The sequence below is a fragment of the Rhinolophus sinicus genome, chromosome 1, assembly GCF_057876585.1.
Source record: "Rhinolophus sinicus isolate RSI-liver-muscle chromosome 1, RSI-T2T, whole genome shotgun sequence".
NCBI lineage: Eukaryota > Metazoa > Chordata > Mammalia > Chiroptera > Rhinolophidae > Rhinolophus > Rhinolophus sinicus.
The window spans coordinates 156,197,735-156,764,159 of NC_142501.1; the positions used below are offsets into that span (position 1 = coordinate 156,197,735).

The 566,425-nt window shown below is 37.5% G+C and overlaps 2 protein-coding genes, 1 long non-coding RNA gene and 1 other non-coding gene across 14 annotated transcripts; 3 read left to right on the forward strand and 1 right to left on the reverse strand.

Moving 5' to 3' along the window:
• The first annotated feature begins 1,936 nt into the window (after positions 1-1,936).
• On the forward strand, positions 1,937-29,209 carry DCK (deoxycytidine kinase). 2 transcript variants are annotated; one of them, XM_019757073.3, is made up of 7 exons: positions 1,937-2,345; positions 15,131-15,246; positions 22,109-22,302; positions 23,321-23,468; positions 24,926-25,041; positions 25,618-25,708; positions 27,377-29,209. In XM_019757073.3, the coding sequence occupies exons 1-7, from the start codon at positions 2,255-2,257 to the stop codon at positions 27,401-27,403; spliced, it is 783 nt and encodes a 260-aa protein (XP_019612632.1). In that variant the 5' UTR covers positions 1,937-2,254; the 3' UTR covers positions 27,404-29,209. The 2 variants fall into 2 exon arrangements, with proteins under 2 accessions (XP_019612632.1, XP_074180579.1); XM_074324478.2 differs by having other exon boundaries at positions 2,112-2,345; positions 23,309-23,468.
• A 15,456-nt stretch (positions 29,210-44,665) lies between these two features.
• LOC109461125 (uncharacterized) lies at positions 44,666-124,239 on the forward strand. Of its 3 annotated transcripts, none has more exons than XR_012493699.2 (5): positions 44,666-45,039; positions 64,705-64,767; positions 116,005-116,080; positions 121,788-121,855; positions 122,604-124,239. It is a non-coding gene; the product is annotated as an uncharacterized LOC109461125 (long non-coding RNA). The 3 variants fall into 3 exon arrangements; XR_002139630.3 differs by lacking the exon at positions 44,666-45,039 and adding an exon at positions 60,725-60,962; XR_016018679.1 differs by lacking the exon at positions 44,666-45,039 and adding an exon at positions 64,470-64,622.
• Positions 124,240-126,476: 2,237 nt separating this feature from the next.
• SLC4A4 (solute carrier family 4 member 4) lies at positions 126,477-470,359 on the forward strand. Of its 8 annotated transcripts, none has more exons than XM_019757100.3 (26): positions 126,477-127,132; positions 174,852-174,925; positions 192,885-193,064; positions 268,879-269,014; positions 277,678-277,838; positions 284,913-285,092; positions 303,279-303,374; positions 327,043-327,119; positions 354,187-354,344; positions 360,650-360,737; positions 361,772-361,926; positions 362,554-362,670; positions 364,722-364,896; positions 381,210-381,343; positions 387,474-387,745; positions 399,208-399,278; positions 412,569-412,760; positions 424,905-425,018; positions 426,799-426,960; positions 444,084-444,262; positions 445,377-445,449; positions 453,222-453,290; positions 456,696-456,869; positions 459,260-459,421; positions 465,221-465,300; positions 466,057-470,359. In XM_019757100.3, the coding sequence occupies exons 2-26, from the start codon at positions 174,853-174,855 to the stop codon at positions 466,160-466,162; spliced, it is 3,384 nt and encodes a 1,127-aa protein (XP_019612659.2). In that variant the 5' UTR covers positions 126,477-127,132; position 174,852; the 3' UTR covers positions 466,163-470,359. The 8 variants fall into 8 exon arrangements, with proteins under 8 accessions (XP_019612659.2, XP_088647472.1, XP_074180576.2 ...); XM_074324475.2 differs by lacking the exon at positions 126,477-127,132 and adding an exon at positions 462,790-462,886 and having other exon boundaries at positions 174,700-174,925; XM_088791346.1 differs by lacking the exon at positions 126,477-127,132 and having other exon boundaries at positions 174,698-174,925.
• On the reverse strand, positions 196,845-196,918 carry TRNAI-GAU (transfer RNA isoleucine (anticodon GAU)). The gene has a single exon. It is a non-coding gene; the product is annotated as a tRNA-Ile (tRNA).
• Positions 470,360-566,425: the final 96,066 nt, after the last annotated feature.

The window sequence follows — 566,425 nt, forward strand, 5'->3', positions numbered from 1 at the left end:
AGACCTAGTCTTACAGTAAAATAAAACCGGGTCTTATATAATAATATAGTATAATATAACAATATAATATAATACAATATTGGGTCATATTAATTTTTGCTCCAAAAGACGCATTAGAGCGGATTGTCCAGCTAGGTTTTATTTTTGGGGAAACACGGTAGCTGCCAATACCTTTACCATTTCATGGGTTTTCCCCAAGCTTGGGTGTGGAATAAAACACCTAGCAGCTTCTCCAGCTTCCTTGCCATCCGTCATGACTAGCATTCAAGGCCTATGGGGATCAACAAAAATAGTATACATAAAATAATATTAGGTTGGTGCAAAAGTAATTGCAGTTTAAAAGGTTAAAAATAATTGCAAAAACCGCAATTACTTTTGCACCAACCTAATATAAGGAATTTACAAAGAAAAATTTTTGCTGTTTTTATTCTGGATTTCCCCATGGAATCACATTTTGATTTCTGCCCTTTGTTTCTGAGAACAATTCACCATTTACCCACCTTCTTTTGACTCTGCCTTTAGATGCATTTTAGATGTGATGATAATTGCAAAGTAAAAAAGAATAACAGGGCCTTTGGTTCCTGTAGACAATTCGAACTCAGGAACTTCTAGACTCGGTAGTGTATCATTTCCTAGATTTTTACTATGATTAAAAATGAGTTCCTCTGGGCATTTCTACACTGTATTTGTCCCCAGCTAAGGGAGTGTTGTAGCAGAGTACATGGTACATAAGTAGACATTCAAAAATTCAACATACATTTGTTAACTATGTGCCAGGTGTAGGGCATACAAAGTTAATTAAGCTGTAGTAGTTACCCTGTACAGAAACCTGTCCAGCAACTTATGGAAACTTCTACATAGTATTGTAGATAGGGATGGGAAAATTTTCCCTTCTTTCTTCTTAGGTCCTTTGGCAGGTCTAAAAATTAAATTGACAGATTTACAGGAGAAAAACTAACTTTGTGCGAGAGCTCCATAAAAACCTGAGCCCCAAGTGAGCAAAGCAGAAAGCATTTATACAAATTTGTGAAGAATTAACAAGGCAAAAAGTTTCGGCTTGGGGTAGTAAATTGGTGAAGAAGTAACAAGGTTTGTTTACACAGTTTGCTCTGCCCTTAATTTTCTATCTCTAGTGATAACACTGCCTTTTACCCTCCTGGTACAGGGAGGGTACCTTTCACGTAAGAGATTTATCTTCTTTCAGGGAGGACAAAGGTTCAGAGTCCTTCTTGCAGTGGCTTTTTCTCAAAAACCTATGACTCAAAATCCTCAATATGCCAAAGTGCATATTGTGAATTGGCATATTTTGTTCCCCGTCAGCATAAACGGGCATACAAATCCAATGAAGAGGGATATGAGACATTAGAAAAGGCTATCTATCTGTGGCGTGGCATCTGACTCCCTAAATTCCCACCCCAGTTCCACTTCCTGATTTTGAACAACAGCCTCTCAGTTTCTGCTTCATCACTGACAAATGGGACTGTGACTCCAGCACTGGATCGCTAGTTAATTCATGAAAAGAGCGAGAAACAGTGCCTGGCTGGGCTGCCCAGCAGCACTTAGCCTGATGGTAGTCCTCCAGGTTGAGGACAGAGGGTAATCCGTTTGATTTTTCCATTACACATTGCTTCTCCCCTAACAAGTTCAGTTTCATGTCCAGCCAAGTCTGCTGAGAGGCTCTGTTTATCTCCACAAGCCCCACTGGATTGACGAGTGCTCCTGAGCCAACCCTGCCCACTCCAGGTGACGAGAGCAAGCGACACCTTTTGACCTCGGGCGCCCGCCGACCTCAGGCGCCCGCCGACCTGGAGGCATCCGCCTTTGGTTGCCACAACACAGAGGCACCAGCCCCAGCCACGCCCCCAGCTCCGCCCCTGCGTCCCGGGAGAGGCGCGCGGTGGCCAGCGCGGCCCCGCCCTCTGCTCCCGCGTGACCCGACGTGCCGGGCGCGCACTCCGCGGCCCCTGCCACGGCTGGATAAAGCCGAGGGCTCAAGGAGGCGACGTTTCGGGCTGCGTAGAGGGTGGGGCGTGACTCTCCAGCTGAGCGGGCGGCTCCTCCACAGGCCCGCCCCTGTCGGCCGTTGCCTCGGCGCGCCAAAATCAAATCGGGAGAACAGCCGGTGGGAGAACCTCCATCGGGCCGGAGTCCAGCCTGCAGATCAGGGTACGCTCGGCGACAGCGGCGGTCCGGACGCCTGTGGCCACCCCAGCCCTCCCTCAGCAACGCACTCGGGGCCACCACGAGACCAGGAATGGCCACCCCACCCAAGAGGAGCTGCCCATCTCCCGCGACCAGCTCTGAGGGCACCCGCATCAAGAAAATTTCTATCGAAGGGAACATCGGTAAGAAGCCCCGGGAAATGTTGGTTCTGTAGCAAGGGGTGTCACGGCGGCGGCTGAAGCGCCCATTTGCTGCTTCTCAGACAGGCTTTTCCTCCCGCGCGGAGGTTTGCGGATCGGCTAAGCGGGCTTTGGGTCTGGTTAATCCTCTTTGTTGGGATCCCACGAAGGAAAGGGGTTTTTGCTTTGTTTTGTTTTTTGGAGGTGTGTGTGTGTCAGTTCCCGGAGTGTAATTTACACACATTGAATTACCCTTCTTTTAGATACACTCTTCTATTAGCTCAACATACATGTAATGTCATTTTACTACGACCACGATCAAGATTTAGAATATTTCCATCACCTCAAAAAGTTCCCTGGTGCTCCCTTGTAGTCAGCCCCCTCTCTCTTCCTATTCTCTCGCAACCTCTGATCTGACTTCTATCCAGGTAAGTTTTGCCTTTTTCAGAATGTCCTATGAACGGATGGAGCCTTTTGGTGTCTTGCATCTTTAATCTGGCATAATGCTATTAGATTCATTGATGTTGCTTGTTTTGGTAGTTCTTTTTTATTGCTGAGTAGTATGCCATTGAATGGTTATACCACAGTTTATCTGTTACCCAGTTGTGGACATTTGATTGTTTCCAATTTTTAGTGATTGTGAATAAAACTAAACATTCAAGTGCAAGGAAAGAGTTTTTTTTAAAGATCCTAACAGCATGAAGTTCGTCACTCCCTACACTACATAAAGTAAACACTTGGTTATGATTCAAAGACCACTGCTGTTTCTGTTCTCTCCTGAATGGGGACAGACTACACCATGCAGGTCACTTTACAAGATGCACCTGAACTTCTGATTCTTATATATAGTTTCTACCACGGGAAACCTATGCCTGACACTTCCTGTTTTGATAGAATTTTTATTGTCTCCAAGTGAGGTACTAGCCATTCATGCATACAGCAAATGTTTTTTTTTTTTTTTTTTTTTTTTTTTATTGGGGAATGTTGGGGAACAGTGTGTTTTTCCAGGACCCCCATTAGCTCCATGTCAAGTCGTTGTTTTCAATCTAGATGTGGAGGGCACAGTTCACTGGCCCATGTGGGAATCGAACCGGTGACCTTGGTATTATGAGCATTGAACTGTAACCACTGAGTAAACGTGCTGCCCAGCAAATGTTTTTTAATTCTTAAATTCAAAGCACTTTTACTTTTAAAAAGCAAGGCAAGCAGATGCTTTAGCAGCATTCCAAGGAATAGAAAAAAAGCTAAACACACTCTCAAAGGGGACATCTTGTTTCATTGCTCCAGTATTAAGGCACCAGTGGAAAAGATCCATATACACTTGACCCTTGTACCACAAAGATTTGAACTGTGCTGGCCCACTTATACAGGAATATTTTTTTTCTTTAATAAAGGTACTGTTTTCCATCTGTGGTTAGAAGTCTGTGGATGCAGAGGGCTGACTATATGCATTGATATATGCTATTTTATATACCAGACTTCAGCTTCCATGGATTTTGATATCCACAGGGGTCCTGGAACTAATACCTCATAGATACCTGTCGCGTCCTGCACGACAAGAGCTGTGGGAAGCCAGAAGGGCGGCGCAGGGTTAAGAAAGACAGTAGCCGAGAATAGAGTGCAAGCAGGGCCAAGGGACTCAAGCCTCAAGGACTGAGCCCCGAATCGGGCCAACACATAGCTTTTATTGGTTAACAAATGAGGAAGTAAAACTTGTTAATCTCAAGATCGTGAATTTCATACATTATACTAGGAAACTGATTCAAACCAATCACCCTTGCCTGCAGGCAGCCGGAACCGATAGTCCTAGGATGTCTTAGTAATTGTTGTATGTACCTCCCCAAGGAACAAAACCTTTATGCTGAAACTTACTGATGGGAAAAGACGGAGAACTGATGTTATCACATCATTGAGTCTCTTCCCAAGCAGGTTGTGGGAAGGAATATAGCCACAGAGGCAGAAGCTCTCCTTAGCCAGGGGAAGGTGGGGGTCTATGCCCACCTCTATCAACCCCGTGAGTTCTCCAGATGGCCCCTATGCAACTGTGCCTGGCTTAGGTTGTTCCTCCTTTGAGGAATCTTACCCGTCATTGACTAACCAGCCATCCTTTGGGGCCAAACAGGGAGACATATGGTGTAAGCACAAAGGTGAAGCAAAGTCCCTGAAAGGATCCGTCTCACAGACTCTCCTTTCTTTAGGGGTAGGTACGAGGGGCAGATGGGTAGGCTGCTGCGTGACAACATCTCCCCCTCTTTGTTTTTGAAACATGAGAAACACAGACCTCGTAGATTTTTCATTCATTTATGTCCCGTCGGAGGGCTTGTTGCCCACACCTGAGGACTAAACACAATAGAATAAGAATAATTAACCGAAGTGCAATTGCACCCACAAATCCTCCACCTAGGGTTTTCACCCAAGTGAGTGGATTCAAATGAGATAGTTCTTCTGCAGTCGCGGAAAGTGTCTCCTCTCCTGGGAGGAGTGAGAGCGTGGCATGAGACATATGATCTATTTCTTGTTGTAATTGTGGAATATCCACAATAAGGTTGGGAGCATATCCCCGGAGGTGAGCTCATACCTCCGACCACGGGGTCCTAGTTTGGTTGTAAGAAAAAGGAGTCACACAGTAAGTAGAAACATTCCAATCACATTTGAAAGTAATTAAGGTATAGAGATTTTTAAATTGATCTCTAAGAAAAACTGCAGTTGTCTCTAAATCATCTAATCTAACACTAATTTTCTGATCATTTCCAAGTTTTACTAGCATTTTCATGCCATTTCTGTACAAATTGGGTTGTCTGTACAGTCTGATGTAATGCTACTCTAGAGACTGCAGCCATGGTGGCTATTGCTATAATTCCCATAATTGCTGCAATCAAAATGTTAATAAATCTTTTAGTCCTATGTAAAATCTTATGAAGAAGTTATAAAACAGCATGAACAGTTGGGGAGCCTTTCCACGTCCTAAGGGCGCAGATGGGTATCCATAAACGTCTTCTCTTCCGTGGGCTGTCGCTCATGGTATGGCTTGACACACCAACCAGATATCCACAAAGGTCGTTCTTCAGGACCTGGAGAAATACAAGCAAAGCCTTGTCCCCATTTTAATAAAGTTCCTAGATACCATTGATTAGTTTAAATGTCCTTCCACCAATAAGGCACATTTTCCAAAGGTTTTGAACTTGAGACTATTGAAATGTCTCTCAGCTGCAGTGCGTCCAAGGTGAGCCTTGGTATCTGAGCCAGATGAATTCAAACAATTTAAAGTAAACATAGCTCTTGCTAATTATATCTGTGGGGGTCCCCTATTTCTCCCCCTTTTTGTTTTTGTAATTGTTTTTTTAATGTGGCATTACATTAGCATGTTCAACAATGGCTTGACCCTGTGGGTTGTAAGGAATACCAGTGGTGTGAGTAATGTGCCATTCAGGACAAAATTTTGCAAACTTGGCACTGGTGTATGTAGGGCCATTGTCTGTTTTGCTCGCTAGAGGAAGCCCCATAATTGAAAAAACAGACAAACAAGTGGCATATTGCATGGGCAGTAGTCTCAGCACTTTGAGCAGGAACAACTAGAAAACCAGACGCTGTGTCAATGGTGACATGCACAAAGGACAAACATCCAAAAGAGGGAATATGAGTTACATCTATTTGCCAAAGAGCATTGAGTATAAGACCTCTAGGATTTACTCCTTCAGGGTATTTCTGTGGAGCATTAAGAATCTGACAAGTCGGGCAGGTTTGAACAATCTGTCGAGCTTGTTTGTTAGTGATAGGAAACAGAGAGCAAAGACCACCAGCATTGGTATGAGTCAGAGAATGAAAATGCATTGTCTCGGTAACAAGGGCACTTCCTACTAATGAGTCTGCAATAGCATTACCTTGACTCATAGGACCAGGTAATGTACTGTGAGCCTGAATGTGGGTGATAAAGAAAGGGTGTTGATGGTTTCTCACAATCTGTTGGAGTTGGGTAAACAAAAGCTAAAGAGATTGATTAGGATTATTGGAGAGAGATGCTGTTTCAATACTTTTTACTGTATGAACAATGTAAGCAGAATCAGAAACAATGTTTAAAGGGTCAGAGAAAGTTTGTAACACGGTTAAAACTGCTACCAATTTGGCCTTTTGTGTTGAAATACAATTAGTGTGAATAAGTTGATGACCTTTTTTTGCTGACAGTTACTGCTTTACCATTATTAGATCCATCTGTAAAAACTGTAAAGCTTAGAGGAATAGGGGCCTGTCTGAATTTTTTAGGTAAAATCCAATTAGTTTTCAGGATAAACTGAAATAACTTATTTTTTGGATAATGATTGTCAAGTATTAAAAAAAAATCACTAGTAGCAATTTGCCAAGATTCAGAATGAATGTTTAAATATGTTATCTGTTGTTTTTTAAAGGGAACCACTATTTTACTTTGTTCCTGTCCATTTAAATGAAGCACCTGGTGCGAGCTCGTGATACAAGTTCTGAGATTAAGTCTACGTAGCTCGGAAGTGACTTAGTAAAGTTGTTAGGCAGAAAAAGCCACTCCACCAGGTCATTTTGTTGAACAATTACTGCTGTAGGCGAATGTGGAGTAAGGAAAATTAACATTTGGAAAGGCAAAGAAGGATCAATACGTTGATCTTGAGAATCCTGAATTTTCTTTTTAACTAATTCTAACTCTTCGTTGGCCTGAGGAGTTAGGGTGCGGGGGTGCTATCCAGTTGAGCACCCCCCCCCCCCCCCCCGCAAAAGACCAAATAAATTACTGAGAGCTGATTATGGAAACATCTGTTCCTGTATCTAAAAGACCTATAAATCTTTTACCCTGTATCTCAATTTGACAAACTGGGCGAATTCCTGATTTCTTTTAGAAAAATTCCTGTCTGGTGTTTTTAAAACACCTCCAGTTCTCCTTTTTTGCGTTCCCTTTTTTCCTGGGAGAATATATGGGAGCAAAGTAATTTTGCCGTCTGCTCTCCCTTTTTAGCTGTCCAGGGAACAGATGAGGACATTAGAATTAGAATTTCTCCTATATAGTCAGACTCAACAACACCAGTATGAACTGTAACTCACTTGGATGTTAAACTAGAACGACCGAGGAGAAGCCCAACAGTACCTGGGGTAATCGGTCCAAAAAGTCCAGTGGGCACATATAAAGGAGATTCTCCAGGAAGTAACAAAATATTTTGTGCTGCACAGAGGTCTATAGCGGCACTCCCTTCCGAAGCAGGACTTCATTGCTGTACTGAAAGTGGGGGGAGGTACTGCCTGATAATTCTGAACAGCAGCCTGATTCACATATGCCCCAGTTTTTGTCATTGGGGGGCCTGGGGCTGGCCCCACCTCACGTTTCCCTGAATAGGGGTCCCATTCTTATGAAAAACTGATTTGCATTCAGAAGCCCAATGATTTCCTTTTTGGCATTTAGGGCACAATCCAGGTGGTTTAGATCCCGTAACAGTATTAGCATTAGGCAAATGGGAACTGGTTTTATTTTTCTTTCTGCATTCTTTTCTGATATGGCCTGGCTCCCCACAATTATAGTGAGTACCAGGAAATTTATTTTGACCTATTTTGAATCCAGTCATGGCTTGAGCTAACATAGTAGCTTTAAATTGTTCAGTTCCTACTCCTTGACACAAACAGATATATCCCGTAGTGTCTGTTTTCCCTTTCATGGTCCCTATAGCCTTTTTGCAGTCATCATTAGCATTATCATATGCCATGATTTGTAAACTATCTCAGCTGCCTGTAAATTGGCCACCTGTTTGCTGATACCATCCTGTAGCCTGGCAACAAATTCAGAGTATGGTTCTCGAGGCCCTTGTAAGACTTTTTGAAATGACATCGGGGCTTTACCCTCGGTTTCTATTTTTTCCCATACCATTAGGCAAATTCTTTGTAGTTGGTCAGCAGCCTGTTCATCCTAATTGATTTTGGGTGTTTTCCCAATGGCCACTCCCTGGCAATTGATCTTTGACAATAGCTATATTGTGAGCCTGATTATGTCTATCTTGGGTTTCTGCACCATCAATCCACCAAGTTTTAAATTGCAAACACTGGGATGAGGAAAGACAAGTCTTGGCCATGGTATTCCAATCTGTGGGAATTAATCGATTGCCATGAGCTATACCCTGTATAAGACCCATGGTGTAAGGAGAAGTAGGGCCGTATTGAGTTACCGCCTGTTTGAGCTCCTTTAAAAGTTTAAATGAAAATGGCTCATGTTATAATTCCTGAACAATGTTAGGGTGGTTTGGATCTGTGTCAGGAGTAACGCGTTCATGAATGACAACAAGAAAGGCAAATGCTGCAATGTCCCCTTCCAATCTAGCCTGTCTTATACCCTTCTCCACGGCAGAGAGCTGCGGGAGAGCCTCCTGAAAGAGAGAGAGGTGTGCGTGCAGTGGCAGAAAGAAAAGAATTAACGTTTTTATTTTCCTGCTGCGCTGGTGAATCCCATTCACACGCTGTAAAAGCTGGTGGTAGCGGCAGATCAGAAGGAGCTGAGGGCTCCAACTGGGGATATAACGACTTGGGAATTATGCTGGGAGCTTCCAGAGCTCCTTTTTCTCAGATTCCTGTACTCTTTGTTCTCTTTTATCTTTCTCATCAGTTTGTAAAGGTTCTAAAACTGGCTGGATTAATTTCCACGTATCCCTGATGGTTACTGGGAGAGAAACTCTTTTATGATATAATCCCTGGAGTTCTGTACCAATTTTTCCTCATATTTTTAAATCTAACGTCCCTAAATCTGGGAACCAAGGACAATAAGTTTCAATTACATTGAGAAGCTCCTCTAATTTCTGATCTGACACTCGAGCTCCTCCAGCCTCAAGAAGGTGTTTAAGCAAACAAATATAAGACCTATATTGGCTATTAACATTTCCCATTATGTATAGAGAAAAGGATAGAGAGGAAGACTTTCACTCAGGATGGATTCAGATGCCCGTCTGGCCGCGTCCTTCGCAGGACTTTAAGGTCTGTCTTGGCTGTGGTTCACCCGTATAAACCCCAGGCTTGGTTAATGCTGTCAGGCGTTAAGTCACCATTTTGCCTTATGACTTAGACCATGGAACCGCAGATTAGGACTCTAGCTAGCTCCGTTGCCATACCCGTGGAACTATAATCACATACTCACACATTCATACCCCTGCACATAGAAAGAGGAAATTCCCCTTTTACCTTGGTTAAATTCCGGGAGTTACCCTACTTTCTTCCAGTAGTTATCGCGACCTCTCCCGGGTCCCCACGCCGTGAAGCCTCTTTGAAACCTCTTTGAATTCCGACTCGAAGCCGACCTTCGTTCTCAAGCCCCACAAGTGAGTCCCAAAATTGGGCCCCACGTTGGGCGCCAAATGTCGCGTCCTGCACAACAAGAGCTGTGGGAAGCGAGAAGGGTGGCACAGGGTTAAGAAAGACAGTAGCCAAGAATAGAGTGCAAGCGGGGCCAAGGGACTCAAGCCTCAAGGACTGAGCCCTGAATCGGGCCAACACATAGCTTTTATTGGTTAACAAATGAGGAAGTAAAGCTTGTTAATCTCAAGATCTGTGAATTTCATACATTATACTAGGAAACTGATTCAAACCAATCACCCTTGCCTGCAGGCAGCCGGAACCGATAGTCCCAGGATGTCTTAGTAATTGTTGTATGTACCTCCCCAAGGGACAAAACCTTTATGCTGAAACTTACTGATGGGAAAAGACGGAGAACTGATGTTATCACATCATTGAGTCTCTTCCCAAGCAGGTTGTGGGAAGGAATATAGCCACAGAGGCAGAAGCTCTCCTTAGTCAGGGGAAGGTGGGGGTCTATGCCCACCTCTATCAACCCCGTGAGTTCTCCAGGTGGCCCCTATGCAACTGTGCCTGGCTTAGGTTGTTCCTCCTTTGAGGAATCTTACCCGTCATTGACTAACTAGCCATCCTTTGGGGCCAAACAAGGAGGCATAAGGTGTAAGCTCAAAGGTGAAGCAAAGTCCCTGAAAGGATCCGTCTCACAGACTCTCCTTTCTTTAGAGGTAGGTACGAGGGGCAGACGGGTAGGCTGCTGCATGACAACAGATGCCAAGGGATAATTTAAATTTTTGCAGAGTCAAAAATTATACGCAGATTTTCTGCTGGGCAGTGGTCGATGCCTGTAACTGCTGCATTGTTTAAAGATCAACTGTAGCAGACTCATTTCCTCTCAGCAGGATAAGTTCTTTGAAGATGAGTGTTTACTAGTACATATGATTCCTCACAGCTACTTTTCGATAAAGAAGGCCATATATAAAGACAGAAAGTAGTTGAACAAAGGCATTTTATAAGTAAATTTGGATGAACAGCCTCTCCTCAATATCACAATGAATTAATCCTCTTTCTTAAATCCTCTTAGGCAACATCTCATATCTAGAAATTTACTTCCTCTCAAAGTCTTTCATTTTCCGAGCATCTGAATGAAGTAATTTTCTAGTAGGCCACCCTATCTCCAGTTTCTCTTAACACTTCCCAGAATAAGTATGGTAGTCTCCTCCTAATCCGCACTTTCACTTTTTGTGGTTTCAGTTACCTGCAGCCAAGCAGTCTGAAAATATTAAATGAAAAAATTGCAGAATAAACAATAACTTTCAAATTGTGCACCATACAGAGTAGCATAATGAAATCTTGTGCTGTCCCTCTCCAAACCCCCTAGGACGCGAATCGTCCCTTTGTCTAGCATATTAGCACTGCATATGCGAGCTGCCCATTCAGGCACTTAGTAGCCATCTTGATTTTCAGGTCAACTGCCGTGGCATTGCAGTGCTTGTGTTCATGTGCCCTTATTTTACTTAATAATAGTCCCAAAGCACCAGAGCAGTGATGCTGGCAATTTTGACATGCCAAAGAAAAGCTGTGAAGTGTATATATGTATAGGAAAAGACATAGTACAGTTGACCCTTGAACAATTCAAACAGTATTTTCAATCCACAGTTGGGGATCCACAGATGTGGAGGGCCAAATGTGTGCATTATTCTGTGCCATTTTATATAAGGGACTTGAGTATTTTGGTATTTGTGGGGGTCCTGGAATAATTAAGTTTTTTAAAAAGGGAGTCAAAAGTTATACACAGATTTTCCTCTGCGGGGGTGGGAGGGGTTGGCACCCTTAACCCTCATGTTGATCAAGGGTCAACAATACGTATAGGATTTGGTATTATCCGCAATTTCAGGCATCCACTGGGAGTCTTGGAAAGTATTCCCTGTGGATAAAGGGAGACTACTATAATTGTGTTATCATCTGCTTAAAATTCTGTGACTTCCCCCTTACCTACACTTCAAAGGAATTGCAAACTGGTGGCCTGCATTTGCACAAAATTGGCTTCCACAAATTTGAAAAAAAATTTTTAATTAGTTGCTAGCATTAAAAAATTTTGAGATTCCTGTAAACTCTAAATTTTTGTCTTCTCGAAAAATCTGAAGGAAGATCTGGTAACACTGGGCCTGCGTTTCTTCTGTAAGACAACATTTTGCTATTTTGATGGTGTATATTCCTAACCACTTGTTGTCTTTCTAACATTGAAGCTTTGCCAGTTGCTGTTTATTATTGCTCTTGCACTGTTGTTCATGTGTTCCCTTCATGGTACTTGTCAGATCCAAATAAGCTATAAACGTACAAATTGCTAATCTGTGTGTATAAGACTATTTTGTGATTGTTCTATTCTTCCCAGAATTTGAAACTTAACGGGTTGTATTAGTTTTATACTTAGATAATCCATCTGATCATGTTCTCTGTTACTGAAATACTTCCTTATGTTAGATTTATGGAGGCTTACCTGGTCCTTCTCATCTTAATAGTCTGTACAGGATAACTTTTGGCATCATAATGCCTGCTTGGCATAAGTAATTCTCTTAGGTCCTGTGACCTTTTAAAACATTAACACCGGTGTCCTTGGTTCTTGTTTTCCTTTGCTGTCATAGAATATTAATTTATTAATTAGCTTATTTTCTAACTTGCCATTTACCCCAACAAAGTTCAAGAACTGGATTTTAGTCCAATTGGGAACTCTAGGTAGCTATTGTGACTCTGCTTAATTTAAATATAACTCTTATTGCTCTTAAAATTTCGGAGTATGACCACATAAACTTTTCCTGTTTGTAGGCAGTGTCAGAAGAAAGTAGAATGCTCTAGCCTTCAGTGCTTTCAGATTCTAGTGGATGCCTGATTTTTTTAATGTGTTCCTTGCGTGTTTTATCTAAACATCATGTTTTCCTTTCCTCTTCATCTAGCTCAGTGAATGTCGTGATCATTTTATATGCTTCCACTTATTATTCTTGTAAGTGCCTAACAGTCCCTATGCTTACCCTTTCCACACAAAATCCAGGGTCATCAATGTTTTTCCCGTGATTAGATCTAATAGTCATCTAATTTATCCTTAAAATTTTTTCTCCTATCCTGTGGTGATAATAGGACTTTTGTGTTTTGCTTCTCAACTGTTCTGTGTTACTTTCTTATTGACCCCTCCTCTTTATTTTCTCTTCTGTGTGATCTTTTAAAATTCTTCTTTAAAGTGTATAAGTCTAAAACTTATATATATAAGTATATAAGGTTATATACGTGTAAAACTAATACGACCAGTTAAGTTTCAAATTCTAGTTTTTTCTTTTTTCTTCTGTTGCCCTATTTAATGTCCTAGGTTTGAATATATCATGTTTCCCCACAAATAAGACCGAATCTTATATTAATTTTTGCTCCAAAAGACACATTAGGGCTTATGTTCAGGGATGTCATCCTGAAAAATCATGCTCGGGCTTATTTTCTGGTTAGATCTTATTTTCGGGGAAACACGATAGTTCTGCAAGTCAAAGGTAAGTTCTTTGTGCTCTCTTTGGATCCAGTTTATAAGGAAGAGAAGGCTTTGCTTATAAACATAGTGAAGGTGCTGTGTGTGTGTGTGTGTGTGTGTGTGTGTGTGTGTGTGTAGAGAGAGAGAGAGAGAGAGGATGAATTGCGCTGATTAGCGATGTCTAATATAACTACATTTGGTGACTTCAGATAGGAAGGGTGTGGTGGCCATTAGGAGTACTGCTACACCCTGTTAAATTCTAGGTCAAGACTTTTCCTATTATTAAATAGAATATAATATGTTCTGATTATACCAGAACTATCCCCCATTCCCCATATCTCAGAAACTAGTGAATGATCAGAGAGAAGTAAAGTACATACGACTTTTTTTAAAGGGTTGGATAGAATGCACACTGCACAGAATCATGAAAGTGAAGCAGAGAAACATGGCTATTGCTTGTAGGAAGTGCTTTGCAAAAATGTTTTAATAATTTGTTAGCCATAGTGCCATATGATAATTAGCGTCATATAATAATACTGTTTCCCATTCTAAAATTCTAGGCATTGGATGCATCTTTATATTGATTTTATGGTTTCTTTGGCTGTTTCTAAATTAGTTTTAGATAGGAAAGACCTATCTAAACTGTAAACTGTGAGAATGGAAACAATAGAGAGGAAAAATTTTAAAATGTGAGAGCCTAGAATACTATCACTGTAGTTGCTTATCATAGCAGTTTCCATGAGAAGAGTATTATTATTATCTCCATTGTATTATGAGGAAACAAGCTCCGAGAGATTCAGTGACTTACCAAAATCACATAACTAATTCAGTAGAAGAAAGCTATAACCACTTCCAACAAAGTTATCTTTCATTATTTTGCTAAGGAAAGTGAGTCTAGGACAAGGATTCTTTCCTGCCATAACCTCTTGCCTAGAGTCCCACCATGTTTTTAACTCTCATGGTTTGAGTAAACTAAAACCAATAAATAACAAATATGCTTAATATAAAGTGGACAGGGACCATTTTAGTTTTCATTAAAAAATTTAAAGAGAAAGGTAAGGGAATTCAATGTTTTTGTTTTGTATTGTTTGCTATTACAGTCATGTGGTGCTCAACAATGAGAGTATGTCCTGAGAAATGTGTAGTTAGGCAATTTCGTCATTGTGAGACCATCATAGAGTGCACAAACCTAGATGGTAGAGCCTACTACACACAGAGGCTATGTAGTATAGCCTAGTGCTCCTAGGCTACAAGTCTGTACAGTGTGTTACTATACAAAACAACACGAGATTAAATCAAGTACAAGAGAAAATCATGCACTTAAAAGACACCTTAGGGCGCCCAGATGGCTCAGTTGGTTGGAGTGCAAGCTCTGAACAACAGGGTGGCCGGTTCGATACCCACATGGGCCTGTGAGCTGCGCCCTCCACAACAAAATTGAAGACACTGACTTGACTCGGAACTGATGGGTCCTGGAAAAACACATTGTTCCGCCAATATTCCCCAATTAAAAAAAAAAAAAGACGCATTAAACACAAGATGTATTAGGCTGCTTCTAGCATAACACAGCACACTGTTTTTCAGCAAACTTTTTTTATAAGTAAAATGTATCCATAACCAATAAAAAATATATATAGTAAATATATAAACCAGTAACATAGTTGTTTATTATCATCAAGTATTATATACTATACATAATTGAATGGTTATGCTTTTATACGACTGGCAGCTCAGTGGGTTTGTTTACACCAGCATGACCACAGACATGTGAGTAATGCATTGTGCTAAGACATTAGGATAGCTACGTGTCACTTAGGCGATAGGAATTTTTCAACTCCATTATAGTCTTTAAGGAACCACTGTAATATATGCAGTGCATTATTGACTGAAACGTTCTTATGCTCTGCATGACTATAAATTTTGAAAATCTGATGACTAGGATTTTTTTTCTGGTAAGTTTCCTTCCTCATTTTTACTTTTCCTCTCACAAAAGCTGCAGGGAAGTCAACATTTGTGAATATCCTTAAGCAAGTCTGCGAGGATTGGGAAGTGGTTCCTGAACCTGTTGTTCAATGGTGCAATGTTCAAAGTACTCAAGATGAATTTCAGGTATGAAAATAAAATTTAACTAAATAAAATAAAAACCTTTTGTTTTAGAGAAGCAGTAGCATTTAATCTCTTAGGTTTTTTGTTGGCTTGTTTTTTTCTTTTCCAGTAAAACTTTAAAATCTAGCATTAAGTCTATATCTTCATCTGGGCACTACTTACATGCATGTATATCTATGTAAACATTGACTATGCACTTAAGATTTATACACTTTATTGTATATAAGTACAATTTTAAAAGTTTTCAAAAATTAATTAAAAAGTTTACAAAAAATCTAATTGTAGTTAAATTCCTTGAATGGCATTTTACATTTTATTTAAAAGCAAGCAAAGAAAACAAAAACAAAACACCTACTCAAGAACTGAATTTTATTAGTTTATCTTTCAAGCTTTTTGTCTCAGAACCATTAATCTCCCATTTCTTTGTACTGTCATTCTTGCTAGACTTTCACCCTGGACAGAAGTTTCAATTTCCCAGCCGTTTCCATCCTACATTGCAAAAGTGAAAGAGGAAGTAACAGTTAAATTTTATTGTTTTATAGCAAAATTTTTTATTGTATGTATATGAAAGAGAGATATCTGATAGCTCAGGTTTTCATTTTTGGAGAATTGAAATTGAAAGCAGCATAGCAGAAACATTCAACATGGAAATCTGTGCTAGAAACTTAATATGTTAGAGCTGAGGAGGCTGGGATTGGAAAAAAATGTCCAATTTTTAGAGTTTAGCTGTTGGTATGAAGGATCAGAGAATAATAGTTATTTAAAATGTAAATTAAATATACAAGGAGGAATCACTAATTAGCAAGATATTCTGTCGACCTTGAGGATATATGGTTTTGGATAACCAAAAATATTTTCTTACATACCTATTTGTTTTAAAGTGGGTAAATTTGTTTATTTGCTTCTTTCTTTCAACATTTCTTATTGACATGATACAATCATAGAAAAGTACAGTGGTAACTCAGTTTTCGAACGTAATCCATTCTGGAAGAACATTCGAGTTCTGAAACGTTCGAAAACTGAGGCACAGTTTCCCCATAGAAAGTAATGCAAAATGGATTAATCCGTTCCAGACCTTTGAAATCAACCCCTAAAACTGCATATTTAGCATGAATTTTACTATCTAATGATACCATAGATCCATAAAATTTCCGGCGTTCATAAACCGAAATGTTCATTAATGAAGACGTTCAAAAACCGAGGCACCATTGTATATGGAACCTTGTACAGTTTGAAGAATAATTTTAAGGTTAACATCTTTGTATCCGTCATCCAGGTCAAGAAAGAACATTACTATCATTCCAGAAGTCCCAGATAGTCCTTCTCAGGTCACAATATCTCATTTACTGGGGTAATGACTCCACTAGGGTAATCACTCATGAAATAACTCCTGTGATAATAATTTTCCTTTCTTCTAAAAATAATTGACCATACATGAACATGTCTCTTAAGAAATATAACTTAGTTTTGTCTGTTTTTGAATGTTATATAATGAAAGAAACTTTGTGTTCTTTTTCCTGTTGTATCTTTTGCCTAATAAGTTTATGAAAATTGTCCTTATTGCTACATGCAGGTATAGCTTGTTCATTTTCATTACCATAGAGTATTCAGTTGTACTCATATATCACCATTTGCCCATTCTATACCTGTGATCGTTTTTTTGAGTGGTTTCTAGTGTAGTTGCTGTAAAAGCAGCTCTGCTGTGAACATGGATCCTGATATACATACACATGCAAGTTTCTCTAGGAATAAGAAGTAAAATTGCTGGATGGTGGGATATGTGTACAATGCCTGTTTTCCAAAGTAGTTTTAACAGTCTGATCCCCACAGTATCCTCAAGCTGTCACTAGTCCATGTCTTCGCCAATATTTAGTATTGTCCAACTTCCTAGTTTTTGTCATTCTGTTGTGACTATTTAATAACATGGTTTTAATTTTATTTTCCTGATTGCTGATGAGATTTTGCTCCTTTATTTAATTAATTAATGTGCCATTTCTTTTTTGGGATGTCTTTTATAAAGTCCCTGTTTAGGTCCTTTTGCCCATTTTACTTTTCTTCTGTCTCCCCCGTCACCCTGCATTTTTACCTCCCAAAGTATATCTCATGGCCTCTTTCACTGAAGTGCCGTATTCAAGTTTGCGTACTATTAGAAATGAGAAACTTGTGTTCTAAAAACACCTCTTTCGCCCCCCATTTCTGGGAACAACTGTCAGTGTAGTTATTCTCAGGTGGTAAGTAGAAAGTAGCCAAATTAAACAAATGTCAAAAAGTACAGAAGGGATTCCAGTGTTAGACTAGATTGAATTAGGTGAACTCTATTTAAGGTCTATTCTAGTTTTAGTATTATAAGCTTCTAACTCAAATATGTGTAACTTTTTTTTTGGCACATTAAATGTCTCTGCCTCTCAGTATACCTCACATTAACCAAGGTTACAGAAACTGACATATAAAAACCAAATGTTAAAAATATTATTTGCAGAGAGAAATATAATTATCAGATTCACTGAATTAGGTCAATCTACTATCTATGTAGGCCCATAATTCTCAACCAGTAGAAGGAACTCTTAAGAATTTCAAGGATTTGGGGTGCTTTTTAAAATAACAAACAATTCCTTAGGAATTCAAATATGTGAATGCCTCTTGGTTAAAAATGACTGCCCTAGTGAATCACTGTTAGTGTTGTGAGTATACTGAACCCTTCAGTTATGTTGAAGATGAAAGATTGAAAACACTCCATCAATATACATGGGAAGACAATTTATAATACGAAGGTCAGCTGTTATGCTTAGAATCAAAGCCCAGGAAGTTAGTTATATTATTTTAATGATGTCATCAGACTGTGACACATTGATGCATCTGTCTCCATTTTGAGGCTGTATTGGCTTCATGGATCTGATATGCATGTTTATGGACTGGGGCATTTTTATTCCCATATACTAGAGTCAAAATTCCAAATTAACCTTTCTTTAAAACTACCATGCAGATGCTCTTGTTATTATCTATTCATGTCTCCACGATGTTACAATTTGATAACCTTTATTGGATTTTGGTGCACATTGTCTGATAGCTTTATTTTTGTGTGTGTGTCGAGGGCTACTATATTGTTAGTCCTCTGTACTTCTAGGTGGAATTTCAGACAGTGTGAGGGTAGTATTTGTGGGTATTAAAATTGTGGAGTGTGAGGATGGTGGTGGGCAGATGGGTTCCCTGTATCTTTGGATATTTTCTTTTTTTCTGGACCTCTACTAAACTGAAAAACTGGGATTTTTTTTTTCAAAGGCAAATCATTCTTTTTAAAAAAATTTTATTGGGGAATGTTGGGGGACAGTGTGTTTCTCCAGGGCCCATCAGCTTCAAGTCGCTGTCCTTCATTCTAGTTGTGGAGGGTGTGGCTCAGCTCCAAGTTCAGTCGCCATTTTCAATCTTGGTTGCAGGGCGTGCAGCCCACCATCCCATGTGGGAATTGAACCAGCAACCTTGTTGTTAAGATTTCATGCTCTAACCATCTGAGCCGTCCGGCCGCCCCTCCAGTAGCTCAGTGGCAGCTCATTGTCTTCAATCTAGTTGTGGAGGGCGCAGCTCAATGGCCCATGTGGGAATCGAACCAGCAACCCCGTTGTTCAGAGCTCACGTTCTAACCAACTGAACCATAAGGCCACCCCCAAAAATGGGATTTTCTCCGTTCTTCAGACCCATCCCTGGTGCAGTCCTTGGAGTTATAGTGTGAACCCATTGTCCAAATCTCGGCTTAGAATACTGTCAGTAGTGAGAAGTAGACTGTCTTCAGACCCGGCGCTTGCAAGGCTATGTCCTACTTTGGATGTTCTCCATTTAATCACACTTCTTGGCAGTTGCTGTAGAATGGGAAGAGTTGGGCTTTTGGTACCTTTGATCTATTACCCTAGTCAGTAATTAAATTTGCACGTGCATGATTATCTTGGGTTGTTTTGTTTTTGGCTGTTTTTAACTTGCCACCTAGTGGCTGAAATATTGCTATACTATTGATAAGCTGCCACCAATTTTAACAAAATACCTAAAAAGATGTAATCTCCCCTCTCTTCCCATTCCATGGTAAGATTATCTTTAAAATATACCATGCAGGTGATTATCAGTCTTTATATTGAAGGTTTATTTTAAATAATAATTTGCTTTATTTGTTGATTTATGTTATTATTTAGGCCCAAAGCTTTGGTTTGATTGCTTCTTTTTAGCTTATTTTTGAGACACAGACTGTTAGGGAGATATCCCTGCTCTGTTCTGTTTTCTAATTGAACTGAATTGTTTTGGGGCGCTTTGTTATTAATTGTGAATAATAACAAAACACTTCTTACCACTAAGAAGCCACGGAACAATTAGTAACTGAGAGAAAGAAGTGATAAAATATACTTGTTAATGTAGCAACAGCATATTTTTTGATAAGTCATTCTTGGAAATTAATTAGGAATACTTAATAAAGTACTTTTACTAGTACCTTCTCAAATCATCTGATAACTTGCGTTGGCTATTTTGTGATTATCTTGTTTGATGGACTCTGATTCTTTTTGAACTTAATTCAGCTCTTTTGCAATGTTTGCAAAGGTTAGACTCAAATGAAAAGAAAGATAAGTGATTTTGTATCTTTACTTGATATTTCTGGTTTTCTCCTAAGTTGTCAATAATATGTGTTTTCTGTAAAGTGTATTCTGTCATGAAGTGAATTATAGATAAGAATTTCAGAAACAAAATAAAAATTATCCATAATCCTACCACACTGTGTTTAGACAAGAGAGATTACATTTATCGGGAAATCCAAATACTGGGAGATTTATGATCTTTGTGTGATTAACTTTTTTTATTGTGGTAAAAAGCACATATTATAAATTTTATCATCTTAACCATTTTTAAGTGTACAGTTTAGTAGTGTTAAGTATATTTACAATGTTGTAAAACAGATCTCTGGAACCTTTTCATCTTGTAGAACTGAAAGTATGCATTAAACAACTCTCTGCTCCCTTCCCCTAGCCCCTGGTAACCACCATTCTATTTTCTGTATCTATGAATCTAACTACTTTAGATACTTCATATAACTGGAATCATACAGTATTTGTCCTTTTGTGACTGGCTTATTCTACCTAGCATATTGTCCTCAAGGTTCTTCAGAAAAACTTTCAAACTTTTCACTCTTTCTAATAAAGAAGCCCATTTAATTTTACGTATTTAACTTATTTTGTTATCTCAGTATTCACAGAGCATAGTTAATTGATCACAAGTGTTTTTCAAATGAACCAAATTCACTTGATTGATTTTATTAAATGTTATCAGGTAGATTTAAAGTAACACTTGCTGCTTTAGTAAACTCTAAAATCTCTGTGGTTCAAAATAATAAACTTTTATTTCTCAACAAACAGTACAATATAGTATTTGGTGGATGGCATACCATGCTGTGACTCAGGGAACCAGGTCCCTTCAAACTTGTAGCTCATCCAACCTAGGACAGTGCTTCAAACTTGACTGTCTTTAGAGTGACTTGCTGCTTGTGTGTCCGGGAAGAAAAAGAACTCTGGTTTTAGAGAACACATAGCATTGTCTGCCACACATCTCTAAATAGAAGTAATTTAAATTTATTTTTAAATGTAATTTAAACTCAGAAGTACCATGTTTAATTAATTTATGTAGAAGTTGTTGAAGTTTATTTTAAAGTTAATGGTTGCATTGCTGACAGGTATTTGTGCAGCAAAGACAACTATCATTTATGTAGCAAAGCCCAGATGATGATAAAGACAAAAAATTGTTTTTCATTATTAGTTTTATTTTAAAAAATAACTCAGATGTAGATGTATTTTTGCTAGTGAATTTGTTTTTATATCCTTAGTGAATTCTCTATTGTATGTATAGTTATGTAAAATTATCCATGTCTAAGGTAAAATTACTAAACTGCAGAGTACCAGCACCAAATTAATCATCCACATAGTAGCCAAATATCTCCTTTCAATAAATCAAATGTAAGTATTGTTTACTTTATAGTTATAACTTCAGCATTTAATGGCAGGAAAAATTTTGGAAAGAATATGGCTTTAAAATCAGTCCTAGGGATGAATCCTAGCTTTGCTGCTTACCAAGTATATTGATATTCACAAGTTATACAACCTCTTTGAGCCATTTTTTTTCATCTGAAAAGCAGGGTCAGTGATGACTATTTCATGTGGTTGAGATAATTTATGTAAAGCTTTTCAGTTCCTGGCATAAAACAGACAATAAATGGTAAGTATAATTATAATTATCATTAAAATTGGAGTGCATTCTCTATGCAGACCTATTGTGAACTGTTAGCCTCTTGCTACATTATACTGTTTTTTTTTTTTCAATTGTGGAAAGAAGATTCAACTTAATTATGTGGTTTGTGGTATGTAATTTAAATTCTGCCTCAAAGTGCCATGTGTTTGTGTGGTTTTTAATTCTGAACTGAAACTTTGAGGTCAATTGCAATATTTACACTTCAGGATTTTTTTTTTTTCTCTAGAAGAAAATCACCTACTTTCACCATGAACAGCAGGAAGCATTCAAGGGTATTTATTGGACTACATAGGGTTTTTGGAAGTCCTATTTGGGCCAAACAAATAATTTCTGCCATAGGCTGTTAGTTTATGACTTTTTGTGTAAAAGATCTAAATCAGTCGTGAAGCTAGCTTTTCAAATTCTTCTAGACCTCAGGCAACCTGAAAAATACAGTGGGAAAAAGCCAGGAAGAAGAGCACTTACTCATTTTGGCTTTGATAATCATGATGCATTTATTTGTACAACTTCTCTTTTTGAGATTTTAAAAAATTAAAATAGTTCTATTGGTCATTATTCTGCTTTTTGTTTTCTTTTTTCAAATTCAAAATAGGAACTGACACCATCTCAGAAAAGTGGTGGGAATGTTCTTCAGATGATGTATGAGAAACCTGAACGATGGTCTTTTACCTTCCAGTCATATGCTTGCCTCAGTCGCATACGAGCTCAGCTTGCCTCTCTCAATGGCAAGCTCAAAGATGCAGAGAAACCTGTATTATTTTTTGAGCGATCTGTGTATAGTGACAGGTATGTAGAAATGACTTGTACTTACCAGTTTGGAACCTTGGCTTAAAATTAGACTTTTTTTTGTTTGTTTCCTCAGAATCAAAATAATAAGAGGCCGAATGGGGATTTGAGATAGAAAATGACATTTAATACCTTCAGCCCTTTGGTACTAACAGCATCAGGGAGTTCTAGCATTTATAACCCCTAGTTTCCAAGGAAACCATAGGGAATATGGCGGCCATCTCATTCAAATTTGCAGAGAAATTTTTTTGTTCCTTTAACCCTGTTAAAATCCTCATCTGCTCTGGTTAAATCTGAATGTATATTCTAGACTCACATGGAACAAGGAGATCAAAAATGTGTCAGGGAATTGCCGTGGTTATGCAAGGATTCTTTTAACCTGTAGCGTTAGCTTAAAACAGGGGTTCTCAAACTTTTGGTATCATGACTCCTTTCCAGTCTTAATGATTATTGAGGAGCCCAAAGAACTTTGTGTCTTACTGATATTTATGTTACTAGAAATTAAGATTGAGAATGGAAAAAACATTTATTTATTTAAAATTAGTAATGATAAACCTATTACATACTAACATAAATAACATACTGGTGAAAATTATATTTTTCAAAACAAAAATTTGTGAGAAGTGAAGCATTATTTTATATTTTTTGCAAATCTTTACTGTCTGACTTAATAGAAGACAGCTGGATTCTCACTTATGCTTTTATGTTTAATCTCTTGTAATATATTCTTTTCGTTGAAGTAGAATATATAAATAAAGTAATCTGGGCTCTCACAGAGCCCTTGAAAGGGTCTTGGGGACTACCAGGGTCCTCAGACCACATTTTTTAGAACTACTGGCCAAGAACATATTTCCTGTAGTTGGAGATACTCTATTGCTTTTTTTCCTGCTGTCAAAGGCATTATCTCTCATGGATTTTAGGAGAATGTTCCATGTCCATTTAACAGATCCATTCTCTCTTTTCTATTTCTTTTTGCTTTTTGGAAAGGATTTATGTGTTGATGTAGACTGTCTTTCAGGTATATTTTTGCATCTAATTTGTATGAATCTGACTGCATGAATGAAACAGAGTGGACAATTTATCAAGACTGGCATGACTGGATGAACAACCAGTTTGGCCAAAGCCTTGAACTGGATGGAATCATTTATCTTCGAGCCACTCCAGAGGTGAGACTCAATAAATATTTGTTTATTCCATTGAAAATTTAAATTTAAATTAGAAATCCTTTCAGTGGTATGCAGTGAAGGCAGTTTAGTTTAACTCTACTCCTCTAGCTCACGTCCAAATTAGAAACTCATAACTGTGTAAGTAGAAGCATTCTATTTTCTCAGCAGACTAGAAGCCCAGATTTGTCAAGTTGCTCTATTAGGCTCTTCTCTATTCTTTCTCAGTTCTATTCATTATTTCTTCTTAACTTTTGCAGGGTCTCTTATCTATTACAGCTAGATTAAGAAACTTGCTCAGGTAACTCCTAGAATATATATTCTAGACTCATTCATGAGGTGAGACTTTGGGTATTTTAATTGCTGTTGAATTTCTAGTGCCTAGAACAAGGCCTGGGTATGTAGTAGGAGCTCAGTAAATATTTGCTGAGTGAATGGCAAAGTTGATGGAGGTCCATTTCAAGAAATCTTTTATGGTTTTGACTTGGAATGGGTGAGCAGTAGCAGCTACAGTTGAGAAGAGACTTAGCAGACACTTGCCTTTTTCAGTTGAGGGAGCTTATTTGAAATTGTGCCTTTCATGACAGATTGTAACATAGCTATTCTTGTTTACTTATGAAATTATGTAATGACCCCAGGAAGACCAAATGGATGCCTTTTATAAAATTAACATAAATGAGAGCTTACATTTATTAACACATTTCTGGTTTTGGTGCTTGCATTCCCATTTTGCTCTGTTTTTTATTTCTATTTCTTCCCTGAGTCATTAAGTAGGCTCTGATGAATGTAAATGTTAGGACATCTAGCCTGAAAAAAACTGTGTTGTATTGAAGCTGAATTTTCAAAGAAACTAGTAGGTTTCTGATTCCAAGTGATGATTTTGTTTATCTAGTATCAAGTAAGCCAGAATTTAATAATAATTTTGAAATTTACTTTTATTTTTGAAAGAATTTTTTGTTTTTAATTACAAAATAGTAAATACAAACATAGATGAAAGAATATAAGGAATGCTAATAATTTTATTCTGTTAGAAATATTCATAGTCAACATCTTAAAGTCTAACAAAACACTCTTTTATTTCATTAATAGTCGTGATATCTTTGATTAGAGGATCATTTAACTATCTGAAAAGAGGATTTATAAAGACTTAGAAGCACAGTTTTATGCTGAACTCTTTTTTCCTTTTTACAAAACTTATTTCAGACAGAATATTTCAAGTATGCATGCCAAAAATTAATGCTTCCTTTTGAAAGTACTACTTGGTTTAGAGCCACCAAATGGCTGAAAAGTACAGGGAGGGAAAAATGAACTATTTCAACTTTCTAGAAGTAATAAATGGAGATTTTGGCTAACATAACTAAAGAGACACTAGGGAAGAAAATTTTAATGGCAGCAGACAAGAATAATTGTTCCTCCTCCTCTCCCTTTGCCCCTTTCCCCTTCTTATTGCTTGATTTTAGAAATGCTTGAGTAGAATATATTTACGGGGAAGAGATGAAGAACAAGGCATTCCTCTTGAATATTTAGAGAAGCTTCACTATAAGCATGAAAGCTGGCTCCTGAATAGAACACTGAGGTAAGACTTCCTTATTCTTACTTACTACTCATTTTTAATACTTTTATCAAGTTTTAATTTAAAATGTGCAGCATGTATAATTTTTCATTTTCAGCAATTTTTTTTATTAATGTTGTAAGATCTCCCAGAATGGGGGGGATTCTAGGTGTAGATTTTCATTCTTTTTATTGTAATAAGATCCATTTCCTTAAAATATTTATAGCTCATCTCCCCCAGTGGTATTGACAGAGTAGTATATGGAATTTCATATTAAATGTTAAAGTAGGAAGTCTGTGTACATTATTTAGTTACTCTCAGAGAGTATTTTAAGATATTTCAGTTTTGTTTCTTAGGTCAGGACTTATAAGATAATTGATAAGAGTTTACTTAGTCTTTGTCACCGGTCAGATTCTGGTTCAAATCCAGTGTCACTTGTTAATTAATGTGTGACCTTGGACAACCTCTGAGCCTCAGGGTGACCTTGAACAAATGATTAACAACATTGCGATTTTTCAATGATGATATAAAGCAAGTTTTTAGTGTTTTTCTTTTATTTATTGCTTTTTCTATTTATTTTGTTTATCTTTCTTTAAACAGAACCAACTTTAATTATCTACAAGAAGTGCCTATATTAACACTGGATGTAAATGAAGACTTTAAAGACAAACACCACAGTCTGGTTGAAAGGGTAAATTTATACAAAGACTATAAACTAACATTTGTTTTGTCTAAAAAAGTGTTCTAACTTGTGAGAAAACAATTTTCTAACAAAAGATTAAATAAAGTTACATTAAGGGAAGTTAAGAGCTTTCGAAGGATTTAGACTGTTTAGATTTTAATCCTAACTTCAAATTCTAATTTTGTGACCTTAGCTAAAATAAGGAGCTTCTTTATCCTTTATTTCCTTTATCTGTAATATAGAGATAATCACATTAAAGTTTTGGCTCACATGGCTCTCTGCTTTTTCCCCTTCCCCTCTTCCCTATACAACCAGTCTTTAGATACTTGGGAAATTAATTTTGTATTTTTCAATTAAATTCAGTATGGAGGATATTTGAAGTTGTAAGATATGGATTTAATTCATTTTTATATTAGTTGAGGTCTTGAGATTTAAAGGATTTTTAATTTGAGTTTTATATGGGACCTTGTCAATGATGAATTGTCATTGCCTAATCATTCATTGAGCCATTGCCTTAATCAGTTAATCTATCCCCCAGATAATTGGGAGTTGCCTATATGCTGTTAAGTCAGTAGTACACATACTGATAAAGGGACTGGGAGAGAACCTATTGAAGAACACTTGAGAGAGAATAGTGTTGGGAATTACCCCTATATCCATACTAGTTAACTTAGTGATCTAAGATCTAAAAAAGAAGCCACATTTTTTCTTGTTTGTTTTGGTTTTGAGAGAAATTTTCTTTTTCTTTTCTCTTGTCACAAAATGTCTATGTACGATAATAGGTACTTGACATTCATAAGGGCTATATCTTAAGAATTTTGAAAGTCTCAACATTTATAGGTAACTACTATACCATATATTTTCCATGATATAAAATAAAGCATAGCTGGACAATTTAAACGACCTCTTCATACTATAAATGATGTTAAAAAAATATATAGGATAGAATTCACTCATTATACTATTAAAATAATTAAGTCAGCCACTGCAGTACTAACAGCCAACCATCATTTTACGTGAATAAATCTATAAAACTACTTTTTAAAATTGTATCTAACATTTCTGTGTTTTGACGAAGAATTATCATTTTGTATTATTTTTATTTTCATCAATAATGTTAGCTATTGGGTTTCTTTTTTAGGTACTTTTACGAGGCAAAAATCTTTGTCTCCTCAGGAGAATTACTGTGTAGTCTAGAATATGTAGAGAACAGAATCTTGTTGCTATGATGTTGCTTAGTTTGCTAGATTCATTCACTGTTTATGTGACCCTTCCTCATACATTAACGTTACAAAGTGGATACGTGATTCAAATTTGTGCTTCAGGAAAATTCTAGATCTGTTATATGTCTGGACCTTCAGAGTTGTTTAAACCAGTCTATGGTATTATAAAGATAATACAAAATTAAAGATTGTGAAATTAGAGGTTATGGCTGTTATAGAACTGTATCAATCTTAGACATAAATTTAGTAACTCCTGTAATGACATTTTAGTTCATTCACCTTTTACTCCTGAAGTATTAATATATCATTTGAAAGTAAATACTATGGCTCTTTGTGATAGAATTACATATTCAGTTGGGGGTCTTCACCTGTCTTATACTTTTAAATGAAGATGAATATTAGCTATCTCAAATTAGTCAAATAATTATATTAATATATTTTTCCCTCTCCTCAGGTCAAAGAATTTCTGAGCACTTTGTGATTTTGCTGAAGACTGCAGGCAGTGAAATGATTCCAGCTTTGTATATATTTGAAGCTCTATACTCATAAAAATATCTTTAGAAAGCCTAAGTTTTTAACCATTTTTGTTCCAAGAAAAAAATATTTTTTGATCAATCCTATACAAAAGTTGTGACCAGTTTCTTTTCTTTCTTTTTGTTTCTTTGTTTTGTTTGTTTAAACAAAGACAATTAATTATCTCTCATGATAAAAAAATGTGGAGGTAGATGGCTCCACAATCAGTATGGTGGCTAACCCGTTATCAAAGATCCACCCTCCTGTCTTTCCCCTCTGTTATCCTCAGCAGACTGCCTGTTTTTCCTGGTGCTTCTTATCTTACTGGTGACCAGTATCTTAACTGGAAACTTTAATGTTACATAGTAAATGATAATGTGTCCTGTGTAAATAAGTGCAGAAAGTTGAGAGTGGAATTTAAGGATTCTCTAGAAAAGGGATTAAGAAGATTTAGGTACTTTTGCTCAAGTGCCTTCCCTTCCACCTTAATTTATATAGCAAATAACACCAGGTTTAGTATTTAATCACTTCACTGATAACTAGTGTGTCTGTGACACATTATATAGGAGAAGGTTAGACTGTTCCCAGTTTGTAATGGCATAACATACCTTAAGTCATTTAATCCTTTTCCTGCCTTTGTTTTTACACCTGTGCTATGAGTGAGACTTCATCTTTTTGCATGGGATTTTGGATATTTAAAGAGGAAGTGTTTCTGTACTTAAAAGATAACTGAAAGTTACGTGAATAAAAGATTTAATTTATATGGAGCTTAAAATAGCTACCTTCTTTCTTCCTTCTCAGACTATTTATTTAGAATGGAATATTATTGTTATGGTTAAAAGATTGGTTTAAAGTATGATCATCTTTAAATAATTTGAGGGGGAAGTATAGTTTTTCCTACATTTCTTCTCATTTTTATAGGTAAAACATTAGTGGAACATAGTAAGGGATACGTTTTTCCGTTCTATTTATTGACTCAGTACTGGGAATGAGTAGTCTCTTATTACCTTTATACTTCCTTAAAAGTCAAAAGAGAAACTGAAGACAAGGTAGATTATTTTCCTTACATGTTAGTTCCTTTAATCCCAGCTGTTATTTCCTGCTTCAGCCTGCTTTGCCCACTGTCCGGACTAATTAGGCAACCTGCAGTTTTAAAGTCACATATTTCTACTTTGAGAACATCCTGATTATTCTTGCTTCATAGTTTGCTTTGCTTCTCTGTAGTTATACCATAAGTTTTTGCCCCCCCTCCTTTAAGAGAAATTACTGAAAACTGATCTTACTTTATATGTTATATGTCTTGAACACATTATCATTTTTTAATATATATTAGGAAATATATTAATGAAGAAAAAAGCATAAAGTAGTTGTAATTTTAAAAGATCTGCATGGATTCATTTTAGTTCTGTATATAAAGATTTCAAGTTTGTTTAGTTAAGGTGTGGAGTGTTTTGTCTTACGTATTTAGCCTTTCTGCTTGACATTTTAGAAAAATTTTGTTTTTGAAGTAAGAAGTAGTTTTTACTTTGAAGCTATCATTTTCCTTTTTAAAATGTCATCTTTTGTTTTGGATTTCCTGATATTCAAAGATAATTTAATTGGTTAAATAATCTAGATGCGTTAACATTTGAAACGGAAACTACATTTCAAATGTATAATCACTATGAATATTTAACCTTTCTCATGATGTTGTATGGGTTTCTTGTTTTGGTTTGATGTACATCAATTTGTTTACTAAATTGCATATTTGCTTAATAAATAAGTATAAATCTCATGAACTATAATTGTACGTTGAAATGCTTATCCTTTTAGAATTAAAATTCATTCTAATTTTGAAGAAAAAATATGAATATAAAAAGATGACAATGGTTTATGTAAGTTTCATTGATTCTGTTTTACATGAAGACAATTCAGAGATTTTCATTTACCTTTAAAAGTGTTTAATGACTTTTTAAGCCTGTAGAATTGAAAAGAAGCTTAAAAATTTTATTACTTGTCATGATGCAAAAGCTGTACCATTGGGTAGGCGTGGAGCATTGAGCCTAGTGGTCTGCATTATCTCTTGGATTCTATTTCCCATATGAGATCATCTTTCATCAGAGTATATGTTCTACTTTTTATAGGTTGCTCTTCTAAGAAGTTAATTAATTGTATAAGACTTATTCCCTCATTCAGAATTTCTTATCTTCTATGTCTGAAAATTAGAGAAGTGTATACTGAGCCACCTAGAAATTAGGTCTAATCATATTTTATGGGATAAGGAGTCCCAAACTGTTTTTTACATAGAGATGGAAATCTCATACACCTCCAGAAAAATACTAGATACGTTGCTTAAAGTGCTTACAGATCCTGATAAGTAATAGCCTTCCACATTTGACAAGTCTTACCTCTTTCCTTCTTAAAAAATTTTTAAATTTTGAAATAATTTTTGTCTCTCAAAAAGTTGCAAAAATTAGACTTCCTGCATACCCATCATCCAGTTTCTCCCAATGATAACAGTTTACTTAACCATAGTATGTTATCAAGACTAGGAAATTGACTTTGCTACACTACTACTAACTAAATTACAGGCCTTATTTGGATTTTACAGTCTTATCTCTGTTTTTCTTAAAGCATAGACTTAATTTTTAGAGTAGTTTTAGGTGCACAGCAAAACTGAGTGGAAAGTACAGACTTTGCATATAGTCTCTGCCCCTGCACTTGCACAGCCTTCCTGACACTCAGTGTCCCCACCAGAGTGGTCCATTGGTTACAGTCAATGAACGTACACTGACACATCACTCAAAGTCCATAATTTACTTTAGGTTTTACTCTGTATTGTATATTCTATCGGTTTTGACAGATGAATAATGACATGTATCTACCATTTTGCTCTATACGAAACAGTTTCCCTGCCCTGAAAAAAATCTGTGTTTTGTTCATCCTGTCACCCCAGCGTCTGGCAACCACTAATCTTTTTATTGTCTCCATAGTGTTGCCTTTTCTAGAATGTAATATAATTGGAATTATACAGTATGTAACCTTTACAGATTGGCTTTTTTCACTTATGGCTTGATAGTTCATATTTTTTAAAAATAAATTGTTTATTGGGGAGTATTGGGGAACAGTGTGTTTTTCCAGGACCCATCAGCTCCAAGTCAAGTCATGGTCTTTCAATCCAGTTGTGGAGGATGCAGCTCAGCTCCAAGCCCAGTCACCGTTTGCGGGGGGCACAGCCCACCATCCCATGTGGGAATTGAGCTGGCAACCTTGTTAGGAGCTCGCACTCTAACCCACTGAGCCATTCGGCCGCCCCTCCGGCAGATCAGCTGCAGCTCGTCTTCAGTCTAGTTGTGGAGGGCACAGCTCACTGGCCCATGTAGGAATCAAACTGGCAACCCTGTTGTTCAGAGTTCGCACTCTAACCAACTAAGCTATCTGGCCGCCCCATGATAGTTCATTTCTTTTTGGTGCTGAATAATATTCCATTGTCTGGATGTACCATGTTTATTTACTCACCGACTAAAGGACATTTTGGTTGCTTCTAAGTTCTGACAATTATGAATAAAACCACTGTATATGAGTACATCTTTGTGCAAGTTTTTTGTGTGAACATAAGTTTTTTATTCATTTAGGTAAATACTGAGGGGCGCAATTGCTGGATCATATGGGAAGAGTATGTTTAGGTTTCTAAGAAACTGCCAAACTGTCTCCCAAAATGGTTGTACAGTTTTGCCTTCCTGTCAGCAATAAAGACGAGTTCTGCTCCACATCCTTGCCAGCATTTAGTGCTGTCAGTGGTTTCAATTTGTATCATTCAAATAGATATGTGTTGGTATCTCATTTTAATTTGCAGTTCCTTCATAACAATGTTAACCATCTTTTCATATGCTCATCATCTGTATATCTTCTTTGGTGAGATGTCAAGGTCTTTTGCCCATTTTTTAATCGGATTAATTTTTTTACTGCATTTTATGAGTTCTTTATTTTAGATAACAGTCCTTTATCAAATGTGCCTTTTGCAAATATTTCTCCCAGTCTGTTTTTCACAGAGCAGAAGTTGTCAATTCTAATGAAGTCCAGCTTATCAATTACTTCTTTTGTGGATCGTACCTTGTATCTAAAAGTCGTCATACCAAGGTCATCTAGATTTTCTCCTGTTATCCTCTAAGAATTTTGTAATTATACATTTTACGTTTAGACTTATGACCATTCTGAGTTAATTTTTGTGAAGGATGTAAGATCTGTCTAGATTCATTGTTTCGCATGTGAATGTCCAGTTGGTCCAGCTCCATTTGCTAAAAAGATTATTTTTGCTTCATTATGTTGCCTTTGCTCCTTTGTTGAACATCAGTTGACTATATTTATGTGGGTCTATCTCCAGGTTGTCTATTCTGTTCCATTGATCTATTTGTCTATTCTTTTGTCAATATGGTACCTACTACCTTGGTTGCTGTAGGTTTATATAAAGTTTTCAAGTTGGGTAATTTTTGTTTCCTAGAGGCATGAGCTACTTAAATTTAATAATACATGTGGACACTCTGAAGCTATCCTAATAAGGTTTTGTTTTTTTTTCTTTCAGATAATTTATTTTTAAAATGAAATTGGTTTTTTCCTCATCTTCAATTACATAGTTGAATATTGAAAAATGGAAGAAAGTTTGATATAATTCATTGTTTCCTTATTCTGTGTAGTGCCTTGGAATGTTGTCCTTAATTATAAAATTAATGTATTGGTACTGGGCCGGCCCGGTGAATCAGGCGGTTGGAGCTCCGTGCTCCTAACACCGAAGGCTGCCGGTTCGATTCCCACATGGGCCAGTGGGCTCTCAACCACAAGATTGCCGGTTCGACTCCTCAACTCCCTCAAGGGATGGTGGGTTGTGCCCCCTGCAACTAACAATCGCAACTGGACCTGGAGCTGAACTGCGCCCTCCACAACTAGGAATGAAAGGACAACAACTTGACTTGAAAAAAATCCTGGAAGTTCCCCAATTAAGTCCTGTTCCCTTTCTCCAATAAAATCTTTTTAAAAAAATTATATAAATGTATTAGTACAGAGATAAAAAATGTATTAGTACTGAGATTAAAAATGCCAAAAATATTTAAATACTATCCCCGTAAAAACTGTGTGGTTAATAACTTTGCCATAATCTTGAAAAGGTATATCACTTTTCAATCATCTTTTTTCCCCCTTAGTTATACTTTTCTTATTGTAAAATACACTAACAATATTTAAACGTTACCATCTCACACAAAAGCATTCATTTACTTGATACTTTTCTACACAGAGATTATAATTTTGAACACATTTGAATTGTGCATCAGGTTATTTTGTTTGCATAAGTGTGTCAGATGAGAGGAATGAAGATGTTGCGTCTTCTAAGACTTCAGTCTGTCATGTGCAGATGCCATGTCCATGTGCTTTGAAGTTCCCTAAAGGTGGATTTTCTTAATGTGTTATAACTTTATTCTAAGTGCAGTTTGAATATAAGATAACCACTAGTACCCAAAAGGTTGGAAAATTTGTGGGAGGAAAAGTGATATAAAAGCAGAATTTACCTTCCAATGAATGATTCCTTTCTTCCTCGCAATCAAATTACCACCCACTATCAAGTTTTCCTCCTTGGCAGTACAGTAAACTTTTACAATACATTTTATGTGCAATCTGTAGCATTTATTGCCTGTAAACTTGTTCTTATTCAATTAAAACTTTTGGGGATCTTGGGATATAATATACCCTATTAATTAATGGAAAAGATTTTCATTTAAAGCTTGTGTTTCAGGAATAAATTATAGACATTAAGTGAGAGATAGGTGTGTAATTTGACTGGCTTAGTTTTACCTACTCCCTTTCCCCCACTTTTTTTTATTTTTATTGTTGTTGCTGCAGCTCTGTAATTATATATTTAATCAATTATAAATCTTAATTTGATATTGATGCTCTCAGATATATTTTCTGTCAATGAGAATTTGTATTTGGTTTGGGATTTCACAGAAAGTTAACACCAAGTTCTGTTTTGGAATGTTTCAAATTGATAAATATTGAAGTTTTTTTATTTTGTTTTACTTTTTTTTTTTTTAAGAATGAACACTAAAAGAAGTTTATTAGCAATATGGCTACTCTTTGAATTCATTTAACTTTAGTTATATGCCTAGAAGAAACTAAGTACTGTACCAATCAATGTCCATTGTACTAGAATAAAAGGTGACAATTAGAAGTCAAACTAGGTAACAGTACTTTAGTTTTGGGTTTTTATGATGAGCTTAAAAATGTTTTCATTATAGAGTAGTAAATACCATAAATAGGATAAACGTGTCATATAAATACAGAGGGTGCCAAAAAAATGTATACACATTTCAAGAAAGGAAAAAACTATTAAAATTGTAATAATATATACCAATAACAAAAGATGAATACAAGTCATGTGTATACATTTTTTTGGCACCCCCGGTATGTGATAAAATACTTTCACATAACCATCTTTTAGCTTTAAAAGCCTGTGGTAGACAAAATTTGTCATGTGAGAGGCTAAGGAATTTCTCGAGATTTCACAAAAATGAACAAAGCTGAAACAAGAACCCAGATATTTTGACTCAAGCATGGTGGATCCTTTTCTTTTAGTGAGAAACGACTCTATTTTTACCTCTGCTCTTTATATCTGAGGTCATTTTTCTTTTCTTCCTTAACTCTAGGCAGTATTTAATGCCCATTTAAAATAGCAAATTGAAAATAAAAATTCGATAATGAAAGTAGTTTTAAGCCTATGATAATTTTATAGTTATACCCGTAGTTATAGCCCTTTGCCACATGGGGTCATTATAGTCTTGATTCTTTGCTCTGGCTATAATTCAAGTATTATTTTGATGGTGAGTGTTTGGGAAAAAGTAGCTGATGAGAAGTCTTGCATTGCCAGAGCAAAAACATTAATCAATTAATAAATACTTTGAGATTTTAAGTGTAAGGATATAGGGGGGAAAGAAAAGGAGCTATTGGATTAAATATAGGCAATCAAAAAGGCAGTGCTTTTAGAATTATTTTACTATAAGAAAGTTGGCTACATAATTCCCAGCTGCTTCTCTAGCTATTAGATAATGTCAATTAAATATAACCAATTTTTTTATGTGATAGTACTTGTTTAGATAATTATGCTTAACAGGTTGTCAGGAAATTTGATTTTCTAATATTCACTCATTAGACTATATTAAGTCCTGTCTTGCAAGACTGTCATTTACTTAGCAATTATGTATACAAAGAAGCTTACAGTTATTTTTACTGTTCTGTGGAACTACATGGAGTTCAGGCAGACGATTATTTTTCCAAGAAGAAAGGTTCGCTCAACAAAACCCTGATCTAGAAAGTGATTCAGTAACAGAGGTAGGTGAAACCTGATCTTCCATTGACCCATCTTCTGAATCTTTTAATGTTATTTGGCGTCACTTCAAAATGATGATGCTGTGCTTTGGTAATATTGAATATATGTGTATATGCACTTTTTTACTGTTATTCCTTGTTTAGGAAGATTTAGTCAAAGGTAAAGCATCTCCTAAATCTGCCATTTTGTCCCTGCTGTTACTATCAGAGTGGAATTAATCACTATGTTAAAGAGTAAATTAGGAAATTGGCTAATGTTGTAAAACAGTTTATGCTCCCCTAGCTCAACGACACTATTTTGATATGTTATGCAGTGCTTAGAATACTAGCTATCAGATCACTGGTTTGGGAATAGAGTAGTCAATATAGACATAAGTTGATGCTTGACATGAACTGGATGCTGGATTAGTAAATGAGATGCATAAGGATCTTTGTACCCTTTCCTAGAAGATAGGTTGCAACAAAGAATTCTCTGTCTGTAAATTATCTTTAAAGTCTGTTTGTTTAGAAATTGCCCTCACTCTTTCTATTTTTGTGAAAGAGAGAAGCCTATTATTACCCTTCTGTTATCTGAGTAAAATATGATTAGTGTTAGGAGTCCAGTATTTCTGCTCTGGGTAAGTGATATAAAGGGCAGAGTGCTCTATTCCCCACCCACTCAAGCATTTACCCAGATGTTCCTGCAGGAGGATGGTTGTAGGTGGCAAGTAAAAATCTTGCATTGGCTTCATACCTGGTTGGGACCTAAGGACTGTGCAGACAGTTAAAAAATTCTCTCTTTTGTGGAGCAGTGCAGGTAATACCTCGGTAATATTTGATATTATTTAATAGATAAGAAAAGGAAAGTGAATGAAACCCTGGACTGATCTCTATCTCTTCGTGTCCTGCAATTTCTATTGTATTGCAAACAAAGTAAAGTAAAGGCGAGAAGGAAGTCATTCCTAATTTCATAGATCCTGGAGCAATATTTAATACAGGAAATTAATCTCAAAAATTATTTTTAAAAAGGTATAGTCTGGAAATCCCACCACATCCTTGCACTTGACTGTGTATACATCCTTGTGTGTGTGCACATAGCATACGAGTATACAAAGACCTAGTTTCCACGTTTGTTTATATTTGTCATCTTTAGGGTATTTTGTTTACATTCAGAAACCAGAATCCTGAATTCTATATTGAAAATGTAATAATACAGCGTTTTTTAAACTGAGGTTTGAGTATCAGCAAAATTTTTGCCCCTTTTATGTTTAGTGAGAGATGTCTAGACCTAACTTAATGGACAGAAAGTTGAAAGTTTTATAAATTAGAATTTGGGGATATTAATATTTTTCCATTAATTTACTACATGAGATTTTTAAAATTAAATTTATTGGAATGACATTGGTTAGTAAAATCATATAGGATTCAAGTATACAATTCTGTAATACATCATCTATGTAATTCATTGTGTATTCACTACCCAGAGACAGTTCTCCTTCCATCACCATATGTTTGGCCCCCTGTACCTTCTATACTCCCACTCCTTTTCCCTCTGGTAACCACTAAACTATTGTCTGTGTCTATGAGTTTTTGTTTCTTTTTTAGTCTTGTTCGTTTGTTGCTTTCAGTTTTATATCCCGCATGTGAGTGAAATCATATGGTTCTAGACTTTTTCTGTCTGAGTTATTTTGCTTAGCATAATCTCAAGATCCATCGATGTTGTCACAAATGATAGTATTTCATCTTTTCATGGCTGAGTGATATTCCATCGTGTATATGTACCACATCTTCTTTATCCATTCATCTATCTAAGAGCACTTCAGTTGTTTCCATGTCTCGGCCACTGTGAATAGTACTACAATGATCATAGGAGTACATATATCTTTATGGGTAAATGTTTTTAGATTTTTTTGGGTAGGTACCCAGATGAGGGATTGTTGGGTCACGTGGTAATTCTTTTCTTAATTTTTTGAGGAATCTTCATACTGTTTTTTTTATAGTGGCTGTACCAATTTACATTTCCACCAGCACTGTATGAAGGTTCCTTTTTCTCCACCACCTCTCCAACACGTGTTATTACTTGCCTTGTTGATAATAGCCATTCTAACAGGTGTGAGGTGGTATCTCATTGTGGTTTTGATTTGCATTTCCCTAACAGCTAGTGAAGCTGTGCATTTTTTCATATATCTGTTGGCCATTTGTATCTCTTCTTGGAAGAAGCATCTGTGCAGGTTCTCTGCCCATTTTTTAATTGGGTTGTTTGTCTTTTTGTTGTTAAGTTGAATCATATATATATATATATAATATATATACACACACACATATATATACATACATACATACATATATATATAAATTAAATTAGAGTGCTCAGATTTTTTTTTTCAACGTTTATTTATTTAAGTGTGTTTTTCCAGGACCCATCAGCTCCAAGTCAAGTAGTTGTTTCAATGTACTTGTGGAGGGCACAGCTCAGAGTGTCCCATGTGGGGATGGAACTGGCAACCTTGTTAAGAGCACTGGGCTCTAACCAACTGAGCTATCCAGCTGCCCCACCTCATATATTTTGGATACTAACCTCTTATCAAAGGTGTTTTTTGCAAATACATTCTCCCATTCATTTGGTTGCCTCTTTGATTTGTTCATGGTTTCTTTTGCTGTGCAGAAGCTTTTTAGTTTGATATAGTCCCATTCATTTATTTTTGCTTTTGCTTCCCTTACCTTTGAGGCTCCTTTGTAGAAAATCATCTGCCCATATATATGTGGGTTTATTTCTGGGTTCTCAATTCTATTCCATTGGTCTCTGTGTTCTGCCAATATCATGCTGTTTTGATTATTGTTGCTTTGTAGTATAAATTGAAGTCAGGGAGTGTGCTACCTTTGGCCTTCTTTTTTCTCAGGATTGTTTTGGCTGTTTGCAGGTATTTTGTGATTCCACGCAAATATGATGATTTTTTTTTGTTCTAGTTCTTTAATAAATGCCATTGGAACTTTGATGGGGATTGCATTAAATCTGTATATTACTTTGGGTAATATGGCCATTTTAACTATGTTGATTCTTCCAATCCATGAACACAAAATGTCTTTCCATTTCTTTGTGTCTTCTTTAATTTATTTTCATAATGTGTTATAGTTTTCAGTGTACAGGTCGTACACATCCTTTGTTAAGTTTATTCCTAGGTATTTTATTCTTTTTGTTGCGATTGCAAAAGGAGTTGTTGTTTTTTTCCATTTCTTTTTCTGAAATTTTACTGTTAGTACATAGAAATGCAATGGATTTTTGTACATTAACTTTTGTGTCCTGCAACTTTACTGTATTTGTTTATTGTTTCGAAGAGTTTGTTGGTGGAGTCTTTAGGGTTTTCTATATAAGGAATCATGTCGTCTGCAAAAAATGACAATTTAACTTCTTCATTCCCAATTTGGATGCCTTTTATTCCTTTCTCTAGCCTGATTCTCTGGCTAGGACTTCCAATACTGTGTTGAAAAGCAGAGGTGAGAGGGGGCATCCCTGGTCTTATTCCTGATTGCAGAAGGAGAGCTTTCAGTTTTTCACAATTAAGTTTGATATTAGCTAAGGGTTTGTTGTATATGACCTTATTATGTTGAGATACTTTCCTTTTATACCTGTTTTATTAAGTGTTTTAATCATAAATGGATGTTGTATCTTGTCAAATGCTTTTTCTGTATCTATTGATAATATATGATTCTTATCCTTTATTTTGTTTATGTGGTTTGTCACATTGATCCATTTGCATATTTGTTAAACCACCCTTCCACCCCTGGAATGAACCCCACTTGATCATGATGTATAATCTTTTCAATGCATTGTTGTATTTGATTTGTATTTTGTTTAGGGTTTTTGTTTAGGATTTTTACATCTGTATTCATCAGAGATATTGATCTGTAGTTTTCTTTTTTTATGTTCTCCTTGCCAGTTATTGGTACCAGGATAATGTTGGCCTCATAAAATGAGTAAGTATGGCCTCCTCTCCAATTTTTTGGATGAGTTGGAGAAAGACAGGTATTAAATCATCTGTGAATGTTTGCTGGAATTCATTAGTGAAGCCATCAGGTCTAGGACTTTTCCTTTGGGGAGGTTTTTGATGATTGTTTCAATTTCTTTGCTGTTGATTGGTCTATTTAGATTTTCCAGTTCTTCGTGATTCAGTGTAGGGAGGTTATATATTTCTAAGAACTTGTCCATTTATTCTAGGTTATTGAATTTGGTAGCATATAGTCCTTCATAGTATTCTAGTTTGGTCCTTTGTATTTGTGAGGTATCCATTGTAACTTCTCTTCTTTCATTTCTGATTTTGTTTGTGTCTTTTCTCTTTTTTCCTTACTGAGTCAAACTAGGGGTTTGTCAATTTAATCTTTTCAAAAAACCAGCTCTTAATTTTTTCTATTATCGCCTTGTTCTCTATTTAAGTCAGCTCTAATATTTATTATTTCCTTTCATTTGCTGACTTTGGTTTTCGTTAGTTCTTTAAGATTTGGTTGGGGGCTGGCCCAGTGGCTCCGGCGGTTGGAGCTCCGTGCTCCTAACTCCAAAGGCTGCCGGTTCGATTGCCACATGGGCCAGTGGGCTCTCAACCACAAGGTTGCCAGTTCAATTCCTCGACTCCCTCAAGGGATGGTGGACTCCGCCCCCTGCAACTAAGATTGAACACGGCACCTTGAGCTGAACTGCCCCTGAGCTCCCAAATGGCTCAGTTGGTTGGAACGGGTCCTCTCAACCACAAGGTTGCCAGTTCGACTCCCGCAAGGGATGGTGGGCTGCATCCCCTGCAGCTAGTAATGGCAACTGGACCTGAAGCTGAGCTGTGCCCTCCACAGCTAAGACTGAAAGGACAACAACTTGAAGCTGAACAGCACCCTCCACAACTAAGACTGAAAGGACAAACAACTTGACTTGGAAAAAAGTCCTGGAAGTACACACTGTTCCCCAATAAAGTCCTGTTCCCCTTTCCCAATAAAATCTTTAAAAAATAAAAAAATGAAAAATAAAAGATTAGGTTGGTTGTCTGGATTTTTGTTTATTTGTTTCTCGAGATAGGCCTGTAATGAGTTAAGTGTCCCTCTTATTTCTGCTTTCGCAGCATCTCAATAATTTTGATATGTTGTACTTCCTTTTTCCCCCCCTTTCTTCTGCCTTCCCCCTTCCACCTCCACTCTGGTTCAATCCATTGCTTCTCAGTCTAGTTGTGTAAGACACAGCTCCCTGGCCCATACTGGTATTATGAGCCTTGCGCTCCCCCCAGCTGAGGCAGTCCATCTCCAGACTTCGGTCGGCCACTCGCAGCAGCTCACCACAGCTCTTGCCAGCTGCCAGCCACTCACGCTGGCTGCTGGCCACTCACGCTGGCCACCGGCCGCTCATGGCAGCATGGTAGCCCATGGCTGCACACAGCAGCCCACGGCAGCTCACGTCCACCTCCGGCTGCTCATGGCCGCCCAACTCTAGGGAGAGCTGTGGTTCACAATCTCAGCTGTAGAGGGCGCAGCTCACTGATCCATGTGGGAATCAAACCAGCGATCTCCGCACAGCACTCCAACCACCCGAGCCACGCGGCCAGCCCCAATATGTTGTATTTTCATTCTCATTTATTTCTCTGTATCTTTTTATCTCTCCTATTTCTTCTTTGACCTAGTCATTCTTTAGTAGCATGTTGTTTAATCTCCACATACTTGTGGTTTTTCCCACTTTCTTTTTGCAGCTAATCTCCAATTTTGGAGTATTGTGGTCAGAAAATATGCTTGGTATGATTTCAATCTTCTTAAGTTTGCCAAGACTAGTTTTGTGTCCCAACATATGGTCTATCCTTGAGGATGTTCCATGTGCATTAGAAAAGAATGTATAATCTGGTATTCTGGGATGAAGGGCTCTATAAATGTCAAAGATGTCTATTTGGTCTAATATGCCATTTAAGGATATTTTCTTATTGAGTCTATGTTTGGATGACCTATCCATAGTTGTCCATGCGGTATTTAGGTCCCTAACTATAATTCTGTTTTTGTCAGTTTCTCCCTTTACTTCTGTTAGTAGTTGCTTTATATGTTTTGGTGCTCCCTGATTGGGAGCATATATGTTGATATGTTATATCTTCTTGTATTGTCCCCTTTATCATTATAAAATGCCTATTTTTGTCTCTTGTTACCGTTTTTTATCCTGAAGTCTGTTTTGTCAGATATAAGTATGAATACACCCCTTTTCTCTGGATGCCATTTGTTTAGAGTATCATTTTCCACCCTTTCACTTTGAGTCTATATTTGTCCTTGAAGCTGAGATGTGACTCTTGAAGGCAGCATATGGTTGGGTTTTGTTTTTGGATCCAGTTTGCTACTCTGTGCCTTTTTATAGGTGAGTTCAGTCCATTTACATTTAGGGCGATAACTGACATATGAGGATTTCCTATAGCCATTTTATCTTTTGTTTTCTGGTAGGTTGGCATCTCCGTTGGTTTTTTGCCTTTGTGTTTCTGTCTATTATTTTTGTTTGGTGGTATTCTATGATTTTTTTCCTTCTGTTTCCTCTTTTGTTATATGTCTTAGTTTTGGATTTTTTTTTTTTTTTTTTTTTTTTTTTAGTGGTTACCATTAAGTTTATGTAAAAGAAAATTTCGTATATACAGTAGTCCTTTTTCTTTGGCATGCTTTTAATCTCCATTCGCCTTTGCAAATTCAGACCTATTTATGCTGGGAATTCATTTCTGAGTTGCAATAGCAAATTGTCTTCTTTTTTTTATGTTTTTATTTCCTTTATGTTACATTTAAGTATAGTGCCCTATTCTATATAGCGGTTGCCTTTTACTGCTTCTGTCTGTTAGTCATCTTTCTCATACTTTTGTATCTTTTTGTTTCAGGTAGAATAACCCCCTTCAACATTGCTTGTAATTGAGGCTTTGTGGTGGAAAATTCCCTCAGCTTCTGTATATCTGCAAAGGTCTTTATTATTCCTTCATATCTAAAGGATAACTTTTCTAGGTATATTATTCTTGGCTGGCAATTTCTCTCTTTCAGTAGTTTAAAAATTTGATTCCACTCCTTCGTAGTTTGTAGAGTTTCTGCTGAAAAATCTGATGATAATCTAATGGACTTTCCTTTGTAGATTACTGTCTTCTTTTCCCTGCCTGCCTTGAGAATTCTTTCTTTGTCATTAATTTTTGACAGCATCAATATAATTTGCCTTGGAGAAGACCTTTTAGGATTGAGATAATAAGGTGTTCTGTTTGCTTCGTGGATTTGAGGATATAATTCTTTCCATAGGCTTGGGAAGTTCTCATCAACTGTTTGAACAGGCTCTCTGTGCTCTTCTCCCTTTCTTCTCCTTCTGGTATACCTATTCATATATTGTTCTTTCTGATGGAGTCAGATAGTTCTTGTAGAATTCTTTCATTTATTTTAACTCTCAAGTCTCCTCCTCCATCTGCATCATTTCCAGGTTTCTGTCTTCGATATCATTAATTCTTTCCTCTATCTGGTCAGCTCTATTTCCTAAGCTCACTGTTTCATTCTTCATCTCTTTTACTGAGTTCTTCAGCTCCCGAATTTCTTTAAAATTTCAGTCTCTTTCATGAAGTATTCATTTTGTTTGTTGATTTTTTTTTTCTGAGTTTGTTAAGCTGCCTCTCTGAGTTTTCTTGCATCATGTTGAGTTTTTTTCAGAACGACAATCTTGAATTCTGTCATTTAATTCACATATTTCCATGTCTTTAGGTTCATTTTCTGGAGCGTTTTCATTTTCTTCCTAAGCTGCCATGTTGCCTTGGTTTTTCATGATAATTGATGGATAATTTTTCTTCCCAGACAACTATAGGAATGAATTCTGAGGTAGGTTGATTCGAAGAGGTCTTTCTTTTGTTTTTCAGTAGGTAGCTCTGGTAGCTTTCAGTAGGTAGCTCATTTTATTTTCTCTTGCCCTGTTCCGGCTTCTTGTGGTTGAAGATTCCCGGATAAGGGTGGATATCTCCTCTGTGATCAGGTTCCTTCAGTCTCAGGGCATTACCCCCGTAGGGGAATGTGGTGGGCAATAGGGTTCTGAACTCGTGAAATCCCAGTGCTGCCCCTACAGCCAGATGTAGAGCTGCGCTGCCTGAGCAGTCTTGGTGCCTCCGCTGACATCAGCTGCAAAAGGTGGGGGTGGCGTGGGCTGGGAGAGGCGGCTGCTGTGTTTGTGGCTTTATTCTCCTCAGAGTAATGTCGGACCACAGCTCTCTCATCCATATATCTCCACCCTTGTCCCTCGGATTAGCTGCAGTGTGTCTGCCACTCAGGAACTGTCTCTCCATTTCTCAGGGCTGTAGATATTCTGCTCTTTAACCCACTCACTGCCACAGTTTTTTCTGGGGCCTGCTGCTAGTTCTGGAAGGGTTCAAAGAGGTGAGTTCTTCGGACAGTGCTGAGAGGTAGCCAGGCTCTATGACTTTGTTTTCTGCCTGGCAATGAGGGCAGCTAGACCACAGCTGTTGCACTTCTGTATTCAAGTTGCACTCTGCCCCAAGGTCTCTGTTCCCATCTCTTGGTTCACTTGTGTTATGTGTTGATCACTCAGGCAGGAATGCTTGGGGCCATAGAGAGGGCTTTTGCAGCCTGATTCCTCCCCGTTCCCAGACCGGAGTGAGCTCTGGGCTGCATCTGCGGCCCCTGTCTCTGCTCTTCTCCCTTTCTCCCCTGTCTGCCCTGATTCACCCACCACACAGATGTTTCAATGTGCAGATCTCTCAGATGTGTTTGTGTGTTGCACAGGGAATCCTTTGTGGAATTATAGCTGTTCAGCTTGCTGTAACTTCAAGTGGAGAGATCAAGGAGGACCCCTCACCCTGCCATGTGTCCTACGTCACCAAGATGATATTTTTTACTTCCACTTGATCTCCAGTTGGCAGTGATAATAAACCTAAACATTTTTTTTTCTTTACAAAAGGACAATATGCTCATTAAAACAATTTGGAGGTTGCAGGAATGTTCTGGATCCTATCATGCAGAGGTAACACAATCTTAGCAGACTATTGTCTTCCAGTTTTATCTACTTGCATCTACAAAGAAACATTTTTCTTTTTTACCAAATTGAGATCACACTATAGATTCAACTTTGTGTCCTCCTGTTTGTTCTTAAAGTATATTATGAAGCATTTTTTATGTCTAAATTATTTTTGAAAATGCAATTAAGCTCATAATTTCTTGATTCTGTAAAGTTTGAAATGCACAAAAAATATAAGCAGAAAAAAGTGTCATCCTACTACTGAGAGATAACCACTTACAGATTAGTATTTCTCTCCAAGCTGTGAGTTTTTTGGCTCCTACATTCAAACAAAACTAAATGACCATGGTAACTCCTTCTTTAATTTTGTTAGGTGAATAATATTTTGAAAAGTGAATTTCTTTAAAGAAATGTGTCATTATATAATTAATATAATCAGTAAATTCACATTTTTACACTTTGTGGAACTTTTGAATTTATAAAGGATCTCTAATCCAATAAAATTTATTGTAACGTTTCCCCCATAAAATATATTTGTATGTGTGTGGAAATTTAAAAGTTAAATCCTTAAATACCATTTAAGTTGAAATCTTTAAGGAGTGTGTGTTTGTGTGTGTGTGTGTGTGTGTGTGTGTGTGTGTGTGTGGCAAATGTGGAGTCTGAAGACAGATCTGTCTCCTTTTTTTGTCTGGATGGCCTTGGGCAAACTTCAACTCTGTGAACCTAGTTTTCTCATTTTTCAAATTGTAATGCTAGCTCTTTCCTAATAGTTATTATTCAAGGAGCTTCAGGAAAAAAAAAAAAAAAAGGCAAAGGCAGTTCCTGATTCCAGCGTGTTATGGCCAGATTTCCTTTTAGAAAAAATGGAAATTGGGTATGGGAACCTTCCTGTAAGAAACGCAGAATATAGCTTTGCTTTGACTTTCACATCTTGCTCAGTAAAATGTACAAATTTTCCTAACTGACCATATGTCTAGATCTTAGGCAAGCAAGAATATAGTGGTTTTTTTGTACTGTTTTAATTTTGAGCAAGCCCTGTTTATGGTACTTAGCTCTTAGAAAAAAAGAAAAAGAGCAAGGAGAAATGGTATATCTGCCCACCACCACCTGCTATTTTTAGATTGGCTAGGAAGCCCTATTTGGCTGCCTTTGCCCATCTCATTTGGCAACTCTTGAGCCTGCATCATTCAGAAGATATAAACTTAGACGGTGGAAAACTGAATTTCTTTGATTTTTCCAGACGTCATTGCTGAAAAAACATACCACCACAAGCAATTTGAAGGACATTGGCTGTAAGTAAAAGAATAAGTGTTTTCATTTAGTAAGGTGGGCCCATGTAACACAAGAGACATGATGTATTTCTACCTTTATGCTTTAATAGAGGGTGAGGAAGGGATGAACCTTCTGTCCTGATTTGATTTTTATTCATTATCAAGGGAAATATTTAGAAAAAGATGCAGATATTGTGCACACACAGATATAAATACATATGTGCTCATACATTTTTATGGCCTTTAAAAATCCTTGGAAAAGAAAGAGAAACAATACAAATGCCAAGGAAAGAAGCACAGAAACAATCCTGGAAATGACAGATTTTAAAATTAATGTACTGAGATGAATATGAAAACTAAAGCACTAGAAGGTAAATAAAGAAATCCTATTTTTCATTTATTTGGAAAATGGGACATAATATTATATCCATGGATCAGTTTTAAATGAGCGTACATATGGGCATTTTACAGGTAATGAAATTTAACCTATTTTATCTGTAGTTTGTATAAAGTGTTCTGAAACATTTCTGTTATTAGGTATAGTAATTTACCAAATTTTATTAAAAATCAGTTCATCTATGCTACGTAGTTTTTATTTTGCCTATATTATTTTATTAGCTTACTACACTAACTTTCCTTTAACTGTTAAATTTTCCTTTAATTGTTAAATTATCATCTATAATTGAAGAATTTTATTCACTGAGTTAACAAATATTAAGTGCTCAATAAATACTTTCTACTATAATTGTATTAGTATTTTAATATGTGCACAAATTCAAATAAAGTTATATTAGAAAATTAATTTAAAGCCAGTCTTATTGCAAGCCATATTAATTGTTATATATAACTGCACATTCAAGATGAAATGGACTTTCTCGTAGCTGTTCCAAAGTTGGTATTTTCCTCCATCTTCAAACGAATTTGAGAAAAACATATTGTAAGCTTGGTCTTCTGTCTAATAGTAATGAAAAATAATTTTGCCTACTAGAAAGAGCTGTGGATATATTGCTTTATTTAAGTTTGTGGTTGTGAAATCAGTAATATATAAAAGAGATTCCATTTACAGTGACTTAAGTTCAAAAATAAAATTTTTTTACAGGTCTAACTTACTCATAAAGAAAGTTCAGGGAGCATTTGTAAAGTGTTTTATTGTTTTCAAAGGACCTTTACATACTTTATTATTTAATCCTCACAATAACCATGAGATAAATAATAGTATTCCTTTTTAAAAATGAGAAAGCTAAGGCTCACAGAGATCACAACTTGTGTGTGACAAAACCAGGTTTTCAACAAAAGACAAGATCACCGGTTAGGATTCCATAAAAATGGTGGCTACATGGGAAGGGATCGTGTGAAAAATCCTAGGGGGTCCTTTCAAATCCACATTCCTGTGATTTCTATAGTTTTAGATGGGAAGCAGTATGTTGTAGTAAGAAACACACAGGAAGACCTGGCTGTACTGTACCTCGCCTTGAGCAAGTAATTCGCCTCTCTGAACCACACTTCCTCATCTGTAAAACTGTTAACTGAAAAGACAAAATCAGATAACGTAGAGAAGGGCTAGGCGCATAACTGCTCGATGGTAGAGCTGTTATTAGTATGTATGAAATCCAAATACAGTAACCCTCCTAAAATATACAGTTGCCACATAGCCCATTAGAACCATACCTTTGGAGGGGAGCGTAGTGCTACTAACCAGTAACTGGTTTTTGTGAATGAGGAAAATGAATGGAGAATTTGTTGAAGATGTTAAGAGCAGAGAAGGGAATTGCATAGAATGAAACCCATGGATATATTTTTAAGTGGAAACCAAAATCACAAGTAAAAACAATGCAGATGGAAGGAGGAACACTACAGGAGCAAGAAATAGCGTACGAGCTAGCTTGGTAGAGGAAAGTGTGAGAATCACTTGGCTAAATTCTGGGCACACCATTTCAGTACCAACTATCAGAGAAGCCACCAGCAACCTCTGTGATTCAGGGACATGGAAAGTTTCAGTAGTGGAGTGGAATGGCTCACATTGCACGTAAGCTTTATTATCTGATAGACCTAATTTAAAATTTTGGCTGTGACAGTTGCTAGCTGTTTGACCTTAGACAAGTTATTTGCTGTCCCGTGTCTCTTCTGTAAAAGGAGGATGATAAATTCTACCTCGGGGAGGTGTTTAAAAAATTAAATACAATATATGGGTAAAGTGCTTACTTTTGTTACCTCTTCCTCTGCCAAAAAAATATATAAAATCTGTATGGGCAGGACATTTGTTTTGTCCCTGTACTTGTTGTATACATATAACAGTAGACAAATATTTGTTGAATGACTGAACAAATGAACTTGTCAAAGTGTGTGTGTGTGTGTGTGTGTGTGTGTGTGTGTGTGTATCCATATGCCTCACTGAATGATGTGAGGAAAATTCTCCCAAGCTGTAGTGGTATTTATAATAAGATTTTTATCATGATCCATCCCTGTCTGAATTTCTATTACATTTATTGTCCAGCTATTCAAGTAATAGTTACTCACATTCTGTTTTATGTCATAATCTATATTTTATTTTCTTAATTAGATTGTTAAGCTCATGGAGAGTAGAGTGCATATTTATCTATTATCATCCAGTCCAATGCTATGCTTGTAGTAGCACTAGACTGGAATAAGAATATATGTTGTGAATTATGGGGCCACGTAATCGGGAATTTATACTTGATAATGGTGATTGGTCATGGTACGATTTTGGCTGAAGATAAAAATATGTTTTCTTCAATTGTCTTCCATGGATCTTTGTCCAGTGAAAGTCTGAAAGACATGATGCCAGTGGACAAGAAAAGGACAAAGATTTATATGAGAGTGTTTATGTTCTAATCCCAGAACACAGGGTATGCGTTGGTGGATGTTTTTAGGTATTCTTTGACAAACATGACCTCTCTTGCTTCTGGCCCTTTACACATGTTCTTTGCCTTGAGATTTTCCCTTATTTCCTATCCTTCATTTGTTAATTCCTGTTCATCTTTCAGTTTTCAGCTCAATATCACTTTCTCCGAGAAGCCTCTGTAGTACTATCCTAAATTGGAACTCATCTGAGTTCCCATAGCACCCTTTGCTTTTCTTATTATAATACATACAAAATTATATTGTAATTTTCTATTTGTCTGTTTCTGTCCCCTACTAGATGATAACTCCATGAAGATAGGGGTTCTATATGTCTTACTAACTATTATACCCTAGCACAGTGCCTATTACTCAATAAATACTTATTGACTAGATGAATGAAAAATGACTAACTAAAGGAAAGGAAAAAAATCTTCAAATTAGTAGCTGTTTTATTGGATGTCTGTTAAGTGACTGGGCCTTTATATAAGTTAATATTTAATTCCTGCCAACAATCCAAATGGGGCAATTGAGTTCAGAGAACTTGGTCAAAGTGATACTCCTGAGATTTCAACCAGTATCTCCAGATTTAAAGCCATTTGGTAATACTGCGTCTCTCATACCTTACATTTATATACGTTGTTATAAGCTACAGAACATTTTTTTAGTCCTGTAAACTTTTTTTGACAACCTTGTGAAGCTATGCATTATCTCCCAGTTTATATCGAGTAAGTGGCAAAGGCATGATTTTCAAATTAGACATTCTGGATCTAGGGTCATTCCCTTTCCATAATAACACAGCTGTCTAATTCTGGAGGATTCAAAGGTGTGAGGACCTAACAAAAATGGTGAGAAGATAAAAGTTTAAAAAGTGACAAGGAGTTTTTGATCATAAATAATGTGAATAATACCAGGTAGATATATTTAGGAGGGCTGGAGTAAATTCTGTGTTTCCAAGAAGATAAAAATTAATAAAGTTGGGAATAATTGTTCTCCGTACTATCAAGTTCTTTCTTTTTGATGTCTGATTATTTCTTGGCCTTATATTTCTATAAGCTCAGAATTCATGGAATCCCTACAGAAGAGATTTTTACTAATGGGACAAAATTGTGCTGTTAGGTGAATTTGATCCAGTTCCATCCTATGATTAGCTCTCCTTGTAGCAGTTTGTTTTGCAGTTACTTTGCTTTTTCCACTCCCCTCAAATTGTGGCTTCTGGTAGGAGGGAGCTTGGGTTTGCCCAAGGTCGTTGACTTTGGCCACCCTTGCCCTGTGACTTCTTTGTTCTTTACCCTCCTACCAAAAATTACTTCTGCTGAGAAGTAAGGGGAATGGGGAAGGAGTAGTAGGGAGTGTTATATTTTTGACTGAAACAAGCAGAGGCACAGAACGAAGGGAAGCAGATCTCCACACCTTCCCAAAAGTGGAGGTTTCCCATTCGTGCAGAGAAAAGAAAATGTAATGTGAAAAGGAATCAAATTTATTTTTTTAGTCCTGCCAGCTAGAGTGCTTAACAGCTGCTTTGATACATATAGGTCACTGGACTGTAGGATGATGGAAATGGAAAAATCTCAAAAAGAGTATTTTTTTTTTAATTTCAAAAAGTGTGTTTTAAAGTATTAAGAAATTATAGTTTTTTTAAAACTGCAATTAGACAAAATTTTATTATAATCTTTTAACAAAATGTGATATTTAAATGAAAGACTTTGAAACCATTGCAAATTTGAAAGTAAATTGCTCTAAAACAAATAATCCCAACATATATCTTGATTATCGGCTACTTTGTTCTGCCCTGTACTGTTCTGTAAATGTTTGATGAAGCCACAGTTCGTTATTTACTTTTCTTTGATCTCTTTGCCAGCTAAATATATTTGTGTTTCTGTTTTCCTTGTGACTTTGCATTTGTACTATCTGGCATTGGAATTTTGCTGAATAGGTGACTTTGACTCTTTATGGGGAGAAAGAAAGGAATGTGGATAACCTGGTCCCAAGTAGGTTGTAGTTGAATAGAAGGAAATCACAGGCTAGTTTTTTGAATTGAGGTATAGTTTATATAAACTCTGTAAATTTAATACAAACATTTTAAAGTGTGTATATGTATGCATTAACTACCACCCATCAAAATACAGAACATTTTCAGTACCACAAAAGACTCTCAGGTGTGCCCTCCCTGACATTATTACTCCCAAGGATAACCCTTATTCTCATTTCCATCACCATAAGATAATTTGTCTGGACAGCCATTTTTAACAGTGCTTTTCACAGAAGACATCATGAATAGGAATGATTGATACAAAGTTTGGGAATTGAGAGTAAGTTCAAATTCCTTGGGATGATATATATGACAGTTGTGTCTATTGCTTCCTAAAGACAGAAATTCCCAACTGGTTCCATTCAGTTCCACATTGGTCAGGGCGCTGGGTTTTCCCTCAGGTATCTGTCTCCACATAGGATGTCCAAGTACCCCACATTAAATCCCACTCTCTTCAAGGGACATCTCAAGAGTGTCCAGGTTGGTTAGACAGCTAATGACCACAGGCAAAGTATCAGTGTGGGGTCCACACAAAGAAGAATTCATCACTGAGTCCTTTTCTCTGTGTTCCTGGACCTAAAAAGTTCCCACTCCCACTTTGAAAGGGCCCCCACTCCTGGACCCTATCTAAGTCTGTTCTCCATTTCTACTTGTCCTTAGCTCCAGGCATATTTACTCTTTGGGAACAAAAAAAACTGGTTGGGTGCATCTATAGTTTTCCTGTCTCACACTTAATCCAATGGATTTTTGGGTTTCTATTTCTGTTTCGGGCTAGGGGAAGATAACAGTGATCTTGGAAATAATTTCATATCAGTACATACGAATATGGTTTGCCTTATTCTTACTTAGAAGGTTGCATATGATTCCATTATATAGATGAATCCCAATTGTTCCAATATTTTGATATTTTAAATAATGCATAAATATCTTTGTACATGTCTTTTTTCACATGTATTAATAAATATATGGGATACATTTCTGGAAGGAATTTTTGAGTCAAAGATATATTCACTTAAAATTTAATTTTAGGGCCGGCCCAGTGGCTCAGGCAGTTGGAGCTCCATGCTCCTCACTCTGAAGGGTGCCAGTTTGATTCCCACATGGGCCAGTGGGCTCTCAACTACAAGGTTGCCAGTTCGATTCCTCGAGTCCCGCAAGGGATGGTGGGCTGCGCCCCCTGCAACTATCAATGGCAACTGGACCTGGAGCTGAGCTGCGCCCTCCACAACTAAGACTGAAAGGACAACAACTTGACTTGGAAAAAAGTCCTGGAAGTACACACTGTTCCCCAATAAAGTCCTGTTTCCCATCCCCAATAAAATCTTTTTAAAAAAATAATTTTAATAGTCAAATTGCTTTCGATAGAGCTGGTACCAATTTATACTTCCACCAGCAACATATAGAAGTTACTATTTAAACATGTTGAAACTTAGTTCATTTTTTTGTTTTAATTTTGCATATAGTATTTTTGCCATGTGGACATTTTTAAATTTTTATGTATTTGAATTTGTCAATTTTTAATGATTTCTTGGTTTTGTGTTAGTAAGGTCCTCCCTACTCTGAGTCTATTAAATTTTTTTTTCTTGTTTCTAGTGCATTATGTTTTTATGTTTAAAATTTTTATGTATCAAAAGTTATTTTGGTATAAAGGATATGACATAAATTTTTTTATACATGGCTAACCTAGTTGTTCCAAAACCATTTACTTATCTATCTTTTCTCCCACTGATGTACAATACAATCTTTATACTAAATTCCCTAATAGTTATGTCTATTTCTAGATCTTCTATTCTTTTTCATTCATCTGTCACTCATTCAATGGCACCACACTATTTTAATTGGTGAAGCTTCAAAATAAAAATAATATAGCAGGCTTATTTCTCTCTTATTATTAATTTTATATTTTTAGAGTTTCCCAGCTATTTGGCTTTTTTCTTTTTCCATATGCACTTTAAATACACTTCACTATCTTTCCAACAAAAATTCCGATGGTATTTTTATTGGGATTGTAATAAATTTATAGATTTGTGTTAGGGAGAATTGCTATCTTCATGATGTTGAATCTTCCTAATCGTGAACTTGATATTCATTTTCATGTGTTCAAGATTATTTTTGTATTCCTTAGTAGTGTTTCAAAATTTTCTTCATATTTCTTGCACATTTCTTGGCAAGCTCATTCCTAAGTATTTTGTTATGTTTTGTTATTATTGTAAATGGGGTTTTATCTTCCTTTGTGTTTTTAAACTGGTTGTTGTTTGTATTAATACGAGTACATATAAAGGCAATCAATGTTTATATATTAATTTTGTAACCATTCACATTGCTGAATTCTCTTTTAGTAGTAATTGTTTATTTCCTCTTTTATGTTGAAGCAATTGATAGGTGATCTACAAATGATAATGTTTACCTCCTCCTTTGCTGTTTTTATACCTAATTTCTTCTATTGACCAATTTCACTGGTTACTGTCTCCTCTAAAACAACGTTAGATAATAATGGTGAGAGTGGTCATCTTTGAGCTAACATATTTAAATGTGTGTAAAGTGATCAAAAAGGCTATAAAATATGCTTCCTTAAAACCCCCACAGAGAATATATTTTTATGAAGGAAATGACATGAAGTCAAAATACTTCCTGAAAGGGTATCCTATATGTTTGAATCTTTCTGGTATTTGTTCAAATGAATCTTTTCAGTGATACTTTTCCTGACCACCTACTTAAAAGTTCACCTTCCCTCCCACCTAGTCCTTCCTATCCTCCTTCTCTGGCTTATTTTTCTCCATAGCATTTGTCGCAATTTCCCACGCTATGCACTTTGCTCATTTAATTTTATAATGTATGTTTTCCTCCACTGGAAATAATAGCAAGGATTTTTAAAAATCTTTTTGTTTGTTTGTTTATTACTATATCTCTAGCACCTAGGACAATATCTGGCGCATAATAAATGCTCAATAAATATTTGGGTGGATGAAACTTGCTAAGAGAACCAGGAAGGGTTCTATAAGAGATTTGTTTGCTTCCAGTTAGATGTCAGCATAGAATAGGAATTATTTACCTGAAGAATTAGGTGGGATTTAAAATCTTTTGTGATATCACATTTTCAATTTCTGTTACATTGTCTTTTTCTCTACAGCGACAAACAATAAGTAAGAGTCTTGAAATCCCAGTGGGTCCGGGAAGATAAGCACCGGGAGGTAGTAGCTGTAAGGAGGAGAATAGGCTGAAACTTGAGGCAGCAGGAATCCACATATAACTCCCTGGTTGGCACGTGTTTTGAAGAACAAAATATTTTTCATCTGTTTTGCAGCAATGACCACAAATTATTTCACTAGAAAGAGAAGTCACCAGGAAGACTTGAGCGCCACAGTACAATCTTAGTATTGCTCAAAACAGATGTTCTTTTCTTTGTAACTAATTTACCATACAAATTAAACATAGTAAAGGTCTTTCACTAAGGCAGTGAGAGACTTCATCTCTAGAGGAGATGACTTAGGCCCCAGATATAATTAAGAAGGAGAAGGGAGGGAGAAGAAGGGAGAAAAAAAGAAAGGAAGGAAGGAAGGGAGGGAGAGAAGGAGGGGAAAAGGGAGGGAAAGAGAAAGGTTATGGGATTCAAACAAATTAGCTGGTGAAATTTTGTGCAATTTCTGTTGGAAAATTGTTCCAGTCCCTTCAGTGTGGAACAATGAGTGTGGCTCAGCAGTGACCTCTAAAAATACAGGCACTAGAAAGAAGTGGTTACTGCATGCTGGCACATTCTCATGGCCAGTGCTTTGTAGTTGTTTCCTCTGAGTTCTAGCTCTGCTATAGTGTAGATGCCTCTCCTTAACGGTTGCTCACCACAGGACGGGAATTAACTTGAACCTGGAGGACATGCAACAAGGTTTAATTCAGAAGCAAAAATTGGGCATCCCTAGCTCAGAGGTGCTCTTCACATTTGTGCTATTATTAGCACCCTGATTAGGCTGAATTTAGACTAGCATTCCTATTTCACCTGATGGGGAAATAGGAGGTTACTGCATTTAGACTGAAGGAAATCATGAATGTCAGCCTGCTATTGCTGTTTTCAGATACAAATTTCAAGAGTCACATCTTAGGATCTTGAAGTGAATTGCAAAGCTGTCTGTGGTCCGTCAGGACTAGTCTCTTCCCTCCTGGGTATTGTGATTCCTCTTAATATGTTCTTTTCCTTCCTTCTCCTCAATCCAGACAGAAATAAAGGACTGACTCTCCAGTGGGGTAAAGGAAATGTAATCCCATCTTTTGTCTCTCATTTCAGTCAGAGACAAGACCCCCGTGTCGTGTATCGAAAGGTACTTCATCATCTCCAGCTTCACTGACTTCCTTCCTTGCTCACCCTTTCTGCCTTCACTATAGTGTAAACCCTGCCAGGGCAGGGACTTCCTTTATTCGTGTTCTCAGGGCCTAGAACGGTATCTGGAAAATGAAGCAGATGCTTGATAAATATTGGTTGAATGAATAAAAGAATCTTCTTCAATCCTTGGCACTTTAATGTATAGGTTTGTTTGTTTTTATTTTCTGTAATACACTTAATTCTGTGGCACATGGGAATGCATTTGTCATTTAGCAATAGTAGTCATTTAATTTTGCAAAATATTTTATAAGTATGAACTTTTTTGGGGGGATGAGGCTTAAGTTTTTTTCTAATTAAAATTTATTGAGGTGACAACAGTCTAATACACCATCTATATATTGCATTATGTATTCACCAAAGTATAAACTTTTAAAAAATTAAATATAATAGGATATGTGTGAAGGTTGGGTACAAAGTTAGTTAATAAAAATTGGTCCTGGACTTCTCAGAGTATATACTTTTTTTAAAATTAAAGTTTATTGGTATATACTTTTAATTTTGTTTTTTTAAATCTTTTTCTGCCCATCACATTCTGTTATGTAGACAAAGGTAAAGCAAAAATAAGATATATACTCAACTCTTCATTGCCCATGCTGCTGAACAAGCTACTTACTGCAACTATTTTGCTTGTGTTTGTTTTTATGCTTTTTATGAGTTAAAGAGGATCAATGTTTTGGTTGAGAAAGTTTGCTTATAGAATATATAGGGGGAAAAAATAAGTAAGAAAAAATGAGCAATGTAGCAGATGGTTTTGTTATTTATTCTGCATAATGATGCCTAAGAATTTGAAAGCAAGATTTGCTGTGGATCATGCTCCCCTTATTTTTGTCTCCTATTGCACTCCCTTAGTTTCTGCCAACAAAAATAGATAACTCAGTTTTTTATGCATTAACAGATAAAAGAATTACTACCCTGCAAATATACCTAGTGACTAAATATACATTAGTCACATTTAGAAAAATCAGTGCAAATATATTTATGTTAATCAAGTGTCTCAGGAAAATGCATATTCAGATAAAATGTGTCTTGTTTTTACCCCATTTACTTGGAAAACCTTGATAAGAAGAGATGAGATTCTAGAAACTATAAGAAAAAAAGGATATATATTCTATGTAAAAAAGATAGCATGAGAAAAGATTTGGATGTGAGTACTATGTTCCCATGAAGGGGTTCTGGAAGTTAATCACCACATTGTGGGGCCCTTAAAATGCATCAAACTACCTTTGAATGTACAACTAGTATACACTGATTCACTTATTCTTTATTTAATTATCAGACATTACCCAGATATCAACTATGGGCCGGATTTTTAGTTAGTTTGTTTTGTATTTAAGATTACAAAGTTAAATAAATAACAGGGCTCTACCATCAAGTTACTCACAGCCTACTTAGGGAGAGAGAAATATATTAATTTGTAAGTGAAATGAGTTGCTTAGCAATCTAGACAAGATATGGGGGAAGTGGTAGAGTTGGCCCCAGAAGGGAATTATCAATTCAAGCTTGGCAGAGTCTGTGTGAGATTAGCACGGGGTAGTGGAAGCTAGGAAAGGTATAAGGAGGATACCTTGCATGTCAGGTAAAAATTGGAATGATGTTTAAAAAGTTAACTGATTCAACATAACAAAAAATAGATATATTGGGCATTATCAAAATTAAAAACTTGGGCTTCAAAGGACACCATCAAGAAAGTGGAAAGACCCACAGAATGGGAGAAAATTTTTGCAAATCGTATGTTTGATAAGGGGCTTGTATCAAGAATACCTAAAAGACTCTTACAATTCCACAATAAAAAGATAAACAATCCAGTTTTAAAAATGGGTAAAGCATCTGAATAGACATTTCTCCAAATAAAATATATAAATACCAGCAAGCACAGAAAAAGATGCGTAATATCATTTAGTCATCAAGAAAATGCAAACCAAAACCACACTGATATAATACTTTGCACCTACTAAATTGGCTATAATCAGAAAGACAGATAATAACAAGTGTTGGTAAGGAGTGGAGAAATTGGCATTATATTCACAAGTTCTACTCACACTCAAGGGGAGGGAATTATTCAGTAAGTCCTCACATAATGTCTTGTATAAATTCTGCGACTTTAAGTGAAACGAGGTACAACGAAACCAGATTTTACCATTGGCTAATTGATATAAATAAGAGTGAAGTTGCTACAGCATCTCATCAACGTTATAATGAAACTACAGGGCCTTCCTAGGACCTGCTGTGCAGGGCCTGTGCACCAGGGGTGGGAACCTTGGGGACCATCTTAGACTCTGCCCACCACACAGAGTTTTCCTCTGCCCAATTCACTCTTTATCCGTTTGTTCTACTTACTGGGAGATTTCGTCAACTTTATCTTCCAAATCTTGGATTGAGTGTTTTCAAAATTTTGGCAATCATATTTGACTTCTAAGAGTACGTTCATGTTTTATAAAAATTTTTTTATCTAAGATAGCTTGTTTGTAATAACCTCTCTTATCTCTCTGAGTTTAATTTACAGTTCAATTTGTTTTTTATTCTGTACCCTGCACTATTTCCTCAGAATTTGTTTTTTCTCCTGTTTATATGTTTTAGCCTCTGACTTGCACTTTGGCGATGGTCCTTAAATGGTGATTCTTGACTGTCTACTCATATTTAAAAGTTAGTTACAGAGAAGATGATTGGAAGCTCCTCAGGCTTTTATGCTGGTTGGTTTTACTGTACAGTGATTGGACAGGAACACAGCTATTGTTTTAGGGCACTCTGAAATGCCAACTCTCGCAACTGTTCCAGAGAAGAATTCTCCAACATCTTGTAGGGGTAGCTGTCAGTATTCTGAGAGCTGAATGGAGGGAGGGAGCCTTGGTTCCACAATTCAGTGTGCAGGTTTGTATTTAATCTCCTTGCTTTTTGTATCGACCCTCATAGCTGAGACACAGCTGTTTTAAGGTCTTAGGTGAGTAAATCTGTCTTCAGTCAAGGAGTTTCCTGCTTGTGTGGGTTGAGGGAGGGCATTTGAGCTCTAACTTTCTAATGAAGACTGTCAAGGGATCTTTCACCCACATAGAGGGACAAATAGAAGATTAGTGGGGCATAAGCTTAGATAATTTAGGGGTTCCCCTTCAAGAAAAAGAATACAAAATTAGTTACTGGGCTCTGGTAGAGCCTGTGTAAAGGAGTAAAACTTGATTGATGTCACTTCTCACTTTTGCTTTCATAGGGACAAGTGCCTTTAATTTCACAGTGTTCTGGGTGGCGAATTCAATGATTTCTGTGCAGCTACTTCAGTCTCTACTCAGCCACGTCAGTTTCACTTGTCCATCCACTTTCTACATTCAGTTATTTTGTTAACATACCTTTATTTTCTATTATTTTTCTGTTGTTTTAATTTCTTGTGAGTTTTTAAGAGGGAGCAAGGAACAAGGGTGCTTAATTTGTCCAGTTTAACCAGGGCTTCCATAAACTCATTTTAGAGTTGGAAGAAATCATCTAGTTCCGGAATACTTAACTTGGATTTTAAGAGGTCTGTGAACTTTCTCCTCTCCAGAGTATATGCAAAATTTTGTAATAGAAGTGTTTGTGACTATTTTTCTGGGGGGAAGATCTATAACTCTTATCAGCTTCTCAAAAGTTAATACCCCTTGATATTCACCATTGAGGACAGTGCAGTTAAGAGAGATGACGCTCAGACTTCTCCTTGATTCTATGTGTCTGACAATAGAAAAGCCTTGATTCTTAGTGGAGAGGTCACCTAAGGGAAGAATTACTTCAGCTGTGAGCGTTCTGACTCTGGCTTTCCTCAGCATACTCTAGTCCTCTGTTGGGTGTATAAATATGGGCATGTGTTCTGCTTTTGCCTAACTGAAGGCCTTCTTTCTTGTTGAATGATAGTTTTGTCTTCTATTGTGGGGAAGAGACATTTTCCTTGAAAGAATGCTGTCCATGTTTATAAATACAGTAGGGAGATCTCAACTTGCACCTTGCCTGTGTTTATCCCAGGTTTGGCCATCCTGGGACATCTGTGTCTTGGGCTCCCCTAAATTTGCAAGGTCTCCAGGAGTCTATCTATATAGCAGCCTCAGCGTCCTGCTGAGCGATAACGCTTTCTAACGGAATAGAGGCAGCCTGGGATTGGCAGGGAGGAGTGATTTGGGGGCGCGTTGAAGCAGTTTTCATTCAGCTCTTACTCTGCCCAGTTCCCACAGATCCCCGTCTACATGCTAGGAAAGACCTAGTGAGTAAAATCTCAAAGAGATGTTTGTATGAAAATCTCTGGAACATTGGAAGAATACAGCATTGTTGTTTGGGGATCCACATAACAACTTAAGACTGAACTCATGAAAAGTTATTCCCTACTTTGGTGGTATTGTGACACACTATTGGGTTTTTTTTGTTTGTTTGTTTGTTTTGACAGCTTCAGAGTGCTTTTATGGCAAAGGTGAGAGTCTCAGAGGACTTGGCACTCATCTTAGGGAGTCAGGAAACCAGGAAAATAGTGTTTGTTGTTTGGTACCTGGAAGAACTGTAATCATTGCTTGTGAGACACCTCCTAGAGAGGGGAGGAGGCATTTCAGGTCTTGAAATTGCTAGGCATTCCTATTGCAAGCCTCTTATTTGGTTGAGCAGGGGAAACATGGGATACATATAGAATGTGTAAAGGCTCCTATGGCTAGAGATGAGGCATGTCCTTTTACGTTTTGAATTCAGGTATGCTATCTCATTAAACACTCAGTAGTGAGAATGATCTTCAAGTATCATTGACTCTCAAGTCCTTTGATGATAGGATTTGAATTTCACCAAAAGGAAGAGCTGTGATTTGCTTATGGATCATTTCCCACAGAGCCAGGTTGCCAACAGAATCATCATATGTCACTATCTGGAGATAGACCCCTCTGTGGGTCTGTCTAAGTCTTCACTAAAATCAGTAAGAAGGTGTGAAGTGTAAGGGGTGTGGGGCTGTGTACCCCACAACTTAGAAACCCCGAGGAGCAGTTCTGCCTTTGTGCTGCCAGCAACAGCCCTCCCGGGGGGAGGGGGGGTTAACAAATTGCTTGGCTCTTTGGAAGGGGCAGTAACCTCCCCAGTGGGAGAAATCTGCTAATCCCTTAGTTTCTCTGATGGCAGGTCTGGAAAGAATCTGTTGAGAAGATAGTTGTTACCTTGACAGCAGGAGTGCAGCATGCGTGTGTCTCTCCTGGTCCCCATGTGATCTTTGCTGTGACGTTTGTACCTGCACGAGATTCAGGAAGGCGGAGACAGCCCGAGTGGATCCCTTATGCCCCCCAGGAGGCTGAGCTGGGCCCCCGGGGGGCAGTGTGCACTCTCCCTTTGCCACACTCAGAAGTCAACTGATGGGACCAGAGTGGGAACTCAGGGAAGACAGAATGATTCCTGATATGGGCGAAGTACTGGGTAAGTAAGGGTGCCCGCACTTTCAACAAACCAATCATCTAAAATGCTTCTCAACATTGGGCAAATGTAAGAGGATGACTATCTCCCTTTTCCAAGTAGCCGTGTGTGTTGCCGGACAGTTCTCAACATCGCATCTGAATCATCTCAGGTGTTTTCACCGTCCTTGCCTTTCTCACTTTCATTATTTGTTCTTTCTCCTTGTATTCAAACATTTCGTAAATTGAGGATTGTTTCAGCTTATAAGTATTCAGGGATGAGTTGGGGACATTTCTAGATTTGAGGCCGATTCTGTGGTCACCATTGCTCAGCTCCTCATTTCACCTGGATTTATACACTTAGTCATCCTGCTGCAGGCATGTCGCCACCTCTCCTTTTATACCATCAGGTTTCAGAGTAGAATTCTAGCTATTATACAAAGTTCCATATAAAACAAGCTGCAGTGTTCTATGTTTCTCATCGTTTATAATTGAAGAAGTTGTCTTCATGATATATTCATAAGTGGATATATTTGATCATTTGCAGTTTCTTCCTCCCTTCTGTCCCTCTTCCTGTTCCTTCTTTTCTTAACCAAAAATCCTCTTAGAAAATTCCTTATCTTAGAGGGATGTGAAAACATTGAGAAGAATGATCTAATTCAAACTTGTGTTTTATTTTATTATGTTTTTTTTTCTCCCTCTGAAGCACAAATCTTTCCTAAGCATGCTCTCTTTCACAGCAGCAAGCTATGGCGACCTGAACATCTCAGCCTTTCCCACCCTGGGAGCACAAAAGCGTTCACCTCTCAGTTGCTGTGCAGCCCACCTACCCATTACGGTCCCTGTGGAGTTCCCCTCCTCCATGGAGTTGTGGAAATTCCCCCACAAGATGCTTTTAATTTATCCATGCAGAACTGGGGCTAGAGCTCACTCCTGGGGCTTCCTAGACTCTATTGCCACAGCTGCCAAAACTGGAATTCTGCTGTTGCTACTGCAGTCTAGCTGCAGATCCCCGTGAAAGGCTGAGCGCCGCTGCTCCACTGGTGCCGGCATGCCACAGAGCTGTCACCGCTGCCTTGGTGTGGTTCTCATCTCAGGCACCTCCGCCAGTGGCACTTTTGCAAAGCGAGAGAAAGAATGCTCCCTTGTTCCACATTAATGTGAAGACAAAAGGTTCTAGGACAGTCTTAGTTATCCTGAAAGCACAATGAGTTAGACACACACAGTGCTTTCTTCTAGTGCAACTGCATTGCTTCTGCTGCAGCCAGAACTTCCACCAGGAACTCTGCTGTTGCAGGTGCCTTCGAGCCTGGTAAGCTGGGATTTGGCTGCCACCAACACCTTCTCATTTGGGATTCCTGCTAATATCTTGGTCAATTCTGTTTTGAGAATGAAAAGCAGAATGTTTTGGGAATGGTGGGAAGGCCTGGGCCCCCAAATTTCGAAGTTGTGAGACAGTTGTTAATTCATATGCACAGGGCTCAAACATGCTCCTGGAATGCCCGGGTCCCCTTGGGTTCTGTTATCAGTTGCTAAATTCAACTGCCCTCCAACTCTTAGGTCCTTTTGCTGAATTACTGCATCAGATACCTTGCTCCCTTTGGTAAATTTTCTATTGTCGCTGATTTTATTTGAGGTTCCCCCAATTAATCAGACATAGTTGTATGTGTGTGGAACCTAACTGGGGTCAGGATTTAATTATTTTCCCAAGACGGTCCACAATCTCAAGTAATCCAGTTTATTTTAAGAGAGTCTCTGTCTGTAAGAGGGTTGAAGGGTGGTGGGGTCCTCGTTCTCCCTGACTTGCATGCCTCTGAGTCTCAGCTCCAGCCCAACCAAAGCTCTGCATTTTCAGCCAGTTATAGTTCAGGTTTCAAACATTTTATTTACCTGTAGCTCCCCCATCCACAGGACACTAGCTTTTGCTCTCCCTCTCTCCTCCCAGGCCTTATCTAACCAGTACTGGTCATCTTCGCATCCCTAGCATGCCTGCTCAGACCAGGCCCCGAACTTCTCTCTGTTCTTCGCATTGGTCAATCTCTTTTCCATGGCCTTCTTTCTTTTTCCTCAGAAAGAGAGTATAAATTACATATAAATACATTCCTCATGTCACAGTACATAATTATCTATTTTTCATAACTTTTTCCACCTCAGTTGTTCAGTTCAAATGATAAACTATTTCAAATATTCAGGAATCTATAGAAACTAATATAAGAAATACCACGTAGCCAGTGCCTACATTTAACAAATGTGAACATTTGGCCATCTTAGCTTCAGATATTTTGAAATAAATACAACATTACAGATATAAAAGTCCTGTACTTAACTTCTCCCTAGCCCATAACTCCCCAAGTCCCCCAGAAGTAACCATTCCTGAAGTACATTTCTTTCCTTCCCATCAATGTTTTATGCATTTTGTTTACGTGTATGTATCCATATCTAGACATAATATTTTATGGGTTTAAAGATTAAATGTATGACATTATTCAGTACATAACATATTCCAACTTGATTTCTTCATTCAAACTTAAGTTTTTCATATTTTCTTACATGTTGATACATTAGATGTTATTCTTTGTTTTAACTACTATAGAGCTCACATTTGAGAATATATCCATTTCTCAATTGATAGGCTAGATAGCTACTTTGAAAAATAAGCTCCCTTCTTTCTCACTCTTCCAACTTTTGCCATACTACCCCTGAACAATTTTATTATTACTTCCTGATTCTGATTATTGGTTCAATTCTAGAAGCCTTCTTACCTTTTTTGGCTTTAATGTTGAAGGAAGTCGATGGATACTTGAACTAAAAAACAGGGTAGCTCAAGGATGAGAAAGGAGTATGAAGTTATAAGCTCTGAAATGATGACATGAAGATGATCAAAGGGATTATATAAGATTGGCAAAGATGCTATAACTGAGACAGCGAAAGCATGGGGGCTCTTGGGGAAGACAGCCCACGTTGGTATTCCAGCTTCACTCCTTCCTAGCCATGTGAGCTTGGTAATTCTCTCTAAACGTCTAAAAACTCTCTAAATCTCAAATCATGGATAGCTTATGAATTGCTTTGAGCATGAAATAAAATAATTCATGTAAGGCTTGTAGTGCAGTGTCTGTCACAGGGTAAGTATTCTGTTCATCTTGGCTAAGAGAAATAGTCATTGCTTACTTGAATGCAGATACCTCTATTTTGATAGTGGGGTCTATGTGGGGATCTAGCTCTGCTTCTTGGATGGAGGGGTGTGTGTGTGTGTGTGTGTGTGTGTGTGTGTGTGTGTGTGTGTGTTCAGGGAGGGATGGAGAGGGGATTACTGTAGAATTTATAATCTCAGGCATATATAGAAGATCTCCCCACTCCTGCTTCATAGGTGAGATAGACCTTTAGATGTGTTGAGGATTCTATATTAATTCAAGGAAATTGTTCAATATTCTAACATCTTCTAAGACCACTATCAATAATGAAATATAAAGATTGTGTTGAAATATGTTCTGTAAAAATAAGTTCAATCATCCCACTACATTAAATATAGTTTAAGATGGACTTTTCATATGTATGTTTTAACTTATCTGAGGACTCCAAGAATCTATTCAATTCTGTTAAACCCATCTCTGAATGAAACTTTTTATTAGAAAATAAATATGTATGTAAGCAGATAAAGGTAGTGATAGACCATCAGGTTCAGGGGGGAAACTGTGGCTTGAGAGATTTTAGTGACTCCGTTTTCAGTCTCATGAAATCTGACTTGTATTATTGCTCCTTGAAGGCATTATTCAGCCAAATACACACAGATGCTATTGAAAGAGACAAGGATTGTTCTTGGCTGGGGAAAATGCTAAGTAAGGCGAAAGGTGGAATGGGAACCTCTTCAGAGTAGCTATTTCTTCCCAAGTCTCAAATTAATAAGTGTTATTCAGAGATTGGTTATTTCAAATGACTCTACTAAGACAAAACAGAGATTGTGATGCATGTAGCCAGAGACACAGAAGGAAATGGTGCCAAATAGGGGTGTTGAACACAAGAAACATTTAAACAGATGGTCGTTCATTGTGGAAATATTTTAAACAGTGATGCACTAATCCTGAGGATGAACTGAGGAGGTATGTCGGTTAAGCGCCAAACTCTCGTGTAGCCAGCAATACTCAGTTCTTATTCTCTTTAACCTATGGGCATTCTGAAATTTTCATTTCTTTCACGAGGATAGAAAATAAAGAGATAGGAGCTTTCGGAAATACTGCTTATCTCTCTTAGGACCTGGCTCCTAACACTAATTTTATAGCTGTTTTCCAAAACTTCATGCATTATGCAAAGACTTTCCTCTCCCAAATACAATGATGTTTGTAATACCAACTAAGATACATGAAATTTTTTGCTGCATTTGTACCATAGATATTAAATCCCTGAGGACTGCATATGGACTGTGTATATAAACTACTCAGTAAGACAATATAAAGATGATTTTCATTAAAGGATACGTGATAATGTACACATGTAAATGGGAACCAGCAGTCTGCTAAATAAGGATAATCTGGACATAATTTCTATATAAAGATCCATTTTTGGTATGAGTTTTTCTTAGAGAATTCAGATCCTTATGTTTGATGGATTTCAATAAATTTACATTTTTCTATATTTCAATAGGAATCTATTTTTCCAACATTTTGTTACAGGCACTCTTTCATTTGACAAGCACTTTACAATGAATATTTGTATTTATATATTTCATATCCCAGTAAGAGATTAGGAGTAGATAGCTTTACAGAAGTTCTTACAGAGATTTGCTGAGACAAATTTCTTATATTTTTTTCTAGGAAGAAATCTTTGATTTTTATTTTTCTTCCAGTTAATGGAAATGTGTACATCATATTACCTCAGCAATAAGAATGCAGAACTGTAAAAAAAGAATGTGACGAATAGAACATGAGAGAGGGTCAAGAAGCGAAGAAATGAAAAACAGATTTTTATATGGATTTAGGTATCATGAGGTATCATACTCTCAATAAAAATTTTTATATTGTTTGAGATTCATCAGGTAATTGTTATTTTTCTTCTTACAGATACCCATACCTGTTTCATAACCTCCCCTGGCTGGAAACCTGAGCACTGATGCTTGACCTATTGTAAGTCAGAAAGTCATGTATGGAAAAGAACAGCTTTTCGTTTTAAACTCTTTCCTTTCTTTACTGAGAGAGAGAGAGAGAGAGAGAGAGAGAGAGAGAGAGAGAGAGAGAGAGAGAGAGTTTTAAATCATAAATGGTTAGAAACAAAAGAGCCTTTTTGTTTCTGTGAGCAAATGTCTGACCTTGTTCTGAATTGATAAACTGCATAGGTCTAACTTTACTAATTTAAACTCCCAGAGTTCCTCTTGTGATATTGGTGAGTACTCAATAAATCATTGCTATTGTTGTTGATGAATATAGGTAACAAAAGAATGTGGAGATGCATTTTTCCCTTTTGTGGCTTGATAATAAAAAAGTTTCCTTTTCAAACCGTTGTAGGGACACATCTATTTGTAGGTCTTATAACTGTCGGTCTTTTATGCCTCCTATTATAATTTGGTCTAGACACAATAGTTTTTAATCTTCACATGGAAACACATTGGAGAAAAGTAATGAGACACCATTTGGAATTGTTGGCAACATTAAATGTTTAAAAAAATGAAGTCACAAAAGCAGGAGAACAAAAGACCTCATCCTGGCTGATGAGATGATTTAACCAGCAGCTGGTGTTGGCACCAAAATATCAGCCAGACTGTTAAAAAAAATCTCAGGGGCTGGTAACTCTGCCCTCTGTGGGGAAAAGATATAAAATGTATCCCTCATTATACTTTTGGTACACAGATTTACCTTATGGATGTGTAATTGGAAGAAAAATATGAGGATATGGCATTGCACGAAAAGCCAAGAGTGGGACACACAGTATTAAGTGGCGTGGTCTTTCTACAACAGATTTTTATTCTTTGCAGTTTGGGAGGCAGTCAGTGTCAAGTCTTATATTATCACAGTGCCTCCTCCTGCCTACATCTAAGCTCCCTTGGCTCACATATTGATGTTCAGAGGGAAAGAGCCCAGGGAAAACGGATTGGAAAAGTACTCATAGTTATTGTAAAGTGCCTCTGCAGTGTGGAGTGGCACGTACAATATCTTTCTCCAAACACCAAGCAGTGTGTGTCTATTTTTGGCATCACATTTATAAATGGGGCTCATGCTTATTGTGATACAGAAAAAAAAAATGCTTTCAAGATTTACATTCAGCTGTACAGTTTTATAATATTTTAGGCTGCAGTATTTTTATAGATGATGCTAATTTGGTAGTGAGGTTTATTAGCTATGTGAGTCTAAGCCCTTAGTACATGTAAGGATATATGGTCAGCGGAAGCTCTGAGAGTATTTTGTGACAAATCCCCATATGCTAATAAGGAGTATTAACCACACACAGTGAGGTTAATGAAGTTCTCTATTCTCTGTACTTTTTAATTAATTTTTTGCACTTTTTGGATTATAAGAAGCTGGGTATTTTGTGCACATGTCCAGCTCGTGTGACAGTCTTCATTCTCCCAGGACAAGAAAGATTTCTTTCTATTTTTGCAGTCTTTAATGAAGTCCCCCAAAGCCAAATTCTCCATTTTCCAGCTTGAGTTGGTTGACTTTTGTTTTATATATACCCATCAGTTTCAATGGACAGGTTAAAGTTAGAGAATGAAATTTTTTTTAACCTATGGAATCAGACTTGTTTCAAATTGTTGACCAGTAAAACAATTTGTGTTCATATCAAACACTTTATATAATAAGAGATTCCTGTTTGATCAGCATAATTTTTGTTTTTTTAAAGATTTTTATTGGGGAAGGGGAACAGGACTTTATTGGGGAACAGTGTATACTTCCAGGACTTTTTTCCAACTCAAGTTGTTGTCCTTTCAATCTTAGTTGTGGAGGGTGCCGTTCAGCTTCAAGTTGTTGTCCTTTCAGTCTTAGTTGTGGAGGGCGCAGCTCAGCTCCAGGTTCAGGTCCAGTTGCCATTGTTAGTTGTAGGGGGCGCAGCCCACCATACCTTGAGGGAGTCGAACTGGCAGCCTTGTGGTTGAGATGATGCGCTCCAACGAACTGAGCCATCCGGGAGCTCAGCGGCAGCTCAGCTCAAGGTGCCGTGTTCAATCTTAGTTGCAGGGGGCAGAGCCCACCATCCCTTGTGGGACTCGAGGAGTTGAACCGGCAACCTTGTGGTTGAGAGCCCACTGGCCCATGTGGGAATTGAACCGGCAGCGTTGGGAGTTAGGAGCACCGACCTCCAATCGCCTGAGCCACCGGGCCAGCCCAACATAATCTTCTTTGAAGAGTGTTGTGAACTTAACTATATTAAGTAGGGGTTCTTAACATCACCCTGAGCTTTTGGGATCTGGCAAATTTGAATCCCTACTGCTGTGTGAAACCTTTATGTACTACGCTTTATGTGATGCAATAGCCAGTGAACAGCAAATAAAACCCTACATCCTGAAAAAGATCAATGGGCAGAGCATTTGATCACAAAAGAGCAGAAATGAATTTCAGGAGGGATGCTAAAGGCAAGATGGCCCTGCAGAGCTCTGCCAAGATTTCAGTGACCCTAGGACAACCAAGGCAATGAAGGGACTGTGCTCTATTACACAGACAGCACAAGGGCAAGGAGTCTTGGTTATTTAGCAAAAAAAAAAAAAAAAAAAAAAAAAAAGGTAGGTTTTTTTATTTAGCTGCTTCCTAATAGTGGCTGGACTTTGTGATCTTTGCATTTGCCGTCTTTTGCTCGTTTGCTCAATTGCTCATCGATTGCACAGGTTTTGTTTGGAAGATGTTTGAGTCTCACTGACTGCCCTCATCTTCCATCATTACTTATCCAGCGGCTGATACATCCTGAGCACTATGTTAGGGCTGGATATATAATTGTGAACAAGATGGACATGGCTTTTGCCTTCAGGGAGCTTGTGTTTTAGTGGGGAAGATAAAAAAATCCGACAACTAGTTATAATAATGCATAATGAGGTATGTGAAAAAGAAGGTACAGAGTTCAATAGGTGCACTTAAAGGAGAACCCAGTGTAATCTAGAGGTCAGACCAGGTCTCCTGGGAAGGCATATGTAGGCAGAGACCTGAAGGATAAGTAGGAATCTGCTAGTAAAAGTAAGGGAAAATGCCATATAGAAAGGACAGTGTGTATGAAGTGGTGAAATTGAGAGATATTTTGGCATAGTTGAGCAACTTGAGCATAGAAGGAAGACTAAAATGGAAGGTCTAGAGGGTTTCTGTTTCTTTCTCTCCCTTCCCATACCCTACAGTATGAGGTGGGTATGAGGGAGGTGGCGAGAAGGTTTCGATGGGAACAATGATTTAAATTTTGGCAGGAGGAAAAACTTCATTGGAAGTGGGAAGTAGGTCTCCAGAAATGCATCGTGGGAATAGGAATTGACTCACAAGGCAGAGAATTAGGTTTGATTAGGGTTAAGTTATCCATATAATGTGGCTGCTAATGTTGCTGGAGAGTAAAGTGAAGAAGAAACAGCTGAGAATCAATAGAATGTAGAAACAACTGAGATCACTTGGATAGTATGTGTAGAGAATGAAGACTTAAAAAGAAACTTGAAGGACATTGACATTTAGTTGACAGAGGAAAAGCTGCAAAGATTGGGAAGGAGAGGCCAGAAAGAGAGCAGAAAAACTAGTAAACTGTGGTTTGTCACAGAAGTAACGGTAAGAGTCCTTTTAGGGTTGGGACTCACCTCAGGATTCAAAATTTAAGGGGGTACCAAAAAACCCAGTAATTAAGATCAACAATATTTTAATATTATATATATATATATATATATATATATATATATATATATATATATATATATATATATATATATATAAAACCTAAGTCAATGCAAAAGATCCATATGAGCAAAACATCAAACTTTTAAATAGAGACAAAATCAGAATTACTGAATTTTCCTTTTGCCTCAGGCATCAGAAAGGCTCAGGACACTATGACACTATTAGATTTAGAAATCTTTTATATTTAGAAGTTTGATATTTTGTTCATATAAGAAAGAAGGGAGTGATAAACTTTGTCATATGTGGCTGAGAAGTCGGTCAAGAAACGGGTTGATATCAGTCCATTGGATTTAGGGACAAGCTATTGTTATTGGATCTTCTCTCTACCTTGTTTTAATAAACCACAATGGAGGTTATCTTACTGTCTCTACAAACGTAATCACTACCTCCTAAAAAGCCAAATCCCTTTCTGAATTAGGAGATTGTATAAACACAAATGTATTTTTTTCTTTAAAAGTTGTTTTGTTTTTATTCTGGTAAAATACATGTAGCATAAAAATTACCATCTTAACTGTTTTTAAGTGTACAGTTCAACAATATTAAGTATTTCATGTTGTTGTGCAAACATCACCATCATCCATATCCAGAACTGTTTTTGTCTTGCAAAACTGAAACTCTATACCCATTAAAAAACTTTTTTGATTTAAACTCTCTTTTGTTTGATATTAGTATAGCATCTCCTGCTCTCTTTTGGTTACCATTTGCGTGGACTATCTTTTTCCTATCCTTTCACTTTCAGCCTATTAGTGTCTTTGGACCTAAAGTGAGTCCTTGTAGACAGCATATAGTCGGATCATTTTCCCCCATTTTGCCATTCTCTTGTCTTTTATTGGACAATTTAATCCATTTACATTTAAAGTAATAACTGTTAAGGAGGGACTTCTTTCTTTTTTGCTATTTATTTTCTATATACCTTATAGTTTTCTTTTTGTCTCTCATTTTCCACGCTGAGAGCTGAAATTGACTAAAATTAACCACAAATTGCATACAAGCCTTCCCTTGGAAGTTGCAAGCCTTCAGTAGACTCCAGAGTTTCAAAATAGTCACATCAGACAGATTCTGCCAGTGTAATTGTTATCTGGGTGGGGAGACAGATTCTTGGTGCTTCCTATTCCAACCTTTTTTCCAGGATCCTTTCTAAGTATACGTTTTTAACTTCATGGTATCTTTCATGTTGACTTTAAAGTGAAATGAAATAATTCCTCAGTTTTATGAATTCTTCTTTTTTTTTTCCATGCTCATTTTAATTTTTAGAGATTTAATTAATTAATTAATTTATTTATTTATTTATTTCTCCCCTTTCTTCTGTCTCCCCACCCCAATCTTGTTTAAGCCGTTGTTTCTCAGTCTAGTTGTGTAGGACACAGCTCCCTGTGTAAGACACAGCTCCCTGGCCCATGCTGGTATTATGAGCCTTGTGCACCCCCTTGGCTGAGGCAGTTGGTCATCTGTTAGCCGCTCACAGCAGCTTACCACAGCTCTCACCGGCTGCCAGCCCCTCAGGATGGTTACCAGCCACTCATGCTGGCCACCGGCAGCTCATGGCAGCACATGGTAGCCCACGGCAGCATACAGCAGCCCATGGCCGCTCACGTCCACCTCTGGCTGCTCATGGCAGCCCAGCTCCAGGGAGAGCTATTGTTCACAATCTTAGCTGCAGAGGGAGCAGCTCACTGGCCCATTGGGAATCGAACCAATGACCTTGGTGTTAGGAGCCCGGTGTTTCAACCACCTGAGCCACCAGGCTGGCCCAAGAGATTTTTATTAAAAATATAATTAGCATACAATATTTTATTAAGTTCAGGTATACACAATAGTTGTTCAACATTTATATGCCTGAAGAAGTGATCACCATGATTAAGTCCAGCCACCATCTGAAACCATACTACACTATCACAATATTATTGACTGTATTCCCCATGCTGTACATTACATCCCTGTAACTTATTTGTTTTACACCTGGAAATTTGGACCACTTATTGCCCTTCCACTTTCCCCCCTTTTAATATTTTATTTACAGTTGACATTCAATATTATTTTATATTAATTTCAGGTATATAGCTTAGTGGTTACACATTTATATAATTTGAGAAGTGATCCCCCTGGACTAGTCTAGTACCCACCAGTCACTATACATAGTTATTACCATATTATTGACTATATTCGCTATGCTTTGCTTTACATCCCCATGACTATTTTGTAACTACCAATTTGTACTTTAATGCCTTCCCCTTTTTCACCCTGCTCCCCAACCCTTCTCCCATCTATCACCCTGATAAATCTAGTACCCATTTGACACCATACATAGTTAATTACAATATTATTGACAATATTCCTTATGCTATACCCTACATCTCTATGACTACTGTGTAACAACCAATTTGTACTTCTTAATCCCTTCCTCTTTTTCACTCATTCCCTTAACACCCCTCCCATCTGGCAACCATGAAAATGTTCTATCTAAGAGTCTGTTTCTGTTTTGTTTGTTTATTTTGTTCTTTAGGTTCCACACATAAGCGAAATCACATTGCATCTGTCTTTACTGTCTCACATACTCCACTCAGCACAATACCCTCCAGGTCCATCCATGCTGTTGCAGATGGCAAGAACCCATTCCCTTCCATCACGGAGCCATATTCCACTGTATATATGTACCATCCCCTCTTTATCCATTCTTCTATCAATGGACATCCAGGCTGCCTCCACATCTTGGCCATTGTAAACAATGCTGCTATGGACATATGGATGCACACATCCCCTCAAAGTAGCATTTTGGGTTTCTTTGTATAAGTACCAGGAAGTGGGATTACTGGATCCTTCTTTGTCTCTTGTTATAGCCTTTGTTTTAAAGTCTATTTTGTCTCGTAAAACCTACTCCAGATTTTTTGTCTGTTTATTTCCATTTTCATGAAATAACTTTTTCCATCCCTTTACTTTAAGTCTCTGTGTGTCTTTCAATCTAAAGTGAGTCTCTTGTAGGCAGCATATGTAAGGGTTTTGTTTTCTTATCCAATCAGCCACCCTCTGCTTTTGATTGGAGCATTTAATCACTTACATTGATAGATAAGTAGTTATTGCCATATTGCTTATCTTTTTCTTTTTGTTTTTCATCTTAAAGAAATCCCTATAACATTCCTTGTAATACTGGTTTGGTGGTGATAAACTTTAATTTTTTCTCGTCTGGGAAGCTCTTTATCTGTCCTTTGATTTTAAATGATAGGCTTGCTGGGTAGAGTATCCTTATTTGTAGGTACTTGTTTTTCATCACTTTGAATATTTCATGCCTATCGTTTCTGTCCTGAAAAATTTCTGTTTAGAAATCAGCTGACAGTCTTGTGGGAGCTCCTTTAAAGGTAACTAACTGCTTTTCTTTTGCTGCTTTTTAAGATTCTCTCTGTCTTTAACCTTTGCCATTTTAACTATAATGTGTCTTGGTGTGGGCCTGTTTGGGTTCATTTTGTTTGCGATTCTCTGCGTTTCCTTGTCTTGTATGGCTATTTCCTTCACCAGGTTGGGAAAGTTTTCATTCCTTATTTCTTCAAATAGATTCTCAATTTCTTGTTTTCTCTCTTCTCCTTCTTGTACATCTATGATGCAAATGTTGTTACACTTCGTGTTGTCCCAGAGGTCTTTTAAACTATCCTCATTTTTTGGGATTCTTTTTTCTTTTTGCTATTCCAATTGGATGTTTTCTGCTACCTTGTCTTCCAAATCTCTCAGTGTTTGTTTCTATGTATTAGATAGGGCTGTTATGTATTCCAGTCTTGCTGGGTGGCCTTATGTAGGAGGGGTCCTGTGGGGCCCAGTGGCACAGCCTCCCTGGTCACCTGAGCCAGGTGCTCCAGGAGTACTCCTTGTGTGTGTTGTGTGTGCCCTACTGTTATAGTTGAGCTTTGATTGCTGTTGGCATGTGTGGGTGGTATTGACCATCAGGTTGACTGGCTATCGGGTTTGGCTATGTCCACAGCTTATGGGCTACTGTGAGGGGGGCTTACCCCATGGAGCAGGATTCGCCCCAGTGGGCTCCAGTGTCTGCTAAGACTGACCTTTGTGTGTGCTGCTTGTGGGCCTAATTAAGTGGTGCTCTGCTGTGGTCTGAAGCCAACCTCCAAGTATATTGGTTCTGGAGCCTCTTGGGAAGGGTTCTGGTTCATGCTCAAGTCAGCCACGGCCTGTGACTAGCCAGGGAGTACCTGGTAGGAGCTACAAGGTGATCTATTGTTGGTCACTGCCTGTGCTGTACCTAGAGGCATATGGGAGAGGCCACACTGTGAGCTGAGGACAGCTGCTGGGTCAGGGGTATGCCCACAAAACCCCAGGACACTCAAAGTTGTGCTGCCACTTGCCAGCTCCTGTAAGGTTCAGCCACTGATAAAGCCTCCTGTGGTTTGCAAGTTGGTGAGGAAGTGTCTCAGTGAGTCAGCAGGATGGGGCAGCGGAGCTCACCAGGCCAATCAAATTCAGATTTGTCCTGTGGGGGCGGGTTCAACACAGGAAAGATGGTGCCTGCCTGCTGGCTGCACAAGAGGAGGAATCCACACAGGGAAAGTGAGGACTGTTCCTCCAGTCTTTGCCCCAAAGTGCCACAATTCAGTCTCTCCCTGTGGGTACAGAGTCCCAGAGAGCAATTTCCAGGTTCTCGGCTCACATGGAAAGGTGCTGGCTTGGTTATTAGATGGCTATCAGTTGTAATCAGATGGCCATCCACTGTGCCTGGGTGGCCATCAGCTGTTGCCGGTTAGCCATTAGCCGCTAATATAACTGCCGTGGCTATGCTGGCAAAGGGGTTGGCAGAGAAACGGATTGTGCATCGTGTGGAGCCTGCTTCCTGTGTCTCCAACCCAGCCGCCGGCAAGACTATAGTGGTATGAACCCCCTAGCCATGGCTCCGTTAGTGTTCCTTTTTGGCTTCACCATATCCTGTGTTCTTGTGTGGGGAGTGGGACCAGAGACCACGCGTGTGACACTCCCCATATGTCTCCAATGCCCCAGAGTTGCCCTCCCTCTGTGGAGCCCAGGGTGAGTGCCTGCGTGGGCCGTTTAAGAGGATGTCTGGGTTTCCCTCAGCCTTCTGTCCCACCTGGATGGTCAGAATCCCAACTGTTTTTCACAGCCAGAAGGTGTGGGGGCTCCTCTTCCCGGCACCAGCACTGTGAGCTGAAAAGCCTGGTGTTGGGCGTTGGGGTCCCTCACTCCTACATGGGGAACCTCTGTGGTTGAGATATCTCTCCTAATTTTCAAACGCCACATGTGGGTGTGGGACCAGCCTGTTTTGCATCTCCACTCCTATAAATCTCAACATGGTTTCTTTTTTATATCCTTAGTTATAAAACTTCCATTCAGTTAGGCTTCAGATGGTTCTCCAGGCTGATTGCTCTATAATTCAGTTGTAATTTTGATGTGTTCAGGGGATGAGGCAAGCACAGTGTTTATCTACTATGAATTCATCTTTATAAGTTCTCTGGAAGGATCCATGTTCTTGCCTAAATCCATGGAGCAGGCATATCTAGTGTCAGAAATATCTGGGGAACCAGATAAATAGCTACATTTGCTAAGCACATCAATGCTTACCTCTGAGAGAAGTCAACTGCTATTTTGTTTTTGAAGTTTTGAAAGTATTTGGGAGGCACTAGATTTTAACAAAATAATTTGCTTCCTAATGTGCTCTTTAGTTTAAAGTGCTGTGTGTAAATCTGTGCTGTTTACAATACAATACAGATCCCTTTCTAATAAAGATGTTTATCTACATTCCTTCTCAAGTGCTCTGTTGATTTTTATTTAGATTGTACCTTAGGTCCTTTCACTCTCAGGTGATATTTTTTGCTCCAGTCATAGTTGGGATACCAGAGATAATTAGAAGTCACTTGTCATATCCCAGTCACCTGTCCAAAATTTGAAGAGTTCCAGCTTCACCATTCAGTGTGTCAAAAGCTTAATTATATCTACAGAGTAAAAAAATTTCAGTTATAGCTCATGAACCTCTGGCTTTAGGATGACCAACCGTCATGGTTTGGCTATAACTGTCCAGCTTTTTGCACTGAAAATCCAGTGTCCTGGTAAACCCTTTAGTACTGAGTAAATCCAGACAATTGATCACCCTACCTGCCTAGTAATATTTCCTGAATTTCTTTATTAAAGTCACCTAACTCTTTCGTCCACGTCTAAGAGTAACAGGTGACTCTGCTAATTTTACATGTTCATTTTCTTGCTAAATTTCTGAGGATTTGTTCAAGGATTGTGATTATTCATGGACTGCTGGCAGCTTAGAGTGAGAAGGGAGTTAAGAGATCCTGCAGTACAATCATCTCATTTTACAAATGAATAAAATCTCAATTACATCGGAAAGTTTTGACCATCTTCATTCCACTCTTGCTGTTATGGTACCAGATTTCTGCAATGTCTTCAAACATCTCCCTTCCCCCTAATTAAAAACAGATGATTATGTTGGAACATCAGCTACAGTAACAGGAAAAAGTAGCATTTGGTTAGCTTTAAGTTGTCCAATAATCTTTTTCTAATGTCTCTATTTGCGTCATAAGCATTTTAACTTCCCTGTGTCTAAAGTTCAGTCTCTCATGAATTACTCATATTATCTGAGTGTGAAAATAAGTATGGTCAAGTTAATTAGCATCAATTTTAATAAGATCCCAAAGTAATTTTACACAATGCTTCCTGGGAAGAAAGAAATTAAGCTTGATAACTGAGATGATAAGATCTAAACTAGAAGCACTGCAAGGGGCATGAAAGAAAGAAAACAAGCACACAAAAAAAAGGAGAAAGAAATTGTGTGTACTGTGTGTGATATATGGACAAGGTTTTCTTTTCAAAATCACACAATGGGTCTTTGTTATTTTGCCTCTCAAAGGAAATCAGACCCCAGTGATTTTTCAAAAAGCAGACTGACCTTATGGGCTTGTTGAAAATTCAAATACCTGGCTCCCATCCTTGGTCACTGTGATTCAGTAGCTCTGGAGTGGAACCTGGGAATCTCTATTTTTAATAAAGATCAAAAGTGATTCAAATGCAATTGGTCAATGGAGTAATATTTGGGGACCACTCAGCTAGGCTATTTGAAGAAGTTTTCCTATTTTTCACTTTGGGTAAAATATTAATGATGATTCCTCAAATTTTTTTGAAATGGCAGTTATTATTATATCATTATGCTTCCTTCAAAGAGAGGGAAATTGAGGAAGTTTGAGTCACATTTTAATGTAAGAATATGAGAAAATGAGGATTTCCACGCACACACCCGCCCCCAGTGTCATCCTGAAGAGTATATGAAGGTCCTGAAATAGGACCTGCTATAAAGAGCGAGGGTGAATTCCTCCATAGGTCATGTGGGACTGTGCAAGGCAATTTGTACATTCTACACTTGCCCATGATGAAGAGATGGAGTAAGGGTGGCCCCTAGAAACTGACCAGGAGTCTAGCACTTTTCAACTCTAGTCTGATTTGTGCTGTCCAACCTTAATTGAGTGAAGAAGAAACGACTCAAGTCTCTCTTGTTCACTATCCATGGTAGAAGTATCTCTTATTACATTGTGTTTATGTGGTCATGTACAAATACCCACAAACCCTAAAAAGTCCTCTGGGAAATTAACACAAGGCCCAAGTTTTTAATTAGCAGAGTAGATTCCCCAGCCCTGTCACTTAATGGCAAAGCAAAAGATGTTGTTGGCAATTAATTGGATGATCTGTAAAACTAGAATCCTGACCACTTGTGGTCGTTAAAGATCCCAGAGCACTTTCCTTATGGCAGACGGAGTCGTGGAATAATTCCCTGATAATTAAATTAGATTCTGCCCAGCTTCCCTTCATACTTTCAACTGGACTCTGTTCCCTTTCTATCCTTAACTGAAGTGAACTTGTACATTAATAGAGAGCCACTGGATTCCATAGTTATCTAAAGTATAGTAATAATGTCTCCTAAATTATGGAGTGAGATTCACTGGGGTAGTGGTCAACAGGCATACTTTGTACAAAAGGGAAATTGTTGAACTGGTATCTGAAGACACATGGTACCACTTCTGAAAAATTAAGCCTGTTAAACATTTCAGTATATAATTAAAAGTGCATGTCCAATTAGCTTTTAGAAGTCTTTTTTTTTCTTTTTCCTTTTATGGATGATATCTTTGTATAAACAAAGTAATTGATAGGCATACTTTATTATTAGCACACTGAATCTATGTGTTTAATTAAAAACCACCAAAATATAAAAAGGCTGATCTCAGTCGCTAGGATAGAGGTAGAGATAAGAATAGTGAGACATACTGGGAACCAATCTGCTGACTTGAAATTTGTTGATGCAGAATTTTACTTCGTGTTTCTCCATTATAAGCAATTAGTCTGCTTCTTCTAATCTTCTACTACATTTTTCCAAAATGGAAGGATTGTAGGGCAGTAAGCTTTCTCTTAATAGTTATATTTTTTAATTACCACAAATTGTTTTATTAATACAAATGTTTTTTTCAAGCAAATGAAAATTCAATGAATTGTATACTTACTGAAAATAGAGTGCTGTTATTATTTAGCAGGTTGTCTGTTTCTGGGAATTAAAATTCTCTCTGAAATATTTCTAAAGATATGAATGAGATATTAATTTTTAATTGTGTATAGTAACTTTCTATTTGAAAGGTATTTAACTTTGTTAATAGACCAAAAAGCCTTTTATTTGGTATGCAGATTAACTTATACATATTCAGGAAAATAAAATATTCTCCCCAGTTTGTTAACTTTTGAGACTAAGTTAGAGATTGTTTTTGTCTACTTTTGTTATTATTGTTAATAATTTTCTGTTTCAAATAATATACCCAGTTCATAATTTCTTACCTTTAACACAAAATGGGTCAGAACGCACACACACACACACACACACACACACACACAGTTTAAAACTTGAGAATTTTGTAACCATTTTCTATGGATCTCTTCTCTAACCCACCATAAATATTGCTTTATTTCAATTGGATAAAAAAGAAAAACAAAACACAGAAATCAGAAGGTAGACTACCCACTCATCTTTATTGTGAGAAAGAGGGTTTTATTACTTGCATAAATGTGAGAAAGAACTTTTTGAAAGGCATTAAGGGTGTTTATAAAATTTTTTAAGTATAAATATATTTCTGTAATGAAAATGTAAGTCACTTCAACAACACAGATAATTGGAAAATGTAGTAACATAATTAGGAAGTGTAAGTTTTAGTGTTTGTTAGCTTTGTGTTTAACATAATTTATTTAACTATAAGTTTGTGTAATTTAGTTTTAATAATGGCTATATTTAATAATTGGCTCACAAAAGTCCTAAAACAATTGGCTTTTGCAATCTGGCACAAGTAGGTTCCAACATACCACCAGATATAGTGCTATTGGGGAAGTTTTCCAAAACAGATATCAATTTATCTATTCATAAAATAGATCAATCATCATTTCTCATAGCATAAAGCAAAAATACAATGACTAAAGTTATTAAGTGAAAAAAAATCATTTTTCTAAAGAATTCTATATAATCACTAAATTATATATAATTATAGGGAGAAGGATTGGGAGGCTAAGTGATTGTAGGTAGGACAGGACATAGCTTTTATTAGAAGCCTTTCAGTTAATATTTAACCCTGAGTATGTATGAATTTGAAAACAAATTAACAAAAATAAAATAACTAAATGTGAAAAAACAGTACAGCACAGGGAATATAGTTAATAATGTGGCAACAACTATGTATAGTGCCAGGTGGGTACTGGACTAATGGGGGGAATCACTGCATAAATTATATAAATGTCTAACTGCTATGCTGTACACCTCAAAGTAATATAAAATAATATTGAATGTCAACTGTAGCTGAAAATAAGTAAAGAAATAGTTTTTAAAAATGCGAAAAAAATGTTTAATAATACAGACATTTTGAAGTAGTGTAAGATTGTATTCTTCCTCATCTGTCCTGTCTTATTCACGCTCTGGTCTATCAACAAGAAAAATGGTCTAGTTCACTGTTCCAGGCTCTTTTGCATCAAATCATTCTAAGGATCTAAAATTTGATATAACCTTTCTATATTTCTCACTGAACTTGTTTTTGGTGGTGTTTAAAATTTTGCTAATTTTTGATTGGTAGTGTTAATTGGGACAAATATGAGTCGTCTCCCCTTGGATTGTCTAATTTGCTGCTTTCTTCTGGCAGTCATTACACTCTTACAGTTTTAGGCCATTGTTGGCTCACTAGGATTTTAATTAGGCAGCTGAATCCCATATGTTTATGTGCACTGCTTTAATTTCTCTAGTATGTTTATCTGTGTGGTGGCAGCACTTTAATACTCTGCTTTCCCAGAGGACATATGAACAGTCTGGTATTTGATATATGATGTAACCATAGGGCGCTTACCAGTTAATCAAATACCCTAATCCTACCCACACCTTCAAAACCTGTCTGGTAAATGAGTGTACTATAAATTCTGCTCATTCTTCTTTGATCAGGTCGGTTGATTTTGTTTTTGCTTTCTCATTGTCATTTCCACACTACTAATTTTCATTTATATCATCTTATGTTTGGATTATTGCATTGATCTCCTAACTCATCCTTTTACTTCCAAATTCTGTGTTCCATCCATCTTGAATAGCATTGGTAAACTCACTTTCCAACAATACTGGTTTAATGTTTCTCCTGTGCTCAAAAATCTTCAGGTTTTTTTTTTTCTAAGATAAATTCAAACCCATTAATTAGGCCAGTAATCTCCAAAGTGAAGTGGGTATATCCAGGAGATGTGAAATAAAATCCATTGGGATATGGAAGAATGTAGCAGAATTATAACATTCTTATTTATACACTACGTATACAATTATACATATTTTTAAGTAAAAAAGAAGAGATTAAACTTTGCTAATGTCTCATATACAGATTGATACAGGAACTGACTTTCAGACTGTATGTCAATGATGCTGTTACTCATGGTATCTGAGTGATAGTTGATGTTTCAAGTACTTAAAAGAAGCCAGTGGTGCCCCCGTTTTCTGGGTTAGCTTCCACCATATTGTGATGTTTTTCTATTTAGATTCATCTAGTTATAGATTTATTGATTTTTGGTTTCATGAATGGTTTTCCTTAAAAAGATTTCAGGGAAAAAAATCACAGATTGAAGAGATAATAACTGCAAGTATAGGAGAACACCAACAAAAAAGGCCAAGCTTCTATTCTTAGTGTAACCACTTTGTAAGCCACATTATGCAGTATTAATATTGCAACTAATCAGCTCTGACAAGAATTTGGTCAAAATGATTTAAAATTACTGAAATGACCATTGGAAATAGGAATTCATGTCTTTATATTTAATATTATATCTCAAGTGTATATTGTGCTTTAGATTTTAGTTAGTGATAGCATGAAACCATTAAATTAGCAAGATACTGTAAACTGAACACCTAGAAAGGACATATCCAGATTTTGTGGATTTGAACCTGAGTTAGTTTTGGAGGCCTATTTAAAAGAAAAAATATAAAATTGCAAATGCAAAATCAAGTATGAAACTGAACATTTATTTAGAATGAGAAAATAAATCACAACAGATAATTCATTTTAAAAAGCAGGGAATACCACAAACAACACAGGATCCAGAAAAATAACATAATGACTTTATAAATGAAATACATGCCTCTATAATACATTTTCCTATATAATTTTAACTGCATCTTCTTTGAGCACCCCTTCCTATAACAATTGCTTTGTACTATTTTCTTTTTTTTTCTTTTTCTTTTTTTAATTTTATTTTATTAAATTTATTGGGGTGACAATTGTTAGTAAAATTACATAGATTTCAGGTGTACAATTCTGTATTACATCATCTATAAATCCCATTGTGTGTTCATCACCCAGAGTCAGTTCTTCCATCACCATATATTTGATCCCCCTTACCCGCATCTCCCACCCCCCACCTCCCACCCCCCTTACCCTCTGGCAACCACCAAACCATTGTCTGTGTCTATGAGTTTCTGTTTCTCATTTGTTTGTCTTGTTCTTTTGTTGTTTTTGGTTTATATACCACATATCAGTGAAATCACACGGTTCTCTGCTTTTTCCAACAGACAGAAAAAGCTTTGTACTATTTTCTATAGACAAAATAGAAAGATAATTCATACTTTTTTTTAATATGACTGATCAAAATTTTTATTATTGAGAATAATTTGCTATTAAAAATGTTACATAGATTTTTAGGATTGTAGTGAAATTTAGGGAAACCTCTATAATATTTATATTTGAATTGTAAGATTTTTGGGAGGTTCATATTTTATCATGCAAGACTTTAAATGCTCTTTGAAATAACAATACTAATTAATCAGAGCAAATTCAACTGCATTTAAAAATGCTCTTATGTTGTAGTAAGCTATATAATCGTATAATCAAATTATTTTTATGCTATATATTTTGCCTTATTGATAAACATGTGTAGAAGTTCTGTCATAAGAACACTTGTTCTTTATTTATTTTGCTATGTTGGTGGCAATTTTGTATGCCACTTTATCTGGAACTGTCAGATATCGTCAGGACAAGATATGTGAGCCATGGCAAGATGTGCTCTGTTAGCTGGGATACATAAAATATGTGACTTCACACACAGACATACTCATTGATTGTAGTATTGCTATAGGTTTTTGCCTTACAAACACAGGAATTACGATAAATTCTGTTTCATGTGAATATGATAAAAAAATAAAACTAAAAAAAAATCTATGATTTGTTTAAAATTGAATGACAGGAGAGAAATTCCATTGAGAACCAAATCCCTTGTTTGTAACCTGACATATGTGATTACTGGAAGAATTTTCCACAGACTGGCTTCTCATTCCATAATTTCAAACCTTATTTCTTTTCCACTTCCACATATTTTTGACCCTGCACACCACAGAACCCACTCGTATTGCACCTTCATGTCACAACCACACATGAGTCAGTAGAATAGGCAGGAATATTCCCGGAAGGCATCTTCTACTGGGATGGCTAGTGATAACCTAAGTCCACATGGAAGAACCTAGGAACCATACAAATATATTCTACTATACTTATTAAACTAAACCTAAACTACTCCCAAGTTGACTTCTTCTTTGGATCCCAAAAATGCTTGCAGGCATTTATGCTCCCTCTAACATAAAGGAAGTATAACAGAAGGAAGTCACAGTGGAAAGAAACAGCGGTCTTAATTATGGTCACAATGCCTTATCTTTAGCTCACCTCTGCAACTTTTACAGAAACATACGACAGTGTGGGTATATTGCAAGGGAGATGCTCACTCAGGGGAAGGGTCCTGAACCTAAGGTTCATTAGCTTCATGGTAAATTTGTCTTTATCTTCAGAAAACCAAAATATTTTAATGGTGTTTAAAGGCATTTGACACAATAAAATACAGGATGTTGTTGAACTTGTTGAAAAATTATTCTGAGATTCCTTCCTCATTTAAGTTAAAAAAACCTCATACATTTTGCTACCTATGTCAGCCACTAAAATCCACTATCAAAATGAAATAAATGTAGAGCCAGACTTTTGAATTGCTATGTCACCAAGTGTTATTCCAAGATTAACAAAAGTATACTAATTAAGTCATATTGCTGTCATTTAAAATATTGATGTTTTTCAGAGATGACAAAAAGGATTTTTGTACCATAAATACAAAAATATTTTAATATTATTTATTTCAGCCTTTAAAATACGTTATATGAAGTACATAATCACATATTATTTGTGATATATATATATATATATATATATATATATATATATATATATATATATATAAATAAATAAATGTTGGAAAGTGTGCTCAAAAATCTTTACTAATAAAATGCATGATCCAAAATATTTGGGTATCATTGAATTAGGCATTAAGGAGCCTCAAAATTTGACCCCAAGGGACCTTATCTCTTTAGCTAGCCAGAATTATTCCTGCTCCCTAAAACAAGTCTTTATATTCCTATCTTAGTGTCATTATCCAAGTATATCTGATCCCATTTTCCAACTTGGAATATCCGCCTTTCTTCTGGCAAACTCAAATCTTATCTATTGTGAAGGACGCGTTCTTCCAACACTCCCTTGGCCTCTTCAGTTTTCAGAATTCTCTCATTTTGTTAAATGAATAGTACTTACTATTTTAAACAGGCCCTTAGCACCAAGGGTTAGCATACTTTAAGGCACCTCTTTTATTGTATAATTTGTTTTAATGCGTAGATACCTTATTTTGCAGCTTCTCAAAGGCAAAACCTCTCACACTTTTGTATCCCCACAGTACCTCACATAAGTCTATGCAACTAATCTTCTGCGAAGATTTGTGTAATCAATACTTTTTTTGGAAAAAAAATTCACGGGAGATATCTTCGGAGTTCATAAAGTTCTGTGTCAGGGGAGGGTGTGTGTGAAGGCAGTCATAATGGCAAACTTTTCCTTGCCAATGACACAGTGGTAGAAGGTTTTCCCGTACACGTCACTCCCATGCTGAAAATACAGTCCTCATGGTGAATAAGTAAGTAAGTGGCATACACTAGAACCTCAAACTATGACACTAAAGGGAAAGAATGGCTTTATTTAGAGTCACAACGTGATTAATATATTCTCTTTCTCAAAGGAGAGAATTTTATCTTCTCAACAACTTATTTTTCTGCCTTATTTTTTTAAATTAAAGTTTATTGGGGTGACAATTGTTAGTAGAGTTACATAAATTTCAGGTATACAATTCTGTATTACATCATCTATAAATCCCATTGTGTGTTCACCACCCAGAGTCAGTTCTCCTTCCTTCACCATATGTTTGATCCCCTTTACCCTCATCTACCACCCCCGCCTCCCCTTACCCTCTGGTAACCACTAAACTATTGTCTGTGTCTATACCTTATTTATCATAAGATCATGTTCATTAACAATGGCAGATGGCAGGGTGGGGGTGTGTCTGTCCATCTCTTGCTAGTTTGGAATCTCTGTAGAAAGAAAACAAATTGATAAAAAAGAAATCTTGTTTCTTTTTTGAGTATACTTGTGGCGGCTCATTTCGTTTTCGCCCTTCTGGAAGTACACTTTCACTGTCTCTCTAAAGATGTCTATTCTTTTTTAACAGCAGAGGTCCTCCTTGCTCAGCAGCCCTTCAGGACCAAGTAACTGCTCATCCTAAAAGTGTGAGATAGTTGGGAACTGCATGACTTAAACAGATTGTTAAAAGCCATGGTCTGTGCTGTAACCAGGTTTATGATGTCTTTTCATCTTGACACATGCCGACATCTCAAGGTTCTAATTAGCTGCCAATCAGGGTAAAAAGATCATAATAAGCAGCACTGTGCCTGGAATTACTATGTGGATGTATATGCAAATTACCTGTGTTACAGATAAGAAAGAATCTGTAGTTTAGAGAATAAAAAACTATATTAATCTAGAATTATCAAACACTGATAAATGTATTATTGACCTTGTCATGATGCCAGACAAAGTAATAGTGTGATCTAGAGCCCAGATTTCCTGCACACTGGTAAAACATGCTGGCTCTGGTCCGGTTACTTCCATTTGAATCACAGGGAATGGAAAGAACCAAGCCAACACTAATCTGAGCATGTCTGGGGTCCCAAGACCATGAGATCGGGACAAATTCTACCCTGCGCCACCCACCTTTTCCCATCTGTATCTATCTCCTACTGTGTTATCAGACGCTCCAGATGGAGCTTCCTGTGCAAATGTTAATTATTATTATTATTTTTATCTCTTCATCCATAATGTCTCTAAACCCCCTGGCACTGAAACTGTTGTCTTTGTTGGAAAGAGATGATAGCCTTCTGAGATGGTGATGGTGGCATTTCTTTGTGAGCTCTCAGTAGCAGTGTGGATACTATTTAAGTTTTAAAAAATAATAATTATGTCCTGACACTTTAAAAAAGTGAATTTCTTTGTAATTAGTTCTAGTGTGTAGGATTGCTTTGAAATTCACTAGGGTTTTTCTTTTAAACAAGCAGAAAAAATTTAGCTTGTTTCCCTTATTTGGGATCCTTTGGGATGAAAAATACTATAGCAATGTAAGCTATTATTAATCCACCCCTTCTCCAGACACTTGTCGACAGGGACTCTAAAATGTACATTAGCTGATGGTGTTTCTTGTCTCAAAGGAAGCTGCAAAATTATTTATAAGCATGTACTTTGAATTTGCCCAAATCCTGTCTATTTTCATGGAAATAAAAGTGACATCCTGTGGCTGAGGCTCCTGTTGGTTTTAGTAGTTACAAGCAGGCTAAGCTGGGTGGATGCTACCTCCTGGATAATACCTAATGCTTTTCTCTAAGTGGTTTGCATAGCAAGGGTGGGGAATAGGTTTGGTTCTGCCTGAATGCAAAGGAATAGATCTAGCAAATTTCCTCCAAAGATTTGCATTCCATAACAGCACCTCGATAACCATTATCTCGTTTGCAATTGTCTTAAAGGTATTGCATAGTTATGAGGAAGAGAAAGTCATCATGTTTTGCCCCCTGTAGCTTTACGAGCTGTGTGCTTAGAAGTTTGGAGTCGTACTTCCTTTTCCAATGTTGCTTCACAGCTAGTATTGACTGACCCCAAACAATCTAGAAATCATGATCTCCGCTACCAGTGCCCTCTGTGGGATATCAAGTATGTACCTCCATGTGTGTCTCACTGTGTTGGGCACTGCACAGGCAAGACAGGGAGACAGCTCAAGACAACCCCAAAGCAGATGGACGTGTGGAGAATGTGGAGGGAACCAGCAAGCTCTGAACACCATGGGAACAGACAAGACTACACATTTACGTAGCTTATCAGTTAATGTAAGTGTATTTGGTAAATTTCCATGTTTACCAGGGTGACATGTGTGGAATTGGGGATATTTTCATTATAATTTGGAAATGAGCGAAAGCACGGGAGCCCTTTTTTTGTTCCCTGTCCCTAAACTCCTTGGGGAATTTCAGGAGCCTTAGCTTAGTGACGTGGGAAGCATCAAGACACCTTCTCAAGGTCTCACTTGGACTCTAGGTCCTAAACAGGTCTGTGAGGCTAAATCTTCACCATGTGTTTCACTCATTTATTCGCTACACAGCCCAGTGGTTTAAACAATAATCATTCATTTGCTTGCAATTCTTTAGTCTTTGTTCTCTTTGCTTTTCAGTTTTCCAGGATTCTATTGATTAGTTTCTACCCCAGAAATCCTTTCCTCGGCCATGTTCAGTCTACTGATAAGCCCATCCACGGCAGTCTTCACTTCTGTTACATTGTTTTGATCTCTAGCATTTCCTTTGGTTCTTAGGATTTCCATCTCTCTTCTTACATTGCTCATCTGTTCTTGTATGCTACTTTATCCACTAGATCCCTGAGCATATTACTCAGAGTTGTATTAAATTTCTGGTCTAATAATGCCAAGATCCCTGCCATGTCCAGTTCTGATGACTGCTCTGTGTCTTCAAATTGTGTTTGCTTTTTTGATATGCCTTGTAATGTTGTCTTGATAGCTAGAAGTACCGGGTAAAAGAAACTTCTATAAATAGGCTTTTAGTAATGTGGTGGTGAGGTGTGGGGGAGGGGAAGTGTTCCACAGTCTATGATTAGGTCTCAGTTTTTTAGTGAGCCTATGACTCTGAACTGTGAACTTCACAAGTGTTTCTCTGTTTTTTTTACCCCTCTCAGGTGGGGCAAGATGGCTAGAATAGGCTGGGGTGGGTATTTCTTTTATCCTGGTTAACTCATTTAGGCTCTGGTTAACTAGTTTCTCCTGAGGACAGGCCTTATTAATTAGAATAGGGTAGAAAAGACATATGCGCCCCATGTTTATTGCAGCATTATTTACAATAGCAAAGATATGGAAACAAGTGTTCATTGACAGATTAATGAATAAAGAAAATGTGGTGTATATGTACAGTGGAGTATTATTCAGCCATAAAAAACAATGAAATCTTGTCATTTGTGACAACATGGATGAAGCTTGAAGGCATTATGCTAAGAGAAATAAGTCGGAGAAAGACAAATACCATATGATCTCATTTATATGTGGAATAAAAAACCGAACCAAACCAAACCACCAAACTCGTAGATACAGAGAACAGATTGGTGGTTGCCAGAGGTAGGGGGTACACAGTTGGCAAAATGGGTGAATGTGGTCAAAAGATATAAACTTCCACTCATAAAATAAAAGTCATGGGGATGTAATATACATCATGGTAAACAGACTATAGTTAATAATACTGTATTGCATATTTGAAAGTTGCTAAGAGTAAATCTTAAAAGTTCTCATCACAAGAAAAAATCCTGTAACTATCTGTGCTGATGGATTTTAACTACACTTATTGTGGTAGTCATTTTGCAATATATACAAATATTGAATCATTATGTTGTACACATAAAACTAATATAATGTTGAATATCAATTATCCCTCAACTTAAAAAAATAGAAGAACAACAGATTGGTCTGGCTAATTCAAAATGGTTCCTTTTTCTCTCACATGCTGGAAGCACAAGAATATTTTTCTTGATATTTGCTATGGGAACCTGGTTGAGCTCCTGGAGGTAAATCTCACAATATTGTAGGAGCCCCAGTGACTGGGTCCCCCTGGAATCTTACCTCTCAGTGTTGTCTGCAAAGAACCTCTAGCTCAATCACAGTTCAGGTTTTCCTACCCTGGCACTGGTTCTCAGCAGTTTCCTTGGTGTCTCTGCTCCGGTAAATTGTTATTTTCTGTATTCTCCCATTGGCCTCTCCAGTCTTGGGGGCAGCCATTTGCCTTGAGTCTTCCCCTTTCCTATGGAGTCAAGAAGAGTTGTTGATTTTTTCAATCTATTCTGCTTTTCAGTTGTTGTTAAGATGAAGCAGCGGCTTCCAAGCCCCTTATATGCAGAACCGGAAAACCTGCTTATGGGTCCTTAATTTGACTATGACTCTGCAGGGCCAGTACGATACTGCCCCATATGGTGTTGTCTTTTAAATTGGGTCACTCACATGGCAAGCAAACTGGTACTGAGCTGGGGCAGCCAGCCCAGGACACCTTGGTCAGCAGGATCCTTTCCATGTGGTCTCTCCAGGGGGCCAGTCTAGGCTTCTGCACAGCAAAGTGCCTCAGGGTAGTCAGGTTTCTTATATTTTGGCTAGCTTTCCCTAGAATGCAAAAGCAGAAGCTGCCAGACCTTTTTAAGGCTCAGTCCTAGATCTAGTACAGCATCACTTCTGCCAGGTCACAGGACAGCTCGGATTCAAGGGAAGAGGCTACACAAGGATGTGAACACCCACCAGGAAATTTGAATCACTGATAGAATGGTCTTCCATTTCATTCCCTGGTTCTAGTGGCTGTCCCTGTCTTGGTACCCCTATTCTTAATTTGGCACCCCCTATTCCTCAAAGTTTTAGGATCCTGCCTTCTTCTTGCCAGAACTTCTAAGGACTGAAGTCTTTCTTTCCAAACTTTATCCTCATGGCGGCTACCAAATGCCTTGCTCTGTTTGTTGGCACAACCATTGATTTCCCCCATGAAGGTTTCTGGAGGCTGCCTACCAGATCACCTGGGCCTTTACTACGTTCCTGACAATCAAACAGAGGCCTGAATACACGTAGGTGTATGGAACTATGTGCCAAGGAGTGTGGGCAATTTGAGAGAAAAGCATGAATCATTTTCCCTGAAAGTAGATTTTACTCAAAAATACAGATTGAAAAAATTCTCATTTCAATCATTATTTTTTCATATAAAGCTTTTATGTAAAAGCAAATGTGAATATGTTGTGGAATAAATGTGACTCTATTGAATTTTTTTTGTCTTGTTTCTTAAGACTTTTATTACAATATAACTAACATACAATATTATATTAGTTTCAGGAGTACATCATAGTTATGCAACAGTACCCACCTGGCACTATACATAGTTATTACCATATTATTGACTGTTTCCTGTGCTAAAAAAGTGATCACTATGATAAGTCCAGCAACCATCTGACACCATACCACACTATCACAATATTATTGACTGTATTTCCTATGCTGTACATTACATCCCCAAGACTTATTTGTTTTATTACCTGGAACTCTGAATTCCCCTTTATCTTCCCCTCCCTTTTTAGTTTTTCAATTACAATTGACATTCAATATTATTTTATATTAATTACAGGTATACAGCATAGTGGTTAGACATTTATATAATTTACAAAGTGATCCCCCTGACTAGTGCCCCCCTGGCATTATATATATTTATTACCATATTATTGATTATATTCCCTATATTTTAGTTTATATCCCCATGACTATTTTGTAACTACCAATTTGTATTTCTTAATCCCTTCACCTTTTTCACCCTGTCCCCCAACACCCCTCCCATCTATCACCCTGGTAGATCTAGTACCTGTCTGACACCTAACATACTTATTAAAATATTACTGACTATATTCCTTATGCTATACCGTACATCCCCATGATTACTGGGTAACAACCAATTTGTATTTCTTAGTCCCTTCCCCCTTTTCACCCACCTCTACCTCTCCTCTCATCTGGCAACCATCAAAATGTTCTGTGTACCTATGAGTTTGTTTCTGTTTCATTTGTTTATTTATTTTGTTCTTTAGATTCCACTTATAAGTGAAATCATATGACATTTGTCTTTCACTGTCTGACTTACTACACTCAGCACAATACCCTCTAGGTCTATCCATGTTGTTTCTGATGGCAAGATTTCATTTGTTTTTATGGATGAGTAATATTCCATTGTATATATGTACCACTTGTTCTTTATCCATTCATCCATTCAGGGACACCCAGGTTGCCTTAGTATTTTGGCTATTGTATGAGTAAATAATGCTGCAATGAAAATATGGATGAGCACATCTGTTTGAAGTAGAATTTTTGGTTTCTTCGGATAAATAACCAGAAGTGGGATTATTAGGTCCTTCCTTGTCTCTTGTTATAGTCTTTGTTTCAAAGTCTATTTTGTCTGGTATAAGTATTGCTACCCCAAGGTGTTTTTTTTTTTACAGGACTTTATTGGGGAACAGTGTGTACTTTCAGGATTTTTTTCCCAAGTCAAGTTGTTGTCCTTTAAATCTTAGTTGTGGAGGGCGCAGCTCACCTCCAGGTCTAGTTGCCGTTACTAGTTGCAGGGGGCACAGCCCACCATCCCTTGCGGGAGTCGAACTGGCATCCTTGTGGTTGAGAGGACGCGCTCCAACCAGCTGAGCCATCCGGGAGCTCAGCGGAAGCTCAGCTCAAGGTGCCGTGTTCAATCTTAGTTGCAGGGGGCACTGCCCACCATGCCTTGAGGGACTCAAGGAATTGAACTGGCAACCTTGTGGTTGAGAGCCCACTGGCTCATGTGGGAATCAAACTGGCAGCGTTTGGAGTTAGGAGCGTGGAGCTCTAACCGCCTGAACCACCGGGCCAGCCCCTACCCCAAGGTTTTTGTTGTTGTTTGTCTGTTTCCATTTTCATGAAATATCTTTTCCCATGTATTTACTTTGAGTCTCTGTGTGTCTTTTGGTCTGAAGCGAGTCTCTCATAGGCAGCATATGTAAGGATCTTGTTTTCTTATCCATTCAGGCCTCCTATCTTTTGAATGGAGCATTTAATTCATTTACATTTAAAGTAATTTTTGATAGGTATGTAATTGTTGCCATTTTATTCATATTTTTTTGTTTTAAAGAAGTCCCTCGAAAATCCCTTGTAATACTGGTTTGGAGGTGATGAACTCCTTTAACTTTTTCTTGTCTGGGAAGCTCTGTATTTGTCCTTTGATTCAAAATGATAGCTTTGCTGTGTAGAGTAATCTTGGTTGTAGGTCTGTACTTTTCATTGCTTTGAGTATTTTCTACCAATCTCTTCTGGCTTGAAAAGTTTCTGTTGAGAAATCGGCTGACAGTCTTTCTGGAACTCCCTTGTAGCTAACTAACTGCTTTTCTCTTGCTGCTTTTAAGATTCTCTCTTTGTCTTTAACCTTTGGCATTTTAATTATGATGCATCTTGGTGTTGGCCTCTTTGGGTTCATCTTGCTTGGGACTCTCTATGCTTCCTAAACTTGTATATATTTCCTTCGCAGGTTAGGAAAGTTTTCAGTCATTATTTCTTCAAATAGGTTTTCAATTCCTTGCTCTCTATCATCTCCTTCTGGTACCCCTGTAGTCTGAATGTTGTTATGCTTGGTGTTGTCCCTGAGGCCCCTTAAACTCTCCTCATTTTTTTGAATTCTTTTTTCTTTTTGCTGTTCTGATTGGATGTTTTCTGCTACCTTAACTTCTAAATCACTGATTTGATCTTCATCTAATCTACTATTGATTCCCTCTAATGTATTATTCATTTAAGTTATTGTATTCTTTATTTCTGACTGGTTCTTTTTTATGTTTTCTATCTCCTTTTTTATGTTTCCTATCTCTTTGTTGAAGTTCTCCCTGAGATCCTTGAGCATCCTTATAACCAGTGTTTGGAACTCTGCATCTGGTAGATTGCTTGTCTCCATTTTATTTAGTTCTTTTTTTCTGGAGCTTTGTTCTGTTCTCTTATTTGGGACATGTTTCTTTGTCTCCCCATTTTGGCTGCCTCTCTATGTTTGTTTCCATGTGTTAGGTAAGGCTGCTATGTCTCCCAATCTTAGTAGAGTGGACTTGTGTAGTAGGTATGCTGTGGGGCTCAGTGATGTAGTCTCCCTGGTCACTAGAGCCATGCATACAAGTGTGTCCCTTGTGTGGGTTGTGTGTGCCCTCCTGTTGTAGTTAAGCCCTGGCTGCTGTTTGCACATCAATGGAAGGGATTGACCCTCAGTCTCTTTGGTTGTGAGGACTGGCTGTTACTACAATGGAGGAGTTGAGGTTCAGGGGCTGACCCTACAGAGCAGGATCTGCTTCATCAGGGCTCTCGTGCCTGCCCACTGTGCCCTTAGGGTGTATCATCCTTGGTGGTGATTGGGTGATGCTCCAGCTCATTTCAAAGCTGGTCACTAGGTGCACCAGCCCAAAGGCCACCTGGGAGGGGACCTTCTGCAGGTCAGGTTCAGCCACAGCCCGTGCTCCACCTGGACCATCCAGCAGGAGCCACAAAGCAATCTGTAATGGCCACCACCTGCGCTGTGCTTGGAAGTGCCTCGAGAGGCCAAGTCACAAACCAAGTGCTAGGTTTAGGGCTGTTCATCCAGAGGTACCAGACATGCTCAAACCAGATGCTGCTTGTCTGGGTTCCATGAACCTTTGAGAGACCTTAGAAAAGCCTGCAGCATGAGCCAAAGCAGGTGGTTTGTACAAAACAGCCATTGGAAGTGGCTTGGGTGTGCCCAAAATTTGGGCAGTGTCTGAGAATCACCAGGGTGTGGCAATCGAATAGTGTTAGCCAGCTTGATGGAAACTCAAATATGGTGTCTAACTGAATGTGCATGCTGGGAAGGGGGAGGGCTCAACAAAGAAACAATGGCTTCCACCAACTTTTACGTCTGGGAGAATGCTGCCCCTCAAGTCCTCATCCTGAAGCCAGACATATCAGTTTCCTCCTGTATGTTCCTGTCGCCTCTCCAGCTGCTGCCCCAGTGCTGGAGCTCAGAGCCAGGGGTTCCATTGGTGGGTAAATCCATGCACAGTCCCTTTAAGAGGAGCACTAGGGACTCCAGCCATCCACTATCTCACTCAGCCACAGTCTCTGCTGGTTTTCACAAAGAGAAAAGTTATGAGAGAAGCTATGGGGACATAGCTATGGGGACATCTCTCCCTGGCACTGGAACCGTGGGCTGGGGAGGCTGGTGTGGCGCTGGGACCCCTTGCTCCTTTGGGGAGGACCTCTGCAGCCGAGCTATCCCTCCCAATTTTTAATGGTCCCATGTGGGTGTGGGACCAGCCCAGTTCTGCATCTCTACCCCTTTTACCAGTCTTGAGGTGGCTTCTTCTATGTGTCCTTAATTGTAGGGCTTCAGTTCAGCTAGACTTCAGGCAATTCTCAATGATAATTGTTTTGTAATTTAGTTTTAATTTTGATGTGGTTGTGAGAGAGGGTAAGCATAATGTTTACCTATTCTGCCACCTTGACCAGAACTCCTCTGTTGAACTTTTAAGATAGAATACAAGGGTTCAAGGACATTTAAATCTTAGTGTGGCTGCTTCAAACTATACCCCCAATTCGAGGAGCATGGCTGTATTCTGTCATGTCGCTGTCATTCTCTCTGTTCACTTTTTGTTCCTAGAGACTTTCCTTCTCAATTTGCTTATCCTGCCATCCATCCAGGTATGGATCAGATTCCATTATGTCCTGGGCCCTGACCTTGGTATGTTTGATGCTTGTTGTCTATGAAAGCTTCCTTTAAAGGGAAAAGACTGTCCTGTAATGGTGAAGGAAAAGTACATTGTTTCTGTATGCTTTTTCTGGGGCCCAAATCCTGTTGTAAATTTTGTTCCATTAAAACCAGACCCTGCTGTTTGCTTAGTGTGCTACCCCCACCGCTTGCTTTCCCAGCCTCTCAATATTACTGATTAAGAATACTCAAACAATACAATACTGGATTGTATTACTTTGAATGGATGCCCCTGAGGTGAGAGATTTTCTCCTGTGTTCTGTGCTTAACACGGCTGAGCGCCTCCAGTAGAGCTGTTGGGAACTTCAGCAATTCTTCATTTCTGATTCCTGATATTTGGCAAAGTCTTTGAGTATTGCACTGCACTCATGGGCTCAGTCAGTTACTGTGGACCCCAGTCCTATTTCCCCATTGGAGAAAGTGTGGTACCTAGTGAGCTTAGTGGTGAATTTTAGGCAGGGCTCAGGAATGTCAGGAAGCTTTGTCTCCTGTGTGTGCAGGAGCCTCTAGCTCTAAGAGAATGAGGATGAAAGAGGTGATGTGAGGCAGTAGATCATGGTCAGTACTTGCTGGGGATTACGGTTGCTGGGAGTCCATTGCAGAGGTCCAATAAGTCTTTAAGTAACTACAGAAGAATAAGGTTGCTCTTTGACATGGCTCACATCTTAGCCTAACTAAGTCCCATGGTATTTAAATCCTGTCCCATCTTCACTACATCCCAGAGGAAAATATTTATCTTCTTTTAGTTGTTGAGTTGTTAAAGCCCAGCCCAGCCCAGCCCAGCCGGTCTCCTGAAAGAACTTAGTATTTTGGACTCAACTGAGACCCTCAGCATTTTTATGTTGTTCTGATTACATTTTCAAACCCTCAGAGCTTCCCTCCTAGAGATCCATAGCGCTGCAGAGACAGGCATTGGGGAAACCATAAGATCCTGAGCCTCCCTTTCTTACCTATATTTTTGTCCCTTTGGATAGATAGCTTTAGAGCCTAGTGCAGCCAAGCTACCTGTGAGCACAGGCTCAGATGTTCATTGCAAACTCGGTTTTAATGCTTCTGGATTCATGGTTAATGTCATTTCATTTCTGGGTGCTCTAGAGCTGGGGAGCTCAATACTAAGTGTGTCCTTGATGACCCAGAAGCCAGCAGAACTGAATTCAAGCCGATGTAGTTAGAGAAGAACCCTCATGCATAGCTGAATGCTTTTCTCACTAATCTTACATGGAAATGTATGTTTTGAGTTCTCGAGTAAGAACCAAAAGTGCACCTGTCACTTGGAACAGATTAGAGCAGAGCGAATTATTGCCCTTTAGTAACTACTGAAGAGTCAGTGTTAGGGTGGGGTTGCCTATAAACTCCATATGTGATGTACACTATCCTCTGAGGAGCCCTCTAGGAGGGGCCATCTGAGATTCTAAAGTGGACTCAAGACTCAATTATGGTTTTTCAAGTATCAGTATATTGTAAGAGCAAAGGTTCTGCTCTTAGACAGACTGGTTTGAAACACCAGTTTCTCCATATACTAATTGTGTAACCGTGGACAAGTTACATAAGCTCTTGGGGGTCTCACTTTTCTCATTCCTAATTATGTGGTAACAGTAGTACCTACCCCGAGGGTGTTGGGTGGGCTAAATGAGATAACGTGTCTGGCATGTAGTAAACCCTCTGTAATCCTTGAAATAATAACAACAACAAAAACAGTAGCATTTTTTTGTGCAACTTACTATGAGTCTAGCACAGTATTAAGCATATTACCTGCTTTGCATACAAATAGCCTATGTTACTATTATCAGACAACTGTTAGCTAATAGATAAAGAAGCTGAAACTTTTGCTTGAATTCAAAGCCTATGTTCTTACTCTTGGCCATTCTTTGTGTCCTGGTAGCTCTTTCCCAAAAAAACTACAGGAATCCTAGAGAGGAAGATAGTGTAATTACCAGTCTGGCTCCCTTACCAGTTCATCCACCAATTTCCTGAGTTGGAGGACATCTCTGACTTAACCTTAGATCTGGCCCAGACTCCACTCTAATCAAGGAGACTATTAGCTCTAGACCAAGAGGCAGCTTACTGCTGACTGCTCTGACTATCCCATAGTTATAATAGAAGCCTCCATCTTGGCCCCAAGTTCTGATAATTGGATCTCTGTCATATTTTTTTCTGTCCCCACCTTATACTCCAACCTGCACTTTAGTTCCTCGTCATCCTCCACTGATTGCCAATCCATGAAACTTTTGATCCTGATCACTTATCTATCTAAATATCAGTCTGTTCTCTGACCAGGATACCTGATTATTCTGCTCAGCATTCTTCCTATGGCATAGCGATTGATGCTTCCTGGATTAGCTTCTGGCCTGAATGGACCTATTCATTCATTCATTCATTCATTCATTCATTCATTCAATAATATTTAGGGAACATGACTACAAGAATCCTGATCTCAAGATACAAAGTCCTTTAACCACTCTCCCTTTTCGAGCCTTCTCATATCTTGAACAAACCCTCATTTCTCCTGAGGAATAGCTCCTGGTTCTGAGACTTTATTCTTAGTTGCTTTCTGCATATTTCTTGGACATTCAGTAATCTTAGGATAGAAAATTCTCAAGTGGTTGCTACCTGTCCTCCTTGGAAACTTGAACTTGGAGGGTAACACTAACCACTGGTTCCATCTGAATAAAGAAGTAGAGATAAATAAAGGTGCTGCAGTCATTCCCCTGTTTCTGGATTGTTCTGCTCACAAGCTTAAAGGCAAAGATCACTTAATCGGATGTTTCATCTGCAAAGCAATTTCATGAACTAGGCCCCAATACTTTGGCTGGCAAGGATGGCTTCTAGCATACGGAGAAAATGCCCTGGGGATTTGGTCTTTTGCTGATATTGGGCTCTAATAAAACGATCATTTTAGTTTTTTTAATATAAGAATGCTCCATGGATATATTTGTCAAGTTCATTTCTATATTTAACAGTGTCATAGCAGAGTTCCAAAAGATAGATTTCATGCATTATGTCAGTGTGGCCTTGGAATGACAAACCAGGTAGTTAAGTTGATTAATGGAGGGCATGTTTAGTCACCATTTCAAATAAAACAGAGGAAGTCAATAAGTGAACTTTTTCTGGAGCCCAGCGTTATCACCCCTATTAAAATATTAACGCTATCTATTCCCTGGCAGCCTCACTAATCAATTCTTTTTTCATATTAATTTAGTTTTTAGGCCAGGCTTTTTCCCAAAGCTTGCCCAGGCAAACAAGATAAATCACAGGTAGTAATCACATCAAATGATGGCCACGGTTAACGTCAACTCTCTTGCAAAACTCTGAGTAGGGTCTATGAGAAAGAACTTCCTTAGTAGGAAAAGTGTAACCAAGGGCACATCAAAACCTTCCATCTTTCTAGTTTGAGAAATCAAAGCATTATTAAATCTCATTTAATTCATATTATCTCCAAGGATCTATATAGTCAGTGAGCAAAGTTCTCTTGAACAAGCATATCTCAAGGTTCACAGATTATCCAAACACTATTCTCTCTGTACTGATTGTATTCTTCCACCTTTGTCACAGTGATTCACACTTTCCTACCAGTGTAACTGGATTTTCTATTTTGTAGAGAGGGAAGTTGCTGGTGGGGCATGTTGGGGGCCAGAGGAATGGGTCCAGGTTAAAAAAATATATATATCAATGAGTCAATGATTGATCCATCTTTCTCTGTTTAACTACAAGGGACCATCCAGTTGGGAGGGAAGTGGTGGTTAATATAATTCATCAAGCTAAACTGTTTCTTTTTTGGGATAGTTGAGGTGCTTGATTTTCTGTTTCCCTTTTCTTGAGTTTTCTAGTCAAACTATTTTAAAATGGGTTGTTTATGAACACATCATAGCAATTAATGGGAATAAATAAAATCTCTGTTAAAGACTTCCAAATTTGTGTTTCCCAAAAAATAAGACCTAGCCGACCGTTAGCTCTACTGAGTCTTTTGGAGCCAAAATTAATATAAGACCTGGTATTATATTATATTATATTATATTATATTATATTATATTATATTATATTATATTATATTATATTATATTATATTATATTATATTGACCCTGTCTGATATTATATTAAAATGAGACTGGGTCTTATATTAGTTTTTGCTCCAAAAGATGCATTAGAGGTGATGGTCTGGCTAGGTCTTATTTTCGGGGAAACACGGTGTATCTCCAAGTTTGACTTCTTTTTGATGTCCAGACTCCTATATTTAATTGCCTTAGATTTCCACTTGGATTTGTAATATACATCAAAAACGCTTTGTTTTGATTTCCCCTTCAAAGCTGCTTCTCCTTTTTCCTAACTGCCTCATCTCATTAAATGGCATCATTTACATTTCTCTAAGTTGCTCAGGCCCCAAACCTAGAACTCGTTCTTGTTTCCTCTCTTTCTCACTTCCCCACAACATGGCAATTCTTTGATTTATTTTCAAAATGTGCATCAGATATGACCACCTCTCATCACCTCCACTGCTGTCATGGTCGTTCAAGACACCATCAATCTTCTCTCACTTGGATGATTGCACAGACTCCTAAACTCCCACTCTTGCCCCCTTTAGTAGAATCTATAGCCAAAGTGATCATACAACTTCCTTGCTCAAAACCCTTGAATGAGCTCTTGTTACATTTAGAATAAAATCTAAATCTCTTACCATCTCTGCAAGGCCTTATGATCTTTTAATGCTCATCTTCTGCTGTTCTTTCTCTCATTCATGCTGCTTCAGCCACTCAGCCTCAAACATTTCAAGGTCTTCCCATCGCAGAGCTTGTGTTCTTGTTCTCTTGTCCTCTGGGACTGTTCTTCCCTCTCGTGCTCACCTGGCTTGCTCTCTCACTTCTTTTGGGTCTCAGCTCAAATGTCTTCACCACTTCAGAAATGTCTTCTTAACTACCTTGCAATAAATAAGTCTTAAAACTTTATTTATATTTTGTGTTCCCCACTGGGAATTAGATCCAAGAAGTCAGGGATCTTGTCTGCTTTCCTCAGCAGTACCCTCAGCACCTAGAATAGTGCCTGAAACATAGTAATGTTTACTAAATATTGAGTAAAAGGATGCATCCATATATACACATACTGTACTGGGAACTCAACTGGAAAGAATTAGGTGCATTAAAGATCAGCAATGCTCTCAAGCCAGGGTTCAACATTTGGAGAACAATAGGAGAGTGAATAAAGAAGACAGTACTGGTTGCTTAGTTAGCTACATTCTAACCTTTTCCATCTTGTAATCAAAAGGCTTAAACTAAAATAAAACATTTATTGATCATGTATTCTGTCCAAAGAATGGGAGCAGGGAATAGACAAAAATACTTATATGGTGTGTGTGTGTTTGTCTATGTGTGTCTGTGAGAGGGACAGATCTTAATGAAAAAGGAGTAAGGAAACTTTCCCCACAAACTGCAGGTAGTCAGACCTAAAGCATGGAAAGTGGTTCGAGTACAGCTCGAGGGCAGCTTCCCAGTGACTGCCAGTGACAAGTGTGAGTCATGAGCAGCCTCCTCCCTTTGCTAAAATCTAAACAAACATATTAAAACTAAAACTAAAGAGTCTGCATAAAAAAGAGTGGGAAGCATTTAAGCACATGCATATGTAACACAGAGGAAAAATTGATGTGTTTTGGAATCTGCTAAGGCAACCTTTCTGGGACCTTGTGGGGCCTTTTCTGGGCACCTATGGCATTCAAACTCAACCATGGTTCTTGCTGCCCCTCTGTTTCATGAGGAAAAAGTGCCTCAGAATTGTTACCAGTGTCAGGTATCCACCCATGACACAGCAGAGGCTGTATCCTGCTATAAGGAATTCACCAACCTGAGTCTTGGCCTCTTTGCAGCACCTTCCAGTGTTTTCCTTGGAGATGGTATCTAGCAGTTAGAAATCCAGGTAAACTCAATTCTTTCCGGCTATTCCAAAGGAGTGACCAAATATATATATATATGTATATACAATATACAATATATAATATATATGTGTATATATATATATATATATATAGTTTTTTTAGAGAAAGAGAAAATTATGTGGGGGTTTGGGGAGGGTTTTGTCGCTAACAAGAAGCCTTTCTTTTTCCATTCAAATTTCTCCTCTTTAAGTTCTTTATTCTTCCTCCTTCTCCTTTATGGTTTTCTCTTTCTCTTCTCCCTCTGCTCTTGCTGTCCTCTTTTCATCCTCTTCACCTCTGTCTGCTGTTTCCTCAACATGCCCCAAAGTTGGTGGTTGATGACAATCAGTGAGTAATAAGCAGTCAGAGAGGTGAATTCCAAAGTCAACTGCGGGAAACCAAACCACACACCACAGTGATGCTTTTCCTTCCTTTCTCCTTGTGCTTCTCCCCTGCATGAACCAAGGACTTGGGTTTTCCTGCCAGTGCTATATGATGGAGTGGAGCAAGAGAAAGAGGAAATAGGAAACAAATGGCGCTTGACTTAATCACACCAGGAGCTCATTTATCAGAATACCAAGTTAATTTATAGCATCAGGACATGGAACGTCATATTTCAGTACACAGAATTAAATCAAGTAGGGTATCATGGTTTTTTAGATAGGGTCTTTCTTGAGCAGTGGGCCTGCGGAGACGTTGCAGCCATCTGTCTGCATTATAGCCAGAAAAATAGCTGTTTTCCACATTACTAAGGCAGGGTTTGTGTTGGCTGGAGTCCGTGTGCCTGGTAAAGTACAGGTCTGCTCTGGTTGTTCTGAAGGAGGTCAGAGCACTTCCAGTAAGTGGTGACTCTAGAGGGAACTAGGCTGGTTTCAAGAAAGCCCTGGGCCTGACCAATGAGATATTCAGTTATTTCTTCCCCATTCTTTCTTGCCTTCTGCAGTTCAGGTAAGCAACTAGATTAAGAACCTTATTTCAGAATCCTGAGAGGAGACTCATGGATCACAGAACCTTAGAACTAGAAAGGACTTTAGAGGCCATCGACGTCACCATTGGCTAATGTTCCTTCCTTCCTTTCTTCTTCTGCCTTTCTATCTGAACAGTAACAGAAACTTTCCACATCCTGAGATAGCACATCCAATATTTCTAATTTCATAGAAGCTCTAATGATTAGAGAGCTCTTTTTCCTATTGACTCAGCATCTCTCTTCTGTTTAAAGTTTCCCCATTGGCCCCTCTCAGTGTTCTTCGGGGACCCTGTGAAACAAGTCTTGGATTAGTCTAGAAGGCAACTGGACCCGCTAATGGAATGAATCTCCTACGGTCTTCAGTAGAAATAGCCTTAACCCTTGAAGCTGGGATGAAAGGAAGTGGTTGAAGCAAGATGTGCCATGAACTCAGTGAGCTTAATCAGAATGATATAATTCTCTTTCTGGAATGTTCTCACTATTAATTCTTTAGAGACAGCATGGAGGCACTCTTTACCATTATTATTATTAATTTAATACCAAAGGCCTAAAAAATAGATTCAACACGGATAAAAAAATGTTATATGCAGATTTTCTCCCCCAAATGATAGAGTCTTTTTCTGGGGTCTTTTCTGATATGATTTAGGGACATTGGTTCTGAAAGGGCACAGAAATAAGACACAGCTTTTCTTCAGCAGGGAACAGGAAGTCCTAAATTTTGTGTTAGAAGCATGGAGTGTAAGCGCATTTAATTCTTTCAGTTGCTAGAGAAGAGACCTACCTCTAAACTTCATTAGGTGAGAGTCTGAAATCTTATGACTACCCATAGGTATGGTGGTACTTTTCTACTCTGTTTCTCATTATTTAATAAATAGTTCAACAATGTTTGTTAAGCACCAATCACATGTTAGGCGCTGTGCTCCAGATGCATGGGAAGGAGAAGGGTGATGTGCGTTTCACTTTCTGAGGCTTAACTTACAACTAGTTTTGTCCATTCTGTTGATAGGTTTGGATGAGATTTGCTGTTCACTAATGGCTTTTCTCTTCCTATCACATGAAAATGTAGGTGGGGCCAGAGTTTACTGGCCTGCTTTCAAAGATGGCATTATTTTTTGATTGATTAAATGGAGCCCCTAAATCCAATTAGCCATCTGGCTTAAATTAATCGTTCATAAATTTAAGTGTCAATTTTAGTATCTATTAATATTAACCCACTTATAAATACTTATCTATAACATATGTTCATTAAACCATTTTGATACTTTTATACCCTTTATTTTGTGGCTGAAAAGAAAGTACATTGTTAGTCTTGAGTATTGTTATAAAAATAAATGTTGCACTCTGACAATCCTGAATGTTCAAGCAGTAAGTTTCTGTACACAGTGATGTTGCCCAGGGATACAGACAGTATCTGGGAACAGAGAAACCAAACTGGGGTTTGGCTGAGGGTTGAGGGGGGAGGTTGCCACCAGGTTCTGGAGAGAACCAAGAGCCAATGTGGTGAGATGTGGCTGGGAAAACAGATGCCCTTCTTATAAATTGAGATAGTCTGCAAATTGCTTTCCTCTGGTAACCAAGGTTTAGGTTCAGCCAGAAATAGTGGTATGTAAACACCCTGATCCCCTCATGTGCAGGCAGAGAACTGAGCCAGTAAACATAAACCATTTTTTTATTCTGCAGAAGGCGAATGAAAGCTCCATTAAGTGTGTTACCTAAATGGAAAGATAATTTCAATTTGCAAAATGCTGTCAAGGTCCTGTCATTCAGCAGGACTAACAGAAAAAAATAATTTAAAAATGAAATCCTTTGCCTTATCCCATCAGCTGCTTCCAACGAGCAACTCTACCAATAAATGCACAGAGATGGGAATAGGCGAAGTGCAGGCGGGGCGCTTTGGGGCTTACAACCTGAATTCCCCTTTTGGCAGCTTGCTTTGTCCTTTAGGTTGCTAAGTGTTCGGGAACTACCCTTTCTTTGGCTTTAGTTGACCATGACTTTTCCACCTTGCGGTTTTTCTTCTATCTTCTCATAAGTCTAAAGGAATCTGGGGATGATGGTAGAAGAGTTATTGAGTGATTGGGTTTGGTGGAAGGGAAATATCTTGCTGCTTGAAAAGCCATGCCGCAGATTGTTCTTGTATGACTTAATTTCATTCCAAATTGTGGGGAGATGAGGATATCCTGCCCTGTCCAATGCAGTAGGTTCTAGCCACATGAAGCCATCCATGTGGCAATCTAACACTTGCAATGTGATTAATGGGACTAAACAACTGAAATTTTAACTTAATGATACATTTTAGAGGAATGAGGAGAGAAGATGTTTGTACAGAGAGGGTATAGTAAAGAATTATCACAGGCACACCTGGTCCTCCTGTGTACAATCAACAAAGAATCTGGGCAAGTTAATTAAAAATTAGGGTTAATAGGATTGGAAAATCATTTTGAAAGTGTCTATTGGACTTGGTTACAAGAAAAATAGAAAGAGAATAATAAATATTGTAAGTGCTAACACCCTGAAGTAAAATAGAAATGCTGTAATACATTAGTGACAAAGTCAGGAAGACAAAGGTCATAATGCTACATATTATAGACTAAGAAGAAACTAGAAAAATGGTTTTAAATCATATATTATTTATTATTTCTTATATTTGTGAAGGAAAATGTGATGACCCACGCTATGGAAAAGATTGATATATAAGTCTGTTTTTATATCATTTTTAAAATGAAAAAAAATTGTATATCATCTATAATTCATTTCATCCTTACAAATTGCCAATGACTGGAGTATGGCCTACATTTTTAAACTGCGGATTAAAACCCGCTAGTGGGTTACAAAATCAATTTAGTGGGTCACAATGAGCACTTGAATATAGAATAGAAATTATCAGAGTGCATTTTATAACATAAGGAAAATTACTGTTTTGTGACATTTGTTTTTATTAGTGTGTGTGTGTGTGTGTGTGTGTGTGTGTGTGTGTGTGTGTGTGTAAGTGTGTGTGTGTACAGTGGGTCTGCGGTTGAAAATGTTTGAAAGCCACCAACCCAGATAACTTTTCATGAATCTTAATTCTGGTATATAACAATTCTGTATGTTAAAAAAAGTTGACTTCTGTAGGTAGAAATCATTTTTGTAGGATTTTAGGGAGTGCTTCCATCTGGGCATAGCACTAGTTTCTGCTGAATGGAATTTGACTTAAGGTGTCTCCACTTTGGACTGCAAAAAAAGAGTGTTTAAATATTAAAGCACCAGCAGTCTCATCTTTAAGGCAGTCCAAAATTATGGAGCTGGTAGATATAATTAAGGGAAACCTCCATTATATGAAAATATTTCTTCTATATATCTGCTGTATTTCTCTGTATGAGTTTATCAGAATTATCCAATTAATTGGGGGCTTCTAAATGTATGAACTAGAATAAATGTCTATGATTTTTTTAAAAATCCTGTTTGGTATTACAGGTATTGGAAACATTTCTTTGCCTTTCTTGGTAACATACGTATGCATAAACTTTGCACGTCATGATTCTTTAAAGAGCAGTCAGTGCAGAATTTACAAGAATACACATGATCTCTGGCTTTTCACACAGTAATTTAATAGAAAGAAGCTCAGTCCATCCTTCCTTATTATGTTTCTTTGCTATTATATTATCTGTAAAAGCCCAGTTTTGAATTTGTGGGAATGATGATGCACTGTCTAAACAGGCCAATTCTGTGGCATATAATTCCACAGAGTGCTGCCCAAGAACCGTGGTGGTGGTGGGAAGAGAGTTAGATTTCCTAATAGCCTATGCTGCACATGTACTGATCGGCCATTCTGATAAACCTCATAAAGGATTCTTGACAACTGAGCACAATCGGGCGAGGTGAATGTTGTTTTGTGATCTGTAGCCTTAATAAAAATTCCATTACTATGGTGTATTTTCACTCTGTGCACAGCTATGTGCACACCTCATGTACGCATGACATATTTTTGGTATGTTCTCATGGTCTTTGGCCATATTATGCTCACAAAATTTTACAAGTGAGAAATACAGGGCTTTCACCAGAACTGACTTTGATATAATCAAATGTATTGGTATAAAGACAGTAAAATTATACCTGGTGAGAAGTTGGCATATGTTCAAATAAGCACACACGGTGATTCCGTAGGCAACTGATATAAAAATGTCGTATCAAAAGAGAAATAAAATAACAGCCCTTGAAACAATGTGAATCTTATTTTATAGTGAAGCTATCTTTGCTACCACTAGTATTCTCCTATGGATTTCTTGCATTTTATCAGCAGGAGTTTTTGGCCTAGTTTTAGCAATGCTGAGGCAACGTTTCCTTTTGGCTCCAATCCCTTAACAGCTTTAATTAATAGTACTTATTCAGCTCATGCTTAGCAGTTTTATTTTTGCAAGATGATTTATAATCATTTTTATTAGTTATTCTAAATTGAGATTTAGAATGGCATGGCATAAAGAAAATGCTTCATGTTTGAAAAAAGGACACTAGTGCTACCCAGCATTTGTCTAAATAGCATAATTATGGCTACATTACTCATGGATTGTTAATTATTTATTCTTTAATCTGTACATAGATGTAAATACACCACTTCAACCTACAATTATGGAAGGTCTGTAATCTTCCATAGCAGTTCAACTGATATCTGTATGAATTCTTACAACAAAGTTGAGTGTGTGTCTGCGGTAAAACACTATTAAAGAAAAAGGAAGTTGCAGTAACAATATAAATTATTAGATACTTATGACAACCCAAATTTGGTAGTGTACTTAATAATGCCATACCATTAGAAATCAAGAGTATCAGCATAATATCACTTATTTATATAAAAGTAGTACATTTTTAAATTTAATTTTATATTAGTCTCAGGTGTACAGCACAGTAGTTAGACATTTATATAATCTATGAAGTCCAGTGCGATAAGTCCAGTGCCCATCTGACACCCTACATAGTCTTTACAACATAATTGATTATATTTCCCATACTGTATTTCATATTCCTGTGATTACCAATTTGTACTTCTTAATCCCTTCACCTTTCTCAACCATCCCCCCGTCCCCTCCCATCTAGCAACCATCAGTTTGTTCTCTGTTATCTGTGAGTCTATTTGTTTTGTTTGCTAGTTTATTCTGTTCTTTAGATTCCACATGTAACTGAGATCACATGGTATTTATCTTTCTCAGTTTAACTTATTTCACTTAGCATAATATTCTCTAGGTCCATCCATGTTGTTGCAAATGGTCAGATTTTTCTTTTTTAAGACAGAGTAAAACTCCATTGTATAAATGTACCATAATTTCCTTATCCAATTGTCTATTGATGGGCATTTCAGTTGTTTCCATATCTTACCTATTGTATATAGCGCTGCAGTGAACATAGAGGTGCATTTATTTTTTTGAGTTAGTGTTTTAGATTTCTTTGGATAAGTACCCAGGAATGGAATTGCTAGGTCATAAGGTAGTTCTATTTATAATTTTTTGAAGAACCTCCATATTGTTTTCCATAGAGGCTGCATGAATTTGCAATCCCACCAACAGTGCACGAGGGTTCCCTTTTCTCCACATCCTCAGGAACGCTTATTTGTTGATTTATTGATGATGGCCATTCTGACAGGAGTGACGTGATATCTCACTGTGGTTTTAATTTGCATTTGTCTGATGATTAGTGATGTTGAGCATCTATTCATATGTCTATTGGCCATCTCCTCTTTGGAGAAATGTTTATTCAGTTCCTCTGCCCATTTTTTAATTGGATTGTTTGCTTTTTTGGTGCTGAGCTGTATGAGTTCTTTTCAAATTTTGCATATTAACCCCTTATCAGATGTATGATTGACAAATATCTTCTCCCATTCAGGATGTACTTTTGTTTTGTCGATGGTTTCCTTTGCTATAAAAAATCTTTGCAGTTTGATGTAGTCCCATTTTGTTGTTTAAAAGTAGGACATATTAATAGAACATGTATTAATGTGTTTGTAACAAGATCAACCTGGTAATTGGAAAATACCTTTTCACACAATATGAATCAAGGTTGTCATTAAAATGTTGATTTTTTAATTGATTTTTTTAGATTTTGTATATACCAAAAGGACAAAAACATTAGCATAAGCAATAATTTAATGACTTTATATAGTACTTTTGCATACATTATAGAATATAATATATAAATTCAAAGCTTTGAGACTAGGAAATTTGAAATGAAATGTAATGTTCTAATTACATTAACTCAATACACAAGTTTCAACTGATTTTTTATTTTTCAAAGACCTTCTAATCTTGGATTATGTGTACCTCAGTTGGCCTTTTGCATCTGCATTTTGGATATTATGCTACACATGTAAGAATCTTTATCAGAGTAGGCCGCCGGAAGGGAGAAATGGTGAAACAGTGACCAGCTTCCTTGCTTGCTGGGGAAGGCAGTGGTGGGAAAAGGAAAACAACACCAGCTAAGAAACCCTCTATACCAGGGAAACTGGCACCCACCTGATTTAAAGCCATATTTTCAGAGTTAAATCCAGTGTTCAGACTATCAAATGATGAAAACAGATTTCATGGAAAGTTTTTTTCCCCCTGGTTACCATGGGGTTTATGAGAGAAAAGAACTATGAACAACAACTTAGGTTTATGGGAAAAAAACCCAATTAAAAAATCAGAATGTCAGGCAAACACATCCTTGACTCAGTGTGTCTATTTTTTTTTTTTTTTTTTATGGTTTGTACTTTTGGGGTTTTCTTTTCCTTTTTTTTTAAATTAAAGTTTATTGGGGTGACAATTGTTAGTAAAGTTACATAGATTTCAGGTGTGCAATTCTGTATTACATCACCTATAAATCCCATTGTGTGTTCACCACCCAGAGTCAGTTCTCCTTCCATCACCATATATTTGATCCCCTCTACCCTAATCTACCACCTCCCTCCCCCCTTACCCTCTGGTAACCACTAAACTATTGTCTGTGTCTATGAGTTTTTGTTTCTCATTTGTTTGTCTTGTTCTTTTGTTGTTTTGGTTCCTATACCACATATCAGTGAAATCATATGGTTCTCTGCTTTTTTGTCTGACTTATTTTGATTAGCATTATAATCTCAAGATCCATCCATGTTGTCACAAATGGTCCTATTTCATCTTTTCTTACCGCCGAATAGTATTCCATTGTGTATATATACACCACAGCTTCTTTATCCATTCATCTATCGAAGGACATTTTGGTTGTTTCCATGTCTTGGCCACCGTAAATAAAGCTGCAATGAACATTGGAGCACACATGTCTTTATGGATAAATGTTTTCAGATTTTTTGGGTAGATACCCAGGAGAGGGATTGCTGGGTCACACGGTAATTCTATTCGTAATTTTTTGAGGAACCTCCAGTCTATTTTTTTAAGGAACGAGTAATATAAACATGTAGCCACACAGTATCTGCATAGATATTAAATATGATAAAAAATTTACGAGTGTACAACTGTGACTTGAATGAAAGGGCATGTCTAAACACAATGAGTCCAATTCTCTGCTTACACTGGCAAAGAAACCAACTACTGTGCCTAAAAAAACAGTTTAGTTTTATTAGCTAAATAAACAGACTAATCAACACCACTGCTGTCCTGCTCCCACTTACCCAAAGCTTTTTCAAAACCTGGGATGTTTCTCAAAGGCAAGTTACAGATTTTAAATGGTGAATTGAGGTTTTAAATACACTGAAATTCAAGTGATAGTTTCCATGTTTGGAAAACCACTTCCTTCAGCCACTTTCTTGGAATGGCAAAGTACCTCCCCTTTTAACACCAAATCCCTAAGTCCCTTAAACCTTGCAACAATGTGCAGAAAAAGGAGTGGCTGGCTTGGAGAAGGGTACTTGGTGTTGGCAGGCACTTCTGTCAGTATAGATTCTGATTCCTCATCAGACCAGATTCTAGCCATTCTGCGAGAGCTCCATCTCTTTTTGCCACCCATGGTATTCTGGGTCAGGGCAGAAGGAAAGTGGGTAAAGTGTGGGTGGGCCAGCAAGAGATGAGTTAGCTTGTGTGTGCTTTCCACGTTGCAAGTATCCAAGTGGGAATCTGATGTGAATTGGAGAACAGAGGCCTGAAGTAACATGTTTCATTTCACCTGGCAGATCTTAAAAGTCCAGTCTTTTTACCCAGAAAATACCTGGGTAGATTTCATAGTACCTCTTATGTGGCTTATTAAAAAATATGTATGTAGTAAAATACCAACAAAATGAAAAGATACAATTTTAATTATAAAATAAAAATGTAGATACAAAGTACGTGTATTGTTATGCGTCTATGTCTGTACAATGAAAATTGACCAAGGTCATGTAGTTAGTAGATGAATGATCTAGGATTTAAACCCATGTAGTTTGATTCTAGAGTTGACAGTCTTAACCACTACCCAATACTTCCTCTTCCTTGATCTCTATTTGGAAGGAATTAAACACATTTCCTGTTGTTTTATCTTACACACATGTCTAGGTAAATGTTAACTCTAGGCCTTTTTATTTTCCCCAAGAACAAAGGAGCAGCTATTATAAATGTCAAATTTTGTTTGATGCCATTTTTTGGATGCTTGATAAAATTGTAATTCTTCTACTATATATTGAACTTTTTTCATGTGGAGTCCCATTTTATTTCTATAGCAATTTAACAAGAAGCAAAGGAACATTCACTTTAAAGATTCAGAAACCAGCTTAAATAATGAGAGGAAATCAGAAATGGGGAGAGGTATATGGGCAGAGGGAAGAGGAATGTAATATCACGGAGTTGGTGGGGTATCATGACGAGGAAGAGAGTATAGATGAAAGATGAGGTCAATAAAAGGTAGGAAATTAGAAAAAAGGAGGGAGCTTTGAAAAACAACAACAACGTTGGTCTAAAGAAAGTATATCAATGAAGACGATTTGACAAAACTATCCACAGACTAGCAACAGTGTTTGTGTCTTTTTACCATATTTAAAGTAAAAAAATTAAAAAAAAAACCTAATAATTTTTCAAAAATGGGCTTTGTACTCATTTCTCCTTACCGGTACATAGTCTTTTCTTATACTAGCTAGATGTTAAAAATGAGGCTTTGATGAACTCTGAAGGAAGATCTACCTTTTAGAGAAGTAGGGCACCTTCGATAATAAATATTTATCCTCCAAATAAATATAAAACCTTAAGAATGCATAAAATTGCAAAGAAACCATATTTCCTCAGTACTGGTTAGGATTCTATGCCTGAGGAGGGAACGTGTCTATCAACGGGCAGAAGGAGGAGACTTTCAATGTTTCCAACTTGATTTTCTTTCCCTTGCAAAGATAAAATCATGAGGGAGCCATAGGGTTTTGATAGAGACATCAATCACCCTGAGCTCTTCTCTACGAAGCAAATAAGCTTCTCAGTGTGCATTAAATAAACAACTTGTGTGATTGTCCTAAAGGCAAGTACAGTGTTATAGAGTAAGAAAAGATATCACATGGCAATATGATTATTTCATTAACTTACTCTCCCAGACATTTATTGCCCCACCCACGCATCATCATTCATGTCCCATTGTTGGGTGTCACTGAGGGGATGATGTCAGTGGCAGGGAATGTGAAGATAGGAAAGTCATCTCCAGTTACCATCCCATCAGGTATAGGGGTGATGGCTCACCAGACTTCCATACAGCAGATCTCCATCTGTTCTCTTTCACTTATGACTATTGTCTAATCCTATTTATAATTCACAAATTGCTTACGTGTATATTTATTTAATGTTTATCTTCTATAGGAACTCTATAGCAAGCTCCATGAGGACAGGGACGATCATGTCTTGTTAACTGTTGTTTGTTCCCACTACTGAGCATAGTGTTTGACACAATAAATTCTATAAATTGTTGAATAAATGAAAACTGCAAAACAGAGTAGGAGCATGGCAGGTGATAAAAGATAATTATAGGCTCTAGGTCTAGCCTGTGTTCTAGGATAACTGTTAAGACTTTTTAAGAGATGAAGGAAAGATAACATGATACAATAGGAAAGGATAATGTCTACTCTCATGGATTATTTAATTCTGTTCTCAGAGTTTAAGAAGGGAATAAAAAGGTATAGATATGAATCTTTTCTCTTCGTCTATAATTCTGTCCATATTCCCACTCCAATTTGCTAATTGGGCATAGGGTTACCATGAGGTTTGCAGTTCCATAGGAAATAAAGAGATGAATTTAAAAATGAAGACTATTCCAATGCTTATTTCTATGCCAAGCTATTACCTTAATTCAATCAACATCATTTGGAAGAGATAATATTCTTGCTCACCCAATTGAAGATAGAATATAGATTGAGGCATTCAATACGTTTGATGGACTGAGAGCATTATTTAAAATTATTTTAGTATTATAATTGTGTCTTTTCTTTGCATGGTTATTGAACAACTGTTAATACCCTCACCTCTACCACCAGCAGCACTGACATCCCACCATCACCATAACAATGGAGGTTACCCAAAAGATCAACTGTAAAACCAAACTCCAACCCCAGAGTGATCTGATTCCAAAGCTCATGCTTTTTTCTGTCCTGTCACTCTTGTTACAAAGTGCAGTCTCCATAGGCAGGTCCTCTTACAAGGAACTAGGACCGTTGCATCCCATTTGATGCCACAATCTTTGGCAGAGACTAGGGGATCAGGGAGCTAGATATTATAATTACAGAGAAAAAAAAGGGTGTCAACTTTTTAGAAAGTGATTGGAAACACAAACTGGGAAGAAAATAAAAATTTCAGGCCAGGTTGATCACATCAGATGCATCATTTGGCCATAGGAGTAGGAGGCTATTAAATACTTTATAAAGTTAACTTTTTAATCTACTATTTTCCTTCACTTTTACTTAATAATGAGAATGGTTAGGGCACGGGCTTTATTTGTGTCATGCCATGTTTATGAGGTTGTTTAATTTAAGTGAAACGGAAATGTCCATTGTGTGTTATATCAGTGCCTCTCAGGAGTGCCCACCCTGTCAGCCACTTCAGCTATCAGTTGTAATTTAGGTATATCAGAATGCTTTGGTAACAGAATGCTTTGCTAAATATTCTGAAATTGTATTTTCACCCCTCCCTCCAACTCTGAAATACTAGATACAGTCTTTTGGTCTGTTTCTTTCTGTAGTGGTGTCCCAGAGTAGTTTTGTAGCATTCCAATCACTGCTGTAATATAATTGACTTATCTCAGTCTGATGCAATAGAGGAGGCTGGGGAAATGTGAGAAGGCACAGTATGGTCTGCAATAAAACAAAACAAGAGGTATAAAGGTGTGCTAAGGAGACATAAAAGGTAATTTTTTTCCATAAATAAACATTATTACATTCTATTATATTTTATTAATGTAGTCTGCTTTAGTTTCAACCAGGGGTTGGCAAAGTGTGGCCCTCTGTGAATGGATCTGGCCACACCCATTCATTTGCATAATGCCTACAGCTGCTTTCTCACAACAATGGCAAAGTTGAGTAGTTGAGACAGAATGTTTGGCTGGCAAAGCCAACAACATTCTGACTGACTTTTAGCCAACTGATAGCCAACAACTATCTGACTTTTTACAGAAAAAGTTTGGAAACTCATGGTTTAAATTAATTTCTTATCTTATTTTTTATTGAGTATACATTCATGAAATATAACCAGTCCCTAAATTCAAACTCTTCAGAAAACAAAAAAATATATATTTGTTTTGAAATTGTTATAGTACACCATTTAAAAAATAACGTGTCCCTATAAGTACAAAATAAAAGTTTTCATATGACAGCCCAAACATTCTAGGGCTCTAAATCTCTAAATACTGAGTGTGTTAGTTTATTTCTTTGGAAAGAAATAAAAAAAAAAAACTTAAAAAAAAAAATATTTTATTGGGGGAGGGGAACAGGACTTTATTGGGGAACAGTGTGTACTTCCAGGATTTTTTCCAAATCAAGTTGTTGTCCTTTCAATCATAGTTGTGGAGGGCACAGTTCAGCTCCAGGTCCAGTTGCCGTTGTTAGTTGCAGGGGCAGAGCCCACCATCCCTTGTGGGAGTTGAGGAGTCGAATTGGCAATTTTGTGGTTGAGAGCCCACTGGTCCATGTGGGAATCAAACCGGCAGCCTTCTGTGTTAGAAGCTCTAACTGCCTGAGCCACCGGGCAGGCCCCGAAAAAAATTTTTTAAGCACCCGTAGTTACTGTTTTTAGTGGCGTCCAGAATTTTAACACTCCAAATAGAGCACCAATATTAGTATTATCTATATGCATAATAGTGAACGCAGAAGTAGAGTCTAGAGCCTTGAGTTCAGTTTATTTTATCCATAAAAGTCTACAAATTTTATATTTATTATGGATCTGCAAGGGTAATCAAAACATATTGGCTCACTGCAGAGTAAAACACGATAAAAAACCAGTATTGTCAGAGCCAGGAGGCAGTGGCTAAAATAACTGCTGTCTCTCGGAATGTAATTTATTGTTAGCACTTGCTGAAGTCACTCATATGAAGGAGTGATTAATCACTAAATATTTCTCATTGTTGTAGAGGCAAAACAAATGGACTTTATTTACTCATAGGATAGCAGGTACTAATTCCTAGGAAAATAATTGCCTTTCAAAATTTAGCACTTGTGTTAACATAGTTTTCAAATCAAATTATTATTTTTAGAGAAATATCCTAATATCCAAGGCCAAATTCTTGTAATTCACATTTCTTGAAAGAAAATATTTAGTGGTAAGACAAGATAAAATATAGAAGATTGTTTCTGAAAACAAAACAACTTTGTCTTCCAATTTCCTAACCACCTGTCATGCCTAGGAATTTTATTCATAAGTGATCTATTTGTAGCTCCACTCATGTGGACTTAGAAATATTTGCAGGAAAAGTGCTTATGGAATGTGAGGGAAATCACAAGATTTGAAATGTGCATCAGGACTTTAAAATGTGGCTTCGGTTGCTAGCTTTTGTTAAACTTGAATATATTTTACTATCAAATGTAATTTTACCAAGAAGAATTAAGTGCCAAATTTATGTCTAAACTTCAGATTCCTTGTCTGTCCCACAGTAATATGATTAGTCAACTTTCACTTGAGTAAGTAAAATGGTGTTTAGTTGAAGAATCTTGTTTGGTTGTTGCATGCTCCTCTAGAATGTAGCATTGAACTGTACAGAAAGCATATTGGTACCATCATAGCTTAAATGTATGTATTTCCAGGATGTTTGATTAACTAGCTGATCTGGTTACAATTGCTGCTTAACGAACTACCTCAACATTTAGTAGCTTACAATAATCATTTTATTATGCTCATGGATTCTGTGGGTCAGGACAGGGCACAGCAAGATGGCTTGTCTCTGCTACACTGTGTCTAGGATCTCAACTGAGAAGATTTGATGGCTGGGGTGACTTGATGGCTGGGATTGAAGTCATCTGGGGGTCCCTTCACTCATATGTCTGGTGGCTGAGTTGGGAAGAACTGTAGAGTAGAACTTTCAAATGGACTGCCTACAGGTGGCTTTTCCATGTGGCTCTTCCAAGTGGCTTGTCTTGGAGCCAAGCATGGCAGCCTTAGGACAACTGGATTTCTTACATGCCAGCTCAAGGCTCCAAGCATGACTGTTCCAGCAAACAAACTGATAGCTACATCATCCTTTATGATTCAGCCTTGGAAGCCTCACAGTCTCACTTCCATTGTGTTCTACTGGTCAAAGCAATCCTAAGCCCTTTCAGATTCAAGGAGAGGAGAATTAGACTTTATCTCTTAATAGGGACGAGTGGCAAAGTCACACTGAACAATAGGATGTAGGAATGGGAGATGTCAATGACACTCTCCCTCTTCGGGAAATATAATCTACACTGGCCAAAGAAAAAGTGAGTACACAGTTGATAAAGTGTAATGTTAACATTTTTGGGATGTTGGTTATTAGAATTGGATGCTAAAAGATGTCTCAAATTTACTGTGTTCAGAACAGTGTTGTATGTCTTCCCCCAAAATCGAAATAATGAATTTGTCTTCAAAGTTGGTCCTTGGCAGGTGTCACCATCTTAGAAAATGGTACTATTTTGTAGCCAAAAACTTAGGAGTCAGTCTTGATTTGTCGTGTTCTTTCAACTCTTACATCTAATATGTTAAGTCCACTTAGTTCTGCCATCTAAAATGTCTCTCAAATTCATTCACTTCTCCATCTTCAGTTCCTTCCCCCTACTGCAAGCCATCAATTCCACTTCAATCCATTTTTCCATTTAGTAGCAAGAATGAACTTCCAAAACCATAAATTTGATTATGTGGCACCTTTGTTTGCAACTATTGAGTAACTTTGGAATAATGATCTTAGAATAATGATCTTAATTCCTTCCTGAACCTAAAAAACACTGCAAGATTTGCCTCCTGCCTTCTCCACACCTCATCTCATACCACTCTCACCTTTGCTCATTGTCCTCCACTCTCACCAAATCTTTTGTTCCTCAACTCCCAAGAGTCTTTGAACCTACTGTTTTCACCAGGAGTGCTTTCTGCACAGCTATCTGCAAGGCTTGCTCATTTAAAATCTCTGTTACCTCCTCAAGCCTTCCCTGACCAGCCAATCTAAAGTATTCCATCTCAATGGTCTCTCTTTTATGATCATATTAATTTCTGTAATAAAACTTAAGATTCTATTTATTTCTTTACTTGATTGCCTCTCTTTCCAACTAGAATTTAAGCTCCCTGAAGATAATGGCATTGTCTGTCTTGCTCACCTGTTTCTTCAGTACTTTGCTGAATCCTGTGCATAATAGATATTCCATAAATATTTTTTGAATGAATAATTGACAGATTGTTTAAAATAAGGAGAAAATTGTATGTTTAAGTTTAATTTCTCATGAATACATCCATATTGTATTCAAGCCTATGACTGAACATAAAAGATGATTTTTACAATAATAGCCACAGAGAAGTAAAAAGTTACAAGTGTGTTTTTGAGTTCAGTCTCTTTTTTCAAAGAGGCTCTTACTATATTTGAAGTTGTTATTGTCACTGACTAAACCTCAGTTTCATTTATTCATCCTTTCATTTATTTATTCAGTTTTTTTAGTGAGAGTCTACTCTATGCATGGGACTGTACTAGAGTAGAAGTAGAATGTAAAAATGTGTAAGATACATTTCCTACTCTCACAGAGCCTACAATTTTATGGGCAAATGAGAAACATATCCCAAAACCCTCATTACAGTCACATGGTTTCAGTGACACGTAAGTGGCAGAACTTAAATGCTATCAGTATGGAGGACATATTTTGTGCCAAACTAATCAGAGAAGATAAAATGGATTAGGTAGTATTTGAATTGGATGTTTAAAAATAAAAAGGCTTTTAATAGGTGGAAATGGAGATGTAGGAAAGAAAAGCAATCCTAGTAAAATAAGTGTCGCAAGCAAGTAACCAGGACCAAGAAAGCAAAATGCATGTTTAGGAAACGGTGAGAGTCCAGGTTGTGTGGAATTTCAAGCCATGTATGGGATCAATTGCCAATATAGCTGACTGAAGCTAAGTCTTGAAAACCATAACTCCAAGCTAAATAATTTTGACTTCAATCAATAGTTGATAAAGAACACTGAAAGTGTTTTATTTATTTTTGTATTTTTTAGGGAGGGCAGGTGCTTCATCAAACAGTGCTTTAGGAAGATTAACCTGCTTTGTTTGCACTATTAGACTGAAAATGAGGTGTAAGGAGTAAGGACTGTGGAGGTGAGGGGCCCATGCTTTATCCATCAAGGACCAAGTAATGTCAACTTTCTCCATGATTGTCCTAGAGGTAAATTGAGGAAGCATGGCGTAATGGAAAGAGCAGGGGCTTAGGCCTGTTTTTAGAGCCCTGGTTTCACAGCTTTGGTACATGTATGATCTGAGGTCAATCACATGACTTTTCTGAGCCTCTGTTTCCTTAATTGTAAAATCGGGATAATTTTTATCCTATCGTTCAAGATTTCCATTAGGATTAGGAAGTACTTGACAAATGGTAGCTATTATTAATTTTTGAAGGCAGCATTGAATTTGTTCACTTAAAATCTTTTAGCATTTATACTGGACTACTTCCATCTGCCTTGATTGGTGGTCTTGCTAAAGCAAGATTATGAAAGCAGTTTGTTAGGATAGAAGCACTACACCTAGTATGTAATATTTTCTTCTGCATTCTCTGAAAAATCACCTCCATCTATTTGATTACTCTGCTCTTTATTCCAAATAGTAACTGCAGCATCAGCAGAAGCTTTTGCATAGTTGTTCTTCTAAATGGAGTGTCTTTTACTCTTGCCAGGATAGACAAAGTGTTAAATAAGTACTCAATACTTACTGTAATTTAATCAAAGAAGCAGTAATAGAATTTGAGGGCTACTGGCTGGAGCAGAGAGAGAGCTCTCTAACACTCTTTCTTATACTTTGTTCCATTTGCCTATTATTCTTTGTTCCTCTTTAGGGTTTATTTTAATACCTTCCTTGGACTAGGATGCCAGGCTATTGGTTCCAAGACATCACTAAGCCTATGAAGAAATGTGAGTACCTAGAAGTAATTTGGGGTTACTTTGCCTAGATCAAAGTTACCAAAGTACTCAAGTGGAAACTTGAGAGGAAACGAATTTACCTTTCACTAATTGGAAGGTTACTTCCCTCTTTCAGTTTCTGACTTACCATTACGTATGCTAGCACAGATATTTTCTGACAAAGTGTGCTAAATTCTAACCTTCAAGTTTAAGTAAGAATTGATAAAGGAAATTTATTACCAATTTCTGTGTAATCCTGGATAGAATGTTAGTTTTTGGTAAACAGAGATAAAAGTATCAAAATTAAACGTAGGGATGAAGATCATGAAGATCGCTGGTAGCAGGCCCAGGGCATAAATACCAAAGCAACAGTAACAATACCAGAACACAAAGAAAAAGATTTCCTTCCCCCACTTATTTTAATATGAAAAAGCAAAAAGTCAAAGAGGAACAGTACAAGCAAATACCATAGTGTTACCTATTCATGGGAAGTTATTAATTAATGGTCTTCAAACCATATATGTTGTGTGTCTATTGTGAGCCCGATAGGGATGATTGTGGATACAAAGCACATACATGTCATTGAAATTAAAAGAAAAGGCCACTGAATATCTCATTTTGAATATCCATGGTAAAACATTAGCTATATTAACAAAAAGGAAAATAAAACCAAAGTATATTGCCTTCAAGTTCCAAAAATTCTGGGGGTTTTTTTTTGTGTGTGTTTTTTTTGGATAGCTGAGTTCTCGAAAGTATTTGCAGTTGTTGATATTAGTGTATATGTGCTTTGTCAAGTTCAGTTGAAATTGCAGCAGCAGATGTAATTCAGGTGTTATATTGTGTGGCTTTCCCCAACAATTCTCCAAACTCTTCTGGATCAGATGTATAAGTTCATAGAGAAAGATGAGCTCTCAACTCCAAACTTCCTCAGATTTTAAGGAAATCTGAAATAATTGACATGTTTGAAAATGTATGGAGTTTTGATGAAGATTAATGGGTTTTGATGAAGATTAAATGAATTATATACAGATTTAATGCAATCCCCATCAAAATCCCAATACATTTTTTAAAGAAATAGAACAAAAAATCATCAAATTTGTGTAGAATCACAAAATACCCCAAATCCAAAGCAATCCTGAGAAAAAAGAACAAAGCCAGAGATATCACATTCCCTGACATCAAATTATACTTCAAAGCAACAATAATCAAACAGCATGGTTATTGACAGGAAAACTGACACACAGACCAAGGGAACAGAATTAAGAACCCAGAAATAAACCCACATACATATGTCAAATAATTTTGACAAAGGAACCAAAAATATACAATGGAGAAAAGAAAGCCTCTTCAATAAATGGTGAGAAAATTGGAGAGCCACATACAAAATAATGAAACTAGACTGATATTTGTCACCACACATAAAAATTTACTCAAAGTGGATCAAAGACCTAAATATAAGACCTGAAACAATAAAATATGTAGAAGAAAACATAGGTACCAAACTTATGGACCTTGGATTCAGAGACAATTTTATGAATTTGACTTCAAAAGCAATGGAAGTGAAAGCAAAAATAAATGAATGGGACGATACCAATCTAAAAAGCTGCATAACAAAAGAAACTATCAACAAAGCAAAAAGGCAACCAACTAAATGGGAGAATGTATTTGCAAACAACACCTCCTATAAGGGGTTGATATCCAAAATATATAAAGAACTCATACAACTCAACAACAAAAAAACCTAAACAATCCTATTAAAAATGAGCAGAGGACCTGAACAGACCCTTCTCCCAAGAAGATATACAAATGGCCAACAGGCATATGAAAAGATGCTCAACTTCACTACCATGTTTCCCCCAAAATTAGCCCTAGCCGAGCAATCAGCTCTAAAATCAGCTTTTTTGGAGCAAAAAATAATATAAGATCTGGTCTTATTTTACTATAATATAAGACTGGGTATAATATAATATAACATAATACCGGGTCTTATATTAATTTTTGCTCCAAAGACACATTAGAGCTGGTTGTCTGGCTAGGTTTTATTTTTGGGGAAACATGGTATAAGGGAAATGCAAATCAAAACCACAATGAGATACCACCTTACACTGTTAGAATGGTTATTATCAACAAGACAAGTAATAATAAGTGTTGGAGAGACTGTGAAGAAAAGGAACGCTTAAATGAGGTGTGATCAAAAAATACAGTGAATGTTCAAATTTTAAAAAATTACAGTAAAAGACACATTGCCATTAATCCCCCTTCAAATGATCCCCCTTTGCTTTGAACACACTTATCCCATTGTTCTTGCCACTTTCTGAGTAGTTCTGGAAGTCTTCTTTTGTGAATGTCTTTAGTTGTGCTATCGTGGCTGCCTCGATGTCCTGAATCGATTCAAAACATTTACTTTTCATGGTCATTTTGACTTTGGGGAAGAGCCAGAAGTTGCATGATGCCAGATTTGGTGGATAAGGACACACCATAATGTTTTTATTTGACAGAAATTTGACTAGAAGTGATATATGACACAGAGCCTTTCTGTTGTGATCAAGAAATATGGTGAATGCTGCTGCTGAGTGCCATCCAACAGAAAGACAGGGATCTTCAATATGGGAAGCAACACAGCGAACCTTAGTAACAGTGTGTGACAAGTTTTAACTTGTTTGGTGCACTCAGGTGTGAACTATGGTTGAGAGAAGGTATGTTTTAAAGTGAGCCATAAATCATTCTCCATCATGACAACGCTCCATGTCATGCATTGCTTCTAGTATGGCAATTTCTGTCAAATAAAAACATTATGGTGTGTCCTCATCCACCTTATTCACATGATGGCACTATGCAACTTCTGGCTCTTCCCCCAAATCAAAATGATTCAGGATATCGGACAGCCACAACAGCACAACTGAAGACACTAATGAAAGAGGACTTCCAGAACTGCTTCAGAAAGTGGCAAGAATGATGGGATAAGTGTGTTCAAAGCAAAGGGTAGTATTTTGAGGGGGATTGACAGCAATGTGTCTTTTACTGTAATAATTTTTTTAAAAAATTTAAACATTCACTGTATTGTTTGATCACACCTCATACACTGCCTGTGAGAATGTAAATTGGTACCACCACTATGGAAAACAATATGAAGCTTCGTCAAACAATTAAGAATAGAATTACCATATCACCCAGCAATTCCTCTTCTGGGTATCTATCTGAAAAATTTGAAAACATGTATTTGTAAAGAGATGCCGTGTTTCCCCGAAAATAAGACCTAGCCAGACAATCAGCTCTAATGTGTCTTTCAGAGCAAAAATTAATGTAATCTTATAGTAAAATAAGACCGGGTCTTATATAATATAAGACCGGGTCTTACATTAATTATATTTTACTATAAGTCCAGGTCTTGTATTAATTTTTGCTCCAAAAGACGCATTAGAGCTGATTGTCTGGCTAGGTCTTATTTTTGGGGAAACAGTGTTTGTACCCCTATATTCATTGTAGCACTATTCAAGGTGGCCAAGATGTGGAAACAACTGAAGTGTCCTCTGAAAGATGATTGGATAAAGAAGATGTGGTACATACATACAATGGAATATTACTCAGTCATAAGAAAAGATGAAATACTGCCATCTGCGACATGGATGGACCTTGAGAATATCATGCTAAGTGAAATAAGTCAGATGGATAAAGTCAAGAACCATATGATTTCACTCATATGTGAGATATAAAACTGAAAGCAACAAATGAATAAAACAAACACACAAAAACTCATAGACACAGATAACAGTATGGTGGTTACCAGAGGGAAAGGAGGATGGGGGGAGGTAGAAAAGGGTAAAAGGGGTCAAATTTATGGTGACGGAAGGAGATTTGACTTTGGGTGGTGAACACACGATGCAATATATGGATGATAGAATTGTACACTTGAAACCTATATAATCTTATTAACCAATGTCACCCCCAATAAATTTAATTTAAAAAAAAGTAATTCTTGACGAAAAAAGATTGAATTAATTTATGTTAAATAATTAGAACAGTCCCTGGAACATGGTAATTACTATGTAGGTGTTGGCTATTGTCATTGTTAGTGAGGCTGTCAATATTTTCATTGCCAGATAACAGAAACTATCCACAGAGAGCCTATTCCATAGGAATTTTTGTTAAAGGCAATTCTGGAATTGTGCTGAGATAAGAGTACAACAGCTATCAACTTGGTTTAGAAAGATGGTACCAAATTTAGATCCCCCTTTTTTTTCTAGCCATATCTCTTAAAACTTGTTTTTTATGCCAAAAGAGATTGTCCTCACTCAAAATTAGCCTCAAAGACCATACATTAAAAAAACACACAATATGATCAATCAACTCTAGCCACAAATTTAAAATATGCAAAGAAGAAAATATGCCAGAACACTAGTAGTCTTCTTTGAAAGAAGGTATTTCTCACTGCCATTTCATCTATTTTTCTCTATTGTACAACTTTTTTACAATGAAACTACATTACTTTTATAATGGAAAAAAGCAGATTCTCACTTTTGAAAACCTAACACCTGTAATCAAAGGTACAGCAAAATGCCCAATAAAACGTTATTTTAAAATTTTTGTACTGTGTATATTTGTCCAGGTGCCAAGAAAAGCAGCAACATCCTTTTGAATCTCTCTTTGTCCCATGACACTAATTTGAACGAAGCCCAGGCGGGCAGTGAGCAAACACTGTCAGCACTAAACAGCATCCACTAAGAAGGAGAGGGCACAGGTGCTCTAGCACTGTCACTGGTGTCACAGTAGCCACTGTTTCATAGTTCATCAGGATATTAATCTCCCTGTCCATCATAAGGGTTTCTGTTAATTATATGTTATAATAATATATATAATGATAAATTATTTATATGAAAAAACATCTCTAGACATGGAACTGTTTTGTATATATAGGTATTTATTTATATATAAATATATATTAGTTATTTATTTTAATTAAAATTTAAGTTAAAAAACAAGCAATATATCCACATGGCTCAAATTTTAAAAATGTACAAAGGATGCAGTGAAATGTCCTTCTCCCTATGCCTATCCCACTATCATCTAGTTCTTCTCCCTGGAGGCAAATAATGCTTTTAGTTGCTCGTATACGTTTATCCTTCCAGAGATTGCTTTATTTATATGCAAATAAATACACAGATGTAGTGTAGAAGTTGTTGTTTAAGAAGAATGATGTCTTCAGGAATTTGTGGAGCCCGAATCTGTCTTAACAGAAATATATTCTGGTTGAGTAACACCCTTCATTTTTTTAATGTTCCAAAAAGAGTGGATGCATCAATCATTCTACTTACATTCTAATTACTGAGCTCCTACTATGTGTAAGGCACCATGCCAGATGGTGTTTATCCAGTCAACTTGCCTTTAAAATTCTTCCTATTTTTGCTTCTTGGCATTAGGTCTGTGTGCTCAGACAACAGCACGTCAGAGGCCTTTCCTAACACCCACTTGAAAAAAGCTCTCCCGTGCCCTGTCACTGAGTGTTATCTCTTCTAGAGCTAGGGCGATTCTATCGTTTCTCACCAGTTTCTCTTCTGAAAGTAAAAGGGAGAGCTGTTATCATTACACAGGGATAACAGGGGTAAACTGCAACTGTTAACTGGGATGCTTGGCCACCCTATTCATAGCATTTACTGCTTCATAGAAATTTGCATTCCAAGGAAATGGAAATTATCTTCTCCATTTATTTGTTTACTTAAAGCTCCATGAAGCGGGAACTTTGTCTACTTGTTCCAGGAACCCATCTCCTAGAAGAATCCTTGACATATAGTAAGTAGGTTCTTAATAAATATTTGTGGACTGAATGGATGACCCCATCATGTTTCACGTTCTGTGCTGAACTGAGCATCCTTTGGTTAGTATTGGGAAATTGAAAAGCCTCAAAGGGCAAATTTACTCAGAATGTTCCCTTCCCTCAAGATAGAGGAAGAAAGGAACCAACTTTTAATATTCAGATTTCAATCTTGCAGCATTCTCATAAAAAAAATCAGTCTGGCAGATATGTACTTAAAGTGTCAACTGATTTACTACTTAGAAGGAGATCGAGGTGCTGTGGTCTACAGGGTAAGCCTGGTAGGGGGAACAGACAAGTGGATGAGAGTAGTCATAGCCCAGTTTGATCCAGTCATCCCTTACTCTGTAGAAAACCTGTCTCCATGCGATGGAATAGCTGTGTCCATGTGACTCAGTCCACAGGAGAAAAGGAAGAGCAACTTTAGAGCAGCCTGCGATCTGGGCTTATTCATCCCCTAATGAGGCAGGTAGGCCAGCGGGACACAAAGGAACAAGCACCTTTCTGTGTGTGATGTGTGTACACACACACACACACACACACACACACACACACACACACACACAGATTAGCAGAGTCCAAAGACCCTGGAAGTCAATTCTGGCAGAGAAGTCTGATGTATTTCTCTACTATCTTACCTAAAACCAGATCAATCTTTTAAATCAGGGAGTGTAGGTTTTAGTGGTTTAGTAGCTCAATTTAATTTTTCCTTTTCCTTTCAAACAGAGATGTCTGTGTCCTGTGTTATGCTGATCCATGGGAGAATTCCTGTAGGAGGAAGAGGCTGAAACTCTGGCCTACGGTTATTAAACAGAGCATTCATAATAAATGTGCCAATACCATGTCTGAAAGATTTGCATGTTTCTCTATCACAAACATAGTGTTCACATTTTATTAGAGAAAAACATTCTGGTATCCTATCAGAATTACTGTTTTTTTTTTGTGCTTTTTTTTTGGTAATTATCTTAAGCTCCTTGATTTTATTATGGGAACTGAGTCTCAGAAAGGTCCAATAATTTCCTTGAAATGAACAGAGATAGGCTTCTGTTTTTAGAAGTTAGAAACTTCCGTAAGATTTGACTTTAGGTATGTTTTTAAAAGACACATGGATATAGTTGAGAGCTTACCATAGTAGATTAAGCTGTAAAGCAATTTATGACACGTTTAACCAAATGAAATTATTTTCTCTAGCTCATGCCATGCTTACAACTGTAAAAACTGTGTTCACCTTTCTTCTCTCCTCATGAAAAATTAGCTACAGTTATTTTTAAGCCTGGGATTTGAAGGAGAGAATATAAATTATAAGTCTAGTTGGCTGAATTTATTCAGGAATTTGTCAGATTGAATATGAACTTTCTGGAGTGTAAGTGAAACAAAAATGAGGTCTTTAAGTGATCTCTCTCTCTTTCTCTCTCTCTCTTTCATCTATATCTGTCTTCAGTTTTATCCCAGGCTGGTCCCAGAATGAGAAAAAGTGATCTTCTCTTTCCTTACTCTTACATCATGAAGTTTTTGACTAAATTGATTACAGAGTGGCAACTTTAATGATTATTCTTTTGCAAGACTGTTTAATAACAAAACAACTGCAAGTCAAAACAAATATTAGCACAAAGAAAATCTCTATTCTGTATAGCAAAATGTTTGTCAAACTTCCACCAATGAGCCACATATTTAAAAAGGAGCTGATACTGAGAAACATTTCAGATCATTCTTTGAAGTTTGTAGTAATAGGAGATAACATATCTACTACCACCTTTTTGTTTAGGCCCCCAAATGAGATGTGTATGGATGTTATAATTTTGTATACTCCAGGATAAACATTCAATCATATTGTTCACTTTTCCCCTGTTCTAATAGAATAATGGGAAAAAATCCGCAAATACAATAGTTATAATTATTGGTTCTGCTATTTGTTGAACAAATGTTTTATAGATAATATCTAGTGACAAGCCCTCCTTATTTTATGTAATGAGGAAACTTAAATACAGAGGTCTTTATACAGAGAAGTGATTATACAAAGTCAACAAAAATTGAGAAAACGCTATGGCAATAATCCCATCTGCAGGTCAGATCTGTACCCTACTTACTTTGAATAACCAACACAGGGCCTACTAGTAGCATTATTTTACTATATACAACGTTCTTGTTTTAGAATCAAAGAGTGCCATGCTTAGACAGGACCAGGAATGCCTGGACTGCCTATTCAAAAGCTTTTATCTTTATTCTTGTCAGAGACATTATGCTGTCAGGAGATTTCATCACCTGCTGCCACTAGATGGTGCTTGTCATTGAAATAAAGTTTCTTCCTCCCATCTTTCTGTTTTCTTTAGGTGTCTATTAGGACCTTGGATGATATGAAAGAACTTTGATTGATAAGCTAAGTAGTGGGTGGGTATTCTAGAAGGTCATTTATCACAGAGAATTATTGATTAAAAAGATAAATCATTATCAGTAAAGATTACTTATACTGTTGTTCTAATTCCATTAATTTTTCCATTCATTCATCCTGTCACCAAGCTGTGTGAACCCCCAGATAAAAAGAACAAATAAATCTTTCTTTGGGCTCATGAGAATCAAGAGACATAATTCAAATTTTAGGATACGTGAAAAATAGATTTCAGGATTCATTGTCCTCACCTGGAATAGCATTAGCAAAGGTGACCACATGCAGAGTTAACAAGAAAAGTTAATCAATGACCTTTCAAAGGAAAAACACCGCATCTCAATTACTGGACAATAATCAATAGGCAAAGAAATGGAACATGTTCTTTTAATTGGGGACTAGCAAACACCAAGTACTGAGACTGATAACAGTGGTTGTTGGCTCTTTGCCAAAGACAACTCTTTTTTCTCATTAATTTAAGGCACATACAAAACTTCACCCCATAGTGCTCTAATTCCCTCCCTGCCTCCCACCCCACACACCAACTTTATACCCTTTTCAGGATAAAATTTTGCCAATCTTGATAGTGAAATGCCACCAGGAATTTTATCTGTTTGGTTTGTGTGAAAGACAGTTTGATATATTTTGCAGCAGAGTACTGGAAAACATACATTTCTTGAACTTTTTCTTTCCCAAACATTCTCCAATGCTGGCCATTCATGGCTGGTTCACTATAATAATAAGAAATTGCCAGCTATGTTGAAATACATAATCCACAGTGTGAAAAACTGCTGAACACACTCGGTAGCACACTCTTAATACAAAAGTGGCTTTCCTTTGTCTGAGAGCTTTGGGGTTGCTGAATCTTGCTGTGTGCTCAGGGACTGAAAGTTAATTTTATCATCAGTCTAAAAACATTTTGCCTAAAACTATGTAGGCAAAAACTTTAAAACTATTTTTTAAAAATCTTTTGTTTTGAATTTCCCATGTCACTGCAGTGGGTCATGTAAAATGTGTGAACATACTTGTCACCCAGATGTGACAACAGCCAGACACACGACATTAGATTTTAATCTAAGACATTAGACAGCTTCCGGTGGTTCCTAAGTGCCTTCTGAGCATTAACCAAGGATTTTAAACATACCAACTTTTAAAAAAGACACAAGCTTATAACTGCTTCCTAAGGACTTGGTGAGATACAATGGATCTCTTCCAGTTTTGAAAACTAGAAAGAAAAACCTCTGTCCACAAATTATTTTCCTCCAGATTTTTTCCCCTAGAGGTCTTACTAGTTATAGCTTAGTACTGTGGCAAGATTTGGAACCTGGAGCAGGTAGTCAGTATATGAAATTAGTTCTCTTGGGCTTTATGTGTTTTGGTGGGTTCTGTTGAAAACGCAGTTTGGTTATTGACTTCCACACATTTCTTATATGCGATGTGTATTAATAGGAAATGCATCATATGCCATGCGGCTCAAATCCATTAAGTGGCTACTCTAGCAGTAATCAGAACATTAGATGGTGCCCGTGCCGACAGTCTGTACCTACGGTTTACTTTACTGATCTTAATGGGGCTGGGTCACTGACACATTTTAGCATTATTTGCTTGGCAAAGGGTACTTAAACCTCTTTAATTAGCCTTATGGATAAGAGTAAATACAAATAGTCACTTTGTATACTTAAGAAACTCCCTTGGACGGCTAAAGATGTTTCTCAAACTGCTCGAGGAAGACATAAGCCATCAGTGACCTAAGTGAAAGACAAGTGTTCTTCCCAGACATTCTTCGCTAACGGGTGAACGATGACTTAGTGCTGTGTGCTGGCAACCCTCCCTCTACCTACACTCAGTTTTACAAAGGAGCGTCAAAAGTGATCTGGAGCTGGGAAAGCGAGCAACTTCAGTTCTGCATGAGGGCACAAGCTCTTTCCAGCGGGGAACTCTCGTGAGCAGGACAAAAAGCTGGACCTAGGAGCCTGCCCAGGGCGTGAGAGAGAAGGAGCCCACGAAGGCGAGGGCAGCGGGTCGGGAGCTGGGTCCCCAGCCAGCTCCAGGCGGGTGCAGCGCGCAGAGCCGGAGCCCCCGGCGGAGGCGGTGCGGCCCGAGGCCCCTCCCAGTCGCCGCGGAGGCCCGAGCGGCTGACGCCGAGCAGCAGCCCGGAACGGCGGGGGCCGGGCGGGCGCGAGCGAGGGCAGGGCTGGGGGCTGGCCGAAGACACTCGGGGCTTTAAATATGGATCGCTGGCTCGCTCTCGTGGCACAGCCTCCTGCACGGCCACCTTCCCCAATTCTCCGTCCCCTGGCTGGCTCCCGAGGGGAGCCGGGGCCGGGCACCACTGCTGCAGTGTTAGCTACTCGTAGAAAAAGCGGAGAGCCCCATAATATGCAGGAGCTGCAGAAGGCAAAGTAGAGTAGACGCCCCCACTCTCACACGCTCACCCGCCGCGCGCGCCACGCGGGCGGTGTAGACATCTCTCCCCCGCGCCACTTTCCCCCGGTTCTCGCGGGCCGTTTAGGTTCCAGTCCTGCCGGCTCCGAAGACGCTCCCGCCCCAGCGTCCTCGCCCGGCTCTCGCCTCACTCCGCCCCTGAGCGCGCACCCACCCAGGCGGCAAAGTTGTGACTACTTGGGCGCGGGTGGCTCGCTCCCCGCTCGCACAGCGCCTCGCGCCGACAACTTCCCGCGGCGCGGCCCCGCCGCGCCCCGGTCCCGCGCCTCCGGGGATCCCGTGGGCCCCCAGCTTCCAGCCCCGGCGGCGCGCCGGGCAGCGCTTCGGTGGCGGCTGCGGTGGCAGTGAAGGCGGTGGCGGCAGCAGCCGCTGCAGCCCCACATTCCGTCGCCAAACTGGAGGAACGACGGAAGCCGGACCCCAGGAGGTGAGCGCCCGGCTGGGGGCGGCAGCGGGCGCAGAGGTGGCGGGCGGGGGGCCGGTCTGGGAGGGCGCGCTCGGGAGAGGCAGAGAGAGGTCAGTTGCGGGCCGGGCATCCCCTGGGCTGGGCGCTGGCGGGCTGTGGACGCTGCTTCCGCGGAAAAGTACTTTTTCAGCCCTTGGTAGTGTTTAGAGTAGGAGTTTGGGTGGTCCTGGTTCTCCCCCACTGTAAAGCCCCCTTCGCGTACCGGGCATTGTTGCCCAGACTGTGGGGCCAGTGCCCGCGGCGGGCTGGGCTCCGGCTCAGTGACACGTGTGTTCCTGTGAGCTTGGGTGGTCCCAGTGTGGCGGGGCACCTGCTTGAGGGGGAAACGGCCCCAAGCCCACTATGGGGGGAGACTCACGTTGCTCCGAGACCGCGACCCCCACTTCACTACCGGCTCCGAGACGGAGCCTGGCACGCCGAAAGCGGGGGGTGAGTCAGGCAGATTCTCTGCTAGTGGCACACACACAATTATTTGCAATGGATTTGGAAGGGGGAGGCAGAGGTTAAATTGGGATTTCTCTTGGCCAGCGACAGCGGAGCTCTTCCTCAGGTACTGGGCAGTGTGTACGTTTTGGCAAGGGCAGGTGATTTCTTTTTTTCTTAAGTGCATTTTACCCAGCCTTTGCCAGTCCGTTAATAAGAGTCACCAGTGGAAGGCAGGAGTGGGGAACTACATCAGCAAACTGCAGCAAGCACCACAAGGAAAAAGTTATTAAAGAACAAAAGAAAAAAAAACCCCGACAACAACCCTGAATTTGACGTGAAAGATGAAGGAAACCATTATACTTCTCTTCTACCATCGTAAAGCATTTTTTTAGCTCCTTGTAAACCCTCTGTTTTTTCCACCCCTCATTCTGTCTCAAGGCCTTACCTTCTCAGCATAATTGCCTGCAGCAAGCCCTCCATTCTTGACTTTCATTAAAGAGCAGTTAACTTTGGTTTACCCGCCCTAATTCTTTTCCCATTTCACTTTAGTGCAGGAGAAAGTTGCTCTTAATGGGAAATTAGGAACACTGGGCTGTACTAAACATAAATTGTCTTAAATTCTGGAACAGTTCCTTCCCTAAGAGAGACTGTATTGTAGTATACCATAGTTCCCTTTTATCTTGTATCTGGAACTTGTAGAATATTACCTGAATTAAAGTGTACCTTGCATTAAAAAAAAGCGTACCTTGCACATTAGGATTTATTTTTTCCATTCTGATTTGAATAGAGCCTTCCATGCAGTCAACGCAGTATTCACTAATTTCTTATAGACAATGTAATGTCTCTTGACAAGGTTTCTGGCTGAGGATTCTCCCTGTATCTGTCACATTAGCATTTAAATAATTTCCATGGTCATTATAGCACTTACATTGAGGTTATACATAGAACTTCAATCGAAGGAACCATGTCTGCTTATTTTTTTATAGCTTTAACAACTGAGAAAAAACTTTTACTTTCATTTTAAAGTTAAATGTAGTGATAGGATTCTGTTTTCTTTAAATGAATAGTTTCAACTCGATCCCAGAGTCTCTAGTAAGACAACACAACAATTCCCACGTGCATGGATAGGGAGAGGAAAGTCATAGTCTTATGAGCTGTTGAGGCATAGGACATTTATAAGAGGTGGTGTGGGAGGGATAAGATGGGATATTTTGATAGTTACAAGCATGTCTACCTTTGAGAAAATAGAAAACCAGGAAGCCCCCCCCCCCCCAACATTTTGTATGAGAATATTTTCAAAGTGAGGTTTTTGGTATCATTTAATGTTTGGGGATCATTCTGGAGACTAACATATATAAGGTACCCCAGCCAATGAGATTGCCAGAATGTACCCTCAAGTTTATAATGATGTATCTCTTTTAGTACATTTTGTGAACATAAAATCACTTTAAATGTTTGAATGTTCGTGTTTTTATTTTAGTCATTTAAACGGTTACATACATTTTGGATTTACAACAATGTGTGAAAGGAACATAGGGAATCATATTTAAAGAAAAAATGTGATACCAATCAAATAACCTTTGGGACAACTCTGGTGGTAATTTTTGTTTTTTATTGATCTCTGGCACATACAGTTTTCAGGTTTTGATCCCTTGTTCTGATAATAAGACAGATCATCTAGCCATACGTTGCATCTTAAAGAAAAGCACAAGGAAAGGAAATACAGGTTAGCTGTGAATCATGTAGGTAATCAGATTTCTTGGCACGCCTCTGAGCGCCCTGCAGTTTAGGACTATTGCTAGGGGAGAGAGTCCTGAGACAATTCACTGCTACTTAAGTGTGGGGATAATACACATCATCTCTTCGTGTTTTGGAGTTTCTTTGTGTTCATTTTTAATAACATGAATGCAATCTAAGACTAGAGTTGATAGTTATTAAGATTGGGAGTGGAAAGAACAAACTGAGAAGAGACAAATCTAACGGCGATGAAAGTTGCTAAGTAGTTTCTTCTTGATTGCTAAGATGGAAGAAATCAGGGGACATGATTTGATGGGAAGCTGTAAGCACAACATATATCTTATTTCTCACTGTTGATGCCATTTCTGAAGCCAACATATGATTTATGACATTTATGTATTTGGGGGCGTCGTTTAACAAAATGGATAGTTTAGGAACATCCAGGATGTTGGTAAAACTTGACAAAACAGGATCTTGCTACTTTCAGGATTGTTTTTTGCTTAATGAAGGAATTTTTAGGGAAGAGTAATGTTTCTTTCATATAAGGTCAGTGCTAAGTTGTATTCCCAAATACATTTTGCCTTTTTCCCAATATCTAAACATTTGATATGTTTATGTCACAAAATAGAAAGTATGCTGCTGTCCTAACATGAAAGACATATATATTCCCTTTAGTGCACATCGTTAGTGATTTTTCAAGCAATGGAGATGGAGTCTCCTAATCTAGTCTTTTACTCAGTTCTTTTCTCTGATACACATTTACACACACAACACATAACTCATTTGTAGAGGTGGCCGATTTTCTTTTCTCTAAAGTCATATTTGATTAAAGTCTAAATGATTTTGTGGCATTGACTTTTATTGCATTTCTCTGGTCTCAGCAGTGCAATGGTATTTTAAAGAAAGCATTGAAAGGACAGCCAGCTATGAATGGTAATAGATTTATTTACCTGCTGTGGCAAAGAAGAGATAAAACTTTTACTTTCCATCTTCATGAAGTTTATAATTTTATTCCTTAGTGATAAGGTCTTACTAGCTTCTGAATTAAACTATGTGTTCAAAAAAGATGGTGATAGAAACAGTAATGCTGAAACCATATACATCTGTAATTGTTTTCATATAAGCCCAAACCTCATTATGTTCTTTTTCCCTGCAAATTAAGTAGATGTAAGGGATTATCATGTTCGTTGAAGAGATGAGGAGGAAACTATGACACAGAACTTTGTATGCTTTTCTTGAATGAAACGAAAATTGTTGAAGGTCAGAGCGAACATTTTAGCTTTGAACTAGCGATACCTATTTAAACTAGAGAATGACTGTCATCCAATGAATGAATTTGGTTTTAGTCACAGCTGAAGACGCTAAAGCAGATAAAAGTTTAGCCTGGTTTAAAGTGATGATTGGCCTTCCCTGTTGGTAATTCTGCTCATCGGCAGCACCTACTTGCCTCAACCTTATTTTAGATCCTGCAATGCCAGGGGCTGTTTTCACTAGTGAAGAATTTTCAGTGTGTGGACCAGTTTTAGCTCCAGTCTTGAGAACTAACTTTTGTTTTTCATGGAGAATGAATACAGAAAGAAGTTACCTGAAAGGAAGATGTTAAAGGAAGTAAGTAACCATCAACTGATACTTCTCTTTTTTTAATTTTGTGGGTTATTTTGTAGAAGGGTACCCTCAGTGTAACTTGAGTTTCTGTATTAGAAACCTTAAATAAAACTCATAACATACTTTTTTGGGGACTAACAATCAAAAATAATAAAAATACAAAACGAGGGAGGAATATATTATCTTAAAACTGATATAATGTTCTATGAGTGACACAATTAGAAAACTTGTTCATAATATCTTGGATAAGAAGTTAGCAGTTTCTTTTCTATAAATATATTCACTAATTGACATTCTCCTTTATACTATTTGCAAATAAGAAAACTTGTGGGATCTGGAATTTTATGTTAGTTAATTCTAGCTTTGGCCTGGAGATCTAGTATTCGCCGATTGGGCCCAGTAACAATTTCATCTATTGGATAGATGAAATACTCCTGTATTTGGCATATTCTCCAGCAAAAAGCATCCGAGCAGACAGAATAGAGGTGGGGGAAAAGACATATATTAAAGAGGATTCACTTTACTTATAGGCAATCCCTCAGGGTTTGTTTACTCTTTATTCATGTACAGTTATAACGTGACTGATTATAAGATTTCTAATCCCATAGCAAACATAAAACTGCTCAGAATGCCCTGATATTGGCAGCTACATGGATAATACTGAAAAGCGCCAGAGGACAGCTTGTAGAAGAGGTAGCCTAAGTACTAAAAGCAGATGTAAGAATTAGCACAAGCACAGCACTTAAGTGTTTAGGTGTACCCTGAGAGCATCCCTTCCTGCACTGCTTTTCCCCTCCCTTCCCTTTTTCCTTTCGTTTTTCTCTCCTTCCTGTTTATCTAAATTTTTATTGAAATCTAATGTGTATAGAAAAGTATGCATGTTCTTAAATCATACGTTAACAGCTTGGGGTGATTTACCTAAGTGACCACATCCTCATAACCAGCACCAAGGCCAAGATGTAGACCATTGTCAGCAGCCAAAACCCCCTCTTCCCTACCCCCCCGGCCCCCATTACGTCCCTCCCAAAGGTAATTTTTCTCTTGACTTCTGAGACTATTGGTTACTTTGATCTATTATTGAACTTTCTACCAGAATACGTGATAAATGTCCTTGTGTCTGACTTCTTTTGCTCAACATTATTTTGTGACGTTCTTTCATGTTTTGTGTGTAGCAACAGTTTGTTTATTCTCATTGCTCTATAGTGTTCCACTTTAGGAGAAGGCCACAATTTACTTATCCATTTCCCTCTTGATGGTCCTTTGGGTTGTTTCCAGTTTGGGGCTATTATGGATAGTGCTGCTAAGAACAGTCTTACATGTGTCTTTTGGTAAACATGTGGGAATTTCGGTTGTGTGTGTTGTGAGTTGAACTGCCGAGCCAGTGTTAGTAGATAATGCCTTCCTTCAAAAGGGGTACTAATTCACTTTCCGACCAGCACCTTGTGAGAGTATTTTCTATTTCACATCCTTACAAACAGCTGGTATTATCTGCCTTTTTACAGAGCAGAGTATCTTGTAACGTGGTATTGCCTAGTGACTGATGGGAATAGGGGTTTGGAAGATCAGGGCTGGAGACTCAGTTCTCTCACTTGCTGGTTTTTGATTTGGGGAGTTTAAAAAATAATATATGTCTCTCTTTTTTCATTATTAAAATGATTGTAAAACCTAATCACAGAGGTGTTATTTATGAAACCTTGTTCAGAACTGTAAATGGCCATACATACATTAGTTATTGTCATTGAACTTTATAATACAACATTTCTTATTCTTGAGTTGAATTGTGCCAGCACTGAGAACAGTTCCTGACATGTTAATAAATGTTTGTTGGCTGAACGAATGCACAACACATTTAAGCATCTTTCTTGCTTTGTTACCCTGAGTGATTCAAACTGCGTTTTTTACACTTTTGTCTCTAGGACTATTACTTTTTATCACTACAACTGTGATGAGGACAGTTTATTAAACCTCAGCTTGAAAAATTGAGGCTTAAATAGCCAGCAGTTTGAGATCACGCATTTCACTATATAGCTCATATCAAATTTATGCCCCCTAGTAACACAAACAGACCTGGAGAACCCTTGAAAATGATTACAATGCTCTTCACCTCATGGGTGATCCCCAAAAGCTTACACGTTGACTATATTTAGCTTCTATAATTAGAATGCTGGTCAGCAAATTTCCAGATTTAAAATATTGTAGTGGGTTCTCCAGGGCTGATACCTTGGAAACCATATTTCATGCAAAATTGGATGTTTAAGGATGTATAATAGCTGGAAACTGGAGCGTGTAGAGAGCCTTTTCAGCTTAGTATGGATAGCGTGGTTCTTAGATATGTTGATTATAATATCAACAGCAAATTTGCAGCATATACCTTATAAACGGTTGTGTAAAACAATTCTTAATCCTTTGAAAGGTCTCATTGTTAACTATTGGTTTGACTTGGGGACCCTCAACTGTTTTCATCTGAAAAGACATTAGTGCCATATATTTATTTTAAAATTAGATACAATGGTTTTTATTTTGGAGAGCTGCATGATGAACAGCAATAGGTATTCCTCTGCAAAATCAGGCTTGCAGCAGAAGGAACTTAGATTTTGATGTGGAAATCTAATTAGATTTTGTTACCCAAAGACTGATTTTCTTTGCCTTTTTACTTGTATTTGAGCTTTTTTATTTTCTTTCTTTTGAGAGCTAGTGGTAGTCTTGGTTAGTTGGCTTTCATCGTTGAACTGTTTTTGGTACCCAGAGTATTGAGTATGTAACATATTACTTCAGAGTAACTAACCTAAGTCAGTCTACATTTTATGAGGGCATTTACATTTTAGGTAGCATCCTTCAAATCTGCTTGACCCAAATGTGGCTGCTTTATGGTGATTTTGTGGAAAATGAAATAATCTGGTATAGCAGACAGTTTTGTTTTCTGTTACACATATAATATAGAAAATTGAAATAAAAAAAGGATAATTATGGTAAACCTTGTTAAACTACTATTTTAAAATTAGTGAATTTTAGGGAATCTCATCTTCTGTTTTGGGTGATTTCATTCCTGTGAGAAGTTAAACAGGGTTGATTGAAAACAAAAGCATGCAGGCATGACTGGTTATTGCTGCGTTAAATGCTGGGAGCAAGGTTCCTCACTTTAGTGACCACCTAGCGCATGAAAGTTTGTTTTTTTTTTAAATTGGTGTTATGGATTAGGGAAGGACAACTCTTTAAAGACTAGGATCATGACAATGATAATATCTAAACCAATATCTCAAGGGAATGGGATTAGCTTTCCCATTTCTTGTGTTCTTCAGCGTGGAAATCGGCTGTCTCTATGGCAAGATGGGACTATTCCTAACATCTTTTATACAAATCAGGTTTTTGTATCTTCTACCCCAGAATGATCATGCTTGAAATCCTGAAACAGTTATTTGGTGCAACATGTTTGTTCTCAGTGAAGACTCAGTGAGACCGTCACTCAGACTGAAAGTTTGACTGGACTTGAGTGTTGATGGCTGCACCCCTGAAACCCTCCCGTCCTTAATGCATGTTGACTGTGGTGAGACTTTGGTGGAACTGCCTCAAAAATTCCTTCTTTCCTTTGACCTTTGACCTCTGGAGACTATGTCCTTAGGAATGTGAGATGAACACTCATGATGTTAGCAGAGAATAGGGCCTCCTCGTAGGAGATTGCTGAAGTACTGATTACAATCGCCTTTAGAAAATTGCTGAGTGTTAACAGATTGAGCAGAAACACAGATCACACGTTTGCACTTTACAAGTTGAGCAACTTGGCCTGGGAAAACAGAGAAGACGAATAGAAAATGTCTCAAAAGATTTAGATGAATGAGATAAGATAATTTCCCTTAAAAATAGATTAAGAAATAAAACAAAAATACCCATTCAAAAACATCAGAAGAAAATATAGTTCAAGCACTCACACGTGTCAAGCACTGACACGTTTTTACTGTCAAAACTTTACACAGTGAATTCTATACTTGAATCAATCACTTTATTACTGCTTATTGCTCTTCACTGACCTTTAATTGTTTCCTTTTACATTTTCTCAGTGTAGGAACTGTATCACAATATCTTTTGTGGTCCTCAAGTGGCTAGCATATTTTATAGTGAAAATACTTACTTAATGGAATGATACTTAAAAAATCTAGACAAACTAATCAGATGCCCAGTCATTATACCCAACTTTATCTAAACGCTATTTCTTATAGAGCTATCCATACAGTGTTCAAGCTTTGATCATTGCTGTTGGGTCTTTCAAATATTTCTGTGAAATTTATTGTCATGAAGTTTGGAAACCAGTAACTTTTGGGATGAAACTTTGTGATTAGGCTTTCTGATGTGTTATGTAGTTTCTCGGAAAAATTACCTAATCTTTCTGTTTAGATACAACTTTATTTTATCTGTTCTCTGAATTAGACACAGTTCTATTTACTATTTTTTTTAAAAGTAAGTCTGAATTGTTAGCACTTAAAATTTTTTTTATTTATTTAAAATAGTTGTAGGTTCACAGGAAGTTGCAAAAATATAGTATAGTTTTATATAGCCTTCACCCAGCTTCCCCAATGAGCACCACCTTTAAGATTTCTAAAAAGGAATTTACCTAAAAAAATTTATAGCTTTTATTCCTTCTCTGAATTACATATATATAGATATATACACACATATGTGTGTATATATCTATATCTATATCTATATATATAAAATGAGGTATAGAAAATACGGAATAAGGCATATGTAGTATTTTCTGGGTTTCACCTGGGCAAGGAGCTCCTGTCGTAGGCAAGGGGAAAGCACCATTCATTCACTTATTTATTCACATCTGTGAATTTGGTGTTCATCTCATTCAAATCATTTCTTAATTGATCATATTGAACTAGGAGTTTTAAGCCCAGATGTTGTTCACATAAAATCTTTGGCAGATATAACACAAATATAAGTGAGGGAAAGTAGATTTCCTTTATCATACTGGTATTAGGCACGGTGATAATACCGGATTTTATATAAAGGTGAGAGAATATCATTGTACTATATATATCTATGTGTTAAGTGTATATTATTTGTCTTGAAACATATGTGCCTTATAATATATGTGAATATATTGAGACATTTTGGAATACATGTTTTATTTATATTATATACATAATATTTCTAGTGAAATCTCATTATGCTTCACTATTCTTTAGTATATTGATAAATATTACATTTGAACAGACATTTGAATTCAGTTATCACCTCTTAATAGGGGTCTTTTAATACCGTACGTCTGCATTATCCTTGTGGCTGAACCTTATGCATTCTTATGTAGCATGCTCCATTGAAGATTTGGACTTCAAGATAGACTGAAATGGGAAAGGTCTAGAGAAATGCACTGCGTATCATGAGAATAAAGGAATGTCTTTAAGAGAACAGACAGAAATCTACTTGAACGCTATAGTCTTGAACAGTGAAGTCTGAAAGGAGTTCTTACCTAAGCCTATAATATTGTGAACACTTTCCCCCAAATCTAAGAACTTCAGAACTAGGAAGACCACTTACAACTGAAAGAAATAGGCTTAACATAAAAAAAAATTTATGCAGTGGGTATTTATGTGAGCAGCTTGTCACCGCAAGAGGAGACACTGGCTTCTCCCAAGAGGAGAAAGTCCAGAACGAATCTTTGGGTAAAGTATTCATACAATTTAAAAGAGAATATGGGCATGTTTGGTCGGTGTTGTTTTTACCTAGGGCTCTCTCAGCACCTTATTCAAGTCGCTTATCATTTTGTAGAATGATTTCTTTGTTCTTTGGTATCACTGTCAGATGTCACTGAACGTTGGTCTAAACTCTAAAGGATTGTGTGTCTGACCTCACATGACATTTGCTCTCAAATTTACCTTCCTCTGCACGCCCTGTCTCAGCTCTTGACCTTGACTAGAGGCACTAATGTAAGTGCAGATAAGTGGATAAGCGCATTTTTACGCGTGAGTTTATAAAATGATCAGATTATTTAGACCTTATAAAATTTCTCTGAATCAAGTCCACACTGTGCTACTCATAAAATGAATTTGGGTGTTCCTGTTGACACCTTTGGTTCTGGGTTCATTTGGGATACTTCCACTAATCTAAAATAGTTTGCTTTCCCAACTAAAGGGAGTATATTTCATTTTGTGCAGGTTTAAAAATCATTGTGTTAGATAACTTTCTTAGATGTAGTATTATGTTCACAAATTAAATAGAGAGCTTGGAAAGTCCAGTGCCATATATCCCTGTTTGACCCACAGCTTTTAGCTTCTGTGATGGAAGGACTTGAGTGTATGGCCTTGAATAACAGTGCACTTTATATTAAAACCAGAGCAGCAGAAAAAGACAGGCTAGAGCATGTGGCCCAGGCTTCAAGCACATTGCTGCTTGAGTCATGCATGAGCTAGTGGAATAACTTCTTTGTCCTGTAGAGACAGTGAGGGATTCAATTCTAAGGTGGGTGTCCAAGGATATAGGATCTAAAGGAGACTTGCTGACTTGGGGAGCAGTGATAGGACAGTGTGAGTGCCTGAAGCTTGGGCAGTAGGTGCCATGAGTTGCAGAGTCTGTGGAATCAAGAAAGGGGAAATCATATCTTGAGGAGCCTGTTTCTGGGAAATTGTGTATCTGTCTGCTTACGTAGCAGGAGTGGTCTATTTTCTACTGTCATTAGATTATGAAGTATTCACTGTAATTGAATTGTCTGATAACTGAAGCTTAGTTAATCAAGGGTCCAAACTAAAATTGTCTTAAAATAAGTTTTGATGTACATCATTCCCAAATAAATTGCACACACTTACCTCCTTTCTTAACAACATACTGAAAACAATTTCCCCTTTTGTTCCTGTCTCATGGGTACCTCAGCGATCCTCTTAGGGCTGGAGATGTGTGGAGCTATTGCTCCCACGCCACATGTCCCCATGTTGTGCTTTGTGCTTTACACATTATTCTGCTTATCTTTTACGTTGTAAAGAGGGTATCTTAGCTGTATGTGAACAAGGACAAAGGGTCTGGCTATTTGCTTACCTCATGGGCAGTGATCCCTGATGTATGAGGAAATGTAGTTTTGAGTAGAGGCTGGGGTGAGAGGTGGGAAAGAGGGGGAATGGGGGACACTGTGCTGTCTCTGCCTTACTGTGCCCTAGGGAGAATGCCGTAGCCACACTGAGAGAGAGACTGTAGGACAAAGCTGAAGGGCCCATTTTCAGGAGGTAGTCGCAGAGTGGTGGGCTCTGAGCGGGCTTCTTCAGGATCCAGCTGGCAGAGTGTATTTCAGGGGTAATGTAGCCTGAGGCACAGGATGGGTGCTTCAGTGACTTAAAGGTTTAGAGTATTACGTAGGAGACCCAGGAGAAAGCATCCTGAGCAGGCAAGTAGCATTCTCAAGGAGTCATTGGCCATCAATGAAGAAGCCCAAGTAGAAGGACACGAAAAGACAGGCAGTGAGCGTGGCTGACAGACCCCAGAAATAAGAGGTGGTTGCTGAGATCCAGCAATCATGGGGCTAATTTCAGTTGTTATCAAGACATTTTTCTACATACAGCCTGTTGAGGCCGGGGGAAACTCCCACCGAAGTTCTTTTCTGAATCCGCATTGACAGTCACGATTTCACTGTGCTGGTTACAAGCATGGACTCTGGAGCGAGAGTGCCTGGGCTTGAATCCTGCCTCCACCCCTGTCTTGGGTGGGGTTTCCTGGAAAACAGTTTCTGATTGTGCAGGCAGTTTATTGGGGCTGGCGCTGAGGGGTAAAACCTGTGAGGGAGTGAGGTGAGTTGGATTGGGCAGAGGGAGAAGTTGAAGTGTGAAGTGCAATTCAGTAGCAACAAAGATATGCACTGGGTGATGCCACCAGGAGCTCTGGAGCTGAGGAGACTGCACAGCTGCCCCACCTTGAGGTAAGGGAGCTGGCCCTTTTACCCATCACCAGTCGTGATGTGGGCTGCCCTTGGACAGGGCTGTGACTTTGGCTCAGGTGGCTCTTTGACTAAGACAATTTCCCGAGCAAGACTGAACTGTGAGCATCATCAGTCCCCAACACTCGCACTGGCCAGGGAAGCACCCCATTTTGAAGGGAGATTGGGGCAGTGGAGCATAGCACCCAAATACTTAGAGCCTTATGACTTGGGCGTCTCTGCGCTTCCAGTTTTTCATCCCAACCTACTTGATGTAATTCCTAGGGCTTAAGTAAGTTAATACATGCAAAATGCTTAGAAAAGTGTGTAGCTTATAGTAAGTATGATTTAGGTGTTAGTTATTATGATCAGACCTGACTTCATCAGCCCTGCCTTTCCCGTATAATATAGTTCTTTTAATACTCTATGAGTTTGAAGGCTAATGCTCTCATTATAAGTTTCTTTTTCTAAATTTATTTGCAAGGGGAAAACATTTAACAGTATCTTAGTAGTAAGAAATAATTTAATGTACTATGTATTTTAGTACTATTTGCGTTTTAAATTTTACCAGAAGATGCAAAAGAAATAATTCCTGATGATGAAATTTGAAGGATTTGGACATATGGTGAATGAAAATTTTAGGTATTTGTTAGTTCTTAGCCTCCCTTAAAGTAACTTAGATAAGAAGCTTCTAAGTTAAGGGCAGACCCATCCCTGCTTTTGAGTTGAGAAGTGGTTGCATGATAGCCATTCAGGACCAGGTGAGAGTGTCCCGCTGTGACCGTCCTCAGAATCTCGGTTTTTGTCCCTTCTGTCATTCTGGTTCTAGATCTAGCATTACAACATACAATCAACAAATATAACATTGCCACTTAATTAAATTGTTTCATTTCTTCAATATTTCAGAATCATTCTTTTCAATATTTCAGTATTTAAATTCCATAAATATAGTCGATCACCTGGAGTGTTTTAGAAATTTGGTTTTGATTCAAAGTAATGTTCTCATGGAGGCTCGGCCCCTGCCAATTCATTTCTCATTTATTTGGGGACATGGCTAATTCCTTTGGACAGTTTTTATCTCCTTCATATTCGTATGGATGGAAAACATTTCATTCGAAATGATGTACTTGTTCCCCCCTCCCCTCAGAATGGCAACTATATCATATTAAGTTGTTTATTTTTAAGGAACTCTATGATTGCCCTTTTAATATTAAAAAAAGCAGAGATAGCTAACAATGTATAGCATAAACACTTCTTTAAAACATAAAGTGTGCCTGTTTCTTTTGTTTGTACAACAGCCCATTGTTGGCACACCCTAATAAAGCCAGAAGAGCAGAGGAAGAAATACTATCACCCCTCTTTTGAAATAATTTTTTTTAAAGAAACCTTCTTTGAATCCATTTTCCTCCCAGTTTTAAGTTGCTTATAGCTATTCTCACTGTCTTTTAAAGAAATGAAAATGTTAGGAATGAACCATGAAAAGCTATTTACATGTTTATTATACAATGATTTATAGAAGATGAAGATTATGTGGAATACATAGTAAGCATCAAGCTGAGTCAATAAGAAATTTTGTCTTAGCTGTTTGGCATTAATTTTATTTTTGAGTTAAGGTGTCTGTTGTGGGGTCCACGCAGAATTCCGTAGTGACTTTTGTTACAGGAGCCAGCACCCTCACGGAGCTCACCTCACCAACCAGCACTCGCTTTTTTCCCCTGCTGAGATTAGGAATGTTGAACACATTTCACTTCCACATTTTTTGGGGGGAGATGTTTGGGAAGGGTGAATATGGATAAAAGATTTTAAGGTTGGCTAATAGATGTGTAAAAGGTATTAATGTTTAAAGTGGTAAAAACTCATCTTGTAACAAGCCCTTTCTAAAAGCAAAGATGACTTTTAAAGCTGTGCATTTTGGGGATTTAAATACATAAACCCTCTTTTTAGAGAAATGTTGAGCTTGAGCTAATAGGAAAGAAGTCCCATTTCCAAGAAGATTATGTCAGTACAGCTTTTAATTCTCAAAAACATGAAATTATGACCTTTGTATATATGATCTTTCAGTGTATGGGTGATATGAAGTAAAAAGTAATATTTTGGACAAAGTTATTTATTGTTTCCAAAATGGATATAGGTGTGAATGATTTCTACTCCTGTATATTTAATCCCAAACCAACCACAATTACTGTGTGCCGGCTTTGCCCCGCATAGCCTCCTAATGCCTCTTCATTTAAATACCACTTAATGCCTTCCTCCTTTTTATTTTTTTGCATGAATGCAGGTGGGTTTTTATGAGGGTTTTAGTTAAACTTTAGTGAAGAAAATTTTTTTTTCAGTCTTGGCTCATTGTTTTGCATTTTAAAAGCAATACATTCTAACCACAATACATTGCAGATAAGAAGGAAAATTTGTTTAACAAAAACACTTTTAATTTAAGAAGAATAGCTTTTTACTTTAATTGAAATTATTAATCAAGGTTAATCAATGCTTAGATTGTTCATCTAAATTTATACATGTAATGGAGTCATGGATACTTAAATACATATGCTTGCTTAAATGATAACTAATAGAGTAGAAGTACATTAAACAAGATTTTAATTACTCTTAAAGTTTTACAAATGAAATTTTTAGTAAATTTACTGTTTATTATAATACTTAAATAAAAAGCAGAAGAGGAAGAATACCTAACAAACATATTACTGTAAGTTCCAGTGAAAATTCATTCTTAGAGTTTACATTTTCTCTGAAAATTAAAGACGAGGTTTTTTACTCATAGGACACTGAAAAGTTGACCTGAAGGAAAGAAGGTTCCATATGGGTGTTGGCTGTTTGGTCTAATGGTCTAAATGAAATGGGAAAAGAAAACATGGACTTACACTAATGGTTCAGTTTCCAACAAAAAACCTGGTGAGTTCACTTTAAGTGCGGTTTGCTGAAAATTGATGATGATTTTTAGCACTCAGCTTCTTGTCTCAAAAGCACTTTCCAAACGTTGAATAATTAATTGCCACAACCCCCAGTTGGAGGTAGAATATCAAGCATATCTTTCTGTTTACCAGGAAACCATTATGGCAGAGTCTGGAAGTGTTGATTTTTATTTTTAAAAGTTTCTGTGCTTTCCAAGGTGACCACCTTTTAAAATGTTGTCCTGGTTTTTAATTACAGGGTCACGGGAAAAGTAACCAAGGATGTTGAATACTTAAAAATTTTTCTTCTCATTGTTCCCATACAGATTTCACTTTTCATTTCATTTCTGTCTGCTCATCATTTTGCAATACACTTGCTTAAAAATGGAATATTAAATATCAGTAAGCTTTGTCTCTGCAGTTAATATAGTCTCTTCTTACCTGATAAATTCAGAATTTAGGAAACCTGGTAGAACTGTGAGAAATCTCAGTGACAAAAAAGTCACATTCTGAAAAAAGTTAATAAATTAAAGAACTGTGTCTTTCAAACAATAGCTTTTGTAACTTAATCGTGGAGTCTGAGGAATAATGAATATTATATATATAATATATATTATACATCTACACATGCACACACACATATATGCTTAATAGTGCATTATAAACTGTTGAGCTATGTGACATCTATAAAGGACAAACATTTTACAAAATTAGAGAACCAGAGAGAATATGAGAGAGGCTAATTTACTATAGAATTGATAATTGAACACTGGCGTTAATAAATCCGAAAAGATTTTGAGAAAGAGGTCTTGAGTGAAGGTGCGAACTGACAAGAGCCTTGAGTGAGGTGGGTGGCAGAACTTATGTGATGGTTCTGGTGGTGACTGTGGCTGGCATACCAGATAATACCTACATTAGTCAGACTAATTCCTGGCTTGTTTGTGTTGCCAATGGCAGGGTGTCTACTGATTAACTCTCTGGAGAGATGCAGGATGAAGTCACCATGGCAGACACAGAAGGCTATGCATCCCTTAGGTTCTCAACCTTTGAAATAGAAAAGAGCCAGGACCTTTCTTTGAGAGAACAGTTAATACCTTTATGTTTTGAAAAACTCACCAGATAACAAAGACTATGTGTGGTGATTGTTTCTGATGAATACTAACTTTCTTTGCATAAGGTTAATTCATTTAAAGGGGGAGCAGAATTAGATTTGTTTCAAGATGAAGTCTTAGAAATCACATTAATAGATGTGTCGGCTCACCCTTGTCTACTGAGTATGGGGATAGGTTCTTAATGTTGAGGTCTGGAGTCCATGGTTGTGCTTTCGGGGGCTCCTGAAACCCCTAGATATCGTATGTAGAATTTGTTTGTATATATGTTTTTAGAGGAGTGCATCCAAAGTATCGATGATGTTGCTAAAACTGTGACATGTACAAAAACATTTCATCTTTAATGTGGTCTAACGTCCCTTAAGAATGTTTACTTAGTCCCCTCCAAATAACAAAATAAAATATTCGTTTCCAGCTTTTTACTCCCCAAAATCTGGATGGAAAAGGAAGGAGAGCCTATCAACTTCAGGACATCACTTCTAAAAATCTGATGTTTTTATGTTATCCGGAGCATCAGGAAGTGCAATGATGCAATCACAACCAGTGAACGTGGTTATTTAACGACAGTACATTAAATTTGGGAAGGTAGTGATCAAGTCCATCTTATCTACAATCAGTCTTGGGGCTTTCTTGCTATCAAATCTGAAGGAGGTGTGCCCATAAGGATAAGGCAGTTTCAATTATGCATTTGTGATTTAGCTTACTTTCAGACATGAGGTGTTTTGATAGCATTTTTGTGGGAAACTGCTCACTGATTATGTGATAGAACTCATGCAGGAAGTAGGGGAATTCATTGCTTCTATGTGGTTCCTTCTGTAAGCAATGTAGCTGTTTTCCTGAATATTTGTAGATTAATTTAATTTTTGTAACTGAGGTCATGCTTATGTGAAGTTTTGCAAATAAGATCTTGATTACAACTCAGGGGAAGTTTGATATTTAAAGGAATACTGCAATATAAGAGAATATGTAAATACTAGTACAAAATAAGGCCCCCAATTCCCTAATGTTTCTTGGTTGACCTTTGGGAAATGGGGGTTCAATAACCTCATGAAATAGCAACATTTTAATTATATACTTATATTTCCATTTTATTTTGAGTTTAGAATCTACAGCTTTCATCAGATTTTCAAATGATCCATGGCCCAAAAAGAGGTTAAGAATCATTAGTTTATAATGTCAGAATCTTATACAAGGTTGAACAATTAAGTTCGCGAACTCATCCTAGAAAAAGTGCTGCGTACCTCATTGCTGAATATCACTCCGGTCACCTTAGAAGTACTCCCCTTGGGAAGCTAGGTACCAATGCCAGCGCTTAGTCCACCCGTCAAAGCAATTTTGAAACTCCTTCTGGAATGGCCATCAGAGCTGTCGTCACATTACCCTTGATGTCCTGAATGTCATCAAAATGTCTTCCTTTCAATATTTCCTTTATGTTCAGATAAAGACAGAAGTCACTGGGGGCCAGATCAGGTGAGTAGGGAGGGTGTTCCAATTCAGTTATTTGTTTACTGGCTAAAAACTCCCTCACAGACAGTGCCATGTGAGCTGGTGCATTGTCGTGATGCAAGAGCCATGAATTGTTGGCCAAAATTCAGGTTGTCTAACTTTTTCATGTAGCCTTTTCAGCACTTTCAAATAGTAAATTTGGTTAACTGTTTGTCTAGTTGGTACAAATTCGTAATGAATAATCCCTCTGATATCCAAAAAGGTTAACAACATTGTTGCAACAAGTTCGCAAACTTAATTGTCAGACCTCATGCATGCTTATCTAAAAAGAAGGCTTCTGTGATTTTTAAAACTTTGCTCAACTTCAGAAATTTAAAGACAGGTCATTCATTGGTAAGGAGTAAAATGGTACTACAAAATAGAGTTTAGAATTGTTTAGGTCTGCCATGGTCTGAAAGTGTATTACTCCCTTCCCCATTCATATGTTGAAAACTTAATACTTATTATAGGTGATGATATTAGTAGGTAGTAGGTGATTGCAGGGGCGGGGAGATGGGTGATTAGGTCTTGAGGTTGGAGCCCTCATGAATGGGATAAGAAAGAAGTCAGCATTTTGGCAGAGTGAGATGAATGGAATTAGGGCTTTCATAAGAGATAGCACAGAGCTAGATCCCTAGCCCTTTTTGCTGTTTGAGGAGGTTACAATGAGAAGTCTGTGACCTGGAAGAGGGCCCTTACCTGACCATGCTGGCACCCTGAATTTGGACTTCCAGACTCCAGAATTATGAGCAATAAATTTCTGTTTTCTGTAAGCTCCTTGTCTGTGATATTTTGTTACAGCTGCTGAAAGGGACTAAGACAAGGGCTAAAAGTTCTGGAGACCTGTTGTATAATAATGTAAATATATTTAAGTAACCAAACCATACAGTTAAAAAAAGGTTAAGATGGTAAATTTTATGCTACGTGTTTTTCTCCACCATAATTTAAAAAAGTGTGTAGGGATGAGTACAGTGCTTGATAAATATGCATCAGATTTGATAAATGTATAAGAAGAAAAACAGGAAAGATAAAACTGGTAACTCAATTTGAGGGTCTGGGATTGAATATATGTGTTAAAATCTATAGATAATCCATGGATCTCATTATGACCAGTAATTGGAACCATTTCACTCATGAAATGCACATTCATTTTGATTATTAAAACAAAAAGGAGAGGGTGGTTTCTTACCCTAGTGACTGGTTTGGGTTTTATTTCCTCTACTGTAGTTATCTTCTGAAGGCAAATCACACGTTTAAGTATTCAGGCTCTGGCATCAGATCAGATGGTCATATTGCTTTGCCATTTATGGCTGTGATCTTGGGCAAGTCACTTGACAAATCCGTGCCCCTCATTTGTAAAATAAGCATAACAATAGTACTGATCTCATAGGGTAGTTGTGAAAAATCTAATGCTCTAATATACTGGGGGTGCCAAAAAAATGTATACAAGAGGACACTTTGGTCACCATTGCTCAAGCAGTAGTTCGCCATAATCAGAAGTGTCTGGATGCTGATGGTAACCACTTTGAGCACCTCTTGTAATTGCAGAAGTCAAATGTGACTTGTAGCCATCTTTCGTTATTGGTATATACTGAGTATTACAATTTTAATACAGTTTTCCTTTCTTAAAATGTGTATACATTTTTTTTTTTCATCTTCTGTAAATTCACAACAATGCCTGTCTCATGGTAAGGACTTAATAATTGTTAGTTTATTACTACTTTTGGAATGATGCCTGCCAATAAGATAGATAAGATACTGTAAGCTGAAAGGACAGCAAGAAGTAAGGTTGTTGGCTGTATTCCAAACACTGTAATCATCCCTTGAATAAATGAGAATTACAGTTTATGTCATTGACACCAATCTGAATTCTCATGTAGATGTTTCATTTGATTTAAAATGTCTAGACACTTGGGTTTTCCAAATAGAACGTTTCTAAGCTTATTAATTCAGAATTATAAAGATTGAAAAAATCTGTATCCACGTGTGAGGAAAAATTTACAGGATGTGCTTCCACATCCTTAAAGCAAAGTATGCCTGTTGGTATAAATCACTGTTGATTTTAAAGTTAAATAATGACTTGTCATCATTTGGTGGTTATTGAACTTTCTTCTTTCGTACACACACAAACATGCACACATACAAACTAAACAAAGGTCACCGACTATCAAATGCACTTTAAAATGTTAAAATCAGATCATTTAGTGCGTAAGCTTACTTTTCAGCTTTCCGTAGTGGTAAAGGAAACTGGAAGAGGGAAAGTGAGGCAAAATTTGCTACTTCAAATTCTCCATGAATCACTTCATGGTCTTCCAGACAACTTTGTGTTTCTAAGAACTGCATGAAAGCTTTTTTTCCTTTTTGTAGAAAAAAATTAGTGCTTGAGTATTTTTTTTTCTTTTCATTTATTTTGGAGTTTAAGCCATTTTTAGAAGGCTTCCTTCTTTTGAGAAATTAAAATAATATATAACAAGGTTATTATTACAGATATCTTGATATATTATTGGTTAGTCATATCATCAGAATTTAAAAAAAAGATTATTGGAAATAAAATCTGACATTACACAGTTTATCATATTACATTAAAAGGGCTGTATTATAGTGTGTGGAAGCAAACCTGGGTTTTTTTTTGTTTGTACTAAAATCTTGTCATCTTGTTTAATGGTAACTCAACTATGGTTCTCTTTCCTATTGTGGTCTTTGCTTTCAATATTATCATCTGGACTCTTCTATTTGAAACCACCTTTCTGTTTATGACTGTGTGAAAAGCAATTAAGTTGGGTTCTAGGATGTCTGGATCAGTTTTCCGGTCATTTGTACCATCTCTTGAGGATCCTAGATGGTACTCAGCTAGCCCTAACTTGGATCTAGAGTAATTGTTGAGACATGACCCAAAAAAGTTTGACTTGAGATTCTAAAACTATTCAGAAAGTTTGTGCCAAACATTTCTTGTCCTTGAAGTTTATCCTGCATGATCAGAATAAGTATGGCATAAATGACTTTATATGACCTGGGCATATATTTATATTTCAATGCTCAACATAGTATGCAAATCAAAAGGACCCCTTACACTATTTGTGCTACTGGACACAATGTATTGTAGTTTTACTTTTGAAATTAACAGTGGCGTTTTTATTTAATAGTCACCTATTGTTTTGAGCACTATAATAGGATTTTGGGAGAAAGCAGAAGTGTGGCCCATGTCCACTTTAATGTCTAACAGCCTATTTGGCAGGCAGGAGGAGGGGACAGGGTGATTCAGACACATTTAGAAAATAGACTACTACAGGGATGCTGTAAGATCAGGTTCAAGAGTGTGGAGGGTAAATGAGGTTTACAGGTGCTGAGGCAGTAGTTGAAACCTTTCTTTTTAACTTTTTTTTCTTTCTTTTGTATATAATACTTAGATTATATAGCTTCAGATAATAAAGATGTATCATAAAATATGGATACCAGTAAGCTCTATGTGAGCATTTTGGATGTTTTCATTTTATTATGTGTTTCTTGAGAATATTACAAGTGTTTCTGCCTGTTAGAAAGTATTAATACTTCTCTGCAGTTACCTGTGATATGAAACCCAGCTTACTCATTCTTTGATTTTCAGATGTACTTCTTTTTATGAAGTATTTAGGAACCCTATCTTTAAAGATAGCTGATTCTTCTATCATGGTTTATGGGGCCAAATGAAAACTGTCTTAGGCAATGACAAAAACAAACGAACGAAAAAGCAGTAAACAACGGTGGCTGCCAGAAAATGGGAAAAATAAATTGTGATTTGTTCTTAGATTAATCGTCTACAACCTTCAGGATATGCCAGAGTTTTATTTCATTATTATTACTTTTATTATTATTATTTTGTTATATGTTTTTTGGAGGGGCTGTCCCAATGCTTTCTGTCATCTATGTCCAGTTTCCTAGGATATTTGGCTATGAAAGCTTCTGAGAATTAAACATTTATACTTTTTTTTTTGGGGGGTGGTGGAATATGTGACTCTAATTATTTCTTTATTTCCTTTTGCTTCTTACCTTGCTTTCTTTGGGGAACAGATGCTACAAAGCTGGAACCCATAATTTTCTAGATAGTAAGCAAGCATATGTTAGCATTCTTTTTTTTTGGCTATTGAATAACCATTATATAATTTAAGGAAAAATCATGGCATTTATATAGTCACTGTCAAAAGAGTTAATGACTTAAATGTACTCAAAGTGACCATTGTCAGAAATGATGAAGAAATTAAGTGTTGTCTTTGAGAAGATGTTGAGTTTGTGGTCAATATAGTATGTGTTAAAATGACTAAACATTGGTAATTTTTCAGTAAAAAATTTTCTTATGAGTTGTTTCTCACAAGAGAATGTATTATTTGTAATCTCTCTTTCTACCCCCCTCCTTCCACTCTCCACCCCCACCCCAAGTATGAGCCTAGAGAAAGTAACCTAACTAAGGAGAATGCTTTCTGCTTGATACTGGGAGTGCTCTGTTTGTAGACAAAAAGGACGTAAGAAACATCTCTGTTAATCTTTAACAAATTAAAAATTTGTTTTTAATTTTTCAATTACAGTTGACATACAATATTATATTAGTTTTAGGTGTACGAGGTGTGATAAAAAATACGGTGAATTTTTAAATTAAAAAAATGATTACAATAAAAGACACATTGCCATGAATCCCTGTCAAAATACTCCCCCTCTCTATGAACACACTTATCCCATCATTCTTGCCACTTTCTGAAGCAGTTCTGGAAGTCCTCTTTCATGAATGTCTTCAGTTGTGCTGTCGTGGCTGCCTTGGTGTCTTGAATCGATTCAAAGTGTTTACTTTCATGGTCATTGTGACTTTGGGGAAGAGCCAGAAGTTGCACAGTGCCAGATCCAGTGAATAGGTGGATGAGGACACACTGTAATGTTTTTATTTGACAGAAATTGTTGTACCAGAAGTGATGTGTGACACGAAGTGATCAAAAAATATGGTGAATGTTGCTGCCAAGTGCCATCCAAGAGAAAGGCAGGGATCTTCAATATGGGAAGCGACGTGTCGAACCTTAGTAACAGTGTGACAAGTTACAACTTGTTCGGTGTAGCCAGTCGGGTGTGAGCTACGGTTGAGAGAAGGTGTGTTTTAAAGTGTGCTGTAAATCATCCTCCATTATGACAAAGCTCTGTGTCGCACATCACAGAGGGCAATTTCTGTCAAATAAAAACATTATGGTGTGTCCTCATCCACCTTATTCACTGGATGGCACCGTGTGACTTCTGGCTCTTCCCCAAAATCAAAATGATTCAGGACATCGGGCAACCACAACAGTGCAACTAAAGACACTCATGAAAGAGGACTTCCAGAACTGCTTCAGAAAGTGGCAGGAACAATGGGATAAGGGTGTTCTAAGTAAGGGGGAGTATTTTGAGGGGAATTAATGACAATGTGTCCTTTACTGTAATAACTTTTTAAAAATTTAGACATTCACCATATTGTTTGATCACACCTCATACAACATACTGATTAGACATTTATATAACTTAAAACGTGATCGCCCCAATAAATCTAGTGCCCATCTGACACCATACATGTTATTACAATATTATGGACTATATTTCCTATGCTGTACTTTACATCCCCATGACTACTTTGTAACTACTAATTTGTACTTCTTAATCCCTTCTCCCTTTTCACACACATTCCAAGCCCCCCTCCCATCTGCAACCATCAAAATTTTCTCTGTATCTATGAGTTTATTTCTGTTTTGTTTATATTTTAACTTGTTCTTTAGATTCCACATATAACTAAAATCATATGATATTTGTCTTTGTCTGTCTGACTTACTACGCTCAGCACAATGCCCTCTAGGTCCATCCATGTTGTTGCAGGTGGCAAGATTTCATTCCTTTTCATGGCTGAGTAAATATTCCATTGTATATATGTACCACTTCTTTATCCATTCATCCACTGATGGACATGCATGTTAACTCCATATCTCAGCCATTGTAAACAATGCTGCAATGAATATATGAATACACACTTCCCCTCGAAGTAGTGCTTTGTGTTTCTTCTGATAAACACCCAGAGGTAGAATTACTGGATTTTTCTTTGTCTCTTGTTATAGCCATTGTTTTACAGTCTGTTTTGTCTGGTATTAGTGTTCTACCCTAGGTTTGTTTTTTTGTTTTTTTGTTTTCATTTTCATGAAATATCTTTTCCCATCCCTTTACTTTCAGTCTATGTGTCTTTCAATCTGAAGTGAGTCTCTTGTAGGCAGCATATGTGAAGGTTTTGTTTTCTTATCCATTAAGCCCCCCCATCTTTTAATTGGAGTTTTTAACTCATTTACATTGAAAGTAATTATTGATAGGTATGTAGTTATTGCCATTTTATTATGCATATTTTTAATTTTTTTTCCTTCTTCTTCTTAAAGAAGTCCCTGTAATATTTCTTGTAGAAGTGGTTTGGTGGTGATGAAAGTTTTAACTTTTTCTTGTCTGGGAAGCTCTTTATCTGTCTTTTGATTCTAAATGATAGCTTGCTGAGTAGCATAATCTTGGTTGTAGGTCCTTCTTTTCATCACTTTTAATATTTTGTGCCAATCTCTTCTGGCCTGCAAAGTTTTTTTGTTTTTTTAGTTAACCAACAAAAGTCATATTTAAATGAGATAGTATTATTTGCCTATTACATTAGCACAGTTACAAAATATACTAATACATAGTGCTTTCAAGGATGGAGCCAGATGACCAGTGTTAGACAACATTGGTGTGGGTGCAAATAGATACAGCCAGTCGAAAAAGTCATTTAAATCAAGCCTTCACAATGTTTATGCCCTTTATTCCACTACTAGGAATTTATCCTAAGGAAATAGATATTTTTTTTCTGAATGCAGACATTTTGACACTTTACTAGTAAATACTTCAGCACATTATTTTGTAAGAACAAGAACATTATTCTACATGTCCACAATATCATTATCAGACATGGGATTTTTGACATGAATGCAATGCTATTTTTAATTTGTACTCCATTTTTCAGATTTGCCCAACTATTTCAATATGTTATTTTTTTATTAGTATCAGGTACACAAACCAATGTAATAGTTACACATTTATTATTTATATCCATCACATAGTGACAACCCCCCATCCCCATCCATTATCCCTCCGACACCGCACACTGGCCTGCAAAGTTTTTGTTGAGAAATCAGCTGACATTCTTATGGGAGCTCCCATGTAGGTAACTAACTTCTTTTCTCTTGCTGCTTTTAAGATTCTCTCTTGTCTCTAACCTTTGGCAGTTTAGTATGATGTATTTTGGTGTGGTACCCTTTGGTTCATCTTGTTTGGGACTCTCCGAGATTCCTGGGCTCGTATATCTATTTCCTTTACCAGGTTAGGAAGTTTTCCATCATTATTTCTTCAAATAGGTTTTCAATTCCTTGCTCCCTCTCTTCTCCTTCTGGTACCCTATGATATGAATGTTGGTATGCTTGATGTTGTCCCAGAGGCACCTTAAACTATCCTCATTTTTTAGATTCATTTTTCTTTTTGCTGCTGTGATTAGGTGTTTTATGCTATCTTCTAAATCACTGATTCGATCCTCTGCTTCATCTCATCTACTTTTGGTTCCCTCTTATGTATTCTTCATTTCTGACTGGTTCTTTTTTATGTTTCCTTTCTCCATTTTTTCCTCTTAGTTTCCTATCTCTTTGTTGAAGGTCACTCTGAGATCATTCAGCAGCCTTATAACTAGTGCTTTGAATTCTGCATCTGGTAGATTGCTTGTGTCCCTTTTCTTTAGTTCTTTTTCTGGAGCTTTGTTCTGTTTTTTCATTTGGGACATGTCTCTTTGTCTTTTCATTTTGTCTGCCTCCCTGTGTTTGTTTCTATGTATTATGTAGAGCTGCTGTGTCTCTCAATCTTAGTAGAGTGGCCTTAGGTAGTAGGTGTCCTGTGGGGCCCAGTGGTGCAGTCTCCTTGGTCACCTGAACTGGATGTTCCAGGTGTGTTCCTTGTGTGGGTTGTGTGTGCCCTCCTGTTGTAGTTGAGTTTTAGTTGCTGTTTGCATGTCAGTGGGAGGGATTGACCCTCAGGCTCATTGGTTGTGAGGACTGGCTGTGACTACAGTGGAGGAGATGTTTTGCAGGGGCTGACCGTATGGAACAGGATTCACTATAGCAGCATCGCTTTAGTGGGGCTCTGGTGCTGTCCGAATCTGCCCTTTTGATATGTCATTTGTGGATGTGGGTGGGTGGAGCTCTGATGTGGTTTGAAGCTGGCCACTGGGTGTGTTAGTTCTGGTTCTCTTGTGAGGGACTGTAGTGTAGGCCAATGCCAGCCGCTGCCTGTGCCCTGCCTGGAGACACTTAGTATGAGCTACAAAGTGATCTGTAGATGGTTGCCACTTGTGTTTGGCTTGGAGGTGCCTGGGAGAGGCTAAGATGCAAACCAAGGCCAGCTGCCTCTATTGCTGGGCTGGGGCTGCTCAGCAAGAGGTATGGGACATTCTGAGGCCAGATGCTGGTTGTTTTGGGGTTTGTGAACCTTTGAGAGATTTTAGGCAAGTCTGTAGCGTCAGCTACGACAGGTCATTTGTACGGAAAAGCCACTGGGAGTATCTTGGATTGCCCTTCAAGTTGGGTGGGGTGGGGTCTCAGAGAATCACCAGAGTGGACTGAATGATGTTAGCTAAGTTGATGGAGAGTCAGATGTGGTGGCCTCCTGACACTGCACGCTGGGTGGTGGGAGGGCGCAACAAAGGAACAATGGCTTCTGCCAACAATTCTATCTGGGAGAAAGTTGCCCCTTCTTTCCTCGCTCTAAAGCCAGATGATTCAGTTTCTCCCCATATGTCCCTGGAGCCTTTTGAGCTGCTGCCCCAGTGTTAGAGTAGAGAGTGAGTAAGACAATCAGCGAGTAAGTCCATGTGTGGACCCTTTAAGAGGAGCGCCTGGGACTCCAGACGCCTCCCTCTGAATCAGGAACAAACTCTGCTGGTTTTCACAGCAAGAAGTTATGGGATCTTTTATTCCTGGCACTGGAACCTTCAGCTGAGGAACCTGGCGTGGGATTGGGACTTCTCACTCCTCAGGAGGGACCTCTGCAGCCGAGCAGTCCTTCCCAAATATTAACCACCATACGTGGGTGTGGGACCAGCCCATTCTGTATCCCCACCCCTCTCTGTTAATGTTGAACAAGTATATTTCTCAGAGTTTGAAGCTATGCAAAGTTATCTTATCAACGTGTCTTTCTACCTCAGCAGTCTAATCTCCTCAGTGAAGTGGCTCTATCTTACTCATTTTTTATGTCACCAGTTTCTGGCATGGAATGCCATAGAGTAGGTTCTTCAATAAAAAGATGTTCAAGTGAACTGACCTGGAAGTGTACAATTGCAATGATGAAAACGGAAAGTGATAAAAGAACAGTTTATGTAATCAACATTCCAAAGAATTATTTGAAAACTCTGAACAGACTTCAAATATACTACAAATAAAACACATTCAGAATGTTTTTCTTTATCATTTATCTTGGGAACATTTATTCATTTGCACATCCATGTGGTTTTTAGACTGCTTTCAAATACTATCTTTATATGCCAGGCTGATTGCGTCATATACTTTTATTACAAAACACCTTCACAAAACAGTTTATCTTTTCATAATTACCTTCTCTCTTTTCCTTTGTTTATACCTACAGATTTTGGGGTTTGGTCAGTGATTTAAAAATAATTTATAGTTTATTTGCTTTTAACAATATGAAGACATAGTGATTCTCCTATTATTCAACACCATGGTAAATTTAGATGTCATTACTATGCTTTATTTAAAATACAGAAGTTTTTACATACTGCCACTGAAACCCCAAATGATTTACAAAATTAAAATGCCAAAATGGTATATGATAGATTACATAATTCATGAGGTTCTTTTGTCAGGGAGCTAGAAAGACATTTTGGGTCTATAACAGAAAATACAACAAATTTCTGTCCATATTATTCAGACTATACCAGCAAAATCTAGCGGTGACCTTAATGCTGCTGCATTCTGAAGCTTTAAAACACGTGGTTACGTTTTACACAGCTTCCTGATAAATGTGAGCTTGAATCTGAAGAGATGGAACTTTGCTGAAATCAAGCAGACTAACTTTTACAAATCTATTGCTAACAAGGTGAACATTTGTCAACTTAGAGTCATGTACCCCGTAAGTTGGAAGTAAACACACATTAGTAATAGCATCTCTTGAATTTATCTGATAATTATTTGTGTGTGTGTGTGTGTGTGTGTGTGTGTGTGTGTGTAGAGTTTATAGGGCTTCATGAATCGTATCAGAACCATGTAGTGTTCTCAGATCTGAGGTTATGCCAAAGTGAGCTTTGTCTCTTGTAGTTGAGGAAAGAAATGCAAAGAAAGAAGAGATGTGCTGGGAGTTACCTAAGTCAGGGGTTGTAAAATTTGCAACCAACTTCATGGATGTGATGACTGTAGTGCTACATCACCAAGAAAATCAGCCAACTGTCAGGATGTCACTTACTGAGACAACTTAGATGCCATCTAAAAAAAAGATCTAACTTTCCAACCTTTGCTTGTACAAGTGTGTCTACCCTTAAAGAATCTGTCTACTATCTGAATTAATAAAGTCAGGCTTCATTTCAAAATTATCTGATTCCACTCTGAAATTCTGAGCTTTATAGCTTTAATGTCCTCTGTTCTGAGCTTTGGTTTCTCACTTAGATTCAAGCCTAGTTTTAATATATTCACCATTCTGTGTTTTATCCTCAGGATCAGGAATGGATGTAGGCAAAATTGTATTTGGCTGGGAAAGCAGCAAGGAAGAGGCCCAATCCTCTGGGGCCAGGCAAAGAAGGGGGAAGTCACTCTTGCTTGGAGCAGAGAGTGAATACAGTGCTGACCTGAACTGGTCAGAAGGGCTTACCAGAAATGAGAGAAAAGTGAAGAGGTCACTAAGACCAGATTGCTTCCACCGAGCAGAGCCACATAGTGGTAGGTAATAATGTGAAAGTGTGAGGCAGAGTTTGCGACTAGGAGGATGAGGAGGTGATGAGCTATATTCCAAAATGGTAACGATACTGCCTCTGTGTGTGTGTGTGCATGTGTGCAGGCATGTGAATAGAATACTCGGGGCAATTTTGGGCAGACCAGGTCATATTAAGGAGACTGGGATGGGACAGATACTAGGGAGCTAAGCAGAGAGATTTTCATGAGGTCAAAACTCCTCTAGTGCTAGGGAAAGGTATAGTCAGCCCTCTGTATCTTGGGTTCTACATTTGCGAATTCAACCAACAGTAGATTGAAAATTTTCAAAGAAAGGTTATACTGTTGCTGCCACACACTATGTAGTTAGGCTTACTATGGTTGCGTCTATACTAAACATGGTGCAGACTTTTTTCTTGTCATTCCCTAAACAATACAGTAGGACAACTGTTTACCTCGCATTTACATTGTATTAGGTATTGTAAGTAATCTAGAGATGGTTTAAAATATGCTGGTTTAAAGTATGCAGAAGGATGTATGTAGGTTATATGCAAATACTATGCCAGTTTCTGTAAGGGACTTGAGCATCCTGGGATTTCTTTTTTTTTTTTTTTTTTTTTTTTAATTTTATTGGGGAATGTTGGGAAACAGTGTGTTTCTCCAGGGCCCATCAGCTCCAAGTCGTTGTCCTTCAATCTAGTTTTGCAGGGTGCAGCTCCCCTCCAAGTTCAGTTGCCATTTTTAATCTTTAGTTGCATGGAGCACAGCCCACCATCCCATGTGGGGATTGAACCGGCAACCTTGTTGTTGAGAGCTCGCTCTCTAACCAACTGAGCCATCCAGTCACCCCTCTGAAAGCTCAGCGGCAGCTTGTTGTCGTAAGTTTAGTTGTGGAGGGCGCAGCTCACTGGCCATGTGGGAATTGAACCGGCAACCCTTTGTTCAGAGCTCACGCTCTAACCAACTGAGCCATCTGGCTGCCAGAGCATCCTGGGATTTTGGTATGTGAGGGTGGTGGGGTCCTGGAAAAATCCCTCATGGGTACTGAGGGACAACTGTATCTAAACAGGAGAGAACTAGATATAAGACCTGACAACATCTCGGAATCCTGTGTTATCCTACATGCACTGTGTTACTGTCTTGCATGTAATGTACACCTTCCTGTATTCTCATTACTAGTAATAATTTTGAATTTTGTCTCATAAAGTGTTGGCCTGTGAGTGCAGCTCTTGATGTGTTACAAGGAGCTCATAAAGTAGAAGTAGGGGAGTCTGTGTTCTTGTTTTGGCTTTGGAGACACAAGAGAGCTCTGCTTCCAGCCTGGCGGGTTTGAAGGCAGGGGTGTCTTTTGCCACCACACAGGCCCTTGGGCCCTAGTTCCTGTGGAGTACTGAGTTCTGCACACCAGTTGCTTTTTATAAAGTCATTTCTGTGGTTGCCCTTATGCTTGTGCACTTTACTGTGTATTGAAGATACAGTGAAAGCTGAAATGGTGAGAAGGAAATCTCCTTCACTGCTCCCCATGCAGGCGGTTCCTACAATATCTTTGTGATTGTTCAGTTGGCACTAATACCTTAATCGTTTTTTTTGACATGGCCCCAGGCACCCTTACGTACCCCAGGACATTTTGTGATAGGCCTGTGTGGAGACCTGAGCCATGCGTGGCTCCCTCTTCGGCACCCGCTGATCCTGTCCTGAGGGATGTCGAAGTGCCTTCATCTGTGGCCTCCTAACTTGGTTTACACAGACTTGTATACAGTAGTTTGGAAAGTGTGTCATCTTCAGCCTGGGATGACGCTGGCCAACAGCTGTTAGAAAAATAATGGCCCCATGGGGAAGGAAAAGGATTGAGAAGGAATGGTTTTTGAAGCCACTCCAGGTACCTTGTGGATTTTCTAAGCTATTAGCATTTCCTGATCAAAAAGTTGGTGAAATGATGAATTTGTTTACTAAAGCTTCTGAATCTTTTTCACGTTTCAGAATGTTTAGTAAGTAATAATATTTGTAGGGCACACTGGATAAACATTCCAGACATCTGTGGCTGGAGATAATTGACCTGAGGCTCTGGCTGTGTGCTTGGCCCTTCCTGGTAGCCCCCAGGAAGGCGGGAGGGACATCTCAGACCATCTGGAAATTATTCCCAGCTCACTGGCTGGGAACCATCAGGATTCATAGGTGACACAGTGGCAACTTTATCTGGTGAAATAAATTCTATTCTTAGGGAGTAGGACTACGATTTTGCTTCTGCTGTGATTTCTTTATGTGCTAAGAACCTCCTTTTATCTGTATTGTCATATCTCTAACCTAGACTAAATATAATACCTATCTTCTTATTAGCTATTAGGCGTGTTGAGGAAATAGTATGAAACTCTTGGAGCACCTTGAAGGTATTACCCTATCTGATTACAATGGTATAAAACTTTGAAAGTCATTTTGTCTGTCCTCCTGTCTTCAGTCTTATTGATTGTATAGAGTAGATTAAAACATTACATATGGGCTTATTTATTTATTTATTTATTGAATTCATTAATTTTCTTTTGACTGCTTTTATTGGTTTACTGAGAACTTTGTATTCTAGTCCTGTCCAAGGTGCAGATGGTTATGCTTTCAGAACATCGTATTGTTATAATAGTGCCCATTTAAAATAATCAATGCACTTCTCTTCATTTCATCATTTTCAGTACCATTGGTTTGGTCCCTGAGAAGAAGGTGATGCTTTTCCACTGATAGTCGGGTTTTGAGCCTCCATCCACCTGGTACCTTTCCCAGGTTGCTAAGGAGGGACATGTCAAATGAACCCCGTGTTGGGTACTTTCCTGGCCAGGAAGAGAGCATTTGAGAGGTTTTAGAATCAGATAGATCTGGGTGTGAATTTCCATTCTTCCCCTCTGTGCCTGAGAGCCATTTTCCTTATGGCGCTGAGACTGGGTTTCTCCCTATTTGTAAAATGGAGCTAGTAGCAACTCTAGCACTTGTGTGCTGTGAAATCACAAGTGACCCATCTACACGGACCAGCAGATAATTGGTGCACAACCAAGTACACATACTCGTACAATTGTCATTATTGATCATTCTTAGCGTCATGCAGAGTCAGTAGTTTTACTACACAAAATAAACTATTATTGCTCCTCAACCATTTCTATTTTATGAAATCACTAGTTTCAGAAAATTAATTCTTACCAGAGCTGTGTTAGTGAAGATGCTGGGGTACAGTTTGTCTTTCTTTTCTTGCCTCTGTCCCTCAGTCACTTCTATTTTTATTTTATTCTGATTTTTAGAAATTGGCATTTGCGTCATTTTTAAGTTTTTTTCCGGTCACAAAAATTACACAAGCAGGTCTGTGTTTCACAGGGTGACCACCTTTCAGAAATATGCTGCTGACTTGTTTCCAGTCCTCACCACGTTCCCAGTGAGTCCTCTGAGTATTAGCCACACATTGAGAAATTTGACCTCTGGTATATAAAGAGGTACAAGTTTGATAATTTCTTTCCTGGATGCCCCTGTACTTTACGTAAAGTTTAGAAGAGGGAAGCTTCTCTCATCCTTTGTTCCTGGATCCCACCCTGGGGCTCATAAACTCAGAAAAGACTTCGGAAGAACTAGCTGGTGGGTCTTCCTATTTCAAGCCCAGGAGGCAGAGCTGCGTGTGAATTCCCTCTCTGCCAGTTGCTAGCAGTGTGACCTTCATGAAGCCTTGTGTCTGAGAAAGTTCAGGACTTTGCTGCTTAATAATACCAGCTACCTCTGTAGTCTGCAGTTCTTTTCCAACCACCTGCCATCTAGAGTGCTTTTGTGGATATATACCATAGCTTCCCTACATTTGAACAATTGTAGATTTTACTAAGCCCATTTCTCAGATGAGGAGATTGAGACTGTTAACTTGAATTATATTCATTTCATAAAAATTTTTTTACTAATTTTTTTAGAGAAATTGTGTGAGTGGGATAAGGTCAAGAGAATCAGAATTGGGCAATAAATACCACTTTAGATTTGCTCAAACATCAAAGTATCTTTTTTTAAGTAGACTAATCCTTACTGAGACTGACTAATAAGTTGTTTCTACTAATGAATGGGCCATCAGTGCTAATGAGAAAAGAGTGCAAATCAGTAGTTTAATGAAGCAATAAATGATTTGGCTGCTAACAAAATAACACTTGTAGAGCATAGCGTGGGTAATTTTTATCAGTAGGTGCTTATTATATGCTCACATTTCAAAACCAATTGTAAATAAAATGATTCTGTGAATGTAACAGAATGGGCAACGCTCAGCTGGTCATTGCTTCCATGTGGTATAAGAGTGTCATCATTTGTAGTTAGCTGGCCTTTTTTGGTCTTGACTGTTGGTTTTACAGAACTGTAATCATAGGCAGGTCGACTTACAAAACAGACTTGGAGGTTTCTGTCAAGGCTGGAACATGGAAGTGATTTGGGCTCTTTTCATCTTGGCTGCAACTAGTAAACTGGGGGGATTGAAAGTTAAAACGAATGGAGATTGGAGAGCAAGTAATCCTAATTTCTTCTAAGACCCTTCTTAGCAAAGGGGATTTTCTACTGATATTTAAATGGAGACATCATTCTTCCTTTTAGCCAGTGGCTTGTGAAATTGATTCTAGTTGGTAATAGTTCACAAGCCAGTCCCAAATCTCCAGAGAGCGAATGTTAGCGCACTGAACAGATCTTTAAGAAATGATTGATGTTTTCTTTTGGTCTTTAGCTGTCATGGGTTTATCCAGATAATTGATTTTTGAGATGAGAAAAGCAAATGTAAAAAGTTGCTTTCGACAATATGTGGGATCTTAGAAGAACAAAAAGTATCCCAAACCAGTATAGTAGTCCCTTTTATTGGTAGACATTGGTAGGATACAAGGGAAAGCAGAAGAGGGATGCTCCTGGTGACACCAGATACTCCTTTTGCCAAACACAGGACATCTATTTTTCCCAAAGAAATAATATTAATTTGTTGGGTAGGTTCCAAAGCCAACTCACAAAGATCTATTCACTGCAAATGTGAACAAATTATAGTAATAATAATAAAAGCTAATGTAATAAGTGCTTTATGTGAATTATTGAAACTTATTACCAGTCCATGAAATAAGTGCTATTAATATCCTTATTTTACAGATAATGAAATTGAAACTTAAAGATGTAAGTGAGTTGTCAAGGTCGTACAGCATTGGAACCCACATAGGTTACCAGCTAGTAGTATTAAAACTACTAATAATAGTAAAATGCTGAAAGTATTGTTTTGGGTACATAATGGGTAAAATAGACAAGTGTGGGCTCAAATGGAATCCTAATAATTATCATTCTAATATTGTTTTCTATGGAGAAATACGAGTACATTTTGAGTTTCAAACAAGCATATATAATGATGGCATTCCAAAAATAAGAAGCATGCATTTGGTTAGAAAGGTCATCAGAAAAATAACTGAAATTAGGAGATAATTATCAGGTGTTATCTCTAATAGATAATCACAAATAAAATTGACCACAATCAGATGAGACAAACCTACTCCAAGAAAAAATTACATACGCGTATTCCATTCTTAGGCAAGGGATGACAAGCTGGTGGCATTTTCCTTCAAAATACAATAGATGTAGCTATGGAATTTGCAATCTTCCTGTGTCTTTCCTATTCTCATAAAATTAATACAGAAAACTTAGAGTTAGAAACAACTTTAAACATATTCCTTTATTATTGAAAACATAGATTTAAATCATGGGTGTTAAAAGGCCACCAACAAATCCATTCCATGCTGTTCTTCTGATATCTACATATTAATCATCTGTTGTGGCATCTTCTAGCACTAAGTGCTAAGTGTTGCCATCCCTGGGGCAAATTTAGGTAGGCCAGGATTCAGGTGGCAACTACTTGAGTCATGAGCTTTGAGGCTAGCTTGGCAGAAGGTAATAAAGATTACATGAGTAAGTTAATGCAGATTGGCCTCAGTTCTGAGCACTGACTGACACATTGCTCAGCACCTTCGTGAGGCAGAAGTCAATATGCAGACACTGAACACTGGGGATAAAGTCATCTAAGGTGTGTCGGTCCAGTCTTTGATCTGCAGACACAGGACTGGGTCAGGTTCTAGCATGGCTGCTGCAGGATGCTGACCCAGCAGACCCTGCCTGGAACTTCTAAGCTGTGGCCCCTGGAAGACTTTCTGAGTAGAAGTAGGTTCCAGGAAGGATCTTAATGGAAATGTTTATATAATGACAGATTCAAGAAGTAAAGAAGACTGTTGTAAGCTTGAGGAAATATCACTGCTGCTCAGAACCTGCAGTGCTTTCTGCTCGTTGCTCAGAGTAAACAGCGGAGTCCTGAGTGGCCACCCAGGCCACGCAGCCTGCCCCTCCTTTGGTTTTACCTCTCTGACCTGAGCCCCTACTTTCCATGCTTACTCTGCTCTGGCCACTGCTAAGTTCCAAGAATCTGCCACGCTCTGTCCTGCCTCACAGCCTTTTTATTTGCTGTTCTTCCTGCATTCTCACTTCTTAACTTCCTTCCTTAGTCACTTCCTTACTTCTGCACCCCCTTCAGGTAGGTCTTTGTTCAGTTACGCTTACTGAGGGCTTCCCTAACTACCTATGTAAAACTGCCCTCCCTGCCTCTGCCTGTCTCACCAGCACTCCCTGAATCTCTTGCTCGCTTGGATTTTCCCGTAGCATTGTCACTTTCTAACATATACAATTTACTTTTTAATTTTGTTTATTGTCTGTCTCCTGCCATGGATTTATCCTTAGTCCCTAGAATAATGGCTGGCCATAGGTAGTAGACATTTACTAAATTGTTTAAATGAGGGAATAGATGAGTCAAATTCTGGAAAATTTGATTATAATAATACACGGAGAGATTCCTTGGGGGAAAATGAAGGATGAACTTTGAACAGCATTGTGGAAAGACGTACTATAGTCAGGGACGTGGAGAAGTGTCATCACTGTTCATGTAACAGTGAATGTGCTCATAAAGTTTGAGATAAAGGTGTTTTTCTGCTTAGTAGTGTCGCCCATATGATGCGTGATATAGTCTCTGCCTTTTGATATAGTAGATCTTTGGCATGTGTACATCTAACAATTGTGATTTCAGCTCTTCGCTGGCAGCCCTGAAGGGTCCCCCTACCCAGTTGTTTATGCTTTGTAGAGACACATGTGGTGAACCCTGTGCCAGAAGTGAGCCCGGGCTGAGCCTGGGGTGCCCACATCTGTCCGCAGCTCATCCTGCTAGCCTTCTTTTCCTTGAGAATTCAGAAACTCTATATAGTTACACTTGACCACATGCTCTATCAGAAATTATATGTCTCAGGGTTATTTGTAAATTTGGGCATTTGCAAACCAGGACGGGGGGAGTAGATGTTTCATGAATGTCAAGGGGCTGATAATCTGTAGGTATTCTGGTGAGTCTGCTCTTTTACCAAAGGTCTGCTTAATATTTGTGATCCCAGGTTCCTAAAGAATTTGGAACAGATCAATCAAATCAGCTCAAGAGAGGCAGCGTGACATGTACTGGTTAAGAGCACAGACTTGTGGAGCTGGACTGCGTGGGGTTGAATCCTGACCTTGACAGTTATTAGCTGCGTGACTTTGGGCAAGTCACTTAATCTCTCTGTGCCTCAGAAATGATGATGAAAAAAATGGTACATACCTCATTGGATTGTTGTGAGAATTAAATGAGTTAATAATATTTATGAAACAGGTATAACGGTGGCTGGCATGTAATAACATCAACCTAAGTGTTTGCTAAATAAAAATAAAGACATTTATCTGGGAGTCCTCCTAGAGGATGTTTCAACCTTTTGCCAGTAGGCACACCAAGACAGGGAAAGAGGTGAATGTAAGTGATATAATTTGAAGTTATAAGAAGGCATATTGAAGTTTAACAACATTAAAAAAATTATTGAAGGTAATCCTTAATGAGCATGAGTTAGTTAATTATGAAGCAGTATAGTAGAGTGGTTAAAATTGTGGACTGCTGAGGTAGACTCCCTGCCTAGTCTTCTGGTGACCCTTACTGTGTGATTTTGGATAAACCACTTAACTTCAAATTACAACTCTAAAACGGGTATGTGAAAAGTACTTACCTCACGGGGTTGTCGTGAGGATGAATCAGATAATTATTGTAAAGTGCTTAGCACAGTAGGTGGCATGTAGTAAATGTTTAAAAATGGAACTTAAAAAAAAAAGATGATGAGAGTCCCTAATCTGTGTCCCTACATTGTTTTACGTATTGACATCCTTTAGCTAGAACCTTCAGTCCTGTCCTATTACTGAGCCAGTTGAACAAAATACGACAACATTAAAAATGAAATAATGCATGCGTGATGCTTAGCACCGTACCTAGCATGTAGCAAGAACTCAATAAAATCCTTGACAGCAGGCGTGCTGGTTCAAGATGGAAGATGTGAACAGTATGGCTGCCATCTTGGGAATATGCGAGAAGGAAAGACACCCGTCCGCAGTCACCACTCTGGTGTCAGAGTTGGGTAGGTCAGGATCTATGCCTGATCAGATACCATCCAGCTGACTCCCCGTACTATGTCCTGGAACAAACTCCTACTCTGGCGTCCCTATCTCCCTGACAACCTGGATCTGACCTGAGGTCAGTGTAGAAGCCACAATAAATGTGTGCAAAATCACAGACTAAAATGAAACGTATGAATTGACTGTGGATTTTAGTTATCTGTGCTTTTCCTGTACTAATTATTACAAATGATTGACATTTATTGTATACATTTAAAGTTAGACTACAATTTCTAGAGCTCAAGTTAAAGGTTTTTATTGACATTTCAAATTCTAACTTCCTTGTGGAGGAAGGTGCCATCCAATTTCTTCCTTGGCTTACCTAAACACATTACAGAGTTTTATTTGTCCTTTTGCAGGCCTGAGGCACAAAATTGAACTTTCTCATAACTTCTCATGCTTCTATTGGATTTTAATAGCAATTTAAGCTGTGATCTATTTTAAGTTCATTCATTTATATAGTTATGGAACTAATATTTACTTAGAGCCTACTATGTGGCAGGTCCAGGAATCTCTTAACTTTTTTTTTTTTTTTTTGAAGCAGACAAGGAGAGATCCTCATTTGAATTTAATTCTGCCACTACATATTTTAGCGTAGTCACAGTCTATGTGAAGGGTTAAGTTCCAAAGTTAGCCAATAAGGCATATAGTAAGGAGAACATTAGATAGTTAAATATATATATATATATATATATTTAGTTAAAATTATTTTTTAAAGACTCCCTTAGTTCACCACAGACATAACATCTTTAAGGGAATGCAACATAGCCATTACCTCGCTCTAGGTTTGGAACAAATCACTTTTTTGTTTCTTCAGTTAAATACTAGACAAGTAATTAGAAGTTTGCTTCTGTAGGGGATTCATGTTGTTTGAAAAATACATTCGGAGCCTTTAAACTTAGAGATGTACTTGGTACCAAACATGTATGTACTCTCACTCTACCTACCCCTCATTGGGTGATTCATTCATTCATTCAGTCAACATTTAATGAGTATTTACTATGTGTAGTGACTATGCTTGACACTGGAGGTAGAACGACCATAGAAAGAAGATACCTGCTCTCTAGCTCATAATGTAGTGGGGTCGACTGCCATGACATGTCCACGTACAGTGTGTGAGGTTAAATGATGGTGACACTGCAGTGTCGTACATGCTGTATGAGAATGCTTTATATGCTATATACACGTTCGAAGAGCCGATGGAGAACCCAGGATCATAGCTCTTCTTGGGGAAGGGTGTGTCTGCGAACGCAGAGAGGGCTCTAGAGAGGTTTGAGGTGGGTCTTGAATGTGTTAACTAGGACGACATGTTAATTAGAGGAAATAGTATGTGTAATAGAGCATGGTGGCCTGCTCAGGGAATGGAATGGTGTGGGGGATGGCAAGAGCTAAGCATGGACAGCCCATGACAAGCCTCAAATTCCGTGTTGAGCAGTTTGGACTTCTTCAATATAATAAAGAACCATAGAATGGTCTTTAAAAGGAGAATGGTACCAAATTACTTTATAAATGGATGGAATGGTGTGGGGGGGACTGAGTTCAGAGCTAGAGAGTCCAGTTAGAAACCATAGGTGGGAGGGCAGATTGCAAGCCAGCCGTGACATACTCACTTCTAAGCCAGGACATAGTTGGAGCATCCCTAAATTCACAGCTGCCTTGCAGGATGAGTTTCCGGCTACAGATAGTCATTTTCCCCACTGTTACCCTGTGGGTTGTCTCCCCTTCTTCCCTTTGCTCTGCCTTCTTTCTCTGCTGCTGGTTCCGTCAGGCTTTGGCTGAAGACCTGGCTGTGTGAGAAGGAAAGGAGATGGGACAGACGTGCCCGTGACGCCCTCCTGGCTTCTCACATGGAGCATCCCAGGCTTTTCACTTCTTGCCTGAACCCTCTCTTAGAATCTTTCTGATTTTCACACCAGGGCCCTTGAAGGACGATTGAAAGTAGAAAGTGTTTAGAAGAGAGCCTCCTTTTTCTGTCCCTAACAGTAAAAACTCTGAGAATACTTTCAGTGCGCAGAGTGCTGAATCTCTGACACACGAATGAGACTGCTGTATTCTTCAGTGGAGCTCTGGTCAGGGCGGCATGTGGTGGTGGTCGTGGAAGCACATGGTCAGCCCATTAAAAAAATGGAAGAGTATGTGACTGTGGGTATAGGCTGTCAGGGGAATGTTCTGAGGGGGTCACGCAAGCCATTCTTTTTTGAGCATTTATCCCCCTCTCCAGCAATTACTCCCTTCACCTGCCACCTCCCCTGAGCCTCCATGCCCTTCTTCACCCCACAATCTCTGTCTCCATCTTGTACCCGTTCTTTTCTTGTCCTTTATTGCTGAGCCTACTCCAGCCTTTCAGAGCTCAGCTAGGAATCTGAGGGCAGAATATAGGAGACCTTGCCCCAACATGGAAAAGATTTGGGGGGGAGGAGTTGGATCCTGTGGCCTTGAGGGGCAATTTATTGTGGTGTCCCCAGTTAACACTCCCATGCATTTGCTCATGGAGGCAGAAGTATGGCCCTCGGGTCTGTAGGACTGTTAATACTCTATGGTACTTCCTAGGGACCTTAGATTTAGATTCAACTAAAGTTAATTGAATTTATTTCCTTCAGGAACTTATCTAATACCACAAGTCACTTAGGAAGTGTTTTAGGCTTATTTGAAAGGAAACTGAAGTGAGAGGTTAACTTTCCCGAGGTTACACAGTTCTTAAGGGCACACCTGAGACTGGCACCTGAGTCTGTGTATGTGTAGAGGGGCCAGCTTCCATACCTGACCATCACGTAAAATAATGAATCCAGGGGAAATTAAAAAGCCAAATTTGCAAATGAACTTTTTTTAATTGAAATTTTGATTAAGATAATATTAGATTCCTGTGCATAGTTGAGAAATAATACACAGAGTCCGTTTGTATACTTCCAGTTTTCCTCACTGTTAACATTTTATAAAACTTTAGTATAATATCACAACCAGGATATCGGCACTGATATATCCACTGAATTTATTCAGATTTCCTCAGTTTTACTTGTACTCATTTCTCTGTGTGCGTATTTTAATTTTGTACAATTTTGTCACCTGTGTGGATTCATGTATCCATCACTACAGGTAAGAGCCAACTCTATAAAGATCTCTCATGTGGTCCTTTTATAACAACAAACACCCCCCTGCCCCCCAACTTCTACCCTCTGGGCACCACTAATCTGTCTTTCATATCAAAAATATTGTCATTTAAAAAATGATACATAAATGGAATCATATAGTATATAACCTCTTGGAGTTAGCATTTTTCACTCAGCATAATCCCCTGGAGAGTCATTCAATTTGCTTTGTGTATCAATAGTTTGTTCCTTTATATTGCCAAGCAGTATTCCATGGTATGGATATACCATAGTCTGTTTAACCATTCACTTGCGGAAAGACATCTGGGCGAATTCTACTTTGTGGCCATTGCAAGTAAAGCTGCTGTGAACGTTCATGTACACATTTTCTGTGAATATAAATTTTCACTTCTCTGGGCTAAGTGCCCACGGGTACAAATGAACTTTTAATGCAGTTCATAAATCCAGAATTATGTTTGGCATGATCCTGCTCTGGATTGTATTTTCACCTTTTATCTGGTCGGCAGTCAGATTTCATGTGCGGCTGTCACCCAGTTCTCCCTGGCCCTGGGCCTGTGTAAATTTCCAGACTGATTAGGGCACTCCTGAGCTCTGCGTAGGGGATTTGCTTTGCTTTGTTGCTGGCTAATCTCTGGGAGTCGCCTCTGCCATTCGTCATGCTTGTCAGGCCACACTGATGTCTCTTTTCCCCACCATGGATGTCCAGAGCTCCAGCAGCATCTACAGTGACAATAAAACTGTGTTCTTTTCCCTTCTTTGCTGTGGGAATGACGGTCTCTCTCAGGCTGGCGAAGTTAGGACGGGCATAGTTGTAGCTTTTCCTCTGTCTCCACCCTCAGCTTCCGTGTAGTGAACACATGTTGCCAAAAGATGGCAGTGCTCTTTGCAGCCACTGAGATTGCTCTCCCTGTCTCTGTTGTTTGGAGCATGGATAGTGTTCTGGAGGTAAATGTTGAAAATGTGGACAGCAGATTTTCCAAAACAATGAAGGCACCAGTAAAAAGCTGTGTGGTTTAAAACGTTTGAAAGAAAACATCATGTTTGCAAATGATTTGTAATGAAGTTATTTGAATAGGGAATAGATTTCAGAGAGGTGTGTATGAGTGCATAATTTTAAATGTCAGTATGATTGTCTCATTCTGTGTACTTCCGGAAAGAGGCCTGTGAAAAGGCGGATTTTTGCCTCCTGTCTGATCTAGGACCAGTCAAGTAGCCAGGACAGTCTGCATTTGAGCTGTGAGACCTGAGATGAACACTGCTCAGTCCTCAAGTAAAGGCTCTTATGCACACTGTAAATACAATTTTCAGGGCAGCAAAGACTAATGGTAATCATAAAACTCTTCACTTCCTAGTATTTGTGCACTCCCCTGCGTGCGTCATTTCACTGTGTGTGGGCATGTGTGTAAAGACCTGTTTAAACATTTGCTATGCATGGGAAAGCTGTTGTAAAACGAGGGAATATGGGGTTCACTGGATGTCATAAACAGATCAAGCTAGTGAGGATAAAGTGGGATGAGTTTAAATATGAGGTTAATTAATAAATTTTAATTAAGCTGTATCCGTGGAAAGAACCAGCGGTATCAAATTCAGGAAGGGACATGTTAAAAAACTGGAGCTATTCTGCTCCCTAGGGTGTCATCCTCTAGTGCTTTTTTTGACGTAGTCAGAAAGCCCCACTATTCACGTGGTCCATGTGCAGCCTGGTTAAGTGGATTACAGGGTGTGGAAGAGAGTGGGCTGGCTATGGGATTGGGGCTGCAAGCCCCAGAGTGGGTCCTCTACGTATGGGCTAGTATTGTGGCAGTTGGAGGGTCTGGTGTCTGCTTCCCCCATTTGAGTGCTGCCTCTGCTGTGACCCTGCAGCTCACAACATAGCCACAGTCCTGGGGTGACAAGAGAACAGGTGGCTGTACCTTACGCAGCAGCCTTTTCGCTATTGTAGCCTTTGGCAAAAAAGCTTTAGGCTAGGAGGAAAATTGCTCTGTGTAAAGTTACAACCCTGAAACCAGATGCTGTTACTATAGAGAGAGTGAAATGCTGCTGTGGGAGGCATAACAGAGGAGGGGTAGGAGAAGGGCGATGGGAGGGCAAGTGAGGCGAGTTAGAGGCTAGCACACCCAAAGACCTTCAACCTTTAGCAGCCCTATGACAGGGCAGGCTTGCATTCTGAAACTTCTGTGCTGGAGGCCTGCCACTTGCTGACTGGCTGAGTGGCAGCTGCTAGCACTGTGCGGACTAGCTGGTGAGCACGTTGGCAGTTGGCGAGGCCTCTGGGGGGTGGGACCTCAGATGGGTGGAATGTAGATGGGCGCCCAAGGCCCAATGGCTGACAGTTTTGCACAAATGTTTCTCGTGCTGGGCTTAAGTCACCCTTACAAGCCTGTTCAGTGATTAAGACTGGCTGGTGAAAGCCGGTCTGTTTGGCAGCAGATTTGACAATGTGTCACAGTTACATCATTTAGTGTCCCAGAATAATGGGGAATAAGAGAACCCTCTCGTTGGGTGTGGACTTCTGAGGAATGGTCTCCCTTCTCCCATCAGAGGCAGTATTGGCCCTGTGTGGATTTTATACTGACCGGTCTGACCCTTAGCCCCGTGATGCTGGTGAGAAGCTTCCAAATCTATTCTGAACTTTGCCTCATGCTGGCGATGTGAGCCGCCCGGGAACGGTTTAGAAGCAAGTTCCTTCCCTTCTCTGTTTTCAGCAAATGCAGTTCATGTGAAAGGAACAGTTTAAGAATGGATTTGGGGGCCTGATTAGGGACTTGATGAGTTAATTTCTTTCTACGGATAGAGGGGAAAACTGGTTGGGTCACACAGTCATTTCAAAATGATAGCTCTGTCTTGCTAATAATAGCAAGCAACTGTTGAGGGGATTTTAGGAGGGGAACACAAACCTAAATAATTGACATGTAGTGATGTAAAGATGGAAAAAAGCTGTAAATTCCTTGTACTTTGTACAAAAGCCCAGATGCTCCAGGCTGGACTTGCTCTGGAGGGAGGGCTACTTTGGGGAAAGGCCCCTATGGGCCTGTAGGTTTTATATTTTCACTTCCTCCTTGGAAGACGCTGCTTGCAGACCCTCTCTGCATTGTCCCTCAGAAAGAGCTAGGTTTCTAATGACTTGCTATATATAGTCTTGGAGGGAATGTGAAATATGTATCAATAAGCCAAGGAATGCACGGATCATTATTCTCCAACTCGTGGAGCAGGGGGTTGGTGGGGCCAGTGCTTCAGTTAGGCTGGGTGGGTTTCTCCACCTAAGAAGAGAGCTCTGGGTATTCAAGTTTCTACAGTTGTTACAGTTGTTACAATGTCTCACTTGTTACTGCTTTCCTTCCTTTATTTCTACTCTGCTTATTTGTTGCATGCACTTTTGGGAAGGGCTTGGGTGGAAAGGCTAAACATTTTATTGAGGGAACGTTTAAAAAGTCAATGAAAGACTTTAGGGCCAGCTTGATTAATGGTGGGGTGTACAAATGATGTTCCATAGGAAATTGTGTTGGATTCTATAGGTTGATAGGGCGGGAAAGGGTTAATTCTGAGAAGAAATGTGGTTTAATCTCTTCTTTGTTTTCCAAAAGGGAGACAGTCCTATTAAGGGATATGTAGTAGTACACAGTGCCAGGGTTTTGTTGTACTTCCAGGTCTTTTAAGGAAACTTGCCCATCAAGTTGTCATCCTGATCGATGTCTTTAAGGGCTGTCTTACTAGTGGGTTCTTGCCCCCTGGATGGACTCGCCTACATTGCTAAGGGAGTCTTCGAGTAGCAGATGTGAATACACTAGAGCAACATCAATCATTGTATCTCTAGTGCCTAGAAGTGCGCCTGGCACCTAGTAGGTACTCAGTGAATATATACTGAATGAATGAATGGAGGAGGACAGGAAAGAGAAAAGGGAATGATTGAATGCTCTCTGGCACTATGCATGGTGTGTTTTAAGGGCTTTGGTCATCACCATCAACATTAATAACCACCATATTGACAGATGCTTTCTTCTCTGCCTCTCAGTAGCAGTACTCTCTTTTCTCAGCTTTCTGACATCACTCTTCCTGTTTTGTTCTCTTCATTGACTGCTTTTGTTCCTCTATTCTGTTTGTAAATGTTGGTGTAAGGGGGGTGGGGGATGGGAGATGAGGGTAAGGGGGATCAAATATATGGTGATGGAAGGAGAACTGATTGGGTGGTGAACACACAATGGGATTTATAGATGATGTAATACAGAATTGTACACCTGAAATCTATGTAATTTTACTAACAATTGTCACCCCAATAAATTAAAAAAAAAATAAAAAAATGTTGGTGTGCCCAGGATTTGGTCGTAGGTTTATACCTCTATTTCTACCTTTTCTTCTCGGATGATCTCATCTAGGGATAGTTTCAGTGACCACCTTTATTCATTGATTTGCCAATTTTTATCTCCAGCCCCAGGCTCCTGAGAGCCAGACTGAGACATCTAATTATATATTGGACAGTTCCTTTTTTATGTATAATAAACATCTTAACCATAAAGTGGCCAGAAAAGAGATTTTGATTCCTTCCCAAAAACCTGTTTCTCTCAGTCTTCCCTGGGCTCCTGAGATAATTTCCTAGTTTCTTTGGTCTCCTGATTGTCTATTTTTCACATAGCAGACAGAGTGATCCTTTAAAAAAGTAAAACAGCTGAAGTTACTTTCCGTCTTAAAACTGTTAACTGTAGTTAATAATACTGTATTGCATATTGGAAAGTTGCTAGAACAGTAGATCTTAAAAGTTCTCATCAAGAAAAACACATTTTGTAACTATGTATGTGATGGGTATTAACTAGACTTACTGTGGTCATCATTTCACAATACAGTTGTCCAGCTGTGAAATCAGGGCTTTCACTTTTAGTTACCTGTAGTCATTTGGGGTCCACAAATATCAAATGGAAAATTCCAGAAATATGTAATTGATAAGTTTTAAATTGTGCGCTGTTCTGAGTATTGTGATGAAATCTCGCGCTTTCGTGCTATGTCCCGCCTGGGATGTGAGTCTTCCCTTTGTCTGGTGTGTCCACGTTGTACACACTCCCTACCTGTTAGTTACTTAGTAGACATCTTGGTTATCCGCTCCACTGTCGCAGTACCACAGGTACCCTTATTTACTTAATAATGGTCCCAAAGTGCAAGAGTCGTGATACTGGCAATTTGGATATGCCAAAGGGAAGCTGTAAAGTGCTTCCTTTAAGTAAAAAGGTAAAAGTTCATGACTTAATAAAGAAAGAAAAAACTATCGTATGCTGAGGTTGCTAAAATCTACAGTAAGAATGAATCTCCTATCTGTAACCTTTATCATAGGTATGTATGTATAGGAAAAAACATTGTGTGTATGTATATATATATATATATATATATATATATATATATATATATATATACACACATACACATATATAAGGTTCAGTACTATCGGCAGTTTCAGGTATCCACTGGGGGTCTTGGACCATATGCCTTATAGATAAGGGGGAACTACTGTATATACAAATATTAACTCATCGCGCTGTACACCTGAAACTAATATAATGTCATACGTCAAATGTTCTTCAATACAATAGAACAGAACGAAACTCTTCAATGGCTCCTAGACCACCTAAAATTCTGACTGCTTGCCATGGCTTGCATGGCCCTGACACCCAATTAGTGCTATTAACTACTCTTGACTCTCTGTCTCTCTGTCTAACCTCCCTGACCCTGGAACACGCTAAACTTGTTCGCACCTTAGGACCTTTGCACTTATTGCTGCCTTTGCTTGAAACACTTTGCCCCCAGACTTCCAAATATCTGGTTCATTTGTATGATTTTTGTTCTCTGCTCAAGTCTCACCTCCTCAGAAGCCTCACCTGAACCACCTTATGCCAAGTAGCCAGCCCCCTGCCTCATTTTACTTCCTGCAAAGCACACAATGTCTAAAATTAGCTTGTTTATTTATTATTAGTTTCTTAGGAATTATCTGTCTTATTCACAGATGTATTCTCCTCTCTCTGTGGAGTGCCAGAAATGTAACAGACACTAAATACATACGTATTTGCTGAATCACTGAATCAGTGATTCAATATATCATTTAATCTTCATGGGAACCTGAGGCTCAGAGAGGGCTAGTGAATGACTTGACTTCTCAAGTCTTCAAGGCATTTTTTTCTACTACAATCCTGATGGCTGATCCATATCCTCTTTGCATTTAGTTTTTTGTTTTTATTTTGAATACAGAGAAGGAAAAAGATATGTCAGGATGTATTACTGCATACAAGTCTCCTATCCCTGAAAGAAGATATTCTGCAAGTATCTAAAGGTCATGATTTTCTTAATGACATTGTCCACCAGTAAAGATCAGGGTTAAAAAGGAAGAAGGAAAGAAAGGAAGGAAACTTAACCTTTATTAAACACTACTAGGTGCTAGGCACAAAACTCAGTGCTTTCACATATGTTTCCTAATTTGAATCTCAAAGCAGTCCTGCAAAGTTGATATTACTGCTCTCAATTTTAAAGATGGAAACAATGAGGCTCAAAAAAGTTAAATACTTTGTTCCAGGTGATACAAATCCTAAGTAGTGGGACTAGATTTTTGAAACCCAGGTCTACCTGACACCAGACTTCTGACTTTTTATGCTAAGATGGTTGTTTTGCGTGATGGGTACACTCCTAAAATAGAAAGGAGGAAAATGTGAATTCGGTGCATATCCACATATAGTATAACAAATATTCGAAGCACAAGGGTAAGTCATACAGACAATATGGAAAACAGACCTAGAGCATTCAATGCCCGAGCGTATAATTGGATGAATAGACTACAGAGTGAACATTTGGTTCTCTGGCAGAGCTCACGTACTACGGTATGACATCGAGCAGCTGTCTCCAGAGAAAATTCTTTGTTTCTAGACCGGCACGATACAAGTAGCATTTGAGCAATTCGGGATTTCTTTCTGCTTTCACTATAAATAGAGTTCATGGAATTCTGTATGTCAAAGTAAATGCGATGAAAAGGAATCGCAGAATGTGGAGATAAACCTTAACTCAATACCCTAGAAACATGTTTGGCATTGGGAGGCTGTAAAAAGCGCTGTCATTACTTGGATGGATTCTGAGGTCTTATTTAGCATATGAAATTGCAGAGTAGATCTATTATGTAAGGAAGCGGGGTGGGGGGGGCAGCATAATGTAGCTACAAAATGAAGAACTTTGTGCCCTTCAGAGAAGAGTTAACAGGACAGATGTGCATAGAGAGAGACGTGTGCTAAGAATGTGGAAAATGAATGGGTGGTATATATATATGTGACTGTTGCCGAAACCGGGTTGCTGGATAATCCTCAGATGTCCGTAAGGCCAACATGTGACTCAAAGCTTGCCACGCAACAAAATAGTGGGCTGTGCTGGTATTAAGAGGCTGGCTGGAAGCTAGGCTCCCACTGTGCACTAGCCTAACTCCCTGTCGCTTTCTGTGTGTGGGTGGGTGTGCATGTGTGTGCGCGAGGGCATACATTTTTATGCAGTGGGTGTTTAAAGAGCTAAGCACTGAAGCTGGGTTTCCACAAACGATCCTCACGAGCACTTCAGACACACCACATTTTCTCTCTTGGTATTTTTTTTTCTTTCATCTTTATTACTATTATTATTTTTTTTTGCACATCCCAAAGGGGAGAAACCTTCAACATCCAGCTGATTCTCTCTCACCTGTCCATGTGGGTGCCCTCTCAAGGTTAGAGCCGAAGCTATGTGGGACCAGCATATTCTCCAGCACCAGAGGAGAGGAGCTGCGTGAAGGAGTCGCAGACACCAAGGAAGAGAGACTCTGACCTGTTATCATGAACAACAGCTTGCAGGTTAACCTGCCCAGAAGCTGGGCTGCTGCAAGTGGCTCACTCCAGGAGAAGTCTGAGCATTCTTTTTTTCTTTTTTATTACTATAGGATGGAGGATGAAGCTGTCCTGGACAGAGGGGCTTCCTTCCTTAAGCATGTGTGTGATGAAGAAGAAGTAGAAGGTGAGATTTATGGGTCTGGGCAAGTGTATGTTCACGCACATGTATCTTTGTAGATAAGTTACATACAGTTCATGTAACTTTTATTTTTGAAGTTAAAAACCAAAGCTTTTCTATGGAGTTTGATTAATCTCCACATTTTGCTTCAACACACAGAGTAATTTTAAGAACTTGATTGTGCCATCAGAATCTCAGTCAGTGTAGTACTGCATGGTTTAAAAATAAAGGGGAGGGGGCTTCCTTTGAAGCAGGTACCTATGTTAGTGATGCCTCTTCGTGAAAAATAAATATTTTGCCAGATAATATGAACCACCTTTCAATGACTAATTCAAGGAAGGTGTTAGTTAGATTTATAGAAATGTATTTGGTTGAATCGTCTAATCTTTTCCCTTACAGCTTGCAGGGTAGAGAAACAGGTGTTGCAGAGAATGACACCATTGTTGCCAGCAAAATGGGGCTAAGCTGAGGATATGTGAATGGTAATCATGGATGAGTCTCAGTTAGGAAAAGATGGACAAGCACGTTGTACTTAAAAAACCTTCAGGACGTCTTTTGCTGATGTTCCCCAGTGCCCGTTAAACACCAAATGAGAGTTAAATTTTAGCTCACACTGTGATATTCTCATTGTGCCTTGTCTTTTCTCTTGACTTATCAATAATGCGGGAATAATACTGTTTATTTGGCAGTGAGAAGACAGGGCTTAATTTATATTTATTAAAGTAGTTATGTGAAGGCATCACAAATACATAGGTATTTATTAATACTTATAATGAGATTTAAAAAGACAATCAGTACGCATAAAGTTAAATGAAACTTAGGTGAACCATGTCATAAATTGTGCCATTAAAAATCACCTGAGAGACAATTCATTACTGTTTTGGAAACTGTAGTCTGATTGATGCCATTTGGTAAACATTTAAGGCCTACCAAAACTTGGACCAAAGTGGCGGTGCAGTCAGGAAAGAGGGGTAGGTATTGTGTGTTCTGGAGTGATTCCTCAACCAACTGGTCCCAGGCAAGTGACGCTCCGGTGCCACCTGGAATAGTTTGAACAGTGTGACAGTGCGTTTTCTCTCACGTTTCCTTAGTAAGTTTCTTCTGACCATGTAATGTTGAAGGGTTGGTTCCCCCCCCCCCACCTCCCTACTTCCCGCATTTATGCTCTTGCAAGTAATAAGAATTTGATACCTAAGCTTCTTAGGAAAAAGGAAACTACAATATTTTCTTTCATATTGTTTTATGGGTTCCTTGCACTTTTACAACATGACTGTGGGAAAATGTCAAGTTAAGGAAAGCAAAATAGTAAAACTTTTGTTTTAGGATTCTTGTAACCCATGATGTAAATTCTCCATTGTGGTGACTTTGTCACTGTCCCAGTGTCAAAGAGGAGATAAGAATCTTAAAGTTGTATAGCATGTGGATGTAAGAAACATTGTAGATTGAGTGAATACTCCACAGTTTCAGGACAATTATAGTAGAAAAATCAGTGAGGCAGCTTGAGAATGAGATGGCGTGTGTGTGTGTGTGTGTGTGTGTGTGTGTGTGTGTGTGTGTGTTCCTTGAGAAGAATGTTCTAGCTAAGTTCCCAGGAGATGTAAATCACTTCTTGAGTTTATAAGGTCTTAGGATTGACAGCATCTTACTGCAGTTTGATATTGTACATGGGTTTCTTAAGGCTTTGATTAAGTTTATTTCCTGAAGTATTTCCCTTGATTTTCAGGCACAGAAATTAAGACAACAATGTAATGAATAGCACACAAATTTGTAGCCAGTTTTATTTAAAAGAGAAACAAAAAAGACAACAAAAGTTGGTAGAAATATCTGTAAAATTGCTTGGCTTTGTGGTGATTAAACTTGCCATATGGATTCTGTGTATTTTCCTGTTCAGATAAGACTTTTATTTTAATGAGCATCTTCCATGTTGGTTGGAGCCTGAGTTAATTACATTTCTTCCAAGGCATCTTTAAATAGTTGCTTGTTGTTGAATTCTGAGGCCCTGAAGGATGGCTGTTTATGGTGTCATTATTTGGTGGAGAACATCCAACAGCACAGGCTCCTCTATAGTACAAGTCTTGAAACTACAATTCAGAACTATTAGTTTCTAATTCAGTGCCCACCCTGTTGACTCTCCCATTTTCTCACCTGGCTTCATCTGGTGGGGGTGGAAGCACTAACATTGTATAGTAACTCTCAGTGAAAGTATAAAGAAGTTGAAATGGACATGGGTTTGATGGCTTATCCATGGTCTCAGTGGTTGGGGATGAAGAAACAGATGACTCAACTGTCAACACCTCTAATAAGGATTTGTATTGTGAGTGGTAATGTATTCCTCAAGGACATAGTCTATGCCCTACTTTAAATTGCATTGAGAAGGGTGTATTTGAAGGAAAGCAAACTGTTATCTCTATTTGGAAGTAACTGAGTTCTGGTACATTTATGGTAGAAGTAAGTGCTCCCGTTTTAAAAATCAGAAATTCAAAGGGCAAGGAGCTGGAACACCTTACATTTCTTTTATCAAACATATTTCTTTTTATCCAAGTATCTTTTTTATCTTTCTCTTGCTTCTGGGGTAAACATAACTGAAGCATATTACAGCACACTTGGCAAAAGTAAACCTAAAATAAAAATGAGATTTTTGAAATAATTGGCACAAATAAGATGCACTCCCATTAAGTGATTACTAGGGTGAGTAAGGTCCAGAAGCCCTAGTTACTTTGAAACGTTCATGCTTTTAAAGTTCTTCTTAGGGTTCCCCAAATTTGTGGGGGATTGCCTTCAGCTCAGCCTGAAGATGAGAAGAACCAGAGGCTCTCTCATAGTTCCTTCTAATGTGGTAGTTCTGAGAAGGGGAGAGAGACTGAGACTTCCAACCACACCCTCAGTTCACCTGGTTCAACTTTACTCTCAGTGGGTGGCATGTGACACTTAATCCACGTTCTGAAAGCTCAATAGAAACCATCAACTGCAAAACTCACTAAGCATAGTGAGTCAGAAGAGGAGTCATCTGCTGTTTAAATAATACATTTACCTATGTGGGATATATTTAAAGAACTAAATCTTGTTTTCACATAATTTGCCTTATACATTTGTGTTAGTGGTGTAAAGAGATACTCTTCAAAAAGAAAACCAAGTGTCAATTTTTAATCCTTAAAATAAAGAGAAGCTTTAATATCTGTTCTTTCACTAGTTATAGTCGGTTTTGTAAAGTTAACATTTTAGGCACAAAGTGGTTACTGTGGGTAAACTCATTTAAATATTTTAACATTTCTGATATATTTGTTTCTGTACCAAAAGGCTCCATCTCTAGCCTAGACACTTTCATATAATTGGTCTGTAGATGACAAATTGATGTGACCAGAATGACCCAGAAATGCCAACTGTGAGAACAACACTCGGTTTTCATTTCAAACACATGTATAGACAGGGAAAACTGACAAATTTTTGTGGGGTGAACCAAGGTTGAGGTAGGTAGAAAGAGTACCAGGTAGCTTTTTCTTATGGATGTTTTATCCTTAAAAAAGTCAACCAGGATTTTGGATCTGTATGATGTAAACAGATTACTTAATAGTCTCATATTTCGCAATAGGGGAAAAGAGCAAACTCCACCTTATCCTCTGAGATAAGGCCTTGGCTCTGCAGGGCTAGGTAACTCCCCAGCAAGGCAAGCGTTGGCAATTTGGACGTTATGGGGAGGGGCCTTTTCTTAACATCAAGTCTAACAAGCAACTCAGGAAGCATAAAGTACAGCAAGACAATATTGGCTGAAATGTGTCTCCGTTTCTGAAGTCTGATCAGTGCTCTCATAGCTACTATGATGTATTGTGGTGGCTTTCCTCTTCCATTCAAAACCAACGCCAAAAGGAAGTGAGCTGCCAACTGTCCAAATGGAACAATAATTTTGCAGATTCCCATGTCTACTGATGGGCATTAGGAGAGTTTTGTTAAAAATGCATGGAATTTGCAGGAGGATTATTTTTAGGGAAATAAAAGTAAAAAAGTAGGACACCCCGGAGCAGAGTAAATATTTACCAAATATTTGTTAAAAGGAAGAGTGAATAAATACATAATAGAAACTAAATGAAGAATATGTAGAATTACTTTATATAATTCTTTGTTTAAATTTTTAGTTAGAAATGTCATTCTCAGTACTTGTAATCAAATGAGATGATACAGTCTCTAGTGTTCCTGTCCTTGCTGTTAACTCCTGTTTGATTTTGCAAAGATCATTGACATATCATTTATACATTTATATTTATAAGAAGAAGAAGCCTCCAAAGCACCTCTGCCTTACTCTTTTCCCTCCTTTTCCTCTCTACCTTTTGAGGAGAGAGACTAAAATGATGAAATGGTAGCGTTTGTCTTTTTGGAGGTCAGGATCTCAACATTTTACAGACATGAAATCATAATGACTTAAACCTATTTTTCACTAGAGAATATGATGATGATGTATTTATGTGTATTGGAGGAGGTATTATTCTAAAGAAAAATTGGGGCCTGGTACACATTTGTTAATAATTACAGTGGTAAAAAACTGAATTGCTGAGAAGGAGTGAATGAAAACCTATTGGATGGGAAGGGAGGGGCCGAGTTGGGGCTGGGGCTATTCTGAGCGCTGGGTATAAGTGTCCGGTTGCATTTTGCTGACCTCTTCTCTGCTGTTCACTCTAATTTCTCAGAAACAGTGTGTACAGAGGAAACACTTGAGCAAATATTGCTGAAGGAAAAGCCTTCTCAGAAGAAACAATGTACCCACACATTGGAGAGCTTTAAAGAAATGTGGTGAGGTGTTTAAAGGTTGATATATAAATAGTAACTTGGGTTTTCTAGAGCAGGTTGAGCTCACTATAGCCCTTTCCCAAGGCCCTGCTTCTTTCTCCTCATGGCCTTAGCTGAAAGCCTGTGAGAGGCCCTCAAGTAGGCAGCACTTAGCTGGGGAGCTGTCTGACACCTCCTGCTGTGTCAGTGAGGTTAAATACTATTTGTATACAGATTTCTTCAGCGTCAAGGAAATCTGATGATAATGCCATGGTTTTTTGAAACTGAAATCAGACATCCCTTCCCAGAGTTTTTCCAATTGTAGAGAATTCCCTGGTATTAGTATGGGCTAAGGCCCTTTTGAAGCCACTTTCTGTCCTAGATGTCTACATTCTTTTTTGGCAGTAAGCTATAAAAAATTGAATTTGGTACTTGGGTTGTGTTTTGCAAGGATCCAGAAATTCTGAAGTGATACATTTTCAGCAATTTTGTCAATAGATTAAATTTATTTTTAGAAGCTTTGTATCTGGTCATATTTTGGAGATACATTGTTTGGTATTTTTTGGGGGTAGTCTCTATCATTTGTTTTATTCATGTGTTGTTAAAGCAGAGTGGCTAAGCATCAGTTTGGGATTGAAAGTTTAAAAGTTACTCTATTGCCGAATCATTACATAAGTCAAGGATGAAATATACAATTTGGAGTTTGGATTTCTTGCTCTGTCAAATGGAAATAATAGAACATGCCATTCACCGTAGAACTGTTTGGGTAGTTAGCAGGAACAATATTTTGTTGTACGTGGCATTAGGAATAGGTGTGCTTTATACTCTACCACTCTCTTCTTTTTGTTTCTGATTGATAATAGTCTCCCCAATAATTTTCATTTTCACCAATAATTAATATCATTCCAGAAATTGTAACTGGCCTAAATTATTTTTATTTGCTTAATTTATTTTTACTAATAGCTAACCTTTGCCTTCATAACCACACTTACCTACTGCTTCTTGTATTGGAAAAGACAAGTTAGACTGGTCAAGGGAAGGTTCCCAAGCCCTGCTGTCTGTTTCCCTTTGGACTCATTCTGATTCCTTGAAGCTCTGGATGTTAGATCTGATTTTCATGGTTACACTGGTCCAATGCACATTGCCCCGAATTTGGTAAATTACCTTCTTTTCCAAGAAGAGGTATATTAACCCTAATTGTATACAGAGTAAAATACATGCCCATTGCCTAATAAAGCATGCAAATTTTCTCCTTTTGGAAAGCAGATTTAAGTGTATAGTATTTTTCCACCAATGAAGAGGATTCACTGTCTATTAGATGTATATGTAACATATAGCAACATATTTTATATGGTACACAAACAGGCTATTATGTAATTTAGGTGTCAATTAAATGAGAGTATGCAATATTATAGACATAATACCATATATTCAAACCTGAGCTAAATATTTCCCCATTTTTACCCTCACAAGATTCAGAATCACTGGGAGAATTGAGAATTTTGACTGCTGAGGGAGAATAGAGTAAGGTGAGAATAAAGCTGCCTAAGGCCCACCCGAGTCGCTTTAGTTACTGTGGTGAGCTTGCTGGTGGGATTTTGTTGTTATGTTTTATTTTTATTTTTTGGCTGACGGCGTCTAGGGGAGTGAGGTGAGTGCCTGTCATGACAGGAGTTAACAGAAGGTTACAAACATTGTACCCCGAAGCTGCTGATTGCTGGGTGGGATGAAGGTGAAGGTAGGGAGGGTGGTGAGTGACATCCACTGAATCAACAGTACATAAATGTGACTGAAATAACTCCCTTCTCTGAATAGCTGCAAGAGCTTTTTCAATCTGGTTATTGTTTTTACCTTTCCATAGTGTTAGAATTAGAAGGCAGCTATCTTCAGTGCTTTATCCAATGTGTTCACCTTTCTTTGTATTCTGTTGACTTGGAAAGGAGAACAGACTCTACTTAAACATCTTGAGACATTATTTTATTGACTCTTTTCATGGTGGAATGCTCAATAACTTTTACTAGGCCCAAACTTTTGGAAATAAAAATAGATTCTGAAAAAAAAAAAAATAGATTCTGCATTTTCATAGCATCAGCCAATATATAGGCTTTAGAGGGCCAGAATCACACATGTATAATTGGTTAAATCACCACCCCAGCCCGATTAAGTTTTCAACAAGTGATTCTATCCCTAGTGAAAAATAAAGAAAATGTCTTGGATGTACAATGAAAACTCATAACTGAATACAGTTGATACACGTACTTAACAAACTAACCCAGAATCTGATTGTTCAGGTGCTTTTATTCAGGCAGTGTCGTGGGTTAGAGAACATAGTGGAGAACCAGAAACTGCAGGATCTGTTTCTGTTCCTGACTTTGCCCTACCTATTTGGATGGCACGGGGACAATCGTGGTTGTGTAGTTACATTTCCATCATGCCTACGGCAGTTAACCTGTCTCCTCACCCACCTACCAGAGATACTCTAAGGATTCTTGGCAAATACCTAAGAAATACTTTGATATTTGCTCTAAACCACTGACAAATTACTTAATTTCTGAATCTTGTGGGGTTTTTTTGTGTTTTTTTTTTTGCATAAAGAAATAGCATTTGCACCTCCTTGTTTCCTAGTTGAAACTAATTTGAAATTCCCGAGAATAAACCCTATGAATTTAAGATATCATCTCCTTTGGATATAGTCCTATAGGTAATTTGTCTTTATGCACACTTCCTCACTAGTGGTTGCTGTGATTGCGCTGAATGCTTTCAGATGAAAGCTAATACTGACATCCGGTAATCAACACATTATTTGGTTCATGTTATGTTAACTGTTCTAATGAACTTTAACTGACCAATAGTGCTTTTTTTTCCTTTAAGCTTGTGAAAATGGCAAGAAAAGTTGCAAATATAAGCTCTAACATGTTGCCTTTCTAGGCTCACGTGTATCACTGAATATGATAATATAATTCCAGTTATGTTATATGCCACAGTTAATGTTTAGACAAATCAACCAGTCATTATTTAAGGACACAAGGTTAGTTGACATGATAATTTAGAGAGCGTATCATGTACGTGGGTGAATTTACGTGGGAGACCAGAGTATAATAAGAGTATATGTCTCCCATAGAGGGACATTACGTTGAGACCTAAAAGATGAAGAGGAATTTAGGGAAGCATCAGGAACGAGGGAAGCATCACAGGCAAGCATGTGTAACGGCACAGAGGTGAGAAAGAGGTAGGCCTATTTGAGAAGTGGAACTAAGGCCTGCATGGCTGGACTATGTGAATAGGGAGAGTGGCCTGAGTTGTGTGGAAGCTAAAAAAAAGTTTTTTCCTCCCACCTTCTAAGTTCTTTTAGCTGGCCTAATATTCAGATTTTCAGAGAGATTAACAGAAGGAAATGTCCAACGTTTATTATACAAAGGCACATTCAGGGGGGCCATAAGAATGAGACCTGAAATGCATCGGGCAGTTGAAGCTTATATGTACGTTATGGACAAAAGAGAAAAAGAGGCAGAGGTCTGGGATTTCCAAGGGGAAATAGGCACTTGCAGGTAGTTAACAGAGCTGAACACCTGGTAAACAAATTCCTGGTAAGCAACCCAGAAATAATGGGACTCAAGGGGGTAATCTAGCTAAAAGGCCCCTGCTTGGATCCTTCCTATCTAACAGTAGGGGGGATATGCTAAGATTCCCTTCCTGGAGCAGCTTTTCCATCTTAATCTCTTAGGTAGGAAAGGGGGAGGGTCAAGGTTCTTTCTGAGTCTTCTGTTTCTTGATAACCTGCTTAAAATCAATATTCCAAAAGGCACATTTGGGGAGGCAAAACTTTGGTCCTCTTCAGGAGGCTGGGACACACATAAGCCATGGCCTTTTATGATATGCTAAAGATAGAGGGTTTTATTGAGTGTGCACTGGGTAGCCATTGCCGAGGGTTTTAAGCAGGGAAGTGTCAAGACAAAATTTGCATTTAAAAAGAGACCTCTGGCTAATGGAAGAGTGAGAAAAGGACAGGACTGCGCTCTGTAAGTGCTAACATTTGGAGACTGAGAGGAGCAGTCATAGAAGCTGGAGGAAAACCAGGAAGAGTGTGCCTTTGAGGCCAAGAGAAGAGCACTTTCAATAAGAAGCAAGTGATTGACAGTGTTGAGTACTGCTTGGAGTCAGGTAGATGAGGATAGAAAAGTAGCCAGTGGATTTGGCAGAAGGAAGGCAATTGGCGGCTTTTGTTAGCAATTTGGGTGGCATTGTAAGGAAAGAGTCAAATTAGAGTAGATTGAAGAGTGTCTGAAGAGAAAGCTGTCAGAAGTTGGGAAGAGACTGAGAAATGGTAGAAAACGTTTGGCCTTTCCCTCCATGTGCTCCATTACACTTAACCAATTAAAATACTTCGAATTGTTATAGAATTTTTAGAGCTAGAAAGCATCTTAGAGAAAATTTAGCTCAACGTTCTCACCTTACAGGTGAATAGGTGAGCCCCGGGGAGGTTAAAGTGATTTGCTTGCAGTAACACTATACTGTGTTTCCCCGAAAATAAGACCAGGTCTTACATCAATTTTTGCTCCAAAAGATGCATTAGGGCTTATGTTCAGGGGATGTCATCTGAAAAATCATGCTAGGGCTTGTTTTCTGGTTAGGTTTTCTTTTTGGGGAAACACAACGGTAACTGGAAAAACAAGGATAAAGACCAGGCCTTCTGACTTGCCCAGGGCGGTGCTAATTCCAAAAAAGTGTGCTTGAGGTCTCTTACCTCTGGAAGGGGAAAGGAATTTAGAAAGAAAGATGGATGAGCACTAGAAGCAGCACCTGGAAGAGTAGAAGGGGGAAGAACTGAAAGGAGAAGACTAAGTTGTTGGAAAGTGGCTTATGAAAAGGTGAGACAGAAAGAAGACGCGAGCCTGGCTGGCCTCATGGTTGAATGACTGCAGGTCGTCACTGGGCAGATGTCACAGCCAGAACATCCTTATATTCTGGGGCAGCTTACGGCTCTAAGGGTTGTGGCCTTAAACTTGTCCTTCTGTGATTATAAGAGGGAAACATTTTCAGAGAATTCCCGAGCCCTTTTTTCTTCTATGTAACTAGGTAATTACTAAGTTGAAAAGACTTTTTTTTTTTTTTTTAAATTTTGGCTGTGTGTTGCAGACAGTGCAAGATGGGAGGTGTGGTGGGGGCTGGTACCACGGTAGTGGGAAGGTGGGAAAGGAAATCTATACACCCAGGACGGCCAAGAGTCCCAGTCTTTATGTCATCAACTGACTATTGGGCTTTAGTTGGTTCACTGGTAAATTAAGAGGTTGAACCAGGTGATGTTTAAGGTCATTTAAACTCTGAAAGTATAATTATGTGCCGTTCTGTTTGTGAATGCCATTCTCTTTTGTGGGTGCTTATGGAAAACCGTAGTCATGAAGCTTCTGGGATTGGGTTTAACTAGGTTAACTTCAGTCTCTTATAACTTTCCCTAGTTCTTGGTCATTTTCCATGTCTCACCAATATTGCAGGGGTGTGAATGGAGGTAATTATATGAACTAATATTAAATATTTGATACATGATCAGCCATTGATGCATTAACTAGGTGGTGGATTATCTGTCCATGGCAACTAAAGACTGTTCTTCCTATTGCCCAGCCAGGGCTTAGGTCAATACTAAAAGGGAAACCATGATAGAGTCAGGGATGGACAGTGTGGTTAGGATGAGAGTGTGAATGTCTGCATTTATGTGTCTCTCTAAGCTGCTTTGCTGGCTGCAATTGCACATGCAGTTATCAGTGACCATTATTAGGTTAGCCATTGTTTTCTCTCTTCCAACTCCCCATTCAGTTGTGCAAATGGTGATAAGAGGAAAAATGAAAATGGTCAGTTTTCTGGTGTCTGGCTCACAGGTGGATTTTTTCTGACTGCATGTGTACTGCACATTAAAATCCGCCTGCTCTCTTGGGGTTCTGGGGTGTCAGGATGAGTGGTGGTTCCTCTCTTTCTGTCGGGTGGTTCCTCTTCGCCCTTAGCTCTTCTCTGCCTGGCACTGGCCTTCCCAGGCTTTTTGGCTCTTCTCTACTCTGTTCAGTCGAGTAAAAGGACCAACAAACCCAGTTCCTGGGGGTCAGCACTCACTTTGTGAAAACTCAAGGGGACAATCTACCCAGGGCAGGGTGGGGCTGGCCGGCACTTGCTTCTGGGCAAAGTGAGGGGAGATTGAGGTTATGAAAGGTTTCTGTTGAACAAACTGTATGAGTGAAGCAGCTGACCAGGGGACCAGTTAGACTTGGCCTACAGTTGGTTATTTTGTCCTGCTCAGGGTGAATATCCTGGAGTGCTTTTGCTAGAGAACAGAGCGGGTTCAAAAGTTATTATCAGGGCTCCAGGCAGGTGGAAATGAGAAATGGTGCTTTGTTTTTTCTCCTTTGGAAAGGGAAAGGGAGAAATAGGATCAATGCTTATGGGGCACCTTTGTGTACCAGACACAGTGGGAGACACGTGATCAACATTACCTGATTTGCATTGTCTTTAAAAATCTCTGTCGCTGTATCTCTCCCTCTATAAAGAAATGGTACAGATTTTTTGTATAGAGAGATATAGTTATAAATACAGAGGTACAAATATAGGTTATATTTTATATCTGTAGATATGAATGTAAAAGAGATTTTGCAAGAGCAAGGTTAAAATTACTTTGGAGAATCAATTTTTTAGAGATGGTGAAGCACTTCAAGAACTGCTGTTTATAAAAGATAAGGTGACTTTTAGTTCTGTTTATTCATTAAGGTAGGTTCCCATAGTACCTTTTAAGTGGTTATCCTAGCCTACATATTTTCAAGTAATTTATGATCACTGAACATAGTCAAGTTGTATTTCTTTATAAACATCCACTGATTTTGACTTTTTATAGTGCTGGTCACTGTTTGCCTCTCTTATCAGCTATAAGTAATGGAAACTGTAATGGAAACTTAACTTCAGTGTATGGTGTCAGGGTCCTTAGCTGAAGAATTTAGAAGTGTTTTGCTAAATACGAGCACTGAAAAGGCAGGTGTAGAAGCTTCCTGAGTTAAAGGACAGGAGTTGACTCCCTTTCAAGACCTTTTCCCTGTAGCTGTTGTTTTCCTAGAGATTGTTATCATCGTGATCATCAAATATTAAATATTAAAAGTACTGTGCTCAACAAACACCAGGTAAACAAGTTGAGATTTCTTATCAGTTTTGCTTGGGGAACCTCAGGTCACCTGAAGGATTTCTGAGAGGCTATCAGTGAACAAAATTCCCATGCAGTTCAGTGGGAAGAAAACTATTTCCCTGTTTTTTCATTGTGTTTAGTATTTATTTCCTTGCATGCCTGATCCTAAGTGTAATCAGTAGCATTAATTACAATAATTTACTCATCAGCATCCAAAATGATCTATAAATAAATTACACATGTAGTATGTAATTATCTACTAATAAATGTATGCATTATTTTTTTCTATGTGAAAAGTTGCCCCTATTCAAAATAAAAAAATAGAAACCATTCCTTGTCCCGAGCAGTATGTATGTTTGAAATGTGGATCCTCATGAAAACATTTCACAAGGGCTGACATGCTCCCAGTTAACTGAAATTACACCATGCCTTTCGAAGGGTGTTTTCTTTTCATGAGCTGGTATTTATGCCCAAGTAACTTAGCGATGTTACTTTCATTATAGCTTATTAGAGCTGCTTGTGGACACTCTTACGGGTTTGTGAGTAATAAGCTAACAAATTATTTGTATTTCACTTATTAAAGTGTTTAGGATTATATATGCTGACCCATTTCTCATTATATAAAGTGCCACACACGCAATCTCTGCAGCATCTGGATTTAATACTATGGTTCTATTTAAGGATTCTTCTAAAAAATTGTGGAGATTATTATTATTTTTGGCTCAAGAAGTTAAGTTCTTATAGCATCTTTGTATAATCTATCACTCATCCAGGGTCTTTGCCTCTTCTACATTTTTCACTTTATAATTAAAAAGAAATAACAAATATCTCTTAATTTTGCTTCCCTTCGTACATCTCTCTTGGCAATAGCCACAACATGGCATCTTGCCAGTAGAACAGGTTACTTTAGATAAGCCAGGGAAGGCAGTATTTAAGTTATATTTTGGGGATATTGCTAATTAGTTCTAAAAGAATGATATAAGTGCCAAGTGTTGTGGAATCTTTGCTTTAAACTAGAGAGAAAAGAAATTCAGTTGATTATAGGAAGAGCAATCCTGTGGATAAAAATCAAATTCAGAACATCCCTCCGTGTTTAATTATGTACTCGTAGGAGGATGTATGGAGGAGGCTGAGGGTAGAGGATGGGGATGGCTGGGGGTGGCCGTGGGGGAATGTCGATTTCTGGGCAAAGATTTAGACCTATAGATTTAGATCTAGCTAAAGGATCACCAGAAGACAGGTGAAATTTTTGCCCAAAAATCTGCCTCCCTCACAGCTACCTCCAGATATCTCCATCCTCTACCCACAATATTGACATCTTGGTTTAAAGACAATATTTATATATTACCTTATTCCAAAACGGTTAGTGTGAAGGGAAAATAGCAGTTGAAAATTTGGAAGAGTGAGGTTAGTATATAAAATTCATGTCACGAAACTGTCTGCCCACTAGAGATTGGCCTGAGATTTGTCTCTTCTATTTCTAGTAGTCAGCATGAGGAAGGAAACAATCAGTTGTAAGACTGATAGTATAAATATTGTATATATTACAACAAAACACCAAAGCAGTGAAGAAGTGCTCATTAGTCTTAATACTGACATCTGAGAGAGAGTTCTCCTGTGGGATTTTATGAGCTAACTGGTGACAGTATCCTTGACTTCCCTGAACCTTGGTTTCTTTGCTTTTACAGTGGGGATAATAACAGTATTTAATTTGTGCAGTTGTGAGGATTGCATGAGGAAATAGATATAAGAGACCCAGCCAGAACCTGGCACATTTGTAAGTACTCATAAATAGTTTCTGTCATCTGTGTGTACTGTAAACACAGCAATGTGTATCCGAAAGAAGCTAATAGATCTACTTTGCATGTAGAGACGTATGTTAACCACCCAGTCCTCTAGAGAATGTTTGGCTGGCTGGTGCAAAACCCTTTTCTGGTTTGATGAGTTTAATTCTACAAAGTCTTAAATCATCCCTGGTAGGAAAGTGGGTCTCTGTGAAGGCCTGTTTAACTTGAATGACTATAGAGTTACTAAGTAAAAGCATTGTCTGTTGGCCTGAAAACGTAGTAATAGCAACTATCAGTGCGGTTAGTTTAGAAATAGCGTATGAAGTGGGAGAACTGGACATCATAGCGTCACAGTACTTCTGCTTCCAAATGAGGTGGAGCAGGTGAGGATGGGAAGAAACAAGGATCATCTGGTGATAATTTCTGACATTCAGAGATAACCCGGAAAGCCATGTTTTCTGTCCAGTCGTACCAGCTGTGGGATGGGTTGTGAGATATTCCCAAGACATTGAGAGTTTGTGGGGAATTTGCACCATCTGTCAGAGGAAGGCATGCAGGGTATTTATTTGAACACATGATACTGAGGCCACTGCCAGATCAAGGACTGAATGCCCTTTGACTCACACTTAAATGAATACCATCAAATATAAATTCTAGTAGTTTTAACCTACAAAATTTTGAGTATCAAGAATGTAACCTTTATTTTAATAACATTTTAACCCATCACCTTTTCCTTATGAATTATTGTTATTTAAAAAACATTTTTGCTCCTTGTTATACTACCTTTGAAGCAGTTTTATTGACATTTCCAGCAGATAATTTTTTTATTTTTTTTTTAAGCCTAAACTTCCCTTGTAAGTTAAGCAGATCACTGTCCCTGATTTTTTGAGTGTCTTCCTGTTTTGTAGACTCTTGCTGGATTGGAAAGCTTGTCTGTCAACTTTCTCATTTTCATTTTACATGTAAAATAAAACTACACCCTCAATCTTTATGGCTTTCCTAAGAGCTTGCTGTCATTTTGTGAGTTGTGATTTAAAAAATGGCCATCAAGCTTCATGACATATCTCTGAGACAGGTAAAGATATTTTAATGAAAACAAATGTTGAGATCCACCTACAAGAGTCTTATCAACAATAGCCTAGCTATCAGTTATGCTGATTTTATTGATCCTAAAGACCGGTGTTCTGTGGGCGTGGTAAGAATGCTGCCATTCTAACTCATTTTACTTTTGGTATTTTTGTTACTTAGCACATACAGCTTATGAAATATTTGGTCATCACCTTGAGAAAACATGCCTAAGCCCCACTCACTAAAGCAAGGCTGTCCGCATGGACAAAGCAACTGATTTGGAGAGAGGTCGAGAAGTAATTGATGAAACACAGGCCCTGTCCCTGAGTTCCTGAAGGTTTGTTTAACCTCAGGACCGCGTTCCTTTTCCTCTATCTGAACACATGATAGAAAAGGAAACTTTAGATACCAGGAATGTGTGAGAGGAGCAGGAAGATGCTTTGAGTTTTGGATTGCTCAGCTCACTGCCGTGATTTCCTCTGGCAGCTCTTGGAAGGCGGTATCTTCCTCACTCAGGGAATATTGTATTTTACTGTGCTGTAAGGACCTCTATGAAAAGTTCATAGCCATGTGGGTACCAGAGAATTGTAGTTTTCCACAGGCCGTCACTGACAGTATCAGAAATGGCAAAGAGCAGTTGTATGGGGAGGGAGTGGAAACAGACCTAGCCAGAACCTGGCACTTTTTCTAAGCACTCAAATGGGCACGGCGTGTGTGTGTGTGTGTGTGTGTGTGTGTGTGTGTGTGTGTGTGTGTCTTTTTTAATTATGGAAATGTTCTAAAATTGGATTATGGTGATGATTGCACAATTCTGTAAATATCCTAAAAATCATTGAACTCTACTCTTAAAATGTGTGAATTTTGTGGCATGTAAATCATATCTCAGTAAAGCTGATAAAAAATGCCTGAAATTTGTGCTGGCTTGAAAGGAACCCCATTTCGTAGCCCGGCATCATATCTGAAAGCTTCCGCACCTGTCTGAAAGTGTGTGACAAAGTGAGTGGGGGAAGGCATCTAAGGCAGGAGCCAGAGGAAATGAGGATAAGCCAACTCTTACTCACAAGGCAGGGAGGAGGGCTGTGATCACAATGGGAGTAAAATGGCTCTGCTTTGTGGTGAGGACAACTCAAATTAGATTCCAAAAGGTAAGGTACGTTCCTCTCCATGGGCTTCGAAAGCTCACTTTCTGAATCGCCCAAACTCTTGCATTTGGTGGACAACACTTTATAGCACGAAATCTTACCCTAAAATCGTACCAGCCCATACAGAGTGTCCTTTAACTGATTTATCAGTTGTACTATACAGATTTGGGTAAATAATAATACAAAAATCTATCCATATAACATCACTGTAACTAATGTAGCTTAACTGCCAGTTTTTTCTTAGTTGCCATTATTTAATAAAATGTAGAAAATATTTAATGTGACAAGTTTTAAAACATTTCCAATTTCTTATTGTTGTTTCATGATGTTTTCCTAATTACTGAATGAAGGCAACCAAGCTTTCAGTGTTTGCTTTACTAAAGAAATTGGTTGGCTTTGCTTACATATATTGTGTGACTTGAGATAAAGCTGCAGGACGCCCTCAGTAACTGGAGCACAGGAAACAATTGACACTGTTACTTAATTCACATTGTTTCTGAGACATTTCCTACTTCCTAGTGTAATATAACTTTCCCATGAGAACAATTTGCTTGCAAATGGTTAGACATGATAAATTTCTCATTGGTACTCATTCTGTGAGGAGAATTTGATGGTACTTTGTAGTAGTTGAATTGGTGTGTGTGGGGGGTGGGGGTGGGGAGGTTCATGCATTATGTAGATGTCTCCAACTTCATTTCAAGCATCAGATGTTTTCTTTTGAATGTTAACCCATTCACTTAGGGTTCTGCATTCCTTCCTTGGAGCCTCTTTCTTGAAGGAGGATATAATTGTTTTAATCCTTGCAGTTTAAGGGAAGACCCCTGTGAATTAATGGTATTTTTAGATATGGCTAATGAGTTACTGTGGAAAGTAATTCACAGCAATTTATATCAGACATACTCCATGTTCAAGTATTCCATGTAAGTGTGTGATATTATCTGTGGCACTGTAAATGGTCATTAAGGAATAATTCCAGAATGGGAGAGGAAACCGATAGATGAGATAATCTAACCTGTAGTTAAAAAAATAAAAAGAAGTTTCATATTACTCCTCAAATGGTGGTTCCCACATTCAGAAGTTATGCTGTGCATAAAGTGAAAGTAAAAGTTTACCAATTAAGAAAAAAAAAAGATGTTGGAACTTTGAGTTCTTTTTTTTCTATCTTATCAGATTTTGTAAAACTAATATCACTTGTCAGTTTTGCAGCTCCTTCCATCGAGAGAACTAAAAGCATTTCACAATGTTTTTTCCTCATGCCCTTCTCTTCAAGGCAATTTTTGCTGGGCTAGGTTTATTTTTATCATTGCAGCAACCAGTTTTTAGAAACTTTTGGAAACAAAAAAAGAAAAAATGAGAGTGGCACTGTAGCTGACATTCATTTTAGCTGCTTCCTAGTGTGAACATTTGAGTATTTCTAAAACCTTCTAAGTATGTCTTATTTTTTCTCAGTTTGTCCCAGTTCTAAATCTCTATTCTGCTGATTGGGTGAAAAAAAAAAATAAAAAAAAAAGAAAGAAAGAAAAAAAGTTTTAGTGTAAAACCTTATCCCCAGAAGAATGACTTCATGAACTTTGAGTTAGATCTTTATTTTTTGCTGCTTCATGACCTTCTTTTTCAGCACCCTTTTGAGTATAAACACAGAGGTTAGAATGGGAAGGGCCTCTGAGAGTTACCCAATTTAAGTCTCTCATTATACATGATAAATGATTAAGGGACATGGTCAAGGTCATATAGCTCATTGATGGCAGAGGTCTGACTAAAATCAGGAATTTCTGATTTCCGGTTTGGTATTTTTTGGTTTTCCTAAACAAAAGTCATCTATCTGGATGCAACTAAAGGACGTCCTCACAGAATCCTAGTGCCAACCAACAGGTTGAATTATACGCTAGCTAATTGAAAATTGGGAGGGGTTCTATTTTTCCAGTTTGAATTTATTTGTCAAATACAGAATGGTAAGGTTGAATGCAAGACATTTTTTTTTCTGACCTGTGGATCTTGTGCAATTTATATGCAGCAGATTTGAAATGACTGGTGATTTGTGTACCTTCCTTTAGGCCACCACACCATCTATATTGGGGTCCATGTGCCGAAGAGCTACAGGAGAAGGAGACGTCACAAGAGAAAGACAGGGCACAAAGAAAAGAAGGAAAAGGAGAGAATCTCTGAGAATTACTCTGACAAGTCAGATGTGGAAAACGCCGATGAGTCCAGCAGCAGCATCCTCAAGCCGCTCAGTGAGTGCCCTCTGGGTGCTGGGGCCTCTCTCGGCCTCACTCCCACACCCTTGGGAAGGACACTTTTTAGTATCTTGTTGCCAATGGGGAGGGACCCAGTAATGCGGGGAGGGTCTCCTCTAAAGGATAATGTCTACAGAGATGCTTTTGTTGTCCTAACGAGTTGGTCTAGGAGGAGATTTGGTAAAAATTCTGAGTTGGTCAGAAAAGATCTAACAATATTTAGGCATGGTTGTGTGTTCTGTATTTTGATTAGGGAAACAGGGCAGAATATTATAGATGGTATTTAACTACAGTAATCAACAGCAACTGGAAGATTCTTCAATAAGATTTTGGATTATTTCTGCTTAGAAATAGGCTCTATTGAGATAGTAGGTCAAGGTGAGCATTTGATATATATATAATTACGTTTAGATGTACATAGATATAGATATAGATGATACTTACTGGGTTATAGGTGACATTTAACCAGATTGTGGGCCAGTCAATGATTTAAAAAGGAATAATGGAAAAGCATCCCTAAGGCAGAGAAGAATGTAGAATGACACAGCTTTCGAAATGTTGGACATATTAGATATCATACTTTGGATAGAAGTGGTACTGAGAACAGAGTAGTGGAAAGTCAGAGAACACCCTTGGATTCAAGTAGTTGGGTGGGCTGTGTGTTTAGGTACATGCGTACATTGTTTTTGATGTGGAGAATATTTGGCTCTCTGAGTAACTGTGTCTGAAGTGAGAATGAGTATGTGCAGTAGAAGGGAGAAGCAGTAGAAACACGTGCCGACTTTGGGAGATTCCCCAACACCCGTTACATAGTGACAGCTTTTCATGTTGGCAGAGCTCTGTACATTCTTCATCTTTTTGCTACAGTTGCAGAAATACGGAACCTGCCATAGAATGCATTGGGGTAGCCCAGATGAAGATCCAGTTCAGTCATTGCAGGTGATGAGAGACCAAATTAGAATTAACAGCTCAGGAGTGTTGAAAAGTGAATTCACAGAGTTAAAGAAGGTGCAAAATGTAGTGATGTGAATCTGTGAATCTTTTATAGTCTCACCATTGGAATTGAGCAGGTGGTTTTGAAACTAGAGAGGTACTATGCTGCGAAGGGCACTACAGATGGACCTCCAAATTAAAGATAAACGATTTGAGGAGAGTTTGGACATGGACCACTAACTTGAAATTTAAAGGTGTTGGAATAAATGTAAGACTTAGAAAGAACCAGAGGGCAGGAGGCAAGGGTTATGTACTTTGCATTGGAATGTTAAGGTAGAGCCTTTCTGAAAGGAATCTTTCACATATTGACTAAAAAAAAAGGGGGTGGAGGGGTCTGTTTCAAGTAAAGTCCTTGAAATGCAGATAAAAAAGGTCACAGTTAATAGTCTGGAAGTACAAAAGATAACATCCCTTTCCAGATAAATTACTACTGTCTATCTTGATTTGCTATCTTTTCCGGCAAGGCTTGAGCCAGAACCAGAGGTGCTCTCCTCAGACTGTATGTATGATCTCTCTGTCTCTCTCATAGTCATCTCTCATCTGCAATTTAAGAACAAGAGTGCATCATCACTATAAATACTAAAAAGGGAGAGACGCTCACCTAGACAATGGGCCAAGGGATTTGAGATGATAATTATGTACCAGCTTTGTAGGAAAGGCAATGGAAACTACTATGGCCTTGATACCAAGTCAGTAATAGGTAATGAATGGATCAGAAAGGTAGTGAGATCGAATGTGTGTCTACCATGGGACTACTGTTGCTTCCTGTGGCATTTGGGGAACAGTTTGAGTACAGCATGTACAATAAACATTCTCTTTTCCCTCAGAGGTCTTCTCCCTGGGGAATACTGCACTGTGGTGTTGTATACTTGCTTCTGGAAGTGATTGTATTGAGAGACCATTGTTAAGGACCAAATTGTTCAGTGATCATAAGGAAATTATTTATAAATTTGCATTTTATAGTTAGTTATTTTCCTGCTAGTCAATAAGGTATGCTGTAATATGCCTTGGACGTATTTGACATGAGTCATCCAATTTGACATGAAGGTTCTCAGAAATTACTGTATATTTTCTCCAGTGGTTATCTTGGAGATTAGATGGATTGGTAGCTGGTTTATCTGATGCAGTTCTACTTAAAATGTTACATTTGTTACATTCAGATACAGGACATTTAACTATGATTTTGGGGAAGCTACAGGGCCCTGGCACCAACATGACAAAATTCTTACGGGAAAACTCACTGAAATATCTACTTAGTATGTCGTTATTGTTTCTCAAGAACAGCCACACACAGTTTCTGTTACTCTTGGATCTAGGGTTTTGGAGTTAACTTGTGTCTGTAGACATACCATGACCTGTAGAGCAGATTCTAGTATGGGCCTGACATTGTATCAGGTGACGCTTCTTCTGAAAAAGCCCCACATGTAAATGGAGTAACTTAATGAGAATCATCTCTGATTCTTTCCTCGCTATCACCCCCATATGCAATCTATCAGTGACTTTTGTTGAAATACGTCTGAATCTGTCTACTACTGAAAAGTTTGGCCTCCACATTCTGGTTCAGAGAATTGTCATCTCTTGTACAGACAAGTGCAATAGGCTCCACTAGTCAAGTCTTTTTCCAAAAAGACGCAACAGTGATCATCATAAAGTGTAAATTGGGTCATGAAATTCCTCTGCTGAAAAGTTCCTATTGTCCTTAGATTAAAATCTTGATTGGGAATCATGGCCCACAGTGTCTCAACAGTCATGCCCTGTCATTCTCTCCTTGCTAACTTTACTTCAGCCACACTGATTTTTCAGCTCTTTGGTGCCCAAACCTTTTCTGCCTCAGGGCCTTTCCACATGTAACTCTGTCTTTGTGGAATAGTCACCCCATTTTTGTCCCGGTTAGCATTTCTGTTCCTCTATGTTCCAGCTTTAAAATTTTGTCTCTTCTGAGCTGATTTCCTTACTACTCTATCTAATGTGTGTTCTCCAGTGTTATTCTTTCGCAGCTCCATATTTGTTTCCTTCATAATACATGTACCAACTTGTGATTTTGTGAGCCTACAGTTTTGTCTTGTGCTCATGCTAGATTGTAAGCTCCACGAGTGCAGGGATTAGATTTGTTAACTATGTTATGTCTGGCACAGTATTTGGTGCATAGTATATGTTTAATAAATGCTCACTGAAGAGTAGTTGAATGGATTGATTACTACAGAGAAAGACATAAGCATTGCTTTTATTTGTCTAAATATTTCCTACATTACAGATAAAGGTTCAGCTGATTTTCTTGTTTTTAATCCTTGCAAATCATCTTTATACCTCCCTACTCTGCTTTCCTCCCTTGCCATGTAAATCTGATTCTAACTTTTAATTATTTTGCTTTGGAAAATGCCTCATTATTTTAACCATTGCTGCAGTGGTGTTTTGGCCTGGGTAGATGGCTCCCAGGTGTGTTGAACTGCTTGTCATGCACAAGTGATGGAAGAAATTGATCCACTGGGCGCATGGATTCATCATGTACACTTAAAAATGCTCACGACTCCACACAAAACTCGGCCACCTGAGCTTCAGAAGCCTTATTAAAGAGGCATGGAATTGAATACTGAAGGGCATTTGTAAGAAAAAATAAGCCAAATGTCTTCCAGTATTTAGGCACATGAGGAAGATGATATGATTAATGGGTTCGTTTAGCTTATGACACAGATTCATTTTCTTTTCTCCATGGTTTTGGTGTCAAGACAGGGCTTCTAGAGGCTCTTTTTTTTTCTTTTTTTTTAAGTAGGGTGCAGCTCACAGTGGCCCATGCAGGGATCGAACCGGCAACCTTGGTGTTATCAGCACCATGCTCTAACCAACTGAGCTAACCGGCCACCCTAAGACAGGGCTTCTAAAAAGTGAACGCATGTTTTGGTTCTCACACTTTTGATGCTTTGAGGAAGGAAGCTAGCTAGCTTTATTTTCCCCTCTGAGCTCAGCAGTAACTCCACGTGCTTGCAAAGCTGCTCTTCTTCCCAATGTAGTATTGAGCTGGTGTCCCAACTTGGGACACAGAGAAGGAAACGTGTGACAAGTGTGGTTGGTATATGAGCAGTGGGGAGAGAGGCTGGGGAAGAAAAGTAAAATGGAAGAGCGAGTAGGAGGAAAGACAAGGGAATGAGGAGGTGGTGTGGAGTGGGTGGTGGAGAGAAAAGTTAGATTGTGCTCTTTCTTAAAAATAATCCTTTTGCCTCCTCCACGGTGCACTTTTTTCCCCCCTAAGGTAGCAGCTGCCATCCTCTGAGAGTTGCCCAGATAGTGGGTGGGAAGGTGGTCCTTGATGAGATAGGCTCTGGAAACACAGCTTCCCACTAGAGATGGTTTTGGCCTCTATCCTTCTCATTTTGTTAGTGTCCTGGATATTTATGGGGGATTCACAGGCCGCTTTGTGACTGCAGAGACTCTGAAGATGTGTAAATTGTTAGGGAACAGAGCTACAGATGGAACACCCTGTTCAGCATATTGGTCTGAGGTGCGATATATTTCTTGACAAGCTTGAATGTGCATCAGTGCCTGGGGTGCTAACTGCCTTGCTCACGTATGCCTTGCCTGTGGAAGAAGCATCTTGCTAGGTATATGCACACAGACACTCATTCGGTCTGTGGAATCCTTTTTTAGCTCTTTGGCTGTGTATGAGAGCTGATGGATCTATGCTGGTGAGCATTGTTCTGTCAGCCTGGAACAATGGATGCCCGTGGGTGAGCCTATTACATGCAGGAAACTGAAACAGAGAAATGGTTGTAGCTCTTGTTTAGTGCTTCCAGGTAAATGGCCAGAAGAGCTTTTCACAAGAGCCAAGTTTATCTGGACTTTTGTCATTTGACTTACCCTTTTCCCAGTGCATACCCCTGTGCCCTCCCCACCGCCTGACCTTACTCTTCTCGGTGCATTTCTGCTTTTTCTTGATTTTTAAATGTTTTCGGTGAAGACCCCTAGTTCCCCTAATTCTGATATTATGAAGTAAGATTTCTTTCGTTTTCTTCTTCTTCTTTTTTTCTTTAAATTTTCTGTTATGACATTTGCATATCCCCCAAATAAATCTGTATGCAGGAGAGAAGGGAATCTTTGTAATGTGTGTGAAATGAGGTGGATTCTTTCCCTGTTATGAAACAAAACCAAACACAACACAAAAGAGCTATGTACTGTCTCCTCCATCTTCTTCTCTGTTCTTCGTCTTATATAAGTAGGAGGAAGTACTTTATCTTTAGGTCTGAAACAAAGGCTTTTTATATTGAACAACTGAAAACTTAAAATGTGCCTTTTCAGAAGGGACGCTGCGGTGTCATCTTACTGGAAAGGTAGCATATTATAGTAGGTAGAAGCACATATGCGAGCCATATCGAGTTTGAATTCCAGCTCACACCAGCAGTGTAACCCTGGCAAGATACTCAACATCTCTGTGCTCTAGTTTCCTCATCTATAAACAAGGGACAATGACTAGGACTTAATTCACAGTGTTCTGAGTAGTAAATGAGCGATGCATCTGGTTAGCAGTAATGGTTAGTAATTATTGTTTTGAGTTCCTGCGAACACATTCTTCAAGCTCATCTTTCCCCATACTTTGTACACAGGTAAGGTCAAAAGCTTCAGACTAAAACTGTAGAGATTAATTCCCTGTGAACGCTAATCACTACTCTTTAAGCTCTTCTGGCCTTTTCTACTACAAATTCCCACTAGCGATTCCTTTGCTTTACTGTCAGGTTGGCTCCTTCCTCCCAACGGCATCTTTGGGAGAAGTAACCCAAATAATAGTGTCTTAACTTGCGGTGGGTATCAGCCTGGCTGCTGGTTGACAGGTGAAAAGCCCAAGGAAATAAGTCTTTCAGGGGGCAGAGGTGATACCTATTGTTGCTGCACTTTTGTGTAGAATACTGCCACTAGCAAGGGATTGTTTACCAAATGTGCCCTTGAATTTAGTCAACAGTTGGAATTCCCAGTTCTGGGCTCCTGTAAGCAAATGGACCGTTTGCTCTTTCATGAGAAAGACCTCTTTCTGGCTCTTTCGTTGTGTTTCTCAGTGAAATTAATCTGGTTAAGAAGGGCTGTTGGGTGGGACAAGTCAGCAAGTAGAAGGCAGTGCTGTGCAGAAAGAATACATGTTTGGCGTACTTGTGCTTTTCGTGGCACCGGGTTAGCTCAACAATGTTGTATTTTGTGTAGTACAAATAATTCCTCTGTGATGCTGATGAATCCGGGAGGGCTGTGCCGTGGTGCTTCTGTCTTCTTTAGTCGGTTAATGCTATAACTCTCTTCGGGAGCCTTGGATTTCTGAAATGAAGCCCTCTTGTAGTCACCTAGAGGTGCCCTCCAAGGGGCAGTTCTTAGACCATGGAAGGGTGTCACGTCTTGTTGTCTCTGACTGTTCTGTTACAATAGTGATTTCGTATTATCATACCCTGAGAAGTTATGAATAGTGTGTTTACGTGTGTCATGGGAGAGTTGATGTTGCTGCTATTTATAGTGACTCATTAGTTCAGGAAACCTCAGAGTGTTCCACTGTGCTCCAGGGGCCGGGGTACTCAAGGCTAAAAAGAGATTGTGATTGGGGGAGAAAATGGGGGGAATCAGAGCAGCGTGTAGAATTTAAGATGTGAAATATACTTTACAGAAGTGAATGGGGTGCAAATAACTGTCTGCCACGGGCATTGCCACCTAAGCAGAAGGCAGGACGTGTCCTGTAGTTTGGGGTCAAGTTTATAAGACAAGAATTGTGAGCAGTGAGTGTATTTGTGAATATGTGTGTGATTGTAATGCACTGAAAGAATAAGATATATTGGTAGGGATCTTCTTGAAATGGTATTCTATTTAGGAAATTTCTCTTCGAAGGAAATTATTTTTAAAGGATTATGTGGGTTCTTAATACTGGGGATTTAGACTCAGGGCTTTGCGAGTTCGAACTCGCAAAGCCCTGAGTCTAATGTAGAAGTAGTTAGGATGAGGGACCATCGGGAACCATGGGTATACTCAGTAAATAAATTCCCTGGAATTCTTTCATAAAGTAGGAATGCTGGATTCTTTTAATAACTTTCCTATGGATGGAGAGTGTTACTTGACTTTTCATCACATTTTGATAGCTGTATTGTGAACATGGAGTCCCCATTATCCTGGTTACTTGCATAATAACAATCTCAATCATCCTTGATTATTCCCTATTCTTTTTCTTCCATAGGCAGCCACTCACTGAGTCTTATTGGTTTTTTTTTCTTCAAACTGTCTCTTATGTCTGCCCTTTTCTTGAAATCCTAAGGCAATAGCTTATTTGGGTTTTCAGCCTTTAGGTTCTTCCTTGAAACAGAAGGGAGATATTGCAGACAAGGCTCCCAGACATCTAAAATATCACTTCCTCCAGTCTTTGTTTAATTAAACAAATAAACAATAAAAAATAAATAAATAAGAAACTTCTAATGCTATTTATTACTTAAAGCAGTTTCCTAACCTGGGGTCCTTAGACATTTAAGAGTGAATTGATGATGTAATGGAGTTTCCTCTATGATTTTCAATATTTTAAGTAGTTTAATGAAAATTATAGGTTTATTGTGTTTTAGCAAGGCCTAAAGGTACATTCATAATGACTTTTCAAGTTTTTGAACTCCTGTGGCAAGTATGATCTACATTGTATATTCTGGTACTGAGACCTGTAATGCTTCAAGTATTGACTTACCTCTCTCATTCAGGTGTGTGTCATCTCTGCAGCAGTACTGTTAGAGCCTCAAGGGCGGGAATAATATCTCATACTTATTTTGAATCATGTTCTGATATTTATACATCCCTTGAATGGATGCATAAATGAAATGTCCAGAAATTACCAATTAGGTTAAAATATTCTGGTCTGTCCATGAAAATAAAAACTGAAAAGAAAAGGTAATGTAATTATTCAGTATTAACAATTACCTTAGTTAAAAAGAAAAAGCTAACCCCCCCCAAACCAAATCTTATTTAAATGTGATTAAAATATAGTAGAAATCACCCAAGTCGTGCAATAGGGTGAGTTGAATAACGGTGAAATGAAAAGAGAGAAGGCCAGGAAAAGCAATTTTTTCCTCATGCTATATAGTTCTGCAACTTTGTTTTTCAATAATTAGCGCATAAATAAAATAGAAATTGTCCGCGTTTTCATAACAGAAATAAAGGTGCTACTCTGCATATACTTTTTCTCATGGGAAAATATTAAAATGTGTGAAAATATACAGGTCAATGTAAGAGTGCAAAATATTGTTCAAGATGCATTTCTCTAAAGAACCATATAGCATGCTTTAGTTGGAATAATCCTGCCTTTGCTTATCACTTTTTATTTAGGATTAATATTCCAGTGGGGTGAGTGAGGATTATATCAGATAGGCTACTCATGACAGTGAGATTCTTAATTACTGAGTGTGTCACCTATGCTGTTTGTGGAGTGTCTCACATAGAGACTTTGAGAATTGTTTACGCTCAGCCATTAAAAAAAGGAAAGAAAAGAAAAGAAAGGAAAAGAAATCTCAACATTTGCAACAACATGGATGGACCTAGAGGGTTTTACCCTAAGTGAAACAATTCAAACAGAGAAAGACAAATACCGTATGATCTCACTTGTATGTGGAAGCTAAAGAAAAACAACAACAAAAACAAAGCAGAAACAGACTCATAGATACAGAGAACAAACTCATAGTTACCAGATAGGAGGGGGTTTGGAGAGGAGGGTGGAAAAGATGAAGGGATTAAGAAGTATAAATTGGCAGTTACAGAATAGTCATGGGGATGTAAAGTATAGCATGGGAAATAGAGTCAATAATATTGTAATAACTATGTATGGTGCCAGGTGGGTACTAGATTTACCAGGGAGATCACTTTTCTACATTATATAAATGTCTAACCACTATGCTATACACCTGACACTAATATAACATCGAATGTCAACTAATTGAAAAAAAATGTTATTTCCAAAAAAAGAATTGTTTATATATGTGTTTTATGGATAAATAGATTAATCCATGTTGCTGCTGGGATGAACGTTTGTATTAGGTTGGTGCAAAAGTAACTGTGGTTTAAAAGGTTAAAAGTAATTGCAAAAACTGTAATTTCTTTTGCACCAACCTAAAAATACATCCTTCTCAGAATTAGGATTTAATGATTTTGAAACAAAAACGTTCTTGAATTTTTCAATTCTTTTGCTCTTTGCCAATTAAGCAGAATTCCATTTTTTTTTTCAAAAGCAGGATGCACTCTATAGCCTTAGAAGCCACTTCTGGTAGTGGTGTTATTGTGATCCAGCAATTTGTATTAAAATTATCTTTTGTTAGTTACTCACATTTTATCACAAAGGCCACAAGAGAAAGCAATTCTATTTAATTGATTCTGCTTCATTTATGAGGCTTTGGGAAGGAATAACTTAGGTGTAATGGAAAATGTGACTTCTGAATGCAAATTTACAATAAACATGTGGACCATATAGCTGGCTGTGTTGGTTCAAAACCAATGTTGTTTTGAGCAGAAAATAGAGGGTGATTTCTGTACCCAAGGCATGGGAATAGCAATTTCTATAACTAGAAATTCACTGCAGATTCACCCAATGTTCAGAACACTTGCTTGAACAACTATAAAATTCTGCTATGTCAATTCTTGGTCTAACTCTACTTTGTTACTTTTTGTGAAAATGCTGAACTCCCAAAGAGAAACCAAAAAGCAAACAAGCAAAAAATTTCAGAAAGATTTTTGGATTATTTTTAATTGATGTCCACACCCAGAAACAGCTAATACTCTCCTTTGTTCCTCCAATTTTTAAATACAGATTTTGAGCTAAAGATAATCTGGTTAAGAAAGACTGAAGGCAGATAACTCGTATTCCACTGGCTATTTCATTTCTATTAAGTGTTAATCAAAGTTTTTGAAAAGTATGTGTGATAAGTTTGGCTTGAGGAAACTTCTGAGTTATTATTTGCATTCTCAGAACAGATTTGGAAGGTTTATAGATCTTTTTCTCCCAATGAAACTGACTGGAAATCTGCATGCTTCATTCTTTAAGCTCCATTTATTTGATTATTTATAATTCTTTCTGACATTTGTGTAAACATCTAACTGGTGAATATAATGGGACAAGTTTGAAGATCTTCTTTGCATACTTTTGTATACAGGCGGAAGTGGCAGAAATGCTTTTCTTGTCTGACAGGTTGGGAAGGATGTACTCTCTTTAAGAGTGGGAGTGGGGAACTTTTATTTTAATAGAAGGCTCATCTTAGTTTAGATGAAAATGAAACCAGTCAAGGGCAATGTATAAGAAAAACCAACCTAGAGAATGTGTTTATTTTTTAATAACAATTGAGTTTAAAAAAATGTCATTGGTTCTGTGTTTTGGCCAGTCCTGGCGATAGAGGGAGAAAGTGCATGAATGACACTGAAGGGAAGAGAGGAGATGACAAATTCTGAGAAAGAGGACGTGGAGGAACCCTGACTGTCAAGAAAAACGATAAAACCAAAGAAGAACAGAACAGTTACTGGGAGAGTGACAAAGGCTAAGACATCTCCCCTCAAAATAGAGCCCCATTACTTAGCAGGACCAAGTCTCTTTATGTGCTCTCCTCAAACCATTACCTGCCTTACTGTAATTCCCTAGGAATAGCTTTTTTTTTGCACCATGATTATGAAATGATTAGCTTCCTTTCATTCTTATATTTATCTTTTTGTATTGGTTTTAGAATCATCTCTATAAGATGTTCTTCCTTAAGGAACTTGGGCTTTGCCTTATAGCTATACTAGTCCTTCTCTTAATACTTGCTAGTTCTTGTTTGCTTGTTTTGTTTTGTTTTTTGTGGGTTTTTTTTGACGCCAGAACACCATAATATAAATAACCTTAGCATTCTAAAAAGTAATTTTAAATAGTCTCTAGTCTTCTAGCAGGTCATTAAATATAATTCAGCAATTCAATATATACTCCTTATATGAGAATGCTCCCCAGGATTTGTTCAGCCATCAGACAAAGCTGGAGGAAGGTACTTATTTTCTGCAGAGGATACCCTGAGTGTCCACACCAAATCCAAGACTGGCTCCTTAGAAGTCTGCCTGATGACAGTGGAAATTCAGAGTGATTCAATGGGATTTTTTTTGGAAGACAGCTGGACTAGGGGAATTTTTGTAAGCAATGAACCATTCTTTAATTGAAACCATTGGATGTGGTTAGTAGTTGATTTTAAAAAACACCATGTGTTAGTTAATTCCTATATACTGTGACAATCATAGTTTAATCAAAAGCTGCTTGTGACATTTCTGTTTAGAGTTCATAGAAGAGTGGCTTGCTTCCTTGAAATCCTGAACTCTGTGCCAAATGCCAGCACATTCACAGTTATAGTTTGGATTTTAGGCGATTGTGCAACTTTTTGAGTACTTTCACTAATTTTGTCACTTTCACTAATTTGTCATATTCGGAAATTGAATAATATTTTCCCAGCCCTTTGTTTGGTAACAGTGACTTTTACTCCTTTCTCCATAGTTCCCCTGAGAGGAAATACGTTAATATGACTGTTTTTTTATTCTCCCTTTTTTTGTCCAGAAAGCCAAGCTAATGCATGATCTCACTGAGACATGATCTGTTTGTATGACCCGTAAGCTTGTCAGCTTGTCATCATCCTTGATGGTACTGGGGCAGGCACCCTTGATGGTACTGGGCCAGGACAACTGGGTAGGACAAGAGGTGTGGCCAGATCCTTGAGTTTTCAATGCAGTGCAGTGCAAGTCAATTCAGTTCTTTTCAGTTCCATTTGATCCAATCCAAGAAATAGTTATGGAGTACTTTTTCTTTTCAGGCACAGTCCTAGGCACTGGGCCTACAGAGATGAAAATTGCATGAAAAAACTGACAGTTTAGTGGCGAAAAATGGCACATATCAGATGTATTTCAGAGAACATGGTAGTTGCTCTAGTGGAGTTAGACGCCAGGTGGTATGAGCACATAAAGGGAACTACCTGAGCTTGGTCGGGGATGGAGGAGAGGGCCTCATACAGGAAGTAGCACTTGAATTGGGCCTCAGAGTAGCAGGTGGATGTCAGGAGGTTGAGGAGGGAGGGCAAAGAACTGGTAGGTGTCACTGTCTCTTTACCCAGGAATGGGCCAACACAGGTGGTGAGCAAGCTGAGGTACGTCTACCAAAACATCCCTTCCCGTTTAAGAAGGAACGAATATGGTTGTTTTCTTTCTGTGCTGAAACGACCATGAGAGTCCATTTTAGGAGACTGCCTCATATCCATTCCTTTCTTCTTTATACTCAGAATCCCAGGTTTGTTCATGGAAGCAATGTAGCAGCTAAAAATTTCGATTTCCCGGGTTCCCATGTGGCCATGTGACTTAGTCCTGACCAGTAAGATGTAAGCTTACGTGTACTGGGTGGTTCTTGGGAGAAATGTATTGTTTCCTAATGGAAAGGGATAGGTGCTGACACACATTTTAATGGGTATTAGTAAATGAATAGTTTAGTTTCATTATTTGCTCCGTAAAGTTAAAAATTGTCATGTGTTTTTACTTCCAGGAAGTAAGACCTGACACCTCTTAACTTTGTCATTAGTGTTGGTGAGTCTGAGCAGTCCCTTACAGTTTCTAGGTTGGTCTGTTACATGTCTGTCTTTTCTCGCTCTGCTTACAAAGGAGTGTTATGAGAAGTAGTAAGAATGAATCTGTGTATGAGATAACTTGAATTTCATTGATAAAATGTTGCTGATAATAATAGTAATAATAATAATAAATATTTATTGCACACTACTCTAGACTAGGCACTCTGCATGTACCTAAAAAATATAATCTTAGTTTTCCTCATCCAAGGTTTTAGAGGTTACTAGCCTCTTTTTTGGGGTTGAGGACATTGAAACTCACAGAGGTGAGTGACTCACTTGACATGACGTGGTTGGCAGGTGGCATTGCTGGGACACTGGGGTCTCTCTGACTCCAAGCAAAGGCTCTTAACCATTGCACTGAGTGATTATGAAAAAGGTTGGATCAGGCTTTTCACAGCTTCATGCTAGAGTGAATGAAATTTGGCATCCAAATTCAATTTGTATTATCGATATTGATTATTTACACCACACTGCACAGTGATAAAGAACTTAAGCAAAATGAGTGAAGAAGCCTTTCCTCTTCTCCCTTGAAATTCTACATGTGTAATAGAAATCTTAGCTTAGAGTCACAAGTCATATTGTGAATCCTTGTATTGCTGATTTTTAAAGTAATCACATTTACTATTTGAGAAGGTACATAAAACAAAATTTAATTAAAGTAGCTAAAACTGACAAGCTGAAATGGGTAGCGTGGGTAGGTTTTGCTAAGCACTGATAGTTTTCCTTTTTGGGTGAAATATCAATAACCTGTTATTTGTCGACTGATACATTTATTTTTTTAATTTTAAAGTTTTGAAGTTTGGTCAGTTATCTTGTTTGCATATTTTGAAAATATTTTGGTTTCTAGTGAGTTTACTATAAAATGTTACGCAGCTTCCCTGCTCTAGGAAGTCCTTAGTCCTCCAATCTGTTCCTTTGGAACAAATGATGTCATGGAAAAGTTATCCAGTACTGAGAACTCTAGGAAGAATCTCTCAGTAAACCCCAGGATCACATGAGTATCAGGAAGGATGAAATACCTCATTCATTCATTCATTCATTCATTCATTCATCCAGAATATTTATTGAAGTTCTACTGTGTACCAAGGATGGTGCTAGATGCTTGGGATATGACATGGGAGCAAAATTAAAGGCACTTTATAGGTTACTGGGAGAGGCACTTACTAATCAAATACCCATAATAAATACCCAAATAAATGTTAAATCGCACCTATGTTAAGTGCTGTGATGGAGTATGGCCCGTGGTGCTATGAAATCTGGTAATAGAGAGACTTGACCAGATTAGGGAGGTTAGGAGATGACTTCTGAGAAAGTCATACTTGAGTTGAGATCTGAAGTAAGAGAAAGAAAAAATTTGGTGGAGGTTGAGGAGAAGAACACTGCAGGTAAAAAGAAGAGCACAGAACAAGGAAGGTTCTGTGCCAGGAAGAAGCATGGTGAGCATAAGCACTCATGTTTAAGACACGCCGTTAACACTGGTTGATTATGGAGAGGCCTCATTAAGGAAAATTGTATCTAAAAAAATAACTGTTTCCTTGGACTAATATTTGAGAAAATGAAAGTACCAATTTCAGGTTAATAGTCATATAGAATGGTAAATGCACATAGTAAGTTAAAGCATCAATTTTTAAAAATCTGAGTTTAAATAGGACTTTTTGTTTCCCGACTTTGTATTTTTCCCCCCCAGTGCTGTTTTATCTACTGAATTACCTCCAACTTCTGCTTACGTATCATTACCTTTGTTTCTGCAACCATTGTTCTTACTCTATCAGTATTTCAAACCAAGGGTTTGTTTTTCAGCCCTTAATGAGTCTCGGCAAATGCTTCTTGTGTTGGCAGGAGAGATGCATTCCTCCCTTCTCCAGTGGCTCCATGACTGTCTATTTTGATGCAACATTTTAGTGGCCATGAAGATCATCCCCGGAGGATACCAGTTCTACAATTTAGAGTACAGAAGGGAGGAGGGGCAAACCATTCTGCGTGGATGTTTTAGTAGCATTGACTTGAAATCCTGCACATGCCTTTTCTGTCTGTGACTCACATGGTGTAAGGAAGAGGAGGATCGCATGACAGGATCAAGGGCATACAAAACCTCAGCCCTGCTCTGCTTACTCAAAGATTTCCTTCCAGATGACTTTACGTGTATCCCCAGAGTGTGGAATGATATCTTCCCATGACGATTCGTGGTTTTGGTTTGTTATCTTATTCTGTCATAGCTAGGGCAAGAAGAGAAGTTTCTGATGCAAAGGGAGATTTTATTGAGCCAGAAGAATTTTGAAACCTTTGTAGTACGTACATCAGTGTATTTTTTGTTCACTGTCCTTTTGAAGTCTGTGACGAGGAAATACGTGTTTTCTCTAAAAAGAAATCAGAAGAAATCTGAGGAGGGCCTCATTAATTGTAGTGAAATATGTTTTTTATAGTACTTGTCATGTTTTCACACATTGCTTTTCCCTCCTTTGCTCCAAGTTGCGTTTCTCCATCAAACTTTTTTGGATGGCATTGAAAGTTTCCCTGGGCACTTTGTGCACAGTTCAAAGGGCATTCAGAAAGTTGAGTAAGTTGAGTTGACTATATTTTACAAAACATTTTTGTGTTGTGCTGTATAATTTATAGAGGCTTTTATACACAGTATCCAATTGTTCCATAACCCTTGACACAATTAGAGCAAGCATTAGTACCGTTTTAGAAATACAAATCAGAGGTTCCCAAAGGCTAACAACTTCCTGAAGTCACACATCCTGTATTGGAGGAGTCAGGCTTAGGACAAGGTCTTTGGACTCCTGGGCTGGCTCTCTTTATACTGTATCATGAAGCTGTATCACTGGTGTGGCTAGGGATGAAAGTGAGGAGCATTTGATGGGGTGCAATCAAGTTCTGGAGGATTCCATGATTCATTTCTCCAAAGCTTGGTGTATTCAAAATTAGAAAATTACAGCTATGAGTAGTTGTTTTCCACTTGATTGGTCTAAAGTCAACTGAATCCTATAGAAAACTCGTTTAAAAGTGGGTTGCCTTGGAAATGGATGAGCACAGCAGTATAATAGCTTTTACTGTATTTGAGATTCCAGCAGTGTAGGTGACAGTTGGGTCTTTCTGAAGGGTGTGGGCACATTCTGAACGGGCTTTTCCCATTGCTCATCAGCTCAGTCGTCACTGCTCTTATTAGAGCAGTCACTCACTTTCACAGACGTCTTTTGAAAATCTTGGTGGTTGTTTATTTTCTGAGTTCAGAACATGTAGAAGTAACTTCCTTTTGGCATATTGCATCCGTTGTCCTTGCCTAGCAGGTAGTGGTGTTAGGAAACGCATGCTGACTTGAGTAGGAACATGTCACATTTGTGACTTTACTTTAGACTTAATGAAGGCCTGCCACCTCCATGATTATATTTGATCTCACAACAACCTTGTGAGAAATTTAATGTCTGTTTTAGTGTTCCCTTATTTTACAGATGAAAAAAGCAGGATTTACCAAAATGACACAGTGGTTAAAACCACAGGCTTGAAATCATCGTTTTAGTTCAGCTCTCGGAATGCCTCACTTACCAGCTGTTGATGGTGGGCATGCCTCATGACTGTTCTAAATCTCAGTTCTTATAATCTGTAAAATAATGTGAGAAAGGTATCCATCTTTGGGTTCCTGTGAGGGTTCAATGAGTTCTGAGGCCTTCACACAGCACTGGCAAATAATAAGGATCAGTGTCTATTCATTATTGTTAAGTGACGTGATCACATTCACACGTTAGCAAGGAGTGCGGTTGGGACTTGAACCTCCACCTTCTACCTCATCATCTTTTCAGCATACCGTCCCGCAGCAATTTCCTTTTTTCTCTCTTCCATGAACAGGCAGCTGCTGCATTAACTTATTAATGAGGGGGATGGGTTTTTGGAATAAAAGATTTAGAGATGCTGAGAGAACATTTGAACTCCTGGAATAAAGCCAGCAAATTATTCTAAAAATGGAGAAACACCTACCCTCCCTATTATTAAGAGCTGTTTGGTTCTAGCTCAAATTTAGCTTTTAAAAAATTCCCCCTCGCTGAATTACATTAGCAGTCTATGAGTACTTTGGATGTACCAGTTGATGTGATGTATCTACTGTCATTGGTAGCGCATTAAGGGGAGATGTTGCCTCCCCATATTATAAGCCTCTTTATGAACCACAACCTGTTCCTGGGATGGGGCTGGGATGAGGGGTGCAGCTCACAGGTTCATGAGGAACAAAGCATAGTTTCATTTGCAATGTTCTTCTCTAAGCAAATCAGTTTAGATTGGTGGCCAAACAAAAAATTGCCTTGAGATGTTTACTGAATTGGGATTGTCCCTTGAAGTGTTTACATTCATTTCCATTATGCTGCTGCTGTTTTTTCTCAGGGAGTCCTGCTGGAACTTTCTGTGGGGCCTAGCATGGTGGCTGCTTTGGGCCCCCATCACGACACATCTTTCCCATTTGCCTGCAGGGGTCCTCGGTGCTGCACCATAGTCTGCGTCTGTGTGCACACTTTCACTTGGGTGACATTCACCTCTTCTCTGATGTAAAAATCATAATACCTGACCTTATATAGCACTTGACAGGTTACAAAGCAGACTCGTATACATAAATGATTCTGAGAGGTGCTCAGAGATTATTATTCCTACTTGACATGAGAAACCTAAGGTCTGAAAGTTCACATGAATTGCCCAGGAAGAGGGGATTATTATGAGAAATACTTAGGCCTTGAGCATCCCAAGTCTGGTACTTTTTTCATAATACTTAAATCAGTATTTTCCCCTTGACGGAATGAATTAGTTGATTAGTTAATAGTGTCTCACAGTCTATGAAACATTTGGGTGTCTTGTAATAATTAAATATGAGTGAAAATAGATGTCAGGACCAGGGAGAACATACAATATGCAGAACTACTAGGACCAATATTGTTACTAGAGGTGAATTTAATTTGTCTTTGAGCTTCCTGGCAGTCAAGATAAAAAGAGAGACAACTGGTTACATGTTTCTTATCAGGAAAGGAAGAGCATGCTAAAGAGAAGTAAAGCTTTTACTAGAATTGTATTCTAAAAGGAATGTTTCACGTGAGGCTTTAGATAAGGGGCAGTAAGAATAATTGAAGATAATGCTCTCAATTAAATTGTGTAGCTATGTAATACAGTAGTCCTCCCTTTTTTGTGGGACATATGTTCCAAGACCTCCAATGGATGCTTGAAATTGGAGTGTACCAAATCCTATATATACTATGTTTTTTTCTATACATACATACATACATACATACATACATACATACATACATACCTATGCTAAAGTTTAATTTATAAATTAGTCGTAGTAAAATAACTACAATAACTAATAGTAAAACAAAACAAGTGTAACATTATACGCTAATAGAAGTTATGTGAATGTGCGCTCTCGTGCTCTTTCTCTCTCTCAAAATATTTTATAGCACTGCTCACCCTTCTTGTGATGATGAGATGCAGTGAAGTGAATAGTGTGGGCATTGAAATGTAGCATTAGGCTATTATAAGGGTTATTTGAACACAAGCACTGCCGGACTACAACAGTTAATCTAATAACTGAGATGACTATCAGGCATGGAACATATACAGTGTGGACACACTGGACAAAGGGATGGTTGATGTCCTGGGCAGGGCAGAGCAGGGCAACATGAGATTTCACCACACTACTCAGAACGGCACACAATTTAAAATGTATGAATTGTTTATTTCTGGAATTTTCCATTTAATATTTCTGGACCGCTGTTGACCGTGGGTAACTGAAACCATGAAAAGTGAAACTACAGATAAGGGAGAGGGATTATTGTATCATAAAAATACATTGCAAGGGGGCTAACATTTGTTGGGTGCTATTATGTGGCAGGCACTGTACTTATTTTATTTAATCCCCATAGGCATTTAATTATTACAACTACTTTATAAAGTTATCATTATACCCACTTGATGACAAGGAATGTCAGTCTCAAAGAATTTATATAACTTGCTCTAGATCACATACCTAATAAGGGGTAAACTTGTAACTGGGACCCAGACTTTGATTGTAGAGCCCATGCTGTCTCCACTCCATCATGCTGTTATAATGCTTTGAGGAGGGAAGTTAACAGAAAGCAAGTATATCATTATCTCGTGCTTCTGCATTTTCCGGGGATGTGTTTTCAGAGGACTGTTTTCTATAAACATCACTTCTCTCATCGAGGCTTTGGTAGGAGGTGGGTGGTAGAAAACCTCTTGTTCTGTTGCTGCTTGAGAGTATTTCCTTAAACTAAGGATAATAGTTATTTGTTGTTGTTGAATATCACTCACTTTATATACATGACCTTCTTTAGTCTTCCCAGCAACCCAATGAGGAAGGTACCGTTATTATTCCCATTTTGCAGAGGAGGAAAGTGTGGCTTACTGAGGTTAGAAGACTCACAAAGGGTCATACAACCGCTCATTGGCAAGCTTCAAATACAGATCTCTCTGGTTTTAAAGCATATGCTTCACTATTGTGTTAGTGGGCCTCTAGAAGTGGTAAAGTTGTTCATCTTTGGGAGGTGCATGGTGGGGGGTGGGATGAGATCTTAATCTAGATTCTTGTCTGGAAGGATGATTATCTCATCTCAGCACTGTGATAGACTGCGGGGGTACCTACAGGCAAGTCCGTTTTCGTTGAAAGGTAGTTGGGTCAGCTTCAGCATATGTTCAAGCTTTAGTGTGCAGACTTTCACGTCATATATCATGAATAATAGGACATTGACAAGCAAAATTTTCAAAGGAGATGTTCTTGATGACTTTCACAACCACAGGGAAACCTTAAAATGTTTCTCAGTGGATTTTATTTGATGAGGTCTGTGAGGAAACCCCCAGGGTGAATTAACTACTAGATTCAGGCATGTCAGGAATCGATATGGACCAATTTAATTTTGGAGAATGCAACCAAATGTAATGATTTTACTTTAGAATATTTAATGCAGAACTGTTCTTTTTGACAGTCCTTCAATATCACGATCAATTATGCAAGTGAAGTCACTCCCGTGTTGTGATTATTCTAATATAATAACCACTCGTACCATCACCACAGTAAGACTAGGTAATGTTGACTAAGTATTTTTCTGAGTGCTTGACAAGTAGTAGCTCATTTAATCCTCATAACAAGGCCTATGAGGGAGGTATAATTATTAACTCTGTTTTATAAATGAGGAAATGTAGGCAGGTGAGTAATCTCACCCAAGGCACACAGCTGATAAATGGTTTGCTCACTCTACTAGTCTGCTTTTTATACATGGTGGATCAAATAAAAATAATTCTATCTTCTTCATTGCTGGTTGCAATACAACCAGTCCATATGCAAGTGATTTGAAATCCTTAAAAAAACAAATTAAAAATAATGAGGGCAGGGATGGAGAAAACAACTGATGACTGCTAACTTCCTTAGGAGGGAGACCACACCGGCTCAGCCTAATTTTTACAGTGAGGAAAGTACCAAATGACTAGGAGTGTCTACTGAGTGCATGTAGTTTGGTTCATAACTGGTTTCAGTCCACAGAGTCAAAAGCTGGTTTAAAGTCTAGAAAAATTCAGTCTTATGACATTGTTCTTGACACGTTTCCTCACAAGGTAATGCACAGTTTCATTTATTGATAGTAGCATACTTTTGCTTAAAGTCTACTTGCACCTTAAGCTGAATGTTGGATTGAGAATTCTAGATCTATATACTGATAAAGAACAGATTGGCGTAAAATTTTGAAAGAACAGCTAAGTGATTAAGCAGTCTGTGGCTCGGGGAAGCGTATTGGTTAAGGCTTGGATGCTGAAACCAGATTGACCTGGATTAGATGTGTGGCCTTGGTCCCATTTACGCATTCTAAATTTCAATTTCCTCATCTGAAAAAATGGGGATAATACTACTTAACCAACAAAGTTGTGATGATAAAATGAAAGTCAATAAAAAGTGCTTAGCCTCGTCACTGGCATATTATAAGCTATATAAATATGCTTTATAAGGTTACCCGTTAAAAATGGGACAAACAATGTTCGGAGTCCATTCGGATAGAATTATACATGAAGAATTACAGCAAACAGTTTGGTAAGGACTGGGGGTGGGAGGCTGTCACCAAATAAATGTTCCTGAGTAATTTAGATATCAGAATTTAAATTTCCACATGCAGTTTGTGTCTTTGGTGGAGCTTGGGCTCTGATGATCAAACTCGGTAGAATTTTTTTCCACCTGAAAGGGAGGAGGGCTGTCCTGTGCCAGCGCAGAGAGAGCAGGAGCTGCTTCTCAAGAGGTGGAGTTCTAGGCCAGTTGTACCTTTTACCAGCTCGTTGACATTGTGCACTTCATTGTTTTTTGGCTTCAATTTACTGAGCCACGGAATGAAAGTTGGTGTAGGCAATCTCTAATTTTTCTTCCAGTTCTCATATTTTACCATAAATTAGTTTAAGCTATATAAAACTAGATAAACTAATCAGTTAAAAAATAAGTTGCAAGAAAGAGCTTTTCTTCAGATAGTCACAAATAAAACAGAGAGGAAATAACTGAAAATAAAACAAAACTCTGAAGTAGGTTGCTGGAGATTCTGTTTGTTTTTAATTCCAAAATGTCCCTTAGGGCCAAATGACCCTTTACTGTCTTTCATTGATTTCTTTGGAGAAATGTCCTCAGCTCATTCACAGGCCTAGGATCCTTTGCTTCCTTCCTTGATTGAAAAAAAATTCTTTTCAGTTCTTTTCACTGCAACAGCAGGAGTCGCCCCAAAGGATGCCGGCACAGGAAATGTTTTTAATTGTTGCCAGTGGCAGTACAACTCTTCTCTGAGTTGCCCTGAGCTGTCACCAGAATGAATATGTGAATGAATCAAATGAATAGGGAAGATAGTTCAAATAGCAGACCACAGTTTTTTTCTCCCAAAGAACAATTTTGACTTGAGCTATGGGTCATTTGAACTGGAGATATAGTTGGCACAGTGCCTTGGAAAGGCTTGTCACTTTCTTTCTACAATACTTTCTGAAAAGTTTCCCTTTTATTTGAGACTTGTTCAAAGTGGCTGTCATAATTTTCCTTAAAATAATAGTGACAGGGAGTGATGACTAAATGTAGAGTACATTCTAGAACTGGTCTCTGCCTTTCAAAGTTTCAAGGTAATAAGATTTGTTCTCAGAAATTTAGCTCTTTTTTCTCTGCTACTGCTTTGAGAGCAGTAGTAATATATAGCAGGCCAACAACATCACAAATTGCTTAGTTAAACCAATACATTTAATATATGAGACAACTGAGGAAAAGTGACGTGGCCAAGGTCACCCAAACAGTTAACTTAGGCCCCTAGCACTCAAGCAACTGTTTCCCTACCATGCTACATTTCCTTCCTATATTGGGCTGGGGCTTCCTACTTTGTACATAATAACTAGAATTTGCCACAGCAATAATCATCTTTCACCAACATTAGAACTTTAGAAGAATGGAAATATTTTCCTTCTTTCTGAAGCCATGCTTCTAAATGAGGTTGAGCATCAAATTAATGAGGATGTGGTTGCCAAACTCTCCTGAAACTAAGAGACACTAGAAGAGCAAAGTGGAAGCATATGTGATGGAACTAGAGCTTCCAAGGCAATTGGTGAGTAACAGAGCTCTAAGTTTGTATCAGAGACTTTTTGGAGGGCTGAGAATGTGGCAATCAGTCTGGAATAATCCTGTGGCACTGCCAACTGGAATATTATAGTATTTTTTCGAAAAACATTTTGTTTTGGAAAAAAATTATAGATTTATAGGAAGTTGCAAAAGATAGTACAGAGAAGTCCTACCATGTTTCCCTGAAAATAAGACCTAGCTGGACAATCAGCTCTAATGCGTCTTTTGGAGCAAACATTAATAAATTATTATATTATATTACATTATATTGGACTGGATATTATATTATATTATACCAGATCTTATGTTATATAAGACCCGGTCTTATGTTATATAAGACCCGGTCTTATGTTATAATAAGACCAGGTCTTACATTAATTTTTGCTCCAAAATACGCATTAGAGCTAATTGTCTTGCTAGGTCTTATTTTCTGGGAAACACGGTATGTACCCTTCACCCCATTTCCCCCAAATGGTTACATATTATTAATAATAGTATAATATCAAAACCAGGGAATTGACACTGGTACAATGTGTGCATATAGTTCCGTGTCATTTTATCATCTCTGTATAGATTTGTGCAACCACAAGATACAGAATAATTCCATTACTACAAAACCTTCCTAGGGCTATTCTTTATAGTTACACCCTCTCCTTTCACACCATCCCTACCCTTGGCAACTCCTAATCTGTTTTCCATGTCTGTAATTTTGTCAATTAATTGATCTTATATAAATGAATCATATAGTATGTAAACTTTTTAGATTGGCTTTTTTTTTTTCCAATCAGAGTAATATCCTTTAGATTCATTCAAGTTGTTGCAAAGAGTTTCATTTTTTATTGTTGTGTAAAAATCTGTGGTGTGGGTATACCAGTTTGTTTAACTGTTTGCCTATTAAGAGACATTTTGGTTGTTTCCAGTTTCAGGTTATTACAGATAAAGTTTCTGTGAACAATTGTATACAGGCTTTTGAAGGGACATTACTTCGTTTCTCTGAGATAAGTGCTGAGGAGTGCAATTGCTGGGGTGTATGGTAAATGTCTGTATAGTTTTTTAAAGAAATTGCCAAACTATTTTTCAGAGTGGTTTTACCATTTTATTTTTCCACCAGCAGTGTATGAGTTATCCAGTTTCTCTGTATTCTCACCAGCATTTGGTGGTGTCACTAGTTTTTGTTTTAGTTCTTAGAATAAGTATGTAGTGATACTTCTGTTCTGGTCCTAACTTGCATTTTTCTGATGGCTAGTGGTGTTGAACATATTTTCATGTACTTATTAGCCATCTGTTTATCCTCTTTGGTGAAATATCTGTATGTTTTGCCCATTTTCTAGTGGGATTGTTTATTTTATTTTTTACTGTTGAGTTTTCAGAGTTCTGTACATAGTCTAGATATGAGTCCTTTGTCAGATACGTGATTTGTAAATATTTTCTTCTAGCCTATCACTGGTCTCTTCATTCTCTTATCAGGGTCTTTCACAGAGCAAAACTTTTAAGTTGTGATGAAGTCCAGTTTATTGGATGTTTTTTTCTTTTATGGATTATATTTTACACGTCATGTCTATAAACTATTCATTAAGTCCTAGTGCTGAAGATTTCCCCCCTTGTTATCACCTGAAGTTTTAAAAAAAAATTACATATAAATCTATAATCTATTTTGAGTTCATTTTTGTGCAAGGTGTGAGGTTTAGGTCGTTTTATTTTTAAAATTTATTTTTTCCTCTAAATAAAGATATATTATCTATATGAAAATGCACATGTGGTAAGTTCATGTACAGTTATTATGTTACCCACTTTTTATATTTAGACAGTGTCTCCTTTAGAAGTGGTCCCTGCAAATAAATAAAAAGGAAAAAAATTAACGTAAACTTGCTACTTTTGGGCGGCTACTGAATATTTAAATAAATGAGAGGTAGTAGATTTCAGGCCAAGTAGGACTCCAGAGGAGTGTATCTCCACCCCGGATTTTATTTCCCGATTGCCACTTGAATGCACTATACTTGGTTTGAGTTAGACAGTAGATGCTAACTACAGAGCAGACTCCGGAGCTTGTGTTTGTCATTGATGATTCTGCAGTGGGCCTGGAGTCGAGTTCAAGGCTCTACTTAAGAAGTGCAAAGTGGAATCTGAGTCCATTTTCGTATTTAATACAGTGCTGAAGGAAGAGTGCACTAGACTTTGGTTTTGAGGGGCAATATAATGTAGAAGAAAGAATGCTAGGGTAGGAGTCTGGAGGCCTGGATTTTAGGGCCAGGCCTGCAGTAAGGAGTTTTATGACTTGCTGCAACCAATTTTAACTCAGCCCCAATTTTCTCCTTTGTGAAACAAGGGGCTTGGACCCTAGATGATCTCTGAAGTCTCTTCCAGATTTATATTTCATAGTTCTGTGAATTTTTTTTTAAATAAAATGGACTGTGATATGATCTTTGTTTTCTCTTGATTAGAATTGAAACCTTGATATAGGAAATGATAATTAAATTCAATGTGTTGTGGAAATGCCCCCATTAACTCTGTGTGTGTGTGTGTGTGTGTGTGTGTGTGTGTGTATAGTTTACATGTATCTAATGCAACAGGGTTAATTGATTGACAGGTTCTCTTTCAAAAATATTTGAGCGATTTTAATGCCCTGTTAAATATTGTCTGTTCTCTTGAAATTGACAATCCATTAGCAATATCTAAGTATTGCCCATAAAATGCAAACTGTTGATTTGTCTTGAACAATACACAGCATCAATGACTGATGGCAAAAGGCATTCAAATTTTCTCTTTTTTTGTTTCTCTTTAATTTTTTAAGTGAGATGACTGCATGATGTATTTTATTTCATTCTTGTATTGCTTATTTACATGATCTCAGTTCTTGCTCACTGGTACAAGCTCTGAAAAAGAGTGACTTTTTAATGAACCTTGTTAAAAAAACCTTATAAAGTTTGGCTTGGGATTTGAACAGTAAAGGAATGGAAAAATGATCTGAGTTCTTAGGCAAGAAAAAGCATCCATGGCTTGATAAAGTTACAAGTGGGCTCTGTGGAAAGCCAGAAAATAACCTGTTTGGCCAGTGTATTATAGTGTATGGCAAGCAGACAGGTAGCTGCATTAAGAAAAAGGGCATCCGTAACACTGATTTTAACTGGATCAGAAGCATGTCAATCATTATTAATGAGTGGAACACCCGTGACTTTTTTTTCAAATATTCAAAGAAACAGGGACCATTACATTTAAAGCCAAGGCGTGACCATGCCAAATAGACTTGGTTTTTAAATCTGATGAGCGAAATCTGTTGTGAAAATACCTACCAAGTGTCCTGTCATGCATTTTGGGAAAGGTATGTCACTCTTTGCCTTTTATGATAAACTAAAACTGTCTAGCTGCCTGTGTACAGCAACAACGACCATGGCTCTGGTGATTTGTTTTATATTTAACATCATTATAATCACTATTCCATCTCACCTATCCCCTGATCCTCATTTGTCTTTTGTTGTCTTAGGAAAGCTTTGAATGAAAACCCCGTCTCCATCTTTGATCTTTGTGTGCTCTTTTATGGCGATGTCTCTTGGAACAAGAGGATGAGTGGGGCACAGAGTGTCTGCAGTAGCTGAAATGTGTGCAGTCTTGACATTTGACTCACAGAAGGAGCTTCTCTTGTCATCAGAGTCACACAAGGCCAAACTGTTCTGCCTCAGTTGTGTTGACTGTCTTGCCTTTGTGGGTGGGAAACCAGCCGAATCTTGGCAGAATCAGGAGTAAAAGCTGCTCTTGGCTCATATGTGCAAGTCCATAGCCTCATTACCCTAATTTCCAGGGAAGGAAATGTAAGGCTGTCAAGGAGTGGCTTTTGAGTCAACATTATTGCTATGGGATCCCCCACTTTCTTTCTTTAAGATTCACGGCTGTAACATCACTTCAGATTGTACCCATTAAGAATTGATTGCTGTTTATCTGATTGGGTATGAAACTTTGATTACTTTTTTCTACAAAATTTCCACTGGTTTTGCATGCGTTCCAGGTCACAGGGAACTTTCATGCAGAGTTCAGTGTAAGCTGATCCCAGGCTCGTCTACAGTGTCATCCTTTCAGACCCAAGGAGCTTTTTATAGTCCTCTTGCGGCAGATCCCTTCTCCTTTGCCTCTTTATGCTAAATGAGGAGAGTGAATGATCATCTTAGAATTTTCTCAGAGTCAGCTTTCAGGAAGAGAGTCATTTTTTTCTTTGTCTTGTCAAGTCTATAAACTTGTGTTGGAAACGTAACCTACAGTGATAAGGGTAATAGGAGTAATGCTAGTAGTAGTATGATGTCATAGGTAAAAATAAGTACCAGTTATATTTCCCAGAATGGCAATAAAGGGCTTGTAATTTAGACTGGGATCATTTAGATATTATACTCTTTGCCAGATTCATTATTCCTCCTTTAATGGTAGAAAAACTTGGTTTATACTCTAAGTATTTTTAATAGAATTTGAGCACAAAGAGAATTTAAGGGCTAGCTATTCTCTCTCTCACTAAAATAAAAATCCTTGCTACAATTTTACTGACTGATCATAATTCACACTCCTCGGGCTTGGGAGCTCATTGCTTGCAACGTGATCTGTTCCATATGTGGACAGTTTTAATTGCCTAAATGCCTTTCATTACGTTGGATCAAAATCAGTCTTTCTGCGCTTTTGACCCTTTGCTCTTACTTGTGCCCTTGACAATACAATTAATCCTTTTTCCTTTTTCTACATAACAGTCCTTGAAAATAAAAGGAGTTGTAACACCTCTCAGCTTTGTGTGACTTGATGTTTTTGTTATTTTTAAAGGTATATTCCATTTATCTGTCTTCTTTGAAGTCATTGCTAACAATGTCAAATAGAACAGTGCATTGCTCTTCCAAGCTGATCTTGGTTTATTAGTCAACTCTCTTTGTGCTTATGTCTTTCTGAACTTTGCATCGAAACTAGCAGGATGACCCACTTGTACTTCTGGTCTTTGAACCCCTTTGCTCCCACTGGTGCTTTTGCTTCCCATTCTTTTCTTGTGTCTTTCTGTATTTTTGCACTTTGAGTTTTGTTTCTTGTTTCCAGTTTTACGTTGTCCCCTAGTCACATCTGGTTTTCTGGGGTTTCCTGCTTTAGTCACATTGGGTAACTACCTGCCAACCTACTTCTCTCACTGATAGCTACCAGACTGGTGCACTCAATGGGAAGACTGATCAGGCCATTGTTGAGTCACAGAGTAATATTCCTCAGAGTGTGCTTCCCAACAAACAGTGTCCTGCAGTAGTGGATTACAGATGTGCTGAGAAATTGATCTCTGTAGCTCTTGGATAGCTGGCCACGGCCTCAGTGGACCCAGGTGTCATAGTATCCTCTATCTACTTTAGTGTGACTTACAAATGTCATTCTCTGTGTGTTCCATGATGGGCCACAGCCTTAAGCACTGCCTCAAGGAATCATACAGTACCACTAAATTAGTTATGGAATAGGGTTAGTAATTTTGTCTAACTTAAGTGATAGAGTCATTAAATCAGAAAAGGAAATGAGGCTTTTATTTGGCATAGCACAGTCTTTGTGAACCCATCCTGGCTCCTGGTAACCCTTTGGATGAAAGAACTGTTGTGAATGTGGCTGGGTACTGTTGGTGGTGTTCCTGTGGGGATACCCCCCACAGGCTCACCTGGATAGTGTGAAGATTGCTTGTGTTGGTTACAATCCTCTTATTAGATGTCTCTAACCTCAAAAAATGGATGGTAGTATTTCAGGCATGTTCAAGTGAAGGCTGGGGTTTGATGAAGCATTGGAACTTGGAAATATGCTGATTTTCAACTCCTGTTTTTTATGGCTGGCACAGGCAAATGACCAAGTGTTAAGGGAAGTGAATCAATTTCTGGAGCACTAGAGCAACCTGACTGCTCAACAATGACCAGTTGTAAAACAATTCTTTTATTATTCTATGAGATGATACTGAAAAGATGTATTATAGAAATGACGGGGTGAAGTGAGCCTCTTGAAAGCTTCCCTGGAATTTACAACAAATTGAACAACCATAACTCCACAAAGGACTCCCTGCACAGCAGACAGGCATGACTAAGAGGCGCGCAACTGAAATCATCTAAAGGTGGGCAAATTGCGTGAGCAGGGGAGGAGGGAAGGGAGAAGTGCGGAGACGGAGCCATGTGGGCGCAGGACGCAGACCTAGCTCAGTGCTCTGAGCTCCCTGCATCCCGGAACTACTGCAACTGCAGGAGAGGGAAGAACTTGGACTGCTAGGGCTCCACTTATGGCCCACAGGGCTGAGGGACAGCATATAATACGGCTGAATCCAACGCTCAACAGCAGAGACCTCGGAGCAAAGAATGAGGGAAGAAGGGTGAGAACTGGTGGTGTAAGCCCTCATTGCCGCAGAGAACAGAAGCCTTAGGCACTGAGACTAGCTGCCTCCTCCCTACCCTCCCAGAACTCGTCCCACCCCCACCCTCCCAGCACTAGAAGCGGAAAGGTAGCAGTATCAGATCAAAAGAACAGAATATTTGCAGTTCTGAGAACTGCCACCTGCAGCCACGGATTTGCAGCCCAAATAGTTCTGGCAAAGGGGAGGGAGCCTTGGATGCAGGACCGGCTGTGCTAGTGGTCGCTGCCATTGCTCTGGGCCACCTCTCACAACCCACCTGCCCCTGTCCCCACCTATTTGGGCGGATCCCTGCAGGAGTAAACAGAGCCACTGAAACACACGGGCTCTGAATCTGGTGCAGGAAGAGCTTTGGATCTTCAGAAGTTCTCCACATCCCCCCACAGAGGTGGCATCCTATGACCCAGGCGAACTGTTCACAGAGGAGAAACCCACCTTCCAGGGAATCCCCACATTGTGTGAGAAGCCAGTATTGTGCAGAGAAAATATAACACTGCGGTGTGAGAGAGAATAAAAGGCTGCAGTCAGAGAGAAAATAAAACATTCTACCAACACCTACTGGGCAAAAAAAGAAAGACCTCTTCCTGTCAACCTGTTGCAGAATACACTCCTGTCGATGCCTAGGAAGATAAATAATAATTCATTAATTGACATGAATAACCAAGGTAACAAGACAGCTCAGAAAGAAAATGAAAAGTCTCCAGAAAATGAACTTAAAGACATGGAAATATGTGACTGGAATGACAGAGACTTCAAGATTGCAGTTCTTAAAAAACTCAGTGAGATGCAAGAAAACACAGACAGATAGTTTAATGAACTCAGAAACATAATCAAAGAGCAACATGAACACTTTACCAAAGAGATTGAAATTTTAGAAAAGAACCAAATAGAATTTCTGGAGATTAAGAATTCAATAAAAGAAATGAAGAATGAAATAGCCAGCTTAGGTAATAGAGTTGACCAGATGGAGGAAAGAATCAGGGACTTTGAAGAGAGAAATCCGGAAATGACACAGGCAATGAAATGACAGGAAGAAGAGAGAGACTTGAGAATTGAAAGAAATGAAAGAACTCTACAAGAACTTTTTGACTCCGTCAGAAAGAGCAATGTAAGAATAATGGGCATACCAGAAGGAGAAGAAAGGGAGAAGGGAGCAGAGAGTATATTCAAACAAGTAATGATGAGAACTTTCCAAACTTGTGGAAAGAACTGGATCCTCGAATCCAAGAAGCAAATAGAACACCTAATTACCTCAATTCCAACAGGTCTTCTCCAAAGCACATTGTATTGAAGCTGTCTAAAATCAATGACAAAGAAGGAATCCTCAAGGCAGCCGGTAAAAAGAAGATGGTAACCTACAAAGGAAAGCCCATTAGATTATCATCAGATTTTTCAGCAGAAACTCTACGAGCCAGGAGGGAGTGGAACCAAATATTCAAACTATTGAAAGAAATTATGAGCCAAGAATAATATACCCAGAAAAGATATCCTTTAGATATGAAGGAGGAATAAAGACCTTTCCAGACATACAGAACCTGAGGGAATTTTCTAATACACGACCTAATGCACTACAAGAAATACTGAAGGAGGCTATTCGACCTGAAACAAAAAAGCAAAAGAATACAAAACCACGAGTAGTATTACGAACAGACAGAAGCGGGAAATGGCAACCCCTACACCAAGGAGGACACTGTACACTTAAACATAACATACAGGCTAAAGAAGAAAAAAACCCAAAACACTTAGAAAAAGAGGAAAAAGACAACTTGCTACTGCAGCACAGAAATCAACTCCCAGCATAAATAGGGATAATTATTTTTTTTAGTTAGTTTCAGGTGCACAAGACAAAGTAATACTTAGACATTTATCTTTTATATCTCTCACACTGTGTGAACCCCCCCTCCCCCTATCCACTATCCCTCTGACATCGCACACAGCCATTACATTCCCACTGTCTCTATTCCTAATGCTGTACTCTGCTTCTTGTAAGTACATATATATATACACACACACATATATATATACACACACATACATATACATACAAACTTGTAGTTGACATTCATTTTTGTTCAGCTTCAGCTTCAGGTGTACAGTGCAGTGATCAGGCATCTACGTCATCCCTGAAGTGGTCTCCCTAATGAGACGTCCATTGGATACCCTACAAAATCTTTACAACATTATTGATTACATTCCCCAAATTAATTTTCAGAACCCCGTGGCCATCTTGTGGTTACTGTTTTCTAATCCCCTCACCTTCCCCCTATCCCCACCCCTCTCCCATCTAGCAACCCTCAGTTTTTCCTCTGTCTCCAAAACTGTTTCTGATTAGTTCATTCACTTATTCCTTTCTTAGATTCCACATATAAGTGAGATCATATGGTATTTGTCTTTCTCTGTCTGACTTATTTCACTTAACATAATGTACTCTAGGTCCATCCATGTTGTTGCAAATGGTAAGATTTCTTTCTTCTTGGTGTGAACCTGTTTGGGTTTATCCTGGTTGAAACTCTCTTCACTTCCTGGGCTTGTATGTTGGTTTCCTTCATCAGGTTAGGGAAGTTTTTGGACATTATTACTTCAAATATGTTCTCAATCCCTTGCTTCCTCTCTTCACCTTCTGGTATTCCTATGATGTGCATGTTGTTGCGCTTGATGTTATCCCAGAGGTCTCTTAAACCATCTTCATTGTTTCTTATTCTTTTTTCTTTCTGTTGTTCTGTTTGGGTGATCTCTGCTAACTTGTCTTCTAAGTCGCTGATTCGATCCTCTGCTTTATCTAACCTGCTGTTAATTCCTTCAAGTGAGCTCTTTATTTCAGTAATTGTGTTCTTTAGTTCTAACTGGTTGTTCATTATGATTTCTCATCCTTCTTTATGTCTTCTCTAAGCTCCTTAAACATTCTTATCATCAGTGTTCTGTACTCTGTCTCTGATAGGTTGGTTACCTCTGTTTCATTTGGTTCCATTTCTGGAGGTTTCTTCTGTTCTTTTATTTTGGACATGTTTCTTTGTTTCCCCATTTTGGCTGACTCTGTGTTTGCTTTGATGTATTAGGTAGATCCCCAAGAGTTCTTAGTTCTTGGTGGGTTATCTTATGTAGTATGTGTCCTTTATATTTGACTTGCACTACTTCATTCTTCTCCTCTGCATGTGCTCCAAAGGTGACTCTTGCGTTGTATATATTGTCCTGTTAAAGAAGATCTTTAATTGCTTTTCACTTGTGAGTAGGTGGGGTTTAACTCCCAGGCTGACTAGTTGTGAGAATTGGCTCTGCCCACCACAGGGTGTTCTGCTGCATGAGGGGTGACCACTTAAATGTCGTTTGGCCTCTATGGGCTCTTTTGCCTGTAGAGAATTCCCTCTGGGTGTGTCACTTGTAGGTCAAACCTGGTAGTACTCTGGTTTGGTCTGGAATTGGCCTCTGGGTGTGTTGAATCTTGTGCCTCTTAAGCTGGGCCGTGGTAGGGCAATTTCAGAACAAAGCAAATCACCAAGCACAACAACAACAACAACAAAGAAAAAATCAAATACATTCACATGTAAAAACAACCGACAACCCACACTCAACACAGGCAAAGATATCAAAGATATAAAGACAAAACAAAAAACAAATAACAAAAAACAAAAAACAAAACAAAACAAAAAGCAGCGCCAGTCTTGGCTTAAGCCCACCAAGTAATCTCCAGGTTGTCCTCTGCTGTACCAAAGAGTCCTTTGTGTGTTGTGCAGGCAGAGCCGGTCACCTGGTGCCCAGAGTGACGTTGGGACTGCAGATTTAGATGCATGGGGCTGAGGAATCTGGGTGATAGTTTCTACAAAGTCAGTGCAGTTTCTGCCCTTGCCTGCACATATGTGCACTGAGAGTAGCAGCACCAGCCCTGTGTCCAGTTCTCCTGAGTCTTAGGGCACTTCTTCCGTGTGTGTGTGTGTGTGTGTGTGTGTGTGTGTGTGTGTGTGACGGGTGGGAGATTTCTGAGCTGCTGAAAGCTCAGAGCTGTGTCTGCTGCTTACTGCTGATCCCTGGGAGTGCCTCCGCAGTTGTAATTGCCCTGCCCTAGGCAGGCCAGAAAGGGTGGGGGCTGGGGATGTTGGGGTCATCTCTCTCCCAGCCCAGCCATGTTACACTCCTCCCGCAGGCCAGAAAAGGTTGTGGCTAGGGGTGGAGGAATCTCTTCTCTCCTAGCCCAGCAAAAATCACACTCTTCCCAGCCTCTTCCCTGGGTCAGAGCTGCACGCTGGTCTTCCCAGAGCCTGAGCACGAAGGCTCCTCTGTAATATGACACAACTCCTCAGTTCAGGGGCCAGTTTAAATCCCTGGAAGGGCGGAGGTATGATTGGAAGAGCAGGGGAGGGGCCCAGGTATGGAGTTTGTGTCCTTTGTCCGACCTAGGGCCCAACTGGCTGCCCCCTCGGCGGGAGAGATCAGTTGTGGGATGCAGGGAAAGAGCCCACCTCCTGGCTTTTGTGTTCTGTGTTCCGTCCTGGGATCCCCTGCGTCTCTGCAGCTGCAGATGCCAATGGTATTTCCACTGCTGCAGATGCGGTCCTCGTTTCCACTACGCTCCTTTCCCTTTTCCCCTGCTCACCCAATTTGCCCACCTTCAAGTAATCCTTGCATGAGTCTCTTAGCTGTTCTGTGTGATGAGCAGAGAGTCCTTTGATGGGTTATAGATGTCCCGTTTGTGATAAGATCCAGAGAACTCAAAAAGTGTGCCCCACTGCCGCCGTTCCTATGACGTCACTCCTTCTCAATAGGGATAATTTTTTTTAACAGAAACATGAAAGGGGAGAGAGTAAATATCTGAACTGGTACAAGGGAATGGAGAAAGAAGCATAATGAAGAAAATGGAGTACTCTAAAGATGAAACTTTCTTTTACATAAACTTAATGGTAACCACTCAAAAAAATTCGGAACGGAAATATATAACATAAAAAAAGAAAATAGAGGGAAAAAAACCATAGAATACCACCACACTGAAATAAGACAGCAACAAAATGGCTAAGAAACAAGGGAGACACCATCCTACCAGAAAACCAGAGATAGAATGTTAGGAAATTCTCATATATCAATAATCAACCTAAATGTAAATGGACTGAACTCACCAACAAAAAGGCACAGAGTAGCAGATTGGATCAAAAAACTAAACCCAACCATATGCTGCCTCCAAGAGACACATCTCAGATACAATGACAAATACAGACTCAAAGTAAAAGGTGGAAACTGACACTCCAAACAAATGGTCTTCAGACAAAAGCAGGTGTAACTATACTGATATCAGATGAAACAGACTTCAGGATAAAAAAAGGAAACAAGAGACAAAGATGGACATTTCATAATAATAAAGGGGTCTAGACAACAAGAACACTTAATCAATATTTATGCCCCCAATCAGGGAGCACCGAAATATACCAAGCAACTACTAATAAAACTAAAGAGAGAAATTGACCAAAACACAATTATAGTAGGTGACCTAAGTATGTCATTGGCAGCTATGGATAGATCATTCAAACAGAAAATAAATAACAAAATAGCAGCCCTAAATGACACATTAGATGAAATGGATATAATTGAAATTTATAGAACACTTCATCCTAAAACATCAGACTATACATTCTTTTCTAGTGTACACGGAACATTCTCAAGGATAGACCATATATTGGGACATAAAACTAGCCTCAGCAAATTTAAGAAGACTGAAATCATACCAAGCATATTCTCTGATCACAGGGCTTTGAAATTGGATATCAACTGCAAATAGAAAGCAGGAAAAACCATGAAAACCACAAACATTTGGAGATTAAACAGCGTACCTCAAAGAATGACTGGGTCAAAGAAGAAATAAGAGGAGAGATCAAAAGATACATAGAAACAAATAACAATGAAAATACATGCTACCAAAATTTTTGGGCTGCAGCGAAAGCAGTTTTAAGAGGGAAATTTATATTATTACAGGCCTATCTGAAGAAAGAAGAAAAATCTCAGATAAGTAACCTCACATTACACCTTAAAGAACTAGAAATAGAAGAACAAATGAAACCCAAAGGTAGCAGAAGGAAGGAAATAATAAAAATCAGAGCAGAACTAAATGAAGTACAGAACAGACACTAGAAAAAATTAATGCGACAAAGAGCTGATTCTTTGAAAAGATTAATAAAATTGACAAACCCTTGGCTAGGCTCACTAAGATAAAAAGAGAAAAGACAGGGCGGCCGGACAGCTCAGCTGGTTAGAGTGTGAGCTCTGAACAGCAGGGCTGCTGGTTCGATTCCCGCATAGGCCAGTGAGCTGCGCCCTCCACAACTAGATTAAAGGACAATGATTTGGAGCTGATGGGCCCTGGAGAAACACACTGTTCCCCAATATTCCCCAATAAAATTTGTTAAAAAAAAGAGAAAAGACACTAATACACAAAATCAGAAATGAAAGAGGGGAAGTTACCAGAGATGTCACAGAAATACAAAGAATCATCCAAGAATACTATGAAGGATTATATGCCACCAAACTCAATAACCTAGAAGATGTTTCTAACATGTTCTTAGAAACATATAGCCTTCCTGGGGTGAAACATGAAGACTTGGAAAATCTAAATAGGCCGATCAGTGCTAAGGAAATTGAGTCAGTCATCTGAAACCTTCAGAAAAGCAAAAGTGCGGAACCAGATGGCTTCAGTACTGAATTCTACCAAACATTCAAAGAGGATCTAATACCTGTCCTACTCAAACTCTTCCAAAAAATTGAAGACGAGACAATACTCTCTAACTCATTTTATGAAGCCAACATTATCCTGATTCCAAAATCTGGTAAGGGTAACACAAAAAAAGAAAACTACAGACCAATATCTCTGATGAATACCGATGCAAAAATCCTAAACAAAATTCTAGCAAATCGAATGCAACAATACATTAAAAAGATTATTCATCAAGACTAAGTAGGGTTCATCCCAGGGGCACAAGGATGGTTCAACATATGCAAATCCATCAATGTGATACACCACATAAACAAAATAAAGGACAAAAATCATACGATTATATCAATAGATGCAGAAAAAGCATTTGACAAGATACAGCATCCATTTATGATTAAAACACTTAATAAAATGGGTATAGAAGGAAAATGTCTCAACATATCAAAGGCCATATATCACAAACCCTTAGCTACTATCATAATTAACAGTGAAAAACTGAAGCCCTCTGCTCTACGTTCAGGGTTGTCCCCTATCACTTCTGCTTTTCAACATAGTATTGGAAAGTCCTAGCCAGAGAAATCAGGCAAGAGAAAGACATAAAAGGCATCCAAACTGGGAATGAAGAAGTTAAATTGTCACTTTTTGCAGATGCCGTGATGCTATACATAGAAAACCCTAAAGACTCCACCAAAAAGCTATTAGAAACAATAAGCAAGTACAGTAAAGTTGCCAGCTACAAAATCAATTTACAAAACTCCATTGCATTCCACTATACCGTGTTTCCCCAATGTACCTTATTTCCCTGATACAAGAAAACCGGGTCTTATATTAATATTTTGCTCCAAAAGATGCATTCAGGCTTATGTAACGGAATTTTATCCTGAAAAAACATGCTAGGGCTTATTTTGGGGGAAACATGGTACTAACAATGAAATCTCAGGAAAGAAATGAAAAAAACAATTCCTTTTGCAATTACAACATAAAAGAATAAAATACCTAGGAATAAACTTAACCAAGGATGTGAAAGACTTATATACTGAATACTATAAGACATTTTAAAAAGAAATTGAAGAAGATGCAAAGAAATGGAAAGACAGTCCATGTCCATGGATTAGAAGAATAAACATAGTTAAAATGGCTATATTACCCAAAGCAATATACAGATTTAATGCAATCCTCATCAAAATCCCAATGGCATGTTTTAAGGAAATAGAACAAAAAATCATCAGATTTGTATGGAACCACAAAAGACCCCTAACAGAAAAAGCAATCCTAAGAAAAATGCACAATGGTGGAGGTATCACAGTCCCTGATTTCAGCTTGTACTATAAGACAACATTAATCAAAACAGCATGGTATTGGCAGAAAAAAAGACACATAGACCAATGGAATAGAATTGAGAACCCAGAAATAAACTTACATAAATATGGACAGATAATTTTTGACAAAGAAACCAAAAACATACAATGGAGAAAAGACAGCTTCTTCAATAAATGGTGCTGGGAGAATTGGAAAGCCACGTGCAAAAGAATGAAACTAGACTGCTATCTGTCACCATGTACCAAAATTAACTCAAAATGGATCAAAGACCGAAATATAAGACCTGCCACAATAAACTGCATAGAAGGAAGCATAGGTACTAAACTTATGGACCTTGGGTTCAAAGAGCATTTTATGAATTTGACTCCAAAGGCAAGGGTAGTGAAAGCTGAAATAAATGAATGGGACTATATCAAACTCAAAAGGTTCTGCGCAGCAAAAGAAACCATCGCCAAAATAAAGAGGCAACCAACCGAATGGAAGAAGATTTTTTCAAACAACACCTCCGAGAAGGGGCTGATATGCAAAAGATATAATAAGTAACTCATACACCGCAACAACAGAAAAACGAACAATCCAATTAAAAAATGGACAGAGGACCTGAAGAGACATTTTCTCCAAAGAAGACATATAAATGGCCAATATACATATGAAAAAATGCTCAACATCACTAATCATCGGAGAAATGCAAATAAAAACCACAATGAGACATCACCTCACCCCAGTCAGAATGGCTATCATCAACAAGACAAATAGTAACAAGTGTTGGAGAGGCTGTGGAGAAAAAGGAACCTTCATACACTCTTGTTGGGAATGCAGATCAGTGCAGCTGCAGTGGAAGGCAGTGTGGAGGTTTCTCAAAGAATTACGAATAGAATTGCCATATGATCCAGCAATCCCTCTCCTGGGTATCTACCCAAAAAATCTGAAAACATTTAGAGATAAAGACACGTGTGCTCCAATGTTCATTGCAGCTTTGTTTACGGTGGCCAAGACATGGAAACAACCAAAATGTCCTTCGATAGATGAATGGATGAAGAAGTTGTGGTATATATACACAATGGAATACTATTCGGCGGTAAGAAAAGATGATATAGGAACATTTGTGACAACATGGATGGATCTTGAGAGTGTAATGCTGAGCGAAATAAGTCAGACAGAAAAAGCAGAGACCCATGTGATTTCACTGATATGTGGTATATAAACCAAAAGCAACAAAAGAACAAGACAAACAAATGAGAAACAGAAACTCATAGACACAGACAACGGTTTGGTGGTTGCCAGAGGGTAAGGGGGGTGGGGGGTGGGGGGTGGTAGATGAGGGTAAGGGGGATCGAATATATGGTGATGGAAGGAGAACTGACTCTGGGTGATGAACACACAATAGGATTCATAGATGATGTAATACAGAATTGTACACCTGACATCTATGTAATTTTACTAACAATTGTCACCCCAATAAATTTAATAAAATAAAATTTAAAAAAAAGAAAAAAAGAATAGAATTACCATATGACCCAACAATCCCTGTCCTGGGTATCTACCCAAAAAATCTGAAAACTTTTTTCCGTATAGATATATGTGTTCCAATGTTCACTGCAGTTTTATTTAAATTAAGGGGGCCAAGACATGGAAACAACCAAAGTGTCCTTCAATAGATGATTGGATAGAGAAGTTGTGGTATGTATACCCCATGTGGAATACTATTCTGCCATAAGAAAAGATGAAATGGTACCATTTACAACAACATGGATGGATCTTGAGATTATAATGCTAAGAGAAATAAGTCAGACAAAAAGTCAAGAACCATATGATTTCACTGCTATGTGGTAATGAAACTGAAAACAACAAAAGAAGACAAACAAATGAAGAAACAATAGTTTAGTGGTTACCAGAGGGTAAGGGGTGGAGGTGGTGGTAGATGAGGGTAAAGGGGATCCAGTATATGAGGATGGAAAGAGAACTGGCTCTAGGTGGTGACCAGACAATGCCATATATAGATGATGTGTTACAGAATTGAACATCTGAAATCTATGTAACTTTACTAACAATTGTCACCCCAATCAACTTTAATTAAAAAAAAGATGTATTCAAAGGATAAGTTAAATCTTGATCTCTTTTTTGAACTTTATCTACTGTATCCATTTCAAAATTTGTACTTAGATTAAAATTTTGTGGTAAGATCCTCTTCCTCCTTGTTTTGGGTAGACAATATTTCATAGTGAAAAGTGCTAGCTGTGTTTATGATTTTTCACAACAAAACTTTGAAGCAGCAGTTCTCAAACTTGAACATTAGAACCACTTGAAGGTCTTATTAAAAATTTAGATTTTTGGCTTTACTCCCAGAGATTTTGAGTAAGTCAGTCAGGGTGTTGCTAAGGAGTAGTTTATAAAAGCATGGCATGTGGATTCTCTTGCAAGTGGTCAGAAGACCAGACATCGAAAAGCATTGTATATAAAGGATGATGCTTTCCTACTTACCAGCTGGTGGATGCTTTTTATTGTATTGTCAAAGGATCCTTTTTTTTTCTTTTTTTTTGTAGACTTGTATTTCCCTGGCACGTGTCTCTTCTTGTGTTGTATTGAAATACAGAAACATCCAACCAAATAGGTTTCTTCACCAGCAGTTTCTATAACTTTGTGCATAGTCAGGTCAATCATTATATGTTGTTTTTGGTTATGACATTCAGAAAACACTCAACTATTAAGATGGACAAAATAATATCACCGTAACATTTGTGTATATTTATACCATTAAGCAGTATTTTTCACTGACATTGTCTCAATTGATCTTTGTAACTGTCTTTTGCAGTTAGTATTGTTATTTTCATTTTATGAAGTAGGAAGTTTTAAGGTTGTGAGTAAATGATAGATGTGTAATTCCAACCCATATTATTTATACTTCAAAATTAGGAAGGGTTTCATATGTGCCAGGGACTATGATGTACGTGTGGTTCACTCTCTCTTAGAATCTTCATAAGGACACTGTGAGGTAAGTATTATTATCTTTATTATTATCATGACTTTTTTTCTTTAAAGTTGGCTCTTGATGAGGTTACGTAACAGTAACTTCTCAAGGTCATGCCTTTAGGAAATGTCAGAGCCAAGATTTGAGCTAGGTTTGTCTGACACCAAAGTTCATGCTCTTACCGTGAGTAGTGTGAAGGCAGATTGCCTGGATTGATTACAGTGCTCTAATTAGATGTCTCTGTTCTCTGAAGGATGGGTGGTAGTATTTCCAGGCAATTTACCAGTATACATTACAGCAAGTTGCCAGTATACGTTATACAAAGCCATGCTACAACTCTCTCTAGAAACAAGAGAAAGTAACAAAGGTCTAACAGAAAGGACAGTATACATTCATAAAATGAAAGTTAAAACCAAATGAAAGGAAATAAAATTGTACATTTTTGGAAAAACTTGATAAAAATACCATTTACATTTTTCAATCACCAGAAGCACAATGGGTAGAAAACATACTAAGTTGTGGTGTACATACATTCTGATAATGTTAGCCATTGTTCTCGAAGAAGCAGTAGAGTTGCTTTGTGTTTTGTAGACTTTTGAGTGTTGTTCAGTCTTCCATTTATGGAATCATATTTCCATTACTAATACCAACTGGCATTTGACCTTTCATGCTTATGCCCTTGGCAATGATTGTCTTTATATCTTCAATGTACAGTATGGCCTTTGTGTTTTAAATCAGAATTTGCTTTTATCAGCTACTGCTTGTGTTGTGCTAGTGTTTTTACCTCCATTGATAGAAAAGTCTCATTGATGCAGTATTTATCCTGGATTTCTTTATGAAAGTTTGAAATTGAAAATTTTGGTTTTGGTAGTTGTAAAATACAATGATGACTTTTAGCACAGAAGAAATAAACAAAATATTATTTTTTGCCCTGAATCTTATTCTGAATTATGGATCAAAACAAGTATTTTCTATTTACTAATTTTCACCAAGATTCGGGGTGAATAAGTGATTTATTTAAATCATCGTTTTTGTCTGAAGTCTAGCTTCATCATAACCTCGTATCATTTATTAGTGATGGTGATGAAAATCCTCAGGATCTAATATGTTGTGCTGATATCTTTCAATTCCCTATCTATCATTGTATATTTAGCAACTGTCCATATCTATGTGACTTTTAATACTTACCAACTGCATATTAACATCCTTTGGCTCTGACAGTCTAGGGGACTGTGCCAGAAAGGAGCAGCATTCAGGATGATGTCCTATTTGAATTGGTTCTGTCTTGCGTGGTGCCCTACTTGAAAGCCATGAGTGGAAGATCTGGGATACATCAGTTCAGAACTATGTTTTGTAAATGCTTTTCCTTCAGGGAGAATGGCTAAAAATGTCAGAGGCCCTACTTTCTGACAGAGACAGTGAGTTCATGCAGATCTTGATGGTTTGGCTTGATAATAAGGAGTCAGAGAGCAAATGCAGGGTAGGGCCTCTAGAGGAGCTCTCAAGGTCATCTGGAGCCATCGGGTCAGTGTCCTCACCATAGACATCTTGTACAGTTCAGTTATTTATCCAATTTAAAAACTCCATGGAAATGCTATGCAGACTACCCTGCTTTTTTTCTTACTCCATCCTGTGAGTAAGGGAAAGCATTTTCCCCTTCTCTTTTTTTCTTCTTTGTATAAATGGCATCAAAATACTTGTATGTATGTATGACTTTTGTATCTTTCAGTCAAATGCAGGCTGACATTTACAGTAGTTGGTGGAGTTATATTCAGGTTCTCAGACTTGAGGAACTTAAGCAGAGTAGGCCTAGGCTGACCTTGGGAATACGCTTTTTTATGTCTTTGAGAGTAGCACTGAGCAAGGCAGGTGGGGGAGCCAGGATTCCAATACAGGGAGGAATAGGGAATTAGGTTAGGCAAGGAATTATTCCTTTTCCTTCGAGCAGGTGGACAAGCTAAAGAGGCAAACATAAGAAAGGAGATAAAGTTCATTTGAAGAGTGAAATTGTCTATAATAGAATATTTTAAAACTTTTTATTGGAGGAAATTCTCTCTCTTTTGACTATTTGAAATGTACATTGGATTTGTAGTGTTTCTTACAGTTACAGGATTTGTGTATAGGATTATGACATTGGCCAGCCATGACGACTACTTTATTAATGAACAAATAGTGAATACCTCCTGGAACTGGAGTACCAAAATGTTCAAAATATTTTTATATAACAACTAAAATGTTATTATAAATAATAGAGATTCCCTGCTTCCAAGGCATTTTATAATCTAGCAACTATAAAGATAACGTGTATATGACACTAGTTAAGAACACTTGCCAAGTAAAATATTAATAAGTGAAAAAGTATAGTGTAAATTACACATCTAAGTATTGAGTGATTAAGGGTGTGGTGTTAAAGATATGGGGCTAACTGAGGATGGAGCTGAATTTTGAACTGGATAATGAAGGAAGAGAGAAACGAATTGGCAGACAGGAGTAAGGATGGCATTTTGAGTGAGAAGAAAGGTATATGAGAGGACAGGTTTGGAAATGACAATAAGCAAGTCATGTGTGGTGGTTCCCAAGTACACTGGCTTGATCTAGATGGGACTTCCATAGCCATGGGTAATTTGTGATGAATTCGATTATTGATTTGATGTGATAGTAAGAGTGTGCCATAGGTTCTTAAATGCAGCAGGTCCTTGAATAATGTCATTCCATTAAATGTCATTTCATTATAACATTGATGAGATGCCAAAGGAACTTAGCTCTTGTTTATATCAGTTAGTCTATGGTAAAATTGATTTAATTATACTTTACTTCAATTAAAGTTGCAGAACCTATTGATGATGTTAAGTGAGGATTTAGTACACATGCAATATGCTGAAAATGATAGATATGATAATTGTTGAGGCAGCAATATCTGTGATGAATTGGAGTGGTATAGCTGAAGGTGGAGACAGTGTTAGAGAGGTGTTTTTTAATTCAGATGTAAAATAATGAGGGTTTAATGTGGGGTGTTGAAAAAGTCTGCTGGGCTGGAAAAAAAATGAGCTCAGTTTCTGAGATATCATAGCCTGAGATGACTAGTCAATAACTGGACATGGGATCACAATTTGGAGGTCAAGGTTTAATTGTTGATTTTTGAGGCATATGTGCAAGGTGATAGCTCAGTACCGCACGTGGTGTGTGCTTTATGGTGGTGAATACTGACGGAGAAATGCAGAAAGCCAAGTTTGGAACCTTAGGAGCAGTTGCCAGCCAAGGGGGTGGAGGCAGACAAAAGGAACAGTCAGCAAATGAGACACAGAGGTAGCAGAAGAACACAGAGAACGTCCAGGGAAACCATGCGAGGAGAGAATTTCAACAGTGCTAAATGAAGCATAGAGGTCAAGGGGATTGAAAACTTGAGAAAGGCCTATCGGATTTGTTAAGGGAAATGTCTTTGGAGACTTAGAAAAATGTGTTTCTAGTGAAGTTTCAGTGCAAAAGTACATCAGGGAATTTCCTAGGTACTCTGCATGACAGGGGATTAATGTTTAATAAATGCGTTCTGTAATTGCTTTAGCACATGTGACTGGGTAGCTGGGTCTTCAGTATTTCAAGGGAAATCGTGAGGTCACCTCAGGAAGGAATTGAGGTTCAATTTCTCGTATTATGCAAACCAATCAGGTGATTTGGTGTTTTATGTGAGAGAGAAACTCTCAGAACTGAATTGTTGGGCTGACTTGGATTCCCAAGATCATGTTGGCTCTGGGGAAAATCTTTGGGAAAATGTAAAACCCAAGCAATGTTTGAAAGGCTCTTCATAGGTACTATTCTTAGGTGTATGCTAATGGATGAGCCTGAAGTATTTGTCACAAATGTTGAATTGTGGAAAAGAATAAGAATTAGATTTAAATTTATGAAAATAATTAACATTAATTTACATGGAAGCGGAGGTACTAAAGAAATTTTGATCAAGATTGAATCAGAGCTCTAAATTTAATGACCTGTTATTAATGTGATGCCAAAAGAACATAACATCAGTCAGTTGAAGAAATGGAGGTGATCGTCAGGTTTGATATGGTGAAGAACTCAAACTTTAAAAGTCAGCAGATACTTTTTTACGACTTAAAGTGAGAAATTTATAGAAAGAAAACAAACTTTTCAATTTATCTCCCATTCAACTAATCAGTGGTAGCTTCATTAATTATAAAACTTGAAACTATAGCTATTGCATGATCTAAATTAGATGTAATTGATTTTGTTATACTTCATTTTACTTACATAACTAGATGAAAATGTAGTGCTTTTCTGGTGAGTTAAATATGTGATTTTGGATTTATAATCACACCACAACAAACTAGTTGAGAAGGGATGAAGGTAAAAATTGAATTAAAATTTTCTTTTTTGCCTTTAGCTCGTTTTTCTTTAATATTCAGGTGGTAGTTGTCCAGAACTCACTAGGGCCTAAATACAGTTATGCTATAATTGAGGATACGAGTTTAATATTTTTACAGATTTTCATGTCTCTACAGCAAAACATGAACTGTTTGTGCTGTATCTCTATATAAAATAGAGAGTTTTCCAGTGCTCTATAAAATGTAACCAAATGTAATTCGAACTATGCTTAAACTTAGATTGCATGAGAAACTGAAATTTGCCTGGTTATCTGTTCAAGCTGAACTTGACTATGATAGTATGTTTCTTTTTGATTTCCCAGAAACTCCTATACAGTATAGGATGTATATTGACTTCTTTTCAAATTTACTGATTTAATCTCCACCTTATTACTGAAAACAGATCCAAGGTGACATATCATTATTCCATAAACTAAAAGAATACAAAATAAGTTCTAAATAAGTTGGAAAATGACAGGGAAAAAAAGATAGAGACTAAAATGGAATCAAGAAAGAACAAATGTAAAACATGAAGTAGTCATGGACCTCATTTTTGTTTTTAAGTTTTCTACCAGCCAGGGAAAAATATGAAACTTGATTACTTAATATATAGAGACAGTGAATTAAAAACAAATCACTTGCTTAGGAGAAGCACAAGTAATCACACAGAACCCAGAAAGAAATAAAGAGGACTTTGTATAATGCTATGAACGATGCCCTTAACAACATCTTGACTGGAGACCAGTCAAGCTCCCTGTGTTGCAATGAGCTGGCTCTCTGAGTCCATAGATGGTTTGTGTCACGTGAACTTCTTGCTTATATTACATTGAGTTCCGCAAAGTCAATGCAATGGGGGGTATTCAGGGTCAGTTATAATTCTCTTAGTACTTATATTTGGGGTACTAGCCTTCTTTCTACCTCATGTGTTTTGAACTTTCAGGGCATCCATTACAATTCAGAACATACCCATGCCACTCGTAAGGTCGGAGCACTTGTGTTGAAAGCATTCTCTGTGTGAGTTCTCCTTACGGGAGAAGCAGGAAGGGTGAGCTTCCATAATATCAGTGAAGAGTGACGTGATTATTACATAATTGGTTTTGGAATACATGATAAAGAAATGCCAAGGAAACAGTTAGGGTCTTCAGTTCCCCAGTGGATAGAATGGAGAACTAACCCTGACAAAAATTTCCAGAAACAGTTTTCGTGTTCCCTCCAAAACCAGGAGGATATTAGTAAGTAACTACCGCAAATTCTTTGTGGAACGAGGTGGAACATTCAGAAAAATAAAATAAATGCAATAGCGGTAAGATTTCTGTGAGTTGAAGGGAGAAACTAATTCTCTAGTTAGGAAAGGTTGCCTCTCTGTGGCTGTCTTGTGCTGCCTTGGAACAGATTCCCTGAGAGGTACGAGCCGCATCTTCACTTTCAGTGGTCTCTTCTTTGTATTTCCCTTGGCATGTGATTCAGGCTGTTGGAGACCTTGGTAAACTCATCAAATTAGATCATGGGTTGATGTAAGTTCATGTTTGGATGTTTTAAAAATTGGTTGGGATCTGGCTAGGGGAAGAATGTATGTCTACAACTGCCCTGAAAGAGATTAAACAAGTTTGAAATGTTTTTTATGGCAGCGAAGTGGGTAGTAGTAGTTCTTTTGCAATGAGCTAGCAAGTATGCCTGTTAGGAGAGCATTCCTGAACACGTGGTGAATCAGAGACTGATTAGCTATCCTTTAGATAAGGCATCTGGAAACTGCTTGTGAGGGGGTTTTGCTGTTAATTATAGAAGATACACATGCCACCAATTTAAGGACTAAAGATTGGGATTGGCTCTTACCCAAACTGATTTCTGTCCCATTGTATGTTCTCTTTACATTTAAACTTGAGGACTTGCTGCCTTAAAAGTAGTTGATTTTCTTCAGCCAGTGATATGTAAAGAATGAAGGGTTTCCATAATTGTTACAAATATTATATTTAGAGTTATATTTAATTAAAACACCACAAGTCAGTAGTAAAAAAAGCACAGTTTAGTTTTTTTCTCTGCCAAAAATTCAATCTTGTTCCATACAACAGATTCTTTACAACGCATTGCTTTTTCAAGACTATTTACCTTTCTATAATTTCGAGCCGTTAGGTACTCTAAAGTTGTAAAGCATGCTTACACAGACCTTAAGTTTTTAGGTGTGTATCGCTGGGGGAAATACCAATTTCAGTGGTAGAAGTGGGGAACAGAGCTCATTTCTCTAGGGAGTGATAATTGGAGACAAAGGACTAAAGCTTAGGAGCATCATGGTTGTAGATGTTGATTCAGGAGTCATCTATTGTACTTCAAAAATATTTTTTTATTGCAAAAGTAATATATATTTAGTAAGGAAAATATTATTAACACTGATAAACACAAAGAAGAAAATAACAATCACCTAGGATCTGTAGGTAGCCATTCATAGGTATATCCTCCTATGTTTGTGTATGAAACATGTTTTTTGACAAAAAAATGGCATCATACAATAAGTACTATATAATTTGCTGTTTTCTCCTAACAGTAGCTCATGAACATCTTCCTTGGTTGTTATATATGTTTATAACCCAGTATCATTTTTAATGGCTATTGCACAGGTATATATCATGGTTTATTTAACTATTCCTCTGTTTTGGGATATTACATTCTTCCTCATTTTGGTTACTCTAAGTAGTACTTTAACAAACATCCCTGCAGTTAAATCCTTAAGCCCATCTATGGTTATTTCCTCAGAATAAATTTCAAACAGTGGAATTACTGGATCAAAGCATACATGGAACTAAAAGCTTCTGCCTCACAGTGTCACAAGTGTCCTCTACAGAGTCTGTATTAATTTACCATATGATCAGTGGTATATAAGAGGCCGTATTCAAGCAACCCTCCTGTTCAGAGGTAATAGCTGAAGTTTTGCCATCATCATGTAACTTGACTGATTGATAATTTGGCTTAGCCCCTGGGACCTCTTTCTTGGGATTTGGAGCTTTCTTCAGCTCCTACACTATTGTGTTTGGTAATATTTTATTTTTATTTTTTAAGCGTTTATTTTATTTTAAGTGTGTTTTCCCAGGACCCATCAGCTCCAAGTCAAGTAGTTGTTTCAATCTAGTTGTGGAGGGTGCAGCTCACACTGGCCCATGTGGGGATTGAAATGGTAACCCTGGTGTTAACGAACATCGCGCTCTAACCAACTGAGCTAACTGGCTGCCCCAGGGTCTGGTAATATTTTAGACTGACTCTATCCTGAGCCAGACTCCTCCCCCTTACAATTTAAAACCACCTTCTTGGATCGGTTGTGCACTCTGGCCAAGGGAAAAGCTCTTCTTTTCCTCCCCACACCTGTCTTTCTTTGACTTAGAGCTATCCACAGATATTCTTGCCCTGCTTTGAGTTTCAGTCATTTTGCATCAGAGTCTAGTACACTGAAACTGGGGACTGTTGCTTTACCCCTGTACTTAGAGACGAAGAGGAATTGTAGTAGGACAGGTTAGACCCTGGAGCTGCAAACCCTAGGCAATTATGTAGCAACTCTGGACTGGTTTACCTTTGGTGTGGAATAACACAAATCCTTTTTAATACTCATGGAAGAGATTAACAGGGGCTTTACCTTGATTTTCCTGAGAGGAGGCAATCAGAGAACTGAATCCCTTTTCATAATTCTTCAACATTGATTGGAGAAGAAAATATTTGTAGGCCCCCCTGCCTTTTCACTTTTAGAAAGCCTTAATAGTGTCATTTATTGTGAATCAAAGTGTGCTCTTCCATGGCAGCAGCTGCCCACCCCTCTACTTCTAAAGCATTGTATTATTCAGAGGTTGTTTCCAGGTGTTTTTTTTTTTTTTTTTTTTTGTGGTCCTGCCTTAAACCAAATCTTCTAATTTTTTTTCACTTTTTCTTTCTTTATCTCATACAAATAAAATTTGAATGTGTTTTTTTCCTTGTTCAAACAATTGGAGTAAAAAGCAATAAAATACAGAATAAATAATGGAGCAGAAAATCAAAGCCTTTCTTCATCTTTTTGATCTTATGCGCTCTCCAGGGTTGTCTTTCTACTCCTTTCTCTTTGGATTTATAGCATGTAAATGTACATGTAGAAAAATATTGACTTGTGTTTTGCAATAGATAGAATTAAAAACTTACCTGTCTGACGTAATGATCGATGAACTGTGAGCCTAAAAATCCAATTTGTACCTTTTAGGAGCATGCAGCATTTCTATGTTATAAGAAGTGTCTGGATAAATGGCAAAGCTCTAGGCTTCTCAAGTTTATTTTTGTTTAGAGTTGGATGTATTTTCTATTTCAGGGCCATTAGTTGCTTTTAGACATAATAGACTAAATCATAATGTTTTAAACATTAAAAGTGGATTTGGGGAGATTAAAATATGACTTGATAATTTCTACTGAGTTATATATACTGTCTCCTTAATATTTTCCTAATTTAAAAAAGTGGCCTACTTATGTGTTTGGTATACCTTGGAGTTGATCAACTCAATTCTCCACTTATTACACATACCTGAAAATCATTTTTCTCAGGTTAAAAGGGAGAAGTATTCTGTCCTTCTAGATACGTCATTTCACAGACATGCCAGTTTGCCTTATTGACTAGGTAATAGGAAATAAAGGGCAGAAAATAAGAAATTATCCTCCATTGGATATTGCCTTGTTTTCTCATATTATCTGGATTTAAAAGTATTATTGGAAAAAAATATGCCCTAATCTTTTATTAAAGATAAAAGACAAGCTCTTACAAAGTATAGGTTGTTTGCAGGAGTGAGAAATATTGGAAATATGTCTTGGCTCAACCAGCTGGCCACTCTCGAGAGCCAGTAACACTAAGTGGCTCAGCTTAGTTGCACTCAGTGGCAAGAGATGTTCTGAGGTTTCCCATGTGTTGGGAGGGGGCCCAAGACAAAGAAGTCCTTGTAAGACTCAGCTAGAGGCCTGGCCGTGGGACAGAGTCCTTGACAAATCTACATTAACTGTGCCCTGCCCAGTGGCATGCTGCTACAGCCCCTGTGCTGGGAACCATCAGCATCATGGAATGAGTTGGCAATTCCAGGTAGATACTCTGAGCTGCTTCAGCTACTGACCTCATTATTACCCCTGAACTCTGGAGCTGCCTTTTAGCATCAGATGCCTTTGCTGCAAAATCACATCACACGTTCATTGTTAAAAACTGCTTACTCTTTATTTTCTCATGTGTGGTTGCTTCTGTAGAGGATAATTACTTATCCTTCCACATTTCTGGTTTGTTCTCTGTGTGTGTGTGTGTGTGTATTTATGAATATATATATATATATATATATATATATATATATATATATATATATGAATAACGATTTAAAATTCACCAACGCATTTTTGCCACAGAATAAAGAGCATAGTATGTGAAACCAGAAGATCTGGGTTCAAGTTCTGTTTCTGCCACTTAATTGCATTATGACCTGAGGCTGTTTCTATTTCCCTTTCTCATCTCATTTGGGGCTTATGAGCCTCAAATGAGGTAACATATTTAAAATCATGTGAATTGTAAACTGCCACACAAATTTTAATTATTGTTATTATTTTAAGTTTACTTTCTCTCAAGTAAAATCAAACATTAGTAATGAATGCCTCAGGAGTCATCTTAATCCCAGAGAAGACATGTAAATTGATGTGCCCTACTTTGGTGGTCAAAAGGCATATTCATATAAAGCTACTGGTAAGGAGTGAAAATCACAGGTGTGCTAATATCATACTGGGTTCTACAAGCAGCCTGGGGTGGAGAAAGGAGGAAGCAGAGGACAGAGATCCGTAAGGGTTTACTTTATACACAGACTGGTGAAAGATTGCATTTTGAAGGATTGAGTTCAGTTGTTAAGGTTGATAATGTTTTCACACTTCACATTAATACTTAAAATTGTAGCATTTATCAACTTTTAAAACAATAATTTTGTGAATCACCAAATACACATGTATGGTCAAATATGCATTATGCTTTTCAGAGAAATTAGCTTTTTGGGTAGTCCTTTGATTACATAGTAAACAGCATAGGAGAGAAGGTTTAGTATTTCCTAAGGTGAGTTTCACATCCTGGAAAATGTGTTTCCTCAGTTGGATGCTGGGGCCATCTTCAGGTTAGAAAGTGTCAACAGGAAATAGTTCAGGTTCAGGTATGGGACAGGTTCCTGGTTCCCAGTTTGTAAAAGGGTGTCTGATTATCAGTTGTGACGCTGTTTGCATCTACCCAGCCTCGTAGATGAGTGGCCAGTTTCATTTATTTCTTTGGCTTCATCTTCAATTTATTTGCTTGTTCATTCCATTGGGAACTCTTAATTTTTCTGATGAGAATGTTCTCTGGGGTTCAACTTTAGTGAAACCTTAGCAAATTTTATTTATTATTCTAGCTTATTATAACATCTATTTTGAAGCAGGACGGCTCACACATCTAGACGTTCATAATATGAACATAATTTATATTTCCAAAAAAAAGTTTTATTCTGGGTTTGAGTGAACTGCTGAATTAGCTGGGTGAAGAGATTCATTTTTGCCTTCCGTGAGGCAGAAAAGTAGCGGAAGGATATGTGACTTCAGCCAGCTGGCCGTGGCCCAGCCTCCCTGTTGTCTAGGCCGTAGGAAATAGGGCATTTGGAGACAGGTGCTGAGGAAATGAATAACAGTGAGAAAAGTCTGACACATTCCCAGTTTTGTTCTCTATATTTGGTGTTTGATGCTTTTGTTGTATTGCAAAAGATGGTAGAGCTTAGTAAGACATTATTTTATTTCATTTTCGAGGTAGGAATGACATTTCTACATGGGTGCTGTCGACCTGCAGAGAAGGCACATGGTGTCAGTTTGGACCTCTTACTCTGTTTCCCCGAAAATAAGACCTAGCCAGACAATCAGCTCTAATGCGTCTTTTGGAGCAAAAATTAATATAAGAGCAGGTCTTATATTATATAAGACCTGATCTTATAGTAGAATAAGACCAGGGCTTATATTATATTTTATTTTATTATATTATACCTGGTCTTATAGTAAAATAAGACCGGGTCTTATAATAATTTTTGCTCCAAAAGACGCATTAGAGCTGATAGTCCAGTTAGGTCTTATTTTCGGGGAAACATGGTATTTAGTCTTGTGGGCTTGGAAGTAGTGGTGTTTTGTGTTTTTTTTTTCCAGTCTTAGTAAAGGAAATATTTAAAATCTTTCGAAACAACCAGGTAATCGGTAAGACATGTTGTAGTGGTTGAAAGAGCAATGTGCTGAGAATAATAAATAAAAAATATATCTTGACTCTGCTAATAGCTTGCTGACCATGGACATTTCTAATAATGTCTCAGAACCTCTGTTTACTTGTTTATAAAATGATATTTCTATGTAATTTCCCCTTCTACATCTAAAACTCTGTGACTCTGATTTTTCTCTATGATTACAATATTTGTGTGATCCCCTGCACAGAGTTTGAAGGTAATAGGTATTCGTTATCAATGAAAATTACCTTTAAAGACATAAGGTGGCAAATTTTGTTGCAAAGAGCATGTGTGGAAATGGTTCTGTGGGTCTTGAAACTAACTGGGTTGCCTGTAGCTCATTCTCTATGAAGTGTATTACCTGCACTGTGGATTCCTGGCTGGCTGTTTCTCCACCTCTAGGTATGCTGAGATTCTGGAAGGTAGGCACTTAGTCTTGAATGTGTAGTTTTTGGCAACCTTTTTCTAGATAGGACATGTGTATTTCAATGGTGACCTCCAGTGGTGACAATGCCCCATCTTTCATTGTAGGACCCTTAGGTAACACTAAGATTGGGACTTTTCAACCCTATGGGAAAGGAGGATGGTGCTATGTTATGACTGAATAGGGTGTTTTGGAGATACAAAATGTCACATAGTCCACCAAGCATAGATTTTGGTAAATGGCTCTTAGAGTGTTTTTGTAGTAATGACTACGTATTGTAGTAATCATTTTTCTGTTGTTTACAATACATTGTATTATCAATGAGGTTTACCATCTGCTAAAAAGAAAAGAGTAAAAATCAGGCTGTGCCCATCTTTTACTCTCTCTAAAGTTATTTCCATCAGATGTCATTTTCTTCTTTAATCTGTCCTGTAAATACGGTAGTGATCTTGAGTCATGTACCTGACAGATATGAATCTGCGGAGGGATGGAGAAATAAATGCTAAGGTGGAATGGGGGGCGTAGATTGATTATTCAAGTAACACTTCTTGGGAGTAAAGAAAAGCAGTTCGGTTGTTTATGATAAAGTTTAGCGCAAATGGCATTTGCGCAATCATAAGTTTTATTTCACAGCAATGCTGTATGCCTATTAGCGTTTCATACATGTCTCTGTCGCTCTGTCAGAATATTTGCAGATGACTTTGTTGCTCATACTTATAGGCACTGTTTGTCTCCTGGCGTCTTTCCCATGGACTATGGCTTGATAATTCTTCTACTTGAAACATATCTGTTTATGACCCATCCCATTTTAGTTTTTGATTTTTTTGGATTAAGAATCACAATTTCTGTTTCTGTTACTATTAGCAGAAAGAATAAAACGGGAGGCCAAATTTTAACATTCTAATCCAGGATCAAAATCACAACCCTATGAACCCAAGACTGTGAACTCTTAATAGAATTGCAGCTAAAACATCCTCGATTGGTGTTTTTATCTCATTTTCTTTCCTTCCCTCTCCCTTCTTCTTCCACTTCCCTTTACCTCTGCCTTTTTCCCTCCCTCCTCTCTCATTGTATTTAAGTACTTGCAAGAAAAGGGGCACCAACACTTTGCTTTGCTGCATCTCACGATCTCCAGATTCTGCTCATCAATATCTGTCACGTGCCTATTGTATTGTTGGCTCCATGCTAGGCCCATTCCTGTGCTTTGTCTCAGCTAAATCCTGGAGCAGTCTTGTGAGAAAGCTGTTTCATTCCCATTCTATTGATGAGGAAACTTTGGCCTGATTCACAGAGCTGGTATGTGGCAGAGCCTGAATTTGAAATTAGGTCTTCTGAATCCTTCCTCTACTAGATAGAAACTCTGTGTTTCAATTTGGAAGTGCTTTCTGAGAAAGAGACACACCTTAGTATGGGAGCAAGGCAGGTGCGATTAAATGAGAAAAAATGAGAAACTAGATTCTGGTTTCAGATTCCCCAATTACTGAGTTGGTCTTGGACAAGTTTTTTACTTTTGTTCATTAGAGTCCCTACTTACTAAATAGGGATAGTGAAAAGGTGTTCTAGAAGAACGTTAATCTATAGATGTCTCATTCACTGTAGAATATTACTTTCTTTTATATGTTTAATTTTGTGGAACACTTGGAACTTCTTAGTTGGGACAAAAATCCCAACCTAGTTGTTTTTATAGCACAACATTTAATAAAAGTTTTATTATCTAAATTGATTGTTAACAAATGTGCTGAATTGCTGAGCAGAATCTGATTATTCAGTGGGTCAATTCATACATATTAATTGAATACCTACTATGTGACTAACACCTACATTTATTACATTTAATCTTTATATCATTCCTTGAGTTCTCAGTCGCTAACCTAGCAAATGATAAAAAATGAGGCTCATGAACATATAGAAATAGAGAGTAGAATCAGGGAAAATAGAGAGATGTTTGTGAAAGGGTATAGACTTTCAGTTTCAGTTATAAGATGAATAAATTCTGGAGATCTAATATACAGGATGGTGACTATAGTTAACACTGTGTTATATACTTGAAAGTCGCTAAGAGAGTAAATGTTAAATGTTCTCACCGCACACACATAGCTATATGAGGTGACAGGGGTGTTAACTCACCTTATTGTAATCATTTTGCAATATGTATTTGTATCAAATCATGTTTTATTCCTTGATCTTACACAATTTTATATATCAGTTATATCTCCATAAAGCTGGAAAAAAATGAGGCTCAGAGAAGTTAAATGCTTTTCTTGCGGTCACATAACTAGTAGAAGGTGGAGCTGGGATTTGGATCTTTGTGAACACAGAAATAGTACTAGTGTGGGATTTAAGTCCCAGTTGTGTCTCTTACTACTAGCTGTGTAACCTTGGGCAAGTGACTTGACCTCTCTAAATCTTTATTTTTGCAATGAGCTACTTCAGAGGGTTCTTCTGAAAATTAAGTCTCAAGTATGTATGCCTTTAGTATGGTCTGACATAGTAAGTAAGATATGACATGGCCCTTGTCTACAAGGGTTTACTATGTTAAATGAGAGATAAAGCATAAAGGTGAAATGTGAACAACATTTTGTATGTCTCATAATGTATGATAAAATGTTAACTCATGAAGTTTCAGGAAAAGAGAAGACTAGTCTGGTGTATGTAGTAAATCAGACAGAACGTTGAATTATGGCTAGGATATACAAACTCTTTTCTCATCTTTTCCAAGCATACTGTAACTATTAGAGCAAGTTATTTTACTTCAGCGTCCCTCTTTTTGTGTTTCATTTTTTCATTCATTAATCAGGTATCCGTTGACAGATAGCAGTGTGTCCAGGCACACTGGACTGGGAATCGAGGTACTGGAGAACGGCCTAAGACATAGTCCCTGTTCCCAAATGGGCCATGGAACTTGCAACCTAATAATGGGAGGAGAGGAGACATAAGAAGACTTAATAATAATGCAGTGTGAAAGTGATATAATAGTGCTTGAGAGAGGGAGACACACGTAGTACTTTGTACACCTACAGAAGACACTTGATTATTTCTGTCTGGAGTCAGGGAAGGCTTTATGAAAGACTTGACAATTGAATTAAGCAGGGAAGATGAGAAAGGACTATGTCTTATTCATCTGTGTATTAATATTTACCAAAGCACTGAGTGCAGTGCCTAAAACATAATAGACCCCCAGTGGTGGATTAGATACTGATTTGCAAGCCTGATTTGTTTTGAAGATATGTTTCTTCTTATGTGTCTTGTATTAGCTTGTCTACCTCTGTCGAACACAGTTCAAGCCCATAATATACTCAGTGTCAGTATACCAGGGTGGTTAAAAGCAGAGGCTCTGTAGTCAGACTTCCTGGTTTCAGTTTCTCTCTCTACCACTTATTGGCTGTTTGACCTTGGACAGGTTACTTAACATGTCCTTGCCTCAATTTCCTCATCTGTAAAAGAGCAATAATAATGGTACCTGGTGTTACTAAATGGAAAAAAAATATCTGCAGAGAACTTAGAATGGGGGCTAAGTATTAAGAATAATAATCACTTAATAGTTATTAGCAATTTTCATTTTCATTTACATATATCTTTGCCATAATTTCGTTTATCTAATGCTGCCTCATAAATGCTCATTGTTACCTGCAAAAATAGTATTTTCCTGTGTGTTTTCTGATTGACGGGACAAAAAGAGAAGGTGACTTATTTTTAGGAAGCAAGTTACTAATTCATGGCCTGCTCTTGCTTTAAAGCACTGATCATAAGGTTCTGGTTTATGCTACAAGCAACTCACATGGATTTTGCTAATTGCAAATCATGCTTCTTGGGGGCCCCTTTCACTGTGAAAATGACCTCCAGATTCTGATTTTCCTTCACTCTTTATTAATAGTTAACAAACTGTTTCATGCGTAGCAGGAAAGCCAAGTAAGCCTGAAGCATTTAGAAAATGGTATGTGAATTAGTTGTAAACTGTTTCAGTAAACATTAAATGGGTGGCAATTACTTAAAATGATTGTCTAAGTTTCATTAAAGTATTTAAGAGAAAACTATGTGCTTAATGCTGCTTTAATTTTAGGGAACTAATTAGAGTTTCTTCAATCTAGAGTTTACCAAATCAGTGTAATTTGTAACCTCTCCTAGGGCATCTCTTAGTAATACAGATTCCTGACTTGCCCCTCTCCTGTCAGACCTACTGAGAAGGAGGAACCTGGTAATCTGTGTTTTTAATTACCTCAGGTGAATCTGAGAAGCAGGTTTGAAAACACTACTTAGTTATTATTTAGCTAAAAGTCCACTTTATATTTTGCTCTCAACAATCAGAGAAAGTACTTAAAGATACTTTAGTATCACTGGTTACCAAGGTTTAATACTGGTGAATGTAGAATGAGAGTAGCTGAGAAAATGGAAGTCTAGCATTTGTGGATTGCCTTCCTAAGCCATCAGTATTAGCAGCAACATCATTTATTGGGCTATGGCAGGAAATGCTACAGCTCGATTTGCCCACAACTTAGTTTTATTAGATAGGTGAAGAGTATGGATGAAAATAAGGTTAATCTTATCACATGTCTGATACCGTGTTTCCCCAAAAATAAGACCTAGCTGGACCATCAGCTCTAATACATCTTTTGGAGCAAAAATTAATATAAAACCCGGTCTTATGTTACTAAAATATAAGACCGGGTCTTTAATATATAATATAATATAATATAATATAATATAATATAATATAATATAATATAATGCCGGGTCTTATATTAATTTTTGCTCCAAAAGATGCATTAGAGGTGATGGTCTGGCTAGGTTTTATTTTTGGGGAAAGACGTATGTGGAATTGATACATTTGTGAAGAGAGTTGCAAAAGAAGTGCTGAGTATACTTTTGAATCAAGATAGCCTAACCACTGATTATTGGAAATAATCAGAAGCAGGCAACTACATTATCAAGGTGTGTGCAGCAAGAAAATAGAGATGCTGAGATGCAAAGAGCAGTCAGTTGAATAGGTGTCCACAACTATTAATCACAACTTTACAGCTATATTTACTCATTGTGGTAAGAGCTGTGAATGCCCTGCTTCCTTCACCCCCACCAGCTATGGCACTGCCCTAAACGGTTTTCTAAAACACACACCAGGTTTTGCCACTTCCTGCTTGAGACCCTCAGTACTTCCCTATTGGTACTATAGGATAAAGTCTAAATGCCTTATCAAAGTATACAGGGCCATTCACGATTATCTCATATCTGTTTTTATGGTCTCTTTCTCACCACATTTTCATGCTGTGTGCTTCAGCCACATGGAACTGTAGGCTTCCAAAGTGCTTTAACGAAAACACACTATTCTGTTATAGCCCCTAGCATGTTGCCTAGTAGGGGTCAAATACACAGTATGTGCTTAGTAAGTGTTTATTGGATGAATGAATAAATCAACAGTACTTAACACAATTATCTGTTTACATGTGGGTTTTTCTGTTTTGGCATGTGAGCCAACCCAGAGCTCTAATGTGTGTGCAGTTTCCGGCACATCATAGATATTCATTAAAATTTTTTGAATGATTCAATAGTCTGATTGGATCACAGACTACAGGGACTTTGCATATTTATGGTCAACCTTAGTTATCCATGCTGTTGAAGGGAGATTGGATAAGCAAAACATATTAAATAATATGTTTGATTTTCTTGGAATTTATAAAATTATCAAGCCAAACATGACTATCTGAATCTTGACAGACTAGAAATTTGGCTGACTTTTTAGGTTCCTCCCTTTCCCATGGTATTTTTTGCTTTTCTCTATTCTATGTCCAATCGCATCAAAACTAAGACTCATGCACATACCACAGATTTAAGCAGAGTTGACCTGTCCAAAATCACTTTCTCAATAGTTCACACCTCACCAAGGTTGGGAAGGCAAGTAAGTGTTTTGAATTGTATAAGGAATTTAGCTTGAGTTGGATTTCCTGGGAAAACAAAAACAGACAAGAGATATTGAGTAATCATTATATTACTTTATCCTAGTCAGTTCAGTTGTGATGAAAAACTAAAAGGAATGGATGAGAGTTGGTCATAGTCACCTGGATGCATGTTGAGCTGTGCAAAGCAGTGGTGAAGATGTTGATTTAGACCTTCTTCAACAGAGGCTAAGAAGACTTCCTTCTCACACTGGGCTCTAGATGCTCCCAGGGTTGGTATGAAGTACAGAATAAACATATAATATTAACCTGAAGCATCATTTTTATTTGGATATTTGGAAAGAAATATTTTTATAATAAAATAAACGTATAACTACTAATTCAAAATGCAAAAATCCATGAGTCTTTAAAGTTTAAGGACAAAACATGGATGTCTCAATTTTCCACTCTGATTAAAGTTAGACTAAAGGACTGGTTTGTAATGTGGAAACCATACCAATTTAACTTTTATTTATTTTTAAGTGTGTTTTTCCAGGACCCATCAGCTCCAAGTCAAGTAGTTGTTTCAATCTAGTTGTGGAGGGCGCAGCTCACAGTGGCCCATGTGGGGATTGAACTGGCAACCTTATTGTTAAGACCACCGCACTCTAACCAACTGAGCTAACCAGCTGTCCCCAACATTTTCAATTTAAAGTACACATTTAAAGGACAAAACCATTCAAAGTAGTTTTTGACTTCGTGTCTGAGGACTCCAAAGTTCCCTCTCAACACTTCTTGGGCATACAGGACAGTGGTACAATTGTTAGCTTCATTTTATTGCATGAGAAACCAGTCAGGACCCAAAGCTTCAGAAAGAGAGAGATGGCTTCCTGCTTTTGAGAACAAGTTACGTCAGGAACTGCTTTATTTGGAGCCAGTTGGAGGTAGCATACTGCTGGCAATCCCAAATCATTTGAAAAACAAAAGTTATGGTTATTAATTTTTGAAGCCACAGAAGCATGAATCAACATTATAGCAGTGTCAGTATCTCAGTAGGAACTGGTTTCAACTGAACTGTGGCAGCAAAATAAATGTTTGCAAATTGTTTTGACAGAATGTCATCCACTGGGCTTCAGTTTATTCGCCGGGAGCCTTACTTTTGAAACAGAGTTGCTGCACTTGAAGTAGAGAAGAAAATCCTCCCTCTGAACATTTCTGGATCTCAGCAAATAACTCTATTTGCAAACATTTGTGAGGTAGATCTGCAAATGTTTTCAGTAGGAGCTAAATATGTTGCTAAGAGATGTGCCTCTAAACATCTGTTTGACATATTTCACCATGGTGCAGATTAGGGAAATGGATTCATAAAGCCAAGTGGTCAGCTGGTCACCGTGGTGGTACAGGCCATTTTAAAACACAGGTCACATGGGTTCTTAAAGCTCTCTAGACAAGTAAAATGGAGAGATACTTTTCAACTAATGTACTGTGAGCATTATTGTGAGCATTTATCAGTCCTTGACAGTTAGTTAGATAGTCTTAAAAATTATAATGCTTCTTGGCTGATTTTTATGGGATACTTTTTTTTTTTAACTTCTAAGATTTTATGGCAGTGTGTGTATGCACCGTTAGTTGATTTTATTCTTATTTTCTAATGTACACCCATCACTGAAGCTTAGGTACATGCAAACCTAGGAGGTTAGTTTATTCCCTGGAATGAATGTCTTTTTTTTTTCTTTTTTTTTTTTTTTCTGTTTTGAAAGTTGTTTCATGAGTTTGAAAAAAATCGTTTTCCAAAGCAATCACATCCATTTTATACAAAACTCTGCTTGTTTGTGTTTGTATGCATTTCATCCGACTCTTAAACATATCTGTAGCTTCCAAAGTTAAAACTGACAAGTTTATAGACTAAGTTATTTGAGCTCTGGAATGAATTTAGGCCGCTCTTAAAGTCATTTATAATCAGAGGAAAGTAAATGAAAGTACTAGAATGGACGGCTTGTTGAAAAGTAAAGGAATAATGGCTCAATCCTGAGCTTAGTGTAGAAAAAGTTCAGCTCTCATTGGAAGGCACTTAGTAATATGTAATGTTTGGTTACTTTAAAGGAAAAGTAAATGTTGCTATTATCAAGATTTTTAATGTGCCTTACTTTCAAAGAGTTCAGTCAATGGCCAGATGTGTTTTTGAGATATGGAGTGTAGGCTCTTGTAGGGTGCCCTTACTCAGAAGTACAGTAGAAATAAAATGAAGGGGGGGTACACTATAATAAAAAGAGTGTGGACATTATGGTCAGTCAAATCTGTATAACAATGCGTTCTAAGTCTAGAGCTCCTCAGTACTAGATTTGTCATCTGTAATGTATATGACCTCCTTGAACATGTTTCACTTATGAATATAGAGATAATAAATACTGCGGTTATAGGAGTGTTCTTAAAAGAGATATTGTATGTTCCTAGTAAATGATGGATTTTTATTAAGTAATATTTCCAATCAAGTGCCCTAACTAACACAAATATTACAGTTTAAACTGCTTGGGCAGAAAAAAAATAGGAAGCAAGCCGAACCCTCTCTTCAATAAACTCCTTATTAGTAATCATCTCTTGAAGAGGCATGAGTGTGGTGATCAGTTGACTGCAGAAAAATGAAATCTTGTGATAGTGGGAAATAGATTATTAATTTTGGAAGAAAATACTGCCGTGAGTGTGTAGCTCGGTTTGCTTATATGTGATTATATCCCCAAAGAGATTGCAAGCCAAGTTATTGTACTCAAAGCCTTTGATCATTTTAAATAGTAATAGTTCAGGATAAAAGGGAAATTTACTTCTGAAGTGAGTTTGATTTCAACATGTGAAATGATACGGTTTTTTTGACTGAGCTCAGAACACACTAATTTCATACACAAATTAACCGGTTGTCATTCATAGCAGGGCATACCATACAAGCATTTCAGAAAAATTTTAATTGCACTTGCTGTTTCTGAAGTGAATTCTTGGACATAACCATCTATATAACTTGAGTGGTTACAACATCTTGGACATAACATCTATATAACTGTAGGAGAAAATTTAGTATTAACTGATTTAATGTCCAAATAATAAAATTTAATTATTTAGGCATATTTTATATTAATAGCCAAAAAAGTATTAGAAATTGACTTTCAGAATTTTGTTTAGATGATTTATTTAGCTGAGATCATAACGAACTATTAGGTGGCATTTTTGTTTTTTTTTAAAGTAGGATTAGATGACTATAACATTATAAGAGCTGGGCATTGGCTAGTTTTTCTTTGAGTATACAAGGCAGAAGTTCAGAGTTTATTTAATAACTATAATTTATTTTTGTATAAACCAGTGACGGAATTTGTAAAAATATTTGGGCTCTTGTTTTGAAAATGTAAGACTTTTTTAAGGAACAAGGTTAAGAACTGATTTACATGTTTTATTTTAACATGAATTTTGTTCTACTGTAGTAGACAATCATACTTCCTAAAACCTCTACTTGGCAAAAGTGGAGATCTTAGGGTATAACAATCTTAATGTGTGTATTTTTGGGTAGAGCTCAGAGATAACCAGTGTTATTTAATAGTCATTGAGTATCTCTTGCGTTGGTGACTGTGTATTTGTTTTTTAGATAGACGCTACTTGAGAAAAAGTAGATGTTTGTCAGTAAAACTTGTGAAACAAAACTTGTGTTCCACAGAAAATTTCCATATTCATAAAATTTTCATATTCATAGTCACCATTGAGCACAGCTTAGTTCTTTAACCACATATTCTTTTTATCTGTGAACCATGTATACCTGTCCCTTTCTGTCTTTGCAAATCCTTATCCTTACTCACATGCTTTAGTTTTCCAGTGAAATCTCAGCTTTCTAATCATCTTAAATGGTTAGTGCTTAGTTAGTCCTCTGGAGTTGGTTACGTGCCTTTACCTACCTCTTAAGATCACTTTTCACTTAAGTTTATTTTTGTTGCCAAAATTGATACATTTATTGAAAAAGGAAGAGTTGCAGTCATTATGCCACTTCTTGATGTAGCTGGTGTCTAAATACTCCTACTTAGTGCTCACTATACCTCTTTAACTAAATAAAAGTGTCAATAAAGGAGGAGACTCTTGCTAAGGATTAGTTTTCCCTCCAGGAATGCCAGGTTCAGTTTTTGTCAATCTTTCCATTTGAAAATTTGTTGGTATTGCTTCTCAAAGGAAAGAGTACAAAAGTGACAAAGTGAATAGTAAATTAGTTTATCATTTAATATAATAGCACTGTCTTGTATTTCTGAGTAGATTTTTGTAAGCTTAACGTAATCCCACTATCCATAGATGTGCCTTGTAATCTTTTTACTCTTCTTGTTATTTGTCAACCAGATAGGGAAGCTGAGTCAGGGGTAAAGGGGGATTTGCTCACTCAGCAGAGTTGGAGTTGAGCATGGGATCTAGGCCTTACAATTCTGATTCCATCACTCCATCCATGATTACTGTTTACTCATGGTCGTGTTGTGTCTTGAGAAGTAAATTCCCTGTGCTGCGGCCAGCCCGGTGTCTAAGGTGGTTAGAGCTCCATGCTCCTAACTCTGAAGGCTGCTGGTCGATTCCCACATGGGCCAGTGGGCTGTCAACCACAAGGTTGCTGGTTCAAGTCTCAAGTCCCGCAAGTGGTGGTGGGCAGCGCCCCCTGCAACTAAGATTGAACACAGCACCTTGAGCTGAGCTGCTGCTGAGCTCCCGGATGGCTCAGCTGGTTGGAGCACATCCTCTCAACCGCAAGGTTGCTGGTTCGACTCCTGCAAGGGATGGTGGGCTGCGCCCCCTGCAACTAGCCATGGCAACTGGACCTGGACCTGAGCTGCGCCCTCCACAACTAAGACTGAAATGTCAACAACTTGACTGGAAAAAAGTCCTGGAAGTACACCAATAAAGTCCTATAAAAAAAACAAATTCCCTGTGCTGTCACTAGACAGGAGAGCATGTGCAGAACCCCATAGGAACCAGAATGCTCCTTAAGCTGTAAAGATCTATTTTCCCTGAGGATGTGAGAACCAGCTATGGCAAACACATCATTGATCCCTTGGGGGAATTTTACAACATGTCATCCAGGTTGGGAGGGTGTTTGGTATCTCATATGAATCTTTAAAAAAAATTTTGGAGAACCCCTCCCCCCAGCCCTCCAATCATACCCTCAAACAACGGTACTTCTTTAGTTCATTTTCACATTATTAGACAACTTGAGTATTTATATTTGTCTTGACCTTTAAGTCCTATTGACTTACCTACATATCAACATTGGGTTGCCTTTATCTCAATTTACCCGTAACTTCTCACTCTTAACTTAGTAACCTGACCTTGATAGTTCCTTCTGGTCCCTTTAGGTTTGCTATTTATATTTTCTGGCTTTGGCATTTGTACCTTGGCTTCCTCCTATGGATTTTGGCTTATCTCAATTTTCAGAGCACCTTCCATTGCCTTTCTAGGAGTCCCCTGTCTCATTCTTTATATCCTTCTATATTTAATCCCACCATCCCACATAAGGAAGGTGGTAGAGGGATTTGGACAATTTTCAAGTGAAGGCCTAATCTCTGCCTTATAAGGTTACTGTAAATCATTTTATGAACACAGTTCTAGGAAAGACAGAATTGAGCTTACATAGTTCTTAAAAAGTGTAATAAAGAGACAAATGTATTTCTAAATTAGCTTAAACTGATACATGATGGATCTAAAGAAGGGGTTGTCTGAGAAGGCAAAGGAACTCTAAGTTTTATGATTGACATTTAATTAATTGGAAATTCTGCATCCAATTAAGGACTAGCCATGCCTTCCACATATCATGAGCCTTAGAAGTGACTAAATACTTTCTTGCCTGTTCTTTGTGAACAGGAAGCTATTAATAAAGAATCTCTTTTGAAGTGGCCCTCATTTACGTCCTCCCTGATGAACTGAGGTTATCTCCAGATGACCTGAGCTGTTATACATAGGTTTTTATATAAGGGATTAAGAAATAATTGGCTAGAAAGATTATAGTGAAACATACTGTGTTGAAAAGGTGACTTCTTTACTTTTGTTGATATTGCTCTGTAAAATACATGGATTGTTCATAGCATACTTTAACAGGAAGTCAAAATCCCTAATTAGTGCACATATACTCTCTGATCTTTGATTTCCATCAGTTTTTTTGTGGTTTAGCTATATGGATAATTTAGAAGGAAGTTTCTATCACAAATTACTATGTTTCCCGGAAAATAAGACGTACCCCGAAAATAAGCCCCAGTTAAGAACGTCAGCCAGACGGATGCATTTAGTACGTTATGACAATGTTCCAGAGGATGACGTAACTGTATTTGAATAAATGTAGAATGTTGTACATGAAAAAATAAGGCATCCTCTGAATATACGCCCTCATGTGTCTTCTGGAGCAAAAATTAATATAAGATCCAGTCTTACTTTCGGGGAAACACGGTATGCGCCTCTACTCTTAAATATGGTTCTAAAAACTTAGCTGATCCCATTTTATTGTTTATTGAAAATAGATTTAGCAAATCTCTATTGATAATTTGGGAAGGTACTTAATGAAATGGTATCAAAACTTTACTTGTTTACTTGTAATTAGACTCTTGTTACTCATATGCCATTTCTCAAGTAGTTGAAGTCAGGTTTTACAAGTCTTCTTTTAGATTCTGGCCTGGTTTTGTGGTCTTTGCTGGCCAGTGGACATGTATGTGTTGCTGGTTGGCTTCCCTAAGGCGGTCTTGTGGGGAAGCAAAACACGGCAAGTGAAGCAGTATGCTGAGAACGGTGAAACTATACATGTCAAGTCGGTAGTGTTGGAGCACCTGTTACATATTCTTTTCTTTGCTGGGAATGTAGTTTAGCTTCAGAGAGGTTGGGGATCAGTGGAACTAATTTTAGACCCTTAACTCAGAACAGACTTAAATAGGGCAGAAAAGAATAAAAGCTTATTGTAGAATATTGTTGATATTTCTGTATTATGTTCAGAGTTATATCAAAATCTGTAGAGCAGTGATATATCTGTGAGGAATGTGACATTTTTTTTTTTTTAAGAAAAAGTCAGCTCCTATGTAACTGTGTAATGTTTCCTTGATGCCTCCAGTCCCCACTCTCCCCTTTTAATGGGATTATATTTGAATCATGTTTTTGAATATTGCTATACAGGAAAAATGGGTAGAATTTTTTGGCAATGCGGGGATGGACTCCTAAAGATTCTTTAAGGTCTGCTGCCTTTATATTCTCATGCATTTGACAAGAGAGTCTACAGGAAGAAGGATATCTTTTTTATTTTTTTGTATGTAGAGGCATCTAATGGCAACATTAGCATGGTGGCTGTGACACTAATATTGGAGCAATAAATTTAGCTACTTTGTATAGAAAGTAGTTGCACTTGAGCAAAGTCTATAGAGTTTATTTTGGGAATCTTGAAGATTTCCTAATGTTGATGAAAATTGAGTCTGACTTTAGAAACCTCAGGGGATAAATTGTGCTGATGATTGTTCTGAGTTGAACCTGAAGAAAATGCTGATGTGTTCACTCTTAAGCAAAGTGATTCATCATATAAACCTTATCATGGACAGGTCTGGCAGAGCAAAGAGAAATGAAGTAGGGAGTAAAAATTAAAGGAAAATGGAAATGAGAGCTATGACATACACTAGGACATTTTAGGTCTTTTAGGAAGAGGTTGCTGAGTGGCAATATTCTTTACCATCTTAATTAATGGGTAGGTTCCCATTTACAGAAAGGTAAGCTTTCTATGCCACATGCATGGAGCCCCTCACCCCTGACTCCACTGTGCTGTGCCCATGGGATTATTTTTGGACCTGTGTGGCTACCCAGTCTGCTAGCTTTCAGAACCATGGCCAGCCCTGTTACATGGTACTGTAACAGGGTACTGACATTGCTGTGCTGGGCCCTCGTGATAGTGTCTATAATATGGTACCCTTTCCAGGTGATTTTACAGACACAGGCCTCAACAATGGAATGGAACCAAAAGGCTTAATATGTGTGAAACATCCACTGGGGACCGAACAAATACCTGTGAGGTAGAGTTATCCGGGGGTGGGGAGATGCAGTCTTGTTATATGCAACTGGGGCAAGAGTCAGTGAAATTCAGTAATTACTGTTTCTGTGAGCCCATTTTTCTCCCAATGGCTTGTGAATACCATACAAACCTAGATTATGTAGGGGAAATAATATTGTGGAAGGTAAAGTCTAGAAAAAGAGTCAAAAGTTTAGTTTCTCCATTAGTTAATTTAGTTACTGTGTTAGTCAGTATTGGCTGCCATAACAAAATACCAGAGACTAGGTGGCTTAAACAACTGGAATTTATTTCTCACAGTTCTGGAGGCTGAGAAGTCCAAGATTAAGTTGCCAGGTGATTTGGTTCCCTGGTGAGAGCTCACTTCTTGGCTTGCAGACGGCAGTGTTCTCACCATGTCCTCACATAGTGGAGAGAAAGAGGAAGCAAATTTTCTGATGTCTGTTCTTAGAAAGGCACTAATCCCATCATGAGCACCCCACTCCCATGACCTCATCTACACCGAGTTACCTCCCAAGAGCCCCATCTCCAAATACCGTCACATTGAGGGGTAGGGTTTTTACCTATGAATTTTGGGGGGACAGAGTTCAGTCCATAATTGTTACGTATTTTAGGTCATCATTGAGGTTGCTAAAACCCAAAATGACTGATGTGAATTTTATGTCTCTCTGATAGAGATTCTTGAGATATTGAAATAATACTAATAATTTAAGTAATATAATTGGGATTGGTAACAAAAGAATCAGTAGACCAAAAAAGGCTTTGAGCCAATGTTTTCTCATATGGCTTGCCCAGGAATTTTGTAGACAAAATTTATTTGATAGCTAGACCGTTGCTGAGACTGCTTCTTTGTGAATGACTTAGCAGCATTTACAAAACATATATTAACATTACTGACAGCCTAGTTTTAATTTCTCCAACCTACTCTGTTGGCAGAGATCATGAAGAAGGAATACAGAATTAGTTGGGGCATATAGGAGCTACCACCTTTTTATTCTAAAGAATTCTGGGTAGCTTATATATATGATTCAAGTCCTGATAACTTTTTTTGTAATGTAAACCACTGGTAAATTATTTTCTTTCAATATTTTGAAGATGAAAGGCTAAGATACATATATTTCCCAAAAATGTCTCAGCAAATTCCAGGGTTTATTACCTCTTGCTAGCTGAAATTGATCTAATTCTGCTCCTAAGTAAGATAGTTTGGTAGTATTCTGAAATCCAGGGTCTTAGTGCTGCTGACTCTTTATAGCTGAATAATGTCGTGGCATATTAAGGATAATTGTGATAATTGACAGCTTTTCATGTGTAGGAGTTTATTAATACATGGATACTTAACTATTTTAAAAATTATCTATCTTAATGAATGCTATTTGGCTGTTTCAATTTCTTAGCTAATTTGATACCGAAAAAGTAACCATCTAATTTATCTGTCTAGAGTCTGACAGCATGTAAATCAATAGTCATTTTCTGGATTTGTTGAGGCAGAGGTAGGTTAACGCATGGAGAAAGTCTAGATCACTTGTATAGATCACTCCAAGAAAACTCAGATTCTATAAAAACAGATTCTTCAATGCAATTAATTTGAAGATGCTAATAAATGGATGGCCAATACAAGTTTTCTCTACTCTGACCCATTAAAATGGAGGCATAGACGTGTAATCAGGGTTCTTTTGGTTGCAAGTGACAAAAAAAAAAAAAAAAAAAAAAATCAGTTCAATTTACTTTAAGCTAAAAGGGAAGGGGATCATCACATATGATTGAAAAGTAACTGACATGGCATGGCTGGATCTAGGTGCTTAAATGATGGCATCAGGAACCTGTCTACCTCTGTTCTAAGTACTTCCATGTTTACTTTCTTCTCAGGCAGGTTTTTCCCTTAGGGTTGCAAGATGGCCATCTGCACTCAAAACTTTTATTACCATCTTAGCACCTTAGCATAAAGTGAAAATGTGTTTCCCAGAAGTTCCAACAAAAGGCTGACACTTAGTTACTGTTTGGCCTGGATTAGGTAAAGTGTCTGCTCAAAAATTAATTGCTGTGGCTAAGAGCTGTGGTTTTCTCATTGTACAGACCTTTATTGCAGGGGGTGGATTCAGCCTCAATGGACTTGCAAATATGAAGGTGATTCTCCAAAGGGAAATGAGTTGTTATCAGAAAAAGAAGCTAGGTTGCTGAGTCGGTGGGAGTAACAGATAGCCACTACAATGCAATGTGTGTGTGTGTGTGTGTGTGTGTGTGTGTGTGTGTGTGTGTTTTAAAGATTTATATGTATATGAAACTTTGTTTACTCAGTTATTTTCATTTCTTATAGTTATAAATGTGAAAATGAAGTTTGAAGATTTTATATATACATTTAAGTGTATTTATAGAATACTACAGCGGTCTAATCATTAGGTAAATTGTGGAAGTTGTAACAACTTTGGTGTCGACCCACAATCTTGTATCTAAGAATGAAGGAGGGAAATGAATACTTAAAATGATACACCAGTTGGTGATAGACATTAATAACTTTAAGAAATAAATACTTATTTCTTTTTGTACTTTGATTTGAGAGTTAAGACTTCACCAGATGGTGGACTTTGCCAGGAGACAATACAAAATCCAGAAGTCCTTATTTAACCCACAGAAGGGAATTTGCATATAAACTTATTGTGCTCAGTATGAATTGTTCATTATGATAACTATTTCTATTAAAAAAATTTTTATTTGGTAGCCTGCAGGGTGGCCACAGTGGGCTGCTTCCCAGACCAAAAATAAAAGGGCACAGTCAAAAATTGACTGTTGGTGTAATGAAGCAAATGTTCAATTAATTTACTTTAGGACAATTTCATATGCCATTATAATTTCTGCCTCTTCTAAAATCCAGTAAATTTATGTCTGTACTGTTCATGTGGCAATCTGACTTTTTTTTTTTAAAATAAAAGAGATTTTTTATTAGATGTGGTGGCTAAGAAATGGGCTTGAAAATAATACAACTGGGTATGAGGTCATATCACTTACTAGTTTTGTGGTCTTCGGGAAGTCCCTTAGCCTCTTTATACTCAGTTTCCCCATCTGTAATATAAGAGTAAATGAGAGAAGAACAACAGTAGATATTTCATAGGCTTCAGTGAAATAAGTAATGTAATAAATGGAACGTACTTAACACAATACCTGGTACAGCGTAACCATTCCGAAATGTTAGTTATTGCATATTACATGTTTACTATTGTTATATGTTATCCCATTTATAAGCTCCTCGAGGATATGGAAGTTATCTTAAAAATATTTTGTGTTCCTTCAACAAATACTATAGTGTATTGCAGCTACTAAAAATTAGCAAGTATTAAGTTGCCAAATGAAAGAGTATAGAACTATACTTCAATTATTGCTAAGCCTCAGGGTTTCCGTTTTGTCACACCATGTCTTTTTCCTATTTGCACTTAAAAAAGAGGCAGAGGAAAGAAGTAGAGAAAAAAATTATCATGAGAAATTGTGGCAGAATATATATTATTCATTTTTTAACTCATTGTTTTACTTATTCTTTCCCCCATCCTTTCTTGTGTAACTTCACTGTGTACTAGGCAGGTGCCAAGAATAGTTGAAATAAGGGATGAACCAGATGGTTGGCTTAGTAAAGGTGCAAAGACAAAGGACAGCAATGAATACCACACAAAGCAGTGGATAGTGAATGTCTTAATAGAAGTTCAAATTAAGTATGTGGTCCCTCGGGTAGGAGGGATTGCATCTAGCAGAGGAAAATAGCTTACCTGAAGTGTTTATTCTTTTATTTGTGGCTTACTCAACATTGAATGGTGACTGTATTTTGGTCACTGTGCAGCAAATGCAAAGATGGATGAGGGGAAGGGTAGAATAAGGGCAGTTTTCAAAACTTAAGACATTTTCCATTTCAGAATTCTTAATGTAAGCTTCCCTTTGCAAAGGGTTATGTTTTTATGTACTTGAAAATGTCCAAGGTTTATGAAGCCAGATCTAATTCATTACTGTTCAAAGTGACTATTAGGTGCAGGGTACTATGTCTTTGAGGAAGGTACGTAAAACATAGACACTGTCTTCCCGGATCTTGGTGATCTAGTTGGAGAGAAAAGTCACATCTACCACAGTTAGGTGATCATGAGAAAGCTGTACATTTGTTGGTACTAAATGAGTAAGTAGTTCAGACACAGTGCTTTTATAGTTTGAATAAAGGAGAGACTCACATTTCTGTGAATTGTTAGTATAGGTTAATGGAAAAGGTAGTTTTTTCAACTGGGCCTTAACAATTGAGTCAGAGTTAGAGAGGAGAGAAAAGAATATGAGGTTTGACAATTAAGTTCGTGAACTCATCCTAGCAAAAGTGCTACATACCTCATTGCTGAATATCACTAGGGTCACATTCGAAGTACTCCCCTTGGGAAGCTATGCACTGATGCCAGCACATAGTCCACCCTTCAAAGAAATTTTGGAACTCTTTTTCTGGAATGGTCATCAGAGCTGTCGTATTACCCTTGATGTCCTGAGTGTCATCAAAATGTCTACCTTTCAATATTTCCTTTATCTTCAGGTAAAGAAAGAAATCATTGGGGGCCAGATAGGGTGAGTAGGGAGGGTGTTCCAATACAGTTATTTGTTAACTGGCTAAAAACTGCCTCACAGACAGTGCTGTGTGAGCTGGTGCATTGTCGTGATGCAAGAGCCATGAATTGGTGAAAAGTTCAGGTTGTCTAAGTTTTTCATGTAGCCTTTTCAGCACTTCTAAACAATAAACTTGGTTAACTGTCCAGTTGGTACAAATTCATAATGAATAATCCCTTTGATCTCCAAAAAGGTTAGCAACATCGGTACAACAAGTTCGCAAACTTAATTGTCAGACCTCGTAATCTATTCTGGAAAAGTGAAAAAAGATCTGAAAATGAGCAGTATGTTCCATCATAAGAACAACTTCTGAGTTGCTGTGGGAGAAAATGTCCAACACACAAATTAGGGCCAGAATGATATCAAAGGCAAACTGAAAGGAGACTGCCCTCTGGTCAGGCATGGTGGAGAGGATTCATCTCACACATCATCTCTGACTGATGAGAGCGGCTGCTCTGAGAGCAACCAAGTTCAGGCTCCGCAGGAGTGAATGTGATGATGTGTAAGTGATGTCTGCCCTGGGTGCTGGTCGTGGGAATGGTGTGGACAGCATTCCTGCCACATACCTGCCTTTCCTTTTGTTGGCAACGGGGATTGTGGTGCCCTGGGTCTTTCCGAGCCCTGCACAGCATCACGTTGTTATCCTGGAGGTAGACGCTGGTCAAAGATAACCACATTGATGTAGGACCCTCCAGAAAATTCTATAGCTACTCAAAAAACCCAAAACTCCTTCTAACCAGAGAACAGAATAAAAAAAGAAGCAAGTCAAGGCAGATGAGAGGTATTAACTTGACTTTGATCTACAGGTTTTCTGTTCTGACAAATGTGATTAGTTAAATTTGGCAGTTTCTCTCTAGCCTTCATTCCCTTCCTCCCTGTCACCATCTCTCATTTTCTCCAGGTTCTCTTTTATGACGAAACTAGGTTAGTTATTACTTAGAATCATAATCTATTCATCTGTAATACAAGTTGATTTTCTGATGCCCTGCCCCTGTATTAAAGTGAGGCTAAAAGGGCTTCATTATTTTCCTCTTGTTCTTTTATTGGCTGTTTCCTAGAATGTAGGTAATCTTTGTGTCTCATTACTGAAGGTACCTAATTAACCAAAGTAACATAGGCAGAACTGCTGGATTTTTTTCTTTCCTACCTTGTATATTTTCAACATATAGGGACTATTAAGGCCAATATCCATGAGAGCGTTCTTTATTAGAAGCTATGCAGGTTTTGCAATTAAGAACCAGCAATTTTTAAAATAATGTAAACCTTGTATTTTAGCTACTATAATGGTCATCATCATCCTGCTTTTTAGGTGAGGAATTTGAGACACAGAGCAATTAATTAACTTGTCTTAGGTCACACCACAAGTAAGTAGCCCAGTTTGGATTCAAACCCTGGTAGTTTGGCTCCAGAGTCTATACTTTTAATCTCAGTGCAATGCTGTGTCTTGTGTTTAGCTCATTTAACCATTTGATCAAGTTATGGGGAAAAAAATGAATTCTTGACATGATTTATTAGGGAGACTCTCACTCTGCATATCTTTATGTTAAGAATGATGTTAGAAATTGGGAAGGGTATTTGCTGGCCACAGGGGATGCCCCCTCCCACAGGTCAATATTTACAAAATTGCTATGGCTTCCTACTTCTAATTCCTGGAGAAGCTTAGGAGAGCAACTGAGAAAAGAAACTGAAAAGAGTAGCAAGCTAGCTAATGACACACGATTCTGGAATTTTATCCCAAAGGGATTGTTATACTGGTTGCTCAGAGGCTGTATTTAATAAATAAGACAACTTAGGAAAGGTGCTTAAACATGGTGCCTAGAGAGGAAGACCCGGAGGTAACGTTACATCCTTCTTCCATTCCATTTTGCAGAAGTCACAGCTGAGTTGCTGTCTGATAAGAAGTGAGTCGTGTTTTTCTAATTTCAGAATGCCAGACTAGAGTAATGCTCTGTGGCTTAGAGCCGAGCCAAGATGTGTGCTGTCTGTGCAGGGGATTCAGTTATTTCAGCTTGAGAAACATTTATTCTCCTTAGAATAGAGGTGGGGATATACCCATATCATATGTTTTAGAAATGGACAAAATGTTGATTCTCTAAATGTAGACTCTTCACTTCAAAAAGCTAGTTCTAATTCCGGGATCTTTGATGTTGAATGTTGATGAACATCAATCAAATTTGTTACTGTCAGTTTCAGAACCACTATGATCAATAACTAACTATATTTTTAGTAGTGTGAACACTATACTCCTTAGAAGTGTTATCCAGATTCCAAATTTTGCCTATGGTTTCTAACCCTCCCATCATTTTTTTTCATGCCTTTCCTGATCCTCTAAAATAATTACACATCCTATTTCTTGACTGGAAAGGCCTTGTAAATGTTTTTACACAAAGTCCTGGAACTTTAGAATTTTTTCCTCCCAGTTATATTAAGAAATTTCAAATCCATTTTTTTCTAATTACAGAAGTAAAACATTGTATCCTGAATTAATATGTGTTCAGTTACTTTATTTTAATATTTTGCAAGCACAATATTATTTTGCAAGCACAACATAAACCAACAAACAAAAGTATCTATGAACAAAAGTTCATAGATACTTTTGTTTGTTGGTTTATGTACTAGTTCATTTTTTCACTTTACTAATTAATTGATTAATTAATTACTTAATGTTTGTTTCCCTTTCTAGCATGTCAACTTGATAGCAACAGGGCTCTTTTTGTCAAGTTTTTTGCTTTATCTTCAGAGCCTGAAACAAAGCCTATTTAGAGCATAGACAGTACTCAAATATTTGCTGAATGAATATATGAATGAATTGTGCACACTTCAGAATTGATAGAAAAATGAAAGGAAGAAAATAGAAGCCCTAGAAATAAACATTTAAAAGATAAGCAGTCTTTACTTTGCATAGTAGTGCAGGACCATAAAAATAACTATGCAAGCTGAAATTATGCAAAACAATCCTAATAATCAGTAGGAATAGTTACTATTATTCTTTGACTTTTAAAAAATTTTGCCAAGTCATTAAAATTGTTCTTGCTGTTGGCTATAAAGTCATTGGGAAATGAAAACATAGTAAAACTGATATTTATTTATTTACTCTAATTTAAAACATTAGAGACATTAAGATTAAAGAGACTGATTTTTCTTTTTAAATCTCATCAGAAGTAGTTTGAATACGTAGTACTTGTTTTCTTGCTGAAGTACAACTAATGAAATGGAGCAAGCATCTTTTCTATGCCCAAATTGTCATACTTCTCTATAAGTTTGGATCAGCTTCCAACATTTTATCCTTTGTGCTTTCCATGTCAAGAAATGTCTCTGAGAGTTCCTTTAATGTGTAGGTTGGTTTTTTTTCCCCAAGTGTCATTTCTTCTGGAATTTTGCTGTCATTTTCGTACAACCACTTTCCTTATTTACATTAATGAATGCCTTCACTAAGTTCCTCCACTATGCATTTAGTCTGTCAAATGGCCAATGGCAGCGTTTTCTATGTTGCCATGATCAGTTAGGGCTTCCAGAACTCCATTTACATTTGACTACAGATTTCACTTCCAGTGTCATCACTTTTTGTTTCTGTAGTGTAATCTTTGTTGGCTGCAACTCCCTCTTGTGATTATCAATGTTGTATGAGTTTATCATGGGGAGATAAGAAAGCAACACAACTACACACCTTGCTGTCTGTACAGGAAGAACTGGATAACAACTGTGTAGTGATCAATTACCGACAGACTTTGAAAGACTCATTGTGATTGGTCACTGATCATGAGGTACATGTTATTTACATAGTAATTGTGGACTAAAGAGGTAGCAGTGAAGTCTGTGCTTTATGCAATTTCTCATAGTTAATATACCATGCTAACTAAAATTTGTACTGTGTTGTTAGGGGACTAGTGCTATTTAACTAAACTGGTAACTGAAGTTCACACATATTGGAACCCTGCAAAGTGAGGGCTCCCTCGATTCCAGACTAGTGTGTGTGTGTGTGTGTGTGTGTGTGTGTGTGTGTGTGTGTTTCTTTACTGGAGTGGAATCACTTTATGCTTTATGCATATGACTTTGCAATTTTATTTATTTAATATTATATGGTATACATCAAAAAACCAATAATCTTGACTTCATGTTTTATGACTATATGGTATTTTATTGAATAGTTATACTGTAGTTTTTTAACCAGTCGTCCTTTTTGGACATTTAGGCTTTTTCTATTTTTTTCAGTAATAAACAATGCTGCAGTGGTCACCTTTTCTTGTAGCTGAGTCTTTGAGATAATGACTATTATTTATTTGAAATGAATGTCCTGTGATAGAATTACTGGCTCACAGGATACGTATACTTTTAAAACATTTCTGTATTTTTCAAAATTTCAGAGAATTGTTCCCATTTATGATCCAACCAGTGACCATAAATTTCCTAAACCCTTGCTAATATTGGACATTATCGTTCTTTTTAATTTTGCAATTTTAGTAGATAAAATATGTATCTTATTTTAATAGTTTTGATTACTAGTTAGGTTGAATATTTTTCATGGGTTTATTTGTAGTAAATATATTTTTATCTATGTAATTTTATTCTTGTCCTGTATTATAGTAGTTTTCAGCTAGTAAGAATTTTCTTGTTATTTATTTATTTTTTTGGTTGAGTACATGTATTCCTACATATTTATGTGCATATGTACACATACATATTTACATATATATGTGTGTGTGTATATACATACACACATACATATGCATATATATGTATGTATGTATATATACACACACATGTATATATCTGTGTATCTGGATTGCATTTATATGTATATAACATTCTTAGTTTTACTTAGGGATTATAAAGAGTATCTGTGGACCTTAGTTTTGTAACATGACTATCAGTTTCCAAATGCTATCCTTTTTTTTTTAAAGAAAAAAAGAATGGGAAAATAACCCATGAACTGGAGAAGATGCTAGTTAATTTTTCATTACATTATTTTCAGGAGATGGGGTCAAAAGGAGCTAGTAGGGCATTCAATTATGTGCTTCAGTGTGGTGCAAAATTTTTTTTTCCCTCAGGTGTACAATATTTTACTTGGACTTGTTTTTCAAATGCACTGAAGTGTGACTAAACATTTTTGGGTACTGCCATTATGTAAAGAAGAGGCCCCATCTTGTTAAATATTATTTCATCAACTTTGTAGTTAGCCAGTTATGGGCAGCGAGGAGCCTGTGAGGGCATGGGCGTTGGACAGAGGGAGGGTGTGTAGGAGGTGGACAGCTGGGGGAAACTCAGGATTGGGGTGCTCTGTTGCCCCCTCCCACTGTTGTAGGAAAACTGATTGGCTCAAGCTGGTTTCTGTCTAATAATTTTGGATGGGTCATAAGTGGAGAAGGAGGGAAAGTCATGTGGTTGGACCACAGCTCATCTGAGGGCTAAAGGTTCTTTGTCATATACCACACAGAACTAGAGTGTTGTCCTTTTTGAAAGTGGTGGGGCGCTGAGATACAGTTTAAAACCAAAGGAACGGAGAAGCGCTTTGATTTTTCATCTTTAGGTTGGGGACAAGGGAGGCTCAGCAAGGAAGATGTCCACTGAAAATGTGGATGGGAAGCCCAACAGCACTGGGGACAGAGGAAGAGCTTGGAGCTACAGTTTCCTCAAGGTTGTGCAGCCAGTGTTTAATCACAGTATTTTCACTTCTGCAGTCTCTCCCGCCGCAGAGCGCATCCGATTCATCTTGGGCGAGGAGGATGACAGCCCAGCACCCCCTCAGCTCTTCACCGAGCTGGATGAGCTGCTGTCCGTGGATGGGCAGGAGATGGAGTGGAAGGAGACTGCAAGGTGAGCCATGGCCGACTGTGTGCAGTACTTACCTGTGGAAACAAGTGTGGGGCAAGAGAGTTGAGTCTGTGAGTGAGCACCTTTCTCTAGCCTTAGCATTTTGCAAAACTGGTGAGCATGATGTTGGCTGGGTTAAGGAGTCAAACAATTGTTTTTCTTCTCTTTTACATTGACATGGATGCAGGAGACCCTTTATTTCACTATTCGAGCATTGTTTCATGGATCCATATTGTTATAATTTTAGCCTTAATAAGGAATTAGTAGTAAATCTCCATTCGTATGCTATTTAATAGTGAAATATTTTAGAAATAAACTCAAGTACCCAAACGAGATAGCCTAGAGATGTGTGTCCATAGTCTCCACGTGCCAAGGTATCTTGTGAGATCATGTCCGATTTATTCCCCATTCCATTAGAAGGAGGTTGCAAAGACAGTGACTGGTACCCACAAACTTGCTATTATTCCAAGTAAAAACCTGCCATCTTTTAAATATCCAGTGAAAGTAAGTAGAAGGTTTACCTGAATTTGGAATTTAGAGACCTGCATTCAATTTCAGACTGACACCTGTTAGCTACATAACCCTCAGTTTCTCAGAACTTTGTTTTCATCAATGGAATATATAATAATGCCTACTACATATAATGTATATGCACGCTGTATAGGATATGTAATATATGTAAATATAATGTACAATATGTGTCTAATTATGTCACATATACACATGTGTGTATATATGGAAATTCTTTGTAAATTGTTAAGCACTATACAAATATCTAAGGTTTTGTTAATCTCACAATAACAGAGCCTTTCTTTCCTTCCTTCTTTCTACATATATAATTAGTTATATATTCCATACTAAGTCTGCTATGACATGTAACAATTATATAATATAAAGACTTTGATATAATGCAGTTATTGGCATCTCATTTTCATCATTACATGAAGACATGAAGATTCAATGTATTTCACTTTCACAAATAGAATATTATTAAGATATGCCTTTTATCTTTTATAGGCTGTAATGTAATTCAAATCAATTAAATTGAACCAGTGTTTTTTTGAATGCATAGAATATGTTGCATACTGTTTTTAGGTACTGGGAATACACAAGTGAATATTTTCATTCTTTACTCTTTTAGGGCCTCTTTTCATGATATGGTAATAGTCTCTTATTCCATTTCTCAGCACCAATAACCTGGATATTAAAAGTCTTCCATAAAATACAGTTTTAGTTCATAAAACGTCTTCCAAAAGAAGGATTTTGAAACAAAAACTTTTACTGGTATCTTGATTTCATTCTTTCTTTTCCTTCTAACGGGAAAAAAAAATGGAGTGGGAATTGTTGACTCATACTGGTGCAGCCTGAATTAAGTGTTGGGGAGATTTTGGCCTAGTCTTTGCTTTGTTGCTAACTAGCTATTTATCTTTGGGCAAGTCATGTAATCATGCAGTCTCCCTGAGTTTGAGTTTTCTATTCTATAAAATGAGGATCATATTGGGTTGCATCCTCTCTAACATCATGCATATCTTACAGCTTTTAAAATCCCATCCCTGTGTGTATACTGTTGTAGTCAGCAGTGACTAGAAGAGCTACTTTGATTCTTATTTTTATCTAAAAATTCTGTGTGAGTACCTACATAGAGTAGAATTCAGATACGACATTCTGTTTTTCTTTTATTCAAATAAAGACTACACTTTATTTTATATGACCCCTGGTCCCAGAAATGTGGACAGATCAGTTTACTCTATAGGTAATTCAACATTGAAAGAGATGGACACAGTGTTTTCCTTTAAGTTTCTTAAAGGAGTAAGATGGTCTTGAATACTTTACCATCCTTAAAGGCTTTATTTCCTTGTGAATGTGTGTGTCATTTGGGTGATGTCATTAGTCCCTGAGAGACTATACTGTTGGAGAAGAAGTGTGTTGAGAGTACACCATGTGTTGGGGGTGGGGGGGCTGTCCAGGAAGAAACATATGTATAGTCTACACTCTATAACTTCTCCTATATAGGACTTGTCACAATTATTATTAATTAAGCATACATGTGGTATTATTGTTTCTGTTTTATCTCCCTGATTACACTAATTCCTCTGAAGGCAGGGACCACCATGTCTGTTTTTAACTATTGTATTACCAGGGCCTTGCTGTGCATGGATACGTGATAAGTGCTGAATAAAATTTTTTGTAGGTGATTAGTTGAAAACTGATTGCCTTAGAAACAGCATACACATAATACTTTCTTAGAAATATTACTTGATCAAATTTGGAGTTCTGTAATAATCCACCTGTTTCTGATTGATGGACAGCTGAATGACAGACCCAAGGTGCCCAGTACATCATTGATAATGATGTTTCAAACTAATTCATCAATATGCTATGCCATCTGCATTTAGTTTTCTAGCCCAGACTTCTTGCTTTATTTGGTAGGAAACAAATAATTGAATGGCTAATAGGCATCTCAAAACAACATGTGTAGAACTGAACTTCTGATTTACCCACCTCAGATAATACTCCTACACACTTCCCTCCCCACCACAATGGATAACTCCATTTTTCTAGTTGCTCAAGTCAGAAACATTGGAGTCTTCTTTGACTCCTGTCTTTCTCTACACCCCTTATATGATCCACTGGTGAATCCTATCTATTTTACCCTCAAAGATATATTCAGAATCTCACCATATCTCACATTCAGTACCACCACCACCCTGGTCCAAGCCACCATTATCTCTCACCTAGATTACTGCAAAAGCTTCTTAATTAGTCCACCTCTCTGCACCTGCCCTTGCCTCCCTCATGAACTGTCCACCGGGATCTCTTTGACCTTGTGTAGTTCTCTACCTCTTGTTCGCTCTGCTTCAGCCTCCCTCGCCAGTCATGCTCCTGTGCCAGGGACTTGGCCCTTCTGTCTGAAATGCTCTCCCTGCCACATCCCCACAGTTACCTACATGGCTCGTGTTTTTTTACCCCCTTCAGGTCTTTATTCAAATACGACCTTCTCAGTGACTGCCCTTTCTACAATGGAAATCTTCTCCCAACACTCTCTGTCCCCTCTCCTCCATCATTTATGTCCTTAGTACTTCGCAGCGTTGAGCATATCGTACCTCTAATCCTTTCTTCCCAATAAAATCAAAACTCCATTCATGAAGGCAGGAATTTTTGGTTGTTTTGTTCACAACTGTAGTCCTAGTACCTACAAGTACCTGGCACACAATCCATAATCAAGAAATATGTTTCAATAGAATGAATGGAGAAATTGAACCTTGATTCTTAGTTTGTTGCTCCACTTAAATCCTGCAGGGAGGTTTGGAGGTGATTGTACCTCAGGAAATGATTCAGATTTTCAGTGAATTTTACTTCCTGCAACATACTCTGCTTCAGAATGTTTTTGCAGTAATTTTTGACTGCCATTTATGATGTCCCATTTCCAGACATGATAGGGAATCCTCCCCCGCCACCGTGGAAAGCTCTGAAACCTACCAGACTAATAAAAAAGTGTAGTGCTTAGAAGATATTTGCTTTATATATGAAAAATGTGGCATAAATATTTTTCTGGCTAACTTATAAAATTGAGAATTTTTTTTGATTTGTGTGTGTGTGTGTGTGTGTGTGTGTGTGTGTGTGTGTGTGAAAACCTTAATTAACAGACTATTTTGTTCCATAGAGAACTAACCCGCCGGACTTCTCCTGTTTAATGTAGTTTGTACTATAAGCCCATATCCCCACAGAACACAATCCTACCCCTTTTAAACTCTCCCTTTTAATGTTTAGTACCTTTGGTTGAATGCTTTGATTTCACCAAGAATATCCTATATTGAATCTTAGCATTGCTGTAGTTTCAGTCCTACTTCAGGAGTTCAGGTTTGCTCTGTGTCTCAAAAAATAAAGAGAATGATTTCAGTAGTAGAAAAAATATCCCCATTTAGGTCTTGGAAAGCACAGTAGTCAGGTAAAACTATGAACAAGGGAAGCCTTTATTTACGTGAATTTTGAAGTACAGCTATCTCTACCACTCTCTTTTTTTCACTTCTTTTTCCTGCTCTTCCCTTTCTTAAAAATTAGAACTTTGAATTTTCACTGGCTCTTCCAACATAGAGCACAAGTCGAAGACTGTGCAAAGGGTAGAATGATCAGACCTGAGAAGTGTATATGGTCAGTGGAATACAGAGAACACTGTTTTAAGGAGTAGTCCTAAGTGTTAAGTCATTAGAATATTGACATTTAGTAAGGTAGCAGTAATTATCATAGACTATTTGGTATCAGGGAAGAAGCTTATGTTCCTCATTAACAATTTCTGGATAGCTAGGCATTAGTTAATGGATTCATGAAGCAAACTGGTAAACGAATAAGTCATGGTCCAGCTTTGATGATGGCCCAAAGCCAGGAAGAAGGGCTACCACTACCCCCTGCCACCCCCCAAACTCTTTATTTCAGTTGGTGATGTCTATGCAGAAATCATTATTGGCTTTCACTTTCCCTTCAGCAACTGTTCAGATGGGCAATGTTATAAGACTATATGTTAAAGATTACTCCCCCAATGTGATTCACATTTCACTGCCAAATAAGGAACACCATCACAAGTTTCAACAAACAAAGCAAGCCAAAAAAGGAAAAGGGTATTGATGTTTCACTTTTAATGGAACAGCACAAAGGAACAGCCATTTGTCTTTCTGCTCTGCACACTGACCTGACATACCCCTGGACAACCTGGTTCCAGGGCCTGGCCACCAAACACAGACACGTGCACTTACCCTGGGGGTTTGGAGAGGGACCACTGTCTTCGCAATCTCCACTGACCTCTATCTTTCCTCTACTGGATTACTTTGGAAAATTCCATTCAGACCATGTTTATTTTTTCGGTAAGAAAAAGTCTGAAGGAAAATAAGTTTAATCACTTGTGTAATTATATGTAGTTACAAAATACATATAACTTTTACAACAACATACACAGAACTTTATGTAACTTTTATATAACTTTTATAAGTATGTATACATATAACTTTATAACCTTTATACATACACATAACTTTTATATAACATTTATAACAACATACATATAACTTTTGCAATAACTTTCACAGTTGATCTAAAAATTTAAGAATTCTCCTTAAAAACATCTCTTATGCCAGATACACACTAGCACTGGCTGCTTTTTTATGTGTGATGAGGCACTTATTAGTTAGCAAGAAATTTTATCATCATTTTGATAGTTTTATGAAGTTGGAGTATAATCTAGGGTGAAGGTCATGTCTATTTTCCACAGTAAAACTGGCATGTTTTTAAGTTAGAGGTCTTGTCTTTTCTTAATTATATTTAATCATATGATTGGAAAATTGCAAAATTCAGTGATTCCCAGTGGGCCTTCTGTTTCTTCAACAAGCGAGTTGAAATACTGTTTGGTTGGCAGTCACTCAAAGTGTGTTAAACTTCAGTGTACTTTATCATTATTCTTCTAAGACTTTGGAATAAATAAACTTCACCTAATAAACTACTCTTCCAAGGTTACAACAGTTTTATAATTGCAAGCATTTGAAAAGCCAACTTCTGAAATTAATTTTCCTGTAACATGTCAAGTACCAAGCAGAAGGAAAAGTAGGAAACTTACCGCTAATATATGGTTATTCCTAGTTATTATGAAGAGAGAGAGTGGCTTTTAGTACATTTTACAGTAAGAATGTCTGGTGTGTTTTTTTTTAAAGAAAAATAATTGCATGGTTCTGAAGCACCTTTACAAATTCATTGGCACTCAGATAGCTGAACTTTGGTACCTTGGCCTTAGCCTTTTCTTTAATGGGTTCTGGTTTGAGTTGAGTAGTTTTCAGTTTTTTGTTTTCAAATTTGTCCTTGATATGTGAGGATAGACATAGCATGTACAGTTTCTGAAATAAAACTACCTGCAAATAATCTGTTTAAATGGTCAAACCATTGCTTTATGCCTGAATGCAAGTGTTGGAAGTATAATCAGTTCCTTAAACAATTACATCAATATATTTTAAAGGAATTGTATAGTCACTATGCCAGAGCTTCCTTTATGCCCTTAGCTTTGCTGATACGACATGATCACAGCATTCAGTATTTACTGAACTCAAAGTGAAATAGATGCTAAATGGAACTATGAGATAATACTGATCACTTAGGAATGTGGATTCTAAGAACCTGGTAGTTTGGGACTACATTTCCATTCTTTTATTGTTAAATCTTGACCTAAAGAGCTGGTGTATTCCAGGAGGGTGAGTAATGAATGCTATCCCATAAATCCAAACTAGTTAAGATTTATGATTTCTAAATGTGCTTTTAAGACTTGTTCAAAGTCATATTGAAGTCCAGTCAGGTTGCCTAAAATATAAACTATGGAGAGGATGAAATATAAGATCCATCACAAAAAAAATGCAATGGTTTTGCTCCTTTAAAAAAACATTAAACTTACATTTTTTGGACATTTGAGGATAATGGTAGAAAAGAGCCCTTGTGCCATACTGTATGTAAGTGAGCCTTAGTTTTATTTTAAGAAATGGATTTGGCAAAACTGATTTATGGCAACTGATAGAAAGGGGGTTCATTTAGTAAAGATAAGCAGGAAGTGAAGGCTGTATAAAACACTCCCCTTTGCTGAGTTTCTAGTTGGCCCTTGTCATTCATCTTGGGCTTAAATTTTATGACCAAAGATTCTATCCCTCACCTAATAAGATTACTCTTAGGACTAAAAACAAGGAGTCACTATTCACAGATGCCATAATTATATGTAACCCTGTCTTTGTTTCATATACTATGGAATCTTCTGTCTTCCAAAACCTTATCTTGAGCAATAAATTATAATATCAAAGGTAAATAAGATTCATACATGAGTTACCCACAAATATGGTTAGCGATTCTGTGAGCAAGTGTGAAAAAAAGATATACCTAAAGTTAACCAATGAAATATATGCTCCATAAAATGATTACTGTCAAAATAAACCCCAATTACCTTTTATCATTTTGGAAAATCCATAGAATTCTATGAGTGTGATGTAAAATTGACATTTCCCCTCCACGTCTATTTCTGTGGTTCTAATACCACGCAAAGAGAAGAACTAATTTACACACACACACACACACACACACACACACACACACACACACAGAATATTAAGGGTCTTCCATTCTTTTTGGAATGTTTTGCAACCACTTTGTAGAAATGAACAAGGTCCAGCTCTGAAGTTTTAAAACTTTAGTGGTGATGTTGGCTTTTTAGCTTGTGAGGAAAACGTAAAAACCTCCACTGCCTACATTTTTTGGAATACACGGGAAAGGAAGAGGGTCTTAGAATTGCGGGTGGGGTTGGGAATAAGGTTGCCATTGACATGTGGGTGTTTCCTGCCAGGGCGAGACTTCCTGAGAGGGTAATGGAGGGAGACTCTTTGAATATGGCCAAAATACTTCTGAATCACATGAGTGTTGGGCTTGATTAAAATTCTAAATTTTCTTTGACACTGTGACTGATCTCTTGATCTATTTTTACTACCGGTTCTGCTAATGTGTTTTTTCTTCCCTCCTCTGGGGGTGGTGAGTGGTCTATAAATAATACCTCATGTAGAACTTCCTCTGATCTCTGCCCTTTGTTCTCATCTTTAGTGAGCTAGGTGAGTGTTTACCTTTTCTAGGAAAACATTTTTCAATCATTAAACCTTTGGGTGAAGAATGTAGAAAAACAATTTTTTTTAACCCCACTGTTGATCTTTTCAGAAGGTTTGAAGTGAGGGAAACATTTTTCTTTGGGTCGTAATGAATAGCAAAATGATGATGCTTTCCTTTTTTTTTTTTTTTTTTTTTAACCAGTATAAGATGAGTCTATATGTGTAATATGTGGGACATAAAAATTGTCAAATGTGTTTTGCCTTTATTTCCATTAAACTTTTAAAAATTGATATATATTGCTAAGCTATCAAAATGTCTAGGAGTCTTAGAAAGAAGAAGCTATGAAAGAAGGCTGTTTGCTCCAATACTAAGGATGCTAGGAGATCTGTTATTTCAGAATAGATGTGTTGTTCATTGAGCTTGCATATTTTTAAACACATGTGGAACCAGACTTTAAGGGGGAACATGTGTCAGCTGAGGGATATGTATTAAAGTAAGACATAGCAACATGTGCTGACCCTCTTTAGGCATTAAAGGGAAATTATATATTCATTTGACCACTTCATAGACTGTGCTTTTCAAATATTTAAGATAAATATTGGTTCATAACTGATATTTCATCTTATATAAATTTGCCTTGTGGAGACACAACAGAATTCTCACAATGGTGGCTATTACACATTGTAAGCTCTACCTACAAGGAGAATTTTGTAATGCATATTTTTTCGACCTTATTTAAAAGATTTAGTTAAATAATTGTTCTTAAGGTTTTTCATGGTTACATATAGATAGATATAAAACCAAGAGTGCTTTGGTTCCTTTTGGTTTGTTTTCTTTCTCTCTAATATTAGGGAAAGGAACAGTCTAGTTCTTCTATTTAGTGTGTTTATAACTATAGGTAACACAATTAATGATATAAATAAGCTTTTAAGACTCCACAAAAGGAGATGTTTTGGAAGTACTGGTGGGGGTGGAAATGGAGGGGTTGATGTTGCTATTTCCAGGAAGGTTAAAACACTTCTAATTTCTATTCACTAATTTCATGTTTCTAGGTGGATTAAGTTTGAAGAAAAGGTGGAACAGGGTGGGGAGAGATGGAGCAAGCCCCATGTGGCCACATTATCCCTTCACAGTTTATTTGAGCTGAGGACGTGTATGGAGAAAGGATCCATTATGCTTGACAGGGAAGCTTCTTCTCTCCCACAGTTGGTGGGTAAGTATGTTGTTTTAAGTTCTTACCATTTTTACAGCTTTTCCTGCCTATCCATGAGTCTCCATCAAAGCAAATGACTTCTAGTATAAGCAGAGTCAAATATTCTAGAACATTTATTCTTTTTCTCTTCTTGTGTTATAAAACTAGTAGGATTTATTGCAGAAAATTTGGAAAATACAGACAAATATTGAGAAGAAAACTTAAAAAGTCATCCATTATATCTCTCTCCGGTCAGTCGTTATTGACATTTTGGCATTATTTCCATTCAGTTTTGTTTCTCAATCTTCTTTCTTGTGCTTTTTATTTTCTATGTTATTTTTTAAAAATTAAAATTTGAGTCGTATTGTATGTGTACATATTTGTATTCATTTTTTCACTGATTAGCATAAAATTAATATTTTGAATAAAGGTGCCCCTTACCCCCACTCATCCTTGGCGATATTGGACTGGAAGTCTGGACACTAGATTACTCTTTGATCTTAGACATTGCACTGAACTCTGGGCCTCAGTTTTGTCATCTATAAAATAGGGTTTAAATCCTCTACACAAAGGAAAATAGTCCAGTTCCTGGGTTAGGGCTGATTTTGTAGATGGAAGTCAAGCTCCCTTAACTGTTGGTAGAGAAAAGTTATGCGGGGGCAAGCAGTCAGCAGAGCATGGGTTAGTGGCAGAGTCAGGTCACTTTGGTGCTGAGTATCATTTGTGCAACTACCTGCAAGTCACTGACCCTCATGGTGCAGGGTGGCTTTGGCATCTTTTGCAACAATTAGTGTTGTGTAGTGCATGTTAACTCACCATGTCGAACAGCTTGGGCACACACCACTACATTCCAAACAATAGTAATTGTTTTCATCTTCTGCCAGGGCCTGGTCTAAGTTGCCTTATTACTGTACAGATCTAGGTGCATTGACCAACAGCACAGATGGGGTGTTCATTGAGCACACCCTGAGAAACAGGGGCAGTCACTCTGATTGTTACTCCTAGGAAAATTCCATAACCTGGTTATTCCATAACCAGGTGACCACTGGACCTGCTTGGATGGATGACTGCCCTTTCCCAAGGGGTCTGTAGGGTGCCTACCTTGGGATTGTGGAGAATTGGATATGGATCATGGCTCTGCAGAAAATGACCAGTGTAAAGTTCCTGTGTAATTTCAGACTTACTGCAAAATTTCTTTGACTGTCTGTAGACAGAAGACTTGTCTATGGTATCTGTATGTTTATAGAAAATGGAGAGGCTATAGCATTTGTGTTGAAAACAAAGATTAGTAGTCAAAGGAGGCATATATCTAGCTGATGTACATGTATTCAGTTCTTCAGAGAACTTGTTAGATTTGTGAAGAAGCCCCACACTTGTCATGCATCTGAGGTACTTAAGGTGCAAATGGGGAAGAGAGAAAGACTAAGGTAATGATGCTAGGTGGACAGAATTAATTCTTGCGTTTATTCAGCAGTGGAGTGTAAGCTTCTACAATGTGCCAGACACTGTTCCAGGCCCTGGAATTAGGTTTGCAAATCTACCACTTTGTAAATGGGTAAGTTATAAATCCATATCCGCATAGGTAGTTAGAAAGTAATGTAGGAAATACTATGTAGAATTTTTTATATTTGACAAGGCAGGTAAGGCCGAAATGGACAGTTGATAGATCATGAGAGATCTTGGATTATTGTACCAAGGGAAGGTGGAATCCATCTGCAAAGACAGAAGCAAATGGAAGGAATGGTTTTCTGGGTGGTTTGTTCCACTGAGTTTGTTTCGTTTGGTAAAGGCTGCAAGAGAGATTTTTATCTAAAAAAATATCATCGTTAGCAAATATCAGTCCAGTTTTTGAGTGAGAATTACATTTACTGTCTACTTGGACATTAAGAACTAATCTGGAGCAAAGACATCTTAAATCAGACAAGTTGAGAAAAATATTATCAGATGCATAAATGCAAGGTAAAATGGAAATTAACCTTGTGACCTGGCAATGTGCAGGCAATTGAGGAGGAGAATATGTGTTGTGGTTTAAAGGTCACCAGAAAAGTTCCTATTAAAAAAAAAAGTCTCTCTATTGGCCACAGGCCATTGTTACTGCCTGAAATTCTACCATGTGGAGATTTCATTTCACTGAGCCCAGGGTTTGTCCCCTATTAAAATATACATTCTGCCCGACAGAGGTCATATATGAATTCCATGAGATGCAGAGTGGTGTCATAGAAAGAATGGGGGATTTAAATTTGGAGGGGGTTTAATTACTGTCTACCCCTACTAGCATGTGTGACTGTGGAATGCACAAAGCAATTACTTTTTAACAGTCTCAGGTTACTCATCTGTAAAAGTAGGATGAGGGTGAACCTTTCATGGTGGTTGTGAGAATTAAATGAGGAGGACATTAGGTGTTTTTGTTACATACTTCCATGACTATCCCAGTATAAATGAGTTTATGCACATCTTTCTACACGGCACCTAGCAGAGGGCTGAGTGTAGACTCAGTCAGGTACAGAGATGCTTAGGTACTTGATGAGCAGGAGAAAAGTTTCCGAAAGGTGTAATAGATGGAGCTGGAAACAATTTAACAGCTTCTTTGCTGTGCCTGGAGCTGTTCCAACAAGGGTGACAAAAGTTAAAGTTGAATATATACTTGGACTTTTCTGTAAAACTGTCTTTGGGTTCTTCATCACCAGAAAGAGCCATCTTTTGGAACTTCGGGTCGTTAGCAAATAGCTGACCCTTTATATGCAGTAGAAGACAGAACCCCCCATTATATTGGAGACTCGTTAGTCAATGGCCAACGAGAGAGGTTCTGCTATTTATTATATTTAAGAAAGGTTCTCCAAGCATTCTGTGTTCTCACTTTAATTTTCCATTACTTGTTATTATTAGCTGTGAACTTTTTCTGTAACCTCATGCATTTACTTTAAAAATTGTCATTGAATTTTAAAATTAGACACCACTAGGTCACGGAGGTATCATTGCCCAGTAATATGTTTGTTCTACAGTCCCCGCGGCAAACAGGAGCGAGCCAGTGCTGTCATTCTGGAGTTGATAATACAGAAAAACAATTTAGAGGCAAATAAAGAGGCCAAAAAGAAAAAAAAATTCACAAGCAAAAGAAAGAAAAAAAAAGGGACCAGATTTGCAGGAGTGCGAGGAAAAGAACATGATTGAGAGAGTGTGACTGGCTGAAAAGAAATACTTAAAAGTCCTCTGAAAGAATCTAAACCTTGAAGTGGGTTAAAAACCACGAAGGAAAAGAAAAGCCCTTATTTCATTTTAAATGACAGAAACGGCATGGTAACTTGGAGTTATTGTCATTATTTGGTTATCAAAACAATTCTTTTTTAGGAGAGGATGAAGTGGAGTTGTTTTGTCTTGACTCGTGCTGGTAATTCAGAGTTGAGAATTACGTATAGCTGTCTTAAGACGTATCTCTCAACTCCAGTGTTATCTCAACAGACCAGAAGAAACAGTAGTAATAACGAGTGTGATTATGTCAAACAAACAATAGCAAGATTTTTATCCATTTTTGCTACTCCTTCTTAGTGTCCTGCCTCTGAGAGGCATCCCCTGGCTACAGGTGCAAAGGTCCTCTGTCATGAGCAGTGGGTGACTGTTTAAGCAGGTGTTACTTCTCACACTTGCAGAAAAAAATTCAGCCTAAGTCTGATTTCTTCTCAGGAGCTCTCCTTGTTTTCTTCATGAAGAACACCTTCTTAATACTAATAGAAAAATTTGTCTTTAAAGTATTTAAAGGACAAATCATCATTTTCATGGATTATTTTAGTAGCTTTATTATTACTCTCATCATTATAATTATATATTTAAAGAGTGTCATTCACAAGTGAAGCCGACTACATCGGAATTTACCTCCCCATCTAAGTTAAAAAAAAAATTATAAGCCATTTTAGGTATTTTATAATGATGGGAAATAGATTAGGAAAATGTAGCTCTATTTTTGGAGTTCTTATTTTTATATTTAAAGGCGTTCCTGAGCTGTGGCTGTTGGCAGATGTGTTAGTCAAGGCATTTCTTGCCTTTTGCATCTTTTGTATTTTCAAAATGGTAATGTATTTGGTTTTTTTTTTTATCACAAATCTATGTTCATTTTTAAACAATCCCGGAAAATATACAAAAATCAGAATACCATAAATCTGTTCTTTTAGGATTATCCTCCCAGCAGTTTCTCTGTACATCTGTTGACACATATGAAATTTATTTTGCAAAATGGTTTTATCCTGTGGCACTTTAATCGGCCTTTTAAAACTTAAAGACATAAAATGAATTATCTTTCCATGGCATTAAATATAAATATAAAATATTTAATAATCTATTACTGGGCATTTAAGTTGCCTTCAGTTTTTACGGTAAAGAAAAGTGAGCATTTTTATGATGCTTCTGTGAAACTGCTGATTTCCTTAATATGGATTTCTAATGGTGAAATATGCAAAGGACTTGAACGTAATGAAGGGTTTTGTTATGTGGTTGCCAAGTGGCCTTCAGGAAAGGTTGTGCTCGTTCTGCTGTTCTCAGCAGTACGTGGATTGCCTGTTGCACACAGCCTTCACATCACTGGGGATTAGTCTTTTAATTTTTGCCACTTTGTAGAGTAACAGATATCTCATAATTGGTTATATTTGCATAATTTGTTTAAATTGTCTGTTAGTCTTGAAGTTGACTATATCTTGGGTCTTTGTATTCCTCTTAAGAATGTTTGTCATCTTTGGCCTTTTTTCTGTTGCATGGCCATCTTTCTGTTGGTTTGCATAAATTCTGCATATAGCAATTTTTTTTTTTGGTCTCGAGCTTCCTTTTTAAATAAAGAAAAATACTGTGTGGTACGGAAAAAGATCTACATGAAGAATCAGAAAACCTGCTTTTATTTGGAAGGTTTTGCCTCTAATTAGGCTATGTTTGTGAGCAAGTCTCCTCTCTTGCCCTCTGTTTCCTCATCTGTATAACAAGACCTTGAACTTGATGTCTCCTGGAGATTCCTTTTAGCTCTGCTATCATCTACAGTTGGTACATTCCCCAAGTGGTAGTGTCTGTGGGATTTTGAACACTGAAGGCTTAATTTCAGTGTAGCTGTGAAATGTTACAGCCCCCTGACTTTCCTTGAAAGGATTTGTAGTTTATGTGTAAAGAGATCCCTGCACTGTGGGCCATTTTTATGGAAACATCAGCCACACAGATGTTTTAACCTGTTCTAACTGGTGATTTCCAGGCATTAGTAATAGAGGGCCGGCTGTGCATATATATGGATCAGTTTGAGATTACAGGGGAGAGAAAGAACAGAGGGAGGCTCTGCCAGGAAGGGTAGATAAGAAACACTTTAATCCACAACTTTGGAATTAGAGTAGGAGTTTGGTAACACAGCAGATATGCTGGGACTGTTTGTTTATTTTTGTGGTTCTTCTGTAAAATGAAGTTTCCACATTGAACAATACTTAAAGGGAATGTGATGGGGTTGTGTCAGTAGCACCTATTTATTTTACTGTGGAACAGAGAGTTAATTGTATTACAGGATCAGTTAAGAATACTCAGAGCTAATGGCCACTGTCAAACCAAAACATTCCTATGGAAGAAACTCTTCCTGCCATGCCCAGGCTCCCTACTAAGTGTCCAGCATTAAGGGATATTTATGACATCTGTGTAAGGCATGTGGTAGAAAATTCTGGATTCAGTCTCTGCTTGGTTCCCAAATAGTTGATGGCACACTGTGTAAATCGTCAGTTTCTAGCTGTGCCTCATGAGGCCAGTTCTGAGTGCCTGCTTTATCAGGATGAACTTCTGAGAGGTTCCGCCATGCCCAAGCAAAACCTCTTGCGTATTTGTAAATTCTCTTTACAAAAGGATGGGAATGCTTGAGAGATGCTCTTATCCTACCAGCACCTATCAGTTTTCTTGTCAGACTTTTATAAAAGGAGAGCTTTTGTTTTCTTCTCCACTTTTGGACACTGAGAAATTTGCCCAAGAGGAAATTATTGATGTGCTAGATGCACCCATGCTCTTGAACAGGTAGGCATGGGATACACTGTTCGGGTTCTGTGAAGGGGACAAAAGCTCTAACTGCATACAGTGAGGTAGCATCCTGCCATTGCCTATCTTGCACAGATTTCATGATATTTTGTCCTGAACCCTGTTTTGGGCAGAGGAAATGTCGACCTGTGATGTGACAGTAAGGTAGGGTGCACCAGGTTACATTTATGCTATACTGTTGCGTACATTGTATGCTGACTTGTGAGAAAATGGATTTCTTATTTTCTATTAGAGTATAACTTTTCCTTCAGCAAAGCCACCCATGGAGCAATTTCTATGAAACACAGTCATCTTTTCTAGTTAAAATCATTCTTTAAAAAAGAGCTAATAGAAATTTTAATATTTTTAATAGTAAGACTAAGATATTAAAATTTCATAGAAAATTCAGGTCAACTTATACTTTAAAATGACTAATGGTTTATATTAGAAAGGCTTTAGTTGGATCTAAACGAAGAATAACCCTCCCTTCTTAGACTAAGGCATAATTTTATAGTTTAATCTTTCTTTCATTGGATTAATTGGTGTTCAAATAACCCGATATAGGGAAAGGCACTGTTTTCCTTTACTTGGTCCTATTATAAAGAAAAAACAACATTACAGAAGAATTTGAGGAAATAGATTAAAAAAATCAGTAATGTCACTACTTTAAATTTTATATATTCTCAAGTTTTTTTCATATCATTTATATTTCTGGCACACTTGATATAGCATACATGAAATTTTCTAATCTTTTTTCTCGTAATTGAAAAATGTAAATTACTAACTTATTGTGCTACTCATAAAAGAATGTGATTTATGTGAATTCAGTATGAACTGGACTTGGAAAAAATGAACAAGACAATTTTTCTCTAAAACTATAATTACTGTAATATTTATAATTCTCTAATTAATGCCAGTGTCCCTGTTTCTTTACCCTTCACGTAAAGTGGGAAGGTGGAAATTTGGAAAATAGTATATTGATATTAAATCTGAGGATGACATCTATAAACTTAGAGTAAAAAATTAACTTCGTGGTCTTCTGACTGAGTTTTTGTTTTTGTTTTGTTTTTGTATCAGAGATGATTGTTGATCATCAGATTGAGACAGGCCTTTTGAAACCTGACCTTAAGGATAAGGTGACCTATACTTTGCTCCGGAAGCACCGGCATCAAACCAAGAAATCTAACCTTCGATCCCTGGCTGACATTGGGAAGACAGTCTCCAGTGCAAGTAGGATGTTTGCGAACCCTGATAATGGTAATGCAGGGGCCAACTGGCTGCTGCTGTCTGTACCAGTCTCACTCACTTTTATCCATCTCTTGTCATCTCTTTTTTTTTTAACCTCTCTCCATATTTCTTCTTTTCTCAAGTTCATATGCCACAGCCATTTCATAATAACACTTTTTATCCAGCTGGGCAGGTTTGCAGTCCTGTTGGAAAGATTTCAGCAGTTATTGTAGGCTGCAAATGCCAAGATGCCTCGCTTGCTTCATGTATCTCTGCTTTGATTGACTGAAGTTTGGTAATAATGCTATGATGAAGCAACTGAATATTTGAGATGAATCAGCAAACTTGTAGATTATTGAGTACATCAAGGAATATACTTTCAATATGGTGGTTTGTCAGAATTAGGAGGACAGACTAAGCTATGATGCTCTGAAATCTTTTATCGTGAAGTATTTGCTTGATTTGATATGTGAGCTGCTATCCAGCTTATAAATGATCATTCATCAAAATAAGGCTCACTATTATTTTTCTACTTAAAAAAAAATCTCTTTTGTTGTATGATAATGATAGCTAGATGTGAGAATAATGATTCAAGGTGGGATAGTAACCCCATTTACATACCGCATTTCCTTGAAAATAAGCCCTGGCTGGGCCATCAGCTCTAATGCGTCTTTTGGAGCAAAAATTAATATAAGAGCTGGTCTTATTTTACTGTAATATAAGACTGGGTCTTATATTTTATAATATTGTAAAATAATATAATTAATATAATATAATAAATATATATTAACAATATATGAATATAATAATGTATATTAATAAAATAATGTAATGTAATATAATATATATTTTATGTTTTATATAATACTAATATAATTATATAATAATATAAATATATAATAATATAATATAATAATATATATTATATTAATAATATAAAAGACCAGGTCTAATATAATACAATATAATGTAATACCAGGTCTTATATTAATTTTTGCTCCAAAAGACGCATTAGAGCTGATGGTCTGGCTAGGTCTTATTTTTGGGGAAACAGGGTAGCAATAGGAAAGGCACTATATCTTACTTATTCTCTGTTTTGCATTTACCAGAGTTTTCTGTAAAGTGTCTATCTTCTGTATCATTGCCTTTGTTTCAAATAAATTTCATGATTGGATGCAATCTGAGAAGGGAGAAGTTAATTTCCATGAAGTATGAAACATGAAGGCACAGTGGAAAGAGTTGCTAAGCATTGAGCTGGTAGAAGTAGGTCTCTCCCATTCCACCCCCAGTCCTTTTTAGAATTAAGAGAAATGAGCAGATAAGGGGGCTTCTATTTCCTGGCCATCAGCTGCACTTGCAGAATAACAGAAACCATACTGTCATGGAAAAGGTGGGCTAAGTGAATTGTATGAACTGAATTCTAACTCAGTTGTTTCATTTCTGGAAAATTGGGTTTTCTGATTAAATATTAAAATTAATGGTAGTCTGGAAAAAAGCTTACCATTAGCAAACTTTCTCTGGTATATTTTCGAACCATTCCATCATTGTATTTTCTATAAGAGTGTTTAGTCCTTAAGTAGCACCAAATGAGAAGTTCAGTCTTATTGAGTGGCTTATATATTGATTTTTTAAGAAGCAAAATTGATTATAAATAAATACTTAAAATAGAAATGCTATTTATAAAAAGCATTCACAAAAGAAATCATCTAATTTAGAACATTCCTACTACAATTTGATGGTTCTGCCATTACCTGGAATATTGATGCTGATGGGAAATGTTTTTATTTTTTTTAATTTTTATTTTTTTAATTGTATTTTTGAAGAGAGGTTTTGTTTAATGGCTGCAAAGGTTATGGGGTAAACAGTTTATTATAACTGATGTCATAAATATTTCATTTTAAAAGCAACCCATGTTTTTAGAATTATGGCAATTAAAGTAAAAGTCTGTCTTTTATGTCTTATTTATTATCCTCGCTCTCACATGAAATTAAATTCTATGATTTGGAGATTTTTTTTTTTTTTTTAGTCACGAAGCTGGTGGTAGTATAAAGAAACAAGAAAGTGCATTATTTTCAAATATTGATATATTTGCAAAGAGAAAAGGAACGGATATAGTAGGTTGAGGGTGCCTTCTACCAGGGTGGTGTGAGCTTCATTTTCAGGGAAGTGCAGGCAGAGTAGAAATTAGGAACAGATGGGTCTTGGGAGGCCAGTATCTTGTACTTTAGGAGAAAGCATTTGGATGTGGAATACAACTAATTAGTTGATATCACTCATCACTCAGTCTTTTATCCTATCAGTAGATCTTTGTACTTCAGAGGAAAGTTGAAATTGCTTTTGTCATTCACCTTTTCTCTCTGAAATCTTATATATGCTAGGCAGAATGCAAATGGGAAGGCCAGGCAGTGCTTTTCCTTTCCAGCTCTTCAGCTGATCAGCTTACACCCTGAAGCATGGAATATGATTAGGCCTTTTGAAACATGTTACTCTTGGCCTTTGTGTTACCTAACTCCTTTTAAATTTCCAGAGGTAAGGTTTGGCTTTGAGAGATTTTATAGGAATGAATTTCATGTGCCTTTCATGAAACATTATTATTAATGATCAAATGGCAAATTTTTGGTTTTCTAGAAGCACTTATTCTTATAAGTTTATACACTTACCTTTGTATGTTAGCATTTAATTAATATTTTAAACATTATGAAATGTTCTTAGAATAAATTTCTGAAATAAAGAGTTATAGAACTGTTACTACTATTTTAACAAAACAGAAACTTCTATCTGTTATAATTAGAGCTAGATTCTAATATGCCCATGTGAAACCTAGGTAAATTGAAGTTACTTAGTTTTCTATCATAGGCTACAAAATAGACCGAATGACACTGTCAACTTTAGTTATGAGAGCAAATTTATGAAGATACTTCAGAACTGGAAATGCTTTCATTTTGCACTGGTTTGCTGGAGCCACCTCTTACCAATTATCAGGAATTTTGTGAGCTGGTTGTTAAACATAGATACTATGAAAAATTAAGTTATATAAATAGACAAATAATTATATTAAAACTAACGGTGATAAACACTCAAAATCCCTCACTTCCTACTTATTTTAGTGCATTTTACTATAGTCTACGCTGTTGAGGTTATTTACGTCTTTTGTGTCTATATGGTAGAAATACTGTAAGATGATGTGCTACTGTGCATCTCTTCCCAATTCTTCATTCAGTGACTTCATATTGGTAATTTGAAGTCAGCCACGATGGTAGTATTTACACCATAGAAATCAGCAGAGGCTATAAATCAGAGCTTGATTTTTGTTAATTGTCTCTAGACTTTATAAAATTATGGAGAAAATGATAATCATGCAGATTCAACTTAAAAGTACATAATATCTATAGCTGTTGTCTTAGTCAGCTTGGCTACTATAACAAATTACCATAGATTGGGTGGTTTAGACAACATTTATTTCTCATAGTTCTGGAGGCTGGGAAGTCCAAGATCAAGGTGCTGCAGATTTGGTTCCTGGTGATGGCCTTCTTCTTGACTTGTAGATGGCTGCCTTCTCACTGTATTTTCAAATGGCAGAAAGAGATTATCTTGTTCTCCTGTCTTTTTTTATAAGGGCACTAATTCCATTCCAGAAGGCTCTGCCCAATTACCTTCCAAAGACCCCATCTCCTAATATCATCCCTTGGGGGTTAGGATTTCAACATACGAATTTCCAGAGGATACAAACATTCAGTTCATACCAACTGTTAAAGTGTGAATAGCACGAAGAATTGAGAAAATATTATTCTGGTATTTAAAAATGATTATCCAGTGTAGCAAAGGAGTCACTGACATCATTGACAAGGAGTGAAGTCTGACATACGTCTTCATTGTTTTGCTTTTGTCTTACCTGTTAGCATATATGATAATGGATGTTTAACATGGATGTTTGAACTGTGCTTGTTTGCCAATTGCCACTATAAATTGGCTACTGATAAAAGAGTTCATTAAAAATCAACAAAAGCACTCTATGTGCAATTTGCAAAGTATATTTTATTATTATTTATATGTGTGCTGCACATCCTTTACATCAGCAAAAGTTACTACACACACACACACATACACACACACACACACACACGCACGCGCGCATTGTTTTCACCTGGAGAGCTGGTTTTCAAACATTTACCAGTCCAGTCGCTGTCTATCCATAGCTGAAGATCCACTCTCATCATGCTTAGGGTCCTCCTGTAGCTTGAGGTTCAAGATGATTTAGTGTTTCTAAAAAGAAATGAAAACCATTTTTATTTGTAATAAATTAGGAAAAAATCCGGCTAGCTTCCAAGATGTTAATTATTGTGAAATTGCCACTTGTCTGAGGCATCTGTGAATTCGGATGGCCATGTCTACCAGGTACGAAATTTTAGGCAAGTGCTATAATTTCTCAATATATTAATTGAGGCATTTCTGCAGAGGTAGTGTTGTATGAAGAAAGTAATGAGGTTATCATTTCCTCTGGTGTTGAATTTCCTTTACTACTTCTATGTCTCACTATTGTTTTAGATTGAACCACATGAAATTGCCCTTTTTGTGGGTAAGATAACGTTGACTAATTGGTAATTTTATATAGTTCTGTTTAATAATTTGATATGAGATACTTAGGTAATAGTTCTGTATCATTGTGGTTTACTATGAAAGAATGATGTTTCAGCCCAGGAATGTTCCTTGGTAATATTTAAAAGTCAAGTAAGATGTATTCAGTTTGTTTTTTATTAGAAAGTGAAGTTAATGTTTATACTTAATTTGTATTCATTCAATAAAAATTTTGTAAGATGTTTATGACAAGATTACCTGATAACTATGTTTTAAAAAGTGTATAGTAGGATGATCTGATTTTAAAAAATATCACTTCCCATTTAATATGCATGGTCTAAGCTTACAGAAGATGAATGGGACCTGACTTTAGGATCAAGATCAGCTGGGAACCTTGATTTGAGTATTCAGCTTCACTACCTTTGTGGACATTTGGGCAAAGCCATCATCAGTTTGTCCCTGTTCTTTTCTTGGCGTCTTCATTTTTTTCCTCACTAAATTACATAAAAATCAGTTACTTGCCTTCCATGGTCTGAGAGTACAGATGTCCTTCATTGGAAAATCACTTTGGTTATCCAATCAGACCTAGACTTTGAATTTCATTTTTCCCTAATACAATTTTGTAACCCCATTTTTCATTAGTATTTTTTTTCAATAAAATATTTGAAAGGTAATGTAACTCTTGTTTTGATGTCTGTAAAACAGAGATAATGGAAATTAAATGAGATAATGTATGTAGAATGTTTGGACTGGTAACTGGCATATAGTAGTCACTCAACAAATGATATCAAATCACATATAATATGTTTAAATACAATTAAGAAAGAAAATCTTGTATTTAGTAAGAGTTGTTTCTGCAATGATATTTGCTCTGTACCTTACTGTTTTGGAAGAAACTCATGGATATAGAGCTGATTTATTTCTTCTGCCTTTTGGTGATTGACACCAATATCGTTCCATCACCAGTGGGAGAGGATGGAGCCCTTTCTCTTTATAGCCCTCTTATAGAACATCTGTCCACATCATTGATTTTACTTTTTGCTAACTAGCTATCAGGGAAACCCTAAACCACACTGAGAATCCGAGACTTAAATGAGGACTTGGAAAATGTGGCAGCTCCGTGCCAGGCAGCCAGTTCTAGGCCTCGCACTGCTTCCTCCATGCTTTTTCCTGGTGCGAGATGATGTCTTCTGTATTTACTAGGATATACGCTACTCCTGATTGAACCTCTGGATTTTGTCTTCAATTCACCTTTTTTTTTTTTCTTTTCTATTAAGTATGAGAAATGCGATCTGTTTACTCCCACCACTTGTTGGCACCACTTACCTTCTTTCTGGATTCCTCTTTTCAAAGTTATGCACCAGGCAGAAGGCTGCTTCCCAGCCTCTCTCTCACACTGCTGTTTTTGACATAAGCACACAACAACTTTAGGTATTTTTAACAGTGTAACCTATTGCTGTTACCTACAGTAAGATAGTGGGTAACAACATAGAATGAACAATGGAAAGAAATCTTTTCTTTTGTTCATCGTAATTCCAGGCCCCATTGAAATGTCAGTGGGATTAGCGAGGCTCTTGTTGCTTTAGATCTGATTTAAGATTAGGTATATTCAAGCTATTTATTGTGGATATTAGATTAAGCTGACTAGATGCTGGCATGTGGTGGATCGGGCTGGGATCATTGCCAGGTTTGGCAGCTTCCTCAATTCTCTTTAGAATTCTTAGTGTTTCTGGGTTTTGGAGTCTAGCTTTTCCCAATTGTCTCTGGCTGGGTGGTTCTACTTTGTGGCTCCCCTTACCTCCATATGCTTAAATTCAGAACTGGTCCCTGAATCGATGGGTAAGGCGGCATTTCCCTAACTTCCCTCACAGATTCTGTTTCTTTGAAACAGGCTATCATGCTTCTCCCGTTCTGAGATGGGTCAGTTAACAGGCTCACCTCACCTTAAAATGGATGAGTCATCTTGCCAGGTGCCTTTCTGCATATAGTCAGCTCTCTCCAAAAACCAACAACACCCATCCATCTGTTTTGTTCAGGACTCTTAATTCTGCATTCAGTTGCACAGCATAGATGAATGCCCTGGCCAGAACCCAGTGAATGATCAAGCTCTTCTCAGCCTTCGATTAAATGAGACAATCCATGGAAAGTTTTTAGAAAAGTATCTGAATGAAAGTGTTTCCTAATAACAATAGTTATTAGCATTGTTTTTATTATATTTCTAATTCGTCTATCAGACCCCATTCTTATCTTTCTTTCTTTTCCCCAGGCAAGTGACTGATCTTCCAGATTTATAATGTTCAGATCTTTAAACAAACAACACTACATTTTTCACCAAGTGTCATTCTCTCCTAGTGTTTGGTATTCTGTTCTGTTCTATATGACAATGAAGAGTCAGGCGTAAGAGATAGAACAAAAGTGAGTATTTAGATTTTGACATTAATGGCCTACTTTATAATCTTGAAGACATGGTATTATGTTTTCCAAAGACTTCATTCTAATCCTAGGCTAACAGTAAGCACTGATTTTGAACAATTTACATAATCATTTTGAGCCTTAGTTTTTATATTTATCAAATTAATGTAGTAATGTATGCAGCCAGGAGTGAATAAGCTATCTTTGTGAAAGTAGTTAATAAGTATAACGTGAGCTACAACCGTAAGGAACAGCTATGATTCAGAAGTACTTTAAGGGGCAAATTCAGTGCCTTTCAGATTTAAAACTGAGGACAGAGCTTCAATTTCCCATCATTATTTTGTATTCTATTATTTTCTGAGTCTCCTAGTTTTTTTCTTCTACCACCTAATATATTAGAACATTCTTAAAGGTTTATTTTTATTTTTTTTATTTTTAAAAGACTTTTATTAAAATATAGCTAACATACAATATTATGTTCATTTCAGGTATACACCATAGTTATTTTACATTTGTACACTTAAAGAAGTGATCACCATGATAAGTCCAGCAACCATCTGACACCGTACTATGCTGTCACAATATTATTGACTATATTCCTTGTGCTGTACATTACATCCCCATGACTTATTCATTTTATATATGAACATTTTATTACCTTTTACCTTTCCCCTAATTTTTAAAATTTTTTTATTACAGTTGACATTCAATTTTATTTTGTATTAATTTCAGGTGTACAGCACAGTGGTTACACATTTATGTAATTTACAAAGTGATCCCCCTTCCTAGTGTAGTGCCAACCTGGCACCATACATAGTTGTTACCACATTAATGAGCACATTCCCTATGCTTTACTTTATATCCCCGTGACGATTTCATAACTACCAATTGGTATTTCTTAATCCCTTCACCCCTTTCACTCTGCCCCCCAACCTCCCTCCCATCTGGCAACAATTTGTTCTCTGTATCTATGAGTCTGTTTCTGTTTTGTTTCATTTATTTTGTTCTTTAGATTCCACATATAAGTGAGATCATATGTTATTTGTCTTTCCCTGTGTGACTTATTTCACTTAGCATAATACCTTCAGGTCCATTCATGTTGTTGCAAATATTCAAATTTCATTCTTTTTTATGGCCGAATAATATTCCATTTCTTATATGTATCACTTCTTCTTTATTCAGTCATCTATTGATGGGTACTTAGGTTGCTTCCGTAACTTGACTATTGTAAATAATGCTGCAATGAACATAGGTGTACATGTATTTTTTCAAATAAGTGCTTTGGATTTCTTTGAATACATATGCAGAAGTGAAATTGCTGGGTCATAAGGTATTTCAATTTTTAATTTTTTGAGGAACTTCAATACTGTTTTCCATAGCGGCTGCACCAATTTGCAATCCCACCAACAGTGCATGAGGGTCCCCTTTTCTCCACGTCCTCACCAACGTTTGTTTGTTGATTTATTGATGATGGCCGTTTTGACAGCTATGAGGTAATATCTCACTGTGGTTTTAATTTCCATTTCTCTGATGATTAGTGACCTTGAGCATCTTTCCATGTCTTTTGGTCGTGTTTACGTCCTTTTTGGAGAAATGTTTATGCAGATCCTCTACCTATCTTTTAATTGGGTTGTTAGTTTTTTTGGTGTTAAGTTGTGTGAGTTCTTTATAAATTTTGGCTATTAACCCCTTATTGGGTGTCTCGTTGGCAAATACCTTCTTCCTTACAGTAGGTTGTTTATCCTTTTTGTTGATGGTTTCATTTGCTGTGCAAATCTTTTTAGTTTGATGTACCCATTTCTTTAATTTTACTTTTGTTTTCCTTTCCTTAGGAGACATATCAGAAAAAATATTACTAAGAGCAATATGAGACAGTTTACTACCTATGTTTTCCTCTAGGAGTTTTATGGTTTTGGGTGTTAACATTTAAATCTTTAATCCATTTTGAGTTTATTCTTGTATATGGTGTAAGAAGGTGGTCTAGTTTCATTTTTTCTTTTTTTTTTTTGCATGTGTCTGTCCAGTTTTCCCAGTCCCATTTATAGACTCTTTATCCCATTGTATGTTCTTGTCTCCTTCGTCATAGATTAATATTAATTGACCATATAGATGTGGATTTATTTTGGGGCTCTCTATTCTATTTCATTGATCTGTGTGTCTGTTTTTATTCCAGTACCATGCTATTTTGATTACTATAAACTTACAGTATAGTTTGGCATCAGGTGTTGTGATACCTCTAACTTTGTTTTTTTTTTCTTAAGAAAGTGGTGGCTATTTGGGGTCTTTTGTGGCTCCATGTAAATTTTAGGATTATTTGTTCTAGTTTTATGAATAATTCTATTACTATTTTGATAGGGATTACATTGAATCTGTACCTATCTTGCTTTGGGATGTATGGACATTTGGACAATTCTTCCTATCCATGAGCATGGTATGTGCTTCCATTTATTTGTATCTTCCTCAGTTTCTTTCTTCAATGTCGTCTTTCTGAGTACAAATCTTTTACCTCTTTGGTTAAACCTATTCTTTGGTAGTTCATTTTTTTGGATGCAATTGCAAATGGGATCGTTTTCTTAATTTTTGTGATAATTCATTCTTAGTGTATAGAAATGCAACTGATTTCTAAATATTAGTTTTATATCCTGCTGCATTACTGAATTCGTTTATCAGTTATAATAGGTTTTTGTGGAATCTGGGTTCTCTATGTATAGCATCATGTTATCTGCAAATAATGAGAGTTTTTTGTCTTCCTTTCTAATTTGGATACATTTTATTTCTTGTCACATAGCTGTGGTTACGACTTATAATACTGTGTTGAATAAAAGTGGTGAAAGTGAACATCCTTGTCTTGTTCCTGATCTTAAGGAAAATTAGCTTTTCGTGTTAAGTATGATGTTAGTGGAGGGTTTGTCATATGTGACCTTTATTATGTTGAGATATGTTCTCTCTATTCCTACTTTGGTGAGAGTTTTTATCATAAATGGTTGCTGGATTTTGTCAAATGCTTTTTCTGCATCTATTGATATGATCATATGATTTTCATCTTTCATTTTGTTTATGAGGTATATCATATTAATTGATTTGTATATATTGAATTAACCTTGTGTCCCAGGAATGAGTCTCACTTGATCATAGTATATGATCTTTTAAAAATATTGCTAGATTTTGTTTGCTAATATTTTACTGAGGATTTTTGCATCTATGTTCATCAGGGATATAGACCTATAATTTTCTTTCTTTCTTTCTTTTTTTTTTTTTTTTGTAATGTCTTTGTCTGGCTTTGGAATCAGGGTAATGGTGGCTTTGTATAATGAGGTTGGGATCCTTTCATCCTCTTGAATTATTTGGAATAGCTTGAGAAGTTTAGATGTTAATTCTTCTTTGAATGTTTGGTAAAATTCACCTGCGTTTGCTATGTCCCATAGCTTTTGGGTCATTGTGTTTTATTTTTATTTGTCTCAAGGTATCTTTTGGTTTATTCCTTGATCTCATTGTTAACCCTTTCATTATTTAGTCGTATGTTATTTAGCCTCCATGTGTTTGTGTGTTTTTTAGATTTTTTTTCTTGTAATTGATTCTAGTTTCATACCACTGTGATCAGAGACTTAAGAAGATTTCAGTCTTCTTAAATTCATTGAGATTTGTTTTATGGCCTAACATGTGATCTATCTTGGAAGATGTTTTATGTGCACTTGAAAAGAATGTATATTCTGTTGCTTTGGGGTGAAATGCTATAAAAAATATCTGGTCTAGTGTGTCATTTAAGGCCGCTGTTTTCTTGTTAATATTCTGTCTGGAAGATCCATCAATCATGTATTAAAAGCCTCTACTATGATCGTATTACTGCAGCTCTCTCCCTTTATGTCAGTCAGTATTTGCTTTATATATTCAAGTGCCCCTGTGTTGAGTGCATAAATGTTTACCAGGGTTATATCCTCTTGTTGGATTGATCCCTTTATCATTAAATAATTTCATTCTTTGTCTCTTATTATAGTTTTGTATTAAAGTCTATTTTGTCTGATATAAGTATTGATACTCCAGCTTTTTTTTTTTTTTTTTTTCATTTCCATTGCATGAAATATCTTTTTCCATCTCTTTCAGTCTATGTGTCTTTCGAAGTGGCTCTTTTGTAGACAGCATATGTATGGGTCTTGGCTTCTTATCCATTCAGCTTCCCTATGTCTTTTGATTGGAGCATTTAATCCTTCTACATTTAAAGTAATTGTTAATAGATGTTTAGTTATTGCCATTTTATTATTTATATTGTGTTTTTTTTTTTTTTTTCTGCCCCTTATACTTAAAGAAGTTCCTTTAACATTTCTTGTAATACTGGTTTGGTGATGGTTTACTCCTTTAGCTTTTTCTTGTCTGAGAAGCTCTTTATCTCTCCTTCAATTTGAAATGATAGACTTGCTGCGTAAAGTACTCTTGGTTGTATGTCCTTGCTTTTCATCACTTTGAATATTGAGTGCCAATCCCTTCTAGCCTGCAAAATTTCTGTTGAGATATCAGCTGACAGTCCTATGGGAACTCCCTCATAAGTAACTAGTTGCCTTTCTCTTGCTGCTTTTAGTATTCCCTCTTTGTCTTTAATCTTTGACATTTTAATTATAATGTGTCTTTGTGTGGGCCTCCTTGGGTTATTCTTGCTGGGGACTGCGCTTCCTGGACTTATATAGCTATTTCCTTCGCCAGGTTAGGAAAGTTTCCAGTAATTATTTCTTCAAAGAGAGTCTCAATCCGTTGTTCTCACTTCTCCTTCTGGTATCCCTTTGATGCGCATATTGTTATGCATGATATCCCAGAGGTCCTTCGAACTATCATTTTTTTTATTGTTTTTTTTCTTTTGCTGTTCCAATTGAGTGTTTTCTGCGCCTTCTCACCAAATCACTTATTCGATCCCCTGCTTCATCTAACTTGCTGTTGATTCCTTCTAGTGTATTGTTCATTTCAGTTATTCTTCATTTCTGACTGTTTTCTTATAGTTTCTGTGTACTTTTTTTTAATGCTTACTATCTCTTTGTTGAAGTTCTCACTAAGTTCCTTAAGCATCCTTATAACCAGTGTTTTGAACTCTGTATCTGATAGATTGCTTGCCTCTATTTTGGTTACTTCTTTTTCTGGAGCTTTCTCCTATTCTTTCATGTAGGACTTTTTGTTTGTTTGTTTCCTCATTTAGGCTGCCTCTCTGTATTTGTTTCTATAGATTAGGTAGATCTGCTTCTTCTCACATTCTTGGCCAGGTAGACTTATATAGTAGGTGTTCTGTGGGGTCTAGTGGCACAGTCTCCCTGGACTCCTAAGCTGGATGCTACAGGAGTGTCCCTTGTGTGGGTGGTGTGTGCCTTCCTGTTGTAGTTGAATCTTGATTGCTGTTGGCATGACAGTGGATGGGATTGACTCTCAGATTGACTGGCTGTGGGGTTTGGCCATGTCCACTGCTTATGGGCTGATGAGCAGGGGGCTTACCTGATGGAGAGGGATTTGCCCTATTGGGCTCTGGTGCCTGCCAATACCAGCCTTTTAGTGTCCTGCTTGTGGAGCTAATCAGGTGGTGTTCGGTTATGGTTTGAAGCTGGCCACCAGGTGCTGGTTCTAGGGCCTCTTAGGATGGGTTTCTGTGCAGGCCAAGGTCAGTTGCTGCCTGTGACTGGTCTGGGGCTACCTGGTAGGAGCTGCAAAGCCATCTGTGGTTGGTCACTAACTGTGTTGGACCTGGAGGTGTGTGGGAGTCCATGCTGGAAACCACAGCTGGCTGTCACTAGTACCAGGCCTGATGCAGCTCAGTAAAATGCCCAGGGAACCCCAAGGCTTGCCACCTCCTGTCATCTGTCCATAAGTTTCAGCTGCTGAAAGAGCCTTGGGTGGTACGGGAGTTTGGTGGGGTGGGCTCTCAGGGATTCACCAGTGTGTGGTGAGTGGTGTTCAGTGGGTTAATGCAGATTCAGATTTGATGCCAGTTTTCAGTCTGTGTCTACTTTCAGCAAAAGGCTCAGAGCACACCAAGGCCAGTTGCTACCTCCCTGGGGCATGTGAACCCCAAAAGTTGTTCAAGGAAGACTGCAGCATGGGCTAACGCTGAATACCTGCAGGCCCTAGAAATAGCCTGCATTGGTGCATGAGTTGGGTGGGGCCAGGTCTCAGGAAGTCACCAGTGTGGGACGAGTGGTACTCGACAGTTTAAGGCAGATTCAGATCTGATCCTAGTTCGGAACCTGGGTCCACTCCACAAAAGTTTTAAAGCACTCCGAAGCCAGCTGCCATCTCCCTAGAGTCCACGGACCCTAGAGAGTTGTCCAAGAAAGACTGTAGCACGTGCCAACACTGGCTTCCTGCCAGCCAGGAAAAGGCCTCTGGCATTGTGCAGGTTGGGTGGGACAGAGTCCCAGGGTGTCAGCGGGATAGAATAAGCAGAACTCACCAGGCCAATTAAACTTCAGTTTTGGCCATGTGGGGGATAGATCAACACAGGAGAGATGGCGCCCACCATCTGGCTAAAAGGGAGTAGGGCTGAATGCATGGGTAATGGTGGTTTTCTCTCCAACACTTGATCTGAAGCCACACAACTTGGTCTCTTCCCGTATGTCTGTGGCACCTCCCGAGTCTCAGGCTCTCTGCCAGAGCCCATGGTGAGTGCCTGATTAGTGCCAAGAGAGTATGAGAGTCTGTATATGGGGTCTTTAAGTGCACACCTGGTTTCCAGCTGCTTTCTCTCTCATCCAGTCAGATGGAATCCCTACTGCTATCATAGCCAGATGCCATGGCAGCTCCTCTTCCCATCACTGGTTCTTTGGGCTGGAGAGCCTGGTGTGGGGCTGGGACCCCTCACCCTTTGGGGGGGGGGAAATCACTGCACCTGAGATATCCCTCCTGATTGGACCACCACATGTGAGTGTTGGGCCAGCCCATTTTGCATCTCTGCTGTCCTTCCTATCTTTGGGTGGCTGCTGCTTTATATCTTGAGTTATAGAATTTCTATTTGGCGAGTTTTCAGATGGTTTTCCAGGTTGATTGTTCTATAATTTAGTTGCAATTTTAATGTGGTCATGGGAGGAGGTAAGCACAGCCTTCTCCTACTCTGCCATCTTCACCAGAACCCTTGGAGTTTTATTTTTAAAACAGTGATACTTTCATTGTGAAATTTACAGATGCCAAATAATATGATGAGGTATCACTCATGAGCTTTACAATATGTTTAATTTAGAGTATAAAAATTGATCAATATGTCTGAGCAATAACTTTTTAGCTATAAATAAATAATGTATGTATACCAGGATGTTACTAAGAAATAAACTTATTTTACAATTTTACTAATTACGAGTGTGTTATACATAGCCAAGGCCTGTTATGGAGTAAAGGAATGGAATGATTCTCTTTGTCTTATTCTATCACATATGAGTACTCCCCTCTCTGTTTCTCCCTCTCTGGAAAAGCCATATATATAAAGGACCTGTCACTGATTTGCTGCTGCCATTCCTGAGTAAATCTTCCGTGGCTTGAGGTCTTTGATAGAGCCAACCTTGCGAAGTTTTGTTTTCCCAAGGCTCATCTTTCTCTAAGAGCAGACAAGAAAGTAAGTGTAGATCTGGGACCATGTCCTGGTGTCTGTGAAAGAGAAATAGAGGGAAGAATAGAGGGAAAGATGGAAGAATGCGGGAAAAGGAGGATAAGCAAAATAAAGACATGAGATATGAGCATTGTGGACTCTTTACTATGTCTTCCCAAAAGAAAAAAAAGAAGAATAAAATTAAAGTCTTCAAAAATGATTAAGCATGCCTCATTCTATTAAAACCCTGTTTTAGTACAAATACAAAGGAGAAAAAGCAGATCTTTTCAGGTTTGCAAACCTGATTTCTTAAGAATCAAATTTTGCATTTTAAGTAGGCCAAGATTACTGTCTTTAGTATTTGCCAACATCTTTCAGGATGTTGAACGAAGGAAGCATTCCACCTATGGTATTAGTAGTAGCAGGGATAATAACACCTCCCATTAATTGAGCACCTATTATATATACTAGGCATTGTTCTCTCTGATGTTTCTAATGTATCTATCATTATCCTCATTAGAAGATGAAAAACCTGAAGCTCAGAAACTTGTCCAAGCGTAAGAAATGGAGGAACATAGTGTGCTTAATAACAATATGCTAATTCAACTACAATGGGTATTGAGTTTCTTCAACCATAATTTATTTCCCACACATCAATAAATCTGGTCTCTTACTTTGTGTAATCATGTGCTATTGAAGGGCTCTGGAGAGCATTCTATATCTAGAAAGAAATACACGCCAAATATGGCAGTTGGATGTTTTTATTGGCTTTCCAAATGGAAATTTCTAGGCATGTGCTTACAGGTGAAATGCTGCTATACTCTTGGGTTAAAGTTCTTGACAAAATAACAATGTGGAATTCATAGTTGGTGCTTAATAACCATTTGAGCACACACCATTACAATCCTGAAAGAGTCCTAAAACTTTTTTTTTTTTTGAGTCCTAAAACTTTAGCATGAGTAAAATTTATTTTCTTCTTCATTGGACTATATAAAAAGCATTTCGCTGGAGAGGATTTTTGGTCTATTTGCGTAATTCAAGTAGGGACACCCTCTTCACTTGAACAGATTTGGGATCGATGGTTTTGGACACAAGTTGATTCTCAAGGTAAATATGAATCATTAAAAAAGTTTTCCTTACATCTTTTTCTGCAGTCTAGATATTGTAAACCATCACTCGCACATCTTTAGAGCTATATCTTTTCTCATCAAGTCGCAATCATATAAACTAATTTCCACCTTGTTTATGCCTGAAGCAAGGCAAAAGTGATTTAAAAAAGCATATATAAGATAGCAAAACCAAGTTGTTATTTGTAGCGTAAGTGTAGAAGAGGTACAATAAAAACATTATTTGGAAAAGGTGTACAATAATAGCTTATTACCATGGTATAATTATAGAAATTTCAGCTCCAGCTTTGGGAACAAATTTTTAAAATTTTATCTTCGGAGTAAATTTGTGAAGAGAATATAAGCAACATGAAAGGGTTACAGAGTTTGTATCTCTTTATGCACAAAAGTATGCATAGGGTCCAACAAATCAAATTGTTGGAATTTGCCAGTATAAGTAATAGATGCTGTGAGCCTCCCAGTTTTCATGATGGTAAGCAGCCAGATGGCTCCAGTCATCTTTGCTAAAACACAGGTGCCAAGTCTCTGTGGGCAGTTTCATTTTCATGCGTGTCTTTGGAGCCAGGTTCTTTGCTGGTGCGTGCCAGGCTCCATTCCACTGTCCCCTTGATGGTGAGGCTCAGCATAAGTGGAGACTGGGGTTGCAAAAAAAGGGAGTTTCTGGCTTTAGTTCCCAGCAAACAGCACGTTGACATGTTGAATAGAGGAGAGAGAAGCTGTTGGGGAAAATTAGTTTTTAGCACCTGAGTTTTGGAGCAGCTGCTGACCTCTTGTACTTACTTTAGGGGCAAGCCACGGTATCAGTGAGCTACATACCGATCAGAAGCTAAAGAATGTGAACACTATTTTGAGTTTACTTTGCATTACCAACCTCTGTCAGTTCTCACTGATCTGGAATTTCAGTAGGTCCTTGCTTGGGCCTAGATAAACGGCTGCCAGTTGTCTAGCCTGTTTCATTTCCTTTAGCTATGCTTGCAAGAATATTGGCTCTTTAAGCAGGTCACTTGGTTTTCAAAATAAATAGGAGTTGAAACTTGGTCATTATGATAATATACAATATGATAATATCATATGTTTCCAAATGCCTCCCTTTTGACAAAAGCAATTTTGGAATAATCTCAACTGGTTCATTTCCCTTTATCATTTTTCTTAGTGTAATAAAAACTTACAAAGAAGTTCAATTATGGGAAACAATTAAAAATTCAGATTGCAAAGAGAAGACATGAGATTTGACTCAAACAGGTGCTGGCACAGATGGCCGCTCACAAGTGCTGACTTTATTTACAGCATTTAAACACAGACAGATAAATTGACAAAAATGTTTCTAAATTTTATAATGTGCTGAATACCCAAATTTAGCCGTAAACTTACATTAACTTGTAAATGTTTCAATTTAAAACCTGACCTCCCAAGTCACCACTAGCTTTAAGAAGATCATTTGTCTGGCCTGTCATTTGCACACTTCTGTGAATTGATTATTTAATCTTTGCTGTTGGTTGGATATGCTTTGTTTATTGCCTTGATCATTTAATGACTGTCTTTGTTATTAAGGGGGGGGGAAACTCTCTCATGTTAAATTGTATGTAGGCTGATGGTTAGATATTTCCAGCCTCATTGTCCTTCCTTGAAGGATAATTATGCTACCTATTTCTTACTAGCCTTGGGGTGAGAGGCATTTGATGAGAATAGCAAAATAGATGACACAAAACCCAAATGAAACTGTCTTCAGGCCAAAGCTAATGATGCTCTGCCATTGATGAAAACTATCTGGGAGAACCATAGTATATTTTCAGCCTATATCGTTCTGTCTTAGATGTGGTCTACGATTTGGCATGGGTGCACCAAATATTAAAGTCATGATAACATGAGTATTAAAGGGTATCAAAAAGTGAGGACTAATATGCATTTCTAAATTGGTTTGTATTAAGGTACTGATTTATCTATATTCCATTCTCGTTTCTGAAGGGCTGAAAGACTATAGGCAAAGGCAATTGAAACCAGTTCTACATTCATCAAGGAAAATATTTCGAAAGTAGAAGTATGAAATGTTGCTTTCTGTATTTGTGCACAGGATCCATAGAAGGGTCTGTTGGGTAGATCATAAGAAGGCCCCTTATAATATGACACCTGCTCCCCATGATTCACAAAACGGTGTAACTTCCCTGTGTCTGCTTATGTGGTGCAAAATTATTAACAGTCTTGCTCTTACATCTTGAGATTAGTGTTCATTGTGTGAATCCTCTGGCTACAGTCCATGTTTTATGTATTAGAACTGCAGGGCAGATCCTCCCTTGGTACTTGGGGGAACTATAATGATTGAATGTAGTTTTTTTTAAGGCTTTTAAATTCTGTGTTGGGATTTGTTCCATCAAAGGATGCAGGGTCATGGGAGGTGATGTGTGTCAATGTAATATGTCATTATTTTCCTTTAACCCACTTACGTGATTTGCTTTAGTATTTGTTTTCTTCTTAATTAATGCTTCCATCCTCATCCTTGCTGTGGCTGCTCATGTGTCCTCCTCCTCCTCCTCCTGTCTTCTGCTTCTGACACTAAAGCCCGCAGCCCGCTTGAGAACTCAGTGCCCTGCCTAGCAACCCCCAGCTTGGACGATGACCCCCGAGTGCGGCGCACTCCCAGCGTGGGATGGCTAAGTAAGTCAATGATTGGGGAAAGGGCGAGGATGGCGGCGGTGGTGGGCAGTGGGAGGGCAGGACGACTGGGGTTCTCATTACTGAGTGGAGGGCATCCTCAAGAATTCCTGAAAGGATAAGGCTTACTGACTCCTAAACTCACAATTACTGATTCATTCCTTCTCCTACCAAACAGTAGAATAATAATGTATTCTCTGGGTGACCTGCCATTCTGAATGTAACTTCAGTACCTTGTCAGGCTGTGGAAAGAGTCTGAGACGAAGGGCTAGGCCTGGCACTGGCAGCACTCCCTCCATGGAGTACTTCTCAGAATGTGGTTTCCTCATGAGTGTAATGATTCTGGACCTTCTTACTTCAGAGGATTCTGAGGAAGATACTTGAGATGAGATCTTTGAAGTTGATTTGAAAGCATTCAGGTGTTGGGTAAGAGGAAGAACTTGTTAATGGTATAAAAACAAAACAACACAAAATAAAATGCCTGTTATATGCTAGACAGGAAGGAGGTGCTATGGACAATGAAAAAAATAGCATATGATAGAATCTTTATTCTTTAAAATAAAAAGCTTTGTTAAAGAGACAGGATTTAAATGCCTAAAACACAAAGAACATGCACAAAAAACTACATGGACTTTCCCCTACTATTTCCAAATTTGATTATGTGTGACGTACATTTTTTTAGTTGTCAAGAAACCCACCCATGACATTCAGCTTTTAAGTGGTTATTATTACCTTTCTTATAATAAACCTATTGATTTAATTAAGCTTTTTACTAGTTCAGTATGAGGAAATTTTACTTTCCTAAGAAGATGTCTTTCTCTCATGACTAAATGGAATTTTTAGTTCATCCTGAAATGGTGTTCACTCTGCTACATTCTTCCAGAGCTTTCCAGAGTCAATTTGACCTTTTAAGAAACTGTATTAGTAATCTCTGTGTCCAGTAGGGACATAAACACACCCTGTATTTAGAGATGAATAAGTGAGTCTTTGCCTTCAGGGGGCTTTTTCCCCTCTAATGAGGGCGACAGGACACAATGGATAATAATTGTACAAAATACTAAGTGAAATGATTGAAAACACACACACACACACACAAATAGGATTATGGGAACATGTGATCTGCTTGTCTTGGGAGCTGTGATGGTAGAAGAGACTTTTGGAAGAGATGATTTTTGAGCTAACTCTTAAAGGAAAAGTAGGAGTTTGGTGGTGGGAGAATTGGAGAAAGGATCCTTTATTGAATGATTAACTTTATAATGGTTTCTGGTAAAGTAGATCTAATTTTACTTGACTAATAATAGATATTGCAAGCATTTATTCATTCCTTTTCAAGTACAAACACTGAGCTTAGTATTTTATGTAATACATTTTTAATTTTCTGAACAATCCTGTGAAATGGCTATTGATATTATCCAAATGGTACAGATGAAGAAATGGGGCTTAGAGAGCTTTAGTAACTTGTCCAAATCACACAGCTTCTAAGTGTCTAGGGCAGGACTTGAACTTTATCATATGGTAGTTTTATCTATAACTTTCATGGGTAATGTCTTATTGAAATGACAGCATAGGAAATTCACATGGTTAGATTGCCAAAAAGATCTGCTAACCCCACAATGAAACCCTGACATCCATATGATTCTCTCTGCAAGATCATACATTCCTTCTAATAAATTCTTTTTTCTCAGTGATGCCTCTTGGGGAAAAAATAAATTCAGGTCAGAAGTTTAGTTGTTGGGGTTTGGAGTCAGCCAGGATTGGGTTTGAATCCCACATCTGCCTCTTATTGGTCTGCAGACTTTGGGCAAGTTACTTCTCTACTATAAATTTGGGTTTATTGACTATAAAATTAAGTTAATCTTACCCACATAGCATTGTTGTAAGAATTAAATTAGAAATGTGTAAAATGTTTAGCCTATTACTCAACACTTAATAAGTCCCTCATTACTCTTATTAGCAAAGCATTTAAAGGCATGCTCAGAAATTATAGTTGTTCTTATCCTCTGCAAGTTTTATTTATTACGTGTCAGACATCTAGACACTGAAGTATTGTTGTGGATAAAGCATCAAGAAAGTTGAGCAAAATGTTCAGTTTGTTGATGATGATGGAGATCTAGTAATTATTTGGAAATCAACCTAATACCACACCTTAGGTCAATCCTTCTAAGAAAATACATTTTAATTATGAGAGAAGATTTTTATCATTGTCTATTTATGTGATATATTCTCTCCTTAAACAAATAGCTTTGATATATAGTCTCAGTCACCTTCTCCAGGGTTCCCTATTATCTACTACAACAATTCAATGAATTTAATATACACATATTAAATAATGCAGGTGTACAAAGTAATGTTAAGTTTTGCTGGTTTTAACCTACCTATCCATCCTAATTTCATCTTTTTTTTCAATATGAATCTCTAGTCTAATCAGCTTGTCTTTTTTCTTTTGCTTTATATTGTGATCCTACTTCTGTGCCTTAGCTGATTTATCTGCCCTTCCAAGAATGCCTTTTCAAGTATGCCTATCCAGAACTATTCAGTAAGGTCTGAGTGAAATTCTATCCCCTTTATAAAATAGTTCTAGTAAACACAGATTTTTCAGTTCTTAAAGTTCTACATTTCCTATTGTCTGTGCCTCACAATTGAAGACTTACTACATATTGTTTATGTTGTCCTCTGATGCTTCATTGTTTGTACTTTTTAATTGCTACCACATTATAAAGCTCCGTTATGGCAGGGGCTATATTTCATGCTTTTGTGAGACCTCCAGGTGCAGCGCAGCTACTTGAAACAAGGGAGTTGTACAGTAAACAATTATTAATCCTTGACACATCAGCTTTTCATTAAAAGCAACCAATAGCCCATCTTGGTCACAGTAAACGATTAACCACAAGTGAATGTTGTTTACCTGCAAAAACTGTTTCCCCGTATTTCTGCTCATCCTGATCTGATGTATTTGATTACCACTTTATTCTAATAGTTAATGTGTAATTGTTTTTCAAAATCACTGCCAAAAATATCGGATAAAACAGGTTTGTGAACAAGGCTCCAATAATTTAATTTTTAAGTATTAGCAAGATATTTTTGGGCTTAGTGTAACTTGCAGTCACTAACTACCTTTAAAAGGCTACATTTAAACTTGCTTGTGGGGAGAGTAAGCTCTCATCATTTTTACATTGTGTGCTTCTTATCTTAGTTGTCACCTGAGACAGATGTGAGCTTACAGCTCTTATCCATTTCAAATGCTGCCAAGGTATTGAATTAGAAGTTGGAACAAAACCAAAAATGATTTCCTCTTACAGATCTCACCGGCAGGTCTGAAACCAGGCCAGGCCACTGAGAACAAAAGAGAAGCTTTCACCTGTACTTTTCAGGACAAACTGAAGCCCACCTAAATGCTTTGCCACTATTAGGAGCAGACCCTATCTTGGTAGATCTAGAATGGCTTTTCTCTCTAGCGCTTAGCTGTGAATTCTGTTTGATGTTTAATAGTTGTCATCCTCTGAGCCCTTAGAAATCACTTGTGTCCTTTTCTAGTTACTGGCAATTGTGATCAGCTCTTCAGACTCTTGAGGCCTGAACTTCAAAGAAGAAAGTGAGGTTTAGGGTTTTTTCCCTACCGTCTTCTGCACAATCCAGCGTCTGTCTTCACTTTGCTTTGCGTTGTGTCCATCTGTCAGGTTGGTAAATCTACCAGGCAGGGACCTCCTGGTACAGTTCAGTGTTTTGTTTTGTAAGTACTTATCTAGTGTTTGATGTTATTTCTATCCTAAGTAATAATATTAGATAATACTGTTTCTTTTTCTTTTTTTAATGAAAACATAGTGGTGTAACTGTAGATTCTTGTTTCATCTTACAACCATGTTACATAGTTAACATTAGAATTTAAAGCACTAAATTGTAAGTGGGGTTTTTTTTTTTTGCCTTAAAAAGAAAAACTTTTTTTATTTCCTTTTGGGCATTTCTGGAATTAAGCAATTCAGAGTCTTTCAATTGTTGGAAAGTTTACTGACTAAATAAAAATGATAATTTTTTGTGGCACTAAAGTTTTCTTAAAAGCTTTTAGGATTTCTTTAGGAAAGTGGTGAACCCAGAGAGTTCATTTTAATAAGTTTAGGTCAACAACTGCTCACTGAGCTCTTACTTTTCCAGTTTCATAGTCCAATTGAAGTAGATGAGGGAAGTTCACAGGTAACGACGAATGAGAGAGGCAATGTAAGCGCAGCCAGAAGAGGACGAGGGCAGACCTGTTTGTCTACTCTCTGAAAATGTTTATGAAAAGGATAGCGGAACATAAAAAGAAAATCAAGAAAATAATTCTTCTTAGAGGAGACAGACTTTTCAAAGGGCCTTAAAGATAAGTTGTAATTCCATAAATGAAAACTGGGGGAAAAGCAGGTGAGACACTGAAAGATCGGCGATGTTAGTCTGAGAGAAAAATATGAAAAAGCACCCAAGTTGTTGAGAAAGTATAAAGAGTTTGTGTGAGGTAAAGTGAGTTGATTAGCAGATGTGGCATGAGAATGGAACTTATAGGTGTTAAGGTGGCAAAGGAATTGGATCGTTTTGTGGAAGGTCTCTTTTTAGCAGGTAGGTAGAACGGTCAGAACTGTGTATTAAGGAAATTAATCTGCCAGGGATTCTTTGAACGGAATAGAATGAGGAGATGCTTAAGGTAGGGAAAGAGTTAGGAAGTGATTACACTGGACCAGATGGAGAGAATGAGGATCTGGGCTAAGATTGTGACTGTGGAAACGGAAAGGAGGGGATAATGCAAGAAATGTTACAGAAATGGCATCTGCAGGACTTGGCAACTGGTCAGATGTTAGGGGAGGAAAAGGAAGGAATCCAGGATGCCTCAGGTTTTGAGTTTGAAACCATTTGTAGAAAAAGGTGATGGCATTTACAAGCAGGACAGTTCAGATTTCTGCACCTATTATGCATGCTGTGGTCATCTTTGAAGATAATATTTCACTAAGAGATTTTTAGATGATTTATCATGGGCCAAGACACTCTTATATTTCTGCTTTGTTATCACATTCTCACCTTAGTTTTTCAGATCCATCTAAACCTAACTTAGGGGTGGAGAATTACCAGTACACACACAGTACAGCTCTTTTTATGGCCTAGTGAATTTACAGCATTTTCATCTTGATTCCAAGTATTTTACCTTCCAGCCCTCTGTTCCTGTCTTCAGCAGGTTCAAAACCTGGGCTTGTTCTTGACTGTAAATTATTTGAGCTATTTATTGTACCATTCTTACATACATTTTTGGCCTTTTTAAAGGCAAAATGAAATCCAAGAACAATTTTCAAAATTCCCTTAGACTATAGCTTTTCATAGTCATAAATTTCAGAAGACTGTAGGAAATAAAATCTTTTGGCAACCTGATGTCTACTTTTCAGAAAACTTATGCTATCCAAGAATGTTACAATATTCTTCAAATGCAGACAGTCCTAACCATTTAAAATAATTAAAAGGGGGAGTTAGTTACTCTTTATCCTGAGCTTCTGAAAGAGGCCTCATTAGTTATTTTATTGATGTCTAATACTGTATTTATAATGAGCTAAAGTATATGCTGATTCTAGAAGTCTATAAATAGAATCCAAGTGAAGGAAAAATAAGAACTTAGAAATTCTGTTATGTGTCAGAGCACTGGAGAGTTGGAGGAGATTTCAAGAGGCGCAGATTTGGAAAAACTTTGACAATCTGCTGGAATTATAAAAGAGAGTTTTTCCCCCAGCAAGTAGGGTTTAGGATTTGTGAACATTCTGACTTGTGCTTGGCAAATTGGGGATATATGGATTGTGCTCATATTCACACTCTTCCTCTCATCACCAGATCTTTCCCTTTTCCTGAGCTTCCTGTTTCTTACCATCTTCTCCCTTCGTTCAGACTTGGAACCCTCGAGTCATCTTTGACTCTTTCTTCCCCGCTACCCTGAGTGAACCACTACATCTCTTAAATATTACCTATGTACTGTTGCTTGCCTCTGTGTCCTTTCCAGTCCTACTGTCACTGCTTTTGTTCAGGTCCTATTTCCTCTTGCTTAATCTAATTCAATAGCCTGTTATCCGGTGTCACTGTTTATAGTTGGACACATGCAATTGCATCCAACACTTTGCTTTCCAGTTGATCTTATACTTGGTGGATGAATTACCTCCTCATGTGGAAATGGTCAATGGCAGCTCTGCATCTCAAACAACATCCAAACCCCTGGGCCTAGCATTCAAGGCCCATTGCACACTGACCTAGAGTTGAGTAAGTAGCATTTCATGCTACTGTATTTCCCTTTATCTATACTATATTTGAACAGCTACGTACCATTACTTCAATTTGCTGAGTGTCTTTGCCCTGGACATTCTTTCTACTTGGAATACTCTCCTTCCTCCAGAGACTTTTCTATCGAAATTCTGCCCATCCGTCAAGGCCTACATTCTCCTTGAAACCTTCCCAACGTGAGGTACTCTGTACTGACCTTGACCTCAGGAAGCACCTTTTTTGAGACTCCTCATATGACATTTATCTCATTCTGCTTTGTGTTATACTGTGTGAGTACTTATGCTATTGCCTGTACTCGCTATACATTTCTTAAGGTCAGGATCCGAGTCTAATTCATTTAGGTACCCTCTATTGCAGGGATGGACAAACTATGGCCCATGGATCAAATCTCAGCTGATGCCTGGTTTCGTAAATAAATTTTTACTGGAAAATAGCCATAGTCACTAGTTTATGTATTGTCTATTGCTGCATCATGCTACAATGGTAGAGTTACGTAGTTGCAACAGTGATCGTATGGCCCACAAAGCCTAAAATATTTACTAGCCGCCCCTTTACAGAAAGTCTTCTGACACTTACACTATAGTACTGGTTCTCAAAGTGAGGGCTGGGGAGGCTTGGGTATCCCTGAGGTTCTTTCAGAGGGTCTGAAAGGTCTTAGGGTTTTCTTTATATCATTCAGCCAAAATAACGTGTCTCAACAGATTGAGTGCAGAAGCAGACATGAGAATCCAGCAGTATTTCATTAAGCCATACGTTAAAGAGATTTGTAAAAATGTGAAACAATGCCATCCTTTCTGCCATTTTTTGTTTTGAAAAACAGTTATTTTTCATAAAAAACATTATGTTAATATGTAATGGGTTTATTAATGTTATTTAAAATTAATAGATGAATTGTTTTAAACTTTAGTTTTCATTTCTAATATGGTAAAGATTAAGAGATATAACCCAGATAAACACTTAATTTTTAAATATATAAAGGTATCCTGAGACCAAAAAGTTTAACAACTCCTGCTTCATTGTGTCTAGTAGAGTGCCTTATACATAGCAATAATGTTGAATGAATGAGTAACAGGACCAAATGATTAAAATTTAAAATTAAAGCGCAGTGGTAATAATTGAAAGTATTGAAAAGGAAGTATAGGAGCCATTGCGAAATGATGTCTATGTTTGTGACTTTGTTTGTGACTTTGATCCCCTCTTTGCCTCCAGAGAACATTGATGAGGCATCGTGGAATGAGGGTGTCAGAAGAATAGCTGGTCTTCCTGACCTTCAGTCTTTGCTGCTTTTATGACAACTAGTAGTCAAGATGGGCCGGATTGTACTATAGTGACAACTAACTCCAAACATGTCAGTTACTGAACACCACAGTTTCTTACTCATACTAATACTACATGTTTAATGTGGCACTTCAGGGAGCTCTGCTCACCATTATTAGTCAGGATCTAGGCTCACGGAAGCTTTCTCTTAATAGATGCTTCCACGGTCCCTGAAGCCGTGGAGAAGGGACAGTGACTCACAGGCTGCCTCTTCTGCACGGCCATGACATGTTACTTTCACTGACATTTCATTCTCCGTAGTGAGTCATATGTCCACACCTAACTGCAGAGAATTATTATCCTGCTGTGTCCTCAGAAGGTAGCAATTCAGAAATATTGGGTACATAGTACTAATGACAACCGCCCAGTCATAACAGAAAGTGTAGCCTTGACTTTAGAATGTGTGCTTCTTGGCAGTGCTGAGAGCAGTGTGAAGTTATGTAAGGGTAGTGTACACAAAACAGTCTCCTTCTGCATACTCTTGTAGATAGAGGAGAGGCCCTTTCTCATAGTTAGGGAGGGCTGGGGTTACCAGGTCAAGGTCTACTGAAGAACCCCTGGGCCTGTGGTTTTACAGGGGACTTCTGAGGTAGACCTGATTAATTTGAAGCTGGTGGAGGGTCTTTCATGCAGATATATAGTAAACCACTCTTATTAGACCAAACAATGTCTGGATTTAATTCTTGGAGACAACTTAAGATCTAACTACTTGAATTAGTATGTCTGTACACATGTGAGTGAAGAGACTGGAGGAAAAGCAAATGTAATATTCTAGCTGCAGATACCAATTTTTAAGTTAATAATGAAATTTCTTCTTGGCAGCAAACAGTAGACTTTTACCTTGATGAAAATTGCTAGCAGAATCTTCAGAAATACGGCTTTTCCTTCTGTGGTAAACTGAATGTTTATGGTGTTTAGAGATTTTCTGGTAATTCAGGTCCCAAATTTGCTCCTCTTAATGCATCTTTTATCTCAGTAGCTCCTCATCCATCCCTTGTCAGGCCAAAGGCCCCTGTCTTGTCGTCTCAGACTTCTCCTTGTCCTTCCTCTACCATACTCCTCTGCTGTTTCCCTTCCTATTCGTTCATGCCCTTCTCTGACTCTCCATTATAGCTGTTCTACTTCATATCCTCATTATCTCTTGTGAAAACTATCTCAGTATCCTTCTGTTTCCCCAGACTTTATTCTTATCCCTGTAACTTCATCCATTGCAACTGATAAAAGGACCTATCTGAAGTCACACATGCAAAGATATCTTCTTCTGCTCAGTAACCTTGAGTAACCTATCCTTTATGTGCTCCAGCCCAAGCTCTCTAGCCTTGCTGATTTTTAGAGGACCAAGTACAGTTTTCTAACCTGTGAAATGCTCCTTGACTTGGTCTCTGTTTAACTCTCTAATCATCTCTTGACATTTCCACTCTGGTACTACAAGCTCCCGTAATATTTGGATTCCCATGTACTTAGATTCCTTTCAATCTCTATTCCAGTTTCTCCCACTTGACCTGACTAAATTTAACCTACCCTTGAAGCTCTTATTTCTTCCAGTAGAGTGTTTTCATCTCTCTGTTCTCCCACCCTTAACACCAGACTGCTTCTCCCTCATTTCTGGTCTCATACCTCTGGCCCTTGCTTTATCGTCACACCACGGTACAAGTATATTTTCTTCAGTGTTGGCAAAGTGCTCGAAGAAGAGTTTGAAACACATCTCATTCATCTTTTAATCCCCATCGCCAAGCACAATGTCACTCACTTAGTCGATGTTCACTAAATCTTGGACTGGACAAATTCATCCACCTGAATCTTGCCGTGGGTAAATTATTTGTTACCCAGGCATTCTCAGTCACACTTGTATCTCCTTTAAACCTGAGAAAAAGAAACCCCCTGTGAAAGAAGAATTGGGAGATGAGAATGAGTGGAGAAATAAAGGAGGACCTCAGCAAAAGAAAAGGAGAGCCTTAGGTAGTCTAGGGAAACAGAAATAGCTCCAAAAATTTTATTGTCTTGGAAAATGAAAATGATTGAAGGAAAAAAGGACAGCCAAAGATCCAGGTAACTATCAAAGTATATGAGTAAAGCTCTGGCCAAAAGCTGAAGGCATCCTAGTACATGGAGCAAAGAGAATGGAGAAGACATCCTTCTAGAGAGAGCTGGAAGTGTGCAGAGGCCAAACCACGACGTCAAACATGTATGCCAATGAGTCCTCACAGAGACTATTCTTTTCTTTTGAAGACCATTCTCTACCCTTTTGAGACTTCCGCTGTCCCATACTTCTGGATAATCTACCTAAGCTCAATTTCCTTGACTCCGTTCTCTCCTGTTTTTGAGTTTTCTGTCTACTCTGTGGGCTTTTCCCATGACTCAATGTTAGGTCTGAGACAGCTTAATGTCAAATACACAAGGTTCACCTCTTCTAATTCTTTTTAAATTTCAACCAATGAAAGCAAAATGCTCTAACCATGGAGACTCCCATTCTAATAATACTGCACTGGATATTTAATTCTTTTTATACTCTAAAGTAGACAGTTTAACCTAGGTCCTAAGGACAGAGATGCTGAGCCAAACCCCCAGCCAGTGTACAATGGACGTTAACGTGACTGAGGAATAAATCACTGTTGTTTTGAGCCATAAGAATCTGAGATTGTTCTTTTATTGTAACCTTGCCTGGGTGGCAGGGAGAGTCTTTGAGGTCACCCAGTAAGTGGGAGTGATGACACGGTTCCTTTTTACTTCTCTTTTTGCTTCTCATTCTCTCCGCCCTCAGGTCTCCCTACTTCCAACCGCAGGTAGCGCTCTTGTCTGCTAACAAGAGGTGTGGACACTGATGCCTCAGAGCTTTATTGTCTCTCAAGTCAGAAAATGAAATTCCTGGTGTGTCTCAATGAGAGGCAACAAGTCAGCATTCAGAAGTGTAATCTTTTGGGATGGTTCTGTTGTCTAAAACCCATTCTTATCAACCCCAGGAAACATCTGGAGGACACTGTTATGGGCCCGATCAGTTTTTGCCTCAGGAAGAGCCATAAGTTGTGATGGGTTCGGCAAGTAGTAACCATGGTTACAAATCAAAGAACAGTCTTGTTAGGTGAATGTAGCAGAGAGATTGATATTGGCGTCCTTTTCAAGGAGGAAGAACAGGATAAATCCAATTATAATGACAAGTTTTTACTTCAATAAATGTCTTGCTTTAAAAATCAATTTTTCTAGCACACACTTAAGCTGGGGCCTGGATTTTCGGAATTGTTGTAGGTGTCAAGGTGAAATCATTTCTTCAATTTCTGTAGGACATCTTTGAATGATTTTTGTGTGACTTTCTAGAGAAGTGCCTAGAGCCTGAAAGAAAGTGACACTTCCTTTCACTAGCTAATGACTGAAGCTATGTAAGTTACTATTATTAGTAATTATGGCGGTGATAGTTGTGACTGTTCTCTTCTGTAAGAATGATTATTTATCCCCTTCGACTGGGAGTATCTCTTCCCCTTTAGTAGTGATAATTATGCTATACCCAGTTAAAGTGATAGAGTTTTTTGGGTGTTATATTAATTCATGCGAATTGTTCATTCATTCATTCTCTTAAATATTTTTAAGTGCCAGTCTTTGGCCAGTGTGCAGCTGGAGCTGGGAAAATACAATGAACAAGGCAGACACAGTGCACACCTTCAGGGACCTTCTGGTTAGACTTGTTTTTACCAAGGGGAGAGTGATGTTTGTGATAAGCTGGTTCTCCTGAGCAAAGTGGGAAATGCTTGTACAGAGAGTGCGTCACCTCTGAAGGGGGAATGAGAACCTAGAGACCATCTAGGAGGTGATCAGATCATGAGAGATCTGACTTGGACTAAGGAGTCCTGATTAGAGGAATCGAAGAAAGGACAGCTTAGTTGGTTCATGAGAACTGGCTTAATACAAACATGTAGAGGAAAATCGACTTTGCTGCTTTAGAGAACAGAACCAGGCCCTATGCGTGAACATTTTAGAGGAGAAGATACTGATTTGAGACTCCTGATGTTTTAGATAGGGATTTGAATGTAATTTTTATTTTCATGGTTCATGAACTTCAGTGATTTTCCAAAAGAATCAGTGACCTGATCAAGGTTGGGGTTGGTAAAGCGCATTTAGCAAGGGATGTAGTGCCATCCCTTCTGGAGGAGGATGCAGGCTTTTCCCATTTATCCAGGGGCGTTTGTTTACCCGCTTCTTAGGAGGACATGAGGGCTGCAGGGACCAACTCCCCAGTGCTAGAGAATAGTAAACGGTAAAGCAAAGGCCTCTACTTAAGCCTGCGAACAATGAGGATATGCATTATTTCTAAGAAGTTATGTCTATTTAAATGAAAGCTGGTTCTTTCTGAGCATGTGTGTGCTTTGGTTGGCACATTCTGTCTTTTGGTCCATCCACATGCTATTATTTACCTGTGAAATTGGGGTGTTGTACTACATGTAAGAATGAGCTTCATTACAATGAAATTGATTGTCTCATTAAGTGGCAAGTTACCTGTCATCAAAAGTATATATAAGAGATTGGCTCTGTCTGATGTTATAGGAGAAAAACTGCTTGGGAAAGAACTTGGTTATGATCGCTAGGTGTCCTTTGATTCTGTGATTCTGTGAGGCATATCTGTAATAACATATTCAACCTTCTAGGGTATTCACCCTATGGGGCGCTTAAACTCATCCTGCTCCAGAGGTAATGTATACTGTGAGGAAATTCTAATAGTCCTGTACTGGAGGAATTTCTGAAGCTAACGTTTTGATACTGATTCAGGTTATTATTGATATGAGCTTCTTATTCTGTGGTGTGTTTTTTTGTCTTTTGTCTTTTGTTTTTTGTTTTGTTTTACCCCACTTCATCAGAAAATAGATCTGGTTCAGCAGAAAATAGATTTTCTAGGAAGTACCTTTGCCCACTGATTTAAGCAATCTTTAAATAGCATTACTAGACTCATTCTTGGTGTCTCTGCATCTTCTGGTGTTTTTTTTTTTGGTTTTTTTTTGGTTGTTTCAGGCTTCATATATTTTACCATTTGCTCTTTTTCCCACCCAATTCACCCTCCATACCACTTCAGTTCTAAACATGGAAAGGCATATATTGCCCTCAAATCAGTGATAGGTGCTAGAATGAACTAAGACCACAGTTTCTCCTCAGAAAACAGTAGAGGTTATATAAGGAACTTTCTGTCTCCACAATGTAACACACGTAAGTAAGCTAGGTACATACTGCATAGGTTTCTCAAGTAAATAATTACTAAGGACCTCTGTGCTCAGTGAGACATCCAACACTTTTGCTAGACACTCTCTAACTTTCGTTTGCCAGAAGTCACCGCATACCCTCTGTGTGATGATAAACAGCTACATTTAGGCTTCAGTCCTCATTTCTTGATTTGGCTCTGATGATTTCAACCCCTAGTTGCAATTTCTCATTTCTCTGAGCTCATCTCCTTAGGCTGGAAAATTACAAGTGGTGGGACCCTACCATGGCAAATGTTCACAGTTTCCTGAGGATCTTGAATTCAGAGGGGATTTACATGTATGTGGTTGCAGGCCTGAGGGAAGGAGAAACAAACCAAAAAACCCAAATGCATGTTTTTTGACTCACTGGGCAGGACTCTTGCTCATGTGTTTTCTTGCTTAATCCTTTCAGCAATCGTATACAAGATTATTAGTCCCTTTTATAGTCTTTTCTTACTTTAGCTTTGTCTTCTTCCCATTACACCATTTATATTATAAATAAATATATAAATTTATATATTTATATCATCTCACCTGAGAGAGGTGAGATGCAAACCACCGCCCTGTATCCACCTATCTCCCCACCAGTCAGAAAGATGATGGCCATGGCAGTGGGTGTCATGCTGGTCTGTGTCATGGAGCTGAAGACCCTGACCGTTGGGATTTCTTAGAACTCGATAGATGACTAGATGTGAGTTCGGAGTAGGATAGTATCGACACGAAACTGCAAGCATCTCAATCCAGCTTGGACTTTTCAATAAGAAGGAAATCCTGGGCCCATCTTAATTTTGATCAGGATTCCCCAGAGGAACTCTAGGATCACTTCAGGCCTCAAAGCTATTACACTACTTCGAACCTAGATGTCACTTTGCCTCATTTGTATAATAAACCTCTCCAAGATGGAGAACATGAGAGTCTGAGCAAGTGTACACCAGGAAAGGTGCTGCACCCCACCTTTGCTCCTCTCCCTCAGACTTAGGGTGCTTACATGTGGAGAGTTTTCAGGGCTAGTTGGGGCATCCAGGCATTCTGGGCCCAAAGGTGTGTCCTTCTTTCCTGGAGGCTGCCCTCTGAGTTGTGGGTGACCTGTGATCATGGATTACCCAATGTCTACTGACTAATTGGATGTGCGTCAGCAAGCCCATGAAGAATTACTGCATGAGGAAGCCAATTTAAGTGGCTTTTTTCCAGGTCACATTTTGTGAGCCATAAATCAAGAGCAGTGAGGAGGGGCCACATTTGTAACTGGAGACACCGAGAATGTGTCTATCACTCCTTCAAAGTGTTATATCTATGTCTCTATATTTATTTGGCTGCAGATGTAGGACTATGTCAAATGGCTTGCTTTTCTGCACGTGCTTTTTTCCTTTTTTTTTTTTTTTTGCATATACTTTTAGGTTTTTTAGGTATAGGGTTTTTGTTGACAAAAGCTATATACGTGAATCTTTGATAATTCAGACAGAGCCTTCAGGAAAAATTTCCTTTGCTATAATTTAAAATACAATGTAAGTATTATTTCATGGAGCATGTAAAACTACTTACAAATTGATTTTACACTCGTTTAAATTTTGACCTCAATGTTTATATTAAAATTTGATTTAATTAAATCTCCCAAGGTTGTCTGTTAGTCAGTAATATTTCAATTTAATCTCAGGTACTTAGAAATAATAAAAGAAGACTTAACTAACATTTATCATATGACAAATATACATATGTAATGTATTTTTATTAAAGTATTATGTATAAATGTTATGAAACTGAAAAGCACAGAAGGATTGCTAATGAAAAACAAACTCCTTTCCTTTATCATCCCTGCTCCCAGGTCTGCCCTTGTTACTTTTGACTCTTTAAATTGTTTCCAATTTTTTTCTTTTAGTTTTATCATGAATATCTTTATAACTCTATATAATAAGCTTATCTTGCTAGTTTTGGCAGGATCTTTTGACTTTTTACCTTGAAGGAAAGGGTATTAGCTTCCCTACCCTTTCTTGCCCCTCTCTTTGCTACTTTCACTCCCTGGCTTCTGTCATTGGTACTTGCATTTATTGTCAATGCTGGTTAGATTTACATTCTCGTCTCCATATATAAATGCAATCTGTTCTTTTTCTTATCAGTTGTTTCTGAAGTCGAAATCTATAAAGAACATTTATATTATTATGACGGTATGAATTTAGTTTACTCTAAGGCTATATAATGGGTTATAATTCCATTTTCTCTGTTATACGTTTTTTTTTTTTAACCTGGAGTTTTAAATTGTATGTTTTAGAATTGCGTTTTGTTACTGTATTCCCAAGCTCTTTCCCAAAGATGTGAGTAAAACGGTATAGATACCTCCATCTTTCAGATCCATCCTTTCTTGTCGTCTTCCCTCTCCCCTACACCATCATCCTTGCTCCATAAGTCACCGTTGCTCTGAGTTAGCACAATCTAGACCTGCTGCTGTTCTGGCATTTCCTTTCATTGCTCTCCTGAGTTGGAGACCATTTCTCTCTTTTTTTTGTGTGTAGTTTATTACTTCATTTTGCTAAATCACATTTCAAGTAACTTTTAATGGAAGGACAGATAGAGATTGACAATTATTAGGTTTTTTGGTTTTTAATGCCCTAAAAGTTTTTTTTATTTATTTTTTTCACACTTGATCGATTGCTTGGATGAGTATATGATTCTAGGTTGAAAATAATTTTTTCCCCAAAACTTTGAAAGCATAGTTCCATTCTCTACTACCATTCTGTGTTGCGTAAGAGAATTGCAAAATCTAATTCTTATTTCTTTTCCTCTCTAAATAGAAAATCTTAGGATGTTCTCTTCATTCTTGGTATTGTGAAGTTTCACAATGATTCATCTACGTACAGGGTTGGATTTTTCTGTGTGTATGTGTGGTTTGTTTCTTTGTTTATTGTTCCCTAGGGACCCTTAGTGATTTGAAGAAACATGTCCTTTAGCTCTAGTATATTCTCTTTAATAATGTTCTCTTCCCCAATTACGTGTTCTGACTTAGTAAGACTCCTAATAGTCAGATATTGGCCTTCCTGGATTGAGCCTTTGTTCTCCTCGTCTTTTCTTTCATACTTTCTGGCTCTTTGTCTCCCTCTACCCTACTTTTTTTGGAATGTTTTTTTAATTTTATTTTCTAACCCTTATATTGTTTTATTTTATTAATTTTGATTTACAATCATGTAGTCTTTAAGTGTAATTGTAACTCTAAAACATTTTCCTCGTTCTGTTTTTCATAACATCCTGTCCCTGTTTTATGGATGCAATATCTTCTTAAATCTCTCTGCAAACTAGTAAGAGTCTTATTTAAATTTTCTAAATAATACTTATTTATTGCAATTGTTTATTTTTTGTTGTTTTGGTGTATGTTTTAGTCTTTGGCTTTCTCTCTTATATATCTGATGATTCTCAATTGTCCATTTATATATAAGAAAGATTATTTATTTTTGGGTGAGTAGGAAATGTTATCTTGAGGTGTCCCCTAAATTCTAGAATTCAGAACATTTTGTTCAGAGGTACGAACACCTGCACAAATTATCCTGGTCTTTTCTGAACACCTCTTTAGTGAAGAGCCCTGCTGTGTAAATGCATTGGCTGCTGAACATTCTGCCCATTGGGGTGGTATTAAACTTGATGTGCATAGACTTTGCATAAACATCTCTTTCAGCCTCCATTATAGTTGGCCTCTTCCAGTGTGGAGCTTCTTTAAGTTTTGCAGGGAAGATCTATTCGTATTTGACTGTATGCCGCTGCACTATTATCAGTTATTTTAATTGATTCAGTTATTTTAATTGATGTGGATATATATATATATATATATATATATATATATATGTATGTATTGAGAATATATATATATATATGCACACATACACATGTATATATATACACGTATGTATATATACATACACACATACACACACATATATACATATATACACATATATACATATACATAATTTTTTTAAAGTTTTTTTTGCTCTGTCATTTTAAATGTTTATAGGAAGGGACAGGGATAAACTCATTTGCTTAGTCATATGCTAAGTTGAATTGGTAGCCTTTGTGAATTATTTTAAATGTAGACACTTTGTCAATTCAGAAAATTTCTCCATTAATATGAATTAGCACAATTTTACTATACCTTGGATCTGATATCTACATATAGATACAAGAGAGTAGGCCCAACTAATAAAATCAGACACTGCTACATGTACTTGGAGTGATTAACTTGGCTTAGGGGCATTTAGTAAAATCACTTTGGGTCAATGCCTATTTGCAGAGAAGGCAGTGAGATGTTTATTTGCTGCTGTCATAAGCTGCCATTGGTCTTTCCCAAATATCCTTTCATTAGATAGCATAGGCTTGTAGATGGTATGTTCTTTTTCTATTTTTGTGAGATAAGGTCACAAATTATTTTATATACTTCCACCGATATTCTTGGACAGAATAAAATCTTGTGCGTGTGTGTGTGTGTGTGTGTGTGTGTGTGTGTGTGAGACAGAGAAAGAACTATTGTAGGATCACAAATTCTATATGTAATCACAAGGACCATAGATGTGTTGAAGTACTTTATGGGACTTTCCTATTTAGTAAGTTTTCCAGTCCTTGTTTGTTTCTGAATGTTTCCTCAGCTGAGTAGAGATTTTTTCAATGTCTTTTTTATGTGTCTCTGTGCAGAAAAAGAATGAAATGATGCTTTAAAAAAAAAAAAAAAAAATTGAACTGTCTACTTTAGAGTATAATAAGAAGTATCCAATGCAATGTTATTAGAATGGGAGTCTCCATGGTTAGAACATTTTGCTTTTGCTGGTTGAAATTTAAAAAGAATTAAAAGAGACGAATCTTGTGTATTTGACATTCAGATGTCTAAGACCTAACATGGGAAAAGCCCAGATTATCCAGAGGCATGGGACAGCAGAAGTCTCAAAAAGGGTAGAGAATGGTCTTCAAAAGAACAGAATAGTCTCTGTGAGGACTCATTGGCATACATGTTTGACGTCGTGGTTTGGCCTCTGCACACTTCCAGCTCTCTCTAGAAGGATGTCTTCTCCATTCTCTTTGCTCCATATACTAGGATGCCTTCAGCTTTTGGCCAGAGCTTTGCTCACATACTTTGATAGTTACCTGGATCTTTGGCTGTCCGTTTTTCCTCAGATCATTTTCATAGCCCAAGCCAATCAACTTCTTGGAGCTATTTCTGTTTCCCTAGACTACCTAAGGCTCTCCTTTTCTTTTGCTGAGGTTTTTTGTTTTGTTTTTGTTTTTGGTTTTTTTTTCCACTTCTCTCATTCTCACCTCCCAATTCTTCTTTCACAGGGGGTTTCTTTTTCTCACCTCTATTGCCTCTTACTTCTGTTCCACTACTGACTGACAGGCTTTTAGCCAATTTGGCAGAGTCTTTCCATTCTGTTAGTTCTGGGCCAGCTACAAACTTCCTTATTTACTCTAAGGCTTTCCAAGTTTGAAGGCTCCTGGAGTGTGCACACAACATCTCCCTCCATAGGAAATGGACTTTGAACAGTAGTGTTTGTAGTAGTAACTGGAAATGGAGGTAAAATGATACCCACTTGCTATTATTAATTCATTCACAAATATTTATTAAGTGCCATTAGTGCCAAGCTCAGAGTCTATAACTGTGAACAAGACAAACCAAGATCCTTGGAGTTGACATTATGTCATAAACAAATAAACAACAAAAATTCTCGAAATGAAACAAAACAATTACAATTGAAATGAGTAAAAATATTCAAACTGAATTTGTCTTAGTTACAAAATTACTTCAAAGGGCTACTTCTGATATTTTTAACTTTCCTTAGTCTAATATTTACCTTTTAAATATTTCTGTATTTTATTTGGAGATGGGGAATAAGAGTGGGTTGGAATTTTTAATGTCATGCTTATTTTATTATTAGTTTTGGTGAGGACAGCTGGATATTCTGTTGCCATGGAAGACTAGGAAACTGCTCTGACAAAATCCAAGCTTATCTTTTAGCTATTCCCTCTAGACTTTCTCAGTCAAACTTACTGTGAGTATCCCGAATGAGTTCCTCGCCTTGTCTCGTTATTTTCCTGCTTTAGTGGTTGAAATGAAAAGAAGCTGCAGTTGGAGTAACCTGAAATGTGGAAAACCAGTATGGAAATAATGAAAACTTGGCTGTATGATCATTGTGGAATTTTACAAACACTTGGCTGTAACTATGAACTAGGACGTTCAGAAGCATGTGATGTTATTGCTTTTATAATTACATTGCTGTTGCTTGTAGCATCTTTTCTTCTTTGACACAAAGCTGTGGTTTGGGGTTGCTGTTTAATCTCAGTGGCAAACAGAGTAGCTGAGTTCAATGTTTCCATCCCTATTTTTTCTTTATGAAAATGAAAAAAAAATCAAAGATATGTAAATTCTATTTTTGGAATTTACAAAATTGGAATGGTCTTTAAAAGAAAAGAATTGTCTCTATGATGGCACAGCTAAAATTGGAAGCCAAGAACATTTCTACCTTAAACATTTTTAGTAATATTATATTTCACATAATTGCCATGGAAATATAATATATTCATTGTAGTTATACATTAAAGTTTCTCTTCATTAGAAATGATGAAGTTTATGTGTTTATTTATGTAAATAACATAGAGACCAGTTTTTGTTTCAGGCTGTAGGATTGGTATTAAGAGATCCAGATTTAAATTGTGTTTTTACCACTTGCTGTGTGACCATGAACTTAACCTCTTTGAGGTTACCTCTTTACACATACCACTTTATGTGTAAAGTGGTAATAATAATACTAACCTCAAAATGTGTATATGAGATGTAAGATAATGTAAGTTAAATACATAGTACTCAAAGAGGTTTGTTGGCCCTTAATCTTAGATATAGACATTTTCCAGTAGATGTGTTATGTCAACAAAGAAGGGGAAAAGAATATCAGTGAGTCAGTCGGGGATAGAACACATTAGCATGAATTACTCTGAAACTATATTTATTAATAGTTTTGTGGTCCTAAGCAGTTCAAATCATACCCATGGCTCTGAATTTTCTGACCTTAAGGTACAGATTCATTTAAATGTCCATTATATGTAAGTTACTGTAGTTATTTTTATGTTAAAATATTATTTAATTATTATTAAGAATAAAAAACCTGGTTTATTTCATAGCCCATGTGATCTTTGTTTCAGCTTGTTCCTAGATTCTCTATTAGCTTGTTATAAAGGTATGAGATGTGTGTGTGTGGGTCAGTTTGTGTCATTACATTACATACATAGTTACGTTTTTATCTGATATGTACACATTTAAATATTCTCTTCCTATCCTGTATGTTCCCCTTACCCCTTTTTAATTGTTTCTAACAGATACAGTTACAAAGGACTTTATGAATTGCTACATGTGTGCTAAAGAATAGCAGTGATTTTCAAACTTAGTACAGAATTCAATTAATTTTTATAGAAGACAGTATGTACCTGCCAAGTGGGTACTTTGAAAATGAAATTGTTTTTGATTGTGTGAAACTGCTTGAAAATGTGATTCTCCAAAGCGCTCTTTTTCTTATGGCAAGAAAACAGTGATATGGAAATTAATTATAATTATGCACTCGAGGCTGGTTCTTCTTTTTCTTCTTTTTTAAAAATCGAAGCTTAAAAAAACTAAGGTTTCTCTGCACCGAGAGCAATTATAAGACATTTGTATGCCTTGGATTTTAGATGGAAAGGGTTTACTGGTGGCGGCTTTGAGTAAAGGAATCGCCACTTGCACGAGAAGTAGCATACGTTAGGGTATCCTTGTAACACACCTTTTCGGTATAAGGTGACATTTTCCTCTACTACCCCCACTCACTCAGGATTGCAGTATAATGAGTTTGTATTATAGACCAAAACTCTAAACAGAAAGCACCTATTTATTCTGACAATGTGTCTTATTGAATGTCAGGAGCAAAATATCCACAACAGAATGTTGTTAGGAACCTGTTGTGTAACAGCTTCCTGGGTTCGCTAAAATGCCACATGCACATTTCTGATTCCCAGGTATAATCTGGTTTGTAATCTCTTTTGGCTCTTGTGTTTGTCTTTTTGAATTGGGTGATATGTTTCTCGAAAAGCCTGATTAAACAATGAGTTTCCAAAACAAAGTTATTTATTTGTATGATACTATAGGTGAAGATTTAGAAGAAAAGCCAAGTATGGTCATTTTTGTGTACTTATGTGGCTAATTTAACGATTTGCTTGCAATACGACAGTTTGGAGCAGTGGCTTAGAGGAGAGCAAGGTTATCAGAACTACTCCTCTGGCCACTTAAGCTTGTATATATACCTTTCAACTCAGATTTTGACCGGGACACCCTCCGGTTAAGGTAACTGGTTTATTTCTAGCAGTGGTTCTTAAACTTCAGCATGCTTAAGAATCACTTAGAATGTTTGTTAATTCCCACATTGCTGGGCCCCGTACCCAGAGTTTTGATATAGTTATTATGGGCTGAGTTCCAGGAGTTTGCATTTCTAACAAATGCTCATGTGATGCTGATGGTCAGAGCACCACACCATACTTTGGGAACCATCGCATTGGGAAGGAAGCGTCTGTCCCTGGTTCAGTGTGTTAGGGTGCAGGGGTGGGGAGTCTGCTGGGGAGGACGGTGGGAAAAGATTGAAGAATGCTGATCATCTTGCCTATGGTTCACCCGGAAGTGTTGATTTCAGAATTCTTCCAGTGTATTACAAACTTACACATTGGTGACTAGTACTGATACTACTCTTTAATACTACATTTATTAATATTACTTCCATTAATGAGAATTAAATAATGTTAGCAGCGACAATAGATCGGATTATTTCTTAGCATTAGCCTCCTCTTCCCCTTCTGGTTCCTGCCTGTTGGACCTGAGCCTCTGCTGCCCCCCGTATCATACGCATGTAGACAGCTTTACTCGGTCGTTTAGAACTGAGAGAAATGATGAGACAGTATATGCGGTTTCTTGGAAAAGTTGTGCTCTCGGTCAAGATTACCATAATAATAAGAGCCTTATTTATTTGGCTTCTACCTATTCAGATTTTGCAGCAGTTAGGACAGTGCTTGGTTTGAAATGTACCAAAGCAAATCAGTGAGTTTAGGATATTGCCCAGGAAATTTAAATTATTTAACAAGAAACCTCTTCCAATTTATTTCAGAACTTCCACTTACATGCAATTGTTTTATAATTAGAAATCAGTCTTATCTAATCATTTGCATAAGCTGCTTTTAATTCATGATTAGGATTGCTAAGGCTTCATTGCCTTGGGAACACATAGTTCAGGTAGAAATTTTACCCGTTTAGTTTAAATAACTAGTTTTGTTTTTAATGTAAAGTGCAAAATTATATCTACTTATCATTTCCTGTTAGTTTTAAGCCCCACGTTATTTTGGAGCATTCATGTTTGTACCTGGTGTCTTTCGTATGGAGTGGACACTAGAAACTTGGTATGCAGTTCAAAGAAAAAAATGTGACCTCAGAGAGGTTCTTTTAATTTTGTTCATAAAGCATTTTTTTCAGATGTTACTTTCCTTTGAAAAATGCTCTGTGCTCAGATTTTCCTGGGATAAAACATCCAACCAGGTAAAGGATTTAAGAGAATTAGGCCACGCTTACTCAATGAAATGCGCTGGAGTGGAAAATATCCTGCCTTGCCAGCCCAAGAAAATTATGATTTTTCTGATCTAGTAAAGAAAATTACATTATTTAAAGAGCTGATGTTATATCAACATTAAATTATTAGGAGTAGTTTTTAGTCTTTTATAAAATTATGTGTCGACTTTTTGATCTAAAGGAATTAAAGTCTGTAATCTAAAGAATTATTTGGAAGCAAAGCTGTGTTCGAGCTTCTGTGCTTTTTTTCAACCCTTGTCCTCTTGGAGTGAAGACCAGCCTGAGTCAGATCACTGAGGATTAAATGATGAATGCATTACTCAGCACCCTGCAGGGGTTAGGTCAAGCGCCCTGGCTTTGAAAAGTTACTATTTTGCTTAGTAAGCCTAGAAATTTCAGGTCCAACCACAGAAGGAAAGTTCACAGTATCCTGCTGATTAACACAGTCCACTTGAAAATGATCTTTCACTCCTCTAGCTGTCCCCCCTCTCTCTTCTGTGTCACTGTGTCTGAAGTCACTGACTAGGTTGCCAGTGGATTTTACCTACTGCAGCTATATTGCCACACAACTTGGTTCCCGTGAAGTATTCCTGGTGAAACCATCCCTTGACTTGAATAAGAAGTTGGCATGCTAAGGGCAAAGCACGGATACACTTACTTTAGTCTGGCAGAGAGGGGGAGCCTGTGATAATACTATTTTGAAGCAAAGAACAGGGACTCTGGATCAGGTGCCCACTAAGAATAAATATTCTTAATTAAAGTGTTAGCTAGAGAAGGGAACACAGATGGCTTTTTGGGTTGATTAGAGCAAGTGCTGTCCTAGGAAGAATTGCAGCGGCCTGGGGGAGAGGAGTGCTGGGCCTGTGTCCTGGGGCCAGCTCTACTCACCGGAGGAAACAGCCTGTCTCTGCAGGGGATGGGAAAAGGACAGGATACCAGGTAGATGGATGTGGGTAAAAGAGCTGTGACAAAAAGTAAATCAAACCAGGAGTACATTTATTTTCATGCTTACTGTTTTTGACTTTTCTCTCAAAGTTTAACTTATCTTGAAAGAGAGCCAGGCAGTAAGATTTAAACAAGTTATTTGGGATTTTTTCATACTTTCCATTTTACCATGTTTGTGCTCTAACCTGGACGTCGCTGAAGCCTCATCACCATGTCCATCATCATTTACTAGTGTTCGTAAAGTATACAACCAAAGCCTTTGGGTTTTTGAAAAGAAGTCTTTAATTAGGATTTCATTTTGTTTTTCCAGGTAGCCCAGCCATGACCCATAGGAATCTGACTTCTGCCAGTCTGAATGACATTTCTGATAAACCAGAGAAGGACCAGGTAAGCAAAGAATTCTTGCTTCTTTGAAATGTAAGACTAAGTGTATATCTAGGAGATGCTGGGAAAAGATTAGAAATATAGTTCCCTAGCTTCAAATGAAGGAATAAGTGTAGATGGGGTTTTGCAATTTCTCTGAGGACAGAGGAAGCAGTATGTGAAGGGATTTGAAGTTCAGAAGGTAAGAATTAGAGTCTTGACTCCAGCCGTTACAGATGTATCCTCTTGGGCAGTTTAAATCTTGGAGCTATGGTTGTCCCAGTTTTAAAATAGTAAAAATAATTCCTACCTCAGGCTTATTGAGGATTAAATGAGATACTTCATGAAAAAGCGCACTGATAAACTATAAAAGGCTAAGAAATGCTGGCAATTGTTAACTTTTGTGGGATACTTTAGGCAAAGGTAAATACAGTGTTTGTTAGCTGTTTGTCTATTAAAACACATAGTAAGTAGCCTATTTGAAATGAAGAGCAATTAGGTTTTGAATCTCAAATTTCCTTCTTTAAAAAGAATATTGTAGAAACTGGGCCATTTTCCCAGTTGGGTGAATATCTGCGTGGATAATAGAAAATGGTGAGTAGACATAATTTTTCATTTTACTTAAAAAACCCAAACCAGTTATTTGTACTAATGGATGAAAACTCCACCTGAATAAATAGATCTAAATTATGTATTCCTAAGGCAATGAAGCCTTCTCTGTGACGATGTTCCTCTTTAACTGGCAACACTTGTAATAGTGATAAGGTGTATAGGTCTTGGTAAATTGTAAAAAGAACAGGAAAGGTGAAATTTATTTTTTCTTGTGAAGCAGCTTTTGGATTCTTCCTTCTTCTCACCAGCTCAACCCTAAAATGATAAAGCTCAACCTTTATCATCTATCTCAGAATGGATTGCTAGAAAAACCTTTGGAACTAATCCCATGCCTCTGTTTTCTCAATTTAACATACTTTTCATATTATTGCCCTCATATTTCTCCCCTGGATCAAAAGCTTATAATGATTTTCTGTCAAGGTAAGTTCAGAATTCCCTATATGACTTCTAGGATTCTCTGAAATCTGGTGTTATCCTCATCTTATTTATGTTTCCTAGAAGAGGGTCTCTGCTTTGGTCAGGCCTAATTCTTACTCCCTTTTTATACTGAGATTAATTCTTGGTTCCTAGAGCTGCTCCCCTTTCAAATGCTAATATGGATGGATAGCTCTCCTCCCCTCCATTTACCTACCTCTTGAAACATCAGGGTGAAGATGATGTAAATATGGGATACACTGGCAGGTACATACCAGTAGCAGAAAAAGGACAACTCTTGTTAATTAGGTCTTGTTGAGAATTTCCGCCAAAACAATTTTGCACAGTCTCGGTTCCATTCAACATTTATCAAGCAATATTCTAATAATGAAGTTTGCCAGGGGTCTTGATTCTGGATAAGGCAAGAGTTTTTAGGAAAGGCTTCTTTTATTAGGCACAGTTCTTCTCTTGGCAGGAATTCATATCAGGGCATATGCAGAAGAAATCTGATGGCATAAGATGTGTATTACATAAGATTTTGATTCAGATATTAGAAGCAATAGGCTGGAGCATTATGATTTGGGGGTGTTGATTTAAGGTGCTGTAAAACCTGTGTGATGGCAGTTCTTGGAACCAGACTCTTTGATGCCTATCACTAACATTTAATACTCATTAAGGTTCATGTTAAAGTGAAACCAGGAAGATTTAATTCAGGAGTTTTGTTCTCGTTGTTTTTAAAGCCAGAACATGAGATTGACCTGTGTATTATTATAAGAGCAACCATCCATCTTTGGGTACCTAATATAATAGCCATCGTTAATCCAACGCGCTCTTCATGCCCCAGCAAAAGAACTAGCTACGTTCTTTGCTTCCCACCAAGAGTTTGAAAAGAAGCTTTGTAACCGACCCATGATCTCTTCTGCAACCAATGATAGAGTAGGAATTCAAACTAATAGTTCCAGTGTCTATACCTACTATTTTAGTAACTTCTGATACAAACACCCCTGGATTATGTTAGTGTGATAAGAAGAAAATGGGCTTGCCAAGAAGATGAAGCTATGGAGAAAAACACAATGAACCCACGCTTTTATTTTTTAACCTGCTTTTTTTTCTCTGGGTAGGAAAAAAAAGGTTACCAGGCACAAATTTGTTTTGAAAAAGCTTTTATAATTAATTAGCCAGTGTCCTGGAAATGATCTTGGCAGTAAAGTCAAACTTGTTCTGTATGCTTTTCCAAGTTGGCCGCAAAACTTCCATCCGACTGGAACTGAAGTTTCTGATTGACTGATTATTCTGCCCGGATACAATTTGAACAGTTGTGATGGTGCCTTGCCTCATGACTTCCCGGAGCTATATAACTTCCCAGTAGCACAAGAAATGGGTTTAACATTCAGAGTTAGAAACAGGAGCAGATTTTCTCTTTCTGACAGCTACACGGTGACCAAATTTGAGGGCATATTTTTTTATGAGATTCTGTTTTGGGGAAACAGTAGAAACAAATCTGTACACTGTACTTTTTCTCTCTGGCTCTGCCAAGCCTATGGTACCGATGATTTTAGTAGCGGCTACCTTACTGAGAAATACCTCAGAATAGTTAACAGCAGAAGAAAAGCATAGCCAAAATTTAGGTGATTCAATGCTTCAACAGTATTCCAACTTGGATGCTATATTTATTAAGCAGAAAAACACCTGGGATAAGTAGATTTAAAAAATTACATCTGGAGCTCATCTGCTTGTAGCTCTTCATAAATAATCTCTTCTATTTTGTTACTATGGAGGTGTTTTCCTTCATTGTCCACTTATCTTCCCCAATTTCCTTAGTTTGATTTGTTTCTCTCTCTTTTTATTCCTTTTCTGTTCTTTAAAAGATTTACAAGTGCAATCAATGGGTGCTTATCAAATACAGTGGGTTTCGTTCTCAGTTTCAGTGAGTATGGAATCAGCTGTGAGGCTAAACTCTTTCTCATCATGTTACCTCTTAGCTTTAACTCTCTGGTGGAAGTACTGTGTGCTAAGTGGGGCAATGACTTTCAAAGAGATTGACTTTTTTTCTCTGGGTTTCTCAATACTGCAAATAACATCTCACAATTACAAGACCAGCCTAAGTGAAACTGCAGTCCATAGATTGCAGTGGATGTAGTAGATGTAGAAATACCTTGCAGATTCTCAGGAAGACACTTAGGACTCAGATAACCGTGTAACTTACGTGGTTATGACTTCCATGATACTCATTACTTAGCTTAGCTAGCTTTTCTGAGAACCTATCCATAGGTCTTCTGGTAGAATTTGGCCTAAGGTTAATTTCTAAAGTGTATTGTTATCATTTTTTAGCACTATTATTGACTTTTATCTTTAAATATACTTGGCTGTCTTGATTTTATTTTTGAAGTTTTGGTCTTTTACAGAAATAGTCCTGAATTTAAATATTTTGTCAGAGAGTAAGAGGGTGAAACCATTAAACCATGTGTAAGTTTGAAATTACTAAGCCCATGGCTTCCTTAAAGTGAAATCTAGAAACACTTTGTGTTTGAACGACCCCTAATCCTTTTCTTACATGTATGTAATATAGGAGGGAGTCAGCTAATTTAGGCAGAGATGACTTTTTCATAGTTTTGAAGATTCCCCATCCTAAGGTCCATATAAAGCTTCCCTTAGCATTAGTAACTATTTCATATTCACAGTGACAGAAAAGGACAACAGCACTGTCTTCTGTTTTTCATGGCTCAACCAGAAAACTCTAATTTACACGGAGCACTAGGTGGTCTTGCTCCACTTCTTAGAGAAAGGTGCAGTGGGTAAGGAAGACTTATGTTTTCCGAGGTTACAATATTTGTCTTTAGCATGTTTTCAGGGACCAGTGAAACACTGCTGTGTCATGAGAGCTCCAAATGGAATTACATCTGTGAGAACCTGAGAACAAAGGCGTGTTGTGAGGAGGTGGTTACAGTCGTCCAATGTCACTAAGTCACTACACTTTTGGTAACTGCCTGGTTCAACAGCTACAGGTTTTCTTCACCAGTTGTCCTTGATTGGAAGTGGTGTTAGCCATTGCAATGATTGCTTATCTTTGGAGGGCCTTTGAAAGGAAATTAGCTTGCTGCTTAAATAATTAACAAAACTGATGTTTGTCATCACCTTTTTCCTGTTCTACAAGAAATTTGACTTTATGTACCTTTCTTCTCCCACCTTATGTTCTCGTCTATATTCTTAAAGCATTAACAATCAGTGGTATTAGCAGTGGTTGAGAAGCACCGATATTCATACTGACATCAAGGACCCGTGTTTTTGAACTTGTGTCCCAATTAAATTCAAATACAGTTGAATTTTCCCGTTTTTCACAATGCTATTCTTCTGTGAAAGCTATTTATCTGGATCAGAAAACTAGCATTCATTTAAAAATCGGTTATGTGTCAGCTTGAAAATGAAGTAGATAAACCTGTCTTAAGTAAACTAATATCTAGCTTGTGTTTTCAGGTAAGAAAAAAGAGGAGTCTTGTAAAATTTAGAACTATGGTTTTAAGGAATTATGAAGTTGCAATAAATTTGAACTTCTAAATCCCCCAATAATTGTATGCTACTATGATTTAAACTCGTCCATTCATTCAAAAAGTATATCTGTAGTAGAAAATGTCCCTGGTGGTAGGATTGCAGACGTGCATGAGAAAGATAAATCTTTTGACTCATAGAGCTGCTGTGCTGTTTAAGCGCAGATAGACAATAAACATCAAAAACAAGTAAACAAACGAACAGGAGCATTTCACACAATGATAAGTGCTATCCTGAAAATACAGCAGGATAATGTGGAGAGGTACAGGAAACCTGTTGTAGGTAGGAGAGTTTGCAAGATAGAAGATCTGGGGGAAGTGGTTTCTAGGCTGAGTGAAAAGCTAGAGTAAAGCCTTCAGGCAGGAATGAGTGTGATGTAGTCAAGAAATAGGAGGAAGAAGGAAAAAAAAATAAAAATAATCCAGAGCAGCTAGAGAAAAGTAGCAGGCGTGCAGAGGTAGGTGAGACCAGGAAGGTCCGCGGGGGAACCTTTTAATTTTATCCTAAGTGCAGTGAGACACTATTGTAGGAGTTTTATGTTCTGATTTATGTTTTGAAAAGATCCCTGGATGCTGTGTGACAGGATGGAGGAATTTGCCCGTATTCTGGATCACCTGGTGGTGTTCCTATAATTAAGCACTGGCTGAGCACCCCTCTGCGTTACCCTGAGAGCGCTGCAGACCCAACTGCCAGTTTGCTATAGACATCAAGACCTTCCTCCTGTCAGAAAAGGAAGTTCTTTTGTTCCATAGGAGAATTGTAAGAAAGAAAAAGAGTTTCCTAATTAAAATAGATCAAATTAATTATTATTAATAAAAATTAAGTACTTTAATGTACTAGAAGTAGACACAGGCCAAGGAGAGTAGTGAGATCGAGCTTTTGAGTTATTGATTGTATCTATACCTCCTGCTCTCTTGACGTTACTATTGGCTAATGTCAGTTGTGTCATCTGGTAAAACATATGACTCATGAAACCTTTGCTAGAGGCCCGTCTGAGGAAACAAGCATCTTTGTTTTCATTGTTCAGAAAGGAGCATCAGGGTGTGTAGGAGGACAGAGCCGCCAAGTGGGGTCTTGACCACAGTCTTACCTACACCAGTGAAAGAACGGAACTCCAGGGGCACTGCAGGGCAGTCCTGTATTTGACAGTTAGTAAAAGGGGTAGCAGGTTTTACAAGTCTTAAATAGTTCACTGGAATGTTTTATATTTGATGCCACTTTTTTTTTTCTCTTTCTGATCGGTGGCATTCCATTGTATTTCTATGCCATGAATGTCTTCAGAATACATTGCAGAGAGTAGTAGAATGCCATCAACAATTATCTTTGACGGATGTCTACTCTCATGTCATGTTACCTACTTCTGACCACAACCACACACAAAAAAAACAAAAAAACAAAACAAAACAAAACTCTTTCCCCCTTGGAAATGGGAAATTATTAGAAAACCAGAAAGCAGCAATATCTTATAATGAACATTCTAAGGGCATAGTTAAAAAATCTTTATAATAGTTTTAGGTATACACATGGAATTATTATTTACCTGTTATAGTAACATGTTATTGTTATTATCTATAATATTTTTTAAAACTTTATTTTTTTCTGATTCAAAAGTATACAAAATTGCTAAAAAATTCAAACAAAGCAAAAAAAATGAATAAAATCGAAAGTGAAAATTCGCAAACTCTCATCCTCAAAATAATCTTCTGGAACTTTCTGTAAATAAATGCCTATATACTTATTTATATAAAATAAAAATGAGACCACAGTGTTCTGCAATTGGATTTTTAAACAACCGAACAGAATACCATGGATATCTATCTTATTCTTCTTAAAGGTTTTATAGTACATATGAATCATTTTATTTAAATGATCTTTAATTGATATTTAGTTACTTTCATTTCTTTGTAATTACAAAAAAACCTTTAAGAAATACACTTATTGTAATTTTATTTATTTATTTATTTTGTATTCTTCCATGAGTATTTCTGGAGAAGAAATTTTTATAAGTGAATTGCTGGGTCACTGTATTGCCAGTTACCTTCCCAAAGGATTATACCAATTTGTGTCCTAGATCTTTTAAACACTTTAATAAATTCTCCTCCACTGCTAGGATACTATTTGCTCTTCACTTTTGAGTTTCTCCTGTATGAATCACTCCACTAAAAGCTTAGCAACTCAAAGTGAAAAGAATCTCAGTTACTAGCATCTGCCTCCCCATCCACTTTGGGGGCTTTTTTCAGAAATCTAAAATATTGAGGCTCAAACGGGGTTATTCTCCTGGTCTAATTGGATTCTGAGCTGGTTAATGTGCCCATGTTATGAAGCAAGAAGGTGAAAAGTGAAGTGGCAGTAGACTTGGCCACCTGTATGTTTCTTATTGCTTTTGCTAAGGGTGCTGCTGTTCCCAGCTCTGAGAGAAATCCTTCAGGCTTTGTGGGAATGTCCTTGGCAACCAAAAATGGCTTCATCTCAAGAGCCCTTCTTGGTGGTCAGCCTTTGGAACAAAAAAGGAACATTGTAAGAAAAGTTGGACAAGTGTTCTCTTTGAAGCACTATTCAACACATTTGCAGCTTGGCTTTGCATCTACTTCCTCCCCTCTCCTCTATCCCCAAGAGAATTTTGAGTGAACTTACATCTAGACCATAAAGTTAGTTACATGAGTAGTTTATACCTTATGTGGAATGCTTTATTAGGAGCTTCGAAGGAGTGTTGTCATCTGGGAAAACTGATAAAAGGATCAGCGAGTTGTTCTTTGCATGTTAAGGAGTATTTGCAGATTTTGCTGCTTTGCTGCTTCCCTGTTTCCCTCTCAACAGTGACTCTCTGCACAGGAGATTTATGAAGAGGCCATGCCTTGGGAGGAAGTTTCTCTTGCTCTTCTTCAGAAAGAGAAGGGCTTCCCACTGTTTCCATCTCACTTGTCTGATTGATCCAGGGGCTAGTTGATTTACTTGACTTAGCAGAATCTCATGACCTTATCAATCACCAGCAGTGCTTCCTGATTTCTCTCTGTGTTGCCACCAATGGTCTGGTTTCACTTCCTAGAATGGAACTAAACTGAAAGCAAGCATGCATTTTTCTTTTCTGCTGCCATGCTAAAGGGTAGCGATATTTTTTTCTACAATTCGAAAGGCAGTGGTTAATCATATCAAGCTGACATTACTGCCTAATCAGTGTTCTATGGGTACAAGAGGCTAGAAAGTAACTGACTCATTGTATAGGGGCCGCTGTAATAGCTTTGAACTTCAAATTTAGCTGAACGGTTGATTACTCAGGGGCTTTACCTGATTGTATTGAGTCTATTCTTCTATAAAGAATAATTAACAACAACTAACATAGACTGGGTGCATATTCACACTAATGCTTTGGTTGGTACTAGTAACCCTATTTTACATATTGGTAAACTTAGGCATGACAAAAGTAAGTTCCTCAAACTTAAATAATATCTGAGTGGTGGAGCTTAGATGAGCACAGGAGCCTGTGCAACATGTTAATAAATGCAGTGAATTCTGCCTGTTTGCATTGTGGTCTTCTCTGGTGCTAAGCCCCAGGTGTCCAGTTGATAGTTACCAGCCTAGGGTCTGTTTTTGAGGCACACATCATGCTGAATAGGCTAATCACCAGAATTACTATTAAATACACCAACAATTCTTAAGGTTGTTATGGTGGCTGGATGTTTCTGCTGCCATAGAGATTAAAAGACTCCATGAACCAACCTTGTGTTGTGTGTTCATACCCTGAGTGGTGTTGGTTGAGGTCAGTGAGAAGAAGCTGATATAATTTGGAAAAGGATAATACATGACCTCAGATTGTGAGTTTATATCTAACTAGACAGACCAGATAAATTGTGATGCTTACAGTAAAGTGCAGCCGTTCAGTGGAAGACAAGATAAGAGTGTGGGTGGGACCATCAATCAAAGAGAAACAGGGCACTTTAGACGCATCTTTCTGTTTTAGAGAACAGAAGATAAGTGTTTTAACCAAATGAAACATTCTTCCTTGGAGAAAGAGTAAGGTATGAAATGTGAGAAATAAATTAGAATGTAACTACGTGTAGTTTTGACGTATGCATGACTTGGTTTATCCAATAAGTGGCAAGTAATGTGACTTCGAAAAATTCTTTGAATAATGGTCAGTAATCTCCAAAATTTGATGAAGTACAAAGTTTCAATGTTAACTGTTTTTTGTCGTTAGAGTTACCTGTAGAATTAGCCAAAGTAGATTAGATTATTTAGCCAATTGACCTGTCCATGGACCACAGTGCATGTGCTACTGCTTTTTATTTTTGGTTTTGTTTTGCAGTAAGTTTGGCTAGGATGGAAGTCAGGTCCATGTTAGATTCCCTTCCTTACCTTTCAACTTTACATTGTTAATTTGGTTTTTTGGGGTTTCATGTTCTTAACTTCTATACTCCACGGCTCTACTTGCGCTCTAATGAAAGGTGCCTGTCCTTCCGTGAATATTGTTATTGCCGGAACATTTCCTTTGGACCCATGCATCTCATTTTCTTCCTGCAAGTCCTACCTTTCTTTCAAGGCCTACATCAAATGCTACTTTTTTCTTACGTACATCCTTGAACATTCTGACTCATGTTGATTACTCCTGTCTCAAATTTCTAAAACCACCCAGCATTCACTACTTGTCATTTCACGGGGACTCACTTGTTTGTTATTGTTTGTTGTGTGTCTCATCTTCTTTATGGGATGGGGTGGGGAGGCCCAGGGTCTGGGGAGGGGGAAGAGGTAGGACTCTTAAATTAGTTGCTGAGGGTAATGATAATGGTGACTAATTGGGGAGAATCATCTTGCCCTTACCCTTTCTCTCAGAACTTTTTCTAAAGGCTGAGAAAATGACCGACTATGAGAGTTTCTCAGAGGATGGTGATTTCTCCAAGTATTGTTATTGTCTTATCTTTTCATTCTGGCCACTTTAAAAATTAGTATTTCTGGTCATGATCACTGACAGTGTTTCATTAGGTTAACCAGTTGCTTGAATGCACTTGAAATTCTTGCCCATCTCATACATTAAATTTTTTTTTTCATCTAGGACAATCATGTAAATGTTAATATTTCAAATACAGTTTGCTCTTTCATTTGTTAAAATCCATGTGCACATTTTTCTCACGAGAGCTCAATGAATGTAGTTAACTGGCTGATTGACATAGTTTAAAGAAAACACTGAACTTTTTTTTTTTTTTTTTTACCTAAAACAAAGTGCAGTGTGTCATAAGGACATGTTAGAAAAGCCAACTGTCAGTACAGAATGATGTTCTATTGCAAGATGACATGGTATTGCTAAGTTTTCCCAAGCATGGCACATTTCAAATCAAGGACTATCCAGTGTTCTACTTTTAGACATGAGCTACTTCATTTTGTATGACATGAGATAGTGTGAAATTAGAGTTAAGGCAGATCAAACCTGGAAAGGATGTATCATTGAATGGCATAAAATGGCATGTATTAAAGAATTTACTTGTTTTATACATTATTTTAACACTTTTCACTTTACATTTTTCTTATAGTTTAGATTCCAAAGACCGTATTATGGTAAAGATCCAAGTATATTATTGAAAGTGAAAAAAAAAAGGACAAGTCAGGTTGAAATCCAGCTATGTAGTAGGATGACTTGTTTCAGAAAAACCCTTTGGTCAGAGATTAGAGAAGTTGATCTTTTCTCCTAGTGTCTTTGACTACATTATTCATAGAGCTTTTTCACTAACTTACTTGTGATGCTTTTATTAAGTCCTCCTTTGCACTAAACCTGTATTAGGGAACAGGACTATAGAAATGAATAGGATACAATCTCTACCTTTCAGGGGTTCTGATAATAGACTGTGAGACAAATCTGTAAATAGTGTACGGTGGCAGACATCTTAGCTAGAGAAGGGAGTACGAATTCTGCCAGGGGCTGGGGAGTAGACAAAGGTGACATTTGAATTAATCTTTGAATTGAAATGCTTTTGTCTTTCACTATAATGTTCAAGAAGAAGCAAATGACTATATGGTAGGAATATAGGATGTTAGGAATATTAGGTCATTGGGTAGGAAATGGGGTTAGATAACCTGTGCGTTTTTTAAGATTTTCTGATTTGATGAATGTGGAATGAGTGGCATATGGAGATTAAAAAATTCAAAATTCAAAAAAGAGGTAGAATTGACACTGGGATGTGCCGTGGAACAAAGGAGTGAACAGACCCTCAGGCTCAATATTCATGTTAGTAAAGTGACCAGAACCTACTGGTGCTCACTCGGAGCCCACCAGGTACAAATGAAGAACCTTGCAGGGAAATGTTTGTGTAGCTGTTGCCTGCTCAGAACTTTACTCTCCCCTTTTTCTTCTTCCTCAGTATTTTCTATTGTTCTAATTTGGTGCATGTTCTCAGAGACCTAAGTGAAGGGTACATTAAAAAAATCTGCTAAATAAATAATAGCATGCCTACTACAGATTTAATTATAGCCATACAGCTGCCTGTTTGAAGTGTTCTGCTGGGGCCATATGGTTCCTTGTGCATTCCAGCCCTGGAAGGACCTGGTTTAAATGTTTCCCAGCTGATCACATTGAATTCTCAGAGAACTGCTAGCAGCCATTTGGAATTCAATAGATGGTGTGCTTTACCTCCCTTGTCTCTCTGTGGATGGACATTTTATTGACAATTTCTTATTAGACCCAAGGTAATCAGACATTAAAAGCACCCACCCAGTCAGGTCTTAAGATTTATGACTACTTGCTGCTTTCAGGCTGATTTTTGTCACCACGTTTGATATACTGAATGGAAAATTCTTCTACATTTAACCACTTGCACTTAATGGCTTTTTTTTAAAAAAAAGTATTTGAATGGATGATTTTTAAAATTGTTTTCTGTCCCAGAGGTGGGGGAACAGAAGTAGGGCTTAGGAGAGGGAATCTGCCCTTCCCCTGCCGCTGTTCTAGGAGTGTGACTGTGAGTGAATTAAGTAACTTCTCCGAGCCCCAGGAGAGCCAGAACTGGCCCCTGTAGGTCCTTTCCCGTTCCAGAATTCTGCAAGAATCAGCTGGGGAACATGTTCTTTTGGTGACAAGCGTCTACAGTAGAGTGGTGGTCTTCCCTTTTCCCATTGTGGCATTCTGGTGTGTCTTCCCCTAGTGATTAGAAAGCCAAAATTTCCCAACCCTTGGGCCACAAAAATCTTTCCATCTGAAGTCTGTATAAAGGTCTAAACCTCAGAGAGTAGCAGTTTTGGCTTCACTATGTGTTGTCTAATGTAGTGGTTCTTAACCTTTTTCAATGTCAAATATCTAGTTGAGTTTGTGATGAAACAATGGATGCTTTCACCAGAGAAATGCACAATAATTTTTAAGGCACAAAAGTTGCGAAAAATTACAAAGTGCCCATGGAGCAGCTGGTCCCCTAGTCCAGAACTGTTGGCTCTGTGCTTTGATAAGAGCCTTGCCTTTTCCTTTTTGTTCCGAGGGAAGAGAACTGCATGTGAAGTCGAGGACAGAGAAGTAGGTGTGAAGCCTGAAGATCACATGGTGGAAAGGGCTCAGCTTTGCCGGGCTCAGGGATTGCGTTGGGATGGAGCGAACAGTGGGGGCGGTGGACGGTATTTTCTCAGTTCCCACACAAGAAAAGCATTCTGCATAGGTGTTTGTCAAGCCATTAGCTTTCTACTCTGGGTTGCATACATTGCCTCTGACGATTCTACCTTCCCACCTCTCATGACTTGAACTTTTTGTTTTTAAAGAGTATTTGTTTTTTATTAGCTAGCCAACTGGGATGTGAGCAGAAAAGAATGTACATGAAACATTTCCCATTAAACTATAATTTTCTCTTTCACAATTACCACGACCCTAATTTTTAGGGGTCTTGTTTGTTTTGTCTTCCTTTGGTTTTTCCTTCTGCAGCCCCACTCTCCAGGTGGCATCTGTAGATTGTGAGGCAGAAAGAATGAAAGAAACCGTATGTTTAGGATCTTTCTTTTGGGGGTGGGAAAGGGAAGACTGTAAACAGATACTGCTTTATAGATATTGATAGGCAGGGTGAAAGTTAAAAGGAAAGCATTTCGTGTTTTATTTCCGGCTGAAAACAGTCATTCAAAGATAAGGTGTCATCTGAGGGAATGCAGATAAAATGGTGCCATTATTGCGAGGAATTATATTTGTTTTACAGTATAGCTACACTGGTCCACCCACACTAATCTCAGCCTTCAGTATATCTTAGCCTTACCACAGGAATGATACCTCTGCAGTCTCCTCAAGTTGAAACTCAAGCATCTGTACAGCCGGTAGAATTAACTTAAACATAGAGAATTACTCTGCTGGATGAATATACGTTTTTAAGTCTATGATACAAACTAGAGAAAGAGATTTCTATCTAAAATTCAGAAAATTGTATATCTGAATTAAATGTGGTACCAGTGTAACTTTATTCCTTTGGGAGAGAAAAGTTTTATTTTGTGACATCATGTTTTCCATATATTCTAGGATTATATTAAAACTTTGACATGATGGTTATCGTTACCACTTATTGAATATCTACTTTGCTATTTCAGACACTGTGCTAGGAGCTTTTAATATATAATCTACATGTAATATATTACTATCAACATGACTACAAATGAAAAGGCCAAATGCAAAACGTAAGGAACTCAGTGGTCTTCTCGGCAACTATTGCTTAGGTTAAAATAAAAGGAAAATTTAGGGCACCAGTATTTTTAGTGCTGAGCCAGATTTCCACTGGTGCATCTCTTACTAGCATTGGTGAAATATTTCCTTTTGATGTTAGGAAGGATTGGGCCTGTGAAGAAGGGCAGTTCTAGTGTTGTGTGTCATTCTAGACTCTTCCTTCTTCGCTTCCTCTATCCAGGCATTCAACCACTCCTGTGTATTCTGCCTTTTAATTATTCTCAATTCTGTTTTCAACATTCTGTTCCCACTGATGTTCTTTTGGTTCCTCTATTTATCACATTTATTGAGCAGCCTGTTACTTGCTGAGCACTACGCTTAAACACTTTGAAATATTATCTGATTTACTCCTCTTACCTCTGTGAAGGGTCATTCATTATCCCCAGTTTACAGATGAGGAAATTCAGCTTAAAGAAATGCAGTAATTTGCCCAGGGTCCACTAGCTAGAAAAAGGAAGAATTGAGATGTGCTTATAGCTCTGTCTAACTATGACACTAAAGATCATTCTCTTTTTCTCTTTGAATTTAAATCAACTGGAGAGCAACCACCAAGCTTAGCATGGTGAATCCTGATCTCTGGAGACAGACAGACTTTGGTTTGAATTTTCTTTCCTAGTTTCATGATCTTAGACAACTTGTGTAATCTCTAAATCTCATGTCCTCTTGGGTAAATAGTGACGACAATAGTAGCAGTTTATAGAAATGTTGTGAGAGTTTGATAAGATAATGAGTGTAGAGTTCCTGTCTGGCCAGGAACCACTGATTAAAAAATGTAAGTAATCATTATCAGTGTTAATTTAAAATTATTGTTGGATCAAATATATGGTGATGGAAGGAGAACTGACTCTGGGTGGTGAACACACAATGGGATTTATAGATGATGTAATACAGAATTGTACACCTGAAATCTATGTAATTTTACTAACAATTGTCACCCCAATAAATTAAAAAAAAAAAGATAAAGCTAGGTGGAGAGAGAGAGAGATGCAAAGAAAGTAAGTTTCAGAAGGTTTGAGTGAGATCTTTTTTTTTTTCCCTTTGTTTTTGAGGCCAAACTATATCAATCAAAGAAAAAAAATTTTTTAATTATTGTTGAGGGCTTTTGTGCCTCTTGGTGACAATAATGCCTTTAGAGTGCCATTTTTCTGATGAGAGATTCAAAGTCTTAAATTAGGAAATCATTCAACATACAACTATTCTCTAAAAGCAGGACCCCCTTTCAAAATCTCATGGATAAATCCTGGAGAAGGGTACTACTTTAAGGCACTTCAGGAATTTTTAAACAACAGTGAATGGTAACTACCAAGCAACCCTACATTTTTCACTGACCTACGTTCCTAGGTTTTGGAACCAGTAAAGGCTCTATTCTTCTCACCAGAGACCTTTCTCAAGTTTGCTACCACCAAATGTAGCTCCTTTCTTGGAGCCTTCAGTGTCCTTGCTTGTATTTATGCAGAACGTAAGGCTACCATGGACACAGGTGTGATCACATGGATTCCATGCATTTAACAAGCGTTTAGTGAACACTTCCTGCGAGGCAGTGCCTTTATAAGGCACTGGAGAAACAAAGTTGAATAATATGTCGTTTCTTTTTATAGGGTAATTTAGAATCCTTTTAGAAGATACTTATAGTGTAATGAGAGTCACAGCCAAGTCAATTAATGAATGCATTGTGATAGGTATAATTTCAGAGGGAAGGCTAAAGTCCTGTGGTAGAATAAAATCAGGAAAGTTGGGGGAATCAGAGTTGTCTGGCTTACCTTTCCTGTAATTCTTGGCTAGAGTTCAGAGGCATAAGGGTATAGCTAGCATTTAAGGAGAAACCAGGTGGAGGGCATTTCCCACTATATAGATTATTTCAACTCTCTTTCCTTGACGCATGGGGCAGGAGACCTGCCTTTACATATGGTGAATTCATGACATAACAATGAAAGAGGAAAAATAACTCTTGAAATATTACCTAACTTAACTAGCACCTAGAGTTTACAGGTTCTTGATTTTCTTTAAATACTTTTTAAAATGCCATTCTCTTTATTTGGGTTTTCGGCTTTCCTGCCCCCCAGCCCATAGTTTTTCTTTTCTTTCTTTCTTTTTTTTTTTTGTAATTAAGTACTGTTAAACACTTTAAAACATAGTCATTAATTTTTTTTCTTTAAATTAAAGTTTATTGGGGCGGCAATTGTTAGTAAAGTTACATAGATTTCAGGTGTACAATTCTGTAATACATTATCTATGTCTCACATTGTGTGTTCACCACCCAGTCAGTTCTCTTTCCATCACCGTATATTAGACCCCATTTACCCTCTTCTAGAGCCCCGCTCCCTCCATCCCCTTGCTCTCTGGTAACCCCTAAACTATTGTCTATATCTATGAGTTGTTGTTCTTTTAGTTGTTTGTCTTGTTCTTTTGTTGTTTTCTGTACGGAGCCTAAACTACTTTAGATGCTTAACACTGGTTTGCTGTACAAAAGGTTCAGAAATTTCAAAACAATATCTTCTACACTTTAGGTAGTAAAACATATTCATCAGGAATATCAGAGTTTCACAGTATAGTGAAGTGGACAGAGCATTAAAAATTAGAATTACCATCCTGGCCTGGCTGTTTAGCCATAGGAGCCTCTGAAATTCCTTAAACTTTTTGAACTTTAGTTTCTCTGATCTGTAAGATGGTTTAAAAATATATTTATCATAAGCTTGCTGTAAGAATTCAATTAAGATAGTAAATGTGAAAGTTTTAAAAACTGTAACTAGCAGTAAACACTAACTATTATTTTTTAATGATATAAAACAGAAAATGTGACTAGAGATTTTGACAAGTTGATTTTTAAACTAGGTCAGTACTTGAAATTTCATCCTATTTAGGAATTCAGAACTGATGGATTGTACTTAATGTTATATTTAGTTTAATAGCCATTTGTAAATGTGCTGCTTTGCAGAATCATTTGCATTAATGGTGGTGAGATGTTTATATTTGGAAGGAGAAATTAGAAAATCAAATTTTCACCCTCAGGGAACTGGTTTCATTTTGTATTTTTTTAAAATGGAATAAACAAAAATAGGAGAGTGTTCAAAAAGTAAAAACATGCAGCCACAGAGCCTTTTGGCATCTTGTCTCATTTAATGAATTTGATTGCACTCTGTCGTATTTCATGCACTCTGGAAATCTCAGACCATATCATAGATGTTCAGTACTAATAACATTATAAGTGATTGTCTAAATTTTGGATTCTGTAGATGAACAAGCAATTGCGTCTTTTTAGGCTTCTTAGACACTGGGCCAGTGGTTTATAAATTTAGCCATTGGAAATATTCTTCTAAATCACAATTTGAAGGTATCCTAAAGGGCGATCAGAGTTTCCATTCAAAACAAAACATGTTTATAATAATTATTCTAGTCGTTCTCTCTGTCACACCAAAAAAGTCCTATCCCACAAACTAGCTTAAGGGATGCATAAAGAATATCCTTATTTAATAGAAAAGTTTTAAGATAATTTTTCTTTTCTGGTCTTGGTATTAAAAGCAATACCTGGTTAAGTTATAAAGCAGCTATTCTTGTCTTTTCCCTTCTGTGATTTCCTAATTCGGCAATTATATAATTTATAGTGAAGTAAGATTTAGGAATGGAATCCTGGGGTATGTTTACGATGGTGTTTGTCCAGGCTATTCAGGAACACCTAAACCCTGTCTTCTACCCAACACTCTCTCTAGAAGATCATCAGAGGAAATGTGTACACAGAGAATCAAAGGCCAAGGAACCCTTTATTACTGGCTGAGGCTTTGGCTGCTAAACCCAAAGCAGATCTCTGGTAAAGTAGAAAGAGCCTCGCACCCCGATAGCTGTAAAGAACCTAGAAGCAAAACAAGCTCCTTGTACTTGGAACTAAAGAGTTAGGCCTGGTCTTGTACTGGGAACTCCTTATTATAAAGAAAGTCCGGAACAGAGCTTTCAGTGAGAAGAACTATTTTCCCTGTATGTGGTGTAGGCTAATTGACTTAGAATTTAATTAGTTTAGATCAGTCCTTTGTACAGATCAGTTGAGAGAGCTGCTGGAAAGTGGGGAGAGGATGAGAGATAGGGACAGTCGTCAATTAAGCATAGACGCCATCTGTAGGCAATGAACTGGTCTCCAGCTATCATACTCCAGGATCCCCAGAGTTTGAGACTGTAGGTCTGCTCCAAATAAGTACACATACGTAGTTCTTGGTAGGTAAAATCTATTTCAAAATTATCCCTGGGATTAGTTTTCACAAGGCTACTTTTGGTGACCTGCTGCTTTATCCCAGTCCCGTTGGAGGCTAATTTTAACTTGCAGAAAGTATACTTTACTAGGTTATATTATATTTATGTTGAGTAGTATGATATTAGGGTTTGTATACCATTAGAAAATAAAGGCAGGAGTACATCACTTCAGACAGAGCTCATTCAGATGGTCTCCCCAATATGCACTGAGGAAGAAAGAAGGCAGTGGGGAGGTTTACTCTCTGTGTGGGAGAAACTAAAAAGAAGAAGGAAGAAGTGAGCCCCACATTTTTTTGTATCTTGCTAGGCATTTTACATCTTATCTCTTCTAATCTTTACAAAAGTTTTTAAAGAATGACTTATGGCTATGGAATATGGTTTTAGTTTTTCACTTTCCTTGATATTCTTTATGGGTTTTCTGCCAAGGAAGCACTACATGTAAGCCAGATTTGCAAAGTAATAACAGTTTATGTGATAAGAATCTCATTGTAGTGTAATTGTTTTATTAAAGTAAAACATAGGTGTGTGATTTATCTATACACAGGTATATAAAACATTAATCTACTTTTTTACAATGTGAACACACCTGTGTAATTGTCACTCAGATTATGAAATAGAACATGACCAGCGTAGTATAATTGTTTTCTATGTCATGCTTTCTTCTCTTATTTTTATTTTCTTCTTTGTACCTTCTTTGAGTTTCATTTGCTATTTTATTTTTACTTTTTGAGATATATGTTTAGTTCTGTGAACATCAGCTTTTCTTCTTTTGCAATATTTGCACTTAAAGCCGTGCATTTTACTCAGTGCATATGTTTAGCTGCATTCCACAAATTTTGATATGTCATATTTTCATATTATTGACTTTAGCAAGTCAACATTTCATATTGACTTTAACAAATCAATGATACATATTTTAATTGCTATTTTAAAAATAGATTCTGCTGAAATTCTCCATCTTGTCGTAAATATTTTTAAAATTATGTTAATTAAAAGTCAATGTCATAATTGCAATATGTAGCTCTGCTTTAAGTTTGTTTTAGTTTCTGTTTGTGTGTGTGTGTGTGTGTGTGTGTGTGTTTGTTTCCTCTTGGGTCACAGTCATTTGATCATGCCTACAAGGATGCCTAGCAATTTCTGATTGAATGTCAGATAAAATATATACATAGTAGAGATAATTTGATACTTTTGATGATATTATCTTTCTGCTGAGATTATTTCTTTTGCTTTTGGATGATACATAGGCTAGGGGCAGGTCACCTTAATATTTAGTCTGGAAATGAGCTAATTGGAAGCTGGGTTTCAGTCTTTATGTGCATTGGGCCATTCCTATTTTGCCCTATGCCTCACACCTTGTCCATGATGGGTCCCAACTGGCTGACTGGCATGTCTGCCTGTCATTCTGAGTGTGCTGAAGGATCAGCTCAATTTCTAAGTATCTGCAGCTACTTAGGAATCCTCAAATGCCTTTATAAGAAAACCAGCTGAATGTTGCCTCTCTTCTGTGCAGTTCCCTTCTTCAGGGATATTGTCTCCTCAAGTTTTTAATGTCGTAGTAACTTTCTGATTCTTTTAAACACATTATAAAGATCCAGTTTTTCAATTTTTCTTTCAGGAAGCATTGGCGTTCTGCAAGCTAGTTTACCATAGCTGGAAGTGAAGTCTCTTAGAGACATTATTTAGGTTGGAAATTCTTAATTCACCAAATACACAGCTCCAGGCCTATAACCACCCACGCAGAATCTAAACTTTGGAATTCATAGACCTAAGAGTTATGTGTCATGATAGAGAAATATAGTTGAGCCTATGGAACAGACTGTCAACTTATCTAACCAACCACTTGAATGAAGATGTCAGGTCTCTTTTTTTGCGTTCACTTGTCTTGCTGTAAGATAAAATAGCTTATTTCTTGTCCTCAAGGCACTGTGCCCTTGCATTAGAAAAAAGTCCCAATGAATTTGCCAAACTTCAATTCATCAAATTGGCCACTTTTCCTAAAGTGTAGAGAAAGAGAATGGGCAGAGGCAGAAGCATCTCACTCATGTTGAGTGAGAGAACACTTTTTTTCCTATCCTAACAGTCAATATTGTTTGCCTATAGTAAATGAAAAAAAATCATACTCAGAGAACATAAATAATTTACTAAGATGCTGCTTGACCTAGGCTTTCCTTCATTCTTTTGAGTTCCTTGACTCTTAAACTTCCACAGCATGTAATTATTCTTCAACACCATATCTTAGGCACGGCTTGAGAGTCAACCTCAGTGAGATGAATAAGTAAGGTGACCATATAATTTTTTCATAGTCCAAGATACTTTTGAGTATGAAAGAAGGTAATATTAATAATTATACCAGGACCATGGGGTAAACTGGGACTGCCGTAAGCAAACTGGTAAGACCCCGCATTACTGTTAACACAGGTATCTTTGCAGTGGAAGGACATGATACTAGAGTCACCTAGAATGATTATGAGCTTCCCTGATGAGTTTTTTGGGAAAAAGTAAGAGCTGGCGATTTCCGAAGAGAATAGAAGGGGCAAAGTAAAAAGGAAGAAGAGAAAATAAGCTAAGAAGAAGAAGAGAGGAGAGGAAAGAGCACCAATGAGAAAGCCAGGAATAAGCTCTTTGCTCAGGAAAACAACTAGATGTTAGCCTGTGGGCATTAGTCAGGTGAACTGAGAATAAGTACAGATTGGAAGAGTAAAATCATTCTTATGGAAAAGAAGAAGGTATGGAATGGGATAGCAGTAGATGTAAGCTTTGTAAAAATAATGAGAAAGTATACTCAAGTTTAGATGATTTTTAAGACATACTTGTGGTAAGGACAGCCTATAGGATCACCTAATATAAATCAGGTTCAAATGACAAACCATAAGTTGTCCAGGTTATAAATGACACGTTATTATAGATGCACTTATTTTAGCATGTGCCAATAATGGCAGAGAAAAGGAGGCGGGGTTTAAATACTTGTCTAGTGTCTGAGGAATAATGTGATGAGCTGGACCTACTTACCATGTGATGCTGTAGGTCTGACGGTGATGGTAATGAAGCTAGAAGGTCATAGTGTTACTCAATTGGTTATCTCAGTAAATGGCTATTAACATTGGTTAGCAGTTCCATTGTGATAGGTCCCATAGAGATACCCTAAAATATGCAAACTTCTTTCATAGAAGAGGGCAAGAGAATCTAAGACCTGAGTGGAGTAAGGAAGATCGACTTTTTCAATTAGCTGTATGTGATGCATATCACTGGTGTATGAGTAACTTTTCCATCAGCACACAGAGCTGTCATCCCAAGTAAGCTATCTTTATAATCAGTCAGTGGGTCCTGGTTTACCCATTCATATTCTCTAGTTTCTTGGTATGGTAATACTGTGTTCACTGGGTTGTTAGAAAACCACTCCAAAAGTAAAGGAGGTTAAGAAGTAAACATTTGTGGCAGAGGGCAAGCTGTATACATCTGCATAATTATAGCAAGATCTTACTCTAGAATACAGGAATACAAGAAAGAATACAGGCTAGTAGTATAAAAGGAACCTGTAGTGTACACATCTGGATTCACAGAGTTGGTGGTGTTAACTGGGTAAAGACAAAAAGGCACAAAATTGCTGGCCTAGTCACAGTATCTCTTACCAATTGTAGCTCCACAGAGCAACCATTTAAAATCCATTTCTTTGAAATCTAGGTTGGCTCAGGGAATTTGTTCTCACTGTGTGTGTATTCTCTTAGTTGACCCTGCATAAAATTCAGGCTGGGTGTCCTCCTGGAGACTCAACTAATGATCTATAACAAAGGAATACCAAATTTTATCTTTGGAATTCAATCTGGATGAGTTTATTGGGTGATTTTCAACCTGATTTGGAAGCCCTAGATTCTGTTCTTGCTTTCATTGTCTTTTATTGTTCTTTGTAATTCCTGGGTTATTCTTCACCTTTTTGTTTAATGTTTACAATTTTTTCTTAGTATTTTATTATTGTTTATAGTTTATTGTGTAAGCCAGAATTGGTCTTCATACTTCAGTCATTACTTTTTTCTTTATCAGATATTATTGAGGTAGCTGAAAAAGATAACATATATGAATTAGTATTTGACGAGCCCACTTTTATGAGAGAGATCTTTAAACGTTGATTCAGAGGAGATTCTTCCTTGAACTCTGTTGCCAGGTGTGATTGCTTACTTTGTGCCCTCCCATTGCACAATGTACTTTTCATATGGTATTTATGTTTTCTTCTTTCATTGTAGCTATTGCTATATTTGCTTCTCTCCATTGGACTGTAAACTTCAGGAGAATTGGGTTTGTCCGTTCTCTACAGCGCCCACTACCAGGCCTTGACACTGTAGGCATCCGTAAAGTTTGAAGAGAATTAAATGGAGTTGAGAGTGGAATTAAATGGGAGATGAGTCAATTTCTATCCAATGCAGCATTTTCTATTGCGTTTTCATACCACAATGTGTTTTATTTATCTCCTGGGAGATAAAGCAGTCCTAGGCATACAGGCATATTCAAGGTTCTGAGAGGGTCTGTAGTATAATACATATTTTATTTAACCTGAAATTCTTCAAACTTATTTGACAAATACACTTTTGTGAAGGGTCTGGATTCTGCAGTAGACCGAAAACACCTCAAATTAATTAAAGCTCCAAATGGAATTTTCTGGCTTATCTAATTGCTAAGAATTCTTGATGAGTTTCACAGCATGGAGAAGGTACAGGGCCTGGGACTGTGGACTAAGCAACCACTCTTGTCATCCATTTTTCTCTCCTGCTTTGTTTCACTTTTGGTGCTGACCTCATTCTCTCCTAGTGTGGACAGCCCCTTTCAACATGGAGGGGAGTAACCTCAGGTGAAACAGAAAATGATTTTAACATATTCCAATGTTGATTTTCCAAATGGGTTTGGTCCCTACTTGGGTCATGCGTCCATCCTTTGGACTAATCATTATTATCAGGCATGGAGTTCACTAAGATTGCCCATATCTAGGGTTTTTGTCCACTTAAGTGGTTTGGGTGGTGGTGGAATGTCCAGAACCTATGACTGTAAGAGGAATTAGGAAAGCTTGTTGGGAAGGGCAGAAATCGTAACTATCACTCAACAAATACTTATTAAATCTTTCTTCTCAGACACTCTTCTAGACATGAGGTGATATAACACTCAACAAAATAGATGGATATTCCTACCTTCAGGGAGCATACATCCTAGTGGGGAGGCAGAAACTAAATAAGTAAAACATATAGCATGTTTAGGTGTGTTAAGTCCAAAGAAGAAAAAAATAAAACAGGACAGGGGATTGAGAAGAATCTGTACGCAGAAGGAGTGGCCAGGGAAAGACTCACTGGTAAGAAGGTGACTTTTAAATAAAGATCTGAAAGAAAAGGAGGTGAGGGATGGTGCTGTGCAGACATTCCACTCAGCGGCAATAGCAGGTGTAAAGGCCCTGAAGTACCAGGGTGCCTGGCGTGTTTGAGGGAGGTCATGGAGACTGGAGTGGCAGGTATGGACAAGCATAGGAGAGAACAATAGGAAATAAGGTCAGGGAGTTGAGGGAAAGCCAGGTAATGCTGGGGTTCTGGCTTGTCATAAAGACATTGACTTCCCTCTTAGTGAAATGGGGGTCAATAGAGGGTTTTGAGCAGAGGAGAGACATGATCTGACTACTGATTTGACTTCTGGCTGCTTTGGTGAATAGACAGGGGGCAAGGGCAGAAGCAGATAATCCAGCCAGGTGGCCAAAGCCATAATCCAGAAGAGAAATGATCATAACATGGACGGGGATCATGGCAGTGAAGTTGGTTAGAAATGGTCAGATTCTGGATATACTTTGAATATAGATCCAACAGGATTTGCTGATAGAATGGACAGGGGATATGAGAGAAAGAGGAGTGTTGAAGACGACAGCAAGGTTTTGGCTTGAAAGATGGAAGATTGGAGTTGCCATTACCCTGATGAGGAAGATTGCAGGAAGAGCCAGTTTGAAGGGACTGTCACGGATGCTCAGTGTTGGACCTGTGAGGTTTGAAATGCCTGTTAGACATCCAAGTAGAGATGCTGTAAGTCTGGGGTTCAGGAGAGAGGTCCTGGCTAAAGATAGACAGTTGTGAGTCATCAGCATATAGATGGTATGTAAAGAAAGACACAGGACTCAATGAGACCCCGAGAGAGTGGGTGTAGCACCAGCCAAGGGCTGAGTTCTGGGGCACCTCAGGCACCACTCAGTTTTATTTTAGACTAGCCATTAAGTTTTCTAAGAACATGTGTATTCCACAAGCGCAGTTTGAAATATGCTGATCTAAAAGAACATATCTTTGCAACTATTATACTTATCTGCAGAGCATATAGAATACGGTTTATCTCCTTTGTCTTTTAAAAATATAACCCTCATTTTCCAAGATGGTACATGAATCTCCATAAAGGTACCACAGTACTAGGAAAACATTTTGTGGAAATATATAATCGACTGGGATATTCTGCATGTGTTGTGAGTCAGGTAGTTGCTTAGTGACAGGTGCAGATATAGTAAGTTCTAGAATAAGCTTTGAAAACCTCGCTAACTTTCCTGGATATTTGAGGGTCTTTTGGTCTGATTTTTAGTGCCACAGAGTTCATTTCTTTCATTCAAAATATTTAATACAGCTGAATTATGTGCAAAGTAGGTGATCAGTACAATAAAGGATACACTGTTTTTTAACCCTCAAGAAACTGGGGGGGGGGGGGGGGATTTAAACATGGACAAAAATGTGATTTAGAAAAGGACCGCTCCTGGAGTTCCCAAAGAAGTGGGCTGAGATGGTAGAAAGGCTTAAGCTGAGCTCGAAGGATGTTTAGCAAAAGTAAAAATGAGGAAAGGACAGTTTTTGATAATGACTGTGGGACTCCAAGTACATCAAACAGAAGTGGATTATGGTCAGAGGATCTGCCTAATTAGAGTAAAGAGTGCTGGAGAGAATGGAAAGTAAAATGGGATTATTATAGAGCCCAGTGTTGGTAATGGGAATTCTCTGGAAAGAGTCTGAGGATGGTTACTCTAGCAGTGATATTTTGTTATGCATTTGGGCCACTTGGCCACATCCCACAGTCTATATGTTCTGTGTTTTAGAGAACAGTTTATTACTGTAACTTCTTACGACCATAATAACAGTTTTGGCAATTTGATGTTTTTAGAACCCCTCTCACGATGACTCTTTTCATATCTGTAGAATGTAAACAGACTTTTTTTTAAATATTAGCATTCTTGGAGGATTAATGGTATAAACTTTGGAAAAATCGTACTTCTTAGAAGTAGTCATGTTTCTAACATCTAAAAATATATATTTTGTCTTTTTAAAAAAATTTTGGTTTCCACTAAATTATCAGCCCTAACTTCCTCATTTTTTTTTCTTCTTTTTTTCTTGCCTGACTACTTTCTTCTTACATGAAGTACAAAATTAAAGACAAAAATCCCATAAAAATGCTACTGAGGGTGATGAAGTTTTAAGGATTAATTCTTTTGACACTTATTTTCTCTAATTGAGAACTCTTTAAATGGAAATGAAAAATAAAAAGTTACTAATCACCTTTTTATTAATGGGGAAAATTGGGCCATGCCTGCCACTTCCCATCTAAGTGACAATTCGTGGCACAAAATACCCAGTACACTGGTAACTTCTGACTTGAGGGGAAAGACATTTATATTGATGATAACTGTATATTAAAAGTCTCCTTTTCATATGGTCCTGCAAAATTCTTATCTCTATCCTTCCATGATTGTTGAAATGTTTTCCTTGGGCTGGCGAGGCATTTCCCACTCACTAAAGAATGCTTAAACAAGCCTGTTCTAAGTGGGGTTGGGGAGAGAGGGGAAAGTAAGGAATAACACCTACAAGATAAGCTTTCAAAGTGACTGTGTTGAGTAACGTTCACTCTCCAAGAAAACCACTTTACACCTTTACCACTGTCCTCAAACTCCCGCATACCACCCCCTCCTCCTCACCATCAGCTCACATGAATTTCACTGCAAAAATATGCATCCTCAGAAGCCCTCATCTTCACCCACCAAATCTCCCGATGACCCCCATGGGTACCCATATAGCCGCTTCTCCTCATTAGGACTGATGCGCTCGCTCCCTGTGTGCCTATCTGGTGCTGGTCCCTCTACTTGTGATGTGGATATAGTCTCTTCTCAATAGTTCAAGGTTGCTTGAGTGGCTTTTGAAGTTATCCCCTCTCTCTCTTGCAGCAAATATCTGTCTCTATTAGACCATTCTCCTTAGCATTCCAAAGTGTTATCATATTTCCCACTTTAAAAAAATCCCCTATTATATGCCTTCCTCCACCCACCTCCCTATTTCTTGGCTTGCCTTGGTAGCAGCATTTCTCAAAATAATCATCTTAACCCGCCGTCTCCATTTCTTCACCTCTCATTCTTTACTGGGCACCCTGGTATCCACTGTAACAGCTCTTGTCAAGATCACCCAGCACCGCCATTTTGGCAAATTCATTGGTCCGTTCTTAGTTCTCGCCTTATTTGAGCTTACAGCAGCCTTCGACTCAGCTGAGACACTTCCCTTATTGAGCCCTTTCTTCATCTGACTGTTGTGAAGTGCTGGTTTTCCTCCTATCTCTCTGGCTGCTCTTTTCCAGCGTCCTCTGCCGATAGCTCCTCCCATTCCTGTAAATGGTAGAGTGGCCCAGGGTTTAGATCTTACCCCTCTTCTCTATCTTCACTCACACCCAAGCTTGTGTCATCCTGTCCCATGGTTTTAAATATTGTTTACCTGGTGATAGATCTTAAATTCATGTCTTTCTACTCCACCTTTTCACTTGGACTTTTAGTAAGCAAATCCCACCTAAAACATACAGAACTCCTTATTATGGCCTTTAAAGCCCTTACCAGCTGGTCCCCCACCTCCCAACCCCTTACTTATGCAACTTGATTTGCTGTTGTTTTTTTCTCCATTGTTCCTTCAGGTGGCATCACACATATCTTCTTCTTATTCCTCTAACTGCCAAGCTTTCCCATTTCAGAGGCTTTGCACTTGCTGTTCTCTTTGCCCAGAATGTTCTTTACCCAGATCTTTGCATGGCTTGTACTCTCACTCCAGTGTCAAATTTATTCTTCAGAGGCCATCCCTGACCTCCCCTCGTAAGAGTACCCTCTTAACAGTTTTACTTTTTTTCTCTTACTACTTACCACTACTTGAAACTGTATTTTGTTTCTCCCCTGCTGTAATATGAGCCCAAGGAGGACGGGTAATTAATGAATCCTTCCCTGTATTTATAGGGCTCAGATCAGTAGATCTGATAGGCTCTCAACACATGTTTGTTGAGTGAATGAATCAATAAATGAATTGTTTTATATGTAAACGTTGTTTTATATGTACACCATGTGATTATACCCTCGATATTTGTTTAATTCAAAGTACAGAGAAATGTTTATGATAATAGAATGGTTAAACATAGTAGAAAAATGGGTATAACTAGGGCCTGTTGTGTGTAAACTCATATAAAGGAATTCTCTTAAGTGATATATGGAGTGTTTCTTCTTGTTCCCTTCTCTGGAAATAAGTTGTGGTTCTTTCCTTTTTCTTTTTCTTTCTTTCTTTTTACTTTTTTTTTTTTTTTTTCCTTACTCTTCCCATGCAGCTGAAGAACAAGTTCATGAAAAAACTGCCCCGTGACGCAGAAGCCTCCAATGTGCTTGTCGGGGAGGTGGACTTCTTGGATACGCCTTTCATCGCCTTTGTTCGGCTACAGCAGGCGGTCATGCTGGGTGCCCTGACTGAGGTCCCTGTGCCCACGAGGTAAGCTGCTCCCTGACCTGCTGAGGTCTACAGTGTGGTTATAGGGAAGTCTCTTCTCCTCCAGGTACAGAATCAACAGACTGAAGATACATCCAGAGCAAGCATATTGGAAAGTTTTAATCTGATTTTCATGCTATCACATTACTTGACACTTGTATAGTGGTAATAATAAGAACAATTTAAATAATTTCTTGGGCTATGTAGTAGTTTCTTCCTTCTTATGGATTAGTTTATTTAATCTTCAGTAATAGTCTTTTATGTATAAATATAAGTATACAGATTTTACAGATGAAGAAACTGAGTCTGAGAGTTTAAGTAACTTGTCCAAGGTCATATAGATGGTAATTGGTTCAGAGTCAGAGTTGCTTCTATTTGCTCTGTTTTATCAGAAAATTGGTTGTATGTGTGTATACACACACATATAAAAATAATAAAGCTGTACCCTTAAATTTGCATACTTTACTGTTACGCATATATTTTTATTTTGAAAGGAAGAATATTACTGTTACTATAATCGTGTATTCAGTATACTTCAGATTAATCCTGTTTACCTTCCTCTGCAACTGTGTTCAGTGGAGTTAGGAAGCTTGACTCACAGAATGCAATAGGTGAATAGAAATTAAGGCTTCCCTCAAACTTTTGCAGAAGAGTTTAAAGAGATGCTTGTAATCTTCAAGTTGATATCAGAAAATTATCATATGAATAGGAGGGGTGTGGGTGTGTGTGTGTGTGTGTGTGTGTGCGCGCGCTGCTTTTTTATGGGTTCCAGAGCAAAAACAGGTGGCTTTTCTCTTTTTTAGGTTTCCCCAGGTGAGCAGGAAGGGCTATGAATACCCAGTGAGCATGATTAAGTCACAATGACCAAGGGCTCAAGGTTTGTTTTGAGCCAAATTAGGAAAATTAGGGTAACATTTCCTTATGGTCTCCCAATTCATAGATTACTGAAAATTCTTTCTGATCATACAGGTATTTTTTCCTCACTTTTATATTACTTAGACACTTCAAAGAGGAATGAGACTTGTCATCATTAAGCAGTCATTGGACAAATAGCAGAGGAAAAGATATGATCACAGTTTATTCAAGTGATGGGATTGTCATGATTTGTGTTTTCTGTAACTTAGCATTTTTCTTGAAAACATGCCAGTGGAGCCTTCAAGTTCTGTCTGAGCCATCACCTGGCGAACAGCTAGCTGATGCAGCTCATGGCTCAAGTCCAGCTTTTGTGTCCCTAAGGTTTTATTTCTCTCTTTGGACTAACTTCACTATGCTTGAAAGAAAAAAAAAATTGCAAGAAGTGTTAAATTGCTCTTGCTTTTTCATGTTTGTTATTATTTTTCTTTAGAAGCTACAAATAAAAAACACTTTCGAAGGCTTTTTATGTCACAATAGTACGAGTTTTTTGAGTAGCAAGTTATGACCATTTTTGTGTCCCTCTTATCATATACTTCTGCCTGTCTCATTCTTTTCTTCTGTACTGGAGCGTGGCGCTAGTCTAGAGGTGAAATACAGCATCATTGGAATTAACAAAAGGAGCCCAGCAATTCAAGGGAATGTAATTCAATAATGTCATAAAACTTTCTGGGCAATAATCTGAACAATATATCCTAGCATGTTAACATTTTTCCAGGAAATAGTTTCATCCGTTTGCTGTCCTCTGAACCAGTGCAAGCTGTAATCGCTGAGCAGGGAGCCTTATTAGCTTTTTTTGTGTATGAGTAATGTGGGGCCATTTACACTGGCTACATCCTGTGAAATCCAATAAAGGAAATCCCACAAGGAATGTGGTGGTCACGGTGAAGGCGTGTCTCTGCCCTCGGTGATGGGCTGGAACACGCATGCTCCTCTGGTACTGTGGGGAGACCTGAAAAGTCTGCTCTGTGAACATCTTGTAGTGACTGGTTTTCCTTTTGAAGATGAGGGAGGTTATGCTCTCATGCTTGTTGTTGTTATTACTATTATTATTATTCAAAGGTATTACTGCTGTGTACCTTTCAGGATGTGTAGTTCTAGGCGCTCCCCTTGGGTATTCACAAGTTTATTCATTCTGTTATTCGGTTGATCTATTTTAGCATTCTGCTCATAGCTGGACTATTATCAACTGTGGGGATGTTACCTACTTCGGGGACCTTCTTGCCATCCATGTGAAAGCAATCAAACTCTGTTTTTTGATCTTTGGTCGCTTGGTAGGATATGTTTATGATTTTCCTAGCATCTTGCACACACTTTGCTTGCTGTTCTCTTTATCTGTCCATAGAGGCTGTCACTAACTCCTACTTATGAGCTATGTAGGGGATAAATGTTATTATTCCCATTTTATAGTTGAGAGATGGAGGCAAAAAGAAGAGTCGTAATCAGTGCTAGAAATAGAACTGCAGATTTCTGACATTGATGCCAGGCTTTTAGGGAGAATCTAAGGTGATATCTAGACGGGATTGGAATAATATACTTTAGGGTTTTCCCATGAAGAATAATAAAAGTCTCAGATCTGTCTGTCCTTTTTTGACCTTGATTTTTACATCTAAGGCAAATAGTTATTCAGTGAGTTCTAGCCCTCTAAAACATTAGAATGTTTACCTCTTTAGTTTCACTGTAAGTTAATATATATTTTATGTTATAAATGACGATTTGCCTAAAAGAAGTAGTTTGTCTTAATCGTCAAACCATGAAACATCCTATTAGAGGGATTGGGATGGAGGTCCTGCACGTTCAACTCTGTCTTGTCTAACAATCCAGTTGCTAGCTGCTATTTATATAAGTAATGTTGGTTATGGTGGGTTTGTGGTCCTCATGAGTCTATTGTGGAAGCTACAGTTTAGCTACATTTTCCAAAGCTGCTAAATATGAATAATGGGTTATTTGATTCACTGTTGTTTTGAGAGAACGGAGTACAGGATTGGTACATGTTGAGTTTATTCTAGAAATAGCTGTGATATATCAGGAAGGAGGGGGGTGTACATCCTTTCTAAAAAGATTGAGTGGTTTAGGAAAGCTAGCTCTTTTTCTGATATTATGCTCTGTTTCTGGCTATAATTATTTTGTGAATGTGAGTATAGTCCATTGGTTCCGGACACAGATCATCTGGCACTTATTTTTGTTGTGGAAAATGCTAAAGGCATCCTCCCCGGGCATAATCAGTTATATGGAAAAGCTCACAAGAGTAGAAGTGCTTCATGAAGATTCTAGAAACAACTAGTGCTATTAAAAATTGTAATTATGACTTATTTATAGTTATGAGTGAATAAAAGGAACGCAGTAACATATATTAACTTTTTCCCTGAGCTGTCAACATGATCTGTGCCCTTCTAGCCACACAAATGTGTTTATTCTAATTTGTTAATAAAGAAAAAAGATTCTGGTTAAAAATAACATCTGTCCATTGACAGAAAACAGCTTGGGTCATGAAATGAGTTTTCAGTACATTATAAAAGCTGAGTTTGGCAAGATGTACTTCTGTCATAAAAGTTGTAACAGCTTTCACTTCTTTGAGGGTTAAAGGGGAGAGAACATGTTTCAAACAGAAGGAACTTCAACTTGATGAGTTGTTCTGTGTTGTTACTTCTCCCAGATGTCTCATCCCCATTTCAACAATGCAGTCCAAATTAGAGGTTTCTTAAGGGTCTCCACTCCTACAGATGAAGTTCTTGACCTGCAGTGATGTTTCCTGTTATTTATAGGTGGCAAGGGTTTCTTTCTTCTCTATATCATTTTAAGGAGATGGATTTACTGAATGATTCCTGACTGGAATAGTGTGAAAATTTTAACTGATATGTAACATGTTATTTCTATTTGGCACTTGATGACTTCCCATTAAAGAAACACACACACACACACACACACACACACACACACACACATTTTACCCAGGAAAGAGGAATTGTACCTTTACATCAGGTTACTGAAATTACTGAAACAATAAATTCTCATATATTGGGTTTATTGCTATCATACATGTTATAGTTACCATTGGTCTGCTACTTCCATTCATTCTTTGGGTACCATTTAGCAGAGACCAAAATAAATATTTATAGAAAATGTATGCCCTCATCTCATAGGTTTTAACTTCGAGGCTCCATTATTCTATCAGCTCTTGGAATAGTTATCCACTGTCTGCTCAAGTTTATATTGAAGGACTCCTAATGACTGACACTACTTTACTCACTTTCCAACAAGAGAATAGTTTGGCTTTGTTGCCATATAGTCAACCTGATAATTAACTTGTGTGAGTTGATAAATATGTATTTCCATAATGTGTATGCATGTATAATCATAATGGAGATGCTAGGGAGAAGCAGAAAGAATGTTCTGGAAAGGTTTTAGGTATTATGTATTACTGAAAAACTAATATTTACATACATTGAAATAATAAAAAATGGCAGGCAAAGGAAACCCATTATTAAAAAATGTATTAAGTAAAGATCCAGGTGTCAATTTTTCTCTTGTCTAAAACTGTGCCCTTATTGTGCTGCCTGACAGCTGGCCGTTGGTAGACAAATAGGATTAGGAAATGTGACTAGTACTATAGGTGTTTCTTAATTTGTATTTGTCTTAGTGGTTAAATATTTTTTGCATGTGTTGAACTCAAATCAGTCAGTGTTCAGTTCGTTTAGAAAAATACATTTTACTGTCATAAAGAAGCACCATGTACTATATGTAGTGGTACATCATTTAGATTCAGCTTCAAAGGAAGAAAAGTTCTAGTATCAATTGAACTTCAGTGTTGGAAGAACTAAAATCCAGTTCCAGTAATGACTTCCTTCGTATTTGAACAGACTTTTGTCCCTGCTGATTGCGTTTGCTGTTTCGTCTACTGTGATAACACTTGAAAGTGAATGTGCCGCCCCACTCCAGAACTGGTTTCTAAGCAAATAAACACTGAATAGCTTTATGGTTCTCCTGGTGTAAAATCTAAGTATTCATACTTTCTGATACTTTCTTATATTAATTTATTTTTTCACTTCTTTGGACTGAATTTTATGATAAAAAACAGGAATTGTCTAATCGGGAATTTTGGAAACGACCTTAACACTTTGAAGAGTACTTCCTGTCAGTCCTTTTTTATTTAAAGTGAGGTTTATAAATAAATAAGTAAAAAACATAAGTGAAAAAGTTAAGCGAAATCCTAAGCCATTCCTGTCCCTATAAAACTTTACCTAAGATTTCTTGTCCCTAGATAATTATCCACAACATTTTTCCCCAGGGTGATCTATGGAAGTCACTGTTTGATAGCTTTTTTCTATTGAGTCAACCCTGGTGTATAGGTTGGACAGGTAATACTAGGCAGAACTGTGTGCTGAAAAAGAACAGGAGGTAGGAAGTCCTATCTGTTCTCTCTTTTACTAGGCTGTCTGTCGGCTCATCCATTAGCCAACCTCCTTGTGCCTCAGTTTCTTCACCATTAAAAAGGAATAGGATACCTGTTCTTATTGCAAAGGATTTTATGGAGTTTAAATGAGGTGATGAATGTGAAATGCTTTGCAAGCTTTAAAAAGCTGAGCAAATATATGATGTGATCATTTTTATTGTCCCCATTATCTCTGTGTTAGGTAAGATGTGATTGTAAGCAAGACAGGGATTTATCCAATGTTGCCTTTAGTATATTTTTCTTACTCATTTACAGATCAGGTTTCCTCCTCCCTAGTCAGACATGCATCTTTGCCCTTGTGGTCAGTGAGGGATTTCTTCCAACATGATAAGAGGTGAACCTAAATGGGGGATAAGCTCATTATTACAAGTTTCGGGACCTACTTACTGTCAAAAAATCTTAACTGTGAATGATGCTTTATTTTGAGTTTCTTTCATATTTCTCTTTATTTTGGCTGTCACTATGTGGGTTACTTGTAGAGGACTTGGTTTTTGCTGACCCCCAGTCACTTCTGAGTAGAAACATATCTTAAAAGAGTATGGAGAAGATCATATGTCACGGTCCATGTTGGGTGAGGAAAAGTCACAGAAGTCTGAAGAGGTACTAAGTCTTCCAAAGACTGCAATTCAGTAGAAATGGAGAGAGAAGAAAGTTTAGAAATGAAAGAATAATTGACTCAAAGTGAACCATTCTTTCTCAATGAAGAAGCTTCTCAGGTTATCACGATAAATTCTCCATTGCCTCCAAATAAACTGAACAACAATTTGTGTTTCACAGTAGTGTGAAAGAGTATCTTTCATAGTACTAGGAATATTACCTTTGTTTTAAAGATGAATTCGAGACCTAACTTTTTTATGAACTAGAATAAACGCGTCTCAGTTTTATGTATATTGAATTTGAGGAGATGTGTGTTATAGCCTTTGTTTCTTTCCTCTTCCATTAGGTTCTTGTTCATTCTCTTAGGTCCTAAGGGGAAAGCCAAGTCCTACCATGAGATTGGCAGAGCCATTGCCACCTTGATGTCTGACGAGGTAGGGAATCGGGAAGATGGTGATCTGTGAGTGTCTTACTTGTGTTGTTTTATACTGTGAATTGGCTGTCAGTGTAAGTTAATACAGTGACTTTAACTTTTTAAAGAATATTAAACATACATCCGTTTTAAGAATGGAATATGTTTAGGAAATAGAGGAAAATGTGTTTTATTCCAACATAAAATTTACTTTTTGAAAACTCTGTCAATGTCAGCTTATTTGCCATGAATGACTGTATCTCATTATAAAGAATGTTGGTAACCACAGCATTCTAATTGAATAATGTACATTTGGGAAGCTCCTTCTTTGGATATTTGCATAAAAGACATGGGGGCATTAACTTCCTTAGATAGTTTAGTTATTGCTTGGATAAGCAGATAAACACATAGATGTTATCTACATTCCAGAATGTACATAATCCTCGTTGTCAACTGTTCTATTCTTCTAACCTAGCTGATGAGCTGAAAGTCCTTTACTATACATAACCTAAGCCTTTCATAACTAGACAGATGACCTCCTACTTTGCTTTATGTGTTGCCAATATAACTCAGATTTTTCTTTTTTAAAAACTAACATTATTTGTGTGTTTGAGAGCTGCAGTGTTGAGGTCTTAACCCAATCTTAACACCCAGTTTGGACTTTCCCTTCTTGAATTATCAGCAATCGTTTGTCCTTGTATTTTTTATTTCAGGAAATGACTCTTCAGTATATTTCTCCAAATCATTTTCATCTGGTTTCTATAGCAACTATATCAATAATGGTACACACCAATGGGAGATGAAAGGCAACTTTATTTCATAGTATTGATAGAAAAAAACATGTAAAAGAAACTCCTTCATTTGTTTTCTCATGACTTCCTATATTCTATGGGTGTATTACTGAAATATTTTGGAGGCAAGCTGAATAACAGGAAATATTAAGAGTCTGATTATAGCAATATTAAAGTGGGCTATGAATTGCATTCCTCAGGCTGGACATGATATGAGACGTGTGGAGAGTTACCTTGTATCAGCGCATCTCTTATTCTTCTTTAGGTGTTTCATGACATTGCTTATAAAGCAAAAGATCGGCAGGACCTGATTGCTGGCATTGATGAGTTCCTCGATGAAGTCATTGTCCTTCCGCCTGGGGAATGGGATCCAGCGATCAGGATAGAGCCTCCTAAGAGTCTTCCATCGTCTGACAAAAGGTAAATTATCAAGCAGTTGGGAGTTTCAACCTTGAGAAGGAGGTTGTATTTGGCAAAGGAGATGGAATCAGGCAACTGCCCTAATATTTTTAGGTTCCTACTTAACTTGATATATTATCTCATCTCAAATGAATCATAAGTGTGCCTTGGTTTGACATTTCATTGACACTGTAAAATGAATGTAACCTGTTGTGATGTTCTTTGATGATTATAAATTAGAGATCTCAGATTATGACACTGGAATACATCACAGAGATCCTTTGGGGATATTTTCGGGAATCCCTGTCCATGTGGAAATATCAGTTTACTCCAGATGAGGCCCTGTAGGTTTCAGAGGTTAAGAAATTGGGTGAGATAATTGAGTAGAAGGCATTCCCTAGAAATATGTTATTTTCCAGGTGAAGCAATTTCCCTCTTATACAATATACAATTTATTCAACTTTTCTATGCATCCAGTCATTTGTCTTGGCTCAAATATGACACATTAAGAGTTGTCTGTTAGAATGGAAGAAGGAAATAATGATCTTTCTCAGTTCATCTCTTCATTAGATAGTATGAGACACAGCTAAGAAGCAGGTAAAAAAAAAACCACACTAATATTCTCTTGGGCTCTGTTGTCTTGCTTAGAAAGAACATGTACTCGGGTGGAGAGAATGTTCAAATGAATGGGGACACGCCCCATGATGGAGGCCACGGAAGTGGAGGAGGACATGGTGACAGTGAAGAATTGCAGAGAACTGGACGGTAACTGATGGATTTTTGTTATTCACATGAGGTTCTCTTTAGACCTGAATTTCCCTTCATCTTTCTATCAGCATTTTATCGACTGGTTTGTACTTTTGTTCAGCCAACAAATATTTGTAGTGGACTTAATAATCACAGGCTTTGGGAATGCAGCAGTGACTTAAATAAAAACCCCGGTCCTTACAGGTCTTACTTTGTCATGGTGGAAACAAACCCTGAGCAAATAAAGGAAGGTGATGATGGTTTTATGAGGACAAATAAAGCAGAAGTAGGGAGTTTTGTGGTGGAAGAAAGGTATTACAGTTTTAGAGAAGGGTGGTCAGGGATGGTCTTAAAGAGAATTGCAGCATTTGAGGAAAGTCCTAGAGAAGGTGGGAGACAGACCATGTAGATGTGGGGTTGGGAGAGGGGATAGCAGAGTGCTTTGTGTGTGCTGGGTTGGCACTGAGGCTCGTGTGACTGTAGTGGAGTGAGTGAGGGGGTGTTAGAGAGAAAAACAGAGATTGTGGTGTGGGTGTGTATGGTAGGAAGACTGAGTAATGTGCCAGTCTTCTGCACTTGGCTTTTATGATTCCATCTCTTCCCTGTACATTTACTCAAAAGTGGGTAACATATTACAGAGATGAGTACTCATAGGTCATGGTCTCCCTAGCCTACAGTTGGGAATACAGGTTTTCCAGATTGCTTTGGCTAAATCTCTTTTCATGATACTTCTTCCCTCTCCACTATTAGAGTCCCCATTTCATTTGGAGTTAAAGAAAAAAAAAATTAAGTAGGATACTCATTTTATGAAGATACATGGCTTTTAAAAAACACTGCAGGTTTTTTTAAAAAACACAAACATATGTCATTTTCATATGCTATGGAATCTGAATGAATTTAAGTTATCTCCCCTCTACCCCACCATGACCCACTTGGGTTTCTCTGCCAAGTTAAGAGAACATTATTCCCCTCTCCTTCCTTTTTGCAGAATAGAGAACATAAAACCTTCTCTCCCACATTTTTTCTAAATAGTTCTTTACAAACTATTTCCATTAGCAATATCCTTTTTCCTTTGTACAGATACGAGTTCTGGAACTTAACTTTTTATTTAATCAGACTATGATTTCATTCTTCCATATTTCACCTTTTCTAAATGCGCTGTCTGCAATTTGCTCCGTGTCATGTGCTGTCCTGTGCATACCAAGAAAACTGAAGCAGGGCACTGAATGCAGCTAAGGGCCAGAGAGCACCCAGACAGATAGATGGAGGGAGGGCATTGTAGGCAGTAGGAACAGCAGGCTGAAGGCTGAGATGTGAGGTTTGGATGGGAGGGTGAGTGGACTGATGCCTGAGTCAGCTGACCAACTTACATTTATAATGGCGTTCGGCTTGCAAAGCTTTTCCACTACATACTTTCATGGCTTCCTCCCTTATTTCCTTTAGGTTCTTACCCCAAAGTCACTTGCTTGGGAGACCTGTTCTGGCCACTATCATATTTCAACCACTGCTACTCTAGCATTTAATAATCCTCTTCCCCATTTAATTTTTTCCTTAATTTTTTAGCACCATGCATTTTACTTACTTTGTCTCCTCAATACAGAAAGTAAACTTCACGAAGGTAGGTATGTTTGTCCTGTGTTGTTCACTGTTGTATCTCCAGCAACCAGAATAGTGCTAGGTGTATCACAGATGCTCAATAACCATTTATGGAATGAATGAATGAATGAATGAATGAGGCTGGAAAGGAAACTATGGCAAGATTATAAAGGTCCTTGTATGATCTACTCACATGTTTAGATGTTTTACTTTAGAAAGTGAGAAATTTTAATTTATGTACACAATTCACAACTGTCTGATCTTTCGGGAGTGTGACACCAATTTGGTGACTAAAACAGAGACAGAAGAAAATTCATTCCTCCAGTTTTCTGGTTTTATCTTAAGTGGTTAAACAGTACCTTGTTGTTCATTCAAGCACTGTAAATACAAATTCTTTGTGGTTTAATAAGTTATCTCGTAATTTGATGGTAATTTATTTTACATTGTCACATGTTTGTTTTCTCCCTATCCAGGTTCTGTGGTGGACTAATTAAGGACATAAAGAGGAAAGCACCATTTTTTGCCAGTGATTTTTATGATGCTTTAAATATTCAGGCGCTATCAGCAATTCTCTTCATTTATTTGGCAACTGTAACTAATGCCATCACTTTTGGAGGACTGCTTGGGGATGCCACTGACAACATGCAGGTGGGTTTGGTTTTGGGGAAGACACAAATAGCACAGCCCAGAATGCCTTCCTCACCCCTACAGCTCAGTGAGCAGCAGATGGCCTTTCAGTTACTCAGCGTGATTTTCTTTTTTTGCTGGATGCTGCGTTTTACTTTGCTTCTGGCCTGCTGCTGTATTTCCAACGTTTTAGTAATTATAAAAATAGCTCGATGAAATCTGGCTTGAGTCACAAGTGGGGAAAAGAAGCAAAGGAAATGAGAATATACAATTCTGTTTGGGCAAAAGCATATCAGCTGCCTTAATGTTGTGCAGGGCCCATGGTTTAGATCTTCTACTACCTTGAGTATTGGCCATGTTGTCAAACTTGAGGGTCATATTTTTTAGGAATGTAGGATTACCTTCATTTTCCATGTAAGCAAAAAGAATCATCAGACTATTGAGTGACTTGCTCAAGGGTGGATTTGCTTGTCTATGGGTAGAACTCAGTTTTAAGAAATACAAGCTAGGAGTTTTCTCCTGTTCCTGAATCTGCTTTTCAGTAAGCTATAAAAAATCTGGATTGATTTATTTTGTATGAACCACAATTTGTTGGTTACTTTGCAGGTGGCATTCACCTTCATTTTGTATCGGTAATAGCTGAAGTTTTAGTGATAGGAAAGATACTTTAGATTCCCTCTGTCAATCAGAAAAATATGTACAGAACTCCTTTTAGTTGATCCAATTGTTAAGAAAAAAATAGGCATTGTGCTAGGTACTGAATACAGACTTGTGAGTGAAGGTGCTGTTCTGATGTAAAGAACCAGATTCCAGCCCTTTTCAAACTCTGTCCTTTTCTTTTACTATTTATTACTGTTTAACCTATGTGACATTTCTAAGTGTAGCCAGCCAGCTTAATTAAAAAAGAAAAAAATACAGCTGATTCCAAATGATTGCTTTTCTTCCACTGTTGTTTTCCTCCCTGAGCACATTTATGTTTTAGATTTCTACCTAAACATTAAAATAAGATGGAGACTACTACGACATCTATGTCGACACAAGTAAAAAGAGAGAGACTATTTTAAACAATTGTATTTAGTTTGTTAAGGGTACTTTTTTCCTTTTAGCCCTTTTCTGTTGCTACATAGAATATTATCCTAAAACTTAAAGGCTTGCAACAACCATTTTTCTCTCTCGTGGTTTTGATGATTGTGGACTCATCTGGGTGGTTCTCTCTTTGGTCTTCATACACTTGTAAGATGGTGGCTGAGGCTGGAGCCCCTGAAGGCTTCTTTACTTACATGTCTGGTGCCTAGGCTGGGATGTCTGGAAGAACAGGGGACTTGCCACATGACTTTTCCACATGGCTAGCTAGGGCTTTCTCACAGCTGGGGACTGTGTTGACTCCTCAGAACTCATGTTCTATTGGAAAGGGCCAATTGCCACTCAGCTCTGCTTGTTCCCACGTGAATGTGTACTCAGTATTACTTCATGTCTTGATTTTCGAAGAGAGATTGACATTTCAAATTCTTATGTGAAATCTGGTGATTTTTAAATACCAGCAACTGATTAACATTTTAAAAATAACGTTGTGCTGGCCAGAGGTCACATATCTGTATGTTCCCAGTGAGAGACCTGTGGCATGGGGAACAGAAACCAAGTAAGGCAGGACACAGGGATAAAGTATACGAAGAGGATGTTTTCCCTTTTTTCCTCATTCCTAAGACAGGAATGAAAAAATCAAATTGTAACAGTGATGTCAATAATAGAATTTTTATAATATCTGGTCTGTGTCCAGATTGGGCCACTGTTCTTCATCCAAATGAGAGCATAATGATAACTAAAACAGATCATTCAAGATAACAAGTGCTAAAGAAAGCACTGGGGAAGCATCCCGAGGCCAGCATGAAGAAGATAATACAGGCAGCCACGTAGTAGGAAAAGAAAGCCATGATTTTGAAAGAGTAGCAAGAACAAAAACTGTCTTCTTTCAGGATATAGGGAGACTTTTTTATTGTGCAGATAATTTTTCACCCCATTTTTTTCCATGGTTGTTCTTATTGAAATAGGGGAATTATGACACCTCCTATGTGTTAATTTATTGCCTTTTTAAATTGAATTGACTCCTTTTTAACCTCATTAGACTTAAGAGATAAGGAAGAAGTCTTATTAATGTCCATTGTTGATTCCCTCCTAGGTCAATTAGTTTCCATATGAGCAAGTTCTTGGGAAAGTAAAGGATTCTGTTGTGCAATATAATCTATAGTTAACATGGATATTTTTCTCCTCTTTGATAAATTACATGGGAAAGGCCTTGCTGGTGGAGTAAGCTGTTTGAGGTTTTGAAAACTTCAGGAGAAACATAAATGCTTTCAGTGGTCAGAATGCTAAGTAGTCCACTAAAATGACCATTTGCTGGATATTACTCCTAGAAGTTGACTTTGAATTCAAAGTATCAAATTCAAACCTATGAGGGTATTTGCCAGACATAGTTTAATCATTTTATTAATAGATTTTGTAAACTCTATTGATAATTTCACTGAAACTGTGAATTCATTATTTTAAAAGTTTCTCTAGATGAAAATATTGGAGGACATATTTTTCACTCACCTCTAAAGCCTTTTTCCTTTAAGAAATGTATTAATGAAGTACTACAATTTGGTACTTCTAGAAGTCACAGTGGGTGGCAGAAACACTAAAACCAGGGATGGAAAATTAATGATTGTTAATGCATATGTATTTATTGAACTGAATAGTCTATTATTGATTTCTTTTGGGTGAACTAATGCTAGTAGTAAATGGATGCATAGATCTAAGCACTGGGTTTATAGATCTAAAAATCTGTATAAAATAGGAATGAACTAGTATGTGTACACACATACCCCACTCTATGGTTATATAGTAATTTTACATATCCTAATATTTTAATATCAAAACTTTTACTCATAGTCATATAAGGTTTTCTTGCAATGGTAGATGATTATACTTGTATAATGTATTTTAAGGATCAGGGAGTGAGGTGTGTTAATATGTTAGGAGTATCTCAACATTGAAAGGGTATATACCTTAACATACAGAAGACCTGATGCTCTGGCAGTAAAAATCTTCTTGACTTGGCATTAGGACCACAAAATATTTTGTGGATTTGATGCTAAGACCCAGGTCATTTCACAGGTCTATGGCAGAGGTTGATTCATTCCTTTATAAATATTTATTTAGTGTCTACTGTGTGCCAGATACTATTTTAAGTGGTGGGGATACAGATAAGTCACCAAAATAGACAAGAGTCCTATTCTGAGGACATTTACAGTCCAGGGTGTTGATAAAGCTATCTTTTTCTGTGCTCTCAAGAGATACCTGTAGTGGTATGTAGTGGGCTTATTTAGGGGCTGAGATCCTCTGTCTCTATCTGACTTTCTAAACACTAGATCAAGACCAGGCAGAAAAGCACTGGCACAGCCTGAAATAATCTTCAATTATATCACTTGCCTTCATAAATGTGGCAGTGGATTATTCTCAAAAGCACGAGCAGCTCAAATGAGTCAACTGAAAACAGTGTCCTTGCTTTCAAAGGCAGACAGCTCAGAGATGGTTCACATAGGGCTTTTATTGTCAGGTTACAAATAGATATGGGCGCTGGGTAGAAACATGTTGTGAAAACACAGATGAGTCACTGCACTGCTGTTGTTTAAGCAGATTCTTCTGCCAGCGTCTGTGCAGGTCTTGCCTACTCAAAGACAGGAATTTACATTTAAGCATTTATTTTGGTGCTAAAACACACACAGATATTTCATATTCATACATATATAACATGGTCTATATATTTAATATTTATACACAAATTTATATAATGTATATATTTAATATCCCGACATATATTTGTGTGTGTGTATACACACACACACACACACACACACACACACACACACACATCATTTGATGCAGATGACCTTGTAAGCCATATGGATCATTTCCAATGGATTTGTGATTAAAATAAAACAATTGAAACTACGATGGCTGCAAGTACAGTCAATTTTTTAAGGGCCACGTAAATGACTGTACAATTTCCCCAACTTGGCATATTCATTTTGACCATCAGGATGTTCTGAGAGGACTTGGAGGCTTCTAGAGTGGATATTCATGGCTTCCTTGTTACGTGTGTTCAATTGAAGTTTAGCTTGGGCTTCTGGGAGTGACTGAACCGCTTCGTCAAGAGTTGATCTAGGATCCCAGCCTGACTTGTGACTGTTTCCTCTTCTTAGAATTCAACAAGAGCATACATTTAGGAATTGTGCTTAAGCTCTTATTATATTCTTATTAGTCTTACTAGCTTTTCGAGTAAGTCCCACTGTAATAACGCCCTGGGCCCCTTACCATACTGTGAAGTAAACAAGGGCTTTTCAGCCTCATCATCCTAAAAGCATGTCCTTTATACAACTAAATTCTGTGACTATGCACACCATTTCACTGCATTGTATTTATATTCTTGGTTACCAAGCAGATATACTATTCTATTCATTTAAATACTTCTAATTAAATTGTTAAATGTCGATTTAACAAATATTTGTGGATAGCTTGCTCTATGGGCAAGATACTGATAAAGGAACACTTTATGATATTTCCTAGCAAGTCTTTGTGTTATTTAAAAGTTGTTCTTAGCGTTATAAAACAAAGAAAAGTATTTTAACTTAAATCAACGTTGTTGATTGTGAATGAGCACAGTTTAAAGTGAAGATTGAGTGAAGAAAATAATTTTAATTTTTTTGTATGTGTAAATATAATCCTATTTTCACAACCCTTTAGCCAAAGAATACAGTTAAGATTTTTAGAATTTTGTGATATTTGTGGAGCCTAGCAGAGTACATTTTAAGGGAACGTGTCTCATAATAAGGAACATTTATAGCTGGCATCTCCAAATTTGAGGCTTTAATATACTGCTGTGCTGAGAATATTTAATCAATCTGCTTAAGTTGGAAATATTTCTTATTCACATACTCCTTGATGAGATAGACATGTCTACATTTTTTTTTTTTTAGTTACAGTTGACATAACAATATTATATTAGTTTCAGGAGTACAACATAATGATTAGACATTTACATAACTTAGGAAGTGATTACCCTGATAAATCTAGTACCCATCTGACACATACATAGTTATTACAGTATTATTGACTATATTCCCTATGCTGTACTTTACATCCCTGTAACTGTTTTTATAACTGGCAATTTGTACTTCTTAAACCTTCCCCTTTTTTTACCCATCCCTCCAACCCCCACCCCATCTAGCAATCATCAATTTGTTCTCTGTATCTATAAGTTTATTTCTGTTTTGTTCATTTATTTTGTTTTTTAGATTCCACATATGAGTGAAATAATATTTTTCTTTGTCTGACTCGTTTTACTTAGGATACACTCTAGGTCTATCCATGTTGTCTCAAATGGCAAGATTTTATCCTTTTTTATGGCCAAGTAATATTCCACTGCATGTAGGTGCCACATCTATTTTATATATTCATCTATCAATGGACATTTAGGTTGCTTCCATATCTTGGCTATTGTAAGCAGCCAATGAACATAGGGGTGTATATGTCTTTTTGAATAAGTGTTTTGGATCTTCGGATAAATACCCAGATGTGGACTTGCTGGGTCATATGGTAGTTCTATTTTCAGTGTTTTGAGGAACCTCCATACCGTTTTCCATAGTGGCTGCACCATTTACAATCCCACCAACGGTATACAAGAGTTCCTTTTTCTCCATATCCTCGCCAACACTTGTTGTTTGTTAGACGTTTTTTTATGAAGCTTATCATGTATAATTTATAATAGCAAGATTAAAGCAAACTGATAATTGCTTCACTATAATGAGGACTGTGTAGTAATTTCAATTTACGTAAATGTTGCCCGTTGGTACCAAAATGCATTTTTTTCCTTGCAGTGGAAATGTAAAGGGACAGGTTAAATTGCCTGAAATGGTCTTCCAGAAAAAATATTTCAGTTTCAAAAAGTTAGGTAGATGTATCCTGTTGGAAAGATACAGCTGGGTTGTTTTGGTAAGGAAAAAATAAATGGTGACAAAGTAAGGAGCTCTGTGTTGCTCACTTGCCTGCAATGTCAACTGGCAAGACATTGAGCTTGTCAACTGGCAAAGAAAGAGCTTCCCAGGAAAGAGCTTCAACTAATTTGCTTCACTTCACATACAAGTTCTGAATTAAACCTGTTTGATTAAAGTTAAATAATTTGTGACCAAATTTCACTTACCACAAATTTATTTGTTTTTGTTTTTGTTTTCATTTCAAAGACCTTTGTCAACTCTGTTTTCTTGGTGATCAGAAAATTACAGTGATTTAGGCAAGTTGGGGATCCAAAATGTTGCAAAATTCTAAAATTATTTTGTGTTTGGCTTAAAATTATTTTGAAATAGCTTTCTTTTTAATAAGATATAATTAGGAATTGTAAAATATTCAAGCAATACAGAAAAACTACATAGAATGTAATTTTGCCCTTAAACTCTTCATCCTGAAACAACCATTATTGGCATTTTCATGAATATCTTCCCATGCATCTTTCAATGCATGTGAAAACAGATTGATGTATAGGATTTTATGTAAATGAGATCGTATACATGCTGTTTCAAAGTGTGACTAGTATTTGATAGAAGTCTTTCCCCTTCACTGAAGATCCTGAGTATCATTTTTTAATGACATCTGTTTATACACATCTATTAATGACCTCATTATACACATTTTTTAATGGACCACATCTATTAATGACCACATCTATTTATATGGTGTATGTACTATAATTTACTTACTAAGTCCCCTAGTAATAGACTTTCAGGTTTCCCCAATTTACTCATTTATAAACTATGGTCATTAACTACATTTTCATTCTTCCTGCTTAGGGTAGATTTCTAGCAGAATGGTTACATGATACACTTATTCTATTTTTTCACATTTATTTCAAGTTATACTCCACAAAGGTTATGCCAACTTATACTTGTACCAAAAAGGAGAAGAGTATCCACTTGTCTGCACGCTTGCAGAAGCAGGAATTTGTCCCATATTCTCATTTTTCTCATTCTTTGGGTTGCAAAATGATAGCTCATTCTTATTCAATTATCCTTCCACATTTTCAGTATCTATCTATTCCTCTTTATATTTGTGTCCTTGGCATATTTTCCTTTTAGACATTTGTTTTTTTCTCACTGACTTCTAAGAACTCTTTGTGTGATGAGGATATTTTCCTTTCGCTTGTCAGAAATCTCACAAATGTATTTTTCCTAGATTCACCATGTCTTTTAAACTTATTTATGATTTATTTTGCTATATAGAGTCTAATTTTTATGTAGTCAAAATCTTCAATCTTTTATAGTTTCTTATTTTCATGATATATTTAGAGAGGTTTCCCTACCCCAAGATTAGAAAAATATTTACCCACATGTCTTAGTTCTTTTATGTTTTCATTTGAATTTTTTATCCATCTGGAATTGATTTTTGTGTAAGGTTATACTGGCATTTGATGTTTGGGCACTTCAGGTGATCTGGATATATATTCACAGCTCTTCAAATAAAAAATATATTGTATAGCCTCCCTGTCTTGCCCATCCATTCCAATTGACTTGGAGTTGAAGCTCTTTGGTAAAGGTTTGGCTCAGACTTTTCTTCAAGCAGGGAGCTAATTTGTCTTTCAAGTCTTCCCACTTTTTTCAGTTCCTGCTGGGCAGTGTAAACAGAAATCCTGTTTATGATGACAAAGCACTTTTAGGCAGAATAGATGGCAATAAGGATTTGGCAGCTGTGATCTGTCAGGATAAATCACTGATTTATAAGCTGTAGCTACACAGGTGAAAGAAAAAATGAGGGTTGTATATCCAATCTTCTTCCCCAGTATAGGTGAACGGTCTGTGTAACCAAGCCTTAACCATGCTACAAGTGGTTCTTAGTTTGACAGAGGAGGAAAGGTTGCCTGAATGAATATACCTCAAATTTGGGCCACAGGAGAATCACCTGGGGGAACTTTGAAAAGATACTGATTTTCCAGACCTGACCTTCAGAGATCCTGATGTGTTCAAAGTAGAGATCAAGAATTAATACTTTCCCCCCCTAAATAAATACATACATACATACATACATAAATGAAAAGCTTCTCAGATAATTTTTATGTGACAAAATTTGATTTAGATACTTGCCTCATTTCTCCACTCATTTTTGATCATTTGACTTGGCTTTTGCTGGGGACCTGACATCAAGATTCCTACAGGTAATGCAGATCTGACTGCCTATTTCCAGTGGCTATGTTTAAATGGCATTAGGCTGCATCATTTTTCTTGGCTAAATTTCAGATTCAAAGACTCATCTAGAGAAATTTAATTTTATTCAACATTCTACAGTTTGTATAAATTACCACCAACATAAGCTAGAATTTCTCTTTTTACGGTGAGAAACATTTTTTTTTTTTAAAGCTTGAAATAATAATGTTGGTGAATGCTTTATCATTTACTGCCACCAAAATATTTTATGTTCCAAGTTTTATTTGGTTGAAAATTGACAAAGAAATAGAACATCTTTTGTTTTGGGGACAGTTGTGCTGCTTTTCTCTTTCTGTTATTGCCATCCAACCTCCTCAAACAGGGTTGTGATTATTATTCCAATAATAAATTCCTTAAAAAGAGGACATAACACAAGAATGGCAATTCTTTAGTGTTGTATGAAAACACTAAATTGCAATAAAGTCAAAGTTGACAGCATAAATTTTTAGTTTTTAATACGGGTGTTATCAGTCGTGGTTGAATTTTTTTTTTTTTTAATAGAATCTCACGCCTATAGTCTGAGTTTTTCTATGATTGATTTTTTATTATGGACTTGTGCTGATTTTCTTGGCTGTTTTGTGAAACAAGGGCCATGTTTGGTTTAACTCCATACCCTAATGTAAGCAGAAAAATGTTCACAAATTATTCCGTATGTGGATTTTGACTTCACCGTTGTAAAATAAAACAAACTATTTTGTTTTATTATAGTTGATTCCATGTGTTTAGTAACACAAGGAATGAAAAGAAGCAACTCTCAATGGCTGTAGTGTTGCCCCCTAAGGCTTCTGTTGATTTAGAATTTGCTTTGAGGAATAGTGAGGATTGTCATGCAGGGTGTCATGCTGGGTCTGGGCTCCCGCTCCCCACATAAGAACGCAGGATATGGTAAGGCCAAAAAGGGACACCCGTGGAGCCATAGATAGGGGAGTCATACCGCTATATTCTTGCTGGTGGCTGGGTTGGAGACACAGGAAGCAGGAACCACACTATCCACAACCTGCCGTCCACTTCTCTGCCAACCAACACTTCCTAGCTGCTAACTGCAATCCGCTGTGCTAACTGCAATCCGCTCTTGCTAGCTCAGCCACCATCTTCCCGCTAGCCCCTATTTGCTGCTAATGTAGCCACGGCAGTTATATTAGTGGCCAATGGCTCACTGGTTACAGCTGACGGCCAACTAACCACAGCTGATGGCCATCCAATCACAGCTGATGGCCATTTACTACCCAAGTGAGCACCTTTCCACGTGAGGGCGAGAGTCTGGAAACTGCGCTGCTGGCTCTGTCCCCACAAGGATCTAAAGAGGCTTTTTATCCCTTTTCCTCTGAGGACTAGTTTTCATCTTTTCATGTCACATCTTTTTACTTTCATTCTCCATCCCTTTCCTCTTTTGAAGGAAAGAGAAATAATACAGGCTCACTGGAAAGAAGGGGGCGAGAAGCAATGAAGGAAAGGGAACCAACATTTTATTGTATCTCTACTTTATTCTTAGCTCTTTATATATTATTGTCCTATTTAGTCCAAATAATTATCCTATGAAATAGCCATTGATTTTACAGACGAGAGAATTAGGAGTTAAAGAGGCTGGTGATGGGTGTAGTGAGATTTAAACTCCGATATTCCTGACTCCACGACATGCTCTTTGTGCTGTGCCACCTGGAAGAGACCTTGGAAATTATCTAATTCAACTTTCTCATCTTCAATCTAAATAAATACATTATGTATATGTTACTATTCATCAAAAACGTATTATCGCTATTGATGGGCACTTAGTTTGATTCTATATCTTGGTTATTGTCAACATGCTGCAATGAACACAGGGATGCATATAACTTTTAGAAATAGTGTTTTGGATTTCTTCAGATACCAAGAAGTGGAATTGCTGGGTCATAAGGTAGTTCAATTTTTATTTTTTTAAGAACTCTCCATACTGGTTCCCACAGTGGCTGCACCAATTTGCAATCCTACCAAAAGTGCACGAGTGTTAACCTTTTCTCCACATTCTCGCCAATACTTATTTGTTGATAGCCATCCTGATAGGCGTGCCGATATCTCATTGTGGTTTTATTTTGCATTTCTCTGATGATTAGTGATGTTGAGCATCTTTATATATGTCTATTGGCCATTTGTATGTCCTCTTTGGAGAAATGTCTATTCAGGTCCTCTGCCCATTTTTTCAATTGGATTTTTTTGTTTGTTTGTTTGTTTTTCTTTTTGGTACTGATTTTTATGAGTTCTTTATACATCTTGGATATTAACCCTTATTGCAGGTATCATTGGTGAATATCTTTTCCCATTCAGTAGGCTGTCTTTTCGTTTTGTTGATGGTTTCTTTTGCTGGGCAGAAGCTTTTTAGTTTGATGTAGTCCCCACTTGTTTATTTTTTGTTTCCCTTGTCTGAGGAGCTATATCAGAAAAAAAAATATCTCTTAGAGCAGTATGGTACATGTATACCATACATGTGGAATACTACTCGGCCATAAAAAAGAATGAAATCTCACCATTTGCAACAACATGGATGGACCTAGAGGGTATTATGCTAAGTAAAATAAGTCAGATTGAGAAAGACAAATACCATATGATTTCACTTATATGTAGAATCTACAGCACAAAATAAATGAACAAAACAGAAATAGACTCATGGGTACAGAGAACAAACTGATGGTTGCCAAGGGTAGTGGGGTTGGGGAGGCTGGGTGAAAAAGGTGAAGGGATTAATTAAGAAGTACAAATTGGTAGTTACACAGTAGTCATCAGGATGTAAAGTACAGCATAGGGAATGCAGTCAATAATGTTGCAACAACTATGTGTAGTGCCAGGTAGGTACTGGACTAATTGGGGAGATCACTGCATAAATTATATAAATGTCTCACCACTGTGCTGTATATCTGAAACTAATATAAAATAATATTGAATGTTAGCTGTAACTGGGAAATATTAATAAATAATTTTTTTAAAAAGTATGATTCAGCTGAACACTTTATATACGTTATCTAATCTAATACACATACTAACTGTATAAGGCACAGAGAGATTAAATAGCTTGTGTAAAGTCATTAATTAAATAAATGGTGCAGTCTAGACATCAACTAGAGATTGTCTGACTCCAGAGATCATTGTTATACCATAGTAGCTCTATACTTTTCTCCTACACGAGAAAACTAAGTTTGACAAATGTTACGTGACATTCCCAACATCATCAGCTCTTTGGCGGCAGAACAAAATCTAGACTCTAGGTTTTCTGACAGCCTGTTGTTTGCTCTTTCTACTCTTCTGCAGTGGGCGACACCTGATCAGGAATGGAATAAAATAAAAGCCTACCAAAATGCAGCTGGAGCACTTTGTGGCACCTGAATCTGCTACACTGCAGAGCTCAGCCATCTGTATTCCCATGAATTGCTAGGCAGTGTCTTGCTCTGTGGGAAATCAGGTGTAGAAGTGTCTTTATGAGTTATAGCTATTAACAATATACACATTCACATCATTTTTCTTTTTTTATAATAGTACTGAATATAATAAATCAGAAAAGGGATTTCTGATAGTTCACCTTATAAATTGCTTTAAATTCTAGTTACAGTTAAACTGAAATTGAGATTATTTTAAAGTTTTCTGTATTGTCAAGATAGCATGTCAAAATGTGGTGAAAATAGTTCTTTTCTCAGAAATGCTGGAAGCGTCTCTAAGTTTAAGCAAGTTTCCAGTGCATTGTGTATAATAAATCACCTGTCTGTTTCAAAATTGTCAGCAACAGAATGGAAACTCTAGCACTTACCAAAGGATCAAGTACTGAAATAAAAATAATCTGCCTTTTAACTGTCACATGGCTTCCATAAATCAAAGACATTTTATGGAAGAAATTAGTTATCTTTTCTGAAAGAAATTTGTTGTTATCTTTTCTGAATGAGGAACATTGGCTGTTGACCTTTGATAAGTGGAACCTAGGGTGTGATTTGGGCACTTCTTCTTTGATTCCTTTAGTGCTTCCTGCTTCCTGAGTGCCTGCAGAGCACGTGGAGGTGTAGTGTATAGCACGATGACACCGGGAAACCTTGTTCTTGCCCTCACAGACATTGATAGCTATGTCAAATCAAGTAGAGATTCTTAATCTCACATTCCTCCTTTCTTCCTTCATGTTCTCTCTTATACCCAGGCTGTGCTGCATTTTGGTCCTGCAATAATAATGAAAGCTAGGCACTGCATACTTGATAAAGAATGATGCATTGTAACTTTGCCTATCACTTGTTCCCAGAGTGTGGCTTGTCCAGCTACCTGGAGCATTCCAGTCCTACCCTTTCATGTTACACACACTAAAGCAAGTCATGAAAAAGAAAGATAAAGTATAAAGACATAAAAAGCCCAGTGTCAGTGCACGGGGTAGAAAACTGCATGTCCATGAAAATCTCAGCTGAAGACATACATTTTTCTCCTTGCTATGTAACAGTGATGTAGTGACTGGGCAGCTACCCATCTCCAAAGACTTTTTGTGCTACATTAAAAGTGGATTTGTTGTAAAGATCTGTACTCAGAAAACTGTAAGCCACCGAGGAAGAAATTGAAGAAGATAAAAATAAGTGGAAGCACTATGCTCATGGACCAGAAGAATTACCATCATTAAAATGTCCATATTACCCAAAGCGATCTATAGATTCAGTGCAATCCCTATCAAAATACCAATGGCGTTTTTCACAGAACTAGGACAAATAATACTAAAATTTATATGGAACCACAAAAGACCCCGAAAAGCCACAGCAATCTTGAGAAAGACGAACAAAATTGGAGGTATCACACTACCTGATAGCAAAATATACTACAAGGCAATAATAATCAAAACAGCATGGTACTGGCATAAGAAACAGACACATAGATCAATGGAACAGAATAGAGAGACCAGAAATAAACCTACGTCTATATGGTCATTTAATCTATATGGTCATTTAGTCTATATGGTCATTTAATCAATAAATCCACATCTATGTGGTCATGTTATTGCCTCAGAGGAGGCAATAATATACAGAGTGGTAAAAACAGTCTATTCAATTAATGGTGCTGGGAAAACTGGACAGATACATGCAAAAACAAAATACAAAAAGCTGGACAACTTTATTGCACAACATACTCAAGAATAAATTCAAAATGGATTAAAGACTTAAATGCAACCATAAAGTTCCTAGAAGAAAACATAAGCAGTAAATTCATATTGCTCTTAGCAATATGTTTTGTGATCTCTTCGGGCAAGGGAAACAAAAGAAAAAAGAAATGGCACTACATTAAACTAAAAAGTTTTTGCACAGCAAAGGAAACCATAAACAAAACAAAAAGCCTACTGAATGAAAGAAGATATTTACCAGTGGTACATTTAGTATGACATTAATATCAAAAAATTTATGAAGAGCTCAGACAACACCAAAAAAACTAACAATATAATTAAAAATGGGCAGAGGACCTGAATAGACATTTTTCCAAAGAGGATATAAACATGGCCAATAGACGTATGAAAAGATGGTCCAAGTCATTAATCATCAGAGAAATGCAAATTAAAACCACAATGAGATACGGATACGACCTCACACCTGTCAGAATGGTTATCATCAATAAATGAACAAACAAGTGTTGGTGAGGATATGGAGAAAAGGGAATTCTCACAGTTAATGGGACTGCAAATTGGTGCAGCCACTATGGAAATTAGTGTGGTGGTTCCTCAAAAAATTAGAACTACCTTATGACCCAGAAATTGTACTTCTGGGTATAAAGAAAATGTGTTTGTTTATTTAACCCCCCGAATCTCAGTATCTCACGTTAGAGATCAAGACTAATAGTGTTTGTTGGACACAAGGGAATCTCTTCTCTGCATAATTGCTGCCTGTTTCTGCTAGCCTTGCTTGTTATTCTGCTTCCTGTCTTTCTGAGGAAAAATGGGGTTGGATACTCTTGATTGCATATGTAATGGCTGTAAAACAGTGAGATGGCACCCTTCAGCCAGCCATGCAGTAGAACTCAGTATCCATGGAAATTGGGTCACCTCCTGCCAGCCTTCAAACCTAGACTTCTTAGAAGAAATTGTTCTGAATTTTTTCAGAATGTGTCTACTCACTGTGTGAGAAGCCAGTCTAATTACTCGTCAACCCTTGTTTGTTTGTTTTTGTGCCCCATCCCCACCCCAACTTCATTGTTACATACTGCTATGCTAAAGGATTTGTGTCTGTTTTCTGAATTGAACTCTACCCTTAAATGAGGAGAATATTCCTGGCTCTGAAGCAGTGTAAAAAATATTTTGAATAATCATCATAATAAGGATCTCCTAGGAAGGATTTTGAATGGGGATAACAGTGTATTTCAGTTCTGTACATTGATTTTATAAAAACAATTTCTTTATAATCATTTCATGTATATTATACGATCAATAAATAAAAAGTTGCTGGAGACCTTTTGGGGCAGTGGAAAGAGGTGACTTAATGAGCCTGACAGGTAATTAGGTGAATAGGTTAATGGAGACAGGGGCAGGAAATGACTGAGGGACATCTCAGATTCCCCAGAAATCCACTCTGCTCCAGTCAGAGAGTGGTTTAGATTAAGAGGAGGCTTGTTTTACATATACATAAATACTTCCAGGAACAGATAATTTGTTATTCAATTGAAAAGGGAAATATTCCTAGTACTATTTTGTTTTAATATAAAGTTGCAGACATCACATAATTTTCCTCTACTATGTAGATTAATTTATTATGTATATTTTTGTGTCTTCTAAAGCTGTAGAATGTCTTTATCTATTCATTTGAAAAATGTTTTACCTCATAGGTTTTATGGTTCAGATTTACAGCCTTACGTATGAATAAAGAGTCTCCATCACCTTTTATAAAAATTGTGTCTTAAAAAAAAAAAAAAAATTGTGTCTTGGGGGGTGGCTAGTTAGCTCAGTTGGTTAGAGCGTGGTGCTAATAACATCAGGGTTGCTGGTTTGATCCCCACATGGGCCACTGTGAGCTGTGCCCTCCTTAAAAAAAAAAAAAGTTTCAAAGAAAAAAACCGTGTCTTGATAAAATACTATTTTAAGTTTATGAAAGGACCTTTTCACAAATAAATGTGTGCTTTTCTAACTGAAGTTTGAAATGATGAAAAATATAGGAAAGAGGCTAATTTGCCATTGTCTGAGGCATTGGTCCCAAATGATGTGATTAAGAATGCTAATATAATTTTCTAAGTCAGTGATGCTTTATGGCTTGTTTTTCTTTGCTTGTTTTGCTAAAGGAAAATAATGGGTTGATTTCCAGAGGTATAACTATGGGGACAATTGGCCACAAAGGCTTAGCTATGTATGTCCCTGCACATTTATTTCCTCTATGATAAAATAAATGGAAACTCCTATATAAGTTTATACTGGACAATGAATATGTGATAAGAATACTTTTTGGAATTAGTGTCTTAGAGATTGCTGGATGCAGGACAAATCACTTTTTGTGTCCTTTTGCTCCCTTCCCCACTTGAAAAGCTTTCCTCTTAAAAAAGGGAAAAAAAAAAAAAAAAAAAAAAAAAAAAAAAATATATATATATATATATATATATATATATAAAATCTTTGGAGCATAAAATATAGCTACTTAAAAATACCTGCTAGATGCCAGGTGGAATCAGGCTAAAACAAACACTGAAGGTAACCACAAAGAGAAAAACACCACCAAAAGTACTAAATCACTTCTACCCACTTGGTGGGATTATATAATGTGACTTGTTGTGCAGAAGCTTCAGTTAATTTTTTAGAATGGATCAGAGTCACCTTTTGCCTTCTGTAGTAAACCATGAGTCATTACAGTCACTGTAGCTTTTTGGAGCAATTCAGCCGTTAGGGTAAGGAGGAATGACTATATTGTGTGTATGGTAAAGTAAATGGCGCTATTCATGTTAATAAGAATCTTTATTGTTCATATCTGTTTGATATGGCCCTCATAATAGTATATTCATGTGGCTTAATTTCCCTAGTGACATCATATGTGTGGGGGGGGAAGATATGTTGTTGTTTTTTTTAACACCTATGTTTTTTTTTTCTATTAGGGTGTGTTGGAGAGCTTCCTGGGCACAGCTGTCTCTGGAGCCATCTTTTGCCTCTTTGCTGGTCAACCACTCACTATTTTGAGCAGCACAGGACCTGTTCTAGTTTTTGAGAGGCTTCTATTTAATTTCAGCAAGTATGTGTATACATATCTAATTAAAAATTAGGATTGTTTAATTGTAGAACATTCATAGTCTGGATAGAGCACAGAATAGTAATTCGGTAGATCAGAATATGACCGTTCAAGATCTGGTGGTTGAAAGATCCTGAGACATTAGGTAGTCCAACCATCATTCTACATTTGATTTAACTGAAGCCCATATGTTGTGTTATCTGCTTGCCCTCTCCCAGTATTCTCTGCCCCTTATCGTCCTGCGTTGTACTTCAGGGGACTGACCCCTGTGGATGCAACACTCGGACTCCTTTGCCCTCCGGCTTCCTGTTGGGATTGGCGAGTGCAGAGTACCAATAGGATAGGAAGAGAGAGAGGTCAAGGTGTGTGTCCGACTCCCTCCTCTGACTGTCTCTGCTTTAGCACTGCAGTCTGGCTTGTCCTCTGAATACAGCCCCTGTCAGGTGTCTTCTCCACCCTGGCTACAGCCCTCACCAGGCTCTGGTGATTCCATTCCTTCCTTGGCCTTTTCGTGCCAGGAGGTAGAAATGGCTTCCTGATGTTGCAAGTCCCTGAGTGCCTCACCATTCTTGGTTACTCACTCCTCTGTAAATAGCCCGTTTATTAACTTTTCCTCCAAAACCCAATTGAGACTTCTTTTCCTGCCATGATCCTGACTGACACACTAGAGAAATGAAATGTGTTGTTCAAGGTCACATGGCTCATTCATGAAAGAAACTGTATGCTCCTGTGGTCCACTGCTCTTAACCTTGATTGCAGTATTCTTAACGAAAGATACATTTCGAGACTCAGCTGAGTAATTACTTACATTTGTAGAGTGCCAACCACATATTATCCTACATGTACTTCCTCATTTAATTCTTGTTAATTCTTGTAGCAGTCCTATGAGATAGGGTCTGTATCCTGTTTCATAGATGAGAAAGCAGGCGATTGCTGAAGGATATATCCCCAATTGTTTGCAGGGCTGGCCTTTGAATCCCTGCTTTCTGACTCCAGAGCTTCCGCTTCTTACGGGAGCTCTAGACGCTACTAATGGGTATGACAATTGTGATAGCAATGTTGTCTTCTAGAAATTGATGGATCGTTGTAAGAAGGAGAAAATCTGGTTAAGCGAATTATCCAAGTGGCCACATTAGCACACAAATAGGCTCAAAATCAAATTGGGTATTCTGGCCTCTTTCTAATGAACGTGATAGTTCTTAGAGATAATTGCCTTTACTGGCAGATCTCAATTTTTAGAGAGACTGCAGAATTTCGTACAGTTTGCTAGTACTCTTTGTTGGAATGTCCATATTCTTATTATTCAGTTTTAGGATTTTAATGTTAGAAATGTCATTGCCTACATAATTACCTCATGGGCTTAAGGACTCATATAATAGCCTTTGAAACTGGGTGACCTTAAAAATGATCCTGAGGTAGAGGAGGGAATGAGGATTTAAAACTAGTGTTTTGGAGACTAGGATGAGACCATCAGTGAGTGTCTTCTTTAAATTTAGAATTTAAAGTTCTAAATTTTAATTAGTGTTGTGACTTTTCTGTGGATCATCACTACCTATTTCTCCTCCATCATAATCCTCAGGGCATTGGAAAGAATTCTGTTCATGTCATTTCATAGAAAGAGTCAAACAGTTGTTATATGCTTAAGAAAACACTGTGTGAGACAAGAAAGCCTTAGTGGAAAAATTAGACAAGCATATAGTATAAACAGGAACAAACATGTGCAACCTTTGTAGAAAGATTTATTGGATGCAATGTGATCAGAGCCTTAATCTACAGAAAATGTTTGCATTCCCATTTACTTCAGATAATTGTAGGAAAGAGATTATTTTCTTTCACTAAGCAAGTTCCTTTCCCACTTTCCCTTCTGTTTCATCATAATTGGTAACATAAACATAGTTCCAAGTGATTTATTTGAAGACAGTTGTAAAGCAACAAGAAACATTTGAGAAACCGTGCTTGAAATCCATCACTGAGTAACGTGGCATTTAACGTGGAAAATTATTTTTTTTCACATTGCTGTATCATTTACTGATATATTAGGACAGCAGTGCTAATATTTTGTCTAGATGTGGATTTTTTTGTAGATCACTAATTCCCAAAGTGTGTTTCATCAATTACTATTCCCATTAGATGCTCTATGAAAAAAGCTTCCATGACCCCAGCAATTCTGAAAAATGCTATATATCTCCCTCTTGGTAATGCACTTTACACTTTAGCTTACTAAAGGATCTGAGAAGTCCTTCAGTAAAGAAACTGTTTTACTCTGTCTTGCCCAGATTTACCCCACATATTTTACCATTTTTTTGACAAATAGGTAAATCCTTGTTTTATAGATTCAGTGGACTCAAACAGTAACTCCACATAATCTACAGCTGTATCTCTGACATGGGACACAGGTTTTAGTATTTTCCTTGTAAACTGGAGCGTCATAAAAGAATATGAATGATGTGCTGTCACCTTTTAAAATCAGTCACACAATGAAGGCAAGAGCTCATCAGTGTTTTCCCAATTTTGCAGTCTCTTTTGTACTATTTTTAAACATTGTATAACAATAATAGAGAATTAGATTTATTTTTCTTGAGTGAAGAATATGAAAGAAGTTTTCTCTATGTGTTCTAAGCCATGTAGGATCTTCATAATTTAAGTTAGATTTTAGCCTGTATAATTGTCATTTGGACATTCGATAATTTCTTCCTTATATGCTTTGAACAATTTACTTAGAGGCCTTCAAATGATTTTCTTCTATATTATTGGATTAATTCATTTAGGGAATTTATATTTATTTGTCAGTGGCTGAACACTTATTTCTGTAGCATGTTTGAAATAGGAGTTCTTCAGTTTGTCTCTATCTTTGGTTTTATGCTACTCAGAAACTAACTCAAAACATCTAGGAACACTGAATGGTACCATAAGAATATAAACCCATTTTATCCTTCTAATTCACCATAGTTTCTTTGGTCTCTTACTGTCTTTTCCTTGGCACCAAAAGGACTGATAGTATTATTGGACGTAATATTGCCATTTTATTGTAGTCATTATTATTGATCAACTTGTTTAAAAAAGTTTCTCATCTCTTATCCCCCTCCTTGCTGCTGTAAACATATCACTTTCATAATGAAGTGGCATTGGTTTTAGGGATTTTATTTCAATTATTCTTATATAGCTACTCTGGGAGTCTTTAAAGATTTTAGAGAAGCTAGGTTGCTATATTGTGTAGGTCCTAAGATTAAAGTTTATACTTGCATATTTTTTCCCTTGGACTCAAACTGATCATGTTCCTAAACATTAGATAGCTAGTTAATGGATTTGTAGCTCATCCTGTCCTGTAAACATCAATTCTGTAAACAATTGTTAGCATTCTTAGAACAAATCAAAATTGCTCTTTCATCTTGTTAGGGAAACAAAACTAGGTAATTGGTTAAAACTTGAAAGAAAAGTCTGTTGGTTCAGAAATAACAAAACTGTTTCTTAGCTCTGACTCTGACGTTGATACATTGTATGACAATGTAAATTATCTCAAATTCCCAGAATTTAGCTTTTTCTATAATCTATTTGTGTCACAAAGACATGCTTAGGATTAAACAATGGAGTTCCAGACATAAAGGAAACTGGAAGGGTGTCTTCAGAAAGATCCCAGGAAATCTGTAGACCATAGCTGTCTACCCCATTGTAGATAATCTCTTGCTTTGGGAATGTATTCCAATTCTGGTGATTTGGTGAGAAGAGTGAAACAAAGGACAATGACATTAAGGCCCACCCTATCATTCACTAAATACAAATAGGAGAGGGGGACCATGGTGTAATTTTTAAAAGGGCCAGAATAAGAACACAATTTGTTTTCTGGTCCAGCTCTGCCATTAAAACCTTGGCACTGAATAAATGACTTAACTTTCATTGGCCTTGGTGTCCTCATCTATAAAATTAGGCATATTTGACTAATTGGTATCTGTATTAGTCAGGATTCTCCAGAGAAACAGAACCAATAGAATGTGTATGAGTATGTACATATATAAAGAGATTTATTATAAAGAATCAGCACGTATTGTTATAGAGGTTTACTGTATGTACATATATAAAGAGATTTATTGTAAGGAATTTGCACATACTGTTATAGAGGGTTACAAGTCTAAAATCTGCAGGGTGAGCCAGCAAGCTGGATACCCAGGAGAGTTGATATTCAAAGGTTTTCTGCTACAGAGGTAGGAAGAGCCGATGTTATAGATGAAGTCCGAAGGCAGTCTGCGGGAGCATTCTCTCTTGCTTGGGGGAGGCCAGTCTTTTTGTTCTGTTCAGGCCTTTGACTGATTGGGTGAGGCGCCCCCGCATTATGGGCAGCAATCTGCTTTACTCAGTCTACCAATTTCAATGTTAATATCATGCAAAAATACCCTGAAAGAAGCACTCAGAATATTTGATCAAATATCTGGGCACCCCATAGCCCAGAGAAGTTGTCACATAAAATTAACCATCACAATATCTAAGGAACTGGTAATTCTAATATTTTATAAAATTTTTAGTCAATTTTCTCCTGGTTCCATACGATAGCTCATAGGCCAATGTCAGTAACTGTTCAGTCACTATCTGTCTCAGTCAAGTCGTAGGCCACAGGCATGCGTTAATGCATCCAGCAAGTCTTCACTGGGCACCTTCTATGTGCCAGGTACTGTGCTAGGTAGAAGATTTGAATTTGATTCAGAGAGCGGTGGGAAATACGAAAGGTTTGGGAGATATCTCATTTACATTTAGAAAGATCCTTTCGTCTGTGCTGTGGAAAATTGCTTTGAGCAGTATGAACATGGATATGGGTAAGGATATCAGTAAGGAAGTTCTTGTAATAAGCAGACAATGACTTCTTGTTGGCCCAGACTGGGTTGGTAGTGGTGAAGGTGTTGATACAATGCCTTCAGGAAAGTATTGAAATACATCACTGACAGTTATCAGAAATTCATTGTCTAAAAGCAAGACAGTTATCAGAAATTCATTGTCTAAAAGCTTTGAGCATGCATGATCCTTGATTTAGTTCTTTTTCTCAGATAGGAAATGTGACTACTACTATCTGCTTTTTTAACCCCCCAAAAAATGATGAGAAAAAAGTATTATAACACACTCTTCCCATAATTTTAAAAGAATCAGTATGAAACGGTAACATGTCAGCACTTCTCCCATATTTTCCTAAATGTGAATCTTGAACTATTCACTTGTAAGAAATAGAAGGGCATCAAGAAAACAATGGCCCCTTTGTTGGCGGTGGTCTGTTCTAACAGTACCGTGGGATAGTCACAGACAGAAAAGGTGATCAACAAGATACTTCTTCACACACAACTTGGCAGAAGGGTATCGTTATCAGTGGATACATGTCAGGAGAGGTGGGAGTGTCTGGTTATGGCATGCAAGACAGCCTTTCTTGATCTGACTGCAGCCTATGTTTCTAATGTCATGTGCTCACGTTGGTGGCACTCTGTCCACAGTGAGCATTACATGGGGTCTCGTGCCTTTTTAAGGACTCTTTCAGCTCTTCCTAGCCTACACCCCACCCCATCTTCCAGGAAAGTTCCTATGCAAATACCTTTGAATTTTTTTCTGCAGCTTCATCTATCTTCCCAACCAGAATTAGTGTTACTCCTTCTGTGACACTGTGTGAACCTTTAGATATCACTTGGTATTTTATAGTGTGATTGTTCATTAGTTTGTCTCCCTCAGTAGACTGTGATGACTTGGAGACAGAGAACATATTTATCTTAGTGTCTTAATTAACTAGTAAAGCTCACAAACATATATTGGGCACATACTGGGTACCAATGTTAGGCTTTTAAATTCCTTGTGCTATAAATTCCATGAAGGCAGGGACCATATTTTTAAAGGAGAAAATTAGTGAATTACTCGCATACCAATGGTATGACAGCTTTTGATGTGCTTTTCTCAAATTTCTGGAATTATTTCTCTATGGTAGCATAATAATATTACTAGACCAACCCTTAAATTTAATATTTTGGGAATAAAATCAAGAATAAGCGTTCTATCTAGTGGCTAAAAGTGATCTTGTGTTTTTAGCAATCTTTCTAGAGGCATTTGGTAGTTTTGTATTATTCTTTGTGTTCCGTGGAGGCATCTAACCTTTCTTCCTTCTTTTCAGGGACCATAATTTTAACTATTTGGAGTTCCGCCTTTGGATTGGCCTGTGGTCAGCCTTCTTATGTCTCATTTTGGTTGCTACTGATGCCAGCTTCTTGGTTCAGTACTTCACTCGCTTCACCGAAGAAGGCTTCTCTTCTCTCATCAGCTTCATCTTTATCTACGATGCTTTCAAGAAGATGATTAAGCTTGCTCATTACTACCCCATCAACTCCGACTTCAAAGTGGGCTACAATACTCATTTTTCCTGTGCCTGTATGCCGCCCGACCCAGGTGAGGACACATGCCTAGTGTTTGTGCTTGCCCTGTGTTTGGAGGAAGGTGTGGGCTTCATGCATGACAGCTTTCAACATGGTATCGTGATCCTCAGGAAAGGAGTTTATTTGAGTTTCTCTGAGAAACCATCCTGCTGAATTGAAAGTCTCATTGCCTGAGGTATCTTAGCCATGTGATTCAATCAGGAGGTGAAACCAGGAGCTCTGGAATATAAACGTAATTAGCTCAATACTTAAACCACATTATTGGCAAGGAAATTTTGTGTATATTATCCTTAATCTTATCTGATGGGTGAGGAAATCCGCTACATATACCGGAGGTGCAAAAAAATGCATACACATGACTTGTATTCATCTTTTGTTATCAGTATATCTTGAATATTACAATTTTAATACAGTTTTTTCCTTTCTTAAAATATGTATACATTTTTTTGGCACCCTCTGTATTAACAGATGTAAGGACCAGACAAACCTAGTCCTCTGACCTTCTAGCCCATGTTTCACTGCCTCCTTATTGCTATAGGAATCTCCTCCTTTAAGTAAACTCGAAATAGATTGTTTTAAGTCTATGGAAGAAACAAAGAAGATACTAACTCACTTTATGTAATTTGAAGCATGAAATTACAAAATAAATTCAGACCTGAGTCACCTAGTGGTAACGTAGCACCTTAATGTTAATCTCTGTTAGACAACATAAAAAAGAAAGGAAAGAAAAGGAAAAGAAGAAACAAAAGAAAGTAAAAAAAGAAAGAATGTTATGTTCTCAGAGAAGATTTATGCTCTAGAGTCAGGAAAGACATAAAAGTAAAAATAACTAATGGGTAATGTGTGTGATTCTATACATCTTAGCACTTTAACATCTATCTTGCCAAACCTGAGAACTTTTTCACAAAAAAGTGTTCAACCTGGTCTTTGGAAATTTTTCTTGGAGTAATTCATCATCATTTTATAATACAAAAGGCATTTATAACAAAGAATTCACTTTGAGGAGCATTGCTTTACATCTGTTCTAGGCAGTTCAATGATAATAGTGCTAATGATCCTAAGTTAAGCAATTAGCTACAGATCGATGCCCCTTAAAATAAAAATTGATGTACAACCCATGGTTTTTGACTAAGTCCTTATAGCACCAGAAGTACAGCAGTGTTCTGAGGGCTGTGTAAACCTGGGCCTAAATGAGGGGCACATTCCTGCAAGTCTGAGGAAAAACCTCTTAATATTTGCGGTAAAACAAGCGTGCTTATATTATAGACTGAAATGCAAAATGCTTATAAATTTAAAACTTAAACAAGATGCTACAAAGAATTTTGATGTTTGTGGCGGCTGTGTCAGATTACTCCAAGATATTTGAGTCATATATCTTCATTCTTATCTGCCACTTTTGTGGAGAAGTCTTAGAAAACCGATATGTATCTTGAATGGTGAGAGAGAGGAGAACAGTATCTCCCTAAACATGAGGCTGTCAGTAACGTTGATGAAAAGATAGAGCATTGTTGGGCTTTGCACTCAAGGATATTTTTTGTCTCGTTGAAGAAAAATCAACACACCTTAAAGAAAACCTATGCTTACAAGCAAAGCAGAGAGAATACAAAGTGGAAATACAAAGATTCAAGAGAACATGAATGACACAGTTGTTGTTGTTGTTATTATTATTATTATCATCATAAGATGTATAATGCTTGGAAATACTTCATAACTTAAAAAGTGCTTAGAAAAGAGTAAGTACTCAATATACGATAGGTATTATTATTAGAATGAATTAAATATGTTTCTCAGGGAACACAGATGTTGCCATCACACAACTGTGTAGAGCTCTTCTAGGAGAGAAGGGGGCAAAACCTCTCGTAACCACCCACCCTGGACTTTCAGGGGAAGTCCACATTATACACATTCAAAATATTGGATCATAGACATACAGTAGGTCCTTGAATACATTGTTTTGTTCAGCATTGTTTTGTTAATATGTTGATGATATGCTATAGGAACTTAACTCTTATTTATAATCAGTTAGCCTATGGTGAAACTGGTTTTGTTATACTTCATTTCACCTGAAGTTACAGAACCTATTGATGGCGTTAAGTGAGGACTTACTGTATTTAACTGTGGGACTTGAACTCTCCTTTTCATTTATTTATTTATCTCTATCTGTATGTATTAATGTATTTATGGAAAAGTCTGTAAGCTGACTTCTTAGGTAAGTCTGAGTAATCATACATTAAGATTTTCTAAAGGAAAAAAAATACTACTCAGTTGTTCTGAGATTTGCAGTGTTCAGAAAGCCAGGTGAGGACTTCATCAGCTACCTGTCATGAAAAACCTCTTGTCAGCCCTGTACCTACGTGAGGCTAATGGAAACTTGCATCCATTGTTTTAATGGGATATTGGCTGAAAAGGTAACCCAGGTTTCAGATATGAAACCCAGGAAGACATATCTGAATGTGTTTTAATTGTAAAAGATAGGACCAAGATTTTACATGTAGTCTGCCAAGAGGGATATTTGTGTTTTTGAAAAAGTGATTTTGAGGGTTGAACTGATTTTACGTTGACATGACAAGTGCTGGCTGAAGTGGTAACAACTTTTCCTTTGACTTATTTCCCCCTAGCTGTGTAAAAGTCATTCCTAACTAGCTAGGAAGGTGCCTTGGAAGGACTCTGACAATTCCTGCTCTCTCTAGCAGGTACCAGTAAAGCAGTGCCGCTTTGCTTTGAAGTCAGAAACTCTCATATTCCAGTCCCAGTGTGGCTAACGCCCAGTTTGTGACTTTGGGCAACTTCCTTTTCTCAGTGTAGCTTAGTCTTATCAGATCATCTGTAAAATGGGGTTTAAAATAGTACCTACTTTGTAGAATTGTTTTGATGCATATTATAGACAAAGCACTTAGGACAGTTTCCAATATGTATTAAGTAATTAAATGTTAACTGCTATTATTATTGCTGTTATTATTCATTAACATTTAAAATTTCTATGTCACCTTTGAGTATAAATGATAAAACAAATCAGTCTTCATCATTCTCCCTTCTGAGCAAATATTGTTGGGAATTGGGCCATTTTGCAATAAGATTTTTGGTTGCACCCAGCATTTTTAGTCATCCAGCTAAGTTGCACTCGTGAACCATATGTTTATGAATGCAAGGCTTATATAAACCTATGGAGATGAAATCTGGTTTGGAAAAAGGCAAATGCATATTTACATTTTCATGACAATCCTGTTTTACAAAACCCCTTAAGATTAATGATTATGTATTTCTCCTGTAACCTTAATGCTTTTTTAATAGCGAACTACATAGATCCACCTTAAATTTAGTACCCTATGATAGCAAACTGAAAAATGATAGTGAGAGAATAATACAGTTACATGTACAGCTAGAGTAAGTATTCTAAAAACAACAAAAGACTGCCCTTTCATCACAACATGCACTCCTAGTAAAAGAATTCAATCAATGAGTCAATAATATTTAAACTGGCGGATGACTTGTTTTTCAACACTGGGGCAGTATGTAACGATGAACCAGCAACTGCACAGATGTAGTCGTGATCCTGCAAACTGAGCAACGATTTTACAGGAAAGGAAGTCGGAGTCACTTATTACTGAGAAAACTCTGTTTATGGCCACAATAATATTGTGATTTTTTGTGTGATTTGTGAAGACAACCTTTCCTCCTTTCTGTCTTCCTCATCTTTCTTGTTCTTACTTGCGTCCCTAAAACTTCGTCACTTCCTGAGTTTCCATTTTCTTCACCTTTTCCTCCCTTCTTCTCACACTATCTATTGCTCAGTAATCCAGGCCATATACCTAGTTCTCACTTACTGAGGAACTAAGGCCGCTCTGTTGCAAGTGCTAAAACTGGCCATGAAGTTTGACCTATTAGTCAGGTGGATACATGGTTTTTGTGCTAAAATTTCCTTTTCTCAGAGATAGGATGGCTATTAATTTTTGTAGAGACAATAGATGTTATATTACCCACTTTGTCTTGATGGTTACACAGCAGAGGTATATAAGAAAGATGATTCAGTTCTAAAGCCAAAAGTAAAAACTGAAAAATATCCTGTTAAAGGACAAGTCAGAATATCTCATTTCATCACCAACATCCCAATTTAGAAAATTGCTAGTGTGATAAAGTGTAAACAAATATGTGCTTTGGAGAAAAGGAAACTGAGGTTGAATTTCAACTCTAACTAGCAGTGTGACCCTGGGCTAAGCTAATTACCTAATCTTTTTGTTTCATAATCTGTGAGCTGGGTTAGTAATTGTACTTACTCTAAGAGGTAACTGTCAGGGTTAAATGAAATACTGTATGTAAAAGTGTTTGGCACCTACTGTGTTTCCCTGGAAATAAGACCTAGCTGAATAATCAGCTCTAATGTGTCTCTTGGAGCAAAAATTAATATAAGACCCAGTCTTATTTTACTATAAGGCCGGATATAATAAAATATAATATATAATACAATGCAATGTAATACCAGGTCTTATATTAATTTTTGCTCCAAAGGACGTATTAGAGCTGATTGTCCAGCTAGGTCTTATTTTCTGCCAAACAGGGTAATAGGCACTGCATAAAAATTCGTTCATTTTTTTTCTTCATTTCTCATTGTCCCACAAAAGTTTCTCCAGCCAGTTTAATCTTCTAATTGTATTCATTTAAAGAAGTTCAAACATTTTGTTTTCCCTGAAATTTTACTAGAGAAAGATACTAACTAGGCTTCTACTGGAAGTCTACCAAAAAAAAAAAATTAACAACTAATATGCCATTGCAGATAAATGTGAAATGTTAAAGTCATATTTAAAGGAAAAAATGTTAAGGAATTCAGCACATCATAGTTAGATAATTTAATACTAGTCCACTGAATCTGAAGACAATAGAAGTGTTGTACACATACATAGTCATGTAGAGAAGGCTTTAAAGTCGTTAAGGTGAGATGTTCAGTTCTTCTTAGAGGAATCTATCTAATTTATTCAAAAACATAAATGCCAGAATTTTGTAAATCGGAAACAAGATATGGAGTGTCTTCCTTTCTTTCCCCTACCCTTTTTTCCTTCCCCTTCTGCCATCCGCAGAAATGTACTGAGGACCTGTTTCATTGTTTTTTAGCAATTGTGCTACTCACAATGAAGTAGAATGCACCACACGCGCGCACACACACACACACACACACACACACACACACACACCATATATACATATGGCTTATTATACAATGTGTTGTTTTTTAGTGTTAATCACTTTTTAAATGAACAAGGTCAGATTTTCATTTGACCCAGACTTTAGAAATAAATTTCTACTTTAGTACCTGTGTTCATTTGCTTAATGTGTCAAGGTTGCAGTAACTATACACTTACAGGCATGCTAATATTTTGGAAAGGTCAAAATAAATATTCTGACCAGGTATTGGTTTTGTATCTGGTGAGGAAAGAAGCCTTGCTAAAAATGATAAACAAATTAGGAAAGCAAGAAAAATTGCCTCAAGGGGGTAGACACTATGCTTCATTATTAACAGAAGGAATATATTTTACTGATTCAATGTTGACTGTCCCCGGGAGGACGTGTTTAATAATGGATGAATGATTAAGAGGAATAGAGCATTTCTCAGGCACCAAGTACATCATTTCTATAGTATCTATAAGTAGAAGATGACCTTTTCCCTGGGATGAAACTCTAAGACCAACTCAAGTGATTGGAAGTGGCCGTGGCTTCCATTTCCATACCTTTCTATTCACAGAGGCTTCCAGATGATCTAAAGTGGTTGTCACTAGAGTGGAATTTAATTACCATTTTTATATATAATTTTTCTATTATCTTAATAAATGCTATCCACTAGTATGTTTAACCATTAAAAAGAACTGCTAGCGTATAACTCCTGTGGTCCCATATTATAGTCAGTATGTGTTTCGTAATTAGAAAGCAAATTACAGGAAAATTAGGAAATGAAAGAAAATCCTAATTTATCTCCCATGACCTGTATCATATTCTGTGCAATTTTTTGTATTGTGTGTCATTCCCTCCTTAGATTACAAAGTAGGTTTAAATCATAGACTAATGGTTGAACAGGAAGTACAAGGCCCTCTGGTATAGCATTACTCAGGCTTGCATTTGTAAGGACACTTTACCAGCACAGCTGACATTTTATCATTCGTGGTAATATGGTCTTTTGAGAAAACTATAGATACTTGAAGGACCCATCATTTTAGTTTTCTTTTACGGTCCTAACCGATATTTTAGCAATTTCTGTATAATGCTTGCAGGAATCAGAAAAGGAGAAGCAATGAATTTGTATAATCACCAGACCGCCAGTTTCTCTAGCTTTGGGTTTGTATAAAACACAGGTTGTGAGAACCAATCGCAGAATAATGTCTATACACATCCTAAATGCAAGGATGAGTGGGTATGGAAGAGAAGTTTTGTGAAAATAGTGGCTAAATATATCGAGCTTAATACGCGATAGTAGTTCAGCTCTTTAATTTCCAGGGCAGTATCATAGGTGAACATGCGAAAAGTGCCCATGGGTTGAAGAGTGTCGTAACTTGAACTCGCCTCGTTACAGTGAAAAGCTCAGGCATCAGGCTTAGTTTATAATACTGAGGGAAACAAAAAGGATACTAAGGAAAAGTGAAGAAAAACTTTCTAATAATTTTAGTTTGAGATTAAAATGGTATAGTGGCAGGTAATTTCCCTAAGAGCTACGTTTCCCAAAGTTTTCCTCATTCACTTTGTCTTCCCTGAAAACGCCATTTTGGCTTTTACTGATCTGGAAATTGGAAGCATAAATATTTGACTTGATCAAGAGGCACTTGTTTGTTCATGTTGTTCAGAACTCTTAAATAAATCTGACATGACCATGCAGGCAAGAAGCTTATTTAATTTTATTCTGTATCTATTTTCCAGTTACTCAGTTTCCTCAAGATGTTGCTTAAATAGAATGGAATAAATATTAAAGTTTTGTTGTCATGAAGAATACCCTTAAATGTATTGGAATTCAAGGCAGACTAATTAGTTCCACATTATGTATTGTAACTCTACAAGCAATGTTCAGGGTATAGATTCAGATTTGGCTAACACTTATTAAATACCATCCAAGTGATAAACATTTTACTAGGGGATTTTAATAAACTATATTTTAATATATAGTACGTTATGCTATATTATAAAATCTATATATGTATTTACTCATTTCATAAACTCTGTGAGGTAGCTGACATTCTTCTCAGGCGTGAAGTTTTACCTTCTCCAGGTCATAAAGCTGGTAATAATCTTGGCTGTCATTTATTTAGCTCTTACCTGGTACTAGACGTTGTGCTAACAATGTCCTGTTTAATCTGCACCATAACCTTACGAGGTAGATGGTTTCAAATCCAATTTCACAAATGAGGGACTTGTAGTCGACAGGAGTGAGTTAACTTCCTGAAGATTATGTGGCGAGGGAGTTTGGGGACACTGTGCTCCAGAAGGTGGTGGAACCAGAATTCCAGCCCAGTCCCCTAGTATTCCTTTCTCTATATTGTGATGTGTTGGTACCTCAAAGCAGACAGATCTGCCTCAGGGGCCAGTTATTGCTCGTACTTGATCTCATGGTTCAAGTGAACTGTTGTGTGTATTCCTGATGGTACGTTTTCTGCTAACGTGTAAAGTAGAGGAGTCATAGGATAGTTCCAGGTCACTAGAGGATAAAGGACAACCTTAAACCGTGCAATTGATATTCCCTTTGCAGGAGGGCACAGTGACACATGGATGTATCTGCTTATAGCTCCTGCAGTCTGTTTTTTCTCTGGATCTCTTATTAAGCATAAAGGAAAAGCCAGCTCACAGACACATTTTAAAATGTTTATTACTGACAGTGTTCATTCCCCATTCCAGAGGATCAGCTAGATTTTGATACATGGGAAGGAGGATCAAGAAGTGAAAATCCAAGTAACATAAAACGATCAACCTGTGGAAACTCCCTGAAACCCAAGTATGGGACACAGACTGTCCCAGTAACAATTGGCTAATTCTAAATGATCCTGACTCTTAGGGCAAAGAGTTTCTTTGCTTCACCATAGTGCCAAGCAAACAGTGAAGACACATAGAGTGCAGCGTGTTTTGGCTTTCCCGTTTGGCCTTTCCAGAATCCTGATTAAGGATGTTGCAGATTGTGTATAAACAGACCATTCTGTAAATGTTTGCCAAAATATTCGCATCATATGTGTCTGGATCCAAATGATGACCAATGGCTCTTGTAGACCAAGCTCCCAATTAGAATTAATCATTTTCTCTTCTGTGAGTTTAAATAAATTAATTTTTAATCTTATTTATGGACTCTACCATATTCTGTGTGTGTGTGTGTGTGTGTGTGTGTGTGTGTGTGTACACACACACACACACACACAGAATATGGTAGAGTCCATACATATATGGAAATGCTTGTTTGTATATTTATTTTGAAGTCTTTCTCTTGATGCAACTACTTATTAAAATAAATATAAAAAGTTTATACCTTTTACTGTCTTTTTGATACTGGTCTTTTAGGATTTTGAGAGCCAATGTGCTTTAATAGCTTATCTCAGAGGAAGACTGAAAAGGTAAAAGGAATTTTATGAGCAGAATTGATGTGTATCCAAACCTCAAGAACAGTTACTAAAAGTTCAGGTTGTAATTCTATTTTAGTCCACTCATGGTCTTTATTATGTGTCATTCATTTCACAAAGAAGGAGTCGACTGTCTTTCCTTCTCACTCCTTACTCCTTGTTTTTATGCAGAAAAGTGTGTTGCAAAAAGACCCTCACTGTTTTGTGACAGGAAGCTCATAAATTGCATTAAAGAATCTAGCTCAGGAAGAGCAGCTTCCCAGACACCATCTAAATAGTGCCTGTGATTTCACATATACTGTTTTCCTTCAGACGCTCAGATAAGTAAAAACTATTCAGCTCGTAGCTGAGATTCACATCATTTAACATTGACAAGTACTATCTCACCTTTAATTCTGTGGCCAAATAAATCATCTTGATTTTGATAATTAGAAATGCTGAAAAGAAAGAATGCTGAACAAGGATTTGGTACCAACTCTACTTCTGATTGACTCTGTACGGTAATCCTGGGCGAGAAACCTGACAAAACACGCTTCAGAATCCCATCCACAATAGAAAGGGTATAAAAGTATACCTGTTATGTGGTCTTATATGTTTTTAAGTGAACGAGTGGACTATTGTAAGAAAATATAATTTAAGGGGGTGGTCGGTTAGCTCAGTTGGTTAGAGCTTGGTGCTGGTAGCACCGAGTTTGCTGGTTCGATCCCCACATGGGCCACTGTGAGCTGTGCCCTCCTTAAAAAAAAAAAAGAAAAAAAGAAAATGTAATTTAAACTTTTTCTAACAAAATAGTAATAAAAATCTAAGTTTTGTTAATAATAATGTACTAACATCTTCTTCCTTCTGGGAATGGATTCATGTTCTGTTTTATTGTTTGGGCCAAGCATCCTTTAGCCTATTTTGATTCTTTTTGTGACCTGTAATGAAACAGAGGATAAGCAAACTGTTTGCGTTTATGCTTGTTTTATGGAGGAAATAGGGGAGCCCTGGAAGCAGCTTGCTTTAGGTTAAAAGTTTAACAATTCCAGACCCTTCAAAGATCAAAATGGATACCCAAATTAAGAAAAACTAGGACTCAAGCTAAATATTTTCTTCCTTTTTTTGCTTTTCTTGTTTCATTTCTTTTGCTTTTATCTGCTTTCATTTTTTTGTAGTCATTAAATGGCTGCTTTCCTAGCTTCTTTTATTGACAGTTAAATATTTTTTCAGCTTTATTGACGTATAATCGACAAATAAAATTTTAATATATTTAAAGTTACAACATAATAACTTCATATATGTATATATTGTGAAAGGATTCCCAAGTTAATTAACACATCCATAACCTCACATTTATTTATTTTATTTGGTGAGCACACTTAAATTCTACTCTCTTAGTAAATTTCAGTTATACAATACAGTACTATCAATTATAGTCACCATGTTTTATGTTAGATCCTCAGACTTTATTCATCTTATAACTGAAAGTTTGTACCCTTTTGCCAACCTCTTCCTATTTCCCCCACCACTGACACCTGGCAACCACCATTCTATTCTCTGTTTCAATGAGTTAGACTTTTTTTCTTTTTCCTTTCCTTTCCTTCCCTTCCCTTGTCTCTTTTCTTTTAGATTCTCCCTATAAGTGATACCATACAGTGTTTATCTTTCTCTGTCTGGCTTATTTCATTTAGCATAACGTGGTCCAGTTTTATCCATGTTGTCGCAAGTGGCAGGATTTCCTTCTTTTTAAAGACTGAATAATAAGCAAATATTTTTGAGTTCCGTTTACTTAAATGCCAGCCTGGGCAGATTCTGGAGAAAAGCAGTGAACAAGACATGCCCCTTCTATTCTTCCCTCATGGATCTTACATTCTTAATTTCAATAGTCAAATAACTATTTCTCCTTACAAGTTTATGTAGACAAGACCTGAACCATGGCAAACTAAAAGGACAGGTTAGGAGCTTGAAAAAGAGGTGGTGCTCAGGCCCAAACAATAATTGACGGTTTGGATGTTAAATGAAAAATGTGGTCCTCAAAGACAGAAACCTAATAGTGTTTAATTCACACTATTTCCATAAATTAGGGATATTCTCTGAGTAACAGGTTTTTTTTTAATAATACGTAAAGTTTCACATAAAGGATAAAAGGTCATCTGATAAAGAGAAATGTTTTAATTATAGAATACTTTTTAAATATTACGTTTTAATTTTAGACTCATAAATAGAAAAAAATGAAATATTTCCAAGAGCAGGGTTGGTTTAATAAATAAATTAGGTTCTTCTGCAAGTGATATCTTAAATCTACAAATGATGCCAAATTAAATGAAAATAATTTTCAAAATTGGATTAAATATTCATCCCAATTATATGTTATTATTTAAGTACCTTTTTGTTTTTACACATTTTGCAGAGATATACAGTCTGAATTTCTCATATACAGTCTAAATTTCCAAAAATACCAAATCAGTTAATTGTTTCCCCCCGCCCCCAAATCAGTTAATTCTTAGGTAGTAAAACTCCGATTTCTGAAATTTGACGCTACATGAAGCCAGTCATCAACTTACTCACCTATTAACAGCCATTTCTTCCACCAGGCAAAATAATATTGAATGCCTTTTAGTAACAGACGTTTTTCTTTGTTTTGTTTTTTTTTTTGGAAACCTGAAACAAATAAGTTTTATGCCATCTCATTAAATATTTGCCATTGTTTCTTATCAGATTTGAGGAAAATAGACGTGTCCAAATTTTTGGTTATTTATCTAGATGAAAGTAAATATAGTTATAATAAGGAATAATTCATTGTGCCCTTATGTTGTTTGAAGACATTTTTAATGCCTAACAGTGCTTTTTTAGGTTACTAATTATGCATTTTAGTCATTTTTATCTTATTTTTATAGTAAAAATTGTCTTTTTCTTACAGTTAATATCTCAATATCTAATGACACTACATTGGCTCCAGAGGATTTGCCAACTCTATCTTCTACTGATTTGGTGAGTGACTTAATATTTCAAACCACTTGCACACTTGCATATTATATACTCTAATTATTATATTTATATTATAAAGTCTCATACCATTCATCTCATATTCATAATGTCTCCTGCCATTCAGCAATCTGAGCATGAACACATATTTAATAATCAGTGATAGTGGAGGACAGAAAAAAAACACTTTCCTACTTTCCTTGCTCTAGTCAAGTTTTTTTGTTTTTGTTTTTGTTTTCAAACTAAAGTGAATGTTTACTTCTACTACATACTTTTTAAACTCTCTTGGGAAGTTAATTGCTATATCCCCTTAATTGCCACCTTGAAATATTTTTACAAGGGAAAGTAAGGGAAGTCGAGAAATGAGAGCATGGTATTCTCTCTCTGTTTCTGGTATGATTAAGAATTCTTCTGGCTACCAAATGGTGCTGTGTTCTCTTCACTAAGGGTGATTGTAGCAGGACATTTCCTCTGTCACTTAGAAAAGACTGTGCCTCTGTCACATGATATCCTTTCCCATGGCTTGTAACCAAGGATCTTTAAGAAGCTGGAACTGAGCTTTAAAAATGAGCTGTTTTGCATGGAAGGTCACACACTGGAAGGAGACTTTTGTGTTGGAGCAAAAGGGAAAGTGCTGTTTCAGACTTCCAATTGTGTTCCTTCCACACTGGATATGGACTCTTACCAAAGAATATCAATCTTTCAGTTATAAAGATAGAAACCATAATACCTTGTATTGATAGAGTGCCCATCTCTCAGGAGACCGGGACGCTTCTGTAGACATTATATAATGAGCATCCACAACTTTTCCTTCAAAGATGATGTTTTCTGTCTTTCCTGGACAACTCTCACTTGACCCTATTTCTCTTTTGTTTTCTTATTCTGTGGCTCTCTTGACTTTTTAAAGTTTTCTCTGACTTTCCCCAAACTTTGCCTCTTGATTTCTTCTATGTTTGAGAGAGAGAGAGAAAGAGAGAGAGAGAGAGAGAGAGAGAGTATGTGTGTGTGACAGTATGTGTATCTTTAAGAGCCACATATAGAAAAGAGTTCAGTTTTCAGTCTTTGAGCCAGTTAGCCTATTGCCTGAAAGGACTTGATTAAAATACAAAGAAAAATAGTTTCTTCTAGACTAAAGAATTTTAATTAAAGTCTAATTAAAAATTTAAAAATATATGCAATTAATTAAAACCATAAGTTAATTTCCAATAAAAATAAATAAACCACTCACTTCAACTGACTTAAAAAGAGATTGTCCCTAATTTAATTCTTTTTGTAACTAATCAAGGAAAGCTTTAAATTTAATGAATTTTTAAGCCCTGTCTTTGGGCAAGTCCTGGAGAGACTCCAGTAATTGATATATATAGCTTTCTAATTCCAAAACTGCCTATTTCCATTCTTTGGGGAATCAGAATAGTGTTTCATGTAGAACTTACAGATACTGAGTTCTCGGGTCAGACTGCCTGGTTTCAAATGCAGGCTCCACTACTGTGGAACCTTCTCAGTTTCCCATCTGTAAAATGGTGATGTTAATAGTATTTACCTCAAAGATACTACTATATGGGTCAAATTAATAGATAGGCAGGACTTAGCATAGTGGCTGACACATATTTATCTCTCAATCAATGTTAGGTACTGTTGTTATTCTATTTAGATATTATTACCATTCCAGTAGGCCATACCGCCTCCATAACTCAGGTTCGTGGAAAGAAGAAACTGGAAATCACTGCATCTCACAGGCTACTGAGACCTCTGTCTGCCCAGCCATGCTAGCTCTACTACCCTGAGCCTGTCCTAGGACATACCGTCATCAGCACTTAATTTCCTTCTTTTCATTTAAGCCGTAGTAAGATTATGAAATAAGGTACTGTAAAAATGATGTGCAGTCCTGGGCACCAGCAAGAGTCCCTCTCACAAGGCCCCTGAGAACATTGTGTTAGAGGGAAGAAGGCTTTTTCCCTTCAGCTTCATTAGCTGAAGACAAGCTTTTTTCTTCTTAGTGCTGGGGGGGCTGGGGTGTTTTCAGGGTGAAAGAGCAGGAAAATTGGGGCATTAGAGCTTTCAGACAGAGATTAGAACTCTAGAATAACCAACCCTCAAGATAAAAAGGCAGGTTTTCGGTTATTTTCATTTATTGTTTGGATCGTGTCTTTAATTCTTCTTATCTTCATCAGTTTTCCCATAGATTTCTCATTTGGCATCATCCTTCAACTTGTAAACAAAATTCTTTAAAAGGTCCCTATAAAATTGTGAGACCAGCCGCAGCTTATCCACACTGTATATCTAAACTATAAGCATTAAGATCTGTTGGCTTCTACTTAGCAGCTCTCAGAGGGAAAGACCAGATTTCAAAAATCTAACCATCACTCTCTTCTGAGGAGGTGATTGAATGGATCAGTTAAGTATTTGTTTTTCACATTGGATTCCGTTTTTTTTAAATTAAATCAAGGCATGTCGTAAAATGCATAGTTCTTACATATTCATTGCAATGCATTTTGACTATTTTATACACTCATGTAAACACCATCCAAAACAATATAAAGAACATTTCCCTCATCCCAGAGTGTCCAATGGTCTGCTCTGCATCTTGTTTTATGCCCCAGATTTCTGAGCCTTGGGAGATGTTTCTTTTCCCAGCTGCTCTGCCTCCAGCCCTTCACAGGGCAGATGCCTTAGCCCTCCTAGTCAGAGCTTCCTGAATGCATCAGAGGGTTTTCTCTCAGCTCTCCTGCCCTGCCTCCCATCTTAGGAAACTGGCTTTCTTGCATCTGTGTCTAAGGCAGGATTTCCCTCAGCAATTTTGTCTAACCTCCAACCTTTTGTGTACTACCTGGGCACTTAGCAAAGACTGTGAGAAAGTTTGGTGGGTGGATGCAAGCTCCGGCTGTGCCTAGGGCTCCTTAGAATGTACTTTCACCCCAGTCTACACACAGTCATTAAAAACTCATTAAAGATTTGGCTTATATCTCCTTACCTCCATCTACAGTTGATATATCTTCTACCTTCTACTCTGCCAGGGGTGAGACCGTGGATCTCTTCATTCCTATGAAAGTCTTGTAACTGTTTAGAATTTATTTGGGTTTCACTGCATCCTCAACTCTCTGGTGGATTCTTAAAAACTGTAATCTTATAGCTTATCCAGCTTGCTTTAGTTCTTAGGTTGGAATCACAGTCTCCTGCAACTTTCTATTATCTTAGTCACAAGCAGAACAATCAATTCGTTTCGGTACTTTACAACAATACATGTAACTACGGAAAACTGCAGCTCAGATGCATCCTGTCCGTAATATAGTAAGATTGCAGATTACTGCAAATCGGGCTCACCCACTACTGGGAAACAAAATCCTTAAATGAGTAAATGTGCTATCTAATCTTGAGACTTTTATTTGTAGCATTACCCTCATTTTTATATATTTAAAAAGACATATATTTTGCCAGTCTGTACTCAAGGAGAGCAATGTAGAACTTTTAATTTTTACCTTTTTGCTTATTATATTACCCAGTGAAGAATGTCATGTCTACATGGAGATCCTGTTAGTCACAGGACTAAGAAGTATTTCAGTCTCTATATATCTGCTCGGTAGTCCGACATGAAAGCAAAAGTACTTTGATTTGATGTACCTTCAGGGCAATTCTGGGAGTTAACACTCATTTTCATGGGAAATGGAATGTCCTTTCAATCTTGTACAGAGCAGTCCTGTGATTTTCTCTCATTGAGAAAGTCAATTCTGTCCTTAAATCTACTTGAAGATTACATATTCCTACTTTTGAAATATTATGGAAAATTTAAAGCATACGCTAAAGTGAAGACAATACAATGAACCCCATATACGTATCACCTGGATTAAAGACTGTCAACGTTTTTCCCATCCTTTCTCATATATCCCCCACTGTTGTCTTTAAAAAAATGCTATAGTATTTTAAAATTTAAAATTAATCTTTCACTATGCACTCTGCTTTTAAGATTTATGAACAAATCTCTCAATATAAACAGGGTCTCTAGAAAATGAGATCCAGAAAAATAGATTAAAATGTCTTTCCATGGGATTGGCCTCAGTTAAGACCCTCAGCAACTTGGTCTCGTTCCCTTTACACCTTTTTTCTCACTATCCATTTACATAAACAATCTGCTTTGGCCCATCAGGTCCACTTACTCTAAGCTTCTCCATATAGTGAGCGTTCAGTGAGTTTTGAATAAAGGATTTATTGGCTAAGTGAATGAAGCATTGTATGTAAGCAAGAAAACATATCTATCATTTCATGTTCATCTGTATAGTGTTTACTTTGACCTGACTCTCTAAGAAAATCAATAAAACTGCCTGTTGGGATTTTTTAAAAATTATTTATTAATTTTTTCTAGTTACAATTGGTAATTCAGTATTATATTGTATTAGTTTCAGGCGTACAGCCTAGTGGTTAGCATTTATATAATTTATGCAGTGATCCCCCAATTAGTCAAGTACCCACCTGGCACTATACTTGTACATACTTGTTGCAACATTTTGACTACATTCTCTATGCTGTACTTCACATCCCCATGACTATTTTGTAACTACCAATTTGTATTTCTTAATCCCTTCACCTTTTTCTCCCATCCTGCCAAACCCCGCCCTTCCCTCTGGCAATCATCAATCAGTTTGTTTTCTGTATCTATGAGTCTGTTTCTGTTCTTTGTTCATTTATTTTGTTGTTTAGATTCCACATGTAAGTGAGATCATATGGTATTTGTCTTTGTCTGACTTATTTCACTTAGCATAATACCTTCCAGGTCCAACCATGTTGTCACAAATGATAAGATTTCATTCTTTTTTATGGCCAAGTAATATTCCATTGTATATATGTATCTTTTTTTTTAGACCAGTTGTCTATTGATGGACACTCAGATTGCTTCATATCGTGGCTATTATAAATAATGCTGCAGTGAACATAGGGGTGCATATATCTTGTTGAATTAGCGTTTTGGATTTCTTTGAAAAAAATACACAGAAGTGGAATTGCTGGCTCATATGGTAGTTCTATTTTTTAATTTTTTGAGGAACCTCATAACAGTTTTCCATAGTGTCTTCACTATTTCAAGATTGTTTGTTCTAGTTCTGTGAAAAATGCCATTGATATTTTGATAGGGATTACCTTGAGTGTATAGATTGCTTTGGGTCGTATGGACATTTTAATGATATTAATTCTTCCTATCCATGAGCATGGTGTGTGCTTCCATTTATTTCTATCTTCTTCAGTTTGTTTCTTCAGTGTGTTATAGTTTTCCAAGTGCAGGTCTTTTACCTCCTTGGTTACATTTATTCCTAGGTATTTTTTGTTTTCTGGATGCAATTGTAAATGGGATTGTTTTCTTAATTTCTTTCTGATGGTTCATTATTAGTGTATAAATATACAACTGATTTCTAAATATTAATTTAGTGTTCTGCTACTTTACTGAATTCATTTATCAGTTTCAATTTTTTTTTTTTTGTAGAATCTTTGGGGTCCTGTACATATAGTATCATGTCATCTGCAAATAATGACAGTTTTCTTCTTCCTTTCCTATTTGGATGGCTTTCATTTCTTCTCCTTTCTGATTGCTGTGGCTTGGACTTCCAATACTACATTGAATAAAAGTGACGAAAGTGTGCTTCCTTGTCTTTTCCTGATTTTAAAGGGAACGCTTTCAGCTTTTCCCCATTGAGCAGGTTGTTAGCTATGGGTTTGTTGTATATGGCTTTATTATTTTGAGGTATGTTTTCTCTAGTCCCACTTTGATGAGAGTTTTTATTATAAATGGATGCTGGTTTTTGTCAAATGCTTCTTCTGCATCTGTTCATATGATCATATGATTTTTGTGTTTTCATTTTTTTTATGTTGTGTATCATGTTAATTGATTTGCAGATATTGAACCAACCTTACATCCCAGGAATAAACCCCACTTGATCTTGGTGTATGATCTTTTTAATGTCTTGCTGCATTTGGTTTGCTAATATTTTGTTCAGGGTTTTTGCATCTATGTTCATCATGTATGTTGACCTATAATTTTCTTTTTTTAGTAATGTCTTCGTCTGGTTTTGGAATCAGGGTAACGATGGCCTTGTAAAACGAGCTTGGGAGCTTTCATTCCTTCTGAATTTTTTGAAATAGTTTGAAAAGGATAGGTGTTGAAGCATTCTTCTTTGAATGTTTGGTACAATTCACCTTTGAAGCCATCTGGTCCAGAACTTTGGGAGTTTTGTGATTACTCATTCAATTTTGTTTGTAGTAATTGGTCTGTTTATATTTTCTGTTTCTTCTTGATTCAGTCTTGGATGATTGTATGTTTTTAAAAATTTGTCCATTTCTTCTAGATTGTCCAATTTGTTGGCATATAATTGTTTGTAATATTTTCTTATACTCCTTTATATTTCTGTAGTATCAGTTGTCACTTCTCATTCATTTCTCATTTTATTTATTTAGGTCTTCTCTCTTTTTTTCTTGGTGAGTCTGGTTAAAAGTTTATCAAAGAACCAGTTCTTGGTTTCATGATTTTATGGTTTCTTTATTGGTTGTGGGTTTTTTTTTTCAGACTCTATTTTATTTATTTTTGCTTTGATCTTTATTTTCCTTCTACTCACTTTGGGCTGTTTGCTGTTCTTTTTCTAGTTCCTTTAAGTGTAGGGTTAAATTGTTTGGTTGAGATTTTTCTTGTTTCTTGAGGCAGGCCTATGTTGCTATGAATTTCCCTCTAAGGACTGCTGTTGCTGTGTCCCATAAATTGGAGGTCATTGTGTTTTCATTTTCATTTGTCTCAAGGTATCTTTTGATTTCTTTCTTGATCTTTTTTTTACCTTTTCATTATTTAGCAACATGTTATATTTAGTCTCCAAGCATTTCTGTATTTTTCAGTTTTATTTCTTGTAATTGGTTTCTAGTTTCATACCATTGTAGTCAGATAAGACACTTGATATGATTTCAGTCCTCCTGAATTTATTGAGACTCGTTTTGTGGCTTTAACATGTGGTCTGTCTTGGGAAATGTTCCATGTGTTCTTGAAAAGAATGTATATTCTGCTGCTTTGGGGTGAAATGCTCTAAAAATATCAATTAAATCCATCTAGTCTAGTGGGTCATTTATGGCCACTGTTTCCTTGTTGATTTTCTGTCTAGAAGATTTGTTCATTGGTGTCAAGAGGGTGTCCAAGTTCCCTACTATGATTGTATTACTGTCAATCTCTGCCTTTATGTCAGTCAATATTTGCTTTATGTATTTATGTGCCCCTGTGTTCAGTGCATAAATGTTTACAAGTGTTATATCCTCTTGTTAGACCAATCCCTTCATCATTATGTAATGTCCCTCTTTGTCTCTTATTACTTCCTTTGTTTTACTCTCTGTTTTGTCTGATATAAGTACTGGTACCCCAGCCTTTTATTTCATTTCCATTTGCATTAAGTATATTTTCCCATCCCTTTACTTTCAGTCTCTGTGTGTCTTTTTATCTGAAGTGGAGCTCTTATTGACGTCATTTGTGTGGGTCTTGTTATCCATTCAGCTACCTTATGTCTTTTGATTGGAACATTTACCCATTTACAGTTAGAGTAATTATTGATAGATATGTAGTTATTGCCATTGTATTATTCATATTTATGTCCCTCCCTTTTTGTTTTTTTTTAATTTTTTTTTATTGTGGTAGAAGTCCTTTTAACATTTCTGGTAATGCTGGTTTGGTGGTGATGAAGTCCATTAGCTTTATTCTTATCTGGCAAGCTTTTTCTCTCTCCTTCAATTTTAAGTGATAGCCTTGCTGGGTAGAGTAGCCTTGGTTGTAGTTGCTTGCATTTCATCTCTTTGAATATTATGTACCAATATTTTCTGTCCTGAAAAGTTTCTGTTGAGAAATCAGCTGACAATCTTATGGGAGCTCCCTTATAAATAACTAGTTGCCTTTCTCTTGCTGCTTTTAGGGATCTCTCTTTGTCTTTAAACTTTGGTATTTTAATTATGATGTGTCATGGTGTGAGCCTCTTTGGGTTCATTTTGTTTGTGGCTCTCTGTACTTACTGGACATGTATGCCTATTTCCTTCACCAGGTTGGAAAGTTTTCATTCATTATTTCTTTCAATACATTGGTTTCTTGGTTCTCCTTCTGCTACCTCTACGATGCAAATGATGCTAAGCTTGATTTTGTTACAGAGGTCCCTTAAACTAGCCTCATTGCTTTTTCTTTTTGCTGTTCCAGCTTTTTCTGCTACTAGGTGTGATCACAAAATACAGTGAATGTTCCAATAAAAAGAACTATTACAGTAAAAGACACATTGCAGTTAATCCCCCTCAAAAGACCCTCCCCCCCGACTTCAAACACACTTATCCCATCATTCTTGCCACTTTCTGAAGCAGTTCCTGAAGTCCTCCTTCATGGGTGTCTTTAGTTACACTGTCGTGGCTGCCTCGATGTCCTGAATCATTTTGACTTTGGGGAAGAGCCAGAAGTCGCACGGTGCCAGATCCCATAAATAAGGTGGATGAGGACAAACTGTAATGTTTTTATTTGACAGAAATTGTCATATACCAGAAACAATATGTGACATGGAGCCTTTCTGATGTGATCAAACAATATGGTGAATGCTGCAGCTGAGTGCCATCCGATGGACAGGCAGGAATCTTCAGTACAGGAAGCAGTACATTAAACCTTAACAAGTTTCAATTTGTTCAGTGCAGTCAGTCAGGTGTGAGCTATGGTTGAGAGAGGTGTCTTTCAAAGTGTGCCATAAATCATTCTCCATTCTGACAACGTTCCATGTCACACATCTCTTCTAGTATATGGCAATTTCTGTGAATGAAAACATTGCAGTGTGTCCTCGTCCACCTTATTCACCGGATTCAAAAGGACTTCCATAACTGTTTCAGAAAGTGGCAAGAATGATAAAATAAGTGTGTTCAAAGCAAGGGGGTGGGGGGTATTTTGAGGAGGATTAATGGCAATGTGTCTTTTACTATAATAACTTTTTTCAAATTTAAACATTCACCATGTTGTTTGATCACACCTTGTACTTTGTCTTCCAAATCGCTGATTTGTTCCTCTGCTTCATCTAATTTACTGGTGATTACTTCTGGTGTATTCTTAATTTTAGTAATTGTGTTTTCATTTTTAACTAGTTCTTTTTTTTTTATGGTTTCTATGTCCCTTTTTACCCTTGCCATCTCTTGTTGAAGTTCTAAGTTCCTTGAGCATCCTTATAATCATTGTTTCAAACTCTGTATCTGGTAGATTGCTCCATTTCATGTAGTTCTTTTCCTGGAGTTTTCTCCTGTTCTTTCATTTGGGAATATTTCTTTGTTTCCTCATTTTGGCTGCCTCTCTGTGTTTGCTTTTATGCATTAAATAGATCTCCTACATCTCCCAGTCTTTGCCAGGTAGTCTTACATAATGGGTGCCCTGTAGGGACCAGTGGTGCTGTCTCTCTGATCACCTGTGCCAGTGATCCAAGAGTTTCCCTTTTGTGGGTTGTGTGTGTCCTCCTATTGTAGTTGAGCCTTGATTGCTGTTAGCATAGTAGTGGATGGGATTGACTATCAAGCTGATGGACTGTAGGGTTTGACCAAGTCCACAGCTTACAGGCTGATGTGCAGGGGGCTTCCCCCACAGAATGGGACTTGTTCCAGTGGGCTTTGGTGCCTGCTGAGACACCCTTTTGTGTGTGCCACTTGTGGGGCAAATTGGATGGTGCTCTGCTGCTGTCTGAAGCCAGCCTTCATCTATGTTGATTCTGGGGCCTCTTGGGAGGGGCTCCAGTGCAGGTCCAGGTCAGCTACTGCCTGTGATCAGCCCAGGACTACCTTGTAGGAGCTACAAAGCAATCCACTGTTGGTCGTTGCCTATGCTGGACCTGGAAGCATGTGGGAGAGGCCATTCTGTGAACCCAGGACAGCTGCCACCAGTACTGGATCTGGGATAGCTCCAGAAAATGCCAGGGAATCCCAAAGCTTGCTGCCACCTGTTGGCTGCCCATAAGTCTCAGCTGCTGATAGAGTCTCATGAGGTAGGCGAGTTGGGTGATGCAGGTCATAAGGAGTCACTAGGGTGTCGCAAGTGGTGTTCACCAGGTTAATGTAGATTCTGGTTTGGCACCAGTGCTGAGCCTGGAGCTACTCTGCAAAAGTCTCAGAGCACACTGAGACTAGCCACCAGGCACCTGGGGCCCACTGACCTTTGAGAGTTGTCCAAGAAAGACTCTATCACTAGCCGGGGCTGGCTCTAGCCTTGAAAGTTTCTCCGGTGACACATGAGTTGAAGCCAGCTGTTTGCTGCCAAAAGAGCCTCTTTTGGTGTGTAGGGCAGGGATGGCTGCAAGTTATGAAAAGTACCTCCAGTGGTGTATGAATTGGGTGGGGCAGGGTCCCAGGAAATCACCAGGGTGAAGTGAGCAGAGTTCACCAGGTTAATGCAGATTCAAATTTGACCATGTGAGGGAAGGGCTCAACACAGGAAAGATGTCACCCATCTACCAACTCTTGGTAGAAGGGTTTTACACTGGGATAATGGTGATTGTCCCTCCAGCCCTCATCCCACACCCACACAACTCAGTCTCTCTCTATAAGTCTCTTGTGCCTCCCGAGTTGCCATTCCTTAGCTGGAGCCCAGGATGAGTGCCTGCGAAAGAGTGAATCTGTGCATGGGCCCTATAAGAGGATGTCTGGGTTTCCCACAGCCTTCTGTCTCCCTGGAAGGTCGGAATCTCCACTGTTTTACACATCCAGATGTTGTGGGGGCTCCAGCACGTGTTATCTGGGCTGGGAATCCCAGTGTGTAGCTGGGGTCCCTTGCTCCTCTGAAGGGTTCTTCTGTGGCTGAGATACCCCTCTTGATTCTCAACTGTGACACACAAGTGTGACATGAGCCCACTTCACGTCTCCACCCCTCCTACCAGTCTCAATGTGGCTTCTTTATATCTGTAATTATAGGATTTCCATTCAGCTGGACTTCTGATGGTTGTCTAGACTACTTGTTCTATAAATTAGTTGTAATTTTAGTTTTGTCATGGGAGGTCACATTTGTCCACTCTGCCATCTTGCCCCCCTCCTGCTGTTGGGATTGTTTTAATGCACCTTACTTCTTTGGGGAACTCTAGTTATAAAAAAGGATTCTGGTGATATTAAAGTATTGAAGTAAAATTATGGTATATTTTTGTTGATTTTAAAACAAAGAAATCTGTTACCTATTATGACCTCTAAACTTTATATTCTGCTGAAAACATCCATATGCAGAAGTCTGAAAAAAAATAAAATATGATTAATCACCTCTCATAAGCAGAGTCTGATAAAAGAGTAATTATGTAATTCAGCTATTTACAAGTTGAAGCTAATATAGAAAAAATATTTCAGGGAATGATCTAGAGTTTATTTTTTATTGTAAAAAAAGGTGTGAGCATTTTACTTTTTGAGCTCTGTAAAAATATAGAACTCTGTCTGGCCAGAGATTCTCCTTTTATGTGTGTGATGTTTTATGACTAGATCACTCATATCAAGAAAATTCATTGAATAATAAAGGATACTGATGATGCTTGGTTTGAGGTACCGTGTTTCCCTGAAAATAAGACCTACTGCGAAAATAAACCCCAGTTAAGATCATCAGCCAGACAAACCCATTTAATATGTTATGGCACTATTCCAGAAGAAGATGATATGACTGTATTTGAATAAATGTAGATAGTTGTACATGATAAAGAAGACATCCCCTGAAAATACACCCTAATGCGTCTTTTGAAGCAAAAGTTAATATGAGACCTGGTCTTATTTTAAGGGAAATCGGTAGAACTCTTGCCTCCAAGAACAGGAGAAAGTCATCTTTCCACATTTATTTGCAGGGTATTCTCCAATAACTCTTCCATTAGCACATCATATACCCATTAGCCCTGGACCCAAGAGGAAGTCCAATATCGCGGTGCTGGCAGATTCAGGTGCTGGGTCTCTTTTATAAGAACTTGAATCCCATTCATGAGGGCTCCACCCTCATGACCTAATCATCTCCCAAAGGCCCCACCTCCAAATACTATCACATAGAGCAGGGTGTCCAAACTGCAGCCCGTGGGCCAACTGCGGCCTACAATCCATTTTTAATTGGCCCACAGCAAATTCCAAAAATATATTTAGTTTACTTAAATAAACTAGGTGAGGCAATACATACTTCACCTCGAGTGAGTGGCCCGGCTGTTTGTGTATTTTACCGCATATGGCCCTTGGTTAAAAACGTTGAAAAAAGTTTGGACACCCCTGACATAGAGGATATGCTTTGAACATATGAATTTTAGGGGATCCCAGGTATTCAGTCAATAGCACCCCATCAGTGTTGGTCAGTAATTGGCTGCAAGAGTGCATAACATTTCAGGTAAGGTAGTTCTTACATGGCTGAAGGCAGTGCTCTAGAGGAGGCAGCTGTGAGCTGATCACAGCTGAAACTCAGAGCAGCTGAAAGATGAGTGCACTGGCCTTGTCCACTACGCTAGCAAAGGGATTCTCCTGCATAGTAGAAAAAGTAAAAAAGCAATAGGAATGAGCTGCTTTTGAGAAGTACAGCATTGACAACATGACAGCAATTCATGAGATACAAAAAAATTTGAAAATTGACCTATGAGCTTGAGGCCATGTAACATAAGGGATGGATATTCTATACATAACTCCATAGCCCATTACTGCACTTTCTAATAATGGATGCTAATGATGCAGACCTGGAGTCAAGAAGAAAAAAATGCTATATTTTATTGGGATATGCAATTGCAAAAGCAGGGACCATCAGCATTTTTATAGTTTAATTCCTTAAATCACCAATCTCTAGTTATTTAGAAAAGAAATACCTCGTTTGTGGAAGTGCTGGGTAAATGAGTATTTAACCTAATATAACTTTTAGACCATTAACCATGGGTCATCAGCTTGAAGCACAAGACTGCAAACTACAAAAGTAAGTACTTTTTCAACAACAGTGGTGTTTCAGAGTCTCAAGTTTTGAGATTAGGGTATTATTGTGTCTCAGTTTACGTTCAGGAAGGTTGACAGGAAAGAAGGACTTTGTGGTTTGTTTCTGTTGAACAAGTGGGTGATTGTAGAGCTGTACCTCAAACCAGGTAACAGATTGCATCATTCTCATTGTATTTTCAATAATTGCTAGCCCCCTGGCCCCACTTACCTATTATTCCGTTAACACCTGATCAGATTTTACCCTGCAGTGGTTACTCAGAGTGTTGTACCGAAACTTTGAACATAATCCCTATATAGCCCATCAAGTATCAAAAACTGCTTTGATATGTCTGTGTTCTCTAGAAAAATGTTAATGTTTTTCTTCTTCAGTTCCATAATGCTACCTTTGACTGGGCAATGTTGTCGAAGAAGGAGTGTTTGAAATACGGAGGACAGCTCCTGGGGAACAACTGTGATTTTGTTCCTGATATCTCACTCATGTCTTTCATCCTCTTCTTGGGCACCTACACCTCTTCTATGGCTCTGAAAAAATTCAAAACTAGTCGTTATTTTCCAACCACAGTAAGTACCTGCACTTTAAATAATTTTCATTGACGTTACACTATATCAGCAATAATACATTTTATCAAAGAAAAAGGGCACCTGCAATTCAACCTTTCCAAAATAATTGTGTGCATTGAAAAAAACTTGCTTTCCAGTCTTTATCCATATGCATATGTATTTTTAACATAATTGTAGTCCAGCTTTGAAAAACCTTCCAAGAATTTTGCTTACATAATTCTGTCATAAATTCTGACTGTCATAATTCTGACTAGTGGGGCGCATTCTATCTAAAAATGCACAAGTTAAGAAAATACTCTTTAAATCATAAGTGTTTAAGTACATAAGCAAAAACTCTTTATATTAATCACATTGTATTAATATGAAACACTGAATTTTGACATTGTAGAATTTCTTGCTCATCAGCTGAGCAAGAAATTACTCATCAGGTGAGTAATTTAGTAGTTGAATTACGGACAATGGGAGTAAACTTAAATTGTTTTGTTATACAGGTATTGGTGCAAGATATGAGTGTTATCTGAGCCCAACTTTCCTTTTCATAATGATGACTGTCATATGGAAAACAGATAATTGAGCTGGGTTGTGCAGACATCCTGTCTCCCATTAATATGCTTGGGTGAACTTAAAGTTAAAGCTGTGGTTCCTTGGAAGGGTACAAGATAAGACCAGCATTTAGTTAATGGCATTTTGTTTTTTTACCTACAGAGTGAGACTAAGATAATCCCTTGCTTTGCAGTTCAATTCTCAGTGTTTAGGATGTCAATAATTCTTAGGTAATCGTGATAATACCTGATTTTTATCAGTGAGCTACTCTATATAGCTGGAATCTCATGAACTCTCTCCACTTGTATTTTGTGTAAAAGCACTGGAAGAACTTTAGAAGACATGAGATGCAGTTGATGAAGTTCTTTTTTTCAATTCCTAGGAAATGAGACTTAAAGTTAATATATCGCTCTCACCTAGGATGATTTTTGACTTTGAGCCTTCTTATAAAATTGAAAATAAAGTGTAGTGTTGATAATTGTCTTAGTCTCTTTGGGCTACTATAACAGAATACCACAGCCTGGGTGGCTTATAGACAACAGAAGTTTTCTCAGTTTTGGACTCTGGAAAGTCCAAGATCAGGCACCACCATAGTTTGGTGGTGGGCCTTCTTCCTCGTTCATAGTCAGCGCCTTCTCACTGTGTCCTCATGTGGCAGATGGGCTAAGGATCTCTTTGGGGTCCCTTTTATAAAAACACTAATCCCATTCCTAAAGACTTCACCCTTATGACCTAAGCATCTTCCTAAACCCCACCCCCTAATACCATCTTCTTTGGGAGTTAGGATTTCAACACAGCTTTTTGAAGGACACACATTCAGACCACAGCAATAATGAGATGTCCCAAACTAGCTGGCCCAGGGAATGAAAAATTTCCACAAAGTGAAATGTAGAAAAAAGTGTTCAACTTAGTCTTCCTAAAATGGACACCACAAACTGGTGGTCCACAGGCAGAATTCAGTACCCCCCCCCCCCCCAGCCATTCTTTGTTTAGAGCACAGATGTATGTCAATATACACACTTGACATACATCAAGTGTGTATATTGACATACACACTTGAGGCCTTAGTGAACCTGTACTTTGCAGGTCATTATTGTACTAACCGCTCTCTATTGTCTAAGATTTGTGTACTTCACACATTCAGATTAACTGCCTGTCCCTGAAGAAATTCGAGCTTGTAACACTTTCATACACTTGATGTACCTCTTTAATGGTATAAGTTTCCTGTAGAACAGATTCCTGGATAAAGGTCTTCTAGGATGATTTCTTCTTCTCTATTGAGGTTTTTTTTCTCTTTAAATTATTAATTCATTGGACGTCTTTTTTGGCTTACACTTTGGGAATCATCACCTACTTGCCAAAGTCTGGTATTATTTAGGCATAGTAGGTGGAGAAGTGGAAAATTTGTGAAGCACTTGTAAGTCATAATTAGAAAGTAAACTAATTTCAACCTTAGATGAAGAGAGATCATTTTAACTATATGTAGGCATTACCTTTTTTTCCCAGCAATAATTCCCGTATTGATAATAGCCGTTCAGACTTAAAAAAATTTTCCCTTTATAAGAGCCCAAGCAGGTAATTTCTCAGCCATTAGATAAATGCTGTTGAGAAAGTCATGAGTATGTGAAAATAGAATAATGATAGCATTCTAGTTACAACTCCTGTTAAGAAGGTTCTCAGAATAGTTTTGAATTGTATATACCAAATCATACAAGAAACAGGGAGGAGAAAGTGAATGTGATTTCTAAGGAGCAATGATTAAGCATGTAGGCTTTCCGACTTTCATCTCTTCTACTCACTTCACATGCACAGCTAAATAGTAACAATACATACAGAAGTTCACACATACATACATAAATAATAAGAACATGTTTTTTCTTGCACATTTGCCAAAATATGTTTTCATTTAAGCTGTCATCTACAATGATGGTTTCAGTGGGAGAAGATAAGTTTATAGATTCTTACAAGTACATATTACAGTCTACAATTAAAATGTGTATGCTTAAACATGGTACATTAGACAGTTCTTGATTGCTGTGACAATAATTAAGTCTGTTATTACTTCCTCCCTCACAACAATTCACATGAAACCTCTAAAATCTCAAAATGTTAAAAATAGATGGCAGTGCCCTTGTCATGCAAAATGTTCTATTGTCCTTTAGCTCGCACAGTCATTTCTCTTCTATACTCTCATTTCTAAACATTTATATGATTTGGTAGTCAATTTAAGACTATAAACTGCTGGGAAACTGTTATACTTCTGTTTTATTCCTTTCCTCAATTAGGACAAAGCTGGATGCAGACTAGGCACTCAGTATTTGTTGACTACTGGAAACCAGTCAGGTAGAGATAAATGCTGTATTTTGTGAAAAGAGCCCAGATGAAAGAGTCCAGAAGTCATAGATTCTAGTGTCAGCGCTGCCATTAACTGTGTGCTCTTTGATAGCTGGCTGTGGTCTTACCACAACCCTAAAAGGAGAGCTCAGCTAGATGAAAATTAACATCTTTTAAAGCTCTAGTATTCTATAATTAGAATTCTATTAAACACATTCTCTATGTTAAGCTAATGCTTATAGTAATGATCAGGACTTAACACAATTCCAACAATTAATTACTATCTACATCCTTATGCTAGGTCCACAGGTGCTGCCAGTCTCTCTCTGTAGATGATCCACAGTTGTTGTCCGTTAGCAAATTCAACATGTAGTTTTTCTTCCCACATTTGAACCTACTCGTCTTCCTGTATTTATTATCTCAGCTAATAATATCACCTATCTTCACAGCCACCCAAGATCAAAAATCTTAAAATCATATTTGATGTAGCAAATGAGTCCCAGCAGGAAGCAAATGATACATTCAAATTACCATAATTTGAGGCATTTAATAAAGGCATTTCTACAAAGATGAGATTAGGTTTAGAGAAACCACAGGGGGAGTGTAGTGTCCCAATGCTAGTAACAGTCGGATTGTTACTATCCCTGGCCCAAAGGATATGGAAAGGGTGTGGTTGCTGGAACCCAAAAGAAGAGAGAAGGGTAGAGAGCAGTGTCTTGAGAGGTGCTGTGACGTTAGATGGAGGAATTTAGCCATCTTGAGGTAACCTCACAGGGATCCAGGTAAGGGAATCAGTCCTTTGATCTCCCACTTCCTTGTGATGGCCTGCCCAGGCTGCCACAGCTAAATGCAGCTGGAGTCCAGAGAGCAAGGGAGCCCATTGTAGACCACACAGGTCAGCCTCCCAAGGCAGAGAGTTTGGTGGGAAGGAGTAGAAAATGGATCTGGTATGACAAAACGTGGTATCCATCGCCTTTGCCTCTCCAAGTTGTTTTCTTACTTTTTTGTCAAATTAAACTTACCACCGTCCCCTTGATGATCCTGCTAGGGTCTCTCTCCTTTGCGCTTATACTTCTGTTCCCCGAGTTCAGGCCCTCATTACCTTTGCCTAGACCAGAATCAGTTACCCATGAAGCCACTTGTAATCCATCAGTATGAGCATGTAAGATGAAGTTTGCTAGCCTGTCTATCCAGAATTTAATTTGTGTATCAGATACTTCCAGAGAGCCCAAATGCTCAGTGGACATGGGTGGAATACCAGTACTCTGCTGATTGTCTCATTTGTGCTCCTATTCTTGTTAGAGGGGTGCATCAATCTGTTATCCCACACAGCAACTGGTCTGTTACATCAGCCTCAAGTCTTTAGTTAAAGTCTTTCAGTATCAAAACTTCCTGTAGGAGCATCACAGCATAATCTGTGATCTCTGTGGCAGAAGGATTAGGGCATTAACATGAAATGTTCTTCCAGAGTTCCATACCAACCAGTGATAGTATGCGTGGAACAAAGATGCCATCCCTGCCTGTGGGTGGAAAAATGAAAGCGGAAGCATGTAGATAGAGCAGGAAAACGATTAGTAGAACTTATAAAGCTACAGAGCCCTCTGAATTAGGCAAAATTATTGGTACTTTAATATAGTCAAATTCTGTGTGGCCAGCTGATGTATGTAATTAGCATGAAAATGCATTTCTTAAGGAACTACTTAATTTCCTCATTTTTCTTCTCTTAGAATAAGTAACAATTATAACCTTCATGTGAATTGATGTAATGGTAAATTCTTTGTAAATATACCTTCTGGTTGTAAGAGTCATTTAAATAAATAAAACCAGTACATTCCAGGGTACATCAACAGGCACGATACCTTCTATGCTTTATTTAGGTGACATTTCACCAGAGTGTTCTTTGATACAATTATTTAGAAAGACAGTATTCTGTATCCTATAATTAGTGTATTCACTCAATATTAAAAAAATTACTATGGTTCTGTGCTTAACGCAATACTAGATGGTAGGGATACAAAGACAAGTTAATTCATGGCCGTGGGACTTAGTAGGACTTTATTTTTCTTTAATAAGTTAGAGTTTGTAGTTTTTAAATGAGAATGACTGATTTTGATCCTTCTGCCCCATTCATGCATATTACCTTCTGTGAGACCACACTTTGGTGCCTTCTTTGACCTCAGTAAGTTGATGGTGATCTTTGAGAAAGTGGCTTTATGGATGAGGTAAAAGTAGAGGGCTTCAGAAATTTCAATGAAAACATAATGAGCATTTTAGTTAGGTGATGCATTTAGTTTTTATCCATGTAAAACACAGGAAAGTCTAGAATTCTGCAATTAGCTTATATTTTTGGAAACATGATTGTTTTTTTGACATTTTGGCCTGTGACAATGCTATTAAAATCAGATATGTTTAGTTTATAAATAACTATGAAAACCAGGTGACATCCCTATTCTGTGTCCTTTTTCTCTCAGAAACTTTCTTGGTAAATGATAAAAACTGTCAAACTAAAACAAATAATGTATCAAAAAATGAGTACAAAATAATGTATTTTATGTCTAGTGTTACTAATACTGGGTGACATTTGGCTAGTTCTTGCAGAAACATCAGACCGCATCATGCCATTGAAATTCATTCAGAAAATGACTTTGTTGTCAGTGAAGGAAAACCAGATTTTCAAATTCTTGTGCTATATTGTACCAAGGGAAGTAATTTTTAAAGTCAAATTTGTTTTTAATCCAAAATTGTTTTTCATACTTATTTTCTTAACAATGACAAAGGGATATTTAGTTTAAAAATACAACATAATCTATTAAATATTTAACAAAGATTACAAATACTTTAGTTCTTATGGACATATGACCGAAAAAAAAAACGTCAACCTAAACTGAATCCTAAGAAAAATAAGGTTGGGAGCACTGATAGGCCAAAGCATTTTGTGAGACCTTTAATGGTGGCATAGAGGCAGTGTATGGATAATTTTGACCCTGGTACTTTGTTGGTACTAAACACTTTCAGCTTACTTGTTCATCATAGAAAAGTCATCAACATTGAAATCTATCCGTTAATACAAAATGATCTCCTACTCCATTTCCAGGTTGTATAATTTATACATATGATTTACTAATTGTTGTTACATTTTTTTATTTTTTTTTATCTTAATATAAATTATAAAACCACTTTAAGTACTGGAGCCTTTTATTATAATGTTTTGATTGGGGGGGGATATATCCAAGAAGACCCTATTAGAAGATCAAGAAATTTTGATGATTAGGACTTAATCATTGACTTGTACTGTTAGGACTTTGACTACCACCTAGTCCAACATTGCCTCTTAATTTCTGACAAGTGGTCTTCTGGGGGCTGCTCGAATGCTTCCAGGAACGGGAACTTCATGTCTCCGAAAGCATTCCTGCCAGAAACACAAATCTGTCTTTCTGTAGCCTCTGTCCTCAGGGACTGTCCCTGCCCTTTGAAGCTACACAGAACACGTTTAGTCTTTCTTTCCTATCACAGATTTCACATCTTTGAAGACAGTTTCTCCCTACAACTTGAGGCCTACCATCATTTTTATGTGAGTGGTTTTGGACGCCTATTCCTCTGGTTATCCTTCTCTGGATCAGCTCGAGATTTTCAGTTTCAACTTAGAATACAGTGATTAGATTGGGACGTAGCATTTTTCATGTGACTTGATCACTTGCTTCTGGCACACATTCATTTGGCTCCTTGTTCTACTGCTCAGTTTTGAGGAAGGAGGGAGGAAAGGGCCTGTGATTGCTTCAGTCTCCTTAGCATCCCTGCTGAACCACTTTATTAGGCCTACTCCCTTCTGTTCCATACTACTTGGAAAAACATTTTTTTCTGGTAGACTTCCGTTGGCAAGCTCTAAGCCTCACCCAGATAAATTGCCCAGTTGAATTCCCTTCTTTGTTCCCCAAACTCTCTCACTCTGGAACTTAAGGCATTAAAATCCTAGAGTCTAAATCAGACTTCCCTTTTATTGAATTCTAATTATAGCGGGCATTATTGATTCAAAATATGGAATATTCTGATTACCATACTGATATCAATGCTATTTCTTTTACAGTGCTTTATAGCATTGGCTTCTAGGGGGGATCCGATTTCTAAATTCTCCTGGTACATTGTGCCTTTTCGTAATTGCCAAAAGGCATATATTTATCTGGCATTTTTTTTTCATCTAGAATAAATGCTTTTTTACGCAATTATTTAGCATTTTCGAAGCACCATGATCATGAGAGGAATTGACATTGTGAATTAATATTTATTGAGAATGCGCAGGGTGCCTGCTGCTGTGCTTGTCTCTTTGTAACAGCTCCATCCATTGAGAACCACTCTGCAGACTCACAGCCTTTCCCCCAGTTAATTTAGGAGCAGCTGCGGTCCTCGCAAAGTGAAAACCAAATGTCCTCTGGGGCCTCAGAGGAACCAAATTCATTTTTCACCCCTGTAAATTAACTAGCTTCTCTCTGTGGGGTCCCTATGATTATGACTCTTTGAATAAGTTATACAGTATCATCGTTTGTGAAGAATATGTTTATAATAGATTTATTAGGTTGTTTTTGCCCAAGAACAAGAGAACAGCTTATGGTTATTTGAATTTCCCTTTTGGTCCACTTAATTTCTTCCTTGCTTTGGTAATTTAAATATTTAAGCTGGTTGCTTCTTATTAGATGGATTGAGATATTTTGTAATTAATTCTGCAGAGGACAGAAATATTTTTTCTTTTCATGTTTATAATTAAAAATGGTAAACAAAAATAAAAGAGCTCAAAACCAATCTGATATAAAAGAATCTTAGTTGAAACACTTTTTCTCATTCGTGCATCGAGTTACGAATTATCATATGTTGTAGCACCAAACTGTTTTATGGCAAGCCCTTGCTACATATGAGTTATCTTAATTTGTGTTTCACTTAGATTGTGGTAATGTGTATTCCTGGAATACTGTAATTTGAGCCTGGAGAGACTTAGTGTTTGACTGGATGGACATCTATAAGTTAGGATTTTTCCAAGCTACGTTTGAGGCCTCTGGATCCACAGGATTGGGCATGAAATTCTGTGGAAATGGGTTTTCTTGTGAAAACTTTGGCACTTCTAATCATTACCAGTAATAACTAGTAGAGAATTAAGAACTATGAGTTTCTAATTGATTTCTTTATTTATATGTTGACACATAAAAGGGTGCTGTATTGGAGTTTGATGAAAATGGAAAGTAAAAATAACAACAAAAAAAGAAAGAGAAATTCACATATGTTTCTTTTTCTAAATGTGTTTGGAAATGTGAGAAGGGCCCAAAGAGAGTGATTCTTATCTCCTAAAGTCACACTCAAAGCTCCTGTACACACACAGGGCCTAGAGTATATCTAGTAAGCACTATATTCTCAGTGCTTGACGTTTTTAGGGCACTTTCTAGTTCCATTGGTTTTGCCTCCTTCAAAATAAAGTTCAATTTTAGTACAGGGTAAAACCTAAATAAACTGCTAAAATAGCACCCCTACCTGCCTTCTCTAATTAAAGGATTTAGAGTTGAACACAAAACTGGCCTGGGAAAAAATCAGTTTACTTGACTATGAGTTTAAACTGGATCCAATATCTTAGTAATGAATGTCTTACAATAAACACTCTCCAGGAGTGACTTCTGATATAACTGAACTGTATTGTACACTTTAAGGGGAAGGAATGGGAAATAAAAGTGAATATATTATATAAATCATATAATCCTGCCTGTGATTTTTAATGAGGTTAAGCACTATTATAAGCAAAATTGAGTAGCTTTTTTCCTCATAAATTTTAAGAAATGTCATCCTGAAGTTTATTAGCATTTGTCTTTTTAGCTACTTTTATACCTACAGTTTAATAGTACATCTGACAAGAATACCATTGCCAAGAGGTTCTTCAAAATGTATATATTGATGTATAAATTTGAAAAACTAATAGCTAAACTAAAACAGATAAACTGTCTATTTATTTATATTAGTTATTAATTTTCCATTGCTGCTATATCAAATTACTACAAACATGATGGCTTAAAACAACATAAATTTATTGTCTTGAGACCTAGAGGTCAGAAGGCTCACATGGGTTCCAATGGGCTATATCAAGGTGCTGTCAGGGCTGTGTTCCTTCTGAATGCTCTGGGGGAGAGTGCATTTCCTTGCCTTTTCCAACTTCCAGAGGCTGCCCACATTCCTGGCTCATGGCCTCTTCCTCCATCTTTAAAGCCAACAATGGCCAGTGGAGTCTTTCTCACATAGTATCACTCTGACATTGACTCTCTTGCCTCTCTCTTTCACTTATAAGAACCCTTAAAATTACATTGGGCCCATTGGAATAATACCAAATCACTCCCCCAACTGATCAGATCAATCTAGGTCAGCTGATTAGCAACCTTAATTCTGTCAGCCAACTTAATTCTCCCTAGTGACGTACATATTCAGAGGTCCCAGGAATCAGGACGTGGACATCTTTTGGGGGACGTTATTCTGCTTACCACATTATCTGACCTAAATTTTAACATGATTATGTTGGCTGATAACCCCAACAGTATACTGAAGGGCGGCAAGAATAGAAGCAGGAAGATGAGATAGGAAGCCAGTGCAGGAAACCATATGAGATAAAGTGGTGGATTAGACAAGGATGGTAATAGCTGTGGAGGTGGTGAGAAGTAAGAGGATCCTAGGTATGTTTTAGGGGTAATTTGCTGATCTGTTAGATGTAAGATGTGAGAGAAAGAGAAGAGTTGTGTAGATGGTCCAAAAATTTTGGCCTAAGCATGAGAAAAAAATAAACTGCCATTAATTAAGATGTAAAAAAACTGCTGAAAGAGTTGGTTTGGGGCTTCAGTGTTCAGTTAATGGAAGGCTCACAATGCCTCCTCTCCTAACGAAAGAAGCAGCATTTTCAGGTGCCTGGTAGTGATTCTAGTCAGGCCCATCTGTCACCTGTCAGGCCCCTTGGGAATTTCTACCAAGGAACTGAAGATTGTATTCATTTGCTACCCTCTAATTCTCTTCTCCTGTTTGCGAGGAAGGAGCAGTGATGTCTTTTTAATAATGACTTCTAGATTATCTGAATTGTCAAGAAGTTGGATTTGGGAGGGTGGTAAAGAAAAGAGAACACTTTTGCCTTTGTGATGACCTCTGTTATTCCAGTGACTTATGACCTACTAGTCCAGAGAGGTTGTTGTAACCGCCTAATATATTACTGAAACTGCTTTGCATGACGATCTGGTCAGGTCATCCTGAACTGCCTGTGTCAACACTTACTTGCATAAAACTTAAGAAATGGGAGTTTCCTCCAGTATTGAGCCCCTGGTATTGAGCCCCCGGGAAGCATCCTTTTTCTGTAGGGATTCCAGATACTTCCAACCAAAAGTAACCCTGAGTGACAATTCCATATTATTACCAGGCTTTTACTTCTTATTTATTGTATTTGAAGAGTCCTTTCAAAGACCTCCTGACAGTAGATTAGTTAGTTATTCCAGTGGTTTTTGCAGCCAAAGAGTCCTTGTGGAACTTGAAAAAATAATAGTTAATGTATATTAGGAGAAATTATTATGTTCCAGATGTTATATTAAACACTTTCATTGGCTTATTTTATTTAATTCTTAGAGCAAAGCAATGAAATTGTAGGGATTATTTTGGCTACATTTTACGGATGGAGTAATTAAAGCTAAGAAATAGTAGTTACAGATAGGGAATCACGGTGTTGGAGTTCCAGCCTAGGTAATCTGACTATAGAAACTGCTTCTCACTGCTATATCATATTTTCTCCCCAAACTGTTTCCTGCCATCTATTCATGCTTGAAATTATTGTGTGTGATTGACGTTAGCTCGTCCCTAAAAGGTCTCATAGCTAGCTTTCTGCTCCTCTATGTGTACTTCTCAAGAAAGCTAAGCCTAGCAGAATCCAGCCCTCTAAGAGGGAAAGCAACTCCTGGCAGAAAAGGCCATCTTTGATTCTGCTGCTAGTTAGTAGCCACAGCTCCTGACACCTGGTAAAAAATGGTCAAGAATTGAGCACCACCACAGCCTTCAGCATCCCCACATCGCCAGGTAATTTCATTCTTCGCTTCAGTGTGTATGGAACACCTGAGTGCAGTAGTGCTACTACTCTTTCAAAAGACCCGCTGTCCTGAAAACTGCAGTCACTCATCCTATCACTGATCTCGCTTCGTCTAGCAGTGCCAGAAAACAGACTGACTGTTCACCTTGAGATAACTTGGTAACTGCTGAATCAACCCTGCTTTTATTTGGGAGCAGGCTTCCTTGTGTGTGACTTGACTGTGAGCTTCATGAGAACATGGATTATGTCTGTTTTGTTCACTGTAGCCTCTAGCACCAAGCAAAGTATTAGGTACTGAGTAAGTTCTTGTTGAATGATCAGATTGTGCACATCCATGTGTGCATACCTTATGGGCAAACTCCGGTGTCTGTGTTCTAGTGGTGCTCTTAGGCTGTTGTCAGTGCCACTAGACACTGCAGAGGAATGGCCAAGCCACTAAATGGGCTCCCCTACTGACTCAGAAATGCACCCACTCCATGGGAAAGGTTTGGATTCAATGCTACAGCCCATTAAGCCCAGCCCTTGTCCTGGCCAGAGGCAGGTACTTAGGGAGTGTGAAGGTTGTGGACTAACAGCAACCACTCTTAAGGAGATGCGCCACATACAGGAAATTTTAAGCACTAACTTAGAGTGAAAAATACTTTCTTTGAAAAGTCAGTGAAACCATCAAATTTCCATCTGGCATCATTTTACATTTCTATGAGGTCTTGGTCCACTCAATGGACTGGAACCCGTCTCTGCTACATTCTCTGTGTTTTCAGGTTACCTTATGGAATTTATCTTGCTCTCTACTTAAAACGCTGCCTCCCAAATAATAAAGAGAATTCTGTGTTTTTGTACAGATTTTTATAACATGCCCCGAGATTTCATCCTTATTCAGGTCTCTTTTGTGCTGCAGTAGGAAGAGTGTTTATACAGAATTTCAGGGATGTCTTACCCTTGATTCCTTTCCCCTGCACACATACACACCGACCTGTTGTGTGGGACTAGATTATTACTGGCCAGCTGAAAAGTGATGCAAAGTCAATTTAAAAACATTTCTCTGCAGTGTGATACCTCCATTAATTCGTTAATGAAGCTGTAACTATAAACTGTTAGAAAATACAGAATTCTTCATTTAGTTCAAACACAGGCAAATGTAAGTATGCAGTGCTAAACAGTCCCTGGTTTCTTTTTTATTTTTCCAGGCAAGAAAACTGATCAGTGATTTTGCCATTATCTTGTCCATTCTCATCTTTTGTGTAATAGATGCACTGGTAGGTGTGGATACTCCAAAACTAATTGTGCCAAGCGAGTTCAAGGTAAGTGAATTTCTGTCTTTTGGTCATTCCTGGAACTCTTTGGCTTTTTTTCCTTTCCTCTATTCTTGTTTGTCATATTTCTCTTTGAGTTAGTTTAGTACAATTATCCATTTCTTTACTTCAAAATTGTCCCATTGCTAGGTGCATACATATGTTTTGTCTATTCACTAAAATGAAATGCTTGACTTGGATCAAGTGTAACGTTCACATTATATTGATTTTTATTGAAAAATACCTTACAATAACATTGAAATCTCTGGTTTATGTTTTTAGAATATTTTAAAATATCCAAAGTATTTCATACAACTTATCATTTTGATCCATATAATTCTAGGATGCAGTGTATCATCATTTTGATTTTATAATGTTGAGTTTAAAACTCACAAAAATTAAGTAAAATGCCCATGATTACATTACTAACTCAGTGCTCTTTTCCTGCTACTAAACTACCTGCCATATATACACACATTTTTATATAATGTGCATTTTAATTATTATAAAGAAGATACAGGAATTATTCATTTTATAAACCTGTTAGTATGTGCAGGCCTAATGGCTAAATTTACATTTCAGTCATTTTTAAATATCTGTACCTAACTTTCCATTATAAGTTTTTCACCCATTTTCTAGAGCATTGCTAACCTTTCTCTCCATCACAGAGACCATATACTGGCTAAGGAACATTAACTGTAGCTTTAGCTTAATAACTAGTCAGTGAGAAAGGATATCTATGTTATAGCAAGCAAAATATTTTTAGCATTATTCTGCCTTCACATACTCATTAACAAAGATAAAGTTCATTCAATCATTAATTCATTTAAGCCAATATTTGCTGAATGTTTGCTTTGAACTAGGCCCTGTACTGGGGATTTGCAATGCATTGATGAGCAAGATAAGGTTCTTTCCCTTACGAGCTCACATCCTGGTAAAGGTAGTAAAATGTGGACAGATTCAGTGATGGTGTTATGAGCAAAGTGACATGGAAGACACAAATATCTTCAGAGAAGTGAAACTTTCTCGATGGGAAATGTGGAGAAAATCATTCATAGACAGGATTCTATTTTAGTTTACGTGCATTGTTTAAAGTTAGGCAAAAGATAGGAAATTTTTTTTCTGTAGTAGAAATGTGTCATCTACTGATAGGAGAGTAGATGGAGAACTGGAAAATGGCCATATTTTTCATTTTCTGTGATATTTCTGAAGATATAGCCAGTTAGTCTGGGTTATTTTTCATATATAAAATAAGAAAGACCAGAGTGTTCAAATACATTCAGTTATAACAGGGAGAAGTATTTGTAGCTCTCTTTACATATTATATTATGAAACTATTACAATTTGGCAGTAGTAGACACAACTCCAATATAATTGCTAAAACCTATGAACAAAGTTCATGGTGGTTTTGTCATTTCTGGCCTGCCTCTCTACTGAACATTACATCTGGGTTTTTCTTATGACTGCCCCTTAAGCTTAAGTCACTTTCTTCCATGTCGAGTGTCCTTATCTTAGGTGGTTCTAAATGCACAAAATGGCATTTACTTCTTTTCTACCAGCCTGTATTCTTAGTCTCCTTCATTTAAAATATTGCCTTAAAAATAATCTCCGTTGGGAAATTTTGGGTGAATAATCTTCTTTGTTCAACCTGTCAGTAAAGTATTTCCATTTTTCAATATGTTGGCCCTCCAATAAGAAAAATATGTCTCCCCCAGTGATTTTGCACCAAGTATGTGTTAATGTTGTTTGTTTTATGTATTAATATTGTTTGTTTTTTCTCTTCTTCAAGCCAACAAGTCCAAACCGTGGTTGGTTTGTTTCACCATTTGGAGGAAACCCCTGGTGGGTGTACCTTGCAGCTGCTATCCCTGCTTTGTTGGTCACCATTCTGATTTTCATGGACCAGCAAATCACAGCTGTGATTGTAAACAGGAAAGAACATAAACTCAAGGTAAATGTTCATAATAACAATTATCATTGCCTTCTGCTTTCTTTGCGGTACATGAAAATACATATTGATTAAAAACCAAGATGGTTTTATTGGGAGTTATAGCCAGTGTTAAGACAGAGTCATAGATAGATCACCTTGTGTTGACACAGCTGCTCAATATAATACTTTAGAAAAACTTCATTTAAATCTGAAAGAATTGTTTTATATCATATTTCCTTAGCCACTGAAGAGGGCAATATAAACTGTTTACCACTCAACCACTGTCATCATCCTGCATTTGATTTTAATGTGATAATTGGCCTTAACAAAGACAATGGCAAATGCTTTTTCTGAAACTAGAAAGATAAAAATGTGGGTTTTCTTTTTTAATTAATTGATGTGGTGAATTATTTTAATAGATTTTTCTATTGTTAAACCAACCTTGCAATCTGTAGAATACAGTTTTTTTTTTTATGCATAGTAGAATTTGGTTTGCATATATTATTTGGGAATGAGGACAGGGGATTTTTGCATCTCTGTTTAAGAGTGACATTGGCCTGCAATTTCCCTTTCTTATAGTATCCCTGTCCGACTTTGGTATCAGGAATATACTATCCTTATAAAATCAGCTGCAAAGTGTTTTTCCTCCTATTCCACTTCTAGTCCATTCTCTGAAACAGAATATAATATTATCTTTATTGTATGCAACATGCCAATTATCTTTTCAATGAATGATCAGACATGATTGTAAAATTAACTGGGAAGTTTCTGTGTGGAACTTATAAAACTGATAGACTGTTTTGATGGCTATAAAATATTCAGATTTCTATTTTTCTATTTTTTCTATTTTGTTATTTTTCTAGTCTGAATCTATTATTTTTCCCTTTAAATTTCTAATATTATTGATCAATCTACCCAGAGGTTTGTTAATTGTATTATTCTTTTTTCAAAGAAGCAATTTTTTACTATATTGTAAAATTCCCTTTTTACATTCTTTGCTTTTAACTGAAGTATTTAATTCATTTAAATTGATACTGATGACTGATAGATTTGTATTCATTTTTGCCACCTTTTTTTTGCTTTCTGTTTGTCTAAATTTCTGTGTTCTTTTTTATTTTCCTTTTTTGCTTTCTCATAGGTTGATTTAATTTTGTTTTTATTTTCTTCACTCTCCTTTTTTTTTCTATTACTTTGGAAGTTACACACTTTTCTTTTAGTGATTATTTTACATATTTTAAAATGCATATTTTAGTTCTAAAGTTAGTATTTACCCTTCTCCTGAATTATGCTAATGGATAAAAAATGGCTCACTTTTTTTTCCAATTTACAAATATTTATGTATTGAAAATGAGGGGGGGAAAGCACTCAAAGGAAAAAAAATCCTGATTCAATCTAATACATATATTAATCAAACCAAGAACACTTTCTTTTTTTTTTTTTTTTAATTAAATTTATTGGGGTGACAATTGTTAGTAAAATTACATAGATTTCAGGTGTACAATTCTGTATTACATCATCTATAAATCCCATTGTGTGTTCATCACCCAGAGTCAGTTCTCCTTCCATCACCATATATTCGATCCCCCTTACCCTCATCTCCAACCCCCCACCCCCCACCCCCCTTACCCTCTGGCAACCACTAAACTATTGTCTGTGTCTATGAGTTTCTGTTTCTCATTTGTTTGTCTTCTTTTGTTGTTTTTGGTTTATATACCACATATCAGTGAAATCACATGGTTCTCTGCTTTTTCTGTCTGACTTGTTTCGCTCAGCATTACTCTCTCAAGATCCATCCATGTTGTCACAAATGTTCCTATATCATCTTTTCTTACTGCCGAATAGTATTCCATTGTGTATATATACCACAACTTCTTTATCCATTCATCTATCGAAGGACATTTTGGTTGTTTCCATGTCTTGGCCACCGTAAACAAAGCTGCAATGAACATTGGAGCACACGTGTCTTTATGGATAAATGTTTTCAGATTTTTTGGGTAGATACCCAGGAGAGGGATTGCTGGGTCATATGGCAATTCTATTCGTAATTCTTTGAGAAACCTCCACACTGCCTTCCATAACGGCTGCACCAGTCTGCATTCCCACCAACAGTGTATGAGGGTTCCTTTTTCTCCACAGCCTCTCCAACATTTGTTATTATTTGTCTTGTTGATAATAGCCATTCTGACTGGGGTGAGGTGATATCTCATTGTGGTTTTGATTTGCATTTCTCTGATGATTAGTGATGTTGAGCATTTTTTCATATGTCTATTTGCCATTTGTATGTCCTCTTTGGAGAAATGTCTCTTCAAGTCCTCTGCCCATTTTTCAATTGGGTTGTTTGTTTTTTTGTTATTGAGTTTCATGAGTTCCTTGTATATTCTGGATACTAGCCCCTTATCGGAGGCACTGTTTGCAAAAATCTCCCATTCAGTTGGTGGCCTCTTTATTTTGTCAATGGTTTCTTTTGCTGTGCAGAACCTTTTAAGTTTCATATAGTCCCATTCGTTTATTTTAGCTTTTACTTCCATTGCCTTTGGAGTCAAGTTCATAAAATGCTCTTTGAACCCAAGGTCCATAAGTTTAGTACCTATGTTTTCTTCTATGCAGTTTATTGTGTCAGGTCTTATGCTTAAGTCTTTGATCCATTTTGAATTAACTTTGGTACATGGTGACAAATAGCAGTCCAGTTTCATTCTTTTGCACATGGCTATCCAATTCTCCCAGCACCATTTATTGAAGAGGCTGTCTTTGCTCCATTGTATGTTTTTAGCTTCTTTGTCAAAAATTATCTGTCCATATTTATGTGGTTTTATTTCTGGGTTCTCAATTCTATTCCATTGGTCTGTTTGTCTGTTTTTCTGCCAATACCATGCTGTTTTGATTATTGTAGCCCTGTAGTACAAGCCAAAGTCAGGAAGTGTGATACCTCCATTATTGTTCTTTTTTCTTAAGATTGCTTTGGCTATTCGGGGTCTTTTGTGGTTCCAAACAAATCTGATGATTTTTTGTTCTATTTCTTTAAAATATGCCATTGGGATTTTGATGGGGATTGCATTGAATCTGTATATTGCTTTGGGTAATATGGCCATTTTAACTATGTTAATTCTTCCAATCCATGAGCACGGAATGTCTTTCCATTTCTTTGTGTCTTCTTCAATTTCTTTCAAAAATGTCTTATAGTTTTCAGCATATAGGTCTTTCACATCCTTGGTTAAGTTTATTCCTAGGTATTTTATTCTTTTTGCTGCAATTGCAAAAGGAATTGTTTTTTGTATTTCTTTTTCTGAGATTTCATTGTTAGTATATAGGAAGGCAATGGACTTTTGTGCATTGATTTTGTAGCCAGCAACTTTACTGTATTCGTTGATTGTTTCTAATAGCTTTTTGGTGGAGTCTTTAGGGTTTTCTATATATAGCATCATGTCATCTGCAAAGAGTGATAATTTAACTTCTTCATTCCCAATTTGGATGCCTTTTATTTCTTTCTCTTGCCTGATTGCTCTGGCAAGGACTTCCAACACTATGTTGAAAAGCAGAGGTGATAGGGGACATCCCTGTCATGTTCCTGAACGTAGAGCAAAGGGCTTTAGTTTTTCTCCATTAATTATGAGATTAGCAGAGGGCTTGTCATATATGGCCTTTATTATGTTAAGGTATTTTCCTTCTATACCCATTTTATTAAGTGTTTTAATCATAAATGGGTGTTGTATCTTGTCAAATGCTTTTTCTGCATCAATTGATATAATCATATGATTTTTGTCCTTTATTTTGTTTATGTGATGTATCACATTGATGGATTTTCGTATGTTGAACCATCCATGTGCCCCGGGGATGAACCCCACTTGGTCGTGATGAATAATCTTTTTAATGCATTGTTGTATTCGATTTGCTAGAATTTTATTTAGGATTTTTGCATCGGTATTCATCAGAGATATTGGTCTGTAGTTTTCTTTTTTTGTGCTGTCCTTACCAGGTTTTGGTATCAGGGTAATGTTGGCCTCATAAAATGAGTTAGGGAGTACTGTCTCTTCTTCAATTTTTTGGAAGAGTTTGTGCAGAATTGGTATTAGATCCTCTTTGAAGGTTTGGTAGAATTCACTAGTGAAGCCATCTGGTCCTGGACTTTTGCTTTTGGGAAGGTTTTGGATGACTGATTCAATTTCGTTACTGGTGATCGGTCTGTTTAGATTTTCCAGTTCTTTATGGTTCAGCCTTGGAAGGCTATATGTTTCTAAGAACTTGTCCATTTCTTCTAGGTTGTTGAATTTGGTGGCATATAGTCCTTCATAGTATTCTTGGATGATCCTTTGTATTTCTGTGGTGTCCGTGATAACTTCCCCTTTTACGTTTCTGATTTTGTTAATCAGTGTCTTCTCTCTTTTTATCTTAGTAAGTCTAGCCAAGGGTTTGTCAATTTTGTTAATCTTCTCAAAGAACCAGCTCTTTGTCACATTAATTTTTTCTATTGTCTTTTTGTTCTCTATTTCATTTAGTTCTGCTCTAATTTTTATTATTTCCTTTCTTCTGCTGACCTTGGGTTTTACTTGTTCTTCTTTTTCTAGTTCTTTAAGGTGTAACATGAGGTTATTTATTTGGGAGTTTTCTTGTTTCTTGAGATAGGCCTGTAATGAGATAAATTTCCCTCTTAAAACTGCTTTCGCTGCATCCCAAAAATTTTGGTAGGATGTATTTTCATTGTCATTTGTTTCTATGTATCTTTTGATCTCTCCTCTAATTTCTTCTTTGACCCAGTCCTTCTTTAAAAGTATGTTGTTTAATCTCCATGTATTTGTGTTTTTTCCTGCTTTCTTTTTGCAGTTGATATCCAATTTCAAAGCCATGTGATCAGAGAATATGCATGGTATGATTTCAATCTTCTTAAATTTGTTGAGACTGATTTTATGTCCCAATATATGGTCTATCCTTGAGAATGTTCCGTGTACACTAGAAAAGAATGTGTAGTCTGATGTTTTAGGATGAAGTGCTCTATAAATGTCAATTATGTCCATTTCATCTAATGTGTCATTTAGGGCTACTATTTCGTTATTTATTTTCTGTTTGGATGATCTATCCATAGCTGTCAATGATGTATTTAAGTCCCCTAGTATAATTGTGTTTTGGTCAATTTCTCCCTTTAGTTCTGTTAGTAGTTCCTTGGTGTATTTCGGTGCTCCCTGATTGGGGGCATAAATATTGATGACTGTTATGTCTTCTTGTTGTACAGTCCCCTTCACCATTATGAAATGTCCATCTTTATCTCTTGTTATCTTTTTCACCTTGAAGTCTGTTTCATCTGATATCATTATGGCTACACCTGATTTTCTCTGGGTACCATTTGCTTGGAGTGTCAATTTCCACCCTTTCACTTTGAGTCTATGCTTGTCCTTGTAGCTGAGATGTGTCTCTTGGAGACAGCATATGGTTGGGTTTAGTTTTTTGATCCAATCTGCTACTCTGTGCCTTTTTATTGGTGAGTTGAGTCCATTTACATTTAGGGTGATTATTGATATGTGAGGATTTCCTGTCATTCTATCTTTAGTTTTCTGGTACGGCTGTGTCTCCATTGTTTCTTTGCCTTTTTGTTGTTGTCTATTATTTCTGTGTGGTGGTATTCTATGATGTTTCCCTCTGTTTCTTCTTTTATTTCAGTATATATTTCAATTCTGGATTTATTTTGAGTGGGTACCCTTAAGTTTATGTAAAAGAAAGTTTGATATTTAGAGTATTCCATTTTCTTCAGCACGCTTACTTTCTCCATTCCCATATTCCGGTTCAGGCCTTTACTCTCCCCCTTTTTGAGTTTTGGTTGCCACAAATTGTCCCTGTTGATGGTGGTCGAATAGCCTCCTTTAGTATTTCTTGTAGTGCAGGTCGTGTATTAGAAAATTCCCTCAGCTTCTGTATGTCTGGAAAGGTCTTTATTCCTCCTTCGTATTTAAAGGATAACTTTGCTGGATATATGATTCTTGGCTCATGATTTCTCTCTTTCAATAGTTTGAATATTTGGTTCCACTCCCTCCTGGCTTGTAGAGTTTCTGCTGAAAAATCTGATGATAATCTAATGGCTTTCCTTTGTAGGTTACCATCTTCTTTTCCCTGGCTGCCTTGAGGATTCTTTCTTTGTTGTTGATTTTAGACAGCTTCAATACAATGTGCCTTGGAGAAGGCCTGTTGGGATTGAGGTAACTAGGTGTTCTATTTGCTTCTTGGATTCGAGGGTCCAGTTCTGTCCACAAATTTGGGAAGTTCTCATCAACAATTTGTTTGAATATATTCTCTGTTCCCTTCTCTCTTTCTTCTCCTTCTGGTATGCCCATTATTCTTATATTGCTCTTTCTGATGTAGTCAGAAAGTTCTTTTAGAGTTCTTTCATTTCTTTTAAGTCTCAAGTCTCTTTCTTCTTCTATCTGTGTCATTTCCAGGTTTCTATCTTCGATGTCACTGATTCTTTCCTCCATCTGGTCGACTCTACTACCTAAGCTGGTTATTTCATTCTTAATTTCTTCTATTGAGTTCTTAATCTCCAGAAATTCTCTTTGGTTCTTTTTTAAAATTTCAATCTCTTTCGTAAAATGCTCATGCTGTTCTTTGATTGAGTTTCTGAGTTCATTTAACTGCCTGTCTGTGTTTTCTTGTATCTCGTTGAGTTTTTTCAGAACTGCAATCTTGAATTCTCTGTCACTTAAGTCACACATTTCTGTATCTTTAAGTGCCTTCTCTGGAGACTTTTCACTTTCTTTCTGAGCTATCTTGTTGCCTTGGTTATTCATGGAGATTACTGGTTTACTATTTCTCTTCCTAGACATCTACAGGAGTGACTTCTGCAACAGGTTGATAGGAAGAGGTCTTTCTTTTGTTTTCCAGTACTTGTTGGTGGAATGTCTTATTATTTCTCCAACTGCAATTTATTTTTCTTCTCCCACACGGTAGTGCTGTTTTCTCTGCACTATTCCTGCTTCTCACACAATGGGGGGATTCCCTGGGAGACGGGCTTCTCCTTTGTTAATAGTTCGTCTAGGTCACAGGGCGCAGTGTCCCGGTGGGTATGCGGAGAGCTTTTGATGTTCCAGAGCTCTTCCAGCTCCTGATTCAGAGCCCGTATATTTCAGCAGTTCTGTTTACTCCTGCAGGGATCCGCCCAGATAGGTGGGGTCAGGGGCGGGGTGAGCTGTGAGAGGTGGCCCAGAGCAATGGCGGTGACCACCACCACAGCCGGTCCTGCTTCCACGGCTCCCTCCCCTTTGCCGGAACTAGTTGGGCTGTGAATTTGTGTCTGCGGCCCACAGTTCTCAAAACAGCAGATTTTCTTTTGTTTTGATCTGACACTGCTACTGTTTCGCTTCTAGCACCGGGCAGGTGGGGGCGGGGCGAGCTCTGGGAGGGGTGGGAGGGGGCGGCTAGTCTCAGTGCCTAAGGCTCCGTTCTCTGCTCGGCAGTGAGGGCTTAAACCACAGTTTTCAGCCTTTTTCCCTCAGTCTTTTCTCCGAGGTCTCTGCCGTGAGCGTTGGGTTCAGCCGTGGTATATGCTGTCCCCTCAGCCCTGTGGGCCACAAGTGGAGCCCTAGCAGTCCAAGTTCTTCCCTCTCCCGCAGCTGCGGTAGTTTCGGGAAGCAGCGAGCTCGGAGCACTGAGCTGGGTCTGCGTCCTGCGCCCGCGTGGTTCCATCTCCGCGCGCTTCTCACTTTCCTCCTCCCTCCACTCGCGCGAATCTCCCACCTGTAGGTGATTTCAGTCGGTAGTGGCCCTGTTCATCTTGCCTGTCTGCTATGCAGGGAGTCCTTTGTGGAGTTTTTGTTGTTTGATTCGTTGTAAATTCCAGGGGAGTTTTACAGAGGCTCACCTCACGCCGCCATTTTTCCGGAAGTCCAAACCAAGAACACTTTCCCATGACTGTCCAACCACCCATCACTCAAACCGCATCATCTTTGACTTCTTACTGACACCCTACCCTCCCTGTACCATACACTCTACTAACACAAGGCTGCTCATATCTCCAGATGTGCACCAAGCTTTTCCTTGCACAGCTGTTCACTTCATCTGGGATGTCATTCTCCGCTTCCTTGTCATTCCTTAAGACCCAATATCTTCCAAGAGACCTTTCTTTAATAACCAGGCTAACAAGTAACACAGGCTGGAATAATCTATTTGTATGTCTCTATCCCAACTGGACTGTAAGCTTCTCCTGGCCAAGTAATAAGACCACAAGTCACACAGGTTGGGAAAATGTTAATCCATGCCTCCTCTTCATCATTCTCCCCCCTCCCAAATTACGGACTCACCAAGCGACAAAGACAGATGAAAAAAGGATTACTAGGACCAAATGTGAAATTATTATCACAATGCATAAAAATACAGTAAGCAAAAAGCCATCTTCTGCTTTCCGTCACATGCCTCCACAGTAAAGAAATCGAAGTGGGTAATCTGCATCTAATTTGGTATTGCTCCTCAGGGCTCCTTTGCAATCATGCCCACCAGATTCAGAAATGTCAGCAGCCATCTCACAAACCCAGGTGGTCGCAAAGCCACTGCCGCCGCCTCTGCTCCCACTACTTCTGCCCCAAAATGGCTTAATTTTGATATTCCTTCCTGAGTCATATGCTGTTATTACCCAGATTTTATTGCTATCTGAATTTTAAAATTCAGTTAGACATGGTCTGTATTTTTAGAATTATGTACAAATTCACCGTTTTCTTTGCTCATTTTCTTTTTCTGCATTTCAAAACTTGCTTTTTGGAATATTTTCCTTTAGACTGAATTATTTTTCTTAAACAGAATTTACTTACCAGACTTATGAAATTTTCTCTTGTGAAGGCCTTTGTGTGGTAAACTCTTTCATTTGTGTTTGCCTGAAAATGTTTTTGTTTCACCCTTATTCTTAAAAGGTAATTTCTCTGGATATATAATTTTAGGTTGAAAGCTAATTTTTTCAGCACTTAGAAACTATTTCCTATTATTTCTGACTTCCATGAAGGTGAACTGTCATTATAATTCTCATTTCTTTGCGAGTAATCATTCTTTTCTTTTGCATGCTTTTATCTTTTGTGTGTGTGTGTCTTTATTCTGGAATTTCACTCTTAACTTGTATAAGCACAGATTTCTTTTTATTATATATTGGGTTATTGGGCTTCTTGAATCTTCCTGTCATTAATCAATTACGGAATTTTGTAAGTCGCTGATTCTTTCAATCTCTTAATACACCCTTCTGAAATTCCGGGTAGAACTGTTTTGTATGTCTCCATTTTGTACTCTATTCCATTTTTTTGTTTGTTTGTTTGTTTTACATTTCTTATCTCTTGGTCTCTGTGTTGTTTTGGGTGATGACTTCAGATCTCTCTTTTTACTAATTCTGTCTTCTCTTGGTTCTGTTCTACTACCAACCCAGTCCATTGAATTTTTTCTTTCAAGAATTACACCTTTGTAGTATTTAGAACATCTGTTTTTTCTTTTCCAAATATTCCTGTTCTGTCCCTAATTTCTTTATTATTCTTACACGCCTATATATATATATATATATATATATATATATATATATATATATATATATATATATATATAGTGGGTTTGATTCTGAACTTTGTTTTCTTTGCTTACTCTTACTTCTGGTATCTGGTATCTTTTTCCTTATGTATTTAGTGCTGCTTTTTTTTCTTTTTATGTGAGTTAATCTTCCTATGCATGTGCTTCAGAGAAGATTTTATTTGCTTCTGGAAGGTATAGGAGGGTCCAACCAACCCAGTAATAACGTTATTTTCATTTATTCCTATAAAAATAGTTTATTTTGGAAAGTTTTAAACTTACATAAAGTAGACAGAATGGTATAATTAAGATATGTATCAACCACCTTTCACAATTATCAACTCATGTCCAATCTTATATCATTTAAAATCCCCATCATCTTATTCCTTTCGTATAATACTTTGAAGTAAATATAGACACATTTCATATTATCTATAACTTTTAGAGAGTATGTACTTCTAAAGATGAGATCTCTTTTTAAAACCACGACTATGGTACCATTATCAGTCTAAAAGAAGTTAACAGAATTCCTTAATATCAAATACCCAGTCAATATTTAAATTTCTGAATGTGCCATAAATATAATAAACTTTAAAATACAATTTATTTGTTTAAATCAGGATCCAAATAAAGTTTAAACAATATTATATTAAATCTTTTAAAAACTTTTAGTCCAAATATTTTCCCCTCTAGCAATCTGTTTTCCCTTATTATTTCTTGAGAACCACCAGATTGTGTTTCCATTTATGTTTTACTATATAATAAACCACCTGAAAACCTAGAGACTTGAAACAATAATTTATTATCATCCCTCATGTTTCTTTGGGTGACAGGGCTCAGGTGAATGCTTCTTGCTTGAGGTCTCTCCTGCAGTGGCAATTAGTAATGGGTGGGGCCACTGTCATCTGAAAGGTAAATGGACTAATTGTCCAAGATGGCTTCTTCCTTCACTCCCATGTCTCACATATCTAATACCTTGATATTCCTTGGTATGTTTGTCTGTCTTATCTGTCACCTGGCATCTCATTCTCCAGAGCCTTTCCATGTGGGTTAGGCTTCTTGCAGGATGGCAGTTTTGACTTATTTGCACTTGTTCCATGGCACCTGACTTCTAAGAATTACGTAGTGGAAGATGCTAGGCCATTTCATAGTTATACATGCTGCTGTCTCAGCTTTACTTCTTTACTGTGCCACAGTTCACTAGTCAAAATAGTCACAGGGCCAGCCTCCATTCAAGGGGGTAAAGAACCCCACTATTTGATGAAGAAATGGCAATTTTACATTGTAGAAAAATATGTGGGATAGGAGATATTTTTCCAGCCATTTTGGAAAATAAAATCTGCCATATTTATGCTGAAGAATTTCATAACCTAGATCTTGGTGATGGCTTCCCTGTGGTGTCATTTAGCATGCGTTTGTTAATATTTTTTGTCTTCTGTACTTCCTTTAAATTGTCATTGGATCTAGAAGCTTGATGAAGTGTAGTTTTAACATTTTATATCTATACCTATTTTTTGAGGATGGGGTAGCCTCACAGGAGGCCAGGAATTTATACTACATTTTTGGCTAAAGTTTTCCAGACAGAGAGGTAATGTGAATATCAGCCCCAAACCCAATTGTCAGTTTATGGTTAGGAATATCATTGGAGAATGTTTTTTCTTTTCTTATGGCTTTGCATCTAGTGACAAGGCCAAGAGAAGCATGAATCCTCACTGCCTTTCTCTGTAGGATGGTTTTTTGTGTGTGTTTTGTTTTGTTTTCCTGGTTGGCCCACTGAGTATGCTGTGTTTAGAGTATCTTACTTTTATTTCAGGGGCTGTCTTCATCTATACCCTTCTGCCCATAGCCCTGGGATTGGTCTCCTGTCCCCAGAGTTCAGATAGTCATTCTAGTCCAGGGCTTACACCCCCAAGGATTTGCATGGTCTCTCAGGGCAGGCCCCGACTCCAGAGCTCACTGACCCTGTAGATTTACCCTTTCTTGCTGCCACTGTTTTTTTGTATCCAGTTATTTCTCTTACTTTCCAGCAGGTAAGCCATGATTTTTATAAAATATTTTCTGTATTTTGTTGAGCATTTTCAGGTGTTCCATCCTGAGAGGGGTTTCGGTGTTGATTTAGTTTAAAAGGCTGGAAATGGATGTTAACTAATATCTTTTATTCTGAAAACATTTAGAAACATACTCTTAGTTTTGTTATATCGTTGGCCAGATTTGCTACGTGTCTTTGGAGGTGAATGCCTGTTATTTTTTGCGTGTTAAGTTTTCTTATTAATAAAATTCAGAATTTCAAATTTAGGAAATTTAAGATTGATAAAATATAGAATTTTTAAATTCCCTGTAGAAAATATTAGAAAATCAAGGCATATTAGGAGTTGAGTATATAAAAAGTAAGTTTTTTAACACTTTTGGAATTGCTTATTTGACATCACTCCTTTGAATGACAATAGTTACAGAAGAAGTGCCAGTCTTTTGGCACAAATCTAATGATACCAATGGAGATATCTTCATGAATTAAAGGGTTTTCATTCTGGGTATTGTTTTGTTCACATTTTGTTAGGAAAAGAGACTGTGGAATGTGAAAATTGGAGATTCTGTCTAAAATTATAAAGGGCCCTGACTGCTATGAAATTGATTCAAAAGAGAAACCTGAAACAGTGAGAGAGATGGAGGCATTGTGATATTAAAAGCAGCATATTTTTGGGTGGCATTTGCATTGGCTCTGTGTCAAGTGGCACTGGCTGGCTGATTGCTCTGTTTGGGATGGAATCCACCTTTCCACTCTGCTGAACAGTTCTGTATTGATGTAGGAATGCCAAGGCACTTGGCTTTTTTTGGACATCATTTTGGTTAGTTATGTCCCACATTATCCCTGCAGAGCACTCAAAAGCAAACCAGGTTCAGCAAGGTCATGACTTCTTCAAGGTCATTCTCCAAGTTTGCAGAAGCAGGAAGAGTGTGTGAATGTCAGATTGCAAAGCAAGGGATACTTGCCACAAGGAAAGTGATTTTAAGCGTATAGATAGAGTATGGGAGGGAAAAATAGTTTAGGATAGGTATATAGAAACAGATTTTAGGTGATTGTAGCAATACATTTTTTCTGATGTCCTCTATGGTAAAATCCTTAATTTGAGTGCATTTTCTTGGATAATTCCAAAATTTGCCTTGCTTTTCTTTTTTTCTTTTTATTTCTGCTATCATAAAATTAGGTCCAATCCTTTTATTTTATTTCTAGACTATTCTAATGGTTTAGCCATGAGTTAATAACCAGTCTCTCTTCATTCTAAAAGCAATCGTTTTTTAGTAAAGCGTTATTCTTTTATGTTAGTCCTTTATTTCTAAACCTTTACACTTTGGCCTCTAAATCTTTGGCCCTTGAAGAATGTCCATTTGCCTTAGCCTGGGGTTTAAGTTTCTTTGTGATATGATCTCAACCTGATTTGAAAGTGAGTCTCTCCATTTACTATACAATGCTCTGGTCAAATGAGTTATTCGTTTCTCCTCAAATCCGGCTTTCTTCTGCTAGTTACTCCAACTCTCCACTCCTAAATGATTACCACTTATCAAAATCCTCCCCATTCTTTAAGATCCTCTAAATATAAAACTTTGTCAGTGTAGCCTTCACTCCTAATGTAATTTTTATTATTCTTTTTCTGCTCTTGGTAAATTTGCATTACTCTGTGACACTGGTCTCATGACGTCTCATATGCCTCCAGTCGTGACCATTTCCAGTACATCCTCTACAAACCAGCAAAGCCATCCTTCAAAACAGAAGTCTCATTATATCACTTGCCTGCTTAAAACTCTTCAGTGTCTTTCTATTGTATTTGTAGTAAAAATTTCCAAAGCTTTTAATGAAACATCAAAGTTTTTAACTTTTCTCACCTTATTTCCTACCACTCCCCTCTCTTCCTATGCACCAACTCTATTTCATTTTCTCTAAATGGCAGCTTATTTGCCTAGATTTTTTCTCTGCTTCCCCATATCTTGTCCCCCAGCTGGTGGTTATGCTCACATTTTAGGACTTAGCTTAAATACGACCTCTTATGCAAACCACCCCTGACTTTGGGCTGAGTTGGGTACCATTCCTGGATACTCCCATGACACCCAAACTCACCCTCACTGTAGACCTTTAACACTGTGGTATTGTGAATATCTGTTGATTTGTACACCTCTGCCACTACACTAGAAACCACTTGAGGGCAAGGACTGTGTATTATCTATGATTTTACTTCTAGGGTCTAGAGAGTGCCATTGCCATTGAAGTAACATTCATTTACCCAACAGACATTTATTTAGAGTGTCCCCTCTGTGTTGGGCACTGTGCCAGGTGATGGGGTTTCAGTGGTGAAGAGAAACACGTGGTCCCCATCCTAGTAGAACCTGATTGCATTAAAATAATCATGCAAAATATGACACTGCAAATGTGTCTGGTGCTGGGAAGAAGTGCTGGTTTAAGAGTCTGTAAGAGAGGGTTAGTCCTAGTTCATGAGGTACAGAGAGTTCCCCAAGGCAGTGGCACTGAGGTCTAAAGCATTAATAGGATTTAGCAGACTGAAGCTGGGTGGGAAAAGTGTTTCAGCAGGGCACAGGAATCACGGTATATACACAGGCTTTAAAGAGGAGGTAACCTGGCAAGGACGAGTGCCTGAAATAATCCAGTTTGCTGCTGTAAGAGAGGGAGAGGGAACGCTATAGAGGCAGACCAGGCCTTTAAGTCACATTGATGATTTTCCCTTCCTCCCCAAAGGATCAAGAAGTCTCAGTGTGGTTGAGGGAAAGGAAGACTTTTTGAAGGGAGTGATATCAAGAGGCACAAATATTATATACCTATAATTATTTTGTCCCAGAACATTTATTTATTTTAGTGTTTTGTAGTTACCTTTATAATCCACTTTCTAAATTCCTCATTCTACCCTCTTTGGTATTGTGTATGACATACGTGACTTTTTTTTGTTTGCAACAGCTATTCTTTTGACCCATTGATCTGGTCAGTTTGCGCATTTTTGGTTATTACAGTTTCCTTGGTGACAGGTTTGAGGATCCTGCCCATATGCCAGTACTTCTAATATGATCTTGAGTGATTTAGTCTAATTAGGGTTTAAAACTGTGATTGTTCTAGCTGTTGTTCACCCCACTTCCCTCCCCAAATGATTTACATTTCTCCAATTAACAAATAAAGTTTAAAAATTTTGTATGGCTAATTAAGACTATAGTTACCATTCAGAAAAATGTGTACATTCTAGTTGTCATTCATTTTCAATAAACCTTAATAAGAATTGACTAGGTAACATGCACTCTGCTGACATATACAGGATGCAGTCAAGCTCCTGTTACTTGTAGTCTAATGTCAAAGACAGATAAATACACATACAACTTCAAAACACTGTGATGAGTGCCATGATAAAGTATAAAGTGACAGACAGGGGAACATGAAGGAGGAGACCTAATCTCACTGGACTCAACTGTCTTACCTGGGCTGAAGCAGGAAAACTACCAGAAAAGGTGAAGACTGATTTAAGTTTTCAGGCTCAGTAAGACTGAGCCAAGGGAAGAAGAAGGCAGAATAGAGGTTATTTAAGGTAGGGGGTGCTGTATGGGCAAAGACACAAAAGGCATTATTAGTAAGACATAGTCAAGGAATTGCATATGGTTGAAAGTGTTCATGGTATAGGATCCAAGCAGGGGAGGAAAGATGAGGTTGCAGATGTGAACGGAGCCCAGATCCTGAATGGCCTGTAGTAAGGTCATAGGACACATCCACAGGCAGGAGTGAGCATACCTCTGTAGTTTCCACCCTAAGGTGGAATCCAACCACTGTTTGCCATCTTCACTGCTACCACTCTGGTTCGAACCATCACAATCTGTCACGTGGATTATGGCAATCACCTCCCAACTGGTCTTACTGTCCGTGGCCCTCCTCAGTCTGTTCTTAACATAGCAGCCATAGTGTTTTGAACATAAGCAAATCATGTCACTCCTCCATTTAAAACCCTCCAGTGGCTTCCCATTATACTCAGTGTACAAGCCCAAGTTCTCACAGTTCTCCTTAGGGCTTATTACTACTTAAGATACTGTATAGTTTATTTGTTTATGGTGTTTATTATTGTCTCCCTCAGTAGAATGGAAACTCCATGAGTGCAGAAACTTTTGTCTGTTTTATTCGCAAGTATGTCACCAACACCTAGGACTATGTCTATTAATAAATTGGCAATCAGTATCTGTTGAAAGAATGAATGACACCCCAGATACGAGTATATTGTGATACTTGCCTCGTTAGTCACTATTGAATGAGTTTATTTCAGCCATATCCACCCTTACCCGCCTTTCCCTGACCTTACCCCACTCCCAATTTAAACCATTATGCTCTCAGACCACTTATGTTGAAATGAGCTGGTTTAATGAATATATATTAACCTCTTTGTCTCCCAAGAAGATTTTCATTCTTAGTGAAACCTGGACTAAGTAAATATATGCTTTTCTTTCTTGTGTCAACTACCCTTGACTGTGATGAATTCTCCGAGAACATGATTAGACCCATGTGTGTGAGCCAGGGATGAAATCTGGGCTCTTCAGTTAGAAGAGAGCAGTGTTCTGACTAATTGTAACAGGATCTGAACCAAAACAGTCACTGGGTTCCTAGTGTAAATCACATTCTCATTTTTTAAAGCCAATGTCTCTATCCTCTCCGATCGGTCATATGCTGGCTCTTGGTGCTGCAGCTTTCATGCTGTGAAAATGGACTGCTCTATTTTCTCAATCTCCATAGGGGTATTAAGCATTTGATTTCTTCACAAATAGAGCAGAGAAATATAACCATAAAATAACATTGTGGACACATTTAACAATATTTATTTAGTGAGTAAAAGAGCCAGACCTTTTGTTACATTGTCTACTCTTCCAGTCAGTAAATGTTATGGTGACCATTGGCAATGTTTGAAATCAGCCTTTCTGATTAAGGGGGTTAATTACCTTAATGACAATGTTTCATAGATAGTAAACAGTTATTTTCATATACTGTGAAAGGTGAGAAATGGTCTTCTCCATAACATCTCCAAGTGGCTTTCAGGTCTTTAGTCTGCATATGCTGGATGCTGTCTGGGTGAACAGGGTGCTGCTAAATGGTCAAGCAGAGAAGGCATAGTGTGTGCGTGCAAAGTGCTTATCGTGCTTATGTTAACAACATCTGAGACCACTACTGCTACTGTCACCATTTATTGAGCTCCTACTATGTCATAACCACTACCATTTAAGTTCCTACAAGAGGCTTTGCCTCTCTTGCTTCATTGAATGGTCCCAATGACTCTTCAAGGTAGACATATGCTTATCTCCATTGTTCTGATTACAAAATTGGATACAGAGAAGATAAGTAATAATAAGCAAATAATGAGTAACCTGTAACAAATCAAGCTGGAAGAGGTGTTATGTGGCTGCTTTGTGTTTCACTGTGAGGACGAATATGAACATGATAAAATCCCGTCATCCAAGGAGCTTACCTTCTAATAGATATTTTTATCAAGCAAAATGAGTTTGTTTCATTTAGTAATCTGAATTCCCATCTGGAAACCTGACTATTAATAGATGGCAATATGAGTATTTTCTCCACATGGTTTTGTTACCTCTTCCTATAGAAAGGAGCTGGGTATCACCTGGATCTCTTTTGGGTGGCCGTCCTCATGGTGGTGTGCTCCTTCATGGCACTTCCGTGGTATGTGGCTGCTACTGTCATCTCCATTGCCCACATCGACAGTTTGAAGATGGAGACAGAGACTTCTGCACCTGGAGAACAACCAAAGTTCCTCGGAGTGAGGTATGTTAAGTCAGAGGAAACTGGCTTTAAAAAACACATCATGACAATCCATGTGTCAATTATCAGGAAATGGGCAGATATGAAGGAGAAAGGGCTAGTGATGATTAATTGATTCCTGTACTTGCTCTTCTAGAAAGGACTAAATATTTTATCAGAGAGTCTTTAATAATTCTTTGAGTATACTTCTTATGATACATAAATTTCCTTTGATTAATGAAAGGCTAAATGATACAATATAAAAATTCAAACAGGTCATTTTTTTCAACATGCAGGTCCTTTTGGTGCTGTGGTACTTATTCAGTCACAATCACCTTTAAAGGCCAAACCCTTTAATCTTTCAGCTCCGTTGAGACTCCCTAAAACTCTTGAATCTGCCTATGATTTTAAGATTCTATGCAGAGAAAGTAATTCTTATCTTCCAGTTCATTTTCTGTCCCCACAAGCATTGAGAAGCTTTGACCTCCAGCTGTTAAATTTGGGTAGCCAGGAAGGGCTGTATAAGACTGTTATACGCTGTTGGATATTTTTGCAGCCAACACTGCTCCTAAGTGCTGGGGTGACTAGTTCACACGACAGAGCCATCGTTTCCCACGCCACTACAGTGGGTGATTCTTTCTTGGGGGCCAGAGGAGGAGGTGTTGTATGGGAATCATATTTGTTAAAAAGCACTTTTGTTGTTTATAGATTTGGAAATTAGGCCGACGGGATTTATTGCACTTATGAAAATTCCCTGAGCTGTTTATTAATTAGAATGTGAGACAATACAATATCTGTCTACTGTGAAAGAAGGTATAATTACACAACAGTTCAAGTTGTTTAAAAAATAAATGCTCCAAAGAGGCCAGTAATTGATGGACCAAGAGCAAGTGATTTTGTTTTCTTTCTTGATTCTAAAAGGAACAAAGGATTTAGCAGGATCAGTTTTCTCCTGATGAATTCAAATCACATATTGCAATAGTTTTAAGAGAATTTTATAGTTATGTTTAGCTTATTTGCTGTCCTTGAGTATTAGTTACATATGATATCAACACCTTTGCTATTATAGAAGGAGAGAAGACAAGAACATGTTTATGAAAACAAGAAGTAGATTGGTAATCTTTTGATTTGGTTTCAGGGAACAAAGAGTCACTGGAATCCTTGTGTTTATTCTGACTGGTCTGTCAGTCTTTATGGCTCCCATCTTGAAGGTAAATATGTGAAATAATCACCTCTTCCTTCTCAGAACACTGACAGATAATTGGATATGTGAAGAGCAGAATTCCTTATGAACTATCTGCGGGATTCTTGTCAGTTCTAAAACACACAGAAGCAGGGGTCAGGTAGAATGAGGACTTTAGAAAACTTTTATCTTGACTTTCTTCTCACTCCTTTACTCCTGTTATTATTATTACAGTTATTTGGTTGAACCATATTAAATTGCCAATATTCAAACTTTTTGACCTATGAAAATGGCAATTTCACACAGTTCAACCTAACTGATATCCCCTCTACCCCACATTTAAAAATTTTTTTCAGTTAAAGTTGACATACAGTATTATATTAATTTCAGGTATACAATAGTGATTAGACATTTACATAACTTACAAAGTGATTATCCTAATAAGTCTAGTACCCATCTGAGACTATACATAGTTATTACAATAGTATTTATTATATTCCCGATGCTGTACTTTACATCCCTATGACTGTTTTTATACCTGGCAATTTTATTTTATTCCCCTAGTCTCCTTACATCCTTTTTCCTCATCACTTTCCATTAACTTGTCCCTAAATCCTGCCTCCTCCCCACCATATTAGAATCCTGGATTACATGAGTGATTAAGAATTATCATTTTGCAAATTTTCTCATATTCTTAATTATTGCTGATTGTGTTTCTATTTTCTTTGACTAAGAAGGCATAATATCCACAAAGGGTGAATAGAGTAAAATTACTGATTTATCATTAGAAAACTTAGAATTGAACTTTTGAAGAAGAAAAATGATATGGTAGATTATTCAGAAAGTTAGGAGTCAATGTAAAAATTTGATTGATGGAGTGAATATCTAAGTACAAAGGATGCCAAAAAATGTATACACATTTTAAGAAAGGAAAAAACTGTATTAAAATTGTAATACTCAATATATACCGAAAACAAAGTTGAATACAAGTCACGTTTGACTCCTGCAATTACAAGAGGTGCTCAAAGTGGTTACCATCAGCGTAATTTTAATACAGTTTTTTCCTTTGTTAAAATGTGTATACATTTTTTGGCACCCTGTGTATATAAATATAAACTACATGTGAATGCCTATTTAGAAGCTGAACTAGGACTAAAAATAGTAAATTAGTATGTATGTGTCATGAAGCTCACAGTTTTCTTTTGTGACACAAGAACTTTATATTCTATTATATAAACAATAATAGCTAGTTATTGATAATTTTTGTATCTTAATGATTTGCACCAAATGTAAAGCACAAAAAAATCGCCTATAGACCTAACATCTGTAAACAACCACTGTTACCAATATCCTTCCAAATTTTTCTCTGAAAATGTTCATTTATTTTTGAACAATTCTAATTTTTAAGGTTTTTAAAATGCTTATTTAATCACACAAGTAATGGAGCAGAACAATCTTGCAAAGAATTCGAACAATATGGAAAGACAGATAGTGAAAGGCAAAAGCCCTCCATTTCTCTCAAGTTAGCACATTTATGTGTTCAATTGCAAATCAGATGATTTTGAGGAAAAATAGAACTTCAATTTCCATTTTCTGACTTTGCCTTCAGGGTGTTTAGATGAATGCACCAATTATGCACAAAATATCTGGTAAACAGTTAAAATATTTAAGTATTCGTCTTTTGTCCTTGGTTTCCACAATGTCAGTTAACTGGTTTAATTCCTTTCTAACTGCAATCATGAAGGAATATGTATCTCATGTAACACATAGGTTAGTGAAATAACTTCAAAGAAGTCATTTCTGGTTACATGGAGAGGCCCTTACAAATCTTAATGTTCTTCGGGGACAGAGGGAAATCTATTGTTGCCTGTGCCAGTACACAGCAAGTTGTGTGGTAAGTTTGAAGTAGTACATCAGCTGGTGGAAAAATCTAATGACAAGCTTTTTACCACACAGGCAGTCGGACACCATCTGGAGAGATCAGTTTTTAGAGAACTCATTGCAAGCAGTTATGACCCCCTGTTGTGGGAGACTGTACTGAGAACGAATTTGACCCTGGGTCCCCTGGAGGTGGGCTTCAATGACACACTGCAAAGTTTCTTTTATGGGGTCTCTTTGTGCTTAGCCACTAGCAAGGGATAATAGAGATCTTTCCATCAGTTCAAAGTTACTCATCACCCTCCACCCATTTTTTTGTTTTATTTTTATGATATTTCTTTTCATTTATACAGTATAAAATCCTAATAACAGAAAGTTAGATGTGTTTAAAAGCTCTTTTTTGTTGTTGTTGATACAGCGAATTGGCCTTAGTGTTGGAGAATCTGTCAGCTGAGTAATCATGTATGATTCCAAAGGGACACAGAGAACAGACACTGCATAAATTGCTATTTTTAGGAAGAGATGCAAGACTCACATTTTGAACAACGCCTCTTCCTATTTTCTCACCTTGCACCCAAATATGGCTGCAGAGGAATTAAAGCTGAAAGCCCTTTTGTTCTTTCTTTTACAATGATTCATTTTGCCCCTGATATGCAAAGCCCTGTAGTATCTTCAGGAACAGATCAGAATACAGAGAAAGGAGAAAGAGATGTAAGGGATCAATGAGCATGAGCTTGTTTTTCCTTTGACCTTCCTGAAGTAATCCATGCTTTGGCTCACCTTCCTTCAGCTGCTGGCAGCCATTATTGTGGCCATTTCTACCTCATCACTTTGGGTCAATACAAAGAATCATTGTAGGAATCAGTGGAAAAAGAAGTCCAGCAAACATTTTTGTTAGGCAAGATTTTGCTCAAAATGTGGAACATGAAATTGTTTGGTTAATGTAGTTTCCAACATATTGTGGCAACCCTAGAGTTAAAAACAAGGATAAAATAGTCTAGCATTGACTACTGCGATTCTTTACTTAAGTAATTAAGGCTATTTCTTACTTCAGGAATCATATCTGACAAAGTCAGCTAATTTTAGATCATGTGTCTTTATCATTAAAGTTTAGTAAGTTGTATGCATTCACCACAAACCCCTTGTAGCTCATTTGAAAAGTCAATACAGGAAGAAGCAGAAGGTTGAGGGTACAGTTAAACTAAGACCTAAATCTGAAGTTGCGATTAAAAGTCAAGATTGACAGTTAACCTCAGAATTCAGACAGAAAAAGATGTCTGGGGTTACTTTGGAGGAAGAACCATTTTTCCCCCCACCATGTGACTATATGTTTTAAAGAAACAGATGACGGCTTTAGAGAATGGTCTTACTTAAGGGTCTGCCTTAAAAAGCAGATCAAATGAATGGGATCAAGAGAAATGTGTGACTTTCACTTTTTTAAATGAAATAGCTCAACACCTTCCCTCCCAGCTCAATACATCCCCCAAAGTTTCGTGGCCTCAGATGAGCCTAGTAATATTCTCCCATGCATGAAGCAGTATAGGTAGTTGCTGCCTGTGCCTACTTGCACAGGTTTACTTTGAACATGAAGTTTATGACCTCTGTTTTAATCTTTTTGCCAAAATCTGTCTTTTTACATGGAAGAATGTAGGGAATCATAGTGTACTAGCTTTAAGTTCACGAGTATAACCCTTGACCTTAGCTGGCTACAGTCTTAAGTGCCTTAAATCTCACCACTGATTGAATACATAACTGTTGGAAAGCAGGCATAACTGGCTTCCCAGGCTGGTTAAACAGTTTAGATCTGTTTCTGTAGCAGAAACATTGCCTGTTAAGCTAGTGTTCTGTATTGGGAGACTTGGGGAAACAAAAGGAGCAGCAAAAAGATGAAGTGTAGTTCCTTGAACTTTTTTCATTCTTTAGACAAGCCTAAAGAAATTAAGATCATGTAAAGTTCACTGCTACTTCTGTTACCTTTGCATGATTTAGTTTAACATGACGAGTGGCCACCATTTATCTTTCAGATTTGTTTATTGGTCTAAAATGTGGAGGATAGCATTTAATTTGTATGTGGCTAACATTGGTTGACCTCCTACAATAATGCCATATACTCTTCCCATTAACAGGGAAACCAAGAGAAATGAGAGTGATGGTGATGGTGGTGAATGATAATGATGGTGATTGTAATAGAAGCTCCTATTTATTGAGCTTGGCATTGGACTCAAAGGCTCTGCACCGGTTTTTAAAATTTAGTTCTCCAGTAACACCTACAAAAATATATTAATAATTATATTTATTTCACAGATAAGAACAATTATGAATAACTTGCCAGATCACAAAGTTCTTAAATGGTAGAGCCAAGATTTGAACTCAGGCAGTTCTGGCTCCAAAGCCTGATTTCCTATCCATCACGGTATACCGTCTTTTAAAATAAAACAGTATTTGGCATCAAAGAATTCATTCACTTTGATTTCCCATGAGATGATCTTTCCCAGCCTCTTTGATCCATTTTCCAGTTCTCTTATGTAGAGAGAAATACGGCATTTTTGTCCTCATCCCACTTCACGCCACGGTTTCTTCAGTGACTTAGGGACCAGATTGCAAGTCAGCAGCTTTCTTATGAGCCCAGATTTTTATGGCTTAAGAGCATTAGGATGTTATTTTAATAACATGTTCCTGAAGACAGCTGTTATAGTTGAAAGGGCAATATTGTAGAGCTTAAATAAAACCAAGGCTTCAAATCTGACCTTTGCAGACATCCTTCTAGATTATACACTCCTGCCACCTTTGCTCCCACCATGGAAGGACCAAAGAGAATTGTGCTTTGCAGTTGCAGGCTTTCGACTTGCCAGTAAAGGTCCTGATAATAATAATGACATCCATACCACATTTATCATTTATTGAGTATCTGTTATGAGCCAGGCTCTGAACTAGGTGTTTTGTGCTATGTAATCCTTATCATAACCACTACATAGATGAGAGTACTGAGGATAGGGGAAGTTGATCATTTTCTCTGGGTTCCACAACAGGTCAGCCAGATTGGAACCCATGTCTGTCTGACTTCTGTGCACATACTCTTAATTGGGACCTGATTTTGGCTCTCTCTCTCTCTCTCTCTCTCTCTCTCTCTCTCTCTCTCTCTCTCTTTCCATCGGGAGGCCTCACTCCTGTACTGAAATCTGTGCTGAGGATAATTACAGTGTACCTTTCTTATTAAACTCTCCCATTTTGCATTTTTTCTTATGGGAATAATCTAATGCTATTAGAAAATCAAAGGGAAGGGTAAGTGAAAAAGTGTGGAATGACAGTCACCACAATTTGAAAAATTCAGTGACACCATCTGAATGTGTTCATCTGCATTGACTTCACCTCAGTTTCATTATTCTATCTCGTCGTAGGACCAAGCACTTAATTTTTTCCATTTTAATGTTCATTAAAAGCATAGTAATATTTATTTATAATTCTAGTTTTTGGCTTCTTGGGTATGATTGATTATTTATATAATTTACTTTGGATAATTTTATCATTTGGCAATTCTTGATATGCCTATGAACCTAGTATACCTTTGTGTTTTTTATGTTTTAATTTCTCCTGTCTTGCTTTGGAAAAATGTCTATCTGCTATTACTATGTATATTATATTATTTTAACTTAAAATTGGATCCCATCTTTTAAAAACACATTCTTCTTTTCGTTCCTTTGGGAAATTTCTATTGTGATGGATTTTTAAAGGTTGACCTTCTGATATGACTCATGAACTAAGTCCAATAAAAATATATGCTCTAACCCAGTAATTCTTTTAAATTTCACCAAGATGTCTAAACTGGAAGATTTTTATTGAGACACTGCATTATCATAAAAAAAAGGTGAATTTCCTAAGACATTTGTATCAAATTGAAGTTAGCCAAAGATCTAATTAAAAGCCTTTCTTGTATGTGTACTGTTTCCATTTCACCGAAGAGTATTTTTTAACAGCATTTTCAGATCTAAAGCTATTTTCCTATCCATACGCCCTGCCACTCCAAGTTAATGGTGACTTCTGATTATATTTTGTGGTAGATTCAGCAAGATCTGTCATCATAAGTTCAGAGAGGATAGACCTAAACATCAAGGCACAACTTCCTTTTACCTTGGCGTTAGAAGTACATTAGAGAAAATATTAGCTAAGCTTAGGTAGGTGTGGGGTGGAGATAAGGCCTGGATCACCTTTGTGATTACTTTCTTTCAAGCCAGAAAAACACTACACAGATTAAAAAGTAACTACTACAGTTTCTAAATAGTTTCCCATGAACTATACTTCTCTTTCCTGCTTCCACCGTGCTTTTCTTCCCAAGAAATTAGAAATAAAATGACAAAAAAGAATTTATCCTATATTAAGGAAAAATGGAAGTGCCCTTGCCTATAAAAGATATTTTAAAAACTTATGAAGTAAGTCAAAGATATGAAATGGTCCCTTTGTTAATTTTATTTTTTGGTACATTCGTACTGGGAAATCATAGGAAATGGAAACATGCACTTTCTAAAAGAAATAAAGGCACTTGTCAGAACGCCAGTGGTTTGAACGTGGTGTGTTCACCTCTTTGTGGTGACTCTTGGCAATTACAGCACACACGGCTTTCCCACCACTCACACCATCTTTCCCACCTCCTTCAACACTCAATGTCATTTATTTTTCTCTGAGCTCAAGATCAAATTACCTATGTTTAAAATGTTAGTCTTTTTTAGAAGCATGTGATATTTTATATAAATAAGTATATTTACTCATATTATTAAATTATATTTAACAATTTCTATAGCTAACCAATAACAATTGGAGACAGTCGTGACATTTTGGAATTTATTATTTCCCCAGTAACAGCCAAAAGCTTCAAATACAGAGCTATTTAAGGTAATCACAAGGAAAAGCTGATAGAAATTGTGTTTCACTTAATACATGCAATAGTTCTTTAAAAATTACTCTATATAAAGTCATACTGTTTTCTGGCTATAATAGCCTCCTTTGTGTAGATTTGGTAAGACTGGACTTGATTGCGGTTTTAGTATTTTAGCTTTGAAAACTCCTGAAATTACTTGAACTTCTTTCCAAAATGCAAGCTTGAGAACCTTTTGTAGTTCAGATAGAAGATTTCCCAGAAACAGTCATCCTTGATTTGCTTAGTTTCTGCAGTGGTAGGAACATTTCAAAGTCTAGGAATAGATAAAACTTATGAATATCACATTGGAACTTCCTATTGTTAAAATACATTGTGTTAATGTAAAAAACAATTTTGCTAATTAAAACATGAAGTGTATTAATTCCGTTTTTAAAGTTGTGTATTAATTCATGTGTGTAATTAATTGCTTCCAGATGCTGGATGCTCCTTTCAAGCAGTGTTCTCATTAGTTAGTTCTTTTAATATTCCTGAGAGGAAGAAAGGGACAGTCGTTTGATGTTTTTTTAATTGAAGGAAGCATTTAAATACCAAGCTGATAGATCATTTGATGAAAATTATTAGGGAAATATCAACAGACTGTTGGTAAAAGAACTTGGTCTCAGGAGTGAGGTGACCCCTTTCTCTCTCTTTGTCCCTCACAGTCCATGCAAGTATAGGGTTATATAGTCATTTCTTTTAAGGGGAAAGGGAAACAGAACTTTTTTCCCAATTAAAAAAAAAGTTATTATTAAGGCCATGCATGCTCATTATAAAAAATGCAAACTGGCATCAAATGAAATTTGAAAGTCTCCATCATCCACCTTCATTTATTTCTAGTACAAAGGATTTAGAAGTTTATCAATGATGAGTAAAGCACACTGATTAGAGATCACTACATTCTGTCCTGTATTTAGTTTCAGATTTAGCTTTTATTTAAACTATGCCTCTCCATTACTGTTGTTGTTATTATTATTGTTTTAAACCATTCTCCAATTTTTTGTCCTTCCTAGTTTATCCCCATGCCTGTACTCTATGGCGTGTTCCTGTATATGGGGGTAGCATCACTTAATGGTGTCCAGGTAAGTATTCCATAGCAATCTAAATATCGTCATGTTTCTAGTAGTAGAGCTAGCCCAGTAACAGATCTTTGAAAAAAAGCACTAATTATTTGCCAAGTTCTTAAAGTACATTTGTTTTCTTTTTTTAATTAGTTTTAGGTATGCGAAACAACATAGTGATTAGACATTTATATACCTCACAGAGTAAAAACCCCAATAAGTCTATTACCCATCTGACACTGTGCATACTTATTAGAATATTATTGACTATATTCCCTATGCTGTACCATATATCCCCATGACTACTTTTTTAATTATAGTTGGCATTCAATATTATTTTATATTAGTTTCAGGTGTACAGCATAGTGGTTAGACATTTGTATAATTTATTCAATGATCCCCCTGATAAGTTTGTGCGCATCTGAAACCTGACAATACATAGTTATTGCAATATTGACTGTATTCCCCATACTGTACTTGACATCCCCGTGACTCTTGTGTAACTACCAATTTATACATGTTAATCCCTTCACCTTTCTCACTGAACCCCCCAACCCCCTCCCATCTAGTAACCATCAGTTTGTTCGCTGGATCTGTGGGTCTGTTTCTAATTTGTTTGTTCATTTTTTTTTCTGTCCGTTAGATTCCACATGTAAGTGAGATTTTATGGTATTTGTGTTTCTTAGGCTAACTTATTTCATTTAGCATAATACCCTCTAGGTCCATTCATGTTGTTGCAAATGGTAAAATTTCATTCTTTTTTATGGTAAAGTAATATTCCATTGTATCTATGTACCACAATTTCCTTATTTAATCATCAGTTGATAGGCGTTTTGCTTGTTTCCATGTCTTGACTATTGTGAATAGCACTGTAGTGAACATAGGAGTGCATATATCTCCTCAAATTAGTGTTTTGGATTTCCAAAGTGCATTTATTTTCTACTTTCTCCACCATTCACCTGCTTTTCATTGTCTGATTTAATTAACAGAGTTAACTTATGTTAACTAAAGTTATCATACATACCCATTCGTAAAATAGTCTATTAAAGGCCATTTGACCAGGAAAGTAAGAGAGCTGTGATCTACCTTCCTACTTCCTTTCCTTCCTTCCTTCCTTCCTTCCTTCCTTCCTTCCTTCCTTCCTTCCTTCCTTCCTTCCTTCCTTTCTTTCTTTCTTTCTTTTATGGTCTTAATAAGGAACTCTAAGCCTTTTTAGTTTACTCTTTAAGATACTATTTACGCATTTGCCTTTACCCTATACTAAGAACAGGCTATTCTTGTTTGATTTGCTTTCCACATGGCTGAGATTAATGATCAAAAGTTTTAAACCAATGAAAGAATAAAGTCAGTGTGGTTTATGTGCTACTTTTGTCAAAATCTTCAGCTGTTCACAACTTTTGTTGGGAGTAAAACTGGCCCCCTTTTTAAAAAATCATTAGGGAAAACTTTGTAAGGCACTTTGTTTTTCAACTGAGGTTTAATTTAATTTGCACCAGGAAACTGGAAGTACTTCTGCTGCTTTCTGGCACCTTGTTAATTGTAGCCTTATTTAGCACTTAGTAATGTTTTAATGGGAAAAGACTGCATGTTCTGTGAACATCATAAGAATTTATTTAAACCTCTTCATAATAGCCCCTGCTTTCATTTATTGGATTTAGATTAATTTGGTTTTAGAGTCAGATGGAGCTGGGCAAATGGCCAGACTCCCCAAAAGAGAAAAGTCTATTTTATTTTTCCTTATTTAGGTCCACTGAATAGAGCTCTTCACCATTTGGGTAACTGTTATAAAACACAAGGTGGTTCTTCATAGATTAGACTAGATGAATATGAATGTGGGTTTATTTGTTCTCATGAAACTTTTGGGAGGAGAAATGTGTAAAAATATTTCATTTGTACCTGGCATTATAAATATTCTTTATTCCTCTAAATGGAAAAATATGGAATTAATATGGCCTCTAAACTAATAATTCTTAATTTTGTTTAGCTTTAATAGGTCATTCTAGATAAAAAGAAAGGTTGATTTTATGCATTCTAGGTGCTTAATTGACGATTGGAGCTCAGTATATATTTATTAAATTAAATAGAAGAAAAAATCAATTTCATAATGATGGGGGTAATCCTTTGCTGAAGGGAAAAATAGTAGATTTTTAAAATTCTGCAGTGCTGTTGTCCCTATGTTTTCTCTCTTTCTTACTTTTCTCTTGATTTTTCCTTTTTTAGACCTTTTGGCAAGATTTGATTTAGCAAGAAATGTTGTAACCCAATCTTTATAAACGGCAGGGCTCCCACCAGTCAAAAATAGCCCTGGAGGAAAAAAGAAAAATTTTAGTTAGGAAATCACTTTAGAGAAGATTGTCTATGATATTCTAGTTTACTTTTCCACTTCTCTCTTCCCTCCAAAAGGAAACAAGTATTATTTCAGAGTACTTATTATTTAATAACAATTCAATAGCTACCGTGTTTCCCTGAAAATAAGACCTAACCGGAAAATAAGCCCTAGCTTGGTTTTTCAGTATGACATCCCCTGAACATTAGCCCTAATGCGTCTTTTGGAGCTAAAATTAATATAAGACACAGTCTTATTTTCGGTAAAACACAGCATTTACTGAGCATCTTCCATCTGAAAGATCCTATGACAGGTACCTAGATATCATCCCTATCATCATCATTAGTGTAAACTCAGCAGTTATTCTTTGAAGCACAGCTCCTGGTACATAGGTGCTCAGCAGTCATTTCAATACTTGTTTATACGTGACAGTGTGACAGCCTCTCCTAGACTCAAATATCTAGTTGTCGACACCCTGAAACTCACTGTAATTAGTATTCATATGGCTTTACTCTAAAAAGAAATGATAAGGTATTACTGTATGTAGTAGTTAAATTATGCCATAGATAAATAATGTAGAATATGAAAATACCAACATATTTACATTTTCAAGTTGGATACTTCCTTTATATCCTTGAAACATCCCTGAAATGTATATGATGCATAACAGCATCTCCTTCTCTTTCAGATAAGACAGCGCAGATAGAGTAAGATGCATGAGTTAGGTGTCTTGCTTCAGCATACCATTACTAAAATAGTCACAAGATCCTTTCTCCCAAGACTCAGGTAGTATAAATAGAAACTAAGAGATGAGCATTGAGAATTTATATTTTGTTTGTGACTATTCTTTGGTAGCCACTTTACTCATATATCTGCATAACATTCTTACAAAATAATAATAAAAATTGGAAGACTCATATAATGTCTTACTGTGCTAGACTAAATTTCTGCACCCCCTTACTGGTGTCCTCTAGAAAAGACACTGATTGCCCAAAGTATAGACTATAAATCACTAGTGGATAGCTAGGCGTAATAGAAATGCCTCTGTGGATCAGCTCTTGAATTAATGCAGTTGTTCTCTCTTCCCGTGTCTTCCCCAGTTCATGGATCGTCTGAAGCTGCTTCTGATGCCTCTGAAGCATCAGCCTGACTTTATCTACCTGCGCCATGTCCCCCTGCGCAGAGTCCACCTGTTCACGTTCCTGCAGGTGTTGTGCCTAGCCCTGCTCTGGATCCTCAAGTCAACTGTGGCTGCTATCATTTTTCCAGTCATGGTAGGCATTCCTTTAATTGAACCTACCCATGAGGTCACACCAATATCATGTGGTTATTGTACTATAGAAGTCATGTGTGTGTTTTGTGTGTGGTTATAATTTTTTCCAGCTTTGGCCAAATGACTTTGATTTGATCAGTTGTAATTTAAAGCTCCTACCGTGTTTCCCCGAAAATAAGACCTAGCCAGACAATCAGCTCTAATGCGTCTTTTGGAGCAAAAATTAATACGATTTTACTATAAGACTGGGTCTTATATAATATTATAATATAATATAATATAATATAATATAATATAATATAATATAATACCGGGCCTTATATTAATTTTTTGCTCTAAAAGATGCATTAGAGCTGATTGCCTGGCTAGGTCTTATTTTCGGAGAAACGGTATGTCTGTGGTTGTCTACACTAGGTCTTAGAGTCAGATGAAGCTAAGTTCAGATACTGGCTTTGATTTATGCTGGTCAGTGAACCTCCCTGAGTTGTCATGAACTTATCAGTAAAATGTAGATGGAATTGTTATTGTTATTCTGAGCATCAGTAGTGAATATCCTATATAGCACAATGCCTGGCACATAGTAGACACCATTGCACATTAGTTATTTTTAAAATACCATTGTACAATAGAATCAATCTAAATAACAATGTACAGCACATTTCAGTCCAAATAATAGGGAACAAATGGGGCAACTTACGAAAGTCATCCAATGAATTAGAAGAAATGGAGTGAGATATTTAATTTTTAAAGTTCTTGCTAGTTTGTATCATGCTAAGTTTAAGTCTGGGCTCTCTATCCTTGATATGTATGATATGATGAAAAGTAAAGTAAAATAACTTATATTGCACTCTGAATCACAAGCGAAAGAAGGAAAAAAGGAAATGCTAATTCTGTATTTGGCTTCATTATTGAATTTCATACTTTACCATAGTGTTCCATTTCTTGCAAGAAAATGCGTATGCATACATTCGAAACAAGTTACAAAGCCAGCTAAGTTTCCCCCATTGCTTTGGAAACAGAATTTCATACAGTAGCCATATTTTATTTTTTACAAAAATCTTCTTACCCAGTATTATTATTTTGTTTTATGGATATTTATTGTTTATAATTGTTTTTTTCTCCAGGGAAGAAGAAAAAATGGTATGAAACACTAGTGATATTTGTAGAGTCAGATTTTTTTTATCTTGATGATCCCTTATCTCTCTCTCTCTCTTTTTTTAAACTGTCCTAACTTACTGGAAAACAAACTGGATGTGAGAACTGGATGTGACTCCTATTTGGTATAATCGACCTATCTATTAGTTCTGCTAAAGCCAGGAAAAAACAAAGTTAGACCTGGATAAATTTGAAATATATGCAGTAAATCACTTATTACTTGTGCTAAATAATAAAAAAAGTATTTTTTTTATCTTTTGAGGGCTTTTATTTGAACACAAAACAATCGTAATATCAGAGGGCAGATGTTATTAATTTCTCTAGGAAATGAAGAAACTACCATCTAGAGATCATACGGATAAAGATGATTATTTATTTGAGATAGAGTCATGACTCTTGTATCCGAGTGCATACTAATTTTACACTTAAGCAAAGACATCTTTAAGGTACCTTCTCAAGTTACTCTGCAAGAGCAATTCATAGAATCAAATATACAGAGTTTAAGAATACTGATTTTAGATGCAGACAGCTGGGCCCCACTGTACTCTTCCTTTTTCTGGCTTTGTGATTTTGGATGTCATACTTATGTCTCTAAGCTTCAGTATCCTCAGCTGTAAGATGGAGATCCTAATATCTACTCTTTGGGTTTGTTGTGGGAATAAATAAGAAAATACTGCCTAAGAGTTTAGCACAGCATCTGACACATGGTAAGTATTCAGTTAATGTAGTTTTTGAAGTCATCCAGTAGATTAAATGATCTCTGCATACTCCACGACTGCCTCATTAATAATAGTTTGAAGATGTCTTAGTGTATTGTATGTTGTACAGATTTTCTTGATTTTCAAAAACTTGTATAATATTTTAATTTTGAATAATTAGAAATCATATACAGGCTATTTTTCCCCTTTAATTATTTAGTTATTTTATTAAAAATCTGACATGGAAGAAAATGGTTTAAAAACAAATCCTTCCACATTGAAACTCTAAGTGAATATGATCATACCTTTCAATGAACACAACAAAGTGAGTTTCAAGTAAGACTTTTATAAACCAACTTTCCCCGTAAAGAAAATGTTATGGTCCACTTAATATAAGTCCATACAAGTAAGATGAGTTTCATCATCCTCTAGCCTTATACAAAACAGGTTTATACTGCTTTTGATAGAGCAGTATTTATATCACTATGACTTCATCTGACATGGTTTCTTTCATACTTTTTTATATTTATCCTTCCAGATCTTGGCACTTGTAGCTGTCCGAAAAGGCATGGACTACCTCTTCTCACAGCATGACCTCAGCTTCCTCGATGATGTCATTCCAGAAAAGGACAAGAAAAAGAAGGAAGATGAGAAGAAAAAGAAAAAGAAGAAAGGAAGTCTGGACAGTGACAATGATGATGTAAGGAACTTTCCAAAATTGCAAAGTAAAGCTAGTTAAAGAAACAAATGTAAAAAAATCTATTTTCAATCCCTTCTGGGAGCTGTATGGCTGAGCTGCGAGAATATTTACTTGGCCATGTTGTATGTCAGTTTTCACCTTCCTTTGCCCTTTATTTTCTCTCTTCATTTTTTTCTGTTTTCTTAAGTCTTTCTTTAACCATTAATACACTAAAAATGATAAAATAACTTCTAAAAACAAAACAAAACAAAAAAGTCCACCACACCAAAAGAACTTCAGTCTCCAGTCTCATAGATGAAAGGAAGTTTGTTTAGTGGTGCTCTACAGTGTATTTGCATTGCTGTGATAATCCAGGATTTAAATTTGAGATAATTCAGTTTTCTGTAACGTTAAGCCTAATGTGGACAAACTCTTGTGACCTTAACCTTCTGTGATCTGTGTGTCTGTCTGAGTCGGCTCTCAGCCAGAGTTCTCTGCTAGTGTACTTATCCTTGTGTTGGGCTTTGACATGATTGGGGATTATTTCTCAGTAACCCTTCATTAAAAAGGAAAGGAAATTAGAGTTTGGGGTCTTTTTCCATAATTAGTTGTCAGTCTCATGGTCTAGATGATCTCCTGTAATTGGGTGTTTAAGTTGAGAAATAAAATTATTGCCCATTTTTTTCTTTACTAAACCATTTCACAGAAATATAGGTGCTCCAGTAGGAGTCTGTAATAAGTGCTAGGAGAACAGCTGAGATTTGTTTAAAACACACACACACACACACACACACACACACAAAACCCTTATCCCAGTAGCCTTTTGAAAATGACATTTTCTATGTAAAGACTTGTTCTGGATTTTTTTTACACAGTGCAGTGTCTTCATTCTAATGGGATCCCTGGTATCCCATTCTAAAGTGGGAGTATAGTTCATTTTTGGTGGCCACTCTGTACTTGATCATTTTTATTGATCCTGCATACTGGTTCTTAATTTCCATAAGAGCTCTTTATTGTATGTATTTTTGTTCCTATTTTACAGATGAGGAAATTTAGACTGAAGTGTTAAGTCATTTTTTCTAAGTGTACATAGCCATAGTGGCAAAGCCAAAACTAATCCAGGCCTGTCTGGTTATTTCCAATTGATCAGCCTGTCTGATTGTTTTCTATTTAGAGAACTTGGAAATAGTACAGTGAAAGAAGGCAACAGCCAAAATTGGATTTCAGATAAATTGATCCAATAAGAAAAGGCTAAATATATGAGGCACATTTAGCAAAAGAGAGAAAGAGTCTCAGGGAGCTTTTGTGAGTATCCTCATTCATCTTCGATGAGAACAGGTATATACATTTCTGTTTCCAATGATGATAAAATAAAAAGAGAGAATGTATTTAAACTGCAGCACAGATTAAGATGCAGTATTAAAAAAGAATGATATGTTTATACATTAAATAGATATCAAGATTTGAAATAAATTTCTAGACCACTCAAGATAAAAAAGAAATTTGCCTGAAATACTGAGATAATTAAAGCAGTATTTCATCTTGAATTTTCAGAACTAGTACCTCAGTTTATGTACATGGACACCAAACTTAAAATTCAATACACATTATGAACATAGGAAGTAATATTATAGAATCCTCTTTTCTAATGTTTTTTGGAAAAATATAAAATACCAACTTTGGGGAATGTTTTAAATTTAGTGCTCTCTGTGTCAAAAGGTGGAACAAATTAGTTCCTGAGAAGTTCTTCCAATTCTTAGATTTGATTTTCAACAAATCATATTTTATTTAAACAATGTTATTATTTTACTAATAATATTTATTATTTTCAGCTCCATATTTTCAACAGATTTCTTGAAGATAATGTGTGGTACTTGTTTCTTTTCCTCTATTTTTCTTCTCCCGCCCCACCAAAACAAACAAACAAACAAGCTTTTATAAGCTTATATATTTATCCTAGGCAGTGAATCCAACCAGGAAATTTAGAGTACATCTGTGTAATAAGTTCTTCATGTTGAGCTCATGATTTGGGACCTCCACATTTGGAAGGTGGCTTTCCTGATGTTCACCTGATAATCATGGGTTGTGGGGTTCTTGGCTATAGGGAGCAACATGGGGGCCTGGGAGTTACAGCTCTACTGGTTGTGAGAAGAAGTAGTGAAAATTATGGCTTGCCAACATTTTGAGCCACTCCGTCATTTTTGAACCTACATGGTAGGCTATGATTAAGGGTTGGCTACCAACCTGTTCATCTGTAAATGCTATTATTTGGGGAAATGTTTGAAATACTGTAAAAAACTTGTTCTTCTTGATATTCTCATAAAGGTGCATGTAGTATCTTCATTATTTTTTGTCAATTTTAATATCATATCTTAGTCCTTTAAAAGTAACATTGTGGCTCATTACCCTCTTTAGACTCATCATAAAGGAATTTTTTAATGTGTATAGTAGGCTTTATGTTAAGATATAATTTTTCCTTATATTCTTTGACCCCCTAGTTCCTCTTCTTTTTTTCCCCTTTCAACTAAAGGTCATCTTCTTGGTACTTTCAGTTAAAAGATGAATTTGATCTTTTGAATCCAAACATAGACTGCATTCAATAAAATGAGTTCTAGAAAAAAGTAAAGTGGTAATCCTGTGGAAAGCTGTTATACGTTGGCTTAGGTGGCCTGTTTTTTAAGTAGCCTCATGATTAGCTGTCTGGTTTTGTTCTATTCTGGTTATGATTCTTCTCTGCTCATCTGACCATCGTAGGCACCTTCCTTGTGCTTTTATTTTCTCATGTTTTGCTAAGTTTTCAAATATCTTGGTACAAGCAAATTGAAATTAACCTTTAACTATAAAATAGTTTAATAAAATATTAGCTTAAGGAACGGAGGTTTATTTTCAAGTGTATATCCTGGATAGTGGATGTTAGAGCCTTCTACCTGTCTTAGAAGGAAACATGAGTCATCATTTTCCTGGAAATAGAATCAGAAAGCATGGCCAGAAAGAATACGAAGACCGTATTACAGTTTAGGTAGTTTCCTAGATTTAACCTTCCATATTCAGATTATTTACCTTACACATACAACAAACTCATAAATATTTGTTGATTGGGAATCCAGCTTATGGAAAGCTTTACAATAGTTCTAATGTGTAGTGTTCTCCATTTGGTGCAGTTCTAGTTTTAATTGACTCAATTCCATTAACTAAGAAGAGAAGAAAACAAAGGTGAGTAGGAAAAATTGCACAGAATTTGGAAAGTTAACAAAGCGGGAATGGTTAGGTAAAAGGCATTTCTACTTAGTGCCATGTAAACGATAATTGATAGGTTTAATCAATACTGGAAGGTAGGAAGGACTGTATAGTAAAAGCTTTCTAAAAACTATTGTAAATTTCTTTCACAGTCTGACTGCCCATATTCAGAAAAAGTTCCAAGTATTAAAATTCCAATGGACATCATGGAACAGCAACCTTTCCTAAGTGATAGCAAACCTTCCGACAGTGAGTAGAACTAACCTCTTGCTTGCCTGTCTGAATATGATTTGCACTTGCAGAGAAAAAACTTTAGGACTATCATTTACGTTAACTTTTCCTCTATTTTCTTTTTTTTCTATGTGAAGATTTATACTTAATTATTATAAAACTTCATTTTTTTCATTTTCTGAGTGTCCTTTTATTTTCCTTTTACCTATAACCTTTTAACTTTTTTTTTTCAGTAGTCTTTTCTCAGATCCAAGTTATCACCAGTTTCTTTCGGTTGCTAAACTCATAACCATATTTTTTAATTGATTTTCCTTTCTTCTGCTGGTATTAAGAATTGCAGCTTATAGTACTACGTCACTGTCTGTTACTGTTTGTCTTCCTTAGGCTTCAGCCAATGACCCAATCAGCTCAAAAGAGAAATTGCAACATGAGTCTCTGAATGATCAATGAATCAATCGTTAATATTGAGAATTTGTAATAATTTGTTATTTTCAATTTAATTGGCAATCATAAAATATTAACACGACTTTTTAGGTCTAATTTATATGTGCATTTTCTTCCTAATTTCTTCATTCCCCTCTGCTATTTCAAAAATCACCTTTGTAACTGTACTGTTTTTTTTCTGGGGTAATAGCCTAATGGCTAAAGTATAATGATTTCTGACATTCACCTTTTGTGTGTGTGTGTGTTTGAATTAATGGGCCACTTGAAAAGGAGGAAAATCTCTGTAGTAACATTAGTGACTATAGCTCAGGCTTTTCCAATAGCAAGTAGCAATTGCTTCCAAACTACTTTCATTTTGAGTTCTCATTTGCAGAAAATGTATTCTTTTAGATCCAGATGTACCTCAAAGTCTACTGATCTGTTAAAGGAAAACTACAGTTGAGTTTTTTATTTCTATCTGGCAATGCCATTTCAACTTCAATAACAGGTCACCAGAAAAAGTTTGACATGAATGACTGAAAAATAGGTATATTAGTTATTTATTGCTGTGTAACAAATTACTACAAAATTTAGGAGAAACAACAAACGTATTTTCTTACACAGTTTCTGACATTCAGAAATTAAGGAGCAGCTGCTTTTGCTGATTCTGACTCTGGTTCTCGCATGAAATTGCAGTCAAGCTCTTGGCTGGGGCTCAATCTGAAAACTTGACTGGAACCGGGGATCTGCTTCCAAGGTTACTCCCAAGGCAGTAGGCAGGAGGTTTCAGTTCCTTGGCTTATACGCATCTCTACAGGGCTGCCCATGCATGATACGGCTTCCCGCAGAGCCCATGACAACAGAGAGTGAAACCAAGACAGAAACTGCGGTCTTTTATAACTGAATCTCAGAAGTGGTATACCATCCCTTCTGCTGTATTCTACTGGTCACACAAACCAACCCTACTACAATGTGGGAAGGAATTACATAAGGGCGTGAATACCAGGATGCAGGGGGCATTGGGGACCATCTTGGAGGCTGAATACCACACGAGGTTTAAAGAATTAAAGCACTCTCACCTTTAGTGTCCAGTCTGTATGTAACCTATTGTATGTAACCTGAGACTAATTTCTTCTCAGTCCTGTCAGTCAGATTTAGTTAATTTTTTCTTTTTGAATTCAAGTTCCACAAACCATGTTCTGCTTTCGTTTTTCATCTCTGGAGCATTAAAAGCGAACGGACACTGTGAAGAGAGCCCAGCATGTATGTTGTCCATTGACATCACAGAGCCCTTTTAAGTCCAATTTAAAGGCTACTTTAAAAAAAAAAAAAATCACCAGCTAGAATTTGAGGCTCCTGGAAAAAGTTTATGGCAATTAGATTATTAGTGTCCCTCATTCTCTCAAAAACTCTTTAGAAAGGACACTTTGAAAGTTATGATATTAGCATAACACCCATGATCATTCTAACTGAATGTTTTTTTTAATGTCATATTAATCTTTTATAATCCATGAGAAAACAAAGTTGATAGTAGAGTTGCGGTAAAAATAATTTCCTCAAAATCTTTTTATTCCCCCATGAATAACAGCAGGACAAAATTGTGCATGCTGGGATGGAAGGAAATCCAAGAGCAAGCCTTAGCACTACGTAGATGCAATCACCTTCTAACAAGGATTCACCTCTTCCTCACTGAAAAGAACAACAATGGTTCTTCCCAGAAAACCTAGAGTAAAGGAAACTAAGTGATTTGGGCTTTATCACACTAGATTCTTAGCGATACAATGTTTTTTGATATTGTCTAAACTTGCCTTTCTTACTCTTTCCAGTTGTGAAAGATGCATCAATTTTTATGAAGATTTTTATTTTCACTCTAATTTTATACGTTACCAAAGACTACTCTTTATGATTAAAAATATTTTTCCCCCCCAGGAGAACGATCCCCAACATTCCTTGAACGCCACACATCATGCTGATAAAATTCCTTTCCTGCAGTCACTCGGTATGCCAAGGTAAAGGACGGCCTTGTGTCTAATGCTGTTCCGTGGGGTGATTGTCCCACAGAAATGTAGTCAGTGGCGGGTTATTGGCAGAACACCTCATTCTCCTTCTTTTCTACACTTCATCTTAAACAAATTATCCAATCACCAAACCTTATCCCAGTTTTTACTGGTAGAAAATCTTCTAAGAGAACTACTCTACTTACTCTTAGAAATACTGTAATCTTTCAGTATCATTAAGGTAAAGCCCAGGATCAATGTCAGCTCTTATCGATTCTGATTTAAGGGGTAACTGCATGTCCTGGCTGCCCTCCTCTAGGAGTTTGCTTCCTTCTTAACACGGATCTAGAGATCTCAGATCCTACTTGATTTTTAAGAGTGAAATCTCTGAATATTTTCTTCATGTAAGTCTTTTTGTCCTTTAATTTCTGATGGTATCACCCACCTGGCAATCTGCCTTCTTGTTTTTTGTGTTTTTTTTTTAAATCTAGGTATGATAGCTTATGAAATTTTTACTTCAATATCTTAATGCTATTAGCATTTATGCTATTAGTAGCTATTAATGCTGTTAGTAGCATTTATGATATAATTAATGCTATTATAGCTTCATTGCATTTAAAAATGTTTGTTTATAATACAGAAAGAAAGAGAAGTATTTAAAGAGAACGAAGGACACATTGGGCTTTTGTACAATGCTTAAACATTTGACAAATGACAAAGGAAATCTGATTTACTCACTATTTCTTTTCTTTTTTTCTTTTTCTCTAGTCCTCCTAGAACTCCAGTAACAGTTGTGCCTCAAATTAGAATAGAACTTGTGTCTGAAGACAATGATTGTTTGTGGAGGAGCAAGGGAACAGAAACTACATTGTAACCTGTTTGTCTTTCTTAAACTAATAGTTTTTGTTGTTAATGTTCTTGTTTTTTGTCTGGTTGTTTATTTTTTTAATTTTTGTTTTGTTTTGCTTTTTGGCCATTGGCCAAATGCTACAGCACTCTCTCCGCTTCTCTTTTGCATAGGTAAAATTAAGACAGTAGTGCACCATTCCTTAAAAGCATCTGAAAAATCCCCTTTTTGTTCTTAGACTTTTCCATGTGTCCTCTGACAACCAAATTCCTCTGTCACTCAAGACATGCACAGACACTATCCTTTTCCTTTATCAAGCAGGGGACAAAAGTATTAAGGATTTTATAACACTTTTTATTCAAATATTGCAGGAATTTACCACTTTAGCTTTGGAGCTGTGCTTACTGGCTTGTCTTTCTGTCTGGTAGAACAAACATTGACCTCCAGGCAGTGTCTTCTCGCTTACAGAGCTCTCTGAGACTGGAAAAAGTGCTGCTATTCTAACTTGCTCTTGCTTGTAAACCCTAACCCTAGAGTTATCAAAGAAGAAAATCTAAAGGTACTTTACACCCAGTAGAGAAACTATTGCCATCATTGTAGCAAGTGCTGGAATGTCCCTTTTTCCTATGCAACTTTTTTTAACCCTTTAATGAACTTATCTGTTGAGTACATTTGAAGAATATTTTTCTTCCTAGATTTTGTTGTTTAAATTATGGGGCCTAACCTGCGACTTATTTTTGTCAACTTTTTAAACTTTTTTTTAATTACTGTAAAGAAAATGAATTTTTTCCTGCAGCAGGAAACATAGTTTTGAGTAGTTCTACCTCTTATTTGTAGCTGCCAGGCTTTCTGTAAAAATTGTATTGTATATAATGTGATTTTTACACACATACACACACACACACACACACACACACACACAAGTACACAATCTCTAGGGTAAGCCAGAGGGCTAGATCAGATGAAAAAACACCATGTTTCTAGGCATCCATTTTTCCCTTTCTGTAAAAGAAAATTATCTGTTTTATGAAGGAGATGGGGGGGGGAAAGGGACAAGCTCCTATGTAACGGGAATGACTGATGTTTTGATAATGGTAGTGTCCTGGCACAGATGCTGATTGTATTACTGTGTTCGATGTCCTATGCAGTATTGTTAGACATTTTGTTTTTCACTTTGAAATACTCATGTGTTTGTGTATGTGTTCTGTGTGTGGTGGGTGCACATATGTGCGAAGTTAGAGACAGAGTGATGGCAGGCGAAGGGCAAAGTTATCCAGCCTCTGGTGTCAGTTGTCATAAAACCCAAACCACATATGAAAAATCAGTATGAGATCCAAGAGAATTACCATTATGCAAATGAGGGTAAATATATTGTGTTACCCAGATATCAGTCACCATCAGTGATACAATAGCCCACATTTACAATACAAAATTCCTAGAAATATCCATGCCATTTACACATTCTACAAAACGTTAATGGGAGTGCAGGTAGATCTGCAGAGGTATATGTGTATGAATTTTAACAATACTCATTTTTTAGGAAAGGCAATTATGCCTTGTGATTGGGATGTTTAGAATGTACATGTATATGTGTACTTCAAAGTACCAAATTGAAAATTAAAAAAGAAAATTAGATCTTTATTGACTAAATTTAGCATGTTATCTAAATATGTTTTTAATAGGTTGTATTGGGTATTGTGAGTCTCCTTTAAAAACATTTAAATATTGAATCCATATTTTGGATTCATATAACCATATTTTTTTATACATCCTAACTAAAACAGATTGTTGGAGGACTACTAGGAACAGAATGAAACTACTTATTTTGGTTTCATAATATACACATTGAATATACACCTACTCCTACTCATTCTTATATTAATTAATTATAATTCTGTCCTCTTGAAATTTTGATTATAAAAAAATTTGTGCTGAATTAGCTGTTACTTTTATTGTAGCTGATAATCTTAAAACTTTCAATTTTTGTAGAAATTAGATGTAAGTGACCTGCAATTTTTTTCATTCAAATGAAAGTAGTAAATCATGTGTTATTTGTTAAAACTTCACATACCAAATTTTGGCATCACATTTGTATTTACAGCTATCTTTAAAATGATTACATTATCTAGTTTTTCATTATCCTAATACAAAACTATATAAGAAGATTTTCCCTTTTCTTTACTGATAGAAGCATCCATAAAATGCTTAAAAGCCATGCATAATATGTTCAGCTTAATCTACAATCTTGTTATTAATGGTATTTTTGTTCACTTTTATAAAATCTCGAGATATAATAATTTATTTTTCTGATCATGAATCAAGTACTGGAGGATTCATACTCCTCTCCATCCCTTTCAAAGAACCGCTAAAGAAACAGCCCAGTGTTTCAGCCTTTGAGTAAATCTAAAAGTTACCTGCACCTCTATTTTATGATCCATATTCTGTGACAGAAGTTTGAGACTCAATATGAATTAAGAATAATGCCTTACGTTTGCTAAAAGGAACCGTTAGCATTAAACCGTTTTAATATTTTGGAACCCAGGGAAGAATTTTAAAAAATAATTACCTTCAGAGGAATAGAACAAACAAACAAAAAAACCTGAGGTCCCTACAGAGCCACCAAATTACCTGTATTTTAACTGAATTTACTTACTATCTAAGAACTCACTAGATTGGGTGGTTTTGTTTTTATGTAAACTGGACACAGAGAATACACTGGTAAATTTTTTACAAAGTGTTTTTCTTCCTGATATGAATATGGAGAAAAAAGATTTAAGTCGTTAGAAGTAAATGACGAAGTATACACTCAGAATTGAAGTCGAGTGATGGTACAGACTTATTGTTGGAGGAAAAGATCCTTAGGCCAAGAGTCTGCCTATGGTAGCCTAAAGATCTTTGGTTTTTCATTTGAAAGGAAATCTCTTGGAGGCACTGTTTTCTTGATAAAAGTCATTCTTCTCTACAATATAAATCTAGGACTTAGAACCCAAATTATTTTGTGTGCCATCGAGAGTAGTGTTCCTGACTCTTCCAGTCAAGCAGTGGAGTGGGGTGGGGGAAATGGAGGCTTGTACAAGTAGGAAAAAAACCCTCTGTAATTAGCCCCCCACCTCAAAGAATGGGGGAGGGGAAGTAAATGTCTGCCTTCAGTAATTCAGTTTGTGTATATTTTATGCACATGTACCAGCACGCACGGAGTAAATCTTTTATCAGCTGTATATTGGTGTTTAATACAGAAAATGATTGTCTTCCCAGTTCTGGTTTTCTTTTTTTTTTTTTTTTCTTGTTAACTATGTTAAAGTACTTGAATTGTATTGACTGCTGACTATCTTAAAACAAAACAATACTATTTGAATTGTATTACAGAGGATGACATTGTTCAGGGATGGGACAAAGCTTTCTTCAATCCTTTTCATACCACTTAATGATTTTGGTGCAGGAACTTGAGATTTTCTTATTTATTCCATGATACTTCATATCTGCTCTTCACAGAATGAGCATGAAGCCCAGTGGCACCAAGTGACAGAATAAAATTAAATGATATTTATGGCACTTGACTATCCGAAGTATCTTGGGAGTTTTCAGATGATGATTTCATTGAGCTTCATTGTAGCCTGAAATAAAGTTTTGTGCTATATGTGAGCCAATCAAGGTGTGTTTTGACCAGATATTTAACTATGTCCTATTTCTTGGCTAATTTCTTTGTGTTCTATAGGTACATACAAAAATCCTGAATTCTATTACCTACATAAATATTGCGACTCAGGGCTAATGTCATCCAGTGAAACTTTTAGAGCCAGAAGTAACTTTGTCCCATTCCTACAATGTGAAAGAGTGAATAGTTGCCTCTTTTTAGCCATTTTTATGGCTGGTACATATTCGTACACATTACTTTTCAAAATCAATACGCACTTTCAGATATTCTTATTTTTATTCTCTTAAATCTTTATTAACTTTGGAGAAATGATGCATCTTTTTATTTTAAATGAAGTAGATCAACATGGTGGAACAAAATGATAAAGAACAGAAAACATTTCAATATATTACTAATAATTTTTTTCCAATATAAAACCTAAAATTCCTATAACATTATAGTATTTTACAGTTTTATGAAGCTTTCTATTGTGACTTTTATGGAATTAAGAGATGAAGAAGATGAGATATTTTAGCATTTATATTTTTCAAAATTAAATGTATACTTAAAATAAAGTAACTTTATGCATTTATGAGTGTCAAGTGCTTCTGTTCATGTCTTGAAATGATTAAGTCCCTATTTTACTCCTTTGGGGCTGTGGGGAATACAAAGATGAGTGAGTTGGAGTCCCTGACCCCAGATTGCTTTTAATCACTCGAGGCAGGAGGATAAAATAAATGTTCTAATTGCATAAAACAAGAGACTGCAGAAATTATCTATCAAAGTATTAATGAAATGCTATTATGCAAGAGTTCAAAGCAAGAAAAAAATATGTCCAACTAAGAACAATAGAATGGTTTTATTGAGAAAGTAGTATTGTTATTCTTCTTTCGTAAAGTTAGTAAAATATAAAATGCCATTTTCTTGAATACATGTATGATATTGTTAACCTCAAAATAAAAGACCAAAGTGAGAGGCAACAAGCATTTATTTGAGATCCAAAAGAATAGCTATTCAGGAAGCACTGATTTAGGTAGGCAGAAACCCAAATAGTGTTCTGATTAGGGGGTGAAGGTAAGAAATATTTATGAGAAAGGGAAGGGGAATAATTACATGAATAGAAGGAAGGAATTGCTACAGGTGTAGATAAGCTAAGATGGTGATGCTAATTCTAAAGAATGTCTATAATTTTCGGTCTGGTAGTCATACTGTCTGCTTCCCTGTTATCTTTGCAAACAGTTGTTTGGAATACAATGCTGCTTTAGGCCCAGGCCAAAGGTTATTTTGCCCAGTTTTAACATTCAAAAGATTTGAGGAGTAAGACCTGCAAGGCAGTTCCTCTGGGATGGCAGCTCAGGTTCCATTTTGAAGTGGCTCATTTATATGATTTATCACAATATATATTGATGTATACAGTTATTCTCAAGCAAAAAAAAAAACTGCTAAGCATAAGCACTTATTAAAATATAGGTATTCATGGGGGGTTCGGGGTGGGTGCAAAAGATGAGGGGATTAAGAAATGTAAATTGGCAGCTACAAAATAGTCACAGGGATGTAAAGTGCAGCATATGGAATATAGTCAATAATATTGTAATAACTAGAGTTATTACAATATTATCGGTGGGATCACTTCATAAGTTATATAAATGTCTAACCACTATACTGTACACATGAAACTAATATAATATTGATGTTAACTGTAATTGAAAGAAAAATCAGAGATTACAAATTAAAGAAAAAAAAAGTGTTAAATGAATATATCCTGGAATGGTACACCACTGAAAATACATGACACATGTTTCCTGCTGAGCCTATCCAGGCTTGCGTGTGATATTTACAACTGTCTAGGAAATGTCATTTCATCCCTAAGTTATAATCAATGGTGATGGGGGTTAGGGGGAGCAAAGAGAAGGGATGAGAAAGAACTACTGGTAGCAGTAAAAAGTTACATTGAAAAAATAAAAAGATAGTAAGGCAGGAACATTGGCCAAAATAATCTTCAAACCTGGAATCTTAGAGGCAATTGCTCTGAGCATCTTGGTGGTGGAGGTGATAATGGGGGTAGGGGATGGGGTTTGGAATATATCACTGAGCTGGAAGAAGCAGCAGAAGATATACTCAGAATAGATCATAACATGGGAGAATTTGATTAGTTTTTCCACATACCCACAGAGAATTAATTAAATATTGCCATGCATAACAATAACTGAATTGAGAAATTAGGGTCAAATTCTATGTAGCATGTTGTGAAAAGGAAATGTGCACTTTAGCATTTCTTCATTATACCACCTGACCTACCTTACCTACCTGAGAACAAGGAAGTAAGACAGAACCCTCAGAACTAATAAACCATCTATCTCAAGGTCTGGGCAACCCAGCTTGAGCACTGTAGTTGTGAGAGAGGCAAAGACACCACAACAGGTCTTAAAGGAAAAATGTATTGATTTTATATTGATAGAAATGTATTGCTTAAATGATTAAATTGGTCAAATGTCTCAAAGGCAAAGAGTATTGCAGTTAATATTCAAAATAATGACATGGGGCCACCAGAAAATATTAAACTGTGTTGTCTTTTTCATGAATTTATAAGTGTTGAATGGGGTTGTTGCTAAAGAACCAAAAATAGGACATGATTCCTAAGCTTAAATAACTTAATCAAGTGGGAAAGAAGTACATGTAGACAAAACAGTGAAATAAAACCTTGTAAGTGCTGCAGTAGAAGTATGTGTCTAGTGCAGTGAAGGACCACAGGAGGAAGTTATAAATTCTTTTTGAGAATAAGAGGCCAAATTGTCAGGGAAACTCTAAAGCTATCTGTTGGATTGGGTGAAAAAATGTTTGCCAAACAAATGGTGTCTAGAGTGGAATTAAGAAAATGGAATAGACATTCCAAATCTGGGAGGCATAAAACAGAATGGTGCAGGGTAGAGAATTGCCATGTGTGTGTTCAATCATTAATTCAATTCAAAAATTATTGGACACCTACTATGTCCCAGACTCTTTTATTGGTCAAAGTAGTGAACATATGTTCTCAAATGGATGGTTGACAGGGGAGGGAGGTAGCGGGATGGATGAAAAAGGGGAAGGGGAATAAGACGCACAGACTTCCAGTTATAAAATAAGTAAGCCATGGAGAGGTAATGTATAGCACAGGGAATATAGTCAATTGTATTTGATTAACTTTGTACACATGGTTACTAGATTTTTTTACAGTCATCACTGTGTAAGGTATATAAATGTTGGATAAGTATGTTGTACACCTGAAACTCCTATAATATTGTATGTCAACTATAGTTTAAAAAATTAGAAATACTTCTTGCCCTAATGAAGTGTGTGGTCTAGAAGAGGACATACACAATGAGCAAATAAAAAATAAATAGAAATAACAGAAGTATGAATTATTATTAGGGCTGTGAAGGAAGATGGGAAAATATAAGAATGAGATGGACCTAATGGAGATTGGGTGGACAGAGAAGGCCTCCCTGGGAATTAATAGTTAAGTGGAGACAAGAAGTGTGTGTGGAGGAAGCTGAGTGGACAGTCAGGGGAAGATTGGCCTACGCAGAGGAAACAGCACTGCAGTGAAGGCAGAAAGGGCTGAAGGATGGGGAGAGTGTTGAAGGTTTATGGGACAGGGCATCTCTATGCAGACACAATGCCAATATCCTAGGAATAACTGACCGCACTTGCTAGCTGGCATGAAGTTGCGGTCTGAGAGTAGAAGGCCTGAACGAATCTTTTCAGAGATGAACGATCTCTGAGAAAACAAGGTCCAGGAAGTGTCTTCAGGAGGTGGTGGACCTCTCAGCAGTGTTTGACACCATGGGACCCTTTCTTCAGCTCACAGAGTTTGGGCTTACGTTAGAGGACAGTGGTTATCTATTAAGGGTTTTGAGAAGGGAAACAATTCATCCCTGAATAAGGACTAGACTGGAGTCCTCCATTTGGTAGTTATTATAGATGTTATTTGTCACTAGGGGAATGGGTCTGATTGCCCATACACGTTGTACTAGTGGCAACTCCAGAGGAAACCATTGCAATATCCAAATGAGGGATGACAGTTGGACTGGTCCAGAGCTGGGCATTGCCAGGTGGGTGCATTGGAAGAACAATAGAGCTTCTGGACATTTCAGGCTCCCGGATTGTCTCCTATTTTTTTTCTTGAATCTTAGAATTTTTCATGCCTTTTTTTTCTTCCTCAAACAATTAGACATTAGTGTTTCTTAAGTACTTCCTTTCTTTCTGCTCCTTCTCAGGTACTTTTGTAGGCTCCTCTTCCTCTTCTTCTTAGTACCATGTTTCCCCGAAAATAAGACTGGGTCTTATATTAAGTTTTGCTCCAAAAGATGCATTAGGGCTTATGTTCAGGGGATGTCCCCCTGAAAAATCATGCTAGGGCTTATTTTCCAGTTAGATCTTATTTTGGGGGAAACATGATATTAATATTAGTATTAGTATTCTTTACGATTCTGCCTGAGGTCTGATTCTTACTTTTCATGTTCTGTCAGGGCAATCAGACCCATTCCCCTGGTGTCAAATAGCATCTATACCTAATAACTACTAACTCTGCATTTTCAGCCTAGATCTCTCTCCTGAACTTCTGACTTACACATGTAACTGATTTCAGAATATTTGGCCTTAAATAATACATGTCATATTCAAGTTAAACTCATTCTGCCATCCCACCAAAACACTCTCATGTTCCCTATGTTAACAAGTGATGTCATCAGCCACATAGTTTCTTAAGTCAGAGACCTGAATGTCATTCTTAATTCTCACGTCTTTCTCATTTCACTCATTTAATGAATCACTAGTTCTATTCTACCTCCTTAGGAAATCTAAATAATTAACTTTTTATAAATATCTTCATCTAAATGTCCTTCATCGACTACCTGGATGGCTGAACTAGCCTCTTATTGCTGCCTATACCCCTAGGTTTGCCTGTTGGAAATATACACTCCCCACCCTGCCTTCAGGATTATTTTTTTAAAACATAAAACTGACTTCTGTACAAACTGGTGAACCAAGACTTCTTTCCAAGATTCCATTAAAATGATTGTATAGGAATAAAAAAATAAATTGTAGAAGGTGGCACAGGTAGACCAGAAACTGCCACAAAATCTAACGATGAAAGGTAAATGCAAGTTTGGATGATGAAGCTGCTGCCCAAAACACACGTGAAAGCGGATGCAGTGAAGGCCATCGGTAAATGGCCAGGAGAATCGCAGTAAGTCTCAGACTCAGACACTGCAGGTAAGATCAAAGATGAGAATGGGAAGTGTGGCTGGCTGAGGGTGGATACTAGTAACTTGTGTGTGTACATAGAGCCCCCCTTCCACCTCTGCTTGTCAATTAGCCTAATGCCAAGGTCTTATCCTTACGTGTAAAAACAACAACAAAAAAATCAGTTTTTCTCTAAGATAATTGAACAAATTGCCTTGGGAGAAATTGGTAACCCTATTTGGGTTTCTTTTGTTTTGTTTTTGAAGCTCCTCATCTAACATTAATGAATAATTGCCACACTGAGGCAAGGCTTAGAAGTCAACAAGACTCACCCACAGACACAAAGTTCCCTGTCAAATACATCACTGTCATTCAGAAATGTGAAGTTATGCATTGACAACAAGAATCACAAAACGTTTAAAGAAATCCTTTAAGCATTACTGAGAAAGACTGACATTAATGGAAAAGATCAGCCTTATGAAAAGTATTTCAAAGAGTAGGAGAAGATAACTTTGAAAAAATTATTCTAATTAGCTTTATACTTGAAAAAAAAAAGCACTACCTGTAAAAAATTTGAACAGGATCATATAAAAAAGAACAATCAAAGGATGAAAGAGAACTCTGGGACATTAAAAATATTCCATTTTTTTTTTATATCTAAGAATAGTTGGGAGATCAAGGTTATGAAATATCCCAAAATATAGGATCAAAAGAAAAGAGAAAAAGTATATAAGGAAAGGTTGAGGATATCAATCTATAAAACAATAAATTTTCTCAGACATGAAGGTAGATACACATCTTCATATACAAATCTGAAGGCTCAGAATAACAAACAATTTAAAATATATATATGCATAGTACTATGGATTTCCAGATTACCAAAAATAAAAATATCCAGAACCCAAGAATATCTTAAAATTGTCCAGAGAAAGAGGCCACATACAGAAAAATCTCAACCAAGATGATGATAATCTTTTGAAGCAAAATTAGATGCCAGAAGATAGTGTAATGTCTTACAAGTTTTAAAGGAAAATCATTTTAAACCTAAAATTCTATGTCTAACATAATCAAGTGTAAAGCACAATGAAATCATCAGATTCCAAACAGTTTGTATTCCACTCATGTGTTTTTAGGAAATTACTGAAGAATATACCTCACTGTGAGGGATTAAACTGAGACAAAGAGTCACGGTTGCAAAAAACAATTGATTCAACCTTACTGAACAGTAAGTCCCAGAATAGTAGTTGTGCATCAGGCCTAGAGAACAACCAATCAAAACTAAAGTAGAAGGACAGAGAGTTTTGGGAAAGTACACAGAGAAAGTACTCCATGAAATGGATAAAACCCAAAACTTGGAAAATTTAGGTATAAGGAAAAGGCACTAAAAAGGGGGCAATCAGAAAATTCTGGAAAAACAAAGTTGCACAATAAAGTCATAGTCCAAATATTAAAAGACCAGTCCAAACTGGGGTAAGTGTTAGCAAACTTCAAGCAATAGAATGCGCTAGACTCCAAGAAGGAAGAATCTGGAAGATATTAAGGGTATGGTTAAAAAGACTTATGTTTATGTTGCCAAAGAGAAAACAAAGCAACCAGAACTCTAGGAAAAATATAAATGAATACTATATGAGTAGTAAATACTCCAAACGTAGTAGATTTAAATTTACTTGAACTTGATAATCTCCTTTGCCTGGCTCTGGTATGATTATACTGGATTTGTAATTATAGCCTCCTACTTGGTTCTCCTAGAATGTTAACATCGCTATAATGTTAACAGAGAATATTAACATAGCCATAATGGAACGCTACTTATTGGTTTCAGCATTCAGAATAACCCATACACCTAGCACAGTACGTTAAAAATCGTTATAGAACCAAATGTAAATGAGATTACTCTTGACAATGTAAAAGGCAGCTAACGGAATGTTGAGAAGTAGAAATGAGAGAAAAGGTGAAGAGAAGTGTGAGGACACTGTATCAGTCAGCAATGTGTTTGGAAGAACTGCTCAATTTTAATTTTGGCTTAAATAGTCTGGGTTACGCAGCTTCCGGCTTTTGTTCAGTGTGTAGCTGCTGTCAGGGTGGCCTCTTTGTGATTCTCTTAGCTGTTTCTTCACGTTCACAAGGTAGCTGTTACACTTCGTCATTATGTTAAAACAGGAAAAAGCAGGTAGACATGCAAAGGGCTTTCTCTTAGCTGAGCTTTGCCTTTCTATGTGGCAAAGGAAGTTCTGCCCAGCCGACTTCCCCTTATGTCTCTTTGGGTAGATCTGAATTACCCACCCACACTTACATCAATCACAGTCTGAAGGGAATTTGATTCGCATCTTCTGGGATTAGGCTGGAGTTGTGGTTTGTCCTTCCTGAGCTCAGGTAGCTCAGGCTACTATCTGGACAAATGGGAGCTAGTGTGATGGGGTGGGAAGAATGGATGCTGAACGGTGAAATAGCACAGCAATGTTGTTTTGAAAACAAGCATTCTCAAGTATCTGGAATACTGTTTTCTTCTTTTTCCTATTTAACCTGACTTGATGAAAATTAGCTTAGTCAGGACATTTCAAACTTCGAGATTCAGTGATAGAATTGTCAGGAGGGTGCATCAGTTGAGCATGAGCAGTTGTGGAGCTTCAATTATTGATTAGGTTTCTCAACTGGCAGACACAACTGCTGACTTTGGGCAGAATTACAACTATGAATTAGTGGATTAGTGACTATATATAAGCTGTTTTTTAAAGGATCAGCTATTTGAAGTGTGAAAGTATGATTAGATGCTATGATTAGAAAAGTGCTGAGTGTATTTTTGATGCCATGATACATATCCTCGTACTAAATATGCAATTTAATACAAAATGTGTCTTTTTATATAATGCTTCCAGAATACCATGCAAGCTGACATCATTTTAAAAGCAAGTTATGTTTAACATTTCAGTATCTTAATTATTTATCTGAGATGGGAGACTTGAGTCTTTCATTAAGAAACTGGGGGCGGGGGGGGGAAGCTGCAAAATGATGCTGGTGGGTTAAGAATCTCTGCGAAGGATAACACAAGCAGGCTATGTTTTCTTTGAGTGCAATGCTTAAGAAATCAAGTATTTCAAAAACATGGAAGAGCTGAGTGAGAGGGTGACTTATGTATATATGGAAGGAAACAGAGTGCAGTGAGTGGTTAAGCATTCAGCCTTTACAGTCAGCTTTGAATCCCAGTCTTGCAAAACCTCTGAGTCTCAGGTTCCCATCTGTACACAGAGGGAATAACAGTATTGTATCTATCTCTTATGGTGGATATAATGGGGAAATGAGTAAATGTGCGTAAGAAATTTAGTACAGCACCTGCCAAAAATTATACCCCTTTAATTCATGTTCCAGCAATTCAAGATATATAATGATTTGACTAAAGCCTGAGATAAATTTTATATTTGCATGAATGCTAAAAGGCAGCTTCCAAGGAAATTAATACATTTTTTAAAGGATTTTCATGGAGAACTTCTAAACTACTTGAGAACTAACTGCTTTCAAACATTTAAAAGCATTCAGAGTGATTGTCCCCATAGAAACAATAGACTGATTATAAAACTCCCCTATCTATTTGTTAAAGTACATTCTTTGAAAACCTCTACTGGACAATTATTTATTTAACAGTCACTTATATAGTCTCACTGTGGCAGGCAATGTTCCAGATGCTTTACACATACGAATTTATCCTCATAATAACCAATGAGAGAGGTAGTATGATTTCTCCTGTTTTATAGATGAAGAATCCAAGGGACACACGAGCTGAGTAACTTGTTCATGGTAACTGCTGTAGTGCCCTTGCCAGCACTTGTTCAGCACCAGCCTCTCATTCTGGGTGTGCTGGCTGCTGATAGTCACAGATGAGTTCCTCCCCAGAAATTTCCTTTGGCCACAGGAAGCCTCTTCGCCCAAGGTGTTTCCCATCCCCGAGGGGCAGTGATATCTGGTACCCCTTACCTAATTCAGGACATCTCTGAAAGACTACTGCAGTGCTCGCTTCGGCAGCACATATACTAAAATTGAAAGACTACTGCAGCTCCAGAGCTCCCCATAAGAATTAGGGGAGGCCTCTGTTGCAACTACATTGAAATCCAACTTTTCCTTCCACTCAGCCCTGTTCTGTCACTCCCTCACAAGTATCGATCCCTAGAGTCCCCGCCACCAAGCCTCCTGCATGGAAATCTCTGCCTCGGAGCCTGTTTCCCAGGAGCCCAACCTAAGACAACCATGCAGCTAATAAGTGGTAGAGCTGACCAGAGCAATCTGGCTCCAGGATCTCTCCCTTCAACCACTAACCTCTACTGTATGTTATAACAATTCACCTTAATAACATGCTTTGTAAAAATTTTCACTTAAAAAATATTCTATAAAATAGATTTTTCAGTAATCTAGCCCTCCTCCCGATTTGCCCAGATAGGCAAGGTTGTTATTGTTCCTTTTCTAGGTAAATGTTCTGAGATCTTTGAGTTCTGTTGTCCGTAGGTCCCACTACAAGGACAAGCCAATGTACTCAACAAGTGGCTATCTCACTGAGATGAAAATATATATTATTACACATTTAGTGCTAGTTTAGAAGCCAATAAATGGGGAACTAACTGTGCAGTAAAGGCTTCCTCCAACCCTCTTAGGCATTGAAACTTTTGGAGTTTCTATGGCGCCATGAGAGTAAATTTGGTTTTCCAGTTCAAAACAAGTGCGGGCAGGCTTTATGCTGTGGTTCTTCTAATCTCTTGAGGTCGGTTTTTTATCTCTGTGTAGTTCCCTAGGAATACAACCTGATCCCAAGCCAAAGTGGAAACCTGTTGAGCTAAGCTTCCACAAGTCTCTTCCCAACCTCAATGATGTCATGAGAACAAGAGAAAGCAAGCCTGACTTCCCCTACATGATATCTTAGCTCTTCTTTTTCTTTAGCACCGTGGAGTGACTCATGTTCCCAACCAACAGCTGATGCATCTGTTTGGTTGGGGGTGACAACATGTTAAAGACTCACATCTCATGTAAGTGCTACAGGGCTCAAGGACATCTTTGAAAAGGTCAATATGTTTAGCAAAGCTCCAAAAGGGGAAGAAAAGCCGTATCAGTCGGTTTGGGAAAAATTATGTTGAGGCAACAAAGGCTTCAAAAACTCATAGGCTTATAACAACACAGGTTTATCTCTGACTTTGGCAACAAGTCAATTATAAGTTGACTGAAACTCAGCTCCATGTCATTCTTGCTATAAGATCCAGGTTGACGGAGTACTCCCATCTGGATATAGCTGAATTCATGGCACAGAGCAAGTATAGAGCACAAGAGAACCATTGATGGCTGTTAAAGCTTCTGCTCATTGTTCATTGGCCCAAACAAGTCACGTGGCCAAGCCTAGGTAAACAAGAGTGGGATGTAAAATCCCCCTTCAGAGAAAGATGGCAAATAAAGAATAGGACAAAACACAATCTAGTACAGTCCCCAATCTTATTCACAAATATTTGCTTCCCTTTGTTCTGAACATAAAATATACTTATTTCCCTTCTAGAGGAGAAAAATCCGAAGGCCAGGAATAACACCAAGATGAAAGTAAACAATTTTGTGATTGTCTTTACTACATCAGGTCTGAGTGTGGTTTCTCCTCATCAAGAGACCCACATGTCCAAAATTCAGTGATAAAGGAGAGAGAGGATAATTGCAAAAGATATTCTCTTTCAGAAAGGGAAATAAGGAGAGGCCTGAGGAAAATCTAAAATCACATCGAGTAAATGTTTCAAGAATCCTTGTACTTGGAGGATGAGTTATACTCCTTGATTAGACTCCTCTTCTGTTCCCAGAGAATAAATTCCCAGTCTGTTATCCTCTGTAGCTCTCGACTCTACTGCCCAACCTACTTTCTCCACATGGAACATTGGGAGCCCCAAGGGTCATTTTTAGTCAAAACTGTCACAATCATATTCAGTCCTAACTAGTATAACACTCACTCTCAGAACTCTCTCAGGCTTTTTTATTGATTTGATCCTAGCCTGCTTCATGTTCCTGTAGTCTCATTTATGATTCTTTTCAAGACATGCTTCTTTCTCTAAACATAATTACAGGTAACTTGAGCAAATCAGGTTTTTTGGAGGTGGGGGTAGATTCATACCCTTAGTCTCATATCCATGAACTATTTCATTCAACCAAAAGGATTTCACATTCTCCATCTTAATTAATTAACAGAGGGTATTATGGCCATATGTTTGATATCATCCTTGGAATGACGTGAATTTTATTTACCCATTTGTAGCTCAAATGCCCTCTTAGTTGTGCCTGTATGTTTTGGGAGGAGAAACAAATGTATCTTTAATTCCATTCCCTTCCATCTCAGATTGCAAATTGAGTTTTAAAAAAATCATCTCCATCTTGTAATATATGGGAAGTAAGATGTGCCACTAACTTTGCTTACCAGTCTCTGTGCCTAAATCTAAAGCTCACTCAGTACATTAACTGTCTTCCAAGTTATTGCAAGCAACAGGTTTATGAAATGTTTTGCCAATGCATAATACGGACTGTCATCTTTCCAGACTTCACTAACAGTTCGTTTACCAGACACTGGCTGGCGCCTGAGCCAACATGACATAGCTTAGGTTTTTGTTAGGGTAGCATTGCATTTTATGAAGGTACCAATTTCTATATAAACCAACTCTAAAGTATGCTATGCTAGCAAATAACCTCAAAAGTATACATACATACATACATAGGTATATACAAATATACACATACATACATATATATACTCTTTGTATACAGAGTGTGCCAAAAAAATGTATACACATTTCTTTTTTTAGATTTTTTTTTTTTAAATTGGGGAAGGGGAATAGGACTTTATTGGGGAACAGTGTGTACTTCCAGGACTTTTTTCCAAGTCAAGTTGTTGTCCTTTCAGTCTTAGCTGTGGAGGGCACAGCTCAGCTCCAGGTCCTATTGCTGTTGCTAGTTGCAGGGGGCACAGCCCACCATCCCTTGCGGGAGTCGAACCGGCAACCTTGTGGTTGAGAGCCCACCGGCCGATGTGGGAATCAAACCGGCAACCTTTGGAGTTAGGAGCACGGAGCTCCAACCGCCTGAGCCACCGGACCAGCCCTATACACATTTTAAGAAAGCAAAAAACTGTATTGAAATTACAATACAATGAATGACAGTAACATTCATTTGATTAACACCATCTTCCGAGCCAACGTTATACTATACATTGCTATGTAATTCAATTCAACTTGGAAAAGTAATACACAGATAACATCTCTTAAAATACGTGTACATTCTTTGACACCTGGTATATACACACGTGTTGTATACGTGTTATACATATCCTTTATGTATGATAACTTTCACAACAAAAACATGGGGAAAAGTAGTTACTGCAAGTTCTGTGGGCATGCATTGGTGGTGTTGACTTGTGAGCTTCACTGTAAGGTAGGCTGACTGGACCCCCAACTGTCACTACCTGTGGGTCTTTTCTCTTGGTCTGGTCAGTTTATCCAGGGAGAAATCCTCTAACCTGGACAGTGCTCTCACAGACAAATAAAGATAGGGGATTAGGAGGTCTCAAAATTCCATATAGTACATTTTGTTTAATTCTGTTTTCCATCTGATACTCTCATCTTCAGCTGAGCCTAGTGTTCCCAAGTCCAGAGTCTTTCTTCTTGAACTTCACTGGAGAGTAAACCCCCAGACTTGTGCTAGTGTGGAGAGAGATAATTGCTTGGGTATACACGGTGTGAGAAGGGAACCAAGGACCTGACTGCTTCTTATATGGCTTTTCATTCATTCTCATTTTTAGCCTGTCTACATTACTATTTTTGGAGGTAGCTTGTGCCTCCAACTCTAAGTCTTTCTGGGGTTCTGTGGTACCAGTGGTTTTGCTTCTGTATTCCACTGCTGGATGGCCTTTTATTTTTCTTAGTTTGTTGAAATATTTTTCAGTTGGTCAATTGCTTTCCAGCTTCCATTATTTTAAAGCTGTCATTTCTTCTATTTTCTGCATCCTTGTGTTTTCATTTCAGGTGATAAACACACAGCAAAAAATCCATACTCAGTGTCCATATCTTGGTTACTAAATACTGTGCTCCAATAAAAGGAGACAGGATTCACTGGGAAAATGGCTGAATTGAGGTCTGGCTCATGAATAATACAATATGATCGTATACCATCTTGTACCAAAAAGCAAGGCAAGAAAGTGCTAAAAGAATGTAAATGTAGGGATCTGTCAAAAGGACACAGGATCTGACCTGAAAGAGCTTCCAATGGCAATGCTGGACCAAATTAAGCAACAAAGTAGATAATGTTATATTGAATAATAACCCAACATATAAAATAAAGATGCATGAGTTCATATTGAAATAAATAAATGATTAAATAGATAAACAAATGGGGGAGGAGGAAAAATCTTCCTTACAAAATAATTCAAATAATATATGTATATACTTCCCTATCCAAAAGGTGGAACTTAATTCCTCTCCCCTTGGGTGTAGGCTGGACTTACTGACTTTTTTACAAAGAAGAGAGTAAGGAAAGGGAAAAGTAACAACTTTGCTCTCCTCGTGGCAGATCCTCCCTTAAACAACTGGTGGTGATTAACATCAATTTTGCCACGCTATGCTGATGCCACATGCCCCTGATTTGATGCAATGAGGACACTTCACCTCTTGTGATATTCTTCCCCCAAATCCATATTTCTAATTGAATCACGAAAAAACATCAGACAAATGCAATTGGAATATATTTTACAAAATATCTGACCAATTCTCTTTAAAATTGTCAGTCATGAAAAATAAGGGAAAAGTGATAAACTATCACGTATTAGAGCAGGCTAAAGAGATATGACAACTACATATAATGTTGTATCCTGAATTGGATCCTGGGACAGGAAAAGGACGTTACTATAAAAAATTGATGACATATGAATAATGTCTGTTGTTTACTTAATAGTATCATACCAATATTAATTTCTCGGTTTTGATAAATGTGCTATGGTCAAGTAAGATGTTACCATTAGGGAAAGATGTCTTATCTTTGTAACTTTTGTAACTTTCTGTACATTTAAAATTATTCCAAAATAAAAAGTTTATTTAAAAATAAATACCTGTAGTGGAGTTCCAAGCGGGGACTGTGTTCTACCAGATTTAACTGGAAGTTCATAATCCTGGTAAGGTCCTACTTACAATTCAAGACTCGGCTGGATGGTGACTGCTTGTAATCTGCCTCCTCCACCTTCCCCAGACACCGGGTTTCCATATCACCTTGGACTTACCTCCTTTTAATAGCACTTATCACAATGTCTCCCCAGTGGACTGGGCAATCTCAAGGGAAAGGACCAGGATCTAGCCATTATGTTGTGTTCAGTGTCGGTAAAATGCCTCTGGAAGGCATACGTGCATTTAATAAATACATGTGTGTTTGAGCCACATTGGTTATGGAGGAAGCACAGCCACTTTAACATAAGAAATAAAATGAAGAAAAAAAATGCTAGTTACTTCTTCCTTAAAAGTCAAGTTCCTACTGGAATATTCTGCTTACTGTTTGCTCTAAAACCCTGTATTTCTTTGGAAATAAAGTATAGCCCAAGCCATTGCTTCAAATCACCGGGAACTATAGCAACCAGAGCTAGACAGTGATGAAAAGCAAAGGTTTGATTAGCCTTGTTCCAGGGACATTTTTCTTAATAGTAAAGGATGCACCCTAACAATCCCACTCCTAATTATTAGGGGAAATATGCCTTTAAAAGTAAACCCTAACCAGATGATGTTTAATGGGCCAGACAGGCAGGAAATATTTGACAGCGGTAGCCTCTTGGTGTAGTGTTTGTCTTTTATCTTTGGGGGTTTCTTTTCCATGAAACAATCAAGAATTACCGTGACTTTATTCCCAGAGGCTGAAAATTAGCTGGCTAAGCTTGAGCCCAAATCAGATTCTGATGACTAAGAATTAATCTATTTTAACGGAAGCATGTCTAACGGAAATCAGTGCAGCTCTTTGTCACAGCAGAGCAGTCGCTGCTGTCACCTGTGATTGATATGCAGTTAGCCAAATGTGGAAACGATTCAGGTCTGAATCCTTTTGTTCTCTGGCCAATATTGTTTAAATTTGGTTTTCTCAGAGTATGTCTGTTCACACGCATCGCTTCACAAGGTTAACAAAACCTTCATCTTGAAGGCTAAAAAGAAGTGTTTTAAGAGAGTATTTAAACTCTTTTGGCATGAATACCTGTACCAGTCATTTCCCACTCCTGGCTTTGTGATCCTGGCTTACTCCAATTATTTTGAGAGGTGGCAGAAAGTTGTTAGTATTTTTAAATTCAAAGTTTAAAAATCTTTCAAATAAGGTTATATTTTAATAGATCATAAGAAAAATTGCAAGTGATAAAACAATGATAAAGAACTGCAACTAAAAGAAGCTATACATAGGGAATCTATTTATTCACAACGTATTTAGTATTTCTTTCTTGAGTACTTACTATTAGCAGGTATTGCGGTATGTGTCAATCAGAACTGGTGAATAAAATAGCTGTTGTTCTTGACTTCTTGGGCTTTCAGTGTGAAGGAAAAGAAATAAAAAGCATATCCACATTAGATTTGCAGTTGCTTTCACTACTGCATTTATCTACTGATTAATGGCACTTCCCTTGCTTCAGTCTGACCCATTTTTTAAATGTAAGTCAAGGGTGAACAGATGTCTTAGAGTTGGTCAAAGTAGAAATGTATCTGTGTGGTATGACTTGAGGGGTCTGTTGTTTTAAAATAGCTCTTCAATCCAGATGTAACACTGGTTGATTTTCCAGGATAAGTAATTCTCTTTAAAATACAAATACTCCCAGGAGTATTATGAACTGCTTCTTGTAATCGTATCTATACTTACTGGTAACTTCTCAGCCAAGTGCTGTTCTAACGGTTAACATGGCTGCCTCTGTGACAGGGATGGAGCAGTGAACTCCGGTAAATAAGGAGAGGGAACATGAAAGTAGGTTAAAGCACGTATACCCACACCTGAGGTCTATTCCCTTGTTGGAATAAGATTTTGAGGGAAAGATAAGAGTTATCTAATTGAAAGATAAAATATAAAATGAGCCTGATAATAGGTGAATGAGCTTATGTATTCTGTATGAGAAGACAACAGCAGTCACACTTGATGTGGGTCCCTGCTCCTGAGCCCCAACAGGGAGGTCAGGCAATTGATTACATGGAATTTTGTGTCACATCAAGAATGAATTCCTGGAATGCTGTTCAAGGGTGACCTTGACAGAGCTATTTATCTTCTTTCTGCCTCGATGTCCTCATATGTTAAATAGGGATAAGATTTCCTGTCTCCTACGGCTGTCCTATGGATTAAATAAGGCGATGAAAGTCAAGTGATTAGCACTGTGTCTAGAAAGTTAGCAAATGTTTAATAAATGTTAGCTGCATTAGTGTTATAAGTTATTCCATAGTTATTAATAGTTGCTCAATAAATGTAGTTACATCTAAATTTGACAAAATAGGCTTCTCTCTAGAAAAAGAATTTCTTTTTGAAGCAAAAACAGGAGGCACTGTGCAATCTGACTAGGAAATATTAATATATGTTCAATTAGGCAGCCTAGCCTGTGATCATAAGACCTTTAACAAGGAACTTCCAACAAATCTCAGAAAAATCAGCATTGACAGAGAGTCACAGAAGTTTGCTCACTTTCACTCTTGCATTAAGATGAAAACAGAGACTGGTATGTAGATAGTGGTCAAATAATATTTGGGAAATGAATGCTGTTGTATAGCCCGTGGGTATTTGAAAAGTTTTGAAAGTATTTATCAAAATATATCTTTATTTGCTATGGGTATATGCATCAGGGCCTGATACTTTCCTTGGTAATGACAGACTTAACAGCAACGTTATTTTTTCATAGATGACTTAAGGAAAGGCTGGTGTAAAATTTACTCCAAGTGAAATACCATGGTATATAGGTTTTGTTTTAACAGAATTATCTGAATGTAGATAGTATTCTTTTTCTTTTCTTGCAACATGTTAATAGTATTTTCCTCTCTTTGAACACTGGTAAGTTAAATAAATGCTATGTGAAAAATAATTCCAAAGTTCTGCTTAGGGTATTCTGAAAACAGGTGGAAGTTTCAAAAGACCTCTTTAATCCCAGCATTCTGTTCATTTAAATTTGTTTTGAAAGTTAATAATCTGCTGGTAGTTGCACTTATAGAGAACAAATGAGTCTGGTAGTAGCATACTGATGTCTCTACCCTGAACCCTTTGTCTTTCTAACCTCAGCCCTATAGAAAAACACTTTCATCCAGGAGTTTCCAGTAAATATTTAACAACCTGTTATCAGAAAAATGAAAAAACAAACACAAAATAAACTGGTTTTCAGTGTATGCTGATTTCTGCTGTGTAAATAGTCCCACCATGGCTGATTTGAAGTTACCTATCTGGAGTTTGGAAGAGATGCACACAGTTGATGCCAGAGCGAGAGCTGGCTCCAGGCCACAATGCCTCCTGTCCCTTACCCATTGACTCTGGAGGGGCTGACATTAGCAACACTCCAAACAAAAAGGTGGGCACATAAATGAGACATGGCCAACCTTCATGCCCAATCCCATTGCCTCAGGTATTGGTCCAGGGGTGGAGGATGTGTTACCCAGTTTTGGTTAATCCAAGTCTTCATAAGGAATTTAATATTTGAATTTAATTTTTGAAAGCTATAGAGAAGTTCTTTCTTTGCTTTTGAATAATGAGTTGAGATGTCATAAACTCAGAGCTTCTAGAGCCCTGTTCTCCACGCATATGTTGTAGGAGAGAATAAGTCCTGGTAGAGGCTGGGAGAGAAGATGATGAGGAGAGAGTTAGAGAGAGAGAGAGAGAGAGAGAGAGAGAGACAGAGAGAGAGAGAGAGAGAGAGAGAGAGAGAGAGAGAGAGATTGACACCATCAGTTTTCAGTATCTTTAACAGCTACATGTGCCAACATTTTCATTACTTGCTTACATTAACTTGAATTCAATTTCTCTAACTTGTCATGTAGTACATATCTGGCATATCAAACAATATGTTACTACAATACTTTTGAAATTATTTAGAAGCATAATAATTCACATTTGAAGATTTTTCTACAATTACGATGAATTTTATTTAAGTTTTTAAAAATTGCATGTGGATTAAAGTCACATATTTTCTATGGTTTTTTGATCTACGATGCCCCTGGAAAATTGGCATTTTAATGGACCAAATGATTCATACTATGCATTTATTAATTTTTCATCAACAGAGAAACTAACAAACAAAAAATAACTTTAGACCCCAATCTGAGTTCAAGATGCAAAATCTAGCGAAGTAATAGATAGAAATAACTATTTTCCTTCAAAAAACAAAACAAACCCTTTATTCCAATACTGACCCCAACACCTTAGGACCATCTATTTCCAGGGTGTCTCCGATAGCTATCTGATTCCTGTGGTTGCAGAAGTTGGAATTTTGATTCTGGTCAAGATGGCAGAGTAGGTAAATCCTGTACTCACCTCCTCCCATGACCACATCAACATTACAACTAAATTATAGAACAACCATCCTTGTAAACCACCTGAAGACTAGCTGAACAGAACTCCTATAGCTAAGGGTGTGAAAAAGAAGTCATGACAAGACTGGTAGGCGGGGTGGAGACATGAATCAGGCTGATCCCACACCCATATGTGGCATTAAGAATCAGGAGGGATATCGCAGCTGTGGAGGTCCACCCTGATGACCAAGGGGTCCCAGCCTCACACCAGGCTCCCCAACTTTGACCAGCAGTGTTGAGAATGAGTCCCCATAACATTTGCTTGTGAAAATCAGCAATCATGCTGTCTGGGCAAGACAAAGGACAGCTGGAGTCCCAGGCGTTCCTCTTAAGGAGCCCACATACAGTCTAACTGCTGATGGACTCATTTTCTCCGAGCTCCAGTAGTGGGGCAGTGGCTCAAAAACCACAAGGGACATATGGGGAGGAACTGAATTGACTGGCTTCGGGGTGAGAGTTGTAGAGGCACCTTTCTCTGGGACCAAACTGCTGACAGATGCTATTGTTCCTTTGTTGAGCACTCCCTCCACCCAGCATGCAGGCACAGGTGGGCAGCAAATTTGAGTTTCCATCAAACTTGCTCTACCCTTGTGACTCTCTGAGAACCTGTCCTCCCCAAAACATGCACCAGCACAAACCTCTTTCAGTGGCTGTTATTCACAAGCTGCCAGCCTCAGACCATCCTGCAGACCTTCCTAAAATCTCTCAGAAGCCCACAATTCCCAAACAAGCATTCACTGGTCTTGGCATGCCCTGTAACTCTTGCTAGGTGTCCCTGTCACTCCTAGTGGGACTTGGCCTTGGTTTGCAGCATAGTCTCTCCCAGGCACCTCCAAGTCCAGGACAGGCAGTTACCAATAGCATATCACTTTGTAGTTCCTACCAGGTGGCCCCAGTCTGTGCACAGGTAGTGGCTGACTTGGGCCTGCAGCGAAGACCCTCCCAAGAGACTCCAGAACCAACACACCCAATGGCTGACTTCAGACCACACCGGAGCACCACCAATCAGCTCCACAAATGACACAGCCCAAGGGTACACTTGCCAGGCACCAGAGCCCCACTACAGTGAGTGCAGCTCCGTGGGGTCAACCTCCACATTACAACTTGTACACTATAGTCATGGCCAGTCCTCACAGCCAGTCAGCGTGAGGGTCAATCCCACCCACTGACATGACATGAGCAATCAAGCCTTAACTACAACAGGAGAGCACATAACTACAACAGGAGAGCACACACACCCACACAAGGGACATCCCTGGGACACATGACTCAGGTGACAAGGGAGTCTGCACAACTCGGCCCCACAGGACACTTATTCATAAGGCCATCCTTCCAAAACTGAGAGCAGATTGACCTGATACAGCAGATTGACCTGATACATAGACACACAGACGAGGAGGCAGCTGAAATAAGGAAACAAAGAAACATGTCCTAAAAGAAAGAATAAAACAAAAGTCAAAAAAATGAAGTAAACAAAATGGAAAAAAGCAATTTACCAGATACAGAGTTCAAAACACTAGTTATAAGGATGTTCAATGAACTTAGGGGAAGAATAGATGAAATCAGTGAGAACTTACACAAAGAGCTAGAAACTATAAAAACTAGTCAGAAATGAAGTATACAATAACTGAAATAAAAATTGCATTAGATAAAATCAACAGCAGATTAGATGAAGCAGAGGATCAAATCAGTGATTTGGAAGACAAATCGCAGAAAACACCCAATCAGAACAGCAAAAAGGAAAAATAAAAATAAATAAATAAATAATAAATAAATAAATAAGGATACTTTAAGGGACCTCTTGGACAACTTCAAGCATAAAAATACTTGCATCATGGGAGTAGTACCAGAAGGAGATGAGAGAGTGCAAGGGATTGAAAATCTATTTGAAGAAATAGTGATTAAATACTTCTCTAGCCTGGTGAAGAAAATAGACATACAAGTCCAGGAAGCACAAAGAATCCCAAACAAAATGAACCCAAAGAAGCCCACACAAAGACACCATAATTAAAATGCCAAAGGTTAAAGACAAAGAAAGAATCTTAAAAGTAGCAAAAGAAAAGCAGTTAGTTATCTATAAGGAAGCTCCTATAAGACTGTCAGCTGATTTCTCAACAGAAACTTTGCAGGCTAGAAGGGATTAGCACTAAATATTCAATGTGATGAAAAGCAAGGACCTACAACGAAGATTACTCTACCCAGCAAAGCTATTATTTAGAATTAAAGAGCTAAAGAGCTTCCCAGACAAGAAAAAGCTAAAGGAGTTCATCACTACTTAACCAGTATTACAGGAAATGTTAAAGGGACTTCTTTAAGAATAAGAGGAAAAAGAAGAAAGAAGTTCAAAAATATGAATAATAAAATGGCAATAACTACATACCTGTCAATAATTACTTTAAATGTAAATGGATTAAATGTTGCAATCAAAAGATATAAGGTGGCTGCATGGATAAAAAAATAAAGCCTTACATATGCTGCCTACAAGAAACACACTTTATATTGAAAGACACACAAACTGAAAGTAAAGGGATAGAAAAAGATATTTCATGAAAATGGAAACAAACAAACACAAAATCTGGGGTGGCAATACTTATAGCAGACATAATAGACTTTAAAACAGAAGCTGTGGCAAGAGACAAAGAAAGACATTTCATATGTCCTTCGATAGATGAATGGATTAAGAAGTTGTGGTATATGTACACAATGGAATACTATTCGGCAGTAAGAAAAGATGAAATAGGACCATTTGTGACAACATGGATGGATCTTGAGATTATAATCCTAAGCGAAATAAGTCAGACAGAAAAAGCAGAGAACCATGTGATTTCACTGATATGTGGCATATAAAACTGAAAACAACAAAAGAACAAGACAAACAAATGAGAAACAAAAATTCAAGGACACAGACAATAGTAGTGGTTACCACAGGGTAAGGGGGGAGGAAGGTGGTAGATGAGGGCAAAGGGGATCAAATATGTGGTGATGGAAGGAGAACTGACTCTGGATGGTGAACACACAATGTGATTTATAGATGATGTAATACAGAATTGTACACCTGAAATCTATGTTACTTTACTAATGTCACCCCAATTAACTTTAATTAAAAAACAAGACATCTTATATACCATACTCAAGATATGGAAGCAATCTAAGTGCCCATGAATAGATAATTCGATAAAGAAGTGGTACACATATACAATGGAATATTACCTGGCCATAAAAAAGAATAAAATCTTATGATTTGCAATAACACGGGTAGACCTAGAGGGTAGTATGCTAAGTAAAATAAATCAGACAGAAAAAGACAAATACCATATGATTTCATTTATATGTGGAATCTACAAAAAAAAAATTTATAAAGAACAATTAAAACAGAAACAAACTTATAGATACAGAGAACAAACTGATTGTTGACAGATGAAAGGGATGTTAGGGGGATGGTTGAAAGAGGTAAAGGGATTAAGAAGTACAAATTGGCAGTTACAAAATATTCACAGGGACATAAAGTACAGCATACATGTAGTCAATAATGTTGTAATAAATATGTATGGTGCCAGGTGGGGAGCACTTGTTGGGGGATCACTTAGTAAGTTATATAAACATCTAACCACTATATTGTACCCTGAAGCTAATATAATATTGACTGTCAACTGTAATTGAAAAATTATGATTTTCTTAAATAGATAAAAAAAAAAAACGGGAAAAAAATTGGAATGTTGATTCCAGAAATTTCCACAAATGCCTCCTGCACACTTTTATTTGTTAAAGAAGCTGCCACAAAGATTTGAGTGTTGTGACACTGCTGCATCGTGCTTCATAGCATTTCCTAGCCATGTGATCTTGGGTAAGTCCTTAACTTTTTAAATATCAGTTGCCTCATGTGTCAAATGAGAGCATTTATATTCTAGGAGGTTCCAGTTTTTTCATCTGCCCTGCAACCTATGCCAGCACTTTTTTCTGAAAATTTCCCTTTCCAACCCTGTCATCTACATGACTGTCCTGAACATTGCCAAGGTCATGAAATAAGGGTGAGTTGTTCCTCTTCAGCCTACCCATACACCTGTACTGAAGTTTTCCTTTTCCACCACTGCTGTCATTTGGTGGGTCAAGTTTCCTATGCTCTGTTTTGGATTGATGATAAATGTAGTGTCCACAATAGGCTTTGCAAAGTTTCGGGCAAAGATGTTCATATGCTGGATAATACGCTGCTGAGTTGGAGGCAGCTGGTAATGGCAGCCATTCTTTACCCAATAGTGATGGCAGCAACTGATACGGCTTTTCTGTATGCACAAGGAAAGTCTATTATCTTGGCTTCCACTCTGCTCCCTAGAGCTGGCCACTTTATGGTGATTGGCCATATTTCCTTGTCAACTCTTCTTTCTCATCCTTAACTCCTCTGTGATTTTTCTGATCTGGAGTTTTTGTCCTCTTCTGAGGTCTGGGTCCCACCATTTCGTTTCCTCTCTCAGTCCAAGTAGTCCTCAACCATCTTCTTTCCAAGTGTAGGAGTTAGAGTCATTTTCTTCTCTCTTTTTTGTTCTTTAATTTTTAACCCACTTCCTTCTGGGACTTCTTTTAGGGTCTCAAGACACTCGTTATGAAGCATAAAACAAAACAAAATCCAACCATCCAACAACAATCAAACTAAACTTGCAAATAAATGTAAACATATATATATATATTTTTTACTTTCATTGTAGAAAAATAGTAAAGCTTCTGAATTTGTCTGACCAGTTGGAAGGAGGACGAAAGTGCACGAAAGAAAGTAAAATCAGAAATATTGACATATTAAATTCTTAATACCTGATATAACAGATATGACCTACTGAACACTGTTGGTTTGGTGTTGGGTATCTGAATAAACCTTGAAGAATTGTGGTGCCTTTCCAGGCACATTAGAATTGCAACTCAGAAAGCATAGCCTTTCTTTGGTGTTAAAAATTTAAGACGTAAAACCTAGTTATTAATGGTCGTGTTTTTTTTGTCATATAGATATGAAAACAAAAGGAAATTCATCTGCAGACAAAGAAAGAAGAGTGTGAGGTCTTGCAAAGAGGAGCAGAGGTGGCAGAGTAAGGAACATGATTTCTTCTAAAACCTGGTGTCGGTGCTTTTAGAATTCTAACTACATTCTTATTACTGGGTTCTATGAGTTGGGTTTCTGTCACTTGTGATCAGAGTCCTATTACAGAAACCTACTGCAGAGGGTTTCTGTGCAGTTTTGACACAGTATGCTCTCTGTTTCTTTTTTTTTTTTCAATTTTATTGATTTATTTTGTTGTTTAATTTTTTCATGTGGTTATTCATAATTTTTATATCTTTTATTTTATTTTTTATTTTTTTTAAATTTATTGGGGTGACAATTGTTAGTAAAATTACATAGATTTCAGGTGTACAATTCTGTATTACATCATCTATAAATCCCATTGTGTGTTCACCACCCAGAGTCAGTTCTCCTTCCATCACCATATATTTGTTCCTGCTCTCTGTTTCTTAATATAATATCTGGCACTAATAAGCCTATAGAATGTTGCTATTATTATTGAAAACAATACACTTTTTGATATCTAACTAGTGGGTATCAAGATTTTATAATCACTACGCATACTTATGCAAAACGCAGTGGTTTACTCATTGTCTATCCACTCTGTTCAAGTTTTGGTTAAAGACTCATTCCTGGTTTTTCCCACCATTATAGTATACTCTTAGGTCCCGGTCCTTACTTGGGGCAGTGTCTGGCACATAGTAAGCATGAAAAGATTTGTTCATTGAACACATTTGGCATATAATGTAGTAATAATTGATTAATTTCTGTGATTTAAAAATAAGGAAACCAAAATATAACTCCTAACTGTTGCCGTATATATTAAAATCAAAACTTAGCATTCATGAAAAAAATTCTGACATTTCCTTGAAAATGTCTGATAAAACTTCCACTAACAAAGGATACTTTGGTTTTGTATTAATTTTGAAACCTTACGTATTCTTGCAAGTTTGGGATTTCTGTAATGAAAATCTACATAAGGTCATCATGTTATGAATTTATCTTAAACAAATGGAGGAAAAGAATCTTTATATGGGACAAAATGTACAGAATATCACCATTTTATGAAATTTGCCACAAAATTTTACTACACATTATGTTTTTATACTTTCTTATTTGCAGATTTTAAAAGATATTTTTAAAAAATGGCCTCTGTTGGGCTTTTGTTTTGTGATTTATAGTAGAAATTATTGTTTGTTAGGGGAAAATGTTAATATTAACCTCTACTATTTGAGGGGAATGTTGACTTAACAAGAATACTTTCTTGATGACCTACGTGGCGTGGCATTCCATTGTGATTCCATTTATTACTATTAAAATTATACATTACTTGTCAGAAAGTTTTTTACTTTATTCTACTGCTCAAGTGGGAACAAAAAAAATCTCTAAAAGGACTTTAATTTTGGCATTTTCACTTCCTTTAAGATCATCCCCTAAACTGCTGTTTTTTCTAATGAAGCCTTGTTTGTTTCTATTTTGGAGGAGAATGTCAGGATGTTACCTAATGAAAACCTTTAGGAATAAATATAAATACAAGGAAAAGACTGTGTTCGACGTAATCTGAAAAAAGATAGAGAAGATCCAGAGTTTAAATTATGGAATGAAAGAAAAAGGATTAGCTTGAAATCAGTGAAAATTTTTTTGTGGTATTCTTGTTTGCCATGGATGCCTTCATTTCACTTTAAAGCTATGAATCCACTCCCTAACGAGATCTATACATCAGTATACACAAAATTCTTCATGACATTTCAGAGTCCACAAACATGCTAAAACTCTTCTATGAATTCGATGTTAAAAACATTTGCTCTAAAAAAAACATTTTTCCAACAATGAAGATTGTTTAATACTTAACTTAGTTGCTTTCCATGAAGATTTGTTCAAATGGGAAGCATAGTCTTGGCTGATGTAATATCTGAACAGATATCTGTAATATCTGTTCTTGAACTGATGTTGGCATTTTCACTGAAATGCTGAGATACTGTTCATTGAAATATTGAGATACTAAAGCCACTTTCTGCTCTGTGATCACTTGAAAGATAAATTTTCTGCAAAATGTGTGTACATTCATATTATAAATAGTGAAACTGAGAGAAGCATCTGCTCTGTTTGAAACAGTACCTGCCATAATAGGACATGCATCATAATTTGGGGAGGAGAATCAATTTATGGAGTGGGCTATATAGGATTGGATGGAAAATTAAATTTGGTTTCATTAATCATAGGAACAATGCACTTAAATGTTCTAAGTATTATCTTCTAATACCATAAATAAAAATGGGATGAGTTGTTGTTTTGTGTAAAATAATAAATCAAGAACACAAAAATGGTCAGGGATATTTATTGCTATTTTTGTCCCAAACATCTCAGCAGGATATGGCCAGAAGTCTTCTGCTGGTGGTAATGAGTTTGTACATGGTTTACCGGAGCGTTTCATCCACAGGGACAGCTCAACTCCTCTAACAATATATATTTTTAACACTATGAATGGACATAATGGTGGATGAAGGATATTTGATGCTTCCCTTCACTAGTATATGTTTAGAACAAAAGCACATGATATACATATTACATATGATTATATGTAATATATATAATACATGAAACTAAATATTTTACATATATATATATATATATATATATATATATATATGTCATGCAACTGTTGCTTTTAATTCTCAGATAGACCAGAGAAGACTGATATTTTCAGAGAATTTTTGAGGAACCTAAAGTCAATGTGTACTTTTTCTTGAGTTTTTTTTGTCAGTTTCAGGTGTACAAAACAACATAACGATTAGACATTTACACCCCTCACAAAGTGATAACCCCCCTCCTAGTCTACTACCCCGCTGACATCATATATAGCTGTTACAATACAATTGACTCGATTCCCTATGCTGTATTTTACATCCCATGACCATATATATATTTAATTATAGTTTACATTCAATGTTATTTATTCTACATCAGTTTCAGTTGTACAGTACAGTGGTCAGGCATATACACAATCTATGAAGTGATCACCCTGATAAGTCCAGTACCCATCTGGCACCCTACAAAATCTATACAACATTATATACCCCATACTGTATTTCACATCCTCGTGACTATTTTATGACTACCAATTTATACTTTCTAATCCCTTCACCTTTTCCCCCATCCCCCAAATCCCCTCCCATCTAGTAACCATCAGTTTTTTTCTCTGTATCTCTGAGTCTACTTCTGTTTTGTTTGCTTGTTTATTCAGTTCTTTAGATCCCACATATACGTAAGACCATATGGTATTTGTCTTTCTCAGTCTAACTTACTTCACTTAGCATAATATCCTCTAGGTCCGTCCATGTTGTCACAAATGGTAAGATTTTATTCTTTTTTATGGCAGAGTAATACTTCATTGCATAAATGTACCACAGTTTCTTTATCCAACTGTCTATTGATGGGTATTTCAGTTGTTTCCATACATCAAACTAAAAAGGTTTTCACAGCAAAGGAAACCATCAACAAAACAAAAAGACATCCTACTGAATGGGAGAAGATATTTGCCAATGATATATCAGATACGAGGTTAATATCCAAAATTTATTTAAAAAAAAAATAACTACTCAACACCAAACAAACAAACCAATTAAAAAATGGGCAGACATGAAGCGACATTTCTCTAAAGAGGACATACAGATGGCCAACAGACATGAAAAAATACTCAACATCACTAATCATTAGAGAAATGCAAATAAAAATCACAATGAGATACCACCTCACTCCGGTCAGAATAGCTATTATCAACAAATCAACAAACAATAAGTGTTGGTGAGGATGTGGAGAAAAGGGAACCCTCATGCACTGTTGGTGGGATTGCAAATTTGTGCAGCCACTATGGAAAACAATACAGAGGTTCCTCAAAAAATTAAAAATAGAACTACCTTATGACCTAGCAATTCCACTCCTGGGAATTTATCTGAAGAAATCCAAAACACTAATTAGAAAAAAACATACGCATCCCTATGTTTATTGTAATGCTATTCACAATAGCCAACGTATACTTCTTGATCACTGTTTTCAGAGTTTTTCGACTGAAGCCCAGAGTAAGATATATATGACCTATTACACTGTACATGTACATAAAAATAGAAAGATTACAAAAATATGCTTACTATCTCTATTATTTAAATAAATATTTTAAAAAGTGTAATACACTTGACTCTTTACTATTTCATTATTTCCATTTTACATTACTTTATAAAAAAATGCTGTTTCCTTAAATTGATTTCACAACACCCGAAGAATGAAAACAGGTTAAAAAATCCATCTCAAAGTTAAAGGTTCTTAAAATGTGGTGTATAAAAGAAAATCCCAAGGAGCTCTTTCAAAATGCAGATTACCACACCCACCTTCCGAGATTCTGATTCACGAGGATTGTGTGCAGTCCAGGAATCCACAATATTCAGAAGCTTCCAAGGTTATTTTGATAGAGATTGTCAAAAATAGGTTCTATCTAGTAATCTATGTTCTGTCCTTGAATTAAGTTATATCAGCCAAAAATTGCAACATTTACACTAGGCTGTGTTGGCTTCTCATAGGGTTGCTTTTAATAGAAACACGCTTTGGTAGCTTGTCCTCAGTTTTCATTGAAAGATGCAAGAAATTTAATATTGTACTTTCATAGGTATGTCATTCTGACGAGTCTTCATAGAACAGCAGTGTTGCCTACATGAAGCTTCAAATGAAACTATTTTTAGTACTATACACCAGGGAAAGATTCACTTCCCTTAAAGAATTGCTATTTTTTCTTATTATCAAAGAGAATCATATAACTGACTACAGTTGACCCTTTGAACAATGCAGGTATTAGGAGCACTGACACCCCACACAGTAAAAAAAAAAAAAAAAAAAAAAAAAAAATGTGTGTGTAATTTTTGACTCTCCCAAAACTTAACTACTAATAGCCTACTGTTGGCCAGAAGCCTTACTGATAACATAAACAGTTGATTAACACATATTTTGTATGTTATATGCATTATATACTGTATTCTTATAATAAAGTAAGCTAGAGAAAAGAAAATATTATTAAGAAAATCATAAAAGAAAATAAAAATACAGCACTGTACATATTTACTGAAAAAAAAATATCCATGTCTAAGTCAACCCATGAAATTCAAACCTGTAATGTTCAAGGGTCAAGTGTATTTGGTGCCGAGATAGCAGCCAAGACTTTTTACTGTTTTAACTGTTGCATTCCTAGCACCTAGAACAATGGTTGTCTCACAGTATATAGTAACAAAGTGAGTATTTGTTCAATTGAATTAAGTGGTTCCATTTTACTTTAGCTGCCAGCAATATTGGAGGCAAATTTATACCTCAGCTATGACACTAAGTATCTCTTACAGACTATGTGTGTGCACATTTATTACCTTTGTGATTTTTGACATTTTATGCTGATTTGTGTGCTTCTGTGTTTTTATTTGGTAAGCTTATATACATGGCCATGTCTGTATAAATAAATATCACCAACAACTGCTATGTGTATCATACATAATAGTATGGAATTATTTTCACATGTATAACTTTATTTTCTCTTCAAAAGAGGCTAATTTAAAAACTAAAACTACCAGTAAGGAAATTGAATCAGTTATCCAAAACCTTCCCAAAAGCAAAAGTCCGGGACCAGATGGCTTCACTAGTGAATGCTACCAAACATTCAAAGAGGATCTAATATCTGTCCTACTCAAACTCTTCTAAAAAACGGAATAAGAGACAGTACTCCCTAACTCATTTTATGAGGCCAACATTACCCTGATACCAAAACCTGGTAAGGATAATGCAAAAAAACAAAACTACAGACCAATATCTCTGATGAATACTGATGCAAAAATCCTAAATACAATTCTAGCAAATCGAATGCAACAATACATTTAAAAGATTATTCATCACGACCAAGTGGGGTTCATCCCAGGGGCACAAGGATGGTTCAATATATGCAAATCCATCAATGTGATGCATCACATAAACAAAATAAAGGACAAAAATCATATGAAAATATCAATTGATTCAGAAAAAGCATTTGACAAGATACAACATCCATTTATGATTAAAACACTTAATAAAATAGGTATAAAAGGAAAATACCTTAACATAATGAAGACCATATATGACAAACCCTCAGCTAATATCGTAATTAACAGTAAAAAACTGAAGCCCTCTGCTCTACGTTTAGGAACACGACAGGGCTGTCCCCTATCATCTCTGCTTTTCATCATAGTGTTGGAAGTCCTTGCCAGAGCAATCAGGCAAGAGAAAGAAATAAAAGGCATCCAAATTGGGGATGAAGAAGTTAAATTGTCACTTTTTGCAGATGACATGATGCTATATATAGAACAACCTAAAGATTCCACCAAAAAACTATTAGAAACAATAAACGAATACAGTAAAGTTGCCGGCTACAAAATCAACGTACAAAAGTCCATTGCATTCCTATATACTAAAAACGAAATCTCAGAAAGAGAAATTAAAAAAAAAAAAAAAAAATTCATTTTGCAATTGCAACAGAAAGAATAAAATACCTAGGAATGAACTTAACCAAGGATGTGAAAGACCTATATGCTGAAAACAATAAAACATTTTTAAAAGAAATTGAAAAAGACACAAAGAAATGGAAAGACATTCTGTGCTCATGGAATGGAAGAATCAACATAGTTAAAAATGGCCATATTACCCAAAGCAATATACAGATTTAATACAATCCACATCAAAAACCCAATGACATTTTTTAAAGAAATAGAACAAAAGATCATTAGATTTGTTTGGAACCACAAAAGACCCTGAATAACCAAAGCAATCTTAAGAAAAAAGAACAATGCTGGAGGTGTCATACTCCCTGACTTTAGCTTGTACTACAGGGCTACAATAATCAAAACAGCATGGTATTGGCAGACAAACAGACACATAGACCAATGGAATAGAATTGAGAACCCAGAAATAAACTCACATAAACATGGACAGATAATTTTTCGCAAAAAACATACAATGGAGAAAAGAAAGCCTCTTCAATAAATGGTGCTGGCAGAATTGGAAAGCCACATGCAAAAGAATGAAACTGGACTGCTATCTGTCACCATGTATCAAAATTAATTCAAAATGGATCAAAAACTTAAATATAAGACACGAAACAGTAAACTGCATAGAAGAAAACGTAGGTACTAAACTAGTGAACCTTGTGTTCAAAGGGAATTTTTTGAATTTGACTGCAAAGGCAATGGAAGTGAAAGCTAAAATAAACATATGGGACTATGTAAAACTTAAAAGCTTCTGCACAGCAAAAGAAACCATCGACAAAATAAAGAGGCAACCAAGTAAATGGGAGAAGATTTTTGCAAACAGTGTCTTCAATAAGGGGCTAAATTCCAAAACATACAAGGAACTCAAACAACTCAACAACAAAAAAACAAACAACCCAATTGAGAAATGGGCAGAGGACCTGAAGAGACATTTCTCCAAAGAGGACATACAAATGGCAAACAGACATATGAAAAATGCTTGACATCACTAATCATCAGAGAAATGCAAATAAAAACCACAATGAGATATCACCTCACCCCAGTCAGAATGGCTATCATCAACAAGACAAACAGTAACAAGTGTTGGAGAGGCTGTGGAGAAAAAGAACCCTCATACACTGTTGGTGGGAATGCAGATTGGTGCAGTTGCTATGGAAGGCAGTGCGGAGGTTCCTCAAAAAATTACGAATAGAATTACCATATGACCCAGCAATCCCTCTCCTGGGCATTTACCCAAAAAATTTTGAAACCATTTATCCATAAAGACAAGTGTGCTCCAATGTTCATTGCAGATTTATTTACGGTGACCAAGACGAGAAAACAACCAAAATGTCCTTCAATAGATGAATGGATAAAGAAGTTGTGGTATATATACACAATGGAATACTATTCGGCAGTAAGAAAAGATGAAATAGGAGCATTTGTGACAACATGGATGGTTCTTGAGATTATAATGCTAAGCAATATACGTCAGACAGAAAAAGTAGAGAACCATATGATTTCATGGATATGTGGTATATAAACTGAAAACAACAAAAGAACAAGACAAACAACTAGAAGAACAAAAGCGCATAGACATAGACAATAGTTTAGGGGATACTAAAAGGTAAAGGGGAAGGGGGGAGCGGGGCTCTAGAAGAGGGTAAACGTGGTCTAATATATGGTGATGGAAAGAGAACTGACTCTGGGTGGTGAACACACAATGTGAGATATAGATAATGTATTACAGAATTGTACACCTGAAATCTATGTAACTTTACTAACAATTGTCGCCCCAATAAACTTTAATTTAAAGAAACAAACAAACAAAAAAAACAAACGAAAAAACTACAACTTAGAGAGATTTAATGATTTACCCAATTTAGACCCATATATTCTGCCTATATGACTCATATTCCTTTCATTATATCAGGGGTTGGCAAATGCAGATCCTCTCTGCTTTACATTTTGTGTGACCCATGCACCATACAAAACATTTTTAAATGACAGAAAAAAAATTCAAAGAACAATATTTTACGTCATGTGAGAGTTGTATGAAATTTACATGTTGGTGTCCATTTGTGAAGTTTTACTGGAGCACAACCACACCCGTTTGTTTACAGTGTCTATGGCTGCTTTCGAGCTACAGTGGCAGAGGTGAGTAGTTGCTACAGAGACCGGAAACCATATATATAGAACACAAAATCTAACATATTTATTATCTGGCCTTTTACAGAAAATCTTTGCTGACTCCTGCATTTTACATCCTGCTCCAACAAACCTAGTTTCTTTTGGAAAAATATTGATTTGCAAGAAAGAAACTGTCGGTATGGTGGCTGTCCATGAATTAGAGAAGCTGATTTTAGATAAGCTGCATAGATAAATCTCTGTTCAAGTATAAACGAATTCTGCCGTTTTTTTATAAACTTAAATGTTCCTTGATATTTCTGTTCAATGTATTGTGCTGGCCCAAATATAGGTAATTTAACATTTCTATAATTAATATCCATCTTTCAAATGAACAGACATTTCTTTTCATCTTAGTGGGCCTATGCTTCAGTGTTTTCTCTAGGGATGGTCTAGTTTCCATACCTTGACCTAATGTGTAAATATAATGTTTTGTTTTACATTAGAATTGTCAACCTTTCGCATCATGTCTGGTCTGTAGAGAGTAAAGAGGCTGGGGGGGGGTGGTTTCTGAATAGGGTCATTGATCTTGAAACGTAAGGTTTCAGTTTCTTGATACTTGCAGTGTAGTTTCAGCCTCATCATAAGATGGAGAGAGAGAATGAATGGGAAAGTGGACGCAGAGGAAGCAGAGTAAAGGGCTAATAGGCGGGAACGATTACAGAGAGTTAGAATAAATAATACACAATTCATTTTCATAAAATACTATAAAAGTTTGGAGCTCTGGCCTTTACATGTGGAAATAAAGAGTGTAAAGTAGTGAGATAAAGCAGGAAATAAACAGTGTAAAACAGTAAAGCAGTGTAAAACAGTGTAAAGCAGTGTTCATGCAAGGTCATGATCTGGCCCTGCTGCTCCTGAGTTCTTGGCTCCGACATCGTATATCAGGCTTCTGTGTGCGTCTTTCATAAAATTCATAATTCTCTCAAGCCTACAGGAGAGTCTTGAGGACTCTGACAAAGTCATCATGAGCATAGCATAAGCCTGTGGTTACAGAGTATTTGTTCCCCTACAAATATTGTGGAAACTTGGTTGCCCACGTTTGCTGTTGAGATGCATCTGGAGACTGCCAGCATGTGTTCAATTAAGCTTCAAATCTGTCATTCGCCCTCTCTGCTCCCCATTTTGTGTTGAAGCACATAGCAAGAATGCCTTGTTATGCAATAATCTTGAGTATTCTCAAGAAGAATCTCTTAATGATCAGGGAAGATCTGTTACTGTACTGAACAGGATCACAAAAGTGTTTAAGTCACAAAGAAAAGGGTTACATCAGAGCAGGAAAGTTAGCACTGGCCGGTATGTTTTCCCAGTGCTTTTTCCTATGCTCTGCCGTAAAGGTTCATCTTATTACTCTCTTCTACAAAGGATGATGGAGAGCTGAAACTTTAAATATGAGTTTTGGATAACTTTGCTTTGACAGAGTTTCTAGTGCTCACATTATTTTGGGGTAGCCAGCCTGGGTGTGGCTGAGCTTTGGGGGCCTCATCTGATGCCATGGTCAGAAGGGAAAAGTAAGACGTTGACTGCCTTCTCACTCCAGTTTGGGAGTCTTGCTCTCATAGTTTACTCTTTCTAATTTTTCAAAATTGTTGAGAATGTGCCTCTTGTGAAGAATGTGCTCAGGGAGAGAAATAGTTCTTCCAGCTCCTCTCCTGTGGGGTTTCTGTTCAGCATAGAGTTGAAACATCCAGCTGTTTGACCATTCGTGCATAGTGGTTTTTGATTAATTCATCTCTTTTGTTCATTAAACCATGGATGACTACAAAGGGGGAAATAACTATGAGGGGGGAAAAAGAAATGTGGAAATTAGCATTTATCAAGTATCTCCTAAGTTATGTGCTTTAAGCATTTTTTTACTTTTTATTTTGAAGCAAGTTACAAATGTAACTAGCCCTTTGGAAATAGCCTTATTGGGTATTATTATCATCCACTTTATAGATGAAAAAGCTACTTCTCAGAGAGGTTAAGCAACTTGCCAAAATCACATGCTAGTCAGTGGCCAGCATATTTGTCTAAATTCATTGTCTGTTTCCACCAGACCACATGCACACACAAATCCATGAGCAGGCAAGGAAAGGCACCCCCACTTTCTCTGAGAGCACTAGTAGTAATTACATTACTGGGTTGCTATCATTTACGGAAGGATAATATCCAAAATTGATGTATTTGCTCCTTTGTAGAGAAATTGTATTAGTGTTTTACTTGTTTTGTACTGATTCAGGGAGAGTCCAAGTTTTGTTTTAGTAATAATAAAGTATTGCCTGTTAAAGCCCTGTTTATTAGTATACATCAAGCATTCCAGAACTTGTAACTGTATCCACGACCCTGGTCCCTTTTCAGTGTTAGCTTGTTGAGATATGTATCTAAATTTTAAGGTAGGCTTTTCTTACTTCCATTGAGTCAATACATCTGTCCATTGCTTCCGATGCAGGCCTCCAAGTTTCCTCGCCAGTTCCTTCTACTCCACCTTCTTGACAGACTGTCAGTTACTTAAAGTAGTGTTCAGGTCTATACTTCAGAATGCAAGGAAAAAAGCATGAAAGTAAGAAAGGATAAAGGAAAGTGTTGACATAAGAAATGTCCAAACCTGTAGAGAATTTTTGTAAGAGTTTGTTTGAGCCAAACTGACAATATATGCCAGGGAGCAAGATCTCAAATGCTCTAGAGAATAACAGTTTTGCCGCTTCTTTTGTGCATTTAAGATTCAGGAGGGAACAGAAGGAAAATTACCTGGAGGTGGGGAAAAAGCAAGGTGGGGATTGGATTACAGGACAGTTAACAAGATTATGTGCTCTCTTGAGGGTGGTTACAGTTTATTTCAAAGGTGTGTTAACCTAGATGCACAGAAACAATGGACAGGGCTTGCTTTTCGGCAAAGATAAAGCTTTTACTAAAGAAGTTCCATGCCTAGGGCATGACTACGCACCATGACCTGCCCAGTTAGGAATTTATGATCAGACCACCCTGTGAGGTTACTTTTCATAGAACCCCGCCCTTTTTTTCCCCCCCATCTACAAAAGGAACGGCCTTCTCACTGACAAAATCTAAAAAGAAACAGATTGTGGTAAGGAACACATCTATATTTCAGAGTAGTCTTTGAAGCTTAGACATGAAGGCTGGTTATTACTGAATCAGCATGAGGTTACTTTTCTTCTGTTATCCCAGATAGTAATTTAGATAACCTCTAATGGCCACCTTTTTTCTGTGGATGGCTAATTTCTTCTTTATCTGTATAATATGTCATTTGAGTAACTCTCTCAATGTGATTACAAATTGATGCCCAGTGAAAGTTATCTCAGCACCTGATTGATCACTAACCAGTAATCTCATTACTGCCCTGGAATAAATGATATGATGATTTCATATTACACATGGGGCAGAACTATGGAGTTCAGAGGGCTTTACATTCTCTTATGCCCTTTAAAAAATGGCCCCAAATTCTTATAAACACACCAAACAAATTAAATAGTGGTATTTTAAAAGGCCTTTCAGTCTCTATTCTGGAACAGGTAAACAATTCAACAATCCTTTGGGAGAAGCAGAATGCCCTTTGTGACTGTCTGTTTTGGTATCACCCATAGACAATGAGGACATGCTTTCTTGGTCAGGTCTGCTTATCTACACTAAGTCATATCATTCTGCTGAGGGCAATTTTCTATCTCTTCCTGTTATTACAGAATTCCACAGTAGTATGTTTCTATGGTGGATACTGTATTTGATTAAATCAGTTGTTAGGCTGTACACTCAAACTTGACTGAATGGTTCCGTAGGAAATTTTTCCCCATTTCTCTTAGAAAATATATATTGTGACTCTTTCATGAATTAAAGCTGGTGTTTTGGAAAATGTGACCAGTGATTGCTGTGTTGATGACAAGCAACAGTTACTCTGATGCTTCTGTATGTTTGTTCTATGTCTGTGTCCCAGCCTCCTAACAGTTTTAGAAACAATTTCTACATGTGATATTAATAATGGCTCTTCAGTATCTTCCAATGACCCCTCTATGCTGAATTTTAACTGTGGACTATGGGAGAAATAAGTACAATTTTTCTCCTTAGAGACAGTCTTGCCTTTCATTAATTTTGGCTCAGCTCACAGCCCTCTTCTTATCCACCCCACCTGTAGTTCCACCTTTTCCAAGTCTCTCGCCTTCTCAGTGGAATAACAATGGCCCACCCATTTGCACAATTGCTTGGTAATGGATCAAAGGAAAAGTAAAGAGGAAAGGAGAGTCTTTAGCAGAGTGTTCTGGGATTTCTTTATGATCCAGAGAAGTAATGAGGCATTAAATCAATACAGAATAGAACTGTATGTAATTCGCCCTCACTCTTTATTCCACAATCTGAAATACTTTCCAAAATCTGTAAACATTTTCTGGGTTTTATCAAAGCTTAGTATTATGTCCAGTCATACCTCTTTCTATGGAAACATGAGAAAAGTATGCTTCCTCCAAACCTGAAAGCTAGAAAAGTCTGCCAAGATAGAGAGATATTATTTATATAGCAATATATGGAAATGTTTTATTTTTAATAAACTGTACTCTCACATAAGAGAAATTTACATCATTAAACTCCCCAACCTTAGAAAATATATTGGTATCATATAGAGAGAATGCTAGAAATAACTTTACATTTTGTTGATTATACAGCACCATCATTATGAATATTAAATCTCTGTAACTTTCTAAAACAATTCTTTTTTTAAATTAAAATTTTTTTCAATTACAGTTGGCACACAATATTATGTTAATTTCGGGTGTACAACATAGTAATTAGCCATTTATATAATTTGTAAAGTGCTCATCCCAGTAAGTCTAGTACACATTAGATACCATACATAGTTATTAAAACGTTACTGACTATATTCCCTATGCTGTATTTTACATCCCTGTGACTGTTTTTTATAACTGGCAGTTTATACTTCCTAATTCCTTCACCTTATTCACTCATCTTCAAACCCCCCTCCAAACTGGCAACCATCAATTTATTCTCTGTATCCATGACTTTTTAAAACAATTCTGTCTTGATTGATTGGTAAGTAGGTCCTATGCTAGCAAAAGGTGAAAACACTATTTTCTGAAAACATACTAAATTAATTTGCTAGGGCTTCCACAAAAATTAACGTAGGCTGGGTGTCTTAAATAACGTACATTTATTTCTCACAAGAGATTAATTTGCCAATATCACTCAGCTAGTAAATAGCAAATCCAAGATCACTATATAATACATCAATGGATTTATATGTCCAATGGCCAAATATTTACTGAAGTTACTATAGATAAAGTATTCTCTGGGCATTACATGGAATAATAAGGCATAGCTCCCTCAAAAATATCCTTCAAAATCTCTTCTAAACATTCGCCACTCTCATCAATCACCTCCTCACCACATCCCCATATAATATAATCTAGTTTCATATTTCATAATTGAAATACAGGATCAACAATGTACCTCCCTTTGACTTTGATTTAATCTCAACTCAGTCCTTTATCTCCTTTCAGTCTTTTTTCTATCTTACATTGTTTTCTTTCTTGAACTCTATTGCACCATGTATACTCCATGTGTTGTCGTGCAATTGCCTGTTTATATATTTGTACCTTAGGAGACATTTTTTATTTATGTGTTTGGCTGCCCACCACCCTGATTTCCTTTTGCAGAATTGCTCTTTTCCCGTGGTACGCTGACAAATGTTTAACAACTGGCTCTCTTGGGGAGGGAGGTAATATATACACACACAATTTATTATGAGTTTTACTCATAAAGAACATGTAACAATTTATATAATAATAATAAAATATATAATTCTCCACCCCTTCACTGTAAATTCCATATAGCCAATTAATTCCCACAGAATACTTTTGTTGATTTTTGCCAAACTCTTATGGCCAAACTACAGTTGCAGTTGGTGAAATAGTTATAACTCACTGACTGTTGGATTGTTTTAATGTGTGTTAATGAGTAAGGCAAAATGAAACAACAAAGATGTATGTCAGAACTTTCTAGTGCATCAGTGACATAAATGAATTCTTTGCTGAATCTGATAATAGTTTTTGAATAGCGGAAGAATATTTCCTCAGTTTTTTGTGCTCTTCACAATATAATGGCTGCAGACATGATGCAATTTTAAGTTTAATTTGTATTATTTACATTCCTCCATCACTTTCTTAAATCGTATGCAATCAAGAGAACCATAAGTCAAGTCCTACTTAGCAGCATTTGTGGATTTGTATACTGTAAACCAGTCTCACTCGGGCCAATTTCAAGCTACTAACGTGATGTCACTGAACCTGGAGGTGAGAAGAGATGAGCAGCAGCACATCATTTATAATAGTTTCACTACCCAGCCACGCTACATATAAATAACCTCAAGAGCATAAATGATAGTAAAATGTAGTAAATAATTAGGAAGTAGTAAGCTTTGAGTATTTACTACTTTTGTTTTTAATATGATTTACGTAATTGTAAGTTAATGTAATTTTAAATAACTACTGCATTTAAAAACTGGTTTATAAACTTCATGAAAATTTAATAACTGGCTCTCATGAACAGGGAAAGCCAGTTCCAGCATACCACTTCTTCTCCCCTACTGGTTTTGGGTAGTCTTGGGTAGGAGGGACCATCTTCTCTCTTCCATAAAGGAGACCAGAGGAAACAGGTCTCCCCTGAACCCTGAGGAACAAAGAGACAGACCTGGGAACTGAACTTGGCCCCTTATGTTCTTTCTCCTGGGGCTCTGAATCTTGACTGACTCATAAAAGGAAGGAGGAAACAGTTGGAGATCCATCACCCGTCGTAATATCGGTTGCTAACCAAACCGCTCCTCCTATGAGGTAGTGCCATGTTTCCCTTTCTACTGTCTGGAGCCTCCAGAATTATTTCTCTTTCATAATTCTGGAGGCTAGAAGGTCAAGGTGTTGACACGTTTGGTTTCTTATGAGATCTCTCTTCGTGGTTTGCAGATGGACACCTTCTCACTGTGATCTCACAGTGACACCAAATTGGATTATGGTCCAGTCTAGCATTCTCATTTTAACTTAATCACCTCTTCAAAAGCCCTATCTTCAAATACCTCACCATGTGATGCACTAGCAGTTAAGGCTTCAAGATATGAATTTTGGAGGGACACAGTTCAGCCCTTAACATATACGTATGGTGGAATTCTGACAACTATATTTGTAGCTTTGAGTCAACTTAGGAAAAAATTTTAATCACCTGAGGTGTTAGGAAGAGTGGAAGGGATAATGGCTGAGTCACTCTTTCCTTTAAAATCGTATTTTTCAAAGTTACTAATTTAGTCTGGTCTCTCCCTCCTCTCCCCCCCAAATCTGAGCCTGAGAAAAGGTATTTTATTTGGGAAGTAATCCTAGGGAACAGGAGTAAGCGACTGGAACAAATAACATAGAGACGGAGGAACAACCAATAAAAGAGTTTGATACGTAATCTATCACCACCGTGGGCCACAGGGCTCAGTCTTGCTGGGACCCTCTGAAAAGCATGTAGAATGCTCCTTGGAATTTTTTCTTGGAGGGACCAAACAGGGGAAGAATTACCTACTCACTTCTATTCCCCATTAATGAAAATTTGTCTGCTCTTCTTCCACTTCCAGATTGTCCACGCATGGGTGTGCCATGCCAAGATGTCAGGGAAGTACCTGAGAATGTGGTGGAGTTGAGATGAGGAGTTGTTAGGCCTCACCTGTGTGAAGTTCATTGCTACGTCAATGACTGGAGTGGGAGGTAAGTGGAGGAGATGTAGAGTAGGCACAAGAAATATCCAATTCCTTGACAAACACCACCTCCCTCCAACTGCCAGTATAATTACTATTATCGTTAAAATCATCACCAGCATCTTAATATAAGGGAATACCTTATTAATAAATATGCATGAAACATCTATAATTATCATATGCAGAAACATTGTGCTACAACATTTATTCCTAATCACTAAAGAACTCAGAACACAATTTTATTATTTTAAATTATGTTAGAGACTTCTAATATTTTATATAATCAGGAATGTCATCCTCACTGTAAAATCCATTCATATATTTATTTCAGCAAACATTTATTGTGCCTTCACTTGGTACTGGAACTATGTAAGGTGCAAGGCTTAGAAACAGTAAGATGATCCGACCCTTGATCCTAAGGAGCTCACATAGTAACTGTTAGGTTTATTGATTGTGAACAATAGAAACATGCCAAAGGTAATTTACAGAAAGAATATGGGAGGATCACAGGCTTGAGGACAGGTGCAGAAAGAGATAGTGACTAACGGTGCTCCAGACAGTAGAAAGGGAAGCATGGCACTACCTCATAGGAGGAGCGGTTTGGTTAGCAACTGATATTATGACAGGTGATGGATCTCCAACTGTTTCCTCCTTCCTTTTATGAGTCAGTCAAGATTCAGAGCCCCAGGAGAGAGAACATAAGGGGCCAAGTTCAGTTCCCAGGTCTGTCTCTTTGTTCCTCAGGGTTCAGGGGAGACCTGTTTCCTCTGGTCTCCTTTATGGAAGAGAGAAGATGGTCCCTCCTACCCAAGACTACCCAAAACCAGTAGGGGAGAAGAAGTGGTATGCTGGAACTGGCTTTCCCTGTTCATGAGAGCCAGTTATTAAATTTTCATGAAGTTTATAAACCAGTTTTTAAATGCAGTAGTTATTTAAAATTACATTAACTTACAATTACGTAAATCATATTAAAAACAAAAGTAGTAAATACTCAAAGCTTACTACTTCCTAATTATTTACTACATTTTACTATCATTTATGCTCTTGAGGTTATTTATATGTACCGTGGCTGGGTAGTGAAACTACTATACATGATGTGCTGCTGCTCATCTCTTCTCACCTCCAGGTTCAGTGACATCACGTTAGTAGCTTGAAATTGGCCCGAGTGAGACTGGTTTACAGTATACAAATCCACAAATGCTGCTAAGTAGGACTTGACTTATGGTTCTCTTGATTGCATACGATTTAAGAAAGTGATGGAGGAATGTAAATAATACAAATTAAACTTAAAATTGCATCATGTCTGCAGCCATTATATTGTGAAGACCACAAAAAACTGAGGAAATGTTCTTCCGCATTCAAAAACTATTATCAGATTCAGCAAAGAATTCATTTATGTCACTGATGCACTAGAAAGTTCTGACATACATCTTTGTTGTTTCATTTTGCCTTACTCATTAACACACATTAAAGCAACCCAACAGTCAGTGAGTTATAACTATTTCACCAACTGCAACTGTAGTTTGGCCATAAGAGTTTGGCAAAAATCAACAAAAGTATTCTGTGGGAATTAATTGGCTATATGGAATTTACAGTGAAGGGATAGAGTATTATGTATTTTATTATTATGATTATATAAAATGTTACATGTTCTTTATGAGTAAGACTCATAATAAATTGTGTGTGTATATATTACCTCCCTTCCCCAGAGAGCCAGTTGTTAAACATTTGTCAGCGTACCATGGGAAAAGAGTAATTCTGCAAAAGGAAATCAGGGTGGTGGGCAGCCAAACACATAAATAAAAAATGTCTCCTAAGGTACAAATATATAAACAGGCAATTACACGACAACACATGGAGTATACATGGGGCAATAGAGTTCAAGAAAAAAAACAATGTAAGATAGAGAAAAGACTGAAAGGAGATAAAGGACTGAGTGGAGATTAGGTCAAAGTCAAAGGGAGGTACATTGTATTTCCTGTATTTCAATTATGAAATATGAAACTTGTTGCCACGCAGCAGCCTACCCGTCTGTCTCCTCGTACCTGCCCCTAAAGAAAGGAGAGTCTGCAAGACGGATCCTTTCAGGGACTTTGCTTCACCTTTGTGCTTACACCTTATGTCTCCCTGTTTGGTCTCAAAATATGGCTGGCTAGTCAAAGACGGGTACAACTTCCCATGGGGGTGGCAACCCAAGCCAGACACAGCCATGTGGGGACCATCTGGGGAACTCGCAGGCTTGATAGAGGTGAGCACAGCCCCCCACCTTCCCCAGGCTAAGGAGAGCCTCTGCCTCTGTGGCTGCATTCCTTCCCACAACCTGCAGGGGAAGTGACTCAGTGATGTGCTCTCCATCTATTCATATGTATAAAGGTTTTGTCCCTTAGGGAAGTACTTATCCTGAGACTTATGGTTCCACTGCCTGCAGGCAAGGGTGATAGGCTATAATCAGTTTCCTATTGTAATGTATGGGATTCACAGATCTTGAGATTGACAAGCTTCACTTCTTTTACTTCCACATCTAACTAATAAAAGCCATGCGTTGGCCCAATTCAGGGCTCAATCCTTGAAACTTGAGTCCCTTGGCTCCTCCTGCACTCTACTCTTGTCTACTGTCTTTCTTAACCTTGTGCCACCCTTCTCTCTTCCCACTGCTCTTGTCGTGCTGGATGCGACACAAACGAGATTATATTCTATGGGGATGAGGTGAGGAAGGGGATTGATGAGAGTGGCAAATGTTTAGAAGAGATTTTGAAGGATATTTTTGAGGGAGCTATGTCTTATTATTCCATGTAATGCCCAGAGAATACTTTATATATAGTAACTTAAGTAAATATTTGGCCATTGGCCATATAAATCCACCGTTGTGTTATATAGTGATCTTGGATTTGCTATTTACTAGCTGAGTGAAATTGGCAAATTAATCTCTTGTTCCTTCAGTTTGCTCATCTATAAAACGAAGATAATAATATTAGCTATTGAGAATGACAAATGCTTGGCATATGTAAAGCCTTAGAATTGGCAGGTAGTTGTCTTTTTTCTTCTCTTCCTCCTCCTCCCCCTCCCCTACCCCTCCCCCCCTCCTCCTCCTCTCAACAATATTCTCAACAGAAATAAACAATGCTAAGAACAAGCCTCAGCAAAGCCACTACATGGCCACAGAAATGACTAAACATCCCCCTCTTCTGGCTAACAGGAGGTATTGCTGCTTCTTCATCAGTCGCAATTCTAGGCTTTCTTTAATCTTCCCACCTCTAAGACATAAAGTATTAAGAGTCCCAATCACTGAGCTTTCCCTGCTTATTGAGAGCTTCCAATCTAGAACTGGTCCCTGTTTCCTAATTTCTCTTTAGAATCATCCAGCATAAACTCAAATCCCGTAAGCAGCCCTTCTCACCTCCTCCTTACTGAGACCCTCCTCTGGTTCTTTCACAGGGGGTGCAGTCTTCTTGCTGCTGCAAACTGAATAAACTCAACCTTATTTTTCTGTTGTTTTTACAAGTATGCTCCTGGTGATCTTTGGTCTGTTGGCCTCAACAGTGGTTATGTAATTGGTAGTTGGCTGGAAAGGTTGAAAACCAAATATAATTTGTTAAGAATTGTGCGTTAAGTGAGAATGACTGTGATTTTCAGTAAGTTGCAAAGTGAATGATGCCAGGATGGTGCCAGGGCTTGGAAGGATGAAGTTCTACCTGCATGTATGACATGAGTCTCAACTGAGTTCTGGAGAGTTGAGCTGACACATAAATGTGATATTATTCTTTGTTTATTTCTTTATCTAGAAGAAAAATAAATTGTCTGAAAAGTGAGATCCACAGTAAGTAGAAAAAACTTTTTTCCTGAAGCAATTTTGAGTAAGTTGCTGATATGCTTTAGCACCTTTAAATACCTGAAAGTGTATTTCCTATAAACAAGGACATAACCACAGGACAACCTTCCAAATCAGGAAATTAGCATAAATATCTTACTACCATCTCATCCTCAGACCACATTTAAACAACATCCTTATAGTTAAGGGATGCAATTAAAAAACACATGCTGCATTTAACTGTCTTATTTCTTTAGTCTCCTTGAATCTGGGACAGCTCCTCACTCTTTCCTCAATTAATGATCCTGACACTTTTGAAGATTATAGCCCAATTATTTTTCAGCCTGTCCTCTGTGTTTGTTTAATATTTCCTTATATTTAGAGTCTGATTATGTATCTTTAGCAGAAATATTGCAAAAGCGATACTCCATTCTTTTCTTTACATTTTTGTCGTGGGCATAATTTCATTTGTTCTATTGCTGGTGGTGACTGAAATCACTGAAATAAGGTGGTGGCTGCCAGGTTGTCCACTGTGAAGTGGCTCATTTTCCCTTTGGAGTTTAATAAGTATTTTTTTCAGGGGAAGGTAATTTGAGATTATATAAAACCCCCTTTCTCATTTTAGTTTCAATTTATTTGCTTGTTTATTTACTTACTTATATAAATATAGACTCATGGTTTTCTATTTTATTTACTTTGTAAAGACCATTTTTAAGAACAATTGTAGATTCACAACAAAATTGAGAAGGTGGAACAGAGATTTCCCATATAGCCCCAGGCCCCATGCATGCAGTCTCCCCCATTAAATATCACCCACCAGAGTGGCACATTTGTTACAATTCCATTGCATTTAATAGGTTATAATCTGTTACTTTTTATATATTTTGACCTTCAAGTTATCCCTGACTTAGCCGGTGAAAGCCCCTTCAATCGAGCTTTTGTGACTTTGACAAGTCCCATCATTTTTCGAATAGTTCCTCACTTTTAGGTACAATAAGATATTGTAGGCTCATCTTGTACTTTTTCTTCCCCAGCCTTGGAATCAGCTATTTCTTCAAAGAAGCCCTGTTTCCAGTGGATAAAGTTCATTAGAAACCAAAATCTGGTGTTGGGTGTTCATATTGCTTTTGCCCTCATCATATCCTCTCAGTAGACAGAGCTAGGGAATATATGTGCACATACATTAAACACACACACACTTACACCTATATTTATTCCCCCATCTCACTGAAGTCTTCAATTCCAGTCAACACCATAGGGTTCCCTTCCATAATTATAAATCAATTCTCTGGCAGTGTAAAACCTTCATCATTACCCTTAATGTACTTATTTATTTATTATCCCAAATGTATATAACTCACTCCCATCACTATTCCTGCCCCTTCCCTCCCAGGCATATCCACCTCGTTCCACTCAGGTCTTAAGTCCTCCTACTAGGTTGCTGCCACATCCCCTCCCCACTATGAGCACCTTTTTACTCCAGTTGGGCTCTTACAGCCCACACTGGGCTGCTCTCCCACACAGAAACCGACCTCACCCCTCCTGAGTTCTGCCACCCTGCACTGAATCATCCCCACACACAGATATCCTCCTCACCCAACCTGAGCTCTAGTTCCCCACAACAGGCGGCCCTTCCCTCACAGATACACTCCTCATTCTGCGCGCAGGCTTTGACACCTTGCACCGGCCACCTCTTTCGTGGTGTCTTCCTTATTCTCCTTAGCTTTGCTATCCTGCGCTGGGCTACGACTCCAAGGAAATGCTCAGCACCTATGCCAGGCTGCACCTGACAGGAATGCTCTTCTCACCCTGCTTGAGCGCTGACATCCCACGCTATGCTGCCTCCCTAGGTGGACACTTCCTCCCCCCATCTTGCTGCAAAATCCCACTCTGGGTGCCTGTGGCTCTCCTACGCTGAGGCAGACACCTGCCATCCTTGGTGGCACCTGATTGTCTAGGACTAACGTGTCAGGACAGTAAGTGGAGGGGAGAAGAAAAGTCCTGTTGGTTTATTTTTAATTAGGAATTTCTAATTCATTGTTTTTAATTATCCATGTGTTTTAATAAGTCTGGCACTTTTGTATTTCTGTGGTGGAATCTGTGAACCTAGCATTTTAAGACACAGGAAATTACTTGGAATATTTTTAGTTTTGTTAGACCAAACTTACCATTCGCTTTCCCTTGATCAGGTTAGATTTAACACAGGACTTTCTCAATCTGTTTCTCTTGCCTCCTTTCCATGTACTTTCTGCCACGTAACAGCACTTCTGCTCTTCCAAACTCTTTGTCCTACCATGAGTCTGCCATGCCCTTCCATGAATCCACTTACATCTGCTTTTCCTTCCTGGTTTGCCCTCACCTTCTTTTCTATCTGAAAACCTCTGCCTCATTCTTTAAGATGTAGATCAAATTTCACTTCTCAGTCAAATCTCTCCCAACTACCCCAAGGACAAGTAAGTCCTTCCTGGTTCTGTAAAGTATTCAGAGTATATGCCATTAAACTTCTGCCACTGACTGGCTGTGTAAACTTGGACAAATTTCTTAACCTTGCTGAGTCTCAGTTTCCTCATCTGTGAAGTGGATAATAATACAACTAAATCAGCCTCGTAGAGTTGTTACAAAGGTGAATTTTGATAATGCACCACCCATCACAAATTGTCAAAATGTTTGTTATTGCGATTATGATGATTTTCCGATTATGTCTCCCCAAAATATTCTATGTTCTTAGATATAGTCTCAGAACTTAATCCAGCATCCAAAACATAATGTGCCAGATGTTTTCTGAAGGAGTTTATTCATTCTGCAAATATTTTTAAGTGTGTCCTTTGTGTCAGGCTTGTGTTATGCAATATTGTGACCAAAATAGAGGTGTATTCTGAGCTTGTGGGATTCATAGTCTGGTAGGGAATAGAGAATTTATCAAATAAACATACAAATGAATAAATAAATGAAAATCATGATAAGCCTTAAGAAGGATAATAATTGTAAGATCAGTAAGAGAATGAAGGGGATGCTAATTTAAAGTAGGAGTTAGAAAAGTATTTCTGAAAAAGTGATATTTGCCTGAGACCTGAATGCTGAGTAGAAATTAAACAGGTCAGAAGTGCATGTAAGAGGATCAGTGTGAGTGGAGGCAAAAAAAGAACTTGGTTCCATTAAGCCAAGTTTCAGAATTCAGGGAATGGGGATGGTGGGGAGGAAGAGTATGAGATGAGATGTAAGAGGTAGTTTGGAGCTGTGTCATGTTGAATTTAAGGAATTTTGTGGGTTATAAAACCTACAATGCAACGCCATTGAACTTTTTTGTTAGAGGTGTGACCTGATCCTACTTTCCCCCACAAAATACTCTGGGGAGAACATAAGGCAGGGACAAAACTAAGAGGATATGGTAGGGAGATGTAGATGAGGTGACGGCAGTGGAGACAGAGGGAAGTGCACTTGCAAGATGGAATAGACAGGTCTGGTGATGGTGTGGAGGCAGTTGGTGGGCTGCTCAAGATGACCAAGGGTCAGGCCTGCGTGGGAGAAAGAGCAGGAGCAAGCGCACAGGGACCATTGTCTCAGGTGGAAGCTGGACCCGAGCAGTGTTTTGAGAGGAGATGAAGAGTTCTGTTTTGGGCATATTAGTGCATTTGGAATGACTGCGAGACGTCTAAGAGGAAATGGCAAGTACACTGTTGATTACATAAGCATGGCGGCCAGAAGAAGGACCTGAGCTCAATATATAAAATGGTGAGCTGTCACCAAAGAGATGAAATCCCCATTCCTCTGCTTCCTCTTCTCTCATTAGCAACAAACTACTAATCTTATTTACTATATTCTTTTCTAGATAATTATCATGTTAATCTGATGTGTAGGTAAGTTGTGTTCTCAGAAAGCTGGAGGCCTCCTCTGAAGGTTATCAGTCAGTGCTGCTGTAACATGATACAGCATATATGTTCCTCAAAATGGAAATGCTACACAACTTTGTGCAATAAAGACCACAGGGCTTATGGGAAAAACAGATCACAACACTCAAAAACTTCATCTGTGACATGTTAAGAAAAGATAAGAACCAAATAAAAATGGCAGCACAATTTTATACATGTTAAATGGTTAAGAAATGCATACATATGGCAATAAATACGGCAGTTTATCTTAAAAAGTTTGCTCATGGAAGTGGCATCATCTAACATGCTTAAAGAGCATAATGTGAAAAATCAAATTGTAAAAAGTGTAGGAGAAAATAGAAATTAATACATTTTCGAATACCTTTATGAGGAAAGATTTTTCAGACTTTACGTCTTGGATATGGTTTCTTATACCCTGCTGATCAAGTAGCAATATTCTTACTGTGTAACCACATCAATGGCATTTTAATGCTGTTAGTATATTGTATGCATTTCTTGCAAAACTGTAGATTTGAAAATACTGTCACTTTGGGTTCTGGGAATGTTCTTTAACAATGGAAACTTATTTGACTGTCACTACTGACAACACCAATGACAGAGACCTTCAGGGGTCTCACCAAGATTAGGTACAAATCATCAATCTCACTGTTTCCAATAAGCAGTGTACACAAACTGGTACAAACTTCCTTGAAACTCCTTGGACTCTGGTACAAAACAACATCATAATCCATTACAATCGTATGTTTCAAACCATGACCAGGGATCAAGTATTTTTGGTAGATCTTTTATTTGGTAAAATAAGCTAATTCTAGTCTTGCTGAAATTAACCCCTGAACAGTCTGAAATATTAGAAGGAGAGGGCTTGACATGGAGATCCGCCATTAGATTTGGATGACCATTTTCTTCTCCAAGTGTGTTGAGTATATCAGCAGCCCTTCCATTAACAGATGCAGCTTTTAGATTATATTGTTGACTGCATATCCATCTTGCAGCTACTCCTGCTTATGTGCATAGGGAATCTACCAGGAACATCCTGGGACTTGAAGGACATTTTTGTGAATTCTTCATTTAAATGCAAATTGGATTCACCAGATGTTGTTGCTGTAAGTATTAGCAACTTTAAAGAGTTATTTCATCCTAGCAACCAGAGAGGCTATAGATAACAAATTTTATTTTTGTTAAAAAGAAAGATCAGAAAGCATAGAAGGAATATTTTTTTTCAAATTCATCTGTGTCACAACAAGAAATTTTTTCAACAGAATTTAAGAAGGCCACAGTCAATTGCTTCAAAAGATTTCTGCAAAGTAACTACCATCACCAAGATGGATGAGATCAGCAGTCTACAGCATTTTAGGTTCTATGCTAGGAAATGATTTCATTTCATCAGTTAACAAAAACTGTATGAGTGGATTCAATAATGCTCCACCTTAAACTCATCAATGTTGATAAAGCCACATTTGCATGGATTGTCCCCAATTTAATCAAAATTATTTTAGATTATTAACTTGGTCTTCTCTTTTACATGGCAAAGATTTATTTCAGGGTCCATATTCCTTTTGGAGAAACCATTTTATCAAAATATTTTAAAACATTTCAGCTTTGACAGACTTGAACTCTTGACATGGAGGGATCGAGTCTCACTTGTCATGAACAGGGCCTTTATTGCAACATTTCTTCAGTAACAATCTACTGAAGTAAATTCAAATGTCATTTCATTTAACATCAAGTTTCATCATTTATCCAGGTTGTTCTTGAAACTTCACTTTCTGGAGCCCAAGGCTTAATCATTGCTATTTCACTAAATAATATTTATGACAAATTTCTAAAGAGACCAGATATGTACAAAATCCTTTCTTCTTTAGAATGTCTTGAAATATTTTTATGAGTATATTTAGACATATTTTATCTTTTTGCATCTTGATCTCATAGCAAAGCTCAAATACAGAGATAGATGATAGATAGATAGATAGATAGATAGATAGATAGATAGATAGATAGATAAATAGATAGAAATATTTTTTTCAAGAGGCTTTCACTACTTTAGAATTTTCCTAAAACCTCAAAGAGAAAACTTAATTATTTGTTAGAACATAGGTTTTGGAATTATACATATTCTAAACCTGCAACACAAAATCACTATTAGGTATTTTCTAATTTACTTCACTTTTGTGGGTCTGTTAGGTGAAGTTAAAAAAAAAAAAAAAATCAATGTTTAAGTATCTCCGTAATTTTGTTTGTTATAAAAATGTAAGTGATGATATTCTGGGAATTATTACCTGTTAATGACACTCAGTGGTCCTCAAGCTTTGGAGAGTATCAAAATCACTGGTGGAATTAGTTTAAAATTCAGTATGAAGGATTTCTACTAGTTTTTTCTGACGATATCTATTAAGTTATCTTTAACTTGATTCCTGTTAAGTACTTAACTTGCATATCTAAAGGAAGGGAAAAAAATGTCAACAGTACATTTAATTCCTCCACTCCTCTAATCCTCATTTTCTATCAGTCAATGTGTCCTATAAATTCCATCTCATTAAGATCTTTCAAAACTGCTCCCCTTTTCCATTCCACTGCCTTGGTTAATGCTCTGGAGATTGTAATAGCTTCCCAACTGGTTCCCTATGTATAGTCTTGCTCCCTTTCAATTCATCATCTGTATTACACAGAGTTATTATATATGTATAATTATGTTATATGCATGTAAGGATATATATAATTGTACACATAAATAACAATTCTTCAGTGTTTGCTCATCACGGTCTTTTCCAAAGATTGTGAAATGCATAGCACTAGAGGAATAAAACAAGATTTTTAGGTAGGACATGATAACTGTTTAAAAAATAATTGTTAAGTATTCTCTGTGTATTAAAAATGTAGTTAGCACCTTCTTTTTAAGGCAAGAGAGATAGGTTTCCAGCATATGGTAGTGTACCAGGTACTGTCAATACCCTGCCCATATTTCTTTGGCCCACCTGGACCTCACTTATACTGCCTAACTTGCTGAGGCAGATACTTGGCCCATGCCTGGGGGTAGACCTGAATGAGGCAGAGAATTAAATCCTCTCAAAGAAACCAACAAATAATGAGGCTCAGAAGTTTGTGGAAAAATACCTCAACCTCCTTGCCCCTTGGTGGGACAATTCTGATGTGTATTCTACAGTTTCTCAAAGAATATCAGTTGCCCACTCTGGTGGCCTGCTCTTTAACATGTTATTTATTGGCTTTCCTCCAATCCCTTTAACAGTTTCCTACTCCATCAACATACTATTTGGAATTACTTCCCAAGAAAATTACTTGCATCCAAATCCTTGACCCAAGGCCTGCTTTTTTAGGAAACCCAATGTACAACAGTTGATAACAGAAGTGGTCCTAGAAAACAGACCCACAGAATGAGAGTCTGAAATTTGATCTTTCTCTGATCAAATAAAGACCCCATTGCTGATACTAATTGGGATAGTGATAATCCTGGCATGTTGTAGCATCACTATAATGGGCTTTCAAGAAACCCTAAAGGTCAGCAGAAGCAGTACCTGTCTGTCTCTCAGGTCCTATTGCCTGGAAGCTTGCAAAGGCTTCACTTGAGGACTTTCAAGATGATGCTTGCCCTTCTCAACATCGGCTTACACCATTTCTCATTGTTTCTAGGCCAATAACTGGGGTCAAGTCTTAGCATGGAAGGAACAGGTAAGTCTCTGCTATTGGAAAAAATGGATTACTAATTAAAGAGCTGTAGTACATGGCTAATTCGGACAGGAACTGGAAGAGCACATATGGGAATAGTGTAGGATGGAGCAGGAATAAAATATAAAGCTGGGTAGGGAAGAGTTTATGGCTATGGAGGCACTTTCTCATGACTCAGGGTTTAACATACTGGCAATAACACCTAGACCTGGTCCTAATACACTGCTCATATCACTCCTTGAACTGTGGATATAACAATGATACAGAAAAATGAAGTGGGGATGCTGTAATGGCCTTCCTTGATAGACAATTGAGCAAGGGATGAGAAGGCTGAGAGGGGTGGCCCTACTAGAATACATTTATTACATAAAACAGCTGTCTTTGTTTCCTGTAGTGTGCAGAAGACACTTCCTTTGCTTAATCAGTGAAGAAAGAATTGGTGAGGAGGGCATTGGCATCACTGAGAGGTTCAGTGATGGCTGTCTGCTGTGAGCAAGTTAATGGTAGGAGTTGCTACTATGGAACTAACTGTAGTATCAATGGGGATGACAGGATTCTAGAATAGAGGAAGCCCAGTGGTGGCGGCTAACCACCAGAGGCAAGTTGGTCACATAATTACTGGAATAGTCAGCACAATTGGATAACAACCAGGGGATCTGTGACAGTAGCTGATGGACCATAGTTTCTTAGGGACATTAGAGATGGTCAGCCAATGAGAATATTCCTTGAATTATATAACCAAGTAATATTAAGAGCTTGCAAGTAGAGGTTTGAAGTCGCCTGCTGCAATAGAAAAAAAATCACCTCTACCCATTTTACAGACTTGAGCCTAATGACTAAAAAGAGGAGGTCAGTCCCCCCTGAGGAAGGTCAATGAATTACTACAATATGTATTTCTGGAAGGTGTTAATCAGTTTATTAGCAAAGGTCCCTACGGCCATTTAGTACGGCCAGCTATACACTCAGATTTCTTGGGGGCTACAGACGCTGAGCCAGTACTGACACCAGAGGACTCAAAATGCTGTCATGTTACCCTTATTAGACTTGCTAAATATGAGGGCCAAGAAACAAAAGGAGTCCTGGCCCATGTTCCACTCACAGTAGGTCCAACCCACAAGCCATCTGTGGTTGTTTCTGTAGTTCCTGAGAGCATAATCACAGTGGCTACATTTAATAACTGGCAGAAGCATCACTCCGGTTCCCTCACATGTGGAGTAAGAGCCATCCTGTTAGGAAAGGCCAAGTGAAAGCCTTTGAAATTGCCCATCCCCTTTCCCCCCAACACACACCCTTTACTCTGGTTAAGGTAGTAATCAAAATAGTGCCGCAGTACTCCATCCCAGAAGGAATTGCTGCAATTCTACCAACGACTAAAAAGATGCAGGGGTAGTAGTCTTCATCATATCAAAGTTGCATTCATTTGTTGAGCCTTTATAAAAAACCAGATGGATTATGGTTGATGCAGGTGAACTACAAAATGGAACAGAGTTAGCTAGTGTTAGTCATTATTATTGTTTTTATTACAGTTATCCTGGAAGCTGAATGAAGAAACTGTTTCCAGGAAAAGGAAGTGATCATGTAGGTCACATGCTGCTTGTATGTCAACTAAATGAGAACTGAGACTTGACTATTGGATTTAACAGCATGAATGTAATTGTCCTTGAGAAGAGCGATTTTGGTAAAGTAGTGGTGGTAAAAACCTGGATGCGAAGGGTTCAAGAGAGAATGAAGGAGAATAATTGGAGATAGGATATACAGGCAACTATTTTGAGGAATTTTTCTATAAGAATAAGAGAACCTAGAGGGGATGTGAGGTCAAGAGGGGTTTATTTTTTCATGGCAGAAATGATAGCATTTGCATGTAGGTGGGAAATATTCAGGAAAGAGAAAAAATTTATGTGAGTTGGGGGGGAAATGCTGCAGCAATTTTCTGGAGTAGGTGAAAAGATTTGGAATCCAGTGCACAAGTAGAAGGATTCAAGTTTTAAAAATTGCTTTTAAAATTGCTTTGGAGTTGAATAGGAGGGATTCAATTTTTTTAATTGCTTTTGAATAGATGAGGCAATGTGTAAATGAATGAAATGAGCGAAAAGTGTTCTCTTTCAATAGCTGTGGTTAGGTTAGTAACAGGTATACGTGGCTTCAGAAAATACTATCCTCAGGGGATTAAAAAGAATTAGAATGTTTCAAGTATTTTACCAATTATAATGTTCAAGTTTTGAGTGTTGGAGATGTAGTGCTGTAATTATGTCTAATAACAACTTTGACAATTGGCTCAGCCTTTTCCATTTACTAAATGCAAAAGGTAAGTATTCTTACCCTTCAAATTCCTTTTACTTCTAACACATATTCTGAAGGAAACTGCTGTGATATTCTAACAATTCAGATGAGATGAGACTGATATTATTCCACATATATCTGAGCATTTGAGTAACTCTTATGCTTTCATATTTCCTTATTATTAATTTTTAGGCTATGTGTCCAATTTCCAAAAGAAACTTTCTAGGAAATGGTAAGGGCTTTGACAGTTTTGTGTAAGTTACAAGTATATGGGGAAGGAGAAAGTCTCAGGATGACTGAGCATCTGTAAAAGCATTGGGAAACAGAGACGTTTCTAAGGCGAAGGACATCAGAAATTACCTAGCTCAACCCCCTGAGTTTGCAGACGAGGGAAATTAACTGATTCAGCCTAAATGTCTTGAGCCAGAGTTAGAGACAAAGTTTCCTGACTCCCAATCTAGTGCTTTTTCTACCATACCTTCCCTTTTGATGGTCATAAATTTGTAACAATGTTAATGTGTCAAATTTTAGAATGTACATAAATAATTATTTTTCAGTATGATATATAGTCACAAAGAAGGAATTCATGTAAATGGCTCATCCAATATTTAGTTTGTATAGTCAAACATAATTTTTATTTTTGAATAAAATAATTTAGAAAGATTTTGAAAAATGGTGTAAATTAGTTTTGTGAAAGAATAAGTTAGGTTGAGAGATACTTTTCCTGTTTTGATGGAGTAGGTTGTTAGAGACTAGGAAACCATATTAAAGAAAGGAAGGAAGAAAAAGTGCTATTCATCAGCTACTATGTTAGGTCACTAAGCAAGAACTTGCATCTATCCTTTATTTTTTCCAAGGCTTTATGAATAGGCATTATCTCCAATGTACATATAACCAATCACAAAGGTTAAGCAATGGTCCCAAGGTAACACATTCATGGTATTCCATGAAAGAGAAATTTGTGAAAGAAAGGAAACGATTATTGACCTCATAATGTTGTGCAGGTCTGGCTGTTTTTCATGACTTTGTTTAAATTTACTCTACTGACGTTCAATATTATTCTACTTCAGCTTCAGGTGTATAGCACAGTGGTCAGGCATCTACACAGTCTATGAAGTGATCCCCCTGATAAGTCTAGTACCCGTTTGGCACCCTACATAATCTTTACAACATTATTGATTATTTTCCCTATACTGTATTTCATATTGCCATGACTATATTGTGATTACCAATTTGTATCTTCTAATCCCTTCACCTTCTTCCCCACTCCCACCCCATCCCATCCAGCAACTATCAGTTTTTATTGAATGTCAACTATAATTAAATAGTCCCGGGATATAAAGTACAGCACAGGGAATATAGTCAATGGTATTGTAACTGCTATATATGACATCAAAGGGATAGTAGATGGGGGGGGTTATCACTTTGTGAGGGGTGTAAATGTCTGTTACATTACTTTGTACCTCTGAAACTAATAAAAAAATAGATAAAATTGAAAAATAAAATGTATTGGGGTGACAATGGTCAACAAAACTAAAATGATAATAATAATAATAACCCTACTGTGAATAATGATATAATGATAAGAACAAAAAGGTATGGGCAGACAATGACTAACTGGGTAATTGGTTGATTGACAGTGTCTACTGTATTTTCTTTAACCAACTTCTTTGTGACTGTAAGAAAGTCACTTAACCTCTCTCTGTCCTCATCTAATTATTGAGATCAATTTCGAGTTTTAATATTTATGAGTCTATGAGCTCATAAGTCTGAGAAATTAAAAAATTCATAGACTAGACACAATCCACGTACCATTGAATAATTTTGGTGAGTATTCTATTTCCATTGAGGAAATATTTGGACATTACACAAGCTAGTAATTTGCCAGCCGCACTGCGCAATGCATATGTTATTTAAAAAGACATTGATAAGTAATTTAGAAACAAAATAGAAGTATGTAAGTTTTCTTTTGTGAAAAGAAAAAGGAACAAAAAAATATATATATAATTTAAAAAATGATATATAGTAATTTCCCAAAAGCTTCTATTACAAGAAAAGAACTTGTGCATAAGAACCCAAAGGTAAATTGGATTAGAAATCAATATGAAACTGTCAGTGAAATGATTCTTTTAAAATTCAGTGATATAGGAATGTAAATATGCCAAGCCTTAACTTGCATTTCAGCCAGTTTAGGATATAGTTGGTCATAACATTTAAAAACCTATAGCAAAAGAAAAAAAACTGAGAAGTTCTTCAACTTTGACGTGTCAATTTATGCACCAATTTTAAGAACTCTTCTTAGGACAAATCATGAAAAACGGAAAATATACCTTCACAGTCTCTTTCTCCCCCTTTCTTCAACATATATTTCTTTAAGCACCTATCACACAAGGCTCTGTATTTTTAGGCGCTCTGAGGAGTTTTAAAAATGGAGAAGACATTACTGCGTTCAAATGACTTAGGGTATAGGAGAGGGAATAAGACAAGTATACATATAATTGTAATGCAGGGTGAAGGATTTGAAAAGTCTCAGAAGTGTGGTCAAAAATCTTATGAAACTGTGGTTGAGATGACATTGAAATTAAGGTGTTAAGTCAAGCAACCATGAACATGGAATCTACTCCATAAAGTTCTTGAGCATTCCTTATAAGTGTAATCCTAGTTCACGTTGCTGTTGTGAATGGCCCTGCATTTTGTAGTTGGTTATTGCTGGTGAAGAGGAAAGCTTTTGGTTTTTCAAATTGATTTTATAAAACTTGCTGATTTATTTAAATCATGCTAGTAAGTGGTTGTTCATGTTGGTATAGAATGTTTGTGGTCAGGTCTTATGAAATTAAGGAAGTTCCAAGTTTTCTATTCCTAGTCTCAGGTAATGTTTTACTTTATTTTAGTTTTTAAGTAATAGTCAAATATTTTTCTGTATCATTGGAGAAATCACATGATTATCCAGTTTGAATAAATTAATTTGGTGACTTATAATTGGTAGGCTTTTCTGTTATTCAAACATTTTATGACTCCTGAGTTAAATCTTACTTGATTGTTATTTTAAAATGAACTGTTGGAGTTGGTAGGCTAATATGTTGCCAAATCAAGTTCTCAGAACACAAAATGAGACAAACAAAAAGACAGTAACTATCAGTGGGGGAGAAAGGATTGACTACCAGTGAGTACCCCGAGGTAAATTCAGGAGTCACAGTTCAAAGATCTAATTCTTACAAATGTTTTTGCCTGCCAATCTCAATTTGGAAAGGAAGGGACAGTGTGAAATTTTGTATTCCTTTCTTCACCAGGCACCACAGATAGAAATGGAAGAGCTGAGTTTGGTAAGAATTCTCACCCTTTGCCAGCTTCTGCCAGTTTTCCCAGGATCCATCTGTAGGTTCTGGAGTAAGTGGGGTGTCCAAACTGGTCTCATCCTGGTTACTAGAAACTGTAGAGGAAGAAAAATAACTTTCCCTCTACTCTTTAAGATGAGTAGTTGTCTGAGACTTCTTTTTCCTAAGACACCACATACATGGATAAGCTTATTTAGGTTAAAAGTCCTCCAGTGTGACTGCTGTAATTCAAGATTAGCTTTGGTAAGTTTAACCTGCTTGTTCAGCCTTAAAACAAAATTTAATTCACTTGAGGCCTCACACTGGACCCAGTCAAGCTTAAGTTGACCTGTCCAATCCTGGACCCTGTCCGGTTTCCCAGTCTGATCCTGGATCCAGTCCAGTTTTTAAGTAGGACCCAGTCTGGTCCCTGCTGGTTTCTGAATCCAGGCAGTTTCTGAATCCAGCCGGTTTCTGCACCCCATCTGGAAAAAGAAATGCTCAACGTCTGAAAGCTCATAACCCAAAAGCTGCAGAGCTAGGATCCGATAGGGACTTATCCACCGCCTCCCAAGGCAGCAAGAAAGCAAAGAACTCACGGGGCTCAACAGATACCTACGTCTGGTTGCTCATTGATCCTTGGGGTTGTTGGGGTTCTTCTTTGGTTTCTTCTTCTGACAGCAGCAGTGTTAACCAATAAACTCAGGCATATTGAAAATTGAAGAGTTTATTTGTGCAAACATCATTTCGAATTGTGTGGCATCCAGTCTAGCTGATAGAGAGGAACTCCGAGGAGCTGTACAAAATGAAAGACTTAGAAGAAAACTGGAGCGGGAATAAGGAAGTTATACTGGCGAAAAGCAGGTTGGTTATTGCAAGGTTACTTTCCTTATAGGGAATGGCGGGGAGCTGTCAGGCACATTCAATACCTAGTGCTGATCAGATGATTCCTGATTGACTGGTTTAAGATTCCATTTCTGGGAGAGTTGAAACTGTAATCAAGTTAAGTGTTGGTTTGGTGATGTGGAGCTTAGCATAAGTGACTCCATTTTGGGCTTGCTCTCTTTTTTTTAACAGCTGTTACTCTTCTTCTTATGGCTTGTTAATGAAGTCTGCACATTATACGAAATATCTGTACTTTTTCTGACTTCTGCATGCAGCTGTGCACTTTGACTTTGGCAAGAAGGCCCCTGCTCTTAGTCCTGCATTTTAGAAGACCCCACTCTGACCCTCTTCCAGCTATGTTCCTACCCGGAGGTGTAGGAGTCTGCATGGTCAAAAGGATGGGTTGATCTGATTCTCTTGCCACCCCTCCCTCTGCTGCCATGTAAACTATGTTCTGGATGGTTTGGTCTCTGGAATTCTTCACCAAAACACATCTGAGCCCAGTTCAAGGGCCTGGTTGTGACTTTTTATTAGGAAGGCCATGTTGCTGCCCCTGGTTATTTGAACGGGAACTTGGGATGGGAATGGGGAGGGGCTTTCAGGTTGGGGACTGGGGTCAGGGCTGTAGGTAGACTCTCCCCCACCATCTTCAGGTGCAAAACTCCAAGAAGTCCACTCATTCTAAATTCAGCCCTGCCTTTGCCACTTTTTAGGGGGGTCCTCTAAGGAAGCTAAAAGGCTGATACCAACCTTTTGGAAAGAGGGCTGGGCCACTGTGGAGAGAAATTACCCAGGCTGTCCTGGATGGGGCTGCGAGGAACCACTGGGCATATGGAGGGGCCCCCTGTGCAGACCCAGACCTCTGTCTTTATCATTTCTTGTTTCTGTTCTTACCAAAACTAGCACACAAAAATATTTGATTCCTCTAATTTGTTCTCTATTAGGCACTAAAATAACACAAATAAAAGGTTCTTTTTAAAGAAGATTTTGACAATTTTTTGCAGCAACCAATTTATTCTTAAGAACATTTTTAACTATCTACTTTGATCAAAGAGCTCATCATATTTCATGAACTCCTTTTGATGGTCTAGCAATACATTATGATTCTGGAAACATTTCAGGGTCAAATAAGTTTGGCTAACATGGATATATCACATTCTTCAAGCATCTGAGATTGACCACATCAAGCCTACGTCCTCTTTCAAGACTTTCAGATAACCTCTCTCTATATTAATGCTTATTTCCAAACTGCTCTGTATCTCTCTTCACTTGCTCCATCATGCTGCCCACCTGACCTTCCCAAACTTTCAATTGTGACCTCCAGAACTCATGGCCTATCAGCAGCAAACTGCCTACATTTTCAGTATCCTCTATGAACATTTCTATGAACCTTCTTACTCTAACTGAAACTGCTTTGAGATTAGCGCTTTTCCTATGATTTTTCTTCCCGTATACGAAGTACCTCAGAACCTGGAATTGGTGTAGATAACCTTGGAGACTTACGTTGTTGTGAAGATCTTGTACCTCACTATTTCTTAAGTTCTCCTGTTTCTCTTTATTTGCACAACTACCCTAACTTGAACTCATTAACTCTCTCTAGATCCTTTAATTGCTCCCTAACTGCATTTCCTGTCCCCAGTGTGGCCTATCTTTAATCTGTCCTCCGCTCTGCTGTGATATTCATCTTGTTAATCATGCGATTTCCTTGCTTAAAATCCTTCAATAGCTCCCCACAGCTTTCAAGGATAAAGTTCAAACTCTTTCATTTAGTATATAAGGCCTTTTGTGACCCCATTTCTTTCTATGTTTTCAGCTTTATTGTCTGCCTCTCTTTCACATTCACCCTTTGCTCTGGCCATACTGAGCAATTTATAGTTCTTTGCAGTTTTCCAGAGAACCAGACAACTTTCCAGGACAACTCCCCCACAGGCTGTCTGAGATGCACTAGTCCTCTACCCCAACACACTGTTCATCTCCATCCATCTATTGCACTGTGCCACGGTCTCTGATTTGTAACTTCTTGAGGGCAAGCACCATGTCTCAGTCAGATTTGAATCTCTAGAACTTGTAGATGTTTGTTGAATAGATGAGTAAAGGAAGGGATAAGCAAATAGTACCAATATTTATGGGGCATAATTTTGAGAGTTTTTTTTCACTCAGAAGTGGAGTTGGTTAATGTTGGTTGATTAGTTTATTTTCTTTCTATTGGTTTCCGTGAAGTTGCGTGTTATATGTATATGTTGGGTGGTGTTGGTGGTGATTGGGAGTCTATGCTTGTGTGTGTTTGTGGAAGGGAAGGCTGCAGGATAAAATTGCTTTCCTAAATATACCCTCAAAAACCTGGCTCTCAAGAACAGCAGAGAATAAATTTCTGGAATTTGCTGTTGAATAAAGTCTTAGGACTACCTGTCTTGGAAGCCTCTTATGGTCTAGGATTAAAGTCTTTTAGGGTTCTTCACCCTAGTTTCTCTGTGCACATTCTTTTGGCCAGCTATCCAATTAATATGAAGTTCTCATTAACATCACAATCTAATCAACCAAATTTACTTTCACAGAAGCAACCCTCAGACATTTGGCATGGACTAACCAGTTAATGAGGCTAATGGGCTTTAAAATCAGACTGGCTGAAAAAGTAGGCAGTGTCTTTTATGTCCTTCCCTTGTCTTGGAATGTCCTCTCCTGGCTTTCTGCTAGGCAAACTCTGGTTCGTTCTTCAAGACTTCCCTGAGTTGTTTGGGCTGGCCCAATCATCGTCCCATGTTTCCCCACACCCTGTGATACTTATAGCACTGACAGAACTATAAGTTCTTGAAGAACAGAGAGAGAGAGAGTGTGTTTATCCACAGTTCCTAGTATTGTATCTAATGCATAGTAGAAGATAATTAATATCGCTTAAATTTCAGCATCTCAGGAGAAATAAAATCTGATGATGGCTATATGGCTTGACCAGAGAAATTACTTGCATATACAATAACTACGTACTTGTTTATATGAAAATAACATACACTACTCATAGAGAATTTGGAATACATAGAAGTATACAAAAAACAACATTTAAATTCCCTGTAATCTTCACACCTATCCAGAATTAATTACTGTTAACAACTTGAATACTTTACTTCTGTGTACATACAAAATTTGAGGATCTAATTTCAATATTTGTGACACGTTTAAACATTTGTCTTAACTTCAGATCGAATCAAGAATCATAAAATGTGACGCACTCCTAAGAAATCAAGAAGTCCCTTGAGGCAAAGTAGTTTCAAGGACAAGGGACATGTGATTTTTTTTTTTTTTTTTCAAAAGGAAGTTCAATTTAGGGAAACATTTAGCCTTGAAGGAGCTATTTACTTGGTATGAGTGAGCATTTTATTCTGAAACTAAACCTTATTTGTATAGGATTAGTCGTTTGAAGTTTTCTTATTTTTCAAAACCTGTTTTATAAAGATTGAAGAACCAGTTATTCTAATCTACAGGGACTTGCTTATTGAGCTTACTAGCTGAGGGGTAGCTGGCAGCCACGATGAAGAGAAATGACTGAAACTGTGTAGATATTCCCAGGTGGCTCTTGGCTTCCAGCCCCTGCAGTGTTGCCTCAATTGTTCTTATTGTTACCAAGTATATATTCTGGATGCTCAGTTTGGTTTGTGAACTGGTAGCAATGACATCTCCTGAGCATTTGTTAGAAATGCAGAATCTCTATCCCAACCCAGATTTCCTAACTCAGTATCTACACTGTCACAATATCACCAGTGACCCATTAAGTTTGAGAAGTAGGGAATAGCACAAAATAACACCTCAGCTTTTGGGAATCCTTTAAATTACAGCAGCAGATATTCGATGGTTTTGACTTTTAAACCACCATCCAGATCTGCTTTGTGGATCCACTGGACACACACCGCTGTCTGGAGGGGATACTTGATGTTCAGCTTTTTCTTTTCTTCTGTACACAGCCCGATTGTGGTCTGCCGCTGATTCCATCATTGCTCCACCTTCCATAAACCTTTGGTTCTGTTGAAATGCTGAGTTTCTTGGTGACTCCAGGTCTCCAAGCTTCTTGTAGCCCGCTCCCTCGACTATCTCTGGTGGTCGTAGGAATGAACAGTGAAAGCTTTGTGACCAGGAAGGCTGCTGGTTATGCCGCAGTCCTTTTTCCAACACTTAAATGTACACATGGGTCATATCACTGTGTGGCACTGTCTTCCAGTCTATGGCACAGTACAGTAGGGCATTCTAAGGCTTATATAGGGGCCATAGAAGGACATAGGAGGAGTGTGTGGCTTTCACACACTCCTAGAAATTTCACTAGATGCAACACTCTTGTGCTGGTCTTTTACAGCCTATAGCTGGCTTCTACCTCAATATGGTGGCATTGATGGGATACTACTGTTCTTTTGTCTTGTGTCTCCTTTTGACTTGCATGCTTGGAGTTCTACCTCTCTGACTGTAGGAGATGAGGCAGGTGCTATATAACTGTTATTCTATAGACAAGTAAGGTTTGGAAGAGATACAAAGCTTCCCCAAATTCACCTGGCTTTTAATTGACAGAACCAGAACTGACATCACTAAAGCTTCCTAAAAACATTTGAGGTAGCCAGACTCGAAAATGGCCCACTATGATCCCTGCCTTTTGGCATTTACACTTCTGTGCAGTTCCCTCCCATTTTGTACCAGGATTGGTCTGCATAACGAATGGAATATGGCAGAAGTGATGGTATGTCACTCTAAACTTGGATTATAAAAGGCATTATAACTTTCATCTTGGTTTCTCTCTTTTGCATCATGCACTTGAGGAAAGCCAGCTGTCGGGTCATGGGCAGCCCCATGGAGAGGCCCAAGTACTGAAGCCAACAGTCATATGAGTAAATTTGCAAGGAGAGCCTCTATCCCAGTCAAGGCTACAAATGACTGCAGCTCCAGATGACATCTTGACTGCAACCTCCTGAGATACCCTGATCCAGAAACATCCAGTTAAGCTCCTTCCTCATAAATTATGTGAGATCACAAACTGTTATTTAATTAGCTAAGTATTGGAGTAACTTGTTATGCAGCAGTAGATATCCAACACACAGTCCATATTTCCCTTTGTCTCTATCAAAATACAAAGGCCCTGAGGACTTTAGACAGTGGACTATTTACAGGACAGTAAACATTACTGTGGTCACATAATTTAACTTAGCTTCAAGAATTATTTGAGAAAAAAATAATATGAAAATTACAAAAATAAAGAAAAGTAATCCCTTTGAAATCTACGTGGAGGCAGCCATACCCCCATGTTTCTTCCCAATCCCACTCATACCACATCTGGGCTCAAAAGAGCTGTGCCAAGGATGGCTGAGAAACATGGAGTTGGAGAGTTGGGACCAGAGCCCAGGATGTGAAGTGGCACCGGGCAAGATGCACTGCAGTCCTACAGGCATTAAATGAGATGATCCCTCATTTAAAACTACTCTGCCCGCCTCCTCCCCTTTTTCCACTTCGGGCATCTGATGAGAATGGCAGCTCTGGTGATCTCTCAATTGCCTTCATGGTCATTCTTCTGTAGTCTTGGATAATAGGTACAGCTGCTGTTGAGATGGCTGATCATGTTAATCTTCTTATCAAATGGCCCCTTAGCCACTCTCTTAGTGTTCTCTTAAAACAAGCTTTCTCACCTTTTTTTTTTCCGTTTTTTCAATAATATAGATAGGCTGAGAATTTTCTGAATCTCTGAGGTCTGCTTAACAGGTTGCTTAACAATGCAATCTTTACATAATTTCTCTCTTGTCACATTTCACTATAAGCAGTGAGGAGAAAGGAACCAGGCTGCTCCTCTAACACTTTGCTTTGAGATTTCTTCAGCCAATTATTCAATGTCATCATTCGCAAGTTCTACCTTCCACAAAACACTAGGGCACAAACACAACTAGGCCAAGTTCTTTGACACTTTATTACTAGGATTGCTTTTCCTCCTGTTTCCAATAGCATGTTCCTCATTTCTGTGTGAAACCTCATCAGAATGGCTTTTATCGTCCATATTTCCACCAACATTTTGTTCAGATTTACTTAGATATTTTTTTAAAAGTTTGAGGCACTCCCTGGAGCTAGGAAGGGACTCAGCTATCCCTGGAGCATTAGGTCATTAGGAAGAAGGGGAACAAAATTTAAAATCTGTTAGAGAGAATGAATGGGGGGGCAGTGTTTTTTATATTCTTGTTTAATTCTTTTCCCTTAAGTATGGACTGGACCTATGGACATGCTACTAATAAATGCAATACAGAAAAATGATGGGCTGTTACTTCCATATTTAGGTTATAAGAGATTCCAATTTTTATCTGGCTGCATTTTCTCTCCCTGGCTCTTCTTGTATGTTTGCTTTGATGAAACAAAGTGGGAAAGCCCACGTGGCAAGGAAGTGAGGGCAGCCTCTCACCAACTACTATGGAAGAACTGAGGCCTCAGTCCAAACAGACAAACATTCATGACACTAAATAAATATCCATTGTACTGGATATTTTCCCTTACAAATCCATTCTCCACCCTGCTAAGTGTCCCCAGTAGATGATGAATATGGTTTCCATCATGGGCTTCCTTGCCCTCTGGCATCCATTTGCGTTATACCAAGAGGAGCACTAGCTAGAGGTGACAGGTAGAACAGAGTGAGTTCTGGGTATTTGCTCTCCCAGCAACCTCACTGTGAATGTGACATTATTTGGAAATAGGGTCTTTGTAGATGTAATCAAGTTAAGATGGGGTCATATTGGATTAGGGTGGACCCCTATCCAATGACTGGTATCCTTATAAGAAAAGGGAAATTTGAACACAGACACACAGGGAGAAGGCTATGTGATGATGGAGTAATGTGTCTACAAGCCAAGGAATGCCACCGATTTCTTTCCAGCAACAAGGAAAGAAGCATGGAATAGATTCTCCCTCAGAGCCTCCGGAAGGAACAAACCCTGTCGACACCTTGATTTTGGGCTTCTAACCTGCAGAACCGTGACGAAATAAATTTCTGTTTTAAACTAAAAGAAGGAGAAGGAGAAGGAGAAGAAGGGAGAAGGGGAAGGAGAAGAAGAAGAAAAAGAAGGAGGAGGAGGAGGAGGAAGAAAAAGAGGAGGAGGAGGAAGAGGAGAAAAAGAAGGAGAAGAAGAAGAAAGAGAGAACGAAGGAAAAGAAGAAGGTGTTTGAGGCTTTCCCCATAGCTCTCCTCAGTTCTTTCTGCGCTCTCACCTGAATGACCCTTAATGATCCACTCAAGGCAACACTGACTTTCTCTGACACACATCTCAAAAGTCTTCCAGCCTCTATCCGTTACTCAGGTCCATAGCTGCTTCCACGTTTTTAGGTATTTTATAGCAGCACCCACTTCTCTGTACCAATTTCTGTCTTAGTCCATTTGGGTTGTTAAAACAGAATACCATAGACTGGGTAGTTTGTAAACAAAACAAATTTACTTCTCACATTTCTGGAGGATGGGAAGTCCAAGATCAAGGCACTGGCAGATTTGGTGTCTGGTGAGGGCTTGCTTCTTGGTTCAGAGACAGCTGTCTTCGTATAGTTTTTGCTGTGTACAGTTGTCCCCCCTAATCCACAGTTTCACTTTCCTTGGTTTCAGTTACCATGCGGTCAACCAAGGTCCAAAAGTATTAAATAAAATATTCCAGAAAAAAAAACAGTTCATAGGTTTTAAATTGTGTACCTTCTGAATAGCATGATGAAATCTCATGCTATCCTGCTCCATCCTGCTGGCAACATGAATCATCCCTTTGTCCAGCATGTCCATGCTGTGTATGCTCCCCACCCTAAGGTAGTTACTTAGTAGCCTTTTTGGCTTTCATATAAGATTGTAATCTCCTAGACAGAAAGAACTATATTTCTTGGATTCACCATAGTTCTAACACATTATCAAATATGAAAAGTAATAAATATCTTAATGAATCACTACAGAAAAAAAAAATCCATGAAATTATAATTGGTGTCTATCTCACTGTGCTGGATGCAATACAAAACAAATGGCCTAATGATGCAATTCTGTATTTTCTATCCTGAGAAGTAGCATGAGAACCAGAAAAATCTAATTACTGTTTGGTCATAAAATCATTCTGGGAATTTGCTAAGAAAAATATGCATATTTTTCTTATTCTGGTTCTCATTGATGTTTGCAGTGATTACATTCACAATGGAGAAAAAGCCTGATCCAAGAATAGTTTCAAGGGGAGGTAAAGTACCACACAAAACAGAATTAAAAGCAGAGATAACTAGAAGGATTGCTTCAACCAAGAAACAATTTCTCCCTTAACTCACTATTTCCTTTTAAGGTCTCCTTTTGCTCAGGAAATCTAATATCCTTCATCCCACAGTTAAGACCAAAATCAATAGGAACCTTAGGCAGTTATTTCTCATCTTTCTCATCTTATGAGTCCAATGTCATTAAGTTCACTGAGAACCTTCTGTAGCCAATTCAGGTAGCTGGAGTCATCTAAGGGGAAGAGAATTCTTTGAGTTTTTAGGAAGAAAGCAATGTGTGAAATAACACTAGCATTCATTCATTGATTTATTAATTAATTCAACACATATTTATTATTCCAGATGCTAATTAATGAATAAATCCGACACCCCTCCCCCCAAAAAAATTCACATCTTCATTGTGCTTTCATTCTACAGAGGGGAGAAATATAATAAGTAAAATACAAAGGATATCAACTATTGATTTGAAGAAAAATAAAGCAAGAAGAGGGGATAAAGGGTTCTGGGTAGTGAAAGTATTAGGGGTTTACTACTTTAAGTAGCGTGGTCAGGAAGTCCTCAATGAGAAGCTGTCATGGAGCAGAGCTCTAACAAAAGTGAGGGATGGGACATGTGGATAACTGTGGGAAGTATAGCCCAGTCAGAAGAAACTGCAAGAGCAAAGGCCCTGGAGTAGACGTGGACTTAGCCTGCTTGAGGAACAGCGACGAAGCCTAGGTTTCAGAAGTGGAGGTAGTGAGGGAGGGCAGAGAAGTCAGAGGTGAAGTTAAAGAAATGAGATGGTGCAGGATTTTGGAGTCCATTTTGACTACTGTGGTGTTTCCTGATAGCGAGATGGGTTTTGAGCAGAAGAAAGACGTACTCTACTTTATGTTTTAACATAGTCACTTTAACTGATGTTTTGAGAAGAGACTGTAGGGCAGATCTGGTCTTGTCTGACTCCCAGTTGTGATATATGAAGGCGTACTCTCATCCTTTGGCAGTGAAGATCTGGATGAGACCGCTGTTAGTGCTGGCTGCATCTATGGAGGGTGCTGCTGTCTCTGTAGTATAGCAGAGAGGGGATGGATTTCCAGATCAGAAAGACTTGTGTTTGATTTTGGTTCCCTTCTTTACCCACTGAGTGATGTTTTCAAGTAATTTAATCTTAGTGAGTCTTAGTTTCTTCATCTATAAAACAGAGCTCAGGAGAAGGTCAAACAAGGTAATTATGTAGAGTTCTTGGTGGAGCATTGCCAGACGTAGGCACTCAATGACTGTTATAAGTATCGTGATCCTAGTGCCCTGTTACACTAGCAGCCCTTGGTGCTTCCTCATGCTTTAGTCTGGCCGCCCTTTTGTGCTCCCTGCCCTGCTGCTTGCTATGGAGAGTAGTGCTGCATGGCAGTCGCTCTCCCAGTAGCTCACAAAGTAAGACTGATGGTGTGGCACTGTGCTGAAACCCTAGCCCAACCTTGGGCTGTGCCTCCAAGTTTCTTTTTAAATCTATAGTCTTAGTCTCTGACTGGGGGTATTGGGGGGGAAAGAAAAGCTATTCATTTGCAATATTCTCTACCCATTTTTAAATATACTGAAAAGAAGATGCCTAGACCAATGATTCATAAACTTGCTCACAGCATGGGACACATAGAAAATAATGATGTTTGCATTTGGGTAAATGGGGGAAGCTCCCTGTATCTGGAAATCATGGATCTAAGAACTTCAGCTACCCCAGGTTCTGCTCTGCTGCCGGTAAAGCTGAGGGCATTAGTATCTTGACCTAATCATCTCATAGCATTAGGGAAAACAATCTTCTTGGTTTACATACAATTTAGGGGGTTTCCTAAGATATGGGATTTTTCAGTGCCAAAACTGGGGAAGTCCGAGGCAAAACAGGACAAGTTGGTCACCGTACTTACCAGTTGGGAACCTCTGGACTAACCTACATAAAGCCTGCTGCTTACACTGAATCTATGGAGGAAATAAGTAAATGAGGGGAAAAACAGAATCTAGAGAGGCCAGCTGGATTCATATGCAAAGGTCAGAGAGTCACTGGTGGAAGAGGTCAGAGAGACAAGAGGAAAGGAGCCAAGAATTTCAAGATGCCTTTTGGGATGCATTTTAGAGAGGTTACTTTTTGTGGAGAGCTTAGAGTGGAATAAAAGGAGACCTTGAGAACAGATGTTTTCCAAGTATTTTTGGATCCTAGAACCCGTTATCAGGACTGGGTTTCACGATGACTCAGCTTTATATAGGTAACCCTGGGCCTTAGACATGAGGCCATGAGAGCTGCGTCAGGCGTTATTCTGAGAAACTAGCTCTGTGAGCTTCTCAACATGGCTTTTCTTTCTGACATTGAAACATTTCCTTCAAATCAAGCGTGTGTAGTTGATTCTCACTTTCATGATAACAGAGTGTTCTTTCCCAAGATAGTCCTTAGTCAGAAAGCAAATGAACTCCTGTAACATCTTTATTCATCTGGCACTTGATTCCCAGCTGTGACACAGTTCAGGCGCATACTGGGCACATCAGGTATGCGCAGGATTAGTCACCTTTCCCACACCTCCCCCTTTGTGCAGGTTCAGCATTTGTTTCACAAATTAAGATGCTGCTTTGGGACTTTAAAAGGCCTTATTAACTTCCTTTAAATAGTCTTTATGTTTTTTCCCCGTGTCCCTCACTTAATGATAACACTCCTCACCTGACCAAATGGAGAGAATTTCTGAACAATCTCTTTTGGGATTCAAAATACATTCTGTTTACTTCTCTTCACTTATCATTTTATGTACTCTAGGCCTGGGGCACTCTAGGAAGGTTGAGGTAACAAGGTTTTAGTAGCACTGATTGCAGCCAAGCCATTTGTTGCCAGCGGTTCGCCCTGTGGTATGAAAGAAAGAGTTGTGCAAGGTTAATACCAGTTACTCCATAGTAAATACAGCGGCAGCTGCCAGAATGATTTCTAAAACCTTAGCTCCTGGAAATTAGGTTGTTCTTGCTGTAGTTTCCCTTGCAGTACTATGAGATTTATTGAAAGTAGTTAATATGCTCAAGTTTTTCTCTCTTTAGGAGTTGGTGGGTAGCATTAAGTTGGATGGAGAGGTAATAATTTAGGAGATAACAATAGGTTTTAAGGAATCTTGCAAGCTGAGGTGGAAAGACAAAGGGGAAAATTTAAAGCAGGGAGCAAAGGAATGTTAACAGGGGAAGGAGAAACATATCTCATATTCAAGAAGAAGGGATAGGAACCAATTATTTAGGAGTGTGACAAAAAAAGATCTTGGGTGTTAGCAGACAGTAAGGTGAAGGGAAGTTGAGATGCTATATGAACTCTATTCCTTAATGCGTTAGTTTCTCCCAAAATGTGTGAGTGTAAGTTAATAAGGCCTGGCTGCATTTCAGTAGGACACTTGAAGATGGCTCCTTGGCCTTTTGCTAAAGTGGCCCTGAGTACTTCCTCAGTGTTGACTGAGAATATTTTTCCATTAGCTCTGCATTCTCCAATTCCTCCATAAAAGAAGTAATCAACCTGTTACTCTCCCATTTGGTTTGCTTATTCCATAAATGTAATTCCTCTTGTTTTAATCCAAAGTTGGAAAGACCTTTCTTCTCCAATAAAAGTCAAGTCATGAGGATAGGAAGTCCATTAATTCTTTCTTACACAATTTCAGTGTGAAGAGATATGAGATCATTTCCTGAAAGCATTTTGAGAGGGTGGGAAAGAAAAAGGCAGTGAGGAGAGGGCATCAAGATATGGAAAGGAGGAGACAAGCTGTTCCAGAACACAAGCTTTGCTTCAGGTCAATTTTGCCAGCCTCCTCTACCTGCCCTGGTTGAAATAGGAGCTTCTGGAATTCTGCCAAGTGTTTTCCTGACTTCATTTTAACTTTGTCATATTTTATGCATAGCACTCTATTGTTCAGACTTTGTTTCAGGACAGTTTTTTCAATAATTAATATCAAAAAGAATATAGCACACGTGTTTATCTCTAGATACCAAAAGAAAGTAGTTTTTGTGGGATTCCCAAACTCTTCTATCTAGAAGAGTTATGACAATGTAATTTCAGGGATCTGTGAAAATATTTGTAAATAAAAATGTCCAGAACCAAACTTACAGGTCAAAGACAATGCAGGAGAATCAGGCTCTAGAAAAGGCAGTTGTCACCATAGACAAAAATGAACTAAAAATGGATCAAAGACCTAAATATAAGACGTGAAACAATAAAATACATAGAAGAAAACATAGACGCTAAGCGTATGGACCTTGGTTTTAAAGAGGATTTTATGAATTTGACCCCAAAGGCAAGGGAAGTAAAAGCAAAAATAAATGAAAGGGACTATATCAAACTAAAAAGCTCCTGCACAGCAAAAGAAACCATCGACAAAACAAAGAGGCAACCAACTGAATGGGAGAAGATATTTGCAAACAATACCTCTGATAAGAGGTTAATATGCAAAATATGTAAAGAACTCAATACAACTCAATAATAAAAGAAACAATCCAGTTTAAAAGTGGGTAGAGGGCCTGAACAGACACTTCTTCCAAGAAGATACACAAATGGCCAAAAGATTTACGAAAACATTCTAAACATCACTAGCTATTAGGGAAATGCAAGTCAAAACCACAATGAGATACCATCTCATACCTGTTAGAATGGCTATTATCAACAAAACAAGTAGTAGCAAGTGTTAGAGAGGCTGTGGAGAAAAGGGAACCCTCATACACTGCTGATGGCAATGAAAATTGGTACATCCACTGTTGAAAACAGTATGGAGGGTCCTCAAAAATTTAAGAATAGAATTATCATACAACCCTGCAATCTCTCTTCTGGGTATCTACCTGAAAAATTTGAAAACATTTATTTATAAAGATATATGTACCCCTCTGTTCATTACAGCATTATCCACGGTGGACAAGACATGGAAATGACCTAAATGTCCTTTGATGGATGATTGGATAAAGAAGATGTGGTGCACATATACAATGGAATACTACTCAGCCATAAGGAAAGAAAAAATGAAATATTGCTATTTTCAACTACATGGGTGGATCTAGATAATATTCTAAGCGAAATAACTCAGATGGAAAAAAGCAAAAACCATATGATTTCACTCATATGTGGGATATAAAACTGAAAGCAACAAACAAAAAAACTCATAGTCACAGACAATAGTATCGTGGTTACCAGAGTAAGGAAAAAGGGGGTGAAGGCAACGTAGAAGTGTGTTAAGTGGGTCAATTATATGGTGATGGAAGGAGATTTGACTTTGGTGAACATATAATGCCAGATACAGATGATATATTATAGAATTGTACACTTAAAATTTATATAATCTTATTAACCGATGTCACCCCAATAAATTTAATAAATTTATATTTAAAAAGCAACAACTAATTCTTGAGCACTGGGAAGTGGGCAGGGTATAAGTACTCTGAGTGGATGATGGAAACGAAGCCTGGGCCAGGCAAACTTTCCCTTACAGAGTTCTTTATTTGGCTGCTATAAATATCTTCATTCATCCCTGGGAAAATTTGTCTAGTGTGGAAGAGAAAGTGAAAGGAGGGTAGGGGTGGATTTGAAGATTGAGGTAGGATAAGATTATAGATGACATACATGTATTATACAATTTTCTCTCTTGGATTATGGGAAATGAAATAATTTGTGGGGCTTGTGTCAAACACAATTTCCTCAGAGCTGCTTTAGATTAGAAGCAATGCTGGAATGAAAAGGGAGCCAGAATAAAAATGTTTAATAATTCTTCCTGTTATGAAATGCCCTTTTTCATATTTATTTGAGCCTAGCTTAGAGAAGTTATCCTATTCACTTTTACAATTTAACCTATTTTGGATATTTCATCCTTGAAAAAAATTCCTTTTTTCTTCCATCCATCCAGTCAGTGGATCAGATAATGACTCATTCCAAAACTATTTGAGAGCCTACTATGTGCCAGGCATGATGCTAGTGCTGGAGAAACAAAAATGGATGAGGGCCTCTATGCTATTCTAAGGTATTTAGGCTTTATCCTATAAGCCCTGGGGAGCCATAAAAGATTTTTTAAATAGATGAATTATATGATCCAATCTATAATTTAGAAAGGTCACTCTGGTGTTAGTTTGGAGGACATACTCAGGAGGGCAAGACCATTATAATAATCAAGATCAATTTGGAAAAAAATGTTACCTAAATTTCCAGTTCAGAAACATGATATATATCTCCATTTCTTTTGATATTCTTTAATTTCTCTTAGCAATGTTTTGTTCTTTTTATTTAAAATTTCTTGCACATATTTTATTAAATTTATTTCTCAGCATTTCATGTTTCTGATGCTGCTATATATAGTATTGTTTTCAAATTTAAATTTCCAATTGCTTGCTGCTAGTATATACGAATGCAATTGATTTGGGTATGTTAATGTTGTATCTTTAGATCATGGTAAACTAGATTATTAGTTCCGGTAACTTTTTCTTCTTGTAGATTCTTTAGGAGTCTAAAAAATGCACATTATTATGTTTTCTGCAAAGTTTTACTAAGTATATCTTTTTTCCCCTTGCCTTTTGCACTAAAACTGCCAATACAATTTTGAGTAGGAGAGGTAGTAGTGGAAATTCTCACTTGCCTCCTGATCTTAGTGGAAAAGCATTGTCTTTTACCGTTAAGTATTAGGGTTATCCTGGTGTCTGAAGGTCATTAAACAGTTCTTTTTGTGAATGTGTGTCAAACTCTATTGGAATAGAGAAAAAAGCAACAGGAATCACATTTGGAGCTGGTAGCTCTAGGTCTCCTGCCTCTAGCCCTCTCAGCTGTAAGGGCTGGGAGACTCCTGCCCCCAAGGGGCTCTCCTGCTTATTTGCACCAGGTGACGCCTTCACTTTGGAAAACTGCACTGGGCGGGAGTTTCCAATGTGCTTTTTGCTACCGGCTTCATGATTAGCAGCAAATGCTTGCAATGACAAGAACAACAACCATATTGGACCTGACATTTTAGGAAAGAATGTATTAAAGAGTAAATCATACCCACAGCACATGTTAACAATAGTCACACAATGAAAGACACGACATTGGTGTGGCTGGTCAGTTCACACCAATGGCAAGAAACACCCACATATAATATAGAAATCTCTACTTACCTGTCTACCTCTAATTAAGCTTGCACTTCTTTTTTTAGCTTAGTATTCAAGTTTAAATTACTATAATCTGAATACTTATTTAATGCGTGTTGTTAAGTAACGTTAAAAATTCAGATTTTATAAGTTGGAGATTTATCATAATGTAAATTATGGTAGATGATATTTGTATATTTGAACTTGTGAACATTATTATAAACCTTTTTTTGATGTCATATACCATGCTAGGAAGAGGGCAGTGTCCCTGTCTCCAGTCTTTACACACACACACACACACACACACACACACACACACACACACACACATTTGCAATGATTTGCAATGATTGCAGTACAAGGCAGACTGAGATACAGTAGGTATCAAACTGTATGGAAGTACTGGAGATAGGATAATTAACACTTTTGGATCAAAAAAGAGAATGTTATAGGAATTAAGAGACTGATGGCACACAGACAGCCCTGGAGGGAGTGTGGCGTTATTACTCTTTAAGTATTAGAAAAAATTAACTGAACACTTACATTCACATTTTCTGGGAGGACAGTCAATTTGGGAATGGATTCTTACTCTTCTATTTTCTGATAAAGTATGTGTAAGATTGGTATTTTTTTTCTGTAAATTTTTAGAATTTCACTAGAAATCACTAGTGAAGCTATTGGGCCTTGAGTTTTCTTTGTGGGAAGATTTCAAATTATATTACATTCTTTAATAGATTTAGGGTTATTGAGATTTTCTATTATTTCTTTAGGCAGTTATGGTAATATATGTTTTTCAAGAAATTTGGCCATTTCATCTAAGTCATCAATTTTTTTGCAAAAAATGTTTTGTAATATTCCCATTTTATTTTTTTCATCGTCTGATGAATATATAGTAATGTCCTCTATTTCATTCTTGATCGTTTGCTTTTCTCTTCTTTTCCCTGATAAGTCTAGCCAGAAGTTTATTAATTTCATTGATTTTTTTTTAAGCACATCCCTTTTGGTTTTTTTGATTTCCTCTATTGGCTTTTCACTATTCTATTTTTCTTGATTTCTGTTATTTAGTCTTTTCTTCCTTCTACTTGAGTTTAATTTGTTCTTATTTTTCTAGATTCTTAAGGATAATGATTAAGTCATTGATTTGAGATCTTTTCTCATACAATCAATTAAGGCTATAAATTCCTCTTTGAGCTCTGTTTTAGCTGTATCCTGCTAATTCCAATATAATGGGTTTTGATTTTTCTTTTATTTTAAAACATTACAATTACCTGTGTGGTTTCTTCTTTGACCAATATGTTGCTTGAAAATTTAATTTCCAAATATTTGGGGGTTTTCTAAATGTTTATTCTGTTATGGATTTCTAATTTAATTTGGTTGTGGTAAATTAATATATATGGTATGATTTTAATCCTTTTAAATTTGTTGAAACTAGTTTTTATGGCATGACATTTGGTCTATTGTGATTAGTGTTCCATGTGCACTTTAAAAATGCATAATATTTCATAATAACTTTATGATGTTTACTTTATCTGATATTAACATAGCCACTCCAGCTTTCTTATGATTAATGTTTGCATGTTAAATCTTTCTTCCATGCTTTAAATTTTAAACTGTATCTTATCTTTAAAATAGGTTTCATGTAAACAGTATATAGTTGAGTCTTATTGTATAATCCAGTCTGACAATCTGTCATTTAATTAAAATATTTAGACTATTTACATGTAATTATAGATATGGTTGAATTTAAATCTACCATCTTGACATTTGTTTTCTCTGTTTGTTTTCATTTTTTTCTGTCTTATTGTGGATTAATTTAAATGTTTTTAGGGTTATACGTTACTTCCACTAATGGTTTATTCATTGGACTCTCTCAGCTTTTGCTTTTCTGGTAAAGTTCTATTTTTTTCTTTTTTTCTCCAAGGATGTTTTTCATGGAATATAGATTCTACAGTCTACTAAATGCCTGTGTATTCAGTGAAGTCTGTACATTCTAGCTGGAGGGAACTAAAACTCTTCCTGGCCCAGTCTTAGCTCCAGGAACTATTCATCTTTCAGTTTCCTGTGACTGCTTTTTCCTCGTAAAAGTTTCTTGTCTGTTCTCATGGGAGTTTACCCTATACATGGGCAGATTGCTATTTAGGCAAAGACTCAGGAGAGCCTCACATAGATTTTTGGAGCTCTTCTCTATGTGATTTTGTACTCTCAGGTATGGTGCCTTGCAAATTCTAGCATTTCTGGCCTCCCTGAACTCCAGTCTATGTCTGCTTAACACAATGACAGTGCTGGGCTCTCTTTGGGTTCTTCCCTGTATCACTGAGTGATGGTAAGGTTCAACTAGTTCCCCCTACTCCTACATGACCTCCATTTCTCCAGGATCATAATGGTTGTGATGTCTGTTGTCCAGTATCTGAAAATAGCTGTTTCCTGTATTTTGTACATGGCCTGAAGGGTAATTTCTAATGGCCTGAAGGGTAATTCCAAATTGCCTTACTCTCTTATGGACAGAAATAGAAGTTTTTTGCCTCTTTACCCTCAGCCTGTTCCCCATTACAATGCTTCTTTCCCTCTCTACCTAAGCCGCCAGCACTTACTTTTATCTTTCTTTTTGGGTGGATGAGGTAAAAAGGACTTAGACCTTGTGCACAAGAAAAGGGGAATAAGGAAAAGAGAGCCGAGCATCTACAAGGCAAGCAGATCTTTCTACTTTTAAGATTGGTTCCTCCATTAACAAGATGCCCAGTCATTATTATGCTAAAAGATTCTCTGTCCCCCTTTTCAGCCTTATTTAATATTGTTTAGATTGTCTCCTTCTCATAAGTCTGGTATATTACTATGCGAAAAAAAAATCTATGACTTTTTCCCCCCTCTATTTTAACAAAACTCTTGCTATTTTGTTAGTTTCCTACGGCTCAGTAGCCCAGAAGGCAGTGAAGAGTGAAGAAAACACTAAGGTGCTACAAAAGTGAAAGAAAAACTGGGTGTCACGCACTGTGGTTATGAGAACAGTCTTTTTGAAGTTAATGTTTGCTTCTCATGGAAGCATAATTTTAATGTCTGCCCACAATCATTTATCATTCATATTTCTACCTGGGAGAGTATTTATTTAAGAGCTTGGGAGGCCAGCATGAATACGCTAGGGAACAAACCCAGATGATAAAGTAGATTTCTCCCATATGACCTGCTTTTTGTTATTTTTTTATTTCATGATTTTGACATAACTGGTTCTTCCTTTATTTATCTCAAAAGATATCCTGAGGTTATTTTTCATAAGCACTGTTTTCTATATGTAGAATGAAGTCACCTTAAACTAGTTAAGCACAATATTTACAAACATCTCTGCACCCTTGTATTTTAAGAAAATGGTATTTAATATTGACAAATCCTTATACTATATTGTAATTTTATTTTCTATAGTACTTACTATCATGCTGTATGATCAATTGATTCTTACAGATTTATTCCTATTCCACTGCAACCTATTTGCTCTCCACTCCACCCTCCAGATTCACTCTCTAACTTTTTTGGTGCTTCTTTGACCCCTCCCACCAAGTTTACAAAATGCATTGTCTGGCATCTATATTTGGTTCTGTTGCCTTGATGGTTGGGTCTAGAAAACTGACAGAAGAAGATTGGAGGGAGAAAAAGAAAGAAGAAGTGATATTTTGCCACCTCTTCCTTCCCACACTCTAGGAGTGGCTCTTGTAGAGTGATTTTTTTTCTCAGATTTCAGCTCTCCTAGGCCTCAGGTACCTTCTGTTTGTCCTTCCAGGCTTTGGGGCAGTAACAGCTCCTCTCTGTTGCTAACCCCTGGGTAATTCACTATCCCTTGCTGGCTGCCTTAATCCTACCCATGCCTTTATAAGTAAACCCTTTTGAGTGTGGCTCTTTTCCTTGCCAGGACCCTGACTGATATAAATCCCTTTCCATATATTGTCCAGAGAGCTCTTTTTAAAACCTAAGTCAAATAAGGTCACTTCCCTATTTCAAACTCTTTAAAAATCTTCCTTTAAAATTAGAATCAAATCCTAACCCCTTGATTTTTAACTGCCCAATTTCATCTTGTTGTAGTCTCTCCCTCTCTTGTCCTATTCGAGAGACACTGCTCTTCTTTCTTTCCCAGGAACATGCTAAACTCTTTATTCATGCCTTGGAGACTGTACACTTGCTGGTTTCTCAACATGGCAAACCCTGGTCTTTACATGACTGATTCCTTCTCATCATTCATGTTTCTTTCAATTTTCATCTCCTTTGAGAGACATTCATTAATCAACTTATCTAAATCAGCATCCTCCTTCGATAGTCTAAATACAATTAGCCCACCTTATTTTCAAATGGCAATTATTACTATTAGAAATAATTTAATTTACATCTCTAGTTGTTTACTGTCTGTCTCTCCTCACAGAAATGTAAGTAGCTATCTTCAAGACGTCTGTATGTCTCATTCACCATTGTATCTTCAGCGTGTGGGCACATGATGTACCCTCAAGAAATGCTTACTGAATGAGTGAACGAAAGGTTAATTTAATGAAAGATTGAAATAGTAAGTGAAGCTGAAGAAGTCAAAGCATTCTTAATCCTCTGGAAGGTGAATGGCGTATATACATCCATACTTAGAAAATGTAACCTGTCCCATTAATAATTCTGGATGGAAGGACAGAACAATTGGTAGCAGCATAAGCAATTCTGACTTGGAGGAAGGCAAGAGGGTTGAGCAGAATGGAGCTGAGAATGTGGTGAAGACAGTGAGCAGGAAAGTGATCATGGGCCAAGGCTTTAGTGGATAGAATTGCTCTTTTTTAAAGGGGAAAATGCAGCAGAAAATAAACTCAAGCTATTCTAGATCAGGAATGGACTTTCTCAGTTAAGGTGAAGAAGAGCTACTGGAGCCATAGAACTAATCTGATTTGAAGTCAGTATTATAGCTAAAGTCATGGGAGTCAGAGAAAAGTGCCATATAAGACCCAGACAAACATATACCTAGATGCTCTTAGTGCAGTGCTGTGGGCCTCTGCTTCTCTGGTCCAGCATCTGTGCCTAGGTGATGCACTCTCAGCCATTTGGTCACCCATACCACTCCATGATCAACTAGATATCCGCAGGGAAGACTTGGAGTTGTATTTGTCACTGAGTGCCTTTTTTCCCAGGGAAATCAACAATTCTAGCAGAAGGATTCCTTTCTCTTGAGTGCCACCCCTCTGTTTAAAGCTCAGTAAGCTCTGCACCCATGAACTCTTTCAAAAGCAGAGCCATGGTGACTCTGGAGAGCAAGGCATGCTACCTTTCCCTTTTGCATCTGGAGTTCTGTTTCTTCCCCTAACTACAGGAGACTCCCAAACCCTGGCTTTTCTATGATACTGTACACATCATGCAGATTGCTCTATCCATCTTGTCTTTGAAAACAGGATGCTGCATCCCTTCCTCAGGCTCACTGCTTCTTACCCAGAGGCTGATAAGCCTGCTCTATTGTCCTAAAACTTAACCTCCTTAGTCAACGGATGAAAAACTCTCAAATTAGCTAAAGATATCAGTGAAATATATTCGTTGCTGATCCTCATACCAAATGAAACCTCAGTGGCTCCTAGCAATTTCAATAGCCTCTAACAGCTTTTAAGCCTCTTTACGAGGTGTGAGGAGGAGCTGTGCTGCCACAGTGACCTTATAACAATCTCATCCCACACCAAAGGAAGCAGAATTACTTTTGAAAAATCAGATAACAATGTTTCCCTGAGGTAATTTTTCTAGAGCAGCACTGTTTAATAGAAGCTTCTTCGATGATGAAAATGTTCTGTATCTGTTCTGTCCACTGCAGGAACCACTAGTCATATATGGCGGTTGAACATTTGCATTGTGGATGGTACAGTGAGGAACTGAATTTTAAATTTTAATTCAATACAAATAATTAAAATTTAAAAAGCCACATATGGCTAATGGCTACCATATTAGACAACATAGTTCTAGAATCTGCCTATAAATACACCACAGCGCAAGTGCAAAATTTTGCACTTCTTTTTGTTTAGGAGGTATGACCCAGTGGAGGGATTGGCAAGAGTCAGAATCATTTTGGAAGGGTACCACACACACACACATAAGAATGTATCTTGTTCAGGTACCAGTTTGTAAAGGGTATTCCTTCTTGGTCTACTCACTCTGGGAACCATACTGAATAGAACCAAATAATGTATTTCTAGTGTTAGTCATCAATCACTTCTTAATCTAGTGTTGATAAAATTTGTAGTCCACATATCTAAGCAAGTCTCTGACTGGAGTCTGCACTGAAAATTCATTCTCAATTGAACCCCATGCAAATTCTTCTCCAATACTCATGCTTGCTGAACAGTCAGTATTAGTTCTGACAAATTCAACTGCTATTATCGTTTTCTGACATTGCTCCATCCTTTAAAGTACAGAGTCACTCTGCATTGGCTGTAGAGTGCATTAACTATATTCTAAAGCTTTAGATAACTCTATTCTTTTCTCATTTCATAAAGCTGTGTAAGTGCTGCTGTCTGGCTCTTTTCCAATATGAATGGACTTAATTGTGCTATCTGTAAAATATTCCTTCAGTGTCCTCCAAGAAGCAGAAACCAAGATGGGACTAATCATGCATGTAAAGATTCTATTAGGGGAAGGTGCCTATGTGAAAGGAAGTAGAGAGGTACCCAGAGAAGGCTGGGAGAACCATCTGACCACTATGCAATCTAACTCAGAGTGAAGGAGAGAGGGAGAGAATGTTGGGTGGAGTGCCACAGTTTCAGCAAATCTATCAGAGAATCCTCCAGACAAAGTTGCCATCTCTGGAATGGGATCTGCCTTAGTATCATTGCTGCACTCAGTCATTGGCTGGAACAGCCCATGGGGGAGCAGTCTGGAAGCAAACACAAGTATGGATTTCCATGCTGGGTCCCTTGGTCAATTACACTCTCTGTAGTAGGAGGTGGGCAAAGCACATTGCCATGCCCCCACACCTTGTACAAGTCCTGCTTCAGTTATGATGGATAGACAAGAAAATGAAAGATAAAAGATAGGATGGCTAGAAAACAAAACATCTCCACAATACATAGAAGAGTTTTCTCCACTCCTCAGAATTATCCTCTATGGTTAATTCCAGTTCTACTCTATCAAATGTTTTTCCATTGGCTGCAAAATTGGAGTTACCGGCTATCTTCTTGCCACCTCTCTGGGCTTTTCAGGTAAATTGTTAATATACCCATTTAAAAATGGGTCACATTGATCTGGCCAAGCAGGGCTACATTAGTAATGCATGGGGATGGAAAAACTGGACCAGTATTATTTTTTAAACCACTTCTAACCAATTATAGTCCTTTATTTCCAGAATAGATCAAAGAGAAGCTGTTTTCTTCCTTTGTATCCTGTTTGCAAGCTACTGTTATCAATTTATCTATAGTTTTGGGGTCTTTGAAGGGGCCTAATGAATAGCACACTGCTTCCTCATTCAGTTGCAGAATAATTGAGAAATAAGAAGAAAAATCAGTAGAGAGAAGCCCAAAACACCCTTAATTACTGATGAAACTATATTGGAGAATTTGACATATCTGTGGACAAGTTGGCTTCCTAATGCTGCATCTAGAGTTAAGCGGTGCATCTGTTTGACTTTGTCTGCACTGGAAAAGAGCAGGCACTTCCCTCTCCAAGTGCAGATTGTGTTATACCCAAGCTGTAGAAGACAGCACTTGTTTCCTGACAGCTTTCACAGTTTCTGTTTCAAATTCACCAATTAGATTAAGTCACTCCTACTCTTCTGGGTCTGAATGAGTGAGGGAGGCAGAGAGAGGCCAGGAATGTTAAATTAATGTGAGGAAAAATCTGGGGTGGGGAAGATGCATGTCCTCCCTGACATGAAAGACAAGCCCCCAAATAACACGTGTCGGGGAATACACAGGCTCAGTAATAAAACAGAGGCCAAGTATTCTCTTGTTTTGGGGTGGTCCTAAAATTGCTTTAAGAATTCTGAGTTCAACTAGTAGTTACATTTATATCCCATCTTCTCTTGGACCTTTGAAAAATGTTTTCCTTTTCTATTTTTGCTGAAAATTTTGGGTCAGAGTATTTTTAGAGAAGCTCATGAAAGCTGTGGAGTCTCCCCAAACATAATGTATACAAACTCAGTTTCTACCTCCGTGATTAAAAATAGATTGGATTTCTTCCTTGATTCAAACGCCAGGTTTCTTTTCTATATTGTTTTTATTTTGCGCGCGCGCGCACACACGTAGGACTTCAAGTTCTAAAGGCCCTTTCTTTCTGGTTTTTCTTAAGCTCACTTGAGATGAGCCAAAATCACCATAATCGTGAATTTTGAACTTGGGGAGCTAATGTGAATTGGTCCATTAACTCACTCTAAGAAAAGGTTACTAGTGCCATTTCTGTATTACTGTGAAATTAAATCCCCTTTCTCAAACTCACTTTTATATTATCTTTCTCAGGTCAGAAGCCCAACCTGAATTTTATGGATTTTGGGAAACAATTATAATTGCATCATTGTATGTAGTGAGGTAGTATAATGCATTTTGTAGGAATTTAGGCATTGGAGACAGTCAGACATATCTGTACTTAAATCCTAGTTCTTTGATTTTGTTCACACTATTAAACCTCTCAGGAACATAAGTTCTTCGTAAAATGAGTACAATGATAGTACATATGTCACAGGGCGATGATGAGAATTAAAGGAGAAAACGTACTTGTATATAAAGCATTTAGTAGGGTGCCAGGCGCATAATCAGAGGTCAATAAGAATAAGCCATTCTTATTGTTACTATTATTTTTATTCAGCTTTGTATTAGTATTTGCTGCAGTAGTTGACATAGAATAAATGTTCAAGAAGTGTTTACTAAATAAATGACCAGGAAAAGTCTAGTCACTCTGTTCCTCTTGTGCCCAAGAGTAGTGGGCCTTCCTATAGTTTATGTCATTATGCAATGGAATTCAAAACAGACTTGCCACATTTTCGGTCTTCTGTGACTACCAGAATTCATCTGAAGACATGATACTGAATAATGCAGTATCTCCAGCTATTGTTAAGAGAATATCTGTTGAACATTCCCTCAGAAACTTCTCTTTAGGATAAATCAAAATGCTTCCAGCTCAGTAAACACACTCACCAAGAGCTTCGATACAGAGGTTTCTGATCTGTGTGAGCAGACTCTTTTCAAGGATTGGTACAATTCTTTGGGAGTCCAAAGTCAAATTAAGTTAGAATTGACCTGAGAGGTAGAAATTACCTACCTAGAACCGTTTTTCTCTCTCTCTCTTTTGTTTTTACCCTTTTACAAATATATCTATACCTATAAAAATAGATAGATATAGATATACATGTTTTGAGATTAGCTTTCATAGGTTCTAGATAATTCTTACCAAACCTTTTACCTTAGTACGTCATCAAAAGTTTTTATATCAAGAAACACAGGTTCAACAAAGTTTTTGTTTAAAAACATGTTTCATTTCTTTGGTGTTCTCTCTTACACAATTTCCCTCATTTGCCTTGCTGAACAGATAGAATCTTATGAGGATGTCAGCATGCCAAATAATTGAAATTCTTTTCAGTAATATAGAACCCAAATCAAAAACATTCCTGGAGACTAGTACATTTACAAATATTATTGCTTATACAGATGTGTGGTGGAATGAAATAAAATGTTAAGTATGACAACAACGAATTATAGAAATATGAGGCTGCCTTCAGGCACATGAATATATACATGAGGATAGAAATATTTTGGTGGGAATTATTACTAAGGATATGGGATTTTTGAAACAATATTTGAGAACGGAGGATTCCAAGTGAAAATCAAGGGACCCAGTCAATAAATATTTCTTGAACACTAATTATGTGCCGGTCACAGAGGATATATCTGTGAATGAAACAAACACAGTCCTAGCCTGGGCTTATAGCCAGTTGCAGAAGACAGATACTAAGCAAACAAATAATTTAGGAGGGTGCAGTGCTTTGAAGTTCAGAGTCTTGTAGAATTTATGGAAGTGTAGGCTGAGGAGGAGAGGGAAATTTCTTTATCTAGGCGAAGGGAACAGCATGGGCAAAGGCCCACACAGAGAGGTGAGAGAAATCCAGTGTATTAGTTTCCTGGGGCTGTTGGAACAAAGTTCCACAACTTGGTGCCTTAAACAACTGAAATGTATTGTTTCACAGTTCTGAAGGCTAGAAGTCCAAGATGAACGTGTCAGCAGGGTTGGTTTCTTTGGAGGGCTGAGAGGAAGAATTTGTTCCACGCTTCTCCCGGAGCTTCTGGTAGATTGCAGCAATCTCTGGTGTTTTTTGGCTTGTAGAAGCATCACATTTTTTGCCTACATCTTCACATGGCATTCTCCCTGCTTGTGTGTCTATGTCTAAATTTCCCATCTTTATAAGAACACCAGTCACATTGGATTAGGGGCCCACCCTACTCCAGAATTACCTCATTTTAACTAATATCTACAATGACAATTTCCACAGAAGATCACATTCTGAGGCATTGGGAGTTAGAACTTTAACATATGACTTTTTGTGGGGACATAATTAAACATGTAATGCCCAGTATACCCAGACTGGAAAGAGGAATGACTGTGGTTTGATGTGATATCAGAAAGATTATTAGGGTCCAGGCAAGCAACACATGTTTCAGGTCAAGTTAGGGTTTTGTATTTTTTTCTAAGAGCCATGGTAAACTATGAATTTTAAGCGAGGGAATGAAAATGATCATATTTGTGTTTTTAAATGATTTATCTGGCTTCACTAGGGGAGATAGATTAGTAGGAGGGTAAAACACTATATTGCACCCCTCCACTTTTCTTTATAATTCGTTTACTCCTCCCCCTACATGTACTTCCCTGTACTCCAAGGCCATGGATGCCATTTAGTTGGCCTTCGGGGTGCCCAAATCTCTCTCATTTGTGAAATGCTCCCATGGGAAACTTCCTATGCTTCTGAATTCATCTGTCATCCATCCATAATGTGTTTTTCTCCTTTAGACATCAACAAATCACAAAGTTCAAATTTACACAAAGAATTTAATTAAGTCAAATAACTCTTGATCTTTTCAAATCATTGAAACTTCAAATGAAAATTAGTTAAATTAGTTTCATTAAAGTTCAAATGAAAATATTGCTAAAAAATGTTTAAAAATAAAAAGAATTTGTGTGTGTATAAAATTTGTGTAAAATTAAGTATTTAAGTCTAGGCTTCTGCAAAGCCATGAGAGGGTTCTTAAAGTTCCTTTTTGGTCAATGACTTGCATAAGCAAAGGCAAGTCAGCTTCAGGTGACTTTCCCAGAGCTCCTTCTGACTCCCCCATGTAAGCTGCAGGATTTCAGGGTTCAAACCCCATGTCATTGGCAAGGGCTTCCTGACTGCTTCACCGGTTAGGCAGAAAACTACTTTTAGTGATCTAATCTTCTCATAGGATTATGCCTGGGGATAATAAAACTTTACTAAATGCCTGTGGGAATTTAAAGATAGCCTTTGTAGTGGAGATAAACCTATTGTCATGCTGCTTGCTAGGAAAATGAAAGGATATTGAAAGTGATTAACAGAGCAATTAAAAGATATAATGAAGGGGCCTGCGGCTCAGTTGTTAAGAAAGAAGAAAAGACCATCATTGGAAAATTGATCTTAAGCTTTAACATGTGCTTCTGTGATCATCATTGGCAGGCTAACGAGATTTATTCTCCTTTTTGTTTTAGTCCTAAATCAAAACTTCTGTTTCTTCTGTTACAATTATTAACATTCAGAACTGGAACATACTTCAACAATTATTTGTTCAGGACCTTCTGCATTAGCTAGGGTTCAGGCTAAGCTAATGTAACAAAGAGAACCCAAACCCAAGTCTAAATAAAAGAAGCCATTTTTTTCTTCTCTCTCACGTGAGAATCGGGGGTAAGTGGTACAGTGTTGCTGGGACTTCTCTATTCAGTGATGCGCCTCAGGAACCCAGGCTGCTGGGGAGGCTCTGCCATCCTAGACATGTAGCTCCCAGGCTGAGTCTAAGTTGATGGGCCCAGTTGTGGTCATTTCCTAACCAGGGGAAAGGGGCAGAGTCCAGGTCAAGTAGCTTCGTCTTTAAGGAAATAATATAAAAATTGCAAAATCTTTGCTATTTCATGACCACTGCTAGCTAAAAGGAAACCTGGAAATACAGTCTGTAGTTTGCCACCCGGTACTTAGTGAAAACTTGGGGGATTTATTGCTAAAAGGCATTCTGGGGCAATTAATGGTTTCATCATTTAATGAGGGAATTATGACTCAGAAAAGGGAAATGACTAGCTAAAATTCCCACAGCTATTGAAACTTAGATTTTCAGACTCCCAGTAAAGGATGAACTTTACTAAATACTCCTGGTAGTTGCCTTTGGTCATGTTACCTTCATATTGCTCATATTAAAGACAACTGTGGACAAAGGTAAAGAGTTTGTCACTTGGCTTCCATGGATTTCTAAGTACTAACTAATATTAAGTATTGCTCTGAAAAACACTTTTAAATTTACTAAACTGCTTGTCAGAATAGAAAGACAATGGTAAGTTATCTTTCTTGCTCTAGAATAGTTTTCTCCATACCAATGTGCTGCTCTCAACCCTAAATTCATATTGACCCATCTTTGCTTCTTTTACAAATTTTCAAATAAAAATCCAACTTTCTGATGCAGTCTGTCACTGTTAGCTTTTTTTACATATTGTCTTCCATTCTGAAATCATCACACTATTTGCTCAGATACGCAGAGTAGCACATATAACATCTCCCCCACTGTTTTTTGAGAGAAACATGGATCAAGCAAACTGAATGGGCTTGTATTGGAAATGAAGATTTATAAGTGTAAACAAAAAATTATACTTCATTCTGTTTTTTAGCTTAAGTATTAACAATAATACTTTTCAAGAAGACCTAATTTATCCTTGTTTTATTTTTAGAATCATATTTCCTTGGAAGGAGTTTTTGCCTAAACTTAAAAAATCTGTGTGTAAGCAGTGGTACTTCAGGCTCTCTGGGGCTTTGTCAGGTAATAAGATTTCTGTATTATGTTTTCTCTGAATCAGTCCTGGGCAAGATTGCTTCCCTTTTTCAGGATAGCAATGTTTTAGCTCCAATGATAAGGTCTTTCTCACTTACACACTGGAGAAACCCTGGGGTTATATTTTTCTGAAATGAAGATGGTTCAATGCTACACATCCCTTTATACAACTATTCAAGATGTATCTGTGACTAAATATTAAGTCTTTAAAAAAATAAAAGTCTTTATTTTCCTTCAGGAAAATAAATGTTAGAATAGCATTTGTTTTCCTTAATACAGAAAGGGTAGATTTTCTTGTCCTTTTCCTAAATTTCTTAAATTGCATTATTGAGTCTTGCTAACTCTAAGAATAACTCTAAGAAGTGAGAATGGTGATACTCAAAATAATGCTGAGATTATTCGATTCCCAGATTCAAATATTTGAATTTTTCTTGTTTTTTTAAAATATTAATTTTATATTTCAGTTACATTTGACATACAATATTATATTAATTTCAGGTGTACCATATAGTGATTAGACATTTATATAACTTGCAAAGTGATCACCCCAATAAATCTAATATCCACTTGACACCGTATATAGTTACTATAATATTATTGACTATATTCCTTATGCTACACTTTACATCCCCATGAATATTTTGTAACTACCAATTTGTACTTCTTAATCCCTTCCTCTTTTTCAACCACGCTCCCCAATCCCCATCCCATTTAGCAGCCATCAAAATGTTTTCTGTGTCTGTTAGTTTGTTTCTATTTTGTTGGTTTATTTATTTTGTTCTTCAAATTCCAAATGTAAGTGAAATCATAAGGCATTTGTATTTCTCTGTCTGACTTACTCCACTCAGCAAAATATCCTTTAGATCCATCCATGTTGTCACAGATGGCAAAATTTCATTCCTTTTTATGGCTGAATAATATTCCATTGTATATATATGCCACCTCTTCTTTATCCACTCATCCATTGATGGACACCCAGGCTGCCTCCATATCTTGGCTACTGTAAATAATGCTGCAATGGACATATAGAGGCACATGTCCCTTCAAAGTAGTGTTTTGGGTTTATTCAGATAAATAATCAGTAGTGGGATTGCTGGGTCCTTCTTTGTCTCCTGTTATAGCCTTCATTTTAAAGTCTATTTTGTCTGGAATAAATATTGCTACCACAGCTTTTTTTTTTTTTTTTTTTTTTTCATTTTCATGAAATATATGTTTTTCCATGCCTTTACTTTCCATCTGTATGTTTTTCGATCTGAAGTGAGTCTCTTGTAGGAAGCATATGTAAGGTTTTTGTTTTCTTATCCATTAAGCCACCCTATGCCTTTTGATTAGAGCATTTAATCCACTTACATTTAAAGTAATGGTTAATAGATGTGTAATCGTTGCCATTTTATTATTTATATTTTTTTATTTTTATTTTTTCTTGTTCTTCTTATGGAAGTCCCTCTAACAGTTCTTGTAATACTGGTTTGGTATTGATGAACTCTTTTTTCTTGTCTGGGAAGTTCTTTATCTCTCCTTCAATTCTAAATGATAGCTTTGCTGGGTAGAGTAATCTTGGTTGTAAGTCCTTGCTTTTCATCACTTTTAATACTTTGTGCCAATCCCTTCGGGCCTTCAAAGTTTCTGTTGAAAAATCAGCTGACAGTCTTATGCGAGCCCCCTCGTTAAGTAACTATCTGCTTTCTCTTGCTGCTTTTAAGATTTTTTTTTTTTTTTTAACGTTTGACATTTTAATTATGATGGGTCTTGGTGTGGGTCTCTTTGAGTTCATCTTGTTGGGGACTCTCTGCACTTCCCTGGCTTGTAAGTCTATTTCCTTTGCTAGATGAGGGAAGTTGTCCATCATTACTTCTTGAAACAGTTTCTTAATTCCTGATCCCTCTCTCTTCTCTGGTACCCCCATGATGCGAATGTTATTATACTTGATGTTGTGCCAGAGGCCCCTTAAACTATCCTCATTTTAAAAAAATTTTATTCTTTTTTCCTTTTTTCTATTCTGGCTGGGTGTTTTCTGCTACCTTACCTTCTAAGCAGAGGGATTTGTCATTGATACAAAGGGCAATATTTTTTTCACTCTTAACAGGAGGCAAAGAAGAAAGGATGGGTGCAGATATAGGTGAGCTTTTTTTCAGCTGGGTGATTAGAAATTAAGTAACTTTCTTTATGATTAAAGTAACTATCACATGTCCTAATTTGTATGGAAAAATGTTGGTTGATGCCTACTGTCCTGGTGTATATATAAGAGTATCCCCCTTTACTCACAAAATTGTCATAATCTGGATGAGAAATTATATACTCACCCTACTTAAGATAGCTTCTTTTTACTCAGTAGCGTTGGAGGTGAGATGTAGGTGCAGGTTTGAGGAGAATGAAAAAGTATGAAATAGTAGCTATGGAAAATGGGAGAGCAAACTGACCAGAGCAAAAGAGGCTGTAAGATAGTATTGCCGGCCCAACTGAGTTGGGACTTCAATTTTCGAGAACACCACTATATATCTGTTACTCAACAGTAATCCTTTAAGACCTGTATTAATGGGCCTATTCATAGGCAAGAAAGTCAACTCACAGAAGTCATGTAACTTGCTTCAGGTCACAGAAATGAGTGGTAGAGCTTGGATTTGAACCCAAAGTTTTTCTGATTCCAACATCTGTATACTTAACTACTACCTTATATTATCATTGTCATGAAACACTTTGGGATTTTAGGTAGTATGAAACACCTACCTGTGCTCTTGACTAACATGCTATAATGTGTAAGTTTGGGAATGAAGCTCGGAGATTAAAGATGATAGGTTATAATTATTGCTTTGTACACTAAGGTGAAGTGTCACCACGAAACACTGGTATGGATCATTGGTTGTGAGGACAGATCACTAGCAATATGTTACTAATAGCCTTCATCACAGGGCAGTTTGCATATAGCTTATTTTAAAAATAAATAGAATTAGAGAATATGCAAAGTCAACTTTGTGTATGTATAGTAGGGTAGGGGAGACACATGAATAATTTTGGTTATTATGATATTTTTCTATCCATTATTTACTTTCCGGAATTTTTCTTCACTAATAAAATTATATTAATTTTATTCCAACTACATCAATAAGTAATATCTTTTTGGTTCCCTGATTACATTTATCATTTTAAGATGCACTTCCAAATTTAGTTTAATCTTATATTTTATAGTATGGAAGGTACTCATTTGGTTTCCTAACCACACAGAACAGCAAATGGATTTTTAATTCAACCTCATACTTATGGATTTATTGACCTTCTGGGTAATATTAATGAGATATGTAGAACTTATAAGAACAAAATAAAACATTTCAACTGTTAGGCGTATATAAATAAATTTTCTTTGGCCTATGTGTGAAACCCTTCTTTAGCTTCAGCTTTGTCTTAAACATTTCAATATCTTTTTCAATTCCATGTCAGAGTCTTAAAATTCATCATTTTAGACAAGTGTGCTATGCTAGGCATCATAATGCCACCCCACCAACACCCCAACAAAAAAGCTATCCACATCGTAATCCCCAGTACCTGTGAATATGTTAAGTTACATAGCAAGGGGAATTAAGGTTACTGATGGAATTGAGGTTCCTAATCAACTGGGTTTAAAATAGGGAGATTATTCTGGATTATCTGAGTTGGCCCAATGTGATCACAAGAGTCCTTAAAAATGGAAAGAGAAAGCAGAAGAGTCAGAGAGAAATGCAATTACAGAAAGGGCACTGGGAGAGGCAGTATTGCTGGCTTTGAAGATGCAGGAAGACGGCCATGATCCAAGGAATGTGGGCAGACTCTAAAAACTGAAAAGGACAAGGAAAAGGATTCTCCTCTAGAGCTTTCAGAAAGAAAGGCAGATCTGCCAACACTTCGATTTTAGTGTCTGAACTTCAGAATGGTTAGGTAACACATTGAATCATTTTAAGTTACTAAGTTTCTTCTAATTTGTTAGAGCAGCAATGGAAAACTAATACATGTGCCATTTGCAAGATTGCAATATTCATATTTTAAATGCCTCATCTTTTTGTTTGTACCTTCTCTGCTTCTTTAAAAACATTTCCCATCAGTGGCATAGATGATCTGAGTAGATAAATTTGGAAGAATTGACATCTTCACTACATTAAGTTTTTCAATTAATGAACATAGTATCTCTCTCTCTCTCTCTCTCTCTCTCTCTCTCTCTTTTTTAAGTCTTCTTTGCTTTCTTTCATCAGCACTTGTAATTTTCAGTATACAGCTCCTGTATATATTTTGTTAGACTTATACACAGTATTTCATTTTTTCAGTTATTATAAATGGTATTTAAAACATTTTTTCTTTCCAATTGGTTGCTGGTTTATAGAAATATGATTGATATTTATTTGTGTATTGATCCTGTTTACTGCAACTTTGCTAAAGTGACTTACTAGTGCAAAATTTTTTTTTTCCTTTTGATGTTTCACTAGAGATTTTCTAACTGGACAAATGTTATCTGTAAATATAAAATATTTATTTATCCCTTGCAATCTGCATGCATTCTATTTATTTTTCTTGCCTATTGCACTATCTCGCACTTCCAGTATAGTAATGAATATGAGTAGTAAGAGTCATGTCTTTGCCTTGTTCTCATTCTTGGGAAAACATTCAATGTTTTACAGTTAAGCACAATGTTAGTGATATTACACTGAGAAAATGGCCTTCTATTTCTAGTTTGCTGAGAAGTTTTTTTTGTTTTGTTTTCATATCGTGAATGGGTGTTGAATTTTGTCAAATGATTTTTCTACGTTACTTGATATAGTTTTGTCTTTTTAAAATTCTTATAGACTGCTATTATGGTGGATTACATAGTTTGAATTTTGAATATTGAATCAGCCTTCTATTCTTGTACTAAACCACACTTGGTCATGGTATATCATCATTATTATTGTTACTATTATTGTTATAATTAAGTTCGTGAACTCACCCTAGAAAAAGTACTACATACCTCATTGCTGAATATCACTATGGTCCCCTTCAAAGTTTTCCCCTTGGGAAGTCTATGCACTGACACCAGCACCTAGTCCACCCTTCAAAGCAATTCTGGAACTCTTTTTCTGGAATGGCCCTCAGAGCTGTTGTCATATTATCCTTGATGTCCTGAATGTCATCAAAATGTCTTTCTTTCAATATTTCCTTTATCTTCAGGTAAAGAAAGAAGTCACTGGGGGCCAGATCAGGTGAGTAGGGAGGGTGTTCCAATAGTTATTTGTTTACTGACTAAAAACTCCCTCACAGACAGTGCCAAATGAATTGGTGCATTGTCGTGATGCAAGAACCATGAATTGTTGGCGAAAAGTTCAGGTCGTCTAACTTTTTCATGCAAGACTTCAGCACTTCATAATAGTAAACTTGATTAACTGTTTGTTCAGTTGGTATGAATTCATAATAAATAATCCCTCTGATATAAAATATGGTTAGCAACATCGTTGCAACAAGTTCATGAACATAAATGTCAGACCTCATATATATTGCTGCATTAAATTTGCTAATATTGTATTGAGGATTTTTAAATCTATGTTCACAAAGGATACTGGTTTGTAGTTTTCTTTTGTTGTATTACCTTTGTTTGGTTTTGTTATGAAAGTAATGCTGGCCTCAAAATCAGTTGGAAAGTGTTCTCTTGTCTTTTAATTTTTTGAAGAGATTGTGTAGCATTTTTTGTTATTCTATCAATGTTTTGGAAAAACCTGAGTGAACCAATCAAGGCCTAGGGATTTCTTATTCAAAATGTTTATAACTATAAATTTAATTTTCTTAATACTCATAATATTATTCCTGTTTTCTGTTTCATCTTGGATGAATTTAAATGGTTTGTGCTTTTTAGTTAATAGTCTGTTTCATCTATGTTGTAAAAATGTGCGTAGACCTCTGTATAGTGTCCCTTAATTTTCCTTTCAGTATCTGCAGAGTCTGTCATGACATCTCCTCTTTCATTCCTATTTTTAAAGTCTTTACAGTCCTATTTGGATCTGACCTATGTGTGTATCACTCAGTAGCAAGTCTGAGACTTGAGCAATGATCTACCTCTAAGTTTAGTTATCAGAGTCTTCTCTAGGCTAACTAGGGTCAGATATATGCATGTAAAGCTTGGGGGTGAAGTTCACAGTCAACTTTATAGGAGTGTTTTCCTGAGCTCCTCCCTGTCTGTGATTTCCCTGTTTACTTTCCATTTCCCCAAAGCTCACCTTTTCAGTCCTGCTGCCAGAAAGTTGGAACTTGATTTACTCTTCTCTGCCAGGTGTTTCTCATGCCGCCACCAGTGTTTGGCTTGGTAATTGAAAGATAGAGAGTGAGAAAAACAGTGAGCATTTACCCCACTCCATACCTCCTCGAAGTGGGGAGAAAGTTTCCCCTTCTTCAGAGTTTTAGGCACCTGCAGGCTCCCTCATTCACTGTGCTGTTAAATGACCCTTTACCTGTTCCTCAAGCCTAGAGAGCTTTTCCTGGAACTTTTTGTCTTCACTTACTTCAGGATTTTAGGGTGTTTGGAGTTTAGGCCAGGGGATACCAGTGATAAAGAAAGGCAAACACACTGCTGTTTCAGTGGTACCCCAAATCTTACCTTCTTTCCTAATCCACCTGTTCCCAGTCATCAAATAACTGCTGTACGCATTATGTCTATATTTAGTGAGAGAGATAGGATGGAATGTGTTTATTCTATCTTACTCCAAACTAGAACCGGATAGAAAATTTTTATTAGATTGGAAGGTAGTGCACTTTAAACTGAGAACCTTTACAATTGTAAATTTGATGGAGGACACTTGTGCGCCGATAGGATAGTGATGATAAGGGGGTTATACGAGTATGATCAAAATTAAATAGTTTCTTCATAACTTTACCAAGAACTTCCTCAGCTCTCAAACTCATTGTCCTCTGCCCCTGCCCTTCCCTGGACTCCTTGAAGGCCCCATATTAAAAGGTTGGAGTCCTTTTCTATTCACGGGCACCATTTACCATAAACCTCAGTGTCACAGGATTGCAAACTGAGCATAACAGAATTCCACCTCCATTGCCCTATTTTTCCAGTCAGTTGTCAACTGATGGTTTTATTTGTCAACATTTGCTAATTTCATCATCATTTTCATGTGTCATCTGTAGTAAACTTAAAGACCATTGCATAGAAAATTTCTTGGATGAAACTTAAGGATTCTTACATTTTTATAGCTTCACTTTAAAAAAAATTGTTTTAGACTATTAGTTAATGATTCAGGAACATGTTGAAATGGTGCGAGTTCACACTGCTCTAAAGCCCACAGAAAGACGATTATATGTAATTTGCTGGAATCCTCCTTGTTGTTATGTCACCAGTAAATCTCCTGTAAGCAGTTTAGTTATTCACACATTGAAAAGTATGAGTATGTGGATTAGGGAGAGTAAAAGACTGTGTGGGAATTTACAAAGATCAAGAATGTTGGCTGGCCCTGTTGAATCCAATTTTGTCTTCTTCATGATCAGCTTAGAATCAGAATATAATTGCTGAAATGGACTATTATTGCTAACATTAGACTGTTAATCTAACTTATGAAAAAACAAAATTAAATCACTTGCTCTGGGTTGCACAGCTGCTAGTAGATGCCAAGACCAGGCCCAAGATATAGGCCTTCTGACTTTCATCTTATTGTACCATGAAGCAATTCTAAAGAACTCAATGTTAGCAGGAATAGGATTCAGAACGCCAGGGGCCACCAAATGTAACAGGCATGCAGGAAGTTTATGTCTTTTGAAGCCTATTTCCTGGCTTTGGTTCTTGTTAGGGGTGGTTGAATTCTTTTGAATGTTTGTATACGCCTTGAGCTTAAAGGTCAGAAGAGGGCTAAAGGTCAGGGGGTTTATGACTCTGCACTTTGGTCACTCAGCAGGACACTAGCATAAGCTTCTGCTTTTGGTATATACTCAGTTGTGTTGTCTACAACAACAGTAATGAGGGCAAACAGTCATTGAGAGCATGTGTGTGCCAGGCATCAGATTGGTCCCTGGTGATAAAGAAGGGAGGCCAGGTTAAGTCTCGGCCCTCAAGTTGCTGAGTGTAGTGTGGTCTGTATCTGCAAAATTTTTCCTGAGCTAAAGAACGCATAATTAGTGGTCAACCTTTTTCTTTTATTCTCTTGGCTTTTTTTTCTTCTATTTTGTATTCATTTCTAAATGTGGGATATGCATCTAAGAACTATTTTAATCTTCCTTGACTTTTTGAAGGCCCTGAGCCATCTTTGGTGAATAAAGAACGAGTAGTATAAGCAGATAGATTCATAATACTGCCTCATTAAGGGGTAACCATCATTTTTTTTTCTGGTTTCTTCAATGCCCTTGGCAGCCTTCGGTGTTGGAGTGCTCCTAAGTCTCTAGGTTTTCATCCTCATCCCTGCTAGCATCTAAAGGGTGCTAGATATTTCTAGGCTAAGCTCACCTCTGGTTCTGCTTTCTCATCGCCTGCTCTGATTTTGAGTGGCTGGGCTGTATTCTCCATCACATCTGACCGTGGCTGGGCCATGTTCTCTGACTCATCACTGTCTGTCTGCACTGATATCTTGACTTGACTCACCCTGTTACACAGATTAAGTTATCAGCATATATCTAGAGTACAACTAAATAAATTATATGATAAACACTGAATTACGAAAGAAAGAAAAAAAGAAAGAAAAGAAAGAAAAAACAGAAACCTGTTGCGGTGTAGTTCTTTGGAAAGTTAAAGGGATGATTTCTGGTAGGAACTATTTTGGCTCTGCATGGCACCTTAATTCTGCTAGGTTATAACATCAAATATTTTTCAGAGTGATGATAGCTGATGAGGTCAAAGAAGCAAGGTGGCTCCTAGGAATTATATTTGTTTAATGACTTGATACCTTTGGCTTCTTCAGTATTTTATGTCTTTAAGGCTTTAACCCAAAACCTAGAAGAACATGACAATTCTTGTCACACAATATATAACACAATGTTTTTATTTAGAAGTATTATAATTGATGATTGTGGTAAATAAAGAGTGCCAATTGAAAGAGGAACCAGACACATTGTCTTCTGCAATCCAGGTTATGTTACTAGTCTTTGCAGTGTTTTGCTAGGATTGGAAGCCCACCATGTATCCCTGGAGGCCTTCAGATTGGCTCCCTATTCTATAAGGGGGGACCTAAGAGACTACAGGCAACAGATCAGAGCTCTTAGAGAGCACTTTCAAAGAGTTCCAGTGAGGATTACTTAAGGCAGAACACCTCGACTCCTTTAGGACTGACAGATCCAAGGTCTGGAACGTTTGGTAGCAACTTAGACTAGAGAGGATTCCGTGAGGTGTTTCTAGACCCAAGTATTGTTCCGTGTGGACTCCAAACCTTTAAGTGAGAATCAGCCTAAACCCCCCGGCTTATACCTTCAAATACCAAGAGGAAGGGGTGGTAGGAATAATGGTCTGAAAGAGTCTAAATCCCATGGAGCAAAACCATAATAATAATTAAAAAGCAATGACAAACATTTATTAACGGCTTTACTTGTTATGTCTATTTACTCATTACAATAGTTCTTGGAGATACTATTATTTCCCCGTTTTGCAAATTTGCCAATGAGGAAACAAAAATATTGTTAATTGCTCAGATTCTCACGGATAGGAAATGGAATTTTCCTTTGTGGCAAATACAGACTCTTTAAATGACTCAGGGTAGAAAAAGAGGAGAATACTATTTAAATGTATCTTGTTCTTACAATAGTAACTATGAATATTCAGTCACAGTTTCAGATCTGGAAGATGCCCTTTGATTTTATGGTAGGTAATCAGAAACCCCAAAAGTCTCATTTGACCAAGATGATGCAAGTAGTAAATGGCAGCGTTGAGAGTAACACTCAAGTCTTTTGCTGATCAACGGACAGTCTTTCCATTAACTTTTTGGTAGTAGAATTCAGAGATGTTCGGAAAGTTGAATTGGCTTTGTGCAATCATACAGTAAGCAGGAATCTGCTACCATCTAGTGGGTAAACTGAGAAATTGATATTTTTGAAAAGTTTCAGATAATGTGTATAGAGAGCACTATCGAACACAAAGTATACTCTTGTCAGAGAATATGGGTGAATAAGGAATGGTAGAGGTCATCTGTTGTCAACACTTTACAGATGGGAATATGGGGATATTGAACGGAATTTCCAAGGTCACATAAGGTGGTAAAACTGGGATAAAACTCTGGTCTGTACTTCCAGTTCAGTTGTTTTTCCTTCTGGTCTTCCACCC

Bases quoted from the DNA above. Each gene is read 5' to 3' on its own strand.
- DCK (XM_074324478.2), top strand. From the start codon at position 2,255: ATGGCCACCCCACCCAAGAGGAGCTGCCCATCTCCCGCGACCAGCTCT. The intron at 2,346-15,130 runs GTAAGAAGCCCC...CTCTCACAAAAG, and splicing joins TTCTATCGAAGGGAACATCG to CTGCAGGGAAGTCAACATTT. The intron at 22,303-23,308 runs GTATGTAGAAAT...GTGTTGATGTAG, and splicing joins CGATCTGTGTATAGTGACAG to ACTGTCTTTCAGGTATATTT.
- SLC4A4 (XM_088791346.1), top strand. From the start codon at position 174,748: ATGAACAACAGCTTGCAGGTTAACCTGCCCAGAAGCTGGGCTGCTGCA. The intron at 269,015-277,677 runs GTGAGCCATGGC...TCATGTTTCTAG, and splicing joins GAGTGGAAGGAGACTGCAAG to GTGGATTAAGTTTGAAGAAA. The intron at 354,345-360,649 runs GTAAGCTGCTCC...CTCTTCCATTAG, and splicing joins GAGGTCCCTGTGCCCACGAG to GTTCTTGTTCATTCTCTTAG.